The 554,505-nt window shown below is 30.9% G+C and overlaps 32 protein-coding genes, 6 long non-coding RNA genes and 6 other non-coding genes across 95 annotated transcripts; 25 read left to right on the top strand and 19 right to left on the bottom strand.

The window, feature by feature from the left end:
• Positions 1 to 18,124: 18,124 nt before the first annotated feature.
• Positions 18,125 to 22,189, bottom strand: LOC135266276 (uncharacterized protein K02A2.6-like). Its single transcript, XM_064356630.1, has one exon. It carries the CDS (start codon positions 22,187 to 22,189, stop codon positions 18,125 to 18,127), a length of 4,065 nt encoding a protein of 1,354 aa, XP_064212700.1.
• A 4,364-nt stretch (positions 22,190 to 26,553) lies between these two features.
• LOC103312888 (uncharacterized) lies at positions 26,554 to 36,121 on the bottom strand. Of its 3 annotated transcripts, XR_001574901.2 has the most exons (10): positions 32,449 to 36,121; positions 32,032 to 32,231; positions 30,701 to 30,957; positions 30,529 to 30,646; positions 29,718 to 29,922; positions 29,217 to 29,465; positions 29,134 to 29,162; positions 28,810 to 29,008; positions 28,683 to 28,760; positions 26,554 to 28,629 (listed from the first exon to the last, which is right to left on the bottom strand). It is a non-coding gene; the product is annotated as an uncharacterized LOC103312888 (long non-coding RNA). The 3 variants fall into 3 exon arrangements; XR_511428.3 differs by having other exon boundaries at positions 28,810 to 29,162; XR_001574902.2 differs by lacking the exon at positions 29,134 to 29,162.
• Positions 36,122 to 38,618: 2,497 nt separating this feature from the next.
• LOC135266359 (uncharacterized) lies at positions 38,619 to 39,261 on the top strand. The gene is made up of 2 exons (XR_010334368.1): positions 38,619 to 38,775; positions 38,824 to 39,261. It is a non-coding gene; the product is annotated as an uncharacterized LOC135266359 (long non-coding RNA).
• A 1,056-nt stretch (positions 39,262 to 40,317) lies between these two features.
• On the top strand, positions 40,318 to 40,409 carry Mir11624a-1 (microRNA mir-11624a-1). Its single transcript, NR_161831.1, has one exon. It is a non-coding gene; the product is annotated as a microRNA mir-11624a-1 (primary transcript).
• A 14-nt stretch (positions 40,410 to 40,423) lies between these two features.
• On the top strand, positions 40,424 to 40,521 carry Mir11625b (microRNA mir-11625b). The gene has a single exon (NR_161866.1). It is a non-coding gene; the product is annotated as a microRNA mir-11625b (primary transcript).
• Positions 40,522 to 40,552: 31 nt separating this feature from the next.
• On the top strand, positions 40,553 to 40,660 carry Mir3851a-2 (microRNA mir-3851a-2). Its single transcript, NR_038690.1, has one exon. It is a non-coding gene; the product is annotated as a microRNA mir-3851a-2 (primary transcript).
• Positions 40,661 to 40,667: 7 nt separating this feature from the next.
• Mir3851g-1 (microRNA mir-3851g-1) lies at positions 40,668 to 40,758 on the top strand. Its single transcript, NR_161830.1, has one exon. It is a non-coding gene; the product is annotated as a microRNA mir-3851g-1 (primary transcript).
• A 9,114-nt stretch (positions 40,759 to 49,872) lies between these two features.
• On the top strand, positions 49,873 to 51,597 carry LOC107397877 (uncharacterized). Its single transcript, XR_010334285.1, has 3 exons — positions 49,873 to 50,226; positions 50,281 to 50,549; positions 50,604 to 51,597. It is a non-coding gene; the product is annotated as an uncharacterized LOC107397877 (transcript).
• A 28-nt stretch (positions 51,598 to 51,625) lies between these two features.
• Positions 51,626 to 61,228, bottom strand: LOC103312887 (uncharacterized). Of its 5 annotated transcripts, none has more exons than XR_010334284.1 (11): positions 57,800 to 61,228; positions 57,477 to 57,588; positions 57,376 to 57,431; positions 56,055 to 56,299; positions 55,877 to 56,000; positions 55,081 to 55,275; positions 54,369 to 54,619; positions 54,152 to 54,314; positions 53,886 to 54,100; positions 53,757 to 53,834; positions 51,626 to 53,697 (listed from the first exon to the last, which is right to left on the bottom strand). It is a non-coding gene; the product is annotated as an uncharacterized LOC103312887 (long non-coding RNA). The 5 variants fall into 5 exon arrangements; XR_010334283.1 differs by having other exon boundaries at positions 57,376 to 57,588; positions 57,800 to 58,388; positions 58,444 to 61,228; XR_511427.3 differs by having other exon boundaries at positions 57,376 to 57,588.
• Positions 61,229 to 63,820: 2,592 nt separating this feature from the next.
• LOC135266363 (uncharacterized) lies at positions 63,821 to 64,406 on the top strand. Its single transcript, XR_010334374.1, has 2 exons — positions 63,821 to 63,920; positions 63,969 to 64,406. It is a non-coding gene; the product is annotated as an uncharacterized LOC135266363 (long non-coding RNA).
• A 10,919-nt stretch (positions 64,407 to 75,325) lies between these two features.
• Positions 75,326 to 134,404, bottom strand: LOC662139 (serine protease inhibitor 3/4). 28 transcript variants are annotated; one of them, XM_064356847.1, is made up of 6 exons: positions 125,101 to 125,223; positions 124,917 to 125,037; positions 109,210 to 110,111; positions 106,597 to 106,747; positions 106,074 to 106,274; positions 75,593 to 75,812 (listed from the first exon to the last, which is right to left on the bottom strand). In XM_064356847.1, the coding sequence occupies exons 2-5, from the start codon at positions 124,996 to 124,998 to the stop codon at positions 106,108 to 106,110; spliced, it is 1,302 nt and encodes a 433-aa protein (XP_064212917.1). In that variant the 5' UTR covers positions 124,999 to 125,037; positions 125,101 to 125,223; the 3' UTR covers positions 75,593 to 75,812; positions 106,074 to 106,107. The 28 variants fall into 28 exon arrangements, 27 of the variants coding, with proteins under 27 accessions (XP_064212926.1, XP_064212917.1, XP_064212921.1 ...); XM_064356848.1 differs by lacking the exon at positions 75,593 to 75,812 and adding an exon at positions 82,118 to 82,317; XR_010334301.1 differs by lacking the exons at positions 75,593 to 75,812; positions 106,074 to 106,274 and adding exons at positions 84,811 to 85,008; positions 93,683 to 94,037.
• LOC103314838 (uncharacterized protein) lies at positions 115,462 to 124,246 on the top strand. Its single transcript, XM_008201890.3, has 3 exons — positions 115,462 to 115,653; positions 119,031 to 119,454; positions 123,642 to 124,246. The coding sequence occupies exons 1-3, from the start codon at positions 115,540 to 115,542 to the stop codon at positions 123,944 to 123,946; spliced, it is 843 nt and encodes a 280-aa protein (XP_008200112.1). The 5' UTR covers positions 115,462 to 115,539; the 3' UTR covers positions 123,947 to 124,246.
• On the top strand, positions 134,293 to 156,289 carry LOC100142603 (uncharacterized). 2 transcript variants are annotated; one of them, XM_064356843.1, is made up of 11 exons: positions 134,293 to 134,423; positions 134,476 to 134,672; positions 134,721 to 134,953; positions 139,336 to 139,512; positions 139,562 to 139,726; positions 139,776 to 140,075; positions 143,750 to 143,972; positions 144,022 to 144,214; positions 147,937 to 148,420; positions 152,421 to 152,576; positions 152,801 to 156,289. In XM_064356843.1, the coding sequence occupies exons 1-11, from the start codon at positions 134,293 to 134,295 to the stop codon at positions 153,134 to 153,136; spliced, it is 2,595 nt and encodes an 864-aa protein (XP_064212913.1). In that variant the 3' UTR covers positions 153,137 to 156,289. The 2 variants fall into 2 exon arrangements, with proteins under 2 accessions (XP_064212913.1, XP_064212914.1); XM_064356844.1 differs by lacking the exon at positions 152,421 to 152,576 and having other exon boundaries at positions 152,801 to 156,192.
• On the bottom strand, positions 156,227 to 159,903 carry CSN6 (COP9 signalosome subunit 6). Its single transcript, XM_968188.5, has 5 exons — positions 159,613 to 159,903; positions 159,430 to 159,561; positions 157,124 to 157,275; positions 156,713 to 157,072; positions 156,227 to 156,446 (listed from the first exon to the last, which is right to left on the bottom strand). The coding sequence occupies exons 1-5, from the start codon at positions 159,815 to 159,817 to the stop codon at positions 156,306 to 156,308; spliced, it is 990 nt and encodes a 329-aa protein (XP_973281.1). The 5' UTR covers positions 159,818 to 159,903; the 3' UTR covers positions 156,227 to 156,305.
• A 217-nt stretch (positions 159,904 to 160,120) lies between these two features.
• LOC662031 (uncharacterized protein) lies at positions 160,121 to 168,510 on the bottom strand. 2 transcript variants are annotated; one of them, XM_968156.4, is made up of 2 exons: positions 168,374 to 168,510; positions 160,121 to 160,742 (listed from the first exon to the last, which is right to left on the bottom strand). In XM_968156.4, exon 2 carries the CDS (start codon positions 160,735 to 160,737, stop codon positions 160,177 to 160,179), a length of 561 nt encoding a protein of 186 aa, XP_973249.1. In that variant the 5' UTR covers positions 160,738 to 160,742; positions 168,374 to 168,510; the 3' UTR covers positions 160,121 to 160,176. The 2 variants fall into 2 exon arrangements, 1 of the variants encoding a protein (XP_973249.1); XR_010334302.1 differs by lacking the exon at positions 160,121 to 160,742 and adding an exon at positions 163,094 to 163,781 and having other exon boundaries at positions 168,374 to 168,467.
• On the top strand, positions 168,029 to 168,882 carry Mpv17 (Mitochondrial inner membrane protein MPV17). The gene is made up of 2 exons (XM_968079.4): positions 168,029 to 168,343; positions 168,403 to 168,882. Exons 1-2 carry the CDS (start codon positions 168,155 to 168,157, stop codon positions 168,748 to 168,750), a joined length of 537 nt encoding a protein of 178 aa, XP_973172.1. The 5' UTR covers positions 168,029 to 168,154; the 3' UTR covers positions 168,751 to 168,882.
• A 3,700-nt stretch (positions 168,883 to 172,582) lies between these two features.
• Dh44 (Diuretic hormone 44) lies at positions 172,583 to 296,492 on the bottom strand. 5 transcript variants are annotated; one of them, XM_015979666.2, is made up of 4 exons: positions 296,427 to 296,492; positions 223,257 to 223,289; positions 177,716 to 177,967; positions 172,583 to 173,477 (listed from the first exon to the last, which is right to left on the bottom strand). In XM_015979666.2, the coding sequence occupies exons 1-4, from the start codon at positions 296,475 to 296,477 to the stop codon at positions 173,247 to 173,249; spliced, it is 567 nt and encodes a 188-aa protein (XP_015835152.1). In that variant the 5' UTR covers positions 296,478 to 296,492; the 3' UTR covers positions 172,583 to 173,246. The 5 variants fall into 5 exon arrangements, with proteins under 5 accessions (XP_015835152.1, XP_015835155.1, XP_008200100.1 ...); XM_064356534.1 differs by lacking the exon at positions 172,583 to 173,477 and adding an exon at positions 176,636 to 177,226; XM_015979669.2 differs by lacking the exons at positions 223,257 to 223,289; positions 296,427 to 296,492 and adding an exon at positions 265,727 to 265,945.
• LOC103314837 (zinc finger protein 530) lies at positions 198,543 to 202,206 on the top strand. Its single transcript, XM_008201880.3, has 2 exons — positions 198,543 to 198,767; positions 198,822 to 202,206. The coding sequence occupies exons 1-2, from the start codon at positions 198,639 to 198,641 to the stop codon at positions 199,680 to 199,682; spliced, it is 990 nt and encodes a 329-aa protein (XP_008200102.1). The 5' UTR covers positions 198,543 to 198,638; the 3' UTR covers positions 199,683 to 202,206.
• LOC135266312 (uncharacterized) lies at positions 239,861 to 245,319 on the top strand. The gene is made up of 2 exons (XM_064356788.1): positions 239,861 to 241,892; positions 245,120 to 245,319. The coding sequence occupies exons 1-2, from the start codon at positions 241,239 to 241,241 to the stop codon at positions 245,171 to 245,173; spliced, it is 708 nt and encodes a 235-aa protein (XP_064212858.1). The 5' UTR covers positions 239,861 to 241,238; the 3' UTR covers positions 245,174 to 245,319.
• LOC135266375 (uncharacterized) lies at positions 292,493 to 294,252 on the bottom strand. Of its 2 annotated transcripts, XR_010334385.1 has the most exons (3): positions 293,655 to 294,251; positions 293,518 to 293,602; positions 292,493 to 293,463 (listed from the first exon to the last, which is right to left on the bottom strand). XR_010334385.1 is itself a non-coding variant. In XM_064356962.1 (2 exons), the coding sequence occupies exons 1-2, from the start codon at positions 293,917 to 293,919 to the stop codon at positions 292,807 to 292,809; spliced, it is 1,059 nt and encodes a 352-aa protein (XP_064213032.1). In that variant the 5' UTR covers positions 293,920 to 294,252; the 3' UTR covers positions 292,493 to 292,806. The 2 variants fall into 2 exon arrangements, 1 of the variants encoding a protein (XP_064213032.1); XM_064356962.1 differs by having other exon boundaries at positions 293,518 to 294,252.
• A 561-nt stretch (positions 296,493 to 297,053) lies between the features above and the next one.
• Positions 297,054 to 300,379, top strand: RpLP0 (Ribosomal protein LP0). Its single transcript, XM_970843.5, has 4 exons — positions 297,054 to 297,196; positions 297,436 to 297,526; positions 299,363 to 300,118; positions 300,171 to 300,379. The coding sequence occupies exons 2-4, from the start codon at positions 297,473 to 297,475 to the stop codon at positions 300,309 to 300,311; spliced, it is 951 nt and encodes a 316-aa protein (XP_975936.1). The 5' UTR covers positions 297,054 to 297,196; positions 297,436 to 297,472; the 3' UTR covers positions 300,312 to 300,379.
• LOC135266344 (uncharacterized) lies at positions 299,363 to 303,236 on the bottom strand. The gene is made up of 2 exons (XR_010334325.1): positions 302,006 to 303,236; positions 299,363 to 300,586 (listed from the first exon to the last, which is right to left on the bottom strand). It is a non-coding gene; the product is annotated as an uncharacterized LOC135266344 (long non-coding RNA).
• A 1,054-nt stretch (positions 303,237 to 304,290) lies between these two features.
• Positions 304,291 to 313,993, bottom strand: Gclc (Glutamate-cysteine ligase catalytic subunit). Its single transcript, XM_961256.5, has 8 exons — positions 313,208 to 313,993; positions 308,892 to 309,064; positions 308,646 to 308,842; positions 308,225 to 308,593; positions 305,675 to 305,872; positions 305,427 to 305,621; positions 305,195 to 305,376; positions 304,291 to 305,144 (listed from the first exon to the last, which is right to left on the bottom strand). The coding sequence occupies exons 1-8, from the start codon at positions 313,651 to 313,653 to the stop codon at positions 304,985 to 304,987; spliced, it is 1,920 nt and encodes a 639-aa protein (XP_966349.1). The 5' UTR covers positions 313,654 to 313,993; the 3' UTR covers positions 304,291 to 304,984.
• A 248-nt stretch (positions 313,994 to 314,241) lies between these two features.
• TRNAL-AAG (transfer RNA leucine (anticodon AAG)) lies at positions 314,242 to 314,322 on the top strand. Its single transcript is given in 2 exon segments — positions 314,242 to 314,279; positions 314,287 to 314,322. It is a non-coding gene; the product is annotated as a tRNA-Leu (tRNA).
• Positions 314,323 to 322,133: 7,811 nt separating this feature from the next.
• LOC658829 (histidine-rich glycoprotein) lies at positions 322,134 to 323,079 on the top strand. Its single transcript, XM_965185.5, has 2 exons — positions 322,134 to 322,286; positions 322,334 to 323,079. The coding sequence occupies exons 1-2, from the start codon at positions 322,269 to 322,271 to the stop codon at positions 322,976 to 322,978; spliced, it is 663 nt and encodes a 220-aa protein (XP_970278.2). The 5' UTR covers positions 322,134 to 322,268; the 3' UTR covers positions 322,979 to 323,079.
• A 6,958-nt stretch (positions 323,080 to 330,037) lies between these two features.
• On the bottom strand, positions 330,038 to 335,560 carry LOC135266307 (uncharacterized). Of its 3 annotated transcripts, none has more exons than XM_064356775.1 (2): positions 333,417 to 335,560; positions 330,038 to 330,237 (listed from the first exon to the last, which is right to left on the bottom strand). In XM_064356775.1, the coding sequence occupies exons 1-2, from the start codon at positions 335,058 to 335,060 to the stop codon at positions 330,184 to 330,186; spliced, it is 1,698 nt and encodes a 565-aa protein (XP_064212845.1). In that variant the 5' UTR covers positions 335,061 to 335,560; the 3' UTR covers positions 330,038 to 330,183. The 3 variants fall into 3 exon arrangements, with proteins under 3 accessions (XP_064212845.1, XP_064212843.1, XP_064212844.1); XM_064356773.1 differs by lacking the exon at positions 330,038 to 330,237 and adding an exon at positions 331,924 to 332,104 and having other exon boundaries at positions 332,166 to 335,558; XM_064356774.1 differs by lacking the exon at positions 330,038 to 330,237 and adding an exon at positions 332,231 to 332,429 and having other exon boundaries at positions 332,482 to 335,559.
• Positions 335,561 to 336,625: 1,065 nt separating this feature from the next.
• On the bottom strand, positions 336,626 to 341,261 carry Eaf6 (Esa1-associated factor 6). The gene is made up of 4 exons (XM_008196517.3): positions 341,043 to 341,261; positions 340,752 to 340,955; positions 340,660 to 340,696; positions 336,626 to 337,025 (listed from the first exon to the last, which is right to left on the bottom strand). Exons 1-4 carry the CDS (start codon positions 341,118 to 341,120, stop codon positions 336,781 to 336,783), a joined length of 564 nt encoding a protein of 187 aa, XP_008194739.1. The 5' UTR covers positions 341,121 to 341,261; the 3' UTR covers positions 336,626 to 336,780.
• A 20-nt stretch (positions 341,262 to 341,281) lies between these two features.
• Positions 341,282 to 350,599, top strand: LOC658617 (peroxisome biogenesis factor 2). 2 transcript variants are annotated; one of them, XM_964993.4, is made up of 7 exons: positions 341,282 to 341,543; positions 341,592 to 342,008; positions 342,518 to 342,727; positions 347,460 to 347,515; positions 347,564 to 347,724; positions 347,772 to 347,908; positions 350,356 to 350,599. In XM_964993.4, the coding sequence occupies exons 1-7, from the start codon at positions 341,433 to 341,435 to the stop codon at positions 350,491 to 350,493; spliced, it is 1,230 nt and encodes a 409-aa protein (XP_970086.2). In that variant the 5' UTR covers positions 341,282 to 341,432; the 3' UTR covers positions 350,494 to 350,599. The 2 variants fall into 2 exon arrangements, with proteins under 2 accessions (XP_970086.2, XP_064212955.1); XM_064356885.1 differs by lacking the exon at positions 350,356 to 350,599 and having other exon boundaries at positions 347,772 to 348,676.
• On the bottom strand, positions 344,359 to 347,538 carry LOC100141930 (osteopetrosis-associated transmembrane protein 1). 2 transcript variants are annotated; one of them, XM_001807235.4, is made up of 7 exons: positions 347,414 to 347,536; positions 347,185 to 347,364; positions 346,952 to 347,129; positions 346,789 to 346,903; positions 346,515 to 346,741; positions 344,509 to 344,671; positions 344,359 to 344,457 (listed from the first exon to the last, which is right to left on the bottom strand). In XM_001807235.4, the coding sequence occupies exons 2-7, from the start codon at positions 347,220 to 347,222 to the stop codon at positions 344,414 to 344,416; spliced, it is 765 nt and encodes a 254-aa protein (XP_001807287.1). In that variant the 5' UTR covers positions 347,223 to 347,364; positions 347,414 to 347,536; the 3' UTR covers positions 344,359 to 344,413. The 2 variants fall into 2 exon arrangements, with proteins under 2 accessions (XP_001807287.1, XP_008194760.1); XM_008196538.3 differs by lacking the exons at positions 344,359 to 344,457; positions 346,515 to 346,741 and having other exon boundaries at positions 344,531 to 344,671; positions 347,414 to 347,538.
• LOC658542 (1-acyl-sn-glycerol-3-phosphate acyltransferase delta) lies at positions 350,589 to 357,219 on the bottom strand. Of its 2 annotated transcripts, none has more exons than XM_964924.4 (6): positions 356,910 to 357,219; positions 356,434 to 356,636; positions 356,211 to 356,383; positions 355,999 to 356,160; positions 350,969 to 351,527; positions 350,589 to 350,918 (listed from the first exon to the last, which is right to left on the bottom strand). In XM_964924.4, the coding sequence occupies exons 2-6, from the start codon at positions 356,609 to 356,611 to the stop codon at positions 350,830 to 350,832; spliced, it is 1,161 nt and encodes a 386-aa protein (XP_970017.1). In that variant the 5' UTR covers positions 356,612 to 356,636; positions 356,910 to 357,219; the 3' UTR covers positions 350,589 to 350,829. The 2 variants fall into 2 exon arrangements, with proteins under 2 accessions (XP_970017.1, XP_008194730.1); XM_008196508.3 differs by lacking the exon at positions 356,910 to 357,219 and adding an exon at positions 356,721 to 356,851.
• A 1,733-nt stretch (positions 357,220 to 358,952) lies between these two features.
• Positions 358,953 to 368,746, top strand: Obp73a (Odorant-binding protein 73a). Of its 2 annotated transcripts, none has more exons than XM_008196487.3 (6): positions 358,953 to 359,124; positions 359,176 to 359,269; positions 362,989 to 363,077; positions 363,328 to 363,363; positions 368,114 to 368,270; positions 368,326 to 368,746. In XM_008196487.3, the coding sequence occupies exons 1-6, from the start codon at positions 359,059 to 359,061 to the stop codon at positions 368,412 to 368,414; spliced, it is 531 nt and encodes a 176-aa protein (XP_008194709.1). In that variant the 5' UTR covers positions 358,953 to 359,058; the 3' UTR covers positions 368,415 to 368,746. The 2 variants fall into 2 exon arrangements, with proteins under 2 accessions (XP_008194709.1, XP_008194712.1); XM_008196490.3 differs by having other exon boundaries at positions 358,957 to 359,124; positions 368,329 to 368,746.
• Positions 368,747 to 373,324: 4,578 nt separating this feature from the next.
• Positions 373,325 to 394,902, top strand: Cpr73D (Cuticular protein 73D). 2 transcript variants are annotated; one of them, XM_015979704.2, is made up of 4 exons: positions 373,325 to 373,432; positions 388,993 to 389,606; positions 393,511 to 394,591; positions 394,640 to 394,902. In XM_015979704.2, exons 1-4 carry the CDS (start codon positions 373,340 to 373,342, stop codon positions 394,823 to 394,825), a joined length of 1,974 nt encoding a protein of 657 aa, XP_015835190.1. In that variant the 5' UTR covers positions 373,325 to 373,339; the 3' UTR covers positions 394,826 to 394,902. The 2 variants fall into 2 exon arrangements, with proteins under 2 accessions (XP_015835190.1, XP_969947.3); XM_964854.5 differs by having other exon boundaries at positions 393,511 to 394,902.
• Positions 394,903 to 400,108: 5,206 nt separating this feature from the next.
• Positions 400,109 to 408,458, bottom strand: LOC103313377 (uncharacterized). Of its 3 annotated transcripts, XR_010334191.1 has the most exons (3): positions 404,145 to 404,453; positions 403,748 to 404,092; positions 400,109 to 400,598 (listed from the first exon to the last, which is right to left on the bottom strand). XR_010334191.1 is itself a non-coding variant. In XM_008196465.3 (2 exons), the coding sequence occupies exons 1-2, from the start codon at positions 408,444 to 408,446 to the stop codon at positions 400,215 to 400,217; spliced, it is 465 nt and encodes a 154-aa protein (XP_008194687.1). In that variant the 5' UTR covers positions 408,447 to 408,458; the 3' UTR covers positions 400,109 to 400,214. The 3 variants fall into 3 exon arrangements, 1 of the variants encoding a protein (XP_008194687.1); XR_010334190.1 differs by having other exon boundaries at positions 403,748 to 404,164; XM_008196465.3 differs by lacking the exons at positions 403,748 to 404,092; positions 404,145 to 404,453 and adding an exon at positions 408,366 to 408,458.
• Positions 408,396 to 427,725, top strand: LOC100142057 (uncharacterized protein). 2 transcript variants are annotated; one of them, XM_015979675.2, is made up of 4 exons: positions 408,396 to 408,519; positions 408,971 to 409,235; positions 409,504 to 409,565; positions 413,562 to 416,910. In XM_015979675.2, the coding sequence occupies exons 2-4, from the start codon at positions 409,215 to 409,217 to the stop codon at positions 415,072 to 415,074; spliced, it is 1,596 nt and encodes a 531-aa protein (XP_015835161.1). In that variant the 5' UTR covers positions 408,396 to 408,519; positions 408,971 to 409,214; the 3' UTR covers positions 415,075 to 416,910. The 2 variants fall into 2 exon arrangements, with proteins under 2 accessions (XP_015835161.1, XP_015835162.1); XM_015979676.2 differs by lacking the exons at positions 408,396 to 408,519; positions 413,562 to 416,910 and adding exons at positions 422,836 to 423,503; positions 427,467 to 427,725 and having other exon boundaries at positions 409,054 to 409,235.
• Positions 427,726 to 439,470: 11,745 nt separating this feature from the next.
• On the top strand, positions 439,471 to 450,185 carry LOC658244 (uncharacterized). Its single transcript, XM_008196457.3, has 4 exons — positions 439,471 to 439,626; positions 440,035 to 440,266; positions 443,273 to 443,520; positions 449,149 to 450,185. Exons 2-4 carry the CDS (start codon positions 440,040 to 440,042, stop codon positions 449,991 to 449,993), a joined length of 1,320 nt encoding a protein of 439 aa, XP_008194679.1. The 5' UTR covers positions 439,471 to 439,626; positions 440,035 to 440,039; the 3' UTR covers positions 449,994 to 450,185.
• Positions 450,186 to 452,499: 2,314 nt separating this feature from the next.
• On the top strand, positions 452,500 to 461,118 carry LOC658168 (uncharacterized protein). Its single transcript, XM_964577.5, has 3 exons — positions 452,500 to 453,244; positions 458,331 to 458,662; positions 460,875 to 461,118. The coding sequence occupies exons 1-3, from the start codon at positions 452,725 to 452,727 to the stop codon at positions 461,013 to 461,015; spliced, it is 993 nt and encodes a 330-aa protein (XP_969670.3). The 5' UTR covers positions 452,500 to 452,724; the 3' UTR covers positions 461,016 to 461,118.
• LOC658079 (uncharacterized protein) lies at positions 460,811 to 465,467 on the bottom strand. The gene is made up of 5 exons (XM_964492.5): positions 465,309 to 465,467; positions 465,013 to 465,260; positions 464,573 to 464,964; positions 464,344 to 464,519; positions 460,811 to 461,524 (listed from the first exon to the last, which is right to left on the bottom strand). The coding sequence occupies exons 1-5, from the start codon at positions 465,331 to 465,333 to the stop codon at positions 461,223 to 461,225; spliced, it is 1,143 nt and encodes a 380-aa protein (XP_969585.1). The 5' UTR covers positions 465,334 to 465,467; the 3' UTR covers positions 460,811 to 461,222.
• A 2,819-nt stretch (positions 465,468 to 468,286) lies between these two features.
• LOC658000 (uncharacterized) lies at positions 468,287 to 468,749 on the top strand. The gene is made up of 3 exons (XR_511504.3): positions 468,287 to 468,445; positions 468,505 to 468,558; positions 468,615 to 468,749. It is a non-coding gene; the product is annotated as an uncharacterized LOC658000 (long non-coding RNA).
• Positions 468,698 to 469,501, bottom strand: EMC4 (ER membrane protein complex subunit 4). The gene is made up of 2 exons (XM_015979678.2): positions 469,250 to 469,501; positions 468,698 to 469,206 (listed from the first exon to the last, which is right to left on the bottom strand). The coding sequence occupies exons 1-2, from the start codon at positions 469,300 to 469,302 to the stop codon at positions 468,744 to 468,746; spliced, it is 516 nt and encodes a 171-aa protein (XP_015835164.1). The 5' UTR covers positions 469,303 to 469,501; the 3' UTR covers positions 468,698 to 468,743.
• Positions 469,502 to 469,664: 163 nt separating this feature from the next.
• On the top strand, positions 469,665 to 475,872 carry Pss (Phosphatidylserine synthase). Its single transcript, XM_964277.4, has 2 exons — positions 469,665 to 469,984; positions 474,125 to 475,872. The coding sequence occupies exons 1-2, from the start codon at positions 469,809 to 469,811 to the stop codon at positions 475,260 to 475,262; spliced, it is 1,314 nt and encodes a 437-aa protein (XP_969370.1). The 5' UTR covers positions 469,665 to 469,808; the 3' UTR covers positions 475,263 to 475,872.
• Positions 475,873 to 487,525: 11,653 nt separating this feature from the next.
• LOC660965 (specificity protein transcription factor 3) lies at positions 487,526 to 513,427 on the top strand. 2 transcript variants are annotated; one of them, XM_064357070.1, is made up of 6 exons: positions 487,526 to 487,900; positions 495,943 to 496,279; positions 501,136 to 501,678; positions 507,125 to 507,699; positions 512,905 to 513,051; positions 513,193 to 513,427. In XM_064357070.1, exons 1-6 carry the CDS (start codon positions 487,844 to 487,846, stop codon positions 513,310 to 513,312), a joined length of 1,779 nt encoding a protein of 592 aa, XP_064213140.1. In that variant the 5' UTR covers positions 487,526 to 487,843; the 3' UTR covers positions 513,313 to 513,427. The 2 variants fall into 2 exon arrangements, with proteins under 2 accessions (XP_064213140.1, XP_064213141.1); XM_064357071.1 differs by lacking the exon at positions 512,905 to 513,051.
• Positions 513,428 to 517,517: 4,090 nt separating this feature from the next.
• Positions 517,518 to 522,380, bottom strand: LOC661019 (longitudinals lacking protein, isoforms H/M/V). Its single transcript, XM_967209.5, has 3 exons — positions 522,054 to 522,380; positions 521,472 to 522,003; positions 517,518 to 518,064 (listed from the first exon to the last, which is right to left on the bottom strand). Exons 1-3 carry the CDS (start codon positions 522,234 to 522,236, stop codon positions 517,574 to 517,576), a joined length of 1,206 nt encoding a protein of 401 aa, XP_972302.1. The 5' UTR covers positions 522,237 to 522,380; the 3' UTR covers positions 517,518 to 517,573.
• A 142-nt stretch (positions 522,381 to 522,522) lies between these two features.
• Dera (Deoxyribose-phosphate aldolase) lies at positions 522,523 to 526,162 on the top strand. Its single transcript, XM_967265.4, has 6 exons — positions 522,523 to 522,683; positions 522,730 to 522,920; positions 522,970 to 523,135; positions 525,456 to 525,688; positions 525,750 to 525,896; positions 525,944 to 526,162. Exons 1-6 carry the CDS (start codon positions 522,653 to 522,655, stop codon positions 526,148 to 526,150), a joined length of 975 nt encoding a protein of 324 aa, XP_972358.1. The 5' UTR covers positions 522,523 to 522,652; the 3' UTR covers positions 526,151 to 526,162.
• A 4,895-nt stretch (positions 526,163 to 531,057) lies between these two features.
• On the bottom strand, positions 531,058 to 546,901 carry LOC661127 (uncharacterized). Its single transcript, XM_971280.4, has 3 exons — positions 546,744 to 546,901; positions 535,487 to 536,038; positions 531,058 to 531,375 (listed from the first exon to the last, which is right to left on the bottom strand). The coding sequence occupies exons 1-3, from the start codon at positions 546,762 to 546,764 to the stop codon at positions 531,352 to 531,354; spliced, it is 597 nt and encodes a 198-aa protein (XP_976373.1). The 5' UTR covers positions 546,765 to 546,901; the 3' UTR covers positions 531,058 to 531,351.
• Between the last annotated feature and the right edge of the window lie 7,604 nt (positions 546,902 to 554,505).

Here is a 554,505-nt window from a genome sequence, read left to right as displayed (position 1 = left end):
TTACTTTATTAATTATTTTTTGGGGCTAGCGGCATTTTTTACGGATTTGGATGGCAAAACAACATTTACCTAAACATTGCTTGTTCACAGATGACACAATAAGGTGTAATAATCAATTTATTGCAGCGATACTTAATTAAATTTAATTATAAGCTATTGTAGACAAAAAAAGTCCAGACATGTGGGAAAATAGAGTATTTAATAGAAAACGCTAAGTTTTAGTTTTAGAGATACATTTTGTAGACTCTCCCTGTACATCTCACCAAAACTTTTTTAAAATTTAGTATTTTATATATCATTTGCTGATACTTTTCTTTTTTTTATTAATTTTGTTAATAATAATGGTGAGAAGGTATCACAATGATTGTAAAATTGTTCTTTAATCATGCTTATTATCTGTTTATAATAATTACTCAAAAAATTTCTCAAAATTGACGCCCGTGCGTTAGGAATTTGACTCAGGAGGTTAATATAAATCGAAAGTTAAGAGTAAAAAAATTTCCAATCGTCTTTAGTTTTCGAGTTATTGATAAAAATGTAAATAATAAGCTTTATGCTGCCTTTCCAATTATTTGTGGAACATAATTCAGTAGTTCATGCTAGCGATGGATCACTCTGTCTAGTGAAGAGTATTATTAATTTCCTTCGGTTTTGTATGTTTAAAATGATACGATACTACTACATTAGTTAGTACATTCGAGATTTTGTCGATTGTTAAAAGCTGGGTTATAAGTTAGAGGTGTGCATGATGGCAATGCGGCTTTAGAGGCTAGGGCATATGAGGAAAAGTTTATAAATCGCATTGTAGCGTATTTTGTGACAACAAATTTGATAAATTCGTTTTTAGTAAAATTTAATGTTTAAATTTTAAATTTTAGTTTCTTATCAATAGCTCGATAACGAAGGACAAGCGGACAATTTTCTACTCTTAACTTTGTTTTAGTCTTCTGAAGCAAAACCTAAAAGCACGGGCGTCAATTTTGAGATACCCTGTACACTTACAAAATTACAAATTGAAAAAACAACAATGTCTTCAAAGTTTCTTCTGGCTTTTTTGTTAGCAAATTCACTTTACTTCCGATGCACATTATTGCAATAGCTTTAATTTAATATTAAATAGTGTAGATCTATGGTAGTCGTTTATAAGCGAAAATTTTCAACAAAATTGAAAATAGTATGTCTGTATCAATATTACTCACCTTCAATTTTTTAAAGTCCAATTTATGAGAACAATGTATGATTCAAAAAACACGATTTTCTAAAATTTTTATATAAAAAATCAACAATAACAAAATTCGGTACTATTATAAAAAGTTATAGATGTCCATTTCAAACCGCCAAAATGATGTTCTGTAAGACTGGAAAGGTCCCATTCGGTTATACCTTAAAAAATGTTGTGAGAAATAGGCAAGATATGAGGGCGATTTTACTCCACTATTAGAGGTTCCTTGCGAAACACCGCCAGATTTGACTAACTCGCGTTTTAAAGGAATTATTTCAGTTTGCAAACCACTTATGAGAGCAGTTTGAGACGTAATGATAGACTTACAGCTGGCAATTTCGTCAGATGGTGTTAATAGGGTATCACCATAGACACTTTCAAAAGTAAAATTTTCGAAAAACTCACACAAACAGTCATTAAACGTGGTTTTTAACACTTCACTATCATCCGGTTTCTTGGGACGATATATAGATATTAACTTTTTAGACACTTAATAAAGTTATAAATTGTGGGAGTAAATAAGCAGCGTGTTTGCTCGTGCTTCGATCATACAAACTTTTTCAATTGCCTCTTTAAAGAAAGAAGAGCACTTTGAAGAAACAAAATTAGGTTATAATGCTTTATTTATTTAATAGCTCTACCAATTTTTTTCTAAAAGTTGTAAAAGAACTGTTTGCCGCCGTTATCCAGGTTTACACTACATAAGAGTGCCTTTCCGACTAGCTTTTATGTAGTGGGAATGGGGAGGTTCGATTTTAATTAAACACAGGTGATTGAAAAGAGAAATTTATTTAGTAACCATAACAACAGTAACAGCAGATAGAACTGATAGAACAAGTAATTTTTTACAAACAAATTCCAACACAAAAAAAATAATTCCTCTCCCTTCGAAAAGTTTGTGATTGTACAAACTCACCCCTTGTAATTTCTTTTATTTTTCGTTTCTGTTAATGGAATTTCGTAAGAGTAATGGTTAGAAAGCCAGTTAGGTACTTGTAATTCTTTGCTTCATGTTCCTATTGCAATTTAAAAAAAGAGGAAAAGGAAGGGGAAAGAATAAGTCAATTATAAATGTAAATCGCTGCTTTTATTATTGCAATAAAATGTAGGCTTCAATTAATTTGGCAGAAATACTTACCTCTGTTTTTATATTTTAATAATACTGCCATCAAAAAGAAGATTTGATGCCGTTTTAAGAACATAGATGAATAGATGATCGGCGTAAAAGTAGAATTCCATTTTGCCTGTGCAACTTAACGAAACCACTGCCGCTAAAAATAAGTGTAAATACATATAAAAATGCCAATTTAAGACAAATAAAAACAACCCCCATTTGATATAAGCATTTATTTCAATTCTCATACAAAAGCGTTAGTAATTTTTTATTTATATATAAAACTTCAAAATGGAATTTGAGGCTTTAAAATTTTACCCATGAACAAAGTACTAGTTCTTTTGTTCAAGTTTTCGTTTAATAAAATTATGAAGGAATGATCAACATTGAAAAATAAATCTTGATGTACTGGTAAAGAATCAACAGCCCAAATCAAACCTGCAGAAAAAAATCCCAATGTAACTAACTATGTTAATGATTGAAACTGTTAAGTCATAAGCAAACAAACAATAAAGCAACAAAGAGTTGAAATGAAAAATCTAAATATGAAAAAGGTTCTAAATAGAAAGAGCCTCTATTTGACATGACGTTTCAAGGGTATAATTTCCCTTATCTTCAGATTAAACACGTCTAGAACAATAATGTAAATAACAAATACAATATGCTTTTAAATGATTCTCATCTGGTTAACTTTGAAATTGGTTTACAATTAAAAAAATTGTGCCGCTCTGCTCTATTGAATCCTCTGTCAATAAATGTCAAATCCGTCAGTTGAGAAATTCAATTAATTTCTTTTAAAAATTTCGGTAAAATGCAACTCAACTGTTACACCGTGCATGAAAACCCTTTATTATCGAAGCTCATTTCCGAATTGGAGACTTAATAAATGGAGAAAGGTAATATTCGATGTCTAAATGCCAGTCATTAGCTCTATAAAGCGGCATTTCTGATTTTACATGAGAAATTCACAGACAACTAGATGTGAATCATTTAAAAACACATTGTATAATAAATTAATAAACATGCCTAACACAAAGACTTGCGTGGTGGAAGAAAGACTGAAAGGTGAATGTTATTATTAATTAGATGTTTATTTCTTTTTTATTTTTATTATGCCAATCTTAAATAACAAAAATAAAAATATCTATGTCAGTTTTTCTTTTGATGCCAATCTTAAATCTAAAATTAATTCATTAAAAAAAACATTACATTACACCAGCTTGAAAACCCATTAATACTATACAGGATGTCTCAGCTAAGACTTTCGAGCTTCATATCTCACTTATTTGTCAATGGATTGTTCTGAAATTTAGAATGCACATATTTTAGGAGGTGGTCTTTCAATTAGGGACAAAAAAATGACCTCAAGTTAAAAAATGAAATTTTAAAACATATTTCTTTTATTTAAAATTAAGCCAAATTACCGTTGGATCATTAAACCCCGAAAAATAAATGGCCACACAAAAAATTAACCAAATCGCTCGGCTGATCCAAGAAAAAAAAATTTTGTTGTTAAAAACTTAATCCAAATTTTGATAGTAATTTTGGCAGTCACCTTTTGAAACAATTGATGAAAATTATGTTTCTGAATAAGCAGTTGGCTTTTTTAAAAATTTTATTTCAAGTAATTACAAGCGCGGTGAGACATAGAGTGTCTCCCCTCTACAATTTAGCATATATTTATAATATAAAAAATGTTTACTTAGCATTAAGCACTAAGGGGATATTTTGCACATATAATTCCTCCCCTCTTAGCCCGAAACTCCGGAGAGGAGCTAAAATTTGGCATCGCGGGGTAGTTCTACTGGCTCAGGGGCTTCTTCCGTTTGGTTTCTTCGCCGAAATGCTATCTTCTGCATCATAAATCAGATGGCTAAGGCTAGAAATACAAAATACAATATAGCAGTTCCGGTTAGGTGCCAAATATTTTTGCTATCTTCGTAGGGGTACATCTGAAGTCGAGGCAGGTTGTTAGTTAAACTTGTAACTTGAAGGGTCCTCAAGGTTAGCTTGGGAATCTTCACATTATTTCTTGCAGGAAGTCTGAAGTCTTCTAGGATTATGGGTTTTCCTTCGGTTGTGTCATTAAAAATCAGAAGTTGATCATTGACGTATTTTTGGCAGTTTAGTTGATTTTCGAAGAGAAAGACACCTTGGATTTGGTGTTGTGCCAAAACATTGAAGCAAGAAGTTTTGATGGGAACTGGTACCGGAAAAATGCCTAGATACTGATTAATTTCGGGAACGAATTCGAGAGTTTGGAGCCTGTTGAGCTGGATTGGAAGAAATTTTTCGAACGTGTTTTTAAATAGGATTTCCATTTGACAAGAAATATTAACATAGGTCCTTAATTCATTTTTACAGAAGTATTCCTTTTGGATTTTGTCACAGATGTCTGTTAACGGCCACAAATAGGACTCGCCTTTTAAAACATATTTTGCAGATGGTATGATTGTTTGAAATTTCTGGTCTGGAAGAGGTATTAAGTAAAATAATTCTAATTCACGTGTTTCGTACAAGGGAAAAGAAAGAAAATAAATTATTTCGAATTCATTAATGACACATTTGGTTGACAAAATTCTTTTATAATTTTGAATGTTTTCAGATTTTACAGGAAACGGTAAATGATTTTTATAAATAGATTCGATTTTCAAAAGTTCTTTGAAAAGTTCTTCATTTGTTATTATGCTTGGGTGAACAGTTTGTAATTTACAAAATGCCAATGAACCTTCAATATCTTGAGCAATATTCAAAATTACATTGAATAAATGACTAAGCTGGTTTAAGGTGTCTTTGATAAATAAAGTGTTTATTTGATTTCTTGTGACGTTTTTAAATTTTGATGTTAACGAATACAATGCTCTCTCGTTATGTTCGATATCCTTTATAGTTTTTTCGAATTTATTAATTATTTCTTGATTAATTGAATATTGATTAGTCAGTTGATGTGCGATGTTATTTTGATTTTGTTTTATTGTGTTAATGACACTAGTTATTCTTTCATTATCTTCGGAGTCCATATTTCCTATAATAGTTTTTATGATTGATCCTAATATGTTAACTAATCCTCTTTTTGCTCGTTTATTTTGGAAAAATGGGTAAAGTTTTTCGTCTACAAGATTAATGTTATAATGAATAATTTTTAAATAATTTTGAATTTCTTTTTGAGTTTCAGTTTCGTTAGCCGTTGAGTTTTTCACGATTTCTAAGTAGGTTTGCAATTTATTATATTCTGTTAAAAGACCGGAAATATTAAAATAGTGGATCATGTGATGGGAAGAGGATTGAAGCCTTGCTTTACCTAAATTTATGGGAAGGATGCCAGGGTTATTCGTAATGTTTCGGTCTGACGAAACGGTATCCATTAGCCAGGTTACGAAGATGTACCTGCAATGGAATGTTCTTGTTTAGTTGGTCGTTTAACATTATCCATATGGAGATTATTAAATTTTCTGCCGGTTTTTGATTTATTGATTTTAGATTTTATCGTTTTACGGTCACGATTTGTCTCTAAAATTTTTTCTTTCTTATATCGATTTCGAACTTTTGATCTGAAATTACTTTTTACGAAGACTGTGTCAGGTAATTTAGTTGGTATATTTTCCCTATTTTCATTTAATTTGGTTATTAATTTTTCTTTGTTTTCTGTTAGCCGTTTGTTAATTTCTTTAAAAATGATTTGCAGTTTTTCTTTATGAGACTGTAAATGGTTGTTTAAAATTACATATTCTAAATTAATATCTCCAATTTCTTGTTCATTGTTCAAATTCAAAACATTGAAAGGGGTTAGTTTTGTGGTACTGTAGATGGAATTATTATAGGCAATTGTGGCATATAAAATTTTTGTTGAGATTGGGTCTTTAGAAAATTCAGGACGATTGTTGAGTAAATTTAGATGTTCTAAAAATGTTGAATGGAAACGCTCTATAAGTCCATTACTTGCTGGATGATGAGGGCTACAGAAATGGACATCAATTTTGTGAAGTCGGAAAAATTCTGTTACAACACCGTTATCGAATTCTGATCCATTATCAGTTATAATCAAACTGGGGACAGAATGATGACTAAAGAAAATCAGTAATTTTTTCATTATTTCTATTGCTTGCATGTTTTCGAGTAGATATACTTGAGCATATTTACTGAAAGCATCAATGATTGTTAAAAACTTGTGGGATTGGTATTTTAATACGTCTATATGAACAATCTCGAATGGTTTGGTCGGTGTCGGAGTCAAATTGAATTTTAGCTTCAATGGTTTGCGGTCGTATTTTACAGCTTTACATATTTCACATTTGTTGATAAAATTTTGAATAGCTTTTTGTATGTTAGGCCAATAGTAACGTGATGAAATTTTCTGTAGGGTTTCATTAATGCCACGATGATTAGATTTACCGTAATGGTAGTTTTGAATTATAGCAATTTGTTCTTCGGGGGATTCGACGTCTTCTAAAATTTTAAGGTGTCTTTTAAATAAAAAAATTTTAAAATGTTCTCTTAAAATGTTTCCGGTTATTTCATAAAGTTCGTCCGATGCGAAGTGACATGCGTATGATACTTGGGGTATAACATAATTTTTTATAAAGTTTAGATTATTATTTTTCGAATCATTGAGTGAAATTTGGACTGTTATTCTTTGTTTTGAATTTTCAAATAATTTGATTATTACTGGATCTGAAGGATTGTTTGTAACGGAAATGAATTGAATTTGATTTTTGCCAAAATTTAACGGGTCTTCAGAAATAGGTATTAAACAGACGGGGTTTTCCTTGTTAGTATGAATTGTAATGTTATCGTCGTTTTCATCGATATTTTGGTCTAAATCTTTATCGGGTTCTACGCGGGTAGAACTTATGTCTTCTTCTTTATAAATGAGTTCTTGATTAAACTTTTTTATGTATTCGAATATTGGTTTATCCGAATAATCTGTTTCTGGTTCAGAATTGTCTGAGGTTGTAGCCATGTTTAAATTTTGAGGTCGCGATAAAGCGTCGGCGTTACTATTTAATTTTCCTTTTTTATAGTGGATTTCGTAATCAAATTCTTCAAGACGTAAACGCCATCTGACTAATTTAGAGTTAGGCTCTTTAAGCGAAAAAAGCCATTTCAGTGGTTGATGATCAGTGACTATTTTAAATTTTCGTCCATACAAATAAGGGCGAAAATATTTGGTTGCCCAAACAATGACAAGCAGCTCCTTTTCGATCGTGGAGTAGTTAATTTCATGTTCGTTCAGGGTTCGCGAGGCGAATGCGACAGGTAAATCGCTACCGATGGTTCCTTGTGAGAGAACAGCACCAATGGCGTAATTACTTGCATCAGTCGTCAAAATAAATTGTTTGTCAAAATCTGGGTATTGTAAGATAGGATCATTGGTTAAAAGGTTTTTGCAAAATTCAAAACAATTTTTGTAATCAGTTTCATTTGGGTCAATTTTATGGTCTTTCTTTAGTCGAATAGTTAATGGTTTTGTAATTTTTGCGAAATTTTTAATGAATTTTCGGTAGTATCCAATTAAACCAAGAAAACCTTTGAGTTGTTTCGGTGTTGTTGGAATACTATAGTCTAAAATAGCTTTAATTTTGTCTGGATTTGGTTTTATACCTTCCGGGGTAATGACGTGTCCTAAATAATTTACTTCTTTTTTTAAAAATTCGCTTTTATCCAATTGTATCTTAAAGTTAAATTTGCGTAGTCGGTCAAAAACAGCTGTTAATTTTTGAATATGTTCTTGTAAAGATGTCGAGAAAACGATTATGTCGTCTAAATACACAATGCAACAGTTATTTACGATACCGCGTAATACATTGTCCATCACACGTTGGAATGTTGATGGGGCGTTTTTCAAGCCGAAGGGCATTCTGACGAATTCGTAATGCCCATTTTCTACCGTAAATGCAGTTTTTTGGACATCGTTTGGGTCTACTTCTATTTGGTGGAAACCGGAAGCAAGATCGATTGTGCTAAAGTATTGACTACGACCCAGCTTATCGAGTATGTCATTGATATTTGGTAAGGGGTAACGATCTTCGACTGTTTGTTCGTTAAGTTTTCGGTAGTCGATGACTATTCTCCATTTGCGTTGCCCGGAAGCGTCTAATTTTTTGGGTACTATCCAAATTGGAGAGGACCATGGCGAATCAGAAGGTCGGATTATGCCTTGTTTTAGCATTTTGGATATTTGATTTTGTACCTCCGTTTTGTGAATGTGGGGGTAACGATATGTTTTAGTGTGTATGGGAGTCTCGTCCTTCAAATTAATTTTGTGTTTCACTGCATTTGTAAATGTTAGGTTGTCAGAATCAAAATAAAAAATGTCTGAATAAGATTTCAGCAACTTTACTAAATTTTGACGCTCTTCTTTGTTACAGTGGTCTAATCTTACTTTGGAAAAATCAAAATTTTGTGCTTAAGGTTCAAGGTTGTTTAAATTTGGTATATCAAATTGGTCCTGTGGAATCACTTCAAATGGATGAGAGATGTCGACTTTTGTATGTTTGTTAGTAGGGTTTATTAACGACGTTAAAGCGAAATTATTTTCGACTTTAATGAGACTTTCGTGAATTTCTAGGTCTGAAAATGTATGTTTTGGTAAAAGGGCAGTTCCATTTTTAACGTTTGCAATCTTAATTTTTATTACTTGTTCGGAATTTGGCAGGAGTTCGATATGATTATTGTAATCACATAATTTTTTAAAGTTTATATCGATTTGGGTATTGGGAAGAAAGAGTTTGCCCAAGTTAAGGTCAATGTTTGCTTGGAGTTGTTTTAAATTATCAATGCCAAGTAAACAATCGAAATATTTGTGAAATTTGAATATATGGAACTTAACGATTTTAGTTTTACTTTTAAAAATTTTGGGACAGGGTATGGAAACGCTAAATTGTTCTTTTGTACAACCGTGCGCTGTAGAAATAATAAACGGGTCATTTTTATTAATCTAGCAAAGTGAAGTTTTGCTTTTTCTGGATTTATAAACGATTTCGTAAAACCAGTGTCGATTAAGCATTTTAATTTACAGTTTGGAAAGAGTATAACGATATAAGGCAATTGTGAAGGGTTGTCGTCAATATTTAATAATTCAACATGTCCGAGGCTGCTTCTTCTAAAAAAGGTTCTGAATATTGTTCAAAATTTGGTTCAAAAAATGAGGTTGATGCACCGTTATTTGTTTCATTATTATCATCAGGACATTCTTGAATTTCAGATTGGTCATTTACTTCATTTTCGTTGTTGTGCAATTCTTCCGCATACCAATTTTGCTGAGGTTGTCGAAAATTATAATTTGGTTTATTTGGAACTGTGTTTCTGGTACCTATACTCATTGGAACTGGTTTGTCTAATTGGGTTTGTCGTGGTTTAAATACGTTAGATTGATTTCGGTTTTGATTGAAATTTTGCTGACGGTTAAAATTTTGGTGAGGTAAGGGTTTGTACACCATTGGGTTTGGTCTGTTGTAATTAGTTTGGGGTTTTGTAAATTTGGTCTTGTCATTTATGTTGAAATCATTGGTCAAAATTCGTAAAGCGTCGCCCAAACTTGCCGGTTGTCTAGTGGATAAATAATCTCCTAAGGGGTTGTTTAAATGTTTTAGAAAAACTCTTAGGGCCAAATGATTCGAATTTTGAATTAATGCGTCTCTGGCAGTAACGACTACTTGGGTCGAAATATAGCTGATTTGCAGATTCAAGTTTTCTTGAATTCTTGTGAAAAATTCTGGTGGCTTCAGGTTGCCCTGTCGCAAATTACACAATTCGATGGTTAACGTCTGTAAGTCACGTTTGTCCGCGTATGTTGCTAATAACGCAGTTTTGAGGTCGTTCCAGTTTTTAATTTGATACGAAGCTATGTGAGCAGCAGCTTCACCTTTTATTTTATTTTTTATCGATTTTATTAATAAGGTATTTTGAAAGTCATTTGCATCTTGTACATTGTAAAACTTATTAATTAACTGTTCACTTGTAGCAATGAACTCGCTTAATAAAGCTTGATTTCCGGTAAATTCCGGTAAAATCTGTAAATATTCAAATTTAAATAATTGTTGATTTTCTGGCATTTTTAATTTTTATTTTTCTTGATACTCAAAAATTTCAAACAATTAATTTTTCGGTTTTCGCCCGAATTTAATAAGATTGGTGCAATTTTTCGAGTCCGAATTTGTTGCAAAATGACATCTACGACTCACCAACTGTACTCCATCTGCCAACGTTGTCTTCAGGTTTTTTCGATAGGCGTCAAAGCGTTGAAACGCACCGTCTTTTGATTGGAAGTCCGTGGAGTTGTCCAGATCCAGCGGCCACTAGGTGAAAGTCCTCACGCACTTGTTGGGTTCACAATTTTTCGGTGAAAGTCCACAACTTAGATTTTTGGAGGTTCACTTTTTTGGGCACAAGACGTTTCGCCTATCCTACTGACTGCGCCAATTATGTTTCTGAAAAAGCAGTTGGCTTTTTTAAAAAGTTTATTTCAAGTAATTACAAGCGCGGTGAGACATAGAGTGTCTCCCCTCTACAATTTAGCATATATTTATAATATAAAAAATGTTTACTAAGCATTAAGCACTAAGGGGATATTTTGCACATATAATTTGAAGCATTTCTATGTGGCATTTTGTGTACCACTGAAAAAAAACTGTCAAAAATGTGCGCGCTGACAGAAAAGTAAAATTATTTTAATTTCGTGAAATTACTTTAAAAACCAACAACAGTGGCTGAAATTTCTGTGTTGTTGAAAAAAGAATCAATATTCGCCTATGGAAAGTGTCGTTGGACTTTTTGTGAAATGTTATTTATGAAATTTAAAGTTCAAAGAATCGTGAATAATTTGAAGACACAGGAAAGCGTACCTTAACTAAATCGAGTGAGGACAAGACACGTCTCTGGAAACGAAGCAATAATTGGGGCTGTAATTCAAGCTTTTAAAGACAATCCAATTAGCAGTGTACGAAACATTTCAAGAGTCCTGAATGTTCAAGTGTCTAGAATTTTTCAGTTGTTGTTCAGTCTTTTAGTCCTTTTTGAAAGAATTAAAGCATCCAGTACCAAAAGAAAGTCAAAAATATTGTTTTTTAACTTTGTATGGGTGAGAGATAATTGTGAAATGTCCTTTGCGTAACAGTTACGTTTCTGCGAGTAGGACTGACCAAAATTCAATGGTATACTAAAAGTAGTTTAATTTTGGTCGAATGTTGTATAAATGTATCAAATAACACTTTCCCATCTGCTACTAGTTTTGTCTTTGTTGTTACTATGCGAATGAGTGAAACAAAATACAAACCGTCAAGCGTAGCGGAAAATGGGAGGGTCTACCAGTCGTTCCCAAACTATGGGATGCCACTTTGGTATTTGTTATGTTTATTGTTGTTAAATAAATTAATATGTCTTTTGTTTGTTTGCCTGGTCAACTTTATAAACAAAATGTTTACTTTTACCAACAAATATACATGTTAATTATGAATTTCAATTTGGAAGTGATTTTTAAATCCCAAAGACTTTTTAATGTGAACAATTTGTAAACAGCATTGTCGTCATCATGGAAAAAAGACGAAATTAAAAGGTGGCTTGAAGAGAAAAAAATAGTGCACCCACAAAATGCTTTTAAACAAGAATTTTTAGCAATTGCAAAGTCTAATAAACAGTATATTAATTACAAAGTAGACAAACTTGTTGAAGAACATGGCCATAAAGTATTAAGATTGCCGCCTTATCAATGTCACTATAATCCGATAGAACATATTTTGGGCGTTAAGTAAAACTTTTTACGACAAACATATCGGGAAAGTTGATTCTACCGATGAATCTATTTTACAAACGTGGCAAAAGGCTTTAAATCAAGTTACACCAGAAGTTTGGAGAACCACAGTCAATCATTGCGACAAACTAATAGAGGAAGACATAAAAAAACAAATTTGTCTTGACCAGGTGCAAAAAGAAATTATCATTAACGTGAATTCGGATAATAATAGTGATAGTGATAGTGATTTCGGAGAATTTGACGATAGTGAAAGTGAGAGTGAAATGTTAATTAAATTGTAAATAGATTTGTAAATATTGTACAATTAATATTTTTATACATTTTTTGTAAATAAAATTTACTTGTTGTCTGCGCTTGTTGCATTATTTGAATATGTTCTCATAGTGCTCATTTGTCTCATAGAGATCTACGCTTTTGCATTTCCACCCACGTTTAACAGTTTGTTAAACAAAACAGACGTCTTCCACGAACGAGTTTTTTCTGACAGCATTTTTCACTGACGATATTTCTTTTAATATACATCTTAAAAGGCTTAACATTTTAAAAAGGCATGTAAAAATTACGTTTTTAAGACTTGAGTTATTCCATTAATTGGATTTTAATCTTTTTCTTCTAAAATATCTGCATTTTAAATTTAATAAAAAACCGTTAACAAATATCTGAGATATCAGGCTCGAAAGTCTTAGCTGAGACATCCTGTATATGATTTGTTGTTTAGCAAAGTTAAAGACAAAAATGAAATAAATTTAATGTCCAATGTTGTATACAAAATTGATTGTAATGATTGTAAAAATTGTTATATAGGTGAAACCTGTCAACATATGAAAAATAGAATAAAACAACATAAATATCATTTATCCAATACTAATCTAGGACATTCAACACTCTGTTGAAACTGGATATTTTTTTAATAATAACATACATTTTTTACACAATGAACCTAATAAAGTTAAAAGATTAATTTTAGAAAGTTTAGATATACCTACATATCAAATGTTTTGACAATGTCAACATCCAAACAGACATAGATAAAATAGGTACCAGTTATAAAGATATAATAAAAAATAATAATAGTCATCGCTAATATTAATATTTTATTTACATTTATATTTCAAAAAAATACATTGTTATACCTGACACAATTTATTTATATTATGGTAATTTGTAGTATTTCATTAACCTAGTGTTGTTTTTTACATCTTAATTTGTTATTTAGAACCTTTTTTCTAAGAAATCAATAAGAAAATTGTTAAGTTCAAAATTATTTATTAGGTGGAATAATACTTAAATACAGATATTTTTTAAATAACTTCAACTTAATAAACTTAGAAAACATCTCAATCTAAACAATACTCATTCAATTAATACAAAAATATAAGTTTTAAAATACAGTTGGATTAGTAACCCTACTCGCAACAATTTATTGTTAAAATCTAAAAAATGGTAATTAATTGATAATTTCCAAAGACCACAAAACTTATTGAAATGAGAAAACGTCCATTTTATTAATAATTTATTATTATTATTATTACTATTATTAGAAGGGCGATCGAGCAGAGGGTTATATCCTGTATTGCCCGCGCTACTTTAATGATGGTATTACAAGTGGGAATAACTGATTAAACGGCTAATTCAATTACCGTTCCTCTTAAAAGAGAGCTTTGCAGTTCATTACAGGTTTAAGTACTTGTCAGTAAGGAAGATCAATTGAGGAGCCTCGTGATTAACAAAAGCGACAAGTTCGTCATACTTGGCAGGGAGAGACGCTATATTGGTATAAGCCAAAATATTTGACCGTTTTGGCATGCATTATGATCGATGAAAGTGACTAGAAGAACCGAATAGTACGTTATTTGCGAGAAGGTACGCCGTAGGCTTTTTTGATTCTTCTCCGAATTTTACCGCATCTGTTCTTAATACCTTTATCTAGGAGTAGTGGAAAAATGTCATAAAGCTGATCCAAAAGACCAGAGATATCCGAAGTAAACGTTTGAACTAGAACTGCATTGTCGTGTTCTCGGGAAGATCTATTAAAAAAATCTACCATTTGCGAAAAGGACAGTGGATAGGACTCGCAATTATCAAGTAAGTCTCTTGCCGGAGATAACAAGTTGGAAACATCAGACAGTACACTTTCCATAGAATTTGTTTTTTGTCGCTTAAAGTCATGAATGTTTTCTCCCTGGCTAGTGCCAGAATCGGTCTCAAACATGCTAGATAGCGAAAGATTTAAAGGATTGTCCTCGTCATTGTCTTCGGAGAGTTGTCTTTTGTGCATTTGTTGTGTCACCTGTGGGGGAGTAGTCTGTACCGAAGTTACCAGAATAGCAGTCGGTAGAGGGGTTTGTTGGATATTAGCGCTGTCATTAACCTGAGGATTTTCATTTGGGCATTCAGCAGCGTGATGCCCAGTCTCCTTGCATTTATAGCATACGTCATCGTAACTTAAGAATACTTTGTAATTGACATTTTTAAATTTAAGGAAGACATATGGGGGCAAATCAATGTTGTCATTTGGATTGACATATATTTGTCTCCTGAAACTCAAGACATGACTATACTCGTCATCCTGAATCCCGGCTCTAAGACATGACATTTTGGAGGCTAAGGTAAAACCCATAGTCTGAATCAAATTTTCTAATACAGAGTGGGGCACCGCAGGACAAACATTTGAGATGATAATTCGTTTTGCCGGATTTATTAGGCGTCGAATGCTAACTACAGTGTCGTTTATCAGGACGGTAGGGTGTTCGCTTACAATTTTATCAACTAGAGGTACTTCCTTTAAATAGATACAAATCCTGTGATTAGCTATACGAGATGCAAAAATAATATTTTTTGGTTGAACAATGCCACCAATTGCTTTAACATAGTCTATTAATTTCAAACCTTCCACAGCCAAAAGGACAATTGCTTGTTCTTGGTCTGGGAAGGATGCGGACGACGGCGACGCCGCCATTGCCGCAACGGTAATTTTGCGTACCGCGGCGAAACGCCGCAGTACTCGCCTCAAAGACAAAAACTACTGTGAATATAGATAGCAGCCAAAAACGTTGATAAGATGGAGATTCGAAAAATTAATTAAACCTCTTCCCTTGCGTAAGCTTTGTGGCTACTCACTCAGTACCAGGGGTAGGGATAACTAAAAATCAGCGTCCTCATGGTGTCAAAAATTACACATATGCAACAAAACTTCACTAAGTTAAAGGCGAAAACACAGAGCTCACTGTAAACACGTGCAGCACTTTAGCTATCTTCAACTGTTTCATTACTTCGAGCCTGCCTTACAAATTTTGCCATTTAAAGGGAATTGCTTCTACTTACTTATTAATTTGTTGAAAATACTTAATCAGATGCACATTTTTTATTTCAAAATCATTTCAACTTTAATTATACCCAACTAAATGGTTAAAAAGAAAAACATGATTTAACTTAAAAATAAAGATTATATCAATTTACAAAGCAGCAGGTTTAATGATTTTGCTGATAAACAGACTGGTGATTAGTTTTCCGTTCGATTTCTCATTTAAAAAAATTACAAAAGGATGATCTGCCAGGAAAAATAATTCTGGGCGAACCACGAGAGAAAGACTGCAGGCCATGATAATCATACCTACACAAAAACAAGAACTACAGTTAATATTTATGTTTTGAACAAAAAATATTTCACAGCAAGCAGCAAATACAATCACAAGCAATCATAAAATTAGGTTCGAAACTTTGCCCATAAACAATAAATTATTGTGACTTGTTTGAGTTAACATGTAAATAAAAGGATGATATAGATCATAGCTAAATAACAAAATAAAAAAGTTTTAAAACTTGTTGATTAGATTCAATTTTGCATAAATTGAGAACAATACAGCTACAGAATTGGATGAATAAAGCAAAGTTAGTTGTAAGCGGCTAAATTCGTATGGGCAGTTCAATTACAAGAGAAAAAAAGTGAAATAAAACTAACGAGAGCGGCGAGCTTGGGGTGGTTCTTACCTTTTGGCGTCTTATGGAAAAATCTTCGCCGGCCGGCTTGTTCTTTCGGAGAAAAACCACGAAGCGGAACGAACTACCAGATGCGCTTTTTAAACCAAGAACTCAATACCAACTTCTTCAAGTTCACACGCGCGCCACCACTTAAAACTAAAAAAACACCCTTTGCGCGGCATGACCGCGGGAGAAATTCAAAATAAATAAACAAAAATTCTCTGAGCCCAAACTAAATTAAACTAAATTCTAACATACCGCCCACCTAAAAGGCTCCGCGTTTTACGAAACCGTAGGAACAGGGCAAAGCTTTACCACTGGGCGCTTGAGCGTACCCTGGAAGGTACGTACTGTGGCAACTCTGACGACCCCATCTGCACCAGGATGCACCGCGACGATTCTTCCTAACTGCCATCGTAAAGGAGATAGGCATTCATTTTTAACAATCACTAAAGTATCAGGAACGATTGGTTTTGAAGAAGTATTCCACTTACTTCGTTGCTGAAGAGTGTGTAAATATTCCTGATGCCATCGTGACCAGAAATCTTGGTGCAGACGTTGGACTAATTGCCAGCGCGTTAATCGATTTATTTTCAATGACGATAAGTCTGAATCAGGAGGTGCGCTAAGAGGTTCTAACGTCAAGAAATGGCCAGGGGTTAAAACTGAGAGGTCGTTTGGATCGGCGCTAACCAGGCAAAGAAGACGCGAATTAAGTACTGACTCAATTTGAGTTAGAACCGTATACAATTCTTCGAATGTGAGGATTTGCTCTCCTATAAGACGATGTAAATGGGTTTTGACCGACTTAATGCCGGCCTCCCAAATCCCTCCAAAGTGAGGGGCTGATGGGGGGTTAAAATACCACCGAAGACGTTCACGTTCTGCGGCTGATTTCATATGACGATTAAGCTCGCGATAGCCACCAACGAAATTAGTACCGCAATCTGAATAAATATAAGAACAACGTCCTCGACGAGCCACGAATCGCCGTAAAGCGGCCAAAAACACTTCTGTGGATAAATCCGACACTAATTCGATATGAATAGCTTTAGTACTAAAGCATAGAAATACACAAATATAGGCCTTCTACGACTTTGAGCCTCGAGTTCTACCTAAAGTGATTTTTAAAGGACCACCATAATCCACTCCAACACACGAAAAAGGCTTGATTTGAGAAATACGCAGCGATGGTAAATCTCCCATTGGAGGTTGAGGAGAACGAGGGTTCAAACGCCAACAGCGTAAACAACGAGAAATTATTTTCGAAATAAGTTTTTTAGCCCCCAATATCCAAAATCTCTGAGACAATAGGAAATGGAGGGTTTGAGTGCCGGGGTGAAAATACCGAATGTGCATATCCTCAACAATTAGCTCGGTTAAACGATGTCCACGAGGAAGTAACATCGGATGTTTAGCATCGAAAGAAAGACCAGAGTGTTTGAGGCGACCACCTACACGTAAAATCCCTAGAGGATCTACAAAGGGCGCCAATTTTCTGAAGGGTTTGGAACAAGATTCCAGATTTTTAACTTCCGAGGCGAATACTTGTTGTTGGACATGTTTAACGAGCAGGGTCAATGCGTAGTTTATTTCATCCTCACTTAAGGCCTCAAAATTTCGAGTTTTAGTTTTAAGATTTTTGACAAACCGTAGCCACACTGCGATAATGCGTAATATTTTTCGAAGAGAAGAGAAGGTACTTAATATGCGATCAAAAAAACTTTCTTCTGTTTGAAGAATTAAGACAACCTTGCATTGTTCTTCTACCATTATCGAGTCATTTTCCAAATCTGGTATCTCCGATTTACCTGTTAGGTTAGTTGTAAATAGACCATTCAACCTTATAACTGTTTATTGACTAATATCCCGGAGCATTGAGGGTGCGTCCAGGCCCCTTCTGCGACATAACCTCACTAACTCACTCTGCCAAAAAAACCCCCCTCCAACTCCCGTGTCGCCCACGTGAGAGTTGCCAACCTAACATCCCCCCTTTTAAATACAAAACTAAGCTAAATATGAAACTAACTACCTGAGGTATCAAAATATACATATTTCAATAACAATAATAATCTTGGTATCTTTTGGGTCTTCTGATTGGTCTTTTCTTTGGTTCCTCTGATTCGTCTGGTTGTTCTGGGTCATGTTCGGGTTCATTATTTCTGTCTGGTAAGGGCTGAAGATGTCTTCGATTTCGTCTGACGCAACCGCCGTCAGTCTCGATCAAATATGACCTTGGTTCTTCACATCTGCGTTGTACTTCTCCCTCCTTTTGCATATTTATGATCCATACGCGATCACCTTCTTTTAGATTTTTCTCTTCTTTTGTTACTCGGTGTCGTTTGTCGTAGTTGGACTTCTGTTCTGCTTGATTGTTGATTAACGTTTGTCTGACAGTGTCATGGTCGATAGTTGCAGGTTTTAACCCTGAAGGTAACCTTGGCAGTCTGTCTCGAAGGTTTCTGCCAAAGAGCAGTTGGGCAGGTGACAATCCACATTTAGTAGGTGTATTGCGGTAGGTAAGAAGTGCAAGATATGGATCTTCATTTTTCCTCAATATCGTTTTGAGCAGCTTCACAGCACTTTCGGCTTGTCCATTTGACTGTTGGTAATGGGGACTACTGGTAATTAACTTAAATCCATATTTTCTGCTGAAAGTTCTGTATTCGTGACAATCAAATTGTTTGCCATTGTCGGAGCGGACAACTTCGGGTATACCATGTCTAGCAAACATTTCTTTGAAGGTCTCGATAACAACTTTGGCTTTGGTGGTGCGAAGTTTTCTGATTTCAGGATACTTGGAATAATAGTCCTGTACCACTAAGTAAGTTGACTCATGATATTCTGCGAGGTCGGCACCAATTGTTTGCCACGGTCTAGATGGAACTTCGGATGGTAACATGGGATCTACCGTTGGTCTGCGTAGTTTGATGCAAATTTCACATTTCCCGACGACTTCTTTAAGCTCTCTTGTGATACCTGGCCACCACACAGTAGCTTTGGCCCGGTCCAAACATTTATTAATACCGAAGTGTCCGTCATGGAGCACATAGAGGCACTTCTTCTGAAGAGGACCAGGAATGACGACTCGGTCTTTGTAGCAAACAATGTCATGAGCGATGCTTAAGTCTTGTTGATGAGAGAAGAATTTACTGACTAACGGGTCGCTTTTGTGTTTCTGTGGCCAACCATTTTTGACGTATTCTTTGAGTTTGCTGTACGTTGGGTCCTTGTTTTGGTAAGACTTGATTTCTTCCGTTGAACAAATTTCTGTAACGACCTCACGCATCACGAAATTGATGTAGAGATTTTGAATGTCTTCTAGAAGTGGGTCTTGGTGTCGAATTCTGCCTTGGATTGGTGCTCTGGATAATGCATCGGGAACGAAAAACGTTTTACCTGGAACGTATTCTATAGTATAGTTAAATTTCAATAACCGCATGCGAAATCTTTGTAGCCTGTTGGATAGTTTGTTGAGCTCTTTGGTGGCCAAAATTACTGTTAACGGTTTATGGTCGGTATGAATTTCAAAATGAGCGCCCAGTAAGAAATTTTCGAGTCTTTCACACGCCCATGTAATGGCGAGAGCTTCCTTTTCAATTTGAGCATAGGCTTGCTCGCATGGTTCGAGGGTACGCGAACAAAAATAAGTAGGTTTCCAATTTCCGTCACTTTGTAACTGTTCTAAAACGGCACCTAAACCAAAAGACGATGCGTCTGCCGACACTCGCGATTTTTTGTCCGTGCTAAACTTGGCTAACACGCGCGATGATGCGATTTCACTTTTAAGTTTTTCAAAATCCGCTTGATGTTTATCTGTCCATACAAACTGTTTATCCTTGTGCAGTAGTTCACGTAATGATTGGGTTTTTTTCGAAGTATTAACGATAAATTTTGAGACATAGTTAACCATGCCGAGGAAAGTTCTAACTTCGGTTACCGACGATGGCGCGGGATAATTATTAATGGCTTCAACGCTTTTGGGATCGGCTTGAACACCATTTTCGGATATTAAGTATCCTAAATATAAGGTCTTGTTCGTTTTAAATTCACATTTGGATTTGTTTAAAGTCAAGCCGTGATCCGATAAGAGTGTTAACACTTTGTTCACGTTTGTGTCATGGTCAGCTTCGTTGCGGCCTGTGATGAGGATGTCATCAGCATGAACATGGACGTGTTCCATTTTTAATTTGCCGATTACGCCGCTGATGGTTTTTTGGAAAACTTCTGGTGCTGAGGTGATCCCAAATGGAATGCGTTTGTAGACATACCTGCCAAATGGTGTGAGAAAACAGGTATATTTGCGCGATTGCGGTGAAAGTTTAAGCTGCCAAAAGCCACTGGAAAAGTCTAACTTGGTAAACCACTTCGCGTCTTTCAGTTTCGAAATTGTCTCATCGACCGACGGTAATTGGTACAGTTCGCGATTAACGCACTTGTTTAGCTCGGTGTAGTCTGAACACACGCGAATTTTTCCGTTCTTTTTCGCTGCAATAACCATAGGTGCACACCACTCAGTAGGTTCATTAATGGCTTCTATAACGTCTTCGCGAATCATCTTGTCCAGCTCCTTTTTTACTACATCCATCATGGGGAGTGGAATTCTTCTAGGCGTGTTTAAGGTCCAAGGTTGTGCGTCTGATTTTACTTCAATTGTGTACTCAAAATTCTTAAGAGTTCCCAAGCCTTTGAACACCTCTGGATATTTCACCATCATCTTATGTTGGAATTTTTCATCAGCTTTTCTGCTAGTTACATGTCTAATAACACTGTCACTCGCAACGAGTTCTTTGCCAGTCCATTTGATCATGTCTAGTTTTTGTAAGGCTGGTCTTCCCAGTAAGTTATCTGGTGTATCAACGACGAAACATCTAACATTTTCTATCTTATTTTCCCATTTAAGAGGAACTACTATCTCTCCCTTTATTTCCAATTTTCTCTGGTTTCCTTTTCCGGGTCCCAACAGTGTTGTTTTTGTTCTTTGTAACTTTACTTTCCCCTGAAGTTTATCTTTGAATTCTTTGCTAGATATTATGGTTTCATCGGCTCCGGTATCTATTTTGAATACAATGTTTGTATTAAAAATTTCCGCTACCGCTTCCCAAGGTTTGTCCAACTTTACTCGATTAATACTGATAATCTCCCTACAATCATAGCTCGAATCATAGCTATCATCAGTATCATCTGATATTGAGGTTTCAGATTCCACTGCGTTTACGTTCTTTGTTTTACATCTGGATGCAAAATGGCCTTTAAAGTTACATTTATGGCACGTTTGTCCATTGGCTGGGCATTCCATCCTGTTGTGTGTGTTCGAATTTCCACACCTTATACAACCTTTAAATTTATGTTCACTTTGTTGCTTTCCATCTTTGCTCCTGCGCTGTTTTCCTTCATATTTCACGGATTTATGGTTAAATTTCTTGGCTTTGTCTCTAGCTACTCTGTTTACCGTTTCCTCTCTCACTCTTAGTTCTCTGTTTTCGGTTCTAATCCTCTCCACTTGAGTTATTTTGTCAATTGCTGTTTTAAGTGTCAATTTGTCATTCATTTGTAGATTTTCCGACAATTTTTCATCACGAATTCCAACAACTAATCGATCTCTTATGAGTTCCTCCTCCAAATCTCTGTAATTGCATGTTTTGGCCAAGCTTATGACGTCAGCGATGTACGTTTGGGCGTCCTCACCTTCCCTTTGGTCACGTCTGTTAAACTTAGCTCGTGCGTAGATTGTATTAGGAGTGTCTTTGAACTCGTTATCAAAGAATTCTTTCAGCGCTTTGTAACTAGGAAAATCGGTTTCCTGTTTCTGCTTAGCCTCCATAAACTTTGTAACTTTCGCCCCCATATGCAACAATAAACTATTAATTTGCTCTGCTTGTGTGCTTTTGTCTAGTTTTGTTGCTGTTCTAAAACGTTCATAATGTGTAATCCACACTTGCCAATCTTCTTTTTCGAATGAAAATTTCTCCGGAATCGGAATGGAGTTGCTGAAGACGATGCTACTCGTTGGAGCCTGCTTTGACGGTGTGTCACTCGCCTGAACCCGGGCCTGTGCTTGTGCCATGAGATCCGCATATTTTTGCTCCAACTCGGCCACTTGTGCCTGAAGTGCATCCATCGTGATAGTTGTGGTGGTTTTTACACTCACAATTTGTAACACGAGCGGGATTCGGATTTTAAAACACTGACACCATGTTAGGTTAGTTGTAAATAGACCATTCAACCTTATAACTGTTTATTGACTAATATCCCGGAGCATTGAGGGTGCGTCCAGGCCCCTTCTGCGACATAACCTCACTAACTCACTCTGCCAAAAAAACCCCCCTCCAACTCCCGTGTCGCCCACGTGAGAGTTGCCAACCTAACATTACCTACGACCAAATCAAAATTGCGTAACCAAGTGGGCCCCGCCCACCATAGCAGGTGCTGCAGGAGATGCATTGGACTTAAACCACGAGACGCGCAATCGGCGGGGTTGTCATCCGACGAAACGTGATGCCAAGTAGCAGTGGGTGCTAACGATTGAATAAGAGCAACCCTATTGCTAACAAATACCTTCCAAAGGTGAGGAGACGATTGAATCCACGAAAGGGCTATGGTAGAGTCGGACCACGCGTAAACTTGTTCAATCTCTATGACACCTTTAAACGTGGTAAGGGTGGAATCTATTAACTTGGCCAATAAAACTGCCGCACATAACTCTAGACGCGGAATGGAAATTTTCTTCAACGGCGCTACCTTTAACTTTGCACAAATGAGACGAATTTCTATTGCATGGGTAACTGAGACGCTTCGTACATAGACCACTGCGACGTAACCAGACTCACTAGCGTCGCAGAAACCATGAAGAGTACACAACCGAACTTTTTCTACGATAATTTTTCTGGGAATTTGCAAAGTCGCTAGTTGGGGAAGTTCCGAACAAAATTGCGTCCAACTCGAAATAATGTCATCAGGAGGCGAGTCATCCCAAGACAACTTCAAAGTCCATAGATACTGAATTAAACGTTTTGCGTAAAAAGTTAAAGGAGCTAAAAACCCAATAGGGTCGAATATGCGAGCCAATTCAGACAAAAGCGATCGTTTTGAGCACGGACGATTGAACGGTTGAATACTATAAGAAAAACTATCGTTACGCGGGTTCCATTGCGGTCCCAAAACTCTAACGAAAAACTCTGATTCACTATTGAACGCAAGAGCTTGATCTAATTGATGTGAAAGAGGAATTTTGTTCAAAACGGTAGGGTCATTGCTAGACCACTTTCTTAATTCGAAACCTGCAGTACTGAGCAAGTCAATTAGTTCATCCCGCAAATTATGAGCTTCAGCAATCGAAGAGCAACCTGTAATAATGTCATCGATATAAACATCGTTAACCAGGACTTCGGAAGCGAGAGGAAATCGAGTTTTTTCCAGAGATGCAAGTTCGCCTAATGTGCGAATTGCCAAAAAGGGAGAAGACAACACTCCGTAGGTAACTGTATTTAACTGATATTCCTGAACGGGTTCCTGTGGGGAGTTTCTCCACAAAATTTTCTGAAATTTGCGATGTTCAGGAAGAATCAAAATTTGACGATACATCTGCCGTATATCTGCGGTGAACACGATGGGATGAACTCTAAAGCGTGAAAGAATAGTCAAAATGTCCTTTTGAAGTTTTGGACCTACAAATAAACTATCATTGAGAGATTTGCCTTCTGACGGACAGGAGGCATCGAAAACTACGCGAAGTTTTGTGCTAGGACTATCAGCCTTTATAACACAGTGGTGGGGAATATAATATCCATCCGACGAATTTCCATTTGTAAGGAGCTGCATGTGGCCAAGATCTAAATATTCGTTCATAAAAGCCTTATAGTCTTCGTAAAGCAAGGGGTTTTTAATGAGACGACGCTCGATTGACTGATCTCCGAAATGCGTTAGCGAACGAACCGGGAAAAATAGGATCGTCTTCTTTAAACAACATGGGAACGACAAATCGACCAGAATTATTTCGATAAAATAGCAACGCAAAGTTATTTTCTGCTAATTTATCTTCGGGTGGCAAATTAGCATCCAAAGGTAAATTAGGCTCTTCAGTTTCCCAAAATTGTTTGACGATGTTTTCGAGAGGTATTGTGTCGAATGATTCGATTGTTGCGCAAAAACTATGAAGGTGTGGTGAAGAACTGTGCTTCCTATGCGTATTTGACCGAAATTGACCCATAAGAATCCAACTAAATTTTGTGTTCATAGCGGTGGGAACGTCCGAATTTCCGAGAAGGCGACCAGATTCTAAGATAAGAGGAAAAATATCCGCTCCCAATAACATGTCAATACCACGAGAAAGATTAAATTGACTGTCCGCTAATGTCAAATTCATTAGGTTGGTCCAACCGGAAGTTGAGAATGATACGCTTGGCATATCATCGCAAATTTTGTCAAGAAGAATTGCGTTAATTGAAAAACGAATAGATGGCTCATTTTTCGATCGAAGAGTGCATGAAACCTCTTTTGAGGCCTTATCATTCATGCCTCCCAAGCCGTTAATTATAAAGGTCGAGGTTTTGCGTGATAATCCTAAGCGCTCTGCACAATTTTTTGTAATGAAATTCGCTTGACTAGCGCAATCTAAGAGGATGCGAACTTCTTGGAACTGTCCTAACGAATCCTGGACTTCAACTACAGCGATAGACAACAATACAGACTGCGACAGAATCAAATTAGTGAGCGAATTAATGCGAGTAGGCGAATCTAGCGATTTAGGGGAAGTATCTATTGGAGCGATTGGTTTTTCCGAAATTGTTGCGGGTTTGGACTGAGTTGAGAGCGTATTCGAACTAACAAAATGCAAAAGAGTGTGATAGCGTTGATGACAGTCTCGACAAGTCGACGACGAGTTGCAATTGCGCAATAAATGTTTAGCACCAAGACAATTAAGACACCACTGTTTCGACTTTACTATTTCATAACGAGATTCTGGTGATTTTGCGAGAAATGTGGGACATTTATAGATGAGATGATCGCGATTGCATAAGGCACATTTGGAGTTTTCCGAATTTACAAGGAATACCGAACCTTGTCGAGGTTTACCAGGAGAAGAAACAATTTTTGGAACCTTTTGCGTTAATTTCGACGTATTTGGAGTGACATTTTGAGAAACATTGTCCGAGGCTTGCGACATTAAAAAAAAGGGAGAGGAAAGGAAGCGGAAGTGATCTTATGCCTTTTTGGCGGTATACCGGACTAACTTAACGCTATCGAAGCACCGATACAGGCGTCGCGAAAATCAACTGACTTTCCGAAAGGCGCAAGTTCCTCGACAGTGACTCAAATTAAGCCGGAAGGGCACGGAATCTCAGAATACGTAAAGAAAAAAAGATAGGAGAAAAAAAAAGCAAGTACAGGTAGATTAAATTTAAAGCCTGAAGGGCACGATTCTATTTCTCTAAATTCACTATGTCCGAAAAATGGTCGAATATAACGCCGACAATGCTCCCACAGGACGAATAGTAAATTATCTGTGTGTGGTGATTCCCAGGAACGACTCAACTTCTCGCAGGGCCAAGATGATGCCCTAGACTCTCGCCTTCGGATGACGTCACTCGTCGAGTCGAAATACGTCCCCGCAATCGATTGGTGGACCAAAACGCCAGGTATATCCCTCAGGATGAGGCCGAAGAAAATGATTTGTATAAAAGAAGTGATGCAATCAGCTGAAGCTGATTATCAAAACTTGAAGGTCAAATCAAGGCCTGAAGATGGTGTGCGGCCTTTAACAGTGGAGTTTTTCCAGAGTTTGATTTAAATTCGACAAACGGTCGAAGACTTAATCAACCAGCCTAATTTCGTTGTGCTCGAAAATTCGACAAAGGGTCGTTCGAAGATTAGCCCCAAGATACTTGCTAAATCTTCCAAAAATGTAGCAAACTCATTACGGTGTATCAAACATGGAAAAGAAGCATAATGGCGATAGTAATTTTCTTTTGTCAACGAGGCCCTAAAAAAAGTCCTACGTCAAACGCAAATCCTCGCCGAAAAAGAAGATTACAGGAAACTAGAAAATAAAGAAGAAAACTACCCAGAAGAAAATTCAAGAGGTAGTTGCTGATTTACTGTCTTGTTAATTATACTGATGCTAATAAAAACCAAAAACAAAACCGACAGGTTACGAGCTAATAAAAGAAAATTGTAAACTAGCGTAATTATTTAATAAATTTCCTTAAGATAACTCCTAGCGTTTCGTTGCTGTTCAGGCAAAAAATACCTGGCCAGAGCATGAAGATTTTTTCGTTCAAACCGATATAAAATCTTAAAATCTTTTCCCACGGGTTCGCAAGGTTGTTTATAAGTTTTTCTTACCCATTGTTGCACAAAAGCCACCATCGTTTCGAGTTTGAGGTGTTACTTTTACAAAGTGATACTCGTACTGATTAGCATCAACAATTTTGAAGTAAATTCACTATAATTAGTTACTGAAAATAGGTTAAAATGAAACAAAGATTCCTTCTTAGCAGACAAATCTATTTAACAAATTTGATAGTACTGGTTAAAGTTGACACAGTAACCACAGTACTTACGGTTCACTTTGATAAAAACCATTGTGGTGCAAATGACTAAGCTGTTACCATGACCTCATATAAAAGTTAATGCTAAGAGTACGCTATTGACACCACAATGGTTTTCATGAAGTAAACCGAATGTAACAATTTTTTTGTAACCAACGAAAGAGAAAAAACGTTAAAAAATAAAAAACTGCTATTTTAGTAAATTTCAAATTAACTTATTTGACTTTAGATGTTTTTCATATTTCGTTGATCTTTATATTTGTAGTACATTGATTATTTAGCTTACAACTACAAAAATCCACTAGTATAACATTTAACACAACTTAATCTAAATACTATAGCATAGATTGTCAGTTGATTTTTAGTCCAATAAAATTTCCAAAAATCTTGACAATTCAGCATTTCCCGGTCACATTAAATGTAACTAATAGTTGTAATGTTTTACAATACAAAATTACGACATTTCACAAATTCTTATTACATTCTTAGAAAAGTATAAAAAAATCATAGAACTGAAATACGAAAAACAATTGTTAAATGATTATAATTAATTTTAAATTTATAAAATAAGTACGTAAAATATGAAATTTAAATTTTGAAATGTCCAATAATGAAATCTTTTTCGTATTTCGTTAACAAATATCCATACGTTAATATAAACAATGAACAAAGATACAATAAAATATAAACGAAACAAATACATAAAAAATTATTGTCAGAAATTTTTAGACTAAATACGTTTCTCCAAAAATCTGACAACATTGAAGTGATTTATTTTAAGACCGGGAGCAATTACTTATTTTAGTTTACATAATGTTAAGCTGTTAAGCGTTCACAAAACTGTGCTCATTTGCACAATAACCAATATTATCAAAACAAAAGCAAAATTACTATTGAAATTTGGAAAACAAGACGTCAATTCACTGTGAATTGTAAACCAAATGCAAAACAAAAATCAAAAAAGTTTTCCAAATTTCATTACATTTCCACTTATTTAAACAATTTACAAAGATCACACTTTTACTTGAATTAGTGTGAAACCAAAGCAGCTTTTATAAAACTAAAGAAAATGGTTTAGTCTTAAATGTTTTTCTAATTTTGTAAAAATGCATGTCAAAAATTAATTAATAACATGTTTGTAAAAACTGCCTTGCAACTGAAGTTTTTTATTTGTAAGATTTTGACTGTATTTTTTTTGTTTTATTTTATTTTTTTGTTCATTTTTTGTCTTTTGATTTTTGTTCTTTTTGTTTTTTTTTAATTTTTTATTTTTCCAATGTACTTTTTTGTAGTAATTTTTTCATTTCGTTTTACATTTCTTGTTTTGATTTTTTTAGTGTATTTTTGATTTTTTTTCTTGTATATTTTCTTTTATATTATATTTTTGTTTTTTTTTCAAAATATTTTTTTTACAACTGATTATAAACAGGTTTACTGTTTTTGTTGTGCTAGTAAAACAGAGAAATCAAACAGTAACAATAAATCTGCTTCACATTCGTCTACTTGAAACTAACAATTTTTATTAAGGATTCACTATGTTTTCAATGTGAATAAGACAGAAATAATGACAAATTTGAAGTCTGTTATTTTTAAATAAAATAAAATTCGTATCTCATTCAAAACATAGGTAACATTTAAAACCCTTAACTTACTTAATAATCATTGTTACAAAATTAGAAATTTTGTAATACTAATTAATTACACAATAATTTCATAGTTGAGTCAACATAAACAAACAAAATATAGCAGATTTACTGTTATTCCTGTGTTGGCAAAACAACAGAGAAATCACACAATAAGTCTGCTTCACAACCAACTACTTACAATTGACTATTTTTCTCTATGTTTTCAATGTAAAATGATGATAGAATTCTGCAAACAGCTACAATTGGGGAAAATAAGTTTTAAAAAAAAGACAATATCCCATTAAAAACATAGGTAACATATAAAGCCTCAAAATCTTATTACATATTTTGGATTTTCATTACATCAAATAAATTTGAAGTTTTTCCTGAAAACAAAAATTTTATTAATGTTTAAAAATTAAAATATTGAAAAACTTACCTCGAAGATCATTGTAGCAACCTCTAAAATGTTGACCATATAGATTACTTGCAAACGTGACCAACAGTGAAAAATGATCTAAAAATTGAGTTAAAATAAAGAAAAATTGATCCTAGATAATACTAACTTCAAATGGTCTGTTGATTTGAAAGACTGTTGACTAATTGAATCTTTGCCACATTGCAATTATTTGCTGTTATAATCCAAATGCCCAAACGAAAATGGAGTTATTTTATTTGAGATAAATTTTCAGGCAAATTCATTAAAAAGTTTTTGAGGCAGTTCTGTCCTTCTTGGAGTCTCTTCGATACAAACTGCTTCCCTCACTGTGAAGAGAAAAGTGTTAAAGTGATGATATTTGAAGGAATTTTGCTATTTGAGTCGAGTCTCAATAAAAATATTCTTTATTGATTTATTAGATGTGATCTTTTAACGGTACAATTTTTCTTACAATTTCTTCGATGTAGACTATTTTCATTTCTGCGAAACAATAGTCAAGTTAACATAAACAAACAAAATGTTACAACTATGTACCTGGAGTAAATTTCTAATGATCCAACCGATGATAGAACCATAAATTTTGCTGTTGGTGAGACGAGTCTTGTCAAAAAATTGTTCCTCATTGGTTCATCTGCAAGTTCTAAGCGATAGTAAAACGATTTCTTGTAGATTTTATGTTTTCAGAGTTTCCATGTAAGGTGTTACTTATTCGGTTTTCTTGCTTCTACAAAATTGTCAAACTTCTATCTTCACAGTTAATTGGAACAGTTCGAGTAAATTGTCCTGTAAATAATTAAATTTTATTATCTCCTCAATAAATGTTGGAAATTATTTCGAGCTAGGTAAAATAAGATCTAAAAATATAATACGAATGCTACAACTCTTAGTTGTGTAAAAAATATCAATACTATATGTAGTAAAAGTGTTTAGTTTCTTTTCAGAACAACAAAAAAACATTACAAATCCAACATACTATTATTTACGCTAGACTTGAATAGTTACAAAATTTCAAAAAATTACAATTCAAACAATTACCTAAAGAATGTTGTATCCGGTTAAAATATCCCACTGCATAAGCATAAACATGGTAGAAAGTTAATTTGTAGTCTCTTAGTCTCTTTGGATACCTTTGTCAGCCTTATGTGGACGGACGATCTTCTTGGCAAAAACGTTTACGAGATAAGATTCGTTAGGTTGTCGTTGAAAGAGTCCTCGCAAATAATTATTTATCGGCGATCAACTGTAAAAATCACAAATAAAAATCAATTTATACTTGTAAAAAATAAATTCAGAACAACAAATATTGCCTATCCGTTCAAACAGAAGTCATTTAATTTATTTTTATTAATGCAGTTCTAAAGTCATTTTAACATTTTTCACAATATGTGTTCTCATTATCACACTAAATAAGAATGTACGCTTTTATTTGAACTGTGCAATAAGAACCGTAATATAAAAAAATAATATATTATCAAATATCAAGAACGGTAAGGAGATTTTACCGATTGAAGACAATTGTCTGAGATCGGCAATCCTTAACGTTCGTGATGCTTATGGCGTTTTTTGCACGATTCTTTTTTTATTAAAGATTTATTAAATAATGTCAAAATAATTGTCAAAACAGCAGGTTATGGTTACCAGTTACTACGTCCAAGGCTTCGACAAAATTACTTACCGACGCCTTTGTACGTAACAATTTGGAAACAATGAAATAGAGCAAAAATGTAAATTTAAATTCAATGATTTTCTTAAATTTCAAATTTAAATTTAATTGATTCTGCTTGAACGCCCAATTATTAGCTTTTTTACATAAGAAGAACTATTAAAAAAGGATATACAGACTCACTTTGTCAAGTGCACAGGAAAGGATAAAAGAAAAGCTTTCAGACAAATACAGTGATCAAGTCAAAGTTCCATGATGTGGTGTTTTAACGGTAGTATCTTTCTTGCCAATGTTTCCATTACTGCAAAGCAAAAGTCAAGTCAACATGAACAACAGAATGTTTACAACTGCGTACCTTGAGTATAATTTCGAATGACCCAACCGGTGATAGAACCAGAAATTGTGCTGCTGGTGAGTCAAATTTCATAAAAAAATATTCCTCATTAATTTATACGCAAGTTCTAAAGCGAAAGTATGAGTAAAACGCTTTCTTGTAGATTTCGTATTTCCACAGTTTCCAGGAACGGTGTTACTTGTTCGGTTTTCTTGCTTCCATATATCGTCGAAAACTCATCTTCATTGTTAATCAGAATAATGTTCGAGTACATTGTCCTGAAAATCATCAGGTTTTATTATCTTTCCATGTGTCGTTAGGAGCAACAACATAAATCCAACATACTGTTATTTATGCTTAAGTTTCCAAACTATGAGTACCTAGTTTTCAACCCTTTTTTAATTAGAACTATTTCTACCCTGCTAAGTAGGTGATTTTTCATGCTATACTTGAATACATGTATGTAGTTACAAAATGAAAAAAATTTACAGGGTGTATCAGAAATACGTGTCAATTTTTCTACGTAATAAAACTCATTAAATGAAACAACTTTTCTATATAACGTTTTGCAAAATTCTTATTTATAATTTTCACAGATTTCCTCCTTTCTTTTGTGCAAACGAACCGGTCAGTGTTTAATAATTAGTTTGTATTCATTGCAACAATTTTCATTGTTTTTTAAATTGTTTCAATTGACCGTTTCTATCTCAACGAAAATAGTTCGATACTTTTGTTTTTGTACCCATAGGCGGGTTTACGTTTCAGTATGTTATCTTTTTCCATATTTTAAGTAAATCTGCGAATTTTTTATTGAAAAATTACGAAATAGAAAAGATGTTTTATTTGTTGAGTTTTGTTATACCTGTTAAAATTAAGACATGTATTTCTGATAGACCCTGTATAATTTTAGCAATACTTGTTTTGTAAGTCATCATTCACTGACAAATATCTTTCATTATAAGGGGCACTTTTTAGTTTCAGGTTTAAGTTTTCATGGTTACCCTGCAATAATATTTTACTTACAGTCCGAGGGCTGTAAGTAAATATTACGTACCAATGTATGCCACATGAAATAACTTCAAAACAGCATTGAAGCGTTGATTTTGCAACAAATGTTGATTTAAAGTGATGTTTTTTTTGTTTAGTATCCTTATCACGAAACAAACGTCACACAAATTATTGATTTTTCTGAGTAAAAATACATTCAGAAAATGTTTTTTTTCTTATTTGTGTAAATATTGCTAAAAATAGCACATAGCAACATCAAATTGCAAGTTTTCCCAAAATTGCATTCTCGACCAAAAAAATTGCACTTACAGTTTGTGGTACGTAATATACAATTAAACACATACCTAAGCAATTACGTATCCGGTTGAATAATCCATTGAGTCGTACTTGACTGGAGATCCTATTGTGACAGAAAGTTGACTCGTACTTGTAATATCTCTGGTACCTCTATGAACTCTATGATGACGCGTTGATGGACGAACTCTTTGATAAAAGATCAACAATTCGTTGGGTTGTTGTTGGAAAGTCGTCGCAAATACATCCGCTGTGAAAAGTTCCAAATCAAAATTAATTAAAATATTATGAATATTCAGGACAACAAATAAAAGTCGTAAGTTCACTTAATCCAATTTTAAAGCCATTTTTACAAAATGATATAATTCCAATCTTTAGAATTATATCATTATCGCATAAAATAAAAATGTACGTTTTATTACTTATTACTTATTAAAACAACTATTAAAAAAAATGTACAGACTCACCTTGCTAAATGTCAAGAAAAGGGCCATCTCATACTTGAAGGTTAAAAGGACAACAGAGAGAATAAATAGCCACTAATAGTCTCCTCCGGAACCAGAGGTTTTTGATGGCACGTCGACTGTTGACTCGTTCAATGGAATTTCTCTGTGGCAGGTCTATTTGCAGTCTAAATTTGCGACGATACTTGTGGTACCATCTAGGGTTAGCTAACATTTAAGCTGAGCAATAGATAAGTCTCGTCCTTCTTATAATTTCCCATACATTTTTCGAGGCCCCAAGCACTTTTCACTTCTCTCGAGACACTATTTCCGTCTGTACACACTTATCTCAAACACTATTTCCGACTAGAGACACTAAGCACAACTCACTGTTCACATACCACTAAACCACTGTATTATTAACTGAATTAAAACTAAACTGGAACAGAACTGAAACCGTAACTGAAGTGAAGTGAAGTGAAGTGAACTGAATTGAAACTGTAACTGTAACTGTAACTGAAACTGAACTGAACTGGTTTTGAACTCCTCAATTGTCACCACGAGTCCATCCTTGGGATTAAAATTGACTTCAAATAAAGGGTTCCTGGAGCTTGATAATTTCTAAAAAGGGACCCCGTGATTCAACCCTTGCAACTTGCATGTCTGGATGATTTACCAGGAAAAGCTGAAGCAGCATTTTTCCGCAAATAAAATCATAGAAAAACCAAGAGGCAACGTTGATCACCCTCCTCTTCATTATAAAGAACATCTCTTTCCTGAAGCAATGCTTGGTGAATTTCTGTATGGTGATTCTGTAGTCCAAATGTGCGACGACAGTTGACGTACTATCTAGCTGGCATCCAAGCTGAGCAAATGATAAGTCTGGTTCTTCTAATTTCGTAATGTGCACACACTTTTTCGAGACCTAAAGCACTTTCTAGAGACACTATTTCTATCAGTAAACACTTATTTCCTGTTGTTCACGTCACCACAGTGTTGTTAGCTGAACTTAATTAAAATTGAATTGAAACTGAACTGCAACTAACACTAAACTAAACTGAAATTGAACTAAACGAAAACTTCACTGAAAAGAAACTGAAATTAAGCTAACAGTCGTTTGCTTTATTACTCAAACCCACCAATCACTTACTGAAAAAAATGCAAAAATAAATTAGAACAGCAAATGTGACGAAATATTTAAGAAAATAAAAAATTTTTTGACTTCACTTCTATTTAGCCCATAAAACCTCATAAAACTATCCATCTTAATGACAAAATGATTCTACAAACGGCGGAATGTCAACGGATTTAAATAATATGATCGAAAAACAAGATAGCAACAGAGAAAAATTACTCGACGGTTTAGAGGGAAACAATGTATACTGTTGAGTGAAGAAGTTTCAACATTATTTATAGGGGCACAAATCCTTAACAGGTAAGAAAATTGAGCAATTTCTTATCGGGTTTAACTACAAAAAGAGACAATATATGTTGAGAAAAACCGACAAGTTGACGAGAGACAAATGGCGAAATGGGGTAGAAGTTTTTCCTAAACTGTATTTAAAAGAAAAAATTAATGTAGGGTGATTTATAATAACAACCAAATTTGGAGCACAAATACCAGACAAATTGTAAAGGGTACTTTGAGGTATGTTAAGAAAAAGCCAAGCAAGAAATGAGACCATAAGAACCTTATGAAAAATCCCACATACAATAAATACGAAAACCAATGTTTTGATAATACACTCTTAAAGAAGTTATGGCTAAGGACTACAGAACGTTAATCAAAGAAAAGAACGAAAGAAAAAATAATTAAAAAAGCAAAAAAATCCATAGATAATAGTCAAATTCAATCAGGTGGAATTTGTAAGAAGAATGTAAACAAGTATCTTGCCAAAAGATGTTCTTATTGAAGAAATGCGTCTAAAAAAAAATAACTGAAAGTAATGAGAAGGGCAAATGAAAATGTAGAAATAAGAAATAAAAATCCTGGAAGAATTCGATGATATTGTTTACAAAAAAGAAAAATTAAACACAAGTGCAGCCGCCCTTTCTGAAGTCCAGATTAACACTTTATTAGAATATTGTGCCATTTTAGACTTTGATTCTATATTTCAAAACAAAAATCCAATTAAAGAATTATTAGAAATTGTAAAGATCTTATCAGAAATAATAGTTCTAATTTTAAATAATCCTTATAGTTCAATATAAAAATCAGGGAAAAATCTAGATACATGTTAAGAAAAATCATCTGAGTGAAAATACAAATGAGACAAGACACATTCCTCTCAATACTTAGACACATACCCAAAATTCCAAAATAAACTAAACAGTAAACAGTGGAATTAAGATTTTAGATGAAATAATAAATTCAACCTCATTTTAATTTATCCACAATTAGATATGACTCAACAAACCTAAGAGCATGTGACTACGGTAAAAATTCCTTTTTGAAAGATTACACCATTTTGAACAACCTGTGATATTTTTTAAATGTCATGACAAAAATAACAGCAGGACAAAATATTAAAGATGAAACACGTAATTTCTAGGTCCATCTGCATTTACAGAATTGTTAGAAAGATATCGGGTCAACATTACAAGCAAATATGATAAAAATCGATAAGAAAAAAAATCAAATTCAAGAATTACGAAAACCCGGCCTTGTTTCCATTACACAGAAAATCAAATAAACCAATTTATTGTTTTTTAAACAATTTTTATTTTGAATATGGTCAAAGAATTTTGCAGATTACAATCAAAATTTGCAAAGATAAAAAATGCTCTTAAAAACGCTAAACAACTTGAACGAACTACTCCTATCCCAATCGTTCAATCGAAACTGTCGTCCAAAAATAAAAACATAGAAAATTTAGACCAAAATGATGCCAAACCATTGAAATCCTTTTGAACAACCTAGTACGAATAAAAACATTATTAAAAGAACATAAATGAATAACTCAAAAAAATCAATCCAAAAATTAAACAAATAGTAAGAACTGCACATAATGTATTAGTTTTGTAATCCAGAATGTTACAACTTGAAGCTACCCTGAAAAGGAATGAAGAAAAATGATTGCACTCGCAAACACCTTTTATAATTCCATTGCCAAATCAACAGAACTTCTATATGAAATTCAACAGATTAAATAACTGATAATAATTTATTAAAAAAAGTTTGTTAGATAAAAACTTAAAATAAGAGAATTTGTTTTGAAAAAAAGGAAAATTAAAAACTAGTGCAGACAGGTCCTTTCCCAAATCCAGATGATTAAAAGGTTTTTAGAAAAGAAGTCCATATAAAAACAAAACAATGAAGAACCAATTGAAGAATTATTAGGATTAAGAAAGTCCTTATCAGAAAAACAAGTTCCAAACCAAAACAACCGTAACAGCCCAATAGTGGAACCGGCGAAAAATCTATATCCGTCAAGACTAAAATCTCCAAATAAGAGACAAGAATAATCAAAAATTTTGGTCGTTCAATTTCAGAAATATTAACGATATACTTTTTCCCAAATATGCTCTCAAAAACATCGAGATAAAAAGACAACCAAAACCTCTATTCATTAACGGGGAACAATTGATACATCACGAGATTTCAGGCTGTTCTTAGCTTCCCCCCATGTCCACGGCCCCAGAAACTGAGCCTTTGTGAACATGATGGTACTGGGCCCCCTCACCACGTCCAGGTGACAGCCATTAGAGGGGGATGTCTTAGATAGAATTAAAGAGTTATTAATAGGACGAAAATGTTTAAGAATAAAAATAGTGAGCTCCCAAGATACTGTAGACTTGTACAATTAAAAACCTGTTGGGATACATTTTGTATGAAATTCTTCTGATCTAAAACCTGTTACAGAGATAGACTGAGAATCCTAAGTGAAATGGACAGACGAAACAGAACAAACATTGTACAGAGAAGCTAAACCAAAAAGAGGAGTTGAAAACTGAAGTTGAATGGAAGAAACAATCAAATATAAAAGTATAAAATATAACTCCTACTGATAAAAGAAGAATTACGGGAAGAAGCATTAGAAAATTTCGAATGGAAAAGCAAGAGCAAGGTTTATTATTGCAAGGTAATCAACTACCGCATGTAAGAAAAGCAAGTTGTTGCAACTCTGACAAATAAAATTTTTGTTTTCAAAAGGTAATGCCGAATGAATTTGGTATAAGAAAATATGGAAAATCACTTGAAAGTGATAATGTATTTGATTAAATGCTTGTTAACTGGTTTGCCAAGTCACCTGAAAAAAAATTGTATCAGAATTCAAAAAAAGACAATAGTAAGAATGTCGAGAAAAGAAACAATGAATTAGCATTACAGACACAAATGTGAATAAAGTGAAATTGTTAATTTTATAAGAAACTAGCAGTTATTCGGGGTAAATTTTTATTCAGACTGATTACAAATGATTTTTTTTTTCATATAGTTAATGAAATTCTTTGTTCCAAAGCTTATTGTAGTTTCTGAATGTTGTAATTATTGATTATTATTATTTTTTGGATAAATGGGTAAATTTGTTTTTTTAACAACAGAAACACTAAACAACCGAGTTCATGAACACCTTAATATTTCTGAGTATTTGAAATTTTCAGACACTTTGACAAATCATTTTTGGTATTATTTTTAATTATTTCTTTGTTGTTTTTAAATTTTAAGCTTTTGAGCGTTATTAGGTTGGAATTGTCATTTATACCTAATAGAATTCAAAAGTTTGTCTGAACTCCCGGCACCGGTATCCAGTCTAATCCCGGCAGCGACATGAACATTGAAAGTGGCGTCATTAGCGACCGGAATTTGTCTTCAATCTTGGCTTTCTGCACATCCTACTGCGAAAAACAACAATATAAACCCGTTTTTATGTAAATAATTTATGATTTCACAATACAGTTTTCAGTAAAAATTAATTATTTACATGAAAAAATGGTTTTGCACACCTGTTGATATTATTGTTGGTCGCCAGAAAGCCGGTATTGAAGACAAATCCTGGTTAATGATTTCTGTTGTAAACATTCTGTTGTAAAACTTTGTGGTGTACAAAGAAACGTTGCTACAGTACTTGAGTTATATTACGATAATTTTCATACGCTTTCCCTATACCTAAATTTTGCCGTTTACGATATATTTAGGGTTTTTAATTTTATTTGAATTTGCACCTTCTAGTTCAAAAGTCAATATTATCATTTTTAAAAATTTAAAAGAGAAAGCCTAAAATTTTTCCCTTGGTGTTTTCAAATGACAAAAATTTACAATGGCAAAAAATTTATTGTACCGCATTTGTTAAGCTTTTGCTTAATTATCCAGCAAATACTTAAATAAATTAAATGCATGAAGATATGTATTTACTACCAATTTATTTAGTGAACACTCCAAATTTTTCAAGCTTCTATTTAAGGGACTTGAATTTTATATGTATCAAATTTTTTCTTCATTCAACTGGTTTTTACATTGAGGATTTCCATAATTTCTTAAAAAAAACATTCTGGAAAATTGGTCCCTATTACGTGCCGACCAAAGGCATAATTGCGCCCGCTCTGTGGGTTGTCGTAGTCGAACTCGGGTAATAATTTAATCCTCAATTTAAGTATTACAGCGTTATTTCTGCAGTGGTGGACGAACTCGGATACGTCCCTGTCAAGTCCTGTCTAGTCAATTTTAACTTTGGACAAATTTAGAGCTTTAATTTGAAAATATCTAATAAAACTCATTAGTCGTTACCTGATTATTTGTTTCATTCGGTAGAATTATCACAACAAATTCCGAATAAAGACATTAAAATTCAAAACTAGCTGATATAAATTATTCATGCACTTAAAAAAAATAATAGCTAATGAAATTTATACTTCCAAAGAGAGATCTAATCAGTAATCACTAATAACTATTTCACAATTTTATCAATCATATTTAAAAAATAATTCGATAAAATGTGACATTGGCGTTTTTATAGTTTTGAAACAGCTAATACGTGGGTTCAAATCGCTATCATAATTTTAAGGAAAAAAATTATTTTTAAATCTTGACAATTGCTGGTTACGTAATGTGCAAAATAAGCCCCAGAATTCACTGGAACAAACCTTTTTGCTGTATGACTTTGAGTTTTGGAGATATGAATTTTTTTGTTGAAGAATTAACTAAATTTAAATCTTATTTATATTTTGTGCCGAAGCAGAAAACTGTAGTACATCGAGATATCGTGTCACGTGTTAAATCGCGTGCCAGCATAATTCAAATAAATATCCAAAGATGTTTGCAATTTTTTTAGTAAAAATGTTGCTCCTTTTGATGATCATTGTAGTAGGCCATGTGTTGGCACAGCACCCTGAAACGGGTCACAACATTTTGTTGTAAGTTATTTACTTATTGTAGAGCAATTTATTTTTGTGTTTTTCTAGAAAGCAACTCGATTTAGTAAAATTGTTTCGTGGCATGAATTTAATGACTTCGGTCATTAGAGATTTCGAGAATACTGAGAAAAGGTTAGCGCAAGTGGCTATGAAAAGGTCTAGTAATCCACTAAACACTTATCGGGGATTAAGGGAAAGTTAGAGTTGTTTGGTGGTTGAAATTCCGACGTTTAATCCTCTTTTCACTTATTAGGGATTAAGGAAAAGTTATAGTTGTTTGGTGGTTAAAATTCCGACGTTTAATCCTTTTGTTATTTATTTAGAAAACTGTGTGAATAATTTAAGAAATATGAGGTATAGATAGATTGTCGATATGAAATGAATAAAAATTGTTGAATAAATGATGTAAAAAGGTTGGTAATTACCGAGGTCTTTACCATTTTGAATGTTTGAATTGTAATTTAAATAAAATTTTACGATTTGCAATTATGGTTTTATTTTAATTGAAATAATTTGAGTAAAGTTCTAACAATAATAATTATAAACAAAAGAAACAAAAATTAGAGCTAATTATTAAAAATAAAAAAATTTCAATACTTTTTTGACGTTCGTTTGGGTTTTTAATAAAAAACGAAATTAAATTGCTATTACCTGTCTATAATATTTATTATTTATTAAAAAATTAAACAAGTAGAAAATTTGGTTTGTTTTGAACCATAAATAATGGTTAACAAGAAAACAACTGTATAACTTACTTCAAAGATTTGGGAAAATGCAGATTAGAATTAGCCTTGGACATGAAAAGATTTCGTTTATTTTGATTACTTTACAATCAAATAATTGTACAAAATTACTTTAAATATTATACTTTTATTTAATGAAACCAACTAAATGAAACAATTTGTAATCACTGAAACAGAAATAAATAAAAGTTGAGTATTTATTTCAAAATTTTTGTTATGAACTATCGATTGACTAATAATTAACGAAATGATTAAATTGTCAAAAATACAAAAATCGTAAAAAATGAGTGGAACTTTAGAATAGCAAATAATCTGATTGACCTTGAAAATATTATTTCATTTTACTTGTCGAAAAAAAAAAAAACAAAATTATGATATTTCTTTGGCAAAAACTACGGTTTCATATTCATAAACCAGGCAACAATTTACGATAAATGCAGCCAAAAAACCTAAAAATGATAATCAAACGCAAATGTTAGTCCTCAAAATCAATAAACATTAACAATAATTTACCATACTTTTATTTCATTATTAAAATAACACGAAAAAAGTTAATTTTTTGCAAAAATTTGTACGAGAAACTGACAAGATTACTTACCCCAACCCCACTCTCCCTCAACCCTGGGGGGTTGGCTAATATAAGCCCGAAATTTTGACTCCAAGCCATCAGTTTGAAACAGAAACCTGACAGGGGTAAGTCATAATTTGATTCAAAATTGTTGTTTTATTTGTTGATCAAGCGTGCGAGGAGACAGAACTACCCTCGATCTATCTTTTGTTTTTCTGTAGTTTTAAATTATAATAGATAAGTGTAAAATTGAGACTTTAACATTTTCATGCAATTTATATCAACATGATATGCTAGAGTGTCGGTTCTACAACTATCACAAATCAATCTTCGAACCAAGGCTCAAACTTGATTTTAAGTAGACATGAGTGGTATTTATGTTATACATCATTCATAATACTGCTAATGTTTCCTGTGACTCGCTGTTTGAAAACTCCGGGAATGTATACTTTGTTTTTTCTACTACCGGACGAATTATGAATTTGGCGCTGAGTTGATTTGGAGTAGTACTATGGTTTTGGGTACTCACATAGTACATTCCGAATCGACTCGTTAACAAATTTAAATTCAACAATGAAACCAATTAAATTTAATACTGAGTGGACATGGGGTGATACTGTGTAATTTTTGACTCATAGTACGACCCATGTTGGCTCAGTAATAAATTACATTTCTACAATTATAATAGTTTGTTGTTTTTTAGTGAAGCGAAGTTGTTTCATTGGCCAAAATAAATGAAACTCTTTTGCTTCTCTAATAAATGATTCACTCTTCCTAACAGTATGGACACACTTGATTGGCTCATATCTAAACATTAGAACACTAAATTAAGTACCCCTTTTCTGACTGGTTCATTCAAAATATTTCCAAGTGTTTCGTTAATAATCGTCAAACCTCGTGCTTTACGATTGTAATTAAAGGGAAAAATTGGGAATTTTGGGCTTAAATCTACTTGTGAATGAGTAAAATTTGGTTCGTGCGTCGAAATTTACAGGAGAAGGGCTTATTCATCGGTAATGTCACCCGTAAGTAAAAACTACACGTGTTAACTTAAATACGAAAACACACCAGTGGCGTCGTAACGTATTCTGATTTATCGCTTTGATATGGAATATTTTTGTGTACTATAACTCTGACGGCATGTCATAAGGTAGAATTTGAAGTACTTTAACTAAGGCATTTTATACAGGGTGCTCAAAAACTGGCGCACCAACTCAGTGGTACGTTATTGAGAAGTAAGTGCAGATTACGGGAAAAATGTTGAAAAAATTCCTAAAGTTATATTTTAAAAAATCTGGAGCTACAAACTTATTATGTTAACTTCTTTAGTTTTCATATTTTTTTTAAATTTTAATTTTTATACCAGGTAATCGTTCCGTAACAAAACGATGAATAATTATTTTAAAATTTACTATCAGATTTTAGCAGTTTTTTTAATTTAAAAAAATTAAAATTCATCAAAAAAATCACAATGTGTAGATGTGCCCAACACTGAGAATTATTTCCTAGGAAACCGTTTCAAAAATAATTTATTTTTATTGTTGATCAAATTCTATTGCGATCATGACTGTTAGACAACGTTGCCACATATCATTTACCTAAAATTAGTTATTTATCAATAACTTTAATACAAAGAATTTTTTTACTATTTTTACCATTATATGTAACTACTTCTCTACCACACACCATTGAGTTGGTGCGCCAGTTTTTGAGCACGCTGTATAATAATGTTATAAAAATTAAAAAATATATATTATAAAGATAATGAATGTTCATAATCATCATAAATAATCACAATCTATTGTTTACTTTCAGTAGGATCATAATAATAAAGTCATAACAGCCAAAAATCCAACTGCGGTTAAGCTGTGCCCTAGCTTCTTTGAAATAAATCAGAAATGTTTAAATCAGAGTAATAAATTTCATTTTCAGATTACCAATTCACAAACTCTAATCGTCTAAACTCTAGTCGTCCGTGAATTTCTCATTCCGAAATTCTCAATTCGGAAATAAGCTTCGATAATTAAAGTGCTTTCTTGCACGGTAACAATTTAGTTGCATTTTAACGGAATGTTTAAATTAACTAATTGACAATTTGTTAATTTCACAACTGACAGTTTTGACATTTATTGACTGAGAATTCAATTGAGCAAAGCGGCACAATTTTTTTACATGTAAACCAGTTTCTATGCCAGTTTCAAAGTTAGCTAGATGAGAGCGGTTTTGGCTGAAGAATAATATAATTTTCTAATTTTCATCACATTTTGGTGATTTAGAAGAATAAAAAAATCATTCACTGAATTGAAATTAAAAAAAGAAATACTTAATTACAGAATAAGTTGGTTAAAATCCGAGACGAAACGAAAATTAATGTGAAATCTAATACATGAATCAGCCAAAAGACTTACATCAAGAGTTTCGAGTAACAAATTTTTGCACACAATCAACTTTTTAAGCCGATTGTTTTAGCATATTTAGCAAACTATCAGCACGTGCGACTTTCATGCAAGGTGATTTTTCGTACAATTTTCAGCACAAGAATGGATATTTTTGTGTTTGTTATGATTTTTCCGATGATTTTTCATTGCAATAAAATAGCGGTGGAATTTGAAAATTGAAAATTTTAATCATTTGAATATTTCACGAAAATTTTAAAGTATATTCACTAACATCCCGTAGACTGACAAAAATGAGTGAAATGTTTTTGCCGAAATAAAAACATTTTTAAAAACAATGAGTTCAATGCAAGCACCTACCTTTCCTTAGCCTTTTTAGGGATTGTGAAAATTCAAGGAAAATCGTCAAAACACAACACCATTATTTAAAAAAAACAAAATGTTTCAAAAAAGCTTTTTTAACACTAACTCCTCTGCACCACTCTTGCAAATGATCAAGCAAATCAGCATGTCTTGGGAGGTGTGAAGGGCAAAGGGAGGGAGTAGGAAAGGTTGGTGGGAAGGTACCGAGAGGTTCTCACAGTAATAAAAACTATAAAAAAATCGCCAGGGCTGGACTGGCCAGGGAGGCCAGGAGTACAGGGCCGTATTATGCAGATCCCATAAATTGCGAAAACCTATGTATTTATGTATTTATTTCCGGAAGTACTGTACATAGTAGATTTTTATATATACAAAAGCAATTATATCCAGAAACTAAATTAAATTAAAGAGACTTTGTGATACAAGGTGGACTTCTCAGGTATCAAGTTGTTTGGCAGTAAAAAAAACATTACCTGCCATTTTAATTTTTTAAATGAATATGCAGCTGCAAATAATAGCCGATCTCCTAAAGCAACTGGACTACTGAATAGTATAAATTTTTAATTTTTATTTAATTTACATGTTTTTTGCGTATTCTTATCCAATATTAAAAACGTTTCTCATTACTTGCAATTAACGGTATAAAAACAGACGATGAATACTAAAAGGTCAAAAAAACTACCCCCAAAATTTAATCATTTGGTCATAGTTCAAAAAATTGAAAGTCGAAAAAAAACAGATGCGTTTCTGAAAAAATTGAATTTAAAACTAAATTATATTTTTCTGTAATTGACAAAATTGTTTCAGAAATTTCGCATAGATTTGAAGAAAATTCACGTACATATTTTAAAAGGTATCAGAACTGTAAATATAACAATTAAATATTGACAAATGTCATGTTATGTCGTTCTCTCGTAAAGTTACTAACATCAGGTTTGAATATAAAATTGAGAACAAAATTTTGGATAGATGTGATAAAATTCGAGATCTCGGTGTCACTATGGATCTATCAATCTCTTTTGTTCCTCACATAGAAACGATTTGTGGTCAAGCAAGTAAAATGTTAGGATTCATTATATGAAACACCAAAGGCTTCAAAAATGTTAAGTGTTTAGAAATATTCTACTCCATATTTGTGAGATCCCTTTTAGAATATTGTTGTGTCGTGTGGTTTCCATTTTATTATAGTCAGATCAATGAGTAGTACGATTAAAAAAAAGCATTTGCTTTTACTTGAAGTAGAAGCATTTACTCTGTAGCATTTACTGTAGTATAAACTTTTACATAAAGTAAAAACTTCGGTGCGTAGTAAATGCTACGGCTTTCCTAATGTCAACTGATTGACATTTATTTTTTATTTTTCGTAAAGTGAAAATAGTGTTAGGAATGGTGTTTGTAGCCTTGTGAGGATTCGTTCGCCCTAGTGATATAGTACTTAAGTTTATGGGAAGTGTCTAGGACAAAAAACGCAGGGAAGACTCCCTAGTTTATGAAGTACCAACGGGATAGAAGGACGGGTATTCTGGAGGACGAGAGACAGAAACAGTCTTAACACACGTGTTAATTACCAAACTGAATGAATCTTGATTTGAGCTTTTTGCTTTTATTTAGTTAAATCAAATTAGTTGATTTGAATAAAGTTTTCTAACAATAGTTAATAGTTATCATTTTGACCATAAGTGAGAATAAAAATAATGTTGGGAAGCAAATGCAAAGGATTGATCCTTTGTTAAAGGATGTTAATTTTTTATTATTATCTTAGTATTAGTAGGTATTCATTATTGCTCTGCGTCTCTGGGTGTGCGCTATCCTTTTTACAGATTCAGTTTTACGCACTGGTTTAGAAGAAAATCACTTTCTTGAAACCCAGGATAAACAAGATTTTTTAAAAATATTTTCATTTTTATATTTACATTTTCTTCTATTTAATTTTCTATAGATTATGGTAGTCCTGATCCATTTAACGTTCTCTGCATTAAAGCTATAAGAATTCTACTTTATTTTAATCATAATATTTTACGTATTTACTTTTGTTAATCATACCACTCAATGCTGTAGAATGCGTACAGAGAAAGTTTTACAAATATCTTTACTATATTAAATTTGGCATCTATCCAGAACAAGGGTTCTCACATAAAATTTTACTAGACGAATTTAACCAAGTTGAGCTAGAGGAGAGAAGAAATTTTATTTTATATAAATTTTATTTTTATATAAACTTGTTAACAATATTTTTGACAGCTCAGAATTACTATCTTTATTAAACTTTTATATACCTAGAATAGAAGGGAGTTGTAATGTTACATTTTATTGAGAGTTGCCCAAAATTAGGCATTTTCAAAATTCTCCCCTGAACAATATGTGTAATTTATATAATTCGATTGTGTCTTCGGCTAGTGCTATAGATGTTTTTGGAGTTAATATAAATAAATTTAAATTATTATGTAGGGATCCCTTTTAGTAATTAGAACTAAACATGTATTGCGTTTTCTGTTTAACTATTATTTTTGTTTTTCAATCATCTTATTATTTTATAGTATTTATTTTCATTTTGTAACCACATTTGGACTTTTGTCTGCTGGTTAATAAACTATTATTATTATTATTATCATTATTATTATTTAAATCCATCAAACTCTATCTTTTTAAATTTGGATCATCTTATTCCGTTAGCTAAACATTATAATTGTGATCAGTGGCGGATCAACCTATTTTGGCTCTCAAAGCCCTAAAAAAGTTTCGCTCCGCTCGTTGTTTCTATACAGAGTGTTTACTTGAATTTTTACTTTGTTAATAATTTTTTGGGGCTAGCGCCATTTTTTACGGATTTGGATAGCAAAACAACATTTACCTAAACATTGCTTGTTCACAGATGACACATTAAGGTGTAATAATCAATTTATTGCAGCGATACTTAATTAAATTTAATTATAAGCTATTGTAGACAAAAAAAAGTTCAGGCATGTGGGAAAATAGAGTATTTAATACAAAACGCTGAGTTTTAGTTTTAGAGATACATTTTTAATAATAATAATAATGTTTATTAATGCTTAAAGACTACACTGGTCATAACACAAGTCAATAGGAGGGCTTACCAAGAACATAAATGACATAAAATACAATCATCATACATAATATATATATATACAAAGTTAATACATAACATCACATTTAAAATCATTAAAATACTCATCATATGAGTAAAAAGCTTTTTTACAGAGGTATCTTTTTATAACCTTTTTAAATTTATTTGTCTTTAGCTTAGCAATATCATCAGGCAACGCATTAAAAAATTTTATTCCTAGGTTTCCGGTGCCGTTTTCGGAGCTTTTTAAGCGAATACTGTGTAGGCAAATTTTATCTCTGTGACGTGTACTATATTCGTGAATGTTACTATGTGATTTAAAATTCTCTATGTTAGATTTTATATAATTTAAACACTGATAAATATACATACAAGGAACAGTAAGTATATTAAAATTCCTGAAAACATATTTGCAGTCTTCTCTATATTTTAGACCTCCTACTATACGGATAGCTCGACGTTGTAATCTGAAAATTGTAGAGATGGAAGCAGAATGACCCCATACTAATAGTCCATAACTGATGTGACACTGGCATAATGAATAAAATGCAGTTTTTAGAGTTTCAGGAGGAACTTGATCTTTTAAATTGCGAAGTGCAAAAATACCACTACAAAGTAATTTTGCAACCTTTTCTGAATGTGTATTAAACCTCAAAGAGGAGTCAAGAAAGATTCCTAAAAATTTTGTAGATCCTTCCACAAAATCTATTTTTTTCTTTAATGAAAAAACCAATGTATTTGTTTTATTTTTGTTTAATGTTAATTTATTGGATTCGAACCAAGACAAAGCCTTTGACTGTGCATCATCTACGATTTTTAACGCTGTAGACAGATTTTCGTTTTTTTCCATTAGAGTTGTATCATCTGCAAAATGTATACTTTTATTTTCCATATATGAAGAAAAATCATTTATATAAATAATAAAAAGAAGTGGCCCAAGTACAGAGCCTTGGGGCACTCCTAATTCAACACGATTTTTGCCTGAGTCAATTCCTTTGTGTCTTACAAGCTGTGATCTGTTGCTTAAAAATGATGCTATCATTTTACAACTACTAGGTAGCAAGTTATAAAAATATAATTTTCGTAATAAAATGTGGTGATGAACGCAGTCAAAAGCCTTGGAGAGGTCAAGAAAAGTTCCTATACCATAGCTTCCTTCTTCCAAACAATCTGTCATATATTTTACAAATTTGGTAACTGCACTAATTGTATTTCGGCCCTGTCTAAATCCAAATTGACTGTCTGTGAATAGATTATTGACTTCAAAATGATGAACTAATTGCAAGTATAAGACTTTTTCAAGTACTTTGGAAAAAATTGGAAGTAAAGATATTGGTCTATAGTTATTAACAACGTTAACGTCCCCTTGTTTCAAGAGTGGTATTACCACAGCTATTTTTAGACAGTCTGGAAAAATAGAAGTAGTAATACAAAAATTAATTAAACGAGTTAAAGGAGACACTATAAGATCTTTAATATACTTAATAATACGAGTGTTTAAGTTATATATATCCATAGAGTTACTAGATTTCATGTTATTTATAATATCGCGAACTGTAGCGCAGGAAACCTCAGAGAATGCAAAATTTACTCTAGAATCTAAATCTGAACAATGAAACATCATTATATTTATGGGATCTATTGCTTTATCTGGTAGTCCCTTTGCCAGTTCTGAAGCAATAGAAGAAAAAAAGTCGTTAAAAGCGTCGCTACTAATGTTGCTGTCTTTACTATTCTCGTCAACATGTTTCCTTGACGCACAAGAATTATTTATAATATTTCAAGCTGCTTTGGATTTATTACTAGATTTATCAATATATTTTTTAGAATAGAATATCCGTTTTAATTTAATTTGTTCTCTATATAGTTTACGAAGCTTATTCCTTGCCTCCCTGGAAATATTTGACTGATTAATTTTATGTATGTCATCTAAAATCCGTAATTTATTTTTTAAAAGTAGTAAATCTTTGTCAAACCAATTCACAACCATACTGTTTTTAGATTTATATTTCACCTTAATTTCCGGGAAGGCACGATCACACTTCTCACTTATAACATCAATAAATTTTTCAAACTTACAATTTATATCTAAAGAAGCGTCATGAATAAAATCCCAGTCAGCAAATTCCAGCAATGAGAATAATATTCCTTTACCATTATCCGTTATTGGTCTAATTTTTTTTACAGTGTTACAGTTATTCAACTAACTGGGTAAACTAGCTTTTAGGACAATACCTAAGTGATCTGACAACAAAGTATTTGTGGATTCTACATGACAAGTAGTAATATTTAAATTAGTAAATACATTATCAATACAATTAGAACCTCTAGTTGGAAATTCGACGAGAGGCTCTAAACCATATTCATAGAATAAATTACATAAGTGGGTTTTTTAAGAACAATCACTATTAAAAAGAATATTAAAATCACCGGATAAAATTACATAATTATTTAAAAAGTTAATGTTATCCAACATTTCGTCCATTATTTCTATAAACATATTAAAATCACCAGAAGGAGGCCTATAAATGTTAATAAAAATGGTACTCAACGATTTTGCTTCAAGTGCTGATATTTCGCAATGATGTTCGACAGACAAAGCTACCAAATTGGAGAGTTCCAAAGTCGTGAAATTTTTTCTGGTCAGGAGCATTGAGCCACCGTGTGAACTGGTTTTTCTACTGAAAGTAGATTTTATAGAAAAGTTACTGAAGTTTAGCCTCACCACTTCTTCTTCTTTTAACCAATGCTCACTGACTGCTACTATGGAGTACATCTCATCTTCAATCAACAGTTTAAATTCGGATTTACCGGCTTAGTTAAAAAAATACGATTTAATAACATTTAAAAATATTTCTAAATAGATTTATATCAATTTGTACACCTATTTAAGATAGCGACTTTTCTCTTGTTACCTAATGACAGCCATTTTTTTCCTATTTTGGTAGTTTTTTGTAGGTAATTCAATATGTAAGTATTCCTAAAATAATATTTTTTGTGTTACATGACCTGTATTTGTTTTAAAATTTCTTGATTTTTGCCATGAAAAGAGGACTTGTTCCTTGTTGTTTGTTTAGAAGAAGAAATATAAATCCGTGTTTGGCGACAAAATAAATTTCGGGCTCGAAACTGCTCAAATTATCAAGCATAATATCCATTTCTGCACATAAAAAATAATGTAAAAAACATATCGTATTTGTAGACTTCTCTGTTAAAAAGCTTGAAAGCAATGATGTGGTGTTACAGCAGGTTATAAATAAGACCCTATTTTTGAGTTAATAAAATCTTTATTTTGGTTTTAGTTCCATTTTGTTAAAGGATTTTATTGAGGTTTTATAATTTTCCCAACAAACAAAAGATTTCTTGTGCTACCGGATTTGTGAGTCAACAAAAATATGAATGGGTGGTCCGCAATGAAAACCAATTCTGGACGAATTGTTAACTTCTTCAGTTTTCATTATTTTTTAATGTTCTAATGTTACCCAGTAATCTTACCCAGTAATCGTTCCTAACACAAAGATAAATAATTATTTTTAAATTTCCTATCAGACTTTAGCAGTTTTTTTAATAAAAAAAAAATAAAATTAACCAAAAAAATTACAGTTTGTAGATATGCCAACACTGGGAATTAATTCCTACGAAATCGTTTCAAAAATAATTTATTTTTATTGTTGATCAAATTCTATTGCGATCACGACTGTTAGACAACGTTGCCACATATCATTTATTTAAAATTTGTTATTTATCAATAACTTTAATAAAAAGATTTTTTTTACTATTTTCACCTTTATGTGTAAGCAATTCTCTACCTCCCTCCATTGAGGTGGTGCGCCGGTTTTTGAGCACCAGGTATTAAAAAACTAGACGTGATAGAGAAATGTGGCATATATTTTGTTATCAGCTTATGAACTTATCAGCTTATTAGTTTATTAACAGAAAACAAAATCAGTACAAATTATCTCTTGGTATTAGCAGTTTCAAAACTATAAAAACGCCAACGTCGCATTTTCTCTCAAAATTAGCTGGTATAAATTGTTCATGCACCTCAAAAAAAATAATAGCTAATATAATTTAAACTTTCAATAAGAGATTTAATCATTAATAACTATTCTACAATTTTATACGTGTTATTTAAAAAAATTATTCGGCAAAATACGACGTTGGCGTTTTGAAACAGCTTATATTGCTTTTGCTTCTCTCCTTTTTGCTTTTAATTTATCGCCTCAATTCGCGATCAAATTTACCAGTGAGAAGGTCGAGCGGTTAAAACCACAGGAGATAGAGTTAGATAAATATGTATTGAAAAAATACAAGTGTAAGAGAATATAATAACAAATTAGAGGGTTTAAGGTAGTTTAAATTAGGCAAAGTAAATAAAAAGGGGGGAAGGAAAGGAAAAAAAAAAGGAGAGGAAAGGAAGCGGAAGTGATCTTATATGCCTTTTTGGCGGTATACCGGACTAACTTAACGCTATCGAAGCACCGATACACGCGTCGCGAAAATCAACTGACTTTCCGAGAGGCGCAAGTTTCTCGACAGTGACTCAAATTAAGCCGGAAGGGCACGGAATCTCAGAATACGTAAAGAAAAAAAGATAGGAGAAAAAAAAGCAAGTACAGGTAGATTAAATTTAAAGCCTGAAGGGCACGATTCTATTTCTCTAAATTCACTAGGTCCGAAAAATGGTCGAATATAACGCCGACAATGCTCCCACAGGACGAATTATCTGTGTGTGGTGATTCCCAGGAACGACTCAACTTCTCGCAGGGCCAAGATGATACCCTAGACTCTCGCCTTCGGATGACGTCACTCGTCGAGTCGAAATACGTCCCCGCAATCGATTGGTGGACCAAAACGCCAGGTATATCCCTCAGGATGAGGCCGAAGAAAAAGATTTGTATAAAAGAAGTGATGCAATCAGCTGAAGCTGATTATCAGAACTTGAAGGTCAAATCAAGGCCTGAAGATGGTGTGCGGCCTTTAACAGTGGAGTTTTTCCAGAGTTTGATTTAAATTCGACAAACGGTCGAAGACTTAATCAACCAGCCTAATTTCGTTGTGCTCGAAAATCCGACAAAGGGTCGTTTGAAGATTAGCCCCAAGATCTTCCAAAAATGTAGCAAACTCATTACGGTGTATCAAACATGGAAAAGAGGCATAATGGCGATAGTCATTTTCTTTTATCAACGAGGCCCTAAAAAAAATCCTACGTCAAACGCAAATCCTCGCCGAAAAAGATTACAGGAAACTAGAAAATAAAGAAGAAAACTACCCAGAAGAAAATTCAAGAGGAAGTTGCTGATTTACTGTCTTGTTAATTATACTGATGTTAATAAAAACCAAAAAAAAAAAACGACAGGTTACGAGCTAATAAAAGAAAATTGTAAACTAGCGTAATTATTTAATAAATTTCCTTAAGATAACTCCTAGCGTTTCGTTGCTGTTCAGGCAAAAAATACCTGGCCAGAGCATGAAGATTTTTTCGTTCAAACCGATATAAAATCTCAAAATCTTTTCCCACGGGTTCGCAAGGTTGTTTATAAGTTTTTCTTACCCATTGTTGCACAAAAGCCACCATCGTTTCGAGTTTGAGGTGTTACTTTTAGAAAGTGATACTCGTACTGATTAGCATTAACAATTTTGAAGTAAATTCATTATAATTAGTTACTGAAAATAGGTTAAAATGAAACAAAGATTCCTTCTTAGCAGACAAATCTATTTAACAAATTTGATAGTACTGGTTAAAGTTGACACAGTAACCACAGTACTTACGGTTCACTTTGATAAAAACCATTGTGGTGCAAATGACTAAGCTGTTACCATGACCTCATATAAAAGTTAATGCTAAGAGTACGCTATTGACACCACAATGGTTTTCATGAAGTAAACCGAATGTAACAATTTTTTTGTAAACAACGAAAGAGAAAAAACGATAAACAATAAAAAACTGCTATTTTAGTAAACTTCAAATTAACTTATTTGACTTTAGATGTTTTTCATATTTCGTTGATCTTTATTTTTGTAGTACATTGATTATTTAGCTTACAACTACAAAAATCCACTAGTATAACAAAACATTTAACACAACTTAATCTAAATACTATAGCATAGAGTGTCAGCTGATTTTTAGTCCAATAAAATTTCCAAAAATCTGACAATTCAGCATTTCCCGGTCACATTAAATGTAACTAATAGTTATAATGTATTACAATACAAAACTACGACATTTTACAATTTCTTATTACATTCTTATAAACCATAAAAAATCATTGAACTGAAATACGAAAAACAATTGTTAAATGATTATAATTAATTTTAAATTTATAAAATAAGTACGTAAAATATGGAATTTAAATTTTGAAATGTCCAATAAAGAATTTTTTCTCGTATTTCGTTAACAAATATCCATACGTTAATATAAACAACGAACAAAGATACAATAAAATATAAACGAAACAAATACATAAAAAATTATTGTCAGAAATTTTTAGACTAAATACGTTTCTCCAAAAATCTGACAACATTGAAGTGATTTATTTTAAGACCGGGAGCAATTACTTATTCTAGTTTACATAATGTTAAGCTGTTAAGCGTTCACAAAACTGTGCTCATTTGCACAATAACCAATATTATCAAAACAAAAGCAAAATTACTATTGAAATTTGGAAAACAAGACGTCAATTCACTGTGAATTGTAAACCAAATGCAAAACAAAAATCAAAAAAGTTTTCCAAATTTCATTACATTTCCACTTATTTAAACAATTTACAAAGATCACACTTTTACTTGAATTAGTGTAAAACCAAAGCAGCTTTTATAAAACTAAAGAAAATGGTTTAGTCTTAAATGATTTTTTAATTTTGTAAAAATGCATGTCAAAAATTAATTAATAACATGTTTGTAAAAACTGCCTTGCAACTGAAGTTTTTTTATTTGTAAGATTTTGACTGTAATTTTTTTGTTTTGTTTTATTTTTTTTTGTTCATTTTCTGTCTTTTAATTTTTGTTCTTTTTGTTTTTTTTAATTTTTCATTTTTCCAATGTACTTTTTTGTATTCATTTTTTCATTTCGTTTTACATTTTTTGTTTTGATTTTTTTAGTGTATTTTTGATTTTTTTTCTTGTATATTTTGTTTTATATTATTTTTTTGTTATTTTTTCAAAATAATTTTTTTTTACAACTGATTATAAACAGGTTTACTGTTATTGATGTGCTAGTAAAACAGAGAAATCAAACAGTAACAATAAATCTGCTTCACATTCGTCTACTTAAAACTAACAATTTTTATTAAGGATTCACTATGTTTTCAATGTGAATAAGACAGAAATAATGACAAATTTGAAATCTGTTATTTTTGAATAAAATAAAATTCGTATCTCATTCAAAACATAGGTAACATTTAAAACCCTTAACTTACTTAATAATCATTGTTACAAAATTAGAAATTTAATTTTTTAATTAATTAAATAATGATTTCATAGTTGAGTCAACATAAACTAACAAAATATAGCATTATTCCTGTGTTGGCAAATCAACAGAGAAATCACACAATAAGTCTGCTTCACAACCGACTACTTACAATTGACCATTTTTCTCTATGTTTTCAATGTGAAATGATGATAAAATTCTGCAAACAGCTACAATTGGTGAAAATAAGATTTAAAAAAAAGACAATATCCCATTAAAAACATAGGTAACATATAAAGCCTCAAAATCTTGTTACATATTTTGGATTTTCATTACATCAAATAAGTTTGAAGTTTTTCCTGAAAAAAATAAAAAATAAAAAATTAATGTTTAAAAATTAAAATATTGAAAAGCTTACCTCGAAGATCGTTGTAGCAACCTCCAAAAAGTTGACCAGATAGATTACTTGCAAACGTGACCAACAGTGAAAAATGATCTAAAAATAATGAGTTAAAATAAAGAAAAATTTATTCTAGATAATACTAACTTCAAATGGTCTGTGGGTTTGAAAGATTGTTGACTACATAATGTGCGTAATGTAGTTGGGTAAATCTTTACTACACTGCAAGCTGTTATAATCCAAATGTCCAAATGAAAATGGAGTTATTTTATTTGAGATAAATTTTCAGGCAAATTCATTAAAAAGTTTTTGAGGCAGTTCTGTCCTTCTTGAAGTCTTTTCGATACAAACTGCTTCCCTCACTGTGAAGAAAAGTGTTAAATCAACATAAACAAACAAAATGTTAAATTTACCTCAACCATGTTTTAGAATGATCCAAGTGATGATATTTGAGGGACTATAAATTTTGCTACTTGAGTCGAGTTTCAACAAAAATATTCTTCATTGATTTATTTGATGTGATCTTTTAACGGTACAATTTTTCTTACATTTCTTCGATGTAGACTATTTTCATTTCTGCGAAACAATAGTCAAGTCAACACAAACAAACAAAATGTTACAACTATGTACCTGGAGTAAATCTCTAATGATCCAACCGATGATAGAACCATAAATTTTGCTGTTGGTGAGACGAGTCTTGTCAAAAAATTGTTCCTCATTGGTTCATCTGCAAGTTCTAAGCGATAGTAAAACGCTTTCTTGTAGATTTTGTGTTTTCGGAGTTTCCATGTAACGTGTTACTTATTCGGTTTTCTTGCTTCTACAAAATTGTCAAAAACTTCTATCTTCACCGTTAATTGGAACAGTTCGAGTAAATTGTCCTGTAAATAATAAAATTTTATTATCTCCTCAATAATAATTAGAAATTTTTTCAAGTTAGGCAAAATAAGATCTAAAAATGCAGACTGATCCAGAAATACTGAGTCTGTTGGCAACACTGGACTTAAATTTTTAAGGATACCAAAGGAGTACGCTTCCAGTTAACAACAATTTAACATTCTTGTAGGGTTGTACGTCAAATAATTGTCAAGAAAAATCGAATTCGGTTGCAATGTTGCAAATTACGAGCACAAATAATTTCAAATGTGTTGCCAACAGACTCAGTATTTCTGGATCGGTCTGTATAATTCTTAGTTGTGTAAAAAACATCAATAGTATATGTACTAAAAGTGTTTAGTTCTTTTCAGAGCAACAAAAAAACATTACAAATCCAACATACTATTTATTTACGCTAGGCTTGAATAGTTACAGAATTTCAAAAAATTACAATTCAGACAATTACCTAAAGAATGTTGTATCCGGTTAAAATATCCCACTGCATAAGCATAAACATGGTAGAAAGTTCATTTGTAATCTCTTTGGATACCTTTGTCAGCCTTATGTGGACGGACTTTTTCTTGGCAAAAGGTTTACGAGATAAGATTCGTTAGGTTGTCGTTGAAAGAGTCCTCCCAAATAATTATTTATCGGCTATCAACTGTAAAAATCACAAATAAAAATCAAGTAATACTTGTAAAAAATAAAATTCAGAACAACAAATATTGCCTATCCGTTCAAACAGAAGTCATTTAATTTATTTTAACATTGTTTTAAGCCATTTTAACATTTTTCACAATATGTGTTCTCATTATCACACTAAATAAGAATGTACACTTTTATTTGAACTGTGCAATAAAAAACGTAATATAAAAAAATAATATATTATCAAGTATCAAGAACGGTAAGGAGATTTTACCGATTGAAGACAATTGTCTGAGATCGGCAATCCTTAACGTTCGTGATGCTTATGGCGTTTTTTGCACGATTCTTTTTTTTTAAAGATTTATTAAATAATGTCAAAATAATTGTCAAAACAGCAGGTTATGGTTACCAGCTACTACGTCCAAGGCTTCGACAAAATTACTTACTGACGCCTTTGGACGTAGCAACTTGGAAACAATCAAATAGAGCAAAAATGTAAATTTAAATTCAATGATTTTCTTAAATTTCAAATTTAGATTTAATTGATTCTGCTTGAACGCCCAATCATTAGCTTTTTTACATAAGAAGAACTATTAAAAAAGAATATACAGACTCACTTTGTCAAGTGCACAGGAAAGGATAAAAGAAAAACTTTCAGACAAATCCAGTGATCAAGTCAAAGTTCCATGATGTGGTGTTTTAACGGTAGTATCTTTCTTGCCAATGTTTCCATTACTTGTACTGCGAAGCAAAAGTCAAGTCAACATAAACAACAGAATGTTTACAACTGCGTACCTTGAGTATAATTTCGATTGACCCAACCGGTGATAGAACCAGAAATTGTGCTGCTGGTAAGTCAAGTTTCATAAAAAAATATTCCTCAAGTTCTAAAGCGAAAGTACGAGTAAAACGCTTTTTTGTAGATTTTGTATTTCCACAGTTTCCAGGAACGGTGTTACTTGTTCGGTTTTCTTGCTTCCATATATCGTCGAAAACTTCCATCTTCATTGTTAATCAGAATAATGTACGAGTACATTGTCCTGAAAATCATCAGGTTTTATTATCTTTCCATGTGTCGTTAGGAGCAACAACATAAATCCAACATACTGTTATTTATGCTTAAGTTTCCAAACTATGAGTACCTAGTTTTCAACCCATTTTTAATTAGAACTATTTCTACCCTGCTAAGTAGGTGATTTTTCATGCTATTCTTGAATACATGTATGTAGTTAGAAAATGAAAAAAATATACAGGGTGTATCAGAAATACGTGTCAATTTTGCTACGTAATAAAACTCATTAAATGAAACAACTTTTCTATACAACGTTTTGCAAAATTCTTATTTATAATTTTCACAGATTTTCTCCTTTCTTTTGTGCAAACGAACCGGTCAGTGTTTAATAATTAGTTTGTATTTATTGTAACAATTTTCATTGTTTTTTTTAATTGTTTCAATTTACCGTTTCTATCTCAACGAAAATAGTTCGATACTTTTGTTTTTGTACCCATAGGCGGGTTTACGTTTCAGTATTTTATCTTTTTCCATATTTTAAGTAAATCTGCGAATTTTTTATTGAAAAATTACGGAATTGAAAAGATGTTTTATTTGTTGAGTTTTGTTATACATGTTAAAATTAAGACATGTATTTCTGATAGACCCTATATAATTTTAGCAATACTTGTTTTGTAAGTCATCATTCACTGACAAATATCTTTCATTGTAAGAGGCACTTTTTAGTTTCAGGTTTAAGTTTTCATGGTTACCCTGCAATAATATTTTACTTACAGTCCGAGGGCTGTAAGTAAATATTACGCACCAATGTATGCTACATGAAATAACTTCAAAACAGCATTGAAGCGTTGATTTTGCAACAAATGTTGATTTGAAGTGATGTTTTTTTTGTTTAGTATCCTTAACACGAAACAAACGTCACACAAATTATTGATTTTTCTGAGTAAAAATACATTGAGAAAATGTTTTTTTTTCTTATTTGTGTAAATATTGCTAAAAATAGCAAATAGCAACATCAAACTGTAAGTTTTGCCAAAATTGCATTCTCGACCAAAAAAATTGCACTCACAGTTTGTGGTACGTAATAGACAATTAAACACATACCTAAGCAATTACGTATCCGGTTGAATAATCCATTGAGTCGTACTTGACTGGAGATCCTATTGTGACAGAAAGTTGACTCGTACTTGTAATATCTTTAGTACCTCTATGAACTCTATGATGACGCGTTGATGGACGAACTCTCTGACAAAAGTGTGCTTAGAGGTACCAACAATTCGTTGGGTTGTTGTTGGAAAGTCGTCGCAAATAAATCCGCTGTGAAAAGTTCCAAATCAAAATTAATCAAAATATTATGAATATTCAGGACAACAAATAAAAGTCGTAAGTTCACTTAATCCAATTTTAAAGCCATTTTTACAAAATGATATAATTCCAATCTTTAGAATTATATTATTATCGCATAAAATAAAAATGTACGTTTTATTACTTATTAAAACAACTATTAAAAAAAAATGTACAGACTCACCTTGCTAAATGTCAAGAAAAGGGCCATCTCATACTTGAAGGTTAAAAGGACAACAGAGAGAATAAATAGCCACTAATAGTCTCCTCCGGAACCAGAGGTTTTTGATGGCACGTCGACTGTTGACTCGTTCAATGGAATTTCTCTGTGGCAGGTCTATTTGCAGTCTAAATTTGCGACGATACTTGTGGTACCATCTAGGGTTAGCTAACATTTAAATTGAGCAATAGATAAGTCTCGTCCTTCTTAAAATTTCCCATACATTTTTCGAGGCCCCAAGCACTTTTCACTTCTCCCGAGACACTATTTCTGTCTGTACACACTTATCTCAAACACTATTTCCGACTAGAGACACTAAGCACAACTCACTGTTCACGTATCACTGAACCACTGTATTATTAACTGAACTAAAACTAAACTGGAACAAAACTGAAACTGTAACTGAAGTGAAGTGAAGTGAAGTGAAGTGAACTGAACTGAATCGAAACTGAAACTGAACTGAACTGGTTTTGAACTCCTCAATTGTCACCACGAGTCCATCCTTGGGATTAAAATTGACTTCAAATAAAGGGTTCCTGGAGCTTGATAATTTCTAAAAAGGGACCCCGTGATTCAACCTTTGCAACTTGCATGTCTAGATAATTTACCAGAGAAAGCTGAAGCAGTATTTTTCCGCAAATAAAATCATAGAAAAACCAAGAGGCAACGTTGATCAGCCGCCTCTTCATTATAACAAACATCTCTTTCCTGAAGCATTGCTTGGTGAATTTCTGTATGGTGATTCTGTAGTCCAAATGTGCGACGACAGTTGACGTACTTCGTACTATCTGACGTACGTACTATTATTCAAGCTGAGCAAATGATAAGTCTGGTTCTTCTAATTTTGTAATGTGCACACACTTTTTCGAAGCCTAAAGCACTTTCTAGAGACACTATTTCTATCAGTAAACACTTATTTCCTATTGTTCACGTCACCACAGTGTTAATTAAAATTGAATTGAAACTGAACTGCAACTAACACTAAACTAAACTGAAATTGAACTAAACCAAAACTTCACTGAAAAGAAACTGAAATTGAGCTAACACTCATCTGCTTTATTACTCAAACCCATCACTCACTTACTAAAAAAATGCAAAAATAATTAAGAATAGCAAATGTGACGAAACATTTAAGAAAATAAAAAAAATTGTTGATTTCACTGCTGTTTACCCCACTTTAACCTCATAAAACTATCCATCTTAATAACCAAATGATTCTACAAACGACGGAATGTCAATGGATTTAAATAATATGATCGAAAAACAAGATAGCAACAGAGAAAAATTACTCGACGGATTGGAGGGAAACTATGTATACTATAGAGTGAAGAAGTTTCAACATTATTTATGGGGGCACAAATCCTTAACAGGTTGGAAAATTGAGCAATTTCTTATCGGGTTTAACTACAAAAAGAGACAATATGTTGAGAAAAATCGACAAGTTGACGAGAGACAAATGGCGAAATAGGGTAGAAGTTTTTCCTAAACTGTATTTTGAAAAAAAAATTGAAAAAAAAATTAATGTAGGGTGATTTATAATAACAACCAAATTTCGAGCACAAATACCAGACAAATTGTATAGGGTACTTTGAGGTATGTTAAGAAAAAGCCAAGCAAGAAATGAGATCATGAGAACATTATGAAAAATCCCACATAGAATAAATACGAAAACCAATGTTTCTTACATTCACCTTTTCTCCAAATGGCCGTAAATAAGTTAGAAGGTTGATTAAGTAACAACACTTGCTGATAACGGAACATTCTCAACTTAAAATTAACGGAACATTTCCTACAATCGTACAAGGTGAAACGACACATTCGTACAAGCAGTGGAAAATTCTGTAAAGACCGTTTAAAAGATTTAATGCTGAACCAAAGAAATCAACATAAAAGCAGAACCTAATCGAGACTTTTGGTATTATACTGTAATACAGTGCAGATTATTATAAAGAAACTCTGGCAAGACGGAAAATGGATAAAGACGTTTTCTGAAAGAATATAAAATAAAAATTGAGCGACTTGGGCTGCAGAAAATGATAATACACTCTTAAAGAAGTTATGGCTAAGGACTACAGAACGTTAATCAAAGAAAAGAACGAAAGAAAAATTAATTAAAAAAGCAAAAAAATCCACAGATAATAGTCAAATTCAATCAGGTGGAATTTGTAAGAAGAATGTAAACAAGTATCTTGCCAAAAGATGTTCTTATTGAAGAAATGCGGTTAAAAAAAATAACTGAAAGTAATGAGAAGAGCAAATGAAAATGTGGAAATAAGAAATAAAAATCCTGGAAGAATTCGATGATATTGTTTACAAAAAAGAAACATTAAACACAAGTGCAGCCGCCTCTTCTGAAGTCCAGATTAACACTTTATTAGAATATTGTGCCATTTTAGACTTTGATTCTATATTTCAAAACAAAAATCCAATTGAAGAATTATTAGAAATTGTAAGGATCTTATCAGAAATAATAGCTCTAATTTTAAATAATCCTTATAGTTCAATATAAAAATCAGGGAAAAATCTAGATACATGTTAAGAAAAATCCTCGTAAGTTAAAATACTAATCAGACAAGACACATTTCTCTTAATACTTAGATACATACCCAAAATTCCAAAATAAACTAAACAGCAAACAGTGGAATTAAAATTTTAGATGAAATAATAAATTCAACCACATTTTAATTCATCCACAATTAGATATGACTCAACAAACCTAAGAGCATGTGACTAATGTAAAAATTCCTTATTGAAAGATTATACCATTTTGAACAACCTGTGACATTTTTTAAATTTCATGACAAAAATAACAGCAGGACAAAATATTAAAGGTGAAACACGTAATTTCTAGGTCCATCTGCATTTACAGAAATGTTAGAAAGATATCGGGTCAACATTGCAAGCAAATATGATGAAAATCGATAAGAAAAAAAATCAGATTCAAGAATTACGAAAACTGATTAAAAGATTTTTAGAAAAGAAGTCCATATAAAAACAAAACAATGAAGAACCAATTGAAGAATTATTAGGATTAAGAAAGTCCTTATCAGAAAAACAAGTTCCAAATCAAAACAACCGTAACAGCCCAATAGTGGAACCGGCGAAAAATCTAGATCCGTCAAGACTAAAATATCCAAATAAGAGACAAGAAAAATCAAAAATTTTGGTCGTTCACATTTCAGAAATATTAACGAAATACTTTTTCCCAAATATGCTCTCAAAAACATCGAGATAAAAAGACAACCAAAACCTCGGGGTCACCGTTCTCTATTAATTACATCACGAGATTTCAGGCTGTTCTTAGCTTCCCCCGTGTCCACGGCCCCAGAAACTGAGCCTTTGTGAACATGATGGTACTGGGCCCCCTCACCACGTCCAGGTGACAGCCATTAGAGGGGGATGTCTTGGATAGAATCAAAGAGTTATTAATAGGACGAAAATGTTTAAAGATAAAAGTAGTGAGCTCCCAAGGTCCTGTAGACTTGTGCAATTCAAAAACCTTTTGGGATACATTTTGTATGAAATTCTTCTGATCTAAAACCTGTTACAGAGATAGACTGAGAATCCTAAGTGAAATGGACAGACGAAACAGAACAAACATTGTACAGAGAAGCTAAACCAAAAAGAGGAGCTGAAAACTAAAGTTGAATGGAAGAAACAATCAAATATAAAAGTATAAAATATAACTCCTACTGATAAAAGAAGAATTATGGGAAGAAGCATTAGAAAATTTCGAATGGAAAAGCAAGAGCAAGGTAATCAACTACCGCATGTAAGAAAAGCAAGTTGTTGCAACTCTGACAAATAAAATTTTTGTTTTCAAAAGGTAATGCCGAATGAATTTGGTATAAGAAAATATGGAAAATCACTTGAAAGTGATAATGTATTTGATTAAATGCTTGTTAACTGGTTTGCCAAGTCACCTGAAAAAAAATTGTATCAGAATTCAAAAAAAGACAATAGTAAGAATGTCGAGAAGAGAAACAATGAATTAGCATTACAGACATAAATGTGAATAAAGTGAAATTGTTAATTTTATAAGAAACTAGCAGTTATTCGGCGTAAATTTTTATTCAGACTGATTACAAATGATTTTTTTTTCATATAGTTAATGAAATTCTTTGTTCCAAAGCTTATTGTAGTTTCTGAATGTTGTAATTATTGATTATTATTATTTTTTGTATAAATGGGTAAATTTGTTTTTTTAACAACAGAAACACTAAACAACCGAGTTCATGAACACCTAAATATTTCTGAGTATTTGAAATTTTCAGACACTTTGACAAATCATTTTTGCTATTATTTTTAATTATTTCTTTGTTGCTTTAAATTTTAAGCTTTTGAGCGTTATTAGGTTGGAATTGTCATTTATACCTAATAGAATTCAAAAGTTTGTCTGAACTCCCGGCACCGGTATCCAGTCTAATCCCGGCAGCGACATGAACATTGAAAGTGGCGTCATTAGCGACCGGAATTTGTCTTCAATCTTGGCTTTCTGCACATCCTACTGCGAAAAACAACAATATAAACCCGTTTTTATGTAAATAATTTATGATTTCACAATACAGTTTTCAGTGAAAATTAATTATTTACATGAAAAAATGGTTTTGCACACCTGTTGATATTATTGTTGGTCGCCAGAAAGCAGGTATTGAAGACAAATCCTGGTTAATGATTTCTGTTGTAAACATTCTGTTGTAAAACTTCGTGGTGTACAAAGAAACGTTGCTACAGTACTTTATTTTACGATAATTTTCATACGCTTTCCCTATACCTAAATTTTGCCGTTTACGATATATTTAGGGTTTTTAATTTTATTTGAATTTGCACCTTCTAGTTCAAAAGTCAATATTATCATTTTTAAAAATTTAAAAGAGAAAGCCTAAAATTTTTCCCTTGGTGTTTTCAAATGGCAAAAATTTACAATGACAAAAAATTTATTGTACCGCATTTGTTAAGCTTTTGCTTAATTATCCAGCAAATACTTAAATAAATTAAATGCATGAAGATATGTATTTACTACCAATTTATTTAGTGAACACTCCAAATTTTTCAAGCTTCTATTTAAGGGACTTGAATTTTATATGTATCAAATTTTTTCTTCATTCAACTGGTTCTTACATTGAGGATTTCCATAATTTCTTAAAAAAACATTCTGGAAAATTGGTCCCTATTACGTGCCGACCAAAGGCATAATTGCGCCCGCTCTGTGGGTTGTCGTAGTCGAACTCGGGTATTAATTTAATCCTCAATTTAAGTATTACAGCGTTATTTCTGCAGTGGTGGACGAACTCGGATACGTTCCTATCAAGTCCTGTCTAGTCAATTTTAACTTTGGACAAATTTAGAGCTTTAATTTGAAAATATCTAATAAAACTCATTAGTCGTTACCTGATTATTTGTTTCATTCGGTAGAATTATCACAACAAATTCCGAATAAAGACATTAAAATTCTTAAAAGTGCACACTACTACTATTAACTGTTTCAAAACTACTAAATCGTCAACGTCGTATTCTCTTTCAAAACTAGCTGATATAAATTATTCATGCACTTCAAAAAAATAATAGCTAATGAAATTTATACTTCCAAAGAGAGATCTAATCAGTAATCACTAATAACTATTTCACAATTTTATCAATCATATTTAAAAAATAATTCGATAAAATGTGACATTGGCGTTTTTATAGTTTTGAAACAGCTAATACGTGGGTTCAAATCGCTATCATAATTTTAAGGAAAAAAATTATTTTTAAATCTTGACAATTGCTGGTTACGTAATGTGCAAAATAAGCCGCAGAATTCACTGGAACAAACCTTTTTGCTGTATGACTTTGAGTTTTGGAGATATGAATTTTTTTGTTGAAGAATTAACTAAATTTAAATCTTATTTATATTTTGTGCCGAAGCAGAAAACTGTAGTACATCGAGATATCGTGTCACGTGTTAAATCGCGTGCCAGCATAATTCAAATAAATATCCAAAGATGTTTGCAATTTTTTTAGTAAAAATGTTGCTCCTTTTGATGATCATTGTAGTAGGCCATGTGTTGGCACAGCACCCTGAAACGGGTCACAACATTTTGTTGTAAGTTATTTACTTATTGTAGAGCAATTTATTTTTGTGTTTTTCTAGAAAGCAACTCGATTTAGTAAAATTGTTTCGTGGCATGAATTTAATGACTTCGGTCATTAGAGATTTCGAGAATACTGAGAAAAGGTTAGCGCAAGTGGCTATGAAAAGGTCTAGTAATCCACTAAACACTTATCGGGGATTAAGGGAAAGTTAGAGTTGTTTGGTGGTTGAAATTCCGACGTTTAATCTTCTTTTCACTTATTAGGGATTAAGGAAAAGTTATAGTTGTTTGGTGGTTAAAATTCCGACGTTTAATCCTTTTGTTATTTATTTAGAAAACTGTGTGAATAATTTAAGAAATATGAGGTATAGATAGATTGTCGATATGAAATGAATAAAAATTGTTGAATAAATGATGTAAAAAGGTTGGTAATTACCGAGGTCTTTACCATTTTGAATGTTTGAATTGTAATTTAAATAAAATTTTACGATTTGCAATTATGGTTTTATTTTAATTGAAATAATTTGAGTAAAGTTCTAACAATAATAATTATAAACAAAAGAAACAAAAATTAGAGCTAATTATTAAAAATAAAAAAATTTCAATACTTTTTTGACGTTCGTTTGGGTTTTTAATAAAAAACGAAATTAAATTGCTATTACCTGTCTATAATATTTATTATTTATTAAAAAATTAAACAAGTAGAAAATTTGGTTTGTTTTGAACCATAAATAATGGTTAACAAGAAAACAACTGTATAACTTACTTCAAAGATGTGGGAAAATGCAGATTAGAATTAGCCTTGGACATGAAAAGATTTCGTTTATTTTGATTACTTTACAATCAAATAATTGTACAAAATTACTTTAAATATTATACTTTTATTTAATGAAACCAACTAAATGAAACAATTTGTAATCATTGAAACAGAAATAAATAAAAGTTGAGTATTTATTTCAAAATTTTTGTTATGAACTATCGATTGACTAATAATTAACGAAATGATTAAATTGTCAAAAATACAAAAATCGTAAAAAATGAGTGGAACTTTAGAATAGCAAATAATCTGATTGACCTTGAAAATATTATTTCATTTTACTTGTCGAAAAAAAAAACAAAATTATGATATTTCTTTGGCAAAAACTACGGTTTCATATTCATAAACCAGGCAACAATTTACGATAAATACAGCCAAAAAACCTAAAAATGATAATCTAACGCAAATGTTAGTCCTCAATATCAATAAACATTAACAATAATTTACCATACTTTTATTTCATTATTAAAATAACACGAAAAAAGTAAATTTTTTGCAAAAATTTGTACGAGAAAGTGACAAGATTACTTACCCCAACCCCACTCTCCCTCAACCCTGGGGGGTTGGCTAATATAAGCCCGAAATTTTGACTCCAAGCCATCAGTTTGAAACAGAAACCTGACAGGGGTAAGTCATAATTTGATTCAAAATTTTTGTTTTATTTGTTGATCAAGCGTGCGAGGAGACAGAACTACCCTCGATCTATCTTTTGTTTTTATGTAGTTTTAAATTATAATAGATTGGTGTAAAATTGAGACTTTAACATTTTCATGCAATTTATATCAACATGATATGCTAGAGTGTCGGTTCTACAACTATCACAAATCAATCATCGAACTAAGGCTCAAACTAGACATGAGTGGTATTTATGTTATACATCATTCATAATACTGCTAATGTTTCCTGTGACTCGCTGTTTGAAAACTCCGGGAATGTATACTTTGTTTTTTCTACTACCGGACGAATTATGAATTTGGCGCCGAGTTGATTTGGAGTAGTACTATGGTTTTTGGTACTCACATAGTACATTCCGAATCGACTCGTTAACAAATTTAAATTCAACAATGAAACCAATTAAATTTAATACTGAGTGGACATGGGGTGATACTGTGTAATTTTTGACTCATAGTACGACCCATGTTGGCTCAGTAATAAATTACATTTCTACAATTATAACAGTTTGTTGTTTTTTAGTGAAGCGAAGTTGTTTCATTGGCCAAAATAAAGGAAACTCTTTTGCTTCTCTAATAAATGCAAATTCATTCTTCCTAACAGTATGTACACACTTGATTGGCTCATATCTAAACATTAGAACACTAAATTAAGTACCCCTTTTCTGACTGGTTCATTCAAAATATTTCCAAGTGTTTCGTTAATAATCGTCAAACCTCGTGCTTTACGATTGTAATTAAAGGGAAAAATTGAGAATTTTGGGCTTAAATCTACTTGTGAATGAGTAAAATTTGGTTCGTGCGTCGAAATTTACAGGAGAAAGTATCCACAAGGGCTTATTCATCTGTAATGTCACCCGTAAGTAAAAACTACACGTGTTAACTTAAATACGAAAACACACCAGTGGCGTCGTAACGTATTCTGATTTTCCGCTTTGATATGGAATATTTTTGAGTACTATAACTCTGACGGCATGTCATAAGGTAGAATTAGAAGTACTTTAACTAAGGCATTTTATACAGGGTGCTCAAAAACTGGCGCACAAACTCAGTGGTACGTTATTGAGAAGCAAGTGCAGATTACGGGAAAAATGTTGAAAAAATTCCTAAAGTTATATTTTAAAAAATCTGGAGCTACAAACTTATTGTGTTAACTTCTTTAGTTTTCATATTTTTTTTATATTTTTATGTTTTATACCAGGTAATCGTTCCGTAACAAAACGATGAATAATTATTTTAAAATTTACTATCAGATTTTAGCAGTTTTTTTAATTAAAAAAAATTAAAATTCATGAAAAAAATCAATGTGTAGATGTGCCAACACAGAATTATTTCCTAGGAAACCGTTTCAAAAATAATTTATTTTTATTGTTGATCAAATTCTATTGCGATCATGACTGTTAGACAACGTTGCCACATATCATTTATCTAAAATTAGTTATTTATCAATAACTTTAATACAAAGAATTTTTTTACTATTTTTACCATTATATGTAACTACTTCTCTACCACACACCATTGAGTTGGTGCGCCAGTTTTTGAGCACGCTGTATAATAATGTTATAAAAAAAAATCCAACTGCGGTTAAGCTGTGCCCTAGCTTCTTTGAAATAAATCAGAAATGTTTAAATCAGAGTAATAAATTTCATTTTCAGATTACAAACTCTAATCGTCTAAACTCTAGTCGTCCGTGAATTTCTCATTCGGAAATTCTCAATTCGGAAATAAGCTTTTTTGCACGGTGTAAAAATTTAGATGCATTTTAACGGAATGTTTAAATTAATTAATTAACAATTTGTTAATTTCACAACTGACAGTTTTGACATTTATTGACTGAGAATTCAATTGAGGAAAGCGGCACAATTTTTTTACATGTAAACCAGTTTCTATTCCAGTTTCAAAGTTAGCTAGATGAGAGCGGTTTTGGCTGAAAAATAATATAATTTTCTAATTTTCATCACATTTTGGTGATTTAGAAGAATAAAAAAATCATTCACTGAATTGAAATTAAAAAAAGAAATACTTAATTACAGAATAAGTTGGTTAAAATCCGAGACGAAACGAAAATTAATGTGAAACCTAATACATGAATCAGCCAAAAGTCTTACATCAAGAGTTTCGAGTAACAAATTTTTGCACACAATCAACTTTTTAAGCCGATTGTTTTAGCATATTTAGCAAACTATCAGCACGTGCGACTTTCATGCAAGGTGATTTTTCGTACAATTTTCAGCACAAGAATGGATATTTTTGTGTTTGTTATGATTTTTCCGATGATTTTTCATTGCAATAAAATAGCGGTGGAATTTGAAAATTGAAAATTTTAATCATTTGAATATTTCACGAAAATTTTAAAGTATATTCACTAACATCCCGTAGACTGACAAAAATGAGTGAAATGTTTTTGCCGAAATAAAAACATTTTTAAAAACAATGAGTTCAATGCAAGCACCTACCTTTCCTTAGCCTTTTTAGGGATTGTGAAAATTCAAGGAAAATCGTCAAAACACAACACCATTATTTAAAAAAACAAAATGTTTCAAAAAACTTTTTTTAATACTAACTCCTCTGCACCACTCTTGCAAATGATCAAGCAAATCAGCAAGTCTTGGGAGATGTGAAGGGCAAAGGGAGGGAGTGGGAAAGGTTGGCGGAAAGGTACCGTGAGTTTCTCACAGTAATAGAAACTATAAAAAAATCGCCAGGGCTGGACTGGCCAGGGAGGCCAGGAGTACAGGGCCGTAATATGCAGATCCTATAAATTGCGAAAACCTATATGTTTTTATTTCCGGAAGTGCTGTACATAGTAGATTTTTATATATACAAAAGCAATTATATCCAGAAACTAAATCAAATTAAAGAGACTTTGTGATACAAGGTGGACTTCTCAGGTATCAAGTTGTTTGGCAGTAAAAAAAACATTACCTGCCATTTTAATTTTTTAAATGAATATGCAGCTGCAAATAATAGCCGATCTCCTAAAGCAACTGGACTACTGAATAGTATAAATTTTTAATTTTTATTTAATTTACATGTTTTTTGCGTATTCTGATCCAATATTAAAAACGTTTCTCATTACTTGCAATTAACGGTATAAAAACAGACGATGAATACTAAAAGGTCAAAAAAAACTACCCCCAAAATTTAATCATTTGGTCATAGTTCAAAAAATTGAAAGTCGAAAAAAAACAGATGCGTTTCTGAAAAAATTGAATTTAAAACTAAATTATATTTTTCTGTAATTGACAAAATTGTTTCAGAAATTTCGCATAGATTTGAAGAAAATTCACGTACGTATTTTAAAAGGTATCTGTTAATGCGTAAAAGAAAGGCTATTTAATTGAATCCAAAACAACACAAAAAAAAACTTACCAAGTGGTCCGTCAAAGTGCAGATCGATGTAAGAAGGAAGAAGTAAGGAAAGAGGAAGAATAGGAAGAAAGAGAACCTTGACGGTACGGCACAATTAAATTAACGATTAAAAAATGCACTGTGAAAATGCGGCGTGTTGCTGCCACCCGATCGCTTCTCGACTACTACTTATCTCTTAGTAAAAATATTACAAAAAACCCCTAAATGAAAAGACGCGCTAACAGTATCAGAACTTTAAATATAACAATTAAATATTGACAAATGTCATGTTATGTCGTTTTCTCGTAAAGTTACTAACATCAGGTTTGAATATAAAATTGAGGACAAAATTTTGGATAGATGTGATAAAATTCCAGATCTCGGTGTCACTATGGATCTCTCAATCTCTTTTGTTCCTCACATAGAAACGATTTGTGGTCAAGCAAGTAAAATGTTAGGATTCATGATATGAAACACCAAAGGCTTCAAAAATGTTAAGTGTTTAGAAATATTGTACGCCCTATTTGTGTGATCTCGTTTAGACTATTGTTGTGTAGTGTGGTGTCCATTTTATTATAATCAGATCAATGAGTAGTACGATTAAAAAAAAGCATTTGCTTTTACTTGAAGTAGAAGCATTTACTGTAGTATAAACTTTTACATAAAATAAAAACTTCGGTGCGTAGTAAATGCTACGGCTTTCCTAATGTCAACTGATTGATATTTATTTTTTTATTTTTCGTAAAGTGAAAATAGTGTTAGGAATGGTGTTTGTAGCCTTGTGAGGATTCGTTCGCCCTAGTGATATAGTACTTAAGTTTATGGGCAGTGTCTAGGACAAAAAACGCAGGGAAGACTCCCTAGTTTATGAAGTACCAACGGGATAGAAGGACGGGTATTCTGGAGGACGAGAGACAGAAACAGTCTTAACACACGTGTTAATTACCAAACTGAATGAATCTTGATTTGAGCTTTTTGCTTTTATTTAGTTAAATCAAATCAGTTGATTTGAATAAAGTTTTCTAACAATAGTTAATAGTTATCATTTTGACCATAAGTGAGAATAAAAATAATGTTGGGAAGCAAATGCAAAGGATTGATCCTTTGTTAAAGGATGTTAATTTTTTATTATTATTTTAGTATTAGTAGGTATTCAATATTGCTCTGCGTCTCTGGGTGTGCGCTATCCTTTTTACAGATTCAGTTTTACGCACTGGTTTAGAAGAAAATCACTTTCTTGAAACCCAGGATAAACAAGATTTTTTTTAAATATTTTCATTTTTATATTTAAATTTTCTCCTATTTAATTTTCTATAGATTATGGTAGTCCTGATCCATTTAACGTTCTCTGCATTAAAGTTATAAGAATTCTACTTTATTTTAATCATAATATTTTACGTATTTACTTTTGTTAATCATACCACTCAATGCTGTAGAATGCGTACAGAGAAAGTTTTACAAATATTTTTACTATATTAAATTTGGCATCTATCCAGAACAAGGGTTTATTTTATATAAATTTTATTTTTATATAAACTTGTTAACAATATTATAGACAGCTCAGAATTACTATCTTTATTAAACTTTTATATACCTAGAATAGAAGGGAGTTGTAATGTTACATTTTATTGAGAGTTGCCCAAAATTAGGCATTTTCAAAATTCTCCCCTGAACAATATGTGTAATTTATATAATTCGATTGTGTCTTCGGCTAGTGCTATAGATGTTTTTGGAGTTAATATAAATAAATTTAAATTATTATGTAGGGATCCCTTTTAGTAATTAGAACTAAACATGTATTGCGTTTTCTGTTTAAGTATTATTTTTGTTTTTCAATCATCTTATTATTTTATAGTATTTATTTTCATTTTGTAACCACATTTGGACTTTTGTCTGCTGGTTAATAAACTGTTATTATTATTATTATCATTATTATTATTTAAATCCATCAAACTCTATCTTTTTAAATTTGGATCATCTTATTCCGTTAGCTAAACATTATAATTGGGATCAGTGGCGGATCAACCTATTTTGGCGCTCAAAGCCCTAAAAAAGTTTCGCTCCGCTCGTTGTTTCTATACAGAGTGTTTACTTGAATTTTTACTTTATTAATTATTTTTTGGGGCTAGCGCCATTTTTTACGGATTTGGATAGCAAAACAACATTTACCTAAACATTGCTTGTTCACAGATGACACATTAAGGTGTAATAATCAATTTATTGCAGCGATACTTAATTCAATTTAATTATAAGCTATTGTAGACAAAAAAAAGTTCAGGCATGTGGGAAAATAGAGTATTTAATACAAAACGCTGAGTTTTAGTTTTAAAGATACATTTTGTAGACTCTCCCTGTATATTGCACCAAAACTTTTTTAAATTTTAGTGTTTTATACAGGGTGCTCAAAAACTGGCGCACCAACTCAGTGGTACGTTATTGAGAAGCAAGTGCAGATTACGGGATAAATGTTGAAAAAATTCCTAAAGTCATATTTTAAAAAATCTGGAGCTACAAACTTATTGTGTTAACTTCTTTAGTTTTCATTATTTTTTTATGTTATTATGTTTCATACTAGGTAATCGTTCCGTAACAAAACGATGAATAATTATTTTTAAATTTACTTTCAGACTTTAACAGTTTTTTTAATTTAAAAAAATTAAAATTTATCCAAAAAATCACAATGTGAAGATGTGCCAACACTGGGAATTATTTCCTAGGAAACCGTTTCAAAAATGATTATTTTTATTGTTGGTCAAATTCTATTGCGATCATGACTGTTAGACAACGTTGCCACATATCATTTATCTAAACTCCGTTATTTATCAATAACTTTAATACAAAGAATTTTTTTACTATTTTTACCTTTATATGTAACCAATTATCTACCACACACCATTGAGTTGGTGCGCCAGTTTTTGAGCACGCTGTATATCATTTGCTGATGCTTTTCTTTTTTTTATTAATGTTGTTAATAATAATGGTGGGAAGGTATCACAATGATTGTAAAATTGTTCCTTAATACATGCTTATTGTATTTTTATAATAATTACTAAACATATACAGGGTGTCTCCAAATTGACGCCCGTGCGTTAGGAATTTGACTCAGGAGGTTAATATAAATCGAAAGTTAAGAGTAAAAAAATTTCCAATCGTCTTTAGTTTTCGAGTTATTGATAAAAATGTAAATAATAAGCTTTATGCTGTCTAATTTTCGACATTTTATCGATTGTTAAAAGCTCGGTTATAAGTTAGAGGTGTGCATGATGGCAATGCCGCTACAGAGGCTAGGGCATATGCGGAAAAGTTTACAAATCGCATTGTAGCGTATTTTGTGACAACAAATTTGATAAATTCGCTTTTAATATAATTTAATGTTTAAATTTTAAATTTTAGTTTCTTATCAATAACTCGATAACGAAGGACAAGCGGACAATTTTCTACTCTTAACTTTCGATTTGTTTTAGTCTTTTGAAGCAAACTCTAAAAGCATGGGCGTCAGTTTTGAGACATCCTGTATACTTAATTAAAAAATGAAAAAACAACAATTTCTTCAGGCTTTCTTGTTAGCAAATGCACTTTATAATGCACATTATTGCAATAGAAGCTTTAATTTAAGATTAGATAGTGTAGATCTACGGTAGTCGTTTATTATTTATAAGCGAAAATTTTTAACAAAATTGGAAATAGTATCAATATTATTCTCTTTTAATTTTTTAGTAAGTCCAAGTGTCCATTATGGTGCACCTGGCGTGTCCTGTTCTTGGTGAGTGGTGTTGCTGTAAACTGCTTAATAATTCATGTAGCTACCTGCATGGTGAAATTTTCACCGCACAATTTTGTAACTATCGACTTTAGAGTCACTTTTCTCAAAAACAATTCTCTTTTTTGCAAATCTGCTACTGCTGTTGTATGCGCTCGGATTTTCTGCGTGAATAAACCGAATCTCAAAATTCTAACTTTAATAGTTAATTTACGAAAATAATGTATAATTCAAAAAACACGATTTTCTAAAATCTTTAAAATTTTAACATAAAAAATCAACAATAACAAAATTCGGTACTATTATAAAAAGTTGTAGTGCCCATTTCAGACACTACAACTTTGATGCTCTATAAGACTGTAAAGGTCCCATGTGGTTATACCTTAAAAAAATGTTGTGAGAAATAAGCAAGATAGGAGGGCGATTTTACTCCACTATTAGAGGTCCCTTGCGAAACACCACCAGATTTGACTAACTTGCGTTTTAAAGAAATTATTTCAGTTTTCAAACCACTTATAAGAGCAGTTTGAGACGTAATGATGGACTTACAGCTGGCAATTTCGTCAGATGGTGTTATAGTTTAATTTTTTTAATTTTGGCCGAATGTCGTATAAAGGTCTCAAATAATACTTTCTTATCTGCTACTACTTTTGTCTTTGTTGTTACTATGCAAATGAGTGAAACAAAATACAAACCGTCAAGCGTACGGAAAATGGGAGGATCTACCAGTCGTTCCCAAACTATGGGATGCCACTTTGTTATTTGTTATGTTTATTGTTGTTAAATAAATTAATATGTCTTTTTTTTATTTGCCTGGTCAACTGTATAAACAAAATGTTTACTATTATCAGCAAACATATACTTGTAAATTATGAATTTCAATTTAAAAGTGGTTTTTAAATCCCAAAGACTTTTAGATGTAAACAATTTGTGAACAGAATTCTCTCTTATTCTCTAAAAAGATTATGTTATGTTCCATCTGTAACTTCTTACTGCTACAGCAACTTCCTAACACATTATAATGGTATTAATACCACGAAAGATAAAAATAAGATTAGTTTCTTAGACACAAGTGATTGATTGCAGATAAGACTTTTCACTTTAGAAAGTTGGTTTTAAGGGTTTAAGGGTCATTTTACCCTTATCCCACTCTCACAAAGTCAGTTGTTTCAACATCTGTTAATAGATAGTAAATGTCAGTTACTTCGAAAAAATGTATGATAAACAGTGTCGTGAATTAATAAAAAATGTTGTTAAGTTTTTATTAGCTGAAAAAGAAAACTTGGGGACATGTTTAGGCGTTAAGTAAAACATTTTTGTACTCATAGCGTTTAGATAGCTATTTCCAGACGGACTTTCCCGTACTGCGGTGTTTTTTATTTTGCAACAAGGGGCTAGGGATATTTAATAATACAATACAAATTATTGTATTGTATTATTAAATATTATTAATTAATTATTTAATATATATTTATTATATTAATTAATATTAATTAGTAATATTTAATATCGTTGAGATGAAAGTGGTAATTTTTTTACGATGAATGATGAATTGATGAATCTATTTTACAAATGTGGCAAAGTGCTTTAAATCAAGTTACACCAGAAGTCTGGAGCAACACAGTCAACCATTGCGACAAACTAACAGAGGAAAACATAGAAAAACAAATATGTCTTGACCAGGTTCAAAAAGAAATTTTAATTAACGTGAATTCAGATGATGATAGTGACTTCGGCGAATTTGAAGATGCAGCTAGCGAAAGTGAGATTGAAATATAAATTAAACTGTAAATAGATTTGGAAAAAATTTTGTAAATAAAATTTACTTTTGCCTGTGTTTGTTGCATTATTTGAACATGTTGAGAATCACTGATATATTTTAGGTGAGTGACGTGGTTGGGCTTGCGAAAGTCTCTTTTAAATGACCTAAGTATGAGAAAGATCCCTGGCTCGAGCCGAGGGCGGCCAATCGTTTATCTTACTTGCTCCTAGCTACTTTCTCGAAGAGTGAGAAAGACAACAACGTTTTACGACATTCGACCAAAATAAAAAAAATATTTTAATATTTTAAATTCAATTTAATTTAATATATTTTTAATATAATAGGGTATCACCATAGACACTTTCAAATGTAAAGTTTTCGAAAAACCCACACAAACAGTCATTCAACGTGGTTTTTAACACGTCACTATCATCCGGTTTCTTGGGACGATATATAGATATTAACTTTTTAGACACTTAATAAAGTTATAAATTGTGGGAGTAAATAAGCAGCGTGTTTGCTCGTGCTTCGATCAAACAAACTTTTTGGATTGCCTCTGAAAAAAAAAATAAGAACACTTCATTTGAAGAAATAAAATTAGGTTGTAATGCTTTATTTATTTAATAGCCCCACCAACTTTTTCCTAAAGTTGAAACAGAACTGTTTGCCGCTGTTATCCAGGTTTACACTACATAAAAGTACCTTTCCGACTAGCTTTTATACAGTGGGAATGGGGAGGTTCGATTTTAATTAAACACAGGTGATTGAAAAGAGAAATTTATTTAGTAACCATAACAACAGTAACAACAGATAGAACTGATAAAACAAGTAATTTTTTACAAACAAATTCCAACACAAAAAAATAATTCCTCTCCCTTCGAAAAGTTTGTGATTGTTACAAACTCACCCCTTAAAATTTCTTTTATTTTTCGTTTCTGTTAATGGAATTTCGTAAGAGTAATGGTTAGAAAGCCAGTCAGGTACTTGTAATTCTTCGCTTTATGTTCCTATTGCAATTTAAACAAGAAGAAAAGGAAGGGGAAAGAATAAGTCAATTATAAATGTAAATAGCTGCTTTTATTATTGCAATAAAATCTAGGCTTCAATTAATTTGGCACAAATACTTACCTCTGTTTTTATATTTTAGTCATTCTGCCATAAAAAAGAAGATTTGATGCCGTTTTAAGAACATAGATGAATGGATGATCGGCGTAAAAGTAGAATTCCATTTTGCCTGTGCGAGTTAACGAAACCGCTGCCGCTAAAAATAAGTGTAAATACATATAAAAATGCCAATTTAAGACAAATAAAAACAACTCCCATTTGATATAAGCATTTATTTTAATACTCATACAAAAGCGTTAGTAATTTTTTATTTATATATAAAACTTCAAAATGGAATTTGAGGCTTTAAAATTTTACCCATGAACAAAGTACTAGTTCTTTTGTTCAAGTTTTCGCTTAATAAAATTATGAAGGAATGATCGACATTGAAACATAAATCTTGATGTACTGGTAAAGAATCAACAGCCCAAATCAAACCTGCAGAAAAAAATCCGAATGTAACTAACTATGTTAATGATTGAAACTGTTAAGTCATAAGCAAACAAACAATAAAGCAACAAAGTTGGAATGAAAAATCTAAATATGAAAAAAGTTCTAAATAGAAAGAGCCTCTATTTGACATGATGTTGCAAGGGTATAATTTCCCTTATTTTCAGATTAAACTCGTCTAGAACAATAATGTAGATATGGTAGCGCTCAGCTCCGTTTGCGTGTGCGTCATCTGACATTTCTGTCACTACGTTTACATAGCAGGGGCATAGCGGTGACAAACTATCAAATATTTTTTGAGGTTACGAAGTGTTTAAATTATGAGTTGTTACAAAAAATACAGATTCACAAAACAAGAACTAATAAACGCAGAATCAAAAACCTAACGAAACGCAAATCACAAAACACAATAAACGAACAGAAAATACTTGCGATTAACACCGATAACACTTTCGACAACCATGCGACGACGTCTATAATTTACTGTCAATGTCAGTTTGACAAATTTGTGACACTTAACGGTGTTGTCGAAGTGCACATGTAAATTAATGTTCAAGGATACCACCCTTAGATAGCCCTTAGCTGTTTAAATTTGCATTGTTTTTGATAATTTTTTTACAGCTTTGTGTTGGTAATGAAAAAATGAAATTGATGACGCACACGCAAATCGAGCTGACCGCCACTATAACAAATACAATAGCTTTTAAATGATTCTTATCTAGTTAACTTTGAAATTGGTATAAATGTAAAAAAATTGTGCCGCTCTGCTCAATCGAATCCTTTGTCAATAAATGTCAAATCTGTCGGTAGAGAAATTCAATTAATTTCTCGTAAAAATTTCGTTAAAATGCAACTAAACTGTTACACTGTGCAAGAAAACCCTTTATTATCGAAGCTTATTTCCAAATTGGAGAATGGTAATATTCGATGTCTAAATGCCTGTCATTAGCTCTATAAAGCGGCATTTCTGATTTTACATGAGAAATTCATTGACGACTAGATGCGAATCATTTAAAAACGCATTGTATAATATATTAATAAACATACCTAACACAAAGACTTGAGTGGTGGAAGAAAGACTGAGAGGTGAATGTTATTATTAATTAAATGTTTATTTCTTTTTTACTGTTATTATGCCAATCTTAAATAATAAAATAAAAATATCTGTCAGTTTTTCTTTTGATGCCAATCCTAAATCTAAAATTGATTCATTTACAAAAAACATTACATTACACCAGCTTGAAAACCTAGTATGGTAGCGCTCAGCTCCATTTGCGTGTGCGTCATTTGACATTTCTGTCACTACGTTTACATAGCAGGGGCATAGCGGTGACAAACTATCAAATATTTTTTGAGGTTACGAAGTGTTTGAATTATGAGTTGTTACAAAAAATACAGATTCACAAAACAAGAACTAATAAACGCAGAATCAAAAACCTAACGAAACGCAAATCACAAAACACAATAAACGAACAGAAAATACTTGCGATTAACACCGATAACACTTTCGACAACCATGCGACGACGTCTACAATTTACTGTCAATGTCAGTTTGACAAATTCGTGACATTTGACGGTTTTGTCGAAGTGCACATGTAAATTAATATTCAAGAATACCACCCTTAGATAGCCCTTAGCTGTTTAAATTTACATTGTTTTTGATAATTTTTTATAGCTTTGTGTTGGTAATGAAAAAATGAAATTGATGACGCACACGCAAACCGAGCTGACCGCCACTATAATACTATATATGATTTGTTATTTAGCAAAGTTAAAGGCAAAAATGAAATAAATTTAATGTCCAATGTTGTATACAAAATTGATTGTAATGATTGTAAAAATTGTTATATAGGTGAAACCTGGCAACATTTTAAAAATAGAATAAAACAACATAAATATCATTTATCCAATGCTAATATACGACACTCAGGCCTTGTTAAAAACTCTGTTGAAACTGGACATGTTTTTTAACATATTGAACCTAATAAAGTTAAGGTTAATTTTATAAAGTTTGTATATCAAATGTTTTGACAATGTTAACATCCAAAGAGGCATAGATAAAATAGGTAACAGTTATAAAAAAGATACAATAAAAAATAATAATAGTCATCGCTACTCAAATATTTTATTTACCTTTTTATTTCAAAAAATACATTGTTATACTTGTCACAATTTATTTGTGTTATGGTAATTTGTCTTAAATACTATTTCATTAACATAGTGTTATTTTTTACATTCTAATTTGTTATTTAGAACCTTTATCCTAAGAAATCAATAAGAAAAATGTAAAGTTCAAAATTATTTATTAGGTAAAATAATACTTAAATACAGTTATTTTTTAAATAACTTCAACTTAATCAACTTAGAAAACATCTCATTCTATACAATACTCATTCAATTAATACAAAAATATAAGGTTTAAAATACAGTTGGATTATTAACCCTACTCGCAACAATTTATTGTTAAAAACTAAAAAAATGGCAATTAATTGATGATTTCCAAAGACCACAAAACTTATTAAATTGAGAAAACGTGCATTTTATTAATAATTTGTTTCATTACTCCGAACCTGCCTAACAAATTTTGTCATTTAAAGGGAATTGCTTCTACTTACTTATTAATTTGTTGAAAATACTTAATCAGATGCATATTTTTTATTTCAAAATCATTTCAGTTTTAATTATACCCAATTAAATGGTTAAAAAGAAAAACATGATTTAAATTAAAAATAAAAATTATATCAATTTACAAAGCAGTAGGTTTAATGATTTTGCTGACAAACAGACTGGTGATTATTTTTCCGTTCGATTTCTCATTTAAAAAAATTACAAAAGGATGATCCGCCACGAAAAATAATTCTGGGCGAACCACGAGGGAAAGACTGCAGGCCATGATAATCATACCTATGCAAAAACAAGAACTACAGTTAATATTTATGTTTTTAACAAAAAATATTTCACAGCAAGCAGCAAATACAATAACAAGCAATCATAAAATTAGGTTCGAAACTCTGCCCATAAACAATAAATTATTGTGACTTGTTTGAGTTAACATGTAAATAAATGGATAATCCATTTTAACTGTTGGTGGCGGGTGCCTTGAGACCATTCCACAACGCAACATATAGATCATAGCTAAATAACAAAATAAAAAAGTTTTAAAATTTGTTGATTAGATTCAATTTTGCTTAAATTGAGAACAATACAGCTACAGAATTGGATGAATAAAGCAAAGTTAGTAAAAAAGCTAGTAAAGTGCTGGTTATGGCTTTATTAAATTAAATAATACTCGTACTATACAGAATAGAGATTACACATTTATATTTTTTTTATTTTATGAGGAGAATGCGTGCAAGAAAGCATAGATGTGTTTACAAGGCGATATACAGGGGTGTTCCGTCTAATGGTGCCATTCTCTAACTTCTGTTACTATGTTATTGCTCTATTACTGTAAAAACTACTGCTGTTATTTAAATTTGTATTCCGTAAACTCTGTTACCCTCTGTTAGTAACATTGCTACAGTAACATTCTCTGTTAAATAACAGTGGTAAAAAACTCTCCATAAACTAACAGTGACAGTGACAGATCGTGAATTTTTATGATGTTTCACCAAATTAACAAGAAATTGCATTAAAAATGTGATAAGTGGATAAAACTAAAATCTTAGAATCACGCAAACAATTCGACCTTTTGTTTTTGAGGTATAGGAAACGAAGAAAGGGGATAAGACTGGTCTTAGAAAAAAAATCAAGGTAATCTTTGGCAATCCTAAGTGGCAATGAACACAACTTAAAATTCGTCAGGAACCAAAATTTGTATAAATAAAAATTTAACACTGTGTACTCTTCATTTTGGAAACATTATTCCGTGAAAATAAAACATGGATTTTTTAATTTTGTATTATTTATTTAAAATTATTTTTTTTCTTTCAATAGTTATTTCGTTTCTTCTAAATTCTGTTTCTCCCTTTTATTTATTTTCCGTTTTGTATAGCACAGAATAAAATAATTTGATTTCAATTTGATTACCTAATCTGACACGAGATCCCACATAAATTATCTCAAAACTAAAAATGTTTTGAGATTTTTTTTCAATAAACAAGGATATTCTTTACCTTACTCTGCACTCGTCTTCTGCATTCACTTTTTTAACATTTCAGTGAAACTTTTTGCGATACCAAATTCGAAATGATAATTTTATAAAAACTTCTTGACATTTTCGAATAAAATATTTGAATCAAGTATTAAGCCATACGTCAAAATCGACTTCCAATATCTCTAAAATTACATTTTCGAACAAATGGGTAAAATTTTTAAAAAACCTAAATACGTGTTTCTTTATTTTTCAGCAAAGATCCCATTAACAATTTTATGGTATAAGCAAATTTGATGGATTTTCTGGAATTCAAACTTAAATTCTCCAATTAGCCTCCTAAAGGGATGATTTTGTAAAATAATCTGTTAATGTAATTAATTACAAAGTAATCGATTACTTTTCAATTGAATTAATATGTAATTAGTTACAGGTAATAAAAAAGTTATTGTAACTTAAAAACTATATATGAAACATAAGTATAGAGAATGCTAATACAAATCGATGCAGAATTAAATTCTCTACGATTTAAAACAAAACTCGTGGCATTTTATTTGAAAAAATTGAGTTAAGGGTGCTTAAAGTTCTGAAAACCTAACTTTGAACATTTGGAATTTGTTCCCGATTAGCAAAATTTGCAAAAGAAAACAACAGAAACGTAATTTTTTATATTAAATACAGCGTGCTCAAAAACTGGCGCACCAACTCAATGGTGTGTGGTAGAAAACTAGTTACATATAAAGGTAAAAATAGTAAAAAAATTCTTTGTATTAAAGTTATTGATAAATAGCGAATTTTAAATAAATGATATGTGGCAACGTTGCCTAACAGTCGTGATCGCAATAGAATTTTAACAACAATAAAAATAAATTATTTTTGAAACGGTTTCCTAGGAAATAATTCCCAGTGTTGGCACATCTACACATTGTGATTTTTTAGATGAATTTTATTTTTTTTTAAATTAAAAAAACTACTAAAATCTGATTTTGTTACGGAACGATTATCTGGTATGAAACATAAAAATATAAAAAAATAATGAAAACTAAAGAAGTTAACACAATAAGTTTGTAGCTCCAGATTTTTTAAAATATGACTTTAGGAATTTTTTCAACATTTTTCCCGTAATCTGCATTTGCTTTTCAATAACGTACCACTGAGTTGGTGCGCCAGTTTTTGAGCACCCTGTATTTAATATTAGCGTTCTTTTATAAATGACAATGTAATGGAAGATAATGAAATGATCGGTTAACGAAGACTTACATAAATTAGGGGCGTTTTTGTATGTCTATAATTCAAAAAAGTAAACAAAAAATCAAAAAAGATTGATCTCGCAAAAGGCTGTTTGTGGTTAGCATTTACGGCTTCTGAAATATTCTTGTATAAAAAACGTACATTTCTGACCATCTGCTGACGCCATTATAGTACATTAAGTATCAAGAACGGTAAGGAGATTTTACCGATTGAAGACAAGATTATTATTTAAAAATGTCAAAACAATTGTCAAGGCAACAGGTTATGTTTACCGGTTGCTACGTCCAAGGCGTAGACAAAATTACTTACCGACGCCAAATTTACTTACCAACGCCCCTGATAAACAATCAAATAGAGCTCAATCGTGAAAAAAATTTGTAGAAACAGTTTAAAAACTATGACGCTTTTTACATAGACTGTTTCGACAATAAAGTCATTCTTAAAGATGTGTATTTATAAATAAGTATATGGGATTTATTTATTATTAGTAATTTCTGCGTATTTACTTGCTTAGTTAAAAAAATACGATTTAATAACATTTAAAAATATTTATACATAGATTTATATCAATTTGTACACCTTTGTAAGATAGCGACTTTCCTAACGACACCCATTTTTTTCCCATTTCTGTAGTTTTTTGTAGGTAATTCAATATGTAAGTATTCCTAAAATAATATTTTTTGTGTTACATGACCTGTATTTGTTTTAAAATTTCTTCATTTTTGCCATGAAAAGAGGACTTGTTCCTTGTTGTTTGTTTAGAAGAAGAAATATAAATCCGTGTTTGGCAACAAAATAAATTTCGGGCTCGAAGTTGCTCAAATTATCAAGCATAATATCCATCCCTGCACATAAAAAGTAATGTAAAAAACATATCGTATTTGAAGCCTTCTCTGTTAAAAAGCTTGAAAGCAATGATGTGTTATAGCAGGTTATAAATAAGACCCTATTTTGGAGTTAATAAAATCTTTATTTTGGTTTTAGTCCCATTTTGTTTTGGATTTTATTGAGGTTTTGTAGTTTTCCCAGCAAACAAAAGATTTCTTGTGCTACCGGATTTGTGAGTCAACAAAAATATGTATGGGTGGTCCGCAATGAAAAACAATTCTGGACGAATTACAAGGGAATAGGTGACCGTCATAACCATACCTGCACAAAAATTGTAAAAAATGTTGAGTCAAGACAAATAAAAACAACCTTACTAAACTCACTATAAAAGCGTAAGTTAAACAGTTTTGTTTTCATTCGAACAGTTCATGAATTTGGGACTTTAGAATATGACCCATAAACAAAGTGTTAGTTCCTTTGTCTAATTTTTCATTTAATAATACAGACTGATCCAGAAATACTGAGTCTGTTGGCAACACTGAACTTAAATTTTTAAGGATACCAATGGAGTACTCCTCCAGTTAACAACAGTTTACCAATCTTGTGGGGTTGTACGTCAAATAATTGTCAAGAAAAATTGAATTCGGTTGCAATGTTACAAATTATGAGCACAAATACTTTCAAATGTGTTGCCAACAGACTCAGTATTTCTGGATCAGTCTGTATTATAAAGCAATAAAATTTAGATTTAGCACTAGGGAGTCAGCACATAAAAACTCAAAAAAAAAAAATGCAGAAAAAAACCGAATGCAATTATTAATTAAATAAAGCAAAAGCAAATAAAAACGCAATGAAGCAAAAAGAGACTCTTCATTAAAAAAATCATGTGATAATCTACAATGAAAAATAAATTTAGGTTTGACTCTAGGGAGTCTACAGCCCAAATTAAACCTGCAAAAAAAATACCAAATGTAGTCTAAATATAAAAAAATTAGGTACACTGGTTTGAAGATCACTCTTGAATTGCGTTTTCTTCAAATGCAAGCTAAAAGTTTCAATGTTTATTGCGATTTATGGTGTAGATGATTGTGAAAAATAATAATGTAAAACAATTTTTTAATTAGCTTTATTTTGGAGTAAAAAAATCTTAAATTATGGTAATTTCCGTATGATTTTTAAGAAAAAGTTTCAAAATTTAAGATTACTTTACTCTAGCTAATGTTTCGAGAAATTGTTTTACATTATTGTTTTTGAAATTCATCTACACCATATATAACAATAAACACTGAAATTTTTTGCCTGCATTTGAAGAAAACTCATTTCAAAGTGCACTTTTAAACCAATGTATCTTTGTGATGACGCCCCCAATCTTTATGTTGTTTCTACATTTGGACTAGTAAGGTGATTCTCTACAACGCTCTGATCTCGGAATTCGCCAATTTAGAGACACGATGTATAACCTTAAAAAATCTTTAGCTTTTGGTGGAGGCGCCGGGAAAGAAGAACTATTATTTCACTTTAGTTATAATTTCTAAGTACATAATAAATTAAATCATGAAATAAAACCACATAAAATTTAATAAAATGCTCTTTACTTAAGATTTTATCGATAGTTTATTATAATTAAATAGATACAGTAATATAGTGTGTCAAAATCAGAAAAAACTTTCGTTGGAAAGTTAACTGAAGAAATTTTTGAACTAGGTGTATTACTCACCTCAAATTTAGATCTAATTTCTCAATTTTTCATTTTAAAGCTGTACAAACTAGAGCTTATTCCAAATCTGGTGGCGAACTGACACTGTCAAAAATGACTGTATTTTGGCATTAAACATATGTTTACTATTGAAAACAAAAATCGCCCATTGGCGTCGTAATAAAAAGTCATTCAAAGACACTGCTAGTTTTTAAAAAACATATAATAAAATACATAAGATAAAGTATAATGAACAAATAATTAACAATAATAGTAATATTTCTATATATTTTCGTCCTCAAAATTTACTAATGTTAAAATGACACGCTTATGTATTTCATTATTTTAACCAAGTGGGTGCATTTTAAGAGTCTTTTATGTCACTGTCAGTTCGCCACCAGATATGGAACAACCTCTACGTTTAGACCCGATTTTGACACTGACAATTGTTTATAAAAAACAGACCATAACCAAATGAAATAATGTACGATAGTAACCACTTGTAGCATAAAGGTGTACTACTTCTACTTGTATCTATGGAATAAGCTACAACATTATTAATCTTGCAGGTGCAGTTTTTTTAAGTACATTATACCGTTGTTTTCGGTAGAGATAAAGCTGTCAGTTCTATTTACAAGTGAGTAAATCTGGGTAAAATTGGAGAAAACCATTGTTTTTAGACTGTTTATTGCATAACTATAGCAATCACAGGTCATTACGAAAACTGATACATAGAACTATGCTAATGTTATAGGCGGACATTTACTTGAATTTCTTGGATTTTTTTTACAATGCACCTGTAAGATAAAACGTCGTATATCACACGTGATCAAACTGCCATTATAAAGCTCGTGAGGAGTGTCCCACTCGCACATAATGATGCATTTCTATCAATAAGAGAAAATATTTATTTCAAGCTAGCAATTTGACCGGAGAAAATAGTATTCTCAGATTTTTCCACCAATATGAAAATAAATAGAGAGTCGGCTTGAAATTCCTTAGTTCTATCATTGCGCACTTTATCATCATAATTCCTAGCAAAAAAATAACAGTGTGAGAACTACACACTTATTTTTCTGTAAAGAAAACGCATGCAAGAAATAAAATATAGACAAACATTATTTACAAGGTGATTTATTGTTTTATGCAAATCACAAATAAGATTCCATTTTTATATAAAAATTAAGGCTTTTTAACACTTCCTTGAAACAAAACAGACTTGAATCCTTGGCGATTGTGTACTATTTGAAATATAAACGAATGGTCTGCTTCGAAAGTCAATAAGCTATGACCACTTCGACCAAACCAAATTAGGGCTAAAAAAGTATTATTTTTAACATTCATGCAAAAAACCGTTTTAATATAATTAACTAGTTAAGCCCCGATTAAGACAGTTTACCCAGTAATAAGTAACTTGAAATGATTCGACAGAAAATATTTAATATTAGTGTTCTTTAATAAATGAAACACATTATCGGTTAACAATGAAGAATTAAGTATTGAAAAAATTGTTGAAAAAATGATTGATCTAAAATAATAATATTATTATTCACGTACGAGATTTTCCTATAAACATAGTAGTTTCCACTAATGGGTACTTTTTTACATAATAAACACAGAAATGCCGAATGCCTTATTAGTTATTACTATTTTCGTGCCAGTTTTTGATTAAGATTTACTGCTTCTGAATTATGTATTCTTACATAATAATCTTACCATATGTTATCTTACATAATTTCTCACCATATGTTGACGACAAGAAAATTTTTAGGAACAGTTAAAAATATCACTTTTTTTACATAGATCCCGTTTATTAGTTAACAAAGTACATTTTTATGTCCTTTGAATGCTATTCAATATAAGTATCCCCTAAACTAATATCCAATATTCGTTTTAAATTTTCTTGATTTTTCCATAAAGAGAGGACTTGTTCCTTGTTGTTTGTTTGTTTTACATCATTGTAAGTATGCTTCCAAAAAACCCGGTACTAGCAATAGCAAGGAAAAAACAACCTTTAGAATTTTTTTTTTTGAAAAACCAGATTTTTTTTACTGCATTCAAAATTTATTGGCCAGTTGGAGGCGCCACAGTGGTTTCCGGTTGAAAATTGTTGTCGATTTTGAGATATGTATAAAAGTAAAAAAGTGTAAAAACACATATTTTTTTTTATTTGACAGTTTGATTTTGACAGTTCTCGGTGGCCGCACCTTTTAAAGGCTGGTTACTTTATTTAAATAATGCGGTATATGCGCCCTCACTAGAGTGTATAATCGTTATTGTTGCCCTGTCAAGGTTCGTGTCGCTACTTTACTATATCGACTGGCTTTGCTTATAAATAAGACCCTATATTTTAGTTAATTAAATTTTTAATTTGTGTTCTGTTCCATTATATGCTTTTTAATATACCTGGTGCTCGAAAACTGGCGCACCAACTCAGTGGTACGTTATTGAGAAGCAAGTGCAGTTTACGGGAAAAATGTTGAAAAAATTCCTAAAGTCAAATTTAAAAAAATCTGGAGCTACAAACTTATTGCGTTAACTTCTTTAGTTTTCATTATTTTTTTATGTTTTTATGTTTCATACCAGGTAATCGTTCCGTAACAAAACAATGAATAATTATTTTTAAATTTACTATCAGATTATAGCAGTTTTTTTAATTAAAAAAAATTAAATTTTATCCAAAAATCACAATGTGTAGATGTGCCAACACTGGAAATTATTTCCTAGGAAACCGTTTCAAAAATAATTGATCTTTATTGTTGCTCAAATTCTATTGCGATCATGACTGTTAGACAACGTTGCCACATATCATTTATCTAAAATCCGTTATTTATCAATAACTTTAATACAAAGAATTTTTTCACTATTTTTACCTTTATATGTAACCAGTTCTCTACCACACACCATTGAGTTGGTGCGCCAGTTTTTGAGCACACTGTATTTGTGGATTTTATGTAGAATTTGCGATTTTCCCAATAAACAGAGAATTTCTTGCGCTTCTCGCTTTATGAGTCAACAAAAATACAAATGGGTGATCCGCAACGAAAAATAATTCTTGTTGAACTACAAACGAATAGGTGGCCAACATGCCACATAATTATGCAAAAAATGCACTCTCATTTGATACAAAAAATTATTTCAATTCTAATAGAAAAGTATAAGAAAAACATTTTTTCCTCATTAGTACAGTTCATGTAACAATTTGAGGCTTTAGTACTTTGCCCCTAAACAAAGCGTTAATTTGTTTGCCCGAATTTTTAGTTAAAAAATTATGATAGAATAATCTACAATAAAATCTGTATTTACTACAAGGGAGTCAGCACACAAAGTCACCCAAATCAAACCTGCAGAAAATAAGATTAAGTTAATGATTGCAATTAAGTGTTGAGCCAAAACAAATAAAAACACAATGAAGCAAAAAGAGATTTGAAATTGAAAAATTTTAAAAAATTTAAATTGAAAATTGATTTATTAATAATTAAAACACAAACACAATTAATACCTTGGACACTAAACAATTAATTTTTTTCATTTATTGTTGCGTTTTTCGGCAAAAATGTAAATGAATGGTCATCCGCTTCAAAAACTGGTGGAATATGTATTGGTACTAGTGTACAACGCATCATAATGATCGAAGCTAAATGATAAAATGAACATACTTTTCGGAAATTTCCAAAAAAATGATTCGCACGTAAAAATTTCCAATTGTGTACAATTCACGTACAATTTCTTAGTGAGACAAAACATTACAAAAATGTTCTATTCTAATTGAAAATTAGAACTAACAGAAAATGATAAACGGATGATTCGCTATGAAGGTCATGGGCTTGGGTGGTATTCTAAGACATCGAGTTTTCAATATGACAACTGTTTTCAGAAATAAGAATATGAATAATATGCACTAAAATGAACACAAAAAGCAAAATTTTGGATGTGTTCAAACGTTATGCGTAACACAATTAAACTAGCAAACAATGTATACATAGCAAAGTAAATGGTAAAGTGAAAATATTAATTGAAAAAGTTCAAGCACTTTTTGTATTTTGTAATTTTAAAAAATTGCTCCTACTTCTTGCTTGTGTTACAACCAAACAGGTTGTTTACTTGTCTATCAAGAATGAAAAATATTGTTACTCAGAAGTATCGAAAATATGTTTAATATTTGGTGGAAGCGCCGGAAAAAAGTTACTATTTAACAGTTTAACAAAAGAAACCTGAGAAAATTCAATCACTTCAGTTTTAATTATAATTAAATGCATAAGAATAAAAAAACTATTTTAGGGTTACATTTATTATTTTTGTTTTAACAGTAAAGTTTATATTTATTTACAATACAGGTTTAATAATTTTGCTGACAAATAGATTGGTGACTAATTTTCCTTTTGATTTTACAAATCTAAAGAGACACAAAGGGCCATCATAATCATATCTATGTAAAAACAATAGCTATATATTAGCTGTTTCAAAACTATGTAAACGCCAACATTGCATTTTGCCAAATTATTTTTTAAATAAGGTTGATAAAATTGTAAAATAGTTATTACTGATTAGATCTTTAATTACATTAGCTATTATTTTTTTGAAGTGCATGAATAATTTACAACCACTAATTTTGAGAGAAAATGCGACGTTAGCGTTTTATAGCTTTGAAACAGCTAATAGTTAACATTTATGTTTTTAACATTCATTACGTACAAAATTGTTTTTAATTCCGTCGTAAATTAAAAATTATTCCAGCAATTTTAATAATAATAATAATAAATGCCTTTATTTAAGTAAAAACTGAGGAGGCGAAGTCTAGCTAATGCTACTCCACTTAACCTCGCATATAACAAAAAAGTTTAAATTACATAACAAAAAATACAAATAGAGGCAAAGAGAAAATAACAAAAAAAAGAAAAAATTCTTAAAATGTAAATTAACAGGTATAAAAGTAATAGAAACATTCTTAATATAGACAAAAAATAAGATTGTGAAAAAGAGAAAAAACAGTATTAGCAAAAGAAGAATAATCGTTAAAGTAACAGAAATTTAAATTTGATTTGTTTTTTAAAGAAGTTTACTGGCTTTGATTTAAAAATATTTTCTATATTGTTATAAATAACAACAGCATTATAACTAAAAGACCTCTGGAACAAGGCTGTACGGAAACAGGGCATGGACAAGCGAGAAACATGACGTAAATTAGCACTGTGCAGAGATCGGCGATGTACAAGTTTTTTCTTTAGATAAGGAGGTGTTGACGTAGACAGAGTAGAGTGAACCAAGACAGCCATCAGATATTGAAAATGAAGGTCGAGTTTTAACCAATTTATTTGTTTAATTTTAACAGAAATATGATCATATTTTTTTAATTTGAAAATGAATCTACAGCAGTTATTTTGAATTTTTTGTAAGCGGTATTTATAATTAGAGTCAAGACAAGGATAAAAAACAGTGAGACAGTAATTTATAATCGGTAAAACAAGCATTTCGCATAGTTTTTTTCTTAATTTGAAATTTATTATATTAAAATTCTGATAAAGCTGTCTTAGACACACATAACTTTTTTTCACTAAGAGAGAGACATGATTTTTAAAACGTAAGTCTTGATCAAAGACTACCCCCAGTAGTTTTACACTTTTGACAAGCTTTAATTTAGATTTTCCGCAATGTATGTTGAGAGTCGATACGAGATTACTATCATCAAATTTAGGTCCGAAAACTATAAAGGAACACTTTTCATCATTAAGCTTCAGATTGTGAGTAAATGAATAAGTCTGAATACCTTCTAGATCAAAATTGAGACAACGATTTGCCTCAACAACTGTGCTGCGCTTAAAAGAGTACTCTAATTGCGTATCATCAGCAAATGCATGAATGGTTGAATGTTGAATAGAGTTTGCTATGTCAAAAGTATATAACAGATACAATAAGGGTCCTAAAACAGAGCCTTGGGGTACACCTGATGTAACTGCTCCGCGGTATGATAATAAATTATTAAGTTGAACCATTTGGGTACGTCCATTTAAGTAATGAAAAAAAAATCTTAAACAACTTGCATCAAAGCCTAAAAATTTTAGTTTAGCACATAGCAATGCATGATTTATGGTGTCAAAAGCTTTTGAAAAGTCAAGTGATATCAATGCTGTATTTAAGCCATTATCCGTATTTCTAATTATATTGTCTAAAATATTTGTCAATGATGTATTAGTACTAAAACCTTTTCTAAAACCAGATTGTGAAGGTGGAAGAATATTATGGGAAGTGACGAAAGTATAAAGTTGTTTAAAAATTACTTTTTCAAGTATTTTCGATAAGGTTGAAATAATACTAATAGGTCTGAGATCACTATAATTTTGAGGTTCGCTTACTTTTGGTAACGGCTTTACGAGAGTAATTTTCCAATGAACAGGATAGTAACCAGATTCTAAACAACAGTTTAGAATGTGAGTTATATATTTATCAATAAATGGACTGCAAAACTTTAGCATTTTGGCATTTATTCCATCAAAACCTGTAGCGTTTGACTGAAGGTCAAAAATTATATCATGGATTTCATTTACGGTAGGTAGCTGAAGTGAAAATTTAAATTCCTTACTATAAGTGTTTTGAAGGTAATAATTAAGTGTTTGATCATGGGGAGGATTTGAATTAAAAACAGATAAGAAATAATCATTGATTTTGTTAACATCGTTTAAATGTGAAGGAATATGGGTGTTCTCACGAGATCTCAAACCAAATTTATTTAATGTTTTCCATAACATTTTATTATTATTGTTAATTTTATTTAGAAAGGCTGCTTTTTCTTTTTTAATTGCAGAGACACAAAAATTTCGAAGTTGGCGATATGCTTCCCAATCAGCATCGAGTTTAGTTAGTTTAAATTTGGTTAAAGATACATCTCTTTTTTTCATAAGTTTCTTAATATTTTCTGTTAACCAGGGTGAGAATTTTTTTGTAAGTTTTTTAGTAACCAGAGGAGCATGTTTGTCAAACAATTTTATAACATTGTAATTAAAAAGGTATAACTTGGAGTCAATATCATTTATATAAAAAATATCATCCCAGTTTAAATTTTGTAAATCTTGGAGGAAGCAGGATTTTAAAAAATATTTGTAATCTCTGTAGGTAACATAAGTTAAGGAGTTTAAAGTGACTTTTACTTTTAAGGTACAGTGTATGATGCAGTGATCGGAAAATATGTCTGCATTTAAAGTTCCAGAAGCAATAATCTTATCTGGAAAATTGGTATAAATGACATCTAGAATTTTTTGACTAGTTTTGGAGATACGTGTCGGTTCACTAATAATTTGAGTAAAATCGTAAGACCCAAAAATATCTATTACATTGTTTTCGAAAGTATGGTCAATATTTAAGTCACCTAAGAAAATTAATTTTTCATATTTTAGAAGTAAAGTAGGTAATAACTCTTCTAGAAACTCCGTGAGAACACCAATATTAGTTGAGGGGCTGCGATAGATAACCCCCAAAAGAAAATGACAAAATGTGGTTTTAATTTCTACTAATAAACATTCAATTTCTGTAGGACTTTTTATATTTTCAACTATTTTAGATGAAATATTTTCTCTAATATATGCAGCTACACCACCACCCCGTCTAGCGACACGGTCCTGTCTTAATAATTTGAAACCCGGTACGTCAACCGCTTGCGACGGCAACTGACTTGTCAACCAAGTTTCTGACACACCCATTATATCAAAATCATTCTCTAGAATACTATCTCTAAAAGCATCAAAGCCAGTAAATAAAGATCTAGCATTCACATGAGCAATTTTAAAGTTGTGATCCATAAAAGAGAATAAAATAAGAAGAGAAGAAAAAATAAAATTATAAATTTTAATATTAGTTAACAATAATTAGTCTTTTGCTTTACAAGATTCAATTTGTGTTGATACGTATGACAAGATAAATCATTTGCTGTATGATCAGTAGTTAATTGCAATTTAAACCGAGAATTTGAGAATGTACAATTTGGACAACATAATCTTTCTGTTTCACAATCTTTCATTTCGTGGGATCCGCTACATTTGGGACAGATAGCTACTTGTGAAGTACATTTGTTCTTGGTATGACCGTATTTGCAACATTTGTAGCATTTTATTAAGTTGAAACATTCAGCTATATTAGATTTATGCCAACCGATATATAGCGAACCCCTTTCGATAATATTTTTAAAGAGAAACGGTGTAACTTCAATAATAATGTTATAATCTTTTTTGTTTTTGATTTTGGCAACTACTTTAATATCCTCAATGGAAGCATTAAGATCATTTCTAGAGATAATATCTTCCACAAGCCCAGGTTGAGTTGCATCTTCAGCAGGAACATTATAAATTTTTAGACGAGGGTTAAATTTACCAGGTACTGAAGCTGTGTAGGATGAGTTGCCTTTCGAAGAAACTAAGTCCTTTAATTTGCTCAAGGACTCTTTGTTTTCACAATTTATTAATAAACCACTTTTTATATGCTTTGTACCATTTACATTTATTTTTAAATCGGATTCGTTACACATATTTTTAATATCTTTCTCGATTTGAGCACTATTTTTATTTTGATCAGACGATTTTAATATAAGCACATCAGCTGAAGAATGGTTCGATTTAGATTTTTTCAACGCGCTGCCATAAGAACATGAAGGCGAGTTTTTACTCGATATCGTATCGCGATTTAAACCTTCAATGACATTTTGATAATCTTCGATTTTATCTTTCATAAGCTGACTAGAGTATTCCATTTCAGCAAGGAGTTTTTCTAGAAGCTGTTTTTCACGTATTAAACCTTCATTTTGAATTTTCAGTAACTTTAATTCAGTATTTGGATTGTCCTTGCACTTCCCGACACATTCTTTACACATCCACGATTGACGATCAACAAAAACTACTTTTGCCAGCATTTCAAAGCACTTTGAATGCAAAACTACCGAACATTTGGGTCTGTTGCACTTTATACCACTGCCAGAACGGACTTTCTCTTCGCAAATTTTGCAATTATTAGAGTTTCGAGTGTTATTTTTGGAGCTGTCGCCCTCACCGTCTGAATCGGTACCCATCGCGGGTGGAACTTTACGTTTAAAAAAAAATTACGTTTTAAAAAAAATAAACAAATCAATTAGCCTCGTCCGTTAAGGCGTTACTTAATTCGTTATAAAATATGTTCAAAAATAGTTGTTCATCAAATCGCCAATGGAATTCAAATTCAATGTGCCGCTTCATCCAAATGACTCTTATAGTATGTTCTGTCATGTCTGTCAAATCATTGAATCAACTTTTTAATATTTTTTTTTTGTATTTTTCGGCAAAGATGTTTCAAGTAAAGGGTCTGTCTTGATTTGGATTTTATATTTGCGTGATTTTTGTTATTGTGCATTCTTTCGTTTTTATCTTCGAAACTTTTTGCATTATTTTGACGAATCTTTGGCGGCATTTACAATTTAAATTAAGCGGCACGGTACGTTCAAATTTCATAGATGACTTGATGAACAACCGTTCATGAACACTTTGTAGTAAATCACGTCAAAATTAAATGTAAAATAACAATAACAATCAAACGTTTTAAACAATTTAGTTTTGTGTACAAATGTACAAATTTAATAACCCTACATTGAGTTGACGACATGAAAAATTTTTGAAACAGTTAAAAATATGACGCTTTTTGCATAGACTGTTTATTATCTAACAACGTACATTTTTTAAATTTTTGTAGGTTATTTAAGGCGGCCCCCGAGAACTGTTAAAATTATGTGTTCATACTTTTATACATATCTCAAAAAATAGACAACGGAGTAGTACCAAACAAAAAACAAAATGATTAGAAATTAATTCCCCACAAAACTACACATTTTGCCAATCGCAAGATACTGCACATATCGGAAAAAAAACAATCCATCATTGTAAATATGCATGCAAAAATTGAACCCAATACTTGCAATAGCAAGAAAAAACAACCTTAAGAAAAATTTCTTTGAAAATGAGATTTTTTAAAACTTACCGCTTTCAAAATGTATTTGCCAGTTGGAGACGCCACAGTGGTTTCCGGTTGAAAATAGTTGTCGATTTTGAGATATGTATAAAAGTAAAAAAGGGTAAAAACACATATTTTTTTGGTTTGATAATTTGATTTTGACAGTTCTCGGGGGCCGCCTTAAAATGTAAGTATTCCTAAAACTAATATTTTTTCAGTGTTACACTTCCAATATTTGTTTAAAATTTCTTGATTTTTCCCATAAATAGAGGACTTGTTCCTTGTTGTTTGTCTAGCAGAAGAAATATAAATCCGTGACCGGCGATAAAATAAATTTCTTCTGGCTCATAAAGGCTTAATGTTTCAAGCATAATAACCATTCCTGCCCACAAAAAATAATGTGAAAAATATCGTATTCGAAGTCCTCTCTTTCAAAAAGCGTACAAAGCGATAATGTGCTGTTGCAGTTATTTAAATCTTTATTAGGTATGCATTTAGTTTCATTATGTTTTTTGATTTTACTGAGGTTTTGTGATTTTCCCAAAAAACAGACGATTTCTTGTGCTTCTCGATTTGTGAGTCAACAAATATACGAATGGGTGATTATTATGGGGTGGGTATTATAAAATGCCTAACAAGTTTTCCTCTTAATGTAAAATGGTTTTTAATGTTGTTCACTTAGAAAATAACTGATTACATACAGTCGTTTTGTAAAAGAATGGGACAAACCATCAAACATTTTATAAAATTCCAACTTTTATTGTAGTTAGGTAGTTTAATAGAAAAATAGTAAAATTGCACCCGAAATTTAGATTTATTTGCTATCTGTGTCTTCCAGCATTTTAAAACGATAATTTATAATATAAATTAAATGTTCAAAGCATAAATTTCCGTAGTACTGACTTGCGCATTATAATAGGCCTAAATAATGCACAGGTTCGTTTCAGTCGTATTGTAAAAGAACCATAGGTATTTTACAATAAGACGAAAACTAGTTAGGCGTTTTATAATACGCCTAATTTTACAATTATCCTACGACATATGTATACTACCTGAACAAAAATTGTAAGTCATCAGAAAAAACAAATAAATATGTAAAAAATCCTGAGTTCAGACAAATAAAAACAACCATCATTTGATAAATAGTAACAAGTGTTCAATAATTGTTCTGGTCGTGGTTTGCTGTGGTCTTCTCTTTCTAGCATGAACGTAGGTTGCATGATAAGTTCATATGGTTTGCTGTCAACTGTTTAAATGTTGTCTTATTTTTGCATTTAGGAGTTTTTGATAAAAATCACATTAAAAATTATGATAATTGTATGCAGACGTTCAAGAATTTACTCTGCAAGCTCAGTTGAACGTGTGAATCTTTGGCCACATTGTTGGCCTGACACTGACAGCTGTCATCTGTCATTGTTTTGTAATGTTACCGAGACATACGTTTTTTGTGACAATTGTCACATATAGGCGATCTGACCAGAACAATTATTGTCTATTGAACACTTGTTATATTAAAGTATAAGTGGATATTGAGATCTAAAACACGCGCAATTTTTCGACCACGTCGAAGTAGAGTAATTTTTTTTTTTTTAAGGCATTAGAATTTTGTTAGCTCCTTTGCCCGACTTTTTATTTAAGAAATACTGAACAATAAATCTAGGTTTGATACGAGGGAGTTAACATCCCTAATCAAATCCGCAGAAAAAATAATGAATATAATTAAGCTAACGAGCGCAAGTAGCATCAGATTTAAATAAAATCACAGAATGCAAGAAAAGGATTGAAATGAAAAATTTGGAAGTTGAAAAATGATTTATTAGTAATTAATACTCAAATACAATTAATACCTTAGACTTAATACTGAAGAAATAAAATCAGTGCACACAACATTTTAAGCTACACAATACACAATCAGTAGTACAAAAATACAAATTTGGATTAGTAACTCTACCCGCAAACAATTTATTGTTGCGTTTTTCGGCCAAAATGTAAATGAATGGATGATCCGCTTTAAAAACTGGTGGAGGATGTATGGGTACTAGTGAACAACGCATCATCATGATCGAAGCTAAATGATAAAATGAAAATTAATTTAGGAAATTTCAAAAAAGTGATTTGCACGTAATTGGAAAACATGGTTCCAGTTATGTACAATTCACGTACAATTTATTAGTCGGACAAAACATTTACAAAAAACAGACCAAATGTTAATTTTATAGTTTTTACCGAACGAAACAATAATTACAGAATTGTAGGCTCAGACACACGTCCTGAAAACAACGCTTTGTTCTTTTCTAACAGAAAATAGATAAACGGATGATCCGCTATGAAGGTCATAGGCTTGGGTGGTATTCTAAGGCATCGAGTTTTCAATATGACGGCTGTTTTCAGAAATAAGAAAATGAAAAATACGCATTAGTTTAAAGTGGACACAAAAAGCTAAATTACTGACGTGTTCACAATTAAATTTACAAATAATGCTTAGCTAATAAATGGTAAAGTGGCAATTAATTGGTGATTTCCAAAGACTACGAAAGTTTCTAAATTAAGAAAACGTGCTGTTGAACAAGTTCGAGCATGTTATACAAATTTTTATCATTCAAATGAATTGCTTCTACTTTTTGGTTGTGTTATTGTATACCCTTATCACGAATTAAAAATATTCTAAAATTTCTCTTCAACTTTTGATGGAGGTGCCGGAAAAGAAAGAAGAGTTATTATTTCGTTTTAGTTACGTTTATAAGTAGTATACAGAAAATTACAACAAAAAAGTAAAACCAAATGAAATTCAATAGACTGCTCTTTACTAAACATTTTTTCAACAGTTAATTATAATTAAATGAATAAGAATTAAAATATTTAGAGTTAGGTACATTTATTAAAATTATATCTTTAAAATATTTTTTTAGAAAACGGGTTTTATGATTTTGCTTACAAACAAACTGGTGGTAAACTTTTCTTTAGATTTTACATTTAGAAAAATTATGAAGGGATGATCCGCAACGAAAAAGAAATCTGGAGAAAGACTTAAGCCCACCATAATCATACCTATACAAAAACAACAGCAACAGTTACCATGTTATGTTTTGAGCCATCGTTGTTACACAGCAAGCGGTAAATGCAACAACAAGCGATTATTCGAAACTCTGCCCATAAACAATTTATTGTGACCTATTTCAGTCAAAATGTTGGTGGCGAATGAAAACTTAACTATCTAATGATAAAAAAATATTTGTTGCAGAATTTTGAAGAAATTGAAAAGAATTAGACAAATAAAGCCAAAGTGTAAAAAAAGCTAGAAATAGTGGTGACTATTGTTTTATTAACTAAATAATACAGAATAATGTTAGGCAATACTAAAGAGACTACAAAATGTTAGGTCTGCAGACTCGGCCTTCAAATAAGGATGTGCCTTTAAGCTGAAGAAAATAAATAAACGGATGATCCGCTATGAAGTTCTCAGTCGGAGGCGTTTTGATAAGGACCCGAATTTGGAGAATGACAGCTGTTTCATAAATCAAAAACATCAGTTTAGAAGTCGAAAACAATTTTTGATGGCTGTTTTAGTAAAATGTGATGGAAATATTAAATATTTATTTAAAGCTAGCAATTCGACCAGCGAAAAGTGTATTCTCAGATTTTTCCACCAATATGAAAATAAATGGATGGTCGGCTTGAAATTCCTCAGTTTCCAGTTCTATCATTGCGCACTTCATCATCATCATAAGTCCTAGCAAAAAAATAGCAGTGTGAGAACTACACATTTATTTTTTTGTAAGGATAATGCATGCAAGTAAGAAAGTAAAAACATTTGCAAGGCGATTCATTGTTTAAAACAAAATTGGTTTAAATAGTCTTGCGTTTGAATGCTGCTTGAAACAATCAGATTGTCTATCTCGAAAATATATAAATAAAAATGTAAGACCTCTTCGAATAAGCCACATAGAAGATGAATGCAAATACCAGAGAAATTGAAATTCTTATAATATGAAAACAAAATATGAATAAAAAATAAAGTGGAATAGAATGAAATGGTCGGTCGACAATGTATTAGAAATATTTTTCGCGTACGGACACAAGCCCTTAAAATCTTTCCGAACCCAGATAAACAAACCACTAACTTGGTAATTATTATTAGTAGAAAGGGGATTTTGGAAGACTTCTCTAACCGAAAATTTTTAAGGGCTTTTTTTAAAACGCGAAATAAAACTTTTGTAAAAAATTTTCATTTTTGATAAGTTCCTAAATTTCCTAAAGTTTAACCTTCCTATTTAAAATGGGATATGTTTAAATTTTTTGTTTCTCAGGCCTCAGTAAAACAGCTTTTTAGATCCTTAGTTTCCCCCTACTTCATATTTATTTCCTAAAGTTTGTAGTTTTTCGTGGTTGTACTATTTTATAATTATTATTTAATTATTATATTATTATTTTAGTCAAACCACTTTGGAAAATGACTTTGAAATCTTAGTAAGTAGCATAACAAAATTAGGAGCAGAAAGCTTATTGCCACTTATTGAAGTTATTGAACTTGAAAATAAAGTGTAAATTCTTGTAAAAACTACTCCAGGAGTTGTGGAAAAATTAGTGACAAACTAAGACAAACTGTACAAAAAAATTTTAAAGCAGCAAATTTAGAACAATATTCAGATTCAACAATTAATTAACTTCATTAGAGACATTTTGTGTACTTAAAGATTTTATGTTTTTTATAAAACATATATCGTTCTATTTATTTTTGTAGTGAATTTATAGTAACAAAAAATGCTTTTATACACAACCACATTATAATTGGAGCTTTATCCACACTTATGAAGCATATTTAGTAACCTATTATCCACTAGTGAAATACTTGTAGTTTATTATACAAGTAAAGGAAAGTTGTTCATTATGCAAACTTTTCTTTACGTGTATAATACAACGTTTTCTCTTATAGGTACGTTGAGAAATTTTTGTTAATTTTTTTCACCGGTAGAATAAAAAAATTGAATAAAAAATAGAATAAACTAAACAAAATAAAACAATCAGCAAATGGCAACTTTATTCTATGAGTAAGATAAAAATATGTCAATGAAATAACGAACCATAGTCACGACTTGTAGAATAAAGATGTACTACCTCTATTCCATGGAATAAGCAACAACATTATTAATACCTATAAAAGAAAGTACCTTTGTTCCACTAGCGAAATAATGAAAAAAGATCAGATTTCTATCAATCAAATTTTATTCACTTCATGAATATTTTTAATTTAACTTAAATTAATTCCATTTTGTTAATGTTGTGATTGTAGATAAAACATTGTATTGCATTCGTTTTTAAGTCGCATTTTATCCTCTTCGGAATATTATTATGCGTGGATAAAATGCTTTCTAAAACACTTATTCAATAAATAACTAGTTGCAGGAATTAATAAAAAATTTACATTACCAGATTTTATTACCCAATTTGTTTCTTTACCGTTTTTAATATCTAAATAGTTTTTAACCTCGTAACAATTCGGTCACTAATTAATAATTATTAGTTCCTTGTACAAATTAAGAGTCTCCATGAAGTATAAAAAATGATTCATTATTGTTTCATTTTTATATCTGCATTAGTGATTCGAAATTCGAAAGTTAAGCAAAAAAGTAAAAAAAATGTGAACTTACGAAATAATAAATGAGTGAATAATGTTTTTAAACAGTTTTTAGTTACTCAATAACCATTGTATCTAATTTTTCAGTATTTTTGAATTTTTCTCATAAACACAAAAGTCAAATACTAGTATAACAGTATAAGGAGTTTAAAGTGGCTCAGAATAAACGTTTTAAATAGCATATCGGCATAAAAAAATGTTAAAAAATATTTACGAGTAGGGTTTAATTAGAAAAATCAGTAGCCAAGCAAGGTTAAAAAAAGGTGTGATGTTCTTAAGGGAAAAGTTTATATTTACGACCTACAAATGAATGCTTATCAATTGCCCGCAGTTTTATTAAATTTCGCATTTTCAATTGTTTTATTTTTATACGTAGATTTTTAAATGCTTTATTTATTTCTTTCTCACATTTGACATGAGGAATGTTAGAAATAATTCAAAAAAAATAGGATGCTTTTTATCTAAACTGCTTATTACCGAACGTCTTTTTAATTTTTTGATTATCTAGTATACAATTCCCCTAAAGCCAATATTTTTTCTGTCAATGTTACATAGCCAGTCTTAAGATTTCTCGATTTTTTTCATGAAAAGAGGGCTTGTTCCTTGTTGTCTGTTTAGCAGAAGAAATATAAATCCGTGTTTAGCGATAAAATAAATTTCTTCTATCACGCTGACGACCAAAGTTGAACAAGTATTGTTGCACATAAAAAATAATACGAGAAAAACCGTATTCATTCGGGGCCCTCTCTTTTAAAAAGTTTAGAAAGCGATGATGCGGTATTACAGCGGGTTATAAATAAGACCCAATGTATTTGTTAATTAAACATTTATTTTGTTCCATTACTTGAGTACTTAATATACGTCTTATATTTAGATTTTACAAAGGTTTTGTGATTTTTCCAGCAAATAAAGGATTTCTTGCGCTTCCCGATGTCTGAGTCAACAAAAATACGAATGGATGGTCCGCAATGAAAAACAATTCGTGACGAATTACAAAGGAATAGGTGAAGGCCTTCGTAATCATACCTGTACAAAAGTTAACCGTCTGATTACTAAAAAATACCCATGCTCACTTGCAAAAAACAGTGAAAAATATTAAGCGTTTGGCTTTGAAAATCTGCCTGCAAATAGCTTAATGCCCCTCTTCTCTCTTAAGCAATAGAAAAATGGGTGATCCACATTAAAATGTAGCACTGCAGATTTCGCCATAAATATTGCATCTGTTTGTAAAAGTGAAACATATTAAAAATAGTCATTAATTAAGTGCAATGGTGTATGGTGTCATACCCAAATAATGTAATTAAATGTAATGAGTTAAGTTTTTTTCTATTTACATTTCCATTATTCTGTCAAATAACAGTTTGCAATGCTTGATTTTCATGTTAGAAAATACATGATAGGATGATTGGTATGGTAAAAAACGATTATACGTATAGTTCATTTTTTTATATAATCCACTGTCAGTGTTAAAATTCTGATAAAGACCAGACTATATCACCCTAAAAGTTCATGTCCAGCCACTTTTAAAACTGGCTGTATTCTGTATTTGACATTTTTGAAAATTGGACGTTAGTGTTAATCGTTAATTCGTTAGTCTAAAGGTGGTCTAAAATAAGTAAATGTGTTGTTGTACGTGTTTTAAATTGGAGACAAATTGAAAATTTTGGAAATTGAATTTCCCAGGTAAAAAATTACACCAACCTTAATTAAAAAAATTTACTATTTATGATAATGCCAACCTGACGGCTCTTTGATAGTTCATTATAAAAAAAATGAACTATATTTCAGCAGATGATAAATACATTTTTTTTTATTTAGCCTTAATTGTAAGAATTGGTAAAGACTGTGTAAATAATTGTTAGTGATTAATGATTATGCACTAATGACTAATGGCTGATTGAATTACCTTCTAATAAAATTAAAAAACTAAATGAGTTAAAAAAAGAATGAAAGATGGTAGATTAAATTAAATAAAAAAATATTCAAAGTAAGACATTTATTACAAACGAAGTATTAAAGAAATAAACACAGACTTTATACTCGTATTAATAACAATACTCGTATCATCTTAAATATTTTATGCGTTTTGTAAACCACTTTGCCTACAAGTAATAGTAGATGGACCCCCTTTTTAGTTATACAAACTAAATCAAAACTAACGCAAAAAATTCATATCTTTATAATGAGTCTTTAAAAAAAGCTTTGATTTATGTTTTTAATGCAACATATTGACACCATAATGACATTTCGGACGTCTTTAGCTTCTGAGTAATGACGTCATTTTAATTTTTTTTACAACTCAAAATTTTGAGTAGTGTTTTAAATAGTACACATTATGATCTTTCTAGTAAGTATAAAAAATTCAAAAAATACCTAACGCAAATAAAATCAAAAAATAAAATACAAAAGTTATTGAGAGAATTACACAAAAAGCTTTACCTTTTCATTCTTGCTTTAAATTATTAGTGATTGTTTTTTGTTAAATTTTTGTGTTTAGCTGTGTTTTCATGCTAATTATATAAAAAGTATAAAAAACAAGTACCACCTTTAAAATAAGTCAAGAACAAAAAACTCATTATGTTTACTTGTCAATATATTTTTATTTTGTTAAATTATTTTATTAATCTTTAATTTAATTTTTTTTTAAATTAACATAAACAAAAATGTATCGGTTGTCATTAAAAAAAATTAGAATGAAGTCATAACTGAAATCCGAATGACATCATAAATATTACTTTGATGTCAAACTGTAGCATTCAAAAAAATAAAATCGACTTGTTCGGGGATTTTTTGATAAATGACTAATAATAAAAAGATATACATTTTGTGCGTTACTTTTGATTCAATATGTACGTATAATAGAAAACGGAGTCAGCAATAAAAAATTAATGGTCAAGAATGATTTCTTTCAAAATAACAAAATTAATTATTGAAAAAAAAATCTAACCAAATGTGTTGTCAGACCATTTACAAAAATCCTGAAATCCACAAATATGAAAACAAGTATACTGCAGTATGTACAATAAGTCAAAAAGGATCAATAAATACAAGAACATTGTTTATCATTTGTATAAACCAAATCAATTTTTCTATGTGTTTTCTGTTACATATTATCAGTTTCGTTACCACAGTGAACGGAAATAAATATCTTGGATTTTTTTGGTGAAGTTACAGTAAGTTATTATTTCTTAACAAGCTATTAGCTATTGGGTGAGTCCACAGAATTAAATACTGGGAGGCGACACGAGATAAAAAAATAATTCGTTTCTTTGTACCAAAAAAAAAAATATTAGTGTGGTGGAACGTTGTAGAAAATTAATAGTTATTTATTAGCTGTTTCAAAACTATAAAAACGTCAACGTCGCATTTTACTGAATTATTTTTTATAAGCTTGATAAATTTGTTAAATACTTATTAATGATTAGATCTCTCGTTGAAAGTATAAATTACATTAGCTATTGAAGTGCATGAATAATTTATAATTGAAACAGCTATTAGATACATTAAACATTACTGGAGCGTTAGGTATACAGGGTGATTCAAAAGTACCATATAATCTCTCGGGAGCTGATAAAAGATATCAAGCTCAATTAAAAGTTCCTACGACAAAAACTTGTTTGAGCCTTTTTTCACGAGATATAGCTCTTCAAAGTTACATTTTTAAGTTAATGTTTTGATGCCTCAAATAATATTTTTTTTTGACTTTAGCTAGCGAGAACGACTGCTCTTGCAACATTAAACAAATACCTGTTGAAAAAAAAACAATTAATATCTAATGATAAATAAAACAATTAAAAAACTTGTAAATTCGGCAATAAATTAAATTCGACATCATAGGAAAAAAAGCAACAATTGATACCGTTGCTAAGGAAAAGAAATAAAAAATATATGAGTATAAAAAAGTTGCTTGAAAAAAAATCTGACATAATTTTTGTGTTTATCTGAACGTCTTTTATCACCAAACGAGAGTTTGTCCGGCACTTTTGAATCACCCTGGATTTATTTCTACAGGGTAAAGTTTTAATATCAAAGCTCAAAGCAAAGCTGAGAGCTGTAATAAAACTGAACAAAACAAAACTTTTTGGCCGAAGAGGATTTTTGCGTTCACTATTTTCACCACGAGATGGCACTGATTAAAATCTTCCCGAAAAATAAATTAATTGTGTTTATTTTTGAATACTAGATAGATAAATGAGAGCGGTATTTTTCTTAGCATTAATGAACTTCATTTATCATAAAATATCTTTTCGGGGTCTCCAAAAGACGGTATTTTTTCGTTTGTCTTGTGTCCATCTAGTTTTTACTTCAATACTCTTAAAACTAATTAGACAAGAAAAGAACTGCGCTATCTGGCGACGCTTTTGGAACTAACGAGATTGGGGACGTTTTATTTTACGTCGTGTCGCTTTGGGTATTTAGTAATCTGTAGTATTCCAATGGAGTGTTATACTCAAAAGTAAAAGTTTTTGGAAATTGCAGATTCTGAAAGAAGACACAAAACGATGTCTAGTAATATCGGTCTGAGTTTTTTTAAATCGGTACTTTTTTAGTAACAATAGAAAATTTGCGCTGTGACGTAAGCAATGTCTCGACTAATGATTCGTCAGTCTATGGCTGCATACAATTAACGCTACGACCTACGTTTAGGCTGGTAAACATCAAATACAAATGTCAAAACTGTGAGTTGTCGATTGTAACTGTGTTGTGTGCTAATATTTTGCAGGAGTTTGTGTTTTGGTAAAATGACTGCTCCTGCCGCACATCTGAAGTCGTATGTAAAACAATAGAGGCAGAAATAAAGAAAAGACGTACGTTTCTCAAGCTATCTTTGTTGGCAAGTTTTCTATCTCAAGTTCTGTGACTGGCTGATTCAAAAAGGAACATTGCTGACGTCAGGCCATGAATTTTCACCTTTTCAATTATTTTTCTCAAAAACGGTAAAGCTTTGGTTAAAATAAAAAAATATGGGTCGCCTATTTTGTTGTTGGCTATCCATTTAAAAATTTTCATTTTTTAGTATAACACTCCATTGAATTAAACATTAGGATTTGTAAGTCGGCCTGAAAACATAACATTGTTTCGCTTGTCCAGCAGTAAATAAATTAGTGGATGGTCGGCTTCAAAAAACGTTGGATTAACAAGCTTCTTCTTTTTCTTCTTTATTACAACACCTGTTGTTAAAATTTTTTACCATAACAAATGTAAAAGAATGTGGCATAGAATGATGATAATTACTTATTTAATGGAAAAGGAAATTTAAACCACCACCGTTTGATTACATTATTTTTATTTGTTTTCAAAATTACCAAAATTTTCTACATCTATTACATACACAGGTGAGTCAATAGTGAGTAATTTCTGAGAAGTCCAAAGATGTAACCAAAAATATTAATTGCACTTATCACTTGGAACATCGCTTAATTTTTAAAAACATTAATTAAACCAATAATGTTTTTTTTTAAATAATAATAGTCCATAATGAAATCCTAGCACCTGGATTAATTTTGAAATTTTTCAACGACTACCGATCTGGTCAGCTGGAATCGGTATTATTGGCTGCATATTAAAAAAAGTCAGAAATAACTCACTATTGACTCACCCTATAATTATTTGTTTATTAACAAAACTAATAAACTGGTTCAAGAAAAAAAAGGTGTTTTATTGAATATAAGATAAATCGCTGCGAATTTTGGATAAATCACTAAACTATCATGGCTCGAGATACAATAAATTCGAAAAAAAATTAAAGCTCCCCAAATCTTTCCACTTTTCCGTAAAATAATACATTTCCAACTTTTGCAATTTTAAGAAGATATAAGAAAGGAAGATCAGCGCAAAATTCCTCTGGTATTTCCAAACATCATTCTACTTCAAAATCCACATCTAATAATTATTTTTTCATTTAAATTAAGGTACCTACTAGATCCTGTCATAGACAGAGCTATTGCCATTATCTGTTTTTGCAAGCAATTAACATGTCATTACTTGATCAATGTAATGCAAAAGGCAACTTAATTAACATTAGAAAAAAAATGTTTGCGCTTATCCCACTTCAATTCATAGTAGAATTTTGCAATAGCACATTTGAATTTTTGGAGTAAAATTAAGCACAGATTGAGAGTTTATTTCTGAATAAGAAAAAAATTCTGTGTTAAACTAAATCCCAGCGACAAATTTTGAGCCAAGAAAACCCACCAAAAACTCTATTTGTGCTCCATTTCACTCCAAAATAATGCAAGTGCGTTGTTGCAAAATTATACTAAGAACTGAAATGGGGTATAATCCTGTTACCAAATTTTAGATTTTACATCAGATTTTGACGTATCTCTTATTACGTTATTATTAAATTCGCTGCGCTCACTCGTTTTGGCAAACATTATCCTTGCTAGACACAAAATTGGTCTTTTCATAATTCATTACGTAAATAACTATTTACAAGTGTTTGGCTCTTAACAAACAAAATTTTACACATTTTTCTACAGGCAGGACCTCTGTCTTTGTTATTAAATGCGTTGAATTAGTAAGAAAGAAGTGCTGTAAAATTAATAAAATGTGCGCGAAGAGAATTATAATTTTTCAAATGTTGCAATTTTAGAAATGAAAAAAATACACTAGGAAAAGCAATGAAGTAAAGATTGATTAACAAACTATGAAAACAATGTTAAAAGTAAAAAAAAATGAAAAAAGTAAAAAAAGTAAAGATGAAATTGTGAATTCATAAAACGCGTACGGTTAGAACAGAACTTAAGTGTTGTGTTTTTAAAGTATAAAAAAATTAGTAACCTTTTTTAATAACCAAATTCACTTGAAGAACGAATCAAAGTTCTTCATGACTGGGACTAAATGGTAGTAGTTGTGCCACTTTTCCATAAAATAAGACATTTCCAGATTTTGCTTTTGAAATTTTTAGAGCATATATGAATGGATGATCAGCGTTAAATTCCTCAGGGAAAACTAAGGACCGTTTCATCATAACATGCACACCTGTGAAAGGTTTGTGGTAATTCATTGATTTTTTTTAGATTAATTTACGAACTGCGGAAATGTTAGACAAATAAGCCTCTAAATTAAAAAAAGCGTGCGAATAGAATTAAAATCTACGGCATATTAAGATTTTTGCTGCATTTTAAAATAAGATATAAGAAAAAATTGCGTTTCTAGCGTAAATACCTTGACATGTTTTAATTAAAAAAGATTGTGTTGTCCCAAAAATTAGATGTGTGTAATTAGTTTAAAAGTTAATGGGCAAAAAAATCAAAGCGTGAATAAGCAACACATGCGAGACAAAGCATTTTTTTCGACTTACCAGTAGCTGCAGCAGCTTCGGCTCCTTCCTCATTGACTTCAATAAATGCCTTTTGAATGACTTTGCTAACATACAAGTTTTCATTTGGTTTTAATTCAATCATGCCTCTAAAGTTAGCTTTATCTTGGTCAAAGATTTCGCCAAGTCCCAACTGAAACAAAATTTGGTTATGTAATGATAATAATATACTCAATGTTATAAAAATTGCAACACCAAAAAGTAATTAGAATTTTTTGACGAAACTTGGCACAAATGGTCGACTATTAGCGAGTAAAAATGATTAAAATTTAAAGAATTTTAATCAAGTTCTTTTACCAACAAGTGTTGTTCTTCTAATTTTTTGCTTTTTTGACTACTTTTTTATGTGTTTTTTTAAATCCGTTTAGGTTTAAGTGTTCTAAAAGCGCAGTTAGGCCTGGAGACGACAAAACCAAAATTTGAAAAAGTTTTTAAAGAGGCATGGTTTTTGGACTACAAATAGGAGTTTTTCATTTAGAGAAATTGCTTGTCATTTGGATAGAAATCGAAGAATCATTAAGCAATGTTATCAGTCATACACTGGAGAAGGCCCAAAACAGCGCGAAAGAGAAAGCATACCTTTTAAAAAATCAAATGAAGTCCAAATGGTCGTCTTCGGAATATGGCTATAACTTAATTACAAGACAAATTTTTGCCCAATTGGTGGGTTTAAAGGTCATCTTTTATTACTTCAGACTGTTTACCCCATACTTAGGACTGTTCCTCCCATACTTAGGAAATCTCACAAAAAGTAGTTCAAATGACCTAAGTCGATGGTAAACAGTCAGAAGTGAAGTACGACAACCTCTGAACTCAACCATTGCTCAGAAATTTTTCTTGCACTTGCACCCCTGGTGCAATTTGTATCCCGCCGAATCTGTGAGGGTAGCGTATTTTTTTCAAGGGAGCGTTCGTAATTATATTTTTTAATTTATCTTCCTTACTGCTCCCGCAAGGACACAATGTAATAGATAACACAGCGCAATACATTAGCCGATGAATTCTCGTCACTTTACAAATTTTATAAAGGATCCAATTTGCGAGATGACGCAGGGTGTCCGAAAAGTCTCTAATTAATTACTGATAAGTAATAACATCGCATAATGGTTCTTGGATTTCTATTCAAACAAATTCAAGCAATTCAAGCAATTTCTCTAAATGAAAAAACACCTTACGTTTCCCAAAAATTGTGCTTCTTTAAAGTTTGTTTAATTGTTGGTAATATCTTTTTTGTCGTACTCTAGGTATATTTTCGTTTTCATATCACTTAAAACTAAACCAATTTTAAAAAAATCACTTCAAAAATTGTCAGAAAAGAAAAAAATTGAAAAAACAACATTTGCTGGTAAAAGTGTTAAAAACCCCTTTACTTTATTAAAAACGTTCAAATTTTAATCATTTAATACCGGCTAATAGTCTAACATTTGTGCCAAGTTTTATCAAAAAATTCCTATTCCTTCTTGGTGCAATTTTTATAACACTGGGTATATACAGGGTGTATCAAAAATACGTGTCTTAATTTTAACAGGTAACAGAGCCCAACAAATAAAACATCTTTTCTATTTGTAATTTTTCAATAAAAAATTAGCAAATTTACTTAAAATTTGGAAAAAGATAACATACTGAAACGAGTACCCGCCTATGGGTACAAAAATAGAAGAGCCGAACTATTTTCGTTGTGACAGAAACGGTCGATTTAAACAATTTAAAACAACAATCCAAATTAGATTAAAAAACGGGAGTATGGATGATAATTAATGCTAGGATGTCGAGATCCCGAAGCACAGTCAAGCAGTGCAATTGTACACTAATCAATGCAAGGCGTGACAGTATCGAGCACTGATAAGCGAGCGAAAACTTGTCGAAACATTAGCGCGCTGTTTTCTAATGGCACAAATAAAGATTCACGAGGTGTATTTGTAGCGAAAACTGAAAAAGTAAAGCACGATAAGAGGTTTAATAATTTTTATATACTTTAGGTACTGCGATAGATCAAATCGTAAACATTTTAGATTTTTAAAGCTCAATCACAATCTTTATTTGAAGCGCGTTCGTTAATAACAAGTGTTCAATAATTGTTCTGGTCAGATCGCTTATGTGTGGCAATTGTCACAAAAAAACGTATTTCTGGGTAACATTACAAAACAATAACAGATGACAACTGTCAGTGCTGTCAGTGTCAGGCCAAAAATTCACACGTTCAACTGAGCTTGCAGAGTAAATTCCTGAACGTCTGCATACAATTATCATAATTTTCAATGTGATTTTTATCAAAAACTCCTAAATGGAAAAATAAGACAACATTAAAACAGTTGACAGCAAACCATATGAACTTATCACGCAACCTACGTTCATGCTAGAAAGAAAAAACCACAGCAAACCACGACCAGAACAATTTATTGAACACTTGTTATTTCCATTAAAGCATCAAAATGGAGGCAAATTACAAAATAGTATATGATTATACAAGTTTTAGACGACGTCCTATTGGGACTCGAATGATTTTGGAGCACGACGAAAAAGTGCTCCAATAGACTGGGTGCCACAATTAAGTCATACGAAACGAGTGTAATACACATTTTTTTAAATACTCACCTTTTTTAAAGCTTCTTCTAAATCAATCGTCTGTTCAATTTTAAATTTCGGTAAAGCCACATTGACTTCAGTATTCCACATATTTGTGGTGATTTCAGACAAATTGTAATTCTCTAACTTCTTTTCAAGTTCACCGATTCCGTTCCTCTGATTTGGCAGAATAATAACCATGCTTAGATTTTCATTCGTGTAAGGCATTTCAAGGATTTGCGCATCTAAAGCTTCGTCGTTTTTATAATTAAACTTATTCTTCGTGTGCATCATTTGCACTTCAACCTTATCCACATCATTCAAATAAAACGGTTCAGTCCTTGTTTCTTCTTTACGAAATTTGTGCTTCCAGTTCCCTTTGAAATAAATCGCATTCACGAGCACAAGACGCGTTAATTCGTTCAAGTCATCTTTTTTGATTAAATCCTTGATTTTTTCACGTGTTTGCACCTCAACCCAATCATTTATGGTCTTAGCAGCGGCTTCATTTTGGGCAAAATCAACCAATTGGACTTCAGACTGGAAACTTTTAGTGACTGCAGTTTCAAAGTCAGTGAGTAATGTGAACCCATTCTTCAGGAAAACTTTATTAGCCATTAGCAAAGTCACGTTTTGGACGGAGTTAAGCCGCTTCATGACTTCACTGTATCCTTCTGCAGCTATTTTGGCTTCAGGAACTTGAAGTGTTGAAGCGAAATGTTCAGCAGTGGATCCTTGCGCCCCTTGGTAGGCCATAGAAAGCACAGCGTGCATACTAATAGGCGAAAAAATGATGTTTCCCTTTTTCTGGGACAAGAGTTTGTACATCTTGCTGGTAAACTGGTTGTTGCCTTGCAACACTTGCAATTCGGAAGCGATTTCGGCCATTGTCGAAGCGGACAGTAATATTCCGAAGACTAATCCAAGTATTACTGCAATTAAAAGACAAACTTTAGCAAAATTAACAACAACTCGGAATGTTTTACCATGTACCAAAGCCGGCAAATAACTAAACTGGAACATAAACACGGGAATATTGAGGAGTAATCTGTTTTTTTTTCACCGAATTATTTTTAATAGAATTTTGCGAATTTTGGAGTGGGTGTGTTGTAACATTAACATTACATTACACAGAAGAGATAGTGACGTGTTTTTGTTTTGGACGAACCAATTCAAGGTTAGGTGAATCAGCTGACGAAAATACAGCAGGAAATTACTAAAGGCGAGGGTAGGCAACCAGCATTAGTCATTCAGCAGGAATAGGATGCATCGATATTCCTTGGCTTTTCGAATGATTCCGATTAAAAATTTATTGTTTTTTAGACAAAAAAAATACATTTTAATCGTTAAATTAAAAAAGGTGAATAAGCATCAAATATACACCTTTCAGCAGGAACTGAATACATCGATTCTTCTAACTTTTCACAAGTTTTCGAAGAAAAAATAAATGTTTAAAAAACACACAAATTTTGATTCTAAAATTAATACTTTCTCAGTGTCCCCAAATAGAGAAAAATTTGTTAGAAAAAAAAAACATTTTTATTGTGAAATTATATATTAGAGATGCAATAAAATATTACGAGTACGTCTTTCAGCAGGAATAGATTAAGCAATTCTTTTAGCGTTTCAGCTGTTTTTAGGTGAAAACTAGTTTTTTTAAAATCAAAACACTAATTTTAATCGAAAAATTAAATACTGAAGAAGCAATAAACATTAGATACTCCTTTCAGCAGGACCTGAATACATGTATTCTTTCAGCTTTTAAATTCTTTGAGCTTTTCAAATGATGCCGAATGAAAATTGAATGTATTTTTAGCCAAAAAAATTGATTGTAAAACTAAAAAAGACGAAAAGTGGATACACTTCAAATATTACGCCATTCAGCAAAAATAAAATACATCGATTCTTTTAGCATTTCAGATACTTCAGATTGAAGCTAATATACAGACTGATCATTTTAGGGCACATTAATAGTTATTTATTTAACGACTTTCAGTGTAAATCGGAGGTTTTATTTCACGAGTGGTTTACCATCCACGAGGTACAATAAATGAACCGATTTAAACAAAAACGAGTTGAATACAACATTTTATTCTTTGAATTAGACTCAACCAGGCTTAAAATTGCTTTCCATCTGTTAAAAATAATCTGAAATTTTGTACTGAGAAATGCCAAACACTTGTCAAAACTATCTTAGAAGGAAAATCGGAAATTTTGACAGTGTCGAAGAACAAAAACTTTTCAACTTCTAGTTTAGCTAAAGATTTAAAATTTTGTGTATGATTCAAATCGGCCATTCTGAGTTCAATAAATTTATTTTCAAAATAGCTGAACCTCCAGAACGCTGAGAAATTGGCACCAACTTTGAAATTTTAAGTAGTAAGTACCTGTTTTTATTGAATTTTTGAATTTGCATTTTGAAACTGACTAAAATATACCCTACTTGTTAGTACTTATCTGTTATAGTTTGGCATTTTTTTGAGCAAATTTTATTAACCCTTTACAGTAAGTGAATAATTCTTTTTGCATTTGATAACCAAAGGTTCGAAGGATCTTCAAAAATCTTCAGAATTTTCAACTGTCAAATTTCAAGGTTACTATGATTTTTTGAAAATGATGAACAAAAAATAATTATAACACCATTTTTTCAAATGAAATGACCCTCCCTATTCAATCAAAAGAACATTGATTTTTGTAGAGACTTTTATCAACATTTTCTATATCTTACAGTTTTTGAAGTAATTGCAAAAAACGAAATTTTAGCTAATTATTTTTATTTTTAATCGAGTAAACTTTCGAAAAATACGGTAAAGTTGTACTATTAATTAAGAGAAATGTTCAATTTGCAATAGAGTCGTTCCATTTGAAAAAACTGAGTTATAACCATTAAAAAAAAATCATACTAGCCTCGAATTTTGATAGTTAACAACTTTAATAATTCTCGAAGGCTCTTCCAACCTTTGATTATAGAATGCAAAACTTACTTATCGCAAAGGGTTCAAAGGTTGTGATATTTTAAATAAACCCCTGTAAATAAAATTTTAGCAAAAAAATTGACGTATTTTAAAAACTATGACAGATAAGTACCAACAATTTTGGCAAATTTTACTCAGATTGAAAAGTTGAATTCAAAAATACAATAAAAATGTATGGTTTTTATTTAAAATTTCAAAGTTGGCGCCAATTTCTCGCAGTTCCGAAAGTTCCGCCATTTTGAAAATAATTCAGTTAAACTCAGAATCGTCGATTTATATCGTATAAAAATTTTTAAAGCTCTAGCTATATTAGAAGTTAAAAAGTTTCTAATGTTGTCACTAAAAGAATCACCCTGTCTTTTTAGAGGAAAAGATACATTTTCATAGTTAAATTAAATACTGGACACACAATAAAACGTTACATTTTCTCGCAAAAATAAAGTAATCCATTCTTTCAGCTTTTCTAGTGGTTTTACAGAAAATAAATGTTTAAAAAAAACACAAACTTTGATTCTGAAATTAAATACAAGGAAAGCATGAAACACTACGCCTTTCAGCAGGAATTTAAAGCATCGATAATTCCAAATGAAAATTAAATGTATCTTTTTTTAAACAAAAAAAAATGTTTACTGTAAAACCTAAAATAAGAAAAGCATAAAATATTCAGCCTTTCAGTAGGAATTGAATGCATCAATTCCTTGAGCTTTTCAAATAGTGATTCCAAATAAAAATTAAATGTCTTTCAGACAAATACACAAAAAAGTAAAAAGCTGAAAAAACATTACACATTACACCTTTCAGCAGAAATATAATGCCCCGATTTCTTTAGATTTTAAAATGTTTTCAAAAAAAATAAATTAATTTTTCTTAGGAAAAACGCAAAGTTTGATTCTAAAATTAAATACCAGAGAAGCATCAAACATTATGCCTTTCAGCAGGAATTAATTAATTCGTCGAGCTTTTCCAAATAAAAATTAAAGGTTTTTTTAGATAGAAAATACCACATTTTGATTGTAAAACTAAATACTGAAAAACATCAAACATTATTCTTTTCAGCAGGAATAAAAAACACCGATTTTTTTAGTTTTTTAAATGACTTCAAATAAAAAAAATATTTTTTTGAGAGAAAAAGACACATTTTCATTGTAAAATTAAATACTGGAGGTACAACAAAACATTATGCCATTCAGCAGGAATTAATAAGATAATAAGTCATTTGTTTCAGCATTTCAGATTTTTCAAATAAAATATTCCACACATTTACTTGCTCTGTTTAAAAATAAGGGTTCAGTTTAGTTATACTTTTTAAAGTAAAACTGTTTCACGTAATACTGGAGTTTGTCTCCACTGAACTATTTAATATCAAAAATATTTACACTAAATAAAAAAATGTTTAATAACAAATAATTAAAAAATGTAATAAAAAATAGATGAAATTGCAACAAATTAGATTTAAACAAAAAAAATTAGCACAATATTAGTACAGGAAATGTTAAAGAATAAGTCGCGATATTTTTTTCAATTCAATGTTGTGTATCACCAAAACAAAATGTATTTTAAGTATAATAATTGTGCAATACATACATTAATCAAATAAATCATTACTTGACCTATAAACAAGATATTATTAAATATTTATAATTTAAAGTTATGTAACAGTTCTTAATTGCCTTAATCATTGATATTATTTGAAAGAACTAACTAACGAAAATTTATGCAAAGTAGGGTCTCTACAATATTTAAGCATAAGCCCAATTAAATAAAAAAACAAACCCACATAAAACACTGTGTTTATCAGTTGAAGCCTTAAGACTGATCTTGAACTATAAAGAAATTAATCCCTGTACTATTTTAGGAGAGTATTGATCTGTTTTTCCAGTGTGACAAAAATTACGCATGTCCTCTAGGGAGTAAAATTAAAAAATCGATTACGCTGCAACTAGATCAATTTTATTTTTAATACGTAAAAGAAAAAGAGGACATTCTCTGTAATTTCTTTTTAATTAAAGCCATTGCACGTAAAATTTGAATTCACTTACCCCTCATTTTAAGTTAGGAGGGCTTCTCCTTTGTCACAAAAATAAAATCAAAGACACAATAAAAGTTATCAGTTTACAACACGAAGAACGTAGAATAATTAATGAGAATTGTTAAGTTAAATTGAACAACAAACTCTGGAAAATACAACGTATCACATTTACCACAAATCACACTAAAAATGTGCTTCTGAAAAACACATCAGTAAAAATAAGATAAAATATCGACCTTCGATAATTTCTTGAATAAATCACCACTGGGGGAAGATAAGTGGCGTTATTTTCAATAATAAGGAATATATTCTAGTAAAAACAAAGAGGCAAATAGTATAGATTTTTTTAATAACTACAAAACACAAAAAGGATTTTAAATGCAATTTACTAATCTGAATTAATTAGCGTCTCCTGAAAAACATCTTAGGATTCCGAATTACAAATAAAATTTTTTGAAATAGTGAAAAAACGAGTAAAAACAGAGAGTTCTAAAAATGCGAGGCAAATCAGAAATGAAAAACACCAAACGAGCAATTTTTAGCATTGAAAAAAACTGGTAAGGTTTTGTTTGAAAAGAGACTCTTTTCGTGCAAAGATTTCATATTTTTCATAATTTGAGACTTATTCAATTTTGTCAATAACGAGAATTTTTATATCAAATATTTAAACATTATTTGATTAACTCTTGAGCTTGAGAAGTGCTTCTTTGTTGATAGATTTTTGAAAAACCGTTTTATTTCAAAATTGGTGGAGAGCTTTGGATTAATTTCCTTTATTTCATATTTGCATATTTCATCTTTATAACACCAAAACTAATAATCACAGAAATCAGCAAATAACATTTTTCCCTATTAATGAATTTTTTTGCAATTTTTGCTACTAGTAGGTAATTTCTGGTTAAAATATTAATTAATTTTGATCGTTCCATATACCTAATAAGTACTAAGTTGTTGGGTCGTTTTGCAAACGATGTTTGTATATTATGATTTGTGATCTATAAAGTGAAGATTTTTGTTGATGCATTCTTTTTTGGTTAATTTATAAAAAAAATTCCGTTGTCTGTTTTAGTAAACTTTTGGATTACTAAACTACTTTTCAAACGCAAACAAAAATTTAATGTAATGTAGGTAATTTAATAATTTTATAAAAAATATAACTAATGGTAGGAATATCATCAGCCCTTTTTATTGAAGAAAATGTCATTAGCATATAAATGATAATTGCCTTTGATTAGATTAAAGACGACACGTAATAAGCCCCCACACATGGGTCAGGAGTCGCCTAATTTTTACATTAAAATCAGTCAAACAGAAATTGTTCCATTAAATGTGCTTGTGCGTCTGTGTTTCCTCAACATGTGGCCATTTTGGGGTTTAAGTTTTTATTTACTCACTGTTTCAAATGCAGACGTTTCCCCTTACTTCTTTTGTGCAGACATGAACCCTCAGCAACATGTTAGCATAGAACAGGTAAATGATATTTAAAAAAAAATACATATACCTAGTATCCTCACAAATGGATTATAACCTGAAGCTAAATTCTGGGATATAGAAATTAAATGTTAAAGTTTCACAATAACTCATCAGGTAGTAATAATAAGTGGCTTCAAAATTTAAAATAATTTGTACTACTTGTCAAAGTCTGAGATAGTCATGTAAATGTTATACCTAATCTCATCAGTTCCATAATACGAATGCCTGACGCTGCATTTTTTTTAATTTTAAAAGTTGTATACAAATAAAATTAACAAAAAAAGAAAGATATAACTAATAAATTCCTCAAAAAATCACAAATTTTCACAAAAGATCTTGCAAATTAAAAAATAAGTTTCACTGAAAAAATATTAAAGTGACACACTAAAACTTTTTTGTAAATGTGCCTCATCAACTCATGAAACAGTACCCAATGGGCAAAAAATTAAAACGCAAATAACGAAAATTCCAAATTTTATAAATTTATTTATTTTTGAAGAAGCAATAACTTTTATTAAATGAGAGTTTTGATTAATTTGTTAAAACCAAATAAAACCGTTTATATTAAAATTTATGGTATCAATACTAAATTAATTAAAAATGTTATAATAGTTATTTACCTAACGAGTTTGGAAAGTGCAATTTCCCACATGAGCACTTTATTTGAAGTGCATGAAGTGGGAATGTGGGAAATTGCTTTAGAAACAAGATAGGTACAATATTTATTGTAACGAATATCTCAAAAAAAATAAGAATTTTTTTTTGATAATTTAGTTCATTTTGCTGATCAGTTAGTAATAGGTCAAACAATCATCAAATTGACATGAGTTGTCACTTATCATAAAAAAAGTATGGTTTCCATCTCGACGGCAGCGATACCAACCTATTAAATATTCTTAGCCATTGTTGCAAAGTAAAAAACACACCGCAGTATAGATATCGAAAAGCTATGAGTACAAAAATATTATTTTAGTAGCATTATAGTTATTTATTTGAGTTTGAGTGTGAGTCGGAAGTTTTATTTCACGAGTGGATTATGAAACGAGTGAAAATAATAATAATAATAATAATGCTTCATTAACGGAATTCCAGTTACATTTTTAGTACAGCTGTGCTGTCAATTTTGAATTTACTGTAAGAAACACCCACAAACTTAAGATTTGAATAATCACATGTTAATTTAGAGAGACGAGATATTGGAGACTCAGAACCATAGACAGTACGGTGAAACAGTGTCTCGAAAAGGGGAGGGTTTCTTTCTTCTAATTTGGAACACGTAACAAAAATAAAGACAAATGAGTGCTACAATTAATCACACCAGCCAAAATCTCAAAAACAAAACAAAGATCAAGATATTTGAAACGAACATTTAGTGATGAACTGATGACAAACCAAAATAAGATAATTAAATTAAATAAACAAATGTTTAACGAATTTCCTTCAAATTCTTTCTAATCTAATAGTATGCGACTGGTAATAAGGACGCCAAATAATATTATCATATTCCAAGATGGATCAAACGAAAGAATTAAACAATATCACAAGAACACGAATAGTAGAAAAATCACAAGATTGTCTCAAGACAAATCTAAGCATTTTATTCACTTTTGAATTAGTATTGTCTATGTGATACAAAAGTTACTTGACTGTCAAGAGTCACATGCAGGTCGCAGTAATGTTCTGTTCGCTACTTAAAACGTAGTGACGTGTTGCAGAAGAGTGTTTTTCTTTGAGAAAATTAACACCTTACATTTTTTGGCATTAAGTTCTAAGCCGTTTAGAGAACATCAAGAAAGAAGAGAGTTAAGGTCTTCTTGTAATAACTCAGAATCATTGTCTTTGTCATTTGCCCGAAATAATTTGAAATCATCAGCAAACAATAACAATTTGTAGTGGCTATCACTTTATTTACATCGTCATTACAATAAAAATAATGTCGGACCTAGGTGTGATTGGGGAACACCAGAAGGCACATCGATGAACTGTGACTTAATATCCTTTATGATTACATTCTGTTTTCGATCAGTTAAGAATGATTTAATCCAAGTTAATAGTGGATTTATTAAGATGTTTGTATTGACTCGGTCGAAAGACTTGGTTAAGAAGTTACACAGGGTGTCTCAGCTAAGACTTTCGAGCTTAATATTGCAGTTATTTGTCAAAGGATTGTTATGAAATTTAGAATGCACATATTTTAGGAGGTAGTCTTTCAAATAGGAGCAAAAAAATGACCTCAAGTTAAAAAATGAAATTTAAAAACACATTTCTTTTATTTAAAATTAAGCCAACTTACCGTTGGATCATTAAACCCGAAAAATAAATGGCCACACAAAAAATTAACCAAATCGCTCGGCTGATCCAATAAAAAAATTAAATTTTGTTGTTAAAAACTTAATCCAAATTTTGATAGTAATTTGGGCAGTATCCTTTTGAAACAATTGATGAAGCATTTCTATACGGCATTTTGTGTACCACTGAAAAAAATTGTCAAAAGTGTGCGCGCTGTTAGAAAAGTAAAATTGTTTTAATTTGGTAAAATTACTTTAAAAACCAACAACAGTGGCTGAAACTTGTGTTGTTGAAAAAGGAATCAATATTCGCCTACGGAAAGTGTCGTTGGACTTTTTGTGAAATGTTATTTATGAAATTTAAAGTTCAAATAATCGTCAATAATTTGAAGACACAGGAAGCGTACCTGAGCTTAATCGAGTGAGGACAAAACACGTCACTGGAAACGAAGCAATAGTTGAGGCTGTAATTCAAGCTTTTGAAGAGAATCCAATCAGCAGTGTACGAAATGTTTCCAAAGTTCTAAATGTTCAAGTGTCTAAAATTTTTCAGTTGTTGTTCAGTTTTTTAGTGTTTTTTGAAAGAATTAAAGCATCCTGTACCAAAAGTAAGTCAAAAATATTGTTTTTTAACTTTGTATGGACAAGAGATAATTGTGAAATGTCCCTTGCGTGACAGTTACGACGTTTCTGCGAGTAGGATTGACCAAAATTCAATGGAAGTGCTCATTTGTCTCATAGAGATCTACGCTTTTGCATCTGTACCCACGTTTAACAGTTTGTTTCTTATTTTTCTCGCTTAACAGACGTCTTCCACAAACGAGTTTTTTTTGACAGCATTTTTCACTGTCAATAATTTTTTTTAATATAAGTCTTGACATTTTAAAAAGGCATGTAAAAATTACGTTTTTAAGACTTGAGTTGTTGCATTAATTGAATTTTAATCTTTATCTTCTAAAATATCTGCATTTTGAATCTCATAAAAATCCGTTGACAAATATCTGAGATCTCAGGCTCGAAAGTCTTAGCTGAGACACCCTGTATAATATACTATTATTTATTTATTTATTCATTTATTTATTATAGTTAATGGGGATGTGGTACGGAATCGAAATAATAAATCACCAAGTGGAAGACCACTACGTACGCATTGGTAAATCCTGCCCTGTCCTACATTTAACCCTCAGCAAAGACTATCCTACTACAACTTACAACCCCTTGTACAAAAATTACAACTACGGTTACAATTACGGCGAAAGACGTCCCCCCCATCCTAGACCCACTGACAGAAACCCGAATTATGACCAATACGAACGCGCCACGCAGGGCCCTTACTATAGGAATTACAACGAAAGGCGTTATGGTTCGAAATTTTACAACCCAAGAGACTACCCTTACGAAATGCGACGGTTGAGGATCTGGTGGGACGAAAACGGAAGTGAGACGGAATACCAACTGAAATATAACACGAGCAAACCGGGATTTTGGATCAGTGCTGGTCCTCAAAATGGTAAAATTTAATTACGCTGTCCATTACCTAAATCTTTACTTTATTAGACGAAAAGGGGTACACTAATTTTTATTTAAATAATTCTGTAAAAAACGTACTTAATATAATGAAGTTACTAAAGCAGAAATGATTTTTTTTAGAATCTTTAGGTATTGTTTCCTGGTACCCCAAAATCTTAATTATGTTAGTTACGTGGTACCACCAGAGAAAAAAAAACACTTAAATTTAAACAGAAGTACTTAAATCATACATATTATATCCGTATAACAACATTATCAATAAATAATAACAAATTACAAAACTACTTCAGAAATTCTGAATTTAACAATAATATTAATAATATCTTATAATACATAAACTTCGACGAGTTGAAAAATTTGTGAACTAAAAATGCTCAAATACATAGACTAGAGACTATAATTATAAACTAAAAACCCAATAATCGTAAGAGTTTCAAAAAGTACAGACTAACCGCAAAAACTTATCAACACTTGAAAATCCATAAAGCCAAAAAACACGTGCATAACTGTATATGAGTTTGAAAAACCTAAAAAGACTAAAAACTAAACCTAAGAAACAAACTAGAAAATCGACGAAAAATGTGAAAACCGCAGAGTTGTGTGGCTATCGTTTGAAGTTTTCAGATTTCTCAGTTCTTTCTCTTAATATAACTGTACCAAAAGCATAACATTTAGTATGTTTTCATGAGGATTCAAATCGATTTGAATACGGATCCAACTCATGAAAAGACCTTGACTTCAATATATTGAGTTCGATCTGAGTCCAAGTTTGATTCACCAAATTTTGGAATCGTATCGAGATCGAATGGAACCTTTTTCATGAAAGTGGAGAATTTTTAAAAAAAGCTTAGCTTGTTGAACATTAAACCTTGTGCTAACTAAAGCACTAACTAAAGCACTGAATAAGTTAAATTCATTGTAAATCCATAAAACATTTCTTCCAGAAAGTGTTTACAGTTGAACTTCCAATGAAAAGTGACAAATAAAATTGTCAAAATTTCAAATCCAGATTTAAAACTTGCCATGAAAACACGTTTGAAACTGGATTCCGAAACAGTTTTCAAATCGAATTGAATCCTCCATGAAAACGTAGTAAACATTTGAAATTGGATATCAAACGTAGTAAATTTGTATTCTGTATTAAAAATCAGACATTTAACGAGCATTAATTTAGAAATAACTTGAAATACCTAGAATTTACAAAAAATTGATAAATTCAAACATGGCCTGAAAAACGTGGTTACACCAAAAAACCCAAAATACAAACCGGGTGCTCAAAAACCGGCGCAACAACTCAATGGAGTGTGGTAGAGAATTGCTTACATATAAAGGTAAAAATAGCAAAAAATTCTTTGTATTAAAGTTACTGATAAATAATGAATTTTAAATCAATGATATGTGGGAACGTTGTCTAACAGTCGTGATTTTAATAGAATTTGATCAACAATAAGAATAAATTATTTTTGAAACGGTTTCCTAGGAAATCATTCCCAGTGTTGGCACATCTACAAACTGTGATTTTTTGATGAATTATAATTTTTTTAAATAAAAAAAAAATGCTAGTCTGATAGTAAATTTAAAATTAATTATTCATCGTTTTGTTACGGAACGATTACCTAGTATGAAACATAAAAACATTAGAAAATAATGAAAGCTGAAAAAGTTAGCAAAATAATTAGTAGTTCCCAATTTTGTAAAATACTAGGTGGGCAACCTTATCGCGCACCTAAGAAAATCGGGATTAGCAAAAAATATTGCATTTTACACGCCTGACTGTACGTTCTAAAGATATCTCCCCTACTTTTTTGGTAATTTTTCACTTACAGATAAAAATAATAATTAAAAAAAAGTAATTTGCTACCAAAAAATCAAATTCTAAATTTTATACTAAACCACGCGTATTCACTTCAGATAAAAGTTTACGAAATTAGCGAAGAAAAATACCAATTAGATTTTGAATTAAACGCACTTTTACATTTTAACTTTAAAAATTATTTTTATTTATGAGTTGCTACTTGTGGCGTCGTAAATTTAGGTGACAATGTGAACTGTAATTTGGGTAAGATTGTAAAAGATTTCGTTGGGATATTTCAATGCAAGCATCAGTTTTATTGCAAGACTGTAAATAAGGGTTGACTACTGGTAACTGATCCCTGTTGGCAAATTATACCATCTTCTAATAAAACAGGGGTCTGATTTGTTTAAATAAAAAAGATTGATTTTATTTAGCTAACCAAGTAAAAAGTGGTAATTCTGATACCAGGGTTCGATGGGCTAGCACTTGGTCTAAAAACTTTGTATTTAAATTAACAGTTAGTGCCCAAAAACTCACAAAACTACTACGACTTCATTTATTAACAAAAAAAATTAATAAAATTCGAGAATGGTCCTTATCAATGTACAGGCTGGTGTGTAAAATTTCAGGATTTTTATTTCATTAGAAGTCGTGATTTTCTTGGGTGCGCGATAAGGTGGCCCACACTAATCTATAACTTTAGAAACTTGTTCAATATTTTTTCCGTGATCTACACACGTTTCTCAACAACCTACCACTGAGTTGGTGCGCTAGTTTTTGAACACCCTGTGTGATTAAAAAAAAAACAAAAAAAAATTCCGAAAATAAATAAAATTTCCAAAGAAGTAACTTCATTGCTATAAATTAATAACTCGTATAGATATCAGAATTTCAGTGAAACTTAATCAAAAATTTATATATTGCAGATACGAGTTTTTGATATTTCCTGATTTTGACGTGAGTTTTTTTCAGTTTTTCAGTGATTTTTGTATCTTTTTCGTTTCACATCACAGATTTTTTAGTTTCAGTCCTTTATTTTCTTTCATTTTAGATTTATTATCCGATTCGCATTTCAGTGAATCACTTTAATCAAAACTTAACATTATTGTACTTTGTCTTTAACAAAACAGAATAAAATATAAAATTTAATGCAACTAGAAACTTGATATTTAAAATTCTGAAAAAATCAAACAAACTCGATTAAAAAAATAAAACAAACAAATACAATTTAGTAGAATTTATTGACGGTAATTAGGAAAAACAAAAAAATACAAAAATCATGCTAGAAAATTAGAGTTGATGTAACATTTTCTCTTAAAAATATGATAATTAAGCATTTTAAGTAAATAGTTTACGTAAGCAGTTTGTTACTTCTAACTTTTTCATCGTTAGCTACAACGTCAAAACGCATTTACTGATGAAAAATTAATTAACTAACACTTTTTTTGTTGTTTAATTTTTTTCTTTTGTCACCAGACACAATTTTTAATTAATCAAAATATAATACATACAGTGCTTTCCTTTCCTTTCAAAAGGAGCCAGTCTCAATAAATTTTGACATTGGGCAAATCTATTTTGAAGCAAAAACAGGTCGATTAAGATCGCGAGGGGGAAGTTCAAAACCAACATAAATTACATTTTGGGTTTCATTCCTTAATCGCTAGCCACCCCTACTTTCAAATTTTAAATAGCACTCCCTACTTTTTGAAACATTTTCGGAAAGAGAAAAAAATTGCGTATCTAACTGTCAAAGAAAAACATTTTTTGTCGATCCGTTTTTTTGTTAAAGGTGGTTATATTTTTGAAATTTTTAATCGTAGTAGGCCATGATTTGATTTGATTTAATTTTAATAAAAAAAATGTCGATTAAACATGCAATGAGGGAATTTAACACCAACATTAGTAACATTTTAACTTTCTTCCTTAAGTCGCTAATTGTTGGTACAATTGTAAAATAGTTATTAATGATTAGATCTCTCATTGAAACTATAAATTTCATTTGCTATTATTTTTTTAAAGTGTATGAATAATTTATATCTTATATCTTCTTTCTGTCTAAACGAGAAGACAATGACGTACTATATCAATACTTAATCATATTTTTTTATCAAAAGAAAAGGTTTAAAAAAAAACAGTGTACAATTTTTCAAACAGAAATAATAAAAAACTAACAATTTTTTAGGGACCGTCAATTTCAAACCACCACACAATTATAAATTTATTGAATTGAAATATGCTAACAGAATTATTAAAATACAACCAAGAAAACAAAAAGAGTTTTAAATTCGCATTCAAGCAAAGAACACCCTTTTTCCTCTAAAGGACTGTCATAAAATTAGTTTTTTTTAATTTTTATGAGAAAACAATTGTAGGATCGGAGTTGGAGCCGCTTTACAGCAGTTTCGCAGGGACTGTGCAAGTCATAAAAGCGGTGGGAAGCCACTTAGTGTTGACTTTCTGTCACCAGTTGCCTGATAGACAATTGTTTACAATTCTTCTAAGCCGTGAGAGGAAGTTGAGTTCAGCTGATATCCACGGAGTTCACAGTTTGTTAAACAGGAAGGGTTTAAATACACGTGCTATTAAAAAAGTGTGCTGGAATGGCAGTAACACTATTCAGAATTCATTATTTATGATTATTTTATTACTCTTCGGTGTGTTTGTGTGCCAATATTAGTTTTTTACACGTATTGTAGTACCTAAAATAAGTAATTATCTCAGCTTCCATATACAGTACCTCATTTACATCCACATTGAATGTGACTAATAATAATTAGACTTTGTTGTTTATTGTTTTAAATTGCCTCCTCCTACACAGTTGTTACTTATTTCTTCACGTATTCATATGTACAAATGTAAAATAATTAGAATTAATTGTACCTTCCTGTTGACGCATTGTTATTTATTTTACGTATTTGTGTCCCGTTATTACTGTATTACCTTATATTTAATATAAAATAAATTGTTAGTAACATTATTTTGTTTTGTGTTTACTTACTACTTGTGCGTCTTATCGTTCCTTCTATTAAAGTGTCAAAATAATAATCTCTTTGTCACTCATTCGGCGACTTAGACCAGACGTAAATAACATGAATTTTTAAAAAAATTCTGATTACCTATTCTATACAGATTGATTCAAAACTCTTGCTAACCATAAAAATATTTTTTTAAACAACTTACTAATTTTTTTTGGTAGCAACCGTTTTAATTCCTGCTCTTTTTTCCTGTGTTAACGTATTTAATCTATTATTGAATTTACTAATTTATTGAACAGATGTCTATATTATAAGATCTGTAGTCTCCACTAAATCAAGATTCAAGAATACGTTATGATCTGAACGTATACAGGGTGTATCAGAAATACGTGTCTTAATTTTAACAGGTAACTTACGTGGTAAAGTTAACACACGTATTTCTGATACATCCTGTATAAACTGAATTCACAATATAACTTTGAAGAAAACAACATTTGCCATAAGAACTTTAAAATGAGTTAGATATTTTCTATTACCACACAAAAGTTACTCCGAGAATTTTTGATCATCCGGTTATATTAAATTAGTCCGTTTTAGATAAGCATAAACGTCACAGGGCGACATGTTTTAAATGAAATTACTCGAAAATAATTTATTATTTAGTGTACTCACCTAATACAGAAGAAAAGTAAATTTTCCCCAAAGTTTGAAATTTTTGGAACGTTAGTGCACGAGTTTTAATAACTGTTATCATTTGTGTGACGCTTTATAGATTTTTTTTTATCTGCCATGCCTAGAAGTACATAATTCCTATATTATTTGTTCTACCGATTAGGCGAGCGATTAGGTAACTTACGATAATGATCAATTATCATGGAAGTGAGTGAAAATGATAAATTCTTGCTGTCGGAGTAACAAAAAAATTACTCCTACATTATTGAAATACAAAGACCAAGAATACTGTACACGTAGAAGTAATAAAGATAAATTTGTTTGTTTTGTTCAAGAGTAAATAATTTACAGTGCCACTAAACAAGAATAGTTAAAACATGACGATCTTTTTTAAAATGTTGATAAAATTGTATGTATGACTCAGTATGACTCAGTTTGTTATAGTATAAAGAGAAATAAGATTAAGAGAGAAAAAGTAGATTAGTTTCCTTAATAAGAATTTAGTAACACAAGAGACCGTATTAATAAAATTGAGTAAATGCTTTTACTTCAAATTTTGCAAGTAAGCGCTCTAAAATGTATGAGTATTGAGTAAATGTAATGTATAAAATTCAGAATTTGACTGTTTGGTCGAAAATAACTTTTTTTAATTATTATCTTTATTTGTAAGTAAAAAATTAACCAGGCGTGTAAAATGCAATTTTTTTATTTAATTAGAAAACGCGGTTTTCTTAGGTGTGCGATAAGGTTGGCCACCTGGTAGAACTGCAACATCGCATTTGATTTTTTTGGATGAAAAATAAAGCACAATTGAGTGTTTCTGTGTAAGAAAATAACGACACTTTGAGCGAAGAAAATCCACCAGAAACTCTCAATTTGTGCTCCATTTCACTCAAAAAAATCCAAATATGATCAAAATCAAAAATATGATCTGAAATTGTCTATCGTCGGTTGGAAGATTCACAAATAGCCAATTCTTTTCAAAAAAATCCACTATGAAAAATAATTATGAAAATTGACAGTTGTTGCTAACGGTTAGAGGGGCATAATATCTACACTGTGTTAAAAAACTTTATTCTTTATTATCGAAGCTTATTTTTGTGGATAGTTAATACATAAAGAATGACAATATTCGATGTCAGAGGGTTTGTATAATAGTTCTATAAAGAGACTTTTTTTATCATTTTAACACACCTTGTATATAATAATAAAATGTAACAAAAATATCCTGTTATACAATTAAAACCAAGTAGAAATTATAAAATATCATTAATAAGGATTTTATTATATCTAGCAGTAAAATGATTATTAAAAAAACATATTAGGTATAGACAAAATTCTTGGACCCCTTTAGAATCTGCAAATAGGAAATAATCTTCAAATTTTCTTCTTAATTTTTTCGATTTTACATTTTCATCTGAAGCGGAGTTAAATTTCAACAATATACCTAGCTACCTAGCTACCTACCTAGAACTCTCGTTAGTCTTTAAAAAAATTCTTTCTCTTATAGATAGTAATATAGTAATATCTATCTATAAGATATATAGATATTAGTTATGGTTAAGGTACTAGAAGTCATGGACAGAGGTACTGCCATCATATGATTTTGACAATGACAACGGCTTTTTGACCTTGAAAAATGCCAAAAGAGTGACAAGATTTGAAAGATTTTGTGTCAGTGTCACAATTTATTGACACTAAAGTTTACCTATAGTCGATTTTTTTTATAATCAACTGTCTAAGAGCCGTCAGGTTGGTATTATCATAAATAGTAATTTTTTTTAATAAAAGTTGGTGTAATTTTTTACCTGGCAAATTCATTTTCCAAAATTTTTAAGTTGTCTTCAATTTAAAACACGTACGACAAGACATTTAGTTATATTAGACCACCTCTAGACTAACGAATTAACGATTAACACTAACGTCCAATTTTCAAAATGTCAAATTTGGTGTTCAAAATGTCAAATACAGGATACAGCCACTTTCAAAAATAGTTGGACATAAACTTTTAGGGTGATATAGTTTGATTTTTATCAGAATTTTGACACTGACAGTTGATTATATAAAAAAATGAACTATAAAATATCTATTTTTGACAATGTAGTCGATTTGACAAGAAAAATTTTCAAGATCAAAAAGCCGCTGTCATTGTCAAAATTATATGATGGCTGTACCTCTGTCCATGACAGCATCCAGTACCTTAGTTAAGGTCTGTTTTTTTATAAACAATTTTCAGTGTCAAAATCGGTTATAAAAGTAGTTCATATCGCCTTAAAAGGGAAAATTGGGAAATTATATTTACATTACGTACCCGGATTTGGGGTGAGCAATACACCTAGTTATATAAATTTCTTCAATTAAAGTCTTACAACAAAAATTCGATAGAATAATGTAGCCATTTGGTGAGTTTTTTATTCGATTTGGTGTTTTTTGTACTCTATTGGTGATTTTTGTATTCTATTAGTGATTTTTTTATTCTGTCGGTAAAAAAATTTAAAGTTTCTCGATGTACTTATAAGAGAAAACGTTGTATTGTACTTGTAAAGAAAAGTTGGCATTATCTGCTCGTGAATTTGAATTTTTTGACGAAACCTGGCACAAATGGTCGACTAATAGCAAGTAATAATTAATAAATGTTTAAAATTTGAGCGATTTTAATCAAGTGATAAGGGAGTTTTTAACATTTAAGTTCTTTTACCAGCAAGTGTTATTCTTCGAATTTTTTGCTTTTCTAACAATTTTTTTGTGTTTTTTTTTTAATTCGTTTCAGTTTAAATTCAGACTGTTTACCATCGAAATTGGTCATTTGAACTGTTTCCTGTTGGATTTATTTGGTATGGGAGGAATGGGCAAAAACGCATATCTAAGCCTGATCCATCAAATCTTTATTTCGAAACACAACGCGTTTCGACCATCATGTAGTCAATGTATACAGTGTATATTTTCACCTGAGGATGACCACTTTGTGGTTGAAATTCGTTGTCTTTCCAAATAAAAGTTTTGGTGTGTCAGATTTAAGTTGTGTTTTAGCTCATTTCCCTCATACTAGGAAATCCAACAAAAAGCAGTCCAAATGACCTAATTCATTGATAAACAGTCAGAAGTGAAGTACGAAGACCTTCGAACTCAACCATTAGTCAGAAAATTTTCTTGTACTTGAATTATTGCCATAATCCGAAAATGACCATTTTGGATTTCATTTGTTTTTTTTTAAGTCTGCGTTCTCTTTTGCTTTGTCCTGAACTTTCTCTAATCAATGACTGATAACATCGCATAATGATACTTGGATTACTATTCGAACAAATAGCAATTTCTCTAAATGAAAAAACCCCTAATCGTAGCTCACAAATTGTACGTCTTTAAAATTTGTTTAATTGTTGGTAATTTTTTTTATCGAACTCTAGGGATTTTTGTGTTATCATAACACATAAACTAAACGAATTAAAAAAAAATTGTCAAAAACGCAAAAAATTAGAAGAGCAACACTTGCTGTAAAAGAGTTTAAATGTTAAAAACTCCTTTATCACTTTATTAAAAACGTTCAAATTTTAATCATTTAAAATAGTCTAACATTTGTGCCAAGTTTCTTTAAAAAATTCCTGTTCCTTCTTGGTGTTGCAATTTTTATGACACTGAGTATAGTATTATTATTATTATTACAAAGAATATAGTAAAAAAATCATAAATAATCAGAGCAGATTAAAAAAAAATTCTTCCCTACCTGGAATGAACAATACACAATCATGACTATGTAAAGATGGCAACACTAAACCAATTTATTGTAGATTTAATAATTAGGCAATCTAACTTTTTATTTCAGTACAAACAATTTAACTTCATTAGGATATTTCAAGCGACAAAATAACAGAAACTTCTAGTACCTAAAATCATGCAAATTTGTAATTATCAGAAAAATCGATAAAAAATTAATTTAAAGCAGATTTGCCGAAATAAGTATTATCCGATAAATTTCTCCATAACTTCGAAATTAAAATGCAGATTTTCAGCAGCAACTATAAACCAATGATAAAATAAACAGGTTAAGATTACCGACACCACAATTTTGTGTTTTCTTAATATTTGTATTTTAATCAAACGTTTTTTTTTACTCTATTACTTCATGTAATTTCTATTACAAAAATCGCCTGCATGTTGAGCAAAATTACTCGAATTTTGTAATTTTTTCTTTACACAGCATTAAATTCCTAAAGACAACGCAGTTACGATGTAATCTAATTTGCTCTTTATGCTCTGTTTTGACGAAATTTTTGTGAAAAATACTCTTTTGTGTATGTACATACATAAGGTAAAATACGCTATTATTTAGCGAAAACGTCGTAACTATTTTTAAGTATTTTTTGAGTTATTTCATGTTTCTTAAAGTTTTTATTTCATATGCTTGGAGTATGAAATTTTGAACTTTTATAAATCATTTGCAAAAATGATATTAACACGCAATTTTATGTAAACATATCTTTTTAGAACGCTGTTTTTCAATGTGCGACATTTGCAATAAAAATTTTCTTGAAGTCACAAAGCAAAAAAGTTGTACATTTAAAAAAATTTTTAAAGAAAATTGAATAATTGAAATCTAGATATTAGCATAATAAATTAACGAAAAATCGATCTAAAAGAACAACCAATGCTTATAAATACAAGGTCGCTAATAAGTTATTTTTTTTTATTAAAATGTGTTCTTTTTGTACCTCGACTGAAGGTATATATTTATTTTCTTTGAGTTTCAAGTTTTTTATCTTATTGCTACCAAAACATCAAATATTTTGCTTCTTAAATTGATAATTAGGTACAAGTAGATACTTACTACACATTAAGACTGTAGTAATGTATCGCAATTTGAGTTCTTTATATTAGGTTTCTCAATTATAATCAAGATTTAATACAGTTTTTTGAGATACGACTTTCTTGCTAAATAATTCAGTAGAAATTTTCACTACCCGTATTTCCTTGTTAAAATGTTAATAACTTCTTCAAAATTTGTGTACAATAACTGCTAATGTATTTTAGACGCGAACTTCCATGTTATTCTCAAATTTGATAAAAAATGTAGATACGACGTTCTTGCTTAACAGGGCAGTATTTACAACCACTGGTCAACTGTGCTTTGACAGAATCTTTCAAGTTTTAGTAAACTTTTCAGTTAAAAGTTAAATAAATCATTTGAGTCTTATGTAAATTTGGTAAAAAAATTTCTCCGATATCATTTACAATTTTGTGCCATATTTCAGAAAAAATTCTCTCACTTTTGATCAATAGGCTTAAAAATGAATTAAATAATTAAATTTAAGTTTTGTATTTAAAGAAAATTTTAGATAATATCTATATCTTTTCAAGAAACATGCATTTTCTCGGTAAAACTCTCATGAAAACCCCCCATGAGTAAGTAGCTTTAAATACAGATACAATAACATGACGTCACTTGAATCGTGAGAGGCACCTATTAATACCTATTCCTATTGTAAACGATAGTATTCAGGCGTCAAATAAACCCCATTTATTTGAAACTTGCAAACCATGCGCGTTTCAAACACTTCGATGACGAAATGAGAACAATACAAATATCAAAGCTGCCGCCTTCAGACGCAGCGCCTGCAAACTAGCACCGCGACGCTACAAACACCCAATTCACTATTGAAGCGACTTTGCGTCGGAAACGTTGAAAAAATATCAGGCCGGATTTCCGTCGTATTTATAGGGCTGCCAGTTCCACAATTCCAACCGTTCGAGAAATATGACGATGGCAAAGTGTAGTGAATGTGTAGCACGGTAGATTTCATCAATCAAAAACGAGAATTCCGAGTGATAAGGGCGCAAAATCAGTGATGAAAAAACGTGGGGGCTTATAGCACCAGTGATGGTGCGCTGTGATGGTTCTAAAAATACGTGATTATTATTAGAGATTCGTTGTTCAGGAGGAGATAAGAGATAAGGTAAGAGCATGATCATGACCAACTTGCCACAACATATGAGATAGGAAAAGAGACAACTAAAGCGATGAAATCTCTATCTTAATCTTTTTCCAGAAATAAATAAATGAAAACGCCTAAAGTGTTACTCACTAAAAAAATCAAGAGTTATTAAAATACATAGTGTTGCTATTCCTGATTCCAAATTTCCGATTATATTTAGCGAAAATGTAACAAATATTTTGATAGCTTTCTTAATCAACAGAAAATTGATTACCCCGAGGAGAAAGTCATTATGTTGCAAACAGTGCAAATAAACAATGTTTTAAATATTGTTAAATTATTTAAATAATTTTAATTGTATAATAAATGCGGTCAAATACTACAAAATATAATTAGATAAAAATAATATTATTAAATACAGTTAAATTCAGCTTTCAGAAAAAAAAAAGTTTTTGACCAGTCGTCAGTCTCGTCAGAGCCTGTTTAGAGTAGAAATTATTTTTTTTAATTTGAGGTGTTTAATGTTTTTAATAATATAAATGTTAAAATATGTACATACAATTACAAATAGGTAATTTAATTTCTTCTTTGTGCGGAATTTGATAGGCCCATTATACGGAGTGGCCCAGCTCAGCTTTCGTCTTCTGTAGCTCAGTTATTAGAAAAGCTGGACTTTCGATCTTTTGTAGACGTTATTTATACTCTAGGACATATTTCAAGAAAATATTTATGATCATAGAGTGTGACAAAAAGTATGACGTCAACATAATATTTTTTATTGGCATACTACTATTTTTTGTGCACCTTTTTAAGTTTTTAGCAAATCGGTTCAGGGATTACTTAAAAAAATAAAAACGAAAAAATTGGTTTTACACATTTAGGGTCGATTTATAGATGCGTCATTAAGTTAATCTGCAATTAAATGCGTGACTAACTGATCACATGACCAAATGGAACAAATTTGATTGGTCCATTCGCTTTAACACCAAATTAAATTTTAACAAAGCTTTTTATAAACCGGCCCTTAGTCTTAAAAATTAATAAAAAATAGAAGCAACGTTTTTTTGATGACATTAGTACTAGGTACGTGTTGAACAATTACAGACATGAATTAGGTTTGATTGATCTAAATTATTACAGGGGGTTTAGAATTTACTTACAAACTTTTGAACATTAGAGCGTTTTATTTTGCTTATTTCAAATGGCAACCCCTATTAATTTTTATACAGTGTGTTCAACATAGTTGTTCATCAAGTTGACTATGAAATTTAAATGCAATAATATCAAAACACCAACTTAAATAATAACTAAGCCCCAGAAGACGGCAGCCATAGGCTGGATCACACTGTATCATTTTGGCGTTTTAAGATTATGAAACGACAAAATATTCTTTTTTTTTATTAAAAATTAGCTAACATTAGTTTCAAAAACTTTCATTTCAAAATAAGCCACTCATAAACAGATCGTCTAGTATCTCAAAGAGAATGAAGTTCAAAATCAACCTACATTTCACCCCTTAGTTGCTACAGACCCTTACTTTAATATTTTAAATAGCACCCTCTACTTTCTGAAATCTTTTTGGTATTGTGAAAAAATCTCATACCTACAATCGTGGTAAAATAAATAAATTCTGTCGAAAGGTTGATGAGTTGGGGGTAAAAAACCAAAAAACCCTGCAAAATTTGATTTTAAAAATATATACAATGTCAAAAATGTCAAACAATCCACGACTTTTACAAACACACCCGAGAAAACAAATTTTATAACTTTACCTTATAATCCGTTAATCACAAGAGGTTTGAGTAGAATTTTCAAAAATCTTGACTTGCAAGTTGTTTACAACTCGGGCACATGTCTCAAAAGTTTTCTCGGAAATCCAAAAGATAAAGTTGGACTTTTGGAAAAATCGGGGATTTATGAAATTAATTGTAAAGATTGTGAATAAAAATATATTGGGCAGACACGTCGATCAAGGTACATTAGAATCAAAGAACATTTAACACATTTAAAATTTGAAGATTTGAAACATCAAATGTTGCCCAACATAGAAAGACCATAGAATTAATAGCACTAAGTTAAAAATTCATAAAGTAGTTAATAATTGTAAATTTCTTGACGCTTTCGAGAGTTTTCAAATTTGTAAGAATAGAAATTTACACAACGGCCCCATCCTTTTTTCTCCCTTCTATTCATTAGTCGGGGGTATGAAAAGTGAAAGTGATAAGTGACAGTTCATGTCAATTTGATAATTGTTTGACCTGTTACCAACCCATCAGCAAAAAGAACTAAATTATCAAAAAAAATATTTTTTTTTATATTTTTTTGAGATATTCGTTACAAAAAATATTGTACTTATCATGTTTGTAAAGCAGTTTCCCACATTCGCACTTTCCAAACTCGTTAGGTAAATAACTATTACCTACAATTTTGTTGTTTTAGAGAGCTAGTACCAAAAAAGTTTGTATGCAACACTTCCGCAAAATAGTTTTAGAGGACTCATCTCATTAAGAACTCGGCTCCTTCGTCGCCTCCTCCTTAATCCGATTCGTCCGCTAAAACTGTATTTTGCGGACTTGTTACATAATATTGAACACCTTAATCAACCTGTTTTTTGTTTAACTTAATTAGCCTTTTGCGGGTAAATTAAGTTTTTCAAATTTTTTTTTAATATTTCTAAAAGTACGAAGGGACAACTAGCGGCAATCATATATTTTTTTTAAATTACATTGGCTTAAATTCAAAGCTTCTAGAACTAATACTTTTAAAAATAAAAAGAAATCGACAGGTTCTTTTGTAATCGACCTACTTTTGAAAATACACACCATGCGATTTTAATTTTGATCTAGTTATCCATTAGGGTTTCGCCAGCAGTGAAACGAATTGTACATAACTTCAGCATCGCTCTCATTGAAAGTATGAATTTCATTAGCTATTATTATTTTGAAGTTCATAAATGATTTATAACAGCGAATTTTGGGAGAAAATGCGACTTTGGCGTTTTTATAGTTTTGAAACAGCTAATACACATCTTTAAGAGTGACTTTTTCCCTCGGATTCCCCCCACATATTTAAATTATTATTGGAAAACCAAATAAACAAATTATATTTTCAGAAACTTCTATCACATTTAATTTTATTCTCTGCGATCGGTTTAATACTTTATTTAAACCAAACGAAAGCATAAGATTGATTTCAAAATTTGAATCAAAATTAATTTTACCTAAAGCTTCGTCTTTCAGACAATTTCGATTTTAGATACTGATATAATAATATGATAAGTAATTAGATAGTAATTATTAAAGTAGAGCACAGGGTGTAGCAACTCGCACAAGACAGTAATATTCATGGGCAAGTTGTTATTTTATCAGAACACACATCGCGTTAAAAATAGGACAATGAAAAGCAAATTTGCTCGACTCACCCTTTGTTTACTCTTAATTTGTAGCGAAATGGCTTTAGTTATGCTTCCCTGTGATTTACCTTGGTGGGACTCGGTGAAGAAACACCTGAAACGAATAGCAAACACCAAAAACACGCTGGAACTGATCGAAGGCATGCAAAAAATTCACGACATGTGCAAGTACGTCTTTAACCTTAACCCAACCACGATGATTGCATTTGGTGTATTTTAGCGTTAGTCTGGACCCTGAAGAAGACACCAATGATCCTGACCTCTTCGTCGGCCTTTTGAATTTTCTAGATAACGATCTTACCAGTGAGGAAAGAAGCAATTTCTTAAATAAGACGTTGCCAAACATCGTAAAACGGGCTTTAAAGTTAAAGGATCACAAACCGAAGGATGGCCTACATTTCAGTCTGCAACAGCAATGTAAGATTTGGTGTAAAGAGTTACAAAATTGTAAATTTTGTGTTTCAGCGGATTGTACCGAACTGCAATACTCATTTGTAGCGTCTCTGATAGCCAATGCCTTCTTTTCTACATTTCCGAAACGGTCCGAAAGGACTCACCCCACGTTGCAGAATTTTAATTTCACTCATTTTTTCAAACATCTAGATCAAAACGTCCAAAAAGCAAAACTTAGGAGTATTTTGTGTTATTTCGACTGGGTAGAAAATAGTGACAATGGGTGCCTTAAAGTATCACGTCAGGTAATCTTTTATTTTATTTATCTTATTTTTGCTCTCATAGTGAAAATGCCCTTTATTTGACATATCATAAAAGAGGCTTTGTCTGTTACAAAATTTTCGTAAATACACCAAAAAGTGTAAAAAAACATTGATCTCAGAAATCAAAGTTTTGTTTTTATTTTTTCCAAGATTTTTTGAGACTCTTTCTAAAAAGTCACCTGTACATGGGCGTGTTCGATTGCACCTACACTGTCAAAGATATCGAAATGAATCAAATGACACTACAAATGGGAAGTCTAAGTGCACGTTTTAAAATTACACACTTTACAATGCAAAATTTAACAGTTTTTTAAATGGCACCCCCTGTATTTATATATATTTATATTTGCACTTTTTTAGGTTTTATAAATCAGTTTAGTTTTTGCAATTAGCTTTAACCGTTCAGACGTTATTTAATTTCTATTTAATTTCTACAATTTAATGCGTCTGTAGGCACATTATTAAAAAATCGCAGTGTGCTTGGTTTTCGAGAAAGTTGGGATTTTCTCTGTCAGGGGTATCTTTCGGCGACAAGACTGTTCATTTGCAGTGTAGCATTACCATGCTGTGACACATTTATTTTTGTAAATTTTGAAAAACCATAACTTGATTTTTTCAGATAGTACCTCCTGTATTTTATTACTGAATATTATTCAGAATATTTTACATCTTATTTACCTCTTATTTTTTTTTTAAAGTTGGTAGTTTGAGAGATAACTTGATTTGTCTGCAAAATGCACATAAAATCTCTTCGATACCAACGTAGTGTGCCATGTAAAACAATAAATACAGATATGTCAACATCAGACTGGCGTTTATTGTATATCACGTTTGAATTTTTTTGTGAAAATGAATTTTTCTTGTAAAATGCATACAAATCTCATCGAGATGTAATCTTTAATTTTGACAAGAAATCAATAAATAAAAATGAAAAAAAAACGACGACACTATCAGAGAAAATATGCAAGAAAGAACTATAAAGGCTTTTCGAAACATTGATCACGCCACATTAGAAGCGGTGAATTTTTAAAAATAACTGACCAATGTATTGCTTTATTGCTTTAGAAAACCGACATTTTTAAAACAGTTTTGTAATAACATGTTATCGCTATTGATTTGTTATACTATTCTAGTATATATTTTCTTATATCTTTGTTTCTCTATTGTAAATTTCTATCATTTCTATTTAATAATTTAAGTTTAAGTTTATTATCTCGATGAGTTTGTAGGTATGTACTTTACGCAAAAAATTTATTTTCACAAGAAAATCAAAACGTGACGTTCTTAAAAATGGGTAGTAATAAAGCGATCAGTAATAAATTCGATTTTGATCTGTAAAAAATAATAAATGATCAGTATTTAATTCATTTTTGCACAGTAAAAAAATTAAATGACAAGTAAACTACGTACAATGTTTTATTAAAATTTGCCCAGTGAAAAAATCGTATATAGGCACAGTATCTAGTTTCAGTCTGCACAGTTTAAATAATAAACGCTCAGTAGCTAGATTACAGGCTGGGGCTTCGCCCCAGCGAACTACAAAAAAACAACCTGTATAGGGCCTAAAAAATTTGAAAAATAAGTTTTCAAAAATATTACATCCGCCTAGAATTCCTATTTAAAAAATAATACTTTTACTGTTATTGCAACTAACCATAAGTTAAAAAAACGCTAATAACATTAACTTCTCTGTAAAAAAGTGCCTATATAGCCCTGTTCCCTCGAAACCCCACATTAGACGTATTGAAAGTTCTCATAAAGATATTTACTTGAAAGCTGGTACTCAGTCATAATCCATTGAGTTCTGCCATTGAAAATATTTTTAAAATGGCAGCACTTCCGGTTATACCGGATTAACTTTCTTATTTTAAATGGAAATCTATGTTTTTTTTTCACTGCGTTTTTGGATTAGTTGAGTTATTTCAAGGGAGTTTTTATTAGCTTTCCTTATACCTACGGTAAACCGTTTTTGAGATATTTAGGATTTTTTTGAAAAGTTTTGGATTTGCACCTGCCACTTAAAAAATCGGTAACTCGCTTAGTTTAGTGATTTCGAAATCATATTTGGAGAATTAAAAAAGAAGGCCTATATTTGTTCTTCAGTGTGTTCAAAATTGAAACTGAAGTTAATAAACCCAAAAATTTTAAGGTTAACTTTGAACAAACTAAAGTACCCATAACTTAATTTTTTCAAATGGAATATCCCAACTCTTATTTAACTAAATGGATGAGAATTTTGTTCTGCATCGATCTGTATTAATATTCCCTATACCTATTTGTGATAATTTTCCAGTTATGTTTTTTTTGTCATTGTAGGAAATTTCTTATTAACCACAGCTATTTTTGCATAGTTTGTCATAAAAATATTTCTGATTAAACTTAAACGATAAACTCTGTTCAAAATTGTGTTGTCCAACCCCCAAAAACAAAATAAATTCATTGAATGTTTGTTTAATGAAATTTAATTTCTCACATTTTTTCATTCGTTTTCAATGCAAAGTATGAGGATAGACCTATGGCTAAAGAATTTCTCAATCTCAACAAAAAGTTATTGTAACTTGCAAACTATTAAACATTAGTATAGGAAATGCTACTACAGATCGATGCAGAATTAAATTCTCTACCATTTAGTGAAATAAAAAGTTAGTTATGGGTGTTTAAAGTTCTGCAAAAACTTAAAAAAAATTGTTTGTAATTCTTTTTTAGAAACTTGAAAGCATCAAAGAAAATATCTAGACTTTCTCTTACAAATGGGCTAAAAAATATTTCCAAATTTTAAAAAATGGCAGAGTTATCGATTTTTGAACTGGAAGGTGCAAATCCAAAAGAAAATTTAAAAACCATAAATATTTCGTAAACAACTAAATGTATGTATAGGAAAAGCTTATGAAAACCACCTTAAAATAACTCTAGTAATTCAAAAATGCATTAAAAAATATAGCTTCACATTTAAAATAAGAAAGTTGATAGCGACTTCCGATATAACCAAAAGTGCTGCCATCTTGAAAATATTTTCAATGAGCAAGACTGGTTGTACACAAATTTTCAGATGACTATCATTATTAGAACTCCCAATACTTCTAATGTGGGGTTTCGACGGAACAGTCTTTATAATGTCTGTTTCAAATGTGTAACTTTTATAATAAGGAATACTTTTTTAATACTTCGCTAAAATGTCAATTTTTGTTTATATGTCTAAAACAAAAGACGATAGCGGAATGAGGTTTTGACCAGAATTATTTTCTCAAAAAACGGAGAATGTATCACTCGTTTTTCCCTAAACCTCTTAGTTTCGGAGATTCCCTATTCTGACATCCAAAATGCAGCACCCTGTACAATACTAAATTTTATTTTATTCTCCATTAATTCGATTGAATTATTAAGTTATTTTGATTAACAATTAAAAACGACAAAAAATTCAACAAGGAAAAAAAAACGTCAAAAACAGAAAAACAACAATAGCTGTGAATCATATTTCTCTAGACAATAAAATTCCGTTTTACCATGAAGTAAACAGTAGATAAAATATGATTTTATCCTTGACGATAGAATAAAAATTTGGAATGTTGTTGTGAGAAAAAATTTAATGTAAGGCAAAAAAATACGTGTTTCCACTTTATTTATTAATGAACTTAAACAATTAATAAACTTAAACATTTCGCACACTTTTAGACCACTTTGGGCACGAACATTTTCCATTTCGGTAGTTTTTTTTATTGAATTTTACTTCCAATCAGTCTGCACACGTTCTTCACCACGTTTTAATAAAGTATAAAGTCAGCCTCGCAAATGCTTTTTCTTTCATTTGTTGGTTATATCGGCGTTCAGGCAGAAGTAACTACAAGTATTATAAGTCCAAATTTAATAGTTGACACTATACATTTATAATTTCCCTTTAATGTAATTTTTCTACTTTGGTTTCACAAATTGTTCATTATGAAATTGAAAGTAGTTTCACAAAGAGAACTTTTGTGCAAATCCTAGTAAATTTTTAGTTGTATTGGCAGCGCTGGGCTGGGTGACATCGTCATCAGTCATCACTGTAATGTAATGTCTGATCTGTCAACAGCGTCAAGTCGTTTATTGATAAAGCCCGAATAATTAACAAAATTAAGAGGAAATAGTTTAAACAGATTTTGATAAGTTAAACTAAACTAAAACAAACAACAAAAATAGAAAGTAGAAAAAATATTATATTACACTCGTTTTATAAGATTTAATTGTTTCACTCCTTCCTTCGTCGTGCTCCAAAACCACTCGTGCCACAATAAAACGTCTTATAAAATTCATATAATAATATACTACCTATAATTACATTATATAGCAATTTTTTTCTCATTTTTACCTAGTAAAATAATTTTTAGGTAATGACAAGTAAAGAATGGTTGACAATCGAAGACTGGTTAGAATGTAGTCTCCCTTTATGCCCTTTGCAAATCCGCCACGAGGGCAAACTGGAACGAAGTGAGCCGGACTCGATCCAAATCTGTTTTGCCAGCTCAAAAATCGGCGGAAAAGTCTTAGATGATGGCAATACTCAGGTCTGTTCATTTTCACTCAAAACTCGATCGAAAACTCGTAAATTTTTAGGAATGTATAAATCTAGTCACTTACCCCGAACTACTAACCGTTCTACTAAACGTAGAAGCCCTAGAAGATAACGAGGTGCTAACTGTAGAAAAAATTAGACACATTTCCCGAATAGTTGATCCGAAAAATCGGGCTTCGCTCGAGAAACTCCAAGTTCCGCAAGAGGTAGCTCTTAATTCACACAATTCAAGCCCCTCTCAATTAATTGTTCAAGATGACAGTCTGCTGTGTAGACGCCGACGATTACAAAAAACTGCCAATCGGGCAGTTTGAAGAAGACAATATTCTGCGAGAACTCAACAAGTGTCTTTTAGCCTTCCAGCAGAAGCAGTTCCGCACAAACGAGCCCCAAAATTTGCACACGAGTCGACAGAGGCGGCTTTCGCCCATTGGGGAGTCGGTTGGCTCTACCCAGTCCGATCCAGCAATTCCTCTCATAACGCAGCAGTCTTGCAGCACAAATCGGAGCACCTCTCCGCCCTCGTTTTGCGATAATAACAACGTTTCGAATACGGTAGGTAAAAAACACGAGTTAATTACGTGAGCTGCGCTCACTCGTTTACTAGCGGCTAGGCCCCGCCGGTCTACAAATGTTCGCTCAGTCGAAATGTTGCGAGCGAGGTCGGAACAGTACGAACGGAGACCATAACGGACTTCTCATTTCAGCTGGGCATATTGGAATAGTGGTTTTTATGGAAATATGTTGCGCGTGGCTGGGGCTTCGCCCCAGTTAACTAAAAGGAAACAAACCCCACGACCAATTAAACTCGAAAACGTGGAACTCGAAACGTGGAATAGTGTTTATGTTTATGAACTGTACGCCACCCTAGCTCCATAAAAAAACACTATTCCACGTTTCGAGTTCCACGTTTTCGAGTTTAATTGGTCGTGGGGTTTGTTTCCTTTTAGTTAACTGGGGCGAAGCCCCAGCCACGCGCAACATATTTCCATAAAAACCACTATTCCAATATGCCCAGCTGAAATGAGAAGTCCGTTATGGTCTCCGTTCGTACTGTTCCGACCTCGCTCGCAACATTTCGACTGAGCGAACATTTGTAGACCGGCAGGGGCTAGCCGCTAGTACTCGTTTTGGTAAACATTACGCATGTTAAACAATATTAGTCTTTTCATAACGTATTACGTACAACATTTTTTGAACTCATTACCGTCGAAATGACATTTCACGAACGCAACAGTTAACCGCGTACGTAGATTTCTGGCACTAGTGCGTAAAATTTTCAAAAAGCAATGGCATTTCCGAGCGTTGTAAAAATACTTTATGTTTGTAAAAATGAAATCTGTTTTACAAGAAGCCATTTTCCTACTTTGAAAGTTGAAAATTTTGACAGAATAAAAATAACCACGATTTCATTTTTTTTTTAATTCGATTAACAGTTGATACTCTGTCAAGCCCATAAGTGTAAACATAAGCGCAAATAAGGAAAGTAGTATTGTTCGTTTAAAAAAATATTGTACGAACCTCTGTGCGCGAAGACGTATTCGGCGCATTCGCGTAAATGAAGCACTCGTTCGTTCCTTGTTCGTGTTCAAATAACGCACTCACGCGCAAAAAATAAATATAAATGTAACCGAGAAATAGCTATCTAAAAGCTATGAGCACAAAATAGTATATCATAACAAGTGTCCAATAAATGTTCTGGTCAGATCGCCTATGTGGGCAATTGTCACAAAGAACGTATGTCTCGGTTAACATTACAAAACAATGACAGATGACAGCTCTCAATGTCAGATTTTATCATGATTTTCAATGTGATTTTTATCAAAAACTCCTAAATGCAAAAATAAGACAACATTTAAACAGTTGACAGCAAACGATAAAAACTTACCACGCAACCTACGTTCATGCTAGAAACAGAAAACCACAGCCAACCACGACCAGAACAATTATTGAACACTTTTTATTACAAGTAATAGAAATGCATCATTATGTGGGAGTGAGAATTTTTGTAGCTTCATAATGGCATTTCGATCACGTGTGATATACGACGTTGTATCTTACAAGTGCATTGTTAAAAAAAAACAAGAAATTCAAGTAAATATCCGCCTGTGACATTAGCATAGTTCTATGTAGCAGTTTTCGTAGTGACTTGTGTTGCTATAGTTATGAAATAAACAGTCTCATTGTTTTCCCCAATTTTCTCTAGATTTACTCACTTGTGAGTAGAGTTGACAGCTTTGCCTCTCTTGTGAGAGATACCTGAAAACAATGGTATACTGTACGTAAAAAACTGCAGTTGTAAGAAAATAAATGTTCCAACCTTCATTATTTTAACTGAATTACTGAGTTATTCTGATTGGCAATTTGGTATAAACCTCAAAAACTTGAAAAACGATATTGGTTGTGAAACACATTTGTCTAGACGATAAAATTTTATTTTGCCATGAAAAAAACATTAGATAAAGTACCATTTTATCGTTTACGATGGAATAAATAACTTTTTATTTTAAGTAAACGAATTTTAAAGTATTGCAATAGCATGAAGTTCAAAACTAACATTAGTTATATTTTAGGTTTCATCCCCTTGCCGCTAGCTACCCTTACTTTAAAGTTTTTAACACACCTACGCTTTTTGAAATGTTTTTAAATGTGTTTAAAAACACAGTTTAAAGGCTTTAGCAAATTAAAAAACAACAACAGAAATTAGATGCAAAAGTAGTTAATTTTTGATTTTGTGAAAGATGTGTGAAAAATGTTCAAATATCTATATCTGTCAAGTTTTTGGTGATTGAGTGGGTTTAGTGATAAGAGGATTCTATGATGAGAGGTGGTTGTTACGTCACGATTTTTTCCTTTCCAAGTGATTATCTTGCTTATTCTTCATCGCAGAAAATTTTAAAAAGAACCTAATGGTATAGAACAAGATATTTTCTATTTCCGTTAAAACATAAAATACGTAAAATAAGTTGCCAATGCCTTTAAGCAATTATTTTAACTAATACTTAACGTTTATTATTTCTACTGTGCTAATTACAATTAGATACAATGAATATTCGATTTTTTCACTTTATAATGAAATAGGGGAGAGTGGGGTAAAATGAGGTGTTTTCTTTTAGAGGGATCATTTTACCCCACTATCCCCTACTGTGCGTGCTTTACTAATCATTAATTTTTTTTTGGCCCGGTTTATAGAAAGCTCTCTTGAAATTTGATTCGTTGATAAAAGTTAACAACGCGAATGGACTAATCAAATTGCTTCAATTTGATCACATGAGCAGTTAATCACGCAAACTAATGACGTTTCTACAGGTTGTTCCGGGCCAGCTTCCGTCCTCTGTAACTCAGTTACTATTAAAGTTAGAGTTTTGATATTTTGTAGATGTTATTTATACTCTAGAACACATTTCAGAAAAATATTTTTGACTATACCAAGTGTCCCAAAAAAAGATCACGTCATAATAATATTTTTTTAATGGCCTGCTATTATTTTTTTGTGTTCATTATGATACCTTTTTAAGTTCCTACATATCCCTAATGACTTGTTCAAATTGGTTCAGAGATAACTGTTAATAGTTATTTATTTAATGAGTTTGAGTGTAAATCGGACGCTTTATTTCACGAGTGGATTTTTAAACCACGAGTGAAAACGAGTGGTTTATCATCCACGAGGCGTAATAAATGAACCGATTTACACAAAAACGAGTTGAATACAACATTTTATTCTTCGAAATAGACTCAGCAAGGCTTAAAATTGCTTTAAATTTGTTAAAAATAATCTGACGTTTCGTACTGAGAAATGCCAAACAGTTGTCAAAACTTCCTTACACAGGAGAAAAACCGTAAATTTTGACAGTGTTGAAGAATAAAAAAATAAAAACCAATCTCTTTTACACCTTAAGTTTTAAAGATTACTAAAAAATAGAAAGTGTTTTTTTGATGACATTTTTACTAGGTCTAATAGACCCACTAATTAAGTTTGATTGATTTTAAGTACTACCGGGTGTTTACAATTTATTTCCAAACTTTTAAAACATTGGAGCTTTTTACTTTGCTTATTTTAATATCAAAATTCCAACTAAGCTACAGAAGACAGGAGCTGTGCTGGACCATCCTGTATAAACCGGTCCTTAATGTGCAAAAATTAATTAAACACTGATCATTCATCATTTTATACCGATCAAAATCGTATTGATTACTGATTGCTTTATTACAATTCTTTCCAAAACCAGCTTCGAGTCCAGCTCGAAGTCGAGCGAAATTTGCAGAAAAAGGGACAAATTAACAACGAAATGCTAGTGAACAACCGACGGGGTAGGTTCATTGTGTTGGGGTCCTCCGGGGAATGTCTTCCAGTGACGAGAAAACCGGTGGATTCGCCTCCGAAAAGTGTTTATTCCAGCTGTGAATCCAGCGAAGAGGAGTTTCTTAGTGCCAAGACGAGTCTAGACGATGGTGATTTGTACTTTTGCAATTTTGGCGTTTCCTTAAGGAATAATTTCAGGAAGCGAAGACGAAAATTTTCACAAGAGGTACAGTATCGATCTGGAGACTCCCGAGAGGCGTCACACTTTTGCGCAGAGACTCAGAGATGCGTTAAGGAGAGAGGTTTCAGACACTTTCAGCAGCTCATCTGAGTCGAGTTATGCTGTGGGGATTTCAGTGGCCGGCTCAGACGTGCAAGATAAGCAAATTAAGTAAGTACTCGAATCAAATTCTCGAAATTTGTCTCTCTCGAATGGAGTTTTATGCATGTACTCAAATCAGATAGCCTATTAAGTATTGAGCATAATTTATCCTATCTTACATTATTACAACTGGTAGTTACAACATTTGTTTGATTTAACAAATTTAGGTTAAAGCTTTCAGATCATTGGAAGTTTCTACTTATCCTTGTACAATAATTAATTGTGTGTTTTAAATTTCTTTTTTTGCATAACTTTTTTATTATTAAAAATATTGCTATGCCGTTTTCACTATCTGATAGATTGATTAAAGTCCACAAAATAAAAATATTTTTATTGTACACAGGTTGTATACAGAGTGATGAACCAAAGTTACATTTTCTTAAGTGGAACACCCTATATATTTTTGCGTAATTAGATTATACGCAAAAAAATAATCTAAATAATGTAATAATGTAAATATAAACTATTATACGTCTATCTTTTTTCGTTTCGAAATTATTCAACTTTTCGTGATAAAAACGACCAATTTTTGAAAAATCACTGCGAAGTCGCCGATGAATGTCTTCCGACAAATTTGCAACAGAAAAACTCAGAAACTTCAACAGAATATCCTATAGTTTTAACAATTGTTGACTTTTACGTTAAACACGGAGATAATGTACAGGTGTTTCAATACGCAAAAAGTTGAATAACTCATTTTTTTCAAATAGAACACCATGTATATAGCATTTTTCGTAAGCTTTCTTGATATGCGGTATAGCAAATTTGAAATATTTGAAGTGTTCAAAATTTTTTTTTTATTTACTTTATTATTAATTCTTGATTATCAAAAATCATTTATGCATCAAGTAATAAGTAGACTTTTAATGTAATTAGTCACATGAATAAATATCAAAAAATAAATTAGCATTTGACTTGTCATATTCTAGGATAATAAATCTTCTTCTAATAAAATCATTTTTTCGAAAAATATTTTAAATTTGCTATGCAAACCGTTAGAAAGCTTATCGAAAATGTTATCGATACATGAAAAAAATACAGAATGTTCCATTTAAAAAAAATGAGTTATTCAACTTTTTGCGTTTTGGCCCAGAATGTACATTATTAGCGTGCTTTAATTAAAAGTCGTCTATTTGCTAAAACCAAGGTATTCTACATATTTCTGTTGCAAATTTGCTGGAAAATATTCATAGGCGAATTTGCAATAATTTTTCAAAAATTGATTTTTTTATATCAAAAAACTGAGTAATATCTAAACGAAAAAAGATAGTCCCATAATAGTAACATTAATTTTGCGCAAATTCCAATTATGCAAAAATATATAGGGTTGTTCCATTTAAAAAAATATAACTTTGATTCACCACCCTGTATACAACACCCTGTGCACAATAAAAATATTTTTAGTTTGTTGATTTTAAGTCGATCTGTCGGATAATAAAAACAGCATAGCAATATTTCAATCCCCAAAAAAGTTATAGACCGATTACACACCCCTGGGTCACCCTATAGAAGAAATTACGTTGAAGTCTGAAGCACTGAATTTTCTATTTTATTCTGTTTTGTTAAAAACAAAACTGCAATAATCTTGTGTTTTTGTTGAAATGATAACTGAAATGTGAATCATAAAATTAAAAAATGAGAGAAACTAACAAATTGAAACTAAAAAATCTGTAAAATGAAAACAATGAAAAACTGAAATATTTCAAAATCACGAAATATCGGAAATTTGTATGTGTACTGTAATGACAATATTTCGAAAAAAAAAAAATTCTGACATCGAAAAGTACAAAAATTAAAAATTTATAAAAGAGTGTATCAGAAATACGTATTAATTTTAACAGGTAACAGAGATCAACAAATAAAATAAAAATTCCATTTGTAATTTTTCAATAAAAGTTTTGCAAATTTACTTAAAATTAGGAAAAAATAACATAATGAAACGTGTACACGCCTATGGATACAAAAATAAAAGAACCAAGCTATTTTTGTTATGATAGAAACGGACAATTTAAAAAATTTATAACAACAATGAAAATTGTTGCTATGAATTCAAAGTAATTATTAAACATTGATCGGCTCGTTTGCACAAAAGAAAGAAGGAAAGCAGTGAAAATTGTAAATAAGAATCTGGCAAAATGTTATACATATATGAAAGTTGTTGTATTAGATGAGTTTTATTTCGTGGTGACTTTAGCATACGTATTTCTGATATATCCTCTATATTATTGTGGAGTTTAAATTTTTTATTCAATTTTGTGCTTATCATTAAATATTTCAGTTAAAATATTGATACCTACAAATTTTTACATTTTAGCAATGTGGTCTGTTCAAACTTTGCTTTAGTTTATTATTTTTTTAATATTTTTGATTCAGGTTTTTTTGAGGTGTTCAAAATCTTCAGTATCTAAGTTTTTTCGGTTTAACTAAGTTCTTCATGGGGCTAATTTTTTATATTCAGAATAAATATAAAAAGTAAAACTAAAAAGAAAAAGTATTTAAGACACATATTCTAAATTATTTTATCTCTAACATAGGAAGATTTAAAAGACAAAATCAAATAAAATGTTACATTGCACTTACAAAATAAAGTTTCTGTTTAGTAAAGTTCGCTCTTATTAAAGTCTCAAATGCGCATTGCTGCGTAGCTTGCGCGATTAAACGATTAGCTCTTAATCAGAAACTTTATCCGCTCGTATAATAATAACAACTACTAAAAGCTTGATTACTTGGCGCTCATACCAGCTGCCGGCAGAAAATTTTTAAAATTTGCTGTTAATGTCACATTTTTCGCAAATCTAGAGATTCTAGAAATTTTCTCTTAGAGATTTCTTTAAAAATTTTGTGAATAGGGAAATTTCGGATACAACATTACTTTGTTTCATAAAAGCCTTTTTCTTTTGTTCAGCATCAGCATGTGGTGTGTTAGTGAAAAATAAAAAATAAAATTTAAATACACAAAAATAGATAAATAACAATTATCCTTTACAAAAAATGCAAACTCTGAATGATAAAATCCTTTGTGTGCATATCAGCTGTTTCAAAACTATACAAATGCCAACGTCGCATTTTCTCTTAAAATTAGCTGTTATAAATTATTCATGCACTTTAAGACAATAATAGCTAATGTAATTTATACTTTCAATGAAAGATCTAATCACTAATAATTATAAAAAAAAATAATTTGGTACTATGCGACGTTGGCGTTTTTATAGTTTTGAAACAGCTAATAGTTGTCAATAAGTTTTTTATTATCCATTTTTTTTATTTTTTTATAACCACACAAGGATAACAGAATGTAATAAATTGTAAAGTATATTGTTGGTTTCCATTTAAAAAAATAAAATCAAAATGGCGTCATTATTAAAAAACCAGTACTGACATATATTTTGAAGTAGTGATAAAATGTAGCATTTACAAAAATAAAAACAAGCCTATTACAAAATTTTATAAGTTACTGTAAATCCATACTGTATAATGTTGATAAATGAGCTTACTGCTACAAAAACCTTAGCGAAAAAAAAACGTTCCCAATAACTTGTGTAATTTCAGTAATTTTGTCGAAATGTGTTTGAAGTTAATATGCGAGTATGTTTTTAGTTTTTTAGTTTGTCAGCTTTAGTTTAAAATTGTCATATTTTCTACTCTTCTTTATTTCTTTTTTCTTGACCATTCAATTTCCTAAAACTACCTATTAGCGAAATGGCATTTGATGTTCGATAAATTAAATTTAGGGTCCGACGTGGAGGTTCCACCGGGTTTGCGCTCAAGGAGGACTCCCTGGATGAAAATTTCCTTCAAGACTCGTTGCAACAAGAAAAGCAATGGATCGACAAATTCAAAAACAAACAATCCGTTCTGAGCCGAAAAGAGTCAAACAAGTCGTCCGAATACAGTTTTAGTACCGAATACAGTTCCGAATTGGAAGAAGTTTACGAACAGTTCTCGCGTTGGCTCCAAAACCCGATCTTGGAAACGGAAAAAGGAACTAAGAAGGAGTTGGAAGGTCGCGATCTGGCTGTGGTGCAATTCGCTGGATCGTTATTAAAACGTACTCTCAGTGAATCCTTCGCTGGGGTTCCAGTACCACTTGCAGAAAGCGCTGATGCGACACGAAACCTCGATTTCAACCCAGTTAAGAAAAATAAGCTAGTGCTCAGTGCAAAATCGCTCAGTTTGGAGCTGGCGCGACAAAAACACAAACTAGCGGCTCAATTAGTAAGTATAATCAGTTAATCATTACAGAGGACTATAGATCATATGACGAAATGAGATACAAAATCATCCAATTCAGTGGTATGTTCGTTGTTGAGAACCATGTGTAGATTACGGGAAAAAGCTTCAAAAAATTTCAAGTCACATTTAAAAAAAATACAAAATTGTTTTTTTAGAAGAAACTTTTAATTTAAAAGATGCTTAAAAAGTAAAAAATAATGTTTTTCTACCAGAGGAGAATATTTTTGCTTACAAATTAGGATTTTAAAATCTATAAAAGCTTTGGGAACAGTGTTCAATTTAAGAAAGTAATTCTGTAATGCCGTATTGTTATAACTTATGACCGTTCCTATACAGGGTGTCTCAGCTAAGACTAGAGCCTGATATCTCAGATATTTGTCAACGGATTTTTATGGAATTTAAAATGTAGATATTTTAGAAGATAAAGATTAAAATCCAATTAATGCAACAACTCAAGTCTTAAAAACGTAATTTTTACATGCCTTTTTAAAATGTTAAACCTTTTGAGACTTATATTAAAAAATTTATTGTCAGTGAAAAATGCTGTTAGAAAAAACTCGTTTGTGGAAGACGTCTGTTTTGCGAGAAAAATAAGAAACAAACTGTTAAACGTGGGTATAGATGCAAAAGCGTAGATCTCTATGAGACAAATGAGCACTACCATTGAATTTTGGTCAATCCTACCCGGAGAAACGTAACTGGGACATTTCACAATTATCTCTCACCCATACAAAGTTAAAAAACAATATTTTTGACTTACTTTTGGTACTGGATGCTTTAATTCTTTCAAAAAGAACAAAAAGACTAAACAACTGAAAAATTGTAGACACTTCAGGACTTAGGAAATATTTCGCACACTGCTGATTGGATTCTCTTCAAAAGCTTGAATTACAGCCCCAACTATTGCTTAGTTTCCAGTGACGTGTTTTGTTCTCACTAGATTTCGTTGAGGTACGCTTCCTGTGTCTTCAAATTATTGACGATTATTTGAACTTTAAATTTCATAAATAACATTTCATAAAAAGTCCAACGACACTTTCCGTAGGCGAATATTGATTCCTTTTTCAACAACACAGAAATTTCAGCCACTGTTGTTGGTTTTTAAAGTAATTTTACTAAATTAAAACAATTTTACTTTTCTGACAGCGTGCACACTTTTGACTTTTACTATCAAAATTTGGATTAAGTTTCTAACAACAAAATTTAATTTTTTTCTTGGATCAGCCGAGCGATTTGTTTAATTTTTTGTGTGGCCATTTATTTTTCGGGGTTTAATGATCCAACGGTAATTTGGCTTAATTTTAAATAAAAGAAATGTGTTTTAAAATTTTATTTTTTAATTTGAGGTCATTTTTTTCATAACAATCTGTTGACAAATAATTGAGATATTGCTCGAAAGTCTTAGCTGAGACAGCCTGTATAAGTAGGTAATTATCTATTTACTTTCCGTGTTTTATTTTTCAGAATACAGCAAATACGGTACAAATAAGAAACAAAGTTTGTTCAATTTCCTACAAAGAAGACCAGGTTACCATGTTTTTATCAGTTTAGTTTTTTTTAATAACTTTCCGATTCTTGATCAAATGAAACAAATCCGTCGCTTGAACAGCTTTATAATTAGAGCATAAACGGTTGAATATACAGGGCTTTCATTTCAAAAGAAGCCATTCTTAAGAAAAAACAGGTCGATTAGGATCGCGAGGGAGAAGTTCAAAATCAACATTAGTTACATTTTAGGTTGAACTATACTCAGAAAGTCCGAAGAGGAGCTGTTCAACAAAGCGCGTAAGCGCAGAATTTGAAATTGGATTTTTAAGAAAAGTAATAAACATTATACTCTCTTTAGATCTGTATGTTGTTCCTAAATTAAGTCATTACCTCACAGGTCAGTTTGTATCTCATTTTAAGTATTTGTAACCGAGTTTAAACGGGTTAAAAAATCGATTTATTTTATTGTTCTATTAAAAACATTGTAAGTTCAAATTGCATGAAAAAAATATGGTACCTTTTTGAGGACATTAACAATAATACATATACATAAATTTGAAAAAATTGTTAGTGTCATTTAATAAAACAATAAAAAAATCAATTTTTAATCATTTTATTTTTTGTTAAAAAATGATAAGTACTAAGTTTTTTAATAATTCTTGTCATGGGTCTTGTATATAACTTACTTGTAATACTGTATTTTTTCATGCCATTTGAACTTTAGGTTTTTCCATAAAAACATTAAAATTATTACGCTGTTTACCCCTTATAACTTGGGTACAGATATTTAAATCCAGATAAAAAGTAGTCTTTGAGGTACTAAGTTAACCTAGGAACAAAATCCAATCGCAAAAAAATGACTTTGCTTATTATTTTCATTAAAAATTGAGTTTCAAATCAGTGCAATCGCAAGGTCGCGTGGACGGTGAGCACAATATAGTTCAACCTTAATCGCTAGCCACCCTTACTTACAATCTTTAAATAACGCCTCTTACTTTTTGAAACAATTTTGGAAATGAAAAAAATTAGCGTATCTGTCAAAAAAAATATTTTCTATTCGTTTTTCGGTTAAGGGTGGTGTAGTTCCAGTGGCCTCTGATTTGAAGACAATTTTGTTTAAACAAAAAGTAGATATGTCGTTTTGTGTTGCACTGGGAGAGTTCAAAACCGACATAAAATACGTTTTAAGTTCCATATCTTTTAGTCGATAACAACCTTTACATTAATTAAATAAAATTTGTAATAGCACCCCCAACATTTTGAAACATTTAATGTTGGTTTTGAACTAAAAAACAAATCGAAAACAAAATACACGATCTAAATATGTTTACAGTTAGATAAGCTTTTTCTCCCTTTTCCAAAAATATTTGAAAAAGTTGGAAGTGCTATTTTAAATTTTAAGGTAAGGTTTGAACTTTGAACTATCTCATCACATCTCTAATTAACAATTTTTTTAAAACCACCCCTAACTAAAAAACAAATCAATATCGATAAAATGTAACTAATGTTGGTATTAACTCTCTCTCGTCGCATTTTAGTCGACAATTTTTGATTTAAATTAAATTGGCTTCTACTACAATTAAAAATTTCAAAAATAAAACCAGTCTTTACTAAAAGACGAATCGACAATTTTTTTTTCTTTGACAGAGTTATATATGCAATTTTTTTCCCTTTCCGAAAATGTTTGAAAAATTATAGGGAGTGCCCTTTAAAATCTTAAATTAAGCGTAGCTAGCAATTAAGGGATAAAACCTAAAATAACCTAAAAAAAAACAATTTTTTTTACTTTCCTTTCGCTATCCTAATCGACCTGTTTTTGCTTGATAATAGATTTACTCAATTTCAAAAGTTATTGAGACTGGCTCTTTTTGAAATAAAAGCCCTGTTTATTGATATGGTCTTGGGAAATTCAATTTTCAACAAATTTCTTCGTAACATTTTCCATGTATTTGTAATCTTATTTACAGCATTATGAAAAATATGAGGCGGAGTGCAAATTGATAAAAAAATTAAAAATTTTTTCTTGGATCACCCGAGCGATTTGGTTAATTTTTTGTGTGGCCAACTATTTTTCGGGGTTTAATGACCCAATGGTAATTTGGCTTAATTTTAAATAGAAGAAATGTGTTTTTAGAAATGACATATTTAACTTGAGGTCATTTTTTTACTCCTAATTGAAAGACTACCTCCTAAAATATGTGCATTCTAAATTTCATAACAATCCTTTGCCAAATAACTGAAATATTAAGCTCGAAAGTCTTAACTGGGTTACCCTGTAGTTCTCTATCTGTTTGTATTTTTTGCTATTATTCTAAATTCGTTAGAAAATTTCTAGACGCTCTCTGGCGACGTTAACGAAACTATCGAAGACGGGGACGTTTTATTTGTATGTCGTTTCGTACCCTAATCTATAGTAATCCCTAATATCACCTTCAAGTTCATTGGGGATAAGAAAGGCGTGCTGGAACTTATTTGAGTCATTTTTTATTAACAGATGAGTAAAGAGCCCTTAACAAAAGAACCGGTTTTGAGTGAATGTAATTTAACAAGTAAAAAGCGTAGAGCTTGGTTTATATCTTGCGTAAATGAAGCCATCGTCCAAACTTTAGAAGAGATTTCCTGTAGCGTTAGTTTACCCAAAGAAAAACAGGTAATTAGTAATTTTAATTAGACTAACTAGACCCTTCAATTTTACACTAAAATTTCTAACATGCCTTTCTTTTTCTCTGTCACTGACAAACAGAACGGAAAATAATTGTTTCTGTCCAGTGCTCGTATCTTGCACCACTTTTTTTTAAATTACCAAACTAAAAGTGCACGACAAAATTATTGCACAATAAATTGCCACAGAATAAAAATATATTTTTTTTTCAGATTTCTCAGCTAACGCAGAGGTCGGAAAATGGGCTAAAACCAGTCGCGACAGGAAATTGGGGTTGTGGCTCCTCCAAGTGTGGAGATGTGCAACTAAAAGTGATAATCCAATGGTTGGCGGCAAGTGTGGCGGGAATCCCCTGCCTTAAATACTACACTTGTGGTCATCAGAAATTGACAAAATTGGATACAGTGTGCCGAATACTCGTTGATAGGAAATGGACTGTTAAGGATCTTGCTCAAGCTACACTTAGGTACGCAAATCAAGTGCTCCACGGACGTGAAGTCAGTGGAACACTTTTTGAGGAGTTAATCGGTATAGAACGGACGGTTTGAGGATGTCTAGTCACACTTCAGTTATTAGCAAACACATTCTTATAACTTTTTTACTTTAGATAAAGTGAGCTTCCGCTTGTTTCAATGTACTTGTTTTGATAAAAATGTGTAAGGCTGTTCTGCTCAAACCCCACATTAGAATATTGTGAGTTGTAATAACGAAAATATATGAAAATTTGTGTACAACCATAATCCATTAGATCCTACTCAGTGAGCATAGTTTTAATATATTTTTTCATTTTCAAATATTTTGAAATTGTATAGTGATATTTGAAAGACAAAGCTTAAATTTTTCCTTTGGTGTTTAAATTTCCAAAAACTAACTCAATTTTTCCAAATGAAATACAATCACTTTAGTTCACTAATAAATGGAAGAGGATTTAATTTTTTTTCAATATGTATTTACATTTCTACCCCTAAAACAACGTGTAATAGAGTTCAAATTATTTTAACTTTTTGTAGGCACTGACAAACTCATTATAAAAAGAAGCCATAGAGTCTTCGCTTTTGTTCTATTCACAAAGCTTGACATGGATTAAAGGTTAACAACGCGAATGAACCCACGAAATTGGTTCAATTTGGTCATATGATCAGTTAATCAGTTAATCACTCATTTATTATATTAAGGATTAAATTATTTTAATGACGCTTCTATAAACCGAACCCAAGCTTTAACTTTCAATGATCAAAAAGATTTTAAAATATTTAAAAATAATAAAGATATCAGTTTTTGAGGGGGAAGGAGCAAACCCCAAAAATCAAAAAGTGTAAATACTTGAAAATCGGCTAAATTACGTATAGGGATCGCTTATGGAAAGGTATTTGAGAACCTAATCAAGAATTCATTAAAACGCATAACTTCCTATTTAAAATAAATAAATACAAAAGGATTAGAAAGTCCTTCTATCAAGTAGGCTTATCACTTGAGAACGTGTGTCCGCTGTCATGTATTAATTCAGCCTGATGTCAAAATTTAAACTAAAATTACTTCAAACGTAAAGTTAAGATGCCGTGAATCGTTAACACAAATAACACCCGAACGCTACACGACTCCTTAATAGTGTATATAGGGCAAAACTGGATTCCAACCATAATTTAATTTGCTAATTCATTTGACATTTTTCCTTTGACATTTGGCTTGAGGTCCGCAGACATACGTCCTTTAATTTCTAAGCTTACTTGATAGAAGGACTTTTTGATCGCTTTGTACAGTGCGTTCAAGAATGATTGTTCATCAAGTCACCTATGAAATTTGAACGTAGTGTGCCGCTTAATTCAAATTGTGAAGCCGTCAAAGTGACAGAGTCGTCAAAATAATACAAAAGGTTTCGAATCTAAAAACTAAAGAATACAGAACAACAAAAATCACGGAAATATAAAACACAAATCAAGACAAACCTTAGACTTGTAACAACTTTGCCGATAAATGCAAAAAAGTGAGTAAAAAGCTAATTCAAAGATCTGACAGAGAAACTACAAAAGTCATTTTGACAAAGCGCACACTGAATTTGAATTCAATTGCTATTCTTGAACACATTGTATAAAATAAAATAAATTTAAATGGCGGTGTCTCTCTATTAGGAAAGAAATTTTTCAAATTTTTTTTCCAATGTGAACTTTTTAATAAAGTTCTACCAGACTAGACGTTTACGCCAAAAACTACTCTCAAAATCTGACAATTTTCTAAATTAAAAATTGTTCGTTTTTGACTTTGATAGGTTTCAAAGAATTATTATTTTTAGATGTTTTAAACCACCATTTGAACTAAAATTTTCGGATATCGTAGATTATTGTATGATTAATAATAAGCTATTGTTAAAAAACCTTATAGTTTTTAAAAGAAATTGAATTAACTGAACCATTCATTTGTTCATATCAGAGTTTTCTCAAACATTCCGATTTTTTTCATCAGTTTGCAATATCAAAATGCAAAATTTTAAAAAAGGAATTTCTGAAGTGGACTGGTGTAGTTCCAAACAAAATTTTAAAAAGTGTAAATATCTCAAGAACGGCTAAACTGAGGTATAGATATAGCTGATAAAAACTTCATCCGTAATCCAAAAGTGCAATAGTCAGTTTTCCATTTAAAATAAATATTTAAATAACATATACAGAATGTCTCAAAATTGACGACCGTGCGCTGGGAATTTGACTTAGGTAGTATTAACTACCTAGTATTAGGTATTAACTACCTAGATTGTATTAACAAATCGAAAGTTAAGAGTAAAAAAAAATCCAATTGCCTTTAGTTTTCGAGTTATTGAGAAAAATGTAAATAATAAGCTTATTATGTCTTACCAATTATTTGTGGAACATAATTCATTAGTTGACGTTAGCGATGTTAAAATTCTTTGAATCACTCTGTCTAGTGAGGAGTATTATTAATTTCTTTCGGTTTTGTATGTTTAAAATGATACGATACTACTACATTATTACATTCGAGATTTGTCGATTGTTAAAAGCTCGGTTACAGGTGTGTATTATGGCAATGCCGCTGCAGAGGCTAGGGCATATACGGAAAAGTTTCTAAATCGCATTGTAGCTTATTTTGTGACAACAAATTTAGTAAATTCGCTTTTAATAAAATTTAATATCTAAATTTTAGTTTCTTATCAATAACTCGATAACGAAGGACAATCAGACAATTTTCCAGCTTTCGATTTGTTTTAGTTTTCTGAAGCAAACCCTAAAAGCACGGGCGTCAATTTTGAGACACCCTGTATACATATGATTTTCCGATAAAGCCAAAGGGCCGCCATCTTGAAAATATTTTTGTTGGAGAGGAACTAACAGATTATCATTGTGTAAAAAAACCACTTCTATACTAATGTGGGGTTTAGAAGCAGCAGTTAGCAAATATTTTGTAAAAACAGGGAGATTTTTTGTGTATTCACCGTGTTGTGTTAATAACAGTTATTTAAAAATTGCTTCTGTGATAAAAATCACAAACATCTCTCTGTACCGCACACAATCACCACTCAAGTGAAGAAGAAATTACAAACTGTAGTCTTCCCAAAATTTTTATACAAGTATCATTGCCTTTTATAAGCTCTTTTGATAAAAATTGCCGCAAAATACAATAAAAGACAATTTGTAATATGGAAGGATTGTTTAATAGAAACTTTAATACAGAACTGAGGGTTATAAATAAAATTGCTTTTTTTACGAATTAAAAGAAAATTCCTCTCATCCTCCTGCCCAGTCCTTGTCTGTCATACAAAATGTTGAATTTGTTCACAAACTGGTTGAGATCATTACAGCCCTTTGTTAAAGTCCCTAAATACGTCATAAGGCCCACATCGTTGCATTGCTGTAAAAACACGTGACAGTAAGTACAACAATAGTTATTTATTTACATTATACGTGCGATAGGTTTAATTTCACAGCGTGAAGTTTTAATATTGACAAAAACTGAACGCTGTAAAATACCTAACGTACAAAACTTTTTGGCCGACGACAGTTCTTCGATAAATTCATATTTCGACGAGCAAACATGTCAATGACAGTTGTCGCGGCCAAAAATGTGGAAAATTGCTTTCCAGATAACTAAAAACTACGTGTGCAAAAAATACTTACATTATAAAAATCTTGTCGAAACCTTGCACTTTGTATAACAGGTAATCGGTGACACAACGAATAAGCCTCTCGTAAAATCTCGTGATTTGTAGGCAACTGTCCACTTTGTACAGCTTTCATATACTCTAAAACCAGCCTAACTCTAGAATGCAACATTTTGATAGCACTGTGTTGCGCTGTCAAATGCTCTGCAACAAGAGAGCTTTCTCCTGAGTCCGTTGAAGACATTCTCGCCACATGATCTACTCCAATTCTTTCTGCTTCTTCGGTTGCCAGAGTATAAGACAAATTAACAAATAACATTGTTGCTTCGCCCCCAATCAAATCAATTACAGACTCGTAAAGAGCAACCGGCAAATGCTAAAATAATTATGTTAAAACTAACACTTAAAATGCAGCCTGTGTACGAACATCAATGTTTTTGTCGTAGGGATTTAATTTAAGCAAAATTGGAGATTCATTAATGTCGCATATTTGCTTATGGATTTTAATGTCAGTGGTGTTGGGGATGTCTCCGGTGGTGTACCAACCAATGAAATCCATGTCACTGAACACCTGCTTGACTGCAATAGATTGTTAACAAACAATTTTTGTGTTTTCTAGTGTTTGAATTTACAATAAGAGTAGTTTTCTTATTTTTATTATTTGTATTCACCTTTCAAGCCAAGATCTCTGCGCTCTCTGGTGAACCACTCCCTTGCGAAATTTGATTTTGGCAGCTAGAGTACCATAAAAGATCTATTAAAAGTGTCAAACAGACAAAAAACGTTTGTACCTTTTCAAAAAAATTACATTTAAATTTCCCGCTATATGGCAAAGCAGCATTTCACAATTAACAACCAGAAAAACCAAAGGTCTTAACTTGAAAGGCGAATAATTGTCATAACTAAGCGCAAAACTTGAGAAAAATTAATAAAAAAAAAAATGAAAAAATATATACACCGTATTCGGTAAATGGACTGCCATCGCTTTACTGCGAACTCACAGGAGTCAGAAAAATATTATTCCGCATTTACATGAACTTTACTGTTTATAAAATTTTCAGCTACTGTATCCATACTTTACAGTTTATAGCAACCTTGTTAGAGTTGCCACCTGTCCGGTTTTCACTCAATACAATCCGGATATTAGACGATATGTCCGGTATCCGGATCAAATGTTAATTTGTAATAAATGTCCAGTTTTCTTAGGGTAATTTAAATTTTGTTGTATCTAAAATTAAAATTAACGACCAATTTTAAAAACTCTGCGATAGAACGCTTAATTCCATCTGTAATTTTTCTGAATTCGAAACTATCTAGTTGTTTCCAACAAATACTTTGAATATTAAAAAAAACTTGGAGTGAATTGGAAAAATGTAGATATACAACTTCTAAAAATTGAATTTACATTTTGCAAACAGGATACCGGATAGTTTTGCAAAAAAAATGATGCAGAAAGGTGGTTTACTGTTTATACAATGTGTTTTTAAATGATTCTCATCTAGTTAACTTTGAAATAATAAATACAGAATGTTAATATTCAATGTCTAAATGCCTATCATTAGTTATATGTTCTTTTACATGAGAAATTCACAGATGATTAGATGTGAATCATTCTAACACTCATTGTACAGGCTGCTGCATTTTAGATGTCGGAATAGGGGAACTCCAAAACTAAGAGATTTAGAGAAAAACAAGTGACACATTTTCTGGTCCGTTTTTTTAAAAAATAATTTTGGTCAACCGCATCCCGCTATCATCTTTTGTTTTCGACTTATCAACAGAACTTGACATTTTAACGAAATCTTAAAAAAAATCATATATATCTTCCTTATTATAAAAGATACACATTTGAAACACAAACATTATACAAGCACTTTTTACAGAGAATTTAAAAATGTTATCAGCGATTTTTTTAACCTTTCGTTTAGCTGTAATAAGTTTTATTTTTTTAAATATGAATTATAGGAGGCTGTAATATTTTTGTAAAGCTAATTTTTTTCTGATTTGATGTGTAATACATTCTTTTTAAATATTAAAAAAAATACATTTCGCTTTTTCTGTATAAAGTTGACACTAAAATGTCAACTTTTGTTTATAAGTCGAAAACAAAAAACGATAGCAAGATGCGGTTTAGACCAAGATTATATTCTCAAAAAACGGACCCAAGAATGTGTCACTTGTTTTTCTCTAAATCTCTTAGTTTCGGAGATCTCCTATTCCGACATCCAAAATACAGCACTCTGTACAATATTATTACTACAATATTTTTTATACTAATGCTGTTTGTTATATTTCTTGTATCAGTACATACTATTAAAACTATTGGCAATGTTTTTTTGGTTTTGTAATATTTTATTTGAAAATAAATTTATTTTTATTAAACTAAGTAAAAATTCTTAATACAAACGAGAAGTCAGGTAATAAGATGCCATTACCAGAGTATTTTATATACGATAATACGATAATATAAGAATGTAAGTTATTGTTGTTAGTCATTTTATTGTGGTGTCCAAAGCTAAAAAAAATCTGATGGTAACCCTAAACGTTGCCTACCTCCCACAAAAAATTTGCAGTCTGGCTAAACTTCATTATAATTTACAACAGATCTTATTCAATGAAATTGAAGAAATAAATGAGTCTCAATTACAACAAACGCAACCAACCATACAGAAAAAATCTTCCCTACTCTGATTAGTGATTACAAATTCCGTTGACCACACGGTACATACTTACATTGTTCTTCCTTCATGTTGTAATAATCCCTGTCGATAATAACATCCCCTCCAATTACACTAAATACCAGTTCAAATGAGTTCATTATTTCAATGTTTCGCCCCTTCTGTTTACCAATCAAAGCCCCAATCACTTAAAATGTAACATTATAAATAACTAACTATACTGTAAATGGTGTCGTACCTCGTTGGACTGAGCCCTCTTGAGCCTTTTCACGTGTCCAGTGCTCAGAAACATTCATTATCACCAAAGGGTGCAATGAACAAGTCACAGAACCGACAGCCCCAGCTGCCATCACACTTTTTTCCGAATCTTCCGCCGGATTATTTGCAACATCAGCAGAAGCCGGATTATCGACTTCCATTTCCATTGATTCTTTCGTACTCATATTAATTATTACAAGAAATTGAATCAAAATGTATAAATAACACCGCTAACAAAATGACAAATGACAGCGCTTTGACCCTTTGACAGATGTCAATGTCACAAGTGGCGCCAAACTTAAACGCAACATATTAACATATTCCTCAAATTTTATTAAATTCAAATACCTAATTAAATTTACTCATTAGACGAATTAACGTCATCACTTCCATTATTTCTGTAGGACGCATATAATTTATTACAAGATAATTAACCGAAATGACAAATAAGATCGCTTTGACAGAACGTGGTGCAACAAATAAAAATATTCGCTCTTTTATTTTATTATTTTAATTAAATTCTACAACCAATATATTACAAAATTTAATCATCCGACGAATCAACGTCATCAAAATCGCTGAAGTCGTCCAAGTCATCGTCAATCTTAAGCGCGTTGAGTTTGCTTTTCAAATCTTCCTTTCTCTCCTCGTCATTCGTCGAATCTTCCTCACTTTTTTTGCTCATGTACCTCAAAAACGTCCTCCGTTTGCGTTCCGGAAGCGTATGTAGCAAATTCTTCATTTCGTTGTCCAGTTTGAGTTGTTCCTTTTCGTCCGGTTTTGTTGTAATAACTTCTTTCGTTTCACAACATTTTGTACAAACACCAAATTTTTTTCCACAGTCTGTACACATCACATGATACGCTTTCTTCACGTTTTTCTGATCACATCTGACACATTTTCGTGGCTGTGTGAGCGGTTTGTATTTTTTGTACTTTATTTTCCACTCGATTATTTCCTTGCAACGGACACAAACGTCGCTGATTTGGATGTTGTTAATGTTTTTCGTGCGTTGACTTGTGTCGTGGAGGGTGTTTTTGAAGGCGGTTTTGTTTTGATGTTTTTGGGAGCGACTCCTTTGGGCGTTACCTTTTTGGGTGCTCATTTTTTCTGGAACGAAAACGTAGCTAAATGGGCTTTTATGTCTTTAATCAATTTTTTTGTTAAAAAAACTCATTTTTATTGATTTCTTTGCCTATTTCAATTTCAAACTCTTTATTGAATTGTTGAATGACCTAAAGATAAACACGCCAATAAAAATCAAAAAAGGCAAAAATAATTAAAATATGTTCGGCAAAACTTTCTCATTTTCTGTTTGTTTTTAGCAAAACGCTCGAAAATGACAAAAAGAATAATAAAATAAAATAAATCTCAAAAAAACTGACAATTTAGTTTGAAAACTTCATTTTTGACAAAGTTGTTATTTGTTTGGCGCTACTGTTGAAAAAACTTTGTTTTTACTTCAAAAACGTGCTTAAACACTGTAAAAAGGCAAATTTAACATCATTTTTGACCTAATTTATAGTACATTAAAAACAAGTTTTATAAGACGAGTCTTAATCTTATTATGACATCGCTCTTGATAACGTTGCGTGCTTTAAGATGCCCATTGAAACATCAAAAGGGCGGCAAATTACAAAAAAAATATTTTCAAACAGTTTTTAACGAAATTTTGGATTTTTAACTGACTGACCACTATCTTTGAAGGAACTAATTATTATTGACTATTGTGTTTTAATTTCGAGAGAAAACCGTACATGCTAAAATACTTAAAAAAACGGCAAAATCCGACAGAAATTTCTAGATCAAAGATCAGTAAACTAAAAATTTTATTTTAAAATATGCTTATAAAAACGGGAAAGATTTGTTGGTTGTTTAGGGTAGGGAGTGTCTGATGAAGATTTAATAAAAAATCGAAACGTCGCAAAATTATAAATTTTAATTACTCCCTGCCCTAAACAACCAACATATATTTTCTGGTCATGTTGGCTGGTAAAGTTGAAACAAAATTTGAACAAAATTTTGTTTTGTGTTTTATTTTTTGACGAAATTACAATCAACTAAAATCGAGTGATACAACCAAAATTATATCGCTTCCGACCTAATTCTGTAATTGTTTAAAATACGTGCTTGCTTATGCAGTGGGAAAAGGCAAACTTATCTGATAACATAATTTTTGGCTTAATTTGATAAATCTTCGTCCTGTTTTTAACAAAATAATTTTGCGAAATAATAGTTCTTCTAACTCGCAATCATCAAAAAAAGTAAAAATAGTAATACAACTTCTAACACAACTCACCGACCATTTAGAACAAGACCACAATTTTTGCCAGTAATTTATTGTTATTCTGGCTTAATTCTTTACACAATTTTGGAGAAAATTGTGTATGCTGAGACTTTCAAACCAGACTAAATTAATATCATTAAAAAAACTAAAAATACACGTACAGTTTTCAAACAGCAGGGGTAGACATTGAAAAAGATGAAAATAATACATTTTCTACCAATTTATAGGTTTTGTCAGTTTATTTTTTGATGACATAAATATGGACTCAAACAAAAAAATAAGATCATGTTCGACCTAATTCCGCCACTTTCAAAGTAATTGTTTTGTTCAAAAACTAATAGTCACTATTGCTGTGTGAAAAATATAAAAACGGCAACGTCGCATTTTCTCTCAAAATTAGCTGTTATAAATTATTCATGCACTTCAAAATATCAAAATATTGATAGCTAATGCAATTTGTACTTTCAATGATAGAGATCTAATGATTAATAACTAAAATGCGACATATTTTTATAGATTCGAAACAGCTAATATGTATTTTCGACAAGTTTTTTGTTTTTCTGGTGATATTGTTAATGCTTGGTTTTCACATCAAAAACGTGGTTAAACACTGTAAAAAGGCAAATTAAATATTATTTTTTAACTTTACTTGAAATATCTCCGCCCGTTTTGGATAAAATTTTGCGAAATCATTATTTCTAACTGACATACGTTATAAAACACACGAAAACATCAGAAATGATGTAGTTTCCAACAAAAAAAATGTACTGATTTTTCAAAACAAAATCACTGTTATTGAACTAATTAAACTTTTTTGACTTACTTTTTGTAAAATTTCGAGATCAAATCGCATCTGATGTAACAAAATCTCATAAAACCAAAGATTTGGTTTTAAAATATGCTTAGACGTTAAAAACGGTAAAAATAACAGAATGTTCTACCAAATTGTTTTTTCAGATTATCTTTTGACGAAATTTCGATCAAATGCCAACCGAAATCGAAAGAAATAAACAAAATAAGTAATTCTAGGTATAACTCTTGGTCTAATTTCGAAAATGCACAAAAAAAATTTAACCATCGAAATACGAAGAGATTTAAAAAGAAAAAAATGCAAAAATCCAAAAGTCTGTTTTATAAGATAGATAATAACCAAAATGGGAAATAAACACCAAACCATAATGTCAAATTTTTATTGGTTAAATAAACATTTTCTAGATTTATTTCGATTTTTGTATGCTTTCTCGACTCTTGGCTAAAACTTTCGACTCCAGTTTCTTTATTTCTTCCATTTGGTTCGTTAGTAATTTTTCCAGTTCCTTGGTCTTCTTGCCAATCAACTTAAATTGCTTCTGTTGTTGCGTGATGTATTGTAAAGTTTCATTTTTAGCAATTTCACTAAGAGTATGAACAGTAGTAGCAAAAGTATTCAACTGTTGGCTCAAATCAGTAGCTATACTTCTATATTCGGGCAATTCGTCCCATTTTGCCGACATAGCACCCACTTTTGTGGCTTCGTCAATAATTTCGATTTGTTTTTGTAAACATTCCTTGTAAGCTTTGCTTGTTTCCAGAATATGATCGCGGAAGGAATTCATCAGTTGCGTAATTGCTACTTCACCCTTCTCACAAGCTGCCTTTAAGTGCAAATCAAAATTATCCATTGTGTCTTTTGAGCGCTCTTTTGAGAAAATTGGATAGGAAGTAACAAGAAAGAGCTTTGGTGTGTTTCTGACTTTAGGCAGAGTATATAGAGGTCGTAAAACTCTTCGGAAAATGGTTTTTGAAGCGAACAATCTGCCGATCATTTTCGGGTGTTTAAAAGTGTTATCGGCAAAAATTTAGGACATTATGAATGAAGTTACCTGAAATCCAGTAATAGTGTTACGTTTCTTCAAAGCAAATTTAGATCTTTATGTGTTGAAAAGTGTCAAATGTGTCAAAAAATAAGTGACATTGAATTTTTTAAAATTAGCAGTTGGTACAAAAAGCAATCACCTTTCAAGTGATAAAAAATTAAGAAAACATTGCACTGAGTCGTAGGTTTTCAAAGTTTGGATCCTCTTTGGTTGATACTATATAATATTTATTTTCAATTGGCATTTTGGTTTTCAGCTATAATTTGCTAGGTTTGGTCCAGACACAGTAATTTTGTTGCTAATCTGGTTATTCTGCAAAAACCTTGAAAATGTTTTAATGATTTTTTAAAAATAACTGCTGTAGTTGCTTATGCGGTTACAACAAAAAGCCAATAATTTATTTTGAGATTTATTACTATTTAAAAATCAAATACTTCCTCAAACATTCAGTAGAATTATCTTCTTTCATTGCGCACAGGTCAAAAACCATTAAAGATGGTATGATTTTTTGCTTTTTCAAGCTAAAACGCTACATAACTTCCGTTTTTTTCACGAGAATGTGTTAAACCAAGTAAAAACGTCAAAAAAAGTTTTTGCATTTTTCATTTTGCACTTTTCTTAGTCAGACTAGAAAATTGTTTTGAAAAAATAAGCCAAACAATTTGCCAATTAGTTAAAAATGGTAATATTGGTTTTTGGGAAGATTTCACTAAACCTAGTCGAAAAATCAAGAAACTAGTTTGAAAATGACTTTATTTCGTTAAAAACAAGCCAAAATTTTTTTTAAGAGCGTTGAATGCAATTTTGAAAAGAAAAGTATGTCTTTTTCACTAAAACTAATTAGTAATTATCCTTTTTAAACCAGAGACTCACAGCAACAACCCGCAACGCGCCAGAAAATCACAAAAATAAATTCAAATTTAAATGAAAGTTTCACCCGATTTAGCACTTTTCTAAAATTAGACTAAAAAAACGCTAATTTATTTTCAAAATAGTGCAATTTTTACCTTTATCCACATTCAATTCAAATGAGTTTTTAATTCATAATTTTAGTTTTCTACGCAAAAATCTTAAACGAAAGGTCACCAAATAAGATCGAAAATGAAATCATTTTTCAAGCATATTGCCTGTTTTCACCTAGACTTTCAATAATTATCTCGGAAAATTTGCTCAAACACAAGCCAAAAAAATTTACAAATAAAAAAATTGTTTGGCTTTTTGCATGATTTTACTAAACCGGAACGAAAAATCACTAAAGTGGCTACAAATAATTCACTTTTCTAGCCATTTTAGTGACTTCTTTTTTCTTGTGTTTTAGAAAGTTTGTCACTTTGGTCAGATAGAGATGCAATTAATTTAGAAAATTTCACAAAATCTGATCGTAAGTTAACACATTTACGTTTATTCTTTTTTTGTTGGCAACATTTTAAGCCTTCTTTCTAATATCTGAATCCTAGATTATAAACACTATTTTAAAACACGCTTCCCATAACAACGTGTTTTAAATTAATGTTTTCACTATTTTAATACACGCTTCCCATTGCAACGTGTTTTAAATTAAAATGTTCCAACAAAAAAAAATTGAATAACATACGAAATCACTTAAGGCCTCGGTTGTGTCTAGGTATGTAACTCGCACACGTATAACGACAGCCCTCAAATTTTAAGTTTGTGTTTTCGCACTCGTATTATTAATAACTACACAGGACGGTCCAGCTCAGCTCTAGTCTTCTGTTGCTCAGTTATTAGTAAAGCTGGATTTTTGATGTTTTGATGTTTATACTGTAGGACGTATTTCAGGAAAATATTTTTGATTATACTGAGTGTCTCAAAAAAGTATAACGTCATAACAATTTTTTTAACAGCATGCTATTATTTTTAGTGCTCATTAGAATGCCTTTCTAGGTTCTTACATGTCTCTAAAGTTTTTCTTAAATCGGTTCAGGGATTACTGTTAAAAAATTAAAAAACAAAAAAATCGATTTACACCTTAGTTTTTTAAAAGTTAATAAAAAATAGAAACGGCGCTTTCTTTATGGCACTATTACTACGTACATTTTGAACAACGTCTAACAGAATTACTTATTATTATTATGTTTGATTGATCTGAATTACTACAGGGTGTTACAATTTATTTTCAATTTTTTTAAAGTTTATAGTGCCTTTTATTTTGCTTTATTTCAAATGGCAACCCCGGCTCATTTTTATACCATTCGATGCGGAATTAAAAAAGCAACACTTTTTGTGATTACAACCATTTTGCAAATCATAACACATTCGGGATTATTCCCAAGTCTTAACCATGTTCGACTTTTGTCATAGACGCTATGAGTTTTTAGCAAATAACACCGAATGTGTTAATTTGCAATAGAGTTTTTTAATTCCGCATCGATTACATAAAAAGAAACGGTGTTGAAGCCATCTCTTTTTTCGAGCATTAAAGCGTCTTTTTGATGTAAAACCCTTCACAAAGATTTGTTAAATCAAGCCAAATAAGGTCGAAAAAGCCATGGCTTTTCTAGTGTTTTTTCCATTTTCAAGTTTTCAACCAGACATAATTATTTCGGAAAATTTCCTCAAAAACAAAAAGCAAAAACCGCAACTTAATTAGAACATACCTAGTGTTCATTGTTTGTTTTTTGCGAAACACTAAACTAAAAAAATCACTAAATTATTCGTTTGTTTTAGCACGTTTATCAGATAGATTATGGGTACAAATTAAAAGCACAGTATTTTATTTAAACGACAAGTATTTTTAATAAGTAAAAATAATAATTGCACAGTAAAAATAATAAATGCACAGTAAATGACAGCATCTCAAAACTACAGCGTGTAGAATTCCACCTTTCGAGTTTTACGGTTTCGAGTTTAATCGTTTGAGGGGTATGTTTTCTTGTAGTTCGCAAAGCCCCAGCCTGCAAGCTAGCTACTGAGCGTTTATTATTTAAACTGTGCGAACTGAAGCTAGATACTTTTGCAAATACGATTTTTTTACTGGACAAATTTTAATAAAACACTGCGTGGTTTACTTGTCGTTTAAATTTTTTACTGTGCAAAAATGAATTAATTACTGATCGTTTATTATTTTTTACTGATCAAAATCGAATTTATTACTGATCGCTTTATTACTACCCATAGATTATTGCACAAAAATTTCACTACAAACAAAGCCTAAAAGTAGAGAATTCATTAATTAATTTGTTTTAAACCTAGAGACTTATTTACTTTCCTAAATTTTGCACAAAGCCACAAATTACTTGTTTCACTCCATTAGCCTCAAGATAAGCCAAAAAAAACACCAAATTTTGTTGTAAAGATGCTATTATACAAAGCGATCAAAAATCCTTCTATCTAATCTTAGAAATTAAAGGACGTATTAGCTGTTCCAAAACTATAAAAACGCCAACATCGCATTTTACCGGACTATTTTTGTAAATAAGGTTGATAAAATTGTAAAATAGTTATTAATCATTGGATCTCTCATTGAAACAAAAATTGCATTAGCTATTATTTCTTCGAAGTGCATGAATAATTTATAACAGCTAATTATGAGATAAAATGCGAGGTTACTGTTTTTATAGTTATGAAACAGTTAATAATAACTTAATAAGTGACGTTATTATACGTAATAATATTAATATTATACGAAAAAGAAGTATTTTACGTTTGTATCAGCCTTATTTAAAAAAAAATAATTGGGTAAAATGCATCGTTTGACATTTACATAATACTTTAGAACCACCTAATAGCCCAGTCAAATTAGACAAATCGGTGGAAAAAATTCCTAGACAGTTGGAGTTTTTTTTAAAAGCTTCCTTTACTACCAAATGTCTACTCAAGTGTAAAGAAAACTTTTTAAAAAAATTCCATCTCACTAGGAATTTTGTCCACCGATGGCCTTATTTTTGAATAATTTGACTGAGAATATTTTCGATAGTTTCAGAGCAGTCTGTATCACATTTTTATTCTTCTGACATTTTATTATTTCATGGAGCATGGAATAATTAAAACTAATTATTGCGCCAAACATGCAAAAAATTATTGCAATTCCATTAGAAAATCAAAAATGGAATAAAACCAGAATTTTATCAAAGACTGAGCAAACTCGATTGAGTATACGTAAACTATAAATACAATAAAAATTAGTTCCTTAACAGATAAGAGTAGTAATTTAATAATTGGCCCCCGACAATGGAAAAAACCAAAATTTGTATCTTTGATATTAGATCCTTGAATCACCACAGCCCCAGCACGTGCGTCGAGCACGATCTAGTGGGCCGCGCGGACACGTGAAGGTGATTTTGACAGTTAACCTAAAAATTCCGATTTTTCCTTCACAATGTCTTAAACCGCCTCAAATTAAGTCAAAAAATCACAAAATGCGTTGGTTATTTAACGTCTATGAGACGTTCCTAATTCGCCACCCCAAAGTGACACAGGCCGTCCAAACGGGCCTCCTCATGGGTGCCGGGGACGTGATTTCGCAAGTTTTTGTCGAAGAACAGCCGGTAAAAAAGTTAAATTACAAAAGAACACTTCAATTCGTTACCGTGGGGGCCTTCTACATCGTAAGTAATCAAGGGGAAATGTGCACTCACCTCTCTAATAAACAACAATCACATTACAGGGACCTGCATTGACGGTTTGGTACCGCGTTTTGGATAAATATGTAGGAAAAAGCGGGAAACGTGTTGCGATTACGAAAGTAGCGCTCGATCAGATTTGTTTCGCTCCGGTGTGTCTTTTGGGGTTTATGGTTAGTATAGGGGCCTTGCAGGGGAAGAGAGTCGAGGAGGTGAAGCATGCGATAAAAGAAACATATCCCGATATTTTATTCGCTAATTATAAGTTGTGGCCAGCGGCTCAAACCATTAATTTCTATTTTGTACCATTGCAGTATCAAGTTTTGTATGCTCAGGTTGTTGCGTTGTTCTGGAATGTGTATCTTTGTTTCAAGACTAAACCAGACAAATAATTTTTCATATTATTATTTTTTATTTATATTTTATGTCAGGACCAAAGCATTTTTTTAGTTTTTTTTTTGTATTATTACTTACGTGAATGTTGACAATGTTCCTTAAGGCTAAATAAATAAAATATGCATTGACTCTTGATTTTGCAAATCAGGTTTTTTTGGTATCTAGATTATTGAGAACATTCATATCAACATATACTTATAGATATGTACAAAAGTATACGAATATATCAATTAATTAATTATTTCCTTCTTTTATATCGTGTAAGTATACAGGATATCCGTTTTTCGAGCTATACTATGGGAATCTCTGTTATTATAAAAGATACGAGATCGGTTAAATTAAGGCAAAGTTGCGCATTTTTATGCTGATCGATTTTCTGCAAAAAAATTTAATATGTCGTTTAGTTTTATTTTAGTTTAGTTTAATTTAGCTTTTGAATTAATGGAAAAAAAGGATATTTGTAATTTTCGTTTTTATTTTTTCAAGCGAAAACCAAATAAATTTGGCGTTTTTTTAGTTTTGAAACAGCTAATAGACGTTTTTAACTAGGACATTTTTCAGGCACTTTTTTTACAAGGAATCTAAATCTGCCATCGTAGTTTCCAATGCATTCTTGATGGCAGAGTTAGGTACAACACTGAACTTTAGTTTAGTTCTTTTGGTTTTCGCTTTAAAAAATAAAAACGAAAATTATAAATTTCTGTTTTTTTCCATAATTGCCAAAATTCAAAAACTAAAAATGACACATCAAATTTTCTTTCTTATACTTTGCGTTTATAATACGATTATTAACGTCTATCAGAAGGAGTCGTTTATGGTTACATTAAAGTACAGTGTACTTTAATAATTTTAGGGATATTTAGTTTTCAAGTGTTTCATCGATAATTTGTGGAATACACGTCCGATCGATTTAATCATCATTTCTTCTTTATTTATTATTTCTTACCGTTACCATCTAACACAAAATTCCCTAGACGTCAAAAAATTTTTTTAATTAAAATAGGAAAACATAGCATAAAATACTCGTTTTATAAAGCTTTTGACGCTCTCATCCCATATAAAACTCGCCTGCGACTCATCTTTAACTTGGGATTCGTGTGCCAAATCAACTCTTATAAAACTTGTTTTTCAATGTACTATTAGAAAATCGTTTAGCATTAAAACCTCGTATCTCTGATAATAACTGAGATTCCCATGGTGTAGCTCGAAAAACGGACATTCTGTAATAGCCTATTAGCTGTTGCAAAACTATGTAAACGCCAACGTCGCTTTTTCTCTCAAAATTAGTTATTATAAATTATTTGTGCACTTTAAAAATTACTAGCTAATTTAATTTATAGTTTCAAGAAGTGATCTAACTATTATTAATAAACATTTTATTTATTTTTATTAACCTAATTTAAAAATAAAATTAAAATTTGGTAAAATGCCACGTTGGCGTTTAGATAGCTTTGAAGCAGCTAATATACGGGTGTTAGGAAAAGACAACAGAATTTCAGCTCATAAAAGTGCTAAATAATAATTGCACGTCTATCTGTAAAATGAACAAAAAAAAAAGAAAAATAATGTACTTAACGTGTTTAAACTAATTATTAAATAATAATATTATAATAATAAATAATAATTATTATTATGGGCTATTTTTTGGTTTGTTTTTAAGAAACCTCAGAAAAATTTTGGGTTTTTAGTTTAAAAACTGTCTTAAAAACTTATGAAAGGTGAAAATAAAAAGACTTTTTTCTGACAAATTTATATTGTTTATTAAGGACAAGAATTCCTCTGTTTCGCACCTGATAAGTGTCAAAAAGTCATTTGCTGTCACATATTTTATGTACTCTACGACAACTGGCCAGGAAAGGGTCCAGTCAGTGGCGGCGCGCTTTATAATTAATAATTTATTTGTTCCTCCAGATTAGAGGACACACGTTATTTTAAACTGATTCTCATGCAAAATTTTCTGCTGACTTCGAATCTAAACTTAGGGTTTTGATTTGGAATTGTCTTTATTATGAAACGTTTCTGTGGAAGTTTTTGAAAAACAAAAATTGATCAAATTTTGTGTTTACATCGTCATATCTTCCTTAAGGATAAAGCTACAAATTTTAGTATTCTTGCAAAATATTGCTCAGTGCATGTGGATTCTAACGAACACTCGGCAAGTTATTGCAATTATGTTACTGTGATATGCGCTTGAAGTGTATTGTCGCGTATCTCCCTTTGTACTCGTAGTGTTGCCCAATTTTCTGTTTTTTTTTTCTTAAAACTAAAAGTTGTGTATTTACGTTAAAAACTACATTCATTGAGCAATCTTTGGCAAAAAACTAAGTTTCTAGCTTTATCCACAAGGAAGATATGACGATGTAAATGAAATATTTGACCAATTTTTAGTTTTGCAAGAATTTTTACAATAATATTTTTCATGATAAAGGCAACTCCAAATTGAAAAACTAAATTCTAGTTCAAAATTTTGCATAAGAATAAGTGTTTAGTAAACGAGTCTTTTTTAAGGTAAGTGCTTACCGATCATAATTCACGACAATGAATGTATGTACCACACTGATTTGAAGCGAGCGCACAATAAAAGGATTGTTGATATCATAGGGCAGTATCGCAAATTCGTTTTAAGATTTTTACCAGTTAACGATTGACAATGCTAAGTTAAAACAAAAGCAGCTTTAATCCCAAGAGTCCTCTCCAGGTGCAAAAGTAATTTATTTTCTCTTTAACGCATAATATTGATGGTAAACAATGTTCAGAGTACACTAATTTTTTTCAGTTATCAGGATTGTTTTCTGAATTAAATAAACCACTCTAAAACACTTTTGCACTTACAGCCCGAGTAAAAAAATGTATCCTGTAAATAACTTTCAAAAACGTTTCTTAAAACGGTTGTAAAACACCGAGGAAAATGGTTGAAATTCGACCCTTTTTAGCGTCGGTATTCTCCCCCGTAAATACAAAGTGAATTTGATTGTGAAAAAAGTAAAGGTAAGAAAGAAAAGGCAAATCCAACACCATGTTTGCCTTAATTTGAAAACTTTTGACTTATTTTCCAGATAATTTTATGAAATATACTTGCACTTTTTGCTGACAAACGTGCTAGAACACGTGAAAAAATCAGCAAGAATGTATTTTATTTACAAACAATCCAGTAATTTTCTATCGATTTTTGTTGAAGTTTTTACTGAAAAATGTGCAAAAATTACACAAAACACGAAAATAATATAATGTTCGATCTGATTTCGTTGATTTCGCGATTTGCATTCCAATTTAATAAAATCTCATTAAAAACCAGAAAACAGGTCTTTTTAATCTATTTTAGCTTACTTATAACAAGTTTAATTGAGAAATTGCAAAATGCACAAAAAATACAATTTATTTTCGAATTGGTTTAATAAAATCTAATAAATTATTGTAGCATACATATTGCACAATAATCTAGTGATTTATTTTTGTACCTATTTTCGATTATTTTTTACGTGAGATACTTATTTGCGTTTTTAACTGAAGGCAAGAACACACACAAAAGAAACAAAAATGATGTCATTTCCAATTTCGACCAAGTTGTTAAAATTTATATAAAAATCCCTCATTTATTTTTTTTATTTATACTCATGAAAATTGGTATTTAGGCATTACGTTGTAAATGTAGAAAAGGTGTTTTAGGATTTTCAAAAAATCAACCCCTAAGGCTAATTGGGATGTTAAAGTTAAACTGAAATATATGAATTTATCGGTTTGTTTTTTTTACACAGGAACATTTAGGGATTGTGGGTTCGGAACTTTCAAAACTATTCAATTATTTGCTTAGCGTGACATGAAAACAAATTAATGCGCCATTTTTTTTATTATTTTTTAATTCCATTTATTTTGTACATTATATGATACACATCAGTAACAGAAGACATCTACATTTTAAAAATGTAATTCTTAAACACATTATAAAATATACTATATATTTTGTGTCTTTTTAAACGTAACATTTAATAATTATTTAGCTACTAAGAAAGTACAGATGTGAACAAATAGTCGTTGTAGGTCCACAAATATACATCATTCAGATCAAACCCTCTCCTTACAAACATTGTGGACACTTATTTCACTTAATAAAAAAATATCAACATTCAATCATGTTATATAAGATTCAAGAAGGTAGATTAATTTAGGTACATTTATGCTTTTTAATACTGTATAGGCCGATAAGCGTCAACTGAACCATTTCACAAGCAAATTAAATAAAACAGCACAAGTGCCTCAACAAACAAAGATCGTAGTCACGGATGTTGAATTACTTTTCCACGTTATGAAATAAAATGAAGTCAATTTGTGTTGGTTTTGGCCATTTTGGAGGCACTTGTGCCACTACTTTATCAGACTGGCATTGCTCTACTTTTTGATTTCTCCAATTCGAACTAAATTAAAGAAAGAACAAAGCAATAGGTATTGAAGATTTCACCGACACTTATTTAATTCGATGAATTCTTCGCTTGATTTATACATTATTGTCGTAAGTTCCGGAAGCTCGTGATTGGAGAAATGCCCTTTTTCCTAATGAGAGTAAGATTTGTCGGTTTCTGTTAGCCCCTTCTTTGGCCTTCTTTCTTGCAATTTCCAATAATAGTCTGTTGCGAAGAACGTCCAACGAATTCACAATCGAGAGAGAAGCTCCGGACTCGCCCAAAGCACCTGCTCTTTTGCTTCGGGATTCGGGGCTCAATTTATTCTGCAAAATTTAAACACATAAATCACTTGCACAAATGCTGGGCTAATTTAATTCAAAGTTTCAAACGCGAAAAAGCCACTAGGAAGATGCAGTTAAACCAAGTTGAAATTAATAAATGCGTTCAGCAAATAGTCAGGGATAACTTAGCGTGATTTGAGGAGACAAATTGGTAAATTGAATAGGAAGAACTAATTGAGTTATTTCACTCGAATTTTATGGTGTAGATGGACGAGTTATGCAAACTCCGGTTTATTTGGATAAGAGAGGGATAATCTCATTTGTATCAGGGTTTTGTGTGCAAGATCTTTGCAATCCCTTTTACGGAAACTCGGTAGACTACAAATTTATTGAGAATGTGTTTGGAATATTTACGTATACTTCATGGATAATTGGTCGACTTGGAAGTAAGTAAAACAACACATGATTTTATGTCTAGAGGATTACATTTTACAAGTTTTGGTAATCTGCAGTTGTTTCAACTCCAAATCTAAGAAATTCATTTTTTTTATATTCATTTGTCGATTTTTGAACAAATGGGGCAGATACTCGACAATAATTTTAGTTTAGTACAGCTGATGTACTTTTAATTTTCCATCGAATAAGAAAGGTTTATTGTTCTATCTTATCGAGCAAAGTGCTAAACTAAACTAATCTTTTCAGAATTTGCAGTATGTATATTTTTAATTCAAAAACTAATTATTATTACACAAAATTTACCGTTCGCCCTTAAATACTTTATATTTTTTATTGGTAATCTATGTTGCTTGTTTTAAGCGCGCAGCAGCGTTTGTAAATCAAACTTTTAAAAACGCGCGTTTTTTAAAGTATCCATGACAACATCTATAACTCAAAATAGAAAGGTAAAGATAAATGGCAACTTTTTAATGATTTTTTATTATAGTGACAATTAATTCCATGACAACTAAATGTATACTGATCTCATATTAGATTATTTCCAACTTTTGCAATATTAATGTCAGTATCTATAATTTCAAATGTACCAATAAAAAAAATAGCATAAAGTTTTCGTGGATAACTGATCTATAAAACACTTGCTTTATTTTGAGCACTCCGGCTACGCCGTTGTGCTCGAAAAGTCGCACGTGTTTACAAGACCTGAATATCCACTTATACTTTAATACAAAATTGACGCCCATGCTTTGGGAATTCGATTCAAGAGGCTAATACAAATCGAAAGTTAAGAGTAAAAAATTTTCCAATTGTCCTTCGTTATGGAGTTATTGATAAAAATGTAAATAATTAGCTTTATGCTGTCTTTCCAATAATTTGTGTAACATAATTAATTAATTGATGTTAGCGATGTTGTTAAACGTCTTTGGATTGGTCTGTCTAGTGACAAGTACTAAATTCCTAAGTTTTGTATGTTTAAAATGATACAATACTATTGCATTAGTGCATTCGAGATCTTGTCGATATGTTAAAAGCTCAGTTATAAGCTTATAAGTCAGATGTGTGTAGTGAGTATTATGCTAAAATTTTATATTTTAGTTTCTTATCAATAACTTGATAACGAAGTCCATGCGGACAATTTTTCACTCTTAACTTTCGAATTGATTTAGTCTCCTGAAACAAATCCTAAAAGCGCGGGCGTCAATTTTGAGACACCATGTGTACTATTCTGTGTAGTACGTAATTTTTTTTTATTTTTATGATCAAAATTAATTAATCAATTGATTTAATCGCATCACAAAAAATATTATTTTTTATGTCAGGTCAGGTCCGATCAGGTCTGGTCAGGTCAGGTCAGATCTAAATGCCTAAATAGTTAAAAGTTGTTTAGTGCAGAAATTACAAAAAATGGTGCTAGCTCCAAAAATTACTTAATTAAAAAATGACCATAAGTTAAAAATTTAATTTTAAAACACGTTTCTTTTTTTTTAAAGATAAGCTAATTTACTATTGGATCATTAAATCACGAAAAATAGATGGCCATAAAAAAATAACCAAATCCAAGAAAAAATTAGATTTTGTGATTAAAAACTTAATCCAAAATTTGAAAGTATTTGAGCAGTCAGATTGCTATTTTTTGCTATTTGCCGTATCGTTTTTATTATACGATAGATCGACTTAAAGTACACAAACTAAAAATATTTTTATTATACACAGTGTTGTATACAGGGTGATGAACAAATGTTTTGTTTTTTTTAATAGAAAACCCTATATATTTTTGCAGTTAAATTCTATACAAAAAAATAATGTAGCTTTGTATAGATTATTACGGATCTATCTCTTTTCGTTTTGGAATTATTTAACTTTTCGTTATAAAAAAGACCAATATTTGAAAAATCACTACGAAGTCGCCAATGAATATTTTGCGACAAATTTGCCACAGAAAATCTCAGAATACCTCGCAGTTTTAGCAAATAGTCGACTTTTACTTGAAAAACGCAAATAATGTACAGAGTGTGCCAAAACGAAAAAAGTTTAATAAATTCAAATGAAACACTATGTATTTTTTAACGTATCGGCACCATTTTGCATAAGCTTTCTAATGGTATTCGAGTTTTTTTTTAAATTATTTTATTACAAGAAAATTTTCTTGATATGTACTAATGTGACTAATTACATTAGTAATTTAATTAATTAATATAATTGATACATAAATGAATTTTGCTCTTCAAAAATTAATAATAAAATAAATAGACAAATTTAGTAGTTTATATTAGTAGTTAATTAAAATTTTCTGGTTGCCTGAGTAGATAAAAATTGGTACTTTTCAGAAATTTCATAAAAATAGAATAATTAAATGCGCCAAATTCCAATTCCAGAACCACCTACACTCTTTTATAAACAGTCCGTATAATTAGTTTTTACTTGGAAACTATGCTTAAACAACTTGATAAAAGCAAAAGTAAATTTTCAAACATGTTTTCAAGAAAATTTTGCAAAATAACACAATTGTGCTAAAAACAGGTTCGTTAAAATTTTGAATTCAAAACACGTGAAAAATACCGTTTTTGCTTTAGAAAAAAAGCTTTTAGGAAAATGATCGAATTTTTAAACCAATCTGAAATATTTTTCATTATCAAAAGATGATTTCCTTCTGGCTGGAAAAGAGAACATTTTTGATTTAGCAAATATTTAAGTTATTTTCTGGTAATAATGATAAAAAAACAAAAATGAAATAAAATCGCTCATAAAGTTGCTTCAATTTTTATTACTAAATAAGAGAACGAGTGAAATGAGGTGTTTTTATTTTTATACATTTATTGTTTTTGTAACAAAATGAACATAATAAAATAAATAATATATAAATACATCGATGGCTACAATAAACTAAACTGGTACAGTACAATGTAAATTAAATCAAACTTGCAAACACACATCCTAATTTTTTGTTCCACTCTCTCATACACTGACTAGAGTTGCATTTAATTTACATTATAGTAGTAACGAAAATACTGAACTGTTTCATACTGTTTTAAAATGGAAAAAGTACAATTATCTTAAATTTAAAGTGACTAGCATTATTAGTGTACTTGAGTGGGCAAAATACTTTCCACAAATTGATTTAAACACTGTAGCATTTATTGAAGGGCTTTTGCAATAAACACTACACTGTTTCTCACAGCGGTGTCTCAAATTTATTGTAAATTTTTGAGATATTCTCGATTTATCTGCATCTGTTTCCGCATGTTCTCTTTTGCCCAAGTTTTTCGCAAAACATCGATTGGTGCCGTTATGGAAATTGTAGGGCTCCGTCTTTGGATACTTCGCTCGGAAGGCACCTAAAAACATACAAATTAATACAGGACATTTAAAAAACAACACAAATATTTTCTACTCGAATGCAACAAATCATATTTTGAACTGTATTTATTAATTAATGTACCTAATAATAATAATGTTGTGAATGTTATGTGTTTCATGTATTTTGTATTGTAAAATTGTCTGAATAGTTTTGTTTAATTGCTCTGAAAGTTTGCTAATTGTGTGTTCAATAGTTTAGTGAATAATTGGAGTTGAGTGTTAATTATTAATGTGTAAAAGATACAAACATGCTACCAAAAACGACTCTAGTTCTACAACTCCAATGCCAATCTCTAATGGACATCCACATTTACAAAAAAATACTTACACGTTTTTATACAAAGTCTTCTGAGGCACACTTATTTTTTACGTTTTTTTAACACTCTGATTTTCACTATGATTGGCAAAAAACAATTTTTCGTTCAATATTTTGAGAGTAAGTCATTTGATTTTTCTTAGTTATTTACCTGATTTTCGATGTCCTGCGATTCCATTTCAGTCAAAACGTAAAATCTGGGATCAGTGACTCCGCTCCATTCACTGTTAGGTCTGTATTTTGCGGCCAATTTTGGTAAGAGATAACTGACGGTTTCTTGGTCAGCAGCTACATCAACGGGCTCCAAATATCTTCCTCCGTAGTAATTCGTACGCTCTTCACTTCTTACAACAACAACCAAAGCAGCGCATACCAAGTAAACCGGCACACGCATGATACGGACCTGGAAAAAACACATTTTCAAAAAATGTTACCAAAAATATGCAGGTTTAATTTAATCATGAATTCTGTTATATTTGATGACAGAAGTCGTCCAGAAGTCAATAATTAACAGTTAAAAGTAAGTGAATATTACAGGAATCATTTAATTATTTAACTTTGATCAATGATCATCGTAACATCGTAAAATATAAAACGCAAAAATTTCATCTTCATTTCTGGTTTTTCAAGATTCCGATTTTTTTATTTTCATAGATTTTGATTTGTAGTATTTATTTATTCAAACTTTTAACTTAACTTTTCAATAAGTTTCAACTAAAATTCTGATACTTACAAATATTTAGTTTTTATTAACAATGATATTGCTTTTTTAAATTTATTTTTGGATAGTTGTTTGGTTTTACAATTTATGTTGGTTCAAATTTCAGAAATGAAAATGAGGTTTTTAATTTAAATTCGTTGTTTTTGATTGTTTCATTTTAATTTTAATGTTCAACTTCCGCGTTCTTTAATTTTTTAATAATAATAATAATAATAATAATAATAATAATAATAATAATAATAATAATAATAATAATAATAAAATAATAATAATAATAATAACTACAAATCAAAACTACAAATATGCTCTTTATGAAAGTTATATTAAGTGAAAAAATTTTAATTGCAATAAACTCTTATTGAAAAAAGAAACAGAAAATAAGATGTCTAGAACTAAAAAAAACTGAACAATTCAAATGATAGGTATACTACGTATTCAAATCCGAGAAAACGTACACACGTTCAAATTTTTTTTAACGATTCCTAAAATCAAACGCTTATTTTGCAACGGAGGCACGGAGGCAGTATTATAGTATAATAAAAAACAAGTTTCGTAAGACCAGTCTTGATTCTTGAAGCACAAATTTAGTTTGAAAAACGTGTGGCGTTAGACACGAATTATTTGAAAGAATAAGTGCTTCAAAGTCTTATACTATTTTCTGTAGTTTGCACCCTTTTGCCGTTTTTTAACAAAAATTGTTATCTTAGTCGATTTACGGATTTTTGTGACGATTGGTAATGTCTTAATTTTGAAAGTGAAAAATTGATTTAAAATCTTTGTTTTAACCAAATTCGGTCAAAAAACAGTAATATGGATGGTAATGGAGGCAATTTTTTGAAACAACACTTCATGACGTTGCGTGCTTTAATATGCATAATAAAGCATCAAAATGGTGGCAAACTACAAAAATTAATTAAAAACACTTCTTTTTCATTACTTTAGACATCTTTATTTTAGATATGAAAGATAAGTTTAGTAGTAGAAACGGTTGTTGTAATCATAATAACGATATTTTTTAACTTTAACTATTCATTCGATCTAACTAAAGTTAGTGAAACAGGGCTTATGGAGAAATTGTTTTAAAAATAATGTGGAATATTTCACAAATCACAAGTCCTTATTTCACTCATTTCTATAATTTAGTTTAATTTCTGTGTAGAAGAAGAATCTATTACATCTACTGTACACTCAACAGCATATTCTGAAGATGCCATTATAAAAGCTGAAAGGTTTCTACCTATATAAAATATACTACAAGTATACAAGGGTGTTGCACATAGCGGAATTACAAATTTAGTAAAACTGGATAGTCTTCCTTAGTTTCTTAATCTATTAAAAAAATTTAGTTAGTTATTAAGGCCCAGTTTCTGTAAACATATTTAACGGAAAGATACATTTAGGGTCGGTTTACAAAAAGCGAAATTAAGATTTAATTTAAAATTAAACTAATTTGAATTAAGTTGCCATTTAAAATGCATTGACAAATGTCAAGTTAATCGCGATTAAAACTTAATTGCAATTAAAATATTTTGTAAACCGACTCTAAGGACCGGTTTATAGAAGCGTCATTAATTTAATTCGCAATTAAATGCGTGATTAACGGATCACGTGACCAAATAGAGCCAATTTGATTGGTTAACTTTTAACAACGAATTAAAATTTGATGAAGCTTTCTATAAACCGGACCTTAATCTTCAGTTGAAACATAGCAACGCCAATCAAATAGGCGCTGTCATAGCAACTATCGGAGAGATAAAGTTTAACTGTAGTTTAATCGTACCAGAAATCGGGCCTTAGATAGGTTTAGTCTCTTGCTTGAACATTTGAAAAGTGTTTCTAAAAAACAACAATTTATGACTATTACTAATGAAATAGTCATTAGTTTGACACAACATACAAAAAACCTTGCTTTGGAGGACTAGGGAAACAAAACACGTTGCTAGAAAAAAAAATAGGTAGAACCGACAATAAAAGTGGGCACTTGAATTATTTTATTTTATTATTTTAATTTTATTTCTGAATATCAGAAATAAAATTAACTAGACGCCCTCTGGTGATGACTTTTGAACTATGTCGAAAACAGTAAAGAAATTTTCGTAATCCACATTTAACTGACATTTAATGAATTATTCAACAATTTTGCGTGTATAGTGTTAATTACTTACAATAGAAAAGAATCACTTTAAAAGTACGTGGTGGTAAATACTAGCGTTGACTTTGGTTTCGTAGTTTTTCGTGGTATAAAGTGTTTATTGTTGGAACTTGAAAGTGGATAAAAAGTGAAAAATATTTCAATTTTGATTACAAAGTGTTATTAAACAGTTGTCTAATTAAAGATTATAAGTAATGGATCACAGCGAACACAAAGTTTGGCTCAAGAAACCAATAAATTAGTGAAGTGTGTGAATTTTAGGTTAGAATTTTCCACTGAAAAAATCATGAAATGCTGCGGTAAATCTACAAAACTACAATAAAGATTAACAACTGCTGACACATTTAAACGTAAATTATGCCAAAAGGTAGGCTTTTCAATGTCTTTGTAATAATTTTCCAATAAAGAAAGTGAACCAAACAGTCATCGTTATTCGTGTTTTCCTCGTCATCTCTCATTTGTCAACATAAGTTTCTTGCATCAAAGATACAATAATCATTCCGCATAGGCAATGCAATAATTGTGAAGCCCCAAAATTCGTACAACGCTCAAAATATCCGAATAAACATTTTCCCGCCATTTATGGTTACTGTTTTCGACCTAGCTCAGTGGCGCCCCCAACGGTAATTTTATTTCCGAATAGGAACTCTAGTTTTAATGATTAGTCACTTGAAGACCTCTGTATCTCGCAAACGAAGAATATAAGACCTACTTTCTTTGCATTTTTGCCATCTCTATTGCTTTTACCACTAGCACCTTTCCGGTGGGGAGTGAGTTCTGATACTCCCTGTTTCGATTTTCAAAAATTAAATAATAAAATGTGTACTTTTTGTATCTAGTGTTCTGGAACTTTTGGATATTTGGGTGCGTACATCAGACCCAGGCCTCGTAAAGTTGTGTGAAACACCCTGTATTCTTATAAAAGTATTTGTTTTAACTGTTATGAGAGATATTATGTAGTTTTGTAATTTCCAATTGATGAATTTTTGTGTTTAATTTAAATAATTAAAATTGTTAATTAAACCCCATAAAACTGTCATGAATAAAAATGAGGAACAATCTGCTTTGAGTTATATTTTATTTTTACTTATTTATCTAAAAAAAATGCAAATAATTTTTTTAATAAATTCGAAAATGCTGTTCTTTTAATTTTTTGTTGTTTTAAGGGCCGGTTTATATAAAGTTTTGTTAAAATTTAATTCGTTGTTGAAAGTTAACAACGCGAATAGACCAATCATATTTGTTCAATTTGGTTATATAATCAGTTAATCACGCATTTAATTGCGAATTAAATTAATGACGCTTCTATAAACCGGTCCTAAATTTTTGTAATTGTGTTGTTATAATTATGTTAATTACGTGATTACAAGATGCTGAACTAAAATTACTATTATAAAACAAAATTTAAAAGTTTTTTTTCTCAAATGAGAAATATACCAAACTGCATTATTCATACATTTCTTTACGTGTCATTGAAATTCAATTCAGAAGTGTCCTCAATACCTTTACACCAACAAGACACTTGATTATTATTTATTGATTTATTGCGGCTATTGTTTAATTTGTATTCATTTCTTGTGTTTACCCCACTTGCGTATTCCGCTCTGCAACTTCAAAGTAAATAATGATTGATTCAAGAGCGTTATAACTCTTTGATGCACTTTTAATTCTCTCTCCACAGCATAGTATTGAGAATACGTTGGAAAGAATGCAATAATACTCGTCCAAGATTTCCAATAACTTGGCGTAAAAACCTGAATCCAATTTTCTGGCCACAAAACAAATAATTTACTCGTTTAAGCCCTTTGAAGTGTTTTACACAAAAATAAATAAAACAAATTTTTCGTTTGCATTATTAAAATTGTTTGTCCAACGCACACACACACCTGAAATCTCATCATCGAGATTGTAAAATTGAAATCAGCAAAGCGCTGAACAAATACCGGCTTTTCTCCACCAGACTAAAACTATGCATTTGATGAGTTTAGAAGAAGGCAAGGTTTTATTTATTCAACGAAAAACACCCAAAAATCGAGTTATGCAAATCGCACAGTAGACAGTTTTTGCACGTATGTAGTTGCCTTTAAAATAACACATCGTTTATAGCAGGTTTTCGTAAACTTAATCTTGTTTATGGGCTAAAAGCGCCATGAAATCGCACCTCATTGACATAAGAACTTTATTTAGCGCTCGATATTCATAAAGAGGTAAGGGGCTAATAAAGAGTAAGAGGGTTAAATGAGTTCTTGACGTCATAAATGTGCATTAGAGACCGGATTTTTTGGAAGTTAAATTTATGTATTAGAATTTTTTATAAAAAACAACAGAAATTAGGTACTAAAAATCCGGTAATGTAGGACATAATTTATATGTAATTAATTCTATACAAAAAAATAAACGAAATACGTTTTGTAAAAAACTTAAAACTCTCTATTCCACAAAAAAGTTATAAAGAAGTTAATCAATTGCTGATACTAAATATTGTCTTAAAATTGCTGCTGTAATTCTTGTTCTAAGAATTCATCTCAACCTAAAAAATGAACTCACAGTATGGAAGAATACATAGCAATAAAATCAGGTACCTCTGCGATACCAATATGTTTTTCAATTAACATTTTTAATTTCAGTAGATATATTTTTATGTCCAATTTGTCAGTTCGTCACTAACTAATTTTTTCACAATTATGGCTTGAATAAGCTTTTGATAAAATTGATTACATTTTATTCCTTGGTTCAGTTGCTTCAACAAGTGACGATCACACTGTGTCTAATTTTATTTTGCGCTATATACTAAAATATATAAACTAAAGTAAGAAAAAAAGTCATTTTTTAAAGTGACTTGACTAAAATAATGTTGTGTTTTTGCAAGAGCAAAATTGTAAGTTGTGCAAATCGTTACACTGTGCAGGAAAACATTTTTATTATTGTCGAAGCTTATTTCTGAATTGGAGACCTAATAAATGAAGAATGATAATATTCGGTGTCTAAATGCCTGTCATTAATTCTATAAAGCGGCATTTCTGATTTTACATGAGAAATTCACAGACGACTAGATGAGAATCATTTAAAAACACACTGCATTTCCAACTGTAAAGTAGAAAAATTAAAAATTTTAATTTCGCCTACTGTAAACTTGTCCTAAGTAAGTAAATTTAATGCTGACAAACTAAAAAACTAAAACAAAAGACTTTTAAAAAATAAGATTGAAATTCTGAAAAATTAAGTGACTGAAAAATGAAGAAACTGAAAAAAACAATAGAACTGGACAAGAGAAACACTTAAAAAGAAAACACTTATTTTCTAAATAAAAATTCAAATTCAAAAAAATTCAAAAATTCTATCAGAGGCTGAAAAGCTAAGACACCTAGAAACTGAGAAACTGAACTACAAAAAAATTGAAAAACAGCTAGATTGAAATTCTGTAACACTAAGAGTGACTGAAAGAATGAGAAATTTAAAACTGTAGAACTGTAAAGTAAAAACATTAAGAAATTGTAAAACTGAAATTATAAGATAGTGAAGCCACTAAAACCTGAAAAATTTTGAAAATGAACTAGTGAACTACACAAATCCTTTCAGATACGCAAAGGCCATGATTTTTAACAATGCCTTTCGGGTTTTTCCAAATTTAAGTTAGGACACTCAGACAATTATTTTTTTTCAAATTATTAAAACGAAAAACAGCCTTTTGTGAAGCCTTTTGTGTTTAATTGTCAATATTATTTTATTTTATTATTTTTTTTAATTTTTCTTATTATCAAAAAGATAGTATTTTAAACTTTAAACAAAATTTTCGGTTGTCATTAAAAAGAAAAATGACGTTTCAACTCAAAAACGCATGTGATTACAAATGTCAAAATGTGCAATTCAAAAAAAAATAAAATGTACCTGTTCGAGTTTTTTTGAAAAGCGATCATTAACGATGATATGAATTTTGTGCCTTATTTTTGGTTCAGTCTGTATACACTAAACATACTTTAACCAATCAAAATAAAAACATAAATATAAACGAGAAACAAAAAAGTATAAGTAACGAAAAAAGCTACAATTTCTTTCTCGTTTGTTATTTAATTCTGATAAAAATAAATCAAAAGCAATTTCCTATGTGCTTTTTGTTTTTCGAATGTCCAGTTTAGTAAAAATAATTACCTTTATTTTTACTGAAAAAAGTGTTCTCACAAAATCATAAACATTCGATGTTGCATAACTGATGGCGCTTTGCCGTTTTGACTTCCCCAAAAATAAAAATGCATCCATATTTATGACGCTTGTGAAAAATGTAAGTTTGTTGTCTATTAATTTTAAAATAATAAATAATACCTAACTGTGATAACATAAAAAAATGCAGACGACGCAAAATCATAATTTTATAATACATAGGTAGGTAATTAGTATGAGTTTTTCCAGTTTATATTTTTATCAAACGTAACACCTAAAATTTGACAAGAAACGGCGAGAATTTCAGGAGGTGCCCCTGATCCCAAGGGGGCACCTATACCAAGTTTACCCTATTTATAATTAAAAAAAATTAAACACAACTTTTGGATGTTTAAAACAGTTTAACAGTTTCGAAAAAATAAAAATTGTGTCAAATATCTACATTTTTAACAAAGCAGATTTATTTCGAGTTTCAAGAAAAGCCCTTAAAATTGCGCGAATTAGGGAAGTTGCTTAACATCCGGTCTCTAGTGATTTTTTAGTGAGCAAGAAAACAATTCCAAAATGGAAAATTTAATCAAAGCGACGAGTTGAAAGGTTATTTTTATCCCGTTGAGATATTTTAATTGCGGTTTGTTTCCTAATAAGTGATTTAGCAACTCTTTATTTATTTTTCTAGTAATTATGCTGATATGTCGAGACTTGCACGTTCAGATCTAAATTTAGCTCGTATTTATTCACATTTTATTATCTCTGCTGGAAATGAAATATATTTCCATCTACTACATGTTATTTACCTATTCCCATTCATCATTCCGAAAACTTACGCAATAAAACGCCAATTGAACCAAGTGTCAACACGACGAGAGAATGATTTTGTTCCACTTTCGCGTAACATAAATCTAAATTTACCACTAATTGAAGTTAAATTTAACGAGATAATCAGCTATTGTGACGGTCGTTTTATTTTTATTTGGTTGAATCAATAAAAAAGCCCTTTTAAAAAAATATAAAATCGAGTCCTACTCACATTTGATGTTTCATAAACGCACCAAGAACAAACAAGCCACTTTATTTTACACTCAGTTTTGGCGAAACGATGGCACATTTGACGTTAATGCCATGATAAAATGGTACATTTGTGAAATGTTTCCAATGTTCCACAATTATATATGTAGAAGATTAATGGTCATGTGACCTAGACAAACGAAACGTGTGATGATGGCTGTACTAATAGATGAATTAATTTTGTTTGAAATTTCGAGTTCGGTTCAGTATTTTCTTTGCTAATATTTCGCTCATTAGGACGAGATTAGCCGGCAGAAAATTTCCTATTGTAACCATGTAATAAACTGATGATTTGGTCTATTTGGTTCTAATTTCAAGAGTAACCACAATATGCCAATATTGGCTCATGCAAAATTAAAATAATTCGATTCAGATGAAAGAACAAGCACTAATAATATTATTGGTGTTTGTTGACAAACATTGCACAACATTGCTACTTGAGGCATCATCCAAAAAATTAAAACATAATTTACTCGGCTCTTTCTCTATTTTACTATAAAGCCGAATGTTTACACATATTCGAAGCGATTTAAAAGTCGATAACACTAGTGAACAGAATATTTTTACTCGTATTTCATTAAAGTAAAATTTATAGCATAAATTGGGTTAGGTCATAATGCGATTACGAGGCCAAATCCATAAAAATTTCCTTTGCGTTAAGTTGTTAATTGGGTAAAATGTAGTGCAAAAATGATTGATTTGTGATCTCGTCTGTGAAGATCAAACATAAATACATAAAACTTAGAGGAAACTAGCACAAAATTTTATTAATTTTTAAAACAAAATAACAAAAGTTGAATTACAAAGTATCAAGCCGAGATTTGGTTAAAAAGAGGGAAATTTGATTAAAAAAAAGAAATTAAATTGGCAGAACGACAGACGTTCAGTGTTTATTTAAATTTGAATACTTATTTTCGACATTAATAGACCACGTGGTACATTTTATACATCAGATTTCTTTTTTGGCTTTGATTTTCCTCGAGATGTTTGATTTCTTCCTAAAATTGTCTCTAACTTCCCCATTTCCCGATTTTTTCTGCAGGCTTTTTAATATCGTGTGACTTACAATTTTTCATTAAATAAAACAAAGTTCAAAAGGTCGACACACCAAACGTTTATTTGAAACACAACGCGTTGAGGGTGACCTGAGGATAACCACTTTGTGGTTGAAACGCGTTGTGTTTCAAATAAACGTGTGGTGTGTCGGGATTTTAAACCCTTGTTATTTTATTTAATTTCCACGCCGAGAAAATCCAACAAGAAGTAGAAGTACACTTTTTGACACAATTATTATTAAATAGGTACATATTTTATAACTAAAAAAAAAACAAATTAAGAAAGAAAACCCTTATTAATTGGCCATCATTTTTTTTGTCAGGCATGGTTTAAAAAACAATTTTTTCTTGTAGGTACTTAATAAGAAAACGAAATGATGACTAAAGTGTAAGGTAAGGATTTTTTTGGTGCTAATGACTGCTGTTTGTAAAGAAAGCTCTTTAGTTTCTAGCAAAATTTTCAAAGAACGGACAGAACGAACAAGACATTATCAATTTTTAAAGCAAATTAACATAATTTTATATTTAAATGGTGTCCAGCTTAGAACTTATTTAAAAAAGAAAAAGGGTAAGAAATTTAAATTCAAAGGCATATAGTAACAGGTACAAATAAAGGTTCAATGTTTAATTTTTTCTAAGATATCTTCATGATTTCTCGTGATAGTCTCGAAATTTTTCCTAACTTTTTAAAATGATTTTCTCGTATTTCATCAGATTTCCTCTAATTTCCACAAATTTTGTACACCGACTTCTTATAGAGGATTTTCAAAATTAAGAATTTTATGAAATTGTATGAATATTTTTGTCAGGCATGGCTTAAAAAACAATTTGTTCTTGTAAGTACTTAATAAGAAAAGAAAATAATGGTTATAGTGTAAGATTTTTCTGGTGGAAATGACTGCTGATTGAAACAAAAACTCTTTAATTTTTATCAAGGTTAGGGAAAATTTGATCAAACATTCTGTTATCAATTTTTAAAGTAAAGTAACAGAATGTACATGGTGTCCAGCCTAGAGTTAAAAAAACCGAGAAATTTCATTTAATAAAGAAAAATTTTTAACAATTTAGATTGATATTGATATTAAATTGGTATTAGGTATTAATAGTTACAAATAAATGCTCAAGATTTTTATTTTTTCCAAGATTTCTTTGTAATTTCCCCTATATTCGCAAAATTGTGCGAAAATGATTTTTTTTAATTTCTATTTATATTTTCTTCAATTTTGTACAACTATTGCCTCCTTGGTTTTCGTCGAGTAAAATAGCACAACAGATTTTCTTAATGATTTTCCTTGAGATGCTTATAATTTTATCTTGATTTCTTCTAATTTCGTCAAAATTTGTACACCGCGATTTCTTATACAAGATTTTCAAAATTGTATCAAATACATTTATATCTATTTACGCAAGTATTAGGCACACATTAAGAAGTAATAAATTAGAAAAATAAAAAAAAACAAATAAATAACATAAGTAATTATAAGCAAAAGAAATGATGACTGAATGGCAGAGTAAGAATTTTTTTGATGGATATGACTGTTGTTTGAAAAGACAGCCTTATACTTTTTACAAAATTTCGTTTTTAAAAATTAAAGAAAAATTTAGAAACGTTACAAATAAATCTTCCGATTTGCTCAAAAATTCCACGAATTTTTAAAATGGTTTCTTGTGCAATGATTTATTCTTTGGAAAAAAACTGACATAGAACATGTTAGTTATTAAAACTAACACGTATTAAAAAAAAGAAAATTTGATTAAAAAAGAACATTTTTCATCAATTTTATTTGATATACATAACAATTTGATACAAGTAAACGGTCAATGTCAATTATACGTTTGATTAATTACTCAAACAATTAGATAATTAAATCCCTGAAACAGTGTTTTCATCATTAAACCGCACCCTAAATTTGAAACACCAAATTTTTTCTGATTCACTTAAATTTTCTTCGATTATTAGAACACTTATTTTTTGAAGGAATTATATGAACAAAATATTTATAAATAATGAATTCAAAATTGAGAAATTAAGAAAATAAAACACTGATTTTTTACCAGATGTGGAGTTTTGAAAATAAAAAAAAATCTATCTACATCTCAGATAATCTTATAAATACAGGCTGAATCTACTAATAACAGAATACGTAATACAGGATATTTCACATAATTTTACGAGGCCTGCGCTAGTAAAATGCTATCAACAATACATATACCAATACGATCTCAATTACAAATTTTGATAAAAATTTAATAGTCTTCTCTAGTTTGTTCATTCCTTCAAAAAATTGTAAGGTTTTTAGTTAGTTAGTGATTAAAATAAAGAGATTGGAATCATATTCATGTCTTCTCTTGCTGGAACACATGATAATTGTTTGTAGAAAATAGAAATTTATTACTATTAATGAAACAGTCATTAATCTGACAACTACTACTCGTGAGTTTCCAAAAAAAAAATGAATAATTAAGTATGTACTTTTTGTATCTAGTGACTTTTGTATATTTTGTTGCGTACATTAGGCGCAGGCCTTGTAAAATTATGTGAAACACCCTGTATACTATTATTGCTGTATCTCGAAAATTAATAATAAAATCACATATAAATCAGCGTTTGCTACCAATTTTTTTTCTATAATTTAATAAACATTTAGATGCTGATTAAAAAAACATATTTTTTTATTACCTTTTCTAATTATTTCTAATTCTAATTTTCTAATAAGTACCTCCTGAAAAAAAAACAATGCTTAAATATTGTTCGGTGCTAAGATAATAGAGATTGAACTAAATTTCAGCATTTTAAATTGATAAAAATAAAATTAGAATGTTGAAAATGCTGGGTACTGATAAGTTGTTTGCAACTATTGCCCTTTTATCAGTTAATAAATTTTGCAAATTGTTCTTGAGAGACACTCAACACTGGACTTTCCACTTAACAGGTGTTAAAATAAAACTAACCTTCCGCAAGGTTTGATTGTGCTTCTCTGGATAACAATAAATTGTATTTGATTTAAAAACCAATATTGACTTTAAAATTCCTTCATTATTCATGAGTTCAATGGAAAACACGTGATTATTCAAATGAAACAAAACAAATATATATGTGTAAAATAAATAGACTCAGCAAAAACTGAAAAATTTGGCAAAAGTCGAATCACAGTTTAAACAGAGATGACTAACGTAATTATGATTTTGACGCCACTACAATAAAAGCGTGTCATACCTTAAGCTTATGATTAATTAACACTGGGCTAAATATATTGTGTAATTTTCTAATTAGCTGAAATTGATTACATCTCGTAAAATACTCAATTAAGTAAATACGCCAGAAATTGACAAAGACTGAACGATTTTTCATTTTATAACAGAAATTGAATTATCGATTATTAATTATATTTAAAAAAGTTTCCGTGGGTGCTGCAATTTTTTAAAACATCTCGTAATGATTAATAACCAGTTTGAGCTCATCCAAATCGCTTTTTAAATTGGAAATTTAACATTCGGTATTTCCTGGCAGTTCCAATCTGTGTTTTACAGAAATGCTGTAAACACGTGTGTTTGCGATTTATCAGAATAGGAAATTTCACCGGAGAACAGGTGTTCGTTAACGGACAAATACATCACTCCCTGATTGTTTAAAAGATAAAAAAGTTGATTATTTTAGACAACTGTTGGCGCAGACACAGCTTCAAAGCCTCAAAGCACCTTTGAAAGATCATTAACGATTATTTTAGCTCTAAATTGACTGATTGTATAAAATTAGCAACAATTAATTCAAAGGAATTTATATAAATAAAAATTTATAAAATGCCTACTGAAAGAAAGTTGCAAACGCAAAAAATTTAAACAAATTACGTTTACTAGTAATATTTGAGATTATATTTTGATCAATTTCATAATTTTGATGTTCGTTTCTACTCGTGTTGTTTATCTAAACGAAAGTCAGTGACTTAATTAATTTGGTGCATGAAATACGAAAGTTTAATTTTTTGGTATAGCGTTCTAAATTTTAACTCTACATAAATAACTATTACGTGTGCAAAACGTCCTAAAGTATACAATAAACGAATATACGGCATTTTTTGATTTAATTGCAATTTTCTGTTTTCGTTTGACACATTTTCTAGATTCTACCATTAAATCACACAAATGCAGGGAAAATAAAACATTTTCTATGTAATTTTACAATTTTTAACTTTGATCTGATAAAATTATTTGAATTTTATAAGTTTTGCTATAAAAAGACTAAGTAACACATTTCAGAAAAAAGTCATTTTCTGTTTTGATTTTGCAAAATATTTAAAATTTTGTGATACCTATTTATTCAAAACTACAGCTTAATTAACTCTTTAGATTCATAAAAAATAATGTGTTTTTTGTATTTTTGAAAAGTGTTTTTATTTCTGCTTTCAACGATGTAACACATGATATGAATGAATCTTACATACAGATCAAATTGAAATGATTTGCGAAGAGTGCTTTGGAAAAAACGACAAAAATTTTGTTTTTAAACAATCTAGATTTTGGAAGTTTAATTGAATTTGGATCTGGAAGGTTCACATTTTCGCTACTTATTAAAAAACTAAACTAAACTAAACTAAAATTAAACTAAACAAAATAAGACAAAGCTATAAAAATTCTGCTCGCATATTTAATAGAACTGTGAAAAGTTTTCAAAGCACTCTTTGTAAAAACATTTTTTTTTTAATTTTGATCAGCCTGTAATATTTATTCATATCATATGATATGATACATCGTTGTAATCAAAGAATTAAAAAACGTTTAAAAATACTAGTATTAAAATATGGCGTCCATAAGAAAAACCAAAGTTGTGTGTTGTAACTGTGAGATCAAGAATGCCTTGGAAAAGGCGATTACAGATTTAGATTTCTTGTAAAAGAGTGCCTAAAGAATGTCTTACTTAAAAATGTCTAGTTCTCGTAGGACCGGATTATAGAAGCGTCATTATAATCTGCAATTAAATCCGTGATTAACTGGTCACGTGACCAAATTCAACTAATTTGATTGGTCCATTCGCGTTGTTAACAGTTAACAACGAATTACATTTTAACAAAGCTTTTTATAAACCGGCCCTTAGTTTTTGCTTAAAAAATAAATACAAAAATTACAAATTTTTTAATTTTCTCAATGATTCAAAAACTAAAAATTGTTCAGCATACAAATACGCAAATTTGCCTAAATTAGGACAATTTAACCGATCTCGTATCTCTTATAATAACTGGGATCCCTATGGTAGAGCTCGAAAAACGGACACCCTGTATACATTGCATCTCGGCATTACCAATATTTTTTCATACAATTAACATTTTTATTTTCAGTATACTGACGGATCTGCCACATTGACGGCGTTCACAACTTAAAGGAATTTACGTTCAAATTTCATAAGTGACTTGATAAACAGCCATTTTTGAACACATTGTACAACTAACATAAGATCGAAAATAAAATGATGTTAAATGTTAAAATGTTAAAAATTGACAGATCAGAATTTTTCAAAAACTGATTTCTTGCTTAATTTAAATTTTTCTGAAGTGGTGTTTACCACCTAACAAAAAGCCTACATTGTAAAATGCTATTTTAACAAGTGAAAAAATATTTAATTGGCAAATGAGGCCTAGCGCAGAATTTTGGGAAAAATTTTCCCAAGAATTCTTAAAACAATTTTCAAGTATATTTTCAAGGCTTGCTTTAATTCAGTACATTTTCGATCTCATTGTAGGTAGTATTTCCAACAGAAAAATAAAAAAAAATCGAAAACTGACATTCTAAGTAAATGACTTTAATGCTGAGAAACTAAAAAGATGAAATTCAAAAAAACTAAATAACAGTGAGACTAAAATTCTGAAGAATTAATAGTCACTGAAAAACTGAGATACTATCTATAAGATTGGAAAAGAAAAACACCAATAAATTGAAACAATTACTTTCTAAATAAAAAATAATACATTTAGAAACTAAAAACTTAAAAAACCTATAACCTGAAATCCAAAATACAAAAGAACCTAAAAAAGTGATATTGTAGAACTAGGACTGACTGAAAGAGTGAGAAATTAAAAAACTATAAAACTGCAAAGTAAGAAATTAATAAATATTAAATAAATAAAATTAATTGAGCACGAATAAGAATATAGAAAATTGAAACAATAAGAAACTAAAAAGCTGAAATATTCAGAAACTTAAAAACTGTGTAATTGTAACACTAAAAGGGTATGAGATTGAAAGACTAGAAGGAAGCCTAATGAGAAGCGAAAGATCTCTACAAGTAAAATTAATTAAAACTACAACTTTTTCAACTGTATTTCAGAAAGGGTAAAGTTTATTTCAGAAAATGTTAGTTGTAATTCACATTAGAAATTTGTATTTGTTTTAAAAACCATTAAATGTAATTCAGTATCGTAATAAACTTCTAAATTACAAAAAATTCTTTGCTTAATCAAATTTACTGAGGACCGGTTTATAGGAAAGTTTGTTAAAATTTAATTCGTTTTTAAAAGTTAACAACGCGAATCGACCAACCAAATTGCGTCAATTTGGTCACGTGATCAGTTAATCACGCATTTAATTGCAGATTAAATTAATGGCGCTTCTATAAACCAGCCCTGAAAGTCTATTAAGATTTTCTGAAATACTGTTAACTAATCAGAAAAGGAATTTACGTTATCTGAAATACAGTTGAAAAAGATATAGTAGGTAAATAAAAAAATCTAATGCATTTCTATTTTTAAACTATTTATTAATATAAAAATGACAAAAAATAATCTATTTTCAATTGGTATGGTTAAACACAACTTCAGGATGTTTAAAACATTATTTAGGATGCAACAAGTCAACTTAGGAATTTACTAAAAATAAAAATTGTGACAAATATTTACATTTACATTTCGAATTTCAAGAAAAGCCTTTAAAAATTGCGGCTTGGGGAAGTTTCCTAATATCCGTGTTCAATTTAACAGAAGAGAAAATTTCGCCGTATAACAGGTGTTCGTTAACGGACAAATACATCACTCCCCGATTGTTTAAAAAGTAAAAAGTGGTTTGTTTGAGACAACTATTGGCGCAGAGACGGCTTCAAAGCCTCAAAGCACCTGTTGAAAGCGCATTGAAGTGACTTGAGAGTGCCTCCAATTTATTTAAGTTTAATGGCACAGCCAGCGTCGCTTTCCGGATTAAAAGATTCGCTTGATTTGTGAGTTTTATTCGATTGTATTGTGCAAATTTATGCGATCGGATTTGCGCTAATCAAACGTCGGCGGTTATTAACATGAGAGATTCAAACGTTTGTTTTCAGCACGTAATCCGTGCGAGCTTCAGTGGTCAAAGCTCCCGTGTGATGATGCTTTGACCTATTTAACAGGTCAAACTTTTTGCCCTATTTACCGGAATAAATACGAGTGTTCTGTTTGCTATCCGGACCGGCTAGATTCGATTAAAAGCCTGATCAAATAGCGCACGCAATTTCTATCGAACACCTTTTTGTGTTAGATACACGACTTGGAATTAGCACATTTTGCAAAGTTTCATTAATTCGTAACTCAGCCAATAGCTCTTTCAAGTCGTAAAATATTTACAATGCTTGATTCAAGCAATATTCCTCATCTCAACATTTACTTTTATGGCCTGTCTTACCTAATGCATCATGTGTGGGTTTGCATATAGAGAGAATATTAAAGTTTGCCGACAAAGTGTCAAAATCTCGCATGTGTTTGAATTTTTTAGAAGGATTTTCATGACGGTTTGTACAAATTGTTGACACTAATAGTTTAATTTAACGTGATAAAAAAGCGCTTGGTAGGTACCTGATTGTACCAATTGATTTTTTGTTAAATGTTCATTGACTTGATTAGCTCGATTTTATTAAGTTAAAAATGTCGGAATTATTTGCACAACCAATTTGAACCGAACTAAAGTCTGCGACAACGTCACAGCCATCATGTGTTCAGTATTGGAAAATTCTTGCCCATAAAATTTTTCTGTTATTAAAAAGTAAAAGTAGATTATTCAACGAGTTTGAGTGTAAATCGGACGCTTTATTGATATTTAAGGATATTTTAACGTCGAGTAATAACCAGAGGTTTATCATCCACGAAATAAAATTAATTACCGATTTACATAGAAAAGAGGTGAATACAACATTTTATTCTTCGAATTAGAGTCAACAAAGCCTAAAATTGCTTTCAATTTGTTAAAAATAATCTGACGTTTTGTATTGAGAAATGCCAAACAGTTGTCAAAATATTCTTACACAGCCAAAAACTGTAAGTTTTTACAGTGTTAAAGAATAAATATTCATTGTTTATTTATTGTTTGACAAAATTAACAAATTAGAAAAAAAGTTAATGAAAGCCAATTGCAATGCCATTATTGTTATGTCATAAAGCAAAAAATAATAGTTATTTTTGTACTTTGCCCCATTTTGATAGACATCTTAAAGCTCTCAGGGTCATCAAGTGCGATGTCATAATAGTCATTATTTGACGGAACATTTTACGAAAATTTTTAGGTTGGCAAGGAGCAAATTTGGAACCGTATTTTTGCGAATGTCACAAATTTCTGGGGACGTTCCTGCAAGATTACTTCCTTTGTCATCCAAACTCTTGTTTTTGACAAGACTTTGATAAAACAAAAATTTTAAATCTATTTTTCACTTTCAGAATTGAGATATTGCCAACTGTCACAAAAATGACTTATTGTTTAACGAGTTTGATTGTAAATCAGACACTTTATTTCACGAGTGGAATATTAAGCCACTCGTTGTCACTGGTGGTTTATTATCCACGAGGTGAAAAAAATGAACCAATTTACACGAAAAAGGGGTAAATACAACATTTTATTTATTGAATTAGACTCAGCAAGGCTTAAAATGGCTTTAAATCTATTAAAAATAATTTCGTATTGAGAAATGCCAAACAGTTGTTAAAACTTTCTTAGACAGGCGAAAAACCGTAAATTTTGACAGTGTCGAAGAATAAAAGAAAATATTGACAATATTTTTCTCGATATAAAACCTATTCCAAATCAACAAATATAGCAAAAACGCATTTTCTTTCAAAGTTAGTTATTATAAATTATTCACGCACTTAAAAAAATTAAAAGCTAATGTAATTACTAATTATAGTTTCAATTACAGATTTAATATTAATCAACAACTATTTTACATTTTCATCAACCTATTTAAAAAAATTACTTGGTAAAATGCGATGTTGGCGTTTTTATTGAACTGGAATCACATAACATGTCTGTTAAGTAATTAAAATCATTCATTGTAGAGAAACAGTTGACTTTGCAACAAGATAATTTTTGAAAAGAGAGATAGGTAAATTATGTCTTCTTACATCAATACTCGTAATATAAACGGTTTATTTATCGTAACATGTTTTGAGAACTACTGTTCTCATCCTCAGTCTACAATTTTTACATGCTGGTGTAATTAACAATTAAAAATGAAAAGATACATATTAACAAAATTAAAAGTGTGCGAAGAAATGAAGTTTCTTAAATAAACCGTTTAACTTATCGGTGCAAGAAGACATAATTTACCTCCCTCTCCGTTCAAAAAAGAAACTTGGCCTTCAAACAAATAATGGACTTCTTATATAGAAAAAAATATAAGTTTTAATTTCAATATTTTTTATAAACACGATCATGCAACTAATTTTTTTAAACAACAATTTTGATTTTTTTAAGTAAAATGCACCACAAATATACTATCAGCATAGTATACTACATTAATATGTGTTTATTTAACGAGTTTAAGTGTAAATCGGACGTTTTATTTCACGAGTGGATAATTAAACCACGAGTGAAAACTGGTGGTTTATCATCAACGAGTAAAATAAATGAACCAATTTATACGAAAACGAGTTGAATACAACATTTTATTCTTTGAATTAGACTCAACAAGGCTTAAAATTGCTTTAAATCTGTTAAAAATAATCAGAGGTTTCGTATTGAGAAATGGCACACATTGTCAAAACTGCCTTACACAGGAGAAAAACCGGAAAGTTTTGACAGTGTCGAAGAATAAAATGTATTTTATTTGAATTTATTTTATTTGTATTTTTATTTGAATGTATTCAAAGTTAAGTAATTTAATTTTTTAAATAAAAATTATAGTGCGTTTGCCGTTTTTAAAAATCACCCTGTATGTATGAATTAAAATGCGGGGAGGGCTTGCTAAAAGTATTTTTCACTGTATCCCAAAAACTAATAGTCGCATAGAAGTCAGCATTTGCTATTAAATATTTATATATTATTTAAAAATGTCATTTTTCAGATTTTTTCTACTCTTTCTCATAATCAAAATTAATTATTTAAAAATATTTGTCAATAAAATAAATGGATTAAAATTATATTATGCATTTGTAGTGTATTTTCAAAACAAGAAAGCTGATGATGTGATGTTTTTGAGCAAAAATTTTTAGAAAAATGTTTGTTAGGGCCAAAATTTGTTTCAATTTTTTATTTTTCTTTATTAAGTTACTTTTTGTGGCAAGCCAAATTTTTTACAGATTTTTTACCACAAAACTTCATTTAAACGTCGCTTGTTCTCAGAAGAAAAAAAGTATCAATAAAATATAAAAATCAAAATATTAATTAACAAAATTAATGAAAAGATGCCATTTTTTCAAATTTTTTTTACTCTCCCTTTTAATTAAAATTAATTAATTAAAAATATTATTGTCAACGAAATAAAAAAATTAATATATTAATTAATAGAAATTTTATTATGTATTTGTTGTGATTTGTTGTGAACAACGAAAATGATGATGTGATGTTTTCAAACATGCTGGCATCAAACTATAAATATTTACTTTTTTCTTAATAAGTTATTTTTGTGGCTAGCGACATTTTTTTATGTTTTTTTTTCACATAACTACGTCTAAGCATTGCTTGTTCTCAGAGGACACAAAAAATTAAAATTTTGGCAGCCATCTAATAGTAATAAACTGATTAATAAATTGATTAATGTTAATTATAAGGCATAGAGAAAGAAAAATACAGAGTATATTTAATACCAAACTCTGAGTTTTGTGCAATTTATGTATTAGTTTTTGAGATATGGTAAAAAGATACCATGTGATCATTTGAATTTATAATTAGAGTAAGCTTATTAGTTTTTTAACTAGAATAAAAACGCTTAAAAGTCACCCGGTACCACTTTTACCTGTGGCATTCAGTTATAAAACTTGTCACTTTTGTGACGTTTGCGAAAGAAATCAACGATATATTCTAAAATTAGCATTTGCAATATGTTAGGTGGCTCGTTTTAAAAAATTATTTGTGATTTTGATTTTATTATAAACCTACAGATTTTCTAACGCATTTATGTAAACTTGAAAAAAAACGAAGGAAAACCATTAACGCAAAGTTTCCTTTAAGACGTTTTAAAACCCGCAATTTATCTTTGGAATTAATTTATTTGCCTCCCTTGGAATTTTAAGAATGAAATTTAAGAGATGCTAAGCAGGTATTCGCTATTTTTCGCGAAAATGTGAAGCATTTACGGCTCCAGCTTTGATGTGAAATTGTTGGTAAAGTTTCTTGTTAGTAACCGACAACGACTGCGTTTATCTTGCCTTTCTAAAAGGACCTACACACAATTACTTTTTTCCAGAATCAAGTGCTAATTTATTCCCTAAAGACCAATTTAAATTCAGGATTAACACTACCAACTATTCCAATTATACAGGATTATGCATACAATCACATTTACCATTATCGGGGCCTGAATATGTAACTGGAGACAATTAAGCTTTTATTGGTTTTGCTGCCAGATTTTTTAAATTGAAGACGCGCCCGCGCGTTTCGCTCGATCGATAAAGTAGAAACTCTGTTTTAAAACAGACAGTATCCAAATAACCTCAAAACGCCACTTTTCAAACAATTTAAACAAAATCAATTAAAAATGAGCACTGGGATGAAAATGTGTTTCACGTGTCGTAAAGTCGAATGCGGGCAATTTATCAATGTGCGAGATTATGATACCGATAAAATTTTCTTCTTGGAAAAATTGAAAACTTGCATAACAAACTTGGTAAGTGTTTTTGTTGCTTTTTGCCATTGTTTATTTCGTCGAACTGTGTTTTAGGTTGAGACTGATAACATGGAGATGTGCCCCATTTGTGTAAAATTGCTTCGGATTAGTTACAAATTTCATATGCAAGTCCTAACATCTCAAGATATATTGAAAAGGGAGTCATTTAAAGACGAATCTGATAGAATTTTCAATACAAGTGACGATTTTGAAGTTAAAGACGATCCTGATACATTTTTGAGTACAAGTGACGATTTCGTGAAATCGGATTGTGACAGTGATAACAGTGCAAATAAAAAACCCAAAAGACGTGCCACTAAAAAAACATTTCTTTGCGATCATTGCGCGTCTGAATACCCCACGAAATGGCAATTGCGCAAACACTTGGCGCGAGTTCATGACGATTTTCGCAAATTTGTGTGCAACTATTGCGGCAAAGAATTCAAACAGTCGTACCACCTTAAAGAGCACATTACGTCCCACACGGGTGAGAAAAACTACTCGTGCCCCATTTGTGAGAAAACGTTTCAAAGACTGTCGTCGCAAAGGCGCCACGTTAAGTCGCACGACGCGCCCCCAGGTCATAAAACGAAACGGACGCCGTTTTTGTGCACGATTTGCGGGAAGAGTTTTCCGTTTTCGAATGGTGTGCAGAGGCATATGCGGATCCACCTCGGAATTAAAAACTTTGAGTGTTCGTTTTGTAATCGGCGATTTACGCAGTCGACGCATTTGCACGTGCATATGAGGACGCACACGGGCGAAAAACCGTACATTTGTGACACGTGTGGTGAGAAGTTTTCGCTTAAGTCGTGTTTGCTTAAGCACATAAGTACGAGGCATTGTAAGGCCGACAATTTGGCCAATGAAATGCCGATATTTTTTTTGACGAAGGAAGGATTTGAACAGAGTTAAAGGGCTGACAATGTTTCCGTAAATTGTCAAATTTTGAGGAGAAATGTACTTATTTACAGCAATACAGGCTGATCCTTTTAGGGCCTATGTTTGTAATTTTTCAACTTTTAATGTAACTAGAGCTTTGAAATTTTTACACAATCTAATTCGACCATTCTGACTTCAACTAAATCGTTGTTACTGCCTTTTTGGAGTTGCTATTTTAAAGTGAATAAATGTATTAGCTGTTTCAAAACTATAAAAACGCCAACGTTGCATTTTTTTCAAAATTAACTGTTATAAATCATTCATGCACTTCAAAAAAAATAATAGTTAATATAATTTATATTTTCAATGAGAGATCTTATAACTGTTTTACAATTTTATCAATCTTATTTAAAAAAGTAATTCGATATAATGCGACGTTGACGTTTTTGTAGTTTTGAAACAGCTAATATTTATATATAGGGTGTCTCACCTAAGACTTTCGAGTCTGATAGCTCAGCCATTTGTCAACGGATTTTTATGAAAATTAAAATGCAGATATATTTTAAGGTAAATAAATTTATTAGGTGTTTCAAAACTATAAAAAACAACGTCGCATTTTCTCTCAAAATTAGCTGTTAAAAATTATTCATGCATTTCAAAAAATAATTAGTAATGTAATTTATACTTTCAGTGAGAGATCTAATCATTGATAACCATTTTACAATTTTTTTAGTCTTACTTAAAAAAAATAAAATTAAAATGCGACGTTGGCGTTTTACAATTTCGAAACAGCTTATAGATAGTTATTTTCCGGATATTTCTAGTTAGTTATCTGTGGTGTTTTTCACTTTGCAACAATGATTAGAGATATTTATTACGTTGGTGTCGCTACCGTTGAGATGTATTTTTTCTGACATGTTACCAACCCATCACAATAAAAGAACTGAATAAAAAATATTAATCTTTGATTTATTTGAAATATTTGTTACAAACGCGGCGCTCGTGTCGCAAACAAAGTGCTTATGTGGGAAATTGTACGGAATGTTTATAAAAGAGTGTAGAATCTCAGGTGGTTCTGGAATTGGAATTTGTTTTATTTAATTATTTTATTTCTATGAAATTTCTAAAAAGTACCAATTTTTATCTATCAAGCAACCAGTAAAAACAATTTTTTCATAAACTAACTTTCTTCCTTGTTTGTTGAAAGAAGCTGCAAACTTTTAATACCTACTACGATTCTACATTCATTTATAGACAGATTGTATTTTCTAAACACGTTAGGTAAATAACTTACTCAAATTAGTAGTTATTTATTAAAAAAAAATAATAAGATTTACGTTTGGTTTTTATTGTGTTTAGATTTTGATATCAAACATCACAATAATATTTCGCGCCTTTGGTTCTAAAGTCAGAATTACCATCTATTTTTAAATAAATGAAAATAAATAGATCGTAATAAATATTATTGTTTTACTGGGTACTCAATAATAAATCAACTGAAAACTAAATAAAATGTTGTAGTTTGACAGTTGTTGACTATTTTGCAAAACTTACTTGATAGCGATGAAAATTACGAAGAAAAGTCAGTTTTTTTTGTGATTATTTCAAAAACTGTAAGAGATGGGTATAGGACGTCTTTATAAAAGTCATTATAAATATTGTTAGCCATTAAGAAAATAGCGTCGTTCTTTTCTTATTTGATCATCATTTTGAAAAAATCAGCATAGCATACCAATTTGATAGTTAACAATTTTCAAACTTTTAGAAAATCCTTTGAACCTTCGGTTACTGAATGCAAAAAGATTATTCCCGTATAGAAAAGGGTTCAAGGGCTTTGATGTTTTGAATAAAGACCTGCAATAAATACAGACTGATCCAGAAATACTGAGTCTGTTGGCAACACTGGACTTAAATTTATAAGGTTACCAATGGAATACGCTTCCAGTTCACAACAATTTAACATTCTCATGCGGTTGTACGTCAAATAATTGTCAAGAAAAATCGAATTTGGTTGCACTGTTGCAAATTACAAGCGCAAATACTTTCAAATGTGTTGCCAACAGACTCAGTATTTCTGGATCAGTCTGTATTTTGACAAAAAAATTGACATATACAAAAAGAATGACAGATAAGTACCAACACTTTTGGTAGATTTTACTCAGTTTGAGAAGGCGATTTTAAAAATAAAAAAATGAAAACAGGTGCCAATTTCTTGTAGTTCAGTCATTGGGGAAATAATTTAGTTGAACTCAGAATGGTCGATTCGGGTGGGTTATGTACAAAATTCCATAGCCGTAGCTATATTGGAAGTTAAAAAGTTTCTAATATAGGCTCTAAAAGAATTACCCTTTTCAGTAATTATTGTTAATTGGATTTTTGTTCAAAGTAGGCTACGGTTCTCAAGTTAGGTTTGCAACAGTGACATTTGACACTTCTCACCACATTGTTTAATGCTGCCAACTTATTTTTATAGCGTAAAGCCAAAGGCCACTTTGAGCGCAATTTTAATTGAACACATAATACACGTTTAGCAATAAATAAATTTTATTCGAAATTCCTTTTGTAGTTTTAATTTACACCTTTAAGAAAAATAATAACTATTTCTTAATTGAATCATTACCTCCCAGGTCAGTTATTTATTGGGTTTTTAACGAGACGGACTTTCTTTTGTTTAATGAGGTTTTGTCATTTTTCGTAAAAATTCTATTTCATTTTCTCTTTTGTCCATTCCCATCTGTTCAGTTCCTAGTAATTACATTGCTGTATTACTACTAAAATAAACATTAAAAAGGTAACATATTCAAATGTAATGCAATGAAAAGATATGGGTAGTAATAAAAGCGATCAGTAATAAATTCGATTTTGATCAGTAGAAAATAATAAATGATCAGTATTTAATTTTTGCACAGTAAAAATAATAAATGATCAGAGTTTAATTCATTTTTGCAAAGTACAAAATTTAAATGATAAATAAACCACGCACAGAATTTTATAAAAATTTGCCCAGTAAAAAAATCGTATAAGCACAGTATCTAGTTGCAGTTTGCACAGTTTAAATAATAAACGCTTGCAGGCTGGGGCTTCGAATCAGCGACCTAAAAGGAAACGTACCCCTCGAACGATTAAACTCGAAATATGGAATTCAACACTTTCTAGTCTTGAGATGATATTATTTACTGTGTATTTATTATTTTTACTGTGCATTTATCATTTTACTGTGCATTTATTATTTTTACTGTGCATTTGCTATTCTTACTGATCAAAAATACTTGTCGTTTAAATAAAATACTGTGCATTTAATTTGTACTCAAAAAGTATTTTCTTTGCTTGAACTATTAGTTTGAACTTTGAACCTTATAGTTGTCTTAAGCTTATTGGTAACTCTGTCATTAGAAATGTTTCTCCTTATTTGAAGGAAATTTTGTAAAAGAAATGAATATTAAATTCAAAATAATGTGTTTTAATAATATGTCTCGAAAAATGAGTGAATGAATGAAAAATTAATAAATCACTAAAGGAACCAAAAGTACGCCAGTTTCTAATTTAGTCGTTTCCCTGTCAAAATAAATGAGTCTTCTTTGAATTAAAAACTAGACAAAGTTACTCAACTAAAAAAACAACTTGATTTAATTGTGATCTTTATCTTTGATTTTGGGCCAATTCGAACGAAATTTTGTGAAGTAAGTGAGCGGAAGAAACTCAAAAACGGCAAGAGTAACATTAATGTGGATCTTTCTCGGTATTCTTTCTGTGTATGAAGTGTCTAAACAAAATTTTGGTTTTGGTGATTAGATTGGTAGATATTTAAAAATAAATTAATTTCTAGTTTATAAACGGGTTTTTAGCTCAAAATCAAGTAATTTGGCATGTTTTAACGAAATCATTCTACACAGTGCAAATTTAGTCTTAGTTTAGTGAATGAAACAAATTAGTTTCCCCTATCAAAAACTAGATAAATCTAATGAGAAACACCAAAATAATGATATAATACTCCTTTGTTATCTTGTTTTCTAACTTTTATGGATAATTTCTCGATGTGTTTGAGCAAGATTTCAAAAGAAAGCTGGGTGCTTAACAAGTTAAAATATTTGCAAAAGGCAAATCTATTGACTCTGATCCAATTAAATAGTGTTTTTTTAGGAAAATTTCGTAAATTAAGTGTTTTTTTTTTACTTTAAATAAGGTAATTTTTATCCCATTTTTGTAAGTGTTCATGCTACAATATCAATTGGTAATGCAATATGATCTTGCATTCATTCTTCACCTGGTTTACTGTATTTTTCATAACCTAACAGAGCAATTCTAAACGATTTAGTTTTTTTGCGTTTGAAACTAACTTATTCAAAATTTTTTTATCGAAATAAGAAATATAAATAATAGTTATTTATTTAATGAGTTTGAGTGTAAATCGGACGCCTTATTTCACGAGTGGATTTTTAAACCACGAGTGAAAACGAGTGGTTTATCATCCACGAGGCGAAATAAATGAACCGATTTACACAAAAACGAGTTGAACACAACATTTTATTCTTCTAAATAGACTCAGCAAGGCTTAAAATTGCTTTAAATTTGTTAAAAATAATTTGACGTTTCGTACTGAGAAATGCTAAACAGTTGTCAAAACTTCCTTACACAGGAGAAAAATCGTAAATTTTGACAGTGTCGAAGAATAAACCAAATAAAGAAACATAAAAATAAATTTAAAAATTATATATTTGGATTATTTTTTTAGTATTCATAAAACTTATTTCCAGATTTTTTGACACAAATAGATTTAAAAAAATCGATGAAATAGTTCTAAATTACGTGTTGTTTTCCAATTTAACTCGCAAACAAGCTAACTTTTTGTTTCTTTACCCTTTTTGGTCTTTAATATGTTTCCAACGCAAAACAAATGGCTCGTGTTCACTGTTTTTTTGTAGATAATTTCTGAGGTACCATCTCTTTATTATTTCGTGCCACACATTCAATTATTATTAGAATAAATTAATGCTCAATGCCATAATTAAGAAAGTAGCATTTTCGTCTAAAAGTTTATTGGCTAGGACTTGTACCACGAGTATTTACGTATGTATATTAGCACAATTTGCAAAGCCACAAATCAGTAATATCAAAGGAAATTAGCACCCTGTGGAATATGACCAGACTAAGAGCAAATACGACCAGAGAAACTATCCAATCTGTAGCCCAAGTTTTTTAGGCGGCAAACATCAAAACAATCTGTTTCAGAAAATTAATCGGTCCTGAACAAAAAGAGTTACGTAAAAAGCAATTGTTTGAATGATAACAGGAAGTATCGAATGCTTTTTCTTTCTTTCATACCTTTCTGTAATGAAAATGTTAAAAAGAAGGTATTTTGTGCTTGAATATCTCGATTGATTCATCTGTGAGGATTCGGGAAAACTTAAATCGGAAAACTTTATTGACAGCAGGTGTTTGCAAATTGAAACCACGTTATATAATTGGATTCTAATAAATAAGCTTAGCAAACATACGATTGCATTTGCAATTTCGCGATAAATAGCCTATAGTTTTCTTTACTTTAGTTTCAAAACACAAACAGGCTTAAATTCCAGCCATTTGGATTACTAACTTTAGTGTTAAAGGGTTTTAGAAAAGTTCGAATAGTTAATTAAAAAGTTGTAAATTTGTAAGAACACAAAGACGAAACTTCCTGAGTTACTATAATGCATATCAAGATCCACGTCTTCAAAGAAAAGTAGTGACTAATTAATGTAAATAATCTCCCAATCTTTCTTTTTATCGAATTCGTAATTAAGCATCAAAGTCAACCATAATTTAATTATAAAATCTCCATTGCAAAGCCTAGTTTGTAATCGTAACTTCATCTATCAAAGTTTGTTTGGTGATTGTAGAAAGGACTTGTAACACAAATAAATTATTTAGGTCCTTTCTGTAATCAAGGATTCAACCACTTGTAGCAAGTTGTGAGTCGGCTTAAAAAATATTTGTATTCGAGACGAGACTTTACATTTGTGATCAATATTCAAATTGTTGTAGCCCAACTGTTTCTGAACTGTAACGAATGACTCTCATAAAAACTCCGACAAATCTTGTGCGTACTTACGTCTGCAATGTATCGCTTTGTTAGCGCAATAATTTGTCTTGGTTCAAAGGCGAACAATAAGGCCTGTAAAGTCAAAGTGAGCGTTATTTCGAACAATGATTCACAAATTAATGATATTTTCAAACGCACTGCATGTATAACAAGATTTTATTTATTTTTGTACTGCTGAAAGCCGTGTTACGTTTCAGTAGAAAGTAATGCTTTTAATCCCACTCTTTTGGGAATAAATATCAATAGAAGCCGCGCTCTGCGATCACAAAATCATGTGATTGATTTGCGAATAAATACACAAAGGTTCATAAATTGGAGTTTAGGCAATTATAAAGTGTCACGATAAGTTTATTTATGTTCAGTTCTCCCGAAATTTGGTGAAAAATTAATTGATTGATTCAACAACAGGGAATTAATCGTATTTTGAAATCACCACGTGCTTATTGAATCCATAAAATGTCGGTGAAATCGGTCATGAAAATGGATTTGGCCCAAATCTTGCCATTAACTTTGATGTTAATAAGTGAAGCTTTAGGTTATTAAATTTACACCTGACGTGTTAAGACCATTGATCGAGTCGAAATCGTCCAATTATCCTCGAGGCTGCTAAAAGCGTGGTCTGGGCTTATTACAACCATTAACTTTTCGCAAGAATAAAAGAATGAGGAAGTTTTAATTATGCTGTTAAAACTTTGCTGAATATATTATTAAACAAAAAGGCAATGAGAGATGTTTGCTTAAAATTATTATCCAGAAGCTGCGAATATTTAATTGTGTCACTTTCTTCCCGTAAATAATTAAATTGTTTGTTATGAAAACACTCGCCCGGCGCATCCACCATTTTTAAATAATGCGAGCCTTTATTTTTAAAATTGAAATTGAAAAGAACTTTATGCAAGCACTTATTCTTTTATCAATAATCACATACACCTCCAGTTATACAGGGCTTTCATTTCAAAAGGAGTCAGTCTCAATAACATTTGACAATGAGCAAATCTATTTTCAAGCAAAAACAGGTCGATTAGGATCGCGAGAGGGAAGTTTAAAACCAACATTTTAGGTTTCATCTCTTAATTGCCAACCTCCTCTACTTTAAAATTTTAAATATCACTCCTTAGTTTTTTAAACATTTTCGGAAAGGCGAAAATTTGCGTGTTTAACAGAAAAAAAAATTGTTGATTCGTTTCTTAGTTAAGGGTGGTTATATTTTTTAAATTTTTAATCGTAGTAGGCCATGATCTGACGCCAATTTGATTTTAATGAAAAAGTCCTGTATTTCTTAACAAAAATACCTACATAAATAAAATTTATGGCAATTGTTGAAGTTATTAACAATCACATACTTCAAAATTACGGGATGTCCCAGCAAGCTGGAAAAGTTTTTTATTGACATTTAAACGTTAAAAATTAATTTTATTTACAAAAGCTATAATACTATGTGTTTATTTTAGTTTATAAATATATTAGGCTTAAATACTTTTTCAACTTGTCCGAAAACAAAATTTCGAACGAAAATACCTACTTAGTGTACTAGTGCACTAGTTTATCAATAGCAAAGAAAAAAATGCTTCCTCTATACAGCGTGCTCAAAAACTGGCGCACCAACTCAATGGTGTGTGGTAGAGAACTGGTTACATATAAAGGTAAAAATAGTAAAAAAATTCTTTGTATTAAAGTTATTGATAAATGACGGATTTTAGATAAATGATATGTGGCAACGTTGTCTAACAGTCATGATCGCAATAGAATTTGAGCAACAATAAAAATAAATCATTTTTGAAACGGTTTCCTAGGAAATAATTCCCAGTGTTGGCACATCTACACATTGTGATTTTTTGGATAAATTTTAATTTTTTTAAATCAAAAAAACTGTTAAAGTCTGAAAGTAAATTTAAAAATAATTATTCATCGTTTTGTTACAGAACGATTACCTGGTATGAAACATAGAAACATAAAAAAATAATGAAAACTAAAGAAGTTAACACAATAAGTTTGTAGCTCCAGATTTTTTAAAATATGACTTTAGGAATTTTTTCATCATTTTTCCTGTAATCTGCACTTGCTTCTCAATAACGTACCACTGAGTTGGTGCGCCAGTTTTTAAGCACCCTGTATATACTCGCAAATTGCAATGATCACATGGTTTCGTATTTTCCAAGATGCTGCAGATACGGTTAAAGATACAAGAAAAATGTTGGGAAGGAATTTCTAGTGAAATTAAAGTTTCTTTAAAAAAGTCCGCGAAACCATATTTTTATCATCAATGGTTTAGACCCCAAAAACGTTGAAAGACGCTGAAGCGACGGATTCGTTTCATTTTACTTTTGAACAAGTAATGGATAGTTCACTTATTTTATAATTTATATTTATAATTATTATAATAATTTATTATTATTTTATAATTGTTTAATTTATTTTTATATTATTTAGTTAGTTCTCTTTTAGGGCAAATCAAGTTCATGACGCTTGCACTGAAATTAACAATGATCTACATAGTATACATATCTACTTATCAAGCCATAATTTAAAACTAAATGACTCCAAATGACAATGTGTGTTGTTCTGTTCAAAAAAGGTGAGAAGCAACGTTACAAAACATCTAAAAATGGTAATAAACAATAAACAGTTGAAGATGGTTCATGTGGTAATAAATCTAAATGTCTATTTGGACGAAAGTCTTCGATTTACGGAACTCGTAACAAATCTGATAAAGAAAAGTTATGTCGCTCTTAAATATTTATACAGTGTGGAATTTTTAATTGGAATAAAATTCATAACTTGGACATAGGCAATTTTTGTAAAAATTTCAGAAACAGGTTGCTTTTTTTTTTCTTGCCCATTATCTGGTGGATATGGTTTTTGTTTATCTGCTGTCAAAGCTGTACAGTCACCTCCCAACTTTTTTTTCCAATGTAACGGTATGTCGTGTGGCACCTCTTGTAAAAGAGCACTTCGAAAGCAATACAACGCACTATTTGTTTTCTAAATATTATGAATGCCCAAGTGATAAAAAAATTAATGCAGTGTGGAATTATTGACTAAAATAAAATTTGTAACTTGGATATAAGCGATTTTTGTAAAAAAAAATTGAAGCAGGTCGATTTGTGATTTTCTTTGCACATCATTTAGGGCATGCGGTTTTTGTTTATCTATTTTAAAAAATGCCTAGCCACCTCTAACTTTTTTTTCAAATGTAACGGTATGTCAAGTGTCACCTCATGTGAAAGAGCACTTTGCAAGAAATACCACGCACTCTTTGTTTTCTGAATATTTTCAAAGCCTACGCAATAAAAAATTGAAACCAATTTTTATAAGTTGAAATTAGGCAAATTTTAGCAATTGATGCTACTATCGTTATGTTATTTTCCAGGAGAGAAACGGTGCTCATTGTGAACAATGGTAGCATTAAATAATGTTCAACTTATAAAATTGGTTTTTATTTTTTATCACGTAGGCTTTGAAAAAATTTAAAACAATTGTTCGTTCTAATGCTTGCGAAAAGGGCTTTCATACGAGGTGTTACTTAACATAACATGACATTTGAAAAAAAAAGTTAGAGGTTACTGTGCATTTGTGACAACATACAAACAAAAACCATTTCCACCAAATAGTAGGCAGGGAAAAAAATTAACCTGTTTCGGGAATTTTCACCAAAATTGCCTAAATGAAAGTTATGAATTTAATTCCAGTTAAAAATTCCACGCTGTATATTAATATAAGTTAAATCAATTTCAAATTCAGAAAAAAACTCTGCTAGTCATATCAAAAAAATATTTTCACATTTCTTCTAAACTAGGCGAATTTGGTTAGCTTAAGTTAGACAACGTTTTCCAATATTTCTTATCAGTTTTGGTTCATAAAATTCTTGTTATTCTCAACACTACCTTATCTTTGTGAAAAACTACTTTATAGATTTAATATCCACACAACTCTAATCTAAGATTCCCTAATTTATTGTCCTTACCATATTTTCATTCAGCCATATTTCAACGTCCGTTTGTTTACTTATAACGCAGTTTCTGTTTACAATAAATTAAACCCGCATTTGAATATAAACGGTTTTCCCAAAGAAGTTAAAAAAATTCTTTTTAAGTAAGACAAACAGCGTATAAAATATTAATAAAAATCAATTATTTTTCTTTACTATTAATATTTACTGTCTTTTTTTATTCTCATTCTCTTTGCTGTTTTGATTTCATTTTGTTTATTTTCATTAACTTTTTCTTGTTTAAGGATGATTATAATTATTTTATTTTTCTATATTTTTTGTTGAGTTAAGTTGAGTATCTAGCTAAACTTTGCCCATTATAAAGACTTTTTTCTTCTTCTTTTTCCTCTTCTTTTTCTTCTTCTTCTTATTACTACTATTATTATTAATTTATAGCTAAATTGTAGTAGATAGAAATATTGTGTCGGGGACTTTTATATGGGAAATTTAATTGTCAACAACTTTATTCCTTGACTTTTTTGTATTCTTAACCGTATTCTCAGAGTTTTGATAAAAAGCGCATAGAATTATCGCTTTGAATTATCAATTTATTTGCGTTCCACTTTATATTTTTGCAAATGCTGCAAATATAGTTGAAGATACAAAAAAATGTAGGAAAGAAATTTGTACAGAATTAAATTTTCTATAAAAAAGTCCCCGACACCATATTTCTATCGGTTTAGGTATAAATTACCTTTTCTATACTTGACCACCGGCAAAATGAAGCGAATTCGTCGCTTAAGCGGACTTTTTTTAGAAAATTTACTTCTCTACAACCTTCTTTCTAACTTTTTTCTTGCACGTATAATCGTATTCATAGCGTTTTGAAAAATACGGGGCTTAATGCAAAAGCAAAAGTGAAATTTTTTAAATTTTTAGTTTACGCTAAAATTTTTGAATTATGTTTATATCTTACTGTTAAGAATTTAAAGCTCTATCTGTCTGTATTTTTAAATTCATTACTCTTAAAACTTAGACAGTAATGGAACAACTGCGCTCTCTACTGACGTGAACTATCACGTGTTTGTTTTTGCAATTTTGTATGTAGCTTTTAACACTGTTGTTTGTGGTTGGTTTTTGAAATAATTAGATTTTTTGATAAAAACACGCTTGTTTTAGAAATTTATTTTATAAAAACTAAGAAGCCTTAAAATGTAGAACTTTCACCTTACAGTTTACACTTTTCGTCTTACTACAAATGCTTACAAATAACATGTAAAATTATATATAAATCTATTGGCCCACTTCAGGGAATATTTGTGATTGATGTGACATCCCTTTTATCCTACTATTCCATTATCTGACATATCTACTTCATATTCAAATTGCTTGCAAGTGTTTTTTGTGAAATCTTTATTATGAGGGGATTTATGTAATGGATGTTGCATTTGCATATTTATGCTTATAGTTACAAATCAGCTATTGCAGATTTAGTAATGAATGCGGAATCATTTACAGCGGTAATGAAATTAATTTATCGAGTATGATCTATTTTGTGATAGATAAATAGGTAGGTATGTTACGGAATAACAGATGCATTTCTAGGTAAAATTTTATTTGTTGCTACGTTTTATCGGTAAATCCCTCTACCATAACTATCTATTTAGCAAACAAAAATGTCTCGAAATCAATACTCATCGTAATGGGGAAAATATGAAATAAAATCGTATTTTGTGGATATGTAGGTTACACAAACAAAGAAAATTGAATCCAACATTAACAAACAAATGGACCGTGATATCTGCACGTGAACAATTTAGATTAGTAATTAATTTAGAAATGTGGTAAATTTTCAATTACGTCTTTTTGAGTTAAATTTTACACAAAATGTTATCTGTTTTATTAAATGTAACAATTAACAACACAAATAATTCATTTACATGACTAAACAAATCGATTATTCTATAAGTGAGGTAACACTTATTTTCCCGTCAATCAGATTTTGTTTGTCAAATTAATTATTTAGCGTATGACCCTTTTCCAACCCTTTGTATTGACTTGGATATTTTTAGTGGCAGTAAAAGCTTATCAAGCTAAGGCATTTTAATGTATGTTTTTCCTGTTGATCGTTTTATTGCAACCGAACTTTAATCTGGAAGTTACAATCGATGATATTTCCAAAGATATTTTTATACGTTCCTATTTTTACTGTCATGCTCAGGTTTAGGTAGATGCTCGGATTACTTAGATTCGAAGAGTTTGACATAAAAGCAACCGCAACTTATTTATGTGTTCATTTAAAAAATTACGTAAAAAACTTGTGCTATTTTCAGAGTGTTGGCGATAATTGAACTTTACGGTTTTCGGCGAAAAGTTCTACTTTGTGGTGGTTGCGCTAATTTTTGGTTGCTCGCTTTTAGTGCTCGTTAATATGAGTTATTAACAACATTAAAAGCAATTATTAAATGTTCGACTTTTAATTACAAAAGCAAGTAATTTTCCATTTCAAAAGGTTAGAGCTGACGTAAAGAAAAACAATTAGTAACAAAATGTAAATTTACTCTAGACTAAAAGCCCTCTTTAGGAGGAAACAGTTTAGTTAAATACCTGGATTCGCTCTACCACAATAAAGAGATTAACTAAAAGTTTAAAAACGAAGCGTTTCTGGCATTTACAACAAAGCTGTCTACGAAGTGAAGGGATTTTTGTGGGGATTTATTGACAGTCATCGATTAAAAGCTTGAGACAAGAGGTTTGATAGTTTCGGTGGTGTTTTGACACGACCAACAAATTGAAGAGATGTCATTACAACGTGGAGAGGTACCTGAGCTGATATGTTCTATTATGTTGGTGATATCAGAGGGAAAGCTGCTCCTAAACCTCTTTAATCTCAATTGTGGTTTATTGATTGCTGGCGGAAACTCTAACTTGACGAAAAATCATACAATTCTTGGCGATTTTAACTCCGTTTTAATTGTGACATTTCATTCCACCCAATTCATACATTTAAGCAAAAACAATGCCAGATTTTGAATAAAAGACGGCAAAACTTGTTAGAAAGTCGAAGTTAACATGTTCAATTTTCTGAATAAAAGACATTTAATACTTTACTTCCTATGTTATGATTTATACAAATTAAACTGTGTTCAAATAGTTTTAAATACTGAACATTGAAAGAAAAATTCTAAGAAAGATGATGTAGGTTGTGTTCATTTATGACATAGAAGATTTGAACGTCGAGATTCTGAAGGAAATATTTGAAGAAGATTTCGTCACATGAATTTCCATATCGAATTGTTTCAAATGTCTTAATACGTGAGACATGTGCAAAAGGAAAAATGAAAAAATATCAAATCACCGGCAACATTAAATAAAACACTAAAATAAACTGTTGTTTCAAAACTACTAAAACGCCAACGTCGCATTTTCTCTCAAAATTAGCTGTTATGAATTATTCAAAAAAATTATGGCTATTGTAATTCATACTTCCAATGAGAGTTCTAATCATTAATAACTATTTTACAACTTATCAATCTTATTTAACAAAATAATTTGGTAAAATGCGACGTTGGCGTTTTTATAGATTTGAAACAGCTAATAGAGTTCTTATTTTGGGAGAGTTGGGACACTGAACGTCAAACCGAGCCAATTTTGTATTATGTGGATAAAGTATACTCAGTGTCATAAAAATTGCAACATTAAGAAGGAATAGGAAGTTTTTGATGAAACTTGGCACAAATGTTAGACTATTAGCAAGTATTAAATGATTAAAATTTGAACCTTTTTAATCAAGTGGTAAGGGGGTTTTAACACTTTTACCAGCAAGTGTTTTTCTTCCAATTTTTTGCTTTTCTAACAATTGTTGAAGTGATTTTTTGTAAATTCGTTTAGTTTTAAGTGTTATGCAAACGAAAATATGCCCAGAGTATGACAAAAAAGAAATTACCAACAATTAAACATACTTTAAAGAAACACAATTTTTGTGAAACGAATAGGTGTTTTTTCATTTAGAGAAATTGCTATTTGTTTGAATAGTAATACAAGTACCATTACACGATGTTATCAGTCATTGATTAGAGAAGGTTCAGTACAAAGCAGAAGAGGAAGCAGACTTAAGAAAAAACAAATGAAGTCCAAAATCGTCATTTTCGGATTATGGCAATAATTCAAGAACAAGAAAATTTTCTGACAAATGGTTAAGTTTGAAGGTCTTCGTACTTCACTTCTGACTGTTTACCATCGAATTAGGTCATTTGGACTGCTTTTTGTTGGATTTCCTAGGTATGGGAGGAGTGAACAAAAACACAGCTTAAACCTGACACACTAAAACTTTTATATCGAAAGACAACGTGTTTCAACCACAAAGTGGTCATCCTCAGGTGAAAATATACACTGTATATATTGACCACATTATGCGTTGTGTTAAGAAATTAAGGTTTGATGGGTAATAGAAGACGACCTTCAAACCCACCCATTGGGCAAAAGTTATAGCCACACTCCGAAGACAACCATTTTGGACTCCCTTTGTTTTTTCTAAAGGTATGCTTTTTCTTTCGCGCTGTGCTGGGCCTTTAGGCGATGCGTGATAACACTGCTTAATGGTACTTCGATTTCTATCCAAACGACTAGCAATTTCTCTAAATGAAAAACCTCTATTTGTAGTCTAAAAATTATGCCTCTTTCAAAACTACTTAAATTGTTAGTAATTTTAGTTTTGTCGTCTCTACGCCTAATTGCGCTTTTAGAACATTGAAACCTAAACGAATTTAAAAAAACACATAAGTAGATACTCAGAAAAGCAAAAAATTAGAAGACCACTTGGTGGTAAAACAACTTAAAACAAGTTAAAAATTTCCTTACCACTTGTCACTTGATTAATTAAAATCGTTCAAATTTTAATCATTTATTACTCGCTTTTAGTCGACCATTTGTGCCAAGTTTCGTCAAAAAAATCAAATCTCTTCTTGGTGTTGCAATTTTCATGACATTGAGTATTCGCTTCCAAGCGAAATTGAAGATTGACTAAAGTAATATTTCATGATAACAATGCAATGGGGACAGAAAATAATTAGTTTGTAAAATGTTGTAAAATGCAAATTAGGGTTTCTTCGGGTAAAAATCTTTATTGCTCACTTCGTCATACTTTTCAAAACAGATGTTGACATGAGCCTTAGCCGAAGCAAGCCCGAAGAAACCCTAATTTGCATTTTAGTGCCGACTAATCATTTTCTGTCCCCAACTATAGAATATTACTTTAGTCAATCTTCACTATTTCGCTTGGAAATGAATATATATATTTCTATCCTGTTTTATTAAAATTTTTGTTAGCAACTTATGTCACAGGTTTACGAAAATAATTTCATTTTTGTCAAATGAACAAGATGACATAATTTTACGTCAAATTTAACCAAGGACGCAGGAAACGTATGAATATTAGGATTACTATCTAAAAAAAGAAAATAATTGAATACCTACAAATATTAACGTTCACGTTTCTGAAATTTATCGATATTTGTTTTTACATTAAATACATAAATTAAAACTTAGTTCAATGTTAAAAATGCCATTCTTATGGTCACAATTTTAAATTGTGACATCTCGTCCCAAAAATTGGTCATCAAAAACCAAGTCATCGTTGGCGCCTCGTCCTTAATCCGATTCGTCCGCTAAAACTCTATTTTGCGGACTTGTTACATAAATAACTATTACAAAAAAAACTATATTTTGTGCATTTTTTGATATACGTAGTTGTTAATGATAATGTTTTTTTACTAGTAGGTTTTGCTAAGTTTTTTAAATAATTAGTTCTCAATGATAAAACAACACCTCTTTTTAATAATTTAAAAAAATACGACATAGAATACAATAGGCAATGTTGATTTAAATATAGTTAAGTAATAAAAACTTCTGGAAATAAAAAGAATTTAAGCAACTTCATTGTTTTACTTTTCGAGAAACTTATAATTTTTAATAAGTGGCAATAGTTTATTTTCATTATAAGTCATTTCGTGTTTTTTGGACTATTACTCAAATAAAAACAATTTTCTGGTAACTTTAGTTTAAACTTCTTCAGGCCGTCATGAACAGGTTGAAGAATATTCAATTAAAATTTAAACGTTGTCAGAAAATTGTATTTTTTTAGTGATAAAAAACATCAAACACTTTTTCTTATACAGGGTGGACAGAAACACATTAGGAATAAATAATTTTTTTGTTGGTAACATTTTAAGTCTTTTTTTAATATCTGAATCTTAGATTATAAACACTATTTTAACAAGTTTTCCGTACCAACGTGTTTTCACTATTGTAAAAACACACTTCCCAAAGCAACGTGTTTTAAAACAGGTTGTTTTAAATTAAATTTAAAACGTTTAAATTTAAAATTAAAAAAAATAATAATTTAAAACACGTTTTGTTCCAACAAAAAAAATGAATAACACTCATGCGAATGTTCTTAATTGTTAGATATAAAGCAAAAATTAAATTGTAAGTAGGCAACTTTTAATACATCCTTCTTCGAATGCGTAGCTAGCTGGAAGAAGATTTATGACGGGTTTAGGACGCACCGCAGGAGGTAACCACCATTGGGGTGACCCACAATATAATAATTTTATTGCATTTGTTCAAGACAGAGAAATGTATCGGCACAAATAGGAATTTTAGCGATTTCTCTAATAGTGGTATAAAATTAAAGCACATGATTTCGGAATTAATTTTTTTAACAAAATAATTAGGTACCTATAGATTTGCATTACGTTTTTTTTGTAGACACTGCTATCAACGTATCTTATGAGATTTTGAAATACGAGTAATCACGCTCGCTATTTTTTTGAATACTTTTAACAATAAAATTATTCCTGTTTTAAAAAAAATATAAATTTAATTTTGTAGCATGAAGTTCTTTGGTTTTTAATAAGCGATTTGAAAATTTTGTGGTGTAAATGCCACTATTCCCTGATATTTTCTCCATAATTTTAAATACAAATTTGTTTTTGTTATTTACATTTACGACCTATGTCAACAATCCTTCTACCGCTTGGAATATAAATTTGTTCTTGACTAGTATCTTTCTCAATAACAAATACTTCATCATCATCGGAACTTGATTCAATTGACTGAAAGTTACACTCCGCGAGACTTGAAAATTCCGTTTTAGAACCCTTTCGTTGTTTTTTCCAAAAATTACGCATTATTTGTTTTCGACTTTTTCTTTTTTTTGAAAAACTTAGTTTACTATTATTACCCATAATTTTAAATATACAAAGATTTTAACTATTTACAAGTGATATAATAAGAAATTAGGAAATACACTTACCAACCAGCAGTCGCAACAAATAATTAAATGAAAAGAAATAGATAAAATTGATATTCTGCAAAGTAACAAATTAAAAACTACAAATACCACTGTTTAAAAATTACCACTTATTACAAAACACTGTGGGGCAAGCACTCTGCAAAGACTCAAAGAGTAAAGAAGTTGTAGAACTCTATGTTTTGATTATATATAAGTACCAACCACCACCTTAAACCCTCCACTAAATACAAGTCTTATGACTCATGAGCTTATGAAAAACTTTCTAAACTTTCTAATAAACATTTTTGTTTACATGTGATTTCAGTTTCAGGTACCCGATCTTTAGCAATGTTTACTTATATTTTAAAGAAATACACAAAATTTATATAATGTAAGAGTAACGCAGCTATATCTTCGCAAGCTAGTTATAGAAAAATTGTATAAATTTAATAAAAAAACGAGAAATAATTCCTAAATTCTAAAATAATACATAATTATAAAAGTATCATTTATTTTACTAGGCGTAACGTAAACAAATTATATCCCTAAGACTGGATCTTACAATCTCTCGATACGTTATTTGTACTATAATTATTACTGGGTATAGTTACAATAAATTTTTACAACAATGTATTTTTCAGAATTTATTACCTGGATAAAATTATCAGACGAAAAAGCGGGTTTAAAGAAGTTTTCATCATTTTAATGAGATATTCCTAGTAACTTCTTTAAAGTTAAACTGTTTTCTGAAAGAACAATAATGTTTCACCAATTAATTTTTTTATTTTATATTTTTTCAATGCAAGTGATCCAATTAGAAATGCACATGACACATAATATAGCGAACAGAATTCGGTTAATTAAAACATAAAACCCAATAAATAAATGGTGTAATGGTGTATTATTTTTTACAAAACTATGCTAGTATTTTATTATTCTTTAGTATCAAATTTTTTTGACAAAATAAAAAACGTATTTTTCACTGTATATTGCTTGAATCTCTGAAATGAGAGAAACTATCGTGGGCGATAGTGGAATTCAGTTTGTTTACATTATTTGCATTTTATGAGAAGGGACAAGACACCCCGAGGCGAAGGTCGGATGCCTATCCGATGATTGACAGCTGTCACTGAAAACAGGTCTAAAAAAAGTATGCAACTTGTAGTACACCAATTCTCAACAATCGCTTCGGTACCCTGAAGCCTTAAAGATCTGGGGTGTCTACGAACCCGCTGGTTGCATACCTAACAGTTCTCGAACTTTAAGCTTGTGTTTTCGCACTTGTATTATTAATAACTATATTAATTTATTTATAAATGTGCATTAAAAAAACTTAATTAATGTGATTATCTAAATAAATATTTGTTCATTAGGCTTCTATATTATTAAAAAATTAAAACTGATGTTTTGGGCATGGATCCGAGGGGGGGCATGGCCCCCTGGACCCCCTTAATTTTTTTACGCTCCTACTTGCAATGCGCTAAATAATTGTCGCAGATTTAAGAGTGAAGTTTAAAGTGGTGAAAGTCCCATTTTTCTAGGATTCTTAGTTTTTATGTAATAAATTTTTAAAAAAGTGTGTTTTCTATCAATGCAGGTTTAGATCACAATCATCAGTGTTGTAAAAAATTTGAAAATGCAATAATATTTAGGGTTTCCATTAAAAAAACATAAGTTTGTATTGTAGTTTATTTCTGAAACCCTCTGTATATGACAATAAATTTAGAAGATATAGGCGGTTAGTATCTACGTTTTGTGTAAAAAATATTTATTTTTCAGTTATTTAAAGATCAATAATGCACTTTTTTAAACTCGATGGCACACCCTGTATATTGTTGTTGTTGATAGTAAGTTTTCTGAATAGTCATTTGTTACTTTTACTTCGTATTTTCTACAAATTTACAACAGAAATAACTTAAACCATTTGAAAATTAAGTCGTTAAAAAGGCCACCTGTGGCTTGATAAATTTTCTACATGACATGACGTCAGAAGCTTTGAGAGAAAGCTTGTGAAGAGCACTTCCCACATTTCGAGGCGACAACCATTAAATCGGACTCCTTTTCACACCAACGGTCACCTTACTTTCAACGTCCGGACCTGTAAACCGCAAAGCTGGCCTCTTGAGTCGTGTTTGTCCAACAAATGGTTGAAAGGATGTCACCTGTGCGAAATTAAAAGCTTTCTTCTGCGACTTTATTTATCTGATAAATTGCCCGGTTTATTTATGGCGGAACTAATCTAATTTTTATCACACGTTGAGTGTTTGCCAAAGTTGACCCGACCATAAATTTTAACGAATTTAACGACCCACCTTCGATACGATAAAGGCCCGAATAAATCATTCACACTTACCTCTGAAAGATTCACTTTCACTTGGGAAATTGCAATCTATTATCTAGTCGTAAAGCGCAGTTTTTTTCCGGATTTTACCCCAACAAGCTTCATTTAGTGGCCATTCTACCACTTAATCGACTTACAACACATAAATCCATAATCCCAATAGGGTGAAAAATGCCTTGTTTGAGAGAAACGTCACAATTTTAATTTACGACGAGTTAGAAGCTAAACATTTACACGTAGATATTTCGCCAAAATTATTACGATGTAAATCAATTTTTGTAAATTGAAACAATTTGTTTTTCTTTTTGCCTGACAAATATCCCTTTTCAAACAAAGGAAGTGGACATAATCGAATCCATTCGAATGGAATATTATGCAGTTCCTTCAAATTTGCATTAAGGCCACCTATAATACGGGTCTTGTTAGGTTTCAATCAGTTCGGATAATTGGGATTTTAGCCTTAACATTAATGTGATTTGACTTAGATATCGTTACGCTGCGCCGTAATCACATTACACCGATTGCTGAACTAATAATAATCTAAAAACTCTAACAAATGTAAAATAAAATAATTGTTGTACACGGCTAATTGTGGAAATGAAAAGAAAAATATTTTCGCCAGCTGATAAAAAATAAATTGGAAGACCAGCAAAAAATCATTTGAAGGCGTGAAACGCGAAACGAAGTGGACGAAAAACTCTAATTCTGACCTCAATGTATTACTAAAAACTGTAGGTACCTTAACAAGTTAAATTTTTCAAGTTAAAAAAAAATGTGAACAAAGTGAAAAAGACATTTTTTGTGGGTAACATTATTAGCCTTCTTTTTAATACCTGAATTAGAATTATAAACACTATTTTAAAACACACTTCTCATAGCAACGTGTTTCAAATTAAATGTTCCAACAAAAAAAATTAAACTTATAATTTCGCATTCGTATTATTAATTTCTATGAAACTAAGTGTAACGAATTTGAATTAAAAATTAATGTAAATGCAACGAAACACATAAATTTATTGTAGAATATATTGTTAGGAGCGTAAATTACCAGGCTCAGCTTTATGTGCTAAGGTTTGCAGTCTGATTGCAATAATTATTTTTAAATTTACTGTCAGTTCCAAGCAGCTTTTTGAATTAATAATTATTTATTATACAAGATGATAAAGAGATTGTTTATCGACGAGTGAAAAAGTTAAGTTTAAGAATGACAAAGGACTTCAAGTTAATCATTTAATCATTTATATAATTTTATAATTTAATCTTATATTTATTTATATTTTTTTAATAAAAATTTTGCAAATTTAATTAAAATTTAGAAACGATAACGTTTTTAAACGTGTACCCGCCTATGGGTAGACAAATTACAGTGCCGAACTATTTTCATTGTGATAGAAACGGACAATTTAAACAATTTTAAACAACAATAAATTGTATTGCTATGAATACAAACTAATTATTAGACACTGACCGCCTCGTTTACACAAAAAAAGAAGAAAAACAGTGAAAATAACAAATAAGAATTACGCAAAATGTTATATAGAAAACTTGTTGTATTTGATGACGCCAACGTCGCATCTTTCAAAATTAACTGTTATAAATTATTCAAATTATTCATGCACTTTAAGAAAATAATAGTTGCCTACTGTAATTTATACTTTCAATGAGAGACCTAACACTAATAATTATGTTACAATTTTATCAATTTTATTTAAACAAATAATTCGGTAAAATGTGACGTTGGCATTTTTATAATTTTGAAACAGATAATGGAAATTTTTTATGAAAAAAACTAACTGTAATAACTGAATCGATTTACATAAGTTGAATACAACATTTTATTCTTAGAGTTAGACAAAGCAAGGCTTAAAATTACTTTTTTGTTGGTATCATTTTAAGCCTTCTTTTTAATATCTGAATCCTAGATTTTAAACACTATTTTAAAATATACGTTTCCGACAACGTGTGGCTACGTGTTTTTACTACTTTAAGACACGCTTCCCATAGCAACGTGTCTTAAATTAAAATTTTCTAACAAAAAAAAATTTGAATGCGAAATCGCTTAAAGTTCTCGGGTGTCTAGATTGCATAACGACAGCCCTCGAACTTTAACTTGTGTTTTCGCACAAAGAGAAATGCCAAACAGTTGTCAAAACTTTCCTACTTTTGATAATAAAGCCCTTACCAAATTTTCAGTGAACCAACAACCAACACGTATTAATTAAAACTGATAAAAAATCATAAATGTTATTATAATTATGAATATGTAGTTATTTTACAGACAAGATTTTTTCTTCTGGAACATTAAATACAAACATTTTTCCGATCACCGAAAATCACATTCAACTTTTTAAATTAAATTACTTATACAGATTCAAAATTTTTTTTTCTCCGACTTCCTCCAAGACTTAAAAAATTTAAAGTGGGAGGAGATTTTTTATAATGACATTGACTATAAGTTGTACCCATAAAAAAATTGGTACAACTTACAGTCAATGTCATTATTATAATTATTATAATTATAATTATAATGTTCATCCTCCTTTGATTACTAAAAAATTCACCAAAAATACTGACCTCGTTGACAATATTAGGAAACGTCGAAAGTATGAAAAAAAGTTGTACAATCTGTTTATAAGTTGTCAAACTTGTCTTTTGAAACCCTCTCCTTCGACAATAGATTGTCTCGTACAACTCGTATAAAACTATACTATACTATTGTATGTTTAAAATTCTTTGCGGTTTTCTAATAGCAGTAGGTAAAGGGTCGTGAAAAAAATAAAATATTATTTTCTTCTATTCTCTACCAAGGAAGTTAGTTTTGCTAACAACACAAATATTTTCTAACAAATGAGTAGGTAGTATTAATAAAATTAATATCTACGACTGAAAATTGTATTTCTAAAAATTTGTTTTAATACATGAATTTTTATAATATTTATGTTAAATTTATATCTCGTGCCAGTATTGTGTAGTTAATTATAAAATATTATATTGAATGTCAAACGCCATATTCCGTAAAAATTAAAAAAAAGTGATTCTAGTGTCACTGAAGTCTGCAGAAAGATACCATGCGATCATTTGAATTTATAATTAAAGTAGGCTTTATCGTTTTTTGACTTGGATTAAAACGCCGATTGTGATAATTAATGAAGCTAGAGAGTCACATAATAATGTTTTGAACGGTAATATTCAATTGAAACACATTTTTTCCTTAAGTTTGCACTAGTTTTTTAAACACAAAGAGAAAAAACTTTTATTATTATGTATAATAATAGTAGTTTATTATACATACAAGTAAAGAAAAGTTGTCCATTATCTGCTACGCACTCGTTTCAGAAAGGAGTCACAAGCAGATAATGCCAACTTTTTTTACAACGTTTTCTCTAAATTATAGGTACATCGAGAAATTTTTGTTAAATTTTTTTACCGATAGAATAAAAAAATCACCAAATGGCTACTTTATTCTATCGAATTTGTATTGTATGGCTTTAACTGAAGAAATGTATATAACTAGGTGTATTGCTCACTCCAAACCCGGGTACGTAATGTAAACCCAATTTTATTTATTAACAATCCTAAAAATTTTTGTAAAATGATTCCGTCATTAAAGCATCAAAATGACGGCAAATTACAAAAAATAACTAAAATGTAAGCAATTTTTACGTCATTGTTTAATTTACACTTAATTTAAACAAATATACTTGAATTAAATACTGACAACACAAATAAAGATATTTTGATATACAAATTTCATTGGCAACAAAATGGATTGCGATTTGTGATTTGTTATAAGTAAATTGAATTTTACCCTTAAATAATAAAGTTACAAACAAAAATTGAAACATTACCGGTTTCAGTCAATATTCTAAATATATTTTTTTAATTAAAAAATATCTAGTTTTCTACAAAATCATGGAATATTAATAAAATTGTAATCATATTTAGGTAACAGTTATTGTACTCACCCAATTGGTGAAAAATTCGCGTCTGCCACTCACCTGCAACAAATTAGCACAATTTAACATCTCATAATTCTCGTAATGGTCTTAAGATGATGAAAAATGTGTCCATTATCGCAATTAAAATTCATAACTTCCGCTTAATGCGGTCTCCTGAGGAAAACTTATTTGCTGGGTAAATATTTAGCGAGTTTATCTTACATCAGATTTTCAATTTTCGACAATGCGTTAAATTTCAGTAAACATCAGGGGATTTCTTCGAAATAGTGTGGATGCCTTGTATCAACTATAGCTCTGCGTGTTAAATTATTCGCAATACCAACGTGACATGTAACTCATCTTGTTGAATTAATTGCGTTTTGTGCACACCTAGTTTCGTCAAAGTTCGTTCATTTATTTAATAAATCGTTTCGCTTTGTGGATATTTTAAAAACTGGGATGAAAAGGAACGATTTTATCGTGTTGCAAAGTCAAAACACATCTGAAACATTGAAACAAAGGTCTGGGAATGAAAAATTTGTTTTTCGTACAGCGTATCACAAAGTCATCAAATCAAATGAAATTGATGGCATCACGGATGTCATGTTATTCAGTCTCTTTTAAAACGTATATATTGCACGGTTTAAACGTGTTTCGTCTGGATTTTATGAAAAAATAGGAGCCAATAAAATGATATTTCTGACAAACGAAACACACTTATTTAAAATGTATAATTTGAGCAACATTCATGTAATTTTACCAATCGAAATAAACTAAAAAGTAAAAATGCCAGCAAACAAATCGTCTTAAAAAATTTAAAGAAAATAACACTAAATAGAAAAAAAATCGGATCTGCTGTTAACAGTTTTTGGAAATTTTATGAAGAATTGGAGAATTCCGAATCCAGAGCATTGTGGAGAATCACTTCAGTAGTTCAAATACATGGTGATCCAGCTCAGCTTCAGTCTTCTGTAGCTCAGTTATTAGTAAAGTTGGACTTTGATATTTTTTTATTTCAGGAAAATATTTTTAATTATACAGGGTGTCTCAGCTAAGAGTTTTGAGCTTAAAATCTCAATTATTTGTCAACGGATTGTTATGAAATTTAGAATGCACATATTTTAGGAGGTGGCCCTTCAATTAGGGGCAAAAAATGACCTCAAGTTAAAAAATGATATTTTAAAATACATTTCTTTTATTTAAAATTAAGCCAAATTACCGTTGGATCATTAAACCCCGAAAGATAAATAATCACACAAAAAATTAACCAAATTGCTCGGCTGATCCAAGAAAAAAATTAAATTTTGTTGTTAAAAACTTAATCCAAATTTTGATAGTAATTTAGGCAGTCACCTTTTGAAACAATTGATGAAGCATTTCTATGCGGCATTTTGTGTACCACTGAAAAAAACTGTCAAAAGTGTGCGCGCTGTCAGAAAAGTAAAATTGTTTTAATTTGGTGAAATTACTTTAAAAACCAACAGTGGCTGAAATTTCTGTGTTGTAGAAAAAGGAATCAATATACGCCTATGGAAAGTGTCGTTGGACTTTTTGTGAAATGTTATTTATGAAATTTAAAGTTCAAAGAATCGTCAATTATTTGAAGACACAGGAAGCGAACGTGAACTAAATCGAGTGAGGACAAAACACGTCACTGGAAACGAAGCAATAGTTGGGGCTGTAAGTCAAGCTTTTGAAGAGAACCCGATCAGTAGTGTACGAAAGATTTCCAAAGTCCTGAATGTTCAAGTGTCTAGAATTTTTCAGTTGTTGTTCAGTCTTTTAATCCTTTTTTAAAAAAGAATTAAAGCATCCAGTATCAAAAGTAAGTCAAAAATATTGTTTTTTAATTTTGTATGGGCGAGAGATAATTGTGAAATGTCCTTTGCGTGACAGTTACGTTTCTGTGAGTAGGATTGACCAAAATTCAATGGTAGTGCTCATTTGTCTCATAGAGATCTATGCTTTTGCATCTGTACCCACGTTTAACAGTTTGTTTCTTATTTTTCTCGCGAAACAGACGTCTTCCACAAACGAGTTTTTTCTGACAACATTTTTCACTGACGATATTTTTTTTAATATAAGTCTTAACATTTTAAAAAGGCATGTAAAAATTACGTTTTTAAGACTTGAGTTGTTGCATTAATTGGATTTTAGTCTTTATCTTCTAAAATATCTATTTCAAATTCCATAAAAATCCGTTGACAATCATCTGAGATATCAGGCTCAAAAGTCTTAGCTGAAACACCCTGTACAGTGTTCCAAAAAAGTACGACGTCACAATAATATTTTTTGTAATTTGTCGCCATTTTAAAGCTTTAATAGGCACTCAACGTCATCAATTGCAATTTCATAATAGGCATTGTTTGATGAAACATTTAACGAAAATTTTTAGGTTGGCAAAAAGCAAATTCGGGACCGTATTTTGGATAATTTCACAAATTTCAGGGGGCGTTCATGCAAGATTACCTTCATTATCATCCATACTCTTGTTTTTTGACAAAATTTGGATGAAACAAAAATTTTAACTTTTGGAAAAAAATTAAAGAGGTAAAAAAGATGTAAAATGAAGCGCTGAATAATAATTAGTAATAAAATACAGGGAGTGCTATTTAAAAAAATCAAGTTATGGTCCTTCAAAATTTACCAAAATGAATGTGTCACAGCAAGGTGATGCTACAATGCAAATGCACAGTTTTGTCACCGAAAGATATCTCAGACATTTGTTTACCCACGGACAAAGTCTCAACTTGATATCCCAAAAACCAATCGCTCTGCGATTTTTTAATAATATGCTTGCAGACGCACTAAATTGTAGAAAAAAATAAATAATTTCTAAACGGTTAACGTAAATTGCAAAAACTAAACTGATTTATACAGCCTAAAAAAGTGCAAATTTAAATATGTACAAATATACAGGGGGTGCCATTTAATGAAACTATATTAAAGGCTGCACTGTAAAAACGAAACATATGGCAAAATAATTTTAGAAAGTACACTTAGACTTCCCATTTGCAGTATCATTTGATTCATTTCGATATCTTTGACTGTAGGTGCAATCGAGCACGCCCGTATTAATGACTCACCCTGTATAATAAACGTATTATAAACGCAGTATAAGTATAAAAAACACTTTAGAGACATGTAATGAGCAATTGGCAATGTGGCAATTAATGGCACATAGCATGCCATTAATTTTTTTAATATTATGACGTCATTTTTTGGAACACTGTATAATCAAGATATGATTAAACATCAAATAAAAACAAATTTAAAAACCCCACACACCAAACCTTTATTTGAAACTCTACGCGTTTCAACCACAAAGTAGTCATCCTCAGGTGAGAAAGGTGAGTTTAATTTGTATTCTCACCTGAGGATGACCACTTTGTGGTTGAAACGCGTAGAGTTTCAAATAAAGGTTTGGAGTGTCGGATTTTTAAACTTTGTTTTATTTATTTTCCAGGCAAGACACAACAAGAAGTAAAACTTTTTGCTAAATTTTGCTAAAGCTTCTATAAATTGTAGTTAAAATTTAAATTTAAATTTGTTTTAAGATTTCTGATTGTCTCATGTTGGAAAGTAAAAAAATATTTGTATAAGCTTAAGTGATCTCGATGATTATTACAGGAAAATTAGTGACTTGAACCGATCATAAAGTTTGTTTACTTTTATTTTTCTCATAATTAATTAAGAAAGTTTACTACGAATGTGCCATCGATCCAAATCACGTGACAAATATTGTACACTGTCTGATTAATTAAAATACCTAAGTTTAATTATCATAAAAAATTGATTTTTATATTGCAACACAAATGGTGGATGCGCCGGGTTAAACAAAATAAACCCGTGTTGCATTTATATCTCCGCAATTTTGTATTTAAATTATTCAACTTTTGTATTCATGAAGCGTATTTGTTAAAGTGGTAAGTCAATATTTTCCCAATATTCGACCGATTTGATGCGAATCTAGTTTAAAAGTTTTCCCATTATTACCTACTAGAAAATCCCAGATTGAACTCAAAATGCTACTGCATTGTGTGAGTTTATTATGTTTTTTCTTTTTGAAAGATTCAGAAGATAAAACTTGACTCATTCACTCTAACCGGACTGAATCAAATTAAGCTGGCTTTTTATAACATTATAACCAATTAAACAGATTTGGGTGACCTATAAATCCGTACTAAATAATTATTTCATTTATATAGTTTAATTAATTCGTTTTATTGTGCAATAACGTGATAAATTACCTATTGTTATGTTAACAATTATTTAAACAAAACGAAACGTGCTCATTAAAAAATTGTTGTTACGCCTGATGAATCTATTGTAAATCACTCAAATGATGTCACTAGCAACGATATTATTATTGAAAATTTATTAGCCTAGTAATTATTCATACAATTAACACACTCATTAGGTTTCTGTGTGAAAATGTGTCAAATAGTAACAAATTGAAACTTTATTGGCCGCTACAAAGTCATGCAAGTTTAATAGATTTCTTTAAAGTTTAGAAATTTCCCCAAGCATGTTGAACACTACTTTTCATTCAGTCTACAGTCAAGTTAATTGTGAAGCAACATCCATCTTGCTTTCAGCTCGACTTTATTTAAAATTTTAATGCAAAATAAATATTGATTTTTTCAGCTTAACAATGACGAAACTAATGAACGATGAAAATGCGATTTTTTTTCCACAAGACATTAAGCGCGCAATTGCTAAATAACATGAAGTAAATTGCTTTCATTAATTATTAATGGAGTCCAAACTGAAATTTCGCTCAACAAGTGGAAACACTGTCCTGTGACCGTACGAAGCGACATCGGTTGTTAAAGTCGGGATTTTCCTCTTTCCTTTTAATTAATTTAGTTAAAACCTATTTTAACACAGAAATAAATAATTACGGTTCTCTTTCATTACAAATTTATCGGTAACAAAATATTTACTTTAACTTGTATTTCGCTTTTGGTTTCAAGATAATGAGCGGTTCTTTTGAATGGTGAGAAATTTCGACTTGAAACTTAATACTCTTGGAAGAACAAATTATTAAACGGTGTAAAGATAAGTCATGTGGTGGCTTAAAAATGAATCAAACCTTATCTTATATTGCATGTCATTTGCAATTTCAGACTCAACCAAGTTTTAAGCAGAGGGAAAATTCAGTGGCAAAGTCTAATATTAAATTCTAAATTGGCTTCTTATCTATTGTTTGATGTCTTCGGTGGGAATCAAACCGATCTGAGGTTGGATATTTGGAGTCATAACAATGATTATACCGACCAAAAAGACGTGGAAAGAAACTAAAGTAAGGTTGTTGCGACACAATGACCATCTTTTCATAATTTCTCAATCTAAATGGAATATTATTAAGTATTTTGTTTTTTATCTTTTGTCTTCAGGATAATAGATTAAATAGAAAGCTTGCAAGTACAGATAAATTAGAACGGAAGTCTTAACTGACCTGACCTGCAAAGTTGATTTTTATTTTTGTTTTGCAATTACACTTAATGTTTACCAACTTTCTGAATCAGGAAAACATATTTTTATTATTTTCTCAATTCAAATGGCAATTTGTATTTTATTTTGTTACTTTTAGACAATAGATTAAACAAAAAGTTAATTGCAAAGTTAATTTTACTTTTTGTTCTGCAACTATATTTATAGTTTAACATCATTTTATTCAGTGGTACACTACAAGAAAACCACGATTTTTTGACTTACTACTGACAATTTTTGCAAAATATTTACGTAACCGTGCTAATAAAACGTAAGAACTGAAAAATGTTATTTTAAATCACATTAAGTGATTTTTCAGGTCGGTACATTGTGGATAAGAAGAACTAGAAAAAAGTTGGAATAACCCCTTTTTCGACCAAACTTCGTCATTTTTTAGCTTATTCTTGACGAAATTTTGCTAAAAAACAAACGAAATCAAGTGAAACAGACAAAGCAACAAAAGTTTCATTTTTATTTTTTGTTTTATTACAAAAAATGGGTTTTGGGTTCAAAAACGAAATAAATTGACTGAAATATGATAAATTAGTACCAATTTCGACCAAATTTGGTGATTTTTCAGCCGATTTCAGTCGAATTTTCAAAAAACTTTTAAAAAATCACTCGAAAAAGTAAAAGACATCTACAATTTATTTTGGCCTAATTTTGTTACTTCTTCGAAAAACCTGTTAAACACTCACAAAAAAACAAATATTTTTGTGATATTTTAATTTGTTTTGGCGATATTTCTACTTAAAATTTTAATTAAAATAGAACATGACTTTCGATCGAATATTGTGATTTTTCGATTTATTTTGCTCAAAACTGGACGAAATCAAGTGGAATTAACATTAATTATTATTTATTTTGTGATTTTAGGTGTATTTTTACCAGTTATTGCATATTAACTCAAGCTTGACCTAAAAAAGATAAGATATCAATTTCACTTCAATTAATTCAGTGGTTTTTCATCAAATGTTAGGCAAATCTTTCATTCTTTTTAGTTTAAGTAGGTAATTTTACTTTCGGATTGTTTTTGACGAAATTTTGCGAAAAAATTGCATTTCTGGCTGAAGAACATCTTAAAAAGGACAAAAATATTTAAATTTAAATTTAAATTTAAATTTAAATTAAGATGATTGTGGATTTAACTTGATGATTCTTGGGTCTCTATTAGCGAAAATTTGGGAAAAACATTAAAATTTAGTTCTTAAATACTTAAATGTGCTTAAATAATGTGCTTAAATACTTAAAACACTACTTTAAATTAAAAATGATTTTGTAAAAAGTTCTTGTACAATAAATGAATCTCCAGTTGAAACAATTTAATTTTTACCTACTTTTAGCAATTGAAACTAATTAAAATTTTTAAAAAATGCAAAATTCTCACAATTTTCGGTTTATTTTTCGACATGTAATTTTACAAAATTCTGACAGATAATTAACACACATTCGTAAAAATAAAAATAAAAAAGAAATTAGGTGATTAAGTTCTCTGTATTTCTCAAAAGAAACTGAAAACAACTTCAAACACGTATTTACTTGCTTGAAAAATTTAAAAGTATAAAACCAATTTTTTGATAAAACATCGGTTAATTTTTTAAGAAATTCGCCCAAAAACGAGTTAAACTGAAATTAAAACGCATTTAATCAAGCGAACTAAGCTAAATTATCATTAATTTGGATCAAATTTTGTAATTTTCCACCCCGTGTTAGCGAAATTAATCGAAAAAGTTTTGGGTTGCGTAAACTTTTGAACATTTTTGGTCTATTTTGATGATTTTACGGTTTGCTTTTAACAATATTTTGAAGAATAATTACATTTTTGTTTGGGAAAATCGTATGTAGGATGTATCAGAAATACGTGCATTAATTTTACTCCGTAAGAAAACTCATCAAATATAACAACTTTTTTATATAACATTTTGCAAAATTTTTATTTATGTTATGTTTTCTTTCTTTCTTTTGTGTAAATGAGCCGGTCAGTGTTTAATAAAAATTAGTTTCTATAATTTAGTTTCTATCACAATAAAAATAGTTTGATTCTCTTGTTTTTGCACTCAAGGGCGGATTCACATTTTTGTTTAGAATTTGTTCCAATTTTAAACTTTAAATAGAAAATATGTTTTATCTGTTAAGTTCTGTTACCTGTTAAGATTAACACTCGTATTTCTGATACACTCGGTGTTATGTAATTCTAGATTTCACTTGGAGCTTTTTTTAGTTTTCTACGCTTACTATTATTTACCATCTTTTTCTTCATTGTGACACTACAAGAAAACTTATTATTCCAAATAGCAATTATTAAGAAACATTTTCGATTCAAAAAAACTTCGTGTGCAATACAAGTGTACTTTTTTTACTTTCTCCAACAAAATGGCATTTATTATAAAACATTTTGAATTTTATTTTTTGCTTTTTAGACCGCATTAAATAAAAAACTCTGAAGCAAGAATAAATTAGAACAGAAGATTTAAAAGTTTGCTTTATTGTAAAGTTAATTTTTCTTTTTGTTCTATTAGTAACCATATTTTTCTTCAATACTACATTACAAGAAAGTATACCGGGTGCTCAAAAACTGGCGCACCAACTCAATGGAGTGTGGAAGAGAATTGGTTACATATAAAGGTAAAAATAGTAAAAAAATTCTTTGTATTAAAGTTATTGATAAATAACGAATTTTAAATAAACGATATGTGGCAACGTTGTCTAGCAGTAGAGATCACAATTGAATTTGATCAACAATAAAAATAAATTATTTTTAAAATGGTTTCCTAGGAAATAATTCCCAGTGTTGGCACATCTACAAACTGTGATTTTTTTGATGAATTTTAATTTTTTTAATTACAAAAAAGTCTGATAGGAAATTTAAAAATAATTATTTGTTTTGTTAGGGAACGTTTACTTAGTGTGAAACATAAAAACATTAAAGAATAATGAAAACTGAAGAAGTTAACAAAATAAGTTTGTAGCTCCAGATTTTTTTTAATATGACTTTGGGAATCTTTTCAAGATTTTTCCCGTGATCTACACATGCTTTTCGACAACGTACTACTGAGTTGATGCGCCAGTTTTTAAAGTGTTAGGGAATAGCTTAGCAATAATTCATATGTGAATTTGTCATGTTGAGACGAGTTAAAAAGCTTTATATCATTTTTCAAAAAAAAAGTGGGTACTTTCTTCAAAAATTTTTATTAACCCACCTGTTGAGAGCCACTGTATGACTTATGGTAGTTTATTAGCTGTTAATTTTTTCATTAAACTAAATGAAAGTGGTGGCACCTAGGGAAGTTCGAATCCCTGTCTTGGCAAAAAAAATCCATTTCCTAACACGATGTATAAAAAAATAAAAACGCGAGAAAAAATAATAAAATAAAAATCTCTTAAGCAAACATAAATTAGAATAGAAGTCTTAAGTAATTGCTTTATTCTAAAGCTAATTTTTATTTTTGTTCTGCAGTCACACTTATTGGTTTTCTTTGGTGATACATTACAATAAACTACAAAAAAATAACAAAAAAACAAGAAAAATTAAACACGACACAATGTTTATGTTTTATTATTTTATATTCTTAATTCAACTGCAACTGGTATCTACTACTAGGTATTCATTTTCAATTTTTTTTAATTTTAATTTTTACACTTTAGACGAAAAATAAAAAAAGACTAGAATAGAATGGAAATTAAGTAATTGATGCTATAATTTAAAGGTAATTTTTATTTTTGTTCTGCAGTTCTTCGTCTTCAGTGATTTATTACAAGTAATAATCTAAAAGCCGGCTCACAGAAAATTTAGATGTAATCAAATTTTAATTCGCCATTAACTTGACATTTGTCAGTGTACTTTAAATGGCAACTCAATTCGAATTGGTTTAATTCTGACTTAAATCTTAATTTTTCTTTCTGTTAACCGGCTCTAAAGTACTAAAAATCCTGAAAGAATTAAAGTACTTTTAATTGTAAATGTAAGTTAATCGCGAATTAAATTTTATTTGCGATTAAAACATTTTGTAAACCGGCCGTTATAGTTTACCATCTTTTTTTCAAATGCAGAAAACGTATAAAATTATGAAAAACCCAAAAGAAATCAAACGCAAACGTGTGTTTTATATAATTTTCTCAAGTCATAGCTATGAAACATTTTCATTTTCTTTTATTTCTTTTACACACTTATTATTTCAATCTTTCCATAATATCACCAACATGACAAAACCAGAATTTATCGGAGAAACATAGAACAGAATCTGAAATGTTACGCACAGGTATAAGCTTCGACTAACTCAATTTAGCGTTTTGAGAAGAAAAGGGCCCCCTTCAACCCCTATGTAATTAACTAGTTAAGAGTGAAGTGGCGCGGGTCCCAATTATTACCGAATGAAGGGCCACATCAATATGAACACGATTTATATCTGTTTAGCAAAATGTGATAATAGAAAGTTTTAGTCTGGTGGGCATGGCAACGGACATTGTCTAAATTTGATTCATTTTCCAATTAATTTCGGCGAGGAATCGAAATTTCATCAACAGAGGTTTTACCTTAATTTAACATTTCAATATTTATATTTTATCAACAAGTGTACTAGATCATAAAGTTTTGCTTTTTAACAAACACTACATTTATCGGGAAAAATAATTGTTTCCAACAATACAATAGCGAAACTGTGACACATTTCTTCGATAATTCCATCAATTGAAAAAAAATTGAAACGGAAGTAAAATAAACAACATGTCGAGAACATATAAATCAAGTAAACTTATTTAATAATCATTATTCATTAGAGACCGATTCTTACACTTTTTTTCGTTAAAAATGTAAATATTTGACACAATTTTTAATTTTCTTAACTTTCATAGATTGACTTTTTGTATCTTAAGTATGTTTTAATCATTTTAAAGTAGTGTTTAACTTTCCTAATTCAAAATACATAATTTTGTTCAATTTTTTATTAGTATTTAGTTTAAAAAAAACGATTCGTTAGATGTTTTCCATTTAATAGGTTTTTATTTTTATATTTAGAGGTTTTTTGTTTTTCAAGGTTACAGTCTTTCAATGTCATATTTTCCTAGTGTTTTAATTACACTGCATTTAAGTTTCTCAGTATTTCAGCTCTTTATTTCTCCATATTTCATATTCATTTCCTAAATGTATCTGTTTTTCGTAGTTTCATTATCTTATAATTTCAATTTTCTTCTTAATATCCTTATTTAAGTTTTATATTTTTTTTAGATTTCTTACTTTTTTATTCACTTATTAGTTCTAGAGACTTTCAATGTTCCTGTTTCTTCAGGTTTTTTGTATTCCAGCTTTTCAGTTACTACATTTTTTAGCTTTCCATTTTCTCAGGGTATTTGTTTTTTATTTAGGATGTTAGTGTTTTTCAGGTCAGTTTTTCAGTATTTTGTTCTCCGGAATTTTAATCTCAATTTTTTTATTTTTTTTGTGTTTCAGATATGTTTAGTTTCTGAGCGTTAAAGTTACTGATGTCGAGTGTCAGTTCTTCAATGAAATTTTTCTGTTTATTAGATAGATTTTAACTGTATATTAAATTATTTTTTAAAGTTGCACTGTTTTGTAATCTTGAAGATTCATAAGACTGTGTAAAAGCACACTATACGCCTTGTTTCTTAGATCTTTTACCTATAATGCTATTGTCATTTATATTAATATCGAAAACCATTTGAAGTCAAGTCAGTAAACTATAATTAAATAGTTGCTTGAGTAATTATGTTTTTGTTGTTGATGTTTTCATTTTGTATTATTTCTTTTATCTTTTACATTTTTTCAATGATATTTAAGACACATATTATTTCTTTTACTATTTTTAAAAAAGTATTTTTTTATATTAATATTATATTATGAACTTGTATTTTCTTTTCGTTTTTATTTATAGTTTTGTTTTTTTTTTGGTTTATATTTGAAAATTTTTGTTTTGTGAGAGGTTAAGTAGAACAGCATTAGCTAGACTTCGCCTCCTCACATTTTTTTTTAATAAATGCTTTTATTATATTATTATTATTATTATTATTATTATTATTATTATTATTATTATTATTATTATTATTATTATTATTAAAAAATTAAAAAATGGGAGAGTTAGCGTTTTTTTTGAGAAAACGCCAACTTTGCGTTGCCAACTCGAAGCGCAAATATTAATTTTAGATATCGATTGTAGACAAAATTACTTATCTTCTCACTTTGAAATTCTAGTAATAATTGGAATAACAAAAATAGAAGTGAAAAACTAAGACAAACTGTAGAAAAAAATTCTACATATAACAATTTACTGAAAATAAAAATGTAATTTTAAGGTAAAAAATTTGGTAGTGCAGAGGGAGCCTGATTTTAGTAATATGTATTTTCATACATCAGTTTATTTTCTAGGTTATGATGAATTTTTACAGGAAAACGAACAATTTTGCAATTAATTAGGTTCAACGATTAACTTACTTCTTTGTAACTGTTTTTTGCAAGTGAAAATTTTAAGTTTTCTACAAAACGTGTATCGTTTAATTTGTTGATATAATGTAATTTATTCCATTAAAAATTATGTTTTAATTTTTCTTGCTCTAGGAACTAATCTTACATTCCGGATTTTGAAACCTAATTTCTACTCTTTCTTTAAAAACCATTTTTGACACCTAAATAAAGTTTTAAACCTTCAAAAAATCTGATCGTTACTACTCATCTAAGGTGGATGTTCCGATAACGAATCATTGCCAAGTATTTAGTATCGAAAGTAGATTTAAATTTATCATTTTCATCGAACTGGAATTTGGGTCGGAAGTTCGCACTGGACTCAGAGATAATGAAATTTCACTGAAGCACTCTTTGCAAATAAAAGCTTTGTGTGTTTACTAAACCGTCATTTGCACTCATTCTTTGTTTACTATATTATTATTTGTATTTAATAAAAACTGTTAGTTCTGATCACTGCTTAAAAGAATTCAGCGATGCTAATAAAATCAATAAGTTTTAACACCTCGCTGATGTATTTAATTACGTCTCGTTGCTTTTTCTACACTTTGGAGCTAATCTTAATTAAGAAAATCGTATAATGAACGATCAAAGAGAAAAACACTGTTTTTTACAAAGTTGGAATAATAAAATTATTGCAAACGACGCTATCTCCAAGTCTAGCACTGCTTTGACCTTTTAGTTCAGCTGGCTTTAGGAGCAATGGTAATAATCAACGAAGAGCAAAAACCGTTTTAATTAAATGTTTGGATTTGTTACCTGAATACGCGCATACAAACCATAAACTGTCGAACACATGACGTGATAAAAATAGTAAGAGACTTTATTAAACGCTTCAACTTTTAGGTCAGCATGTTATTTAATTTAATTGCTTTAGCAAAGTAAGATTTTATTTAAACAGGCGCCTCATAAAAGAATTCTTTTGTTTCGGCTGTAAAATATTCCAAGCTAAACGTTTATTATTATGATTTAAATTTACATTATTATAAAAGTTCCTAAACCTTATGCACCTAAATATCCAAGTTTCCATATTTTGCTGCAACAAGAAAAGTCGGCGTTTCAGGCTCATAACGTTAAAGGGAAGAAATTTCTCTTCTAACCTTAATTTAATTTCTGCCTAATTCCGCATTGATTCAGGAGGTATTCTGCGGTTCACTTTTATTAAATTCGACAAGTTTACATCGAAGTTGTTAGAGTGGAATACATCGTGTTTTACGAAATTGGCTTTAAATGTAGCTCGAGATTTAATACCTCCATGTTACTGGAAAGATCCAGGTGTCTCATTCCTAAAACAGAACTTTATCCATAATTAATTAAAAGGTTTATTTTATTATTTGAGACTCTGTTCCCTAATTGATGCAAATGAATGGATTGAATTCGCGATTTGAAAAGACGATAATTAAATCAGAAACTAAATAACTGTAAGTTCAGCGTAATTTCATTGTTTCGGATTTTTATTCAATTTAAAGTCGCAAAAGTTGGTGCGAAATTACAATTTTATGCGGGCTGCACACCTTTAATTTACTATCTAACGGATTTTGCAAGTGTTACAAGGACGAACTTCTGCAATTTCTTGCTAATTATTTATAAAATAGTAAATGGTTTTTTTCATTAGCAAAATTTGATTTTAGACACTAGAATAGTTTACTGGAAAATTGTACAAATAACTCGCAAAAAATAATGGCAAAATACAAAACTTAAAAAAATTATTAAGGGCTTAAGAAATCATTGTTGGTTCATTATTTTTATAAAATGAAAGGTCTTCAAATTGTGCGGTTGATTCGTCCAAAAACTCAAAAAAATTCAAAGCCAAAATATTTTGAGAAAACAAAAAAGAAGTGATTAGGGGTGCACAATTTTTCTGCAATCTAAGGCCCATTCAAAAGGATTTATTTTTTCAAAATTTACGAAACTTGTACGGATAGTTCGTCAAAAAATAATATTGTCTAAAAACGAACCAAAGACAAATATTTTAAAAAAGCAAAAATTGTATTAAACTCCTAAAATGTGATTATCGGTTCACTATTTTTTTTCGTCTATCGAAGGCTTTTTAACAAGGTATATTTTTTGCTCAAATCGGGAACATTATAGAAATGATTCGCCAAAAAATAGTTTAGCCAAAAACGAGTCATTGACAAAATATCTTAAAAAAACAAAAAAAATTATTAATTCTATGTTAAACTTAATAAACAGTTAAAAACAATCGTTACTGTGATTATAGCAAGCGTTTCTGTGGATTTATTTTATTAATACATTTGATAAAACTGAAAGTCCTTTGAGCAAGGTTTATTTCTTGCTAAAATCAGGAAAATGTTACAAATGAATCAGCAAAAATAATTTATCTAAAAATGAGCCCAAGACAAAATTTGTAATATTTTGAGGAATCAGAAAATTTATTAAGGCCCTAACAATTAATTGTGGGTCTACTACTTCTATGAAATAAGATTTATTTTCTGCAAAAAACGAGAAAATTATAACATTGATTCACCAAAAAAATCCTTGTAAAACGAGCTAATGATAAAATATTTTGCGAAAACCAAAAAATTATTAAAGCTCTAAAAAGTGATTGTCGGTTCACTATTTTTTTGCAGTCGAGAGTCATTTGAACAAAATTTAGTTTCTGCTAAAATCAGAAAAATTTTACGTATAATCCGTTAAAAAATAATTCGTCTACAAACCAAGCAATGACCAAATATTTTGAGAAAACAAAAAATGTATTAGGATACTAAAAAGTTTTTGGCCCTTTACTATATTTATGAATTTAAAAGGCTTTGGATGAGATTTATTTTCTACAAAACCAAAACAATTTTACCGATTATTCGACAAAAAGAAATCTGAAAAAAACGAGTCATTGACAAAATACTCGAATTTTCAGAATAACAAATAAATTAGGGCCTAAGAAGTATTTTTAGTACATTTTTTTGCAAATTAAATCCTTAACTGAAATTTATTTTTTGCAAATATTATGAGAATTTTACATATAATTCTCCAAAAAATAATTCGTCTAAGAACGAACCAATAAAAAATTATTTTTAGAAAACCCAAAAAATTATTGAAGCCCTAAGAAGTGGTTGTTGGTTCACTATTTTTTTACAATCGAAGGCTCTTTGAACAAAATTTATATTCGACAAAAATCAGGAAAAATGTAGGAAATATTCCGTCTAAAAAGAGCCAATGGCAAAATATTTTGAGAAGAAATTTATAAAAGCCCAAACAAATCATTGTCGAAATATTTTTTGCAAATTGTCCAGAAATATTTTTTCTAAAAATGAGCTGCATTTCAAGTTATATGTTTCAGAATATTTAAAGGTGATAATTTTTACTGGACAATTACTCTAAACGATAAAAAATGCTTTATAGAAAATCACAAATGATATTATTTTTACAGTTTCTGCAGATTTTATTTATAATTCAGTAAAATGCGTAACTTTTTTCGAGCAGTTTATTTTGCGAAAACAAGAAAATTTATTCTAAGAAGTTATTGCTGGTTTATATTTTTTTGCACTTAAAAGGTCTTAGGTCAAGCTCTGTTCTTGCTAAAATGGCTAAAGTCAAGAACATCATAAAAATAATTTCGCAAAAAAATAAATAATATTTCACGTAGACACGAGACAAAAATAATTTTAAAAAACCAAAGATGAATTTAGGTTCTAATAAGTTACCTTAAAAGCTTTTCGGATAAACTTGTTCTAAAGAAATCAGGTAAATTTGACGAACTGATTCATCAAAAAATACTTCGTTTAAGAATGAGCCAATAAAAAATATTTTTTATAAATAAAAAAAATATTACAACCCTAGTGACTGATCGTTTACAATATATTTTTATTTAATCAAAAACCCTTTGAATAATAGTATATTATTAGTATACAAATTTTATAAGACGCTCTATTGTGTCACGAATGTTTTTTTTCTATTTTTGTTGTTTGTTTTTGTTTGGTTTAACTTATCAAAACTTTTTCAAACTATTTTCTCTAAACTTTGTGAATTATTTGGGCTTTATCAATAAACGACTTGCTGTTGACAGATGACACATTAAATTACAATTATGACTGAAGACACTCAGCCCAGCATTGCCAATACAACTACTAAAAACTTACTAAAAGGAATTATACACAAAAGTTCTCTTTGCAAAACTACTTTCAGTTTCACAATAAACAATTTGTGAAACCAAAGTAGAAAAAGTTTCTTTTTTTCAAAAATTAGGAAAATTGTGCGAATGATTTTCCAAAAAATCATTCGTCTGAAAACCAGCCAATGACAAAATATTCTAAGAAATACATAGAATTTATCCAAGTCTCTAAGAAATGACTGTAGATTCAACAATTTTTTACATTCGAAGGCTCTTATAACACTTTTTGTTTTCCGCAAAATTCAAAATTTACTGAACGGAATGACATTTAAAAAAATAGAATTTAAATTGTTGAGATTTCTGTGAAAAAATAATGTAAAAATATCTTGTCACTTGTATCTGTTCAGACCTGCCTAATCATGCTCCCCCTGTTATCCATCCTTTTTATTGCATTTCCATACCACCGGAAGTTGATTGACGTTGATTGACGCAAATTCGTTACCTCCAGGGATTTGCTCTTGAGAAGCGATTTTTTGCAAATAACTTGTACACCTTGTTAAAGTAATTGTTGCAACCGCTGCACAACAAACGATGAACAAAATTTTCAAGTGTTAAGTGAAGGGGGCGCTGCTGGTGAAATTGGCGGGAAATGATGACGCGTGAGGCGCGTACGGGCAACGCCTAGTTAGTTGGAAGGACACTGTGGCAGTGTCAATGTCGTTGTTGAATCTAATTTGCTAATAAATTAGTTTTTGGGTGAATTCCGAGTTTCATTTACAGAGCAGCGGTAGGATATTGCTCAAATAATCGTTTCCGATAGAGAGTGGTGAATTGTGGTGATTTTGTGAGGAATTTGTGGGTCGCCAAGGCAAGGGCCAAAAATTGAAGTTTTGGGAATCTGTACCGTTTCATTCGTAACAAAATTGTGTTTTACGATTTGAAATTGAACAAATCAATCGGGTGCTAGCCGAATTTATCTGGTTTTTCTGATTTCTGACGAGTTCTAGGAGTTACGCAACCACACGCTGTCAATTTTCGTTTGGGTGTGGCTCAAAAGGCGCGAAAAGTTTTCTGGTGAGATTTTCGCAATCGGGCGTCACAGGTACCTAGGAAATGTGGACTCGGACGACTCGGACTCAAGTGACGATGAGCCACGGCCGAAAAGGTCCGCGCCTGGGGTCTCCACTACAGTAAATTCACCCCCAGTTTCGGCCGAATCCGCTAGAATCGCGAGACTTGAGCAACTCGTGGAAAACTTGAATCGACGTTTGCTAAACCGCAATTTTGAGCACACATCAGGACAATACCACTAAGTGGTTGCATAAAATTGACCAGTTGGCTCTCGTGAACGGTTGGGACGAACGTACAACGATTTACGGCATGATAGATAAGTCGACTCAAGGGGTTGGCCAAGGAGTGGTACGACAATCTCGATCCCTCAGCATACGACCGGAGTTGGGATGAATGGAAACGTTTGTTACAAGCCACCTTCCCCGATCACCACGATTATGCTTCCACACTTCGTAAGCTAGTGAATAGGGTGAAGGAAGATGGTGAAACCTGGGCACAATATTATTTTGGGAAATTAAATCTGTTGCAGGCTTGTGACATAACAGGAACAAATGCAGTCTCCTGTCTTATTGATGGAATCACTGACGTGACTCTCAGAAATGGGGCTAGAGCAGGGCGTTACGTTACACCCGAAAGCTTGTACGCTGAGTATTTGTCGACTCTGAGATCCGAAGGTGACAAGCGGGATACGCTCGCAAAGCAGGCGCCTCGGGAAAGGAGGAGGTTCCTTCCAAGTCGAGTCGAAGCACAAAAACTGTATTCGTCAGTTCGGTGTTACAATTGTCGTAATCGAGGACATGTTGCGACAAAGTGCCCGAAACCAAAAATTGAGTGCAAGAAATGTGGTCGCATTGGACATGTGGATGCTGAGTGCCAACGTGGTAACGTAGTAAAAGAAAACATGTCTAAGCAGGCACTAACGACAAGTGTAGCTGACGCAAGTAATAATAAGAATTATTACATAGACATTAAGGTCAATGGTAAGCCGACGCGAGCTTACATTGACTCAGGAGCTGAACCGGTCCTTGTCAAGCAGTGTTGCTACAGAATTGGGACTGATGTGCATGGGGGAGTCGAAGTAGAGCTAGAAGTGGATCTTGTCAAGGCAAACGTAAAAGCTTTGATCGTCGAAGACAGTGCACAACGTGTGCCTGTCATAGTGGGACAGACCTTCCTGAATGCGGGTGCTAATACGATTATAGCAAATGAGGAAGCTGTGAGAGTAGTTGACGGAAACAACGAATCGATCCAAGCATTTCTAGGCCAACTTCCGACACGAAAAGTTGCACTTTGGGCGGAAGAGGAAACAGTGATCCCTCCTCAATCCATTGGTTGCATACGAATCAAGGCAAAAGACGATGGGTGGAAAGGAGCTTATTACGTTGAAGGGTGTCAACGTCCGAGACCAGGGTTCGAACACGTTGTTCATCGGTGTGTCACATGTGATGGAGGCCTAGTGACCGTTCGCAATCTATCGCACCAAGATCTGGTCTATCGAAAGGCGCAAATCGTTGCGAGAGCTGAGCCTTGCGAGCAGGAAAGGACAGCTACGACGGTGAGTGTCTTTTCTATGGGGAAGATTGAGGTAAAGAGTTTTCAACGGTGGGAACTTCTTACACAAGTCAATAAGAATCTAGACCCGGCTCAGTTCGAGCAATTGTTACAACTCGTTAACGAATTTCGAGATTGTTTTGCACGAAATGTAGTGGAAATAGGTGCCACAACTGCGGTAGAAATGAAGCTAACTTTGACTGATGATAAACCTGTAATTTATCGTCCTTATCGGTTATCGCATCACGAAAGAAGAATTGTTCGAGATATAGTAAATGACTTGTTAGGTAGCGGAGTCATACGAGAATCAGACTCGCCATATTCGAGTCCCATACTGTTGGTGCGGAAGAAAGATGGGCAATACCGTATGTGTGTTGACTATCGGCAATTAAATTCGAAAACAATCAAAGATCGCTTTCCGTTACCACGAGTAGACGAACATTTGGATAAACTAAACGGTGCAAAGTTTTTCACCACACTAGATCTCGCGAGTGGGTACTATCAGATCCCAATGGCCACCGAATCGATTCCAAAGACAGCATTTGTTACGCCTGATGGGCATTACGAGTTTGTCCGCATGCCTTTTGGTCTAGCCAACGCTCCGGCAGTGTTTCAGCGAGCTATGAATAAGGTGTTGGGTCCATTACGGTTTCAGACCGCTTTTTGTTACATAGATGATCTTCTGATACCTTCCAAAGACTTTGAAACAGGTCTTAACAATTTACGAACGGTGTTTCAATTGCTTCGACAGTTCGGATTGACTCTAAAGCTGAGTAAATGTTGCTTCTTTGGAAGTCAAATAGAGTATTTAGGGCATGAGATCAGTGCGGAAGGCATTAAGCCAGGCGAGACAAAAATCAAAGCGGTGACAGCTTTTCCCAAACCAACAGACGTACACAAACTTAGGCAATTCTTAGGTTTGTGTGGGTACTTTCGAAAGTACGTGAAAGATTACGCAACAATAGCAAGTAGTTTGACGAGTCTCCTAAAGAAAGGCAGTGCATTTGTTTGGGAAGAAGCACAAGAGCGGGCTTTTCAGACTTTAAAAGACATCTTGACGAGCAGACCAGTTCTTGCAATTTACGACGCGGAAGCTGAAACGGAGTTACACACTGACGCTTCTAAAGTTGGAATTGGTGGCATTCTGTTGCAACGACAAGGTGATGGATCTTTGCGTCCAGTTATGTTTTTCAGCCGACAGACGACCAAAGAGGAACAAAGGTACCACTCGTACGAGCTAGAAACGCTAGCGGTGGTCTGTTCTCTCAAACATTATCGAGTATACTTGTTGGGGCTTCAATTCAAGGTGATCACAGACTGTAATGCTTTACGAACAACCCTTACCAAGAGAGATTTGATTCCACGAATTGGGAGATGGTGGTTGTTGACTTCTGAGTTCGACTTTACTGTAGAATACAGACCTGGCAGTAAAATGAGTCACGTTGACGCTTTGAGTAGAAATCCGGTATTAGATCCTTCGGAGCCTTCAGTGGAAGTCTTGCATATTAATGTTAACGATGATGATTGGATTTTAGCTGTTCAAATGAAGGATGCGAGATGCGCATTGTTGAAGGAAATATTGGAAAAATCACCGACGAACGCTGAAGAGCGTGCCATTCACAAAGAGTATAAACTAAAAGATGGTCGAGTATTCAAACAGACTGAGTCAGGATTAAAATGGGTCGTACCAAAAGCGGTAAGACGCCAGATTTTATTAGCACACCACGATGGAATTGGCCATTTATCGAATGAGAAAACTTTGGCATCTGTGTCGAAATCTTATTGGTTTCCTTCAATGCGGAGGTATGTTCATAAATATATTTCTAGCTGCTTGGAGTGTCTCTACAATAAGGAAGCCGGAGGAAAACAGCCAGGATTTTTGAATCCCATACCTAAGAATTCGCAACCATTTGACACATTGCACATGGATCATTTGGGACCATTTGTAAAGAGCAAATCACATAATTCTTATCTTTTAGCTATTATCGATGCATTTACTAAATTTGTCTTTCTCAGGGCCGTGCCTAATACTAAGGTGGGCCCTGTTTTATCATTTTTAGCTTCTCTTACAGGAATGTTTGGTGTACCTAAACGTATAATAGCCGATCGTGGGGCTTGTTTTTCTAGCAAAAAGTTTAAGACACATTGTACCGATTTAAACGTTAAATTAGTACTAACCGCGACTGCCACACCACGGGCTAATGGCCAGGTGGAGCGATTAAATCGTACGATTTTATCTCAGCTTGCTGCTAGCTCGAGAGAAGAAGAGAAATGGGATGACTTTGTGAGTAGAATTAGTTGGGCTATTAATTCTACGCCGAATTCGACTACGGGCAAAAGTCCATACGAATTGTTGTTGGGGTATACACCTCGACATGCTAATGACTCAATCCTCACCAACGTGGTGACAGAGGGTGTTCATGATGGTGATTTGCCACGGACACGAGCAGACGTTGCTCAGCGTGTCGAAAAGGAACAGCAGAAGCAAAAAGAGCGTTATGACAAGCGACGCTGTGCCCCAAAGAGATTTAATGCAGGTGATCTCGTGTTGGTACGCACCACGCGAGCTTCAAACGAGGGCAAAAGTCGGAAGCTGTTACCTAAATATTCGGGACCGTACCGAATTCAGAAAGTGCTCGACTACGATAGGTATGTCGTGACGGACATGCCGGGGGCGACGCGTTCCCAAAAACGATATGAGGGTGTTCACTCAGTGGACAAATTGAGACATTACGTTGTCGCCACGACGAGTGGAGACGAAACAATAGGCGATGTCAGTGACGAATGACTGAGTTCGCTGTGAAGCTGAGTGAAGTTCAACGTGAACTCACGATTTTGGGCCCAAATGTTGTTTTTAAGCGCTTTACGTTGAAACTCATGAGTTAATGATTTGTTATTGTTGTTATTGTTCTTGTTCTTGTTATTGTTCTTCTACTTATTCTTGAGGTTACTGATCTTGTTGGTGTTGGTGTTCTTATTGTTGTTGTTGTTGGTGTTCTTATTGTTGTTGTTCTTAATTAATTCTCAACGTGAGAAACACGATTATGATTATTTTCAGATTCATTCTCAACGTGAGAAACACGATTATGATTATTTTCAGATTCATTCTCAACGTGAGAAAAACGATTATGATTATTTTCAGGTTGTTTATAAATAGTTCTTAAGTGGGACTCGGGCTGTAGATGTATACTACGGCTCGGATACATGGTATTGGTTAATTACTTGTTTTAGAAACACCGGTGGTTCCCCGAGGACGTGGAACACGGAAGCGTGGCCGACTGTTAAGTGAAGGGGGCGCTGCTGGTGAAATTGGCGGGAAATGATGACGCGTGAGGCGCGTACGGGCAACGCCTAGTTAGTTGGAAGGACACTGTGGCAGTGTCAATGTCGTTGTTGAATCTAATTTGCTAATAAATTAGTTTTTGGGTGAATTCCGAGTTTCATTTACACAAGCAAGAATAAATGCTCATTTATAATCAATATCCGGGACAATATTTCACAAAGGCTGCAGCAAAATGGAACCGAGATAAGCTATTGTATAAAAAGCACCCAAGTGAATATTTGCAAATAAGATTTTCGCAAAAAGTATCTGCATCCGCGACAGAATTGTGTGAAATCTAATTTTCGAAGCATATCAAAACAACAAAATTGTTCAAAATTGGTTGTCCGTTGTTCCCACCTTCAGATAACTAATCAGCACGCCCGAAATAACATGGCAGATATCACTTAACTATTGCCAAGAGTTCCTTGAATTGTTTGCTCCAAGTTTAGTTTAACGGAAATTTACAAAGCGTTGCACACCTGTGGCTTGTTAATGAAACCACGACACGAAAACCAATTTTTTTCGCTGATTAAAAATGACTACAAGAGTTGGCGCGATTTTAGGGGAAGTTAGATTACTTTTTTGTTTCGAGCTTTTAATATCCACAGTGAAGTGGGGAAACTATCGCTATTATTCCTTGCGCGTCACTTCTGATTGTTTCCCAACGAACAAATACTTGACTGCATATCTACCGATGTACTTTTCCATTCAGCTGTTCTTTCGAAGCAAGTTTTAAAAGGGCAGAGGGGATTGCTTTCACGTAATTAAACGAGTTTATTTTTTATTTATATTACGAGTGTAAACAAATCGATACAAATATAATTCGGGTCCGAAAACCTCTCTTTGTAAACTAATTACCGTGTGCTTTTGACACATCGTAATCGTTACCCACACAAAAGTTTAATTAGCACAACGACTTAAAAAATTCTGCACTGTTTTTACGATTTTGTGCCTGAATCATAAGTAAACACAAACTAGATATTTCACCGATTGAAATTCCCGAATGTATCGTAAATATTTATACAAACATCAATCATCTCTTCAGTTTCGGACGAGTGTATCGCTGGATTTCTGTTTACTAAGCTATATTAACTATTATTAATTATTGTGAATAATATAAATAGTTATTTACGCCTGCAGAATGCAACGTAAATTATTAGTTTAATTTTCAACACATTAAAGTAAAAATAAATTCCTAAAAATACAAAGGAATTGTTTCCCGGCGCATCCACCAAAATGCATGAACAATAAATTCAATAAAACCATTTTTGTAAATCTAAAAATATCATTACTACAGGATTGAATAGCACAGTAGTAAAAACAAACTGGAATAAAAGCGCTCCTTTAATGTATTTTTCCTTCTGTACGTTTTCAGCAACTTTTATTATTTTCTAGTTTGCCTCCCATTTATTCAAATCAAATCTAATTATCTTATTTTGTCTGTAAATGATTTTCATTTTTTACAAACATTTAGTGTTTGTGTTAAAGTAGGAACGTGAATTCTTAATGACTCATATCCCTAGTAGCACAGTTTTACTGAGTTATCTTTCGGTTATATAACGTTATATAACCGCAATACACAAATCTAACCATTGGTTATGTTAGACTCAGTTTATATAACGGTTATGTAACCATGGTGATGTTTAGCGTCTATAGCTATGATTATATTACGACTAGATAACCGTTATGTTTCTTAAGCAACATGGTTATATATCAGTGTTCTGTTTAGCGTATACAGCAATGGTTATGTGACGGTTATATATAAGCGAAATGTAAAGAAAATTATATAACCGAAATATAATCACGCGTAGATAAAGGTTAGATAAAGACACATATTCGCAATATAACCGAGGTATTAAGAAGAGTTAGTGTTGCCCGCGATGGGTACCGATTCAGACGGTGAGGGCGACAGCTCCAAAAATAACACTCGAAACTCTAATAATTGCAAAATTTGCGAAGAGAAAGTCCGTTCTGGCAGTGGTATAAAGTGCAACAGACCCAAATGTTCGGTAGTTTTGCATTCAAAGTGCTTTGAAATGCTGGCAAAAGTAGTTTTTGTTGATCGTCAATCGTGGATGTGTAAAGAATGTGTCGGGAAGTGCAAGGACAATCCAAATACTGAATTAAAGTTACTGAAAATTCAAAATGAAGGTTTAATACGTGAAAAACAGCTTCTAGAAAAACTCCTTGCTGAAATGGAATACTCTAGTCAGCTTATGAAAGATAAAATCGAAGATTATCAAAATGTCATTGAAGGTTTAAATCGCGATACGATATCGAGTAAAAACTCGCCTTCATGTTCTTATGGCAGCGCGTTGAAAAAATCTAAATCGAACCATTCTTCAGCTGATGTGCTTATATTAAAATCGTCTGATCAAAATAAAAATAGTGCTCAAATCGAGAAAGATATTAAAAATATGTGTAACGAATCCGATTTAAAAATAAATGTAAATGGTACAAAGCATATAAAAAGTGGTTTATTAATAAATTGTGAAAACAAAGAGTCCTTGAGCAAATTAAAGGACTTAGTTTCTTCGAAAGGCAACTCATCCTACACAGCTTCAGTACCTGGTAAATTTAACCCTCGTCTAAAAATTTATAATGTTCCTGCTGAAGATGCAACTCAACCTGGGCTTGTGGAAAATATTATCTCTAGAAATGATCTTAATGCTTCCATTGAGGATATTAGGGTAGTTGCCAAAATCAAAAACAAAAAAGATTATAACATTATTATTGAAGTTACACCGTTTCTCTTTAAAAATATTATCGAAAGGGGTTCGCTATATATCGGTTGGCATAAATCTAATATAGCTGAATGTTTCAACTTAATAAAATGCTACAAATGTTGCAAATATGGTCATACCAAGAACAAATGTACTTCACAAGTAGCTATCTGTCCCAAATGTAGCGGATCCCACGAAATGAAAGATTGTGAAACAGAAAGATTATGTTGTCCAAATTGTACATTCTCAAATTCTCGGTTTAAATTGCAATTAACTACTGATCATACAGCAAATGATTTATCTTGTCATACGTATCAACACAAATTGAATCTTGTAAAGCAAAAGACTAATTATTGTTAACTAATATTAAAATTTATAATTTTATTTTTTCTTCTCCTCTTATTTTATTCTCTTTTATGGATCACAACTTTAAAATTGCTCATGTGAATGCTAGATCTTTATTTACTGGCTTTGATGCTTTTAGAGATAGTATTCTAGAGAATGATTTTGATATAATGGGTGTGTCAGAAACTTGGTTGACAAGTCAGTTGCCGTCGCAAGCGGTTGACGTACCGGGTTTCAAATTATTAAGACAGGACCGTGTCGCTAGACGGGGTGGTGGTGTAGCTGCATATATTAGAGAAAATATTTCATCTAAAATAGTTGAAAATATAAAAAGTCCTACAGAAATTGAATGTTTATTAGTAGAAATTAAAACCACATTTTGTCATTTTCTTTTGGGGGTTATCTATCGCAGCCCCTCAACTAATATTGGTGTTCTCACGGAGTTTCTAGAAGAGTTATTACCTACTTTACTTCTAAAATATGAAAAATTAATTTTCTTAGGTGACTTAAATATTGACCATACTTTCGAAAACAATGTAATAGATATTTTTGGGTCTTACGATTTTACTCAAATTATTAGTGAACCGACACGTATCTCCAAAACTAGTCAAAAAATTCTAGATGTCATTTATACCAATTTTCCAGATAAGATTATTGCTTCTGGAACTTTAAATGCAGACATTTTTTCCGATCACTGCATCATACACTGTACCTTAAAAGTAAAAGTCACTTTAAACTCCTTAACTTATGTTACCTACAGAGATTACAAATATTTTTTAAAATCCTGCTTCCTCCAAGATTTACAAAATTTAAACTGGGATGATATTTTTTATATAAATGATATTGACTCCAAGTTATACCTTTTTAATTACAATGTTATAAAATTGTTTGACAAACATGCTCCTCTGGTTACTAAAAAACTTACAAAAAAATTCTCACCCTGGTTAACAGAAAATATTAAGAAACTTATGAAAAAAAGAGATGTATCTTTAACCAAATTTAAACTAACTAAACTCGATGCTGATTGGGAAGCATATCGCCAACTTCGAAATTTTTGTGTCTCTGCAATTAAAAAAGAAAAAGCAGCCTTTCTAAATAAAATTAACAATAATAATAAAATGTTATGGAAAACATTAAATAAATTTGGTTTGAGATCTCGTGAGAACACCCATATTCCTTCACATTTAAACGATGTTAACAAAATCAATGATTATTTCTTATCTGTTTTTAATTCAAATCCTCCCCATGATCAAACACTTAATTATTACCTTCAAAACACTTATAGTAAGGAACTTAAATTTTCACTTCAGCTACCTACCGTAAATGAAATCCATGATATAACTTTTGACCTTCAGTCAAACGCTACAGGTTTTGATGGAATAAATGCCAAGATGCTAAAGTTTTGCAGTCCATTTATTGATAAATATATAACTCACATTCTAAACTGTTGCTTAGAATCTGGTTACTATCCTGTTCATTGGAAAATTACTCTCGTAAAGCCGTTACCAAAAGTAAGCGAACCTCAAAATTATAGTGATCTCAGACCTATTAGTATTATTTCAACCTTATCGAAAATACTTGAAAAAGTAATTTTTAAACAACTTTATACTTTCGTCACTTCCCATAATATTCTTCCACCTTCACAATCTGGTTTTAGAAAAGGTTTTAGTACTAATACATCATTGACAAATATTTTAGACAATATAATTAGAAATACGGATAATGGCTTAAATACAGCATTGATATCACTTGACTTTTCAAAAGCTTTTGACACCATAAATCATGCATTGCTATGTGCTAAACTAAAATTTTTAGGCTTTGATGCAAGTTGTTTAAGATTTTTTTTTCATTACTTAAATGGACGTACCCAAATGGTTCAACTTAATAATTTATTATCATACCGCGGAGCAGTTACATCAGGTGTACCCCAAGGCTCTGTTTTAGGACCCTTATTGTATCTGTTATATACTTTTGACATAGCAAACTCTATTCAACATTCAACCATTCATGCATTTGCTGATGATACGCAATTAGAGTACTCTTTTAAGCGCAGCACAGTTGTTGAGGCAAATCGTTGTCTCAATTTTGATCTAGAAGGTATTCAGACTTATTCATTTACTCACAATCTGAAGCTTAATGATGAAAAGTGTTCCTTTATAGTTTTCGGACCTAAATTTGATGATAGTAATCTCGTATCGACTCTCAACATACATTGCGGAAAATCTAAATTAAAGCTTGTCAAAAGTGTAAAACTACTGGGGGTAGTCTTTGATCAAGACTTACGTTTTAAAAATCATGTCTCTCTCTTAGTGAAAAAAAGTTATGTGTGTCTAAGACAGCTTTATCAGAATTTTAATATAATAAATTTCAAATTAAGAAAAAAACTATGCGAAATGCTTGTTTTACCGATTATAAATTACTGTCTTACTGTTTTTTATCCTTGTCTTGACTCTAGTTATAAATACCGCTTACAAAAAATTCAAAATAACTGCTGTAGATTCATTTTCAAATTAAAAAAATATGATCATATTTCTGTTAAAATTAAACAAATAAATTGGTTAAAACTCGACCTTCATTTTCAATATCTGATGGCTGTCTTGGTTCACTCTACTCTGTCTACGTCAACACCTCCTTATCTAAAGAAAAAACTTGTACATCGCCGATCTCTGCACAGTGCTAATTTACGTCATGTTTCTCGCTTGTCCATGCCCTGTTTCCGTACAGCCTTGTTCCAGAGGTCTTTTAGTTATAATGCTGTTGTTATTTATAACAATATAGAAAATATTTTTAAATCAAAGCCAGTAAACTTCTTTAAAAAACAAATCAAATTTAAATTTCTGTTACTTTAATGATTATTCTTCTTTTGCTAATACTGTTTTTTCTCTTTTTTACAATCTTATTTTTTGTCTATATTAAGAATGTTTCTATTACTTTTATACCTGTTAATTTACATTTTAAGAATTTTTTCTTTTTTTTGTTATTTTCTCTTTGCCTCTATTTGTATTTTTTGTTATGTAATTTAAACTTTTTGTTATATGCGAGGTTAAGTGGAGTAGCATTAGCTAGACTTCGCCTCCTCAGTTTTTACTTAAATAAAGGCATTTATTATTATTATTATTATTATTAGTTATATAACCGCAACATAACCGCGCGTAGATAACGGTTAGATAAAGTGGTTAACTAACAGTTAGCTTATAAAAGTATCACATTTGGGAATTGGCGGTTATATTGGAAGGTTTCATCTCGGTTATATAAGTGTGCTACTAGGAATTGCTTTAAAATAAGTAAATTCTCGTTTAAAATATCTGGACTATGCTTTTATCTTATTATCGTATTATACCTTAAAAACAACAAAATTAGTTATAATTAAAATTAAGAATATAATTAGAATACAGTATACTTTATTTGTGTTAATAACACTAATACAGTATCACACATCTCACAAAATTAGCGTAAACCTAGATAAGTATTACATAGACAAAGTATTTCTAAAATTATTCTGAGGAAATTTCTCAGTCGAACACAAAAACTTGGAAATTAAATAGTATTTAAGTTTTTTAATACAAATATGAAAAGGAAAATTTCTAAAGGTAGGTGGAAGGACATTATAAAATTTAATTGCTTGATAGTTGGTTCCATGTCGGGCTTTTGTTAGCTTTAGATTATTTAGAGCAACATGATTTTCTCTTGTACAATTATTAATGTTATTAAAACCCAGAAGAGAATATACATCACTGTGATTATTAAAGGACTAAAGCTGATATAAAGATCATTTCTTTTTTTGTACTCGTAAATAACCCTTATCTGTTATTTTGACAAAAAACGATTGGCATTTCTCAATACAAAACGTCAGATTATTTTTAACTAATTAGAAGCAATTTTAAACCTTGTTGAGTCTAATTCGAAGACTAAATGGTTGTATTTAACTGATTGTCACTTATGGTTTAAAAATACACTCGTGAAATTAAGTGTCTGATTTCTCGTTAAATAAATAATTATTATTGCCTTAGTGGTGTCTGAATATTAAGTCTACAGCAAAATGCAAGAAAATCCAAATCTGGGCAACCAAATTATGAAATGGGTATCTTCAAGAGTATTTTGTATCTAAAATTTTGTGAAAATTTTCTTAATTTGACGCACTTTTTTGTTCTGTGTATTAACAATGAAACTCTATTGTCTCTTTTAGAACCATAGAAATGACAACGTCGCATTTTCTCTAAATGTTAGTAGCTATAAATTTTTTATGCACTTAAAATTAAAGCCTAATGTAATTATTAATTTCAATGAGACATCTATTTACCAATAACATATAAAAAATAATAATGTGGTAAAATGCAACGTTGCCATTTCCATAGTTTTGAAATACCTAATATTATATTGAATTGCTTTTGTACCTTTTGGGAAAACTTATAAGAACTACCTTAAAATAACTCTAGTAATCCAAGAACGCATTAAAAATATAGCTTTCCGTTTAAAATAAGCAAGTTGCTAGCGACTTTCGGTATAACAGGAAGTGTCACCATCTTGAAAATATTTTCATTGAGCAGGACCTAAAAGATTATGGTTGTATACAAATTTTCAAATGACTATGATTATTAGAACAACCAATACTTCTAATGTGGGGTTTAGACGGAACAGCCTGTATGTACCAAGGGGAAGTGGAATAAAAATGTTTTTTGAATATGTGCGATATTTGTCAACAGATGTCTGAAAAACTATAAGATACAAAAAACGCCTGGGAAAATTTATTAGCCTTAATGTTGTTAACACTAGCTTAATTATAAATATAACACATACCGTTTTTGAAATATAAGATATAAGCGAAAAACTTTAAAATGTCCACGGCTATGAAATCGAAAATTCGATATCTAACCATTTATTGGCTAAAGTCTTTATCAAAAAATAAACAATATTTTTTTAAACTTGTCAAATAATATGTTATCATAATAATAATGAAATAAATTACTGCTTGCAATAAGTTTCTCGCTGACTACAATGTACAAGCAATCAATATTTTGAACAATGCGTCTGACGCAACGAAAGTTTCATAACAACAAATGTAAAAATATGACACCTACAAAATGTAATTTTAATGTTATCACACAGCGTGGGTATATGTTGTACGCAAATAAAGTTTTGTTTGCACTCCAACTCCACCTAACAGACAAGTTGAAAGATAATGATTAATCTTCCCGACTATGTGTCTAGAATTACACAACGTTTTAAAACTCAAGTTTTTCCACTTTCCACAATTTTGTGTGAAATGTATTCAATTAGCAGACAATTGAGCGTAATCGCAAGCAATTTCCAGCAAATGTGCAAAACACTCTCGCCGATAGCCACCACGAGACTAGGAGAAATAAATAGAGTTGTTTAATTGAAACTAATTTACATATTTTTTAGGCAATTTTGTGGCATTCTCAAAATAAATACTGCGGGTGGAATTGTGCGACATTTCGTCAAAAAGCAGTAGAGTCATAGAGAGACTGTTAATGCTTCAGTGATAAAGTTCAGAACGATGTGTTTTTGATTTAATTAGCAAACTCAATTTGAAGCTTGCTCGTTCGTTCGCACTGCAATCTTGCAAGCTCTTACAGATCGCTTATCAAAAGGACCAAGTCTGATGAATACTACGATTTGTAATTGACCTTTACGTTGTTTGATATTTTCGGACAGAAATTATACAAACACGAGGGCGTAAAGCTATATTTACGTTCGATTAATACAGCGGAGGGATAAAATTATCAACTGCTTTACTTTAAATAGATTAAAAATTGTTTGTCAACATTTTGGGATGCCGATGTTTGGTTTAAGTTGCGCCGCGGGTAATAACCCGAAAACTGGCTCAGATTAATCCCAGGGAAGTTTAAATTCCGGTTACCTAACGTAAACTGATTAGGTTTTTATCACTTATCTGTGCGTAGTTATAGTTGTAACAAAGAAGCTTTGCATAATAGTGTTTACCAGTCAACTTTGTTTAAGCGAGAATTAATGCCGTGGTATGAAAGCCCTTACAAATTAAAACCAACTGCTTTATTAGAAACTTACAACTTGTCGTGAGATTTCCTATTTCTCCTCAAGTTGTAAATGTGAGCACAGCTCAAAGCTAGATTAAAATTTTCCAGACGGTATAAAAAACAAACCGGAATTAGCCTGAAAGTGAAATTTATTCACAAGACTCGACGACAAAATTGTTGATAAGTTCAGGCAATTTGCTAGAAAAACTCGAAGTTTTCAGTATGAAAAAAGTGAATAAGCAGCAAAACTCGTCACATCATGTTCAAAAGCATGTTTTCCTTTAAAAATTATTATTAATAACTCTCTTGCCATTGACTGAGACATTTTCTAGGTTTTTTTTTTGTAAAATAGAGCAAAATCCTATCTACATCACAAATTTTTACAAGGAAAGTAGCGGCAAACGCTTCAAATAATACGAGAAACAGTTGTTTATAAATTTACGAGTACGATGTGATTTAATATTGAAAGTATAATTTCCTAGAAGATTTACCTAGAAGAAATACTGCGAAGCGAAAATTAAAACTTATGTACAGCGTGTTCAAAAACTGACGCCGCACCAACTCAATGGTGTGTGGTACATATAAAGGTAAAAATAGTAAAAAAAATCTTTGTATTAAAGTTATTGATAAATAACGGATTTTAAATAAATAATATGTGGCAACGTTGTCTAACAGTCATGATCGCAATAGAATTTGAGCAACAATAAAAATAAATTATTTTTGAAAAATAATTCCCAGTGTTGACACATCTACACATTGTGATTTTTTTGATGAATTTTAATTTTTTAAATTAAAGAAACTTCTAAAGTCTGATAGAAAATTTAAAAATAATTATTCATCGTTTTGTTAGGGAACGATTACCTTGTGTGAAGCATAAAAACATTAAAAAATAATGAAAACTAAAAAAGTTAACACAGTAAGATTTTTTAAAATATGACTAGGAGTTTTTTCAACATTTTTCCCGTAATCTGCACTTGCTTCTCAGTAACGTACCACTGAGTTGGTGCGCCAGTTTTTGAGCAGCCTGTATATTTGCACCCTATTTCAGAGCTTAGATTAGTGGATGGAAAGTCACAGAATTTAATTTGTTATAAAAATCGAAAAATCGAAATTATTTAATAGTTATTGATCTAATGGGTTTGAGTGTAAATCGGATGTTTTATTTCACGAGTGGATGATCAAACCACGAGTGGAAACGAGTGATTTATCATCCACGAGGTAAAATGAATGAACCGATTTACACGAAAACGAGTTGAATACAACATTTTATTCTTCAAATTAGACTCAATAAGGATCAAAACTGCGTTAAATCTGTTAAAATTAATCTGACGTTTCGTATTGAGAAATGCCAAATAGTTGTCAAAACTTCCTTATACAGGAGAAAAACCGTAAATTTTGACAGTGTCGAAGAATAAAGAATATTTTCGAACAAATTTAAATTCAAATCTATCCAGGGATCTTCAGGAAATGTAAATTATTCATCTTTGTTTGATCTGACAAAAATAAGGATTAAAGTTTTGTCAGTATCTAAACTAAAGATGTACTTTTTCGGATTTTCGGGTCTAATCCTTAGGGTTCTTAATTTAATGGTGTTCTAATTTCAGAATTTCAACTTTTCAGATTTATTTGCACATTAATTGTTTGGTCACTTCGTGGGAAATTGAATAAAATTTTGTATTTTATTCTGTTTTGTTAAAGAGGTTCAAGATACATAAATCACTGAAAAACTGATAAAATCATTTACTTAAAATTAAAAGAACTGCAAAAAACTTGTACTATATATTTGTAATGAGTAATGAGTAATGACAATCTTTCTATCCAATACCAAAAAAATCTCACTTTCACTATATCTAAATCAAAAAATATAAAATGTAAAAATTTAATTTTAAGTTTTGGTTTTCAAGATTCTGTTTTACTTAATGCATTGGGTTTTTTCTATGTTAATAAACTTTTAACTTCGCATCATGAAATTTTAGAGAATTTTGACTCGAATTTTTTGTTGTTCGGTTTTTCAACTTTTTTTTGATTAAGATTTATTTGAGTCTTTCAGAATTTTAGATATTTTACCTGGTTTTCATTTTGATTGTGTTTGATTTTATCAATTTGCTTGATTTTGCGTTTAAGTTTTTCAGAATTTCAGGTATTTATAGTTTATTTTTAATTCATTTTTAATTTTTAATTAATGCATTCGAATTCAGCACTCGTGATATTTTGGGTCTTTTTATATCGATTACGGACTGCAGACAACGAAGTTTCTAAAATATTGTATCTTTTTTAAAGTTGTAGGTATTATGAAAAAATGTTGTAATTGTAATAAACTCTTAATAAAAAATTTATAATAGTATTTTATGTACCAAGGGCATAATGAAGAAGTTTATATTCGAGGGCAACAGTTAACAGTTTTAAGTTGCCTGAAATTTATAACATCGAGTTGTGTCCATAGCGCATATAATGTTTTATTTTCCACTTGGAATATGAAAATAATTGATTTATTTTTGTCAGCATTTGAACAAATTAGCGGGCGTAATTATTATGGTCCTAGGGCATAATGAACAGGTGTCTCAGCTAAGACTTTCGACCTTAATATCTCAGTTATTTGTCAACGGATTGTTATGAAATTGTTCTAATTTGGTGAAATTACTTTAAAAACAAACAACAGTGACTGAAATTTCTGTGATGTTGAAAAAGGAATCAATATTCGCCAATAGAAAGTGTCGTTGGACTTTTTGTGAAATGTTACTTATGAAATTTGAAGTTCAAAGAATCGTCAATGATTTGAAGACACAGGAAGCGTACCTGAACTAAATCGAGTGAGGACAAAACACGTCACTGGAAACGAAGCAATAGTTGGGGATGTAATTTAAGCTTTTGAAGAGAATCCAATCAGCAGTGTACGAAACATTTCCAAAGTTCTGAATGTTCAAATGTCTAGAATTTTTGAAAGAATTAAAGCATCCAGTACCAAAAGGAAGTCAAAAATATTGTTTTTTAACTTTGTCTGGGTGAGAGATAATTGTGAAATGTTCCTTGCGTGACAGTTACGTTTCTGCGAGTAGGATTGACCAAAATTCAATGGTAGTGCTCATTTGTCTCAGAGAGATCTACGCTTTTGCATCTGTACCCACGTTTAACAGTTTGTTTCTTATTTTTCTCGCAAAACAGACGTCTTCCACGAACGAGTTTTTTCTGGCAGCATGTTTCACAGACAATATTTTTTTAATATAAGTCTTAAAAGGCTTAACATTTTAAAAAGGCATGTAAAAATTACGTTTTTAAGACTTGAGTTGTTGCATTAATTAGATTTTAATCTTTATCTACTAAAATATTTTCATTTTAAATTTCATAAAAATCCGTTGACAAATATCTGAGATATCAGGCTCGAAAGTCTTAGCTGAGACACCCTGTATTACAAAACATAATTTACAAAATTTACAAAACATAATTTGATCAATAGTTTTTGCTTTATTTAAGTCACACTTAATGTCTGTTGTAGAAAAAAATAAAAATTACAAATTAACTTGTGTGGTTTATTTATTGCAATCTAAAGCTCGATTAACTATTTAGCCCCACATCTTGCGGTTAGGTAATTAAAACATGTTTTGCTGGGATTCACTTTATCGCGAGACAAATGCCAAGTCATTTTTAATTATCTTCTGAATGTTGCCGTTAATTAAGTGCGAAATTAGAAAGCAATTAAAACTTGCAAATTGCACTTGATGAACTTTTCCGAATAAAAATCCCCAAATATGACTAGAAAATGTCGATTATCTGAACATTTTCCGGTATTTTCCATTTGAAAAAAAGCAACACGTTAATGGGGACGGTAGCTGTCATTATACCACCTTGGAAATGGGTCAACACCCGCCGTTTTAATTGCACAAATGGCCGCATTCACACCACTGTTTCGCTCTGTATCACATTTCCTAACGCTCCTCTTTAACAAGATTAAACTATTTATTGTATTTGAAAATTTTGATAAAATCCGCTTTCGTGTAAAAGTTTCCTTTTGGTATTAATTAGTTCCAACAAGCTTAAAACAATGCGAAAAGGGGAAATAAAAATGAATAATTGCAGTGTCGCTTGAAAAGTAAAAGTATAACTTTTAGGGGCATCAAAAGAGACAAGTATTCGTAATAAGGAGTGACCTTGCGCAGAATTCACAGAAATGGAAAAAGACGCGTTTTGGAGCTGAATTCTTCAGACAAGGCGTGATAAAGGCAATCAGATGCAAGTGAAGAAAATATTATAATTTGTGGTAATTGAGCATATGCTTTTTTATTTTGTAATTATTCCTTTAATAAGAATATTTTCTCTATAAACCCAGTTTCTTTATAGAAACATATTTTTTTCTCTTATAGGTATTAAAAATGTTTGTTATTCCATATACTCGTATATATCGAAGTAGAGGTACAAGTGAGGTAGTCCACCTTTATTCTACAAGTGGTTACAATGGTACATTATTCGATTTAGTTATATTTTTATCTTACTAATAGAATAAAGTGGCCATTTGGTGATTTTTTTATTCTATCGGTAAAAAAATTTAACAAAAATTTCTTAATGTACCTATAAAAGAAAACGTTGTATTATACACGTAAAAAAAGTTGGCATTAACTACCCTTTCTAAAAGTCGTTCTCCGCACTCGTTTCATAAACACATCACTCGCAGATAATAATAATAATAATAATAATGATAAATAATAATAATAATAATAATAATAATAATAATAATAATAATAATAATAATAATAATAATAATAATAATAATAATAATAATAATAATTTATTCGTTCATCTAATCTGAATACACAAAAATTAAACACGTCTTTTTTTGAGTGTCTTTATGCGTTTATTGCAATCAAAAACGCAAACATTTAAAAAAGTGAAGATGACTACATATTAAGGCGAACACGTTTTTACTTATGCCTTTTTTGATTGTTAAAACACAAAAAAAAATGATAAAACTGTCTACAAAGTCAATTTCAGATTAATCATTTCTATTTCAAAAAGTACACTTTGTAAATCAGACAATATAATTTCTGAAATACATTTGATACATTCTGATACTCTGTGAAATACTTTGTGAACCACAATAAATTGGAAATGGTGTATCTAATTAAATTTTCATTGAAATTTACTCAAAAAATAAATCGAAAATTATACAAAACGTGTTTTCAAAAAAATATTATTGGTAAAACAGAAACTGCTATAAATAATGTGAGCGTGTTTTGAGAATATAATTTTTTGCACGATTGAGCTTTATTTGATTGTTTACCATGCCTCTTTCCAAGACAGTATGTGGTGTTTACGAGTTGCTACATTCAAGGCGACGGTAAGTAATTTTGACTTGACAGTTATTTTGACATTATTTAATAAATCTTTAAAAAAACGTCGTAAGCATCACGAATGTTAAAAACGGTAAAATCTCCTTACCGTTCTTGATATTTAATATACTATTGTTTCGTTTTTGACTTTTTTGTTTTAAAATTGCAGCAAAATATGAAATTGAACTATACATATTTCTAATAAGACTATAACTGATTGTCAAAAAAATGTTTTACGGTGTAGCTACGAGTACATATTTAAAAAAATAAGCGAGTCGAAAACGTTCATTATTGATCTTTAAATAATTAAAAAATAAAGTTTTTTTTTATAAAAGCCGTACATAAATTATTTTCAAATCTGCAGGCTGTTTTAGAAATGAGCTACAAAACAAAATAAACTTATGTTTTTCAAAATAGAACTTTTTAAATTTTACTGCATTTTTGAACGTAGCTTTTAATACTGATGATTATGATGTAAACTTGCATTTGTCTATTTTCTTTAATTTTTGAAATAATTTCTTTTATTTTGACTAAAACGGTTTTTTAATTTATAAAAAATTTAATAGGTTTGTTAAAAGTTGAAAAAGTTTAATGAATTAATTTATTTTAATTTTTTTTTCTCAAAGATTATTAAATTGTTTATATAAAGACATAAAGTTTGAATGCTAAGAAGCTATTTAATTTTAAAAGTTAATTTCAGGCGTAAATATTAAAATCTAACTTATTTCATTGTAATAAATAAGTGGTAAAAGCTACATCCAAAAATGCAAAAAAATATAGTGTGTCCCATTTAAAAAAAGTATAAGTTTGTATTGCAACTAATTTCGGAAACACCCTGTATTCCTGAAAATAAATTTTTGTGTTGCCATAACTGAAACTATCAAAAATGATCAAGCTACATCTGCAGAACCAGTACTAGATGTAGAAAAGAAACTAACTTATTTACTAAACTAACCTATTTTCCACGTTATATTTGTAAATATTTAGTGAGTATTTATAAAAAAAAATAACATACTAGTACATAACACCAAGCGATCAAAAAATCCTTCTGTCAAGTAGGCTATTACTTGAGAACGTGTGTCCGATACACGTGTGTATATAAATTCAGCCTGGTGTCAAAATTAAAACTCAAACCACCTCAAACGTAAAATGTTAGATGCCGTGAGTCCGTGACACAAATAAGACCTAAACGCTACACAACCGTAAATGGTGTCTATGGGGAAAAACGGGATTCCAACAATAATTTAATTTGATTTATTTTTTTGACGTTTTTCCTTTGACATTAGGTTTTAACTTCTATGCTTACTTTGTAGAAGGACTTTTTGGTTACATTATATTGTTCAAAAATTTTACAAAGTCGTAAAGTATAAAGGAATTGAATGGGATAATCAAAAATAATTGTTATTATGAAATTAAAAGACTAATTTAACAAAATATTTACATCCGTTAAATATGAAACTTTAATTCAAAAAATCCGAAAAAGGATTTTTCTTTAGTAACAAAATGTACTATTGTTAGTCTTAATAGTACTTTTCACAATAAATCAGATCGGTATCGAAACAGTTATTGAAAGAAATTCTTAACGTTTGTTGATATACTGTTTAGAAGATAATGGCTTTTCGTTTTATCATTTTGTATTCTTAAAATGTCTTTGTTTTACTGCCTAAGCTAAAGCTTTGCTAACCTGTGGAATTGGAATTTTATTTTATTTTTTTTTTTTCAATAATTCGCACAATTTCCTGTAAAATCCCCAAAAGTGCATTTGAAGCAGCACTTTGTTAAAACACCACAAAAGGTTTTTCAGGCCTGAGCTTTCGAAACCGAAAGCTCGTTAAAAACTCCACCTACGGCAACTATTCCTCCTTACTTTTCTAACAATTTCGCGTTGTTTTAATAAGTAGGTCGGATCTCACCGTTGAAATGAAATTAATTTAATCCTCACCGCTTACTGTTTGCTTTGATCTCTGGCAGAATTATTATTAATCTTGTTGTTTTTTCGGCTTCAAGACACTTCACCAAAAGTTGTTGTTGGAAATTTACATTGTACAAGATCGATCAATCTTTCTTTCGTCCAATTTCCGAGAGTGGAAATTTTGGTCTCGAAAGAGCCCAAACGAATGATTTGTAACAGCCACTACATTAAATGTGTCGTTAATTTACGTTGTTAATTCACAACGATTAGGACATGTTAGATGTGTGTATTGTGTGCTGAGCTGTTAATTTGCGTGTAATTGCACAAATCGGATGAGCTCGTAAAATTGACATGCCCACTATTGCATTTATATTGCATTTGGAACAGAAACCGAATTCTATTATCTTACTTCACCGAGATAATTGACCATTGTGTAAGGGATAATAAGCCAAGAAATTTTTAATCTGTTACTAGTGCTACAAGTAATTGCACAGATGAAATGTAATGGCCTCAGTCTACATACACAATAAATTCAACAATATTATCGACCATTTGGAGTGAAATAATACCAACGCAAACATTAATTCCCCACTTGGTATATTACGTATTTAATAACAATTAAATGCGTGTAGAGGTGTTTCATTATTCCTGTTATCTCAGAAAATTATCCTTCTAGTTATCCTTGTTATTCCAAGTGTTTAAGTGTTGCCTAAGAACTAATTGCTAGTACGAACATCAATTTTTTAACATTGCGTAATCTATAGTGTGAATAATGTAGAAGGCGCGATAATATGAGCATGTAATTTTTATAGTAATTATTTAACATGAGCAGGCCACTGTTTTAAAGGAGTCTAGTAGGAACCCTTTTCTTTTTTTACTTACATTTTCACTTGCGTCAACCTGATTTTAACATTAAAAATTGGTATTTTATTAAACAGCATTTTCATTATTTCTAGCAATTTGAGTTTTATCAACGAATATTTTCCGAAAATAAATGGTTTAAACTAGTTTAAACAAAAATGTTTGATGCCATACTTTTTGTTTACCTTCAATAGATTAAAGGGCATGGTTTCAAAGTGTATATTTTCTGTTCTTAAATAGATCTTACTTTTGGTACAACTTTTAGCTTAGAATTATTTTTTTTGTAAAAATAACTTATTTATTAAGTTATCTTCCATTTTTTGAAGAATAGGAGTACATTTTTTTAACAAACCTTCAAGGCATTAGATAGTTAAGGGACAATTCGGAATTTTTTTAAGTGAACAAAATTGGTTTGTAAAAAATGACCTGACCTGAGAGATTCATTTTTCTTTTTCTGGTAATACATATTTATCAATTATTTAATTAAAGTTACTTGTAAATAAAGCAGTTTATTCGCAAACGCCATAAAAGTTTTATTCAGCCAAAAAATAAAAGTTGTATTTTTGTGCCTAAGCATTTTTTGTTTTACCAATATTTACTAAAGTATCGCTCACTGAATTTTTTTTAATTCTCACTTTCATAATTTGTTGCAATGTTAAAACAAAAATTTGCATAATCCCAACACAAAACAAGAGTAAGTAGATTATTTATAGCAGTTTCTGTTTCATCAATAATTAATTTCAAAAGGGAGACAATTTAAACTAGTTTAAGCATAAACGCTTGATTTCGTACAATTTTTATTCACTCTTTATAGTGCTTATTATTAAAGGGCCAAGGTTTTAAAGTGTACATTCTCCGTTTGTTAATAAAAGTAAGTTACAACTTGCTTTAGGTACAACTTTTGGCTCAGAAATTAAAAAAATATTTTGTAAAAACCTTTTACAAAAATCTATTAAATTATTACCTTTTTTGGAAAAAAATTGTTTTAACAAATTTCCAAAACATATTAAATACAGAATAATTTGCAATTTTTTTTAAGTGAACAAAACTTATTTGTAGCTTAACCTGACCTGACCTGATCTGACAGTTTAAATTTCCATATTCTGATAATCTTCATTAATAATTAATAAAACTTTGTTTTTTGTTATTAAAAAAGCTTTTTTTTTGTTATACATTTGGTGAAGCAATTTTACAGATCTGTGTCTACGAGTACTGAGTTGGCTTATAAATAAAACTGTTTATCGACAAAAGTTTTGTGCCTAAGCATTTTTAATTTTACCAGTTTATCAGACAATTTACCAATATATTGTCGCACACTAAAACGAATAAGATTGTAGAAAAAAAAATACAAAAAATATTTAAGTGTAGACATTATATATGTTTAAGACCTGGATTATAAAGGTTATGGCAATATGACAAAAGCATGAACAATTTATTTCAGAAATCTCTGTTACGGATAAAATAGTATATGTTATTCGGGGTAAAAGTGATACTTTATGTGACGACAGCAAAATAAAAGTTTAACTTTGTCACACAAGATATCATTTTTACACTTAAATCATATTCTACTAATATTTCATTTAGTTTTTGCCTAATTCTAAACAAATTAATAATCTCCGTCATATTAACGATAGCATAATTTGTATTATGAATTTTCAAATAGTTTTTACAAAAACATTAAAATTTTTAAATTTTGAAAAAAAAAGATTTTTTAGAAGAATTTTTAATGTATCTGTGTTTGATTTGATTTCCTACCAACCAAAAATGAAAAACACTTTGACAAGACTTAAACTCAAACGCTTTTGTTTATTCTTTGATACTAAAATATTCTCAATTAAGTATTTGGTTTTTACAATAAAAAGAACAAAAAGTTACGCTGCTTCTAATATGCCAGATTAAATTACTCTGTTTCTGAATTTAATAAAAACTAAAAAGTCGTTCATCGAAACATTGGATCAATTTTCACCGTACCTTCAGTTTTTAATAACCTCTGCTTCCTTGAAAAGTTTTATTTAAATTTCATTATTTGCTCAAGAATGTAATGAATTTTTAATCAAACTGCAATCCATCGAATGAACTTTTATTTTAAATAAGTTGTATTTGTCGTAACATTTTTCTCGTTTATCTACCTACTTATTTCAGGTGATAAATATGGGAAATGATGAACATAAGTCAGCTAGTTTAATACGTTGTGATCACGCTACGAAATATTTACCAGAATTCCCATGGTGGAAAATCGTGTGCTTCCTTTCATTAACATTTTTATTTTGAGAAGATTTTATGTTTTTTTTTGTACAGTTTATCTTACCTATATTTTACACGAGTCCAGGAATACTTTTTAAAATTCCAAAATGAGAAAGTAAGTTTTCACTAAAATTATACTATGTTTTTGCAAGGGCTCGTAAATCTTTAGAATTAAAAGACCGTGCAACCTTAATTAATAATTTAATATACAACTGTTATAACTGACATTCTAATAAGTTTTAAGTAACTTTAAAGCTGAAACAAAAAACTAAAAATAAAACATATAAATATTCTAAAAAACTTAGTGACTGAAGAATTGAAACACTGAAAAAAACTATGAAATTGAAAAAAGAAACACTAATAAATTTGAAACATTTACATTCTAAATAACAATAAAATATATTAAGAGACCGAAAAGCTACAAAACTTAGAAAGCAAAAAGCTGAAATACAAAAAAATAAAAACAGTGAGAATAAAACTAAAGTGACTGAAAAAGTAAGAAATCAAAAAAATATACAACTGCAAAGTAAAAACATTAAGAATTGGAAAATGAAATTATACGACCATGAAAAAAACATGAAAAACTAAAAAATTTAAAAAATGAATATAATAATAAGAAACTAAAAAGCTGAAAAAAACTTAAAAATATTGTGATTAAAACACTGAAATTGAAAGCCAGAAAGTCTAATAAACAAAAACTCTATACATGTAAAAGTAAAAAAAAATGTAAATTGAGAAATCTAATGTATTGTTTTTTTAATTGAAAAAACATACCATTTTAAATTAGGAGTTAAACACGTCTTTGGGATGTTTAAAAATTTTTAGTGTGCAACAAGTTAATTTAAGAATTTAGGAAAAATGTCCAATATTTACATTTTTAACAAAACTGATTTATTTCGAGTTGAAAATAGCCAGTTAGGGTTTCTAGTTATCACGTTACGAAATATTTACCAGAGTTTCTTTTTGTTTGTTGTCGTAATAAAGATTGTGACTTAAAATCCCATGATGGAAAACCGTGTAATCAGGTGTACTTTTCCAGCCAACAAGATGATTAAAAATCGCTCAGCAAAATAAAACTTTGTCCAGTTCTTACCTTATTGTTCGTCAAAGCCGCAGCTAAATTCAACAGGTTGGTGAACAAGTTTCGGACTTATCTCCCTTCACAAAAGGCCGAAGAAGGAGTTTTGGATCAACTCCAATTCGATCGAAAGAGCACCGAGTCGCGAGCGACGAAACTCCGCAAAGTTGCAGAAAGCCGATGGTGATGTTGTCGACTGTTAGTGGTAAAGATCACGCAGGTTATGGACGTCGCGACGGTGATAGAGCGTCTTTATAGGCAGTGACATGCGCGTCGGTCATTACTTGATGCTGATGGCTCATGACTTCATTCCACAAGAATCAAAACGACTCAACAGCCGTTAGGATACGTTAAATTGATATGTGGATATTGGGCTTTGATGTGCTTTTTTGCATCGCTTTGAGGCAACGCACCACTAACTCGTATCAAAAGACTCTGCGATAATAATAATTGGCGAAAGCAAAAAGAATAAATACGATTTAGGTCACTGTTAACACCATTGCTGGAATAATGCACATGTAGGTCTTTCCAGGACAAAGAGAAATGCTTCCAATACAATGAATTAATTATTTGAAAAGAAGCCAACAAGTGGTAATATTCCAGTTATGTACACTCAACCACTGTGTTTTTAAAAACTAACCAGTAACTCTAACAAATAAAAAATATTACTAATGTTAAAGTAAATTGATTTAAATTTAGTCGCAGAATTGTAGTAAAAATTAGTATGCAATCGCTGTTTAATTATTTTTCATTTTATTAACTTGTGTTGCATTTCAAAAAAACGAAACAATCTTTATTACATTATTTGATAGAATAATACAGTATTGTATATGCTAGTTTTTAAAACGGAATAAAAATATCATTTTTTGATAAATTCATAAATTCCTAATTTATAATCAATGGTAACTTTGTTGCTTTTGAAGAAAAATATATATTTTACATTCATAATATTTTCACGGGATTTTTACTTTTCTAGCTTCAAAAACAATGAGTAGCAAACTGCTCTAAAAACACATCGGATAAATTAATCACTTTTTTATTTTTAGTTTCATTATTAGCGATGCTCCAATTATCCAATAAAATAAAATTTTGAAATGAAGACTTTTTTCGAGAATTTTAATAATTTTTTTCTTTAACATCAATAATATTTCCATGGCAAGTTCATGGATTATTTTTTATAACAATTTGCGGCCAATTCTCGAATTTTCCACAAAATTTTTATAATCACTTTGAAGTCTAGTCTAGGTCTTTGCAGGAAACAGAGAAATGGCTCCAATATAATGAATTAATTTATTGTTTGAAAAGAAGCCGACAATTAGTAAATATTTCAGTTATGTTAAAACACGTACGTACGTAAACATGATTCTGTTAGATATTGTTATATTCAAGTACTTAATTGCTGGATGACTCATAGATAATGCATAAACCGAGGGGAAACTCACTAAATGATATATCCGTATTTATAGATATTTTTAAATGTTCTTAAATTATTCACAATAATTTCAATTACAAAGCAAATACAAAGTCAAATGCAACCTAAAAAATATAATCAGTTTTCCGAAAAAAGTTTTGAACATTTTTTTATTTTTTATACTCCTTTATTTTTCTAGTAAATACGGGGTTACTTTGCCAAAAGTACCTTTCACTATACAGAATGCTCAAAGACTGGCGCACCAATTCAGTGGTACGCTGTTAAGAAGCATGTGTAGATCACGGAAAAAATCTTGAAAAAATTCCTAACGTCATATTTTAAAAAATATGGAGCTACAAATAATTATTTTTTTTAAATCAACATTCAATGAATTTATTTTGTTTTCACGGGACCGATAACAAAATTTTGAACAGAGTTTGCCGTTTGTTTAATCTGAAATGTTTTTATGACAAACTGTGCAAAAATAGCTGTGGTTAGTAAGAAATTTTTTACAATATAACTTGAAAATTATCACAGATAGGTATAGGGAATAGTAATACAGATCCATGCAAAAAAATTTTTTCTTCATCTAGTAAAATAAAAATTGAAACATCCTATTTGGAAAAATTAAGTTAAGGGTACTTGAAGTTATTCAAACTTAACCTTAAAATTTTTGGGTTTATTAATTCTTTTTCAATTTTAAACGTACTGGAGAACAGATATAGGTTTTTTCTTTGAATTCTCCAAATATTATTTTAAAAGGTCTAAGATTTGCAGGTGCAAATGCAAAAATTTTCAAAAAATCTTAAATATCTCAAAAATGGTTAAACTTTGGTATAGGAAAAGCTGATACAACTTCCTTAAAATTACTCAACTAATTCAAAAACGCAGTGAAAAACATAGCTTTCCATTTAAAATAAGAAAGTTGATAGCGACTTTCGGTCTAACCGGAAGTGCTGCCATCTTGAAAATACTTTCATTGTGCAGAACTTAACGGATTATGGCTGAGTACCAACTTTCAAATAAATATCATTACTAGAATTTTCAATACTTCTAATGTGGGGTTTAGAGAGAACAGCCTGTATACATACTATGTTAAAAACTAATTCTTGCATCGATTTCAGCGTTTGCTGCTAAATACTTAATGTTTTTCGTTATGTATGTAATTTTTTTCAACATAATTAAAATTAAATAAAATTAAAAATATGAAAATATTAATTTATGGAAATTTTATTAATCCTAGGGTTATTTCAAAACAACAATGCTTGATTTTTTAGTTTTTACTTATTCTTTGAAGTATGCGACCTTTTTTGCGATTTTTTTTGAGATGACAAAAAATAACAATTATTACAGCTACTTAATAGTAATAATAATTGATGAGTTCAGTAATTTATTTATTTTATGGTAAGGAATTGTAGAAAGATTCCGAAAAAATTCACAGACATAGAAAAAATAGTATATAGTGTTTTATAGCAAACTTTGAATTCTGTGCGATTATTAATTTCTGAGATATATTGAATCTATTGTTAATCAAAGACCTAATTTAAAAAAAATGCATTCTTCTGAGTATTGTTAATTTTGCATTGACAATTTTGGTAAAATTTCTTTATAAACTATTATTATTAAATCGATGAGAAAACTATCTTGAATCAATTTAATCATTTACCTAAACGTAATATCAAGTGGTGAGTATAATTATATTTTTGGTTACACCTAAGAAATTTGAAATAGTATCATCATTGATTCCCCTTTACATATCTTACCCACTTATCGCCATATTTAGTGAAACCATATTTTTTTTTGTAAATGTGGTAATAAAATCAGTAATTCTAAGTTAAATCTTGTTTATGAGTTTCCGCGTATTATTTTTCTTCTTTTACAAAAAATTCTCGAACAGGAAAATTTCAAAATTTGTGACGTCATTGGTTTTTGAGTAATGACATCATCTTAATTTTTTTTTAAAACAACAAACATTTTTACTGTTTTTTATAGTATATTCTTTTATTGTTCCAGCAAATATAAAAAATAAACGAAATAATACAAGTTATTGATATAATAACAACAACACACCGAGGGCTTCATCCTTTTATTCCTGCATTATTTTGACACGAGGTGTTTCTTTTCCATTAGCTTCTTGTATTTTAAAGTTTTGATTTACAAATTATCCAAAATAAAAAAATAATCACACTTTACAAAATAAAATAAGACAAGATCATCAAAATGAAATTCCTTGTGTGCAGTTATATTATTGATTTTTTCTATTTCAGTTCATTATTTTTTAATTTTACACATTCTACTTTGTATATCAGAAAGACAAAAAATTGCACAGATCAGCAGATTTCAAATCCATCATTCGTTTTTCTGTGTCACATCAAGTTTTCTAAAAAATTGAAATTGCAATAATTTTTACTTGTTTCAAAAAATTAATTAAATCATTTTGTCTTTTCGGTTTTCCTCTAAGTTTTACCAACTCATATTCTGATCAGATACATGTAAGTTACAACACCCTGAGGAATGTGAACATGGATGGATGAACAGTGATCACTGTTGGTCCTTAAAAAAAATTTCTCCCATATGTAACTTTAAAAAAAAATCCAAATGTGTCACACGGAACAGACGTCATCTAATATTTGAAATAAATAATTTTCTCGAAAATATTCAAGAATAATAATAATTTCAAAAATTTATCATAATTTTTTTATTTGTGTAGAAAAACTTGATGTGATGGAAAGAAATTGTGGGTACTATTGAATTCAAGACACTTAAAATTTACAAAAACACCTCCCACACAATTTTCATATGTCGTTCTGTGTTATCAACAACAGTGAAAAGAACAATAATGTTGTAAATTTTCAAATAATGTTAAAATGTAAAAATTAAAAAATTATAAAAATAAAAAAGAATATTCTGGAATAAAGTTGTTATAATTTAAAAGGTTTCCTAAATAAAACTTAGGATCTTAATGTGTTAAGTTTAAAATTAAAATTTTAATTTTTTTACTGATAATACTAAAACAATTTTAGTTGCATCTTCAATGCACCAAACTTCTTGATAATTTCTTTAATTCGAAACATTACTTTGTACAGCGTCATATCTTGTTTTAAAATATAGTTATTTCCATATTCACCTGAATAGTATTAAACACAATTATCTATAAATAAGCGTACACATTTTTAGTAGTGACTTTGCTCTCGGAATAATCGTAACGCATTATTCAATAATTGAATTATGGCATAAGACCATGATCTTAATTTTTGCTGCCTGTCTGACTCAATCACTTAAGTCTAGACTTGAGGACTTAACTAGTACCAATGTCAAGAACGTGTGCTAAAAAACACTCGCTCATAAACATAATTTATCAAACTTTGCTCATTTTGCACATTAGACAAGGCGCACAAATAATAATATGGATTTGAATTTTTCTCATAAAAATCTACATTTTAATGGAAGGATGTAGCAAGAAAGTTTCAAATGAAATTTTACAGTCACAATTTGATTTATTGGTAAAGAGAACTTGCAAATTATATCAACACAAAAGACTTTTTAGTTCTTATTAATCTTACATTATATTTTTAGAATTGAAATGAGCATAGGTGATAAAAAGGCTGTTTAAAATTTTAATAAACAGTAAAATGCATATTTGTGTTTGGGTCACAAAGGCAAGGAAATGGTATTTTGTTCAAACGAAATTTAAAACAATATAAAAATAATATGTTTTGTTATTTTCAATATTATTATTATAATTAAGAGACATTACGACTCACAGTTTCATGAGGCATCGATTACAAAAAAATGTTCACAACATTAAATTTTCATTGAACATAAAATGTTACATAAAACTTAGTTTAATAATAATAACAAATATAAACAAATATGTCATTTTGGGCGTAGTACAGTTATTTTTTAACTTTTTTTAGCTCGAAAGCTTAGCGAAATCTTTTGAAACAAACTAAACCAAAATCAAATGATTTGTAATGTTTCATCTAAATATGTAGGTAATATTTTGTCCTGTTCAAATCCTGTGGACTTGTTCGTAAAAATATGTGACTTTAACGCAAAAACTATATAATACGCAAAAATAGTACGTGTGTTTTCAGCCCATTTTAATGAATTTTATTTAAAAAAATGCATTTTTAGGAAAAAAAAAACTGAATAAAATTTTAGCAAAACTCGGAAGTGTAAACTATATAGAATGATTCTTTTAGTGCCTACATTAGAAACTTTTTAACTTCTAATATAGCTAGAGTTTTAAAATTTTGTATAAAATCTAAATCGACCATTCTGAGGTGAACTAAATTCTTTTCAAAATGGCTGAATTTTCGGAACTACGAGAAATTGGCGCCAACTTTGAAATTTTAAACATTAACAACCTATTTTTATTGCATTTTTGAATTCGCCTCTTAAAACAGAATAAAATGTACCGCAGTTGTTAATCTTATCTGTTATAGAATTTGGCGAATCATTCTTTTTATACAAATTTTCATTTGCGTGGGTCATTTAAAATGTCACGGCTTGTGAACAATAAGTGAATAATTCATTTTGTACTTGATAGTCAAAGATTCAAAAGATCTTCTCAAGTCTTCAGGATTGTCAACTGGTAAATTGCAACGCTGCAATAATTTTTTGGAAAAAATTTGAACAATTATTTGATTAAAAAAATGATTATTAAAACAGTTTTTTTAATGGAATTTGTAATGACCCTGTTTGTTTTAATGGCAATCAAAAGTACATAAATTTTCATGCAAACTTTTATTAACATCTTCTATGTTTGATTTGTTTACCATTTTCATTCAAAAAGTTTAGAATTCGATGTCAGACTAACTGAGTTACTTTACATAATTCTCTAAGTTATAATAAACTATAATTAAATATTATTGTTTTAGTGCATATTGAATAATAAACCAGGTAAAAAATAAATAAAATAATATAGTTTGTCAATTGTTGACCATTTTGCAAGGCCTACTTGATTAACTGTGAAACTTATGAAGTAAAATCCGTTTTTTGTAATTTTATTCAAAAACTGTAAGATATAGATATAGAACGTATTGATAAAAGTTACCGTAAATATCAATGTCCTTTCGATTGCCATTAAGAAAATAGGGTCGTTCAATTTGAAAAATCTGAATTATAGAAGTGATTTGAGAACAATTTAAAAAAAAATCATACTAGCCATGAATTTTGACAGTTAACAATTTTTAAAATTATAGAAGACACTTCGAACCTTCGGTTATCGAATGCAAAAAAAAATCACTTATTGCAAAGAGTTCAAGAGCTGTGATATCTTAAATAAACTATAACAGACGACTCAGCTTAACAAGGTAAATCCAAATACGTATGGTAGCGCTCAGCTCCGTTTGCGTGTGCGTCATCTGACATTTCTGTCACTACGTTTACATAGCAGGGGCATAGCGGTGACAAACTATCAAATATTTTTTGAGGTTACGAAGTGTTTAAATTATGAGTTGTTACAAAAAATACAGATTCACAAAACAAGAACTAATAAACGCAGAATCAAAAACCTAACGAAACGCAAATCACAAAACACAATAAACGAACGGAAAATACTTGCAATTAACACCGATAACACTTTCGACAACCATGCGACGACGTCTATAATTTAGTGTCAATGTCAGGTTGACAAATTCGTGACACTTGACGGTGTTGTCGAAGTACACATGTAAATTAATGTTCAAGGATACCACCCTTAGATAGCCCTTAGCTGTTTAAATTTGCATTGTTTTTGATAATTTTTTATAGCTTTGTGTTGGTAATGAAAAAATGAAATTGATGACGCACACGCAAATCGAGCTGACCGCCACTATAATAAAAATGTGTGATTAATGTTTAAAATTTCAAACTTGTCGCCAATTTCTTGTAGTTCCGGAAATTCAACCATTTTGAAAATAATTTAGTTGGACTCAGAAAAGCCAGTTAGGATCGTATACAAAATTTTAAAGCTCTAGCTATATTAGAAGTTAAAAAGTTTCTAATGTAGGCCCTAAAAGTATCACCCTGTAGTTATTTTGAGTGTAAAAATGCACTTTAACGCTCGAATTTCTACATTTCGTCAGAAGAATAAGAAATCGTTTTAATACAGAACATGAAAGGATAGTAAATCTTTAGTGAGTTGGATTGAATTAAGAAAAATAGAAAATATAATTTTAGGGCATTACAAATTTCAAAATGTTTGAGTTCAGAACGGAATTTTTTGGGCGAATGTTGTAGATGCAATTTAAGTTGTGTATACGAAAATAAATGAATAGACAAAATAACTACTAAATTTCATTAGTTGAAGACAGAAACTAAAAGCCAATTATGATTAACACAATCGTCTACCAAGATTGAATTTTCATCTCTCTGTCTGCTATTAAATCGAACCATTAAACCTTGCAAGCTTGGAGCAGTTTCAGGTTACAGGAAAGTTTCTTTTGATGTCATACATGATACACATACGCAAATCTTTTAAAATATTGATTCTTGCAAGCAGTTTACTTTCAAATTTTCTCTTCAAAATTGCACAAACACATTTAAAATTGCTCTGCGTCTTTAAAAATAACGAAATTGTTCAAGAAACCGAAGAAGTGACAGGTTGTGTCGCTACCCACCTCCGTATTAAAAATAAAATGGAATTATGTTATGGCGGCATCTAACATATAACTTTATCGCGATATTATGACAGCAACAGACGCTCCAGCCTTGCTTATGATGGTATTACATTCGCCCTGTGCGAAAATTGTTCTCATCCCGTTATAATTGCGACAATTAAACGGCAAAAAGCGAGAATTTCGCCGAACGTTATGCAAGTTTGTTTCTTTTTAAGGGCGATTTACAAAAATCGTGACCTTTTAGCAACGCACGAATACATTGAAGATGAAAAGGATAACGCACTGTATTCAACAGTAGTGATATTTCTGTGATGGAGCAAGTCAATAGTAAACAGAAGTGAAATTTAATAACGAATCTGAAAGCGGACGTGGATGCATTGATATGATTTAAAAAAGGTTTTAGCAATATTCAATGTGTTCCAACTTAAAAACCGAAAAAAAATTCGTCGGATTTATTAGACTTCAGATAAATCACGTGACAAGTTACACGGGGATTTTCGTTGTTAGCAGAAACCTTGAAATGCCATGAACGCCAAGCTTCCGTTCGAAAGCTCGCCTTTGATACGTGCACATCACCTTAGGTGATTTAGATAATTAAAATGTGACTTTGTAAAACTGGAAAGTAGAAAATACCTGCGTTTAAAAATTCTTTACTTAATTACGTACGACGCAATAAATGTCGGTTTTTTTCTGTGGATTAAAAGGAGCTCATTTTTCATAATGCCATCAACCGAAAGAAAGTAGTTTCAAATTGACTAACAAAGTTTTTTGATATCAAACGAGAATTTCAGACACAACACAAAGGTGTTTGAGAGCGAGCCGTCGAGGGTAAGTTTATTAACAAAAGAGCAGTTTCTCCAGGAAATACAGATGTAAGAGGCAACTTATAACTTAAACTCATGCCAACAATATTACGCCAAAAAGAACAAAATTGTTGGCGCTACGACCACAAAAGTTCAAAGTGCTGTCTTTATATTTACCTTTTTAACAAAGCGATTTTATCGCATTTGTTTACCATGAGTTCTCAATTTCTAAACCTTAAGCTTCAAAGCATTTTTAAGAAATTAATTCATAATGTAAATCCAAGACAACATTACAATTTTTTCGGTATAAATTCATGAAAGTTATACTTACAGTTTTTCAATATTATTCCGAGTGTGGAATCAAGAAATTTTTCAGTAATAAAAAAAGCGATTTGTTATTTGAAAGCTATTACGTATACAGCCTGAACTAAAAAAATGCATAAAATTCTCAGCGATGTGAAAATAGTGTATTATGATACGAGTTTTATAAGACTCATTTTGTCGCACGCACGGATTTAGATAATAGATAATAGAGTAAGTGCGACAAAATGTCTTATAAACGAGATATCATACAGTATTTTTTCTACTTCGCATTTTTTGTACCAAAAAGAATTTATTTCGAAATTTAGGGAATTTTGTGGCAGTTGACATCATTTGCCCACTGGCCGTGCAATTAAATTAATAATTTGTATCGTCATTACTTTATTTGTAAAATGTATTCTGAAAGTCTCCAATTTGTTTTGCAATGATCCTCTCAACAACTACGGGCTTTTGAGGCAAATACGTGGAATTTAAAAATTGGCCAAAGGATAATGATTAATGAGATCTCAAATTATTTACTTGCACATTACTCGAAAGGTGTTCGAAGTGGCTATATATCAGAGATAAAACAAAAGCCTCTAAAGGTTCATATTTGATTAATTTGATTAAATTATGCACTTGAAGCAGAAGCCGACTGACACTGACAGTTCTCTCAGATAAAAAAAACTAGGTTGTCAACATTATCCAACTAAATTACCCTGGTTTTTAGTGTAATTATTATAGCACTCCGGTGGATTGTAATGACCTCATTACAAAACCGAAATAGAAAAAGTCCATTATTGACCTTTAAATATTATAAAATTAATCTTTTTTTACAAAAACCATAAATACCAACCTCCTGAGTCCCCTAAAATTATTTTCAATTATACAGAATGTTTCCTAAATTAGCTACCATGCAAGCTTATATTGTTTTTAATGGAACATATATTTTTTGCATTTTTGAACGTAGTTTTAGCATTTATGTTTTTAAGATTAATTGTGTTGGTCGATTATGCTTTGTATTTTAAATAATTTGATTTTTTTTAACGAAAACACGCTTCTTAAAAAAATTGGTACATAAAATGTCAGAATCTTAGGAAAATAGAACTTTCACCAGTTTAAAGAAGAAAGGTCAAACTTAAAGAATATATCGGGTGTGTCAAAAGTCGCGTACGCTCTTGAGAGTGGATAGTAGTGCCTTTTTTGACCGCTAAAAAAATAATAAAAAAATTATTGCTCCTTATTTAGGATGTAGTAGTTCGTAAAAGTTGCAAAAAATGTATACTTTAATGTGGAATTGTAGAAAAATCAGACCTGCTAACTGTCTTTAATGATTTTACTGATTACTTGATTTATTATCTAATTTTTCAAAAAGAATTGTAGGTAACATTTCCGTTGGTTTGCAAAATGAATGTTTAAACACCAGTTTAAAAGTACATTAACATTTGGCAATATTTAATAATTTTGGTCAATATTTTTCTAAACGTATGGAAATAGGTGTACTTGTACGGCGATGCAATTTTTTGTTTTTGGTTTCAACCAAATAAAAGGTTTTGTGATTTTTTTGTATCGAAAATAGTATAGCTCTATCTAGCTGTTCCTAAGAGCCTATCCGCTTTTGACACACCCGATATATTTATTTCTTAGCATACTGTAATCAAAAAGTTAAAAACATGAAGAGGTTAGTTAACTTGGGGATGTTAACAAATTGGTTTTTAAAAATTATTTATTTTTATTATTTGCATTACGACAGAATCAAGACTCAAGACTGTAAATGCGTATTTCCCTGACTGAATTTATAATAATAATTCCTGCAGGACTTGCAAGGTTTTTGATGATCACATCAGTGTTGGAAAGGGCAAATTGTCAATGGATCTTTATGGAAGGTTCTATGCTGATTCATGGCACGTGTGTGCTGATAACGATAACATAACTGGTTTGTTACAAGTTGAATAACTTAAAAAGTTTAAATAGAACACTAATTTTTTTATCTTTGCATCTAAAAGATCTTTAAATTTTCAGGACAGGAATTCCGCTGTTTCGCATGTAAAAGGCAAAAAGTCATTCGCCGTCACATATTTTATATACTCTACGTCAACTAGCCAGGAGAGGGTCCATCAGTAGCGGGTAATAATTAATAATTTATTTGTCCATCCGGGTTTGAGGACACACATTTTTTTAAACTGATCCTTACGCAAAATTTTCCACTGACTTCGAATCCGAAGTTCGATTTTCTGTTTACAATTGTCTTCATAATGCAAAAGACGTTTTTGTCATTTTTGTGGAAATTTTTGAAAAACTTAAAATTGGTCAAATTTTGTGTTTACAACGTCATGTCTTCCTTCTGGATAAAACTAGAAACTTTATTTGTTTTGCAGACGATTCCTCAATGAATGTTGATTCTAACGAATAGACACAAGTTTTAGATTTGACAAAATAAAAGTGAGAAAATTGCAGTTTTCTAGTAACGTTAACGAGAATTTTTTTTATCTTAAAAGATAGACCTATACAGGTTGGTCAACGAGTAATCATGAGCCTGAAAAAGTTTTTGAAGCAACCAACATTACAATTCATAAATAACGTGGATAGTAAAATACCTGGTTTATTACATTAAACATAGTGACCACACAGCACTTCAACATTAATTTAAAAAGTCAAACCTAGTGTCAAACCTTTCTGAGTTTGTAATTGAATTTAGTGAAATTTTTGTACTTAAATGTTCAGCAATGGTTCTCCTTTATGGAGAATATTTGAAAAATGCTCCGTAGGCTGCACATTTATACACATACAGGGTGCTCAAAAACTGGCGCACCAACTCAATGGTACCTTGTTGAGAAGCATGTGTAGATTACCGAAAAAATCTTGAAAAAATACCTGAAGTCGTATTTTAAAAAATCTGCAGCTTCAAACTTATTGTGTTAACTTTTTCAGTTTTTATTATTTTTTAATGTTTTTATGTTTCACACCAAGTTATCGTTCCCTAACAAAACGATGAATAATTATTTTTAAATTTCCTATCAGTCTTTAGCAGCTTTTTGAATTTAAAAAAATCAAAATTCAGCAAAAAAAACACAGTTTGTAGATGTGCCAACACTTTGAATTATTTCCTAGGAAACCGTTTCAAAAATAATTTATTTTTATTGTTGCTCAAATTCTATTGCGATCGTGACTGTTAGACAACGTTGCCACATATCATTTATTTAAAATATTCACCAATAACTTTAATATAAAGAGTTTTTTTATTATTTTTACTTTTATATGTAAATAATTCTCTTCCACACCCCATTGAGTTGGTGCGCCGATTTTTGAGCACCCGGTATAATATCCAAATAAATGGGCTCCAAGTGATACATTTTTCAAACACGTTCAAACTAAACTGCTGGAAAAATTGCCTCCAATTAAAAGAAATAAAAGAAGAGAAGCAACATCAGCTGAAAATGAAGCTACAGTTGTTGCAGTTATTAATGAAAATAGATGGATAGGAAGGAGTTGCGTGTATCCTTGGCTCTCTAGAAGTTCCGATATGACGCTTTTTGATTATTTTGCGTGGGAAGTGCTTAAGAAAAAGTTTTATAGTGCACCTATTCTGCCGTGCTAAGCAAGAACGTCGTAACTGACTTTTTTGTCAAATTTGAGATAACACAAAATCTGAGATCAATAGTGCAATAACTTTGATTCTAAATAACTTTAATAGATATTATCCAGAAATTAATAAGACGAAATACGTAAATAAAATTGACGTATGTGGGGTTTGTGCAATATTACTTAGCAAGAAAGTCGTAACTATAAAATGTATATGAAACCCACTCATTAATGAATCAAAAATTGTATATTTTCTAAAACATTAGGTACCACCAAGTTTGGTTGATTACCAAGTCGAATTACAATTAAAAAAACAAAAAAAAGTGTATGACTTTGACGACTTTGTCAATTCGGTTGGAAGGACGGGTACAAGAACTAAAATTAAACAAATGAAAATTGAAAACTTTTTCAAATGGCAAGACTACAGTTCACAGTACAAATTGACCAAAATTATTAATCGACCTTACCTAAGCGACATGGTTAACGTTACGTTTGAACGAGGAAAAAAAAACATGAAATATAAATGCAGTTTTGATAGTGACTTTATAGAGTTAAATTTCATAACATCAAAGTACGAGAAGATGAAAATATTCAAAAAACTCACTCAAAAACACACAACAAATGGCATAGATACAGAAAGAAGACAGGAACTCTTAAAAAAATTTAAAAATATTCTACCAGAAAACCGATTGATTTTTTGGCAAAATTTGCTTTTATTTCAAAAGTATAGTACGCTAGGTGTAATTTCTTGGGTACATTTTTTTATAAATTTCCTGTTGTTACGTATTATTTCATTTGTTTAAAGCCGTTAATAAATATTTTTGTAGTTACGACTTTTTTACTTAGTTACTTTTACTTAATAAAAAAAAATAAATAAAAATTAAATGTCGTATGTGGAATAACAGCGATTTGGCAAAATAATGGATACAATTGCATACATATTTCCTTTTTACAAATAAATTGTTAGGTTGACTTCAATATTCCATGTTACTAGCATTTAAAATAACAGTGCACTCTGAAAATGTAGAAAACAAGACATACCTCAAGATTCATATAAAATCAGTTACGACGTTCTTGCTTAGCACGGCAGTATTGTTGATCGGAAACATTTAAAAAACCAATTTGTTGGAGAGTGTGCGAATACTGCGTCTAGAACACTTGCTAGTGCAAAAGGATTATTTTTAAGAATTGATGCATGATGTGAAAACTGTGGTCAGATCTATAAATACCTTTTTGATTAAGTTTGAACATTTTGAATGTAAATCAACTTATTTACGTTTGACTAAACAAAATTCTAAAACTTGAGTAATGTCGATATGACTGATATAAATTTGTCAAAAATAAGAATACGATCATTATGTTTAATTATTTGAAACCAAATATTTTACTATCCACGTAATCTATGAAATGTAATGTTAGTTGCTTCAAAACTTTTTCAGGCTCATTATTACTCGTGGACCAGCCTGTACATAATCGAAATGAAATGAAGCTAATAGATCAAATATGTTTTAACACTCACATATTTATTGCAATTTAAATGTACTGCAAAATGTGCTTGAAGTGGCTTTGCCACGTATTTCCCTTTGTACTCGTAGTGTTGCCTAGTTGTCAGTTTTCTTTTCTTAGAACTCACAGTTGTGTATATACGTTTAAAACTACATTTATTGAGCAATCTTTTGTAAAAAAGTTTTTGGCTTTATCCAGAAGGAAGATGTGAGAATGTAAATGAAAAATTTTACCAATTTTAAATATTTACAGAATCCTTACAAAAGGTCTTTTACATGATGAAGGCAAACCCAAACAAGAAACTAAATTCGGATTCTAATTCAGCAGAAAATTTTACATAAGATTAAGTGTTTAGTAAATGAGTTCGTTTTTAAGGTAAGTGCTCCCCGGCCATAACCCACGAAAATGAATGTACGACACTGATTTGAAGCGAGCGCACAATTCGGAAGCAAAGTTACCGTTGGGGGCGCCACTGAGCTAGGTCGAAAACAGTAACAATAAATGGCGGGAAAATGTTTATTCGGATATTTTGAGCGTTGTACGAATTGTGAGGGTTCACAATTATTACATTGCCAATGCGGAATGACTATTGTATCTTTGGTGGAAGAAACGAATGTTGACAAATTAGAGATGACGAGGAAAACACGTATAACGAATGACTGTTTGGTTCACTTTCTTTATTGGAAAATTATTACAAAGAGATTGAAAAGCCTACCTTTTGGCATAATTTAAGTTTAAGTGTATTAGTAGTTGTTAATCTTAATTGTAATTTTGTTGATTTATCGAAGTATTTCATGATTTTATCAGTGGAAAAATTCTAACCTAAAATTCACAAACTTCACTAATTTGTTGGTTTCTTGAGCCCAACTTTGTGTTCGCTGTGGTCCATTACTAAAGTCTTTAATTAGACAACTGTTTGATAACAATTTGTAATGAAAATTTAAATCTTTTTCACTTTTTATCCACTTTCAAATTCCAACAATAAACACTTTATACCACGAAAAACAGCAGAACCAAAGTCAAAGCTAGTATTTACCACCACGCACTTTTAAAGTGATTCTCTCTGATGTAAGCAATTAACACTATACACGCAAAATTGTTGAACAATTTATTAGATGTCAATTAAATGTGGAATTAACGAAAATTTCGTTACTGTTTTCGACATAGTTCAAAAGCCATCACCAGAGGGCGTCTAGTTAATTTTATTTCCGAATAAAAGGATCGTTGATTGACAATTTTAAGTTAAAACAAAAGCAACTTTATTTCCAAGAGTCCACTATACACTATCGGACAAAAGTAAGGCAACATTTTGAAAAATATAGAAATTAATGTCTATCTAATGTAAATAAATTATGATCGGGCAAACTATGGTATTATTAAAAGAATCAAAGGAAGCTACTGTCATTAATGTCAAGTAATTATTTATTAAGGTTGAAAAAAACCGCTTTGTTGACTTGTGGTGTAAAAAAGGATTATTTTAAGACGACAAAAGTAAGGCAACATTTAGATTTTTTTCAAAAAATGTTATAATGAAAAATTTGTTAGGCCAATATTAACAGTTCGTCTTGTGCAACAAGAGCCATGCCAACGGGTACACCAATTGGTAAAGAGTTGAAAGAAAGAGTGATAGATGCTTTCTTAAACAATGAAAAACAAGCGGATATTGCAAGAAGATTTCAACTGCCTAGATACAGCGTGTCTAAAATAATTATTCGCTACAACGAAAGAGGACATTTAAACAATAATCCAAAATCGGGAAGACCATGAAAAACCACTATAAACATGGACAGACGCATTAAAAGAATTTCGGAAAACGATCCATGGAAATCTGCATCTAAAGTTATAGCGGAAATACCAGAAGTAGGAGTTAGTACACGAACAATTCAAAGAAGACTGGTTCCAGCAAAGCTTTTTGGTAGACGTCCTGCTAAAAAACCTTTGATTTCCGAAAGAAATAGACGCGCCAGACTTCTATTTGCAAGAGAACATTTGAATTGGACAATGCAAGATTGGAGGAAAGTTCTGTTTAGTGACGAAACTCGATACAAATTATTTAATTCGGATGGAATGAAACGTGTGAGACGGCCAATCAATACATGATTCAACCCCAAGTATGTTACACCCACTGTTAAACATGGTCATGGTAGCGTTTTTCTGTGGGGGTGTTTTTCGTGGAATGGTGTGGGTCCGTTGAGCTTTATTGAGGGTAATATGGATCGATTCATCTATAGGGACATACTCCAAGATGTAATGCTGCCGTATGTAGAATGGGAAATGCCTCTTCGTTTTATCTTTCAGCAAGATAACGACCCCAAACACACTTCTGCATTGGTCAGTGAGTGGTTCCAAAATAATAATATTCATGTTTTGCAATGGCCTGCCCAATCACCAGACCTCAACCCAATTGAGAATTTATGGGAAGAGGTAGAGCGACGAATCCGGATACAAAGATTTCCCAACAAGCAATCTTTGATAGATAAAATCAAGGAAGTGTGGTCAAATCTGGATGAAAATGTTATTCAAAAATTAATTTCTTCAATGCCCAGACGGTGCCAAAAAATTATACTTAATAACGGCTATGCCATAAATTATTGAATTTTTCGTTCTATTTATTTAAACTTTAGTGTTGGGTAGTGTTATGTAAATGTAGAATCAAATAAAATTTGAGTTGAAAATATTTTCTGACAATGTTGCCTTACTTTTGTCGCATTAATATCTGGCTTTTTTATATTTCAAGCTAGTAGTATGTCATAATAATTACCCATAGGCTATCCATTTTCAACACGAATAAGAATATCTTTAAACATTTATTATAAAATTAAACTCAAGGTAAATACCAACTCTTAAAATTTAAAATACCAATATTTGTATATTTTTCAACATGTTGCCTTACTTTTGTCCGATAGTGTAGGTGCAAAAGTAATTTATTTTTTATTTAACACACATTGTTGAATGTTCAATAATGTTCAAAAAAACACCTTTTTTTATTTTCGGAATTTATTTCTCAACTAAATAAAGCACTTACAGCATTTTAAAACACTTTTGCACCTACAGCCCGAGTAAAAAAATGTATCCTTTCAAAAACGTTGTTCAAAGCGGCATTAAAACACCGATGAAAATGGCTGAAATTCGTCGCTTTTTAGCGTGGATATTCTTCCTTTTAAATATGTTTTCATATACAGGGCTTTCATTTCAAAAAGATTCAGTCTCAGTAACTTTTGACATAGAGCAAATCTATTTTCAAGTAAAAACAGGTCGCGAGGAGGAAGTTCAAAACCAACATTAGTTACATTTTAAAATCTTAAATAGCACTCCCTACTTTTTCAAACATTTTCGGAAAGGAAAAAAAATTACTTATTATATTATACAATTTTAGAAAGTACATACATCAGCGCCTGAAAATTATTCAGTATTCTGGATGCAAATTTTTTTAAATGTATCTGAAGCTACTCAAACAATAAATTAAAACAGATCTGTTGCCTGCCTTCTTTGGTTTTTACTTCACTTTCGAGCAGACGCATTTTTCAACATATAAAGGTCCAAAGAAACAGAAAACCTTTTTCCGGATACTTGTTTTATTTTATAAAATATATTAAAAAAAATACGTATTCTGGAAAAGAAACATACCATACATCATCCACTATAAACTCAAAGGTCCTCACACAAAAAGTAATAATAATTATCACAATGGTTACACAAGGGTTTCTACATAAAGTTATTCTAGAGTTGTTAATAGGACTGGCTTTGAATAGGACAACAAAAACAAACTTAGACAATTTTACTCAAAGGTTTGCAAACAATTACAGGAGTAGCATCTCAGTAGCATTAAAATACAAAGATATTTTGCTTCTTTAATTTTGTAAAACAATAATTAAAATCCTCCTGTAATTATCAAAAATTTAAATATTACAATGTTCCATCCGTTTATGTAAAAAATTACTTTTAACCGCACAAAGTTAGGTGAGACAATAGATCACGTGACCCATTCGTTTGAAAATAAAGTATGATCCATTTTCATCCCAAATGTAAACAACCAACTTTCATCACACAAATATAAAGCTTTGTGTTTGCAATTAAATCCGCTTGTATCAAAATTTCACAAAATTTTTCAACATTTTGCGAAATTGCAGTCTCAACAGCCAGGGGAAATTCAGAGCTGAAAGCTCACTAATATCCTTACAACGTACGCTAGTTAATAGAAGTAGCAGCATCTTCGCCACTTGATATTTTCCATTTAGAATAGTTAAACTTTAATTGCGTCTCATGTAAACCCAGTTTATTGACAATAAAATATTCTTTGTGTAAACTAAATTTAATAATTTCGTGCGTATTTTTACTAATTCAATCAACAAAATTCCAGAGATATTGATAAAAGTTCCCAACAAAAACTTACTTACTAAACTCGGCTCACTGCCGGGAAAATATTTACATTACAATTTATCAAAGTTACATCAAGAAAACAATTCACCTCGTGTTAAAACCCAATAACACAATTCGGCTCCCTTCGATCAAACTCGCCCTTATTTATCTTGAAATTAACATCACATAAATCATCATAATTAAATAAGCCTGTTTTAGTGTAGTGCCGTGTCATTTACTCATCGATCACTTTTAAAATCGTACAGCAAACATTGTTTCTGAAGATTAGATAGTTCAGGACATTGCGCAAAATTTTCCATTGAAATTGTGCAAGAATCGATGAAATTATTTAAATCAGTGTTACATTAACGTGCTTGATAAAAGCCCCATTTTATTTCATTATGACAGTGTTTAAACGACTACTTTGTGTTCAATGGACGTGTTATTTCAATTAACTGAAACATTCCATATACGTAACGACACATCATCTATTTCTATTTCTTGCTGGGTCAATATTTTGCCGATACATCACACGATCAAAATATTTGTTCGCAATTTATTTGAAACAATTTCGGTTTATTGAAACTCACTTCGGCGTTAAATATTCATTTGGCAAAGCGATCCGGCACAAGAAGTTAATATTATTTGATGCAGTTGCATCTACTAGATCTAACTTTACGATTTCGCTGATTAACTAGAAGCTAGCAAACTTGAAGTGCAGATAATTGTGCGAAATTTGCGAAACAAATTTTTATTATTGACGTTTGAGATTTCCAAGTTGTAAACAAAATTAAATAACGCTTCCTCTCCCTCCAGCGATTTGTATAATTCAATAAAAAGCGTTATAACCAAAGGCGCAATAATCAATTAGATTACTTAAGTGTAAAGAAGACTAAAATGCGTGAAATTATATAATTTGCCATTTAAATATACATTAGTTGATTCAGAATGAGACAAGGGAGCGAATATTTAAAACTCGTCCCATTGTTAAACGGTTTTGCAGCTATTACCATTTGAATGCAAGGAATTTATTCAGATATAATATTGCGAGATGTCTGCTGGATTTAAATTTCAATTGTTGCTCAATAATAAAGCGAAAAAGTAACAAATTTTTGAGAGAGAAGCTTTGCAGCTCAGCATTTTGTATTTTAATACAAAGTGTTCTGTCTAAACACCATTTTAGAAGTATTGTGAGTTTCAATAATTATATTTATTTGAAAATTTAGACACAGCCATAATTAGTTCAATGAAAATATTTCCCGGTTAAACCGGAAGTTGATATTAACTTTGTTATTTTAAAAGAAATGCTGTGTTTTTTGTTGCGTTTTTCGATTACTCGGATAATTCTATGGCAGATTTATCTACAGCCTGATCCGTCTAAACCTCACATTAGAAGCATTGAAAGTTTTAATAAAGATAGTTATTTGAAAGTTGGTACTTACTTACTCTACACTTTCGGTTATACTGGAAGTCGCTATAAACTTTCTTATTTTTAATAAAATACTATGTTTTTCACTGTGTTTTTAGATTTGTTGAGTTATTTTAAGGCAGCCCCCGAGAACTGTCAAAACCAAACTGTCAAATAAAAAAATATGTGTTTTTACACTTTTTTGATCTTTATGCAACCTCCAACGGGCGAATAAATTTTGAAAAGAGTAATTTAAAAAAATCTCATTTTTAAAGAATTTTTTGTATTAGCATTTCCTATACCCATCTGTGATAATTTTCAAGTTATGTTGGTTTTTTGACATTGTAGAAAATTCCTTACTGAGCACAGCTATTTTTCCATGGTTTGCCATAAAAACATATCTGATTAAACAAACGATAAACTCTGTCCAAAATTGTGTTATCTTTCTGTAAAAACAAAATAAATTCTTTTAATGTTGGTTTAAAAAACTTTCATTGACATTCATATGTTGATTGGAGTTTTATTCACACTTATCAAGCATATCAGGTGACCTGTTATCCACTAGTGGAATGACAGTTTATTATATGATACGAATTTTATAAATCACATTTTGTTGCACGCACGAAATTAGTGCGTAAGTGGAGTTATGAAGTAAGTGCGTCAAAATGTTCTATAAACGAAATATGATACAGTGTTTTTGCTACTTTGCACCTTTTTTAACAAAAAAAGCAATTTCGAAATTTAGGGAATTTTTGCGCTGGCCGTAAATAGTAGTTTATTAAAGAAGTAAAGAAATGTTCTTTATTATCTGTGAGTGATGGGATTCTGAAACAAGTGCGGAACACGAGCTTCAGAAAAGAATCACGAGCAGATAATGCCAACTTTTCTTTACATGTATAATACTCTTATAGGTACAATGATAAATTTTTATAAAAATTTTTCACCGATTCAATAAAAAAATTACCAATAGAATTTCAAACATCACCAAATAGAATAAAAATAAAAATTACTTTCTACGTGTAAGTTTTAGTAATTAACAATAACCAACGAAATAAGGTTTAAAAAATTAATATCGACAATTTTTTCATTTTTTTGAGTTCTAGTTGTGATCCGAAATAAAAATATTATTTCTAATTTTGGTGGATGCGCCGGGATAGACAATGTTAAATACATATGTGTCATTATAACGGTACGTTATCTACTTAAAACCAAACATTTTGTACGTAGTGTAATACGTTTTCGTCTGTTTGAAAAATAAAAAAAAGTTACATATAGAGTGTATCAAAAATATGTGTATTAATTTTACCACGTAATAACAGACATGAAATACAACATCTTTTCTGTATAACGTTTTGCAAAATTCTCATTTGTTATTTTCAATGTTTTTTTACTTTCTTTTGTGCAAACGAGCCGGTTAGTGTTTAATAATTAGTTTGTATTTACAGCAACAATTTTCACTGTTTAAATGTCCGTTTCTTTCACAACGAAAACAGTTCGGCTCTTTTACTTTTGTACCCATAGGTGGGTACACGTTTCAGTATGTTATCTTTTTCTAAGTTTTAAGTCAATTTGCTAATTTTTTATTGTAAAATTATAGTTAGAAAAGATGTTTCATTTGTTGAGCTCTGTTACCTGTTAAAATTAGGACACGTATTTCTGATACACCCTGTATATTAGTTTTTTGACAGAATAAATTCTTCAAGGTCTTATGAATCGAGTTTTTTGTACTTTTTTTTGTAGTTTGACCCCTTTTTGCCGTTTTTAACAAAAATTGTTATTTTGTTGGATTTAGGGCTTCTTGTGACTGTTGGTAATGTAATAATTTTCAAAGCGAAAAAGTGATTTAAAATTTTTGTTTTATGTTTATTTTATAAATTTGTAGTAAATTTGCAAAACTTTTATTAAAAAATTACAAATAAAAAAGATGTTTTATTTGTCGAGCTCCGTTACCTGTTGAAATTAACACACGTATTTCTGATATATCTGTAGATACTGATTTTGTGAAGTCAAAAATAATGTTATTTTTAGTTTTGATCTATGGCGACCAAAATTTTGCGAAAAAATTATCTATGTTTGTAATTTAAAAAAATGTGCTTAACATTTAAGAAAAGAAAAAAATGTTTGCTGTCATAAGTATGTCTTAAAAAAATAAATAAAATCTAAACCGACTTATTGCAAAATTTTATGGAAGTAGAGTTACAATTGTACAGATAATTCGAATAAAACAAACTTTCCACTTACTTTTACCTATCAATAAAAAATCATCAAGATCACAATAATTGAAAATTTATGTCAAAATTGTGTAAATAATCTGAAAAAAACAGTTTGGTCAAAATTTTTGCTTATATATCTTTAAATAAAAAAACATTAATATTAAATACATGTCAAAGTATGCAATTAACCTAAAACGACTTACAGCCCTTTTAACTACGTAGTGTATTTATTTATTTTTATGGCAAACTTGTCAAAATTATTGTACAAACATTACGAATAAATAAAGTACCTACTACTAGTAAAAAAATTCAATATCACTAACAAAAATTACTTATGAAGTAGGTATAGGGAGGTACTTTCTTTGAGATAATTCAGGTAATTGTCTTATAATTCCAAATTGTCTTTATTTGTGTTTTACAATTATTTGTAGTTGTGAAAATAATAGACGAAATACGGTTGATTTTAATTTTTACAAACTACAATAAAAATTGTACCCTTTTATACTAAATACTTAATTAGCTATTTTTGAACACAAATTTTTAACAGTCGAATTGAATTATGCAGGTAATCTAAATAAACAACATTGTCAAATGAATTTGTACTTACCTAAAATTTTAAAATAATAATACAAGTATACGAACACTGGTCAAAGCTTAAGAAATGCGTTTTTCATACATAAACTGATATGTATAGCAATTTGTATTTTCAATGTAAAATATTCCTTATTGGACACAAGCAGTTATCTAAAAAGTCCTAAAAAAAATTAAGAACCAACTGTTTTTTTTTAAACTGAGGGCACACTGCAAAACGTCTTGGACACTTTTAGAATATATTTTAGGAATAAACTACTAACTACTGACGATCCAAATGATATATTTCCTTAAATTTCGAAATGAATTTTTTATGTTAAAAAATGTGCACAATAGAAAAATACTGTATAATATCTCGTATATAAAGCACTTTGTAGCATTTTCTATTATGGCACTTTTTTCTGCGCTCGTCGTCTCCTAATTCCGTGTGTGCGAAAAAATGCGTCTTATAAAACACGTATCATAATACAAAATTGTCACTGAAAATGTCAAAAAACTAAAGTCAAAATAGTTTGGGTAGTTTTTACCCCACGCACCCCAGCTTGGGACGCCCCTGATTATTTTTTTTTATTTGATTCCCGCATTCGATTGGGCGTATAAAAATTACTAACTGTATCAAATTTTGTAATTTTATCTGTAACAGTTTCTGAAATATTAAAAAAAAATTCACTAAAAGAAGCACCCCTTTTAGAGGGTGTAGCTCCCTTACGAAGTATTTTTCGATGTTTATAAAAAACTTTTGTCTTAAAATTGAATGTTCTATCACCTGTTTGTAACAATAAAAACGGAACACCATGTATATAAAATAATGTTTTTATACTAGCATTAAAGGAATAAGAAAAAAATTTACCGATGGTAGCACATGATTGAAATTAAATTCATAGCTTAAGATTTTTTTACATTGACCTAAATTAAATTAAACATTATTAGGTATTGTTATTAAAAATAAAATAATTGCCAAGTTAAAGCAAATGTTAAAGATAACATGACAGTTATGTAATTAATATTAACTATTTAATTATTGGTTTTCACTCAGTGAACATTTGGCAATGAAAAACATACATTATTTACAAAAATCGGTAAATAATGAAACTACAGTAATTGCTTTTTCCGTGTTGGTTGTTTGTTTAATTTTTTTACCTTTGTTAGTATTAAAAGCAAACAAAACTAGATTATGAATAGATAATATCAAACTTGTGTACTAATAAAAGTAGAATGATATTGGTTATTACTGTCATTTGTATATAAAAATAAAATAAGTTATTAAAGTTTGTTTAATATTCATAAAAATTAGCCGTAAACAAAATATTTAATACATCATTAAACCAGCTGCAATAAACCACCGTAAAATTGCAGTTAGTACGCTAAAAGAATAATCAAACAACAAATCAAAGATTCTACCTTAGGGCATCACTATAATCTGAACTAATCGCCTTTTGGATTTTTTCCTCTTTATCAGGTCAAAACAGTTCACAATTTTAATAATATGCGCGAAAGTTTGTAAGTGGATTAGGACTTAGGAAGTTCCTCCGCGATATTCCTTCATCAACTTGACTTTAATTAACCAAAAATAGGGAACCTTTTCGTTGTTTGCGCCATATGGTTGTTGTGTCTTAGCATCAGGAGACAAGTTTTTTGCCAAGGGTTCACTGACGGTCATTACTATGCTAAAACCTCTGTGGCTTACCTACGCCCAAGTAAAATTTGCATTTATCACTCGTATTGTTCGCTAATAATCCGAATTTAGTAGTTTCTATAAAAGCGAGAGATAGTTAGGATTTGTTGCGAATATGTTTTACATAATCAAGAGCACAGCCTCTGCAGTCTATTCCCACACAAAAGCCAGCATAAATCCGGGAGAAAATTTCGATGTAAAATATCCCCTTTTATCTACGACATGATAAACTTTTATTCGGTCGGGAGTGTTATGATCCGTTTACATCTACTTTGCGCGAAAATAAAAAACGGTTATTATCTTTATGGTCATCCAATATTTGTTCGGCGATATTAAAACTACATCATCTGTTGCTATTTTTAATTTTGTTTCAAATAAATCGAGCTAATCCTATAGCTTAATACGCTTCCTCTTAACTTAATTGAAACCAAATCCCACACCTTGCAGTTTCTGCATTCTTACCCGGAAAATTACTGTCAAAATTTATTACCATCACCACCGAACGAACCATTTACATAATTGAACGAAATTACTTTTTTCGTGTAATTAACGTTTTATTTTCCACTGATGTTTAATTGTTGACATGCAATTTGTTCAAAATAAATTGGCAGAGTGCTAATGAAGCGAAATGAATCATTCTTGCATCAAATTGATCTACGATAATTAAGTGTAGGGATTCAAGTCTGAATAGATTTTAATTTTCGCATCAGAAAATCACATTTAAAAAAATTAACGTCAAAGACGTTACTAATCACTTTTGCAGTTATAAATTACAGCGCTTGTTGCTAATGAGGAAACTCGATTTCTTCAAGCTAAATATCAACGAGGCGTGTTTAAAATTTTTAGATTTGGATCATCTTGAATTTGTCTAATAAGCTAAAAATACGATAATTCCATGCCAATTTTTACGATTTGAGGTATTCCTCAAATCAACACCTAATTAGGGTCTAACAAATTAATTATTGACTTAATGAGCAGTTGTAAATGAAATGTACACCAATGCTAAGCCTAAACAAATTGGTTTATTTGAGTGAAAATACTGAAAATATAAAGTTGTTTTTGTTTAAAAATTACTTTTCTAGTAAAAATCAAGCCACGATCATATTTCGCCCATTTAGAGTTTTTCAAACTGGGAACTTGGAACTAACAATACTCAAATAGACTGAAAAAACGAGTTTATGCCCAAACTTTATAAAGTGTAGTCTGAAAATCTAAACAAAACTTATAAATCTATAAAAATAAACTTAAAAAAATAAGTCTGAAATCCCTAAAAAGATTAAAACTAAAAAACGCTATCAGTTGACCCAGAATTCTAAAAACTTTAGAGGGTGTTCCGTTTAAACAACTCCAAGTCTTAAAAAAACACATCTCAAGAATAATTTTTTTACATTTTACTAAATTAAATATTTTAGTTTTGTTTAGACAAAACAACTAATTTTTTTCCAGTTTTTATAAAAAAATTGTCTCGTTTTATTTAAAATTTTTCTCCATGTTATCTTATTATTTATTTAGTCTAAACAGACTTAAACTTAAAAAAAACAAATTAGATATCTAAGAATTTTATTGTAAAAACTATAAAGAGTGTCCTGACTCAAATAAAAACTCGAAGTCGGTATATTAAAAAAACAGAACACAAAAATTATTTTTTCTACTCTGGTTTCACAAATTGTTCATTGTGAAACTGAAGGTAGTTACACAAAAAAAATTTTGTGCAACTCTCTTTAGTAAATTTTTAGGAGTTCTATTGGAGTGCTGACCTGGGTGTCATCAGTCATCATTGTAATTTAGTGAGTGATCTGTCAACAGCGTCAAGTCGTTTATTAATAAATCCTGAATAATTAACACAATTAATAGAAGAGTTTGATAAGTTAAACTAAACAAAACCAAACAACAAAAATAGAAAATAGAAAAATAGTATATTACACTCGTATTATAAGACTTAATTGTGGCACTCATTTTATTAAATTAACTTATATTATATTTTATTATACAGAGTGCTCAAAAACTGGCGCACCAACTCAGTGGTACGTTATTGAGAAGCAAGTGCAGATTACGGGAAAAATGTTGAAATAATTCCTAAAGTCATATTTTAAAAAATCTGAAGCTACAAACTTCTTGTGTTAACTTTTTTAGTTTTCATTATTTTTTAATGTTTTTATGCTTCACACTAGGTAATCGTTCCCTAACAAAACGATGAATAATTATTTTTAAATTTTCTATCAGACTTTAGCAGTTTCTTTAATTTAAAAAATTAAAATTTATCAAAAAAATCACAGTTTGTAGATGTGCCAACGCTGGGAATTATTTCCTAGGAAACCGTTTAAAAAATAATTTATTTTTTCTACAGCCGTCAAAAAATCGTGACATTTATGCATGGTTACCTATGCGCGAAGTTTGACGTTTTTTCACTGTGAAAAAATATTATTTTTTCACGGTTTCACAGTGAAAAAATAATATTTTTTAACTGTGCAGGCAACTCGATTTTTCAGATCATTTTGTTCCAACTTATTTCTGTTACAATTTTAGTAACACGAAAAGACATCAACAGCAACCGAAATGAAGAGACGGATCGATAATGAGAGGTAGTTTTAAAGGTTTTATAATTATACAGAACAATATTACAAAACAATAATAATAGATATTTACTTTGACATATGAAAATTAAATGTGCATGACGAAAACGTGCCCCCGTTTATCCCCAGAGGCCTGAGTGAAGACGCTTGTAAATGAAAGTTATTTTCGCCATTAAAAGAAGCCGATGTAGAAGGTTGAGTGATTTTGTTTTCTTCTGTGGAGGAAGAAGGTTGAATTTTATTGGCAATTTCAATTTTATTATTCAAAGAGTCCTCGATGTAACTTTCTGCCACTGTGCTGCTTCTCCAGCCCCCATGACGTTTAATTGAAATTAGATCACCTCCAGCATTCGCCAAAAGAGTGGCAGAGCTTCTTCTGAAGCAGTGACCAGTATATTTTTTAGGTTCGTCTTTGTTAAGCCACTTTGCAATCAAACTTGGTATCTCTCCGATTTTGTTAATTCCAACATTTTGATTCACACATTTTCCGTTGGTATACTTTAAAAATAAACGGTCACTAGTCGCCCGTGGAGGCCGCAAAGCTCTATATTTTCTGACAATTTCTATATTTTCTAAATTTGAAACAGTAAATATTCGTTCGCAGTGGGTTTTTGTATCAGGCACCTTCACAATTAAGACAGACTGTTTATCTTCTATGTCAGTTAGCTTCATTTTAACTAATTCTTCACGTCGAAGGGCTCCCGATATACCCAAAATTAGCACAGTCTATAAATAAAACGAGTTGTTTTGATTTGTATTACACTAATATGATAAGTTTACCTTCATCAGTAAATATATCTTGTCATCTGCTTCATTAATAAACTTGCTAATGTCTTCTTTGTCTAAAATTTGCGACTTCTTGCTTCTGTAACCTACGCTTTTGCTTTTCAGGTAGGGCACTAACTTCGGAAACTTACGTGTATCGATATTCTCTTTAACGTTTAAGGTGGCTTTCAACATCGCATAAAGGGCCCAGAGTGTTGGTGGCTTTAAGGTGGTAGACTTTTCTTCCAAATACGCCAACAAAACATTTTCCGTTACTTGATCAATCTTTTTCATAGAACACCACTGCCGAAACTGAAGATACGTTTTTTCGTACTGCGGTCTTGATTTAGCAGGCAAAAGATTCGACACTGCCGCGCTTGCAATTGCATCTATTTCGTTTTCGCTGCTAAAATCCATCACACTTCTTCAACAAAAATACCTATTGTGACAAATTTTTCGCAACTATCACTTTTATTTATCATCGTAACCATGCAAGCAACTCGATTTATCAGACCATTTTGTTCCAACTAATTTCTGTTACTTTTTTCTTCATCTGGAGGCTGTAGAAAAAACGTTGTTTGTATTTCGTGGCGAAATTCATGTTTTAATGGCGCCTTCGAATGTCTTTTAGGTCTCGACCTGGCGGTCTCGACTAAAATAACATTCTCAGGCGCCATTAAAAAAACACTCATTTCGCGCACTTAATACAAAAATTACTATTTATTGTTGATCAAATTCTATTGCGATCATGACTGTTAGACAATGTTGCCACATATCATTTATCTAAAATCCGTTATTTATCAAAAACTTTAATACAAAGAATTTTTTTACTATTTTTACCTTTATATGTAACCAGTTCTCTATCACATACCATTGAGTTGGTGCGCCAGTTTTCGTGCCACAATAAAACGTCTTATAAAACTCGTACGATAATTTAGTATTTTTGCATTTTACGTTTTCCGATGTATTATAAAGTTAGATTTTTGGGTTTTGGTTAGACGTTCTGAATTTTTTTTTTTCAGTGATTTTTTTGTCGTTTTAATTTTTTCGATTTTTTCTCAGTTTTATTGAACTAGGTATCCAAGAATAAGTATAAAAATATAAAGGTGTTTTCTCTAAATAGAAAGTTTAATTTCCAGAAAATCAGTACCCGAAAATATTTTTATAACATTTTATGTTTTCCGATTTATGGTCAAAAATAGATTTTTTAATTTTGGTAAGTCATATTTTAGAAATTTTAAATTTATAAATATTTTTTCCAGTTTTTCAGTGATTTTTTTTATCGTTTTTGTTTTAAACATTTTTTTAATACTATATTTTTATTTACGACCTAATTAGACTTAACAGAAGTCTAAATTGAAAGTTTAATTTCCAGAAAACCACTACCTAAAAATATTTTTTATAACATTTTATGTTTTCCGATTTATGGTCAAAAATAGATTTTTTAATTTTTGGTAAGTCATATTTTAGAAATTTTAAATTTATAAATGGTTTTACAGTTTTCCAGTTTTTCAGTGTTTTTTTATCGTTTTTATTTTAAAGATTCTTTTTAACACTATCTTTTCATCTACGACCTAGTTAGACTTCAACAGAAGAACACACTATTTATCAGATATTCGAAAATTGTAAAAAATGTGAAGAGCGTTATTTAATCTAAATGGAATGTTTAAGTCTTAAAAAATCAGAACTCAGAAATAATTTTTTCGAATTTTATACAATCTGTCTGTCTATAAATGAATATAGATCGTAGTAGGTATTAAAAGTTTACCGCTACTTTCCAGAAAAAACGAACAATGTCAGTATATGAAAAATGTGGTTTTTCTGATTGCCTGAATAGATAAAAATTGGTACTTTTTACAAATTTTATAAAAATAAAATAATTAAATGCGGCAAATTCAAATTCCAGAACCACCAGAGACTCTACACTTTTTTGTAAACAGTCCGCATTTTTTGATTTATGGTCAGATAATTTTCTCTAAAAAAACTCCAAGCCTTAAGAAACAGAACTCAAAAATTACTCTTTGACATTTTATATTTTTCTATTTATGGCCTAAATTAGATTTTGAGGTTTTTCTGTATTTTTTTTATTCAAATAAATCTGAAATAGGTATTTAAAATTCGGAAAAACTAAAATAAAGCAGTCGAAGCAAACAAATTAAAACAGTCAAAAATAATTAAATTGAAGGCCTGAAAGATTGACTGAAAACCTGAAAAAAATGCATCCAAAATTAATAAAGGCCCAATTAATTTTAAAAAACTCTCAACTTTTACTTTTCAAATCTAAAATATGTTGTAGAAGGAGACAAATTTGGCTAAAGGTTCTAGACACCCTAAATAATTTAAATTCGTTTCTTCCATTGTTAGGATTAGACATAATTTCTATAAAAATAATGTGTTCTCCAGCCCTTTCAACGCAAATTGTTGATCATTGATTTATGAAATTAATTTTACATTTTATGTATTACCTAACAACGTATATGACAGTATGTACGTCTAAACTTCCTTTGAAAGTGCGAGTTCCCACACAGATCATGCAGAAACTAACTGATTCGAGGTGTTTCATAATAAACTCCTTTAATTAAAAAAATTCAAATAAAAAAAATATTTAGAAACATTGTTTAAAGCAAAGTATCGAAAACCAATATTTTTGTTTAATTATTGCAGTTAGAGAAATGAGAAAATCCGATTTCAAACAATTCCTGGAAGCCCTAGGTTTAAAGGCAAAAATGTAAATTGGACGTTGGTCGGTGAAATAAATCCGTATTGCATTTTCAGTTTTGCTTTTGATTTAGCGCCTACAAAAAAAACGAACAAATGACTTGTGCTTTCATTAAAAATGTAATAAGCTTAGAAGTTAAAATCGCTAGGTACATATGTCTTTTTATTGTTATTACGCAAATAGTAATTTTAAATATCAAACCTACCCCAGACACATTATGTTTGGAGAACGTACATTGTCGCAAACACACATTCATGACTAAATTAAATATTCATTCTTTCACTGATGTGCTGGCACAATAATTTTCAATTACCTAGAAAGTGATTTATGAGTATTTTTCTAGAAATTATCTCATCACAGGTCACAGGACGTCTAGCACATATCCTTGAACATGCAATCAACAAATCAGCACTCATTCTTCTACAAAACAAACAATTTTACATACCCCAGTTAATATCAAAATAATCAAACTGGTTTCAGAAAACGTGGAAGCACACGAAATTAATTAAGTGCCCATGCCTTTGATGTTGAGTTGTTTTATTTTAACAAAAAGTACGCAAACAGCTTATTTAAATTATTATAGGTTGAATAAGCGTTTTCTGGATTTTCGTTTTCCGTCGTAATTAGTCCTCTGGAGAAAATAAATCTAATAAAGAAGGTTCTCACCATTGCAAGGCATAAATCAAACGAAAATTTTGTCCTGCCTACGTAATCGCCAACAAAGCCGTCGTATTTACCCTTTCTATAAAAATGAATGTATGGGAGGAGTGAGAATAATTCAAATGCAACCGTTCTCTGACGCAAAGTGTGGGCGGTCGAACATCACTTGGATTAATTCGAGGATAAATAAGCAAACACAATAAAGCTTTTATAATTAGCGCCAATTTTTGAATTCCAGGCGCCACCTGTGGGAGCAAATTCAAGTCACAAAACCGGAATGAAAACTCGGCCATTGCGCCTGTTGTTTCTGCCGAGGTAAGATGTCCTGACCAACGCTTCACCTTTTTTCAGCAAAATTACAACAATCCGTAGCTTTTTCTACATTTTTGTAATTAATTCTATTATAAAAGTCACAGAATTGTTTTAAAGTGACGGTATTTTTAGTCCTAAAACGCTTAAAAGAGCGAAATAAAACACTCAAGTGAAATTGAGGTTATGTTACGTTTTTTTTATCACGTTATTTTTGTAGTTTTGAGTAATGTAATTTGTTTCAGTTCTTAAATTCTTAAACGAGTCCCTACACACTACAAGATGGGTAGGGAGGACAAGGCAACTTGGAAATCGAATTACTTCAGCAAACTTGTTGTAAGTACCCCGTTTTTGATACTTTCGAGCTTATTTGACTCAATTACGGGCACCGACTGCATTCGGGCATAGTGCCCATTAGAACTAATGAACAAGTACTTTTTTAATTTCCTGTTTATCTTGAAAGTCCAAATTAGGAGAAAAATGTTGCTTTATTTTCCGAATTAGAGCGAGACTTATTAAAACATTATTTATTATTATTTATCAGGGAAATCGCCATAAATAAACAACAAAAAAATAGAATCTACTTTGTTAGTATTCTACAGCGATTAAAATATGGGATAGAACAAGCCACAAATTGCAAATCGATTTTTTTTTATATCGTTTTCAATAGAACTGTTACCATTCTTTTTTATCTTACTATTTAAGCAATTATATGTTTTGTTCTTTAAACGGCTTTTTTTATAATGAGCAATTATTGTATTGAAACAACCTTATTCAAATGAAATACACAGAAAAATAGAAATTTAAATGTCTCTGTAAAACATTTCTTACATCAATTTTAATTCAACAAATTCTGAATTTATAAGGACAATTGTTAAAAGTTAGTCAGTTTTCTGTTAATAAGTCTAGTGGTCCATTAAAAAACTTAGATTGAACTAAATAAACAGAATACTGTAAATTAAGAACCTACTTTTAAAATGATTTGGATAGATTTAATAAAATCTCTTTAGTAAGTTTTCATTAAAAAAGCTACTAGGCGGCTTTTAATTCAGCAAATAAAAAATTTAAAATATTTTTTTCATGTTTAAATGCATTGATTCAATGGGGTTTATTGGAATTTTCAAAATTCGTTCTTAAACTGTTTTTTTTTATTGATTTATAAATTATATAGATTGTATACGGTATTTGACTGGCAAACTTTAGGATTAGTTGTTGTTTAACAGGATGTAAACGCTAAATTTTTTCAGATCAGTTCAATTATTTAACTTTGGAATTCCAGTCAAATACTCTCTACAAAGAGATTTTGAATGTTTTTTCTTTAATTTGTCTTAATTTGTGACAGCCGAAGCTTTTTTTTTAACTTTTTTGTGACATCTGCTACTTATCGAAGAACAGCGCCTACAAGTTGTATTTTTAATTTTCATTTTTTACATTCAATTATCCCGTTTTAAAAACTTTTGAATAAAAAAATATGATCTAATTACATAGGTTATAACACGAACATTTTAGCCAAAATAAACAAATATCCAAAAGAGGACACTGTTCTGGGAAATTTAACGTACTTCAAGTTCGTTTAACAATATATTAATATTTTGTCGTAAGCTTTGGGAAAATAATGTTTAAATTATATTCCAGTTATTGGCTTCATATTGGTCGAAATCGACGAAATGATATTACTACAGTTAAAGTTTATACACAAAAGAACAAAAATGTGCAAAAAGTACAAAATGATATTTTCTTATCTATTTTAAAGCTTCCTCAAAGTTAGAATTTATCCAAAAATGTCAGATAATGTCAGATAACTGCATTTTACAACGATGCAATTGATTTGAACACTCCATATTCGCGAAGTTTTTCTGCATATATAGGACATGAAGCAAATGCCTGGGGTTTGGCCATATACTGGCTTAACAAATAAAAGCAATGATTCTACAATAGTTTAAGTTTCTCGTTGTTTGTGTACCCGTTGGGAACATAACAAGTCGGCGCCCATTTCTCATGATGATTATTTTTCGTCTCTCAAGGGCCTCCATAGCCATGCTAGTGCTAGAAATAGCAGAACCCACTAGCATGCGGGGGCGCACTGTGGATACCTTTAACTGACTGACCCTAAAACTAGGAACTGAACTTTATCAATTTTCCCCAATAGTTATAAAAAACACTTTATTGCAGCAACTCCTTGAAGACTACCCAAAATGTTTCATCGTGGGCGCTGACAATGTCGGCTCAAAGCAGATGCAACAAATCCGCATTTCCCTCCGAGGCACCGCTGTCGTCCTCATGGGCAAGAACACCATGATGCGTAAAGCCATCAAGGGCCATTGCGAACGCAACCCAGCCCTTGAGAAGCTCCTTCCTCGCATTAAAGGAAATGTGGGTTTTGTATTCACTCGTGCAGATTTGGTGGAAGTCCGAGACAAACTTCTCGAGAACAAAGTTCGTGCACCGGCGCGTGCTGGCGCTATCGCACCATTGCCGGTCGTGATCCCGGCCCAAAACACTGGTTTGGGCCCCGAGAAGACCTCCTTCTTCCAAGCCCTTTCAATCCCTACGAAAATCTCAAAGGGTACTATTGAAATCATCAACGATGTGCACATTTTGAAGCCTGGGGATAAAGTCGGAGCCTCTGAAGCAACTTTGCTGAACATGCTCAACATTTCGCCGTTTTCGTACGGTTTGGTTGTTGAGCAAGTGTACGATTCTGGCACTATTTTCGCGCCTGCAATTTTGGACATCAAGCCGGAGGATTTGAGGGAGAAGTTTTTGGCGGGCGTTGCCAACGTGGCAGCTGTTTGCTTGGCTGTTGGGTATCCAACTATTGCTTCCGCTCCGCACAGTATTGCCAATGGATTCAAGAATCTTTTGGCTATTGCTGCTGTTACTGAAGTTGAGTTCAAGGAAGCTACAACTATCAAGGAGTACATCAAGGTATGATTAATGACTTGGTTTGTGTGATTCAAACTGATGAAATTTTGTCTAGGATCCAAGCAAGTTCGCAGCTGCTGCTGCTCCAACTTCAGCTGCCCCAGCTGCGGCCGCGCCTGCTGCTGCCGCTAAGGAGGAAAAGAAGGAGGAATCCGAAAGCGAGGATGACGACATGGGCTTCGGTCTCTTTGACTAAGCTCGAGGGAACAAAAGATTTTGTTTGCATCTGCAGCCAGACTGTCTAATAAAAGATGAAACAAACAATTCAGTTTATCATTAAGAACACATACCCAGTTCCACATCTCCTAGTATAAATAACATACTTGCTGTTTGATGAGCTTGAAGAGCGAATGCAGCAGTTAGTGAGTACCATAAGAGGTAAATCAAGCGAATTCCTTGTTAAAGCTTTTCGAGTCTTATAATTCTTCTAGCCGTCAGACACATCAGTTTTTATTTTGGTTCTTTTTTGGCCTAGAACTCATTGAATTTATTAATTTGCAACATTTCAAACAATTTCTGATTTTAAATCAGAAAACTCATTTATTTTCCGATGTTTCGTCGAAACTAACTCAAAACAAATTAGGTGTGAATTAGTTATTTAATTCAATTTTAAATAATTTAGTTCTTGACCTAGGTATACATCATTTCAAATAGAGTTTAAAGGACTTCTCCAAAATGAAAAATTAAAAAAGCAAGTGACATCATAGCATTTCCCAAAACACTTTCGAATTTTTAGCATTCTAATAATAAACTACGTACAAATGGTCGGAATGTATTCTATTACATGAATATTTTTTTGGTACATTTTACACTAGGCAACAGTTTAAACTAGTTTTACGCAAGAACCATTACTAAATACTGGGTGATTTTTAAAAAACGAAAGGCGTTGTTGAATTCTTTATTATGGCAAGATTTAAAAAAATAAAGTGCAGACTGATCCAGAAATACTGAGTCTGTTGGCAACACTGGACTTAAATTTTTACAGATACCAATGGAGTACGCTTCCATTAAACACCAATTTAACATTCTTGTGGGGTTGTACGTCAAATAATTGGCAAGAGAAATCGAATTTGGTTGCAATATTACAAATTACGAGCATAAATACTTTCAAATCTGTTGCCATAGTATTTCTGGATCAGTCTTTGGAAACTGCTTGACTCAGCAAAATGTTATTTTAAAGGACTAGTTCGTCATAGCAACACATTGTGGACTATAATTTATTTATTATTTGAAAAAATAATTATTGTTTCAATAAATCAATCATTGTTAGGGCCATCGATCGACTGCACTTATGATGAGGGTGGATTGGAAACGTAATTTTACAATTTTGTTGTTTTAGAGAGCTGGGACCAAAAAAGTTTGTATTCAACACTTTCGCAAAATGGTAAATTTTTACTTTAGCTACTTCTGGATTTTTGAAAATTTTTTTTTGCATTTTGCTTTAAAAAGCCTCTAGATCAAAGATATGACCATGAAAGTTTGTGCAAATGCCCCGTTTTCGAAAAATTCGACTTTGAATGACCTTGACCTAGACTTTTTAAATTTTATTAACACTCTAATAAATGATATTAACCGTAAATATAACTATAAATGAGGCAAGGCGCCTACAGATGATAGCCCGCAGGCTGGGGCTTCGCCCCAGCGACCTAAAAATAAACATACCCCACGGACGATTAAACTCGAAAATGTTGAACTCGAAACGTGGAATAGTGATTTTTATGGATCTACAGCGCGTACAGGTCGTAGGGTACAGGCTGGGGCTTCGCCCCAGCAAACTAAAAATAAACATACCCCACGAACAATTAAACTCGAAACGTGGAATAGTGGTTTTTATGGAACTATGTTGCGCGTGGCTGGGGCTTCGCCCCAGTTAACTAAAAGGAAACATACCCCACGACCAATTAAACTCGAAAACGTGGAACTCGACACGTGGAATAGTGTTTTATATGGAGCTAGGGTGCCGTACAGTTCGTGGCCGGAGGCTGGGGCTGCGCACCAGCTAACTAAAAGGAAATACACACCACGATTGGTAAATTAACCTCAAGAACGTAGCACTCACAAAAAAATACCTTGTTCACCACTAGTAAGTAAAATAGTAATGGAGTGGTGTTGTTGGTAAATTGCATGAAGGGAAATGCGGGAATGCATCCCCACTTCCGTCAATCAGCCAATCAGAGCACAGAGACATAAATTCAAATTGCAAAATATGAAAAAATACACCTACTTTTTAATGAAAAAGGTATAATACGTCATTTAAATTCATTCTGGGAATACCCGAAGGTGTTATAATCATAACAAACACGCAGGTGCGATTCTTACCTGTTGAAGCTAAACAATAACAACCAATCAGAAATAAGCACACGCAACGCATGCACACCCTGGTGGCGAACGTTGTATCCCTTAAAATCAACAAAAATGGCGATTCAAGTGAAATGAGTGAAAATAAAAATTATTTTTGTAATGTTATTTTCAATTTGCACAAGAAAATTCATAGTGTACGGTCATCAGGGCACTCAGAGGAATCGTTTGGCGTAAGTTTCAGCTTGAAAATCCAGAAGTAGTTAAAGTAAAAAATTACCCGCAAAATAATTTAGCGGACTCATTTCAGTAAGCACTCAGATCCTTCGTCACCTTCTCCTTTATCCGATTCGTCCGCTAAAGTTCTCTTGTTACAGAAATAACTATTTTTAAGATTTAAAATCGTGCCATGTCACCCTGTATATGTTTCAGCAATCGAGTCTTGAAATTGAATATAAATTTGCAGCAGTGAACTTTCCTTTATAAACTTACACCATTGAGGTTAGTAGCGGTATTTAACATTTTAAATAGATAATACCACCGACCGGCGGCATCCATCGATAAATTCATATTAAACCGCCGAGAATAAGTTGCCACGAGAACAGAATGTATCTACCAAAGGTATCCGTATCCACCTAATTACGATTTCTGGGTTATCGATCTTTTTTTCTCGAATAAAAATTCCCGGAGATTTTGGAGTTTTCGAGAAATAACTGAAAGTTAAGAAAATGTTAATTAAAAAAAATTCTAAAGTTTCCAGGTAACGAGAAAAATAGTTCATTCTTCGTCGATTTCTGGGACACTTTTTCGTTCCGAATAGTTCAGATTTGTTCTTGCTCTGCAGAAACCCTACAAATAACTCATGTTGTAAAAATCTCTTGATCGCTTAAAAAACTCACAACGAATAAATTAATTTTTAGTGCGATTTGGATGGATTCTGATAAAAATTTTGCAAAAAAGCAAAAGACTAGGTAGATATTCAGCGATGACAAAAATACCAAGAACCCTTTTTTCATGTTAAGATCTTACACTATTATTGTTATTATTTATTAATGTCCTGATTTTGAATTTGTTAAAATTAGTCACCTTACAGTAATCAGAAACAGAGACTGTAATATTTATTTGGACGAAGTGGTAATTTGAATTCCATAGTCGATTTGATGAACAACCATTTGTGAACACATTGTATTTTCATTAGCTAGCTTTTGTGATTTTTGTAGGTATGATCACAACACCCATTATTCAATTCTTTTAATTTGTTATTACATTGATCCGGGTACATGATGCAACAATGCCTTAAAGTTACAAACGCAAATTTGAATGCAAGCATATGCAAATTATTTAAAACAAACACTGAAATAAACGTGGGCAGATGTACAGGAGATTAATTTGAGACATGCAAAGCTCAACAAAAATATAATATTTCAGCTTGTATTTACTTCTCTCCCCATAACAATACCGTAGTTGCCGTATTTCGAAATTGTGAATGCAAAATTTCTACAAAATATCAAAATCTAAAGCTCCAGCAAATACATTTTGCTTTTCCAATGTAGATAATCTGTTTATACATATAAATTGGCCACACTCGGGCAAAGAGAAAAGTAAAGTTACTCAAAATTTGTAGTTGTAAATATTTTTATTTGATGTTACTCAGTTCTAAATTAACGAATAATACTTATAAGAATTTACTGTTATTTCTACGTTCCCTATGTTGTCAATTGTATCTATCCCCGAAGTGTAGCTAATAAATTTTTGCTTCATACAAAATTTTAAGTATTACGTAACCGATGTAAATTTTATTCTTATTCCACCTCAAGTCAAACAAAAATGAAATAGAATAAAACATGCTGCGTACAGTCGGACACAAAAAAATGATGTAAGTAAAATATTTTTTTTTATTAAAAACTTTTGACACAACAAATGATTTCATCATATAAATATTTTTCAAAAACCCTAAATGCTCTTCTTTAAATACTGACAATACAACAGAAACAACACTATACTCTGTTATGCTTTCAGATGTATTTATACTATAATCTACATAATAAAAAAAAATTGCAAAAGTTAACATTAAAACTCAATCAATAGTTACTAACGCCTGATGCGAAGCAAATACCTGACGAGGCGATAGCCGAGATTTTACAATTAACCAAGTCTGTTATTTGCAAGTTAAGTACTTTCTGTGATACTAAAGGATTATGAAAAAAAATTAGCAACAAGTTCGATGGAACTAGACCAAGATTTTAATAAGGATCATCGCGTCTGAAATTTTAATAATTTTTTTTAACACTGATCGTCATCGAAGGAACTACTACCGTAAAGGGAAAGCAAGCAATTCTTAAAAAAAAAATAGTTTTTCGGTAAACAATAGTGTAAATCGGCATTTAATACCATCACAACCGTTAAATTAGCACTTGATTTTTTCACAATCTTTAGTATCAGCAAAAATTCTGACATGACGTTAATAACTTGTCCGACGACAAAGTAATGGTGATTTTATTTTCATCATGTTTAACGTTTACCTAATTTTGCATCGAGTGTATTTTTAAGTACGGATTAACAAACGTGTTTTTAACAGTTTGACAAAGACAAAGCTGAAGGAATATTTTCCTTTGTTTTGGACATTGTAGAGTAACCCAGTAATTCGGGACAAGACAGTTCTCCAGATTGGATCCCTTTGATTGTTTGCAACAAATCGTAATTGATCTCTTCTGTTACTTTCGAATCTTTGCTGTAAAAAATGCAATTAAAAATTGAAACATGTCGAATCAATTAACTTACTTGTATGAAGGATGTTCAGTGACGAATTTACGTAACCACGAAGCTGTGGTGAGTATTTCACCTGAAGCTCGACGTTGTATAAACTTCAAATACTGTTGAATTGTACAATGAGTATCGGCATCAACATCCATTCCACTTAAATACGTATTAATTAAAGGAATCAAACCTGGAAATTCGCCGTCCTGTAACCAACATTGTAATTTAAATGAAATTAATCATTTTACAAAATTACCTTTCCGTTTATAATTTCATTAACAGTCATACAAGTGTAAACATCACAGTTTTTAGGCTCACAGTTTGTTGTACCCTTCTTACAGCACTCATTGGCTTCCGGTGGACTAATTTGAGTCGTAACTTCCTTTCGAAACCAGAATTTTTGTTCCATGCAAGCGTTCCTTTTTTGCGCGTTTTGCATATTCTCGTCCACCTGTTTAAAATAAATTTTTATTTTTTCTATTAATCATTAAAGAACCATATTACCCTGCTTATCGGAATTAGAAAGTCCAAATTGTAGGATAAAATCACACGTGTTAACAAAACTACAAAACAAACAATGGCAGCATTCTCGAAGTCGGTTATTTGGACTTCACAAGGTCTGAACTCAACCCTCCAACCAATAGTTGAGTTGGGTGGTGGCGGTTTAAAGCGCATAGTTTGCCAATTGGTCGACTGTATATTCTGCAAATAAAAATAAAAAAACTGTTATTTTTCAAGTTAAATAATCGTTAAAAGATCGAAGTTCAATTTTCTGAATTTTACTTCGTATTTTCTACAAATTTACATCAAAATATGTGGTGGTAAAATACGAATAAAAGGTCAATAAAAATAGAAAAAATAAAAGCGAAAGGCCGACACACTAGTATAAAAACTATAAATTTTGAAGTTGACCGAAATAAACTATCAAATATGGAAGTACAAAATGGAACTCCTGCTGATAAAACAGGAATTATGGAAAGTTGTGTCTCAAGAAGCAACAGAAAACCACCTGGGTTCAGAATGGAAAGGCAGGAGTAACAATGTTTATTATTGGAAGATCATCAACTGTCGCATGTAACAAAAACGGAAGGTCACTACACCCGGGAGGAAAAGATATATTTCAACATTAAACAGCGACTGTAATTGCTAAATTTATGAAATATTGCATGGAAAAAGTTAAGAAAATAAGAACATTTTTGAGAGAAAAAGAAAAATAATTAGTTTAGTTGAAGGTGGAGAATATAACATGAATCATGAAATTGAAGACATTTTTAAGAAAGAAGGAATTACACATCAAAAGACAGCTCCATACAAAATGTTGTGGCTTTTGGAAGTATATTTTGGGGTGAAGCAGTGAATACAGTAAACTATTTGGGGAACAGACTACAAAAGCAGTAAATAAAACTCCATATGAATTGTGGCATGAAAGAAAACCAAATATGAGTTACATCGAAACAATTGGTAGAACAACTTATATACGAATTCTAAAAGAAAAAAGGCAAAACTTGGGTGAAAAAACACTGAAATTAGTATTTGTTGGTTAAGAATTTATTTTGATAGAACTAGAAATAGAAATGTTAAAATTGTGGATTTGTGGAAGACACTGAGATGAAAAAAGAAAAAGTTTCATCTGTTTCACGAATTAAAGAGATTAATGAAAAAGTGGAAACAGAAATAATTTCTTCACGCATGAATAAAAAAAATTAAACCCCAAAATGCGTACGACTTTTTAGCAATATCCCTATTCAGTTTATTTATGGTTTAAAGGAAGCTTTAAAGGTTGGAATGAAAGGATTAATGACATATTTGAAAATACATATTGCATTCAAAAAGGGAACACGATATTTGTTTATACTCCAAGAAAAAAATTGAAAATTGGATTTATTTATTGATTTATTGTAATAAAATTTCACGACGATAGGACCAAGTTCCTTAAAAGGGTTTAAAAAAAGATGAGCTACAACGTTTCGTTTATATCAGGCTTTTTACGCGTTCAAATTCTTGGAAGTGAACAATAAAAGATTAAATTAACAATAACTTAATGATAAGACATGCACAAACCACCGCGTCTTGACACCAACTCAGTTGAACGAGTAAAAAGCCTGATGATGTTTATAATGTGAACGAAACATTGCAACTCGTCTTTTTATTTAAAACTTTCGTCGTGAAATTTTACAATCAATCAGTCAAGGACGTCAAAAAGTTTTCATTATTGATTGATGTTAATATTTTAATAGAAACTAAATTGAAAGAATCCAAAGAATTTAGATTTACAAATAAGAGATGAAGACAAGATTATGTTTCAAACTCATCAAGAAAGATACATTGACAAGGTATTTAAGGGTGGATTTTACAATCGTCAGATAAACTCCGGTAAGTTATTCGTGGTATAATTACTATAGTAACAACTGTTACAACAATGTGTTTTTCAAAATTTTCCCCAGGATAAAATTATCGGACGAATGTAAAATCCACCCTTAGATGAAAAATGCAAGACCTTCGAGAATCCTTACTAAAAAAAAGGATTCAAAATTGTTAAGAGATAATGAAGAATACAGAAAAGCAATTGGGTGTTTATTATACGTAACTGTCAATACATGACCAGATATTGTAGTAAGCGTTTCAATATTGAGCAGAAAAATCAGTAAACCAAATGAAACTAAATGGACTAAAGTGGGAATGATCCTCCAATATTTAAAGTTTACCAAGTCAAGAACACTCAAATTGGGAAGTGTAAAAGAAATTGAAAATACATTGGTTGGTTATGAACAGTGTGGTTAAGAAAGTTACTGATGGATTTTAGCATAAATTTTTTTGAATTAATAGTGTTTATTAATTAGAACTTCCTAAAATTATTGAAAATTTCAAAAGTTAACGAAGCCGTAAGCTACAATACGTATGAAATATGTTGTTGGATTAATTGGTTTGGAATGAATGAAAATAATAGGTTAGCTTTGAGAAGAGGAGTTACAAAGTTCGAAGTAAACATATTTTCATTGTTGATAGTTACTTCAAATTTCTTCCTATTTTCAACAAATTAACATCAATAATTACCTCAAAATGGTCGGTGTCCTCTTCATCGTTTTGGTTGATTTTTTCCGAAAACAGGGATACCGAGTCTCTAATAAAAAGATGAGCAATATGTTGAGCCAACAAATGGTCAATGTCATTATCAACCAACTGTTGGTATATTTTGGGATCGTATATCAAGGGCACATCATTGAACTTCTCGCCTTGTGGCGACAGATACGAATCAATCGAATCATAACGCGACTTTTTTATCACAAATTTATCGTTTTTGAGCGGTGCTAAACCGCGTTCTTCCTTGGTGCGACAATCAACAGAACACGAAATCACGTTCCATCGACAGTCAACATCCGTGACAAAGCCGCGGTGAAGAGGTGATGCTGCTGTTAAAGCCAACTGTAAAAACAGCATTTATCATGGATTTTTCAAATTTTGTGCGAAAAGTTACCATAATTGGGCACAGAGGTGTCAATTGGTCGTATAAAGTCCTGGCTTCTGTGATGTTGCAAGCTTGGAAAGTCAGCTGCAAACAGCAACATCCCATACCGAAGCCCATCGCGTCCATATAGACATGGTCAGGCAAAGCGGCTGAAGAGTATTTGTAGGAATCGTCCACTGGTATTTGTGTATTTTTATCCCTGTAGACTGGAATTAATAGTGTAAAAACATATTTAATGTTTCTTTAATCGTTTACTTGGTAAATTGATGGCAACTTTTTCACCACGTCTTTGACGAATGTTGCGTGACAAGGTCTTAAAACGGGGATGGCCCGAAAAAACCGCATCGTCGGGGAAAAACAACGAACGGGTGGCGCCCTCTTCCGGTGTTGGTTTAGTGGCAGGGTCGGTGAAGTTCGGACAGCCCAGTCTTAAATAATAAGAATAAAGCGCCGTTTTTTATAAAGGGAGATTCAAAAATATCCAACCAACTCATGCATGGTGGTTAAGACGTCCAGTTTAGCATAAGATTCAATATATTTTTGTTACACAACTCGATTGTTCATTAATGTATGTAGTATGTAGTTAAAGAATTCATACTACAATGTGTTTTCAAATGATTCGTATCAAATTGGTTTACATACAAAAAAAAAATTGTGCCGCTTTGCTCAATTGAATCCTCTGTCAATAAATGTCAAATGGGTCAGTTGTGAAATTTCAATTAATTTCTTTTAAAAATTTTGTTATTATGCAACTAAATTGTTACACTGTTCAAGAAAATATACTTTTATTGTCAAAGCTTATTTCCGAATTGGAGACATAATAATTTTTGATTTTACATTAGAGATTCATATACGACTAGATGAAAATCATTCTAACACACATTGTATCTATGTATTATGTAATAATAAAATATGGACACATTATTATCGAAAACATTTATCGCTTATTCTTTCATATTACTATAAGTGATAATCAGTGTTAAAAATTCGCACATATTTATTAATCGGTAATAAACAACGTGAAATCGAAACAGAAAGCCCTAAGGAAAACCATGTCTTACATTAGCCTTGAAAATGAAGCAACAAATGGTATAAATTACCTGCATTCGCGATATTCACTTTCAGGTGTTATTAGTGTTATTACAGTCAATTTGCTCAATTTTGCATTTACTGTAATTATTGCTACTTGATCATTATATTATTATATCGTACAGCACGATTTTCTCTTCAATAGAAAATCATTTTCAAGGTGAAAAAAACAAATGATAAACGATCAAAAAGATAAGTATTTATTCATTCAGAAATCTCTCCATGACTGTTACAAAAGTTAAGATGGAATTTTTCCTAGATAAGGATCGAATACAAAAACGTGAAACAACTGAGATTTAATAGACAATCAAATTAATCATGTTTTAAAAAGAGAATCTAATAATAATTACAACACTTGTTGCTAATTGCAAATCTTGTGAAATATTTTTGATACCGAAACTAAAACAACATGAAATTTTTCCTCATGTTTGTCACTTCTATAATAAAATTAAAAAATTGGACTTCAACAGACCTTGCTGATTAAGAGTAATAAAATTTTAAATAGCAAAGCGCATCTTATTTAGAGAACTCATTTCTAATTTAAAATGATGATGTTTGCATTTAATTATTTGGCTGTTTTGTCACCCAATTTCATTATTTTTGCAACACAAATAATCTACTTTGATTTTGAAATGCGCCATCAACATGGTCAACGAGAAAGGTCAATAAAGTTCAAGTTTTTTATTTAATTTTTCAATTTTTCGGCAATTAAATACTCGAGTAATTACGCCTTAAATATAAATTCAATACGCAGTTAATACAGCAATGATCTGATAAATTCATTATTTCCGTATGAATAACCACGGTACTGTTATGTAATCATAATCTCATTAAACAATCAACCAAAGCAAATTAGTACAAACAAATAGTAATTTTTACTGTTTCTAGTTAAGTTTTGAAATTTCAAGGATAAATAATTACACGGCGGGAAACTAAATCAATAATTTGAAACATTACTGTGTTTGCACTCTTTTTATTTTATTGATTGGGCGACAATCAACCATAACAAAAATACTTCATTGTAAAATGTCAATAATTGAAGCTAGAAAGCTTACAGAGAAAATTTTAACGTCAATAAATCGTGCAAAGCGTTTCACGTAACTATCACAATTTTTGCCATAAACTACAGTAGAACCTCGATCATCCGTTTCTAATCATTTTGCAATCCGTACTATGTATTTTTAATTATTCAATTTCAATTTTTTTATTAACTTTTTTAACTTCAATTATTCTTTTTCTATAGAATATAGAAAAAAAAACTAATCTATGAATAGGACGTCCCTGTTTTTTCAATAGCAGTCAAAAAAACATGGATTTTTATCAACACCTATATCCATCTACAGTTTTTGAAATAATCGCAACAAATGGAATTTTAAGTCATTATTTTCATTTTTAATTGAGTAAACTTTCGAAAAATAGGATAAAGTTATGCCATTAATTATAAAATTTCGATAAGTTGAAAATTCGATGGTACATTGACTAAGCTACTTTACACATATCCCATGTCAGTTCATGTAGAATTTTGCAACAACGCATTTGCATTTTTTAGACTGAAATGAAGCACAAAATGAGATGTTCTGGTGTTTTTTCTTTTCTTATACAGAAACAAAAATTCAAATGCGCTATTGCAAAATTCTACTATGAACTGACATAGAATATAATTCAGTATAGTTATAAGGAACCATAATTAAATATTATTGTTTTACTGGTTATTCGACAATAAAGCAGCTGTAAACTAAATAAAATATTGAAGTTTATATTGAAGAATTGTTGACCATTTTACAAGGCTCCTTGATAGATATAGGATGTGCTGATAAAAGTCACTTTAAATGTCGATGTTGTTAAGAAAATAGCGTCGTTTCATTTGAAAAAACTAAGTTTTGGCCGTTTTTTAATAACCATGTTGAATAAATCATACTGGCATTGAATTTTGATAGTTGACAATTTTTAAAATTCCCAAAGGCTCATCGAACTTTTGGTTATCGAATGCAAAAAAAATCACTTATCGCGTAGAATTCAGGGGCTGTGATATTTTAAATAAACTCTTCAAATGAAAATTTTAACAAAAAGGTTGACATATGTTAAGAAATTTAAGTGATATAAGATAAGTACCAACATCTTACTCAGTTTGAGAAAAACTATAAAAATGCAACTTCGAAATTTTTTTTGAAAAATTTCGTCTAAAATCTGTGATTTTTCTACATTTCTACTGTCAAAAAATACCTTGCCAAAACAAGGCACAGTGACCAATTAGTTCGAAAATGTGGTTAGTCATTCACTTGTTTTAATGGATCATTTTAATGAAATCGTTCTTAATCAAAAGTGAGAAGAAAATTGCCCCGATTGTTTTCAAAAAATGTAATTATCGCGAAGTTCAAAAAAATTAGGTTTGCATGAAAATGCGCTCTTTTCTCTAAATCTGTGCGTGTTTTTCAACAAAAACTTACAAATTCAAAAAAAATAGAACATGGGAAATTTTAAAATTAATTTTTCTACAATTTGTTATAGACTTAATTAATTTACAAAATTACTTCCTAAAACAATGAAGATAATTTCGAAATTTCGCCTAAAATGCGTTTTGCTAAGGATTTAAGAAAAGTTTTCACTATAAAAGTTATTACAAAGACAAGTACACTCAAAAATGATTAAGAAATGCATTATTTTGGCTTACTTTGAATCATTTAGAACTCATTTAATGCATCAAATAAATTAAAATAAGTCATTAATGCATTAGATACACAATTAAAACGAACTTCACCAAAATCAAATCTCAAGTATTACTTATATACGTAATTTGTTTTAATTTTTTGCATTTACAAGTTTCTTTCAGTTTCAGGTATTTCGTAAATATACTTGTATTGATATAAATTCATGACTTCCAATTTTATAAACGTATTATATGAACGCCAACGTGGCATTTTACTAAATTATTTTTTTATATAAGGTTGATAAAAATGTAAAATAGTTATTAATGATTAGGTCTCTCATTGAAACTATAAATTGCATTAGCTATTATTTTTTTGAACTGCATAAATTTTAATAATTTATAACAACTAATTTCGGGAAAAATGCGACGTTGGCGTTTACATAGTTTTGAAACTGCTATTATATACGTATAAACAATGATTCGATTCTGAACTAAAATATTTATCATTTCAATTATCCGGCATAAAGAGGCCAGATATTCGAGGTTCCACTGTAGTTAAATTGTTGGTTTTTATTCATCACACACACATAAAAATTGCTATCTAGGGCGTCGTTATTGATTAAAATATATGCTGAATCATAACACCAACACAAACATTTTCCTTGAAAAATTATTACAAAAATAAATAATCAAGAACAAGATCTTTCAATTGTTATCTGATCTCAACTTGGGGAAACGTATTATGATGTTGCAGAAAATAATCGCGTCTGACACACTTTTACCATTTAAATCTCAACAAAAAAGCCTGACTCATGCAATATTTGAACTTGATTACCTGGGAAAACTAGTAATGGTCATTAGGCATTCATCGGCTTTGAGCAATTGCGACGCTTCCTCCCTCCTGTGTCGCATGTTGGCTTCCACAATGTTGAAATGGGCCAACAAGCCCCCATAAGGCTTCCCAGGAGTGCCCTCAATCATGTAAGCCCCATATTCGGGCCTCCACAGCGACTTGACGGTCTCTGGGTTTTCCAGTTCTTTCTTATTCAATTCAGTTAGGATTTCATCCGCCCTTAAGCTAACTCTGGCCACTTTTTTCTCATCGTTGAACTTAACAAGAATATACTCCACCTCGTCGCCCCATTTCAAGACATCTCCTTGCCGGTCTTTCAGCCGCTTGTACAAGTTTATAAACTGGATAATGCCGTGTTGACGCACGTGTTCGGCCAATTTTTTCGTTTCTTCCCAAGTTAGAGGTGTTCCTTCAGTTAGCAAACCCATCACTTTTTTTTAATTCACCGAACTGTCACTTTATGATTTACTTTGAAACTTGTAGCATGTAATGCGTTGATGGTTTATTAGGACGTTGGTTAAAGAAAAAGTTGTTTTTTTCGCAAATTTCAAACAAAAAATGCGAGATTCTCTTTGAAGAGTCAATTTGAAACTAGGGTGACAGACAAAAACTACGCGAATTTATCAAGTGAAGTTACACGTTCTTACACAATTAGATAAGATACAGAGAAATGGGGAACTGTATATCTAATCTAAACTATTCCTTCGTTTAAATTCTGCACTAACATTGACCACTCAGTGATTAGGTTGACAGAACAACGTGACGTAGGTGACCTTGGGCACTGCGCAAGCGCACGCGATGACTTTTTAATTTTTGTTTAATTAAAGATGTCAGTGACATCTCGCGAGCAAGAATGAAATTATGGTAAAGATCTCTCTATACTTGTTTGAAATGCACTAAAAATTAAACCTAAACAAAATTAATTCTGTTCTAAATTAACTGGAATTATTTTGATGTTATTTGAATGTTTTATGAAAAAATGTTTATTTACAAAACTACAACAAATAGGCGAAGTCGGTTCGTTAGCTCAGGTGGTTAGAGCACCGCACTAAGCAGCAGCCTTGCGGAGGTCGTAGGTTCGAATCCTACATGAGCCAAACTTTTTTTTTATTGTTTTAAATAACTGTTGTTCTTTTGCACAGCAATTTATCCTATCATTTCTTTTAAAAATTATTTGATTTGTATTACAATATTATTTCTGTAATTCACGCAAGGTCATAGAGATAAAATAATTCCATCAGTTTATCTATATATGTTTATCTCGATTTTAGACAGTTTTTCCAAAAATAATTTTATTTTTAATCATTAGTAACGAGTTTTACTCAATAATTTTACTATTTTTGGTGTAAAAAAGTAAAGTATTCGACGTTTTGAAAATCGTAAAACTTGCGCAAGTTGTCAGAAGGAAATTTTAATTATGTAACCAGTGATGAAAGATTTATAATTTTTGCATCAGTTTGCTTTTTTCACCTTTGACACATTTGTGTAGAAATAAGAAAATAAATCCATAAAGTTGAAAATGTTTTATTTTGCAGTTAGGTTTCATTAACAATTAAAAGTGGGCTACAAAAAATATAAGGGAGTACGTAGATACAATCAATACTGGTCATAAAATGTTTAAAAATGCTTTATTACAACAAATAAATATTTTTAAATTGCTTCAAAATAATCTTTTCACAAGAAGTGGTTTAAAAGTCTCTTGGGTAATAATAAAAGACATCCAACCTCTAAGTCAAAGTTCCTATGACAAAAAATTGTTCTTTTCACGAAATAAAGCTCTTTGAAGTTTTTCTTGATTTAATTAGCGGCAATAGACACCTTCCAACATTAATCACACACCTGTTGATAAAAATCAACAATTTGTGTCTTATGGAATACAAAACATTAATTTAATAAGTTCCACAATAAATTAAATCCAACATTAAATTATAACTATTAGTAAATAAAAGAAATAGTAAAAATTTATTTTTAAAACAAACGTGAAATAACAAACATGTAAAAAACATTGGCAGCAGTTCTAAACAAAGTCTAAAACAATAGCTAACAAAGTATTAGGTACATAATAATTATTGTAAATGATTGTCGAAGATTCTAAAAATAAGTTACATGAATAGTTTTTTGAGATAGATATAAAATGCTTTTAGCAGGCTCATCTTATGATGCTTCAAGTTTGTTTGTCGTTTTTCTGTTAGAAAAGGTTCGAATAATTTTGTAAGTCCCCCCCCCCCCCCCAAAAAATCGAAAATCAGGAAGATTTTTAAAAAATGACCCAATTTCAAAAATTAAAAGCCTAAATTAAATCGCTTTTAATGTGGTCACGTTACTTATAAATTGACGCACTAACTCATTGGTATGTGGTAGAGAAAGGCTAACATACAGGGTGTCCGTTTTTCGAGCTCCACCATTGGTATCATACGAGGTCGGTTAAATTAGGGCAAAGTTGCGAATTTTTATGTTGAACATTTATCTGCAAGAAAATTTAATGTGTCATATTTATTTTTTGAATTATTGAAAACAAACGGAAATTTGTATTCTTCGATTTTATTTTTTCAAGCGAACATCAAAAGAACTAAACATTTTGTACTTATACGTTCTTCGGGCATTTTTTTACAAGAAATGTAAATCTGTCATTGTATTTTTCAAGGCGTTCTTGATGTCAGAGTTACAACATTCAACTTTGGGTTTTCTTATGGAAGCCATATTTGCTTTTTGTATTTTTGAAAAGGGATTTTATTCCCGATTACAACTAAGTATCACATGATATGATCTAATATCACATGCTGATCAAAATGGAGAAAAAATCATTTTTGTGAAAAGTGCTATGGAAAAAATGTCAACAATTTTGTTTTAAAACAAAGTAGATTTTAGATGTTTAATTGAATTTAAATCTGGAAGGTTCACATTTCCGCCAAGCTTACTTATTTAGAAACTAAACGACATGATACGAGTATGCTAGAAGTTAATTCTTCGCAAAACAAAACTAAACAATGTTATAAAAATTCTGCTCGCATATTTAATAAAACTGTCAAAATTAAGTTTCTTAGACAACATTTTTGACGTTTTTTCCAAAGCATTCTTTGCAAAAACACCTTTTTCTTAATTTTAATCAGCATTATTGTAATCAGAAACAAAATACTTTTCAAAAATACAATTATCAAATATGACGTCCATAAGTTGTAATCCTGAGACAAAGAGCGCTTTGGAAAATACATTATGACAGATTTAGATTTTTGTAAAAAAGTCCCTAAAGAATATCCTACTTAAAAATGTCTAGTTCTTTTGGTATTCGCTCAAAAAATAAAAACGAAAGTTACAAAAATTTGATTTTTCTCAATAATTCAAAAACTAAAAATGACACATCAAATTTTCTTTCAGATAATTGTTCAACATAAAAATGCGCAACTTTGCCCAAATTAACCGATCACCATAGTGAAGCTCAAAAAAAATTCTTTGTATTAAAATTACTGATAAATATCGAATTTTAAATAAACGCTACGTGGCAATATTGTCTAATAATCGTCATCGCAATAGAATTTAATCAACAATAAAAATAAACTATTTTCGAAATGGTTTTCTAGGAATAGTTCCCAGTGTTGGAATATTTACAAATTATGATTTTTTGATAAATTTTGATTTTTTTAATTCAAAAAACTGCTAAAGTCTGGTAGTAAATTTAATAGTATATTAAAAAACAACTTTCATAAAAGCAGTCTTAAAGCACGAATTTAGTTTCAAAAACGAGTGGCGTTAGCCACAAGTTTTCTAAAAGAATGAGTGCTTTAAGGTCTTATGAAACGAACTTTTTATACTATTTTTTGTACTTTGCCCCCTTTTTACCGTTTTTAAACAAAAAATGTTATTTTAATTGATTTAGGGATTTTTGTGACAGTTGGTCAATTTTGATAGTGAAAAATTAATCTAAATTTTCTGTTTTATCAAAGTTGTGTTAAAAATCAAGAGTTTGAATGACAATAGAGGTATGAACGCCCCCTGAAATTTGTGAAATTCGCAAAAATACAGTCCCGAATTTGCTTATTGCCAATCTAAAATGTTCGTAAAATGTTTCGTCAAATAATAATGACTATCGCACTTGATGACATTGTGTGCATCATTCTGTTAGGGAACGATTACTGTGTGAAACATAAAAACATTAAAAAAAAATGAAAAAACTGAAGAAGTTAACAAAATAAATTTGTCGCTCCAGATTTTTTATATGACTTTAGAAACAACGTACCACTGACTTGGTGCGCCGATTTTTAATGCATTTAAAATTTTTCCAAATGTCATAGTATATTCTGCACTATAGTTATATATAACCAACTTTCTTATTTTAAATTTGGACCCATATTTTTTAACATATCTTGGCAGATATTAGCTTTTTTTTAGTACACACATGTGTGCTGTGTTCAGCTTTTACTAAAAATTGTTGTTTAAAAAAATTATAATGATTTTCATCATTCAACAGATATGTTGCAAGTATAAATACTACATATACTATTTGAAAAAATATTTAGAGTATTTGCTGGTTTTTGACATAACAATAATAGCATTTTCTTATTTGACGTAATACAACTAGATTTTATTAACTTTTATTAATTTATTTGAATAATAATTTTTAGTAAAAGATATTGCACATCTTTGTATCAACAAAATTAATATCGGTTCCAGTTTAAAATGAGAAAGTTGAATATAGCCCAAAATATACTACGATATCCAGAAATAAATTAATAGCATATCAGCCAATATTACACTGAAATCCATTTAATAGTTTTAATTTTTGAAATTGGCCCATAGGAGTACTAGTAAATAAAAATTCTACAGCGGTTGTCGTTTACTAAAAATCGCCTGTATAAAAGTCCAACCAATAAAAATTCTTAAATACATCGCCCTGTATATTGCAAGTATTAAAATGCAAATTAATTTAAAACCAATTAAGCTAAACATTAAAATATTTAATGAAATAATTAATTCTTAATAAATACTATTTTTATTGTAACAATTTTACAGGAAGTGTAAATTAAGAGTTTTGATCCCCCATGATTGATATAAATGCTCACATGATGTTTACTGCTGCAAAAATGTGTTGTTTTGAGCTGAAAAACTGGTTGGCTATACGTATTTATAAATAGAACTAACTTTCTTAATTAGCGAAAAAATAAATCAAATGAATAGTTTAAATTCTTACTACAAAACTATTTCAACAAACGATGACTATATTGACCAACTCTATTATAAAATGCCTCAATAATTTCCAATTCCTTTGCTTACTGCTTTTAGCCGAAAGAGGAAGTAAAGCACTTAATTCGCAAAACTTGTTCAATCAACTTTTAAGTTTCCAAAAATTTTATACTCCAACATTAATTGCGGCAGTTATTGCTGTTGGTAACTTTCATTAAATTCTTATTTTTTTCGTTCAAAAGGTACACACAAACCCACTTTTGCACGCGTTTGAAAAAAAACTGAATTTACGAGTCTATGTAATGTAGTGTAATTGATGTGTTTGTCGATTTCCGTCTTGCACATTAATCAGTTTCAACAGTTATAAGCGATCATGAAAAATTATTTATTGCAGATATAATAACAAATTTTACTGCAATTTCATTAATCGAGTAGATTTTTAACCGGCTGGCAAATGAGCAATTAGCAATCTGATATCGTTTTATTTCAAGGGAGTTATAATACTTATAATCATTATATAATTTATATAAATCAAATCTTAATTGGTAACAAAAAGCAGTCATTATTCACCTGCTTCCACCTAAACCTATTATCTGTATCTACATTTCCGGACCCGTTACAAAAACTAAATCGCTTTATTTAATTATAAAACTATTTTATCACAAGAGCACATTTACCCAACACGGGAGATTTCTTTTTTTAAACTATTTAAATAAATTATCGCACATGCAGGAAAACACTAACCCTACTCTAAATTTGAGCGTTAATTGCGATTAATTAAAATTTCACTTTGCATCTTAAATTCCAATTGAAATATTTATTTTCCGCAATTTGACTGCGGAATGTGAATATAATTCTAAATCCAGAGTGCATATTTTAAATTCGTGACAAAACTTGGGATTTATTCTCGCTTGTAGGCATCCAAATCCAATTAATCATTAAGTTAATTCGAGCCAAAAAATAATGAATTATTCATAAATTCCTCGCGAGGCTTGAATTTGTCTAAATTTTATTTGAATAAAGCCTAACGTACTAATTTAATAATTGTACTAGAGCTATTTTTTCCACTTGGCACTTGAAAAAATCGTCGAGTTGGCTCAAAAATTATGTTATTTGTGTCTTTCTCAAGCACTGAAATGCTCGAAATGTTGTTTTTTGGCGAAATTTTGTTAGAATACAACGAAAAAGCACAAAATTAGGCAAAAATTATATCATTTCTCCTTATTTTTAAGCATTTTAGCACGCACGTTTTGTTCAGCCAGAAACCAGAAGCGCAATTATTTCGCTAAAATTAATCACAAATACGCCGAAAAGCGTAGAATTATGTCGAAAAAGCGTTATTTTTATTTGTTTTTGTAAGTACTTTTTGGAAAAATGATATAAAGGTTTTTAACTCGTGTGGTCATGACAAATTCGCATACGAAATATTGCTAAGCCATTACTTAACACACTGTATTACTTATTAGCACTTAAACACTGATTTTTCGAAGAAGTTTCAAAAATCACAAAACTGACATTACTTTACGTTGTATTTTGAAAGTGTTTCGTCTAAAGACAATTAACTATTTTTCAAAATTTCCATAAAAATTGACCGAAACATCACCGAATTTATTTTTGTACCCATAGGTAGGTATACGTTTCGATATGTGATCTTATCCAAATTTGCAAAACTTTTATTGAAAAATTACAAACAGAAAATTGTCTTCGATCGGTAAAATCTTCTTTAACCATTCATGATACTCTTAATATACTATAGAAAATTTCAAAATTGGTTTTTATAATGTCTCAGCAATACCTTCAACAACACCTTAAAAAATTGAACAATATCAAAGTGTCAATATATCTCATGTCAGTTCATAGTATAGAATTTTGCAACAGCGCATTTGAATTTATTGGAGTAAAAAATAAAGCACAAATTGAAGGCTTCTGGTGGGTTTTCTTAGCTCAAAACGTGTTGCTGGGATTTAGTTTAACACAGAAAACTTTTCTTTTACAGAAACTTTCAATTTGTGATTTAATATGAATGAACTGAAATGGGATATAGTAACATAATTAATTCCCTAGCGTTTAAACTATGTATTAATATTTTTTTTACTCAAGTAGAACTATTTCTTTTTGTCTCGACCATAAAACACCTTGTACAATTATATGCAATAATATACTTCTCCGTAATATAAATTTTGAAAATCCAGAAATTATTTTTAAAATTTCCATGCATGTTAATAGACCCTAGTCTTAACTGATGAACTATCAAAAAAAAAAAACCAAAAATATTTTTTTATTACACTGCGTAGACAAAATAGTTCCTCAACAAGTATTAAAAACTGCATTTGATGCATTAATAATGTTGGAGGCATTCTCCTTATGCTAGCCAAATTTTTCTACAAAGAAAAGTAAGCAATTTAAAAGGTGCGTCATATAGATGATGTAAGGTCTCATTTTAAAAAACTAAAAACCTATATGTATACAGCGTGTTAGAGAATGGTTTAGCAAAAATTTAAAGGTAGATAGAGAATGGCAAGACAAATCGATTAAGCAAAATTTATGTAAATCAAAAATGCAGTTTTCCCAAAAAAATCGTTCTGAAATTAAAGTTTCAAATTTTGAGAAGCACTAAACTAGAATTATATTATATTATATTATATTTTTAAATTATTGACAAAACAGCAGAGGTAAATTATCTTCTTGATCCACTATGTTATTCTTATATTTCAATGTGTGTTTTGTTATTAAATTTTATAAAAAAAAACAAAATTCTCAAATTTTTAAAACCGCTGAACTAGAATTATAAAAATTAGAGTAAATTTTAATATTATTAACAAAACCGCAAAAATAAATTACCTTCTTGATCCACTACGTTAGTCTTCTATTTCAAATTGTGTTTTGTTCTTAAATTTTACGAAAAAAAAAACAAATTTTTTTTTGTCAGGACTGGTATTGGATCCTCCCACAGATGAACACGTTAGTCATGATTTTGAAAAATTCTTAAAACGCCCATGCGCTTCCATTTTCATTTTGTTTAATAAAAAAATTAACTGCTAATAAACTACCATAAGCCACACAGTAGCTCTTAGCAGGTGTGTTAATAAAAATTTCTGAAAAACGTACGCACTTTTTGGAAAAATAATACAAGGGTTATTAACTCCTCTGATCACGACAAATTCAAATACAAAATATTGATAAGCCACTCCCTAACGCCCTGTATTTTAACTCTACTAAGAAATTGCCTATTTGATTTGCTAAACTGTCAAATCGAAGTTTAAAAAGACTTTTGATAAAACATGCATTCTATAGTTATGATGAGTTTATTGCTGCGGACGTTGAACTATCGCACATGCAGGGAAATAGCACCCTACTGTTTTGAGAATGATCTGCGATTAATTAAAATTTGACTTAAAATTTTAAATTCCAATTGAATCATTTTCAGCGAGAAACAAACACGACTTTATGAGTACGTAATATCAGTAATTTAAATACAGAGTAGGTATCTAAACTCGTGACAAAACTTGGGATTTGTTTGTTGGCATCTAAATCCAATTAATCATTAGTTAATTCGAGCGAAAAAATAATGAATTATTCATAAATTCCTCGCGCGGCTTGAATTTGTCTAAATTTTCTTTGAAACACATTTAATTAAATTTGGAGTAAGATAAGCGTTATTGCGGCAGTTATTCTCAAGTCTTATCATTACACCTTTCTCCCAAGTGCAAGTCAAGTCGACCAAATCACTAATTAAACGCCGCTAAGCGCAATCAATGAGAGAAAATCAGTTGAGTGAACATTTTTGGATCAAAATCCAGCGGTATAAAAGCAGAACGGCACCTTGGAGGAGTACCAGTGCTCTGATTGGGTTAGGGGAGAGACCATGGCACGACCGGCGTTGGTAAGTCGCCTATTGTACCATCCAAACACCCATAACCCTTTTTCCAGATAACCATAGCGCTCGCAATCATCCAAACTTCCTCAAGCGAATTTGCCCACCCATACACCGAGGCCCATTTCCACAAACAACCATCGGTGGTCTACGTCCCGGTGTGCACCCCCGAGTGCCTCAAATCAACCCATCACCAGTCCCATTTCACGCCCAACAATTACCACCAACTGGAGACCCATCAATCGCATTTCACACCCATTGCCGCGGAACAGGCAAATTACCACCATCTGGAGGGCCACCAAGCCCATCACGGGGATTCGGGAAGTGCGTCCGTTTACCAGCAAAGCGACCATCATGGGTCGCAGCACGAGCACTCCATCCACCATCATGGGTCAGGGGAGAGCCACCAAGTGTTCAAACAGGAGCACCAGCACCTGGACGAGGGGCACCATTACGACCATGAACACCACCACCACCACGAAAAGGATAAAAACATCAACTACAAGTTCGAATATTCGGTCAACGACCACAAGACCGGGGACGTAAAGCACCAGAAGGAGGAGCGCAAAGGGGATGCAGTCAATGGGGAGTACTCCCTGCTGGAGGAGGATGGGAATGTGCGTACCGTGAAATATTTCGCCGATTGGAAGTCGGGCTTCCACGCCCAAGTGCACAATTCGAAGCCGAGGGCGCACGGCTGATTTAACACACTTCATTATTAATCGTATTCCTAGTCTCTTGTATTTTGTGTAATCGTACAAATCGAATGTGATAATGTGTTTTTAATAAAAACTTGTAAAAAGCTCGCTTTTAATTCCCGCTCAATTAATGACAAGTTTATTTATTTGCATCGGTTTAATGACACATAAAAAGTTTTGTATGGGAGAAAGTGAAGTAATAAATACGTAATCGTAACGCTGAAGTGATAGAAAGTAATCCATAATCAAGAGATAAATTAAAATCGGATGCCATTAACTTCCTATTTGGATCGAGGGGCAAAAACGTGATTTTGCGCGTGCTTTGTAATTACAAGTTTCTAATAAACCAGAGGCGAGAAAAGAAAGCACATTTAAATATTCCGCCCGAAAAAAATCATGTGAACTTATGTAATTTTTAAAGGTTTTAATTAACACGACAAATTGGTAATCAAGACGCTATAAATTTATTAAGTAATGACTGTTGACAGTGTTAATTGTTGCACTTTTGGCGGAACTAATAAATATGGGAATATTACACCCACGCAGTTAAAATTGAACAAGAATATTAAGAGCTCGTTTAAAATATTTGCATCGTAAACAACGGCGTTTCCCTCCTGCGAGACTACTTCCGCGGGAGATAAAAGCAAAGCTTAGGTAATGATCTACTTCCCACTCTCAAATCAACGAGGAATAATTTGTCTCATTTAAATTAAACCATTTTTCACCATTAGCAGTCGGTAAAGGTTAACGTTAAGTAAACTCTTGTTTAATAAAAAAAACTCTAAACTTCAAGGAGCAAAATGTTAAATTCGAGTTATAGAAAAATTACACACAGTAGTTTTTCTATAAAAACGATACCTAGCATGAGTAATCTACAGGTAGTCCAGCTCAGCTCCCGTCAACTATAGATAAGTCCTTAAGTTATTATTAAAGTTGGAGTTTTGATATTTTTATCAAATACTCTAGTGCACACTTCAGGAAAATTTTTTTGGCTATACAGTGTCCCAAAAAAGTATGACGTCATAATCATGATTTTTTTAATGACACGCTATTATTTTTTTGTGCTCATTATGATACTTTTTTTAGCTTCTTACATGTCTTTAAAGTTTTTTCAAATCGGTTTAGGGATTACTGTTGACAAAAATAAAAACCAAAACAATCGGTTTTAAACATTAGTTTAAGAAATGTTTGAAGACATTTTTACTACGAAAGTGTTAAACAAGATTTAACAAACTTATAAAGTAAGTTTGGTTGATTTTTAAATTACTACAGGATATTTACAATGTATTTCCAAACTTTTTAAATTTTAGAGCTTTTTATTTTGCTTATTTCAAATGGCAATCCCAGTGTGTTTATCAAAACGATCAACTTTTTATAACTTAAATCCTAACACATTCGGTGTTACTTGATTGAAAATATTTGAATTTTTTGGAGTGAAAAATAAAGCACAAATTGAGAATTTCTGTATAAGAAAAACATGGTGCGTTAAACTAAATCCCAGCGAGACACACTTTGAGCTAAGAAAACCCACCAGAAACTTTCAATTTGTGCTCCATTTCATTCAAAAAAATGCAAATTCTATTTCTTGGTTTTTATTTTTTTACAGTAATCCCTGATCCTATTTGAAAAAACTTTAGGGACATGTACGAAGTTAAAAAGGTTTCATAATGAGCACAAAAAATAAAAGCATGCCATTGAATAAATTCATTATTATGACGTCATACCATTTTTGGAAAACTTATTATATATTTTTTTGATTACTGTAATCAAGAAGATTAAAAATGAAGAGATTTGTTGCAAGTTGAGTAACTTGATAATTTTAAATAGAACACCCAATTTTTTATTTTTGCGCCTAAAAGACCTTTAAATTGTCTCTCTAAAAACATTAACAGTTAAGTGTCATTTTCTGACTACTCAAAAGAAATTGAACATTAAACTATTGTTTCAGTGGTCGAAAAGTGAGATTTTTCAGCTAATATTAACTTTAATGTTACCCTTAGGCCTTTAGGGCTCATTTATTACACTGAAATAACTAAAATTTCAATATTTTTACCGAATTTTTAAATCCCTTATGAACTTCAACAAAATGGTATTTGGTGGAGTTACCATAGTTATGGTACCATTACTGCTTACGAATAATGTGCATTGTTGCTGGAATTAACTTTTAAAGTCAAATATTTTTTTAGTTATTACCTTTGGGTATTTGAAATTTTATGTTTTTAGATAGACAATTTAATGATTGTGAAGCAAGATCAAGAAATAGAGTGTTCCATTCAACTTTTTCAAGTTAGTCAACTTTTAACAAACTTCTTAATTTTTTTACGTACCTAATTTGCAATACGCTAAACAATTTGAACAGATTCAAGTTTAGAATTTTTCCCTTTAAAGAGTTGAAAGTCCTACGTTTCAACAATCTTTAGATTTTTTTATGTAATAATTTTTTAATAAAACATGTTTTCGTCAAAAAAATCAAATTATTTCAAAAACGAAGCAGAATCGACCAATACAAGACATAAAACTATTAGCTAAATTTCAGTCCATGTTAAATAAAGAAATAAAGTCTGAACATTTGCCAAAACTTTTTTAAGGTTTTTAGCGAGGAGTAAACCGCAAAGGAAATCGGTGTACAAAATTGTGGAAATCTTTTTACAAAGTTATCTTCAGTAAATCATGGGAAATCTTGAGGAAATAAGAAGAAGAAGAAGAATTTATTAATTAATTAATAGGAAACCTAGTTACAATAGTTAAAAATAAATAAAAAATTACATTAGTGGATAAAAGTCACACTTATTGCACATTTATCTTCACATAATCTTTGATTTTTGATTTAAATATAGATAGAGTACCTGCATTTCTAATATTGTTTGGTAACTTATTATATTCATTAATACCCTTAAAAAATAAAGATAACATTGTTTGTCGGTAATTTACACTTTGAACATTAATTTTGGAAGAATCCCTAGTCTGGTAATTGTGTACACTATTTCTGCAAATTAGATATTCACTGAAATACTCTGGTACTCCAAGCTTAATTATTTTATATACAAAAATCATGGTAGAATAATACAGTCGTTGCGTCACAGAAAACCACATTAGGGCCGATAACATACATTTTATAGGTGTTAAGCGGTTACATCTTAAAATTATACGCATTCCTCTATTCTGAAGCTTTTGCAGTTGTACAACATGACTAGGCCGTAGCAGGTACATAAGTGTGGCACAATAATCAAAATGTGGTTGGACAATACAATTGTAAATTAAAATTCTTGTTTGCATTGACACATGCGTAGATATTCTTAAGAAAAAAAACAATTTCGTCCTAATTTTTTTACAAACATAGTCGAGATGACTCTCAAAATCGAGCAAGCTATCTAGGTAAAATCCTAAATACTTACATTTATTAACAAACTCTACAGTTATGTTATATATGCTTAAATTAATGTTGGCAAAATCAATTTGGTTGTATTTATATTTAGTTGTAAAAATTATAGCTTTAGTTTTGGACACGTTTACTTTAAGTTTATTTGTGTTAAAATATTTTTCAAGTATTTCGAGAGCCTTGTTCATTTTTTGAATACATTTATCAAGATCAGTGTCATAGCATGCTACCAATGTGTCATCGGCAAACAAATTAACAAAATCACAATCACAATAGTTTACAATGTCATTAAGATAAATTAAAAATAAAAGAGGGCCAAGAACGCTACCTTGTGGTACACCAAATTCACTAGACACTTCATCAGACAAAACGTTATTATATTTAACTTTTTGTTTCCTGTCTGTTAGATAACTTTCAAACCATTTAATGACATTACCCCCAATACCATAGCACCGCAATTTAGTTAATAAAATATTTCTATCGATAGTTTCGAATGCTCTTTTAAGATCTAAAAAAACTGCTACCACATATCTACCACCGTCAATTTCTCTTTTAAATTTGGTAACAGTTAACTGCAGGGCTGATTCACAAGAGTGATTTTTTCTAAAACCTGACTGATTTGTAAACAGTAATTTATTTTTATCAAAATATTCTACTAACTGTTCATATACTGCTCTTTCAATCAATTTTTCAAATGTGGGTAATGTATTAATAGGTCTAAATTCTTCAGCTTCTGAAGTATTAGCAATTTTTGGTATTGGAATTATCGTACTAGTTTTTAAAGCATCAGGGAATTCACCCTTATCAAGTGATGTATTAACAAAATGTAATAGGACATGACCAATGACATAAAAAAAATGTTTTAATAATGTGGGATTAAAAAAATCATATATATTAATTTTATTTTCGAAAGATAAAATTATACTTTTGAGCTCTTTCATTTCCAAAAGTTTAAAATTACAAAACTTACTATTTACATGTATGTTAAGTTGAAGATCAGTTGTCGGCATAACATTATTGCAAGTAATACTATTGGCTATGTCCTTAATACTATTTACAAAATATAAATTAAAATTATCACAGATTTTTTTATCACAGCTATATGTTTTGTTCTGATTATCTATGGGAAATATCACAGACTTTGGTGCATCACAGGTAGGTTTACTAATGAGTTGTTTTAACGTTTTCCACATTTTTTTTGGTGAATGTTTATTATTGTCGATTTTCTCGTGGTAATATTTATCTTTTTTACATTTCATCAAATTGACAACTTCGTTTCTTAACTTTTTAAAATTTAACCAGTGAATTTCCCTTTCCGCATCAGCAGTTTGCTTAAATTTGCGATATTGCCGGTCTCTAGCTTGCGCGATTTTGGAGACTTCACTATCATACCATGGCAATTTTGTATTAAGCCTTTTACAACATATTGGAGCTACTTCATCAACAATATTTTTACAAACAGTAAATAAATTATTGTACAATAAATTAACATCTACTGAACTTTGATCCCAATTGTGTTTTATTATTTCATCACATATTTTTATAATGTTAATTTCGCTAAAATTTCTGTAATAACGGTAGTTTATTAATTTTTCAAAGCATTTATCTTTACTATATAACATTGTAATGAAAATTATATTATGATCACTAATTTTAGGAGTGACAAGTACATGTGAATTTAAATCAACATCATTATAAAACACTAAGTCAATTAATGAACTACTGTTTAGTGTGCATCTAGTTGGATCTTTTACAATTTGCTCCATGCCATATACTCGCGCAATGTTTTTTAATTGATTTACATAGTAACTATCTGATAAGAAATTAATATTAAAATCACCTAATATGATACATCTATCGTTGCTAAATAAATCACAGTATTCTTCAAATAATTCAATAAATTGACGACAGTTACCACTTGGCGACCTATAGACACAGCAGATCTTAATTTTCTTGTTTTTAAGATCAAGATCAAATTTCAAGCTCCAATAATTTCCTTCACAAACTCTGGTATCAATAGACGAAACCTTCACATCATTTCTCACATACACCATCACACCTCCAGTGTACCTATTTGAAGAATCACACCTTAACACATTGTAGTTTTGTATTTGAATTTCAACGTCCTTAATATCTTCTGTCACTCTTGTTTCACTTAATATTAGTAGTTTTGGCTTCACTTGATTCACTAGAACAACTAATTGATCCTTATGCGGCAGGAAACTCTGAACATTCAGATACAATATGCAAGGTTCTTCATTTGTCTCTGGAGATACTTTCTGATTCGTGTAGGTTATTCTGCTTTTTGGGAAAAAACTGATATCTTTTAATCAACACATCTTCCGGCCAGTTGTCTGGATTGTACAGGTGTTCCAGAAGCCGACGATCTGTGATAATTTTAAACGATATGCTCCTAGCATCATCTCTTCTAGTAAGTTTCTCTACTTCAATAGTCTCATTAGGGAATATTTTGCTTAAATAGTCTTTAACATCTTCTTCTTTAGTTGAGTTTTCGAAATTTCCAGCGTAAATATATGCCTTCCTATTTGCTGCTGTAAGACCTGAAGATTTCTCTGTATTAGCCTTACCACGCACACCGGACCATTTTTTGTTTATTCGTCTTTTTGACTGTACTTGTATCCAGCCATTAGATGAGCGGTCATTGTCCCTTTCTACTTTTTCTATATCGAAATCAGCTGTCTTCACTGTTGAATTATTATCGCGTAGTTTTTTTGGTCCTACATCGATTAGATCTTTTTGCTGTTCTCTCCTCGTTGTTAAATTTTTACTAGGAATAGTTGTCTTCAATTTACTGCTGTTGGTGTTGCTGTAACCACCATCATCCCTAGATCGTTGAATTTTAATTTCCTGCGTTAACGTATGAGTATGGTTAGGTCTTATCTCTACTCCCGAAGAAGGAGTGAGCAGCTTAATAAGATCTATATTAGATGACTTCAATACATCAACTTCATTACGTAGTTTTTGGATCTCATCTTGAAGTCCCATAGTTGCATTTGTTACAATTCCTCTTACCAGTTCAGAGAACTCTTCACTTTTTAGAAATTCAAGGACATCGTCCGATTTTTCTTCCATTCCAGTACAACATATTACTTGTTCATCATCAATCACTTCAATATTCAGTCTTTCGACACACTTAGGGTGAAATACCCTGTCACACTTGATACATTTTGGCCCTTTACTTGCTTTATTTCGGCAATATAAACAAAACAAATCAGGACGCGACATGTTGCGTTCAAGTAGGCAACCACACAAGAAATCTTAGGTAGTCTTGAAGAAATTACAGAGCATCTTGAAGAAATCTGGTGTCCAAAATTCCTCAGTTTTAGGTCGAATTTTTCTGACTCGAGTTTAATTAAATATTTTTTAAAATTTTAGAATTCATTTAACTTCCCCACTCATTTAGAACGACGTCTAAGTTGCATTTATTTTTATAAGAGTCGTTATATATAATAAATAAAATATAAATTATATATATTATATATATATATATATATGGTAACATTTTAAGCCTTTTTTTTAATATCTGAGTCCTAGATTATAAACACTATTTTAAAACACGCTTCTCATGGCTACGTGTTTTCTCATTCGTATTATTAATAACTATTATTCAACAAAAATACTAGTCGTTTAAATAAAATAAAATGTGTAAATGAAACTCGGAATTCACCCAAAAACTAATTTATTAGCAAATTAGATTCAACAACGACATTGACACTGCCACAGTGTCCTTCCAACTAACTAGGCGTTGCCCGTACGCGCCTCACGCGTCATCATTTCCCGCCAATTTCACCAGCAGCGCCCCCTTCACTTAACAGTCGGCCACGCTTCCGTGTTCCACGTCCTCGGGGAACCACCGGTGTTTCTAAAACAAGTAATTAACCAATACCATGTATCCGAGCCGTAGTATACATCTACAGCCCGAGTCCCACTTAAGAACTATTTATAAACAACCTGAAAATAATCATAATCGTGTTTCTCACGTTGAGAATGAATCTGAAAATAACCATAATCGTGTTTCTCACGTTGAGAATTAATTAAGAACAACAATAAGAACACCACCAACAACAACAATAAGATCACCAACACCAACAAGATCAGTAACCTCAACAATAAGTAGAAGAACAATAAGAACAAGAACAATAACAACAACAACAAATCATTAACTCATGAGTTTCAACGTAAAGCGCTTAAAAACAACATTTGGGCCCAAAATCGTGAGTTCACGTTGAACTTCACTCAGCTTCACAGCGAACTCAGTCATTCGTCACTGACATCGCCTATTGTTTCGTCTCCACTCGTCGTGGCGACAACGTAATGTCTCAATTTGTCCACTGAGTGAACACCCTCATATCGTTTTTGGGAACGCGTCGCCCCCGGCATGTCCGTCACGACATACCTATCGTAGTCGAGCACTTTCTGAATTCGGTACGGTCCCGAATATTTAGGCAACAGCTTCCGACTTTTGCCCTCGTTTGAAGCTCGCGTGGTGCGTACCAACACGAGATCACCTACATTAAATCTCTTTGGGGCACAGCGTCGCTTGTCATAACGCTCTTTTTGCTTCTGCTGTTCCTTTTCGACACGCTGAGCAACGTCTGCTCGTGTCCGTGGCAAATCACCATCATGAACACCCTCTGTCACCACGTTGGTGAGGATTGAGTCATTAGCATGTCGAGGTGTATACCCCAACAACAATTCGTATGGACTTTTGCCCGTAGTCGAATTCGGCGTAGAATTAATACCCCAACTAATTCTACTCACAAAGTCATCCCATTTCTCTTCTTCTCTCGAGCTAGCAGCAAGCTGAGATAAAATCGTACGATTTAATCGCTCCACCTGGCCATTAGCCCGTGGTGTGGCAGTCGCGGTTAGTACTAATTTAACGTTTAAATCGGTACAATGTGTCTTAAACTTTTTGCTAGAAAAACAAGCCCCACGATCGGCTATTATACGTTTAGGTACACCAAACATTCCTGTAAGAGAAGCTAAAAATGATAAAACAGGGCCCACCTTAGTATTAGGCACGGCCCTGAGAAAGACAAATTTAGTAAATGCATCGATAATAGCTAAAAGATAAGAATTATGTGATTTGCTCTTTACAAATGGTCCCAAATGATCCATGTGCAATGTGTCAAATGGTTGCGAATTCTTAGGTATGGGATTCAAAAATCCTGGCTGCTTTCCTCCGGCTTCCTTATTGTAGAGACACTCCAAGCAGCTAGAAATATATTTATGAACATACCTCCGCATTGAAGGAAACCAATAAGATTTCGACACAGATGCCAAAGTTTTCTCATTCGATAAATGGCCAATTCCATCGTGGTGTGCTAATAAAATCTGGCGTCTTACCGCTTTTGGTACGACCCATTTTAATCCTGACTCAGTCTGTTTGAATACTCGACCATCTTTTAGTTTATACTCTTTGTGAATGGCACGCTCTTCAGCGTTCGTCGGTGATTTTTCCAATATTTCCTTCAACAATGCGCATCTCGCATCCTTCATTTGAACAGCTAAAATCCAATCATCATCGTTAACATTAATATGCAAGACTTCCACTGAAGGCTCCGAAGGATCTAATACCGGATTTCTACTCAAAGCGTCAACGTGACTCATTTTACTGCCAGGTCTGTATTCTACAGTAAAGTCGAACTCAGAAGTCAACAACCACCATCTCCCAATTCGTGGAATCAAATCTCTCTTGGTAAGGGTTGTTCGTAAAGCATTACAGTCTGTGATCACCTTGAATTGAAGCCCCAACAAGTATACTCGATAATGTTTGAGAGAACAGACCACCGCTAGCGTTTCTAGCTCGTACGAGTGGTACCTTTGTTCCTCTTTGGTCGTCTGTCGGCTGAAAAACATAACTGGACGCAAAGATCCATCACCTTGTCGTTGCAACAGAATGCCACCAATTCCAACTTTAGAAGCGTCAGTGTGTAACTCCGTTTCAGCTTCCGCGTCGTAAATTGCAAGAACTGGTCTGCTCGTCAAGATGTCTTTTAAAGTCTGAAAAGCCCGCTCTTGTGCTTCTTCCCAAACAAATGCACTGCCTTTCTTTAGGAGACTCGTCAAACTACTTGCTATTGTTGCGTAATCTTTCACGTACTTTCGAAAGTACCCACACAAACCTAAGAATTGCCTAAGTTTGTGTACGTCTGTTGGTTTGGGAAAAGCTGTCACCGCTTTGATTTTTGTCTCGCCTGGCTTAATGCCTTCCGCACTGATCTCATGCCCTAAATACTCTATTTGACTTCCAAAGAAGCAACATTTACTCAGCTTTAGAGTCAATCCGAACTGTCGAAGCAATTGAAACACCGTTCGTAAATTGTTAAGACCTGTTTCAAAGTCTTTGGAAGGTATCAGAAGATCATCTATGTAACAAAAAGCGGTCTGAAACCGTAATGGACCCAACACCTTATTCATAGCTCGCTGAAACACTGCCGGAGCGTTGGCTAGACCAAAAGGCATGCGGACAAACTCGTAATGCCCATCAGGCGTAACAAATGCTGTCTTTGGAATCGATTCGGTGGCCATTGGGATCTGATAGTACCCACTCGCGAGATCTAGTGTGGTGAAAAACTTTGCACCGTTTAGTTTATCCAAATGTTCGTCTACTCGTGGTAACGGAAAGCGATCTTTGATTGTTTTCGAATTTAATTGCCGATAATCAACACACATACGGTGTTGCCCATCTTTCTTCCGCACCAACAGTATGGGACTCGAATATGGCGAGTCTGATTCTCGTATGACTCCGCTACCTAACAAGTCATTTACTATATCTCGAACAATTCTTCTTTCGTGATGCGATAACCGATAAGGACGATAAATTACAGGTTTATCATCAGTCAAAGTTAGCTTCATTTCTGTCGCAGTTGTGGCACCTATTTCCGCTACATTTCGTGCAAAACAATCTCGAAATTCGTTAACGAGTTGTAACAATTGCTCGAACTGAGCCGGGTCTAGATTCTTATTGACTTGTGTAAGAAGTTCCCACCGTTGAAAACTCTTTACCTCAACCTTCCCCATAGAAAACACACTCACCGTCGTAGCTGTCCTTTCCTGCTCGCAAGGCTCAGCTCTCGCAACGATTTGCGCCTTTCGATAGACCAGATCTTGGTGCGATAGATTGCGAACGGTCACTAGGCCTCCATCACATGTGACACACCGATGAACAACGTGTTCGAACCCTGGTCTCGGACGTTGACACCCTTCAACGTAATAAGCTCCTTTCCACCCATCGTCTTTTGCCTTGATTCGTATGCAACCAATGGATTGAGGAGGGATCACTGTTTCCTCTTCCGCCCAAAGTGCAACTTTTCGTGTCGGAAGTTGGCCTAGAAATGCTTGGATCGATTCGTTGTTTCCGTCAACTACTCTCACAGCTTCCTCATTTGCTATAATCGTATTAGCACCCGCATTCAGGAAGGTCTGTCCCACTATGACAGGCACACGTTGTGCACTGTCTTCGACGATCAAAGCTTTTACGTTTGCCTTGACAAGATCCACTTCTAGCTCTACTTCGACTTCCCCATGCACTTTGGTGATTCCCTGGCCATAACCACGAATCAAATGTAAACTTGGCTGCCACATCAGTCCCAATTCTCTAGCAACACTTTGCTTGACAAGGACCGGTTCAGCTCCTGAGTCAATGTAAGCTCGCGTCGGCTTACCATTGACCTTAATGTCTATGTAATAATTCTTATTATTACTTGCGTCAGCTACACTTGTCGTTAGTGCCTGCTTAGACATGTTTTCTTTTACTACGTTACCACGTCGGCACTCAGCATCCACATGTCCAATGCGACCACATTTCTTGCACTCAATTCTTGGTTTCGGGCACTTTGTCGCAACATGTCCTCGATTACGACAATTGTAACACCGAACTGACGAATACAGTTTTTGTGCTTCGACTCGACTTGGAAGGAACCTCCTCCTTTCCCGAGGCGCCTGCTTTGCGAGCGTATCCCGCTTGTCACCTTCGGATCTCAGAGTCGACAAATACTCAGCGTACAAGCTTTCGGGTGTAACGTAACGCCCTGCTCTAGCCCCATTTCTGAGAGTCACATCAGTGATTCCATCAATAAGACAGGAGACTGCATTCGTTCCTGTTATGTCACAAGCCTGCAACAGATTTAATTTCCCAAAATAATATTGTGCCCAGGTTTCACCGTCTTCCTTCACCCTATTCACTAGCTTACGAAGTGTGGAAGCATAATCGTGGTGATCGGGGAAGGTGGCTTGTAACAAACGTTTCCATTCATCCCAGCTCCGGTCGTATGCTGAGGGATCGAGATTGTCGTACCACTCCTTGGCCAACCCCTTGAGTCGACTTATCATGCCATAAATCGTTGTACGTTCGTCCCAACCGTTCACGAGAGCCAACTGGTCAATTTTATGCAACCACTTAGTGGTACTAAAATTGGGGTTTCCTGGAGCGAATTCAGGAATCAGGTCACTTTTAATGCCAACTTGTCCTGATGTGTGCTCAAAATTGCGGTTTAGCAAACGTCGATTCAAGTTTTCCACAAGTTGCTCAAGTCTCGCGATTCTAGCGGACTCGGCCGAAACTGGGGGTGAATTTACTGTAGTGGAGACCCCAGGCGCGGACCTTTTCGGCCGTGGCTCATCGTCACTTGAGTCCGAGTCGTCCGAGTCCACATTTCCTCGGTACCTGTGACGCCCCATTGCGAAAATCTCACCAGAAAACTTTTCGCGCCTTTTGAGCCACACCCAAATGAAAATTGACAGCGTGTGGTTGCGTAACTCCTAGAACTCGTCAGAAATCAGAAAAATCAGATAAATTCGGCTAGCACCCGATTGATTTGTTCGATTTCAAGTCGTAAAACACAATTTTGTTACGAATGAAACGGTACAGATTCCCAAAACTTCAATTTTTGGCCCTTGCCTTGGCGACCCACAAATTCCTCACAAAATCACCACAATTCACCACTCTCTATCGGAAACGATTATTTGAGCAATATCCTACCGCTGCTCTGTAAATGAAACTCGGAATTCACCCAAAAACTAATTTATTAGCAAATTAGATTCAACAACGACATTGACACTGCCACAGTGTCCTTCCAACTAACTAGGCGTTGCCCGTACGCGCCTCACGCGTCATCATTTCCCGCCAATTTCACCAGCAGCGCCCCCTTCACTTAACAAATGTGCATTTAATTTGTACCGATAAAAAATGAAATTATTGCAGACATTCAACTACGATGAGTCTGCTATTACCCCAATGACCCATGTTAACCTGGCTTCCTATAATTGCTTTCTTGCTAAAATTAGAAAGTGGTGGGCTTTTCATGTCTTCTTCTTTCTTTAGTGGTCTTGAATTTGTCAAAAATTAAAACTTGTAGCATCTTTTAGAAAATATGAAAAACCCTTAAATATGTACATAAAAAAATTGATTAACGAATTTTGAAAAAACAAAAGAAATTGTAATTTTGCTGCACAGCTACCCAAGTGTCTAGTTTTTTATTTGAATATAGTTTTCTATATTTTTATTTATAAAAATATGTTCACCTACAGTATTGTTTCTTTTCATAGTCCAATCAAATAAAGGTTTAAATCTATTTTTAACCCACAGCAAGAATTGTTGCTAACATGAAAAACCTAAATCAGCCTTATTTTGGTCGTCCCATTTTTTGTCAAAATACCAACGTTGACAAAAAACATCTTTAAAAGATTTTTGAATCAACGGTATAAGGATCAAAGATTGATTTTAAGAATCACAATAATTCCTTAGTTATTTGTGGAGAGAAATGCTTTTACTAAACACGTCTGGCATATTACAAAACCATTTGTATAAGAAACAAGATTTTTCAAATACTTTCGCAAAAAAATTAAACGGATATTCTAATACGCTAATGATCGGATTCTCTCACCTAATAGAAAAAACATAATCCGAAAAAACGAGGTGTAGTAATGAGATTACAATTTCTTTGGAGTTTAGTCGCACACCTTTGTGTTTGTTTTTGACATAAATCTTACACAAGAAAAAGTTTATTTACTTTATACGATTTATAATTTATGTTCGTCTAATTAATTAATACCTTGTAATAATTTCTAACGCAAAAGCGTAATAAAAACTAAGAAAATGACATTTACGAGCAGACAATTTTATAATGCAGCAATGAGTGTTGAAAAGATAAAACAATTTAAAGAAAGTTGAACTTACATAAATACTTAAATTTATAGACACATACACTTACCGTACTTATTTCTTATTTGAATGAAGGAAATCATTTAATTGCTGAATAATTTTATTTATTGTTCCAAACAATTACATCGGTAAAAAGTGTACAATTTCAATATGCAGGTACTTAGATTCCAAACTCACAATTGAAAAACCTTAAAACTGTAAACACACACAAATAGGTTGAGAAAACAGCACAAAAAGTCATCTGTGTCTAGCTTTCTTATTATTAGTTTTTTTAGCACTTGCACTGAAACTTTTCTGTTTGGCCGAAACGTCTCTATTGGGGCTATTTCGATGGTCAAGCCCGTTCTGTACACCATTCAAGGAATTCGTCGAGTGTTTTCCTGCATTTTTCATCCCAGAATCTATATGGTTCGAATTAGGACCTAAGTTAGTATCACTAGAATCTCCATTAGTTTGAGATTCAGTATCGCTGTGCGGCTCCACTACGAGTAAAAAATAAAACTAAAATTACTTGAAAAAGTAACTGCTTGAACGTAATACCTGTACAGAAAAACTAGACGGTTTTAGCAATTTAATTGCCAAATCATTCGGCTGAAAAAATGAACGATGAATAAAAGCGGCGATTTTGTGCAATGTAAGTAGATCGGATCAGTGGCCTTGTAAATTTTTCTGTTAAGGTATTTCCAAACTAATTACTACAAAACGCGTTACAATGACCGATTGTTCTGGCGACTGTTATTACAAAATGTCTACATTCCATCGCCAAAAACAACGTTTATAGACTATCACAAAATTTTAGTTGCTAATTAAGTGAATAGGAGGCAGGATACAATTATTAAAAAAACAAAAAATATGAAAAAGTAAAAGTAACTTTAAAAATGAGAGAGATTCCACGGTAAACAAGCAAATTTTCCGACACAATTAATTTCTAAAAAGCGTTCATTAGAAAAATTATGTTGACATCAATGGTTTTTAAATTGCTGGGGCCATAATTAATTTACGGATTACTTCCGCATTTTTGCCCCACTGTTATTATGTAAATATTTTCCATTTATAGTCATCAAGTTACAGCATGGGAATTTTTTCTGACTTAATTAGAATAACGTACACTAAATTCAAATATGACAGGCGTCAAACGCTACTAAAAATTAGGTATTTATGACCTATTTACCCTTAACTTAAAACTCAATTTTCATTTTTAATTATTTTTTAATATAAAAAACACTGGGGCATTAGAAATTTACTCTTTTTTCAACTTTATATTAAATTCATAATTTTCGATGTTTCTACAGGGTTAGTCTAAAAAAGTATATTTTTAAAGCTAAAATCATAAAGATGAGCGTTTGCTATCAATTAAATCTTTCTACGCATTTTTTTTTCGGAATTTTCCTATAAATTTTTAAAATAAAGTTTAATTAAGCCAATGAAAAAATTTTTGTGCAAAAATAGATAAAAAAAATAATCATCGATTAAGTTAATCTTGGCAAAGTAAATCACAAGTTCAATCTTAATTACAGTTTGATTACAATTAAAAATGTTGGAAAATATGAACAACACAATAATTTTATTTTTTGGTGGCTAGAAACAATTTTTTTATTATTAATGGTTCCCTTCAGAAAGAATATCATTAGAATTTTTTCGTCAGTGACTTAATATTAATTAATTTAAATTATGTATAAAGAACTGCCGAAAAATTCTCTGTGTAATTATTGAGTTTTGAGACACAGGAAGAAAATACTTTTAGCAGAATGACACTGTACGTATACACCTCAATTTCAATTTCAATGCAATATTATTTTGCAAATTCTGAAACTCAAACAAAAACGATTTTTAGAACTAATCCTGAACTAGTACAGAATTTATTTAAAGCCCATGTGTTACAAAACTAAATCCACATAGTTAGGATATTTTTTACCCTACTTCCCTCCAGTTTGGAACGCCCCTGCTCAAAATTTCTATAGTTAATTTTTTTGTATAATCAACTGTCAGTGTCAAAATTCTGATAAAGACTGTAACACCCTAAAAGTTCATGTTCAACCACTTTAGAAACTGGCTGTATTCTGTATTTGACAGTTTGAACACCAGATTTGACATTTTTGAAAATTGGACGTTAGTGTTAATCGTTAATTCGTTACTCTAAAGGTGGTCTAAAATAACTAAATGTGTTGTTGTACGTCTTGTAAATTGGAGACAACTTGAAAAATTTGGAAATTGAATTTTCTAGGTAAAAAATTACACCAACCTTAATTAAAAAAAAATACTATTTATGATAATGCCAACCTGACAGCTCTTATTACATTAGATTCTCGAATTCGATTGGGAATATAAAGATTATTAACTGTATCAAATATTGTAATATTATCTGTAATGGTTTCTGAAATATTGAGAAAAACTCACTAAAAGAAGCACCCCTCGCTACTGTAGTTACATAGAAAAACCCCTTGTAATAGTAATTCTGACTAAAATGGTTTTACTGTGTAATGTTCTTGCAGACATAATTAACGATAAAATATACAATTAAAGAAGTAAAAAATATTTTTATTCGTTGTTCCTCAAAATGTTCAAAATGTCTTTCAATTTACTTCCAGATGAACAACGTTTACAACATTTTTGTATAGTGATTAAAATATGTAATTCTCTGATTGTTTTTTTAATAAAAATACTTACGAGTATTTTGTTTATTTCATTTTAATGAAGACAAAAAATGTAATTCGATCATCCGATTGGAGAACCTCTTGCAATAGTAAGTATTTCGAATTATAATAGGTTTTAGTGTATTTTTATATAGTTTATGATAAAACAAACAATAACATTAAAACAACTAAAATTAAAAAATAGAAACTTGATTTTTTTAATCAAATTTAAATTTTAAATAATATGTTCAAAATGTCTCTAAACGTAACTGCCTGTTATACATATAAAATTGAAACATGCTTTTAACAGGCTCACTAGGTATATTTGTTTTTCTTTTAATACAAATACTTACTTTTGCTTATTTAATCATTTTAATTAAGAGGAAAAAGTTAATTTGGTAATTCTAAAAACCTCTTGCAATAGTAATTAGTGCGCATTATAAAAATTTTACTGTATATTATTTTGGCATGGTTTATGAAAAACTAAACAATAGAAATATAAATAAAAATATAAACATTTGATTGTCCTAGTGTTCGTTTTACATAAAATGGTCATAAAAAATGCACCTAACATCTTGCGATTTAAATCAAGAACTGACAACCTTTTTGGGTGGAATTGAAATACCGTATTTACCACCACTATTTTTATTTTAATTTTAAGCAAAATAGTCCCGACAGGGACTCCTCTATGATCTTTTGTGATAATAATAATATTAGTAATAATAAAATACCTGTCAATTAACTTTCTGTTGAACGAAGTGTTGCAATGCAAACAACAGTTTTTATATAAAATTACAATTCTCTTAACAGGATCACTCTAAGTTAAAAAAAATGTTTCTTTTTATTCGTTTTAATAATAAGAGAATAGTTAATTCAAAAAATATCAGTCCGAATTTATTAGAGGTTTATGATAAATAATAACAATAAAATAAATAAGTAAAAAAAATATTTGTTTGTTCTACTCGGTATATGTCCCTATGAAATTTTTTAAATAAAAATACTTATTTTTTTTTATTCAATTAAAGTAAGAGAAAAAAGTTAATTCGATAATCCGAAGAACCTGCTGCAATAGAATTCGTTCGGATTATAGAAGTTTTACTGTTGGTGAATTGTTTTTGTAGGGTTTATGACACAACTAACAACAAAACAAATAAATAAGTAAAACTAAATGTAAAATGTTCAATATGCCTCCCAATTTACTCCCTGTGGGAGTTGTAAGCAATGAAAATAAACTCTAAATTATTGTAATATTTTGTTTCATTGCTTGCAAAATTTGAATAATTTTAGAGTAAAACATTTACAGAGCTATTGGAATGTCTCTCATTTTTCCAGTGCATATAAGAGGCAGTGACCAAACTAGAGAAAACATCTATCTAGAAGAAAGTTCACAGCAAAACTACCACAAACACTACAAAAAAGCTACAAAACGAATACAAAAAAAACTAGACGTATGAATGATTTTTTATTTCATAACTATTCTTACTTTTCTCCTGATTTTGGTCAACAATTCCACTAACCGCCTGTAAAACGTTCATTAAAATACAAAAAAAATACACAAAACTCGTCCCAACTCACAGCCATTGAGGTTATGGACGATTTAGAAAACAGACGTTCGGCTTCTTTAAATTTCCTATTTCTTTTATCAGCCTTAGAGTTTGTTGTTTTGTTACTCGATAAATACCGATCCCAGCCTCGAATTATATTTCCATACAACTGAGTGTCTTCTAAATAGGAACCTTCAAACGCGTAAATTTGGCGCTCGAGATTTGCTAACGTCTCCTATAATTGGTTAAAGACCGCGAATTTAAGCCAAACAGAAAAACATTTCTTAATACAAAGCTTCAACATTTATAAAGTAACTCTTACCGCAATTTCTGCTTTTCTTTTAACAAGTTCTGCTAACTCTTGGCGGGCATCCACCGAAACATTGTTTTTGGCCGACATATTGTTCTTATTATCACAAAACGATAAAAGGAAACGTTACACTTGTAAAGTCGTTGTTTTATGCTAAGTGCCTCAAGTAATTACACTAAAAATTGTTTATTTCCAACAAAACACCTCACAACTTGACGTTTCGCCAAATGTCAAATACGTCACCCGTGACGTCGCTGCCAACATAACAACCCGAAAAGTTCCACAAATTCTGAGGTTATGATCATTATGAAATAATTAAAAAACAACAAATAGTGCCAAAAATACAAATAGTTGCAATAAATCAACATTCCAAACGCTCAATTTGTCTAAAACTTGTGCAAAATGTCCAACGATAAGTTACTGAGAGTCACCCAAATGAACGCAATTTTCCTTGATAATGAAATCTACAAAGCCCTTATGCGAATTCTTCACGAGACTAGCCGTTTCTTACCCGTAAGTGCCCCCTTGTTAAGGTTTGGTTGCCTGAAAGTGTAATTTTAGCCTGGTTATATAGCCCCCATTGAACCTGAGTTGGGCCTAATTGTGCGTTTAGCGCTTCTGAAAAATTCAGTCTGTCGCAATGAGAGCACTTTTGGGCAACAACTTTTATCAATAAAGTACAGCAACATGTCGAATTTCAAGAAAATTCTTTACTTGTTTGGGAACTGTTTTGATTACGTTAAACATCGTCTCGAGTTCTGGAAGCCCTCGCATAAGGTTAACACGTTTATGTTTAAGATACACATGGTTTTAGTTTTATTGAATTTTATCAATATGTCCATATTTCTACGACGTGGGGTTAAACCGTTATTGATAGAAAGGTGTTTGGGTTTGAACCAAGAGTACTCAACCAAAACTGCTCCAAGGCATTTTGAAGCGAAATATTTATCTAGAGAATTACTTTGGAATGGATTTATCGTAAGAATTCTTTCAATTTAATTTATTTTTCCGTTGATTGTTTAGATAACCATAGTAATTATAATTATACAGGGTGTCTCACATAACTTTACGAGGCCTGCGCCAAATGTATACATACGCACCCAAATATTCAAGAGTCACAAAACACTAGATACAAAAAATTCACATTTGATTATTTATTTTGTGGAAACCCGTGACAGTAATCTGTTTATCTTAATCACTAATTGACTAAAAACGTAATTTTTTGAAGGAGTGAACAAACAAGAAAAAACAATCCAGTTTTTCAAAATTTGTAATCGAGTTCGTATATCGGAATATGTGTTGTAGGTGGCATTTTAGAGGCGCAGGTCGCGTAAAATTATGTGAAACATCCTGTATTATTTGTCTGAGATTAGGCAATCAACTGTGCAATTTTGGAATATTTTACTTTTTTTAACGAATCAAGAACAATGAACGGAAAAATTGGTGCAATGATTAATCGCTTGTTGGTGCATCAAGTACTTTTCCAGGATGTTCTTATTCATATAATCCCACTAATTAATTACCACAAAATTAAGAGAACAATGAGGCACTTTAATCCATTCCACAAAAAACCTACTTATGTTGTCCTCAATTCGCGTACCATGACCATGCATTCCAAGTGTGCACATTGTGGGGAAAATCCTATTTTGCCTCATCATATGGGATGTGCCCATGTATTTTGTTACGTGTGTTTAAAGGTATAGTCCATATTTTTTTGTAGTCAAATTCAAATGTCAAAGAGCCGTCGGGTTGGCATTAGCGAAAACATTAATATTTTGAATTAAGGTTGGCGTAATTTTTTAACTGTCAAATTCAATTTAAAAATCTGTCCAAATTTCAAGTTGTTTTACATTAATTACAACACGTACAATGCACCGAGTTATTTTGTAGATTAACGACTTAAAATTTTATGGTCTGCATAACCCAACCGACCATTTACACTAAGTACAAAAAAACTAAAGATTTGTAAAAATTTTCAGATTTGCATATTAGCTGTTTCAAAACTATAGAAATGCGAACGTCGCATTTTGCATTTTAAACGATTTTTTTTTATAAAAATGTCGAATAGTGTTATTAATTATTAAATCTCTCATTGAAACTAGAAATTATATTAGCTATATCCCATTTCAGTTCATAATAGAATTGCAACAGCGATTTGAATTTTTTGGAGTGAAATTGAGTTAAATTGAGAGTTTCTGTATAAAAAAATCTGTGTTAAACTGAATCCTAACGACAAATTTTGAGCCAAGAAAACCCACCAGAAACTCAATTTGTGTTCCATTTTACTCAAAAAAAATGCAATTGCGTTGTTGCAAAATTCTACTAGGAACTAATATGGGATATAAAAGCTTAACAGGTGTAAACAAATTTTATATAAAAAAAACTGGTAGGTGAAGGTGGCTCATACCAACATGACAACGCTTTGACAAGTATTAAAAAAGAATGAAGTTTATACAGGGTGATTGTTCAAAAACGGCAGGCGCTGTAGAATTTTTATTTATGTGTCGATTTTAAAAGTTAAAAAACTAAACTAAATCGCTTTTAATCTAGTATAAGCAGATGCTTTTAAATTTTTCTGTCATAGAATTTGTTGGGTTATATTCAACTTTTTATTTTAAATTGGTATGGTTATGAATATAATAAATTAGCTAGTCTTTTAAGAATGTGTTATATTTTACTTTTACTAAAAATTGTTTAAAAACAATACTTAGTTGAAAAAAAAATCTAGTTGCATGGTGTCATAAAAGATATTGACGTTAAAAATAATCTTGTTCCAAGTACTTTTTCTTTAAAATGAATTATTTTAATTTAAAATATTGTCAATATTTTCTTCTATTTGCTGCTTTTTGAAATAATAACATTGACATTTCTTATTTGATACCAAACAACTAGATTTTATTAACTTTTATATTCTTTTCCAACTTTGACAATTTTTCCATTTTTTTGATAAAAGTAGAACACATTGCACTTGTTTGTACCAAAAAAATTTAATGTGCCTTCCAAATTACAAAAAAAAAATATTGGTTTCAATTTAAAATAAGAAAGTTAAATGTAGTCCAAGATATATCATGACATTTGGAAAAATAAAATAAAAACATCAGTTTATACCACATTAAAAGCCATTTAGATACTTAATTTTTTATTTTTAAAATACGGCAATTAATAAAAATTGTACAGCACCCGCAGTTTTTCTAAAAATCGCCAGGTCTTATTAAATTCTTTTTAGGGTAATCAGACCGCGGATTCGAAATACGAGTGTCCAATTTGTGAACATCGAAATCCCAACGTTTTGTGTGATAAGGTTTCTGTGATAAGTTAAAAATAAATATGTTATTAGAAAACTTGTTTATTGTAAATATTTTAATAAAAAACATCACATTGTTTTATGACTGGCTGTTGTGGCTTAACGATTCTGCAAATCGGGTCTCTACAAAAAAAAGTTAAATATTTTTGGAACCTTTTTGTTTTCCTAAATTACGTTGCATTATTGTTGGTGTCTTCTTCACTGAAGAAAATTGTGCAATTACGTAAAAGAGTAAAGTTACTATAAGAACTGTAATTGCCGATGCTAAAAAAATGTGTTCATCGTGTCTGCGATATTTGCAGCATTTTTGACTCCAGAATTGTCTGGTATTATTTATCTGAAAATAAAATAAAGCTTTTACTGGATCTTTGCAACTTAAATGTTGTAATTAACAGGACGACATTTTGTGACTTATTGAATACGAGTGTAAAACACGCTTTGGATTTTTTAAAAATTTTTTAGACGCTGGTAAAAGTAAAAATAATTTTACTGACTTTAATTTTTTAACGAAATTTTGATAAAAAAAACCCAATTAAACCGAGTGAAACAAACTAAATAATATCAATTTCGATCTAATTTTGATTAGATAATCAATCAAATATAATAAAAAAAGCCAAAAGTAACAACATGCTCGGTTTAATATTAGATATAATTTTCACTTGTTTCTAACAAAATTCTATGTATCAGGTAACTGTGTCACAAAAATCTATGCAAAGAAGTACCAATGTTTTATAGAGAAATTAGATTTTTATAAAAAAAAACCTTGATTAATTTGAATAGAAATAATCAATTCGACATCACCATCAAGATTCATAAAGATTTTGGAAGAGATTACAACAAAAGATATGCAAAAACGCAGCTTTATAATTACCAAAAAAATAATAAGCAAGCTGTTACATTTTATTTGTGTAAAAGTGAAGTCAAGATTTAATTGGCAAACCGACAGTCTGTGGTCAAAATGTCATCTGACATAATATGACGCCCTCTACCTTTTATTTTAAAACATCAAAGAGCTGCGTTACAAAATTTATGAAACATTATTATACAGCGTGTTAGGGGATGGTTTATCAAAAATTTAAAGGTAGATACAAAATGGCAAAATAATCGATTAAGCAAAATTTATGTAAATCAAAAATGCATAGTTTTCCCAACAAAATCGTTCTGGAATTAAAGTCCCAAATTTTGAGAACCACTGAACTATAATTATAAAAATTTGCTTAAATTTTAATATTATTGACAAAACAGAGGTAAAGTAACTTCTTGTTCCACTACGTTATTCTTCTATTTCAATTTGTGTTTTGTTATTAAATTTTATAAAAAAAAATTTTTTGCCAGGACCGGGATTCGAACCCCACACACAATTTTGAAAAATTTCCAAATTGCCCAAGCACCACCATCTCCATTTTGTTTGAAAAAAATTAACTGCTAATAAACTACCATAAACCACACAGTGGCTCTCAACAGGTGGGTTAATAAAAAATTCTGAAGAAAGTACGCACTTTTTGGAAAAATGATATAAGAGTTTTTAAGTCATCTGATTATAACAAATTCACAGACGAAATATTGCTAAGCCTAACACCCTCTATAGGGTGAGATTAAAGTAACGCATAAAATTCATATTTTTGAAAAAAATCCTTAAACAGGTCGATTTAATTTTTGTAAATGCTACATTCTGATACCATTTGTAACGTTTGTGGCATCACTGGTTTCTGAATAATGACGCTATTTATAATGTTTTTAAATGACAACTGATATTTTTGGTTACTGTTTTGATAGTATATTAGCTGTTTCAAAACTATAAAAACACCTACGTCGCATTTTACCGATTTATTTTTTAAATAAGATTGATAAAAATAGTTATTAATGATTACTATTGATTAGAACTGTCATTGAAACTATTAATTGTATTAGGTATTAATTTTGAGAGAAAATGCGACGTTGGTATTTTTATAATTTTGAACAGCTAATTCTCTTTTATGTTCCACGTAATTATAAAAAATATATTTGAAAAGATCAAGAAATAAAAATAAAAAAAACTTCTTGATATTTACACATAAAAAGTTTTATTTTTTTATTGTTGCCTTATTTTATAAAGGACGTTTTTGCTTATTGTGAAAAATTACAAGAAGAATATGAATTTAATGCGTTACTTTAAACTCACTGTATTATTAAATACTCACTAAATCGACCATATCCATGCATCCCCCAATTTTCTCGTTTTCATTACTGATGCTGTGATAGTAACTATTTAAATCTAAATAATCGTCTATACAAGTCGGGCACAATGTCGTATCATTAATATCAGTTCCATTGATACACTGCATAAAATTATCATAATATTTGTTGAAAGCTATGGTTTCAAGTGATTTATTTGGTGTTAATTTTCCATCAACAACTTGGAAACATTCTTAAAAATTACAAGTTATAAAATTTAACTCGGAAATAATGACTCACCGTAACATTTGGCGTTATTCCACAAATTGTAACTGTTGATGTACGAAGTTTGGACAATTCCTAACCTATCTAAATTTACGAATCTATCAATGCAGTACGTTCCATTGTCTGGAACCTAAATAAGTGTCTAGGCCTATTTTACTAAAAAATCAAACAACTTTACCTCTTTCATACCGTTGTAACTATCCACTATTTGTATATAAGCGTTAACACAATTTTCACAGAATGTTACTGGTCTGGAATTTTGGATTGCACAAGAACTGAACTCTGCTGTAGCACTTGCAAACTGTTCTTTGAGTTCAGTACAGTTTGTGTCTGCTTTTGATGAGTCCAGGATGCTTCTAAACTCCCACAGATTAGTTCAAATGCTTAAATTTAAGACAATAAAATACTTACAGAAGCGTAAAAAACACGGAAATTTGAAAATTCCACATTTGTACTACGACTGTTGCTCACATATTACTAAACTGATACGATATGTACGTGATAACATAAAAAAATCCCCGTATTTATTAGTTTTGTTTAAATTACGAACTATACTTAACCTTACATATTTGTGATCTGTCGCAGTGACAGCTAAAATCACTACCAATCACTACTATTTAAAAACAATAACATAACCTACAAAGCGAAATGTCCAGCAAAACATGGATCCTCCCGAAATTTTACAGAAAAAGCTGTATTTCCTCCTCGAGCAGTTGCAAAACATGGCCAGGGACTTGCCCCCGTAAGTTATTTGATTTCTTTGCGTTATTATAAAGCAAGTTTTTTTTAGGAAATATCAAATGCGCCTTCCTTACGAATTATTGTCGAGTCTTGCGAATTGTTTATTAAACGATACTGTTTTCGAGATTGTGAAAGGTTTGCTGGAGATCCAGCATGTGACTGAGCAGCACTTGTACCAACAAAGACTTCAATTTATCAATAACCAGAAACGTAACACTATTTATTAATTAAAATAAGTATTTGACAATGATTTTCAGTAAAGGAACACGAAATACTAAACCGGTACATTGGCGATCCTGACAAGAAAGTTGAGGAACTTAGGAAATTGATGCTTACACAGAAAGACGAACTGAAACAATTTGATATGGGGCTGGTGATACAACTGGACCAAAAGGTAATAACATTCAATATATTATTTACATTTAAGCACAGTGAGCGCCAAAATTATGGAATAATCTTTTTAGAGCCGAAAATATTTTATTTTGGCAAAATGCACAATTCTCAACTTTTCACTTTTAAACTTATTCCAATTCAATAAAAATGACAACATCACATTTTGTCAAATTATTTTATTAAATAACGTTTATAAAAAAGTACTTAGGTTGTTGACTATTAGATCTGTCATTGCAGCTATAAATTACATCAGCTATTAATTTTTTTAAAGGCATGAATAATTTATAACAACCAACTTTGAGAGAAAATGCGGTGTTTCTATTTTTATTGAATTGGAATGGATATTATCTATCGACGTTTCCATAAATTATTTAATTGTCGAAAGTATTTACAGTATTTTTTTGACCACGAACTGAAATGGACTTCAAAGAGTTTGTTATAATTAATTAATTATAATAATAAAAAATTATTTACTCTATCCACTCCTCTGTAAGGACTACCACACCACAAAACATGTTTATTGGCAAAAGTCACAAGAGCGGTAACTTTTATGACTGATGTCACAGGTAAATGTTTCACTTTTCAAGCATAGAGTAAAAGTTCTGCTTTTGTGCCTTTACTTATAGCAATTTTTTACCAATGTGTCTCATGTTAAAATAAACAAAAAGCGGGGGTTCACTGCTATAGGAGAAGAGTACAACACGATGAAGTATAGAAATTATTATTTAAGAGTATTTTATAAACCTGAAATTTTCAAGATCGACGGTTTCTTGTGAAATACTAAAAGAGAAAGTGGAATACTAACATTGTTCGTTTTTTTTTTTTTTTGGAAAGAAGCAGCAAAATTTTAACACCTACTACGATCCTAGATTCATTTATAGACAGATTGTATAAAAAAAATAAATAATCAAAAATTGTCGATGGTAATAATTACTAATTACGCACAAGAGCTTTATCTTCCTGTTATTGCCTCATTTTGATTGTTTTTTAGTATTTTTTGTTTTTTATTGTGTTGTCATGTTAATTATTAAAAAATAGAAAAAAAGAACAAGTAATTTTATTATGGATAACTTTCGTATTTTTTTTTAATTTCGTCTATTTATCAGGAAGATATTAAAGAACTATCAAAATCAGTGAAAAAAATGTTGTCATTAAAAAAAGGACGTCATTAACTCATTGCCCTAAAACCAATAACACCATAAATTTGGTAACAATGTCAAAATATTGCATTTATAAATATACATTCGATTATTCTGTGATAAAACTGTTAAAATTTAAGGATTGTTAAATGTTGTTGCTTTAACAATAATCACTTAAATTTCCAGATTTGAGAATTTAATGTGTTAGATAAGATTTAATTGTAAGAAAAAGTTTTCGAGTTTTGAGTCCTTTCTGACTTTCAACTTTGTTGAAAATATTACAACAATTATAAACTGCCAGAGAAATAATTGTAAACAATAGCAGAAAAACTTCCAAGATTAATTAATTAAAAATAGGTGTACACATTTTTAATAGCAACATCGAATTCTACTAATAAAGATGCACCTAATTTCTGATTGTCTCTTTGCTTCACCTGACCAGGCTAATTTTTAACAATTTAAGATAATTCGCACTAAAGTGCAACAATAAACAAGACAAAACTAATGTTATTATAATAATGAATATCAACCAAAACATTACTTTGTATTGTCATCTCTTTTGAAATTACAGCGTAATATTTTAACCATAGATAAAGCATTAAAAATACATTGATCTCTATTTTTTATAAAAACGTTTTTTGTGGAATTATTAGTCTCAAAAATTACCCCAAAAAATATTTGCTCATTTTCCTGGATAATTATTTGACTAAATTCAATACTAATATTAAAAACAATTAAAAGAGTTACGTACGAGGGCATTGTGTACAAATTATTACAAGGGGTGCTAGAATGATGCTCATTAGTCGCCTGTGAATGTCTTATATAAAATCAGAAGTGAGGTTTTATAGAATTAATGACCAGCATTCGGACATCAAATATCCTTTATTTTTTAAGTTGCGATGATAAAAATGCAACATTTTTGTTACTTTTTGTGAATCTGACCGTTTTGACATTTATTGACAGCGGACCAGATTCAAAGTCAAAGTCGACTAGATGAGAATCATTTAAACACACTTTGTACTTTTAATTACTTACTTAATATATTAAGAAAAAACAAAGAACTGTTTGACTAATTTTGCAAATCTTCTAAATTTTGGGATCTGTTTAAAAGAAAAACGTACAACTGTTCAATTATTACGTAACATTTAATATTTTTGTATTTCCATTTCGACAATTAAAAGATCATAAAAACACGTTTAATTTAGATGAGAATTGTCTACTTTTTAAAGAGCACAGTGGTCAAAATCATTTTTAGTTTTAATAAACTTATTCCATAACTTTACCACTCATTGTATATTGGTCTTAACAGGTGGCCGATCAGCAACAAGTGCTGGAACAAGCCGGAGTGCCTGGATTTTATGTCACAAAAAACGCCGTCGAAATTAAGGTTCAAATGCATTTACTTGATTTTATGCTTAGGTTGAGCAAAATGACTCTACCGTCATAAAATCTCCAAAATAAAAAAGTATGGAACCAGGTGTGTTATTTTTATAGTTTCACATATTTTTTTGTTAACTCTGTATAATGGAAGTGTAACAGGAGGACAACAAAGAGTTTATTTATTTTTTCCTATTAACGTAACAAAAATTCTTAATAACTTAAATCCTATTGTTTATTTGTGAGTCTTTGAACCAACTTGACCTGGAGTTTTTAATATCTGCAAATTCTAAATATCAACATGTTGCGTTTGACGCTAAGTTTGAAAATGAACTCTGTGTTTGATTAAGCTTGGCACAGACAATGCAATGTCTAACATTTAAAATAATACTATTAAAAGCACTACTTATGCGACCTTCTTTGGAGTGTTTGTACCATAGGACGATCCTTTATCAATCTCAGACATCCCAATCGTTTTGTCCAACAACAAGTAGACTAAAAATTCCAAACTCAATTCTATAAATAACCCGCTTTTGCATACTTACAAGCTCCGATGATGCTGGCACCGATCGAAAAATAGAGCAACTCTCCGCTAAACAACAACTTAATTAAATAATACACCATGGGACAACAGATTAAAGCAACCCAAACTGCGATATTTATAACTGAATTAAACCTTCGTTCCACTTCGAACGGTTCAACTCGGGGAATTCCCGAAGTGGCAAAGAAATCCCCCGTTTTCACAAACGAATCTCTCAGCTTGTCCTTTCGCACAAACATCTCTCTGAGGAAGTCCTCTTGTTCGCGTTCGGTTTGTGGCAAGTTTTCCAAAGGAATACGTTTCATGTACATGTGAGCCGTTACAGAACGCCCAAGTAACATGTTTCTAATGGTTGGTTTGTACGGATCGTTCTCGTTAAAGCAAATCTCAATGTCGTAAACTGCTGGCACTTTGCCCTTCATTGAAGGGAGGCTAGCTGTGAAGCCCTTGGTTCGTGGAAGAAGGTGGTGCTTTAGTTCGGGGAGATTCTTTTGGCGGGCGAATTCGAGGGAGATCTTGTGCTTTGTTGGCGTAAAACGGGTGCCTTCCGGGAAGAGCAACAACTGAAAGAGCACCACAATAATTTTTGGTTTATTTTTAAACATAAAAGCCTTTCCCCTTACAAAAATGACAATGTTAATGAAACCATATACGAGTACGGTGTAGTCTCAAATATCCGGCCCCTTGATAATAATTATGATAAACACTAAATAAGTACAAGTGTATTTTGAAATACCTTCTAAAAGAAAGATGAAAACACAGAATAATAAAACGAATTACGTATACAAGTAATAACTAATAACTGAGATCAGCTGATTTTGGTTAAGTTCTTTTTTATTGTTTATCTAACTGAGTCAATCGGTAGTCATGACTTAATTTGGTGCATCAAAAAACGAAAGTATAATTTTTTGGTATAAAACGTTTTAAATGTTTTAAAATAAGCCAATGTGAACTAATTTGTCTGTTTTGAAAAAGTATTCCAAACTTTGTCATGACAAATTTTCTTAAATCTTTTTATTGTTTTGGTAAGTTATTTGTTAAATTTAATAAATCTATGAAAAAAAAATTGAAATTTTCTTTGTTCGTTTGGCACATTTTTTTAATTTGTAACTTTTTCGTTGAAAAAGAATCATAGATGTAGAGACAATCTTATGACATAAAAATCCGTGTTTAAATTTCGCGGTAATTCCATTTTCTTTGAAAAAAAAAGGAAATATTTCTACTCTGTTTTTCGATAAAAACGATTTATCTTTACCTTATTTTGAAAAATTTCATAAAAATAAATTTTCCCAAACAAATTTTGTTAGGCAAAAAACTCCGAATTCTAAAAGTTTTTACGTGTGCAAAACGTCCTAAAGTATACAACAAACGAACATAAGGCATTTAAAACGTTCTAGATCCATTTAAATAAGATTTTTGAGATTGGAAAAATTATATTTGTTTTCAACTTATTATCACAAACTAGTTAAAAAAAAGTTAGGTAATGAAAAACTAAAATAGATAAATAAATTGTGAAATGCATAAATCGGATTGTAAAAGTATAAAAACAGATAATCGAAATCGAAAGTGACAAATCTGATTTTTCATGAAAAATTATACGGATCACCGAAAAGTGAAGTCGAAGTTCTACTTCGATTACTATTGTACTACTGTACTATTTTTCAAAACCTTTGTTATTAAATGAATCGGTCATTAAAAAATGAACCGAAATTCAAATATGTAATTTTATAAGGGTACAAATTAAATGCACAGTATTTTATTTAAACGACAAGTATTTTTGCACAGTAAAATAATAAATGCACAGTAAAAATAATAATTGCACAATAAAAATGAAGGATACAAAGTAAAAAATAATAAATGCACAGTAAATAATAGCATCGCAAAACTAGACAATGTAGAATTCCACATTTAGAGTTTTACGTTTTCGAGTTTAATCGTTCGAGGGGTATGTTTTCTTGTAGTTCGCTGGGGCGAAACTAGCTACTGAACGTTTACTATTTAAATTGTGCAAACTGTAACTAAATACTGTGCATACACGATTTTTTTACTAGGCAAATTTTAATAAAATACTGTGTGGTTTACTTGTCACTTAAATTTTTTACTGGGCAAAAATTAATTAAATACCGATCATTTATTATTTTTAATTTGCAAAAATTAATTAAATACTGTTTATTTATTATTTTTTACTGATCGAAATCGAATTTATTACTGATCGTTTTATTACTACCCATTTTATAAGAAATACAAAAAACTTAACATGTTTTATTAGAAAACTTATATTCTTACAATCCCATATGAACTGTTATGTTAAAGTATAGGAATGGATTACAAAATCTGAAACAAGGATACTTTTGCCAAATTTTTCCAAAGCGCAATTTTCCCAAATTAACTAGTTGGGCTTTTTCTCGAATGACCGATTCAAATGTAGCTATTTTAGTTATTCTCAAATTTGCATCACTAATCACGTAAAATAAAAAATAGATCCCATCTTTGCCCCGTACTCTATTAAACTCAAAATTTCTATCACCAAAGAATTTTGAAGAAAATTTATCTATACACCACAAATAAACTAGAAAATTTAAAATAGATATCATTTTAAATCCAAATTGGTATAATTAGAAGCGCAGCTAGAAGCATTTTTACTTTCTTTTGGTTTCAAAAGAAATAAAAAGTATAAATACGTATCTCGAAAAGGTGGTAAAGGGAAATTTTATTAAACTCCCTTAGAACAACTAGACTAATTCAAAATTTAACAATAAAAAATGTAGCTTTTTACATATTTAAAATAATAAAGTTGATACTGACTTCCAGTCTTAAAAATATCTTCTAATTATCAAAAGTGGTTTAAGTTTCTTTATGCAATGTAAAAACATACTTGTGAAAAGATAAAAAGATTATTTTATGACAATAAGACAAATTCTTTTGCTGCTGAGGGATCGATAAATAGAAGTCTCTAAAAGTCCGGGAATTAATGTAAAATTTTATGAAAATAAGTATTATGTATTAAAATATTTCTTACTAACGAAGAAATTTTTTTCTTTAGAATTACAAAAAAGGTTTATCAATCAGTAAACATTATTTAATTTTAATTTGACAATAAAATTAAGAATGGTTCTATATTTTTCAAATATTTATTTTATAATTATGTATTATAATTATAACACATTCAGACATTGTACATTGTTTAAATACGCATTTACATACTCGTAAAAAACGTTTAACGAAAATGTGTGGCCTTTGTGGCCGTGATAAAAAACAAATAAACCAAATTGCATACTTTATGTAATCTTAAATGACATTTAGTAAGTTTATAATTATTCACGTAGCTAGTCATTTTCTTCGTAATATCCCGTCAGTATACGTAACTATTTTATTGTTTCATAGTCTTAAAAAAACGAATTTATTTTTCTACGATAATATTCATTACCGTAAATTACGAATACATACATTTAAATTAATTACTGTAAACTTCATAGATAAAAATGTATAAACTTCAAACTTTCAATTAGATATGAAAAAAATATTGCTTTGATAATCAATTAAATATGGAAGCGCGTGCTTACTTATTTTCTTATCACACATTGAAAAAAATTAACAAATTGGGGAGCAATGACTTATCATTTATCAAACACTTTACAATATCCTTGAACAAACATAACACAGAAAAAACAGTGGAAATTCTGAAACGGATTTACTATTCAAATTTATCGATACATTATTTATCGTTGCTTAAAATAAACTTACAAATCGAAGATCTGACATTTCTAGTGTGTTATTTTTAAGTAAACTTAATTCATTTTCAACCATTGTTGCTTTGATGTCAACATCGATTTCAATTTTTATCACAAGTTAACAACAAACCTGAAACTTGATAACAGGTACGAAAATATTGATTTTGCCTGAGTCAAGTCTATGGAGAACTAAATATTAGGAAGCGAAAATAACTTGACGTTCTGTACCAAGATTAAATTAAAAAAATATAGAGGGTGATAAATGGTAATTCTAATTAAACACACATTTTATTGCATTTTTGAATATGCCTTCTCTATTAGTGTTTTTGAAATACCATTCAAAACGGATTTTACTTCGTAATTTTCATCGTTAATCAAGTAGGCGGTGTAAAATGGTCAGCAATTGTCAAACTTCAACATTTTATTTAGTTTTTAGTTGATTCATTATCGAATAAGCAATAAAACAATAATATTTAATTATGGCTTATTATAACTTATGAATTATTTAAAGAAACACAGTCAGCCTACCATAAAGTTTTGGATTTCTTGAATGAAAATGGTAGACAAATTGAACATTTCAATTAATTAAAAGCAATCGTATTTTCGAAAATTTATTCGATTAAAATAAAAAATAAAAATAGTAAGCTAAAATTCGTTTTTTGCAAAAACTGTAAAAGGTAGATATAAAAATGTTGCTAAAAGGCTCCATAAAAATCGATAGTCTTTTGATTGTCGTTGAAAAATAGTCAAAAAAAAACTGTGCTATAACCATTTTTTAATGATCATTTTAAAAAAATCATAATAGCCTTGCAATTGGACAGTTGACAATTTTGAAAATTCTAGAATATTCTTTGTATACAAAATTTAAGAGCTCTAGCTACATTTAAAGTAAGAAAATTTCTAATGTAGGCCCTCAAAGAATCAGCCTGTAGTAGGCAAAATTAAGTTTATTGGAAATAAATCTGACTTCATTTTCATGCTAATTAATCACCTGTAGTATTCTATCGATTTTTTGCATTACCTTTACCACTATATTTCGAATTTAAGGCTGTCTACTGTATCGCATTTTTATTTCATTTAATAACCTAGCTTTTAATTTGATTCAAATTTTCCCCAGCCTACTGCGCACATGGCCTACACATGCCAAAAGATTTTGGTCAAGTAATAGACAATACTAGAAACAGTATTATGACTTTATGTAAATTGTTACCATGTTTTTATGCATGCAGAAGTATTGATTAATTGTAATGTGATAAGAGTGAATTATGCTATTTTTATCACAAGCAAATAAAAAAATACTCACCCACATTGGATCAGGATGTTCCGCTAATTCCGTAACTTGCGTATCTATCACTTTCTTATCTTTGTCAAATGACCTTTCCAAAAATACAAACTCTGAACATTTCCACCCCCAACCTAACACTGGTATATACTGTACAACTTTTTTTGCATAAGCTTTACAATTCTGAAAGAAATAAATTAATTTCGATAAAGTAAAAATGTGAAATTTCTTACCCCTAACATGTGTAACCTATCACAAATCATCCACCCCACTAACCAATCAATCTCATAAGTGTGATTCATGACACAATAAGCGTGTTCTTTGCCATAATATTTATCAAACTCTTCTCTATCTATGTAAAATTTAATGTGAGAACCTGACCACCAATCGCCCAAAAAAACCAATTCTATAAAAAAATGCAGGTAAAAGGTGCGTTAATAAATAAATCGCACTTACGTGAATAAATGGTGAAACAAAAATACCAATTCAACTTCCTGTAAAGCCTTCTGTTGAAGGGCCTCAACGTGAGGTAAAAGAAGCATTGTATGAGATTAACAATCACCCCAGAAGTGAAGAAGGTGATGGCAAAACATAAATGTATGATTCTTGACTGTTTTAGTTTCAAAATATTCATCTTTGTGTAATTATTCAACTAAAACCTGGAACAATTAAACAGATTTTCGTGCACTTAATTACACAAACAAGCTACTTATATCTAAGTGGAAAAGATAAAACGACAGTACCTGGCAATGTAATTGTCCGATTAATTCTATTATTTTGAATAAACTGAACACTGAATTCTTTAACCTTGACAAGAGTGAGGTTAACATCTCCAAGCCAATTAAACAAATTCCAACAAAACGAAAATTCTAAACTACGTTTGATATCAAAACAGGTTAACAGAAATGAATTATTTAAACAATTCCACTCACCTTAATGCACCTCACTTCTATTGTTTTGTCTTAAAAATTATCGCCTGAATTATTTTAAATACAGTTTTGCATTACTGAATAATTTCTCGCAGCTTATGCTCGCTACAAAGTTCAAGAACATGACGAATTGACAAAATTGGGTCAACTTGTGTAGAACGGGTTTGTGCCCTTATGGCATTGTCCACCATCTTGGATTTAACCTCTAACCTTTATCTTTTTATAGAACAATCGAATTATTTTATTTCCGTGTTATCAATGTTATCATTTCAATGATTAGATAATTGAGATAACAAAGTATGTACCCAACAAAGTCAATTGTTGGCATTGTCAATAAAAGTAAAGTGCAACAGGAAGTGTTTGCTAAGAGTGCGTCTACACTATTAATATTAAATAATATGTAATTGGTGATTGAAATAAATATCTAAATTTTGTTTTTATTAATCTAAGATTTGGACAGTGACTTCGATGTGCGATATCAATCAATGACTTATTATTTATTGTATTATGTTCCAAAATTAAAAAAAAATTGTTCAGGATAATTACATGTTTTTTGTATAAACTGGGCCTAATAAATAAATATAAAAAATGGGTCAATCACCAAAGAAACAAGGTAGTTCGGCAAATTACTATCAACCGTGTATTGTTGGTTATCTACACAGTTTAATTTATAACTGGTTTCATTAAATCATTATAATTAAATGAATTAAACCGCTTAATCAGTACTTATTGTTATTTAAACATTACTTACACAAATTGAAACATTCTTTAGCGGACAGCTTGTATTTACATTTATTATATTTACTATCGAATAAAAAGAGCAAAAATGTGTTCTTTCTACTTTTCGAGATATGTGAAAAATGAAAAAAATTAAAAAATTCTGTAATGCCTTTAAGAGTAATTAAATTATTACCAAACCACATTTTTCCAGTTGAAAGCTGTCGCTTCACGACGGGAAATGGATTATATTGTACCAATTAGAAGCCTCCTGGGTGGTTTTGTTTTGTACAAAAATAAACAAAATTTATGCAGGGAAATTGAAGAAATATAATATCATAATAAAGTTTCACAGTATTATTTTGAATTAAAACGTAATTAGAGCACAATGTTTGTTTTGGTATCCGAATTTAAAATAGATATGTTTACGAGCACAAAAACATTATAATTACAAAAAAGCCAAATAAAGGAATATTTATGTCGTGCTCTGCTACACTACATTAATAGTTTTAATGAATAAGATTGTGTTATTTTGTGAAAATCGTTAGAGAAAAAAAGCCATAATCTCATTTTATATTATAATGTTCTTCCTTGGGAAATAATTTGCACTTATATAAAATCTTACACAGGATATATCAAACCGTATAAGGAAAACAAACAAGAAATAAATTTCTTACAGATCCTGAACCGGAATGGTGAAATGGAGGAAGATAATGCAATAAAAAATAAACTTTCATTATTTTATTATTTAACAAGAAGAAAACGACCACTTATACGCTCTTGATTTAGATTAAAATATACCTTTATTATTTCGAGGAAAAGGAAACATTTGCCGCAAATATAAATTTTACATTATATAACGCCGATAATTTCGTTTTCGGGCGCAATGGAGCGGAATAATAATAAGACAATCGTTACTTTTTAATTAAAAATGAGCAAACTAGTACATCCAGGTATATGGGATCAAGTTTTTGTTCACATGGGATCAAGCAATCGATTTGCTAACATTGCAGCAACCTTATTGTTGTTAGATAAAAACAAGAAAATTTCTCTTATAACATTAACAAATAATTGCAGCGGATGCGTGAAATAAAGGTCAAACAAAATCGAAATTGGAAAAAATCGTCCAGACACCGCATCTTCATCCAGGTCAATCTATTTGTCGTTATTTAATAGTGAAAGTGGCCACTTCTAAGCCTTATACTAGACATCTTTAAGTCACAAATTGGCATTAAGTCAAGCGTCGATTTTTATTGGTTCTATGTTACCCCCTTTAAACAAGCCGGAATGATTTCGAAGCTCTTGTAACTGAATACTAGTATATGAAATTGCAATATCAGTGCTGTTGGGTAACTACAAAGAGCAACTTTTACAAATTCTGTTGCGCGGTGAATCATTTTATTTCTTTCGCTAACTTGGTGCGGTTGGGTTTAAAATGTGTCCGAAATTTTGCATTTTGGTTTTATCAATTATTGTCATCGTTCAAGCCGAGGATGCAAAGGTGAGTTGTAATAACACAAAGACAAATTTTGATTAATTGAAAATCCTACAGGAAAAAAAATGTGACATTCCTCCAACAGCACCGAAAAAAATCGAAGATGTGATCAACCAGTGTCAGGATGAAATTAAATTGGCCATTTTAACCGGTGAGTGGGAAAAATTTAAAGGCTGGGCAAAATTATGCATGTCCATGAAAAATAGACATTCACTGGTTATCTTTATGCATATGGTAATTTGTTACAAAAGACAATTTTATATTAGGTTTTAATTTTTTTATTCAAACTCTAAGAAGAAAATTGTAAAATTTATTAAATCTCTAAGAAGTGATTGTCGGTTTTCTATTTTTTGTAATCGAAGACTCTTTACATGAGCTATGTTTTCTGCAAAAAGCAGGAAAAAACAATTGTGTAAGAACCAACCAATGAAAATATTTTGAGAAATGCAAAAAAAGTATGAAGTGATTGTCGGTTTTACTATTCTTTTGCGATAAAATATTCTTAGCATAAACTTTGTTTTCTGCAAAATTCAGGAAAATTCTACAGATAATTCTTTAAAAAGTAATTCATCAAAGTCCAGCGAGTTACAAAATATTTTGAGAAAACTAAAAAATTATTAAAATGCTAAGAAGTGGTTGTTGGTTTACTATTTTTTACCAGTGAAGGCCATTTGCGTTAAATTTGACTGATGGTTAACCAAAAAAATTATTCGTGAAAGGGAGTGCCAAAATATTTTGAAAAACCAATAAAATTTTATTAAGCTTTGTTGATTTATTATTTTTTTACAGTCGAAAGCTTTTTTCAATTATTTAGTTTCTTTAAAAAAAACAACATTTCGTTTCTTAATTAATATATAGAAAATCGTAAATTATATATATAAAAAAATCGTGGGTTTGGTTCAAAAACGGGTATTTTTACCTTTCAAAAATTTCCGAGTGTTTTTGAGGTATAACAAGTAATCATTAAATTTGATTTTACATATTAAAAAGCTCACAGAAAATCACGAAAAGTAGGCACAAAAGTCAGAAGTTTGGTCGAAAATCAGTTGTCTCTTCAAGATTTTACTAAACCTATTTAAAAAATTGCTAAATAATTTTGAATATGACATTATTTTAGTATTCCTAGGACATTTTATACATTTTTCAGTTAGAATTGCTCCAAAGACAAAGTCTAATTTTTGGTTTTTTTGGTTTTTGGTGAAATTTTATTTAACAGTTCCGGAAGTTGCCAAAAAGTGTAAAAAAACATTAGGTATTTTCGTATTCATTGTACATTTTTCAATCAAAATTGCAATAAAATATCTAAATTAAACCGAATTTTAATCAAAATGGACCAAAAAACCTATTTGTGTTTTAGGACCAAAAATATTTGGATTGGGTCGAAAATAATCAACGTTATTTTTGCTTGTTGTTGTTCCAGATCAAAAATTACTAAATTTTTCGATAATTACATAATTTTTTTTATTGGGCGTTTCACAACTAGAGGTGCAACTTTTTTGTAAAATTTATTTACTTACCTGAAACCAAGTTACAATATCACCAAATTATGAGATCAAAAATAATGTGATATATATTTTATGTTTTTCACCGTTTAAACACTTTTTTGAATTAGAGATGTTTTTTTTAGAGATGTGTAATACACAGAATCTTAAAATTTTTATTTGTAGGTTACATATCTTGCTCGGTTTTAGTAGATTTGAGCTCAATTAAGCACAATTATTTCATAAATCAAGCAAAAAATACCACATTAAAAAACATGTGTTTTTTATGTTTTTTACGAAGAAACGAAAAAAATTATTAAAGCTTTAAGAAGTGATTGTCAGTTTACTTTTTCCAAAATTTTACTTTTTTGCCAATCAAAGATTCTTTGAAACAGCTTTGCGATCTACAAAAATTAGAAAAATTTGATTCGTGAAAAAAATAAGCCAATGACAAATATTTACTAAAACCCTAAGAAGTTATTATCGGTTCTATTTTTGTACTTGGGGGCCTTTTTTGATTAAGTTTTTTTCTGCACAAAATGGTTTCTTTAGAAACGAGCCAACAGGAAAATATTTTGAGAGAGAAACTGAAAAAAATATCAAAGACCAAATAAGAAGTTTTTGTAGGTTACTATTATTTTGCAATTGAAGGTTTTTTTAAGAAGCTTTGTTCTTTGCAAAAATCAGAAACATTTAACGGATGGTCAACCGAAAAATACTTCGTGTAAAATCGAGCCAATGACAAAATATTTTCAGAAAACCAAATATTTTAGTAAAGCCTTGAAAAGTGATTATCAGTTTACCTACTATTTTCCTAAAATAGAATGTTCTTTGATAAGCTTTATTTTTTCTTTATTTACGGACGATGTACCAAGAAATAATTTTTATAGAAAAATTATCGGAGTATTATTTTTGCAATCAAAGGCCCTTTGGATAAACTTTTCTATGCAAAAATTTGGAAAATTGTACTGACAAAGTACAGTTTTGAGAAAATCAAAAAAATTAGTAAAGCCTTAAGAGGTTATTATCGGCTCACTGGTTTTTTCAATGGAATATTTTTTTGTGCAAATATCAGAAAAATTGACAAAGAATACGTCAAAACATAATTTCTCAGAAAAGCCAATTACAAAATATTTTGAGAAAACTAAAAAATTTACTAAAGCCATAAGACATAATTCTAGACTTTTTACTTTTTTGGAAATTTAATAAGATTTCTTTTCTGTAAAATTGATTCCTCACGAAATATTTTGTCTAAAGAGTAGCCAATGACAAAGTATTTCGCGGATAGCAAAAAATCCTTAAAAAGTTTTTATTCGCTATTTTTCAAAAAAAATTCGTCTAAAATAGAGCCATTGTCGAAATATTTTGAAAAAACTAACAATCTAAGAAGTTATAATTATTGGTTTACTATTTTAGCAATTAAAAATTAAATAATAATAAATATAATTTCGCTAAACACGCTACTGACCAGATATTTTGAGGAGACCAAAAAAATGTAAAAAAAATTGACGGTCATTTTTTGCAGATCCTTTTAAAAACTTTATTTACAGCCAGTTTAGTATTAAAATCGTTTTGTGATTGATCAAACAGAAATTAATCCGACAAACGTTAAATAAATTATTTCCAAAATATTGATTTTGTTCTTATTGTCCTGTGAATAAAACGTTGTATTGTCCTTATTTTTTCCCTTAAACGTTCTCGCGTTTAAACCTTTGCGGAGATAAAATACATTGTAAGACTCTTACTTATACAATAAATACCTATTTTTTCTACAAAAATTAAGAAAATTATACAGTTAATTAGCCAAAAATATAAATCGTCGAGAAAAGAGCCAACGGGAAAAGCAGACAAAACCTCAAGATGCAACTGTTGGTTCACTGTTTTTTATTAAGCTTGGTTAATCAGAGAAAAATTCTAAAAAAAGAATTTGTAAATAAAATTATTTGTTACATGAGTGCTGCTTTAAATAGTTTGACGTCAGAAGCGCCGAGAGTTTGCAAAGAATGTTGTTTTCGGTATTAATTTTTCAAAACAAATTTATTTAAATTATAGGTAGGTAATTTTTGTGATTTGAGGCGAAGGCCGGCTTCTGTTTGCAAAGTGCTTAATTCGTTGTCAATACGAACCGGCAATTGCCTCATAATTAATCAAACATGCATTAAGCACCAAATGACAATGTCTCGTGTAATTGCCCCTTTTGTAATCGTGACCTGAATTTTTGATAAATAAAAAAAAAATAGAAAATCCACCAGTTTTCTATTTCCCTATCAACCACCATGAAAGTGTTTCCGATCGAAAGTTTAATGGTCAAACAAGGCAGTGTGATAAGTCACTTTCTACCATTCGAATTAACACGAAATTAATTGCCCACGTGTCTTGAATGTTTCAGAGGCTTTGGAGGCGCTCAATATCAACGAACACACCAAAAGCAGAGCCAAACGTGACACATTTTCAGACGACGAAAAACGCATTGCTGGTGTAAGTAATTTTGTAGAAATTTTTGCCTCAATGTCATCGATGGCCATCCATGCATGCACTTTGTGACATTGATCATTGGTAATTTCGACAAAGCTAACTGCATTTTAAAAGTAAAATTGGCACAGTGTGGCCAACTTTCTAAACTGGTTATCAGGCACTTACATAATTTTGGACTAAATTTTCAATTTGGGACAAGACTGCCTTTTACCACATTTGCTAAAAATGCCCGATTAATATTTATTTGTTTCAGTGTTTGCTGCAATGCGTCTATCGCAAAATGAAAGCGGTGAGTATACAATTAAATGAATATTTATTACTTTTATCAGGGATTTTGTAATTCGGCTAAAATTTTACTTGCGTAATAATAGCTTCTCACAGTGGCTGATTTTTGGCTATTATATAACTTTATTTCCAGTGTTGTTAAATATTTAACTACAAGATGTCAAAATTGTAGATCAACTACTTTTCATGTATTTAACCAACCGTGGTAATTTAATTACAATTAACATTTTTTTCTAAATATTTAACTATAGCGTTTAAATGTTTTAAAAAACATTTAAATTAATCTTTTTCTTTACAAATGTTGTAGATACTCACCCCCTGGATCAGGTAAAATTATTTTGAAGTATACAGAGTGTTTAAGAAATGAGCTACAATACCAACTTATGTACGGATGCTATACTCTATTTTTTGCATTTCCTAGATGTAGTTTTTGACGATTTTGATCTAAACTTGTATTGGTCGATTCTACTTAGTGTTTGAAATAGTTTGATTTCTTTGGCTAAAACACGCACTTTTAATTTATTAAATTATTATACAAAAATTATGAATCCTAGAAAAGTAGGACTTTCACCACTTTAAAGGACACAGTTCAAACTTAAATTTCTATCAACAGTTTAGCACACTGCAATTATAGGAACGTAAAAAAATTAAGCAGTTTGTTCAAAGTTGAATAACATAAAAAAATTAACTGGAACACCCGATTTTTTGTTTTTACTTTTTAAAGATTATATAAATTGTTCATTTAAAAACATAAAGTTTCAAATGGCTGAAGTTATGCTTTATTCGTTTTTTAAATCAATTGTCAATGTCAAAAATTTTGAAATTATGTTGTAAGCCTGCGATATTGTCAGGAACGAAGCCTGGAGTTGCCAACGTTGAAACAATTTCATAATTGATTTTAATTCCGGATGGACTTTAATAACTAAAATGATATTTATCTTTAAAAGTTAATTTATGCAACAATACACATTATTTATTTTTGTTACCATACCATAATTGTACACACTGTTCAGAAATGGTTGTTCACCAAATCACCTATAATGCGTTCAAAAATGGTTGTTCATCAAGTTGACTATGGAATTCAAATTCAATGTGCCGCTCCGTCCAGATGAGTAGTTTCTTTGTCAAATCTTGGAATTAGTTTCTTAGGTACTCACTTTTTTGCATTTTTCGGCAGTCATTTCAAATGTGGGATTTGTTTAATTTCAAATTTCATAAGTGACTTGATGAACAGCCATTTTTGAACATATTGTTTACACTGAGGTCTTTATTTTACTGAATATAGCATAAGACACATAACACTATTAGTCCTATGTTTAATTAAAAAAAATCTAATCAATGTGTTATAGAGTTCTTAGATCTTCTGTATTATATAGTGAAGAATTTATTTCGCTAAACATTACATAACACACGTAACTGTATTGATTGTATTATTTTCTTCAGTTTTTAAAAGTCCATGTCAATCCGTTGCAAACAGTTCCATAGAAACATCTATGTTCAGTAAAATAAAAACCTTAATGTATAATTTATTCGTGATGTGCCGCTAATTTAAATTGTGAATACTGTCATAAGTGTCAGATTTGTCAAAATAATGCAAAAAACCTTCGAATCTAAAAATGATAAAATACATAATAGAAATCACGGAAATGTAAAATACAAACCAAGACAAATCTAAGGCTTGAAAACTTTGCCAAAAAATGCAAAATAATGCGTAAAAAGCTAATTAAAAATTTGACACAGATGACAGTACTCATAAACTACAATAATCATTCAGCACATTGAATTTGACGTCCATAGTAGATTTGATGAACAACCATTTTTGAACAAGTTGTAGTAACTCCACCACAGATCATTTGTGTAGGAATGTATACGGGGATTTTCAGATTCTTTACTTTCAATATTAAAATTTTAGGTATTTTACTGTAATAAATGCCTAAGGGTACCTGACAGTACAGTAAAGTTATTTTTAATTAAAAACGTTACTTTTAGACCACTAGCTAATAATGTTTTGAGTTAAATATCTTTTGTATAATTATTTAATCAGACACTTAACTGTTTATGTGTTTAGAGAAACTATTTAAAAGGTTTTTTAGATGCGAAAATAAAAAATACGGTGGTCCATTTAAAATTTTGAAGTTATTCAATTTGCAACAAACCTGTTCATTTTTTTAAATTTTTAATTGCAAAGAGCTTAAGAAACATTATATGCTTTAAGTTTCAACGTTCTTCTTTAAAGATTCTTAGTTTTAGGTTTTTAAAAAAGCTACGTCCAAAAATTTAAAATGTTTTATAACAAAACATAACTTTATATTGTTGCTAATTTCTGAAATGAACCTTGAATACTTGAAAAAAATTGTGCGGGTCAGGGGTTTAATATTTATGGCGTTTATAAAAAAAGATTAATTTTTAAAGAGACAATTTAATACAATAGAGTAGTGAATATTTTAGAAATTAAAAATTGGTCATGCCATAGTTACGCTATAAAAGCTATTAATATACCTACAAAAATAAAAATATTTTTTGTAGATCAAAGTTTTGAGATGCTTCGGTTATTTTGAATTTCTTAAATATTTCAATTAATTATTTTCACAAAATTTTGAAATAAATTAGGTAGTTAAAAATTGTTATTTAGGTAATATGGAAACTGAGGTTAATTAATTTCAAGTAACTTATAGGTTGTCACAAAACATAGTCGTATAAAACCTTAAATTAATAATAGTTATTTATTTGGAAAAACTCTGGTTTTTGTATACAGGAACAGGGTACCTGGGGAGGTAGTGCACATATTTTAATCATAGATTAAATGATAGATATTTTAATCATTAAAAACTGATCCAATTTTTTTTTAAATTATTTATTTTATATTTTTTATTTTTAAAGTTACTTATCCAATTTTTATAAAATTTGGTATACAGTCGTTGTCACAGATAATCATTTAACACTTAGTACAAATTGTAATGTTGGGGAACATTGTTAAGGGGCTGTGAGGGCTTTCTTCACATAAATTGTTTCATAACTTTGTAGCACAATTTAATTTACCTTTGGTGTTATTAAAATTTGAAAGCCTACTCAATTCAATTTTTTTGTCTTTTATAATTTTTTTGTAAAATGTACCGTTTTCCAGTAAAAGAGTAAAACGCAAAAAAATGCAGTTCATATCAATAATACAAACATCACATTATTTTTAAACTAAATGGCTATTAACAAAAACACCAAGTTAATTTCTTTTCTTGGGGTAGCATTTGGAGGCCAATAATTACATAATAGAACGTTAAAAAAATAAAAAAATATGAATCAGTTTTTAATGCTTAATTTATTAATAAAGTATAAGCACTATTTTGGAAGGCATCCTGTATCGTACAGTGGAACCACGAATATCCTTCATGGGCAAAGCAAAACCGGATATAATTGATAATTGAAATGATATATGTTTTAGCTCTGAATTAATATGAATTATGCGTGTTGTTTACACGTCGTTTTCAATATGACTAGGTTTTTTATAATACGTCTAATTTTAGTAAAGCCAATAACAAAAACTCATTTATAAAATACCTAAGTACTGAAAGAAAGTTGAAAATGCAAAAAATTAAAACAAATTACGTATATAAATACGTATAACAAATGATTTTGCTAATGTTCGTTTCTATTTTTCATCTGTCTGTATTTGTGACTTATGTTTGGTGCATTGAAAGATTAAAGTTAATTTTTTTTGTAAAAACGTTCTTTAATGCTTCAAAATAAGCCAAAGTACTGCTTATCTTAATTAATTTAATAAGTTTTGTCTTGTCAGCGAAATATGTAGCAAAAATACTAACGTAATTAAATTTTAGACGAAACTTTTAAACTGTTTGTATTGTTTTGGCAAGTATTTCTTAAACGTAAATAGTCTATGAAAAAAAATATAATTTATTAAAACAGGCGAAATTATAATGCCTTCTGAATTTAATTTTGAAATATTCTATGTTCGTTTGGCAAATTTTTTTTTCAAATTTTGTTGAAAAATACTTACAGTGTTAGAGAAATACGATCTTAAAATTTTTAAATCACGTCATAAAATTGGTTTTTGTGACTTCAAAATTTTCGATATTTTTTCGATTAAGAACGATTTAAATCCATTAAAATAAGCCAAAAAAAATCTACAGTTTCAAACTAATTTGGAATGCTGGAGTAGTTAAATATTATTCAATATAAACTAGCTTTCACGTAAGCCAAGTAATGAAACGGAATCATAATCAAAAACGTTGCTTTATTTTTCTGTAGTATTTTGAAATTTTAAACTCAAACTCTCGCTCAAAATATTAAAAATCGAAATTACAATTAACGCTTTCTTAAATACAAATTACGAATTTAAATTACAGTTATACTTTCTAAAATGCAACTGAAAATTATAAATTACAATTGACGTCTTCTGAAAAACAAGTTACGATTCTGAATTACGTTTAATGCTTTCTAACATACAGTTTACTCTTTCCGATATACAGTTGAAATGTTCTAGATCCATCAGAACAAGTTTTTTGAGATAGTTAAAATTTTATTTTTTGTGTGCTTTTGTTTCAAATTATTACCACAAGTCGGATTTCGCACGGAGAATTAAAACATCAAGTGGTAGACAGTTAATCGAGGTTCTACTGTAAACTAATTATTTACTTTTATTTGTATCAGTGATTTTGTAATTCGGCTAAAATTAAGTTACGTAATAATAACTTTTCACAGTGGTTGATTTTTGACGATTATATAACACTGTTTCTCAATAGGTCAACGAAAAAGGCTTCCCGACTGTTGAAGGCCTTGTGGCGTTATATTCCGAAGGAGTGACCCAGAAAGAATATATCATAGCCACCCTCCAAGCCGTCAATGTTTGTCTCAACAAAGCCCAGAAGAAACACCTCACAAAACCGCAATCTTTGGAAGGTTAATTAAAAAATCCAGTTTTTGACCTCGATTATTACACAATTGCATTTTTCAGCAGAACATGGAAAGACTTGCGATATTGCCTACGACGTGTTCGATTGTGTTTCGGAGAGAATTGGGGAATATTGTGGACAAACACCGTAGATTATTTCGACACAGCAGAGATCACACAGAAACACTAGTCAAGAGTTTTAAACACAAATAGGTTTAGTTTTTGTAATTATCATCACATAACTATTAAGTTAATTTATTAACACATTCCGTAATTACAACAAAAACAGTAAAAATCCTCAAAATTACCCGAACAAAGCGGAATAATTAAGCGAACAAACGTGTGAACTTATCAGATTTTAAAAGCTGGTATGTGGTGTCGCAATTTTTTAAATTATCATTTGTGTTAGTAATTAGTGTAGGTTTTGTATTTTTTTTGTAAATGCCACCCCGAGAAAGTAATAAAATTTATTATCAAAAGTGCAGATATTGTTTATGTTTGACCTTGTTGTAACATCCCGCCGCTTATTACAATATCTCTCATAACTGATCGAGCTATTGTATATTGGGTAATTATGAAGAACAATGCCCTAGTTGCATTATATCTCTAGTCAGAGCTGCAAAGCATCATAAAGTTTGCAGAAATCTGAGCTGATCTGACGTTCCTATTACTGGGCTAATGATGTTCTTCCTTTTTTGATTTTTTCCAAAGATATTTTTGTGGAGGCGTCCATTAACGATACATCAAGGTTTTTTATTGTTAGGTTTTGGTAAGTAATTACTTTTTGGTGAAAAACGAAATCTACATAGTTAATTGACGGATGCCGATTTTCGTAGAGGATGAGTCAGTTTTAAAGCACTGCCGAAAATGTCTAATATTTAGTTCTTAAAAGCTACCTATTCAAGATTAAAGCACGGCAAAAATGAATTTATGGTTAAAGTTATTTACTTAATAAATATTTGAAAAGAATACTCGTAAAAGTACTGGTAACAAATAAATCACAAATAAATATGTATTAGCTGTTTCAAAACTATAAAAACGACAACGTCGCATTCTCTCTCAAAATTATAATTATAAATTATTTATGCATTTTAAAAAAATAATAGCTAATGTAATTTATACTTTCTCTGTGAGAACTAATTTTACAATTTTATCAGTGATCTTATTTAAAAAAATTATGCGACATTGGCGTTTTTATAGTTTTGAAACAGCTTATACTTGTAATTAACTTTTAAGAATGGAACTTTATTGAAATGGAAACCTGATATGAAATTTCTTTTCGCTAAAAGTTGAATTTAGTTTAGTTTATTAGTTGAATGTTTATTGTTATCGATGTGTTTTTGTTTTTAAATAAATTATATGCAAGGTGTCTGTTTGTGGAGATTTTCCAACTCAATTGTTATAAGAGATACGAGGTTGGTTAAATTAGGGCAAAGTTGCTTATTTTTATGGTAAATAACTTTCTGAAAGATAATTTGATGTCATTTTCAGTCTTAGAAATAAAACCAAAATTTGAATTTTTTTAAGCGATAACCAAAAGAACTAGACATTTTTAAGTAAGACATTCTTCAGGTACTTTTTTAAAAGAAATTTAAATCTGTCATTGTCTTTCCCAAGGAGTTCTTGATGTCGGAGTTACATCACTTAACCTGGGTTTGTCCTTTTGTTCCTGATGACAACGATATATCACATGATATGATTGAATCTTACATGCTAATACAGATTAAGAACAATGCGTTTTTGTAAAAAGTCTTTTGTAAAAAACACCAAAAATTTTGTTCCATTTTCAATTTTGTGACAGTTCCATTAAAATAGTTGGTGCCTTACCATCGGAGCAAAAAGTTAGTCCAATAGAATATATGGTTCAATCGTACAACCCAAAAACTTTTGCTGTGAATGTACTGCCCTAGCCAATCACGACTCATTTATAAAATGTGACAACACTTCGGAATTCCGATTGAAACTATGATTCCTATTAAAAAAATACAACTTTATGTTATTATCTTATTACAGTTAAAGGAATAGTTGAAAAAAATCGCTGATAACATTATTAGATTCTTTGAAAAAAGTGCCTGTATAATGTTTTTATTTTAAATGTGTATCTTTTATAATAAGATAGATAATTTTTTTAAGGTTTCGTTAAAATGTCAACTTTTTAATATAAGTCGAAAACAAAAGACGATAGCGAGATGCGGTTTTGGCCAAAATTATTTTCTCAATAAACGGACCTGACAATGTGTCACTCGTTTTTAATTTCTCTTAACTTTGGAGATCCCAGTTTCGGACATCCAAAATGCAGCACCCTGTACACAGAGTGTTGTAAGCATACAAGTTGGTGAACCAAAGTTACATTTTTTTAAATGCAACACCTTATATATTTTTACATAATTGGATAATGTAACTTTATATAAACTATTATAGTTCTATCTTTTTTCGTTTCGAAATTATTCAACGTTCCGTTATAAAAGAAACCAATTTTTGAAAAATTTGCAAAAGAAAAACTCAGAATACCTTGTAGTTTTAGCAGTTGTCGACTTTTACTTGAAACACGCAGATAATGTACAGAAAACGCAAAAAGTTCAATAACTTATTTTTTTCAAATAGAACACCATGTGTTTCTCTACACGTATCGATACTTAATCTTAATAAACTTTCTAATGCTATGCGGTTTGTATAGCAAATTTTAACCATTTCTTTTTGTTCAAATATTTTTCTTTTTTTAGTTATTTTATTATTAATTCTTGATGAGCAAAATTCATTTATGTATCAAGTAATAATTAGATTACTAATGTAATTAGTCACATTACTACATATCAAAAAATATATAAGCATTTTTGATAACGGTGTGAGGTTTGCATAACAAATTTTTAATATCTTTCGAAATTCTTCAAAAAAATGATTTTATTACAAGAAAATTTTTTATCCTAGAATCTGAAGTCAAATGGTAATTTGTATTTTGATATGTACTAATAATTTCATTACTAATCTAATTATTACTTGATACATAAATTAATTTTGCTCATCAATAATTAATAATAAAATAAATAAAAAATGAAAAAAATTTTTGAACACTTTAAAAAATATTTCAAATTTGCTATAGAAACCGCATGTCGTTAAAAAGCTTATAAACAATGCTATCGATACGTGTAAAAAAATACATGGTGTTTCTTTTGAAAAAAAGTTGACTATTGCTAAAACTACAAAGTATTTTAAATTTTTCTGTTGCAAATTTGCTGGAAAATATTCATAGGCGACATCGTAGTGATTTTTCAAATATTGTTTTTTTTATAACGAAAAGTTGAATAATTCCGAAACGAAAAGAGTTAGTTTATGTAAAGTTACATTATTTTTTTGAGTAAAATCTAATAATGCAAAAATATATAAAGTGTTCCATTAAAAAAAATAACTTTGGTTCACCAGCCTGTGTACAACAATAATTTATTGACTTGTAATTGTGTTGTAGCCAGTTTTATTACTTTTATATTTAGCTAAAAGAAATTGTATTTTTGTAAATTTTTGAGACTTTTGTTTTATTTTGACTTTTTAATAACTTTAAATTTTATTTGATCTGTTTGTGAAATACAGGATGTATCAGAAATACGTGTCTTAATTTTAACAGGTAACAGAGCTCAACAAAAAGAACATTTTTGTTGTAATTTGTAATTTTTTAGGTAAAAAAGTCGCAAATTTACTTAAAATTTTGGGTACAAAAATTAAAGAGCCGAACTATTTTCGTTGTGATAGAAACGGACAATTTAAACAATTTAAAACAACAATGCAAATTGTTGCTATGAATACACACTAATTATTAAACACTGTTCGGCTCGTTTGCACAAAAGAAAGGAGGAAAACTGTGGAAATCATAAATAAGAATTTTGCAAAATGTTATACAGAAAAATTGGTGTATTTGATGAGTTTTATTACGTGTTAAAATTAACACACGTATTTCTGATACACTCTGTATAGTAAACAATACTTTTAACATACTCGCCCCGTATAATAAATCGATAATATGAGAAGGTATATTAACAAAACAATTTTGATCATTGTCTTAATCTAATAATTTCTACTTTAATAGCAGGTTTTAAAGTTCTTAAAAGATTTATTGGGTTCAAAGAAAAGGTTCCTGTAAATTTTAACATACTGTTTCGGAGAAATTATATTGAGTATTTAAATTATAATTTTATTTATGCATTCACTCTCATCATGTTCATTTACCTTATTATAAAATTTACCAACAAGTGAGGAAACTTGGTATTTGTGTAGCCCAAGTTATAAAAAATGCATTTCATTTCATTAGTCGGTAAATACTTTACCTACCTACTTAAATAATTCCTAAGAACTGTCATGTCTCTAGTTACTCGAAATGTTAAGAAAATTCAAATGAATTTTAATGGAACTATAACCATCAATGTAAATTTGAATGTTAATAAGTTTAATTGAAAGATAAAATCAAAATTTGCATTTAATTGTAGGTAGGTACTTGACACGCGACAAATTAAGCAAACACAGTTAGTTCTTTATATAAATATATACGAGTATATAATATGTTAAATTTGTGACATGTACTTAAAAATTGTTTACAATAAATGTGTGCTAAAGCTGCCGATTTAATTAAAAATAAAGCAACCATTGTATTCTTCATTCTCCACATTTAAAAGTAATGTTAATGGAATCTTATAATTGTTACCACAGTTCTCCGAATTTTTTGAAACAACAAACCAATCATTTACGCTAACTAAACGTCACCAAATGAATTAGGACAAAAGTATCAATAATTCTTGTTAATATTAATTTTACAAAAAATTGTTAATTAATTTGTTTACATAAGACTTGCACCCTGAGGAAAGCTGTCATTCGACAATTTAACTAACAAAATGTGAGGTCCCAACTTAATTGTAATCAGCAGACCAAGGAACGATCTGCAAGGGCATCTTCACGCTAGAAAGCCTTCCCTCGGTTTACAATGGTCCAGCTGGATGTTTGTCAAGTTTCATTCGCACAGTGTCCAATAACTAAACGGTTGCTCATTTGCATATGTCTTATTAAAAACAATGCTGAATAAAAAATAGTGTTGATGCCCCACTATTTCACGAGATGCTATATAAAGTTCTTTAAAGATTTTGGAGTTCAGTGTGGTTTTGGATTTTTAGCGATGCATTTAAAAAATGTAAGTGTTTAGTGCCCTTTTGGATTAATTAGTGGTATTTACGCCTGTAGTGATTTGTAAGAGAGAAACATGATGTATTTATGTTTCTGCACAGTTTTCAATTTGTAACTCAGTCAACATTATTTGGTGCATCGAAAGATAAAAGTTTAATTTTTTCGAACAAAACATTCAAAATGTTTTAAAATAAGCCAAAATACTGTATTTCTGAATTTATTCTGTAAGTTTCTGCCTTGTTTTGAAAAAAGTATTCCGAATTTGTTTTTACTGTTTGGTTACTTGCTACTTGTTACTTTTTAATTTAATATAAATCTGAAAAATTTTATAAATCTATTAAAACAGACGAAATTAAAGCCTTTCAAATTTATTATTAAAAATTTCTATGTTATTTTGGCATTTTTTTATGTTGTAAGTTTTTTGTTGAAAAACACTCACAAATTTAGAGAAAATAGCGCATGTTCTATGCATTCCTAAAATTTTAATCATATGTCATAAAAACCGGTTTTTGAAATTTGTGGCAAACTTTTTTTTTATTTTAAAACTCGAGCAAATTTTCTATTCTTTAAATCCTTTAAAATAACCGAAAATATACAATATAATTGGGTACTCTACCTAATTTTATCAAGATATTTTCTAACATACCTACTTAAAAATAACGGATTTTAGACATTTTTATTTTATTTTGTTTAGCAAAAAAATCGAATTGAAAACATTTTACGGGTGCTAAACATTCTAAAGTAAACAACAAACGAACGTAAGGCATTTTCTGATTTAAAGTTAAAGGGTAACACGTTTTCGTGTGTTTCTAAGCCGATGCAATGGCGCGGAATTGATTTTTCTATTATCTTTTTACCCATTAATTTTTTTTCGGAATCGAAAAATGTTTTAAATATAAAATCTTAAGTAAATTTGCATCAATGTAATACTTTTTGTGTTTTTTAACTTATTTTTAAAAATAAATTTAAAAATTATATAATAAAAAACATTTTTTAAAACCAATAAGGTAGGGCAACAAATCTTCATTTGTTGGTAATCAGTGTAATCAGTTAATCACCAATGTATTTTTGAACAGCACTAGAAATCACTTAAATTTAGGGAAAATAAAACTTTTTTTTATGTAACTTTACAAATTTCAACTTTGATTTGATGAAATGTTTCGAATTTCGTAAGTTATGGCCTAAAAAGCGTAAGTATTGTAGTGAGACTGTGATTGATGATGGTTGATCGATGTTTAAATGATTTACAACTTATTTTAATTGATTTATTTAATTAATCTTGAATTTTACTTTTGTTTTCTTTTTTTGAAATGGTTTGGCTCGTCTAGTTAATTGATACGCTACATGATCATTTCACTTACCTACGTTGTGTTGTTTTGATGTACGAAGTCACTCTTATAATGATATCGTAATTTGATCTTAATTCTTATCAGAAAGGGTTCCGGATTTATCCGTAACGCAAGTCCGGATTCAAAGTAGTGTCAAAACGCATGGGAGAAGAAATTTAAACCACAAGTTTCCTCCAAAGTTATTTATTACAAGAATAATGAATATTCCGTTGGATGGATTACAATAATCAATGGTTATGAAAGTTTGATCAAATTTGGCCAATTGTTATTTGTTTTTGTATAGTAATGTCGTCAAAACATATCTCAGAGTCGTAACCACAATTCGTTTGAAATTCCAAGTAAATAGTTTCGAAGTTGCTGAGTGATACGAAAAAGTTTTATTGATATGATATGACGTTAATATTTAACATGAATTAATTTAATTCGATAATGTCCAAATAAATTAACCTACGTTTCAGATGATATTGCTCGAACTCATAGGATCCAGGCAATTGACAACGCGTTTCTAAATTACTTGTACCAAAGGCGGATTATAACATGCTCGCGGAATCTTTGATACGTGCATCGCATTGAATTTTGCGCCCTAGTGCCGAAATTCCGTCTCCGGTAAAAGTCAGGTGATCAACACCTAGAATGAATTACGAATAAAACCCGGACATACAAGCTTTTACAAATCAATCTGAATAAATGTAGAAGTAATTTCTCTCTAAAGTTTTCCGTCCACGAGCTTTGACAAAGACTTGTGCAGAACTTTGCCATGTCGCGATATCAGTTTATTACAGATAATCACGGATGATTATGTCTGCTCGATCGTCCGTAGTAGCCTGCAAGTACGTGGAAGTACTTGCCGTTGGGACGGGAATTACAACGTCCATTCTAAGTACAACGGGCGGAAACTACGACCTGCCACCGCGTCTTAGACCTTGTTAAAGTTGGGGAAGAGCGTCCCCGGGGACTACGACTCTTCCCATGAAGATGGCCAACTCACGAGCCTGTAATTTCTGATCTGGACGCAAAAGAGAAACACTCTTTTGCTTTATCGCCTAACGCGTTGCGGAAGAGAAATCGTTCTACTCTAAACCTATCCTTAACTAGCAACAAATCCTTCTATTTCGTAATATTTTGGTGTATGCAACCTTAAATTATCTGTGTACAACAGTTTGAATAGCACCGTGGGTTTTGGATTTAGACTTTTGTTGTAGTTGAATATTTGTTTGATGCCGTTTCACTCAAATTTGTCGTAACAGATTTAGAAGTTAGAAGCAAAGAATATAAAGAACTTTTAATATTGTAATTTAAAGGTGGGATGGTTGAATTGAAAAATATGAAATTGTTTGTTGCGAGTTATTTTAAGTTGAAAATGATTTATTTAAAATTTATATAGCTGACGTAAGACGAAGCACAAGAATTTAAATAATTACTGGTCTTTTCGGCATTTCCGATGCTTAATAACTTGGTGGTTACGAGAGAATTTATGAAATGAATGATAATGATCACTATTTCGAAATGACTTAAATGATTTAATATTATAATATTAAATGAATAAAAAATTAATTAATCCTTTTGAGGGCCTACCTAGAAATTTTAATCCTCCTAACGCAGGGGGTTAGCTGCTTCCCAGGTGTTGTAGTTCGCAGCACTACCTAATCGAACGAACACTAAACTTGTCTCGTTTTTAACTTACTCACTAATCACTAACGCTATCACTTAATTCAAGAATTTAAATTAATTTAATTTAAAATTACGCTTAAATGCACTTAGTACAATTTAGACGCACTAAAAGGTAAACGAAGATGTTTTTTAAATTTATAAAAATTTAAAAGGGCAACACGACAATCGACTACCTCGAAAGACCGTCAAAAATCGAATCCCTCCTAAAGTCAAGGGCTCATCTTGCGTAAGCTACACTAACTCGCTTACCCCACTACCCTTGTTAAGTAGTTTCCACATATGCGAAATTTTGCAAATTTGACTCTTATGATGTCTTGGCATTTGATCAAACCTTGTTTAACTTTCTAAATATTATTATTAATTAACAGCTGGGGTGTTTTCCGATTAACAATTTCATTATAATTAAACATTAAATTTGGTAATCGTCGATCTGAACTGAATACAATACAAGAACGCTATGGAATTTCCCCAAATATCCTGAAAGAGAAATTAAACTCCAAAATTGGTTGTTGTCAGGTCTGAAGTTGTTTTTGGGAACACAATGAAATGAATTTTGTGTAACAACAAATTTTGTTTGTTTAAATAACACAGAAAATATAAGGAAGAACCCCGTGAGGAAACTGTAATTTTGGTCGTACTACCCCTTGTTAGATGTCGCCCCCAGTACTACACCGGTACTATTTTAACATTTCCGCGTTTTTCTCCAATTTCCTTAGGGATTTTCCTGTCTACTTTCCTCTTAGGATTATGTTAGTAACGGGCAGCAATCGTGTCATGCAATTTTTTTGCTTACAATAATTTAATTAAATAGAATGATTTATACATCCGAATTTCGACGGCTGCGCCTTAAATATTAGGGTTAAATTTTACATCAAAATGTTCAGAAAAATTTCGCGTGTTTTTCTAAACTACTGGTTTCGTGATCTGATGTTGATTTAACAAAGAAAACGTTAATTTCGCTGCAATTTCTTATAAGGAATGCACATGTGTGCTTGTAATTTGATATTCTTTTAAAAAGCTCTGTTCTGTAACGAATTTGTCAACACCCCCTATTCAAGCGGCACTTGCCCAACGTCGTTTTGGCTATACTAATCTAGTTAACAGACATGAATTTCAATCGACCAATTCGTTCTTGAAGTTTTGCAACAATTTGTTAACAATTACGCCGAATAAAATAAATTATTCAATTTTATTTGATGACTGGAGTACACTGCATAAAGACTCAACTTTTTGGTACGAAACGTTACGGGAATTTTTGAATAAGATGAAATTTTGATTCTTTCTCGAGTTGTTTACTGATCATCAACGTGCCTTAAATTGGCTCATAAATTCCTTTCTTTTTGAAACGTGACTAGTTAATTTCTAAACAAAATTTTGGATTTAATTTTAGGTTTATCAATAAATTTTGGCTATTTTAAACGAAAGTAAATTAATTATGCTTTTGTGAGAAAATCATTGGATTAGCTGGGCGACTGTGGTGCAGAGCCAGGCCGTCGCCAACCCCCATATCTTTGCATATCCACTTGTTAAAACACATGGCCTTTCGACCACCCAATTTGGCGATTTATAACGTTTTTAACAGTTCTTGGAAAGTTTCGTGGGAACGATAATTTTCTAAACATTTTAATGCTAACAAAGGAATAAATAAGTTAAATTAAAATTTGTTGCAACTTTTGAATTGAAGTTGAATTAATATTGTCAAAGAACTAAACGTTTAAACTGACTCCGAATATTTTGCGCTGGTTAATAAAAAAAAATTTTAAATACCGCGATCATCACATTCGCCCCCTGTCTTGCGTTGCTTCGTAGATGCAGCGTAAGACACCGCGTGTAGGTTTGCTGTCCTCTGGTTGGTGGTCGGAATGGTGGAATCACCAGATGGTGGATGCGCCCATAATGTCAGAAACGCTCGAATTGGTAGATACGCCTCGAGATTGGCCCTCATGAACTTCTTGCGGTTTTATTTTAGTCGTCTCGTCGGTGGTAGAATTTCAAATTTGTCATGTTGTATACACCTTTAATTTCGTTCGTCACTGGGTCGGCGATTTGGTATGTGTTTGGATGAGGCTTGGCGATTATTTTGTACGGACCACTGTACAAAGGCATGAACTTGGCGAATTGGTGGGTTCTGGTATCGGAAGTCACTTTGTTCTTCAGTAGGACCCAATCTTCAATTTCCAGTACGGTAACTTCACCCTTTTGGTTTTTCTGCCGTAAGTTCGCATGATGTCTCAAGTATTCGCGAGCCTTTTCATGAATTTCTTCTCTCGTGAGTGGCGGACGTACAGGCAGTAAACCCGATGTGACTGCATCTAGTGGGTTTGGTGGTGTTCTGCCGTACAGGATTTCATATGGAGAAAATCCGGTACTGATGTGTGGCACGTAGTTCAAACAATCTTCGATGTTGCTCAAATGGTTGACCCAACTGGTGTGGTTTTCTTTACAATACGCTCGGAAAATTCTCCCCAGCTCCCGCATTACGCGCTCGCTAGGGTTCGATTCTGGGTGACGAATCGACGAGAGCGTTGGTTGAATGTCGGCAGCTCTCAAACTATTCTGCCAAGTGTTCGAAATAAATTGTGTCCCGTGGTCGCTTAACACACATTTGGGTTTGATGTACCCAGAGAAATCCTCTATGAGACGTTTGGCAGCGATTTTGGCGGTGGCTTTTCTCAGTGGGTAAAGTTTGAGAAACTTGCTGAAGACGTCAATGACCACAAATACATAGGACGCCCCCAATCGTCCTGTTGGTAAAGGCCCATAGAAATCGGCGCAAACTAGGTCTCCAATGTGGTCGTAAAGGATTGGCGTTAATGGACCCTGATGTGGACGGTTGGAACTTTTTGTCTTCTGACAAAGGTCACAACTTCGTAGACGTTTCTTAATTGTACGATACATGTTCGGCCAGTAGTACTCGCGCTTCATGGAATTGTACACTTTGGTTGCCCCGAAATGGCCCAGGAGTTGGTGATGGTAATCCACGAGCTTAATTACCAAACTCTCAGGTATGGCCAGGCAAACGTCGTTTGAATTTTGAGATCTGTGAACTAACACATTATTTGTGAAATTATATTGGGACCAAACCCGTTGAGTTCTCGCATCTGGAGCAGCTGCACCGGATTGTTTGTTGGCAATTATTTGACTCAAAACAGGATCATCTGATTGGTGTTGTTTGAGATCGGACATCAGTTGGAGAATTTCAGGTGTGTTGTTGACTTCAAACATTGCAACTATTGGTTGTTCACGTGGATATTCATAACTGGCTTCACCGTCGGACGGGTATCGTGACAGGATGTCGGCAATTACATTATCCTTTCCTTTTACCAACTCGATTTCGTAGTCGTACTGTCCTAGTATCAAAGTCCATCGAGTTAGGCGTTCACTGAGCAAACGACAACGGCTCAGAAATTTCAAAGCTTGGTGGTCGGTTCGGATGATGATTTTTGTGACTTGGATGTAGATTCGAAATTTGTGTAAGGCAAAAATGACGCCGAGTAATTCCTTTTCTGTAGTCGTGTAGTTGAGTTCGGGTCCTTTCAAAGAGCGACTTGCAAAAGCGATCACACCTCGCGAACCGTCTTCCTGAATTTGATACAATTCCGCCCCCAATCCGTAACCAGAACTGTCAGTTTGGACGTAGAATATTTTATTCAGGTCGGGGTAACGTAACAACACAGCTTCGAGGAACAGATCTTTCACACGATCGAAAGCTTCTTGTTCATTTCGTCCCCATCTCCATTTTTCACCCTTTCGAAGTAGTTTGTTTAAGTCTTGTGTGGCTGCACTGTATCGAGCACAAAATTTTCGATAAAAATTACAAAGTCCCAGGAAGGCTCGAACGTGTTTAGTTTTCTGGGGAACCGGAAAATTTCGGATGGCGCTGATTTTTTCCGGGTCGGCTTTGATACCGTTGATTGTGAGAATGTGCCCCAGAAATTTCACTTCCTTTTGTATGAAATTGGATTTTTCGAGATTTATCGTCATTCTAGCTTGCTTCAATTTTTCGAAAACTTGTCGGAGATGTTCTAAATGTTCGTTTAGCGTTTCGGAAGCCACTAACAAATCGTCGATATAATTCACGACGAATTCGCGAACTTCTGTTCCTAACACTACGTCCATTGCACGACTGAATGAACCCACAGCAGTTTTTAACCCGAAAGGTAGGACTTGGTATGTGTAACTGCGACCGTTGTACAGAAAGGCGGTGTACTGTCTGCTTTCTGGCGAAAGTGGGATTTGCCAGTACGACGATCTCAAATCAATGGTGGACATGTAGCGAATTCCGTGAAATCGACGTAATAATTCGTCAGCAGCGGGTGGTGACTCACAATCGGCGATCATTTTGGAATTGATCATTCGGGCGTCGAGGCAAATTCTCACCGTTCCATCTTTCTTTTTCACTACCGTCATGGGACTTGCGTAAGGTGACGCCTCACGTTTTATTACCCCCAAGTCTAACATTTCCTGAATTGTGGCGTCGACGGCAGGACGTAGAGCAAAAGGTACTGGGTACGGTCGTTTCAAGAAGGGAGTCTTGTCGTGTAGTTTTATTTCGTGAGTGTATTTGTGTGTTAGCCCTGGACGCGAACTAAAGATACATCTGTACTCTTGCAGCAGGTGTATTAATTTCCGTTTCTCGGCCTCAGGAATTTTTAATGGGTCCACCTTGGCTTGTAGGGCACTGGGTGACTCTAAGTGTTGCTTTTTGTTACAAGTCGTGATCGGCGCCGAATGATTGACTTCGATGTGACCAACAAGATCTTCCACATAATCCTCCGGTTCCGGTGGTATCTCCGTGGTTTTTCTAAACGGAAAACTGTGGTGCTTCTCCCCGTTTCTCAAAAGGATTTCGTTGTTATCGAAATCGATGACCGCGCGTTGTTCATTTAGCCAGTCTGCTCCCAAAATGGTTGGCTTGATTAAATTTTTAACGACAAGCGCCACGACGGGGTAGAGATGTTCGTCGATTTTGATTTCCAGGTAACACTGAATAACAACCTGGCAACTTCGCTGGCCGATGGCTCCACGAAGATGGATTGAGGTAACCGGTAATGTGGGCGGTTTGTTTCCGGTCTCGATCAACTTGGACCAAACTTCTTCGGAAATACAGCTGACTTCACTTCCGGTGTCTAAAAGCGCGGTGACTGATTGTTGTTGAGAGATTTGGATCTTAATCTCCGGCACGACCCTTTGTATGTTGTTGTTACCTGCGGCAGCGGATTTAATTATAGAAAAAACATTTAACTTAACCTGGGATGCTCGCGGTCGAGCATCGTTTTCCCCTTCTGTTGACTGTGACGAAGTTGAACGTTTACGTTTCTCTCCCGTCCTCAATTGTTGGTTCCTGCTGTCGCTTTGTGGGCCGTGCTGCTGGCCGGAGTACTTTAGGCCCCGTCCTGTACTCCGCCCCCGTTTCCCGAATTCTTGGAGTTTCGTGATGTTTCACCCTGCGCTCTCGAACTTGTGTTGTTGCGGTTGTCGTTGGGGTTGTTTTTGCGCCAGTGATTGTTGCTGTTGTTTCCGTTGTTATTGTGCCAACGGTTGTTGCTGGTGCTGGGTTGGTTGTTGCGCCATTGTTGTTCGTCACTTGAGCGTTTTGGGAAACCATTTCCACGATTTGCAGGAGCCGCAGGACGAGTTACTTCGTGGTGGTCAATGTTTGGCCGCGGGCGCTTTGGCTCGTTACGCCGCTGGTGGTCTGTTGCGCGGGGTCGTTCCCTGGGAGCGATGTTGGTTTTCTCTCCCGGATTTTGTCCCGGAATTTCTTGAGCTGCCAGGAATTCGGCGGCATCCGTGGTGGTACAGATTTTCTCTAATACCCACCACGACTGTATTCTTTCGGGGAAGTGACGCAGTAATTCATCCAGCAACACTTCCTCCGATAAAGGTGTTGTTAACATGTTCGCCATGTCGACGTAATAAGCAAAATGCGACAGCATCGTGCCCCTGGTTTCGTCATAGCGGCCTGTAGCGATTTGAAATCTGATGTCCCGTTGACGCTTGGCCGACCAGTAGGTCCGGAGAAAGTCCCGTCGAAAGTCCTCGTAACCACGCCACTTCTTCTGGAATATTCCCGTCCAATGTTTGGCATTGCCTTTCAAGCAATCCATGGCGACTCCCAAAAGACGCTGCGAGTCGAGCCCGAAAAAACGTCCATATTCTTCAATGGCTCGTAAGAATTTCACCGGATTTTGCCTTTTCAGGCCTTCGAAAGATGGTCGTTCAGGAGCTGGAAGTGGGCGATCCAGCAAGCTCCGGAGTACTCCGGAAATTGCGGCCACATTGTCTGTTGTGATTGGCATAGGTGGTGAGGCCATCACTGCTCCCGAAGTCGCTGATGTGGTCGAACTTCCCGGCTCTTGCACAAGAGGGCTCGCAAGAGGGGCTGGTTCCGGAGCTACCGGAATTTCCGGGTCGGGTTCTGGCGAAGTCGTCCCGTCGCTAGGTAGTGGAGTGACTTGCCAACCATCGACATCAGCGGCGGCGCTGGTACTTGGACGTACCTGAAGGATGGCTTGCGGTCTTTGAACCGCTGTCGACGTCGATGGCGCCGCGAAGTTTGGCACATTCCTTGGTTGTTGGGAGTTTAACCAACGAACGAACCACGTCGGCATTTCTTGCGGTGGGGCTCCGGCGTTTCCGGTGTTCCTGTTGTTTTCCATGTCGACAACCTTCAATCTCGGGTATCGAACGATCAAATAAATTGGAGTCCTAGAAATTTTAATAACACAGCAGTATCTTATTTACGGCAATTTTCCCCTCGGAAATGACACTTTATGACTTTGAATCCTGGTCACGGCACCAATAAAAATATATATGTAGTGAGACTGTGATTGATGATGGTTGATCGATGTTTAAATGATTTACAACTTATTTTAATTGATTTATTTAATTAATCTTGAATTTTACTTTTGTTTTCTTTTTTTGAAATGGTTTGGCTCGTCTAGTTAATTGATACGCTACATGATCATTTCACTTACCTACGTTGTGTTGTTTTGATGTACGAAGTCACTCTTATAATGATATCGTAATTTGATCTTAATTCTTATCAGAAAGGGTTCCGGATTTATCCGTAACGCAAGTCCGGATTCAAAGTAGTGTCAAAACGCATGGGAGAAGAAATTTAAACCACAAGTTTCCTCCAAAGTTATTTATTACAAGAATAATGAATATTCCGTTGGATGGATTACAATAATCAATGGTTATGAAAGTTTGATCAAATTTGGCCAATTGTTATTTGTTTTTGTATAGTAATGTCGTCAAAACATATCTCAGAGTCGTAACCACAATTCGTTTGAAATTCCAAGTAAATAGTTTCGAAGTTGCTGAGTGATACGAAAAAGTTTTATTGATATGATATGACGTTAATATTTAACATGAATTAATTTAATTCGATAATGTCCAAATAAATTAACCTACGTTTCAGATGATATTGCTCGAACTCATAGGATCCAGGCAATTGACAACGCGTTTCTAAATTACTTGTACCAAAGGCGGATTATAACATGCTCGCGGAATCTTTGATACGTGCATCGCATTGAATTTTGCGCCCTAGTGCCGAAATTCCGTCTCCGGTAAAAGTCAGGTGATCAACACCTAGAATGAATTACGAATAAAACCCGGACATACAAGCTTTTACAAATCAATCTGAATAAATGTAGAAGTAATTTCTCTCTAAAGTTTTCCGTCCACGAGCTTTGACAAAGACTTGTGCAGAACTTTGCCATGTCGCGATATCAGTTTATTACAGATAATCACGGATGATTATGTCTGCTCGATCGTCCGTAGTAGCCTGCAAGTACGTGGAAGTACTTGCCGTTGGGACGGGAATTACAACGTCCATTCTAAGTACAACGGGCGGAAACTACGACCTGCCACCGCGTCTTAGACCTTGTTAAAGTTGGGGAAGAGCGTCCCCGGGGACTACGACTCTTCCCATGAAGATGGCCAACTCACGAGCCTGTAATTTCTGATCTGGACGCAAAAGAGAAACACTCTTTTGCTTTATCGCCTAACGCGTTGCGGAAGAGAAATCGTTCTACTCTAAACCTATCCTTAACTAGCAACAAATCCTTCTATTTCGTAATATTTTGGTGTATGCAACCTTAAATTATCTGTGTACAACAGTTTGAATAGCACCGTGGGTTTTGGATTTAGACTTTTGTTGTAGTTGAATATTTGTTTGATGCCGTTTCACTCAAATTTGTCGTAACAGATTTAGAAGTTAGAAGCAAAGAATATAAAGAACTTTTAATATTGTAATTTAAAGGTGGGATGGTTGAATTGAAAAATATGAAATTGTTTGTTGCGAGTTATTTTAAGTTGAAAATGATTTATTTAAAATTTATATAGCTGACGTAAGACGAAGCACAAGAATTTAAATAATTACTGGTCTTTTCGGCATTTCCGATGCTTAATAACTTGGTGGTTACGAGAGAATTTATGAAATGAATGATAATGATCACTATTTCGAAATGACTTAAATGATTTAATATTATAATATTAAATGAATAAAAAATTAATTAATCCTTTTGAGGGCCTACCTAGAAATTTTAATCCTCCTAACGCAGGGGGTTAGCTGCTTCCCAGGTGTTGTAGTTCGCAGCACTACCTAATCGAACGAACACTAAACTTGTCTCGTTTTTAACTTACTCACTAATCACTAACGCTATCACTTAATTCAAGAATTTAAATTAATTTAATTTAAAATTACGCTTAAATGCACTTAGTACAATTTAGACGCACTAAAAGGTAAACGAAGATGTTTTTTAAATTTATAAAAATTTAAAAGGGCAACACGACAATCGACTACCTCGAAAGACCGTCAAAAATCGAATCCCTCCTAAAGTCAAGGGCTCATCTTGCGTAAGCTACACTAACTCGCTTACCCCACTACCCTTGTTAAGTAGTTTCCACATATGCGAAATTTTGCAAATTTGACTCTTATGATGTCTTGGCATTTGATCAAACCTTGTTTAACTTTCTAAATATTATTATTAATTAACAGCTGGGGTGTTTTCCGATTAACAATTTCATTATAATTAAACATTAAATTTGGTAATCGTCGATCTGAACTGAATACAATACAAGAACGCTATGGAATTTCCCCAAATATCCTGAAAGAGAAATTAAACTCCAAAATTGGTTGTTGTCAGGTCTGAAGTTGTTTTTGGGAACACAATGAAATGAATTTTGTGTAACAACAAATTTTGTTTGTTTAAATAACACAGAAAATATAAGGAAGAACCCCGTGAGGAAACTGTAATTTTGGTCGTACTACCCCTTGTTAGATGTCGCCCCCAGTACTACACCGGTACTATTTTAACATTTCCGCGTTTTTCTCCAATTTCCTTAGGGATTTTCCTGTCTACTTTCCTCTTAGGATTATGTTAGTAACGGGCAGCAATCGTGTCATGCAATTTTTTTGCTTACAATAATTTAATTAAATAGAATGATTTATACATCCGAATTTCGACGGCTGCGCCTTAAATATTAGGGTTAAATTTTACATCAAAATGTTCAGAAAAATTTCGCGTGTTTTTCTAAACTACTGGTTTCGTGATCTGATGTTGATTTAACAAAGAAAACGTTAATTTCGCTGCAATTTCTTATAAGGAATGCACATGTGTGCTTGTAATTTGATATTCTTTTAAAAAGCTCTGTTCTGTAACGAATTTGTCAACACCCCCTATTCAAGCGGCACTTGCCCAACGTCGTTTTGGCTATACTAATCTAGTTAACAGACATGAATTTCAATCGACCAATTCGTTCTTGAAGTTTTGCAACAATTTGTTAACAATTACGCCGAATAAAATAAATTATTCAATTTTATTTGATGACTGGAGTACACTGCATAAAGACTCAACTTTTTGGTACGAAACGTTACGGGAATTTTTGAATAAGATGAAATTTTGATTCTTTCTCGAGTTGTTTACTGATCATCAACGTGCCTTAAATTGGCTCATAAATTCCTTTCTTTTTGAAACGTGACTAGTTAATTTCTAAACAAAATTTTGGATTTAATTTTAGGTTTATCAATAAATTTTGGCTATTTTAAACGAAAGTAAATTAATTATGCTTTTGTGAGAAAATCATTGGATTAGCTGGGCGACTGTGGTGCAGAGCCAGGCCGTCGCCAACCCCCATATCTTTGCATATCCACTTGTTAAAACACATGGCCTTTCGACCACCCAATTTGGCGATTTATAACGTTTTTAACAGTTCTTGGAAAGTTTCGTGGGAACGATAATTTTCTAAACATTTTAATGCTAACAAAGGAATAAATAAGTTAAATTAAAATTTGTTGCAACTTTTGAATTGAAGTTGAATTAATATTGTCAAAGAACTAAACGTTTAAACTGACTCCGAATATTTTGCGCTGGTTAATAAAAAAAAATTTTAAATACCGCGATCATCACAGTATATATAACACATTTGCAAAGTTGTCTTTTGTTGTCGCAAAATATTCTAAATTTTGTGGTAATTTCATTAAAAACCATAAAAAAAAATTGAATTCTATAAGATTTTTGGTGAAGAACATCGCAATTTTTCAAAAACATGTGTAGATAATGCATTTCAAAATCTAATTTTACAAGACACCCACAAATTTATTAAAAATAAAAAACAGTTTAGATTCAAATTTTGATCTTCTTTAAGATAACTGCAATGATCAGCAAAATCGAAATATTATATAACAGTAAAATTGTTTAACAGTTGCTTACATTCTAGGACTGTAGGTCCGTTGGAATTTGGCTAAATAAGTTTTCTAAAACATCGAGAAAAAATCTAGAAGTTATTAAAAAAATTTAGTTCATCCAAAAAATATTGTTTTAGACGGAAAATGTTGACAAAACAACTTCTGTTTGTATTGGTTTTTAACTTATGCTTTCTGCAACCTGTAAATGCCTAGAAATGTATGTAACAAACTTCTTTTAGGAAATTCAAGATGTTTTTTATTATTAATTTTTCTTATCAACGTTTTTAGATGTGGGAGAGGAAACTTTTGTGATCTTAAGAATATATATCCAGATGATCCACAAACAAATTTAATTTTGATAATTTTTTTATTATTATCTTATTAATTTTGTGTTCTGAATTTTTAATTTCTTTATCTTCATCCAAATACAGGTTTAATTTTGAATTTATATTTTTATAAAAACTTTTATGCTGGGTCTATTCATAATTTAATTTTGAAATTACTTCTTCAAATACAAAAGTTTGATTGTCACTTATTTAGTCGAAGTTCTTGTTGATAAAATATTATTGGAAATGCATCATCACGAAGACAGTTTCTAAAATGAAGAATTTTCTGTAAAATATACTTTGAAGAAAAATATGATTTTTGTTGGTAACATTTTAAGCCTTTTTTTTAATATCTGAATCCTAGATTATAAACCCTATTTTAAAACACGTCCCCCATAGCAACGTGTTTTAAATTAAAATATTTCAACAAAAACATTTTTGAATAACACATACAAAAACGCTTAAGTCCAGTACATGTTTTGTTAAAATTTCTGATTATTATTATTGGAGATTGAATCTTATTCAAAAACTTTCGTAACTCGCAATTTTTAAGGGCTTTTTTTGGAACTCAAAATATCTAAATACCTATGTTTTGTTACACTTGTTTTTTTCAGATTTTTTTATCAGCATGTAGGTAGTTAAAAAATTAATACAGCAGATTTTTCAATGTAATCGTTTTAAATTTTACATATAGAGATTTTTTTGCTTCTTAGACTTCCAGTTCTCTTAGTTCTACAGAATTTCAATCTCACTGTTTTTTTGTATTTCTTTTTGTATTCGTGTTTTCAAGTTTCAATTTTTTTTTACCTTTTCACTTGTCAGGGCATTGATTTTTTATTTAAAATGTAGTAAGTGTTTTTCTTTTCCAGTTCTGTGATTTTATCAATTTTTAAATTATTAAGTCACTTAGTTTTTAAAATGTCAATGTCATTATTTTTTGTGTTTTAGCTTTGAGTTTCTCAGCGTTAAATTTACTTAATTAGAATGTCAGTTTTTGAATTTTTTCTTTTTGTATTTTCCAGTTGGAAACACTACATAGTACAAGGTAATCCAGGGGTTTGTAATCGGTTTATACCTCACTATTGAGTATTTGGCCTATGTTAGTTAGTCGAAAAAGCAGTAAATTTTTTATTTTGTGGAAGATGAGTGAACACTGTTCAAATATCTGTCAGGATTTTGTGACTGAGAGTGATAAGAGAATTGTATGATGATGATAAAAGGTGGTTGTGACGTCACTATTTCTTTCTTTCGATTCGATTATTTCGTTTATTTCTCATGGCAAAAAATTTTGAAAAGAATCAACTGGTATAGAGGAAACAATATTTTCATGAAATAAGTGAAATAAGTTGTCAACATAAAAAATGTATCTGACATTATTATTACTAGATTTTAATACCTAATTTCTTCTGATATCTAAATAAAAATTTTGACCTTTTAAAAATCCTGTCACTACCAATTTTCAATTTGTAACTCAGCCAACATTTCTCATTTGCAAATTTTATATATTTTTAATTTTTGTGTGCAGTGGCCTTCATGGTGCTTTCTTTTGGTACTGACGACTTTAAAGACCGAAGCTGCGGACGATGACTACAACATTTTGCACAGAGATGGCTCGTTTGAATTCGGATACGACAACCCGAATTCTTACCACCATGCTGCAGGGAATAGAAATAATGTAGTCAGGGGCGAATTCGGGGGTAGAAACCCTGGAACGGGACGAATAGACTCGACTCAGTACACTGCAGGTCCTAGAGGCTATAGACCAAGGGGTAAAAATGTGCACAGGAAATTTGATCTCAACCAGAACGGTCCAAGACCAGTCGGGTCAAGAGATGACCCTTATTTTGACCCTTATGAGGACCCAAGTTACAGTTTTGAATTTAAAACTAGGACTTACAACCGCCAAGAGAATGCCAATAGGGTTGGGGATGTTAATGGGAGGTATAATTTTATTGACGATGTGGGGGAAATACACAATGTTGAGTACATTGCGGGAAAAAATATCGGGTTTCATGTCAAGACACCGTATCCTGATTCCAATCCAAGGGCGTATTATGGACGTTTGTACTATAGAGGGAGGGGGAAACCTATTCCAAGAGGGAGGACTTCTATTCAAAGGGGTCTGGATGGGAGCTACAGGTACTTAATTTTATGGATATATTTAAAAAACGCTTTGTTGCCTAATTCATCTTTTGCGAAACAAATTTGTTATCGGAGCAAGGTGAAATTTTGCATACACACGTAATAACAATGTATAAACAATTAACAATTGTTATAAATAAATCGGCTCGTAAGTGAAATGCGAAAATGAGACCAACGCCACTCAATATACAGTTAAACCTCTCAACAACGGACATGGATGAGGAATCTTTAATTGGCCGTTGTGGAGAGGTGTCCACTAATGGGAGATGGGAAATTTTAGTATAGGTTTTGTTACGTTCCTACCAAAATGTCCGTTATGGAGAGGTGTCCGTAATTTGGAAGTGTCTATTGAGGGAGGTTTCACTGTTGCAGGCAAAACCTTATAATTAAAAATTAATCGATGTTAATATTTTTTGAATTACTCATATCAATTTAAATCACCTTAAGATAATATATCCCATTTCAGTTCATAGTAGAATTTTGCAACAGCGCATTTTCATTTTTTCTAATGAAATGGAGCACAAATTGAGAGTTTCTGGTGGTTTTTCATAGCTCAAACTATGGCGCTGAGATTTAGTATAACACAGAATCTCTTATACAGAAACTCTCAATTTGTGCTCCAAAAACTCAAATGCGCTGTTGCAATTCTACTATGAACTGAAATGGGATATAACATGAAACCTGGTTAGAAGAAAATTTGTTACACCTTTTTGTAGAATATTACTTAAAAAATAAATTAACGTATTTGAGGTTAAAATTAGTAATTGTTGTTTTTGTTGTGCTTTTAACCTATACTGAAGATGTTGAATCAGATGTATGTATATCAAAAAATTGAAAATTAATATAAAATCTAACCAGTGTTAAACTAACAATTGGAAGTTATCTACTTCCTTTAGGAATGATTTAATTTTACTGAATTGGAGAATACAGAACTTTCTTGTTAGGAATTCAAAATGGTGTTTGTCTTTAAATTTTCTAATCGCCTGTAATATGTATTTTTTACTTTGCATTTATAATACGTTTATTAACGTCTATCAGGAGATGTTTATGTTACAGTGTACTTTAATAAATTTAGGGTTTTTGAGAGTTTTTAGAGTTTCATCGATAAAGCGTAGAATTCACGTACGACCGATTAAATGAACATTTCTTCTTTATTTATTACTTATTACCGTTAGCAACAGACACAAAATTCTACAAAAAAATTTTTTTATTAAAATAAAAAAAGAGGACGCAAAGTATAAAAAAAAGTATAAGAAATCGTCTACGGCTCGGTTTTTAACTAGGGATTCTTGCGCCAAATCAACCCTTATAAAACTTGTATTTTAATATACTATTTTGCTACATTTTAATTTTATACTTCGTTTTTGATTTAATTGTTGTTTACTATTTTTTTGTATTTTCTTGACACATTCCTTGCTCCTTAATCATTTGCTAAAAATTGTTCTTTTTGTTCTTGTTCTCACGTGTTTAATTTTTGATTTTGATTTTCATCATTGCATCCTATATTATGAGTACTTTAGTTTTAAGATTTAACTGTATTCTGTTTTTCCATTTCTTGTTGTCTGTATTTAACCCCACAGAATTATGTAGTTTTTTTTCCAAGAAAGAAAAATGTATATGAAGCTGGCTGTGCATTAAAATCTAACCAGTGTTAAACTAACAATTGGATTTTTTTTTGGATTTATACACCTACTTCCATTAGGAATAATTTCATTTTACTGAATTGGAAAATGCAGAAATTTCTTGTTAAAAATTCAAAATGGTGTTTGCCAATAAATTCTCGATCGAGCTTCAGTAAAAAGGTTGATCATAATAAAAATAATAATACTCGTTATTGAAAAATTCCTAAAATAATCAATTTAAGGATCAATAAAACACTGATGTTTACAACCGATACACATATGTTTATCTAGAGGATATTATTAAAATTGAATTACCTATTTCATAACTATTGTATTTTTGCACTTCTCATAGTAGCTGAACATCTTTACAAAAAATAATAGCATGTTTAGTGTAGAATTAATAAAATAATAATTTAATTAATTTAATTTAACAATGTAATTAACAGAAATTGACACAAGAAAGAATAAGAAAAATAAAATAGCAGGGTGTCTCGGTAAGTTATGAAAGTGCATTAAAGAAAAATATGAAAATTAATACATATTAACTCACCCTCTGCATCACCTTAAATTATTTTTAGGTCACAGTCTTGTTTCTTTTTAGTAAAATACAACATTTTTTGCATTTTTAGATATATTTAGCTCTTAATAGTTGCTGTTGTTGAATTTTACCTGAACATTTACTGGTCGATTCTGCTTTTATTTTTAAGTAATTAAATTTGTTTAAAGAAAACAGATTTTTTTAATGTGTTACACACAAAATTACCAATACTAAAAAAATAACATTCTCACCACTTTAATGAAAACTGTAAAAAAATGAAGAAATAACTATTTAAAAACTATGGAAGTACCAATGTCGCACTTTACCAAATTATTTTTTTAAATAGGTATTTATTAATGATTAGAACTTTCATGAAACTGTAAATGATATTGGCTAATAGCTATCAATTTTTTGAAGTGCATGAATTATTTATAACAATAATTTTGAGAGAAAATGCAACTCAGGCATTTACATAGTTTTGAAACTGCTAGTAGTTTATTAAAAATTGAATTACTTAAAAATTTAAATAGAGTAATATAACATTTTGTTTTTGTGTCTCAGAAATTATTAAAAGATAAAGTCTCAAATCTAAATGTCTTTAAAATAAAAAAGTATTTAATTTTAAAAGTTAATTTTAGCAACAATACACATTATTCAATGAGTGGTAATTAGTAGTAATATTACATTATCACTTTGTTAGTATTTATAGCATTGTAAACCACAGTAACGCAAAATTTCACTTTTTTTAGACTTCTGAAAGAATAGGTGAATTTTTTATCTGAAGAAGATAAGTACTTAACTGTTAATGTTTTTAGAACAATAATAAAAGCCTAGCTGCTGGAAAAAAATAGGGTGCTCAATTTATAAATTATATCTTATTAAAGTCTTAACAAACTCTTCGACTGCAACTGTTCAAAAAATGTTGAAGCATTTTAAAGTTGATTCATTCAGTAAACTCACTCAGTTTACGAATATACACTTTTTACTTTTTTGTATTAGCATCTTCCACTTTATAAATTGATAAGAGTTATCATACTTCAAAAAGACGTCAATGACAACCTATGCCAAAAGCCTTATACTATGGCTAATAATTAATGATAATGAATGTCTACAAAAAAATTAAGATATTTTGAAATAATTATTTTGAATATAGTTTTAGTAAATGAATGTTAACAGTGTTAACACAAATTGAAACAAAAATATATGTTCTTCCAATGGCAATTCTCTACCTTAGGAATTATTCAATGAATAAATGTATCTAACAGTCAGTCAGTCTAGAAACCGAAAGATAGTGAAATAAATATTGGAGCACTTCATTTGGAACAATAAACTGCGAAATGAGCATTTCAAACTTTTTTTTTAATTAAATATTTCTCAAGAAAGAGTTTAATTTTCTCGTTCAAATTAAGAAAGTCAGTGATTTTTGAACTGCATTGTACAAATCCAAGATGACATAGTGCAGTAAATACACGGTATTTGGAAACTGGATACACTTAGGTATAGGAAAAAGTGATAAGAATAATTCAGCTAATTTAATTAAAATAATTTGACGACTTCTGATTTAACCGGAAATGCTGCAGCCTTGAAAATATACACACATTTTTAGCAGAATACACATCTTTATTAGAACCCTCAAAATTTGTAATTAAAAAAAAAACATCCTGAGTATTAGTGTATTATGTATTCACGGATAATATACAATGTTTTTGTTACTCAAATTAAAATAAATCTTTTTTTCCAGATTTGTTTCAGCTGGACCTGATCAAAGACGTACCGAAACAAGTGATTCATCAGGCCATGTCCGTGGTTCCTACACATACCTCGACGATAAAGGCGTTCAACACTCCGTACACTACATTGCCGGCCCGGAAACCGGTTATAGAGTCCTCAAAAACGTAAAAGGACCACACCTCCCAACAATCTATCCTTTTGGACGCCCCGAAATCATCCCACCTGATTTTTACGATTACATCAAAGACGATGTCTTTGACACCGCAGCTAGTGGCCCCATCAACAACATAGGAGGTGGTGGTTCCCGACCAAATAAAGAAGAACAACCCCAAAAACCAGGAGAAGAAGACAAGGGACCTTCAGTGGAAAATAATGATGACTCGTTCGGTGCACCATCTGGTGCTTCGGAACGCCCATCTTCAGGGGGAGATTTAAGACCCCCAGTTGGGGGCACCCGCCCACCTAGACCCCCACCTGGGGGTGATTTTGACGATGGTGATGGAGGAGATGACGATTTTGAAGGTGAATTATTTGGGCCTTCTGCTGGAGGTTCTAAACCTAAACCGTCCCGACCTACGAAACCATCGAGACCTTTTGGTGGTTCCAGCGGAGGTGGAGGAGTCACTAGACCTCCGTTTGGAGACACCAGTGGAGGTGGGGGAGTTACTGGACCCCCCTTTGGTGCTGGGGGAAGTACTAGACCTCCGTTCCAAGCTGGAGGAGCTGTTCGACCTCCAAGACCTGACGATGGTTCCTACAAGCCCGATTTTGGCGATACTGGAGATGATGGTTCCTACATACCACCTGGAGATGTTAACCAGGACGATGGAAGTTACAAACCTGGGTTAGACGAATCGGAAGCTCCACGTCCAGGGCTTGGACGGCCTCCTGGGGGAGATTCCTACGACTATGATGATACCAACGGTTTGTTTGGGAGCGAGTCCAACTCGCGCCCACCTCTGGGGGGTGGTGGGAGACCTCCAGTGATCCAAATTCAAGGTGGGGGCAATGGAGGGCCTTGTGAGAGATGTCAAGGCACAATTGTTACAAATGTGGGAGATAAGCTTTTTTCGGTACCTCCTGGAGTTTCTGTAAGGGCTCATGTCCAGTCGATTGATTTGTTACCGTTAGTGTCAAAGGTTCCTTCCCCCAGTGAGCAATACAATGAGGAGATGAGTATCAAAACTGAGCAACTGAATTCAGCAGCTAGTGATGTGGTTAGTAGTAACAGTACTGTTACAGAAAGTAGTAAATTGACAACGACCGTAACTGTACCAACAACTACCACAAGTGCAGGGACAGAAGCAACAACGATTAACGAATAATTTATTTAAATAATTATATATTTTTGTAATATATTGTATCTGATTACAAGTACTAATAAAGCTGTTTTTTAAATTAATTAATTTTATTGTGAGAACTTTGTGTGTGTGTTTAATTTTTTATGTAAGGTCGATGTTGTTTAAACAATTATTTTTATCTAAATAGTTTCATGACACACTTTCATTGCTTATCTTTTATTAACACATCGTAATAAATCTTTTTATATAAAAAACATGTTTTATTAAGAAAATTTACACCTTGACCTTGCCCTCGGTAATTAATTTCTTCCCCAATTAAATTTTCATTTTTGGAAGAATGAAATACAATAGATGCAAGTAATTAACTTAACGTTTTTAAACTTGACCTTTTATTTACAAAATGGAAATAATCACTTAATAACAATTTTGTTAAATTATTTTTATTGGCATCGTTTAGCGTGGGTATAAAATATTAATTAGGGAACCGAGAACAATACAATGCTTACCACTTGTTTACTGCTTTTATAAACAAAGAAATTTTACGCTAATCACGACGGCAATCAATAATAAGGCGTTAAATTATCGAAATAATGATCATATGTGGTGTCTTTTTGAAAGATCAAGGATTACAAACCAATGAAGTAGCTAAATATAATTCTGCCCATCCCACAAACACATTAAAACAACTGAAAATAAACATGATACCTAATCGGTATTTAGAGACACAAAAATTATGAAAAAATATTCTAGAATACACAAATTTATTCTCAAACATGAAATTATATTGCAATTTCTCTTCACCGGTCAAACTACAGAGTGAGTCAATAGGGGGTTACTTCTAACATGTCCTAAGATGCAACCAAAAATACTTATTGCACTTACCACTTGGATATTTCGTTTGGTTTTTAAAAACATTTATTGAATTAATACTGGTTTTTTATTATTTAAATTATAATAATCTATAATGAAATTTTAGCAAAACTGTCAAGACAAATTTGATACTACCCAGAACAATGTAATTGGGAATTAAATAATATTTATTTAACGATTACCAATCTGGTCAGCTAGAATCAGCATTATTGATTGCAAATTTGTATAATTTCAGAAATAATCCACTATTGACTCACCTTGTATATCCGTATTCCACAATAATTTTTTTTTTCTACTTTGGTTTCACAAATTGTGAAACTTTTGTGTAACTTCTTTTAGTAAATTTTTGGGAATTGTGTTGACAGTGTTGGGCTAGGTGTCATCACAGTCATCACTGTTATTTAGTGATTTTAGTCAACAGCGTCAAGTCGTTTATTGGTGGGGCTCGAATAATTAACAAAATTAAGAGGAAATAGTTTGAACACATTTTGATAAGTTTAACTAAACAAGAACAAACAACAAAAATAGAAAGTATAAAAAATAGTATATAACACTCGTTTTATAAGATTTAGTTGAAGCTATTATATCATTCTATTGGAGCGCTCCTTCGTCGTGCTCCAAAACCATTTGTGCCACAATATAACGTCTTATAAAACTTGTATAATCATATACTTCCAAATTACAAATTACATAATTTTGAAACAGCTAATAAGTATAAGTCAAGTAGTCAAAGTAATATGGATTCAGTTCAATTAAACTCAAAGAAACTGTACCGAAATATAAAATATAATTTTCCTCTTTTTTAAAAGCAATGGTTTTCTTAGACTTGTCTTTTGCAAACAATTATAATTTTACAAATTTTAATGTTTCTTAATTAATTAAATAATAATTCTTTTAGGTAAATTAATTCCTCAACATTTATTTTTTGCGCTCTTTTCTTTTTAATATTGCTTATTGTGTTGATGTAATTTTTATTGAATCGATTCTGTAAAAAATATAAATGTAAACAAAGTAGAACTATTATTATTTTATTATTACTGCGGACTGTTTATAAAAGAGGATCTCAGGTGGATCTAGAATTTGAATCTCCCGCATTTAATTATTTTATTTCTATAAAATTTCTGAAAAGTACCAATTTTTTTCTACTCAGGCAACCAGCAAAACCAAATTTTTCATATACTAACGTTGCTCGATTTTTTCTGGAAAAAAGCAGCAAACTTTTAATACCTACTACGATCTTACATTCATTTATAGACAGATTTTATAATTGCATTATTAAAGTGTTGTAAAATAAAAATGTACACGAGTTTGTAAACCAATAAAATATTCAAGAGACAAATTACAAACTAAAAGCGCAAGTTTAATCACAAACTTAATAATAAGTAATTAAAACAAAAGTAAAGATTAACCCGAAAACCTAAAGCAAACACCTAAAGTCCAAAAATAAATAAAATATGTAAAATCTAAAGAAACGTCATGGCTAAAAACTAAAATTTTGTAGATATTAAAATTGCAGCTGTAAGTTAATAAGAAGGCATTGTAAAAGATTAAATTTGAATAAATCTCAAAAATAAAAATCTAAGGAAATGGATTTCTAGACATCTTGAAAAACAGAACAAAAGAAAAAATATTATGTGTACTCGTATTTTCTACTTTCTGATACAGCGTGCTCAAAAACTGACGCACCAACTCAATGGTGTGTGGTAGAGAACTGGTTACATATAAAGGTGAAAATAGTAAAAAAATTCTTTGTATTAAAGTTATTGATAAATAACGCACTTTAATTAAATGATATGTGGCAACGTTGTCTAACAGTCGTGATCGCAATAGAATTTGATCAACAATAAAAATAAATTATTTTTGAAACGGCTTCCTAGGAAATAATTTCCAGTGTTGGCACATTTACACATTGTGATTTGTTTGATGAATTTTAATTTTGTAAATTAAAGAAACTGCTAAAGTCTGATAGGAAATTTAAAAATAATTATTCATCGTTTTGTTAGAGAACGATTACCTAGTGTGAAGCAAAAACATTAAAAAATAATAAAAACTAATAAAGTTATCACAATAAGTTTGTACCTTCAGATTTTTTAAAATATGACTTTAGGAATTTTTTCAACATTTTTCCCGTAATCTGCACTTGCTTTTCAATAACGTACCACTGAGCCAGATTTTGAGCACCCTGTATATGTTAAAAGTTAGATTTTTAGATGTCTAAAATAAGTCCAAAAAAAGGTGGTAGTAATAAGTAAAAAAACTAAAATAAACTGCACCTTGTCTGCATCCCAATAATTAATGAAATCATACACAAGTCTGATTTCCAGACTTTTGTTAAAATTTGTATATTTTGTGATTTTGAAGTAAATTGTTTTCTCAGTTATTTGGTTTCAGTTTTCTATTTTTTCTCATTTTAATTTCAATATTCGATTCATATATGAATCAACAAAATCAATCTTTAACAAAATTACAACTTTCGGCTTTAACAAAAAAGAATAAACTATAAAATCCAATGCAACGTCAGTGCGAAAAATCAATTAATTAATATGCAAATACACACAAAATAAACTTTTAAAATTCTGAAAAATTTAAATAAACACGAACAAAAAAAACAAACAAACAGCATAAACTAAAGAGTTCCACTCGAAAATGATGCTTCCAAAATCCATAAAATTCTATTCTAAATGTTCATAAAACCTAAACAGATATATTTGTCAAATCAAACAAATGTTGAATAGGAAAAAATTTTGCTAAATATTTGAAAAATTATAACTATTATTCAGATTTTTTCAATCGTGTTAAATAATAAATAATATTAAAATAATGTCATTTTAGACATCGGTAGAAATTTAATTATTATTGGTTAAATAATGCTCTCCAGGCATTAGCCGTTACAAAAGTGTAAATGTAAAATGTATAAGTTTATCTTCTGTTTAACACTTATAAATTGTTTTACTTTGAAGAAACTATATGGGCAAATACTTTAAAATTAAATAGATATACAAGGTGAATCTGTATCTTTCTTAACGTAACTAAAATCACAGAAATTAGCGTTTGTTATTATACAGACTGATCCAGAAATACTGAGTCTGTTGGTAACACATTTGAAAGTATTTGTGCTCGTAATTTGCAACACTGTAACCGAATTCGATTTTTCTTGACAATTATTTGACGTACAACCCCACAAGAATGTTAAATTGTTGTTAACTGGAAGAGTACTCCATTGGTATCCTTAAAAATTTAAGTCCAGTGTTGCCAACAGACTCAGTATTTCTGGATCAGTCAGTATTAATCACTTTATTTTTTTCTTTGTACATGTGCAATTGTGCATGTATTTTTTTTTAGTTTTTCATATTAAAAACGTTTATCTAATATTAATAAAACCAAAAATATTAAAATGTTTATTAATCGAAATTATATGATTTCAGTGCCATTCATTTAAAACGTAAAGCACGCAGTGCTTAAATGATATTTTGTTCAAAAAATACATTTTGAAACTACTCTTTGTTTTAATTTTTAATTGTTATTTTATTAATAATTTCTGCATAAAACAGCATATAATAAACATCGTTTATTTTAAAATGTTTAAAAAATGTCTCTAGACACAAAAAATAATGAGTTAGATTATAATTATTAATAATACAAACGCGAAAACACAAGCTTAAAGTTCGAGGGCTGTTGAGTATGCAACAAGCGTAAGCGAGTTATTAATTTTTTTTAAATGTATTTTCAATTTTAAATTTAAACATGCTTTAAATTAAATTTAAAACACGTTGCTATGGGAAGCGTGTTTTTATAATAGTAAAAACACGTTGATATAAGAAACGTGTTTAAAAATAGTGTTTACAATCTAAGATTCAGATATTAAAAAAGAGGCTTAAAATGTTACCATCAAAAAAAATAAAAATTTAAATAAACATAAGTAGGTAAATATCGCTTGTTTCAGAATGAAGAAATATTAATTTTTTGCAGCAACTGAATACTAAGTGGGTATAATTCATTAATCATTATTAATCGTTTTAAATATAGACAATTGTAAAAAATTGCATGCATAGAAAAAAGCCTAAAGCATTTAATATCAAACACTGATTACTGTGTGATAGCTAGTTTTTGAGATACATGAAAAATACACATACTTAAAGCAAACTTACTTTGCATGTAGAAAATCACTTAATTAGTGAAATAAACCAAATTATGTAAACAAAACAAACTTGTAGTTTCTTTGTAATATTATTGCGATTAATAATATTTTTGTTTTAACTTTTCGTTAATATAATAATTGACTTTGAACACAAAATTAGATTTTAATCTGGTCGTACAACTCGCAAAAGTTCAATTTGTATTACTGGTGGTCTATATTATATTCAATTGTTTAAAATCTTTTGAGTTAATAGATTTTAAGTATTCCTCATCTTTAATAAAAAAAAACAAACACAGACAATCTTCAAACACTTTTTATTTATCACCAATTATTGTACCACATCCATCGGCGCTAATTCTAAACCCCAGTTCCCCAAATCCATTTTTGTTCTAATCCAGCTACTCCTTAAATAGTCGCAATCAAATTGTAGGGATAATTAATCCCGTATGGGTACGGAATGGCATACTGATGGGCAGGAAGGTAGGAATACGCTGGAAGAACTGCCACAGGCGTTGAATAACCCATCCCTGCAACCTGCGGCTGCAAAGGCTTTATCTCATGATCTTTCACCGGAATGTGCTCATGTTTGATCAAACTATTCCCAGGTGCTGTCTTGATCACTGGAATCTCGTAATGTGGCAAGGGGTCGATGGCAATCCCTCGATTCTCGTTAATCGAATACGAATAATCCTGACCCGAATGTTTCACATTTACTGACGAAGAATCAATGGGAACCACTGCAGCGTGGACTAAACCGAAAAGCAAAAAGAGTAAAGCGAAAAGCGGTGTCTGAAAAAGGAAAAAAATTGCTAAATACACATCCTAATTCTATATCGAAAACGCTAGGTAAAAATAATAATCACTAGGTAAGTACAATGTGTTTTTAAATGATTTTCATCTCGTCGTCTGTGAATTTCTCATGTAAAATCAGAAAATGCCGCTTCATATAACTAATGATAGGCATTCAAATATCGAATATTACCATATTCCCCATTGGTTAATGTCTCCAATTCGGAAGTAAGCTTCGATAATTAAAGTGTTTTCTTGCACGGTGTAACAATTTAGTTGCATTTATGACATTTATTGACAGTGGATTCATTTGAACAGAGCGGCGCAAATTTTTTTACATGTAAACTAATTTCAAAGTTAATTAGACAAGAATCATTTAAAAACACATTGTACTAAAGATTATTTATATTTAAGAAAAAAAATGTATCCATGCAAATCTCTTTATACAGGGTGGACCAGCCTAGCTTTCGTCTTCTGTGGGTCAGTTATTAACTTATTATACAGAGTGGAATATTTAACTGGAATAAAATTTATAACTTGAATATAGGGGATTTTTGTGAAAATTCTCGGAACAGGTCAAATTTAATTTTTTTTATTTGCTGTGAGAAATGCACAGCCACCTCTAACTTTTTTTTAATGTAATAGTATGTGTCATGTGACACCTTATGTGAAAGAGCAAGCAATACAAAGTATTATTTGGTTTTAAATATTTTCAAAGCCTATGTAATAAAAAATAAAAACCAATTTTATAACTTGAACAGTGTATTTAATGCAACAAATGTTCAAAATGAACACGGCTCCTATCCTGGGAAATAAGATAACGATAGTAACATGATTTTCTAACATTTTACATCATTTCGAGTGCGATTTGCCCAACTTCAACTTATAACAATTTATCTTTATGTTTTTATCGCGTAGACATTGAAAATATTCTAACAACAAATAGTATTACATTGTAATGTTTGTGAAGTGAAAAAAATTTGAAAAATAAAAAAGAAGTTAGAGGTTACATTTTTGACAGCAAATAAAAAAAAACACATGCACCAAATGATGCGCAAGGATAAACAAAAATCGTCCTGTTTCAGAATTTTTTAGAAAAATTGCCTATACCCAAGTTATGAACTTTGTTCCAGTTAAAATTTCCATTCTGTATAAGTTGGAGTTTTGATATTTTTTAAGTATTATTATTTATACTTTAGAACACATTTTAGAAAAATATGATTATAGAAGATCTCTGAAAATTAGCAAATTTCAAGTTCACACCGTTGTAGAATTACTTAGAATTACTTAGTAAGTAATCCTAGTGTAGAAACAAAATGAAAATTCGAAACGTCTCCACAAAGATGCATTGGTTAGAAGTTGCACTTCAGGTGCACTTTGAATTGCCTTATCTTCAAATCTAGGCTAAAAATTTTATCTAAAATATAATATAAACATAATATAAAATATTATATTTAAAAAAATATTTTTGAATTTTTAAAACTAAACGTGTAAAACGATTTTTTTTTTCTACAAAATTGACCAAAAAACACGTGTTCACGCATTAATCAATAATCACATAGCATTCGTTTTTTTCACTGCTTTGTTTTGCACTGTTACGTCAAAATTTCAAAAGCTCAGAGTAAGTAATTAGTTTAAAATAGTGCAATTGTCTCAATAAAAAACCAAACATTCTCAAGCTCAAAAACTATTGATTTGCAAACTTTTAATATAAAAATAACTAAACTTTTTTCACTTTCATAAAAACCATTGTGGTGCAAATGGTGAAGCTGTTTCCATGACAACTCATATAAAAGCTAAGAGTTCCTTATTTGCACCACAATGGTTTTTATGAAAATGAACAGAAAGTATTTTGGTTTTTACTTTTTACCAATAATCCCTTAATCGATTTAACTTTTTTTATTTAAAAATATGTAAGAAACTAAAAAAAGGCTAACAGCTTGCCATTACATAGTATTTTAAAATATAAGTGGATATTGAGGTCTTTAAAACACGCCTGTTATTATTTTTTATTGAGATCAATTAATTGATTGTCATTATAATAAAAAATCATTAAAAAGTAGCCATTTATTTTCACGTTTAAAAAACGCGCTTTTTTGAAAATTAGATTTACACACGCTGCTGCGTGTTTTAAATAAGCAAATTAGATTATAAAATAATTTCAAAACGTCATACCTTTTTGGGACGCTCTGTATAATAAAAAAAATACTGAAATGCGTTCTAGAGTATAAATAACATCTATAAAATATCAAAAGTTCAATTTTAATAATAACTGAGGTACAGAATACAAGAGCCGGATCATTTGATGGTCATTAATGGACTTTTTGAACTCGCTGAACCCTGTATTTTATCTAGCAAACGGGTGTTAAATGCCTAGGTAGGTATTGCGTTTTAAAAGTAGTATTATTATTGATTCTTATCAAATCTTATATTTAAAAATACATTACCGCTTAGCATTTAGAATATTTTACCTAGCGGTTGCAATATTTTACTTAAGGTCGGTTTCACCAACGATAAACAAATGGTCAGTTAGTTATTTGGCCAATAATTTTTATTTATTGGTTAAGTAAAAAACTGAATACGATGTTTTTAGTAGTGGCTGTACAAAAATTATGAAATTTGGGATTTGTACCCGCTAATTTCTTAAAAAGAATAATTCTAGTGAGCTACAACAGCAAAAGAGAACGGTCAAGAGGAATCTAGCTTTTTCTAAATCCTAGATTATAAACACTATTTTAAAAAAACTTTTCCCATATCAAAGCGTTTTACTATTATAAAAGCACGCTTCCCATAGCAACGTGTTTTAAATTTAATTTAAAACATGTTTAAATTTAAAATTTAAAATAACTCAAAAAAAGTTAATTTTTAACATGTTTTGTTTCAACAAAAAAAATTAATAACACTCGTGCAAAACGCACTCGCTGACGCTCGTTGCATACCCGACAGCCCTCGAACTTTAAGCTTGTGTTTTCGCACTTTTGTTATTATGTTATTAATAACTATAACAGTTAGCGCTATTGGAAAGTTATCTTATTTATTTGGTGAAATCACCGACCCTTAGAAAATGACTATGTTTACCTAGCAGTTTATTTGTATCCGCTGAAAAATCGTGACCGAGCAAACGTATGCAAAAAGAGAGAAGCACTCACCATTTTTTATGTTGCTTTAAGTCTTTTGTCTCTCGTTGTTCGTGGCTAACTGATCGGTTTGGAAAAGAAGGGACTTTTATATAGGGGGTATTATAAAAATGCTGTCATCTCTAAATGGATATCAAAATCAGCGATTTTCAAGTTTTATGAAGGCTGTACCAGACGGAACGCATTTTTACAAAGTCTAGCCAATAGCCCCTGTTCTGCAAGGGAACAAAAACAAAGTGACTCGACGTAATGAGCTCAAGATCCTGCTTTGCACCACGGTTTAGTTTACTCCTCTCTTCAGCTCACACGGGAAATTTTAAAGATACGCAAATGAAGAACAACAACAAAATGCTATAACTATTACAAGAAGTGTAAAAATTTTATCACAAGTTGTTAACATTTAACTAACTCGTTTAAAATTTATTTGTATTTTATTTTACAAATTTTTCGTATAGTTTGTTGTTTTGAAATTTGCACTTTGGTGCAAAATCCTCACGAAACTGGTTGCATTTTTACTCAAAAGTCTAGTCTGCAACCAGACCTATGCAATTCACGATACAGTTTGAAGGCTGAAACGAATTTATAGTTACATTATGCTTCTTTTCTCAAATTCTTGAATTTGTTGTTGGTATTCACGACCATGCAGCTGGTCGTAACATTTTGTATAACACTCTTGCCACATTTTAACAATAAGTATAACACAACGTGAGGCGACTAAACCCAAACTGGATTTCGTATTCCATCTGTTTGTTAAATTTGAATTTAATGTGGTTCAGTGGCGGAGTAGGCAAAAATCCGCGAATTTCTCAGTCTCAATAAAAACAGATCATCACAAAAAATCCTAAATTTCATATTTGTTGACGACTTATTTAGCTGATATAAATAAAAAAAAACTGCGTCAATAGAAAAAAAAGTCTTGCTCAAAAAACCCCATTTTCATTGCGAAAAAAATTTTAAAAATGTAATACAACACAATTTGAATTTATATGTAATTATTTATTATTGTAGTTTTTATTATTTTGCAGTTGTTTCAAAATTATAAAAACGCCAACGTCGCATTTGACCGAATTGTTTTTTAAAACAAGATTGATAAAATTGTAAAATAATTAGATCTCTTATTGAAACTGTAAATTACATTAGATATTAATTTCATAATTTACATCAGCTAGTTTTGAGAGAAAAGGCGACGTTGGCGTTTCTATAGTTTTGAAAAAGCTATTATAAGACGATAAAATTTGATTTAATTTTCGAGAGCTTACGCCTCTTGACTGAAACGCTTGAGAAGACGATGGTGAATTTTATCGTCGTGCATATATTCCATTTCAGTTCATAGTAATTTTTACTAAAAGTAGAAAATTACACATTCCTAAAATACTAACTAACTTATTATATTCATAACTGAATTATCAAAAGAAAAATATAGATACCAATTTAAAATAAAAAAAGTTGAATATAGCCCAACAAATTCTATGACAGAAAAATTTGAAAAGCATCGGCTTATATTAGATTAAAAGCAATTTAGTTTAGTTTTTTTAACTTTTAAAATCGACCCAAAAATAAAAATTCTACAGCCGTTTTTAAAAAATCACCCTCTATAAAATTCATTCAATTTTTAATACTTGTCAAAGTGTTGTCATGTTGGTATGAGCCACCTTCATCTACCAGTTTTTTTTTATATAAATTTTGTTTACACCTGTTAAACTTTTATATCCCAAGTCAGTTCATAGTAGAATTTTGCAACAGCACATTTGAAATTTTGAGAGTGAAATAAAGCATAAATTGAGGGTTTCTGGTGGGTTTTCTTAGCTCAAAACGTGTCGCTGAGATTTAGTTTAACACAGAATTTTTTATTTTACAGAAACTCTCAATTTGTGCATTATTTTTCCCTCTGAAAAATTCAATGCGCTATTCCAATTCTACAATGTATTTTTAAATGATTCTCATCTAGTCGTCTGTGAATTTCCTATGTAAAATCAGAAATACCGCTTTATAGAATTAATGACAGGCATTTAGACACCGAATATTATTATTCTCTGTTTATTAAGTCTTCAATTCAGAAATAAGCTTCGACAATAAAAGTGTTTTCTTGCACAGATTAACAATTTTGTAGAATTTCAACAAAATTTTTAATAGTTATTTATGTAACAAGTCCACAAAATAGAGGCGACGAAAAAGTAAATTTCACAACTGACAGTTTTAGCATTTATTGGCAGAGAATTTAATTGAGCAGAGCGGCACAAACTTTTTTACATGTAAACCAATTTCAAAGTTAAGAAGATGAGAATCATTTAAAATCACATTGTACTATGAACTGAAATGGAATATATGGTTGTAAACTTTATTTTTCTAAGAGATAAAGTTTCTTTTTACCATGAAGTAAACAATAAATAAATTACGATTTTATCCTCGACTATAGAATAAATGTATATTAAAAAATAAGTAGATAGGTCTTTTAAACACGCGATTTTTCGAGCAGGACGGCGTAACCAAACAAAGCCAAACAAAGTTGTGGTACAAAGTTATGAGAAAATTCATGCCAAGAAGGCCCTGACAGCCCCCTATAACAATCTTCCACAACCTTATAATTTGCAATATTAAATAATTATCTATGACAACGACCGTATACCAAATTTTATAAAAATTAGATAAGTGGCTTTAAAGATAAAAAATATAATCTGTATTTTTAGGAAATTTTTGGTGGCTAGTAATTCCACAATAAAAACTTTTTAGAACAAAATAAAAAATATGGGTCACTTTGTTTTTAATGATTAAAATATTCTCGCTGGACATTTAATACTTAATAATGCTAGCTTACCTTAGTGCGCACAGTCACGATCAAAAAAAAAGACAACCCTATCAACCGGCCGCATAGCAAAAGTTCGACTAATGTCTTTAAGGCCATAACTTTCAACAAACAGGTTAGTTTACAAACTGTGCAGTTAGTTTACACAATATCTACCTAGCTTATAAATTAGTCAAACATACGCATTAACCATATCACACGAAAAGTGTTGTAGGTGCGGTTTTAGGGGTGTCATTCTTTTGGATCGTGACTGTACGTTCATTGCCGATAAGCGAGCTTACTGTGGCATAAAAGGTTTCATAGTACTTACATACTCTGCTAAATCTTTCGCTAAACGAAATTGTTTTTGAAAATTTTATCGCTTAAATGTGTAAATCGATGTAAATAGATTTGGACACAAATTTTTGAAAATTTGGCAAATAGTCCTTCATCAGTCGCTATCTTTTAAAACTCATCTAGTACAACAACAACTTTTCTATATCGGGTGTTCAAAAACTGGCGCACCAACTCAGTGGTACGTTGTTGGGAAGCATGTGTAAATCACGGGAAAAATCTTGAAAAAATTCTTAAGGCCACATTTAAAAAACTCTGGAGCTACAAACGTATTTTGTTAACTTCGTCAGTTTTCATTATTTTTTAATGATTTCATGTTTCGCACTAAGTAATCGTTCCCCAACTACACAATGAATAATTATTTTTAAATTTCCTATCAGACATTAGCAGTTTTTTAATTTAAAAAAATTAAAATTGTTGAGCACCCGGTATAATAAGTAAAAGTCGACTACTCCTAAAACCACAAGATATTTTAAGTTTTTCAGTTGCAAATTTTTCGGAAAATATTCATAGGTGACTTCACAGTGATTTTGAAAAAAATGGTCTTTTTTATAACGAAAAATTGAATATTTCCGAATCTAAAAGTGATAGATCTATAGTAATCTATAAAAAGTTACATTATTTTTTTGCGTAGAATCCAATTATGCAACAATATATAGGATGTTCCATTTAAAAAAATGTAACTTTGATTAACCACCCTGTATGCAATACCCTGTGTATAATAAAAATATTTTTAGTTTGTGGGCTTTAAGTCGATCTATCGGATAATAAAAGCGGCATGGCAATATTTCAAATAATAAAAAAGTTATAGACCCCTGGGCCACCCTGTATGTAGTTCAACCTTAAAGATCTATTAGACTTTATGTTACTAGAATTTTTTTTCAGAAACAATTACGGCTTGTATGTTGTTTCTAACTATACCGATAACAAAAAAATCTTTCTAAAAATTAAAACAAAGCAAAATATATTTAAGATTTGACACAACAACAACTGTTTTCTCTGAAAATCATTTAAATAGTAAATAATAAGTTGCAAGTTTAAGTGCATCTAATCTGATTATTGATTAGAAACAACTTTTGCGACAGCAAAAGCGAGAAAAAGTTAAATATTTTTATTTTGTCTGTTACCTACTTTCTTTTTTATTTTATTGTCTTCTATTTATTTTTTTAATTTTGTTATATTTTTTATTTAATTTCTGTAAAATATTGAATTACTATTTATTAAATTTAAATACGTATAAGTAATTTTTTATAAACCATAAACACCAATCAAAAGTAATTCGTATTTTACTGCAGTCCCGTTCTAGGTTCACTACGCCACTGGTGTGTCAACTAATGCAACACGACCGCTGTTGAATTTTGAACATTTCCTTTGTAAAATTCGTGGATAATTTGAATTTTTTAGGTCATCTAATTACAGTTATTCAAAAAACCCAGCATTTGGTTGGGTCCTTTTGTACCAATAACAAATCGAGCGAGTTGCATTGCTGTTTACCTTCCATTGAAGAACCTTGACATTGCAGGAGATTGGTCGATGAACTCGATCTTGACTCCCAGCAGGAATCTTCCACATCATTGCAAAAAGTGTGGACTAGAGCAAAGCGCAGGTGGAAGTGTAGGATGGCCAATATTTACTCATTTTTTTTTTCGTAAGCCAATAATTTACTGTTTGGTTTTACTCACTCGTAATTTATTGTTTACTATTATAAATATAACGGCTCTTGATGGAGGCATCAAGAACTGGACCATAATTTTAGACAAGTTTTTGCACTGGAAAGGATTTTTTTCAAAATGTAATGTGACTAATAATTACAGTTACTGATGATCTTTTAATGTTACCACTCGCTAAAGTATGGATTTACAGTTGTTGATGCTTGTTTCTTCACACGGAATTTCAAAAATTGGAAAATAAGCTACAATTAATTATGATACAACAAGACAGAAACTAATTAACGAGTCTCTTATCACCAAACATGACAGGTGTTTAGTCAGGTCCCGAAACCGTATTTTATGTCTTCCAGAAAACTCTTAACGTTTTTTTCTCATTAATAATATTGCAAAAAAATAATTTTTGTTAAAAAAATAATGAAAATTTTGCAGACAATGTCCCTCCGAAAAATGTGTTATCAGTGACGTCTGAAGAAGCTACCTTTATGTCAAATAACGTTACCTGCCCCTTCTTTCAAGAAGAGAAGTAACTTTTGATATCGTCTCTTCTTTTAAATACCTGCTCAACATATACGTGCTCTCCATATTATCTTCCGTTAGTTTTAAAAAGCCTGCAAGGAAATATTGTGAAGACAGTTCGACAAATGACTATCTAGTGCGATAACCAATTTTCGAAATGACCAATTGGATTTTTCTCGTAAGTATTTAATTTTTGTTTCATCCTCATTAAATAATTTTTTTCTTAATTTAATTTGCACATTTCTTTGCGATTGATGAACTCTTCGGCTCAGCCAAAATCACGTGGTAACATAACTTGTATTATAATTAAACCTCAGTTATCTTAATGTATGCCTTGAACCGTTATGCATTATTTTGACCAAATTTTTATAACGCAACGCAGTTCAATTAAAACATTCCTTTCATTGTTCTATAACAATGTATTAAAACAATTTTGCTTGTTTTAGTTATCAACATTGGCTGTGGTTAACTGTAGGCCCCAAAATACCCAAGAAACACCAGCAGTAGAGTAAGTTTTTTCATTATATTACGCTTATTAATTGCACATGTATCAAATCTAATCACTAATTTTGTGACTAATTTCATGTTAATTTATGTGTAGCGGTAGTTGAATCCTATTATTTTGTCTTTTCGGAATGTTCAACAAGTAGTGTGGTGTAGTTTTAGAAGATTGGAGCCAGTTTTTGGGTCTTTGCTATACTTTGGGGTAAGTTACTAATATTTATCATTTTATTATTAACAAAGCTTTACTGTTAACATACGGAGAACTAAATACTAGGAGACGAAACCAGACACAAAATCGCTCGATTTTCTGTACACAAAAGATAAAGCGATTACTTAATTTTAATTCAATTAGTTCACTTCTTGCTTAGAAAATGTAATAAATAATAAAAAGTTGAATAAAATAAAAATTCAATAAAATAAAAAGACTTACATTTTCTATAATCTTAATCTTTATGGTCAACGGTTTAAACCCTAAACGTTTTATTTTTAGAGTGGTCAAGTGTCAAAACCTTTGAAGATAATAATTTTTACACAGTTCACAATGGGAGAAACACTAAGCTACATTTAGCTAAAATTACAAGATAAAAAGTCATCGAAGTTTTAAATACACTTTTTTAAGAAAAAAGATTTTAATTTGGTAATTTTAAAGATGGCCAGTGGTAGGTCTTGGAACTCATTACTACTCATTAGGCAAAATATTAAAAATATCAAATAATAACTAGTTCGAAGTAATCTGTTGTGCCTACTTGTGTAATGTTCACCTACTTCTTGTACAATATTTATACACACTTAAAAAAAATAGTGAAAGAAAAGGCATAGTTAAATTTTTTTTAGGTATTGTTTTTTTTACATTATTCTCGATAAAGTGTTGTAGTGGCTTTATCTCTATCAATTTTTCATTTTAAACCTTTTTCATTTACCATTTCAGTTTCTGTAGGAAAAATTAAATAATCGTCTATCTTAAGATATTCTGTTGAGTTCTTCTATTAGCATAGTCATTTATTAATAATACTTTCAAAAGAGTGCTTAAAAATTGGCTCACTAACTCAGTGGTAAGTTGTGGGAAAAATCTTGAAAGAAATTTTTAAAGTCATATTTTAAAAAATCTGGAGCCACGAACTTATTTTGTTAACTTCTTCAGTTTTCATTATTTTTTATTGTTTTTTCATGTTTCACACTAAGTAATCGTTCACTGACAAAACGATTTATTATCAGATTTTAGCAGTTTTTTTAATATAAAATTATTACCTAGAAAACCGTTTTAAAAATAAATTGTTTTTATTGTTGATCAAATTCTATTGCGATCACGATTGTAGAGAACGTTGCCATGCACATATCATTTATTTAAAATTTAATTTTAAAACAAAGCTTTTTTCACTATTTTTACCTTAAAATTGAGTTGGTGCGCCAATTTTTGAGTACCCGGTGTTCTGATTAAACATTTAACTAATAAAATTTAGTAAAGTACTCAATAATCATATTGTTGTAATATTTCTGACTTGAACAATAGAACAGTCATGCTGTACTTGATATATAAACTGATCGAAAAGATTTTGGGATAATGCTGATATTGGAATTTTAATTTTATATTCCATTGTTTATTTTTTGCATTTTTACAATACATGGAGTATTTTTACTGGAAGATACAATGCTTGTACAATACTAAACTATAAAAAAATTTACAAATCAAAAATGTTTTTAGTTTTTTTTGTATATTATTTTTGGTAAGTGATTTTTTAAATTATTATCTTTTTAGTAAGTTGTTCTGGAATAATCTTAGTCTGTATTTTATTCTTTTTTTTTTGTTTTTGAAAAAATAGTATCAATTTGTATCTGTTTAACATTAAAAAAATCAAATTGCAGACTCTGATGACGTTCACATATTGTGTTGGAATACTTAGATGACATTTTAAAAAACAGTAAATTTTCTTTTTGACTGTACCATTCAACTATAGTTTCACAGAAAACACGTATGGTATAGTATTACGTTTAATGTTTCTATACACATTGGAATTTCCAAATTTAGCCAAACAACTTTAGACATTAGGAATTAACAAATTCGTAAAACTTCAATTTTTGGTACGTTTGTGCTAAATTTTTTTTATAAAATGACAAGCATTCAGACATCAAATATTGCCATTCAGCATTTATTAACTCCTCACTTTCGAAAAAAGCTTTGATAATAAAAACGTAGTCTAAATTTTAGTTGTTTTTTAACGAAACTTAAATGTAATCAGTTGACAGTTTGTTAGTTTGGCAACTGTCAGTATTGAAATTTATTGATAACGAATTTATTTGAGCAGAAGGGAATATTTTTTTACAAGTAAATCGATATCAAAGTTAACTAGACTACAATCATTCTAACACACTTTGTTGTTATCAGTGTAAAATAAAATAGTTATTTACTTAACGAGTTTGAGTGTAAATCGGACGTTTTATTTCACGAGTTGAATACAACATTTTATTCTTCGAATTAGAGTGAACAAGGCTTAAAATTGCTTTAAATCTGTTAAAAATAATCTGAAGTTTTGTATTGAGAACTGTCTTACACAAGGGAATAACCGGAAATTTTGACAGTGTCGAATAAAATAAAAAAAAATTATTTGAAAGTATGGTCCACAAAAAAATCCAACAACACGTTTGCATTTTTGGAGTGAAATTGACTACAAATAGACATTGTGTATAATAAATAGATGAATTCTGGGTTTTAATCAAACATTGTGACCAATTGAATACCAAAAAAATCCACGAATTGTAAGAGAAAAATAATTATGAAAATTAACAGTTTTTTCTAAAACGTAACAGACCATAAATATAAGTATAAAAATATTTTTAAAAATAGGTATGTAGTATCAAAACAAAAGATTACGGAAATAAAAAGAACATAACAGTGTATTATAATACAAGTTTTATAAGACGCATTTTGTCGCACGCACGAATTTAGGGCACGACGAGCGCAGAGAGGAGTGCCATAATAAAGTAAGTGCGACAAAATGCCTTATAAACGAGATATCACACAGTATTTTTTCTGCTTCGCACTATTTGTTCCAAAAAATTTAATTTTGAAATTTAGGGAGTTTTGTGGCAGTTGACAATTTGGACCGCCATTATTTTATTCGTACAAATGTATTCTGAAAGTGTCCAAGACGTTTTGCATTGTACCACTTAACAAATACGGGCTTTTGTGGCAAATACGTGGAATTTGAAAATTTGCTGAAATTACTGAAATTACTTGCACTGGCTTTTAAAGTTATGTTTGTACATTACTTGAATAAATTATGCACTTGAAACAGGTGCCGATTGACGCTGACAGTTCTCTCAGATAATTGCCAAAAAACTAGGTTGTCAACAGTATCCAACTAAATTACCCTGGTTTTTAGTGTAATTATTATAGCACTCCGATGGACATTACGATACGCAAATCGCGTAACGTAATGACCTCAATACGAAACCGAAGTATAAAAAAAATATATATTAAAGCTTCCCCTGCAGAAGTGAAATAGGTAGTCAAAACAATATTTAAAAAAGCATTAATTTATCAACTTATTACCTATGATTTTTTGAAATGCTCCAATAACTGTTGAAAATACAAAACAAGTGTAGTGTAAGGTACAAAGTTGTCGAAAATCAAATTTTCTATCTTAAGTCTCCAGTGGTTTAGATTTAAATTAATTGTAATTATTAATTTTTCAATTTTTGACCACCCGCAAAAATGAATGATCAAGATTCGTTCACCAGTTTTTTTTTATTTTATTTTGATTCGTAATTTTTGAAAAATGTGGCATACTGGTAAAAGCTTGCATTACTTTGATCTCTTACTATTGAGACTTTAATGCTCAATCTGTTCGTACTTTGTTTATTCGATTTGTGCTCTTCGTTATTTAAACAGAGCAATGGAACAAGTGGCAACGATTTATTTGTACGTAGTGTCGTATCCTAATCTTTAGGTATCCGTATGTTAATAATTTTGAGCTATCACACTTAATTAAAAATTTTTTAGGATTGAAAAACAACACGTAATAGAAATCACACCGCGCCAACTGTACGAAACAAATGATCAGAAAGAACTAGACGAAAGTACGAAAGAAATCCTTGAGAAAATAGCACTAGTCAATGAAAAACAGGGATTAAATAAGAAAAAACCCCGACCACACTATCAACACTTCCCGTTCAGTTATTTAAGATCGCAGGAGTCCAGACAAGGAGATGATTTTAAATTCCCGAGGGATCCATTCACGAACCCGATCCTGGACTACGTCGAAGGCAAACAAAAGGAACCAGCAGCAGACAAACGGACTCCAATCACCACACAATTCAGTGATGAGGAAAGTGAGGAAAGTGAGGTACCACCTGGCCAGTACATCAAACGTAAAGTAATCCACCAACAAACAATGATCGTACCAGGAGCTAGTTTCATGCCGGGGGGTTTCAACCCACCCCCACCTCCACCCCCACAAGCAAGCATCCCCCAGTCGTTTTATGCCATGAATCAAAACGTGAAAAAAAGCGAACTGGAGGCACAAACTGTTAACAATGTTAGAAATATTGTTGGAAATTCGCAATACTTGTACAATCCATACTTGCAACAATATAACCCGTATCTCTACCAGCAAATACAACCCACTGGACGTCAAGGGCAATGGCCCCCACAATGGCCCTTTGCCCAGTACTTCCCGATCATAATAAAGGACCCCCTCATGCATATGTTCAATGCTATGACCACAATGATCGAGTATGGGCCTCAGGCGGGTCAAGGGGGCAATAAGTGCAAACATTTAGAAAAAAAATCACGAGAAATCACAACGAAGCCCAAATTGAGCTACAATGTCGTGGATAATGGAAAAGGGGCCGAAATATATGTCTCAAACGAAGACGATTCAAACATGACCACAGTCCTCGAAATTGAAGATTTGCAAATAAGGGACAAACCAAATTTAAACTTGCGGCGAGAATCGAAGCAAAATCAGGAAATCAAGAAAACATTTTTCTACAATACGACTGATCCCTTGTCCAATCCCCTGATCCAGACTTTACAAATCACCAAAAGCGAAATCAATTCCAATGATACCTCCCGACAGTCGCCTCCGATTCGTGACCAGGAGCTAGGTGAAGACGAAATAGAGCTGGAGGAGTTGGATAAGGCGGAAGACGTGCAAGTGTCACACGATGGAAACAAGAAACTCTTCAGTAAGGATAACACCGGAAGTGGGATTTTTGTCCATAAAATCAAAGTCAGGAAAGGTGGAGTGGCCATCGCAGGACCTGGAGGTATCGCAACCGCTGGCAGTGGTGGCACTGCGATTGTTGGACCCAATGGATTTGCTTATACACACCCAGATAGTCTCGCAATTGCGGGTTCAGGGACTAAAGTGGTGGCTGTGGAACCGACGATTAATCTTGCGACGGTTGTTAATGACCATAAGAATAAGACGAGGGGGCAAGGGCATGCAGCACCGTCAAGGTTGGGGAAAGTTGTGGCGGTGGGGCCGGTTATTTATTATAATAAAGGGTGATTGTAAATTTTGTACATAGGCAACACATTAAACCAGCGCTGTTTAACGCAATTTTTTTATTTTTTTAACGTGTTTTTTGGAGTGAAAAAATCGAGCGATTTTAAGCAGGTTTGAGGTAGAAAGTTACTTATTTTGCAAGTTTAGTCGCAAGTAAAACCAATCGATTAATACAGGGTTAGTCAATAATGAGTTACTTCTGAAATGTCCTAAGATGCAACCAAAAATACTAATTGCGCTTGGACAACACTGAATGAACACTGGTTTTTTATTTTTTTATTAATAATCATTCATAATAAAATTTTAGCAAAACTGTCAAGACAAACTTGACACTACCTAGAACAATGTAATCGTGGATGAAATTTAATTTTTTTAACGATTACTGTTTTGGTCAGCTGGAATCGGTATTATTGGTTGCATGTTTATAGAAATTCAGAAATAAGAAATGACCCACTATTGACTCATCCTATAGATTAGTGTAGATACTACCTATCTAAATAAATGAATATGTTTTTTTAGTTCTTTAGTACGTACCTATCTAGCATTTTTCTCAAATAAATTTAAACAAAATGTTAATTTCAACTTTAATTATCAAAACTCTGTTAGAAAACAGTCGTGGTTTGCGAATTAAAAAAACTAATAAGACTAATTATGTAATAATAAGTCTCGATAAAAAAGAGAAAAAAGGCAATAGATTCAAGTATATTTTTTTTCCATAATTCCGCCAGTATCTTTTTTTTTAAATAGAATTCAACTTTTTTTACATCGAATTCAACTTTTTTGACCTTCAAACGTGTAACTTTAGTGTTGTTTCCCTGTCAAAGCGGTTATCACTATTATAGGCAGTAAACTAAACTAAGAAATTACTAAACTAAGTCTGACTATATTAAAATTATACAAAACTGATCGGAGATTGCATTACGACTCCACTATTTTCCTTGTTTAAAAATCATAGCAAAATGTAGTAACAATGTAAAGATTTTTGAAATATAATTGTTCCTTATATTTAAATCTTATACAATTAATTTTTTTGGAAATAATATTTTACTCAGATAAGAAGCTGAAAATGTCGTTTAGATGAAAGAACATAATATTATATATTATGTACCTACCTCAACAACTAAATAGAAACTGTACAAGTAGATCTGAAATTTCATTGCCATTTGTCATTGCCAAATAATTGTATTACGTTTCAGTAAACGACAGTTTAAGGTGTACACATGATAATAATTTTATATTTACACATCCAACATCCAACTTATAAAAAAGTTTGTTAGAAATAAGTCCAAAAATTTCTGAATTAAATTAAGTTAAAATTAAAATTTCTAAGTTTCGGAGCTTTCAGAGAAGTCAATTGAAAGAGCTAGAAATTAAAATCAAAATAAGAAAAAAAAAGCTGAAACTAAAAAATCTATAAAATGAAATCAATACGCAAATAATAACTGAATAACTGAGAACCACTTGAAAAACACCAAAATTCCGAAACTCTTAATTGCAATGACAAAATTTTTAACCAAAACCAAAAAAAAACAACTTTGATCATAAGTTCAAAATTATATAAATTGTAAAAAGTTTATCTTAATGAGTTGCAGGTTTTTCAAAAGATCAAGTTTTCGATTTTTTTCTGTTTTGATCTTTCAGGTTTATTCATTTTGAATTTTTAACTTTTTTTCAGTATATTCATTTTTTATATTTAGAAATGAGATATTTATTAGATTTTGCTTTTTTATTTTTAGGAATGTTTGGTTTTCAATATGTTTTGGTTAAGCTGCATTTACATTTTTTAGAATGTAAAGTACATATTTTTACGTTTTTTGCTTGACAGGACGTTTTTCATGCCTTGAGCCAAAATTGCCCAAAAAATCAATGAATTTATTCAAAACTAATGCTCTTTTTTACCTTTGTCTATCGGTTGGAGACGTTTTCTGCAAAACGTTAGAAAATATAAAAAATTAAGTATAAAGTTATATACTTTTTTTTAATTTTTTTTCAAAAGTTTTTATAGTTAAAATTCTTGTTAAAATGGATCAAAAGCTTCTAAACTCAAATGTTTAGGACAGAAACGTAATATCGAAGAATTTCGCCTAAAATCAGCCATTGAAAATGTTGTTATTTTTGCTTTTTTCAAGCACATTTTGTTAAAACTTTTGTTAAACTGGAAAGAGGAATCAGTAAATTATTAAATCGAAAATGACATCATTTTTTCCAAGTACAGAAAGGAAATTATTTTCAAAATAAAATGAATTTTTCTTATTTATTTTTACAGTATTTCTGTGACATTGTTTTAATTACTATGGGAATTTTTGCCTTCCTAAAGTTTAGTTAGAAAACTATTTTTTTAATAAAAAATTGATAGCTCCAAATAAATCGATTCCAAATTGTAAATTTAATGTTATTGTTTCCATGTTGATGTTCAGTGGCTTTCGATGAATCTCTACACTCTACATGATTTCAGTAAGGTTTGAGTAACTTACTCACTTATTTCAAAAAAGAAGTCCAAAAATCTCCAAATTATGACAAAATTACATTATTTTAACCAATTTAAAGTAGTCCGCAGTAAAAGAAGTTGGACAGCGCTGCCTTTTAGAATTAGGTTTTGATTGTGCCAATTTAATGTTATTTATTTTGTGTTGGTTTAAGGGTGATTCTTGGAGTACAATAAATTAAAAGTGTAGACTGATAATGACTTGTTTAATTTTGTTATCTCATGGTGCCAATAAAATAAAATGTTTTTTTTTATTTAAAACATGTTTTAATGATACTAATCTTCCGTTTTTTCTTCAGATACATAATTTTCCCTCATGGACTTCGTTACCCACGTTGGCCTCCTGCATCCCAAAGTCAAACTACCATTCCTTCAAACCCACAAATCAATGTTCTTCAAACTAACATACAAAACAGTAAATTCGTGAAAGTGTCACCAAAAGAAGAAATCAAAGTAAATGAATTATCCAAAGATGGAAATAACAACACGATAGCACCATATAAAGCTCATCCTTTGTTTCACTTTTTAAAAAATCGCAATACTATTAATACTGACAGGATTATCAGTTTTCGTAACGATTTGTCAAATTCTGAAAAAATCACAACTCTGATTTTAAAACCGATGGCTAAAGCTGTTGCTGGTATTGAAGGGCAAGCAATCGCTAACCCTTTATCTAGGGCTATTTTGAGGCAAGGGATGAATGTTGATATTTTGTTTGAACCTGACGCCGTTGCCATTGCAGGCCCTGGGGGCATAGCCCATGCTCAAAGTGATTTAGAGATTAGTTATGAAGATTTTCCAGAAACCAAAAATTTCTAGTTCATTTTTGTAAATTTGTACATAGTTGTAAATAAAACTAAGTTTCATCATGTTGTCATTTTTTCACTTTTCCCATATTGCCATTATTCCCTACAGCCTACACTCATTTCCATCAAGAATGATCTACCAGTGGTGCAGTAAAAAACGTAGAAATAATAATTTTTTTTGAGCAAATGTTATCATTTTCAGGTTATTCCGCACAAAAACAAACTAAATCAAGTGAAACAAGCATAACATCGGTTTCATTTTAGTTTTGTAGTTTCAGGTTCAAAAACGAATTAAAATGACTCAAAAAAATTCATAACAATTTTGAACAAATGTGTTAAGTTTGCAACCAAGTTTGAAAACAAGTTTCCAGAAAAAGGAACATGAGTCCAGTTTCTAGAAACATATTTAACGGAGAGATAAATTTAAAGCTCTGTTAAAACATTGCAACGCCAACTAACAGAGTTTAACTAAAGTTTAATCTTACAAGAAACCAGAAATAGTCAGTTAATCACTTGAAAAATGCAAAGATCAAAATTTATTTCGAAGTAATTTTATTGTTTTTTCGTTTTAGTTTGAATTAAATTTTGCGAATACTAGTTCTTTTTGGTTTAGTTTACTAGTTCTTTTTCTTTTCGGCTTATTTTGACAAAGTTTCGCTCAAAACATTTATTTTGCAAGTTTTAGGTATTTTCACAAGTTCTTGCAAAATAACTCAGTATTGACCTAAAAAAAGGTAAAATAACATCGATTTTGATACAAGTCTGAAATTTTTTCTCGATTTCTAAGTAAAGCTAATAAAAACTTTTTTTACTTCAACAAGAAGAAGCCTATAATAACCTATTAAAGTATTTCGGTCTGTTAAAAAAAAAAACATTGAGATGTAAATACATTTCTTGCCGAAAAACGAAATTAAAAAAATATATATGGTAATTTTGATTTTGGATTAGTAATTTTTCGGACTGTTCTAGCGAAATCTCGGAAAGAAAATTGAGATTCTAGCCTATACTTAAACGTTCTTAAATGCTCAAAAAAGTCAGAAATAACATTACTTTTGGCCAAAAGATATTGCTGTAAAATTTCTTCGTACAATAAACAATTGGAAAATAAAAAATTTAAAAATTAATTAGGAAAGGCCACACAGTTTCTTTGTGTCCATTGTGGTGCAAAAAGCATTTATATGAGTTGTCATTGTAACATACTTGATATTTGTCCCCCAGTCCACAGTGGTTGTTAAGAAAGTGAACCGACTTTAAAAATTAAATCAATAAATAAATAATAGTTATTTATTTAACAAGTTTATTTAGTTCACGAGTAGAATATTAAGCAACGAGAGTTTATCATCCACGAGGTGCAATAAATAAAACGATTTACACATTTTGAGAAATACCAAACAATTGTCAAAACTTCCTTACACAGGAGAAAAATCGTAAATTTTGATAATATCAAAAATAAAATCAATAAGTATTAGCTGTTTCAAAACTATAAAAATGCCAGCGTCGCATTTTACCAAATTATTTTCTCAAATAAGATTGATTAAATTGAAATGTAATTATTAATGATTAGATCTCTCAATGAAAATATGAAATACATTCCTTGAAATGCTTAAATAATATATAACAGCTTATTTTGAGAGGAAATGCTGATAGGTACTTATTTTATTTTACCAAAATTAATTAATTAATTGTAAAATGGTTAGCAGTTGGTTAATAGTATTTTAAAAAAACAAGTTTCGCATAAGACCAGTCTTGAAGTACGAATTCAATGAAAGTATGAGTGCTTCAAGATTTTATGAAACGAGTTTTTTATACTATTTTTTGTAATTCGCAAACAAAAATTGTTATTTTAGTTGATTTAGGGATTTTTGTGACTGTTGGTAATGCCTCAATTTTGAACGTAAAAGATTGATTTAAAATTTTTATTTTATACAAATTTTATCAAAAAACAATAGTATGGATAATGAATGTAATCTTGCATGAACGCCCTCTGAAATTTGTGAAATTCGCAAAAATGCGGTCCCAAATTTCCTTCTTGCCAACCTAAAAATTTTCGTAAAATGTTTCGTCAAATAATGTGCATTAAGACATCGCACTTGATGACGTTGCGTGCTTTAAGACGCCTATTAAAGTATCGAAATGGTGGCAATTTACAAAAAATATTCTAATTTTCACCTACTGTTAGCGATTTTTTCTAAAAGAAATGAAGAGGTTATAATGAAATAGTGTTCACATTAACTTGTGTTTAATTTCAGTGATAAATTTTCTTTAGATTACCAAAACATGTCTAAACATGTCTGCTTGCAAAATATAAAAATAATACATTTTTCAACCTTTAAAACTTTTAGTTTTTTGGCTAATTTTTTGAGAAATTTCACTAAAAAACCAAGTTAAATGGATTAAAATAAATCAAATAAAGCAGAATAAAGTTCAGACACGCTATTAATTTGTGCTTAAATTCTCGAAAAAAACAAAAATAATACTGTTTTTTTCAGCCTAATCAATTCACTTTACGACTTACTCTTTTGCAAAATTTTTGCAAAACAATTAAGCTTCTGGGTGGAATATGTGCTAAAACACTTACTCAAACATAAATAAATAAATAAATAAATGTGTGTACCGTTCTTATTACTAACTCATCATTTAACTTACTAATTTCTCTAGCGAAATTTCGCAAAAAACTTTGTTTAAAATTTGTTTTGAAAAATTGAATTATGAGATCAAAAATGACCTGAATTAGAGCAGACTGTGCCTTCGTAAAATTGACAGATCAGGATCCAAAAACCATTTTTAAAAATTGTTTCCTTGCTTAATTAAAATTATTCCAAAATGGTGTTTACCACCTTACAAAGCCTACATTGTGGAATGCTATTTTCGAAGAAGTAAGAAAAATAATTGGGAGTGAAAATATTTAATTTATTTAATTAATGAATATTTATAGTAATTTTTTTTTGTAATCAACTGTCTAAAAGCCGTCAGGTTGGCATTATCATAAATAGTAATTTTTTTTAATTAAGGTTGGTGTAATTTTTTACCTGGAAAATTCTTGCGTGGATAAATTGCTTTTTTAAAACACTTAAATAACTTAAATAACGGTCATTATCGCAAAGGGTTTAAGAAATGTGATGTTTCGAATGAACACAAAAAATTTATATACTTCAAAACCTATGAAAGTTAAGCACCAACAACTTACTTGCTGTTTCAAAGCTATAGTCGTTTTTTTTTTATAATCAACTATCAAAGAGCCGTCAGGTTGGCATTATCATAAATGGTATTTTTTTTTAAATTAACGTTGGTGTAATTTTTTATCTTACAAATTCAATTTCCAAATTTTTCAAGTTGTCTCCAATTTAAAACACGTATAACAACACATTGAGTTATTTTAGACCACCTTTAGACTAATGAATTAACGATTAACACTAACGTCCAATTTTAAAAAATGTCAAATCTGGTGTTCAAGATGTCAAATACAGAATACAGCCAGTTTCAAAAGTTGTTGGACATGAACTTTTAGGGTGATACAGTCTGGTCTTTATCAGAATTTTGACATTGACAGTTGATTATTTAAAAAAAATGAACTATAGGTATAAGAATTTCAGGAGAAATATTTTAATTTAGTGTTTTAATATGTTTTGCAAAATTTGATATGATCATTTAGGGAATTCAAGGCTTGCTCTAATTCAGATTTTCGATTTCATGGTACAATAATTTTTTTTTTCAAAAACGAGCAAAATAAGCTAAATTGAATTAATTTGTATTAAATTTCACGATTTTTCTGCTGAAGGCTTGAAAAAATAAGGATAACACCATTCTTAACAATTACAAAATTTCGCACAAAAATGAACTAAAGCCAGTAAAATGCAACCAATTTCGACATGTTTTTGTGAATTTTAAACCAAATCTCAAAATAAAAGAATATCTACAACAGACTAAACTACTTCCAGTTCACTCTAATTTAGTAAGTAAAATTTAAAAATAAAATAACAAATAATTTTTTTGACTTTTTCTTAAAGGGTCGAAACGTCACCACAACCTTTATTTTATTTATTTATTTGTTATTTTTCCTAACAATTCCTGTTCATTTTTATTTATGGTGACTTTTGTACTTGTAGGTACTTGTTAATATAGTTAGGTTTCATCAATCATCATGTTTTAGCGTTCCATTTTTTTTAATTATAATCCCCAACAATTATCCCACGCTCACATAATTGTTAGCGGTATTAAACTCTTATTTCCATTACTACCTACTTACATATTTTGATCACGCAAAACTTACATAATCTATGTTCGAAAGGACTTTATTTAGCACGATTCGTCGGAAAACCAACGTCCTTTAGTCTAGCCAGACACCTCATGAACAATTAAATTTCGAGTGCTTTATTTTACAATTCAATAAGCATAACGTTGTTACCCAGTTAACGTCACTCATCCAGCAATGAATACGTTATATGATATTTCCTAATCAAATTGAATTTTTAGCACATGGGAGAATCAGAAACCGAAAGTAACTTTAATACCATACTATGGGGGTGCCTTAGGACAGTCATTGCAAGTCATTGAAATGCCTGATGGCTCAGTCTTTACAAGCATCATCAAAACACCACCCAAAAAAAAACCAGCTGAAGAGGTCGAAGTTGCAGAATTAGAAAACCCGCCTTTACCCTCGAAACAAGACATTGATTTCGGTTCAAATTTGCGAAACATCCACCAAACCGCAATCAATATAATTAAATTGCAAGAAATCGCAAAGAAAAATGGACAGTTGAGTCCCGATCAAGAATCGAGTTATCAGAAAAATATGGAAGAATTGAATACTTCGGCGCGAAATTTGGCTGAACTTCAGGAAGGAGACGATGATGGATTCAGTTTTGAGAATCGTGAAGGTTTGACCGAATGGTTTGAACGCAAAAAATCCACCAAGAAGGAAAAAGACAAAAAAAAGAAAGAAGATGAAGACAAAAAGAAGGAAGAAGAGGAGAAACGCAAAGCCGAAGAGGAGGACCGTAAGCGCAAAGAAGAAGAGAAGAAAGAGGAGGAAGAAGAAGAAGAGACTGAAGAAAATGAAGATGGGGATGCTATTTCAGTTGGTTTGCCGCCACCTGATGCGTCCGTAGCTGAGGCAAAACCCGTAGGACTTGCCGTTGCTGGTAAATAAACCCATACTCTATCTATATACAGGATCACTAAAAAGTAGGATACAGTTAAATATTTTCAGGACGCTCTAACAAAAAACTTAAAAATAAAATTTGGGAAGCAGTTAAAAGTGATTAATTTCTATAATCTGAGAGCTTTTTCAAATTACTATCGTTATTTATTTTGGCACAAAGAGTCAAATTTCATGATTTTTAAAAAAGCATTTTTTCTGAATTTAGTGATATAACATAATCCCTACCTTTACTTTTATTAAAAAGTAAAAAACAATAAAAATACAAAAATTTTATTCTGTAATTCTGGAGAAGTAAAACTAAGTTTTAGCCTTGAAAATACTGCTCTAAGCAATTTGTCACTTGTATTTTATTCAATATTAAAAATTATACTTGGGTGCAATAACTAGTTTAACAATGGTAAAACTAAGTAAAACTGAGCGAAAAAATCTCATGTTGGTTTGGTCAGGGCGACAGAAAGCCAAGAAGTGGAAATTATTTTGAACATCTTTTGATTGAAACATGTTTTTTTCAGTTAAAAGTGTTATTTTAACAATAATTATTTTTAACTTTTACTAATTTTTTGGTCAATGTTGAATGTTTAAGCAGCAAAGAGCTGACGATAGATAAACTACATTTCCCAGGCTAACAAAATTTTACATTTTTCAAAATTTTTTTAGTTCAATTTTTTTTTAAGTTTTTTTTAAATTAAGAAATGCATGTGCAGAACTCAGAAAAATTATTCTTCTTAAAAATATTAAATTTGACCCTTGTTGCCATTTAAAAAAAATCAAATTGGCCTATATCTTAAGAACAAATGGAGATAGAAACTTGATAAACATCTGAAACGATAGAATCTAGTATATCTATTCAATATAGCCAAACATTAAAAAAATTTGTGAGTTTTTAGCTTAGTGTTAGAAGATGATTTTTCCAGCATTCTAAAAAGCTACCAAAAACGTCAATTTCGATATAATTTGGTCATCTTTAGGCAAAATTTTTTAAATGTTAATTTTTCGCTTATAAACAAAATCAAGCTAACGACTACTACCAAAATATGAAGTGTTCATAGCTCAGAAGTCAATCAGTGTAAGGCACTTTTCATCATTTGCATTTGCGGTTTATATGTCACTACATTGCTAACTTTTTAGAAGCTAGTTAGTAACTCCTTCAGTACCGATTTTGTTTTTCACCATTGCAAGTTTTGCTATATTTTTAAAGACCAAATTTAAAAAAATCCTTAATTAATATTTTATTTAACTTTTATTTAACTTACACTTGGAAACCCTCAATATACGAGTAGGAAAACTTTAGATAGAATGAACGGCCTTGACCTTGAAAATAGCAAGGTCTGCTGTTTGAAATGACCTTGGAACACTCAAAGTTGTGGGAGGAAAAAAAATTTGGGTGGGGGGCGTAAAAAAAACAAGATAGTCAATGCTCTTGGCCATGATGGTCAAGGTTTTGTTGTGTACACCCCATTTTATATTTACTTACAAAAAAAAATGTAAGTTAAAAAATTAAACATTTTAAAAAGACAAAAACAATAGATTTTTAATGTTGCTTAAAAAACTAGACAATATTCATAAAACGAGCCAAATTTGCCAAATAAATCAAAATAGTAACATGATAATTGGAATTGTACCCTATTCGTATTAGCAAAAATAATTCAAAATAACCATAGTTTCTTGTTCAGAAACAAAATAAGTCTAACACAGATTATGTCGGTTAAAACTTTCCTTTGTGTTTTTGAGCAAATTTATGCGAGTTTCAGTTCAGTACGAAAAAAGCAAAATTATGATGTCATTTTCAATTTCGATCTATTTGAATTTCAACTATTTTTAAAACTGTCAAAAAATAATCGATGAAGATATCTAAATAATAATTTTTTGGTAAAAGTATAGTGTCTCGCTTATAAAAAAGAAAGATAAAGACTACCAAAATACCGAAAATTATGTCCTTTTCATTTCAATTCATGCGAAGTGAGCTCGAATCTAAGTGATTTCTTTAGTTGAAAGATGTACTAAAACACCAAAAAGGCAAAAGTAACTATAAGTTTCCGAAATTCTTAGGTATTTATCAGTTCGTTTGATTTGAAGATAATTTCAAAACTGGAATAGTGTATTATTATACGAGTTTTATAAGACGTTTTATTGTGGCGCGAATAGTTATCAAGTTATAAGAATAAGTGCCACAATTAAGTCTTATAAAACTAGTGTAATGTACTATTTTTTCTACTTTCTATTTTTGTTGTTTGTTTTTGTTTAGTTTAACTTATCAAAATCTGTTCAAACTATTTCCTCTTAATTTTGTTAACTATTCGGGCTTTATCAATAAACGACTTGGCGCTGTTGACAAATAACACACTATAGATTACACCCAGCCCAGCACTGCCAATACAACTCCTAAAAACTTACTAAAAGGAAAAAAAAACAAAAGATCTCTTTGTGAAACTACTTTCGGTTGCAGAATGAACAATTTGTGAAACCAAAGTAGAAAAAAGAGTTTAGTAACTATACTTACCGAAGCAGGTGTAAAAAGCAAAATTATGATTTTGAACTAATTAGTAATTACATACGTCGTGATTTTTCGTCTTTTTTTCAGCAACTTTTGCTTCTTCGACACTGTCAAAACTTTTTTATTTTTTTCCTGTGTAAGACAGTTTTGACAACTGTTTGTCATTTTGCAGTAGGAAACGTCAGATCATTTTTAATTCTATACCTATATTTATGGTCTGTTACATTTTAGAAAAAACTGTCAATTTTCATAATTATTTTTCTCTCACAATTCGTGGATTTTTTAGTATTAAATTGGTCACAATGTTTGATTAAAACCCAGAATTCATCTATTTATTATACACAATGTCTATTTGTAGTCAATTTCACTCCAAAAATGCAAACGTGTTGTTGGAATTTTTTGTGGACCATACTTCCAAATAAAATTTTTATATTTTATTCTTCGACACTGTCAAAATTTCCGGTTTTTCTCTTGTGTGAGACAGTTTTGACAACTATTTGGCATTTCTCAATACAAAACTTTAGATTATTTTTAACAGATTTAAAGCAATTTTAAGCCTTGTTGAGTCTAATTCGAAGGATAAAATGTTGTATTCAACTCGTTTTCGTGTAAATCGGTTCATTTATTTCATCTTGTGGATGATAAACCACTCGTTTTCACTCTTGGTTTGATTATCCATCCACTCGTGAAATAAAACGTCCGATTTACACTCAAACTCGTTAAAAAGTAATAGTACCTATATTAAAAACAAGTTTCATAAAACCAGTCTTAAAGCACGAAATCAGTTTCAAAAATGAATAACGTTAGCCACGAGTTTTTTTAAAGAATGAGTGCTTTAAAGTCTTATGAAACGAGTTTTTAATACTATTTTTTATAATTGGACCTCTTTTTGCCGTTTTTAAACAAAAATTGTTATTTTAATCGATTTAGGGATTTTAGTGGTAGTATCTCAATTTTGCAAGTGCAAAATTAATTTAAAATTTTTGTTTTATCAAAGTTTTGTCAAAAACAAGAGTTTGGATGACAATGGAGGTAATTTTGCATGAACGCCCCTGAAATTTGTAAAATTCGCAAAAATACGGCCCCGAATTTGCTTGTTGCCACCCTAAAAATTTTCGTAAAATGTTCCGTCAAATAATGAGTATTATGACATCGCAGTTGATTACGTTGAAAGCTTTAAGATGCCTAATAAAGCATCAAAATGGCGGCAAATTACAAAATAACTGTTTTAGTATTAAAATTAAAGTGATGATAATAACTTTTATAGCTTTAAAAAGACGAAAAACTAGCTTTGTAAATTTTGTATTAGCTTATCACCTAGTTTTGAAGTCACGAACACGAATTGTTCGGAAGATTATACATAAATTTAAAATAAAATCGATTTGAAACATTTAGTTTGGTATTACGAGTTAATTCGTGAGTTCTAAATAATGAAATATTTCTTTGTAGGTGAAGGAGGTGTTGCTGCTAGTAAACCCATCGCGACTGCTGTCGTAGGCCCTGGAGGATTGGCTATAGCCCGACCTGTAGGAACTGCAATTGCAGGAGTAGCCCCTGACCAAGCCCTAGTTCCTATCTATGCCGAGGGTTACGTCGGTGGTACCAAGCCCAAGAGATATGGTACCAACAACAAGGCAGACGCTGCTAGCGAATTTCTTAATAAAATCATAAGCAAATATCATCAAGTCTAATAAAGTATTTCTGTATTGTCATGTGTTATTATTTTCTTCGAGAAAGGCTCGAATGACCTGATATTGAACTTGAACCGGTACCGAGACCATTAAATTCAGGTTTTTGGTTTTAATGGGACCAGTTATAAAGTCTGGCTTTCTGGATTAACCTACCTCACTGGGCGTTAGAAATAACTGTAAAATACCGTAATTATGACTATGAGATTCGAAAAATGGATGAATGTTTTGCTGTCATTACTTTACTTTCTCTCTGTAATTAATTATCATATGAAACACTACTGAGATTTTTTTGCAAATCGAGACAAGAAAATGTGAAAAAGCATTTCCCATATGCAGTGACCCTGGTGCACTCTGAATAGCTAAAGAGACAATTTCATTGATTAACATGCAATCGATTGGTGCAATATCGCAAACCAATTTTAGTGACGAAATCGTGTTACTAATCGAGTTAATCACATTATACAGAGTGAGTCCGCCAACGAAAATATCAAAACACAACTTAAATAAAAATGTAAAAAAGGATTCATTTCCGTGTCATTCATTAATATTATAAAGCCTGATTACAGAAAACATTACATTCATTTATTTATTTTAAGTAAAGTTTGTTCTTTTTATCAAAAAACTTTCCCAGGTCAAAAATTTTTGTCAAAAAATTTTGGCCGTTTTTCGAGCGCCAATATGGGATCTCAGTTATTATAAGAGATACGAAGTCGGTTAAATTAGAGCAAAGTTGCGCATTTTAATGCTGAACAATTATTATCTGAAAGAAAATTTTAACATTAATTTTTAACATTTTAACATTTTTAATTTTCGAAGTATCGAAAAAAAGCAAAAAATTTTAATTTTTGTTTTTATTTTTTAAAGCGAAAACTAAAAGAACTAGAAGTTTTTAAGTGGACATTTTTCAGTCACTTTTTTCACAGAAAATTTAAATGTCATCGCCTTTTACAAGTTGCGCATTTTTATGTTGAATAACATAAAAATAATTTAATGTGTCATTTTTAGTTTTTAAATTATTGAAAAAATTGTAATTTTAGTTTTTATTATTTACTTCTTTAAGCGAAAACCAAAAGAACTACCTGTATGAAACAAGTGTAAGTATTCAAGTTCGACTGCTTCTGATATAATGTTTACGCTTAATTAATCAGTGAATTGAAAAAATATATATTTCAAAAATGATTATCGAAACTCTAAAAATATTTTCAATATTTGGGATTAGAAAACACCAACTAGATACCTAGACGTTTTTAAGAAGAACGTTCTTAAGGTAATTTTTTACAGGAAATCTAAATATGTCATCGCATTTTCAAAGCGTTCTTAATGTCAAAGTTACAACACTCAACTTTGTTTTTTCTTTGGTTTTCAGTACTCTAGTTTATCTGAAGCTATTTTTAAATTCCTCTTTAGCTTATTTATTTATTAGCTCTATAATTATTCTGCATTTTCTTTACTTTTTGCTAAAAACTGATAAATCAAAAAAAAACTTGTACGTATTATAACTTGCGTCCAAATTTGGAAAATGGTCTTTTTATGAATGATGCTTTCAAACTCAATATTATCAAAAACTGTTACCGGTTTGTACATATTTCAAAATCAAATCAAAAAGACGATTTTCTACTGACGACAGGTGACATTTTTTTCATAAATCGCAAAACGTAACTATCAATGTTTTTTTATTAAAATCACTAAAATTCCACTATAGTTGTCTGACATATCCGTGTATAAAAAATAAACTTTTCCTACTTTGGTTATACAAATTGTTCACTGTGAAACTGAGAGTAGTTTCACATGGAGAACTTTTGCGCAACTCCTTTTAATACATTTTTGGGAGTTATATTGGCAGTGCTGGGCTGGGTATCATCACTGTCATCAGTCATCACTGTAATTTAGTGTGTGGTCTATCAACAGCGTTAAGTCGCTTATTCATAAAGCTCGAATAATTAACAAAATGAAGATGAAGATGAAATAGAACAGATTTTGATATGTTACAAAAATAAACAACAAAAATAGAAAGTAAAAAAATAGTATATTACACTCGTTTAATAATAGAAGTCTTATAAAACTCGTATAATAATATACTATTACGTAATTTCACCAGTAGTTATTGTTGATAAAATAGCAAATCTTAGTTTGTAGCTTTGAAAACGGTTAGTAGATATTACATAAGTTTAGAACATTTTTGTTGTTGAAAACTTTAAATGAACTTTAAATTAAAAAATTGTGGAAAAATCTTTGTCCGAAACAGAAGTTTAGTAGTTTGTTGCATTGTAACAAAATTGGTCACTTAATAATACACAATAAAATGTTTTTGTGTCATCTGTTACGTAACTAATAAAAGACACTGCACAAATTTTTAGGTTTTATTTTCAGTTTTTATGTACAGCATAAGTCGAAGTGAATTTTTGTTTTTATTAGGAACTTAGTACCAGTCAAACTGTTTGCAACCTACAATTAGAGCCATATTTGTAAAATTTCAAATGCGAACAGGAAAAAGAAATACAAATTGATGACGGACGGGACATAAAAAAATACTTCACATTTTATTTTTTAACAATCGTTATAAAATTTTGTTTATTTATAACGCACTCAATTATTTTTTATTTTGTGAAACTTTTGAAACCATGAAACTAAAGATCATGACACTGTGTAACGACTTCTGATCAATTTACTTTTTGTTAACACATGTCGGACGGGACAAAAAAATCATGTGTGTGAAAATAGCTCTTAAAAATTTATTCAGACAAATTTTAATTATCTTTAAAGACTTATAAAATCAAAATTAGACTGGAAATTAAAAATTCTTGGTTTAACGACGTAACAAAGAAGAACAACATTAACAGATAAGACAACAAAATTTACACAGATAAAAAAGTTATATTACTAATCAATTTACTTATTGATTACCATTTTCTAAATTACCAGGAAAACACTCTTCAAAATTATTCAGCAGTACGTCAGCTGTCAACAATATTTATGTTATCGCCCACAAGGCAATGTATGTAAATTTTAAAACCCAATAAATTACTTCAATTTTAATGATTACCCTCTCCAGTTTTAAAACCACAACAAAAAACACTTTTGTCGCAAAATACATTTAATATACTTAAAACGAATCCTGTATTTTAACAAAAAATTACATACTAAAATTATTTTAAAAATTTCGGTGTCAGATTACATTATTCCTGGAATAGCTGTGACAGTAAATTCTGTGCGATTATTAGTTTATAAGATACAGTAAAATAATAAAATATACATTTAGCATTTTTCTTAAATGTTTGTACCAAGTACTCGAAAAAAATCGGCGCACCAGCTCAGTGGTATGTGGTACAGAAATGCTTACTACATATACAGGGTGCTCAAAAACTGGAGCACCAACTCAGTGGTACGTTATTGAGAAACAAGTGCAGATTACGGGAAAAATGATGAAAAAATTCCTAAAGTCATATTTTAAAAAATCTGGAGCTACAAACTTATTGTGTTAACTTCTTTAGTGTTCATTATTTTTTTTATGTTTTTATGTTTCATACCAGGCAATCGTTCCGTAACAAATCGATGAATAATTATTTTTAAATTTACTATCAGATTTTAGCAGTTTTTTTAATTTAAAAAAATTAAAATTTATCAAAAAAATCACAATGTGTAGATGTGCCAACACTGAGAATTATTTCCTAGGAAACCGTTTCAAAAATAATTTATTTTTATTGTTGCTCAAATTCTATTGGGATCACGACTGTTAGACAACCTTGCCACATATCATTTATCTAAAATCCGTTATTTATCAATAACTTTAATACAAAAATTTTTTTTACTATTTTTACCTTTATATGTAAGCAGTTCTCTACCACACACCATTGGGTTGGTGCGCCAGTTTTTGAGCACGCAGTAGATAAAGGTAAAAACAGTAAAAAAATCTTGGTATTAAAGTTATTGATAAAAAATTAGGAATCTTAATTAAATGATATGTGATGGCAACGTTGACTATCGTGAGGACAATAAATTTGGATCAACAATAAAAATACATTATTTATAAAACGGTTTCCTATTAAATAATTTCGTGTTGGCACATCCACAAATTGTGTTTTTTTTGATAAATTTTTATATATTTAAATTCAAAAAACTGAACAAAAGTCTAATAGTAAGTTTAATAGTTATTAATAATTCGAATGCGAAAACACAAGCTTAAAGTTCAAGGGCTGCCAAGAACATTAAGCGTTTTTTTAAAAAAAAGTGTTATTCAATTTCTTTTGTTGGAACATTTTAATTTAAAACACATAGCAACGGGAACCGCGTATTTTAAAATAGTAAAAATACGTTGCAATGAAAATAATGTTTATAATCTAGGATTCAGATATTAAAATGAAGGCTTAAAATGTTACCAACAAAATAAATAATTATTCATTGTTTTGTTAGGGAACGATAACTTAGTGGAAACATAAAAACGTTAAAGAATAATGAAAGCTGAGGAATTTAACAATATAAGTTTTTCTATTTCGCATAAACAAATGCAATTTTGTGCAACTGTCGTCAATGAAAACAGTTAAACAAAATGAAACTTTGTTACATTGAAAGCAGTAAATTTTTTGTTCATGATGAGATGGATTTGTAATGAATTTCTGTCTGTGTATTCAGAACATGGTCGGAGTAAACGTAACTAATAATTATTAATTAACTATTAATTTATTATCAATAAATTTCATCTCATACGTCATGATCACCAACCCAAAATCCCAAAAATTACTAGGTCATTTAGTCATTATTTAATAGGTTTGAACAAAAAATTAAATAAATAATAAATAGAATAGAAAAATAGAAAAAAATAGCAAAATAGAAAAAATTGCATATTACACTCGTTATACAAGACATGTTGGATCTTGTCAAACTCGTGCTCGTGTCGTGCTCCAAACCCTCTCGTTCGACTATAGATTGGCTTGTAATAATATTTTACTGTTACTACAAATTTTTTAAAATAAAATTTGGAAATTTGTTCAAAATTTTTCCGTAATCTACACATGCTTCTCAACAACGCACCACTGAGTTAGTACGTCAGTTTTTTGAGTACCCTATATAATACCTATATTATATTATACCCTATATAATATTATTTGAGACAATAGAAATAACAGATAAATTTTTCTCGTGTAACGACTTCGTGTGATTTAGCTAAAAAAATTAATACCAATTTTAATGTGTCAAAAAATTAATTTTTTAAAATATGACTTCAGAAACTTTTTCAAGATTTTTCCCGTAATCTACAAATGTTTCTCTACAATCTATCACTTAGTTGATGCGCCGACTGTTGAGCATTTTGTATAAATTTTATTTTCCTTTAAACGTTTAGATTTGATATTGTTTGTTACTAGTGCTAACTTTTTTAAAAATCAATTTTTTTTTTGGGAGATAGAGCCTCCATTTAACTTAATCCGCTCTGATCATACAGGGTGAATCCGATAAAGAAAAAAATCAAAACACACTTTTTACATAAATGCAAAAACCGATTAATTTCCGCGTGATTCATTAGTATTAAAATATTTGTAACGCGTTCAAGCACACCGATAACTTGCAATTTACTATAAAAAGCCCGATTACATCAAAAATTACATTTATTTATGTAAACCGTGTACTTGTTGTTTACAATACAATCAATGTTTGTTTTCCGATTTAACATTTAAGATTTTGTCGCACCCTGAGTTATGATGAAAATCAATTCAGATCTAGGTTGACAATTATAATAATAATGATCGCAACCAGTTTCACTTTCTCTCGGAAGAAGCATATTTCTCCACCAAGAAATGTTGAAAACGCCGCGTTTTGTGTAAAAAGTGATGGCAATGGCCCACGAACCAAAACAACAGTAAAGCAATTGAAGCAGTGGTTACATTTGAGGAATATTAAGCTGATTGAAGTAGTTTATTGTTATGCTGGATGGGTAATGGCAAGGTCAATGCTCAATAAGTGCGATAATAAGTTGCAAATTGCTCTCGAAAAATAAATAAAAAGGCATGAATATCAATATGTGCAAGTCACAAGATTAAGACTAATTGAAATTTGTAATCTGCTATGTCACAAAGCCCAACAATGGACTTAGCTCGACTCATTGCATAATTCTTTGAAATCGACCACAAGTAGTGGATTTACGCTTGATCTCATTTTCGCTTACAAGATTATACATCGGAATATTAAGTGGCAGCCCACAATTTTATTTAGAATTGTGATGAGTCAAAGCGTCGCTCCCCAAAATACCAATGTCATATTCGAAAAACTTGCAGACACAACAAAATGACTTTACTTTGCCTTAAACGGCTTACTTACACACAGGTGGATGTGGTTGTTTATTAGGAAAAAAAGCATTGAAACTGACGTCTCTAATAAGAGAAATGAGAGAAATTGAATCGTAATGCATTTCTTATATTCTGTTCTAACGACAATGTTACTCTTGTTTGTGGCCTAAATATGTTCTCTCAGAAGTTATTTAAAATGACAATGACCACATTTAACACTTTCTTCTCGTTGTATTGTTCGTGAAACGGTGATAAGGCAGTAAGTTATAATTTAGCAATTCAATGCCAAAACCCAATTAAATTGATTTCCCACTTTTGCGCATTGACTTTCGTTTGTCATGCTCTATTTTTTATTCATATTTGCAATAATTGGGATTTTCCGGGCGCAAACTGCAACCACACATAAACATTACTCACACTTTTATTCGCACACTCACATTTCTAGATGGTTTAGATCATATGGCAATGAGCTTCTCCTCTAAGAAAAATAAAAACAACAAGGGAAAAACTCCCAAATGTGACTAAATCGAAGCTGAGGAAAAAACTTCAAAACATATCAATTTCAAGCTTATTTCAAACATAAAGCTCAAATGAATAGGGTAATAGGGATGTCGTTATTAGTTTAAATTTGAGATAAAACTAAGATTTTATTTGTTATTTAAATAATAAATTGCATCAAAACATAACAAATGAACGCATTTTGCAATTAATAGAATAAAATATAATGTAGAAAAAATAAATCCTACAATACGTACAACGTTATTTTAACAATATCCCTATTCATTTGTGCAAAGTTTATTTCACAAAATTTATTGACAATCTTTTATACCGGCTGCTCAAAAACTGGCGCACCATCTCAATGGTGTGTGGTAGAGAAGTGGTTACATATAAAGGTAATAGAATAATAGAATTCGTAATAGAATTTGAGCAACAATAAAAATAAATTATTTTTGAAACGGTTTCCTAAGAATTAATCCCCAGTGTTGGCACATCTACACATTGTGATTTTTTGATGAATTTTCATTTTTTTAAATTAAAAAAAACTGCTAAAATCTGATAGTAAATTTAAAAATAATTATTCATCGATTTGTTACGAAACGATTACCTGGAATGAAACATAAAAACATAAAAAAATAATGAAAACTAAAGAAGTTAACACTTCTTCTTCTAACACTTCAAAGTCATATTTTAAAAAATCTGGAGCTACAAACTTATTGTGTTAACTTCTTTAGTTTTCATTATTTTTTACGGTTTTATGTTTCATACCAGGTAATCGTTCCGTAACAAAACGATGAATAATTATTTTTAAATTTACTCTCAGACTTTAACAGTTTTTTTAATTTAAAAAAATTAAAATTTATCCAAAAAATCACAATGTGTAGATGTGACAACACTGGGAATTATTTCCTAGGAAACCGTTTCAAAAATAATTTATTTTTATTATTGATCAAATTTTATTGCGATCATGACTGTTAGACAACGTTGCCACATATCATTTATCTAAAATACGTTATTTATCAATAACTTTAATACAAAGAATTTTTTTACTATTTTTACCTTTATATGTAACCAGTTCTCTACCACACACCATTGAGTTGGTGCGCCAGTTTTTGAGCACGCTGTACAGCTCCACCACGGAGATCTCAGTTATTATTAGAGATACGAGGTCGGTTAAATTAGACAAATTTTTATGTTGAACAATTAACTGAAAGAAAATTTCATTTTCAGTTTTTGAATGATTGGAAAAAACAAAAAATTGTAATGTTCGTTTTTATTTTTTTAAGCGAAAACTAACAAAAAATACAATACTCAACTTTGGTTTTCCTTATCACCCATATTTGCTTTTTATATTTTTCAAAAGTGATTTTATTTCTGATTACAACGATGTACTACACGATATAATGTAGTCTTTTATGCAGATCAAAATGGAGAAAAAAACATTTTCGGGAAGAACAATGTTGTTTTTAAACAAACTAGATTTTATAAGTTTAATGTGGATGTGGAAGGTTCATATTTCTGCCAAGCTTACCTACTAATTTCAAAACTACATGACATAATAAGCTAGAAGTTTATTCTAGGTAAAGTTATAAAAAATTTACTCGTACATTCAATACTACTGCCTAAATTTAGTTTGTTAAACAACATTTTTAGCGTTTTTTTCCAAAACTGTCCTTGCAAAAACACTTTTTTCTTAATTTTAATCAGCATGTTAAATTCAGTCATATCATGTGATACATCGTTGTTATTAAGAACAAAAGGACTTTTCAAAAATACAAGTATTAAATACTGCATCCATAAAAACCAAAAGTTGAGTGTTGTAACTCTGTTGTAAAAAGGCGATGACAAATTTAAATTTCCTGTAAAATGCTCTTTTTAAAAACGTCTTGTTTTTTGTTTTCGCTTTAAAAAATAAAAACAAAAATTACTAATTTTTGCTTTTTCTCAATAATTCAAAAATTAAAAAAAACACATCAAAGATGAGCAACTTTGCTCTAACTTAACCGCATTCGTATCTTTTATAATAACTGAGATCCCCATGATAGAGCTCGAAAAACGGACACCTCGTATAAAAGCCTCTATCGTTCCATTTTGTTTTTAGAAATAAATAATAACAAATCGCAATCTTTCAAACATCCTAAATTATAACAAAGTTAATAATATCCTCTAAAATCGAATGTATACATTTTTTATACAATCAACTAGCAGTGTCAAAATTCTGATAAAGACCAACTATATCACCCTAAAAGTTTATGTCCAACCTCTTTTGAAACTAGCTGTATTCTGTATTTGACATTTTGAACACCAGATTTAACATTTTTCAAAATTGGACGTTAGTCTTAATCGTTAATTCGTAAGTTTAAAGGTGGCCTAAAATAACTAAATGTGTTGTTGTACGTGTTTTAAATTGGAGACAACTTGAAAAATTTGAAAACTGAATTTGCCAGATTAAAAATTACTCCAACCTTAATTCAAAAAAATTACTATTTATGATTACTATTATTACTATTTAAATTAATATTTATGATAATGCCAACTTGACGGCTCTTTGACAGTTGATTATAAAAAAAAATCGACTATAGGTATAGAAACTTAGCAATTTGTGAATTAAAAAAAAACTTAAATAAATTAAATACTTAAAACACAAGTACACTTCAAACAAGTTAAAAGTTAATCAGAAAAAATAAACTAAACTTAAAAATCTATAAAATTAAAAGAAAGAAATAGAAAACGAACTTAAAAGAATAATTTCATCAGAAAAAATCAACGAATAAATATGAACATTTTAAAAACAAGCACTGGACTCAATTCTAAAACTGAAAAAATAAGCAAAACTAAGACTAAAAAAATTATACTTAAAAGTGTAATATTTACATTCGAGTTTACAATTTTATTTTAATACACTTTTTACATTTGCAGTCTGTGGTAAAAAAAAATTAAGTTTTTTATTTAGAAAAATTGATATTCAAAATACTGGCTTTTGATACTTTGAAGTAGTCTTAAGGCATGTACGTTTTTCTCAGCTTTGTTAGAATATTTCTGATTTTTCACTTTCAGACTACTTAAACTTGTTTTTAACTTTTGATTTTCTTAATACGTATTATATATAATTTAATTTTAGAAAAGAAAACATTATTATAATTATATTTTCTGCAGTCTGTAAGTGTTCTGTAGAAGACCCAAAATACAATGAGTGAAAACCTGAAAACCTAAATTTTTAAGAAAATTAAACAAAAATTGATTAAATCAAATACACTTACTTGAAAACCCCGAATGTTACGTCGAATTAAAAATATGAAAAAAACTTACTTAACCAAAAAAATTTGAAATAAAAAAATTGTAAACCCAAGAAACTACAAAAATAAATTTAAAAAAACAAACGAAACGTCATTACTAAAAATTAAAAATTCGTAAATATCAGAATTATAACTGAAAATCAGAAGTTAAAAGTTTTATTATTCGACTAGGTAATTCAAAATATAAGTAAATAAATTAAAAGAAAACGAAACCTAGAAAAATAAACTCTCGTCAGTTTGTGTAAAACATCCAATTAAAATGTATTGCCGTGGTAAATGGTTCAATTTGATCACGCGACCCTTAACTGATCACGTGACCAAATTGAACCAATCAGATGCTCGTATTCACAAACTAATAAAAAATTAACTTTTAACAACGTTTGAAAATCCAGATATCAAGAATAGTTTTCTCAATTGTTCAATGATTTGTGCAATGTTTTCATATTTCAGATTATTTGATCTCAGTGTTTTGTTTTCACTGATTTTTATTTTCTATGAATCTCATTATCAAAAACGCAAGTTTCGGATCATCTCTTGGGTAGGGATAATGATATAAAAAACTTCCATCTGAGTTAAATGTCATATGATAAGCAATGTTTGAGCCTTTAATCACAAGATTTTTGGGTTAAAATAATTTTTGATATTGTTTTTAAATTCTAGAAACTCCCAAACCTATTTATATTTATAATATTGCATTTGTGATTCGTTCCAAAATATTTTTCTAATAATTCGGATTTTTACTGTATCTGAAAAACAATTACACAGAAACGAACGCTGTCTTCTAAATGAAACATAAATAGTGTTACCTAACTTAAATACTTAATTAATTAGAATTTTAAAATCCTAATTTGTAAGCAAAAATTTTTTCCTCTGATAGAAAAACATTTACTTTTAAGTGCATTTTTTAAATAAAAGCTTTTTTCTACAAAAACATTTTTTTAACTGTTTTATTCAAACTAAAATCAACAAACACAAAGTTAACACAGTAGCAAACTGTTTTACAGACTGTAAAGAAAATTAAACACATAGTGTTAACGTGTTTACACATCGTAAAGAAAACTACTCAAACAAATCATTCAATTTGTTTTTGGAAGGACAAAAAATTCGGTATCCTTAATTATTCATTTAAATAAGTTTCTTGGAACACTTTTACTTAATTTAATTTTAATAATATAAAGCAAGAAATTCGCGGGAAATTAAGTCTAATGTGGTGTTCCCAATTTTTGTGGTTTCACGCGCAAACTTTTCCACAAATCGCACATGACTTTGGTATTTTATTGTATTTCACATGATCTTCATTCTTTGTTCCGAGTCAAATAAAAATGAAAAACGTTTCAGGTTTTTTAATACTCTTATTCCCTTTTATAAATATTTATAAAAAAGTGTAACCATTGTCCCATCGCCAACTTAAAAAACCAAATCAAACACATTTTCAAACATTTCGATTCTAACATTCTTAATTAAATTTTATTGCAATTTTCGCGTAATAAATTAATAATAATTAATAAATAGTCAAGAAAGCGGGCCTTTTGTTTATTTATACCGAAAGTAAAATCTTGACAGTGAACCTCCGAATTCTGAAACTGAATTCGCACACGATTTGAATACTAAGAGGAAATTTCAAAAGAATGGAAACAAAGTTATTTCATAAATTTATAAAATAAAAGTCGTGAAGTGCATTAAAGATGTTTGCAAACACTAGTCGTCAGAAGGTATGATGTTGAAGGCACTTGGCATTGATGACTCCTCCCCTCCTTCAGGCATGTATAAGAGAGGTCGTTGGTCCTCTGGAGGAGTTATTGCTTATCTATACTCTTGTGCACCAAGGTGTTGGAACACTTAGTCGGTGAGTACTTTTTTCAATTACTCTTATTATAATTAGATAAATATTGATTTAAGTAATAAGAAGGTAAAGCAGGAAGAGCAAATAGCACAAGAAATAATTACAGTAGTTTTCGAATTTTGGAAAAATCGGTTTTCTCCAGTAATTAACACAAACGCATTTACCTTTGATTTACGTTGCGTAAGACTGTATTGATTTGATTTAATGACATCCTGTGTGTAATCCTCAAATTATTTCCTTATAACGGTTGCTGCTTGTCCTGAATTTTATCAATTCAATTAATATTAATTGCTATTGTAATCCTCAATTAAAAATAACTTTGTACGCTAGCTGACCAACAAAAAATTGTTGTTGTGCTAAATTTAGCCAACACTGTGTCCAATAGTTTAATGTACTTTACATTTTTTGCAGACAAGATGTTTTTGCACATTGTCTTGGTCATAGCAGCGGTTTGCTCCTCACAAGGCATGCCTCAGAGAGAAACTCCTCAAATCACATCCCGGATTGGAGAATCCAAGCAACTTCTTTATCTTCCTGAAAGACAACAATACACCCCTGAATTGCAGTATGACCTATCTTTGCTAGATCCACAATTTCAAGTGCCTTCATACAATTTCATCGGAGATAAACAACATTTCCCGAGGTAAGTTACAAGTAACATTTTTTTTAACTGAAGCACAAAATGAAAGTGACATTTTCTACACATACTAACAGAAAGTCGAGAGACTAAACTTTTTTTTGGTTATTGTTAACTAAAAAAAAGTGTGACAAAGTAATGTGTCATTTGTGCCCGCATTAGCTTTCTCGAAATTTTTCGCGGCTTGAATTAAAAGTGAATGTGATTTTTCTCTTATCCAACTTCCCTGATATTTGATTTTGAAAGACATTTACATCATGAAATTCAATAGGACTTGAAAAAATATACTCCACCAATATTTCCTGATCCGGATCCGGATTTTATTACCTTTCTCTTGTAATTTTATATTGACGGTATTAATTGTTGTTGAAAAAAAGTTAGATTTAATAATAGAAATAAAAGGGATGCTTGATGGTTGATTATATGAATGGAGGAAATGTTTATTATGTTTTGAATTGATTGAAAGTAACTTACAGATTTAATTGTTGGTAATAATTAAATAAACAATGCAATTATAATTAAATAATAAACATCGAACTACATGGTACGTTAAATCGATCACAATAAAATTAGTAATTTAGGTAACCATTTCTAAAACTGGAAATTAAATTTTTATACGAATTTCACTTTTTTATTATGCTTAATTGCCAAATTTTAGATAATTTTTTATGCAATTATTTTACAATTTCCTAAGTCACTGCTCAATTTATTGTTGAACATAACAAGAAATACAAATTGTATTATTTGTTATCATTTAATTACATCATACTGAGTGATCAGTTTCAATAATACAAAATAAATAAATGAAATATAAAATAAAAAATAAAAGAGAAAAATATATTATTGTGTTGTGTTTTTATTAAAATGTTAAGTCATTTATTTCACAATTTCTTTTTTAATCTAACCTTTTAGTTTTTAAGTTTCTCAGTTTTTTAGTGAATTAGCTATTCCAAATGTTACTTTTTCAATCCACATATTATTAGCTTCTCCACTTTTCTGTTTAATGATTTGTTATAGCTTCTGATTAGTATGTCATTTTTTGTCTTAGCTACGTATTTAGAATGTTAGTTTTAATTTTTTTCTTAGTTATTTCAACATCTGCTTCGTTTCCCATGTTTTTATTGTTTTAGTTCTCAGTATTTACAGCTTTTCAGCGTCTTATTATCTATTATTTAGAATCTGAGTTTTTCGATCTATCCACCTTTTAGTTTCTCGATCTCGGATTTTTTCAAATATCTCATTATTCCTGTTTTTGTTCTCAGTTTTAGTTTCTCAGATTTCAATTTCTTAGTTCCTCCGTTTCTCAGTTTTTTATTCTCTCAGTGTTTTAGCAACTTACAATAGCAGTTTTTCAATTTACTAATTTTCCCACGTATTAGTTCTGCAGATTCCTAGTTTTTTAAACTTAATCTGTCTGTTTTTTATCCTGTTATTTTAGCAATATTTAAGCTTTTTAGTTCTTATGTTTTTCATTTTTCCAATATTTTAGTTGTTTAGAATGTAAATTTTTCAATTTATTAGTTTTCCCACTTTTCAGTTTGTATGCTAATCTCTCAATGTTTCAGTCCCTTATAGTTTTTTGATTTCTAGAACTGTATAAGCCAAATTACGGAACATTTTAATTTCAATTAAATTTTAATCGCGATTAACTTGACATTTGTCAATGCATTTTAAATGGCAACTTAATTCGAATTAGTTTAGTTCTGAATTAAATCTCAATTTCGCTTTCGGTAAACCGATCCAAGTTTTTTATCCTCCCAGTTTCTTAATTTTTCAGTATTTCAGTTTTTTGGTTTCTCCACCAATATTTCCTGTTTCGGATCTAGGTTTTATTACCTTTCTCTGGTCATTTTATAATAGGAATAAAAGGGATGCTTGAAGTTGATTATTTATTTATTAAAAATAAATTACAGAATTAATTGTTTGCAATAGTTTAACGTTATTTACTGTATGACAACTTTGTACGTTCCTTATTTAAAGTTTTGAAGAAACAAAATAATTATCGAACTCATGCTATACTTTAAATTGATTACAATAAAATTATTAATTGTGGTACTAACCATTTCTAAAACTGGAAATCAATGCTTAATTGCCAAATTTTAGATAATTTTGTATGCAGTTCATAATAATTAAATTTTGTATACAAGGTATTATATAATTATATAATAAAAAAATAAAAAAATATAATAGAAACAATATCACTATTGTGTTGTGTTTCTATTAAAACGTTAAGAAACTTATTTCATAAGTATACACTTGTACGGGATATTTATTAACAAATTTCTATAAAATTAGATTTTTAATATTTGATAAATTTTTCCAGTTATTAAGTAAAATAAGATAAATGTTGCAGTTTCTAAAAAAATAAATTCTTTAGTTAGAGTTTTACTTTTTGTGGACATTTAAAAGTCATCGACTTAAACTTGTCTCATTCACATCTCTGGCCATAAATAGATAATTTACTAATCTAGCTTTAATAGTATCAGTTTTTCTAACAACTATAACTGTAGCAGAACATCTGTAACTTTTTTCAAATTCCCGTAAAGGTGAACCACCTACTGAGGAAAACAAATGTTAAGTACATAGTGATTTATTACCACAACGAGCATTTTCACTATTACAATGTCACAAAAACTACACATCTGACAGTAATTACAACCAATTACTGAAACAACTAATTCCATTTAAATTTATTCATATTTTCCAATTATGACATGAAAGAACTGATTACCGCTACTTTTAATTAATAATAAATTATACATTACCGTTGATAAGTTCTATGCACTATGCACAATAAAGACGCATCCTAGTTGCAACTAATTACTCAAACAATACCTACAGAAAATAGTTGACAAACTTTTCACTCAATGAAATCAGTTTGTCGCAGCTTTCCATCAAGACCATCACAACAGAAAGCTGTCACAATTATTCGGAATCCTTATAACAGTAATTAATAACGGATCTGCATTATTATTTCCACTGCAAGGTTAAAGAACAATTATTTTTTTCCAGAGTGCAACCACAAATCGTCTTGATCAACGGTGGCGCCACTCCAGGTCAATTCCTCCTCCAGCCTGGATCCCCCCCTGGCAATTTCCTGGTGCCCCAAGGCCCTAACGTGATCCTTCGGGATCCCCAAGGACCTCAAAGACCTGTCTTCGTTGCAGGATACCCCAAACCGGCTCATATTCCACCAATTGAGAAAGATGCCGAAGAAGTGCCAACCAATCCAGCAAAAATTCCACCACTTACACCCAAAGGTGCGTGCAGTTATTTCACAAATAGGTCACTGTCAACAACACAAAAAACATAAATTCATATCGCGTGCCGAGTACAATGACATTGTTTTATGCAATAAGAGGCGAATTTCACTCGCTTCACGATAATTTATTGCTTGGTAAAGCGAGAGACTTAATATTAAATGTAACTATTAGGTACTTTTTAAAAAGAATTGTGAAAAATCGATTGCTGGCTCTGTTAAATGGCAGTAGGTACGCATTTATTCTATTTCTATTTATTCGTTTCTCAGGTTTTTCCCTCATTTTTTCCACTTCCTCAGTTCTAAATATTTTTTAGTTTCCCAGTCTACAGGGTGGTCCAGCCCAGCTCCCGTCTTCTGTAGCTCAGTTACTGTTAAAGTACTCTAAGGTACTCTAAGGGCCGGTTTATAGAAAGCTTTGTTAAAATTTAATTCCTTGTTAAAAGTTAACATCACATTTGTTCAATTTGGTCACGGGATCAGTTAATCACGCAATTAATTGCGAATTAAATTAATGACGTTTCTGTAAACCGGATCTAAGGGTCGGTTTACAGAAAGCGAAATTAAGATTTAATTCAAAATTAAACTAATTCGAATTAAGTACCATTAAATTTTGTGTAAACCGGCTCTAAGACACAATTCAGGAAAATATTTTTGACTATACAGAGAGTCCCAAAAAACTATGACGTCATAATAATATTTTTTTAGTGGCATGCTATTATTTTTTGTGCTCATTATGATACATCTACAGCTTCTTAGCTTCTGGGGTATTAGGATTTACGTTATAAAAAGTTGTTCGTTTTTTAATTCTGCATCGGATGGTATAAAAATACACAAAAGTTTCCATTAATAAAAAAATAAATAAAAATAAAATAAAAAAACAAAATAAAGAGCTCTAGACTAGGCACACTTCTTATGGAAAAAAATCAAATTGGATAATTTTTATTTTGGAAATAAATTGTAAACACCCTGTAGCAATTCAAGTTGATCAAACTTACTTAGTAAGTCTGTTAAACCTTCTTTAACACTTACGTAGTAATAATGTTGGCAAAAAAGCATTGTTTCTATTTTTTAATGATTTTTAAAAGTAAATGTGTAAAACCGTTTTTTTTTTGTTTTTATTTTTAACAGTAATCTCTAAACCGATTAGAAAATTAATTTAGGGACATGTAAGAAGCTAAAAAGGTATCAGAATGAGCACGAAAAAATAATGACATGTCATTCAAAAAATTGATTATTATGACGTCATACCTTTTTGAGCCACTCTGTATAATCAAAAATAGTTTAAATAACATCTACAAAATATCAAAACTCCACCTGACATAATAACTGAGCTACAGAAGACGGGAGCTGTGTTAGATACCAGTATACCAATTCCATAATTTCTTAGTGGCTCAGTTTTTCAATTAAGATTTTCAGCTTTTTTAAATCGCACCTTTATCATTTGTTTTTTCTACAGTTTTAAAATTTTCAATATTTCAGCTTTTTAGTTTCAGTGTCTTAGCTACTTAAAATGTTAGTTAGATTTTTAGTTTCTCATTTCTTCATACTCTTTGTTTTAATTAAGCGTCATTAATTTATTCTTGGAACCCCCGTGTTTCACTTTCACAGTTTCTTAGTTTCTCAATGTTTCAGTGTGCCAATCTTTCAGTCTGCTTTTTACTTCCTAAGTTTCTTAGCTTTTCAGTAAGATATCGTAGCTACCTAGAATAAGAATTTTTCAAATTTATTATTTTTTTGTTAATTTCGTAAGTTAATCGGTTTCTCAGCCTCTTATCTGATTCACCTTCCCATTTTATTTGTTTATTCAGTCTTCGTTTTTCCTACGCTTGGTATGCCAGTTTTTCAATCTTACAATTTGTCAGTGTTTCAGTCTCTGACTTTCCTAGAACTTCCCAATTCCACTTTCCCAAATTCTATCCTGAAAAGTTTTAGTTTGTCAGTCTTTTAGTTTCTCAATATTTTAGCTAGTCTATGTCTTAGCTATTTATAATATAATAATATAAGATTTTTAATTTATTAATTTTTTCACGATTGAATTTTATTAGTTCTTTAATGTTCCAATTTTTAGTCTCTCCGTTTTAAATTTCCTCAGTATTTCACTTCCTAACTTTCTCCGTTTCTCAGTTTTTTATTCTCTTGTTACCTTATTAGCTACATAAAATGTCAATTTTCAATTTATCAATTTTTCCATACATTAATTCTGTAGTTTTCCAGTTGTTCAGAATCATTACCTCTTAGCTTTCCAAACGTTTACTTTTTACTTTCCCTGGGTTTCAGTTTTTCCAGTTGTTTATTTCTCAGTGTTTCAGTTTCTCAGTATTTCGGGTTTACTGTTCCTAAGTTTCAGTTTCTCAACTTTTTAGTCTCTATATGTCGTAGCTATTTATGTCAGTATTTCAGCGTCATATTATTTGTCGTATTTTCGAATTCTTAGCTATTTAGAATAAAGTTTTCAATTCCCACTTTTCATTTTTTAGTTTATTAGTTTTTTTAGTGTTTTAGTTTCTCAGTTTTTCATTCTCGCCGATTCTTAATATCTCCACATCTCAGATTCTCAATTCCAATTTATTAATTTCTCCACATACTCATATTATATCAATAGTTTTTTAGTTTCTCAGGATTTTGATTTTTCAGTCTATTAGTTATTTAATATTCCGACTTTATTACAGTTCCTAAGTGTTTCAGCTTTTCAATCTCCTGATGCTTTAGCTGTTTATGTCAGTTCTTCAATCTTCTAATTTTTTACTGTTTCAGCCCTTTAGTTTTTCAATATTCCAACCTTTTCATGTTTTATCCCTTTTTTTCAGTAATTGCTTCAGCTTTCCCAATTCCTGAGTTTCTGTTTTTCAGTCTCTCAGTATCTTACCTAGTAAGAAATACAGGGTGATTCTTTTAGGGCCTACATTAGAAACTTTTTAGCTTCTAATATAGCTAGAGCTTTAAGATTTTGTATACAATCTAAATCGACCATTCTGAGTGTAACTAGATAATTTAAAAAATGGCTGAATTTCCGTAACTACGAGAACTTTGCCAACTTTGAATTTTAAATAGTAACCAACTTTTTTTATTGCATTTTTGAATTCGCCTCTTGAATCTGAGTAAAATGTACTCTAGTTGTTGTCATAGTTTTTGACATATGTCAATTTTTTTGTTAAAATTTTCATTTGCAAGGGTTCATTTAAAATATTAAAGTTCGTGAATCCTTTAAAATAAGTGAATAATTCTTTTTGCATCTGTTAGCCAAAGGTTCAAAGGGTATTCTCAAGTTTTTAGGATTGTCAACTGTTAAACTGCAAAGCTAGTATTATTTTTTAAAAATGATGATTAAAAAATGATTATAAAACAGTTTTTTCAATGGCAATCAAAAGAACATCAATTTTTATGCAGACTTTTATTAACATCTTTTTTGGAATAATCACAAAAACAGAATTTTGGCTTATTATTTTCATTTTTAATCAAGTAAACTTTTAAAAAATACGATAAAATTGTGCTATTAATTAAAAGAAATGTCATATTTGTTCACTATTTTCATTCAAGAAGCTCAAAATTCGATGGCAGACTGATTGAGTTACTTTAAATAATTCACAAGTTATAATAAAATATAATTACATATTATTGTTTATTGCTTATTCGATAACAAACCATCTAAAAACTAAATAAAATATTGAAGTTTAACAATTGTTGGCCATTTCACAAGGTCTACTTGTTTAACTAAGAAAATTACGAAGTAAAATCCGTTATCTGTGATTTGGATTGGTTAGGACGTATTGATAAATGTCACCACAAAAATCAATGTTCTTTCGATTGCCGTTAAGAAAATAGAGTCATTCTATTTGAAAAAAACTGACTTATAGCAGTCTTTTGAAAACCACTTTGAAAAAATCATACTAGCCATAAATTTTAACAGTTGGCAATTTTGAAAATTCTACCGGGTGCTCAAAAACCGGCGCACCAACTCAATGGAATATGGTGGAGAATTGCCTACATATAAAGGTAGAAATAGTAAAAAAATCTTTGTATTAAAGCTAATGATAAAAAACGAATTTAAAAAAATATATATGTGGTAACGTTGTCCAACAGTCGTGATCGCAATAGAACTTGATGAACTATAAAAATAAATTATTTTTATAGTTTTCCTATAATTGAATTTTCCTATTATTGAAACGGTTTCCTAGGAAATATTTACCAGTGTTGGCACATCTACAAACAGTGATTTTTTTAATGAATTTTAATTTTTTTTAATTCAAAAAACTGCTAAAGTCTGATAGAAAATTTAAAAATAATTATTCATCATTTTGTTACGGAACGATTACTTAGTGCGAAACATAAAAACCTTAAAAAATAATGAAAAATGAAGAAGTTTGCAAAATAGATTTGTAGCTCCAGATTTCTTTAAATATATGGCTCTAGGAATTTTTTCAAGATTTTTCCCGTGATCTACACATGCTTCTCAACAACGTACCACTGAGTTGCTGCGCCAGTTTTTGAGCACCCTGTAGAAAACTCCTCAAAGCTTTTGTTATCGAATGCAAAAAAAAATATTCACTTATCATAAAAGATCCAAGGGCCTCCGATAAATTTTGGAAATGAAAATTTTAACAAAAAAAGACATATGTTAAAAACTATAAAAGATAAGTACCAACAACTAGTATAAATTTTACTCAGCTTGAAAAGGTGAATTCAAATACGCAATAAAAATGTGTATGGTAGCGCTCAGCTCCGTTTGCGTGTGCGTCATCTGACATTTCTGTCACTACGTTTACATAGCAGGGGCATAGCGGTGACAAACTATCAAATATTTTTTGAGGTTACGAAGTGTTTAAATTATGAGTTGTTACAAAAAATACAGATTCACAAAACAAGAACTAATAAACGCAGAATCTAAAACCTAACGAAACGCAAATCACAAAACACAATAAACGAACGGAAAATACTTGCGATTAACACCGATAACACTTTCGACAACCATGCGATGACGTCTATAATTTACTGTCAATGTCAGTTTGACAAATTCGTGACACTTGATGGTGTTGTCGAAGTGCATATGTAAATTAATGTTCAAGGATACCACCCTTAGATACCCCTTAGTTGTTTAAATTTGCATTGTTTTTGATATTTTTTTTACAGCTTTGTGTTAGTAATGAAAAAATGAAATTGATGACGCACACGCAAACCGAGCTGACCGCCACTATAGTTACTGTTCAAAATTTTATACTTGGCGCTAATTTTTTATAGTTCAGTCATTTTGAAAATAATTTAGTTGAACTCAGAATGGTCAATTTGGATCGTAAACAAAATTTTAAAGCCCTAGCTATATTAGAAGTTACAAAGTTTTTAATGTAGGCTCTAAAAGAATCACCCTGTATAAATTTTTCAATTTATTATTAGTTTTCAGTTTATGATTTTTTGAGTTCTCAGTCTTTCCTCTACCCTTTTCCCTTTTCACGCAAAGGTAATTTTTTACAAGAAATATTAATGATCAAACGCATAAATTTATTTATACGATAAATGTTTCCAATATTTAACTTTTGCACGCTCTAAATAAATACAGCATTAATTCTCAAAATGAACCAGGAAAAAGCTACTCTTTGAAATTTTGCAAAATCAATTTTTTCCATTATTCCAGGAGAAAAGAAGCCTGAAAAATTGGAAACGTTCGACGAACCCGACAACTCGAAAAAACAAGCAACTGAAGCTGAAGTTCTTGCCGCAGCTGACCGAAACCCAGCCTTCAACACCAGGCCAAATTTGCGTCCAGGCCAAAGATTTTTCATCCTGAATGGCCAACCTCTCTTCTCCAATTTCCCTTACAACAACCAAATTTACCCAGGAATTAACCCCAACCTGAAATACGCTCAAGTAGCTCCCAGTTTCGTTCCCCAAACCCCCACCAAAAACATCTCCCCCTTCCAAAACGTCCTCTTCAGAAACACTCCGGTTGAAAACACACACAAACCAACTGGCAGCGATTTTCACCAATCTTACCCTGAAAATCTAGTCCTACTCAACCAACCCGGAATTTTCCAGGACGATGTTATTTTCCGGAGCCCTGCTCTTCCCTTGAATCTTGTACAGAAGCCAAAAGACGAGCCCCAGCTCAGAGAAAACGAAAATGGTTATGGTCTGTTCCATTTGAGGAGCAAAGAGGAGCAAGAGGATGATACGATTGTAGTAGATGCTAAAGAGCAACAAGACGGAAGTGTTGATGATAATAACGATGAGCAAGACACAGAGGCTGAGGTTGTGTCAGCTGCTGATAAGCCAGACAGCGAGCCAACGATTTCGCAAGCCCAACCGGGGGCCATAGCCCTTGCCGGCCCTGGGGGCGTCGCTGCAGCAGCCCCCAGGGGAACTGCTTTCGTCGGAAAGGAAGGAGTTGCCGTTTCGAGTCCTCAAGCTACTGCTGTTGCGGGACCAAGCAAGGACGCCATCCAGGAGAAGAATAAAAAGCAAAATAAGAGAAAGCAGTGATTTTTGTGTGATATTTAGATGATTTCGAATCGCTGAATTCAAATAAAATTGATGGTTTTATTTTTAAACTATTTATAAGCATTTGGAAAACATTGCGAATGTGGTAATTTTTGTAACTATTACCATCTCGAATGCTTCTCTAATTAATTAGAAATGTAATGAAACACATAATAAAATATACTTTTTAATAAATTCTGTGATTCCATTACCGAATGAAACTTGTTACCCAACTACATTATTCATTTTTTGTTATTGATGAATATTACAAATGTAATTAATATACATAATTATATTATTAAAAAATAGACAAAAAATGTGGATCATAAATTGTTTGGAATTAATTGGAAGAATTTGAAATTACTAAAATTATCTTTGAAATTAAGATAATTACTGAAATGTTTCGTTACTGGAATAATTTTTAGAGATATCTGAAATTACGAAAACTTAAATTAGAATTAATCTCGAATTTCTATTGATTCTTGGAATTAAATCCCATTTCATTTCATAGCAGGATTTATTTACAGCGCATTTAAATTTTTTGGAGTGAAATAAAGCACAAGTTGAGAGTTTCTGTATAAGAAAAGAACTCTGTGCTACGCTAAATCCCAGCCACAAATTTTGAGCCAAGAAAACCCCCAGAAACTCTAAAAAATACAAATGCGTTGTTGCAAAATTCTACAATGAACTGAAATAGGATATACTGCAAATTCCATGAAATTGTTTTTAGAATTAAAATTATGTAGTTGCAAATATTTTTGTTAAGTTAACCATTCCTCTTCATGAACAATTATAAACTTACTGAAAAATTAAAACATGAACTTATACAGGGTGTCCCAGCAAGTTGGTAAAGTCCAGTATTCACTTCTAAATATTATAAAAGTAATAATTTTACTTTCCAAAGCCGTACATACTATCCCTCTGCCTCACCTAAAATTATTTTCAAATAGACAAGGTGTTTCTGAAATGAGCTATAATACAAACTTATGTTTTTTTAAATAGAACACTCTATATTTTTTTGCATTCTTGGTGTATCTTTTAAAACTAATAATTTTGACTTAAACTTTTATTGATCGATTTTGCTTGGTTTTTGAAGTATTTTAATTTTTTTAACGAAAACACGCTCATTTTAAAAATATATTACTCAAAAACTAAGACTTCTAAAAAAGTGGGACATTCACCACTTTAAAGTAGAATGTATAAACTTTAAGAATGATTTTTTTCTTAGCTCACTTGGGTCAAGAAAATAAAAAAATTAAGAAATTTGTTAAAAGTTACTACTTTTTATTTTTGCATCTAAAAGACATTTAAGTTGTCTATCTAAAAACAATAACATTTAAGTGTCCCTTGCTAATTACGTAAAAGATATTTAAATTTAAACATTAAAAAAATCAGTAAAAATTATTAAGTATTGTTTCAGTAGTCGAAAAATGAAATTTTCATCTAATAGTAACCTTAGGCCACTATTCGTCACTTTTTACAGTGAAATAATTAAATTTTTGATATTTATGGCAACTTTTTAAATCCCCGTGTAAACTCCAGCAAATGATTTGCATTGGAGTTTCTACGGTTATGGTATGGTTTACTATGGTAACCACAACGCCTACGAATAATCTGCATTGTTGCTAAAATTAAATTTTAAACTCAAATATCTTCTTAATTATTAACTTTAGCCATTTTAAACTTGACTGTTTCGATGGCAAAGAGATTAACCTATAAAATTAAAAAACATGCAACGTTGTCAAATCTCAACTTGTTATGAACGAATATTTGCCCAAAAAAATGAAGTTGAAAATAAATTACTATGTTCAATGTATAGTATTAGATGAAAAGATAAAAATGTTAAGCTAATTTTACGTCGTTTTCTTTAATTTTTCAACCCTAAAAAATTAATAAGACATCGCTTTGAATTTGCCAGTTTCCCGAATTGTACAATTTTTTTAGAGCATTTAGAAAACGTCTTGATCACTAAAATTTCACAATTCTTATAAAATTGCATTAAACTTTAATTAAGAAATAAATAAATAAATAAAAAATAAAAATCATTGAAAACCCCCATTTTTATGAAGTTTATTACACGTAATTTGGTTGACCTCCCAAAAGCCTCTGAACTTAAAAAAAATAATTTACATTCATTCTAAAATATTTTCCAATAATTCGAATTTTTTTCAATAACTTTTCAATAACAATAACAAAAAAGTTTCCCCAAAAGGTTAGTGCCCCTTGCAATGAGCATTGTGATTAGAGCAGCCCTTAGATCGTATTTAAATTTCCCGCTCGATTGTAGAAGCGCAATTTTAAAATCGACCATCAAAGAGTTTAATTCGCAACAGCAAATCAAAGCCAGCAAATCGAATTTTCAACATTTTAAATTGACACGGTGACACATTTTCATAGTTTTGAATAAACTAACAATGTCTCATTAATGTGGATAACGAAAGTTTTGCCAAATACAGCCCTCCTTGTTGGCCTGAATTAGCTTGAATCCGGCCCTGTTTTTAAACGTCAAATTTGATTAATATGCGCTGTCATTAAAAATTCAACATAACCTCATATTTTAAAATGTCTCATCGCAACTTATGCTTATAACAATCTATTTTAGTGCAAAACGATGAATATTTATGCATGTTTAGTTGCGCCTTTTACTTTTTGTTTCCTGTGATAAAAACTACTCGATAATTTTATCGAACTACTTCCTTCTAATTTACGCAAGAAAACCACATTCCTACTCAAGATGTACTTAATTCTTTTATACTTAACTACTGTACTTAGTATTTCTCTCATTTACGCCTCCGATTGTGGCTGTCACCTCAACAGAAACTCTCAGTGCTCAAACGAAGAACCTCACAACAAATACTCAAAAACTTTCAATGAAGGAGGCGACAGCGACACAAAAACATGTACGAGTTTTGATAAAAGTGACATGGTTTTAATCGAAGCTGCAACTTTCGAAATGGGAACTGATAAACCTGTCTTTGAGAGTGACCATGAGGGGCCTGCCAGAAACGTCTCCGTTGATTCCTTTTACTTGGACAAGTTTGAAGTTTCAAACGGAAAGTTCAGCGAGTTTGTGCTTAAAACAGGGTACAAAACGGAGGCCGAGGAGTTTGGCGATAGCTTTATATTTGAAATGTTAGTTCCTGAAAGTGAGAGGGAAAAATACAAGGACTTTAGGGCTGTTCAAGCCCCATGGTGGATCAAAATGAAAGGGGTTACCTGGAAACATCCCGAGGGGGAAGGCTCCACAATTAACGGTAACTATACCCGTAATTAAAACGTTAATAACTTGTATTTATTTGTATCATGCGATTCAAAATAAAAATTATTATTATTATACTAGTCTTCCGAAACTAGTGGAAATGACATCTAACCTTTAAACCAGGGCCGTCCCAAGATTTTTAAATGCCCTGGGCTACTAAGAAATAAAAAAAATATGGCACTACTATTTCTTTTTCAATTGTGCGATTTGACTATTTGAATTTATAATTAAGTAGGCTGTTTTTTTTTTTCTTTGTGATTGAAAAACTATCCATACTGAGTGAAAAAATGCAGGTATCAGCTGTTTCAAAACTATAAACGCCAACGTCGCATTTTACCAAATTATTTTTTTTAAATAAGATTGATTACATTGTAAAATAATTATTAATGATTAGATCTCTCATTGAAAATATAAATACATTAGCTATAGCTTTTTTGAAGTGCATGAATAAATTATAATAGCAAATTTTGAGAAAAAATGCGACGTTGGCGTTTTTAGTTTTGAAACAGCTAATAGCTAATATACTAATCAAATATTATCGTTCAAAATTTTAGTAATAATAATTATTATTATTTATCAGAATATGTAATATTAATCAAGATGAAGAGAAAATCTTGATTAATTATGATAATTAGCGTTTATATATGTTAAAAAATTATTAAAGCTTGCTTTAATTATAAATTCAAATGATCATGTGGTATTTCAGAAAAAGGTGATTGTAAATCTAAATGTTTTTTCAGAAAACGTTAGCTAATGTTAAAGTGGCTTTTTCTTTTAATTAGTGGGTTTTCTTGGCACTAATTTTATCTCTAGAGTCTTATTTAATATAGAATCACACGGAAACACAGAAAGTTTCAGTTTGTGACCTATTTGACCACAAAAAGAGTAAGCGCGCTGTTGTCAATTTTTATATAGTTCTTTTTTATATACAGGGTGCTCAAAATTACGGGAAAAATGTTGAAAAAATTCCGAAAGTCATCTTTTAAAAAATCTGGAGCTACAAACTTATTGTGTTAACTTCTTTAGTTTTCATTATTTTTTAATGTTTCTATGTTTCACACTAGGTAATCGTTCCCTAACAAAACGATGAACAATTATTTTAAAATTTTCTATCAGACTATCAGACAGCAGTTTTTTTAATTAGAAAAAAAATTAAATTCATCAAAAAAATCACAATGTGTAGATGTGCCAACACTGGGAATTATTTCCTAGGAAACAAGTTTCAAAAATAATTTATTTTTATTATTGATCAAATTCTATTCGGAAGTAAAATTACCGTTGGGGGCGCCACTGAGCTAGGTCTAAAACAGTAACCATAAATGGCGGGAAAATGTTTATTCGGATATTTTGAGCATTGTACGAATTTTGGGGCTTCACAATTAATACATTGCCTATGCGGAATGATTATTGCATCTTTGATGCAAGAAACTTATGTTGACAAATGAAAGATGACGAGGAAAACACGAATAACGAATGACTGTTTGGTTCATTTTCTTTATTGGAAAATTATTACAAAGACATTGAAAAGCCTACCCTTTGGCATAATTTACGTTTAAATGTATCAGCAGTTGTTAATCTTTATTGTAGTTTTGTAGATTTACCGCAGCATTTCATGATTTTTTCAGTGGAAAATTCTAACCTAAAATTCATAACACTTCACTAATTTATTGGTTTCTTGAGCCAAACTTTGTGTTCGCTGTGATCCATTACTTATAATCTTTAATTAGACAACTGTTTGATAACACTTTGTAATCAAAATTTAAATATTTTTCACTTTTTATCCACTTTCAAGTTCCAACAATAAACACTTTATACCACGAAAAACTACAGAACCAAAGTCAACCCTAGTATTTACCACCACATACTTTTAAAGTAATTCTTTCTATTGTAAGTAATTAACACTATACACGCAAAATTGTTGAACAATTCATTAAATGTCAGTTAAATGTGGCATTACGAAAATTTCTTTACTGTTTTCGACATAGTTCAAAAGTCATCACCAGAGGGCGTCTAGTTAATTTTATTTCCGAATTGCGATCATGACTGTTAGACAACGTTGCCACATATCATTTACCTAAAATCCGTCATTTATCAATAACTTTAATACAAAGAATTTTTTTACTATTTTTAGCTTTATATGTAAACAGTTCTCTACCACACACCACTGAGTTGGTGCACCAGTTTTTGAGCACGCTGTATAACCAACTGTCAGTGTCAAATTTCTTATAAAGACCAGACTATATCACCCTAAAAGTTCATGTCCAACCACTTTTAAAACTAGCTGTATTCTGTATTTAACATTTTGAACACCAGATTTGACATTTTTGAAAATTGGACGTTAGTGTTAATCGTTAATTCGTTAGTCTAAAGGTGGTCTAAAATAACAATCTTATAGGTCAATGTGTTGTTGTACGAGTTTTAAATTGGAGACAACTTGAAAAATTTGGAAACTGAATTTGTCAGATACCTGACGGCTCTTTGACAGTTGATTATAAAAAAATCGACTATAGCTTTGAAACAGCAAGAAAGTTGTTGGTGCTTAACTTTCATAGTTTTTGAAGTACATAAATTTTTTGTCCAAATTTTCATTTGCAAGTGTTCATTCAAAACATCACATTTCTTAAACCCTTTGCGATAAGAACCGTTATTTATGCCCGGTTGCACAAAAGTCAAGTTAATCGGCCATCATATGATGATCCGTCAAAAATTGATGGCTTGTTAATTTTGATTGCGTTGCACAAAACAATTTGCACATGTTTTAATTGTTCATCATATGATGCTCCGTTAATCATCCATTAGCAAAAAACCAATTTGGCAACAAGGCCTTACGCCTGGAATTTGTCATTTGATACACATTTGACAGTCTGATTTTTTTATTAATATTGTGTTTTCTCGGACTTTGGGTTTTACTCAGTGCTTTATTTCACGATTTAACTTGTGTTCTTTCGTCTTCAAAAAGTTCTGTTTGGTGTAGACAATTTATGGTGCCATTAATATATAATATTCTTAAGTGGATAAAATGCGGCTAAAGCACGTATGCAATACAACGTTTTATCCACAATTACCACAATACCAAAATGGAATTAATCGAAGTTAAATTAAAAATATTCGTATTCGTAAAATGGCTTTGTAAGGCAAGAATGAACTTTCCATCAACATAAATATGAATGTTACGTGAATAAAATTTTATTGATATAAGTGTTATCTTTTTTCATTATTTCACAAGTGGAATAAAGGAATAAAGTTACTTTATTCCACTTGTGGTTAATAGGTCACTTTATATGCTTCATAACTGTGTATAAAACTCCAGTTATAATGTGATTGTGAATAAAATATTTTTTTTTGGATTTGCAAAAATTCGTATAATCTTCTAAGGTGTTTTAAGATTGTCAATTGTTCATTTTTTCTGGTAGTGTGTTTTTTTCGAAAATGATAAACAAACTGCTATATCTCCGATTTTTCAAATGAAACCTTTCTTTTCTCAATCGAAAGCACTACATCGATTTGTAGAACGACTTTTATCAACACCTTTTTCTTACCGTGTTTTCGAAGTTGATGCATTTTTTTAGGCAGTGCCTCCGCTGCCGGCAACGGTGTCCGTTGTGTCGGTAGAGAATTTTTTGAATCTGCTGTTAATTGTTCTTTAATACAGGGTGTCTCAGTTAAGACTTTCAAGCCTGATATCTCAGATATTTGTCAACGGATTTTTATGAAATTTAAAATGCAGATATTTTAGAAAATAAAGATTAAAATCCAATTAATGCAACAACTCAAGTCTGAAAAACGTAATTTTTACATGCCTTTTTAAAATGTTAAGCCTTTTAAGACTTATATTAAAAAATTTATCGTCAGTGAAAAATGCTGTCAGAAAAAACTCGTTCGTGGAAGACGTCTGCTTTGCAAGAAAAATTAAAAACAAACTTTTAAACGTAGGTACAGATGCAAAAGCGTAAATCTCTATGAGACAAATGAGCACTACCATTAAATTTTGGTCAATCCTACTCGCAGAAACGTAACTGTCGTGCAAGTGACCTTTCACAATTATAGTTAAAAAACTATATTTTTGACTTACTTTTGGTACTGGATGCGTTAATTCTTTCAAAAATGACTAAAAGACTGAACAACAACTGAAAAATTCTAGACACTTGAACATTCAGGACTTTGGAAATGTTTCGTACACTGCTGATTGGATTCTCTTCAAAAGCTTGAATTACAGCCCCAACTATTGCTTCGTTTCCAGTGACGTGTTTTGTCCTCACTCGATTTAGTTCAGGTACGCTTCCTGTGTCTTCAAATTATTGACGATTCTTTGAACTTTAAATTTCATAAATAACATTTCACAAAAAGTCCAACGTCACTTTCCATAGGCGAATATTGATTCTTTTTTCAACAACACAGAAATTTCAGCCACTGTTGTTGGTTTTTAAAGTAACTTCACCAAATTAAAACAATTTTACTTTCTCTGACAGCGCGCACACTTTTGACAGTTTTTTTCAGTGGTACACAAAATGCCGCATAGAAGTGCTTCATCAATTGTTTCAAAAGGTGACTATCAAAATTTGGATTAAGTTTTTACCAACAAAATTTAATTTTTTTCTTGGATCAGCCGAGCGATTTGGTTATTTTTTTGTGTGGCAATTTATTTTTCGGAGTTTAATAATCCAAAGGTAATTTGGCTTAATTTTAAATAAAAGAAATGTGTTTTAAAATTCCATTTTTTATCTTGAGGTCATGTTTTTGTCCCTAAGTGAAAGACCACCTCCTAGAATATCTGCATTCTGAATTTCATGACAATCCGTTGACAAATAACTGAGATATTAAGCTCGAAAGTCTTAGCTGAAACACCCTGTATACTATTTAATTCCGGTCATATCTATTTAAGTACCTCTATGAGATACGCGCTTTTTTATAATTTCACCCTCACCCTTTCCATTAACACCTTTTGTATTTGCTGTCGTTGATTTTGGGCTTAATCCTTCTTTGTATCATCAAACAAAATCGTCAATTTTATGAGTATGGTTTAATTAACGAAATGCGTTTTTATTTAAATTTTTTTGATCGCATGATATTTAAATTGACAGACCGACTTGACCACCCTGTAATACACGTCTCATGGACGGACGCAAAAAAATATTGCGAGTTTGTTGGTAAGCGCCTACCCACTGAAGCCGAATGGGAGATGGCGTGCAGGGCCGGCTTGAGACAAAAACTGTACCCCTGGGGCAACAAACTTACACCTAAAGGCGAACACTGGGCCAATATCTGGCAAGGAGACTTTCCCTTAACAAACACTGCAGAGGATGGCTACTTATCCACGGCCCCAGTTGATAGTTTTCCCGCCAACAAATTCGGACTTCACCATATGGCAGGGAACGTCTGGGAATGGACTCAGGATAATTGGTTGAATGACCCTGTATGTTCGTTTTTACCGGGTGATTAGTTTCAATCCGGAACACTATGTATAATAAATATGATTATTCTTGATTATAATTTGCTTAATACTCCCAATGGCAACGTTACCTTAGAAATGAAAATATGTGTGGTGTTTGGGACTGAAATTGATCACCCGGTATAGTATTTCCTGCCTACGGGGAACTATACACTAGGAGACAAAACGAGACACAAAATCGCATCAAAAAAATGTCATTTTGTAATTCATTTTTCAGTAACTACTTTTAAAAAAATGCGCCTTGTCCCACATTTTTCAAAACATTGTAAATACATTTTTCTTGTAAAGATATCTGCACTCTCTGGCGACATTAACGGAACTATCGAGGAGCGTTTTAATATTTGTATGTCGTTTTGTATACTAATCTATAAAAATCCGTATTTCAGCCATAGATTAATACACTTTCTTAAATATCCACAGGAAATATACCTTTTAGCGGGGTGTGTTTAGTGCGTACTGTTAGGTACAAGAGCTCTTAAACCTTCCATGAAAATTTGTAAATTATTCCCGTTTACCTACTTACATTTCTTTGACGTTTCTGTATACTCTAAAATCACTTAATTCGTGAACAAAATAACTGAAAACAAAAGGAAACTTAAAATTTAACTGTGTAGAATAATAAGCAGCATACGAAAAATCAGTATTTTTCAACAAAAAAGTAATTTTGCATTAGGTACATAACACACTACAAATGTTTTTGTTATTTTCTATGTTATTTTTAGACAAATGATGCATAGTATTGTTATATGCAAAAAATATGTAAAAGTATGAATACTGGTAGAAAAAGTTGATGATTTTACATATTATGGTGTTTGCTTTTCAAGATAATAATTTTTGAAGAAATTTAATTTCTTATTGTGCGCCATATAAAAAATTGCTTTGCCTACACCAGTGGTTCATAGCTTTTTTCCCTAACCTGACTCGACTTGACTTGACCTAACTTAACCTAGCCTAACAAGTCTCTATCTTACGGACGCTGTAAGCGTTTGATTTTTGTTTAAAAATTGTGAAATTCCATTTACTAATTTTGTTTGTTTTCCATATACAATTTTAGAATTTTCTGCTTAGATAAAAAAACTTAGCAAAATAGGCAAAAGTTTACTTTATTATTTTTTTTTTTTAAACAGATTGAATTAAATAAGACGAAATTCTCATTTTTGCATAAATTGAGACATTTAATTTAAAATACAAATTTTGGACTTAATGTTTTCGTGATTTCTGTATCGTAATAGTATATTAAAAAAAAGTTTTATAAGGGTTGATTTGGAGCATGAATCCCAAGTTAGGATGAGTGCGCCAAAACCTTTATAAAACGAATATTTTATGCAATTTTTTATACTTTTCTTATTTTAATTAAAAAAAAAAAATTGGCGTTTAGGGAATTTTGTGTCAGTTGGTAACAGTAATAAATAATAGATAATAAATAAAGAAGAAATGATGATTAAATCGATCGATCCACGCATTATCGATGAATCTTTTGAAAACTAAAAATCCCTAAATTCATTAAACAACTCTGTACTTTAATGAGCCATAAACGACTCCTACTGATAGACGTTAATAAATATTATTATATTATTTTAATAAGATAATTTATTTGGTGATATCTGGCACTAATTTAAAAAGAAAAGACTAATTGATTGCTATGAAAAAAAATACGAGCTATTCTCATTTAAAAATTAGTTAAACCCAATAGAAGCTAACAAATTAAAATTCAAACATTTTTGCAACTTTCTGTATCATTTAAAATAGCACCAAAGTAAGAATATCCGAAAAATAATGTAGGTTTGTGAACACTGGTTATTTTTTAACTTCTTGGAAAAAATCGGCGCGTAGATTTGTTTTTAGTCATTAAAGATATTAATATGATGGAACATTTGAATAGTTATTTACGAAATTAGTTATGAAGTTATCGATTTTGTTTAAGAGCATAATGTTTGCCAAAACGAGTGAGCGCAGCAAATTGTGCTAGTTAAAAAGTAGTAGTTTTTCAACTAAACACTGTAATTTTTCGAAACGTAAGATGAAACACTTTAAAGGAAAAACTATAATTGGTCTGGTATACTTTTATCAAGGAGTGTATAACTTGTTTTTCACTAATTAACTACTGACTGCTAATATTATGCCAAAACTTTATTTCAACCAATAACAAAACATATAATTAAGAATAACATTTCAGGACGCCAAAGTGAAGAAAGGGGGCTCCTACCTCTGTCATGAGTCTTACTGTTGGAGGTATCGCTGCGCTGCAAGATCTTTCAATACCAAAGACAGTTCGGCCGGAAATTTAGGCTTTCGATGTGCCGGTGATGTCAAATAATTTGGCAGTGAATAACAAACAAACCCAAGTACTTAAATCATCCTGCCATCAAGTCTTCCAAGTTATATGATATTTTAGAAATATATTATGATTTAAATAACAATCTCTTTGAACTACACCTTAACCTACCATTAAAAAAATATACAACGGAATGTTTGACTTAGAATTAGAAAAGCAACAATTTTAAGCTTAAAACAATTTTAAAATTCAATGTAAGGCATACTTAAAATTAGAGTTACCCTTAACACTGGTTAAAATGTGCTGAATAACCAAATGCGAATTCTCTTTGAGCATTTTAGGAACTGGCACAAACTTGTACACCAGATAACCGCCAAAAGTTAGCAACGAAACCCGAAAAGTGAGTCTCACCACTTTGGAGGTGAGTGAAGGTGGTGGCACTTGTAAAATTTCAGCAATGAAGGGTTTCTGGTCTTTGGGCCACAATTTCGTTATTCCAGGGACATGACCTATCCCCACCACACCCACAATCCTGATGGGCTCATCACCACCTACAAAATGCCAAATAAATTTCTGGCCATGAAAGTGACCTATAACTTTGAGAAATTAAGTTGGCAATATTGATTTTTGCTAAAAATTACATTTCATCGTTTAAAAATTTAATATTTAATGTCCAGTTTATATAAAATGCTCAATTAAAATTTAATGCGCCATTAAAATTTAATTTCGTGAATAAGAGGCATATTAATTAATTGCGGATTAAATTAATGATGGTTCTAGAAATAAACCTACCCTAAAAATCACTGTTATACTAGTGCTCTTAAACAGACATTAACATAATAACTCTTCGCGCAAACCGGCGGACCTAAGCACGCCATAAAACGTTTGAAAAGGGCAACAAAAGTAATATAATCCTTGATTTAACATGATGACTTTTGGTTTTATCTAAATTTTGCAAAAGTTTTGAGATTTAGTTCAAAAACAACCACAATTTTGAACAAATTTCTCTATTTTCAGCTTATTTTATTGTTTATACTTCCATCAAAAAGCAGCTAAATCAAGTGAAACATGAATTACGTATTAGTTTCGATTTATTCTTGTGAATTGCGTATTTTGTGAAAATACTGCGAATGCGAAATAAATTAGTTTAGTTCAAAAGAAAATTACATCGATTGAAACAGGCTACATAAACATTAATATCAAACTAAACTAGCTTTTTGGGCTTTTGTCTGGATGAAAACGTGCTAAACGCTAAAATAATGTAATTTAAGACTTGGTTTCTATGCTCTAACTAGAACGCTCAAAGAAACAGGCTAAAATAACATGAATTTTTCAGTTAGTTTTAGCGTCATTGTCTGCAACAATTGAGTGTTAAAAAATGTGCTTCAACTTTACAACAAGCCAAAAATGACAATTTTTTTTATTTTTTAACAATTTGCTCGGAAACGAGCAAAATCAAGTGAAACAAGTAACGGGTTATGAGAAGTCTTACAAAATAAATGGCTCAAAATAAATTACACCGAGTAAAGACACGATAAATTAATATCATCTGCGATCTTGTTTGGTGAGTTTTCAGCTAGTTTTAACGGAGATTTATAAATTGTACCCAAACATTCCAAAAAAAAGGCAAATTTAACACCACCTTTGGCTTGAACTAATTTTAGTTGAAACAGGCAAACCTAAACACTCTTCTCATAAAAATAGCTAAAAAAATTAATTTATCTATACTATAGCCTTGATTAAAGTAATTCTCCCGCAATTTTAAATTTACTTGATTTTCGGTTTTAGCAAAATCTTACAAAAAAACGTGTTTTCAGATCCAAAAACATAAATAAATAAAATTATTGTGGCTAAATGGTGTAGTTTTAGACTATTTATCTTTGGCAAAATTTCGTTCAAAAAAAGTCCAGTCAAACAATTTTGATGCATTTTAGTGATTTTGGAGACGTCAATTTCGACCTAATTTTGTTGATTTTTCAACCAGTCTTCGCAAAAATTTTCAAAGAAAGACAACTAGTTTTTACAATCAAAAACAGTGTACAGAGTGTCCATTTTTCGAGCTCCACCATGGGAATTTCAGTTATAATAAGAGATACGAGGTTGGTTAAATTAAGGCAAAGTTACGCATTTTTATGCTGAACAACTATATGAAAAAAAATTGATGTATTATTTTTTGTTTTTAAATTAGTGAGAAAAATAAAAAATATGAAATTTTCGTTTTTTTAGCGAAAACAAAAAGAATTTGACGTTTTTAAAAAGGACATTCTTAGAATACTTTTTTACAAGAAATCTAAATCTGTCCTTGCCTTTTCCAAGGCTTTCTTGATGTCAGGGTTATAATACTCAACTTTATTTTTTATGGACACTGTATTTGATACTTGTATTTTTAAAAAGTCTTTTTGTTCCTGATTACAACGATGTATCACATGATATGATCGAATCTTACATGTTAACTAAAATTAAGAAAAAAGCATTTTTGCAAAGAGTGCTTTGAACAAAAACGCCAAAAATTTTGTTTAATAAACTAAATTTTGACAGTTCACTTTAATATGCGAGCAGAATTTTTAAAACTTTGCCTTGTTTTGTTTTGCGAAGAATAAACTTCTAGCTTATCATGTCGTTTAGTGTTTAAGTAAGTAAGCTTGACGAAAATGTGAACGTTCTAGATACAAATTCAATTAAACTTCCAAAATAGTTTATTTAAACCAACACAATTGTTAGCATTTTTTCCAAAGCACTCTTCGTAAAAATGCTTTTTTCTCGATTTTAATCACCATACAAGATTCGATCATATCATGTAATATATCGTTGTAATCAGAAATAAAAACACTTTTCAAAAATACAAAAACCATATATGATTTCCATAAGAAAAGCCAAAGTTGAGTGTTGTAACTTTGACATCAAGAACACCTTGGAAAATTCGAAGACAGATTTAAATGCCTTGTAAAAGTGTCTGAAGAACGTGCTAGTTAAAAACATCTAGTTCTTTTCGTTTCAGCTTGAAAAAATAAAAACGAAAATTGCAAATTTCAATTTTTTTTTCCCATAAATCACAAATTTTCTTTCAGATAATTGTTCAGCATAAAAATAATTTAACCGACCCCATATCTCTTAAATAACTAACTGATGGTGAACCAAAAAAACGGATACCCTATATTAAACACCATTTTCAAAAATTTTGCAAAATTCGTCTCCTATTTAAATCTTACGGAAATACTCGATTTTTAATTAACAACGTATTAAGTTTGTGGTGAAACCGCGGTTACAACAGGTTGTTTTTTCATAAAAGTACCAGAACTGATGTATTTCACCAGATATGTGTTGCCAACTTAATTTTAAGTCACGGTTCACTTTAATCGATTTTTTTTACCTTCTTTGGCTCTGTTCTTCTTGCAAGCAGCAGTGGCAGCCGCCTGGAGAGAATGAGTTAAATAAATGTCCCTCTCGTTCAGAAATACGTCCCTAAACGCCGGATATTCGCCCGCCAATTCAGTCAATAACTGTTCTAACATATCACGCTTTTTACACTTCTCTATGTCTTCAATGCTAGAAATTAATCATGTGAACTTCACTAGATCAAATTAATACAAATTCAGTACCTGACTTTCTCTTTTGAAGTCAACAAATGCCACGCTAGCTTAACAGTCTGGAACCAAGTTAACTTGGACAAAGCTCTGTGGAGGGTGATTCCAAGGGGGCGATCACCTAGCAGCACCTCGCAATTGGGGATTTTTTCGGCCTCCTGATAAGCAACCCTAAATTCGCCCCCTGGGGCCATCCCCAACTCCTTCGTAATATGGGCACTCATATTCAAGAGCAAAATGTACATAATTCCATTGTAAAGGCCACTAGACTTAATATTATTAACAATTTTTTGCAAATCTATATTTTTGGCTTCTTCTAAGATTGTTTTTTCATCCAACGACAAAATGTTGGTCCTTGAGGCACACAGTTCCAAAACAACAGCATGTGGAAGAATATTGCGAATAACCTAAGGTCAAATGGGAAAAATGGCAAACACTAGTCAAGTTGCACTAACTTTGATAACATCCTCCTTGGATTCGTTGCTAAAGTGAGCCGTTCCAACGAGATAAACTTTGGCACCTGTTGCTTCATGTTTGAGAAGAGTCACCGTTTCGGGGAGATTATTGTCAAAGTCCTCGTCAGACTTGCCTCCGTTTGAAGACGACTGGTCGGTGTCGCCGATACTTAAAATTTCGAGTGTCTCGCTTTTGTCCGAACCGTGTTCCGAATCGGAATTCGCTTTTAAGGTGCTGTCGGTTAATTCTGCAATTTCTACCGTTGCAAAAGGGTAAATGCAAATAAATGATTTACCGAAATTTGTTAACGAGTTTTCCATTGTTGGTATTAAAGCTGCAACACGTAAAACTACAAGGGAACTAAAACTAAACTGCAAATAGCTATGAGAGAAAAACGACTTTTGAAAGTGTCAAATTTATGACAATGACAGCCGCATTGACGTTTCGGTTTAGGGACTTTCGGGTTGTTGGGTGCATTATGACTCCAAATTCAAAAAATAACACACAGCCTTCAGGAGTTTGTATTCTTTAACAATAAAAGTTTTCATTTGTGGAAAGTGAATCTATGATTTCATAGTTCCGATAGAGTCGCCAGAACGCGCAGTTGGTCAGTTCCGTTAAAAATTTCAAGAGCAATAGTAAATTGGAAAAATGACTGCATTTATATAAATCATGATTAATGGTGCACAATTCCAAAAAAAAACGCGTGCAAATAGTGCATTAAAGTCACAAATTAAAAATTATGTTGAAAACTACATTCAAATAAATAACTGCGAAAGTGCGAATGCAGTTGAAGATACAAAAAAAATGTAAGAAAAAATAAGTTGTAGAGTTAAGTTTTCTTCTTTAAACAAGTCTGCGGGACCGTATGTCTGTCTATCTTCTACGATTTAAGCCCCAATTTAACCGACCGAATACATTTCATTTTTGCCGATGATTTAGACGCGTAAAATTAATTTAAATCTAAGTCGTTGAAAATAGAAATATGGTATTTTTTTTGTTTATTTTTTATTTTCAGTTTGTGCCTTACACTTTTTGTATCTTCACACGTATTCGCTGCGCTGTTTGATAACCATGAAACGTACATAATTTGCAATAGGTACCTAGATTTACTTGATCTCTAACCGAGGGGTAAACCGCACTCCAAATTTTGTACATCAGATTTTCTCTAATTTAATAATGATTTTCCCTGATCTCCTTTAATTTACTCTAAATTCTTACAAATTCCACAAAATTTTGTTTATTTTTTTACAACAATTTTCTATGAGTTTCTCAAGATTTCCTCAATTTTATACACCGTTTTATTTTGAAATACAAAGATATCTATAAACTGAATTTAACACTTTTTATGTCTTAATTTGTTTCCGTTAGTAATGTTAGTATACCTATTTGAAATAATCAAATAATGTGTGGTATTAGGGCCGTTCCGGTTGATGGAAATTATAGATAATTAAAAAAAAAAATTCAAAACCTCAAAGAAACATCAAATGATGTAAAAATATAGAGAAAAATGGAGGATTATCGCGCAGCGACTAAAACACCTCATCAACGTTACAGCCATTTGATAATAGTATATTAAAAAACAAGTTTCATAAGACCAGTCTTTAAAGCACGAATTCAGTTTTTTGAAAGAATGTATGCTTTAAAATCTTATGAAACAAGTTTTTTATACTATTTTTTGTAATTTATCCCCTTTTTGCCGCTTGTGACAGATGGTAATATCTTAATTTTGAAAGTGAAAAATTGATTTAAAATTTTTGTTTTATCAAAGTATTGTCAAAAAACAAGAGCTTGGATGGCAATAGAGGTACCTAATCTTCGCCTCCTGAAATTTGTGAAATTCGCCAAACTACGGTCCCGAATTTGCTTCTTGCCAACCTAAATATTTTCATAAAATGTTCCGTCAAATAATGACTATTATGACATCGCACTTGATGCTTTAAGATGACTATTAAAGCATCAAAATGGCGGCAAATTACAAAAATGTATTTTAAATTTTGTCTTTGTAGATCTCTATAGTAGTCAATACACCAAAAAAAGTACTGAATTTATTCTAGTGGCATCGAATTAATTTAATTCGTTGGGTACACATTTGTTATAGTTATATAAGTTTTATAACTAGCTGTTAAGTTAATAGAATGAAATATGCTACCGTAGGTCAAAATGTTTTGTTAAAGTAGATTTTTTTATTTGTATCAATATGTCAGTCTGAGTTTCCTTTTGAACATAGTCAAGATCACATTGAGCAGTGCTTACTTTTGTAATTTTGTATATATAAACATTTATATTAATAATGTACAACTAAGGGTACACACCACGCAAGGTTATCCCCTCAGCATTTTATAGGAAAATAGTAAATATTTTTAATTGCTATTTTTTGAAAATGTTACGAACCTACAAATAAAAACGAAAAAGGCAAACCTTGGATCTCCGAAAAGCTTCAAAAAGCAATAGAAGCATTTAATAGGAAATCTTTTTTGAGGAGCAAAAAAGAAAAAGGCAATGGCTTTAAAAGCAGCTGCAAATAAATACCTTATTATTTGGATTATTAAAGACAAACAGTTTTTTTTTAATTAAGCATTCAAATCAAATTATGTCAGTTTCCTGATTCATGCAAATCATATTTTTTCAAAAATTCAGTAAAAAACATTGATGATAGTTACAAAAAAAAGAAAAGAGTAATAATAAGGTTCTTGTAGAAAACCAGATATCCGAAAAAAGTCGACCATTTCATAAAAGTGTTTCTCTTTTCAACGGTTTAATTGTTTGTAAGACAGGTCGTTAAATTAATTTCAAGATACTCAACAACATTGGTACTCCCATAAGAAGTAAAAACTTGAAGATAAAGATATGGTCCTTAAAGTTTTTAAATAGAAAATTAGTTTTCTAAAATTTTGTTTCCTAGCATACAATTTTTATAGGTATAAGCAAATTCAAGACGGTTTGGGTGTAGCTCGCTATATCTGAAACAGAGATAATCTTATCGCATTTTTTTCTGTTATGTGTGGAAATTTTCGTCGTCGGTTTTTCGCAATCTCTTAAGAATGTAAAGTTCAACATTTCTGCATTTATTCCAAGCAATTTCTCTGAATTTTAATTAATTTAACTCGATTTACGGAGCAAAGACCGTCTAACGTTCAAAGCGCCCTCATTTTACTGTGAACAGAAAATCGAATAATGTTGTCTCATACTTCCCTCAAATTAGTTTTCAATAGTCGCAAAATTTAGTGAAAAAGAAGCTACAAAAAAAATTATTCATTTAGTGGACTTGGTGAGTTTGATGTTCTTGGATTGGCGACCCAGGCTGTCACATGGCAGCTGTCACAAAATTTCAATGTCAAGCTGACGAACAATTTATACTTAAGTTAACAAAGAACGGAATAAATTAACATAATAGGCCCAAAACAAACTAGAAATATGGTTAGAGGATTGGTAAATATTCATTCGCAACCATTCGTTGGTTGTGCCAATTTTTATTTTTAAAATTCCAGTTCAGTTTTATCGTGGGACTTTATGCAGGAGTTTACCTTAGCCAAAACTATGATGTAAGTATTTTTTGTTGATTTACACAATAGTTCTATTGATTATTGAAATTTTGCAGATTCCGCGAGTGGACGACCCTCAGGCTTTATTTGAAAAGATTAAAGACTTTGCCGATAAACATAGGAAGCAATAGATTAATCGTTTAGTAGCTGTGTGTGATTTATTTAAATAAAATTATGCTATTACATTATAATAGTGATACACCACCACCCAAATATTCAAGTCTGACTGGGGGCTCCACAAAGGCCAACCAGTCGCTGGAATGTGTGGGCAACAAGCCCATACTTTGACACTTGTAAAGGGCTAAACCAATATTAATGCAATTCCCCAAAATGTAGACAAACATTTGTTTAAAAGCACTGCTATTTTCCACCATTTTGAATGTACTTTTTGTGGCGAAAATGGCCTGAACTGGCCTCATCAGAAGCATCCCAACCATCATAATTGGGAAAATTGAAATTGAATTCCCTGCCATGTACATGATGAACAAGTTCATTGGAACTTGCTTCAAGGGGGCTAAAGCCAGGTCCCACGATTTTTTAGTTATTAGGCGACTAACGTCCGTTTTTTTCGAAACATCACTGCTTGAGGCAGGTCCAGAGGGGCTAAAGGCTGGGGGAGCGGCCAAACCTTCTGCTACACTGCGATTTCTGAAACCTCGGGTAAAAGTGCAATACAACCACCAGAACGTACCTGGTATTGTCCAAAGCCCACTTTTGCCGCCTGATCTGAAGTTTCGTAGACATCCTGCTGCAATTTTGACACAATTATTGACACAAACTTATTAATATTTCAGGTTATGTCCGACTGTCGTAACTGTAACCACTATCGATTGCGGTAACGACACGCGTACTAAAAAAATTCAAACGAGTTTTGAATAAAAGAGATTAGGTCCGGGATTGAATTAACCGAGACGTAGTCATTTCCTGAAGCACCAAACCATCAGTAATTACCACTTAACGATTAAGTTTGACAAGAATAACAAAACACAAGTCACACCTCAGACACTGCCACCATGTCCACCAATCGTAATGATTGAAATTTACCAAGTGTTGAGGGTGTGTTTAATATTAAATTACTAGACTTATGTTGGTGGTAATGACTGATTCACGAATGAGTTTCGGTTCGCGCTTTTTGCTGATTGGAAAATCACATGTTATTTCGAACAATCGTGTTTAGTTCCTTGTGAATCAGTTAAAGGTCAGTTCGCAAGTGTAGATGGTCGTTAAAGCAATAAAAATAGTACACCGAAATGGAGAAGAATTCCAAGGGAAAATCGAATACATCGTCTCGGAGTAGATTTGACAGTTTCAACACCATAAATGAGAAACCGGTGGATGATATTTCGTTAGAAGCTTTCTACACCCCACATAGCATTTCTGCACTTGCAATATCGATAGCTATCGTTATTTATTTTGCTTTCGTTAGGTAAGTAATCATTTTTTAAATGTGAAGGTTAGGTTATGTAAGAACTGCACCTTTCAATACCCCTAGAAAGGGCTGTTCCGATTGGTATTCACTGACAAGTCGGTTCTTATCTATTAGTAGTTTTTTGCGTTTGTTTATCATTGATCTTTGACTCTTCTGCTCTAGAATCTAAGATAATTAATTGGATAAAACTATCCTCATTTAAATTCCTTTTTGTTGCAAAGATAATAACCTTCTGTAACTCCATATAAATACAAAAATTGCTAATTGGGAGTGATACACATGGATTTATGGGTGTAGGATGAGTCATTACTGCAAAATTCATTGCATGGGTCTCACTTAATAAATAGTGATGTTTAAATTTAAAATGTAAGTAGTGAGACTCAAAAAACCCATTGTCTATTCCAATTTATTTATCGATATGGGACAATTTATAATAATTACATTTACCTTATCCTTTCATGCACAACCCAAAGTATTGAAAATGACTGTGCTGTCTTTCTTAATCTCCAAATCGTAAGTTTTAGAAAACCTTTGTCCTTTGTAGTAAGTTTTTCTAGCAAATATTTAACAGTTATTTCCAATTCAAGTAGCATTTGTATGCTTTTTATTTTACGAGAAAAAGATTTGAGAAAATGAGTGGGCACTGACCAGTTTTAAATTCTCGAATAACGTAAATAGTATACCAGGTGGGCAACCTTATCGCACATCTAAGAAAATCGCGATTTGTAATTAATTAAAAAAATTGCATTTTACACGCCTGACTGTACGTTCAAAAGGTATATCCTCTAATTTTTTGGTAATTTTTTACTTACTTAAAGATAATAATTGGAAAAAGCAATTTTCGACCAAACCCACATTTACATTTTAACTTCAAAATTTATTTTTACTTATGAGTTGCTTCTTGTGGCGTCGTAAATTTAGGTGACAATGTGAATTAATTGGGGTAAGATTTCGTTGGAATATTTCAATGCAGGCATCAGTTTTATTGCAATACTGTAAATAAGGGGCTTCAAAAAGGTCGGCTACTGGTAAGTGATCCCTTTGTAGGCAAATTATACCATCTTCTGGTTTGCTTCTAAATAAAAAAGACCAATTATTTAACAAATTTAATAAGTAAAATTTATACTTCTGATATCAGGGTTCGATGGACTTGCAGGTAAGGATTCACTTAGTCTAAAAACTTTGTAGTTAAATTATAGGTAACAGTTAGTGCCCAAAATCTCATAAAACTGCTACGACTTTATTTATTAACAAAACAATTAAATAAAAATTGAGAATGGTTGTTATCAATGTGCAGGATTTTCATTTCATTAGAAATCGCGATTGTCTTGAGTGCGCGATAAGGTTGCCCCACCTGGTAACGAGTGTGGAAAGTGAGTGATATCGTGCGAGTGGGAATCTTATATTTTATTATTTGTTTATGGTTTCAATTTTGACGAATTATTTCTAATATTCGCCATGAGTGCTATGTAAGGATTTTTTAGACACCGACGTTACCTTAAACCTAATTTATGATATCCTTATCATATAAAGAAAAGTAAAAAAAAATCAAAGACTGTGCTATAAATTATAATACAGACTGATCCAGAAATACTGAGTCTGTTGGCAACACATTTGAAAGTATTTGTGCTTGTAATTTGCAACACTGTAACCGAATTCGATTTTTCTTGACAATTATTTGACGTACAACCCCACAAGAATGTTAAACAGTGTTGCCAACAGACTCAGTATTTCTGGATCAGTCTGTATAATAATTATTATTAATTTTCTTTATTTTTTTTCTTGACATCACTCAGTTCTTCCTATCGGATGAAGTTATTAATTCAGATTCTGGAATAAAACTCCCTTGTTTTTCTTTTATAGTGTTCAAATGCGGTTTTAAATTCTGTTTCGTTACACTAGTAGTAAAATTTAAGGTTGCAACGACACTACTAAGGAATTATGGTATGGCAATCTGAATGTTAAATGGTTAAAATAAACCAACTTTAAATTTATTTTTTAATTATTGAAAAAAAAAAATGCAGGGTATTCCAAGTTTTAGCACCCGTCAAGAAATAAATATTTCTAGTCGAGTAAATTTAAATTTTTTAAAATTAAAAAAAAAATGAGTAATGGAGTGTTATACTCGAAAGTAAAAGTTTTTGGAAATTGCAGATTCTGAAAGTAGACACAACATGATGTCTAGTAATATCGGTCTGAGTTTTTTAAATCGGTACTTTTTTAGTAATAATAGAAAATTCGCGCTGTGACGTAGCAATGTCTCGACTAATGATTCGTCAGTCTTTCGCTGCATACAATTAATGCTACGACCTACGTTTGGGTTGGTAAACGTCAAATACAAATGTCAAAGCCGTGCGTTGTCGATTGTGACTGTGTTGTGTGCTAATATTTTGCAGAAGTTTATGTTTTGGTAAAATGACTGCTCTTGCAGCACATCTGAAGTCGTATGTAAAACAACAGAGGCAGAAATTAAGAAAAAACGTACGTCTTTCAAGCTATCTTTGTTGGCCCAGTTTTCTATCTCAAGTTCTGTGCCTGGCTGATTCAAAAAGGAACATTGCTGACGTCAGGCCAGGAATTTTCACCTTTTCAATTATTTTTCTCCAAAACGGTTGAGCTTTGCTTAAAATAAAAAAATATGGGTAGCCTATTTTGTTGTTGGCTATCCGTATAAAAATTTTCATTTTTTAGTATTACACTCCATTGAACTTTCAATAAGTTCAATTGGCATTTAATTTCTATGTGTTATAATCTCTGGTGTTATTTCCAAAGTTGGAACCTACTATTTATTCGGACATTGTGACGGTATGTTGGAAATCCTTATAATTAGTTACTTTTGTATAATCATATTATATAACTGAAATAACAGAGAATTTAAAATGATTAACATTAAATTAAAAAGAGAAACATCTCCGATACTTACTACTATACGTGTGTTACTAGTAGCTACTAATTCATCTTTTCATCTTATGAGTATCACACTTGATAGATTTTATCTATAAATTACGTTGATGAAAGACAATAATAATAATTAGTTAGTTCTTTATGTTAATTTGTGGGTATTGAAAAACGATTGTTTTGCGGTTAAACAAAAGTAGATTAAATGCTCAGTTCATTTATTTTATTAAGAGTTAATTTATAGTTGTTATTCATTATTGAAAATTTTGCACATTTCAAAGCATGGTATTATATCGAAATAGTTGAAATGTTGAGTGTTCCGTTTTAAAAAAACACATATACAGGGTGTTTCGTCTAAACCCCATTGGTAGTTCTAATAATGATGGTTATCTGAAAATTTGTATACAACCCTAATCTGTTACGTCCTGCTCAATGAAAATATTTTCAAGATGGTGACACTTCCAGTTATACCGGAATACTAATACATATCGATGCAGAACAAAATTCTCCTTCATCTAGTAAAATAAAAACTAGGGCATCCCATTTGAAAAAAATAAGTTATGGGTACTTGAAATTCTCCAAACTTAACTCAAAAATTTTTAGGTTTATTATCTTCATTTACAATTTTGAACACACTGAAGAACAGATATAGGCCTTCTTCTTTAATTCTCCAAATATGATTTCGAAATCTCTAAAACTAAGAGAGTTACCGATCTTTTAAGGTGCAAATCCAAAAACTACAGAAATTCTCAAAAAATCTTAAATATCTCGAAGACGGTTAAACTTGGTATGGGGAAAGCTAATAAACACGGCTTTAAAATAACTCAACTAATCAAAAAACGCAGTGAAAAATAGCTTTCCATTTAAAATAATGAAGTTGATAGCGACCTCCGGTATAATCGGAGGTGCCGCCATCTTGAAAAAAATTTTATTGAGCAAAACACAACGGATTATGGCTGAGTACCAACTTCCAAATAAATATCTTTATTAGAAATTTCAATGCTGCTAATGTGGGGTTTAGCCGGAACAGGCTGTATACCTTATCAAAGCTAGTTCGGTGTATAGAACTTTAAGAAGTTACAAACCACAATTTTTTCTTTGCGCGTAAGCGCTCCGGTCCTCGTATTTAAATATAGTCACTTCTCTTTCGGTCGCAGCTTTTAATAAATCAATTTCTGGAACATTGAAAATTATACAGGAAAGTAGGGGTTGTTTTTTCAGCGTCAGTTTTTGTTGTAGGGATACTGAAAACGTCGAAAACAACATATGGGCAGGCATGCTATGTTGCATCTTCTTCTTCCTCATCATCTCAGTGTTGGCATTCCCCAACGGTCCCTTCACTCGTCCACATCCGGCCGTTTGGCGCGTCGTCTTCGGCATGAGCGTCATCTATCTCATGGGCTGTCTCTTTTTCCTTTTCCAAAACTACCAAACCGTCAAAAACATCCTTCTCTGGTTCGATCCCAGCCTCAAAGACTTCCACATAGACATGGACAAAGAATACGGCGTCAATTGCTCGGACATCACCCCCGAACGCATCTGGGGCCATATCGACGTCTTCGCATTAGGCCATTATTTGGGTTGGCTGTTCAAAGCAATTTTAATCCGGCACATGGGCATTTTATGGGCGATCAGCTTCATGTGGGAGATCACCGAAATCGCCTTCGCCCATCTCCTGCCAAACTTCATCGAGTGCTGGTGGGACGCATTGATTCTCGACGTGTTGATATGCAATGGGTTTGGTATTTGGTGCGGGTTGAAGATTTGCGAAAAATTGGAAATGCGCGAGTATAAATGGGTCAGTATTAGGGACATCCACACCACGTCCGGCAAAATCAAGCGTGCCATGCTGCAGTTCACCCCGGAGAGTTGGACTTCGGTCCGGTGGTTGGACCCGAAGTGTTCCTACATGAGGGTTTTTGCGCTTTGTCAGTTGGTATTGTTCTGGCAAACGTCCGAACTCAACACGTTTTTCCTCAAACATGTTTTCGAATTGCCAGCGTCTCATCCACTAGTCAGCGCTAGGTTGATTCTCATTGGTGTGATAGTGGCGCCCTCTGTGCGACAGTACTACAGCTATGTTACGGATACTACGTGTAAAAGAGTTGGTACCCAATGCTGGGTCTATGGGTGCATTATGGTCTCGGAAGCTTTGATTTGTATCAAACATGGAAGGGAGTTGTTTGAGCGGACTCAAGCCATTAATATAATCGTCTGGTTGATGGTACAGCTGGTTATTTCTGTGGCTTGTGTGATAGGGTGTGTCATGTGGCATAGAGCTGGATTGGCACGGGGGAATTCCAGAGATTTGAGTCCGGTGAAAAGTGTAGCTGGTGCGAAAATTCTCTTTGAGAACAGTGAGGAAAAGGAAGATTGATATTTTTAAGACTGTTGATATTGTTTAGTTAATTTTTTACCTCTTGTGATCTAGTCATTTAGAGTTGCGATTGTTTTATTAAGTTTTGTTGAGAAGTGACGGTATCACAGTTAAGGTTGATTTTAACGGGCGAATTTATGTAGAAAAATACATAATGAAGTTGCTATTTTTTCTTATTAACGCATCATGTTGCGTTAAAACAGATGTTTTGCATACTTTACATTAAAACACCTATTAGTTTACTCATAAAAAGCCTGAATTAGCAGTAGAGAAAGGTCGTCAAACTCTTCGATCTCCTCCATGACGCTGTTTAGATCTAATAATAATTTAGTTAATTATTTTTAACTAAGGAAACCATCTGTACGTGTAAAAAACATTTCACAGAGTTGAAATAAACAAAATTGAGTTTTTTATGTAGGCTGTTCAAAAATGTTTGTTCATCAACTCATTCTTTCAAATTTTCGTGCTTAAATATAGTTAATTTTTTTAAATAATCAACTGTCAATGTCAAAATTCTGATACAAACCAGACTGTATCACCCTAAAAGTTCATTTTGAACACCAGATTTAACATTTTTGAAAGTTGGACGTTAGTGTTAGTCGTTAATTCGTTAGTCTAAAGGTGGTCTAAAATAACTAAATGTGTTGTTGTACGTGTTTTAAATTGGAAAAAACTTGAAAAATTTGGAAATTGAATTTGCCAGGTAAAAGATTACACCAACCTTAATGACATTAATGACGGCTCTTAGACAGTTGATTATAAAAAAACGACTATAAGCGATATCACATTTCATAGGTGTCTTTATAAACAACCATCTCTGAACAGTTTGTATATTCTGTACTCAACTCAATATTTAAATTAATTAATTTTTGTCTAAATTATCGATTTTAAATCAATTTGTAAACTTGTGAATATGTCAAATGTGTAAATGTTAAAGTCAACCTGTTAGTATGTGTTCTGTTATTATTTTGTAAAAACGGAAATAAGTGTCATCTTTATGTACAAAAACCAAAGATAAATAAAAAAAGAAAACAGAAACTGTGTTTTATTTATGTAAATATTTAATAACTTCTTCGTGCACAACAACAAGAAGACGAGTTTTTGAAGATTAATTTGAAGTTAACAAAAGGTGCAGGTAAGCAGTATTTAGAATGTGGCCTAATGTTTGTTTGTAAAAGCAAATCTGCATTATTTTAACAATTTATTAATTTTCTATTATTTTACTTACCAATGTCATTTTTAGTGTATTTTTGTTTTAGAAAAACGGGGACTTTTAGTATCAGGTGTTACAAAACTATGTAAACGCCAACGTCGCATTTTACCAAATAATTTTTTTAAATAAGATTGATAAAAATGTAAAATAGTAATTAATGATTAGATCTCTTATTGATTTATTAATTTATTAATAATTTATAACAACAAATTTTGAAAAAAATGCGACATTGGCGATTAAATAGTTTTGAAATAGTACTACAATAGCTACCTAACTTTTGATATTAAAATTATTTGTTAGGAGTCAAAGTAAAGGCAAATAAATAATTGAAATAGTCTGTTTACTTATGTTACGTTAAGAGTCCATTACAGGGCTAAAAGTATTTTATTTTCTCTTTAACACCCCTTGGTCCCCTTGTTGATAGGAAATAATGTTTAAAGTATCAATTTTTTTCAGTCTTTGGGATTTTTTTTAATTAAATTAAGCACTGATCGCATCTTACAAAAACTTTGTCTCCTACAGCCCGAATAGAATGTATCCTGTAAATAACTTTCAAAACCTTTACTTAAAACGGTTGAAAAATATTGAGGATAATGTCAAAATTTAACGCTTTTTCAAAATTGATTTCTTTATTTTTAAATAATATTTCATAATGAAAATTTAGCACAACTATCAACAATGTAATCGTGACCTATTTTTCTAATTTGTTATGAATTTATTGATCTGGACAGCTGGAGTTGTATTGTTGGTTGCATCTATGAAAATTTCAGGAATAAGACGTAAATTTGACTATAACATCGCTGTGTGAATAAAAGTATGTTACCAAGTGTTTTTTGTAATTTTTTGAAAAAATATATTGACAATGTACTTACAGTAAAAAAGTGATTTTATTTTTTTTTCTTCATAGTAAAATGAAATTTTATCGTCCAGAGAAATATGCTGAACAAACATTGTTGTTTTTCTCTTTTGACATTAATAAATTGTCGATAAAAAAACCGAGTAACTAATTCATATTGAATGAAAATAGTGGAGGATTGAATAAAATTTTGTTGTACACGCCGATAAAATTCACCATTATTTTCTTATGCCTATCCGCTCTCAATGATAAAATAAAAAAATAAAATTGTATTGTCTTGTATAACAGTAGTTATCACAGACTTAGTTATTCATTATTTATTAGCTGTTTCAATACTATAAAAACGCCAACGTCGCATTTTCTCACAAAATAAACCTGTTATAATTTATTCATGCACTTCAAAAAATAATAGCTGATGTAATTAGTTTCAATGACAGACCTAATCATTAATAACTATTTTACAGTTTTTCAATCTTATTGAAAAAAAATTGGTAAAATGCCACGTTGGCGTTTTTATAGTTTTGAAACATCTAATATTTATTTATTTATTGGTTATTTATTGCTTAACTGCATCGCTTGAGAAGATAATGGTGATTTTTATCGTCGTGTACGATACAAAAATTTATTCTACCCTCCATTATTTCGATGGAATTACTGAGTTATTTTGAATAACAATGGAAAAAACGTCAAAAACAGAAAACAACAATGGCTGTATTTTTATTTTTCTGTAGACGTTACAATTCCGTTTTACCATGAAGTAACCTGAAGATAAAATACGATTTTTTTCAATATATTTTTTTTGTATTTTTTTTTACCAAAAAAACATTTGGTATAATTATCTATACTTAAATTCAAATTCATTGTTGCATTGTTTTTTGAAAACTCTCTGAATCTCTTGGTGCTTTTGCCTTTTCCCGAGCCTCTTTCCAATTTTTTCATTGAAACTACTTTTTGTACTTATATAAGATCAAAATTTAATTTTGTAGTTTGTTTTGTAACGTTGAATGTGATATGAATAACCCTGAGTGCGACTAATTTTTTAAAGGTGAAGATGCAAATCTAATAAATTAATAAAAGTGTAATTATCTCGAAACTGCTAACCTCAAATAGGTAATGTATAGGGAAAGTTGCTGAAAATTCGCTTTAGATTTTATAATAACTCAAGTAATCGAAAAACGATAAAAACACGTTTTTCCTTTTAAAGTAAGTGTCGCCATCTTAACGAAAAATTAATAAAAAAGAAACCGGCAAATAAATGATCTAATACAAGAGGAGAAAATATAAGGAACACGTGGGTGGCGTTTATGTAACGAAAAAATGTAACAACAGGGAATCAGAGATTTCCCAGCTCAAAACAGAGCGATTTAGTTAACTTACCTCGGTACCACCATCTATCCCAAGTTGCACCGTTTAAAATTTAGAGGGCGCCAGAGTTCAAGAATTATTTTAGATTTTCTTTAATAACTTTTTAATGGAATAATTAATAAACTTCATTAATAATAATTTGGTACAAGTATTTCGCCAACTAAACCACATGTTTTGACAATGTTGGTTTTGTTTTTTTTTTGTTTGTAAAGTACTCGTTGATCAACAATTTAACACATTTTAAGACATATTTTTGTTATACGTTATCCGAGTGGTGTGAAGTAATATTTAAACAATTAAATTAAATAATTAAATGCCTTTTTAAAACCAATAATAATAATTGACGAACGTCTGAAATTTTGACACATCGATATAATAATTATTTATTGTATGTGTTTTAGAAAGCATTTTATCCACAGAAGAATGTTTAAACACAAGGGCGTCAGTTACTTTATTCCACTAGTGAATAATAGGAATAATTCCAATTATAATGTGATTGTGGATAAATTATTTTTTTACTCCAAAACCAAGGCCGATACAAAAATTTTATAAGATACAAAAATTGTTCGTAAATAAAGGGTCTTTCGAATAGAAAAAGAATTACACTATTCAAATAACGTATGTCTTAAAATGTATTCAGTTGTTGATAGGTAAATACTTTACAATAACAAAAAACAAAAGAAATTGCACCAAAACATATAATTTTGATGGCAAATTACTTGTACTAAATTTCATCAAAATCGATTATTCTATTTAGAAATAACTATAATAAAAAATGAATATAACTTTAGCACCCTCTAACTTTTAAATGCTGCAACTTGGTATTGAGGTAAATTGAGCTAAATCGCTCTATCTTGACCTGGAGAATCTCTGGTTCCCTGTTTTAAAATAATCGTTTTAAAATATGGGGTTTAGACGAAACACTCTGTACAAAATGAGCGATTAAGCGCTGGATGTGGCCGGAAATACCTCAACCAAGAACAACATTGGCGATAGACTCGTAGGGCACGCTCTCTCCCTTCTCGACGTTGATCGATTTCGTATAATAACACGCAACAAATTCTCAGAGATACGTATGCGATCATGTTACAAGTATACCGGGTGCCCAAAAACCAGCGCACCAACTCAGTGGTTTGTGGTAGAGAATTGCTTTGGTAAAAATAGTAAAAAATATTTCTATTAAAGTTATTGATAAATAAATGATATGTGGCAACGTTGTCTAACAGCGTGATCGCAATAGAATTTAATCAATAATAAAAATAAATTATTTTTAAAGCGGTTAATTCCCAGTGTTGACACATCTAAAAATGATTTTTTGACAAATTTTAATTTTTTTAAATTAAAAAAACTGCTAGTCTGATAGTAAATTTAAAAATAATTATTCATCGTTTTGTTAGGGAACGATTATTAAGTGTGAAACATAAAAACATAAAAAATCATGAAAACTGTAGAAGTTTGTAAAACAAGTTTGTAGCTCGATTTTTTAAAATACATCTTAAGGAATTTTTTCAAGATTTTTCCCGTAATGTAAACATGTTTCTCAACAACGTACCACAGAGTTCGTGCGCCAGCTTTTGAGCCTTCCTGTATAGGTATCACTGGGTCACCCTGTACACGAAAAGTGAAAGTAGTATTGTAGTCAGAAAAGGTGCGTCCAACAGTCTTAATCTGCTCTAAGAAATACGGTTAAATTAAATTTGTTTTTAGAAACCAATCAAATGACTGATTAAAAATCTATCGCTGATAGATGTTTTTGTCTATTTATAAGTTACGGAATTAGAAATGAATAAAATATTGAAACCAGCTCACCGCCGTTATCTTTCTATTTCTACACCATTTGGTTAATTTTACTACTTCGGCGAATTTATTTACATAAAAATATCAAATGAATAGTGAATTGGGTCGATTTTCCAGCTGTTTTATTTATTTCTCTTCGCCGGAATCCGGAATATTATTATAACTCATTTTCTCTCCATTAAACGGGCAACAGGTGGCACCTCCATATCTTATACACAAAAGGCTAAATGTGTAAAACATCTGGCCTTTGTGGCAATGGCATTGAACGAAATTTTGATTAGAAATCGCCAAAACTCGAAGCAAGAAACCGCTGATGATACGGAAGTATGTATTACTGATTCAGAATGGTGAGACCTGTACGACTGTCCGATGAAAATCCAAGTGAGATAAACCAGCTTTTCGAGGAAATTCGCGAGAAAACGGCCGAAAACCGTCTTGTTTATGAAGTGTGTCGGATTATCGGAGTGTGTTTAGGCAGTAATTTCGCCAAAGTTCGGTGCAAAGGCGGTGGGCGTAACCATGCAACACACCCTCGCGGGACTGCCCCCGCAGGGGACGTTGGCACATGCATCCTCGGTTAGCAACCTCGCAGAGACGGTCGGTCACTGTCGCACTCCGATGCACTCTGGTGCGAGTGGGTCGCTGGTTAAGTTAAGTTAAACAGTCGGAGGAATGCGGACGAGAGAAGAAAGAGATGATAACGCGGTGCGGATTATTATTCATTGATTTCGGTGCAATTACCGAAATTTGATAAGACAACGTGCAGTAAATCGGGGGACAGGCCCATCAGGGGGGAGTGGAGGGACGGCGTATTTGAGACGGCTGACGCCCCTTAGCCCTCGGTTGTTGGTTCACGGGCTGGGTATCAGCTGGCGTTTACCCTGAACTAAGCAGTGGCGTAGCATGGACACTTTATTCATGCAATTTTATTCAAAATTTGTTTCGAAATTATTCGTGATTCTTGTTGGGTTTTAATAATCACTACTCTTAATAGTTCTTTTGAAGGAAATCGGCACTGTTGTGAAATAATTAATTACGTTTACTTGGAAAATTAATTTAAGGAAGGATCAATGATTAATTACTTATTGCTTTACTACTGTTACACATTTTTGTAGTTTGTATTTGTATTTAAATTTTATTTAGTTTTTCGAAATGATTTTTAATAAATATCAATGCCTCACTACAGATTTTTCTTATTTTTTACATTCTATTTATAAAAAAATCTAAATTTTTGTAAATTTTAATAAATCAATAAAAATAGAAGCTAATGAAAAAATTTTGGATTTTCAATTAAAATTATGAAAAATATATTAATTACCCAACAAGTATTTATAATTTAACAATTTAACACTAAATAATTAAAAAATTGCATAATAAATTAATATTAGGTCAAATTTTTGTGATAAACAAAAATTATTTGTTTTTACATTTAAAGTAGCAAGCTTACGTTGTCATTTTATTTTCTAATTAACATGAAATAAAAAAAAATCTTATTAATTGTATAATTGCCTGTCAATAAAATTTTATTTTACAAAAATATGTCAATCCAAACACCAAAATCAAGTCTTTCTGCGGTAAAAAATACATAGCTTTATCAACGTCAGCTCCATTGCACTTCACTAAATCATAAAAAAGTGTCATCAAATGGTAGTGACACATTGTTTTCAATTTTCTGCACATTTTTTATGTTATTAAAATCTGCGACGATATTTGTTCAATTGAACATAACATAGCTTATTTTTATAATTTCACATTTTTTACTTTAATAACCGTGCACAAAATTTAGATTATTCACACCTTTTATGTGAAATAATTTTTCCATGGCCAACTACTTTCAAATATTTTAAATACAATTTTATCAAAAGTGTATACAAATATTAAAGGGTATTTATATTGTTTTCAGTTAAAATAAGCTTTTCGAAAATGTCGTACCCAACTATGATTTCTATTTAAAAAAATACAATTTTATGTTATTGCAGCTAAACGAATGTTGATAACATTATTAGATTCTCTGTAAAAAAGTGCTTCTATAATGTCTTTGTCTCAAATGTGTACCTTTCATAATAAGGAAGATGTGCAGATATATACAGTATATAAATATATGTATAAATAAATACCAATTTGTAATGAATAGGTAAATCTTAAAGGGTAAAATCGCAATCTAAATTTTGTAGATCTTTTAAATTTTTTTTCCCTGATTTTCCTTTAGAGTGTAGCTAATTTCCTCCGATTTCCCCTAATTTTTCTAATGATTTAAATATCACTGTTGTTTCGTTGCAGAATTTCCTTAATTCTTTTACAATTTAATGAATTATTAATAAAAGGAGAAGGTCGGCCAGAAACTGGGCAAGTCAAATGCCGTTGTCTTAACGGCATTTGAATTATGATTAAAAAATTAAGAGCAGCAGATGGAAAATGGTGTTGGAAAAATGTGATTATACTCGTACAAAAATAGCTCAGCCGTCAAATGTAGATTGCACGTTGTATAAACGAACTAATAGGAAAAATGTTAACAAGATACTCAAAAACAGTCAAAAAAACACTTTTAGAAGTTTTAGTGAAAAGATTTCTTGTGATTTCCACAATTTTGGCTCCGCAGATTACCTACCCTAGTTTTTATGATAAAATGTGCGTTATTTTTTCTTCCTGAAAAACTTTCCTTGACCTTCTTCACCAGGAAGGCCGCACAGCTTTCCATTTCAGTGTGCAATTGCAATAACTGCCATTCAATTACTCACTAATTTAATTTTAAAAAAGTGTCGACTTTTGAGTTTTGATACTTTAAATTTGATGCGAGAAATTTAAGAAATTTAGTTTAAGAAGTTAGTTGTTTAAGAAAAATATTTTTTGCTTTCTTCAAACAATAGTCAATGTCGTGTAGATATGATTGTTAAACTTTTAATAAAATTGGGTAAAAAACCAAACAAAAAATACTCGTTTCGTTTCAAAATTAGTGTCCGACTTAGATATACGTACTCGTACCTACTAGTCGTTTACATATTATGCTAGGTAAAGAAAAAAGAATAATAATAATAATAATAAATAGAAAATTAATGATTACTGTCACAAAGTCTGATGCACATGCAAAGTTACAAAATTAAGCAACACCGATTTTTAAGTCTCGATTCTTCACTGATTGGCCGTGCATCACAAACAAAACATACAAATGGAAATTCATCATCGTTTTATTAATTTATCACCTGACTTGAAATGCCATTTTCAACAAGTTTTTATTCTTATTTTTAAGGAAATCTGCATTTTTTACTCCAGATTTCCTTGCTTCAGACACTTTTATTAAAAATAAAAAGGGTAGAAGAAGCGGTTTTTTTAAAGGACGAAATGAGGCCGACACTTAAGGCTAGAAGGATCAAAATCGTGAATGAAAGACCGAGAATCTTTTTCTGTAAACAAATTTCATATTTAGTTCTACATTTTTGTACCTGTAGGTTCTTGAAGTTTTGGGTAAAATTCCTGTCTACCTTTATTTGTCTAATTATATTGTTTTTTTGCACTAGATTTCGTTTATCTTTTTAAATTGTACCAATATGTTTAAGTTTAGTTTAAATCGCTGGAGTTGGACATTAAATTACGCAAACCGAGGCACCCAGTTTCTTTTTAATCAGATGTTTTCTGATTAAGTTTGAGATTTCAGTAAGTATGTTTAAAAACGTCGTGATACTCCATTGCGATATAATACAGGGTGTATCAGAAATGCGTGTGTTAATTTTGCTAGGTAATAAAACTCATCAAATACAACAATTTTTCTATATAACGTTTTGCAAAATTCTTATTTATTATTTTCACTGTTTTCCTCCTTTCTTTTGTGCAAACGAGTCGGTCAGTGTTTAATAAATTAATTGGTATTCATAGGAACAACTATAATTGTTATTTTAGGTAAATTGTTTAAATTGTCCGTTTCTATCACAACAAAATATTAAAAAACAAGTTTTATATTATGTTATAAAATGGCGGCAAATTTCTAAAACAATTTAATAGGTGCAAAACCATTGATCATTGTTTCGTAATTTCTTAAAAAATAGGTATATTTTTTGGTCTAAAGTTCGGTCTAAAGTGTTGTTGTGACTAAAATAATAAATATATCATTCGAACGAAGATTCTGAAATTTTATCAAAAGAATTTTTGATTGAAGCTTAAATAATTATCAACACTATTAAATACATATTTACAAGTAGAAACGAATAATTTAAAGACGTATTGAAGAATACCTAGTTATCCTAGTTATCTATCCTTCCATAATTTACGAATAAAAATGCTGGATAATGGATAGAGATCTTTTAATTAATACATCTGGGTTATAATTAAGGCGATTTCTGCAAATAATAGATTCCAAATATCAGTGCGTCCCGATCTACTAAACTGGGAAATACTGATTTCCGTGTGTGAAATGCGTACATCAAAAGCCAGTTTTAAGCCGGCGAGTTACAAAAATATTGAAAATTAGGAGTAAATAAACGTAATAAAACGTAAAAGTACAAGTACATCTAGGTGAAAATAGTACATTTCAAGCACGCAAGTGTCTCTTTGTCAAACAAGACCGCTCTCAAGATTTTATAATTTTTCCTTTATTTTAGTTGACTCGTTTTAAAGTAATCACTAATCATTTTGTGAGTATAAGTACGTATTTCAAGCTGGAATATGTAGTAAAAAAAACAAACGTCAGTTTAAAAAACAGAACACTTATTACTATATCCGCCTTAACGTATTTTGCCTTATTTCTTGGTTACTTCGTATGATAGATTTCATCTATCAAACAACTTTATGGATCAATTGCATACTTCAATCGTAGCTTTTAAAAATAAAATTCGGAATGGTCAACTAAAACAATCATTATGGATCACTTTGTATTCTTTGTAGAGTAAGTAAATAACTCAAATTCACTTGTTATCTAGCTTATCCCTTTTTTTATTACAATCATCTCCACATTACACAAAGATTACTTAATTTTTTATCATTTTGTTCAGCAATATTGAATCATTGAACAATGAATAGCCTTTATTAGTCTTACTAATAAGAAGAAAGGGTAAATTCTGCTCAAAAAAGGAGCTAAATCATAACAAATCAGTCCACTACTAGGCCAGGAGAACGTTCATTTCAAATACGATTTTCACAAAATCGCTCTAACAAAAATTAAAATGGGTTTCAAGTAGTTCATAGAAAAACCCCACATTTCTCCTAAAGCTGGATTCATAGATTGGGTACCATATTGGTTCCGTAGACGGACCGTAGGCGCAAAGACTGGCAACTTATAGAAACCGTAAGGTTAAAATAACATACGCATAAACATTTTCTTTATATAAAATTTATTAATCCCAAGTCAACGTAAGCTACAAAATAATGAGTACTCATCAAAATGATTTACTGTGTTTAATTTTTTCATTGGTTTATCATAAGCTCCATACCGTACAACATAAATTTGGACAATTTTTGCGGATATTGACTACGCTGCGCGTTTATAAATAGTGCCATAAGAATTCAATATTTTATATTTTTACGGTGCAGTCTACACAACCAATGCAGATGCGGTACCCAGCCTATAAATGCAGCTTAACGCCGTGAGTTTTTAGTTTACAGTGAGTTAAAAAAAGAATAACTATATCATGAACTACTCTAAAAATGTGATCATTTTTCAAGAATAAAGTTTTCCGAAATACCGTTTAGTTTTCGAGTTATTTAATAGTACATTATTATATGAGTTTTATAAGCCATTCTATTGTGGCACGAATGGTTTTGAAGCACAATGAAGCAATGAGAGCCACAATTAACGATTGCAATATACTACTATTTTTTCTACTTTCTATTTTTGTTGCTTGTTTTTGTTCAATTTACCTTATCAAATTCTCAAACTATTTTCTCTTAATTTTGTTAATTAATCGGGCTTTATCAATAAACGACTTGACGCTTTTGACAGATCACACACTAAATTACAGTGATGACTGATGAGACCCAGCCCAGCTGTGCCAATACAACTCCTAAAAATTTACTAAAAGGAGTTGCAACTTTTGTAAAACTACTTTCAGTTTTATAATGAACAATTAGTGAAATCAAAGTAGAAAAATGTTTTTTTTCAAATGGTAAAAAATTATGCTTTAAAAATTACTTCTAATTCAATAATTTTGTTTTTGAATCAGTGTTTTTTTAATCAATTTGTTAAAGTTGCGTTTCGAACTCATTACCTATGACGATTTTTCCTATTTGGTTGTATCCATGGATATTTTTTTGTCATTAATTCCGATTTATCGCAAATAAACACATCTATGATGGATACAAAGACTTCGGATCGAAAAACCTTCGTAATGAGCTCGGAACGCAACTTTAATAATTTATTTAAGAAAAACCACTACTCTAAAAATATAATTATTGAATTAGTAGTAATTTTTAGAGCATAAATAATCTTTTCCCAAATGAAAATTCGTCGTTGTAGGGTGCCATTTGACAACAAATTTTTTAAAAGGAATTTCTTATATTATTATCATGATTATAACTTTGATATTTTTTATTTTCACCCATCACCATCAGGCAGAAAATTCTCCATCTCGTTCAACTTATAAAGCATCTTCAGGCATAATTTGGGCCTTCTGTTGTTGTAAATTGTTTTATGTAAGTTTAAAAACTTTTATATAAAATATTTTGGATGAAGCATGCAGTTTAAATGTTTGTTTGGTGACTTGATGAGAGATAATCATGAATTGCAACTTACGTTTTAGAAAATAAAAATTACTTATTATATGAAATTGTCGGATGACTTGTCGGATTGTCGAAAACTAAAATCACTCACTTGAGTGTCTTTTCATACTCGGCTTCGCCTCGTATGTGAAATACTACAACATGTTATAACAATGTAAAGCTTTGTTTTACCGATAGGTCATGTAGTGCAAGTAATGAGTGATATTAGCGTAAAGATGAGTGTTTTTTCCTCGTTGGAATATAGGCCCATCCCAATCATCTCTCCGCCTATGTCTCCCTATAGCATCCGTTATTTGAAAGAGCGCGCTAGCTGTGTTCCCTCCCCACCCAAGCCAGTCCCAGAATGGCGTGGTTTGCGCTTTGGTTGCCCTGCCTGTAACTTGTCCAATTTAGCCAGCGTTGGGTGTCTAGCATAGGCCCATCACGCCCAGCCGTGTGTTTTATCAATTAGAAGTGTCCCACCGCGTCTTCAACTTGCATTTTTGCGAAAAAACGCTTCTACCAACCGAAAATCAAGTAGGCCGTGTGACCATATCGATTTGTGAGTGTGTATGTGTGTAAAGCACGGTTCACATCGTACAATAAACGCTAGTAGTGTCGTCCAACCAACAATGAACGTAGGATTTATTCCGATGGACCGCAATAATGACAACTGAGGTGAACCAGAATTTAAAAACGGAATACGTTCAAAACTCGGCACAGGTGGGTGTTGTAAAGTTGGTGGTAATTTTAGGCTGTGGCCCGCTAGATTGTTAGTTTAGGGCGGAGATCGTGACGTTAGCTGTGGGAGTTGCTTTGTCCCGGTTACAAGATAGGAGAGGAGGTCGAACTTTGGCTCCAACCAGGGGTCGGAACTCGGCCTTCTTCTTGGGTTGTTTCCTCCAAACGAAGGAAGACTTCTTCCTTGCATGATGCATACTAGAGTCAAGCAGGCGGGCGAGATTCGTTTGTTTTCGCCATTTCGCGTTATTCAAGGTCCCAAGCGGTTTATTCTTTTTGTCACATCATTTTCCGATAAAATTTAATAGTTTTATTATCCAGGTGTTCCTAAACTTCAAGCCCCGGTTAACACATTCTTTGTGAACAACTGCTGTTGATATAATTCTTCAAGGTGGTCTTTACTTACTTACCTGTGTGTCGAAACCGGTATTCTTTCTTTATGTGAAGTGATGTCACTTCCAGTTGGATAGGAAGTAATGATATCTTATCCGCCCACAACGCTTTTATTTGCCAGTCACTATTGTAACCCTTTAAATGTCGGACATCCCTTGCTTATTAAAAAAAAGTCATTACATCCCTTGGTTGGTAATATTCAGGATTGCCAAGTTTATTGACACTCCGAAATGACAACGGTTGACAATATTTACATCGAACTACATTTTCTCAAATTACAAAAAATAAATTCTTTTTTGACATTATGATAAACAACCGAATTTAAATAAAAACCTGGTCAAGAGTAGGTACTTTAAAAATTTTATGAACGTATTAGCTGTTACATTTTTATCAACTTCAAAAAATAATTCGGTAAGATACGACGTTGGCGTTTTTATAGTTTTGAAATTCGTAATTAAAATTCGGAAGTAAAATTACCGTTGGTGGCGCCACTGGCCTAGGTCGAAAACAGTAACCATAAATGGCGGGAAAATGTTTATTCGGATATTTTGAGCGTTGTACGAATTTTGATACTTCACAAATATTGCATTGCCTATGAGGAATGACTGTTGCAAGAAACGAATGTTGACAAATTAGAGATGACGAGAAAAACATGAATAACGAATGACTTTGGTTCACTTTTTTAATTGGGAAATTATTACAAAGACAGTGAAAAGTCTACTTTTTTGAACAATTTATGCTTAAATGCATCAGCAATTGTTAATCTTAATTATAATTTTGTAGATTTACTGAAGTATTTCTTGATTTTTTTAGTGGAAAAATTCTAACCTAAAATTTACACACTTCACTAATTTATTGGTTTCTTGAGCCCGACTTGTGTTCGCTGTGATCCATTACTTATAGTTTTTAATTACACCGTTTTAGATATAGTTCAGAAGTCATCACCAGAGGGCGTCTAGTTAATTTTATTTACGAATACTACTATCTATTCATTAAATCATTATTCAAGTGCATTTGTGCACTGTCAAAGTGACACTCGTAAACTGTTAAAATTACAAATTATTTATTTTATTATTTTTTTATTGGCAATATTTTAAGCTTTCTTTTTAATATCTGGATCCTAGATTATAAACACTTTTATATTATGCACTATTTTAAAACACGCTTTCCATAGCAAATGTTCCAACAAAAAAAAATTTGAATAACACTCATACATTTAAAGTTCTCGGGTATCTAGGTATGCAACTCGCATACGCTCGTTGCATAACGACAGCCCTCGGACTTTAAGCTTGTGTTTTCGCACTCGTATTATTAATAACTATTAAATAATACTTATCTGTTTTCAAAGCTATAGAAACAATTGTCACTTTTTACAATTAGTTTTCTCTTTTAATTAGTGAGGTTTCTTGGCACTAAATTTGTCACTAGAGTCCAATTTAACACAGAATCACACGCAAACACAAAAATTCTTAATTTGTGACTTATTTGAAAAATAAGTGTGCTGTTGCCATTTTTGTATAGTTTTGAAACAGCAATTAGGTAGAGTTTACGTATAATTTTAATTGAGTACCAATTTTTTGGAAAAAGTGGTACTGAATGTCAGTTGAATATATTCAACTAATTGTTATACAGCGTGCTCAAAAACTGGCGCACCAACTCAATGGTGTGTGGTAGAGAACTAGTTACATATAAGGGTAAAAATAGTAAAAAAAATCTTTGTATTAAAGTTATTGATAAATAACGGATTTTAGATAAATGATATGTGGCAACGTTGTCTAACAGTCGTGATCGCAATAGAATTTGATCAACAATAAAAATAAATTATTTTTGAAACGGTTTCCTAGGAAATAATTCCCAGTGTTGGCACATCTACACATTGTGATTTTTGGATGAATTTTAACTTTTTTAAATTAAAAAAACTGCTAAAATCTGATAATAAATTTTAAAATAATTATTCATCGTTTTGTTACGGACCGATACCTGGTATAAAACATAAAAACATAAAAAAATGATGAAAACTTTAGAAGTTAACACAATAAGTTTGTAGCTCCAGATTTTTTAAAATATGACTTTAGGAATTTTTTCAACATTTATCCCGTAATGTGCACTTGCTTCTCAATAACGTACCACTGAGTTGGTGCGCCAGTTTTTGAGCACCCTGTATAATCCAGCAAATTATTTAAAAAAATGGCTTGTATGGTAGCGCTTAGCTTCGTTTGCGTGTGCGTCATCTGACATTTCTGTCACTACGTTTACATAGCAGGGGCATAGCGGTGACAAACTATCAAATATTTTTTTAGGTTACGAAGTGTTTAAATTATGAGTTGTTACAAAAAATACAGATTCACAAAACAAGAACTAATAAACGCAGAATCAAAAACCTAACGAAACGCAAATCACAAAACACAATAAACGAACAGAAAATACTTGCGATTAACACCGATAACACTTTCGACAACCATGCGACGACGTCTATAATTTACTGTCAATGTCAGTTTGACAAATTCGTGACATTTGACGGTTTTGTCGAAGTGCACATGTAAATTAATATTCAAGAATACCACCCTTAGATAGCCCTTAGCTGTTTAAATTTGCATTGTTTTTGATAATTTTTTTACAGCTTTGTGTTGGTAATGAAAAAATGAAATTGATGACGCACACGCAAACCGAGCTGACCGCCACTATATATGAATATTTAATTCAAGGCGGGTATTCAAAAATTAGAAAATTTGACAGATAACACATCCATATTAGCTGTTATAAATTATTCATGTACTTTTTGCAAACATTTTGTTTGTACCTTTTTATCAGATAGCAGGAATTTTTTATTGATTTTAATGTACCTCTACCATTCTTGAATTAAGGAGATACATACTCGTACAAATTTTTTTAAACTATTTGTAGCATTTGGCCTTTTGCAACTTATTTTTTTTTTGAGATAACAGATAAAATCATCTTCCACTTAGGTATACAAATAATAACATATTCGTAGTTAAAAAAAATATCACTAACAGACCACTAAACAAAATTAAGTGACAACTAAATAAAAAAAATAAAGCTACGTATTTTATTAAGAATTTCAATATAGTAGGTATTTGGTTTAAAAATATAAGAAGAAAAAAAGTTATTGTTACTTGTTGCCTTGATAAATGATACACAATTTTATTAATTATTATTATTATTATTATTATTATTATTAACTACATAATTATCTCTAGACATGTCTTCTTCTGTTATTTAACCCTATGTAACACAAAACTGTTTTTTTTTAAATTTCCATGCGTTACTAGTAGCAAAAGTCCTCCAGTACTTTGGTATTTTGAATTTTTCTTATAACGATACACATCTTGGCAAAACTTCAAAGAAAATATTTAAATTTTAAGCGAATCAAGTGCTGTTTAACGAAAGAGAACCTGACGGGGAGGCTATTTCTGGAAACTTGTACTTATTAATAATTTTAAAACACATTTATATTTTAAATCAAATTAATCGAGAGCAAGAGCAAAATAGTGTTACGCACTGAATTAAAAGGTTGCGACACCTTTGTTTAGATCGTTATGACAAGCTAAATTTTTGATCAGCTACAATAAGTTTCTCCACTCCATAAAGTTTCAAAAGGCAAAATTGAACATTTCTAGGCAAAGTATTGTTGTTTACGATCTGTGAATACAATGAAAATTGAAATTGCACTAATTGTAACCACTGAAATATTGTTTGTTATTGAAAACATATTAAAATAGGTATACGTATAGTATTGCTTTGTATTTAATAATAATAATACTCAATAGCTTTAACTAAATCTGTATTAAAATTGAACAACCAATTGAAGAATGTACTTGAAACAAACAATGAAGTTGTGCATCGATTTTGTATTTATTATTTACAGTTATTGGGACACAGTCCGTGATTACAGTGTGTTGGTTGAATTAATTATTGAGATGAAAACCTGGGTTATAATTAATAATCTTGCTACACAACTGTACATTGCAAACTTTTTTTCGTAAAATACATGGTGTCCCAATGATTTGAAGAAGTCCATTGTTGACCTAGAAATGGTAGAAAACTGTTTTTTACAAAAGCTATTGATACTGACTCTGTGACTTACATAAAATTATTATAAAGTGTACAGATTATTTCCGAAATTAGCTACAATACAAACTTTTGTTTTTAAATGCAACACCCTATATTTTTTGCATTTTTGGATGTAGATCTTAAGAGTGATGTTTTATAAACTAAATTGTTTTTGGATGATTTTGCATAGTTCTTATAACAATTTAATTTTATTGACGAAAACACGCTTTTTTAAGAATATATTTCATAAAAACTATGAATTCTGTTAGCTGTTTCAAAACTATAAAAACGCCAACGTCGAATTTTCTCTCAAAATTAAGCTGTTATAAATTATTCATGCACTTCAAAAAAATAATGGCTAATGTAATTCGTACTTTCAATGAGAGATCTAATCATTAATAACTATTTTATAATTTTAATAATTTTACCAATCGACGTTGGCGTTTTTATAGTTTTGAAACAGCTAATATAAAAGTAGGGCTTTCACCACACTAAAGAAGAAAATTCAAACTTAAAGGTCATCATTTTTTTAGTTCAATCAAGAATATAAAAAATAAGAAATTTATTGCAAATGAATAACTTAAAATTTTTAAATGGAAAACCCTTTTTTATTTTCAAATCTAAAAACACTTAAAATTGTCTCTCTAAAAACACTAACAGTTAACGAGTCTCTTACTGATTACTCAAAATTATAGTTATCTATTTAGCGAGTTTGATTTATTTCACAAGTGGGATATTAAACCACGAAGTGAAATAAATTAATCGATTTACACGAAAACGAGTTAAATACAGCATTTTATTCTTCGAATTAGACTCAACAGGGCTTAAAATTGCTTTATATCTGTTAAAAATAATCTGACGTTTCGTATTGAGAAACGCCAAACACTTGTCAAAACTTCCTTACACAGAAGAAAAACCGTAAATTTTGACAATGTCGAAGAATAAAAAAAATTAACTATTGTTTCACTAGTCGAAAAGTGAAATTTTCAGCTTTAATCTTTAATGCTCGTCTAAACTCCAACAAATTAATGATCTTTGGTGGTTATGGTAATAGTTTGCTATGGTAATAACAATGCTCATGAATAATGTGCAGTGTTGCTGAAATGAACATTTAAAGTTAGATGGTACATGCAGATTTAAGTTTTTTTTAAGTGGTGAAAGTCCTACCTTTCTAGAATTCTTAGTTTACAAAAAAGCGTGTTTTCGTTAGAAAGCTCAAATTATTTCAGTTTAGAGCAAAATCATTAATATTAAAAGCTACGTCCAAAAATGCAATACAATTTAGTGTGTTCCATTAAAAAAACAAGTTTGTATTAAAGCTCATTTCTAAAACACCCCGTATGTTTTAAAATAAATATCAGTAAATCACATGGGCGCCGACTACATGGGTACATCGGGCCAAAGGCACCCATTGAAATTTGGTAATGGGTGCTGAGCATTTATTGAAAATAATGTAACAGGAACTTTAGAATAGGTATAGTCGATTTTTTTATAATCAACTGTCAGTTGATGTGCCGCCAGGTTGGCATTATCATAAATACAGACTGACCCAGAGATACTGAGTCTGTTGGCAACACATTTGAAAGTATTTGTGCTTGTAACTTGTAACATGCAACCGAATTCGATTTTTCTTGACAATTATTTGACGTACAACCCCACAAGAATGTTAAATTGTTGTTAACTGGAAGCATATTCCATTAGTTATCCTTAAAAATTTAAGTCCAGTGTTGCCAACAGACTCAGTATTTCTGGATCAGTCTGTAGTATTTTTTTTTGAATTAAGGTTGCTGTAATTTTTTATCTGGCAAATTCAATTTACAAATTTTTCAAGATGTCTCCAATTTAAAACACGTACAACAACACATTTAGTTATTTTAGACCACCTTTAGCTAACGAATTAACGATTAACACTAACGTCCAATTTTCAAAAATGTCAAATCTGGTGTTCAAAATGTCAAATACAGAATACAGCCAGTTTCAAAAGTGGTTGGACATGAACTTTTGTGATATAGTCTGGTCTTTATCAGAATTTTGACACTGACAGTTGATTATATAAAAAAATTAACTATACCTAATTCAAGGAAATTATACCTTTTCCAGAATTCTTAAAAAAAACAGAAATTGAACGAATCAAGACATATTTTCTTATTTTTGCATAAATTAAGTAAATTTTTTATTAAGGGCAGCAGTCCTTGTGAAAAAAATAAGCTACGTAAACTACATAAATTACTGATAAATATACAATATTAGAGCTTATTTTGTGATTTTTTTAATCCACAATTTTTGAAATAAGATGATTTTTGTCTAACAACCTGATCTATTGACTATATCTGACCCTATAATTTTATCTGACCTGACTATATCTGGCCGTATAATTTTAGAGAAAAAGGCCAATTTAATTAAAAAAAAACGAGATTGTTGTAAAAAGAACAAACTTTTTTTAAATATCGTAAAACTAATTCTTATTGAAAAATAAGTTAAGTTGTCAAAATAATCTAAAAAATTAAATTTGGAAAATTTTCTACAACTTTTGTATTAATTATAATATAAGAAGGAATTTTATTGTTTCGATTTTAAATTTAAACAATTCTTTAAAAAAAACTAGATTGCACGAAACAAGCCAAAATACCTCATTTCTGCATAAATTGACCTTTTTTTTCGTTAAAGAATAAGTTTAACCCTTTCGAAAAATACAAAATTCCACCTAAATAATATGTGTACCTCAATCAAATGACAAAAGATCAATAATTACTCTATTAAAAAATCTGCAAATTTTTGCATAAATTAACATTTTTAATTAAACGATTTTTCTTTAAATCGAACAAAATCCGCCAAAAAATGTATTTTTTTCTATTTTGATAACACTTATTTTTCTAACTTGGGTGGTGCACCTTTTGAAAATAAAAAAGTCGGCGCCTATGGTAAACCAGATAATCACTTCCCCAATTCGTTTCAGTTTTAACTGGAAAAATGGAACACTTCTGTTTGTCTCTCGATGCCTACACGTATTTGCTTTGACATGAAAAGCAACAAAGGCGTTGTGTTATTAGTATTACACGAATCATTATGTACTAGTAAATACTCTAATACTCTAAATACTCAATATGTACCAGTAAATACTTCTCAATACAAACTAAGGAAAAGTAATACTTTTCTAAATAATACACTCATAACAGAGTTGTAAAATAAATTCTCAAATTAAAAAATTTCCGGTCAGTTTCTGGCCAAAAAACTGTTTTATGTGAGGTCAAGTGACTGGTTTCTAGTTTGCGTAGTTTGTTTTGAATTCCCCATTATTTTCTAAGATCAGAAAAAAAATTACATAACACATATTGTGGTAAATTAATTAAAATTATAGAAACAAAGTCCAATTCCAGCCAAAAATAAACGAATTCTGTTTGTTGGCCGCGTTTGCGGCAATCCGATCGATAAATCATAAATATCTTGAAACGTGCCAATCTCTGGCGATTTGTGCGTGTTGTTTCCTGGTGTCGTAACGCAATGTGCAAGTTGCAGTAGCAAGCAGTAAGGTGTCATGCCCCGCCCTGTTGTGATTGCAGGAAAACAAGCCCACCCCCTCGCCGCTCGCGCTGCTGGCCGCGACCTGCAGCAGGATCGGACCCACCTCGAGCGAACCGACGCCTCCCACCATCACCATGTCCAGTACGCCTACCCCCGTCAAGAACGTGCCCGTGGCCAGTCCCCAGGTGGTCAGCGTGCCCGTAGGCCTGCCGCAGCAGATCTCACAGCAGTTGCTGCAGCAGCAGGGCGCGCAGATCGTCAGCGCCGCCGCGGCAGCAGCAGGACAGAACTTGGCCTACAATGTCATGCAGCCGATGCAGACGGTCACTGTCGACGGACAGGAGGCGCTTTTCATTCCTGCGATGTCGCTTGCAGGTAGATGGCATATGCGTGCAGTTTCTGCTGAATTGCAGGAACTGAAATATTACATTAGACATTTACTAAATTCATTTGGATAATAAAACGCTACGCTCGCTTGTTTTGATGCGAATTATTTCATTTATTAATGAAAAGTTGGTTTTTATGTTCCATAATTTTTATTTCAAGTATAAAATCAGTTACACACTTAATTCTTAACTTTAATACATGTGAACAAAAATTATGCAATTTTACATTTTTGTAATCACTTTGTTTTGATGGTCTTATTTTAAATGGAAACTTACTATAAAACAATTCAACAAAAACTGAATTCTACTTAATGATTTTCAAAACTAAAGGTGTAAAACTGATTTTTGTTTTTTTCATCACAATGAGCACAAAAAAATAATGCCAATATTTTGAATGGCATGTATGCCATTCTGTATAATCAAAGATATTTTCCTGAAATGTGTTCTAGAGTATAAATAACATTTACAAAATATCACATCTCCAACTTAAATTATACCTGATAGCTACAGAAGACGGGAGTCCGGCTGGACCACCTGTATAAGCTATTTCAGAACTATAAAAATCCATCGTCGCATTTTACCAAATTTTTTTTTTTGAAAGATTAATAAAATTGTAAAATAGTTATTAATGATCTATAATTGAAAGTACAATGGTGGTTCATCAAGTCGACTATGGAATTCAAATTGTAGTCTGAGTATTGTCATCTCTGTCAAATCTTTGAATTAGCTTTTTTATTTTTTTGCATTTTCGGCAAAGTTATTTCAAGTGTAAGGTTTGTCTTCATTTGTGTCTTTTATTTCCATGATTTTTCTTGTTGTGTACTCTTTCATTTTTAGATTCGAAGTCTTTTTGCATTATTTTGACAGATCTGTCACTGACGACAATCGTAATTTAAATTAAGCGGCACATTACGTTAAAATTTCATGGGTAACTTGATGAACAAACATTTTTAAACACATTGTATAAATTACATTAGCTGTTATTTTTTTGAAGTGCACGAATAATTTTGAGGGAAAATGCGACGTTGGCGTTTTTATAGTTTTGAAACATTTAGACCCGGTTTATAGAAGCGTCATTAATTTAATTCGCAAATAAATTGACTGATCACGTGGCCAAATTGAAGCAGTTTGATTGGTCTATTCGCGTTGTTAACTTTTAACAATGAATTAAATTTTAATAGAGCTTTCTATAAACTGGACCTTAATATTTATCTTATATCTTATTATATTTTATATTTTACTCACGTTTCCATGGCAACCTATGCGAAAAAAGCTATGCCTAATGATAAATGAATTTCTCAGTGCCAACAAAAAGTTCATATAACTTAAAACTGTTAAACTGTGTTGGGAATATTAATACAGATCGGTGCAGAATTAAATTCTCTACCATCTAGTCAAAAAAATTGTGGCATTTCTGCAAACTTAATTTTAAAAATTTTGGGAACTTTTTTAAAAAATTTCAAAACATTAAAGGAAAGACCTAAACTTTCTCTTCAAAATAAGCCAAAGAGAATTTTTAAAACCGACAGAGTTATCGATTTTTGAAGTCAAAGATGCGAATCCAAAAATTTTCAAAAAACCTTAAATATTTCGAAAACGGCTAAATTTAGGTATAGAGGAAGCTGATAAAAATTCTTTTAAAATTTTTCGAGTAGTCTAAAAATGCAGTATAAAACATTGCTTTCCATTTAAAATAAAAAAGTTGATAATGACCTCCAATATAACAGGAAGTGTCGCCATGATGAGAATATTTTCATTGATCATAGTCTGACGGATCATGGTTGTATACCAATTTTCAGATGACTATTATTATTAAAACTCCCAATACTTCTAATGTGGGGTTTAAACGGAACGTCCTGTATATCACACTAAATAATCGGTCCATGACAGATTGTTTTTAAATTTACTATCAGTAGTAGGTTTTCTAGAGTCCAATTTAACAACACAGAAAGTTTTAATTTCTGACCTATCTGACCCTAAGTAATGTAAGTGCGCTGTTGGCATTTTTCTATATGAAATATGAAAAGAAAAGAGCAAAAAATTAATACTGTTGCTAAGGAAAAATATATTCTTTTTAAATTAAAAAGAAAGTTTCTTGAAAAAACCTAATATCATTGTTATGTGTAGCTGAAGAGCTGAACTTGTTTTATCAGTATCACGTTGCGAACGTTGCTCTGACACTTAGAAGAAAGTCCTCACAAAAAGGTGGAGACGACCAAATATCATTTTCTCAAATTTCACGGACTATTTATTAGCCCTGTAAACTTAAGAATAAAGCATTCAAAAGAGGCAAATATTTTTTGACGATTTTTTCGAAATGAAGTTTGCACACTCTTCCGGGTGTTCAAAAAACGGCGCATTAATTTAAATGGCGTGTGGTAGAGAAATGTTTACATATAAAGCTAAAAATAAAAAAAATCTTTGTGTAAAAGTTATTGATAAATAACGAAGCTTAAATAAATAATATGTGGCAACGTTGTCTAACAGTTGTGATCGCAATACAATTTGCTCAACAATAAGAATAAATTATTTTTGAAATGGTTCCCTAGGAAATAATTCCTTTGGCGCATCTACAATTTGTGTTTTTTTATGAATTTTATTTTTTTTTAATTCACAAAACTGCTAAAGTTTGACAGTAAATTTAAAAATAATTATTCATCGTTTTGTTAGGGAACGATTAATTAGTGTGAAACATAGAAATATTAAAAAATAATGAAAACTGAAAAAGTTAACAAAATAAGTCTGTAGCTCCAATTTTTTTTAATATGACTTTAGGACTTTTTTCAAGATTTTTCCCGTAATCTACACATGCTTCTCAACTAAGTTGGGTCGCCAGTTTTTAACACTCTGAATACCTCAAAAATGTTCGAATAAGGCAAGTTGAGTTATTTTGATTTCTCTTGATCTCTACTATTTTCATTGATCTTTTTAATTAGGTGCCGAACGATCAAATAATTTTATTAGTTTTCTAAGGCAATTCAAATTTCAATTGAAACAAAATGGAGTAAATAATAAATGTTATAATAAGCGTTATTTTCTTTTGCATTTGACTAACAATTTTATGTTTTTTTTTATTTTAGAAATATCTCGAAGATTCGAGAATTCTCGAGAATTTCCAGCCCAAAATTCTCTGATCGTAAGAAAAAAATAAGTCGAGAAATCAAAAACCCCCTATTGCTGTTTAAGAGCCTCGGCAGCCTGTTGGGCAATCCGGGCCCAGGTAGATGAATAAATATGACATTAACACCACTCCAATATCAACTTAAGTAAAGCCCATCTTCCATAATTTGAAATACACTGGATTTTGAAAATTTGATAAATATTGTAACTCTTGAAGTTGACGAAGTTGGTACAGAAAGCAAAAAGTACTACTATGTAACTATCAGACAAAAGTAAAGCAATTTTTAGTATAAAATTAAATATTTAAGAATCTAAAATCCCAATGGTAATCACGGAATCCAGAAATCTTTTATTTCAAAACCATTTAATAAGATGTTGTTATAAACATTAATTTTAAATACCAAATAAATTAGTTTAAATCAATTCATGTAAACAGTGCTCTTATTAGCGCGACAAAAGTGAAGCAACTTTTTCATTTAGTGTAAAAAAATGTCTACAAATATGATAAATTTAAAAGAAAAATACTTTTGATGGGTTAGTTAGTTTATTTGCAAAATTATTTGGAGAAATAAATATCCTAAAAGGCAAACCAATATGTTTACAATTAAAAAACATGTTGGTAAACTCTTTTTTGGTAGGAAAAACAAATAAAATTGTAGAGAGTTTGTCTTGCCCAAATACAGTGTGTCAAAAATAATTTCGCTCTACCAATGTAAGAGGATATGTAGAAAAAATACCCAAATCCAGAAAACCCAAAAGAACAGCATTCTAGATTGATAGAAGAATTTAAAAAAAATTAAAAAGATCTGTGGATGTTGAGGTCAAGAATAATTAATGAAATCTTTGAAATAGAAGCTTGTGCAACATAGTTTAACAAGATTTATCAAAGAAAAGCTATACGTACAGCAGTCGTACAGCCAGAAAACTATTGGTTTCGGAAGGTAATCATCGTACCAGACTTGAATGCACGACGACATTTGAAGCATGTGTAAGGCGTCCGGTTAACACCAGATTTAATCCAAAATACCTGATACCAACAAAAAAAGATGGGCAAAAATGTGTATTTTTTAGGGACTGAATTGAGTAGGTTCTTTACACTCCATAGATGGTACTATGGATAGCTTGGTACACAGATACCTACTCCAAAACGTCATGTTCCCCTATGCTGAGTAGAAAAACCCTTTCAGTTTAGGTTTCAATAAAATAATGAAAATAATGATCCAAAACACACGTTTCAACTTTCCAGGATTGGTTTCAGACAATGATATCCAAATTCTCCAGTGGTCGGTATAATTTCCGGAAATCAATTCAATCGAGAATCCATGTGAATAGGCTAAATGTCGGATTCGTACCACGAACTTTCCTAACAAGCAATCATTGATTGATAAAATCAATGAGATTTGGGCAAATTTTTCAATTAATACCACTCAAAATTTTATTACTTCTATGCCCCGTCGTTGTCAAAGAGTTAGCACTTTTTGACATTTTTGCTGTAGCAAATAATAGTTATCTCATTATTTATTAAGTTAATTTTTTAAGTTAAGTAAAGTAAAAATTTATTTTCATTAAAGTTGTTTTACTTTTGTCCATTAGTGTATTTACTAGAAAAGAAAAAATTAAGAAAAGATGAAACAACATTCGCATCTTGCGCTTTCATTTAGACGATGGTTCATTAAAAAAATTATAGGTGAAAAATGAGTCTTAAAACAAGTTATTTTTTTAAAGGTGGCCAACAGCCGCAGCAGCTCTTCAGTCCCGGCCAAATAATCCGTGCCCCCGGTGTGCTGCCGACCAACCTCCAAACAGTGCAGCTCTCCAACGGGCAGAGTGTAGCCGTACGGCCCACAATGCCCCAAGTGGTCCAATTTCCAATGCAACAGACCATCCCTATCCAAGTGCCGATCTCGTCAGGCAACGGCCAAACCATCTACCAGACGATTCATTTTCCCGTTCAATTGGCCACAGCGGCTGTTCCGAACATCATTCAAGCCCAACACATCATGCCTCAAGTCGCGAGTATTATCACCCCCAGCGGCCAACTCCAGCAAGTACAGATTGCGACGTCGGTGGCGGCGCCTGCACAAACCCCCACCTCTGTTTCGCAAAGCGCCACCGTCCAATCCGACGTCACAACGCCGTTGACTTTCACAGGAGCTAACGGACAACAGTTTACTGTTATACCGGCCACTAACTTACAACAAGTGAGGGGGACCAACATTATTCAAGTTCCTAATATTCAAACAATACCAACGGTGCAAAATATACCAGGTATGTACTTGTATATGACACAATTCCACAAGAACAAAGTAACAAAACAAGTGGGTGCCAAAAAATAAGATTCGGTGTAAAAACTATTAATTTTTGTGTCAGCCTTCGACTTGACCCAAAAACATTATTTTTGACTTAAAGGTTGAAAAAGACATTATTTTATGACGTGACCATTGATTTTTTTATTATTTACCATTTCTTGGACCTGGAAGTATTTCTAATTGAAAAAATGAACTGCAGCCGCAACTGTGCTATCATTGACGCTTAGGCCCTGTTGCACAGTTCGAGCTTAAACCGAGTTTAACTATAAACTAAGTTTAAGCCGGCACCGAGTGTTGCTCAGCAGATGGGAAATATCGACTAAGCAAAAGCTTAGTATTGGTTTAACTAAGCGGTAGATGTTGGCCGCATAAGCATTGGCTTATCGCTAAACATTTTCAATATTAACGTTATTAACTTAATAATTTAATTGAAATCGTAAACAAATGAATAAAAGAAACTGAAGTATCAATTTTAAGAGCAATGAAAAAAATTTGGTCAATTTTGTTTAAAATTATAAACTAACACTGGATTGTAAAAAAATACTTGATTACGTTCGATGAAAAAAAATGAAGCATGAGCCCATATGGCAGGAAGATTTAATGCAACAGCAGACAATTAAAAAAATTATAAAATATGCAGACCAACAATATTAGAAAAAACAGACTGCTGATTTTAGGGCATATTTTACTTACTTTCACAAATGTGGAAAAAATTGCTTTTAATGATAATTAGTGATAAGAAACTAATAAATTACCGAATTCGATGGTGAATTTGCTGATGAAGCACAGAAACAGCTTTTTTAAATAAATTTCCGTTCAGTTTGGGTTAAACTTGTGATAAACAAATAGACTTGAGCAATAACAGTAATGACTGGAGGGCTGTGGCAACAACATGTAAGTTATATTAAAAAAAACTAAAAGAAAAGTATTATGATAATAATTTACTTATTCTTATTTCAGTATATTAAACATTATTTTTTTAATTGCTGCAGCAAAATACGACAGTCAGGGGAAGAATGGTGTTAGAATTATTTATACTATGTAAACACAAAGCGATCAAAAAGTCCTTTTATCAAGTAGGCATATAACTTGAGAACGTGTGTCCGGTGTCGTGTATTAGTTCAGCCTGCTGTCAAAATTTAACTGAAATTACCTCAAACGTAAACTGTTAGATGCCGTAAATTATATTGAGATAAATTTTTAATCTTAAGATTCTTATTATAACGATATTATTCTCACAATGTACAAAAATTAACAACTTAACTTTTCAAAATAAAAAAAACTGTCAAAACAAAATCTCATACTTGAAGTGCGTAAGCGTACAGTACTACCAACCGCATAAGTGACAAGTTCAGCGCGGCTTAGCTAAACTATGGCTAAACTTACCACTGAGCAACACAACCACGGTTCAAACTTATTTTAAATTTAAACCGACTTTACGTAAGGAAAAGCTTTAGCTCGATTTGAGCAACCGGGCCTAAGTGGCACTGACAGAGTTTATCAAAAGTTGACTTTTTCGGACATTTTCGCAAAGGTCAATATAAAATTTAAAATAAAAAGAAGTTGAAAAAGTATATAGTTAATTGTTGAAAGAGCGACTTACACTAGTGAATTACTTTCGGAAGTGGACAAAAAAGAAGTAAAACTGCTGTAATAAACAATAACCATTGAAAAATGCTTATTTAAAGTGTTTTTTGGATCCACTCAAAAAAGTTGATAAAGAAATAGTTTAACATCTACTATAGAAAAATAGTATATTAAAGTATAAGTGGATATTATTTATTTTTATTCTCTTTTATGGATCACAACTTTAAAATTGCTCATGTGAATGCTAGATCTTTATTTACTGGCTTTGATGCTTTTAGAGATAGTATTCTAGAGAATGATTTTGATATAATGGGTGTGTCAGAAACTTGGTTGACAAGTCAGTTGCCGTCGCAAGCGGTTGACGTACCGGGTTTCAAATTATTAAGACAGGACCGTGTCGCTAGACGGGGTGGTGGTGTAGCTGCATATATTAGAGAAAATATTTCATCTAAAATAGTTGAAAATATAAAAAGTCCTACAGAAATTGAATGTTTATTAGTAGAAATTAAAACCACATTTTGTCATTTTTCTTTTGGGGGTTATCTATCGCAGCCCCTCAACTAATATTGGTGTTCTCACGGAGTTTCTAGAAGAGTTATTACCTACTTTACTTCTAAAATATGAAAAATTAATTTTCTTAGGTGACTTAAATATTGACCATACTTTCGAAAACAATGTAATAGATATTTTTGGGTCTTACGATTTTACTCAAATTATTAGTGAACCGACACGTATCTCCAAAACTAGTCAAAAAATTCTAGATGTCATTTATACCAATTTTCCAGATAAGATTATTGCTTCTGGAACTTTAAATGCAGACATTTTTTCCGATCACTGCATCATACACTGTACCTTAAAAGTAAAAGTCACTTTAAACTCCTTAACTTATGTTACCTACAGAGATTACAAATATTTTTTAAAATCCTGCTTCCTCCAAGATTTACAAAATTTAAACTGGGATGATATTTTTTATATAAATGATATTGACTCCAAGTTATACCTTTTTAATTACAATGTTATAAAATTGTTTGACAAACATGCTCCTCTGGTTACTAAAAAACTTACAAAAAAATTCTCACCCTGATTAACAGAAAATATTAAGAAACTTAAGAAAAAAAGAGATGTATCTTTAACCAAATTTAAACTAACTAAACTCGATGCTGATTGGGAAGCATATCGCCAACTTCGAAATTTTTGTGTCTCTGCAATTAAAAAAGAAAAAGCAGCCTTTCTAAATAAAATTAACAATAATAATAAAATGTTATGGAAAACATTAAACAAATTTGGTTTGAGATCTCGTGAGAACACCCATATTCCTTCACATTTAAACGATGTTAACAAAATCAATGATTATTTCTTATCTGTTTTTAATTCAAATCCTCCCCATGATCAAACACTTAATTATTACCTTCAAAACACTTATAGTAAGGAATTTAAATTTTCACTTCAGCTACCTACCGTAAATGAAATCCATGATATAATTTTTGACCTTCAGTCAAACGCTACAGGTTTTGATGGAATAAATGCCAAGATGCTAAAGTTTTGCAGTCCATTTATTGATAAATATATAACTCACATTCTAAACTGTTGTTTAGAATCTGGTTACTATCCTGTTCATTGGAAAATTACTCTCGTAAAGCCGTTACCAAAAGAAAGCGAACCTCAAAATTATAGTGATCTCAGACCTATTAGTATTATTTCAACCTTATCGAAAATACTTGAAAAAGTAATTTTTAAACAACTTTATACTTTCGTCACTTCCCATAATATTCTTCCACCTTCACAATCTGGTTTTAGAAAAGGTTTTAGTACTAATACATCATTGACAAATATTTTAGACAATATAATTAGAAATACGGATAATGGCTTAAATACAGCATTGATATCACTTGACTTTTCAAAAGCTTTTGACACCATAAATCATGCATTGCTATGTGCTAAACTAAAATTTTTAGGCTTTGATGCAAGTTGTTTAAGATTTTTTTTTCATTACTTAAATGGACGTACCCAAATGGTTCAACTTAATAATTTATTATCATACCGCGGAGCAGTTACATCAGGTGTACCCCAAGGCTCTGTTTTAGGACCCTTATTGTATCTGTTATATACTTTTGACATAGCAAACTCTATTCAACATTCAACCATTCATGCATTTGCTGATGATACGCAATTAGAGTACTCTTTTAAGCGCAGCACAGTTGTTGAGGCAAATCGTTGTCTCAGTTTTGATCTAGAAGGTATTCAGACTTATTCATTTACTCACAATCTGAAGCTTAATGATGAAAAGTGTTCCTTTATAGTTTTCGGACCTAAATTTGATGATAGTAATCTCGTATCGACTCTCAACATACATTGCGGAAAATCTAAATTAAAGCTTGTCAAAAGTGTAAAACTACTGGGGGTAGTCTTTGATCAAGACTTACGTTTTAAAAATCATGTCTCTCTCTTAGTGAAAAAAAGTTATGTGTGTCTAAGACAGCTTTATCAGAATTTTAATATAATAAATTTCAAATTAAGAAAAAAACTATGTGAAATGCTTGTTTTACCGATTATAAATTACTGTCTCACTGTTTTTTATCCTTGTCTTGACTCTAGTTATAAATACCGCTTACAAAAAATTCAAAATAACTGCTGTAGATTCATTTTCAAATTAAAAAAATATGATCATATTTCTGTTAAAATTAAACAAATAAATTGGTTAAAACTCGACCTTCATTTTCAATATCTAATGGCTGTCTTGGTTTACTCTACTCTGTCTACGTCAACACCTCCTTATCTAAAGAAAAAACTTGTACATCGCCGATCTCTGCACAGTGCTAATTTACGTCATGTTTCTCGCTTGTCCATGCCCTGTTTCCGTACAGCCTTGTTCCAGAGGTCTTTTAGTTATAATGCTGTTGTTATTTATAACAATATAGAAAATATTTTTAAATCAAAGCCAGTAAACTTCTTTAAAAAACAAATCAAATTTGAATTTCTGTTACTTTAATGATTATTCTTCTTTTGTTAATACTGTTTTTTCTCTTTTTCACAATCTTATTTTTTGTCTATATTAAGAATGTTTCTATTACTTTTATACCTGTTAATTTACATTTTAAGAATTTTTTCTTTTTTTTTGTTATTTTCTCTTTGCCTCTATTTGTATTTTTTGTTATGTAATTTAAACTTTTTGTTATATGCGAGGTTAAGTGGAGTAGCATTAGCTAGACTTCGCCTCCTCAGTTTTTACTTAAATAAAGGCATTTATTATTATTATTATTGAGGTCTTTAACACACGCGCGATTTTTTGAGCACGACGGCGTAGCCCAAGTGCTCTAAATAGAGCAAGTGTGTTAAAAACGAGTTATCCACGAATACTTTACCTTACTTGTTTTATTGGTACATTTTTAAATCATAAATGCTGATATTAATATTAAATTGATGGTCATTATAATAAAAAATCATTAAAAAGATGCAATTCATACTTCACGTTTCTGAAAAAAAAGTCCTAAAAACAGTTTTTGTGTGAATCGGGCGTTTGAATCTAGTGACGTTTAAGTTACTAAATGACGTTCATAGCCTATTTGATGAAAGACTTTAGTTCTGTTCAGTTGTCTACAGTCTATAGCACAAAGACATATCTCACCAAACAACCCTTGCTGGTGTGTGTTCAAGTGTTAAAAACTCCTTTACCACTTGATGAAAAACGTTCAAATTTTAATCATTTAATACCTGCCAAGTTTCGTCAAAAATTCTTATTCCTTGTTGGTGTTGCAATGTTTATGACATTATGACACTGAAACAATGAACAGAAGCTAATGATTTAACGTCGGGTTTAGGTCTGGGTAACGTGCAAGTAATCGCGCAACCAACAGCCGCATCACAACTCGCCGTAGGCCAACACATCCAGCAGGACCCCAACGACCCCAACAAATGGCAAGTGATCCCCAACGTGACCACAACGCAACAAACTACAGCACCACTCACTCCCGGAGTCGTGGTGACCGCCAACCCTCCCGAAATAAACAATTCGACTCCAGTCGGGGAAAACGGCCAAGACGGTTTACAAAAACAGCGTGTTCGGAGGGTGGCTTGCACGTGTCCCAACTGTCAAGAGGGCGAACGACACGCCGATCGCAAGAAACAACACATCTGCCACATCCCGGGATGCAATAAAGTGTACGGAAAAACATCACATCTCAGAGCGCACCTTCGGTGGCATACGGGCGAAAGGCCGTTTGTGTGTAGTTGGCTGTTCTGTGGGAAGCGCTTCACGCGCTCAGATGAGTTGCAAAGACATAGGAGGACACATACTGGGGAGAAGCGCTTCCAGTGCAACGAATGCAGCAAGAAGTTTATGAGGTCGGATCACTTGTCCAAACATCTCAAGACGCACCAAAAGCAGAGGATTACGGTAAGGGCTGTTTGTGTGTCACTTAGGTGGTTAATGGTGTAAAGATTAAAGCGTTCAGTAATCAGTTCGATTTGGTTCAGTATAAAATAATGAATGTTCACTATTAATTATTATTGCACGTTAAAACAGTAGAATTGATCCATTGCATTATAAACAGTAATACGCAGTCGAGTGTGTGCCGGAATATCTCTTATTTATTCGAATATAATTTTGAAAACCAACTCAATTTTATAATAAGAATGATATTTATTTTAATATACAGGCTGTCCCAGCGATTTGAAAAGTCATTATGACCTTTTTTTTGTACTCATAGCTTTTAGATAGCTATTTCCCGGTTATCTCCAGCGGTGTTTTTTACTTTGCTACAGTGGCTGGGGACTTTAATAGGTTGGTATCGCTACCGTTGAGATGGAAACGATACTTTTTTTATGATAACTGACAGTTAATGTCAATTGGATGATTGGTTGATCTGCCACCAACCCATCAGCAAAATGAACTAAATTATCAAAAAAAAAAAAATTATTTGTATACAGCGTGCTTAAAAACTGGCGCACCAACTCAATGGTGTGTGGTAGAGAACTGGTTACATATAAAGGTAAAAATTGTAAAAAAATTCTTTGTATTAAAGTTATTGATAAATAACTAATTTTAGATAAATGATATGTGGCAACGTTGTCTAACAGTCATGATCGCAATAGAATTTGATCAACAATAAAAATAAATTATTTTTGAAACGGTTTCCTAGGAAATAATTCCCAGTGTTGGCACATCTACACATTGTGATTTTTTGAATGAATTTTAATTTTTTTTAATTAAAAAAAACTGCTAAAATTTGATAGTAAATTTAAAAATAATTATCCATCGTTTTGTTACGGAACGATTACCTGGTATCAAACATAAAAAAATAATGAAAACTAAAAAAGTTAACACAATAAGTTTGTAGCTCCAGAGTTTTTAAAATATGACCTTAGAAATTTTTTCAACATTTTTCCCGTAATCTGCACTTGCTTCTCAATAACGTACCACTGAGTTGGTCCGCCAGTTTTTGAGCATCCTGTATAATGAAAAATTTGGTTTTACTGGTTGCTTGAATAGATGAAAATTGGTACTTTTCAGAAATTTCATAGAAATATGCGGCAAATTAAAATTCCAGAACCATTTGAGATCCTATACTCTTTTATAAACAGTCCGTATTTTCCAAACAAGTTAGGTAAATAACTATTACAATCTCGCTAGGGGCAAACCCCCTGACTTATTTAAAGTTATTTTCAAGTATACAGGGCGGTTTCCGAAATTAGCTATAGTCGATTTTTTTTACTGTGTCCGTCTTTCGAGCTCCACCATGGGGACCTTAGTTATTACAAGAGATACAAGGTCGGTTAAATTAGGGCAAAGTTGCTAATTTTTATATTGAACAAATATCTGAAAGAACATTTAATGTGTCATTTTTAATTTTTGATTTATTGAAAAAAAACAGCATTAAAGAACTATAATCGGTTCACTTTCTAATACCGACGGAACTAAAAAACTTGACAACAGTCAACTTTGTCTTGTTTCGTTTTGCGAAGAATAAACTTCTTTCTTGCTTATTGTGTCGCTAAGTTTCTTCTTTCTTGCTTATTGTGTCGTTAAGTTTCTAAAAATGTGAACGTTCCAGATTCAAATTCAATTAAATCTCCAAAATCTGGTTTGTTTAAAAATAAAATTGTTGGCACTCTTCACAAAAATGCTTTCTTTCCATTTTCCTTAGCATGTAAGTTCGATGATATCATGTAATACATCGTTGAAATCAGGAATGAAAACACTTTTCAAATATACAAAACGCGATTATGGCGTCCATAAGAAAAACTAAAGGGGACTCTTATAACTCTGACATCAAGACTGCCTTGAAAAATACAATGACGGATTTAAATTCCTTAAGTGTCTCAAGAACGGCCCAGTTTTCACTGGAAAATATAAAAACAGAAATTACAAATTTCCAATTTTTTTCAATAATTTAAAAACTAATAATGACATCAAATTCTCTTTCAAATTTAACCGACCTCGTATCTCTTATAAAAACTGAGATACCCACAGCTGAAGCTCGAAAAACGGTAACCATCTGTATATCAATGGCCAAAGAGCCGTCAGGTTGGCATTACTATAGTTAAATTAAGGTTTGTATGGTAGCGCTCAGCTCCGTTTGCGTGTGCGTCATCTGACATCTCTGTCACTAAGTTTACATAGCAGGGGCATAGCGGTGACAAACTATCAAATACTTTTTGAGGTTACGAAATGTTTAAATTATGAGTTGTTACAAAAAATACAGATTCACAAAACAAGAACTAATAAACGCAGAATCAAAATCCTAACGAAACGCAAATCACAAAACACAATAAACGAACAGAAAATACTTGCGATTGACACCGGTAACACTTTCGACAACCATGCGACGACGTCTATAATTTACTGTCAATGTCAGTTTGACAAATTCGTGACACTTAATGGTGTTGTCGAAGTGCACATGTAAATTAATGTTCAAGGATACCACCCTTAGATAGCCCTTAGCTGTTTAAATTTGCATTGTTTTTGATAATTTTTTATAGCTTTGTGTTGGTAATGAAAAAATGAAATTGATGACGCACACGCAAATCGAGCTGACCGCCACTATACAATTTTTTATCAGTAAATTTAATTTAAATTTTTTACAAATTTACAGTTACATGAAGTTATTTTATCGACTAACGAATTCAAATTTCAACGTCCTGATTATCGGATGTGCAAAATGTCAAATACAGCTAGCTTCGAAAGTTCGACGTTAACTTGTAGGGTGATATCGTCTGGTCTTTATCAGAATTTTGACACTGACAGTTAATTATGAAAAAGATTAACTGTGCAAATACAAAGTTTTGTTTTTTTTTAATGGACCCCTATATTTTTTGCGTTTTTGGATATAACTTTTAAGACTAATGTGTTGAAGCTAAATTGTTATTAGTCAATTTTGCTTAGTTTATGAAGTACAGTCACTTATGAACTTTTCCAATTCGGTGGAACACCCTATTATATCCCAAAATATACTACATTAAAAGCCATTTAACTTATTTTTTGAAATCGAACCATAAATAAAAATTCTACAGCGTCTGCTATTTTTAAAGAATCAACCTGAATTATGTACTTGGTTATCTACTATTTTTAATGTGCTCTTTTATTTTTAATGAACATTTATTATTGTACTGGTCATTTTTTGTTATTACTGAACAAAAATACTTAACGTTTAAAAACTATATCGTTCGCCTAAAGATTTATTTATAACAACAGCACGGCCGAGCCAAGCCGGTGTGCAATGAAGCATTCACTTACAGGAATAAAAGAGACGATTCAATAATATAATAAAGAACAACTAGTGAACATTCGCAAATCCTACCCGATTCACGAGGACCATGTTTTTTTTAACAATATGTTTCGGGACTTGCCAAATTTTTAGGTATCAAAAATTATTAAGTTAGTTGATCTAAATTAAAAAAGTGGCTAAGGGCTCGTATCGCTACGTGACACTCGCAGTATCTAACACTCATGACACTCACTTCGTTCGTGCCATTTCGTGCTGTCGCTGCGCGACATTTTAACATAGTGACTCATCCAAGTTCAGAAATTTGTAAATACAATGTTATGAATATTTCTCCTTCTATTGACGGTACACACAAAGTGGCCCACAACTCTCTTTCCATCGGAAAAGTGCATATAGTTTAGGCATTTTTGATACATTACACCAAAATAATAATATAAGAATAATAACAAAATTAAATGATTCAGTTTAAACAAAGAAAATATGAGCTTAGTACTTTAACATTTTTGTAAAGAAGTTAAAAAAAAAACAAAAAAAGTGTGTACAGCAATAAAATGTAACATAAAATATAGTCATTCGACCATAGAGGGTGATTCTTTTAGGGCCTACATTAGAAACTTTTTAACTTCTAATATAGCTGGAGCTTTAAGATTTTGTATGCAATCTAAACCGAGCATTCTGAATTCAACCACAGGTGCAACTAAATTATTTTCAAAATCGGAACTACAAAAAATTGGCGCCATGTTTGAAATTTTAAATAGTAACCACACATTTTTATTGCATATTTGAAATCACCTTCTCAAGCTGAGTAAAATTTACCCAAGTTGTTGGTACTTACCTGTTATAGTTTTTGACATATGTCAATTTTTTTGTTAAAATTTTCATTTGCAAGGGTTTATATAAAATATCACGGCCCTTGAACCTTTTACGATAAGTGAATATTTTTTTTGCATTCGATAACTGAAGGTTTGAAGACTTTATAAGAATTTTCGAAATTGTCACCTGTCAAAATTCATGGCTAGTATGATTATTTCAAATTTTTTTCAAAAAAAACTCTGTTTTTTCAAATAGAACGACTTTATTTTCTTAACGGTATTTTTCTAAAGTTCACTTGATTAAAAATGAAAATAATGAGCCAAAATTTTGTTTTTTGGGATTATTTCAAATACTTCAATAAATAGATATAGAAGATGCTAATACAAGCTTGTATAAAAATTTATGTTCTTTTGATTGCCATTGAACAACAGGGTCGTCCCATTTGAAAAATTGATTTATAATCATTTTTTAATCATCATTTTCAAAAATCATAGCCCTGTAATTTGACAGTTGACAATCCTAAAAACTTGAGAAGACCCATAAAAACCCTTGGCTGTCAAATGCAAAAAGAATTATTCACTTATTGTAAAGGGTCCACGAGCTGTAATATTTTAAATGAACTTCTGCAAATAAAAATTTATATAAAAAAATTGACCTCGAAATTGACAGATAAATACTAACAATTGGAGTACACTTTACTCAGTTTCAAGAGGCGAATTCAAAAATACAATCAAAATAGGTGGTCCCTATTTAAAATTTCAAACTTGTCGCCAATTTCTCGTAGTTTCGGAAATTCAGCCATTTTGATAATAATTTAGTTGAATGGTCGATTTAGATTGTATACAAAATGTTAGAGCTCTAGCTATGTTAGAAGATAGTTTGTGTGTTGCATTTCCAATCCTTATCATTGAAAACAGCGAGTGAACAAATAAGACGAAAATAGAAAATTGCCACTTGGCTTGGCTCTGCAGTAGAGTGCAGTTTTTTCAAATTTGGGATGGTAGTGTTGCACTTGATTGAAGTTGAATTCTGGTTTTAATTTTGTTTAACGGTGTGTCTTACAGCGGATTAATGGAGACGACATTGACGATGTTCACGAAGAAAAAGATGAGTGGGATGACGCCCAGTCGGACGAGCAAGCAAAACCTATGTGGATTACAGACAATAAAAACAATATTAAATACGAAATCACTCAAGTTAATTACGCACAGGTAGTTAAAATAATTAAATTTATAACAATCTATCTAATCGTGACTTTCTTGGTCATGTCACGTGAATCTTTACACCATTATTTTATTTAAATAGCCAGAGTTTGTGCAACAATTTTGCTCATTTTCAACGATTTGTTACAGGAAGCTGCAACGTCGACACAGTCTGCATCGTCGGATAGCTCGAGTGAAGAAAAAATGATGATTACGATCAGCACGTCTGAAGCCGATGAACTGATCATTGCTGATCCGCTTGATAGCTGAGCTTCCATCTACTTAATCGAGTCGGAAAAACTGTAAAAATTGTTTAGTTATGTTTGAACGTTTGTACAAACTCTGTATAAAGTTTTTACCTTGAATATATAGTTTATTTTGTAAACGACATGCGCTTTATTTATCTTTATTGTGCTTTGGATGTGCATGTGCTTTGGGAATTTGATTCAGGGAGCTAATACAAATCAAAAGTTAAGAGTAAAAATTTTTCAAATTGTCCTTCATTATCGAGTTATTGATAAAAATGTAAATAATCAGCTTTGTGCCGTCTTTCCAATTATTTGTGCACCATAATTCATTAGTTTAAAATTTGATAAATTGGCTTTTAATAGAATTTAATATTTAAATTTTAGTTTCTAGCAAAAACATTTGATAAAGATGGTCACTATTATAAAATGCGGCTACAAAGGATTGTACAGGGTGTCCGTTTTTCGCGCTTCACCATGGGGATCTCATTTATTTTAAGAGATATTAGAAATTAAGGCAAAGTTGCGCATTATTATGCAGGAAATGTGATGTCATTTTTAGTTTTTGAATTATTGTAAAAAAAACGGAAATTTGTAATTTTCGTTTTTATTTTTTTAAACGAAAACCAAAAGAACTAGACGTTTTTAGCTAGGACATTCTAGGCACTTTTTACAAGGAATCTAAATTTGTCATCGTACTTTCCAAGGCGTTCTTGATGTCAGAGTTACAACACTCAACACTTGTCTTTTCTTATTAAAGCCATTCATCCTTTTTGTATCTTTGAAAAGTGTTTTTATTCCTGATTACAACGATGTATTACATGATATGATCGAATCTTGCATGGCTGATCAAAACGGAGAAAAAAACATTTTTGCGAAGAGTGCTTTGGAAAAAACGGTAACAATTTTGTTTTTAAACAAACTAGATTTAAAAGTTTGAATTTGGTGCTGAAAGGTCTACATTTCGTCCAAGCTTTCTTATTTAAAAACTAAACGACATGATAAGCTAGAAGTTTATTCTTCGCAAAACAAATTAAGACAAAGTTATAAAAATTCTGCTTGCATAATTTAACAGAACCATCAAAATTTAGTTTGTTAAACAACATTTTTTACGTTTTTTCCAAACCAGTTTTTGCAAAAACACTTTTTTAACATTTTAATCAGCATGTAAGATTCGATCATATCATGTGATACATCACTGCAATCAGGAACAAGAAGACTGAAAAAATACAAGTTTCAAGTTCGGCGTTCATAAGAAAAACCAGAGTTGAGTGTTGTAAATCTGTCACCAAAAATTTCGATCACAGATTTAGATATCTTGTAAAAAAGACTGAAGAACGTGCTAAGTATAAACGTCTAATTCTTTTGGTTTTCGCTTAAAAAAATAAAAACGAAAGTTGCAAATTTTTTATTTTTCTCAATAATTCAAAAACTAAAAATTACACATCAAATTTTCTTCCAGCATAAAATGCGCAATTTTTTGGAAAGCAGTAATTTTTTTATTAATTGAGATAGGCCAACAAAAACTATCCAATTTATTATAGTTTGTAGAGGGGTATTTGTGGTTAAAATTATGCCACATCATTTGGATCATAGAGTCAATAGGCTATAATAGGTTATCAATTTAAATACGAATTTAATTTAATTTAATTAATATAATTACGTCAGAAACATTTTTATGTTAGTTGGTTCCCTATTTCATAACGGGGTCCAGTTGTTAGTACTTATCTATTATAGTTTTTGACGTACTATGTCAATTTTTTTTACACAAATTTTCATTTGCAGGGGTTCATTTAAAATGTCACAGCTCGTGAACCCTTTACAATAAGTGAATAGGTCTTTTTGCATTTGATAGCCAAAGCTTCAAAGGGTCTTCTTCAATATTCAGGATTGTCAACTGTTAAATTGCTACGCTACTATGATTTTTTGAAAATAACGATTAAAAAATGATTATTATAAACAGTATTTTCAAATAAAATAAACTTGTATTTTTAACGGGAAACAAAGGAACATCAATTTTTATGAAGACTTTTGTTAACATCTTCTATATCTATCTCTTACAGTTTTAAAAATAATCACAAAAACAGAATTTAATTCATTTTTTTAACATTATAATTAAGTAAACTTTCGAAAAATACGATAAAATTGTGCTATTAATTAAAATAAATGTTAAATTTGTTCACCATTCATTTTAAGAAGTTCAAAATTCGATGGCAAACTGACCGAGTTACTTTACATAATGCCTTAAGATATAATAAACTATAACGAAATATTGTTTTACTCATCGCCGGCTTTCTGTCCCAAAATTGGCGGAACAGATATGTGGTACACTAATAGGTACTGTTTAGAGATCATAGAAAAAATGTTAAAAAAATTCTATCTCTTTTATTTAAGCTGTAATGGAGGTTTCAAGTTGGAACATTTGACCTCACTTAGTTCAGTACCTACAAAAATTTCATGAATTTTTTAAATGCGGTTTGTTAGAGAAATAAATAAAAAAGTTATATTCCAAGTTACAGCTTTTTACGGTATTGTATGTAGCTTTTACAGCTATTTATTTTTTGACCATTTTACCTGAAAAAATATGCGGCAACATGCCACTAACAATGCTTATAACAATGAACTTATTCCCAATAACTTTTCCACAAAAAATTAAGTAATAAATTCCGAATTTTGAGTTGTGCCTTACCTTTTTGTTTGTAGTCGGTTAATGCGTTGATGCCTGTAAACATAAATGTTTGCAATTTTTTTTTATTTTGTCAGCATAAATGCCCAAAGATTCAAACCGGATGTAGAAACCACTTTTTAAAACCGTCTGCTCCGGTCTTACTGTACCAGGCCAAAGTTGCATGATTTCGACCATTGTTACCACAAGAACAAAAAGCGTCGTAGGACTGTGGCAGAGCTGTATTAAGACGGATTTTCGTTTTACCATTAAACTGACATATTTACATTGGCGTTTTGAAACGATTTTGTGACTTGTGAAGTCTGGTTTTTATTGTCGCTATTATATGGTTTCCATAGTTTTTATTATTGCATTATTGTTGGGGCACGTGGATCTTGTTTCCAGGAAACTTAAGAGGTCACCTTTATGCCTATCGAGATTATCAAGGTAAAACTCCAATATTGCCAAATTTTCTATTAAAAATGAGCGAATATCTTAAAAACTAAGAAAGATGGATTTTTTAAATATTTTTTTTGATGTTTCTGGACCATAGGCCACACCTTCCCGCTAATCTGTTCCGCCAATTTGGGACTGCCTGTAGAATGACACTTTTTTATCTCGTCTGGACATTTGTCAAGTTCAAGTGATTCCCGATAGAGCTCCAATTCGCACGGAATATTTGACACATACTGCTTTTGACGGTAAATTGTTTTTCAAAACTTCAAAATATCCTTTGCATATCTTGTTTTGTTGTATCCTTTCTGTCAAGCTTTTGTTAGTTGTGTCTTTCTTTATGGGTTTAGTTGATTCGTATTTGGTCGTACTTGCGTTTAAAAATTGTTATTGTTGACAGCTCATTAATAACTTGACACTTTTAGCAGTTGACCACAGAAGTTGACGAACTACACATAGCAACGCGCGGAATTAAGGAATTACTGTTTCATCATAAATATCGATGTTCTTTCGATTGCTTTTAAGAAATTAGGGTCGTTTCATTTAAAAAAATTAAATTATAGTAGTTTTTTGATAACCATTTTGAAAAATTATACTAGCCATGAAGTTGGCAGTTGACAATTTTGAAAATTCTAGAAGACTCTTTAAACCTTTGGTTATCGAATGCAAAAAAATATTCACTTACCGCAAAAAACTTTGAAAATGAAAATTTTAACAAAAATTTTGAAAATGATTAAATTGCACTCAGAATGGTCGATTTGGATCGTACACAAAATTTAAAAGCTCTAGTTTTATTAGAAGTTAAAAAGTTTATAATGTAGGTCTTAAAAGAATCAAAAAAAATTATAAGTATAAGCATGGTCTACATTTTATGAATGTCACCAATTTTTTTCAAATAAAACACAATGTATTTGTTTATACGTACCGATAGCATTTTTCACAAAATTGTGTAAAGTATATTGAGTAAACCACAAGTTCTGTTCAAAATTTCCTTATAGTGCTTTACGTAAACATAAAATAAATTCATAGCATTTAGGTTTGAAAAACTGTGTTAGTTAATTGTTAACTAGGGATTGTTAATTGGCGCACTCGCTATAAAGTAAGTCTACCGCCTCTGAAAACCAATTTATTAAATATATAAAATTACAAAACACTAACATAAAACATCTCAATTTCTTATGCAATGGACTTCAACCATATGCTTTTTGTACCCTTCCCTGTAGTTAAAAGCTTCAGGGCATAAATGACAACAGTACATATTGGTCAAATCGGAATGCACCAACCTGACGTGGTATTTTAAAGCGGATTGATTCGAGTAGACTTTGCCACAATGCGGACAATTGCCACACTGTGAGCTATGATGTGGTTGAACGTCCGGCGCTCGCGAAATTTGGATATTTCCTTCCCTTTGTATAATATCGTCTGGTAGTGCATCAAAGCTATCATAGGAGTCTTCTTCTATTTTGATGGTTTGTTGGAGAAATTCTGACGGACGGTCGAATGTTGAAGGACTTGATGAATTGGATGATGTTGACTTGATGCGTTTTTCGAAATCTTCTGGCGGCTTGCGAGGAATGAAGACTGATTTGGAAGCGTCAGGCAAGCTTTGCAGGAGGCAGAGTTGGTCTTGGTTGAAAGGAACAGATGAAGGGGATTTACCTGCAATAAATCAATTAATGGTAGACTAAAGTAAGTGAAGAAAACAAGTCGTTTGTTTCTCTACTCCTCAAGAAGCTTTTTATACTGTTTCTGATATTCTGTCCGTAACAAATAAAATTTTATGGAACTTTGTAAATTATTATTTTTTTAATGAATTCTCATAAAAATATTGAATCGACTTTAACACCGACATTGAACATATTAAAAATACTAAGCTAGTGTTGCCAAATATACAGAGTGATTTAATCACGAACAGTTCCGGTGATCTTTTAATGCCAATGTATTGATTTAGTGAAAACTTGTAAAAATTCTAATACAGGATGTTTCACACAACTTCCTGCGCTTAATGTACAGTGTGCCTTATGGACAATATAATTGCGTACACCGTATTTTTGCTGAGTTGTGTAGGTATTAGCATGTCGTTAGAAAGCTTATGAACAATGCTATCGATACGTGTAAAAAAATACATGGTGTTCAATTTGAAAAAAATGGGTTATTCAACTTTTTGCTTTTGGCACACCATGTACATTACCTGCGTGTTTCAAGTAAAAGTCGACTATTTACTAAAACTACAGAATATTCCTTGTTTTTCTGGTGCAAATTTGTCGGAAAATATTAATTGGCGACTTCACAGTCTTTTATGTAACGAAAAGTTGAATAATTCCAAAACGAAAAGAGATAGACCCATAATAGTTTATACAGGGTGCTCAAAAACTGGCGCACCAACTCAGTGGTACGTTATTGAGAAGCAAGTGCAGATTACGGGAAAAATGTTGAAAAAATTCCTAAAGTCATATTTTAAAAAATCTGGAGCTACAAACTTAACTTTAGTTTTCATTATTTTTCATGTTTTTATGTTTCATACTAGGTAATCGTTCCGTAACAAAACGATGAATAATTATTTTTAAGTTTACTGTCAGATTTTAGCAGTTTTTTTAATTTAAAAAAATTAAAATTCATCAAAAAAATCACAATGTGTAGATTTGCCAACACTGGGAATTATTTCCTAGGAAACCGTTTCAAAAATAATTTATTTTTATTGTTGCTCAAATTCTATTGCGATCATGACTGTTAGACAACGTTGCCACACATCATTTATCTAAAATCCGTTATTTATCAATAAGTTTAATACAAAGAATTTTTTTACTATTTTTACCTTTATATGTAATCGGTTCTCTACCACACACCATTGTGTTGGTGCGCCAGTTTTTGAGCACGCTGTATAAAGTTACATTATTTTTTTGCATAGACTCTAATTCTGCAAAAATGTATAGTGTGTTCCATTTAAAAAATATAACTTTGGTTTATCACACTGTATACAACAGCCTGTGTATAATAAAAATATTTTTAGTTTGTGTACTTTAAGTCGATCTATCGGATAATGAAAACGGCATGGCAATATTTCAAGTATCAAAAAGTTATAGACGGATTACGCACCCATGGGTCAAAAGTCTCCGAGGGTGGGGGGAAAGAATTTTTATGTCCACTGTAAAATTTCATTTTATATAATTAAAACCTGTCTGAATAAACTTTTTAGAGCTATTTTTACACACAAGATTTTTTTGTCCCGTCCGTCATGTGTAAATAAAAAGTAAATTAATCAGAAGTCGTTTGAAAAATTCACAAAACGTCCATGCACCACTGTGTCCATTTTGTTTAAGAAAAAAATAACTACTAATAAACTACCATAAACCACACAGGTGTATTAAAATTTTTTTAAGAAAGTATGCACTGTTTGGAAAAATGATATAAGGTTTTTTAACTCGTCTGATCACGACAAATTCACATATGAAATATTGCTAACCCCATTCCCTAAAACCCTGTATAAACGTGCAGCCTGTAAAACGTTCTTTAACATTCTCCATAAATAAGAATCATGTCGATCTTTTCGTCATTGCTAAACATTTTACTACATAAATATAACTAAATTTATTTACAAATTCAACAAGGTGTGACTGGTTTGACTTTTTATGTTTAATTTAGTTTGTTATTAAAACTAAGTATTTTAATATCCACGTTTTCTATGAAATGTAATGTTGTTTGCTTCAAAAAAATGTTCAGGCACATTATTACTCGTGGATCGTCCTGTATTTAAACTGATTTAAAAAAAAGCGTAATTTTTTACTTGGTCCTTATTTCCAGTAAGGCCACGATATAGACAATGATAGTAATTGCCTTCTTCAATAGGTTACAAGTTACAAAATGATCGTCTTCAAGGTTTTTAAAAATTAAAATAAAATGGTTAAAAATCGTGTTGTGTTTTTTTTTTCACGAAATCGGGACAAATAGTCATAAAACTAAATACAAAATAACATCAAATGACATTATTTTTGTTTCTTTCGTATGATTCAGCACAATTTTCTGCTAGAGACGCATTTATTTCGCGAGATTTCGTTAAAAACAAGCAGAAAATTTGCTTGTTTTTATTATTGAATTAGAAGTAATTTTCAAAGCATGATCTTTTACCAAAAAATCTCGGTAATAGTTTGCCATTAAAAAAATATTTTTTTAATAACTCGAAAACTAAAAAGAACTATGAAAAAAATTATTTTTAAAAATAATCACATTTATAAAGTAGTTGTTTCTAATTAGTTTTTTCGTAAGGTACAAACTCTCATATGATGATAAAAGATGTTCAGTTAAGCACAAAATTAAAGTCAGATTTTTTCAACCAACTATATTTTTATATATTTTTTATTTTGTTTTCCTTAGCAAAACGCTAAGGTTTTATTTCCTACGATGCCAAATTTAAATTATTGTCAAATCTGCAAGGTTTTTATTTGATTTGTACCTCATAAGACATTAATTGTTGATTTTTTTCAACAGGTACTTGTTTAATGTTGCAAGAGCTGTTGTTTCCGCTACGAAAGTCAACAAATATGATCTGTAGCACCGAAAACCTAACTTAAAAATTTAACTCCGAAGAGCTGTATCTAGTGAAAAAAGGCTCAAATAATTTTTTGTCATAGGAATTTTTAATTTAGTTTGGTGTCCTTTATCAGGAGAAATTGTCCGGTAGTTTAGGCACAAAAGGTTTGCAAAGATTTAGCCTCAAAATTTCCCAAAAATTTATAAAAATTATAATTATCACTATTTTGCGTGTTTTACACAATTTAGCTTGTTTTTTTAGTGAAATTATGCCACAAATAAGCCCAAAAAACACAATGGCATAAATTTTTGCCTTTTTAAAAGCCTGAACTAAGTTTTTAAGGTATTACTGAGATTCTGCTCAACCGAACTGAATGATCATTATTATAATTACTATATTCGCATTTTCTGAGCGTTTCAGCTCGGTTTCGTTAAAAACAAGTTGTAAAATCGCCAAATTGGATTGAAAAATGCACAATGTTTGCATTTTTCATGGAAATTTAAAAAATCAAAAATAAAAAAAATCAAAAGATAAATACCTGCCACAGGTTGTGACATCAGCGACCTCTCCAAGATACTCTCGGGCTTTTCAAGAGCCGCCTCTAAAATGGAGCCCTGTGAGTCCCCCTTTTCACTCACCACAACGTCAACATTCTCATTTACATCAGCACAAAATTCCTCTTCACTGTCATTTACATTTGCTTTGATTTTGTCAGTTTCAGGCACTGAACTTGACTCTTTTGTCGCACAAATTTCTCTTGGAGAGTTTGGCAGCGCATTATCACTATTTATCACTTTCGATTTTGGTTTGTTCAAAACTTTGATTTTCTTCAATGGCTGTTCTACGGAGTCGCTCTTTTGTGGCTTGGTCTTCTTTGGGGACTTTTTCGAATACGTTTCATTCGTAGTATTTAACCCAGACACTTGTAACAGTTTGGCAGTTTGCAAAAACGACGCTAATTGTTCCTCGGACACCAAAACTTCCCCATGATACATAAAGTTAATTATGGCAATCAGATCCGTGTACAGAACGTCTTTTAGGATGATAATGGGGTGGGAACACGGATTTTCCTGCAAAATAACCAAGCTTACCCACAGGAAGTAGAACAGTAAATAATCACCTTAAAAACCGTCCGAAAATACGGACTGCAAGCAGACAAAATGAATTTGTGTGCTTTCAGGTTGATGCCTTCGCATGTTAACGTGACATCTGTGAGGTCTTCAGTGTTTTGCAAACTTTCAAACGCGTTTAGTATGTTATTCTGAAAATTGTTCCATTTTAAACAAAATTGTTTTGAAGTCATTATCTAACACTGCACGTTGGCTCATTTAGAGTTTTACACAGTTAACGAAAAAAACATAAACAAATAATTAATTAAAATGAAAACGAAAATAACCACGTATTAAAATAAAAACGAAAACATTCAGCGAAATGTCAAATGTGCCAGCTGTCACAGGCGATTTCTAGCCGACCGGTTGCGACCGTCTGACGTCACGACAACCATTTCAAACGAAATTTGGCCCAAAAAATTTGATTACGCCTGATTTCAGTTCCAGTAATCACACCTTGAGCAACTTTTGGAGCAATAATTAAAAGCATACGAGTTTTGTTTTTTTTGCACATGATTTTATACCAAGGTGCGACCACGGTATTATTGTTTTTATCAGTACAGATATTTTTATCAGTTTTCTTGTTATTATCCATTGAAAACGTTCAGAAATGTTAGAAAGAAACCCAGGTTGCGAATTAGGTAGGTCACACCTTTGATTATCGCCCCATTTTTACAAAAATTTTAGATTTGGGATGGCTAAACAGTGTGAACATAAATCTAAACGCTGTAAATACAGCTGTTGAAGATATTCTGAATTCCCGAGACCTGAAAAACGATTACAGAACAGCTTGGTTGCTCAAAGCTGTGACTTGCATCGACTTGACCACACTAGGGGGCGATGACACACCGAGTAATGTCTCACGATTGTGTTACAAAGTAACAAATAACATAACTTTGTTAAAATTCTTAATCAAAGTCTGTCTAGGCCGCCAAACCTTTACCTGAAGACTTACTAAACCAGTTAGGTTTTGATTATAGACCTGATTGTCCGATTAGAACGGCAGCAGTCTGTGTTTATCCTTCCAGAGTCGAAGATGCTGTTAAAACTTTGAAAAAGTTAAAACTCAATGATAAAATTAATGTGGCTTCTGGTAAGTATGTAAAAAGTAGTCAAGTGCGCTTTGTAAATTTTATGAACGTACCTAAGTGTTGTTTTTAATTGATTATTGTTAATTATTGTTATTAAAATGTTCCAACAAAAAATTTTTCGAATAACACTCATACGAAAACGCTTAAAGTTATCGGGTGTCTCGCATACGCTCGTTGCATAATGACAGCTCCCGAACTTTTTTAAGCTTGTGTTTTTGAACTCGTATTATTCATAACTATTCCAGTAATAACTAGAAAAGAAGCATACGGGAAGGTGGTGAATTTCTAAAAGAATTAACATTGTTCGTTTTTTTTTTAAAAAGCGGCAAACTTTTAATACCTACTACGATCCCACTATCATCATTTGTACTATTCGGAAATAAAATTAACTAGACCACCTGAGATCCTACTCTTTTATAAACAGCCCGTATAAATCCATCTCCAATTTTTTTTGTAAATACTTCTCTACTTTGTAAAATTATTTTGTAGACAATTCTTCTCCATTTTCCAAATTTTCTCTGCATTTTTTCAAAACTCGTCTTTTATAGTTTTATTTAGAATGTTGCTAGATTATTCTTAAGCATTATTTTTGTACTTTTCTTTAGATTTTTTTAAACTTTTTTTCTAATGCCGTCTCTAAATCTTCTCAAATCTGGACTCTTCTTAAATTCTTTTATAAATTTTTCTCCACATAATTCCTTACCACTATTTTCTAGACTTCACTCATAATTATTTTATACACTTCTACAGTTTTTCTACATTCTCCAATTTTTTTAAATTCTACTATGCGTCTTTTCAAAATTGTTCTCTAGTTAGATCGATTATTTTTTGGCATTGTTTTTGTACTCTTCTTTAATTTTTTTTAAGATTCTTCTCTGAATCTATTCTAAAGCTGTTTTTAGATCTCAAATCTTAATTTATTTCAAATAATTTTATAAATCCATCTCTCGATTTTTTTATAAACTTTTTTGTAGAACTAATTTTTTATGAACAGTTCTTCTCTATTTTCCAAACTGTGATGCTTCTTTTCAAAATTCTTACATAGTTTATTGTTTAAAATGTTTCTAGATTATTTCTTAGCATTGTTTCTGTACAGATAATAAGATTTTTTCTAATTCTTTTCTAAAGCATTTTCTAGATCCGATCTTCTTTGTATTATTTTTTAAACACTTCTACATTTTTTTCTACATTCTCAAAATTTTCTTTTACGAGTAGAAATATTTTATAGATTGTCCACATTTTTCAAATTCCAAAACTCTTCTTATATTTTCGTTCAGAATGTTTGTATATTTACACTACAACACTACACTTCTCTAGATTTTTTAAAGATACTTCTCTGATTCTTTTCTTAGATTAATTTGTAAATCCATTTTTTAGTTTCTTCTTTAGAAATGTGAAACTGCACCTATTCAAAATTATTTTATAAATACTTCTATATTTTCCAAATTCTTTGTTAGATTTGGATTTTTTCAAAAGCTTATTTTATAGTATTATTGAAAAAAATCGGGATTGAACAATCAAAAAACAAAGTTGACTGATTCTGAAAATACTTTTTAAAAATTTTCATTAGCTTCTAAAAATTCTTTCCATGATATTTAGAATTTACCGTGTTTTCGAATAATAATATCAAACGAGTCGAAAACTCTTATAAATATTCTTAGAATTCGCCAAATGTACCTGAAAATTATATTACATTCAGTATTTCATTAAAATAAATGATTTAATTTCAGTTCATTATTTTATAACGACTATTGCAACAACATTATTATATGGAACATAACTTCTTTATTAACATAAATAACAACAGGATTTATGTATAGGAATAATAAACGGAATATTTTAAAGGGAATACCGAAAAAAACAACTGAAGGTGTATGTTTTACATACAAGCTCCGGCAATAGTGTGCAACCAAGTGTTTTTTATTTTAATTTTTATTTCTAGTTTTCGAGTTTAGTAGGTACCTACAAGTTTTTTTAATAACTAGACGTTTTTTAGTGTTAAAGATTTTCTTTAAAAATGACTTCTAATTCAATATAGTATTGTGTTTAAACCTACATTTTCCTGAAATGAATTAACTAAAAGGAATTTTGAAAAATTTTAATAAAAAAGCAAATTGAAGTCTGAACATGATACGATAAAATTTAATATAAAGTACAGTTATTAATTTTTGATAAAATTGGTTTTCAATATTGTTGAAAGTCATATTGAAACACCTGGCCATTCCAGGCAAGACATAATATGTTGTTTTAATTTTCACAGCACCCTTGACCACATTTTTAATTAGCCTTTTGGTATATTTTTTATTAAATCTAAATCACTAGTTGCAACCGGTTTTCCCAGCGGCCAAATGCCACTAAAGACAAGAGTTGAGGAAATCAAATACGCTGTAGAAAAAGGGGCCACTGAGATTGATATTGTGATTGATAGAAGTTTAGTTTTGACTGGTCAATGGGAGGTTTTATATCAGGAAATCCAGCAGATGAAGGAAGCTTGTGGTTCCACTGCACACATGAAGACTATTTTGGCCACTGGTGAATTGGCAACGCTGAATAATGTCAGTTTTCTATATCTCTTTACTATTTTGATAAAACTTAATTGATTATTTTGAATTGCAGGTCTATAAGGCGTCACTGGTTGCTATGATGGCAGGTTCTGATTTTATCAAAACCTCCACTGGAAAGGAAAGTATTAATGCTACTTTACCTTTTGGTCTTGTTATGAGTAGAGCCATTCGGGAATACTACGAAAAATTTAATTACAAGGTAAATAACAATTTGAAAAATATGTTTGAAATAATGATTTTTTGAAGGTTGGTTTAAAACCTGCGGGGGGAATTAGGACAGGTAGAGACGCGATTTCTTGGTTGATAATGGTAAAAGAGGTATTAGGAAATGATTGGCTTACAAACAAATTGTTTCGTTTTGGAGCTTCTGGGCTTTTGTCTGATATTGAGCACAACCTTTATGGAAATATTACAAAATCTTATCCCGCCCCTTATGAATTTACAATGGGATGATTTCATAGTATATTTAAAAAAACAAGTTTCATATAACCAGTCTTGAAGCACGAATTTAATTTTAAAAACGAGTTAACAGTGTTAGCCACTAGCTTTTTGAAAGAATTAGTGCTTCAAGGTCTTATGAAACGAGTTTTTTTATATTATTTTTTGTAACTTGCTTTCTTTTTGCCGTTTTTAAACAAAAATTGTTATTGTTAATGTTGCATTTGGATGTGAAAAATGGATTTAAAATTTTTGTTTTATAACAAGAGGGGCCCGTGCATCGAGCTGCATACCGTTATTATAATTATGCTGGCGAATCACATTTTTTAATAAAAGCTTAAAAAAAAGTATATTTGTATTGCAATTAAACCCACATTTATTATGGTAAGACCGGTTGCATACAATAATAATCTGTCTGTGGCTTCGATGATATGGTCGAAGATCTACCAATAATTAGTATTGTTGGTTGCATAAAAAGAAAATTTCTTAAATATCCAAAAGTGAGTTAAGTTTTACCCTGAGGCACTTTACACCTCTTTATAATTTATCTAAAATTCTAGAAAAAAACGTATGTGATTTTATTGCATAAAAAAACGTTATTACCAATTTTTAAAATGTTTACTTGTATGATGTGTTTTTTCACTTTCGCTTAGTTAATTATAATGTAATGTCAACGATTTTTTGCCTATAGGTGTATTTTGCATGAAAGTGTCTAATTATATTTTCGAGAAAATGTGTCGTCGATTTTTAATTTGCATTTTGATATTGGGGCAGCTTTTTTCCATGAATTTTGGTAGAATTGTAAATCACTTCCACATAAGGTATCCATCAGGGTGGTCGTTTTGAAAATTTTATTCAATTTTGACATTATAAAGTGACATTATTGATTCCATAGTAACACGCATAAGTAGTGATTTATTCAATTAAAACGGTTTTAATTCACTAGTGATTTGAAAATTATTCCACTATTGATTTAAATAACTTTAATGAATACCAACCAACAAATAAAGTCCTTTTTTTTAAATAAACAAATTGTCAGTGTCAAAATCGAGTATAAAAGTAGTTCGTATCGCTTTAAAATGAAAAATTGAGAAACTAAATCTACATTACGTGCCCAGATTTGGGATGAGCAATTAATACACCTAGTTCATAAATTTCTTCAATTAACGCCATACAACGAAGATTTTTTCTGATTTTGACAGTGACAATTGTTTATTAAAAAAAACGGACTTTACTTTTATTTAAAATAAATGTTACAATTACTGAGGTTACTGAAATGTACACCATATCTATCATTAATAGGCAAATGTATATTTTGATTTGACACTGATGTTGATGACGCGGAAGTACGTCCGAATTTGAGGTGGATTCCTTCTGAATGATTGTTGAAGAATGGTTTATGATTTTCCTTGAAATTTCAATTTTATTATTAAGGGAATCTTCTATATATCCTTCTACAACGCTATTTGAACGCCATCCTCCGTATCTCTTTACCACTGCTAAATCGGCTCCAGAGTCTACCAGTAAAGTTGCACTTGAACGTCTAATGCTATATCCGGTATATTCTTCTGGATTTGGAAAACAAAGAAATCGTGCAATTTTTTCGGGAAATTTTCAAATAGTAGTAACCGTTTGTGTAAAATACTCTCGGGTCGTAGTTTTCTGTACTTGCGAAAACGTCAATGGCAGAAATAGAGTTACTTCCATTGATGATAGTAAATGTTCTTGGCTTATAAGTCTTCGTGTCAGGAATATTGACCACAATTACGTTGCCTCGATCATCGACGTCATCAACTGACATGGCAACTAATTCTCGAATTCTACAGCCTCCAAAAACTCCCACAATTAGAACCACTTTTTACAGCAAATATTCATCATCTGAAGCAGTGTCTAAAAACTTTTCCATATCTTCGAAGCTGAAGACTTTAGATTTCTTTGGTCTGTGCCCTACAGAGTGTTGTTTTACGAAAGCAGATACCTGATGAAATCTACATCAATTATTTATTAGTTCAAAACTTATTATAAACAATATAATTCTCACAAACCTGCTTATATCAATATTTTCTTTAACAGATAACATTTTCTTCAGTTGGGAATAATACGCCCACAATGACGAAGATTTAGCATTTTTGGATCGTTCAAAAATATAAGTCAAAATTATTCTCTCGTCTACTCCCTTTGCATCCTTCCGCTTCCTCCATTCACAAAAATTTGAATATTCTTTTTCGTATAATTGTTTAGATTTTGCTGGCACCACTTTATTTATAGCTTCTCAAGCTTCTTGAATGACCAATTCAGGCACGAAAACCTGGTTTTCCTCTTTAAAATCGCTGATTCTAGCCATTTTTTCCATACGCGTTACAATTCTCGCACTTTTGCAAATAAATAAACAACTCGTTGTTATGGAAATTTGATTCGCATGTGATATGATTTGTATAGACCGAACGGTTAATTTTAACATTTTCTTGCATTTTGTGGTAAATTTTGGTCAAAATTGAATAAAAAAATATATACGACACGTGAATTAAACCTATTAATTTGCTCGAAGAATTAATCCACTCGCTTGCGCTCGTGGTATTAAAGTTTCTTCTCGCAAATAAACAATGGTTTAATTCACTTATTGTATAATATTTATTATTACATTTGCCGTAAAATTGGCACGCGATCATTGTTGGGTCTGAAGGCAGCTGGTAAGAATTTTTCAAGACCGGATTCTCGTTTATTTTATCTGTTTACTGCAAATGGAATGGTAATCTTTAACTCTTGCGGCAAGGGTTCATGCGAATTTTAAACGAAGAACTCGTTTGTGCTTAGACCAAGATAGTCATTAATTTGAACATCTAATTTTTTAATAAAAACATTGTTAACACGTTAGTGTGCTTATTCCGGCCCTGGTTTTAAAACTGCCCAATGGGACCGTGCCGTTAGTTGTAAAATTTCTGCAATCATTACTGTTATTGGGGTAGGTAGTGGATCCTTTTGTAGCGAAGATTTATTAATTATTACTACTCAATCTTGTCCTTCATAAATTATACTGAAATTTCGGATGAATAATATCAAAATGGCTTTTAATCCAATTGTAACGATTTTTTTCAAGTCAAATTTTTGCAGAATAATTTTATTTCGTATTTCCGATCCATTGATGTAAAAAACAGTTAATGTGATTTTTTGGTCAAATGGTTTTTTTCGTTTTTATTGGACAAATGAATCAATAGAAAAAATTTTTTTTTTCCTAGCGAGATTGGATATCAGTGCAGTGGAATATACTTATTTCATATTTTTTTCTCTCTTCTAAGAGGTGTAAAGTGCCTGAGTGTAAAACTTGACGAACCCGGTACATAGCCCTATGTACAGTTAAAAAAACCGAGTCAATTTCATAATAAAGAATGATTCTAATTGTTGATGGCAAAAAATTTCAGAGTATTAGATTTTTATTAGATTTTTCAGTCTTCAGATTTTGTTCTGAAAGCAGTGACCGCATTTTGGGGTTTTCCCCTATACCCGTTATGAACTACTATGCCTATTAGATCCTTTGGAAGTGCAATGTCATTTGGACCGATTTTAAGCTTTTTGATTTTGTAGAGATTTTAGTCGATTATCTTTAAAACGATTGTTTTCAATCATCTTTTAAATACATTTCAGGTATTTTTCTATTGCTAAAATCTTAAGACGTGCGCATTTGCACCGAATTTAAAATACCAGATTTTTTAAATTTAGATAAGATTTTGGGTTACGTACTTTTGAAAACTCAAAAAAATCATTTTTTTAACCGAATTTAGAAACTTTTTTGTTTGTAAAATCTTTAGAAGTGCAAATAATGTTATTAATTTGATTTTGAATGTTTGGATTTTTCCAATTTCAACAAGATTTTGATTAATTACCTTAATATCTTTGAAATCTAAAAAAAACATTTTTTTTTCAAACTCAAGATTTTAATTGAAACTTATGAGCGCCGTAGGTGACACGGATTAAGGGGATTTCTACCCCTAGGAAATAAAAGCGAAAATGTGCTGCAGATCGTATCTACTTATCCTCGGAAAGCTGTGATAAAATTGTTTGTCTATTTAAGAATCACCTGTATAACACTTGAAATTATTTCCTAGATGTAAAACAGATTTTTTTGGTTTTTATTTTAACAATAATTCCTGAACCGATTTAAACGAGTTTTTAGGAACATGTACAAATCCAAAAAGGTTTCATAACGATAAAAATAATAGCATGCCATTAAAAAAATATTATGATGATGTCATACTTTTTTGGGACACTGTATAGTCAACAATATTTTCCTGAAATGTGTCCTAGAGTATAAATAACATCTACAAAACGTCAAAAGTCCAACTTTAATAGTAACTGAGCTACATCAGATGGTAGATGGGCTGGACCGGCCTCTATGTAAGCATATCTCTCTGCCACACACCATTGAGTTGGTGCGCTGGTTTTTAAGCACCCGGTATATAAAATAAAATTATAGAGATTTTTTTATTGTTTTTACATATTATTATTTTTAAAGAATAAGCCATCATGATTTTTTATGACGAGTACGATTTCAAGATGTCAATTTATAACTGAAATTTTTAAAAATTTCGTTCTTAAAAAGTAAATTTCAAATTACAAACAGTTTCACTAAAAATTGCTGAGAATTCAAACATACAAACTCAAAAATGAAGGAAATTAGAGGAAAATCGATTGTCTGGCTAACGCAGAATGAGTATAAATAAGTCGCGGATGAGTGGGGTTCCACTGTAATTATAGCTGGAATAATTATGTTTTGTTCCAAATAAATTGCATTCATTATTTTATTACGATAACGTTATATCTACGTAAAACATTAGTATAGTACATGAGTAGCATAACATTTTACGTAATTTAAGTTTTATTGTCACTGTTATTCGTTTGCTCTGGTCGACTTAAAAAAACACACATTGTATTATTAAAACTTTTATTCACATAATAATAAAAATAGATAACAAGAGAGCTGCACACACCTCTCAAGATCCTTTAAACCTAATACTAAAAACCAATATAAAACATTGATTTATAATAGTGTTATTTGAGCGTTTTGAAACATTGAACTAATAACAAATTAATATTTGCCGAAATTTCCATCTGCATGGTAACCTTCATGGGGATGTGCGTCGTAATGAACCATTTGCAATTTTCCACGTTTATCGAAGAAACCAAAATGACCCTTCACAATCCCCTCTTTATCTCTTTCTTCATATCTGAACTGCCTGTTGTGACTGGAAATAATAACAAAAGACGTGAGTGGGTAATTACCTGTTTCGTGCAAGGTTACTATATTACACTTCCTTATATTTTTACTACTGTAGACAATTTTGCGCAATCTGAACTCGAATTACCATAAACATAACATACCCACCTGACCCCATTCATGTCACTGGTTGAAAAAAAGTCATAAAAGCGGTCATGTGCGTAAAAATGCGTAATGATAAGTCGAATGGTTGATTATGCACGTAATTAGAAAGTGAATAAGAGTCTGAATTTTATCTAACGGGAAGTATATCAAGGTTGACTGTAAAGAGTTGCAATTTTTTTAATGTGTTCAAGCTGAGTTAGAGCGATGGTTAGTAAAAATAATTGATATTAAAATGTGAAATAGTTTATTACAAAATAGGAAATAATTAATGTGCGTTCCACCGTATTTATTTGAAACAGTGCGAAAACAATTAATGTATGAAAAATATTGCGGAAAGGAGAAAGTCGAAAGAATTCAATTTTCTACAAAAAGAGTAATTGCAGCAATTTTTATTGCTCGACCATTTGTCAGGGGCGGACTTAAAGGATACAAATTTTCTTATGACAGAAAGTTTTAAATGTGAGGAGACTTCTGATTTTGTCTATCTTCAGTTTTTGGTTTAGGACACTTTTCATTTTGAAACTAGTTAATTTCGAGAAAAATACAGGGTGAGTCAATAGTGGGTTATTTCTTACATCCTAAGATGCAACCGAAAATACTAATTGCACTTACCACTGGAAACTTCGTTTACCATTGGATTTTTATCTTTTAGATAATAATAGTCTTTAATGAAATTTTAGAAAAACTGTCAAAACAAACTTAAGTACTTGACAATACCTAGACCCAGAAAATTGAATTTTTTTAACGACTTCCGATCTGGTCAGCTGGGACCAGTATTATTGGATGCATATTAAAAAAATAGAAATCAACCACTATTGACTCACCCTGTATAGTAAAGAAAAGTCCGAAATTAATGATTATTTTTGCCGATATTTAGAGTGTTTTATTTTACCAGTTTAATTCATTTCGCACATAACTCCACAAAAGAAGTAAGAAAATTACAAAATTAAACCTGGCATGTGTTTACTTTGCTTAGGTATTTAATTTAAAAAATCATTAACTGAAAGTGAAATTGAAAATTAAAAATGCTTTCACAATTTAAATAATTTTTAATTGAAAATAGACCAGAATATAGTAAAATTAATTCTGCAATCACCAATTATTGAATGTTTCGACTAATTTAGTGGAAAAAAAATAATTTAATTTAATTATGACTTAATATTTAAACACGAAAGAAAACCATAAGTCCTGTTTGACCTACGTATTAGGTATTTATCATTTTTACTAAACTCAATATGAATTTCGTTTGATTTAATGTTTTTTCCCTGGAAGATTAACTAATTTGTAGACATTTCGCCAAACAAAGAAGAAAATAAAAAAACTCTATCCTAACTGCTTTATCATTGCATTTAAAACGCTCGATTTAAAGTGTTTTCTGTTAAAAAACTCACTAATTTGGAAAGATATGCAAAAAGAAAAGAGAAAACATTGTCGAAAGTGTCAGAAATGTGTTTTTCAATTAAAATTTAGTGATAAAAATTATAATTTCGCAAATTTGACCAAAAAATCGCTCATAATTAGCGTCTAAAGCGTAAAAAGCTATATTTTTCGTGCATTTTTGTACATTTTTCAACTAAAAACACACTTACTGTTCAGGGAAAAAATAAACAAAAAAAATTACAATTTTTGAGACAGAACCCATTTTTATAGCAAATTATTGCTAAACTGGTCTAGAAATCATTTTATGAATATTGCCTTCTTTGCATTTTATGCATTTTTCAATTATAAATGCAATTATTTCGTGAAAAGTGGTCAAGAATGTGTCGAAAAATCGATGAATTGAGTTATATTACTGCATTTGAGCACCTTTAGAATCCCTTGGCCCCAAAAACTTCATTATTTTTTCATGTGTCGAGCTTTTAGTTAAAGTAGCAACATGGTAGAAACTAAATTACTTTGAGAAAATTCGACAAAAGTAAGCTGAAAAATCACGAACTGGTTCAATAATGGTATATTTTTGTTTTATTTCATATCAGATTTAAAAATTGTGAAAATGGCTTATATATTGTATTAAGAATTTTTTCCTAATAAAATTTCGAATAATAATTATTTTCATGTTAGGTATATATTTTATTGATAATGTATTAAGAAATCGCAGAAAAATTCTGAAAATATCACATGTATAATAAAAACAGATTCGTATGTTGTTTCTTTTGCAGTTTTTCGTTATCCGGTTTGCGCCGAACTGAGTCAAAAGTGGTATATTTCTGCGTTTTTAGGCATTTTTTTTGTGTAAAAACTCAATTATTTGGCTGAATTTTGTCAAAAATCATACAATTTGAGATTTGTGACTAACTAGAAATCAGTTTTTTCGCAAAGTTTTCTTAAACTAAAATGGAAATTACCGGAAATCACTAAATTACTTAATCAAAAATGACATAATTTTTCATTTATCCAGCTTTTAGCACATGAACCAGAAACGCTTTTAGTATTTCGGGAAGCTTATTCGTAAAAAAAGCCGAAAAATCAGGAATCGTATAGTATTGTTATTTTTGTACAATGTGTTAAAAAATGGTTGTTCATCAAGTTGACTATGGAATTTTAATTCAATGTGCCGCTTCGTCTAAATGACTATTGTAGTTTCTCTTCAAATCTTTAAATTTGGTTTTTACTTTTTTGCACTTTTCGGCAAAGTTGTTTAAGTGTAGGGATTGTCTTAATTTGTGTTTTATATGTCTTTCAGTGATTTTTGTTGTTGAGTTTTCTTTGCTTTTGAGTCCGCAGCCTTTTTGCATTATTTATTATTAAGCGGCACATTACGTTCAAATTTTATGTGACTTGATAAACAATCATTCTTGAACACATTGTATTATGGATTTCATGCTTCACTCTTAAAACTGTGAAAGTGTTTTTTACCTATTCGGAGTGATCTCTTATCACTTTTACTTTTTCGAATAACTATGTTTTTCAAGCACCATTTTACAAATGCTTGTCTGCTTGAAGAAGAACAGAGGAACAGAGGTAATTAGTGAAACCTATATCTTTTTACGTTAAGTCAATTCAAAAATTACCTAAAACTTTTTCTTATAAAGTATAAGTAACTAATTACTGTTTCAAAACTATAAAAACGCGGTTGGTTTTCTCTTTTATTAATCAGTGGGTTATCTTGACACTAAATTTGTCAGTAGAATCCAGTTTAACACCGAATCACGTGTAAACACAGAAAGTTTTAATTAGGAATATTTGACCTCAAAAAATGTAAGTGCGCTGTTGCCATTTTTTCTATAGTTTTGAAACATCAAATACACTCTCAAGAAATTTTATCTCTAAAAAGTTAAGAAGCTAAAAAGTTTTCCTTTTTTAAAAATGTTCAATAATTAAAAAAGTTTATTACGTAGTATGTTTTTAGAATCTCCTTCAAAAAAAAACATTCGATTAAAATCACACTTAAAAAAACATATTATAATTATGAATTATAAAAAATCATCCCCCAATTAAAATTAAAACGGGTTTTGTCGGAAAAAGTTAGTAATAGTTATGACTGAGTAAACTTGATAGTCTGTTATTGTAAATTTTTCAATCAAATGTCAAAATCCGTTCTTGACATATGTTGTGTTTTAGTTTGATTTGCAAGGAAAAAAGCGAAATTATTGTACCATGAAAGAAAAACTTGAAGCATTTAGAACCCGCATAAGCAGTTTAATGATTAGTCAGCTTTTTCACATCAAAATTTTTGAAATTCGAATTAAATAATTCTGGTTGTCTTGAGGTGAAAAAGCCGCAAAGAGGCAGAAGAAAGCGAGCGAAAGTTACCCTTTGCCTGTATCAAACCCCCACTTGTAGCTGTGGGGTCCATCATGCCCCGCCATATGAAACTCATGCCTTTCGCCATGCGGCGAAGAAGAAGAATGATGAGTAAGAGGCGAAGAACCCCCAAGAGAAGCAGTTAAATCGGCGCTGAATTTTCCAACCCCTTCGTCACTCTCCACAAAGCCAGCATGCGAAATCTTAGGCTGGGCAAAGAACTGTTGTACCTGAAGATCCTTCTGATTCTCCTTCTTCGCCAGACTGTCGTAAACCTTGGTCAAACTCTTCTGCTTGGCAAGGAACTGTTTCTCGTTGATGGGCTCCAAAACAATTTCCTGTTTGGGTTTGCTCGAGTAGGGTTTGCTCTTGACGTGGACGTCTTTGTTGAATTTCTTGGGGTAGAGGTTGGTGGGGATGTTCTGCTGGGTGAGGGAGGCCGGGACTTCGTAGAAGAATTTGGGGTCGTTGTCTGGGTTCCAGGCGGTTTCAGAGGGGGCGACGAGGTCTTGGGCCGGTATGGGGACTTGGTAGTAGTTGGGTTCGGAGCTGTATTGGGGCGCTTTTAGGGCTGTGGTGATGTCAGGGACGTAGAAAGGGACTTGCGCTGACTCGGATTTGGGGAGTTGGAGGTTGGTGGGGATGGCGAAGGACTCGTAGGTGATCGGCTCGTCGTACGGTCGCGGGTTGTAGCTGTCATCGGTCTCTTCGGTTTGGTAGGTCTTGGGGCTTTTTGTCGTTGGTATGGCTTTTGCTACTGTGATCACAGCAACGCAGTATACCTGGAAGTAATCAAAGCTATGTATTTTGAGCAGTGTCTAATCGATGTTGTTTATCTACCTAACTTGTTCAAACAGCTTTTATTGTTAAATTATTAGGAAAAGACGAGGGGTAAACACCCGCAGGGGTGTACAAAATAGAGGAAATCAGGGAAAATCGGAGGAAATTTTTAAATAATGTGCTTGCGCAAGCTGAGATTTTATGAGCCCTGTCGCCAACATGTTTGGGGTGATAGAGCTTCAGCATATAGTTTATGATAAATGATGATAAAGAGTATAGACTATACACTGTTTATAGCGTGGAAAAGCTAAAGAAATGATTTTTTTTTTCAATTAATAAAATCTATATGACGACGTCTTTTATGAATTGGGGCTGTTGAAAATAATGTTCATGCAGTTTTTGATGTAAAAATGCTTATGATCTGTCTCATCCTACAGCAACAACAGCCAATTTTCAAAGAAAAAATTTTTCATTAAATCAATAGATTTTATTGGTTTTAAATTTGTTGTTGGGATTCAATTTAATACATTTTTTTCTTACACAGAAGCTCCCAATTTGTGGTCTATATCGTGAAGTATTCTCAAAATCGTATAATTTGTATGTAATATAAGTTACATGAACTCAGTGGTAACTTGATGAGAAGCATGTGTAAATTACGGGAAAAATCTTGAAAAAATTCCTCATATTTTAAAAATTATGGAGCTACAAACTTATTTTGTTAACTTCTTTAATTTAAATTATTATTCAATGTTACCTTACCTTTATATGTAAACATTCTTTAGCCCACACTATTGAGTTGGTACTCCAGTTTTTGAACACCCGGTATTAATAATAATGTTTATTAATGTTTATTAACGGCCACGCCAAGTACAAGTGATATATAAAATACAAAGATAAATACAAACACAGATAGGTACAATACAGTTAATATAAAATAAAGTGTTAATTATTAAAAGAGCTAAGTTCACTATGTTCAATAACAGTTTTTAAATCTTTTAGAAATCTATTTTTAGGTAAACCTATAAAATCTAAATTACCAGAAAGTACGTTGCATGTTTTAGACAGCCTAGAAGAATTTTTCTCATAATTGGTACGGTGGTAAGGCACTACAAGCATTCTAGGCTCTCTAACGTTACAAACGGGTATATTTATTGAAAATAGCGGAAGAATAGGATTACAATTTACATTACCAGACAATATACGATATACGAATGACGCGTCATTAAATATTCTACGAGAAGATAATAAGGATAGTCCTAAATAACTTAAAATGTTTATATAATTATTTTTGTCATAAAATATGTTAAATTTGTAACATACAAATTTAACAAATTTTTTCTGAACATTTTCAATTCGATTAATATGAACATTATAACAAGGTTGCCAAATAATTGTGCAGTATTCCAAAATTGGACGAACATAACAATTATATAATAACATTACAACACGCAAACTTGAAAAATCAGAGCACTGTCTTTTTATAAATCCTAATGTTTTGTTTGCTTTCGACAAAATGTGGTTAACGTGATAGTCAAAACTTAACTGGCTGTCTACAATAACTCCTAAATCGCGAATATGAGTGACACATTCAAGTTGATTGCCTGATATAAAGTAAGATGGTAAATTGTAATATAATTTTCTAGAAAATCTTAGTGATTTACATTTATTTATGTTCAGTTCTAAAAAATTTTTTTTACACCACATACAAAAACTATTTAAATCACGTTGTAATATATCACAGTCGTTTGGATTTATAATAACTTTAAAAATCCTTACATCGTCGGCAAAAAGAAAGATTTCAGAGCTTTCGATCGCTGTTTTGACATCATTTATATATAGAGAAAAAAGAATAGGGCCTAGATGTGACCCCTGAGGCACACCTGTGGATGGGTGAATTGCGCGAGACTTAACACCATTTATAGTTACATACTGTACACGATTAGATAAAAAAGAATAAATCCAACTAAGGACTGGATCCCCAAAACCTAAATTATCTAATTTTGATATTAATAACTCAATGGAAATGCGATCAAAAGCTTTTGACATATCAGTATATATACAATCAATTTGGAATCCATTTTCAAGATTTGACGTTATATATTCAGTATTCCGAATAGGTTTTATCCTCGGATTTACTTGACATCTCATTCTTACGAATGCAGTTTGCATTTGCCGTTTTTAATTTTTCATTAATAAATTCTCGCTTTATTTATGGATATTGCAAGACAGCAATAGGCAATCGTCAAGTTTTACACTCAGGCACTTTACACCCCTTAGAAGAGAGAAAAAAAATATGAAATAAATATATTCCACTGCACTGATATCCAATCTCGCTAGGAAAAAAAATATTTTTTTCTATTGATTCATTTGTCCAATAAAAACGAAAAAAAATATTTGACCAAAAAATCACATTAGCTGTATTTTACATCAATGGATCGGAAATACAAAATAAAATTATTCTGCAAAAATTTGACTTGAAAAAAATCGTTAGAATTGGAGTAAAAGCCATTTTGATATTATTCATCGGAAATTTCAGTACAATTTATGGTGGACAAATCTGAGTAGTGATAAATTTCCGCTACAAAAGGACCCACTACCTACCCCAATAATAGTAATGACTTCATAAATTTTACAACGGTCCCATCGGGCGGTTTTAAAGCCAGGACCGGAATAAGCACACTAAGTGTTAAAAATGTTTTTATTAAAAAATTACATCAGATGTTTAAATTGATGACTATTTTGGTCTAAGCACAAACAAATTCTTCGTTTACAATTCGCATGAACCCTTGCCGTAAGATTTAAAGATTAACATTCCATTTAGAGTAAACAGATAAAATAAATGGTAATCCGGGCCTGAAAAATTCTTACTAGCTGTCTCAACCTTCAGACCCAACAATGATCGCGTGCCAATTTTACAACAAATGTAATAAATTTTGAAAATCACCATCCTGATGGAGACCTTTTGTGGAAGTGATTTACAATTTTACCAAAATTCATGGGAAAAAAGCTGCCTCAATATCAAAATAGAAATTAAAAATCAACGACACATTTTCTCAAAAATTTAATTAGGCACTTTGATGCACTACCTCAAAATACACCTATGGACCAAAGATCGTTGACATTAGAGTATAGTTAACTAAGCGAAAGTGAAAAAACACACCATACAAGTAATCATTTTAAAAATTGGTTAAATCGTTCTCCTATACCATAAAATCACATACGATTTTTTTTAGAATTTTAGATAAATTACAAAGAGGTGAAAAGTGCCTGAGTGTAAAACTTGACAAACCCGGTACAAGTAAAGAAATGCTTATGATTATCTGCGAGTGAGTGTGGAACACGAGTTTTAGAAAAGAATCACGAGCAGATAGTGCCAACGTTTGTTTAAGTGTATAATTCTTTTATAGATAGTACATTCATAAATTTGTGAGATTAATTTTTCACCAGTAGAATAAAAAAAATACCAAATAACCATTTTATTACATCGAGCAAGATAAAATACACTAAATCAAATAATCATTAAATATCTGAATTTAACTTGTCTTTTGATTTCGATAAGATGAATATTTCCAATGATTTAACTTACTACAACTTAAAAAATACTTATTATGATAATTAAATTGTGAAAGAATGAAGAAAAATCTGCGGTGAACAAGTAATAGATATTTAATTTACGGGAACTTGTTTTGAAAAATTCTGGACAATCTTGAGGAAATCCGTGGAAATCAGAGGAAATCAAAGCAAAAAGGAAAATCTGGTGTGCATTTGGGTTGCAGTTTATTCCTCAGCAAAAGATTTCTAAATATGGTTATACTAGACCATTTTTTAATCTTTTATTATAGATTTGTTTGTATTTTCTAAACTAGTCAAAGCATTGGTTATTTTGTTTACGAGAAAGTTTGGTTTTCACTGCCTTGGAGGGTTTATATTATAAACTGTCCAGCTATTTTGTCTTTAAAGTAAATTAGCCAAGATCCTTGGCTGGTTTGTAAAATAGTTACTATTTTAGTTGAAACTACGTTTTCTATTAAATAGCATTTTACGTATTTTAAGTCCGGAAAGTAAGGTTTTACTGGACGAGTAAGCAAATACCAAGACGTGGTAGACGTAGCATTTCTGCACACAATTGTACCTATTTATAATAAATAAATACTTAACCGGACTAGTCCGGGAAATATAATCCAGCAAACTAGTCCAGTAAATTTGCGATCCGAGCTCATTACAACGGTTTTCCGGGTTTGACCGAAGATGTCATCTATGGATGTTTTTATGTGATTAATTTGATTCGTCAAATTTTTCGCAACCACTTCGGACAAGTTCGAAAAACTTTCGTTACGAGCTCGGAAAGCAAATTTAATAATTTATTTTCAGAGAACCACTGGTTTAAAAACAATATTATTGAATTAGAAGTAATTTCTAGAGCATAGTCTTTTACCAAAAAAATCGCTGTGGTGGGGAGCAAAATTTTTTTAATAACTCGAAAACTAAAAAGAATTTTGAAAAATTTTATAATCACATTTTTTTAATTACTTGATGATGGACTAATTGTTTTTTCATAAGGGACATAGCTTAGGCACAAAACGCTCAACGCTGTATGTACATTAAAAAAATATTTTTTCAAATTATTGCAATGGTTTTTTTAATAGTATAAAATTCCTCCTATTTTTTTTAATTGAAAATTCCGAAACAAAAACAGTAAAACACTCAAGGCGTTTTGAGCAATTATAATTTTAGTTCGGTTAAGATCACATAAATGTTTTATCTTTGCCACTTTTTGCCACTTCAGAAAAATTTGTACTGTCATTACTTGTCAGACTAAAAATAATTTAGATTTTTCATTAAAAAGAGCCCGTTTAATACTGCTTTAAAGAAAAAAATACGTTTCTGACGTCAACTGACATTTTTGATTAGTGTGACTTAGATAGTATCTTCCTGGTAAGTATAAAAAAATAAAAAAAAATAAAAAATAAAAAAGTTCATTGAAATTATTACACAAGGAGCTTTTTTTTCGTTCTTGCTTTATTGTATAAAAAGTGATGGTTTTTTGTTATTTTTGTGTCTTGTGGTTCAAGTTCATTATAAAAAAATTAAAAAAACATTTGCTGCTTATAAAGAAGGTAAGCCAAGAACAAAAAGATAAAGCCCATTATGTTTAATTTAACCTGATCTTTCTAGGAAAATCTAGTTTTAGGGAACTTGAGGGAGTCAGATAGTTCTAATTTTGTATAGTAAAACTAGAATTCACAGTTAAATGAATGTCTTTTATGAGCATTCATAAGTAGGTCCGACACTTTTAAATCATCTTATAGAAAACTATATTTCAAACGATTTTTCTGGATCTGGAATTGATTTTTTAAGGCGATCCAAGGACATTTTATGAAATACTGTGTCTGTAAGTTTCTCATTAAAACATGAAAAAACGATTTTTGGTCTAATTATAAAGTTTCTGACTTTCCCGATTTTTTTCTAAATTTTGATCGGTTACTTATTCACTTTCATTCTTCATTCAATATTTTATTCTTTAAAAAACGATCCTAAGAACTTTTATATGGCTTGAGGACTCTTCGAAGAGCATATTGCTGTCAAAATATCGGTCGATGTTTGGTTTTAAGCATCAATTTCTCTAAAAATATTAATTTGTCATTTTGAACTCTAATAACTTCAGTAGATTTTATAATCTTCATACCCGCACGTATGTGCGATAATTTCCAGCACTGCTATCTTGGCAGTTTGAAGTTTTTTTTATTAAAAAATTGTGTGAATTGATAGAAATTGATAGAGACTTGATGGAAACATAATAACTTAGGACTTAATAATTTTATTTAGTTTTCTCGAAATAATTTTTCATTGGTTATTGGTTATATTAATTATTTATTTTCAAATCAATCGTAAAATTTTCCTGACTTTTTCAGAAAACAAATCTAATCCCAAAAATCTTTTGATTTCAAAAAAAAGTGAACCCACAACTTGATAAAGTTTTAACAAATGTTTTGATTTTCTTAAAAACTGTTGAAATTTGTTTATTATTATTTATTGATAGGTAAAAACCCGAAGTTACTCCGGGTACCTGTTCCGGGTGCAAAGGCATTTGAAATTTTTCATTAACAAAACATAACTTGAAATTATTCTTTCAAGTTTTGGTCAAGTTTTCAGCTTTTGCCATTTCTTTCAATTAAAATTTGTAGTATCCGTGTGTCAAACAAACGCCCAGAAATGCAAAATAAAAGTTGTGTCTAATCGTATTTGCCGGTAGATATGTAACTTATGGTAAAAAGTAACGCAATTTTGCTTTTAGAGCAATAAACTTACAACACTAGCTACTTATTGAAACTATTTCCGCGTCTCTACTGCATAATAATACTTTCTTTTTTTAGCACTTTGCTATCAAGTGGCGTTGTGTAATTAGGTAAATTGTTTATATTCAAAAAGTGGCATACGTTTATGGTCCTCGAACCCAAAATATAGAACACATCACTTTTGCAATATGCCAAATGATGTAAGTGGCAATAGAGTGACAATACAAATGATCATAAAAGTAAAAGGGCAAAGCCCGTAATGGATTGTCTTACGCCTACGACACCCATCCTATAAATTACGAGTCAAAAGTCAAACGAGATAATTATTTAGAAGCGTTATAAAATCGGTTATGATTATTACAGGGCGCAGACTGATAGCCTGCTTTCATTTTCGATCAGATCAACCTTTCACTTTTTTAAATAAACAGTGCATTTCTCTAGCAGTGAACTTGAAGCAGCTGGACTTTCTCCCCATTTCTTTATACGTTACGGTGGCTGAACTGGTTCAGAGATTCAATGCGTGAATAAAAAATGCTCGAGAGAGACTAGGAACAAGGAATCCCCCGATTTATTCACTTCCTGACTAGTTTCAATGATGGTTTCAATTTGTATAGCAATTGTTCTTATGTCATTTTCGAGGATTTTGGAGGATTCGCAACGTTTTGGTACTTTCTTTTCCAGTTTATTTCGGGCAAAATTTCACTTTCATGGTAGATACACACACATCTTCAGAACTGGTAGAATAGGACGTGCTAATCTTAGAGCTAATAGACTTCAAGCCGGAAATCGTTGTTTAAAAGACGTTTCAATAAGCGGATAATTTGTCACTTGACGTTTCGCAATCGCAACACATAATCTGCATAATTTATTTCTTTATTTTCTTTCTTCAGGTGGGAGTGCATTATTCCACAAACATGGGTTTTAACAAACTTTATGTAATCGAACAGGTTACTGTTTTAATTTTTTTATTTGCGTCATTATTGATCTGTACTTCCCATCATTAATAAAAGCAAAGTGCGCTTCTTCATCGACTATTTTAATTTATTTGCCATAACCTGAGTTGTGTTTGCACGTGCGAAGGTTAGATTTAATTTGTTTTTCGTCTGTTGCGTCTTAGTTTTGCCAGAAATCAACTCGTAATTACTATTCAAATCGGAATTGCCTTTTTTATTAATAAATCTTACTCAATCAACTTTCATTTTCAACGGCTTATTAGAGCAAAAGCCAATGAATTATTATAAATAAAAGAAAAAACTGGAAGCAAGAAATGGTTTAAACACCGTTGATTTTCAATCGCTGTGCATATTCAAAAAGAATAAACAAAAAATACACAACAATTATACCGTGTGATTTTATTGTAAACAGCCTTATAATGTTAAAGGTAAAAAACATCATTATTTATCAAATTAGGTAATTGAACACCTATTCGGAAACATGGTCTTGTACTCTGTCTCTTTGTCTGAATAGCCAAATTTGGGTCTATATGTATCTTTGACTAGCGAAAACAAAGCTTAATACTTAATTATGAAAAAATAAAGTAAAACTGAGCTAAGTTTAAAATTAGTGTAAGATGAAAATATTGGAATAAAATACAGTAAAACCTCTCAACAACGGACACCGATGGGGAACCTTAAATTGTCCGTTGTGGAGAGGTGTCCCTAATAGGGGATAGAAATTTAAATATAAGTTTTGTTACGTTCCTAAAAAATGTCCGTTGTGAGGAGATGTCCGTTGTGAGGAGGAGTCCATTAAGGAAGGTTTCACTGTAGTAGTATGCGATTTATAGACATGTCAGTTGATCGACCGAAAAAAATTAGGGATAATTTTTAATTTTAACGAAAATTTGCGAAAACATGAAAAATACTAACACACATGTTGTTTCTACGAAAGTTTTTATTTTATCCTTTAGAGATAATGTGTTGGATTTGTATCTTCCAGTAAAAAAGTAGCACCCTTAAATAACACTAAACAACAAATTTAATTTTTTTTTAAAAATATATTCAAATCCGATGACTGCATTTCTAAATTTTTAAAAAATCTGTTTACATCTAACACTATTTTCGAGCAGTTTATTTTTGTGTTGCAGGACAAAATGGTCAAGCAAATTGTCTTGAACTAAAAAATTACCTAGAAATTTGAGGAGAGTTTACTAAAACCGCATCGAAAATGAATCGTTAAATTAAATTAAGCAATTTGACGCATTTTTTTCAACTAGAAACCATTAGAAACGTAATTATTTCGCCCAAAAAACGTACAAAGATTTTTTTCAAAAATTTATAAGCGGATTTTTCCCAATCTTCGGTAAATCTGGTCAAAAAATCACAAAATTTGACCGAGTGTAATATTATTCGTGCTTTTTTTTAAACTGACTTAAAAATTACTAAATATGTTTTTTTGGGCTCATTATTGTAATAGAATGGCAAATATTTCGCAAAAAAATGTTGATCTGAACAATTTAATAATTTTTTTTTATAAAAAAATGTGTTTTTGCCCTTTTTATTTTTGGCAATTAATATGTAAAAAATTGTTAAAATCAAGCAGAAAATTTACTCAATTATCAGGATGAGACGAAGGTAACGCTAAAAGTTTAGATAAAAATTCTGTTCTTTGTCTATTTTCAAGTTGTTGATCAAATATTGCAAAAACCAGCCCAAAAAAATTACCAAATTTAATTAAAAATTACATTTTTATCACATTATAGGAAGTTTATTCGCCACATATCCATAAAACTGGTCCCAAAACTCGCTAAATCATTTTCGCTTATTTCTTCTACCGGAAAGGCAATAATTTGTAAAACAAATTGTGCAACGCAAGCCAAAAAATTACTAAAGTAAATAAAAAAGCTGTTAGTTCTTTTTTGAGTTTATAAGTAACATGGAAAATGGTGAATATTTGTATTTATCTTATCACAAGTTAGAGATTTTTTAAAGGCCTAATAACACCAAATTTTTCTGTAACTTTTGGCCCGATGATTAATTTGTAACGCTATTAAATGTTATGCAAAATTTGTATAAATCACGCCTTTTGGAGTTGTTGAGGTTTTTCCTAATATTTTGCGCAACCTGGCGGAAAAAACACAAAATTATTCAAAACTAAAATATTTTTGACTTTTTAGCTCGAATATGAGTTATAAACCAAATTTATGATTTGCTACAGAATCATTAAATTGAATTGTGTTACTTGCTCCTTCTTCAAAATAATTTTAAGCAAGCTTTTTAAAATTTCGTGTGAAACATGGCCAAAAAAATGAATTTGCAAAATTGCGCAAAATTGGGCCAAAATTTTTTCTTAGTTGAGAAACAATTGAAAAAAAACAGTTGAACGATAAGAGATATGTAATAAATTTCTTCCTTTTTTTTGTTACACGGTCCTTTTACCAAAGTTAAACACATCTATCCCTAAAACGAGCCGAAAAATTATTAAATTAATCGAAAAATGAAATAATTTGAATGTTTTTCTATATTTTTTTATAATAAACAATAAATTTATTTTGCAAAACTTCGGTAAAGATAGGCGGAAAAATCATTAATTTTATCGAAATTGGCGTTCTTTTGACCTTAGTTCATTTTTGATATGGAAATACGATTTCGACAAAAAACAGCCTACAACAATAAATAAATTCGATTGAAATTGATGCTATTTTGATTTATTAGTTTTTGATTTAGAAAAAATAGTCTTCAAAATAATTAACTCTGCTATTTATGAAAAAGTCATTTTTTCCCATTTATGACACATTTTGAAAAATGGTGTTGCAAGCCAAGTTGTTGTAATTAATTAACCTTGAAACAAAATCCCAAAATGGTAATATTATTTCTCTACTTGTCTATCCCATAAACCGGTAAGTTGTGCAAATTTATGATCGATTGAATCCATTCTAGTAAAAACAAGATTTATGTGCAATCATTATACTTAATCTTTGTTTACACCAACCAACGAAAACTACTTCCTGCAAATTTTAATTTGAATTCACTTCACGACTTGACCATAATTTGGCGCTAGTCCATTTAAGCCACGACTTTATAATTAAAATAATTATTTAACGACCTTGCGTGTTTTTTGGTACTTGGTTCTAAAAAAAGACAAGATGTGTCACAAATGAATCGCAAAATTCTGATGGAATTTTTTAGAAAATTCGAAAGACCTTGAAAATATCTTCGGTTCGGCTTCAACGGGCATGAAAAATGATTGTGATCCAGATTGAAAGTAATTTTCCTAAAATTGGAGAAAGTGAAATATGACAAAAAATGAAAGTGCTATTTGACATTGGCCATCATTTGGAGCTGTTCATTTCCTGTTTCTAAAATCATATTTTTTGTAAAATCGATCTGTTGTATAAAAAATCATTTGAAGGTGACTCAAAAACAAGACGTAATAAATGAGGCGAAAATTGATTGGAATAAAGTACACTTACCAGTTTATATAGAAAAGCCATTTCTTGTCTACACCAAACACTATTTCACTTGGAACTTCAACAATAATATAAACATAATCGTCCTTTCTAAGCTCTTATATAGTTTACCATTTCTCCCGCGCGGATTTTCATACGTCACCTCAAAAATACTCCGGCAATCTCATTTCGTCTCGTGTCCACTTTGCGAGCAATTGTACGACTTTTTTTCAAACAAACCAAGTGATTTCATCGCTAGAAATAATTGTTAAAAGCAAAAATCTTTGTTTCAAAAATCGCCACGTTTATTAACACTTAATATAAGAAAGTGAAAAAGTTGAGAGCCGCTCTATTGACACATTGTCATCGATAAGTAATTTTACTACAACTACAAGTTAAACTAATTATGAGATAACTTTCACGTGAACGGTATTTTTCAGCAAGTTTATTAGTTTATGGATCCGATCACGTATAAATAACAATAACATTCCTTCATTAATATTTAAATGTGATTTATCGGAGGAATGTGTCTTGCATGATAATGCGCTTGTCCATTGTTCGTACTTTTTTGATAAATCCAATCCAATAATATGACACGATACGACTTTTTGTCCTCGGTGGTATTTATCTTGGCGGAAGTGGTTTCGAGTAAAAATTCTGCTCTGATTTAATTTATTCATTCATAGTAGAAAGTCCATGTGAGGAAACGCCGCAATTTTGAATCCTAATCGAGAAAAATCACATCAATCAATGTTTTCCATCACGGAGAAATTTGAGACTTTTCGTAGTTGAAGAAAGTGAAGCTTGGAAAAAATTAAATGTCGCGTTTACCAATTCAGATAATTGTGCAATGTGTATATTGTTTGACGGGTTACATAACCGCTAAATTTTTAATTAAACACCGCATATTCAAAGTTTTTTGAACACTACGATTAGAAACTTTGTTAAAAAGTACCGGAAACTATTCATATTTGTCTTTTGCTATTATTGCAATCGAGTTTTTAACCTCTACAATTTTACACTTGGTGGAAACGAAGTATTTGTTCGTGACAATAAGAAGGCAAAAATGTAAATTGTTACGTAACGGTGCCATTAACCAGGAGGAGGAATTAAAACGCTTTCGGTTGTGTTAATTAATGCAATAACCTAGACCTACACATTAATATTTATTTATTTCGTTGCATTTGACAATCCATGTTTGTGATGGTAAAAATTTCTTAATTAAATTCGTTAAAATTTTACAAAGTCCATTGTTACTCGGATTTTTATCGAACAAGTTGTTTTAATTGGTTTGAGTCATAAATTCTTCAAGTACTGACATTTTTCAAGCGCTTTGCCTATCTTCCGCAATTATCTTTAAGACGAAGTCTAACCTTGCTAATTATTCACCATACAGAAGTAATTGCTCACGAATTAAAGATAAGTAAAAATTGCATTGTTATTGTATCCATTCTCGTTTTGTCACATTAATCACTTTGTAATTCCAATATGATGATAAAGAGATTTCACTAAATTTGGATATAAGAATTGTCTTTTTTTTGAGAATCTTGGTTCTTTTTTCTAGCAAATAAAAACTGTTGTAGTATTTGGTTCTGTTTCAGGTTTTTGAGTACGTTTTTTACAACATTTTTACAACCAAAAGGAGTTCAAATGATCCTATTTTGACTTTTTTATATCGTTGTGTTTCCTAGATTTCCATAAAACTGGATCCAAAGCACAATAAATTAATTTTCTTATTTTGAGCATTTTTAGTTCATTTTTCCAACAGAAACGCAATAATTTCGCAAAAATTTGTTAAGAAATCATTAAATTATACAGGTTGGCTAAAAAGTATACATACAATTAAATATTACAAAAACTATTTATCAAAACTTATTGAATTTTGGTATATGCTTAAAAATAGGTACAATGTGTTCAAAAATGGTTGTTTGTCAAGTCAACTATAAAATTTGAATGTAATGTTCCGCTTCAGTTATATAAAAAATAATACAAAAAGACTTCGAATTTAAAAGGAAAGGTTCACAACATAAAAATCACGAAAATCTAAATCACAAATCTAAACAAACAATTTTGCCCAAAAATGCATAAAAGTGAGTAAAAACCTAATTTAAAGATTTGACAGAGAAACTACAATAGTCATGTGGACGAGGCGGCACATTGAATTTGAATTCCATAGTCGACTTGATCAACAATCATTTTTGAACACATCGTATACAAATTCCAACGTTTCAGATGTTTATCAAATTTCTGTATCCATTTATTCTGAGGATACAAGACTAACATGATTTTTTTAATGGCAAGAAGAGTCAAAAAGAGCATTTTTTCCGGAGTTCTATGTATACCTTCTTTTAATCAAAACTTAAAAAAATCATCGAACTAATGAAAATTTGAAAAATGTAAAATATTGTTAACCTTGAAAATTTTTTCTTTAGCACTCGTTAACTGTTTGCCGCGTGAACTTTGACCGAAAAATAAGAAAAAGATAATAAATGTTAAATAATATACTTTTTACTGTAAAAAAATCACATTTTAATAAAAAAAAGTTTAAACACGAAATACATGATTTTTATGGTACAAAAGATGTTCAAAATGATTTCCATTGACCTCTTGGCTTTCTGTTGCTATAACCAACCATTATAAGAATTACTATTGCATTGTTAAACTGATTATTGTATACAAGTTCAATTTTTGGCCAGTACATAAGTGAGCGCAAATAACAATATTTTCAAAGCTAACTTAGTTTTACTTTTCCAGAAATCTTGGAATAAATTTTTGAATTTTTTTTTTCCTTCTAGTAAAAGTAAAGGTGGTTGGGTAGGTAACCTATCCAATATAAAACTGGATCCAAAACACAATGAATTATTTTGTCATTTTTAGCATTTTAAAATCATTTTTTCAACAGAAACGCAAGAATTTCGCAAAAATTCGTCGAAATCAAGTTAAGATCTCAGTTATTATAAGAATTACGAGGTTGGTTAAATTAGGATAATAATGGGCATTTTTATGTTGAACATTTATCTGAAAGAAAATTTGATGTGTCGTTTTTAATTTTTGAATTATTGAGAAAAATTAAAAAAATGTAATTTTTAACAAGAAATCTATAAATGTCATTGTTTTTTCCAAGGCGTTTTTGATGTCAGAACACTCAATTTTGGTTTCTCTTATGGACGCTATATTTGATACTTGTATTTTTGAAAAGTCTTTTTGTTCCTGATTACAACGGTGATATGATATGATCATTAAAATTAAGAAAAAAACATTTTTGCAAAGAGTGTTTTGAAAAAAGCGCCAAAAATGTTGTTTTTACAAACTAAGTTCTCACAGTTCTATTAAACATGTGAGCAGAATTTTTATAATTTTGTCTTGTTTTGTTTTGCGAAGAATAAACTTTTAACTTATAATGTCATTAGTTTTTAAGTAAGTAAGCTTGACAGAAATGCGACCTTTAAAATCTAGTTTGTCTAAAAACAAAACTATTAGCCTTTTTTCCAAAGCACTCTTTGAAAAATTGTTTTTTTCTTAATTTTAATCAGCAAGTAAGATGCGATCATATCATGTGATACATCGTTGTAATTGGGAATAAAACCACTTTTCAAAAATATAAAAAGCGAATAATAAAAAAACAAAGTTAAGTGTTGTAACTCTGACATCAAGAACGTCTGGGAAAATACGATGACAGATTTAGATTCTTTGTAAAAAAGTGCCCAGTTAAAAACGTCTAGTTCTTTGGGTTTTCGCTTGAAAAAATAAAAACAAAAAGTACATATTTTCGTTTGCTTCCAATAATTCAAGAACTAAAAATGACACATCAAATTTTCTTGCAGATAAATGGTTAGCATAAAAATGCACATTTCCCTAATTTAACCGACTCGTATCTTATAATAACTGAGATCCCCATGGTGAAGCTCGAAGAACGGACACCCTGTATAATAAATAAAACTGTGTCACTTATTGGTTCTTTTCCGAGTTTTTAGCAGGTTTTTTGCAATGTTTTTCTAAACCTTGTAAAAAATTACCAAATTAGTTTTTAAGCAAAAAACTCAATTTATTCCCCAGATTTTACTAAATCTGGATCTAAAAATTGTTACATTATTACAATTTACAATAGTTTAAAAATTGTGTTGCTTGATCCTTTTTCGAAAGTTCAAACATCTTTAATGGTAGAAGAAACTTTTAACCCCAGATTTATTCGCTAAACCGAGCTATATATTTATAAAATTAAGTTAAAAATATAATTATTTCTTTATTAAAGAAAAGTAAAAATTGTATTGTTACTGCATCCATTCTCGTTTTGTCACATTAATCACTTTGTAATTCCACTAAGATGATAAGGAGTTTTCTCTGGAGGTCGTTTACAAGAAACACGAAAAAATCGCAAGTTTACACAACGCCGGAGCAAAAATAAGATAATTATTATTTGTTCCGGTCGCAAAAATTATCAATTTTAAAATTTACCAGTCATTACTCACTGTTTTGTTTATTTTGAAACGTTTTGAAACAATGCAGTATTTCATAATAGGGTAAGAATAGAATAATAGCCGCAATTTAAATCCATTATAATTTAGAAAATACATTTTTAAATGTTAATGATCGTGTCACGAATTATTTTGTTACAATGATTGGACAAGTAATAAGAAAAGTGCATTGCGATTTTTGCATATTTGTGAAAGTCGAGCAATTACAACTGTGATTTTTTATTGATTGTATGTAAAATTTTGAGTAAAAGTGAAGATACGGTTTTGCACAATAAAATTTGTGGATTGTGGGAGTGTTATTTGCATTTTTTAATTTTTATCTGCAAAATTGTATTAAATTACATGCTTATCTGAAGAATCACGCTTCAACTGGTATTATTTGCAAGAGTCTGAAGTAATTCTTGCTTTCTCGTTTTTGACAATATTTCGTTGCTGTAATTGTCTTATTTAAAAAGGAGAAAGTCTCATTAATTTGCTTATTTTTAATTCATTGCTGGTTTAATTTGGTCATGTGTTCACTGCACTTTTCATTCGCCAAACTGGAAACCACAATATTGTGGAAAACTAGAAATCGGTGTGAACTGAAAATTTCATTAATAAATTTACGATCAGTTTATTATCCAATCAGCTTTCATTCAATACAATAAAAGCCGAAGTTTATGAATAGATCAATAAATGATATTATAGCGAATTAGTTTTCGTAATTTTATATTATGAGTGAACTCTTTCTAGTTGAAAGGAAAGTTTTCTGCTTCATTTTTTAATATTTTTTCCACCGCTTGCCAGATTGTGTTCTGAATCTATTTTTGTCTTAACTCTCTAACTGTCTACACTTCAGGGCCAAAAACCTCTGAAATTACTACACTAGGTCATTATTAGTTAACACGTGTTAACTAAGCTCTTGTCTTCTGTAGCTCAGTTATTATTAAAGCTGGAGTTTTAATATTTTGTAGATGTTATTTATACTCTAAGGCACATTTCAGGAAATTATTTTTGATTATACAGATTATCCCAAAAATGACGTCATAATAATAATTTTATTTAATGGTATGCTATTATTTTTTTGTGCTCATTATAAAACCTTTTTAGCTTCTTACATGTTTCTAACGTTTTTTTCAAATCGGTTATGGAGGTTACTGTTAAAAAAAATTAAAATCAAAAAAATTAGATTTTACAACTTTTGTTTTAAAGATTAATAAAAAATAGAAGCAGTGCTTTTTTGAAGACATTATTAGTACGTAAGTGTTAAATAAGGTCTAACAGACATATTAAGTGACTTTGATTGATTTGAATTACAACAGAGTGTTTACAATTTATTTTCATTTTTTTTTTAATTTCTAAAGCCTTCTATTTTGCTTATTTTAAATGGCAACCCCTATTTATTTTTATATCATTCAATGAGAAACTAAAAAACGATCAACTTTTTGTAATACAACCATAACATAAATCCTAATACATTCAGAGTTATTTGATTGATTGATAATTCTGTCAATGAATGATGGGTTCTTAGCAAATAACTCAAAATGTGCTAGGATTTGCAACAGGGTTGAGATAACAAAAAATGTTGCTTTTTTAATTCCGCATCGAGTGATATAAAATAAACAGGAATGAAGCCACCTCCGACTTTGATTTAATAAATTTGTCAATAAAATACCTGACAAAACAAGTTTTTGGCAAATAACCCAAAATGTGTTAGGATTTATGTTAAGGTTGTAATAAGAAAATACATGTTTTTTGATTCTGTATTGAATGGTATAAAAATAAACAGGGGTTGCCATTTAAAACAAGCAAAATAGAAGGCTATAAAAATTTTAAAAAATTGGAAATAAATTGTAAACACTCTATAGTAATTCAAATCAATAAAAAACACTTAATATGTCTGTTAGACCTTGTTTAACACTTACGTAGTAATAGTGTCTTCAAAAAAGCACTGTTTCTATTTTTTATTAATTTTTGAATCTAAAGATGTAAAACCGATTTTTTTGGTTTTTATTTTTTAACAGTAATTAATAAACCGATTTACAAAAAACTTTAAGGACATGTAATAAGCTAAAAAAGTATCATAATGATCACAAAAAATTATAGTTTGCCATTAAAAAAAATATGGTTATGACGTCATACTTTTTAGGAACACTCTGTATAATCAAAAATATTTTCCTGAAATGTGTCCTGGAGTATAAACAACTTCTACAAAACATAAAAACTCCAACTTTAATAATAACTGAGCTACAGAAGACGGGAGCTGAGCTGGACCAGTCTGTATAAAAAAAAATTGTAAAATGAAGTGTTATACTAAAAAATGAAAATGGATAGCCAACAATAAAATAGGCGACCCATATTTTTTTATTTTAACCAAAGCTCAACCGTTTTGGAGAAAAATAATTGAAAAGGTGAAAATTCCTGGCCTGACGTCAGCAATGTTCTTTTTTGAATCAGCCAGTCACGGAACTAGAGATAGAAAACTTGCCAACAAAGACAGCTTGAAAGACGTACGTCTTTTCTTTCTTTCTGCCTCTATTGTTTTACATACGACTTCAGATGTGCTGCAGGAGCAGTCATTTTACCAAAACACAAACTCCTGCAAAATATTAGCACACAACACAGTCACAATCGACAACGCACGGTTTTGACGTTTGTATTTGACGTTTACCAGACCAAACGTAGGTCGTAGCGTTAACTGTATGAAGCGAAAAACTGACGAATCATTAGTCGAGACATTGCTTACGTCACAGCGCAAATTTTCTTTTATTACTAAAGGAGTACCGATTTAAAATAACTCAGACCGATATACTAGACATCATTTTGTGTCTACTTTCAGAATCTGCAATTTCCAAAAACTTTTACTTTTGAGTATAACACTCCATTCTGTTTCAAATAATTAAAATATTTTTTTATATTATATATTTATATTATTTTTTTTATATTACAGGATATTTATTTACGAAGTTTTAACAAAAACAAAACTGACCTACAATTTTATGAATCACGCTATACTACATTATAGTACCGAGTGACCTTAAAACTTTTGACTCAGTTTGGTGTTTTTCATCCTTTTAACAAGAGATTGTTCGATTCACCCTAAATCGCAAATTCGTCAAAATTGAGATCAAATATTACTAAGAGTTAAGTGAAAATTGTGTTACTTTTTTAAATGCTTTATCCTTAGCTAAAGTTTTATCCTAAAATTTCGCTAGAGCCAGCCAAAAATGTTTACAATTAAGTTAGATGTAATATCTTTTACTTTTCTAGGAGTTTTATTGTGCCTATAAACCAAAAATACAATTATTTTGCGAAATTTTGTAAAACATAGG

The sequence above is a fragment of the Tribolium castaneum genome, chromosome 5 (assembly GCF_031307605.1).
Source record: "Tribolium castaneum strain GA2 chromosome 5, icTriCast1.1, whole genome shotgun sequence".
In the NCBI taxonomy this organism is placed as follows: domain Eukaryota; kingdom Metazoa; phylum Arthropoda; class Insecta; order Coleoptera; family Tenebrionidae; genus Tribolium; species Tribolium castaneum.
This window is presented reverse-complemented; position numbering and strand designations above follow the sequence as displayed.

What these genes read in the sequence shown, in the direction of transcription:
- LOC135266276 (XM_064356630.1), bottom strand. Translation starts at nt 22,189, where the DNA reads ATGGATGCACTTCAGGCACAAGTGGCCGAGTTGGAGCAAAAATATGCG.
- LOC103314838 (XM_008201890.3), top strand. Translation starts at nt 115,540, where the DNA reads ATGTGGCCATTTTGGGGTTTAAGTTTTTATTTACTCACTGTTTCAAAT. An exon ending in AACATGTTAGCATAGAACAG is followed by an intron (nt 115,654 to 119,030) that starts GTAAATGATATT and finishes TATTTATTATAG; the next exon opens with TTAATGGGGATGTGGTACGG. An exon ending in CAGTGCTGGTCCTCAAAATG is followed by an intron (nt 119,455 to 123,641) that starts GTAAAATTTAAT and finishes AAACAATTGTAG; the next exon opens with GATCGGAGTTGGAGCCGCTT.
- LOC662139 (XM_008201883.3), bottom strand. Translation starts at nt 124,998, where the DNA reads ATGATAACAGTTATTAAAACTCGTGCACTAACGTTCCAAAAATTTCAA. An exon ending in TAGAAGAAGCTTTAAAAAAG is followed by an intron (nt 106,748 to 109,209) that starts GTGAGTATTTAA and finishes ATTTTGTTTCAG; the next exon opens with TTGGGACTTGGCGAAATCTT. An exon ending in CGAAGCTGCTGCAGCTACTG is followed by an intron (nt 95,724 to 106,596) that starts GTAAGTCGAAAA and finishes TTTATCATTTAG; the next exon opens with CTTCGATCATGATGATGCGT.
- LOC100142603 (XM_064356843.1), top strand. Translation starts at nt 134,293, where the DNA reads ATGGCTTTAGTTATGCTTCCCTGTGATTTACCTTGGTGGGACTCGGTG. An exon ending in ATAACAACGTTTCGAATACG is followed by an intron (nt 140,076 to 143,749) that starts GTAGGTAAAAAA and finishes TTCCAAAACCAG; the next exon opens with CTTCGAGTCCAGCTCGAAGT. An exon ending in CAAGACGAGTCTAGACGATG is followed by an intron (nt 143,973 to 144,021) that starts GTGATTTGTACT and finishes GAATAATTTCAG; the next exon opens with GAAGCGAAGACGAAAATTTT.
- CSN6 (XM_968188.5), bottom strand. Translation starts at nt 159,817, where the DNA reads ATGAGTACGAAAGAATCAATGGAAATGGAAGTCGATAATCCGGCTTCT. An exon ending in CAACATGAAGGAAGAACAAT is followed by an intron (nt 157,276 to 159,429) that starts GTAAGTATGTAC and finishes AATCTATTGCAG; the next exon opens with TCAAGCAGGTGTTCAGTGAC. An exon ending in TTCGACAAGATTTTTATAAT is followed by an intron (nt 156,447 to 156,712) that starts GTAAGTATTTTT and finishes GTGTTTTTACAG; the next exon opens with CAATGCAACGATGTGGGCCT.
- LOC662031 (XM_968156.4), bottom strand. Translation starts at nt 160,737, where the DNA reads ATGAGCACCCAAAAAGGTAACGCCCAAAGGAGTCGCTCCCAAAAACAT.
- Mpv17 (XM_968079.4), top strand. Translation starts at nt 168,155, where the DNA reads ATGCGTTGGTTATTTAACGTCTATGAGACGTTCCTAATTCGCCACCCC. An exon ending in CCGTGGGGGCCTTCTACATC is followed by an intron (nt 168,344 to 168,402) that starts GTAAGTAATCAA and finishes ATCACATTACAG; the next exon opens with GGACCTGCATTGACGGTTTG.
- LOC103314837 (XM_008201880.3), top strand. Translation starts at nt 198,639, where the DNA reads ATGAGCACTGGGATGAAAATGTGTTTCACGTGTCGTAAAGTCGAATGC. An exon ending in AAACTTGCATAACAAACTTG is followed by an intron (nt 198,768 to 198,821) that starts GTAAGTGTTTTT and finishes ACTGTGTTTTAG; the next exon opens with GTTGAGACTGATAACATGGA.
- LOC135266312 (XM_064356788.1), top strand. Translation starts at nt 241,239, where the DNA reads ATGTCTAAGCAGGCACTAACGACAAGTGTAGCTGACGCAAGTAATAAT. An exon ending in AGGAAAGGACAGCTACGACG is followed by an intron (nt 241,893 to 245,119) that starts GTGAGTGTCTTT and finishes TACTTGTTTTAG; the next exon opens with AAACACCGGTGGTTCCCCGA.
- LOC135266375 (XM_064356962.1), bottom strand. Translation starts at nt 293,919, where the DNA reads ATGGATTTTAGCAGCGAAAACGAAATAGATGCAATTGCAAGCGCGGCA. An exon ending in AGATATATTTACTGATGAAG is followed by an intron (nt 293,464 to 293,517) that starts GTAAACTTATCA and finishes TTTTATTTATAG; the next exon opens with ACTGTGCTAATTTTGGGTAT.
- Dh44 (XM_015979666.2), bottom strand. Translation starts at nt 296,477, where the DNA reads ATGAATGTGTGTTTGCGACAATGTACGTTCTCCAAACATAATGTGTCT. An exon ending in CCAAACATAATGTGTCTGGG is followed by an intron (nt 223,290 to 296,426) that starts GTAGGTTTGATA and finishes AATTTGTTGCAG; the next exon opens with GTGAGTGGCAGACGCGAATT. An exon ending in GCGAATTTTTCACCAATTGG is followed by an intron (nt 177,968 to 223,256) that starts GTGAGTACAATA and finishes TGTTTTTTCCAG; the next exon opens with GTCCGTATCATGCGTGTGCC.
- RpLP0 (XM_970843.5), top strand. Translation starts at nt 297,473, where the DNA reads ATGGGTAGGGAGGACAAGGCAACTTGGAAATCGAATTACTTCAGCAAA. An exon ending in ATTACTTCAGCAAACTTGTT is followed by an intron (nt 297,527 to 299,362) that starts GTAAGTACCCCG and finishes ACTTTATTGCAG; the next exon opens with CAACTCCTTGAAGACTACCC. An exon ending in CTATCAAGGAGTACATCAAG is followed by an intron (nt 300,119 to 300,170) that starts GTATGATTAATG and finishes AATTTTGTCTAG; the next exon opens with GATCCAAGCAAGTTCGCAGC.
- Gclc (XM_961256.5), bottom strand. Translation starts at nt 313,653, where the DNA reads ATGGGTTTGCTAACTGAAGGAACACCTCTAACTTGGGAAGAAACGAAA. An exon ending in ACCATTACTAGTTTTCCCAG is followed by an intron (nt 309,065 to 313,207) that starts GTAATCAAGTTC and finishes TTATTATTTAAG; the next exon opens with ACTGGGCTGTCCGAACTTCA. An exon ending in CACCTCTGTGCCCAATTATG is followed by an intron (nt 308,594 to 308,645) that starts GTAACTTTTCGC and finishes CTGTTTTTACAG; the next exon opens with TTGGCTTTAACAGCAGCATC.
- LOC135266307 (XM_064356773.1), bottom strand. Translation starts at nt 335,060, where the DNA reads ATGGGGCGTCACAGGTACCGAGGAAATGTGGACTCGGACGACTCGGAC. An exon ending in AGCTAGAAACGCTAGCGGTG is followed by an intron (nt 332,105 to 332,165) that starts GTCTGTTCTCTC and finishes AGGTGATCACAG; the next exon opens with ACTGTAATGCTTTACGAACA.
- Eaf6 (XM_008196517.3), bottom strand. Translation starts at nt 341,120, where the DNA reads ATGTCGGCCAAAAACAATGTTTCGGTGGATGCCCGCCAAGAGTTAGCA. An exon ending in AAAGAAAAGCAGAAATTGCG is followed by an intron (nt 340,956 to 341,042) that starts GTAAGAGTTACT and finishes AACCAATTATAG; the next exon opens with GAGACGTTAGCAAATCTCGA. An exon ending in TGACCAAAATCAGGAGAAAA is followed by an intron (nt 337,026 to 340,659) that starts GTAAGAATAGTT and finishes TTTTACTCGTAG; the next exon opens with TGGAGCCGCACAGCGATACT.
- LOC658617 (XM_064356885.1), top strand. Translation starts at nt 341,433, where the DNA reads ATGTCCAACGATAAGTTACTGAGAGTCACCCAAATGAACGCAATTTTC. An exon ending in AGACTAGCCGTTTCTTACCC is followed by an intron (nt 341,544 to 341,591) that starts GTAAGTGCCCCC and finishes GTGTAATTTTAG; the next exon opens with CCTGGTTATATAGCCCCCAT. An exon ending in ATTTATCAATAACCAGAAAC is followed by an intron (nt 347,725 to 347,771) that starts GTAACACTATTT and finishes AATGATTTTCAG; the next exon opens with TAAAGGAACACGAAATACTA.
- LOC100141930 (XM_001807235.4), bottom strand. Translation starts at nt 347,222, where the DNA reads ATGTGGAATTTTCAAATTTCCGTGTTTTTTACGCTTCT. An exon ending in TCCGTGTTTTTTACGCTTCT is followed by an intron (nt 347,130 to 347,184) that starts GTAAGTATTTTA and finishes GTGGGAGTTTAG; the next exon opens with AAGCATCCTGGACTCATCAA. An exon ending in GCATGGATATGGTCGATTTA is followed by an intron (nt 344,672 to 346,514) that starts GTGAGTATTTAA and finishes TTTTATTTTCAG; the next exon opens with ATAAATAATACCAGACAATT.
- LOC658542 (XM_964924.4), bottom strand. Translation starts at nt 356,611, where the DNA reads ATGAATATTTTGAAACTAAAACAGTCAAGAATCATACATTTATGTTTT. An exon ending in TTGTTTCACCATTTATTCAC is followed by an intron (nt 356,384 to 356,433) that starts GTAAGTGCGATT and finishes ATTTTTTTATAG; the next exon opens with AATTGGTTTTTTTGGGCGAT. An exon ending in TGCCAGCATCATCGGAGCTT is followed by an intron (nt 350,919 to 350,968) that starts GTAAGTATGCAA and finishes TGGAATTTTTAG; the next exon opens with TCTACTTGTTGTTGGACAAA.
- Obp73a (XM_008196487.3), top strand. Translation starts at nt 359,059, where the DNA reads ATGTGTCCGAAATTTTGCATTTTGGTTTTATCAATTATTGTCATCGTT. An exon ending in TTCAAGCCGAGGATGCAAAG is followed by an intron (nt 359,125 to 359,175) that starts GTGAGTTGTAAT and finishes AAAATCCTACAG; the next exon opens with GAAAAAAAATGTGACATTCC. An exon ending in ACGAAAAACGCATTGCTGGT is followed by an intron (nt 363,078 to 363,327) that starts GTAAGTAATTTT and finishes TATTTGTTTCAG; the next exon opens with TGTTTGCTGCAATGCGTCTA.
- Cpr73D (XM_964854.5), top strand. Translation starts at nt 373,340, where the DNA reads ATGCCCCACTATTTCACGAGATGCTATATAAAGTTCTTTAAAGATTTT. An exon ending in TAGCGATGCATTTAAAAAAT is followed by an intron (nt 373,433 to 388,992) that starts GTAAGTGTTTAG and finishes TTTTGTGTGCAG; the next exon opens with TGGCCTTCATGGTGCTTTCT. An exon ending in GGTCTGGATGGGAGCTACAG is followed by an intron (nt 389,607 to 393,510) that starts GTACTTAATTTT and finishes CTTTTTTTCCAG; the next exon opens with ATTTGTTTCAGCTGGACCTG.
- LOC103313377 (XM_008196465.3), bottom strand. Translation starts at nt 408,446, where the DNA reads ATGATGTGGAAGATTCCTGCTGGGAGTCAAGATCGAGTTCATCGACCA. An exon ending in TCAAGGTTCTTCAATGGAAG is followed by an intron (nt 400,599 to 408,365) that starts GTAAACAGCAAT and finishes TTCCTTTTTCAG; the next exon opens with ACACCGCTTTTCGCTTTACT.
- LOC100142057 (XM_015979675.2), top strand. Translation starts at nt 409,215, where the DNA reads ATGACCAATTGGATTTTTCTC. An exon ending in TGACCAATTGGATTTTTCTC is followed by an intron (nt 409,236 to 409,503) that starts GTAAGTATTTAA and finishes TGCTTGTTTTAG; the next exon opens with TTATCAACATTGGCTGTGGT. An exon ending in CAAGAAACACCAGCAGTAGA is followed by an intron (nt 409,566 to 413,561) that starts GTAAGTTTTTTC and finishes AAAATTTTTTAG; the next exon opens with GATTGAAAAACAACACGTAA.
- LOC658244 (XM_008196457.3), top strand. Translation starts at nt 440,040, where the DNA reads ATGTTTTTGCACATTGTCTTGGTCATAGCAGCGGTTTGCTCCTCACAA. An exon ending in GATAAACAACATTTCCCGAG is followed by an intron (nt 440,267 to 443,272) that starts GTAAGTTACAAG and finishes ATTTTTTTCCAG; the next exon opens with AGTGCAACCACAAATCGTCT. An exon ending in TCCACCACTTACACCCAAAG is followed by an intron (nt 443,521 to 449,148) that starts GTGCGTGCAGTT and finishes CCATTATTCCAG; the next exon opens with GAGAAAAGAAGCCTGAAAAA.
- LOC658168 (XM_964577.5), top strand. Translation starts at nt 452,725, where the DNA reads ATGTACTTAATTCTTTTATACTTAACTACTGTACTTAGTATTTCTCTC. An exon ending in GGAAGGCTCCACAATTAACG is followed by an intron (nt 453,245 to 458,330) that starts GTAACTATACCC and finishes TTAAATTGACAG; the next exon opens with ACCGACTTGACCACCCTGTA. An exon ending in ATAATTGGTTGAATGACCCT is followed by an intron (nt 458,663 to 460,874) that starts GTATGTTCGTTT and finishes ATAACATTTCAG; the next exon opens with GACGCCAAAGTGAAGAAAGG.
- LOC658079 (XM_964492.5), bottom strand. Translation starts at nt 465,333, where the DNA reads ATGGAAAACTCGTTAACAAATTTCG. An exon ending in AAACTCGTTAACAAATTTCG is followed by an intron (nt 465,261 to 465,308) that starts GTAAATCATTTA and finishes TAGAAATTGCAG; the next exon opens with AATTAACCGACAGCACCTTA. An exon ending in CCAAGGAGGATGTTATCAAA is followed by an intron (nt 464,965 to 465,012) that starts GTTAGTGCAACT and finishes ATTTGACCTTAG; the next exon opens with GTTATTCGCAATATTCTTCC.
- EMC4 (XM_015979678.2), bottom strand. Translation starts at nt 469,302, where the DNA reads ATGTCTACGAAACTTCAGATCAGGCGGCAAAAGTGGGCTTTGGACAAT. An exon ending in TGGGCTTTGGACAATACCAG is followed by an intron (nt 469,207 to 469,249) that starts GTACGTTCTGGT and finishes CCGAGGTTTCAG; the next exon opens with AAATCGCAGTGTAGCAGAAG.
- Pss (XM_964277.4), top strand. Translation starts at nt 469,809, where the DNA reads ATGGAGAAGAATTCCAAGGGAAAATCGAATACATCGTCTCGGAGTAGA. An exon ending in ATTTATTTTGCTTTCGTTAG is followed by an intron (nt 469,985 to 474,124) that starts GTAAGTAATCAT and finishes TTTTTGTTGTAG; the next exon opens with GGATACTGAAAACGTCGAAA.
- LOC660965 (XM_064357070.1), top strand. Translation starts at nt 487,844, where the DNA reads ATGACAACTGAGGTGAACCAGAATTTAAAAACGGAATACGTTCAAAAC. An exon ending in TCCTGCGATGTCGCTTGCAG is followed by an intron (nt 496,280 to 501,135) that starts GTAGATGGCATA and finishes ATTTTTTTAAAG; the next exon opens with GTGGCCAACAGCCGCAGCAG. An exon ending in CTCAAGTTAATTACGCACAG is followed by an intron (nt 513,052 to 513,192) that starts GTAGTTAAAATA and finishes GATTTGTTACAG; the next exon opens with GAAGCTGCAACGTCGACACA.
- LOC661019 (XM_967209.5), bottom strand. Translation starts at nt 522,236, where the DNA reads ATGACTTCAAAACAATTTTGTTTAAAATGGAACAATTTTCAGAATAAC. An exon ending in ATTTTCGGACGGTTTTTAAG is followed by an intron (nt 522,004 to 522,053) that starts GTGATTATTTAC and finishes GTTATTTTGCAG; the next exon opens with GAAAATCCGTGTTCCCACCC. An exon ending in GATGTCACAACCTGTGGCAG is followed by an intron (nt 518,065 to 521,471) that starts GTATTTATCTTT and finishes GATTTATTGCAG; the next exon opens with GTAAATCCCCTTCATCTGTT.
- Dera (XM_967265.4), top strand. Translation starts at nt 522,653, where the DNA reads ATGTTAGAAAGAAACCCAGGTTGCGAATTAG. An exon ending in TCTCACGATTGTGTTACAAA is followed by an intron (nt 522,921 to 522,969) that starts GTAACAAATAAC and finishes AAGTCTGTCTAG; the next exon opens with GCCGCCAAACCTTTACCTGA. An exon ending in ACGAAAAATTTAATTACAAG is followed by an intron (nt 525,897 to 525,943) that starts GTAAATAACAAT and finishes GATTTTTTGAAG; the next exon opens with GTTGGTTTAAAACCTGCGGG.
- LOC661127 (XM_971280.4), bottom strand. Translation starts at nt 546,764, where the DNA reads ATGGCTTTTCTATATAAACTG. An exon ending in TGGCTTTTCTATATAAACTG is followed by an intron (nt 536,039 to 546,743) that starts GTAAGTGTACTT and finishes GATTACTTCCAG; the next exon opens with GTATACTGCGTTGCTGTGAT. An exon ending in AGAATCAGAAGGATCTTCAG is followed by an intron (nt 531,376 to 535,486) that starts GTACAACAGTTC and finishes TATTATTTCCAG; the next exon opens with TCACAACAGGCAGTTCAGAT.